Source organism: Ostrinia nubilalis, chromosome 29, assembly GCF_963855985.1.
Source record: "Ostrinia nubilalis chromosome 29, ilOstNubi1.1, whole genome shotgun sequence".
Taxonomy (NCBI): domain Eukaryota; kingdom Metazoa; phylum Arthropoda; class Insecta; order Lepidoptera; family Crambidae; genus Ostrinia; species Ostrinia nubilalis.
The window spans coordinates 5,611,795-6,188,510 of NC_087116.1; the positions used below are offsets into that span (position 1 = coordinate 5,611,795).

Sequence of the window (576,716 nt, forward strand, 5' to 3'; positions counted from 1 at the left end):
GTGATTATTTATTTTGATTAATTAGACCCGGCCCCGGATTAACAGTGATCGGAGACGCGGGCGGGGCTTTGTGTTTAGGGGTTTGGGGTTCCGTAGAGAAATAAAAATATTTTTTAAGCTTACTATCTTTAGATTTATTTTGATGGAGGCCGCTACCAAACGACAAAATTCAAATTCAAATAGTTTATTCAGTACATAGACCCTTTCCAGGGCACTTATACACGTCCCAAATATAGCTTGCCCTACCACCACTTCGGGACAACATATGGGCTGGTGCTGAGAGTGGCGGAAAAACTCAATCATCTTTGTCAGCCTCTTTTTCAATCAAATGCATCAATTTATAACTTACATAACTTGTAAATTATTGGGGGAGGCCTATATTCGGCAGTGGACGTCCTGTGGCTGAAATGATGATGAAGATAATAAATAATAATAAATCTTTGGACAATTTCACTCAGCGCCAGCTAGCCCCAAAGTAAGCAACTTAATGCTTGTGTTATGGGTGCTAGCTTAACGGATATACTACTTATATACTTTTTTTTTTTTTTTTTTAAATACATAAATATTATACATAGTCACGTTGAAATGAAAAGAATGAAAAAAGATGAAAGTTATTTTCTGTGTTGTTTGTTCAGATTTGGCTAACACGACCCGTGTGGCAGAGTAGAATTGGACCACCAATCATTTCTTCTTTCTTTCTTTAAATCTTCTGTTTTCTTTCTGGATGTCGTGAGAGGAGCATAAGGGACAACATGCGAACAATGCGAACATCAGGCATCTGAGGAACTGGTAAGTGTAGGCAAAATCCTCAATTTGCCTCTGGTAAATTGGAGGATCATGATGAAATGGAAATTTTAATAATTGGTCAAATAAGAACATAATATTAGTTATAGCCTGACCAGGAACATAAAAACCCTGGCATAGAGGCGCGTCAATTGCATTTGATAGTGCAACACTGAGTACAGTCGTACCTGTGTTAAATTAATAGGCTAACTTTATGTATCAGGATTACGGGCTAATTTGATATTTTCATAAATTAACGAAAAAATATTATTATAGGTAACCTGGTTTAAATAAATTAAATGAAACCATCAATCGAGCTAGTAGGATTTATTTTATTATTCATCAATAATCAAATTCAGAACTTGAATATTCAACTGCAATGTCTGTTCATGAACGCTTCAAACTCGGTACTTCTTTCCCAATTCCATAAAATTCAACACTTAGAAAGTGACCAAAAACTTTAAAATAGGTAGTTGAAACAAACCACTGCTAATTTTCATAGTGGACTGTACTATACTATAAACATGTCAGTCAATTTGACAACCTTTGTTGGAAACATTATTCAATGAAAATATTGTCCGAACCCTTGGTATTTCTCTTCGACAAATACTTTAACACATTGTGAACCACTTTTCTTTCACGACTATAAAATGATTTTAGCAATTTCATTCACAAAATCAATTGCGCACATTTAAAATAAAGTTTGTTTACACTTTGACAGCAATAGACTGACATGCAAGGTGACATGTCAATGAAGTTTTCAGTTACTGTTGCCATTAAAAGAAATTAGTACCATTAGTTTTCCGCAACATGGCGAGGGTTTTTATGTTCCTGGTCAGGCTACTAAGCAATATTTCCATTTCACTTCATAATTTGCTAAGGTGCTTAAGAGCGTTTACGCCGTTTGGCGCAAAAACAGTACTTTTTCAACTCGTTACAATCATTAACCAGTAATATTACAAATATGTTATAGGCATAAATAGTTAGGCAATTTCGTCGTCTAAATAGTTAATTAAGAAAATATTGCGATTAGTTTAGTATTTTAGAATTCTATCAAGATAAGTCCACACAGGTTTTGTAAATTTCCACTTTAGCGTCAGTTTACAAGCTGAAATTTTTATAAAAATATTGTGAAAACGATTTAACAAACATTTATATCCTATAGCATAGATCCTTGGGCAAATAGTTATCTGAGAAAATTTTTAGATTTAAGCTTTTTACAATAAGAAATCACAAATTAAAAGAACGTGAAATACCCAAAAATCAAAGTGATTTTTTCACCAATATTCTTCCTTTATTCAACACAAAAATAGCTTAATATAATAAAATAACATCTTCTTTAAAATATTTACTTTGAAACGATATATAATTCATTGTTCTTGTTTTGCTATAAACATTTGAAAACTAATAAAAAACGCCGCGCGCGAATCATTTCCAATGATGCCCCTTGAAACGCCGCGCTTCGCGTAAACGCTCTTAAAAGTAACCTAACCAAACTTGGAACAAGTAACTCAAAGTTATTTTACACTTACGTGCTGTCCCACGTAGGCATCGAACCCATAACCTCATGAAGAGACTCGAATAAAATAGCCACTGAGACGTCTGCTCCAAATAATTTATTTTCGTACGGAACCAAACCCAAAACTTCATTATTTCGCTTGTCCAAAGATTCTATATCCATATTTTAGCTCACGGATTACTATCTAATACAAATACTTGTATCGAACAATAACATAATACAAACGGACAGACAAACTATTCCATACATGTTGATGTTACCGAAGATTGATTTGGGACATTAAAATTTGTTCTTTAAAGATGGGTTTGTCACAGCTATATAAAATACATAATGCGAAAGTCAGTCTGTCAGTTTGTAACGTATTCGTGTCGTAAATAAGCCATTGTATTAATTTTATAAATTTTTTGTAATAGAGATTTTAAAAAACTCATAAAACTGGGAAAAGAACTTTTATGTTTCAAACCCAGAGATTCCGGGTTCAATTCCCAGTAGGGTTAAAGGTTGGGCTTGTTCAACTAGAGAAAATCGGTTTGTAATAGTTTCGCACGAAATTCTTTCGCACGAATATGCGAAACGTCCCCTTTCAATAAAAATATTTTTTTTGTAGGTGTTTCGCCCGGATGTATTAAAAGCATTAAAATCGTGTGCGAATCGACTCCTTCGAGAACTAGTAATATCATTCAACTACTAATTCTCGAAGAAGTCGATTCGCACGCGATTTTAATACATCCGGGCGAAACGACTACTAAAAAAATATGTTACGCACATTCGTGCGAAACTACTACTAACCCCAAGTTTGGTATCAGACAATTAGACGAATAATCCTGCCTTTGGAGGCACTGAATTATTAATTTAAACTTTATTACACCCAGAAAATACAATTACCGGACTTAAAGCTTTACAGCATTCTCTACCAGTCAACTTTAAGGTAATGTAAGAGAGCGTATCTTCACCTTAAAGGCCGGCAACGCACCTGTAACGCCCCTGGGTCTGCGGGTGTCTATGGGCGACGGTAATCACTTACCATCAGGTGATCCGTCTGCTCGTTTGCCTCCTGTCACATAAAAAAATGTAGAGATTTTTTTAGACAGCTTGATTCAACCCTGCAAAGTAACACACAAGTTTTAGCCTAGGCGCAGACCACCGATATTTGTCGGCCGATAGTTTAGTCGGGCAGTTGATCAGTATGGGCATGTATGGAAGTGCGCACATTACACCGATTTGGTATCGGCCGATTCTTCATACAAATTAAAAACCGGGGACAACTGTTACTATCGGCCAACTAAAAGTCGGTGGTCCGACTTAAGAGAAATTACCATCTGGGAATCGAACCAAGGACAGTCTAAAGAGGCCTCTCTAACTACTGATCACAGGTGTTCTTTACAAGATCGATGTGAGATCGTTTATCATAAAACGATCTACTTTGTCATTAATACACCATTAATTTAAAAGTAATTGCTGCGCTTTTATACAGGGTGTTTCATTTGAAACTTTTATGTTGCATTTTTCACTTTAAAAGTGTTTTGTTGCCAAATCCCGTAATAGTGATAATATAGGGTGTTTTATTCTGAATACTGGTGGCAATATAATGTTTTTTTTATGTCAGACTTCTATTACCTTTCCGTTAAAAAGCAGATCCTGACTTAGGTATGCTTAGTGCTGCCAGCGTCCTTTTTATTTCGGAATTATAATCAAAAATTGTATTTTATCATTTTAGTTTACTTTTTTATCTGTGTTATGTGCTATTTTGGTTGTCAATGCCGTTGTGGTGTTTAAAATTAACAATCTTATTTCTTTAGTTTATTGTAATTGGCTCTTACTTACATAGAAAAAAAACATCTTATTAGTAAACAGCTGCCCTGAATCAGGATAGGTATTTCTCAATAAAGTCAAAGTCAAAATTTCTTTATTTGTTTAGACTATTATTTATTACTATTAGTATTAGTAGTAGTCAAATATTTTGCTCTTAAGGAGCCTCTACATATCTCATAATCTTTTTACAATACCAGTGCTTCAAAGACCAACATTTGGCAAGTGCTGAGAAGAAGCGCCGCAACAAACTCAGTCACCACTGTCTGCCGGTTAATTTATAAATAGAAATAGCAGTAGTAAGTACATTATTGATTCAGGAGCAGTTCTCTGAATTTACCACACATTCTTGTATGGTGTAGGTATCTTATAAGAACGGGTATACAAAATTGCGTGGTATATTAAACAAGGTAGTGACGTGCTAATATCTAGACTTACAGATTAATAAGATACATAAAAACTAGTAGTAATGACTCGCATATAAAGGATAACTTGGATTGACCAGTCCCCGAATGCAGCGCCTGTTCACAGACATGACGAGTGAACCAGCCATCGCTTTGCCTGTTCACAGACATGACGAGTGAACCAGCCATCGCTTCGCCTGTTCACAGACATGACGAGTGAACCAGCCATCGCTTCACTCGACCATATTAGAGAGACAAGTAGAGAGATAGAAACACAAGACAAGAAAAGAAAGAAATAAACAAAAGAAAAGGCAAATAGTGCGTGTGACACTTAACAATAACTCTTTTAATCCATAGCCGCTTCTTTAACACCCTGTATTAACTACTGGGCTACTTTCCAAGGCATTTTATCAAGGTGTCAGGTTTTGTATAATAACTTAATTTCTAGAAATTTCACGCAATTTCGTCCCATAGATAGAATGTAGGTTAAATATTCAAGGGCGTGGCTTGAGAATCGATTTCATACCTTAACTTGTAGGGTGTTAGGTTTAATATGCGTTACGAGTTTACGATTTAACCTATATTGGACTCGCCTGAATGTAAATTGTGTCAAACCATAGATTTTTTCGATATCAATACTTCTATACTAATATTATAAATGCGAAAGTAACTCTGTCTGTCTGTCTGTCTTGCTTTCACGCCTAAACCACTGAACCGATTTTGATGAAATTTGGCAGGGAGATAGTTTGAGTCCCGGGAAAGGACATAGGATAGTTTTTATCCCGGTTTTTGAAACAGGGGCGCGCGCGATATAGTTTTTCTGTGACAGAAAAAATTCCACGCGGGCGAAGCAGCGGGCGGAAAGCGCTAGTTCTTAATATTCTAAAGCAGAAGAGTTTGTTTGTTTGCTTGAACGCGCTAATCTCAGGAACTACTTACTGGTCAGATTTGAAAAAATATTTTTGTGTTGGATATCCCATTTATCGAGGAAGGCTTTAGGCTATATAACATCACCCTACAGCCAATAGTAAAGAGAAATGTTGCAAAAACGGGAAATACTAGGTATTCAAACTATTTTCACGCGTATGAAGTCGCGGGAACAGCTAGTTTCAAATAAATGGCTCTTGGAGTTACTGGTTATTGGTGTTAACTATCTAATTGAAAACCTCCTCCTTTTTTGAAGTCGGTTAAAACACAACATCACTGTCATTGGAACGTAAAACAGCCATCTTGTTTTGCATTTTTTAATCAAACGACCTTTTCAAAATAAATAAGGCATCAAATAACCCCTAGCCAAAGGTACAGGTCTAGCGTTTAACTTAGTTAGCGCCTGAGTACGGCTAAAACGAAAAACTTTCGAGTTCGAATCGTTTGCGTCTTCGAATCGCCATCAAAAGATTTAGTACGAAAACTAAACAGCGCCCTTGTGAACGCGTCGTAAAGTGAACTTAGTATGAGAAATGGTTGCACGAAACTTATTTTGAGAATCGAAACTGTCACGTTATCGTTTAATTTGAAGTTTGAGTATCGAATTTTGTCGAATACGCAAACGATTCGAAGACGAAAGCTGTTCATGCTAGAGGTAGAGGTATAAGATCGGCACGGGAGGGGTGACATCTAAATATATAAAAGGAGAAACTGACTGACTGACAGACCAACGCAAAGCCTAAACGGCTAAACGTAGGCACTTGAAATTTGGAAGGGACGTAGCTTAGGTACCGTAGAGGTGCACTAAGAAAGGAATTCCCGAAATTCCCACGAGAACGGGAAATAGCGGGAAAATCCTTTAGTATGAAAAATCTAAACCGCTTAAGTTAGAAGCTTGAAATTTGGCATGCAGGTACCTTAGTAAACTTAAAGCTTAGTTACAACAGGATATTGCAAAATTCCCACGGGAACGGGAGTTAGCGGGAAAAAACATTTGTATGAAAAAATCTAAACCGCGTAAGATAGATGAAGGGGGTAAAACGGGATCCACGCGTACGAAGTCGCGGGCGGCCGCTAGTTTACATACAAATCTGAAGCCTCTCTAACGTTTGACGTCTCAAAAACACCCCTCCCGTGCCGCTCCCATACCTCAGGCACTGACTGAATTAAACGTTAACATCAAAGGAGACGTAAACAAGCCAGTTCAAATAAGCCACCACAAAAACCACCACCGTTTAAAAAAACCTCTTTCAAGCAACCCTTCTCACAAAAAAACCAAAAAAATAACCAGACGCATGTGACCGGCCTTAACTAACCGAATTCATGCCATTGTCAAAAATGGAAAAAGAAAAAATCGTTTTCTAAAGCTGGGAATCACATTTTGAGCCAATAACCAGTGTAACTTGAACTATGCAACGACATTCAAAACCTCTTTTGGCTTCCAAACTCTTACATAAAGAGGGGAGAGGGAGACCAAATTATAATAGACACGTCAGTCCCCTGTCCAGTATACATAGACCTCTCACCTCTCAATGGGTTCGACAATGAGTTGCACTTTTTAATGAACCAAACGGGGGTGTTTGGTCCAAATTATACTGGTTGGTTACGCACGTACGTTTATTCATAGAAATGGCACCAAAATGCCTGTTAGTTGTGTCTAATGTAGACGAATGACCCAAAATGTGTCTATTTCCGTTATTTGGATGTTATAATGGTGTTGAAATCGAACTTTTTTTGCTAGTCAATAAGTTGGTTCTCAGTTAACAAGTTTTCTTTAAAAAATTTAGTCAAGATACTTAGCAATTTGAAACTGCAGGGGGTGACAGTCAATCAGACTTTTTATATGATGCAGAATTGAGATGATGACTGGGTAATCAAATCGAAATTCTATTTAGTCCGTCAGACAGATAATAAAAAAATATTGAACACGTATTTTTTATTTTTTTTTCATAATCGAATAATTACAGTATTATATTGAGTTTAAATGTCGCGTGATGTCACTTCTAAGTAAAAAAAATACATAGGCGTGCGTGACGTAACTCGCCCCATTTCAACTAGATGAAAGAACAAAAATACGAGTCTAATATTTTGTAATTATCTGTCTGACGGACAAATAATTGTAATTTTGTCATCTAGTCTATTGTAGAGAATATAAAAAGATGCTTACTAGCGCTTTCCTCAGTCAGTGCCTAGAGACCTATAGTTACAATATTTCTTCTAAACACAGTTTGGCTCTCTATTAATCTTTGAAAATATATTTTTTCTGTCATTTCATATAAAAACATAATCCGTTAGAATTAAAGGTACAAAGCAATTTCGAAGAAGGAAAAACAGAAACTGGTCCAATTTCTAATCCTGATTCTTAAATTCCATGTCCCATGTGTGGTAAAAACTTATCGAGAACATCTGTCAACTAACACCTTTCCACAAAACTTCAATTTGAACCCAAAATTCTAAAACAGATTAGTTTCGGCTTTCTGAACGCAAATCAAACTTACGCTTACGGCTTTGGTGGCGCTAGTGTCAATGCAATTTGAAAATTTTGTATGCGTTTCAGTTAGTTCGAAATCTCGCCGCGTTCATAGATAGAGTTGTAGGGCTCCAAAGAGGATTTAGATCGGTACCTCTTTTGTAAGAACGACGTCTATTGATTCTGTATTTGAAATTTTGAATGATTCGTCACGTAACTGAAGTCTTATGACCAGTGAATAGAGTTGGAATTGGCTGTTGAGTTTAGAGAAATTCGATGCAATTTTTTTTTTCTCTAATCTCCGATGAATGGAGTTTATGTTCGGCAAAACTCTTTTGTGCCAAACTTTCGCGCCAAATACAAAGCATTTTGCAAAATGCGATGATTTCGGCGCAATTTTTGATTGAAATTTTTCGGTGATTGAATTACTTCTATTGAGTTGTTAACGCTGAACGGTTTTTGATTGAAATCACTACACATTTTGGGGCTGTGTGGCAAAATATTAAGGTTAACTTTTTTAATTTGTGTGTTTTTAATCAGGAATCGAAACTGCACATCGCCTGTCTTTCTCTAAGCTTAAAATAATAAAATGTGAACTTAATCGGTGTTGCTGTTAATAAAAGTAAATTTTTGACATAACCAAACATTCTTAGCGTCAAATAATCAAAAGGATCAAAGAAAAATAAATAATCAGTCCACGGCTAAGGAATTTTATTATTCATAAATCCAGCTACTCAATTATAAACTCTATACCTTAGTAATACAGTTCAAAGTGACACAGGTGTGTTAAACAAACGGTGTGAGCGTAAACAATGAATTTTTGACGACATTTTTTTAATTACTCCTATTTACCATAGACTAAGCGGAACTGTTAGCATTTTTTCCATTGCCACGGTTTTAAAGCGGAATTTTAAAAAGTTACTCTCTAGATTATGGTTGCAATAAAAAAAGGACCACCGACAAATATGTGACATGGTTATACAGGGTGTTTGTGAAATGAACGAAAATTAATAGATACCTAGAGACACATTTTTCGTCGGCCGATAGTTTTAGTCTGGCACATTACACTGATTTGATATCGGCCGATTGCTCATAAACTATCGGCCGATTAAAAGTCTTTAATCTGCAAGGTATTTAATCATCATCATCATTTCAGCCATAGGACGTCCACTGCTGAACATAGGCCTCCCCCAATGACTTCCATAACGACCGGTTGGTAGCAGCCTGCATCCAGCGCCTTCCTGCTACATTTATGAGGTCGTCGGTCCACCATGTGGATGCACGTCTTACGCTGATGCTTATTTATTAGATTCTTTTAAAGAAAAACTTAATTCATCATCATCATAATTATCATTTCAGTCTAAGACGTCCACTGCTGAACATAGGCCTCCCCTAATGATTTCCGCAATTAAAATTAATTATTGGTACCAAATCTAATTAATCTCTACTTTCCAAATAACGCACCACCCTGTATACCAAAGTCATGCGCAGAGAAACCCCACATAAGTGTGACATTTGTCGTCAAACATAAAAACACACAGTCGTCTCTAACTGGTAGAGACAACACGCAGAGTCGCACCTCAAAAATACTGGAAATAATCATGAGAAGACTGGAAATAACATATTCTTTAACTATAGGTATACGCTTACTATGGGTCTCATAAAAAAGCTCAAGGTGACCCAACCCAAAGAGCGATGGAGCGTACTTAGCGTAAAAGAGAGCGTATCTTCACCTTAAAGGCCGGCAACGCACATGTAACGCCCCTGGGACTACGGGTGTCAATGGGCGACGGTAATCACTTACCATCATCATCAAAAACTATGCTCGGAGTTTCCCTGCGTGATCGAATCAGAAATGAGGAGATCCGCAGGAGAACCAAAGTGACTGACATAGCCCGCAGAATCGCTAAAATCAAGTGGCAGTGGGCGGGGCACATAGCTCGTAGAGCTGATGACCGCAGAGGCTGGAAAGTTCTTCAGTGGTGACCACGAGGCGGAAGACGTAGTGGGGGCAGGCCTCCCACTAGATTAACCGACGATCTGGTGAAGGTCGCGGGAGGTGCCTGGATGCGGGCGGCGCAGGGGAACGAGTAGACGTCTTTCGGCTGAAACGAACCAACCAACGAATGAGTACTATAAAGACATTTTTCTATTGTCTTACTTAAGTCTGTCGCAATGACAACAATGTTGTGTTCCGGTAGTTGGAGGTAAGATACGGAATTGTCACCTCTCGTTCCCACCGCTGCTACTCCTGTGTAGCCAGGATCTACAGCTTGACCGCCAATAACCCAACCAGTGAAGGTCAAGTTTGTCCCGGGGAAAGTTAAACTGTCATTGGACCCGCAACAAAATTAATCAGAAGAACATAGGAGTTCGAAGTTAAGGTTCGACTTCCCTCCAGTGTAAAGCGGAGGTAAGATAGCCAGTAACCTTTATAGCTAAGGGTTCTGGGTGAAGTTCCCTTCCATGTCGTGACGCTTACAAATATGAAGTCTCGCTGTCATTTGACATCCACAAACCCCCCCCCCCCATACCTCAGGTACTGCCTAAGTTATGCCATAGACCTATAAAGAATAACCATACTATTCCGCACATGTTAAACGTTGCTAAATACATCGCGCAGGTATTCAAAGGGCGTCCTTTTGCCAGTTCCCGCTTTTTGTTCTGTGGATTTTTTTAATTGGACCCATAGTGGTGGTGGGCTGTCGATAAGTTTTCTAATTTTGTATCGATTTGTTATTATAAAGGAGACATCCCGTTTTTTGCGGGAACAGTTTTTTGCAGGAACCCGTTCAGTAGTATACTACCTACCTACGTATTTTAATGACACACACACAAATGTCCCATTTGCAGTGTCCCACAAAAAACTGGTCCGTTCTATTTCTAATTTGAAATTCGAATTTCAAACACACACTCGAAGAATCATATTATAAAAATTGCTGGAGCGAAGCGATTTCGAAAACAATTTACCGAACTTGGTAGTGGACAGTACGTTTTATTAGAACACGATTTATGTAAAATCTCACATTATTTTAGATCTTTGAGTAAAAAATGTATTTATCTTGAGTATAGTTTCCATTTGCCATAGATGATAGGATAGAACATTAAGGTTTTATTTTGACTAACATAATTTTTTTATTAACTCATAAACGGAACCAGTGATATGCTGAAATACACGCGTGCGAAGTTGTTAATAGATTGGTACTTCCAATACTTCCATTCTTGATTTGATTAAATTAAAATTAAAAACTGCACAAATTAAAACTTAGTATGTCCCATCTCTAAATCAGTCATTTTGTCATTCCTACCACTCGCTCATTCCAAAACCTATCTTTCCATATCAAAATAAAGTCTACATTCGCCTGACAACCACCCACATACCTCAGCATGATATTATGACCGCGCCGCCATTTTTTTGAGCTGTCATTTTGGAAAAAATTCCTTGACATTTTCAGCAATTATCTATTCTTAGTATCGATCCTCTTTTTTTGTTTAATTAGCTTTAAAAGTCTTAATGCAGGTTAATTTAATAACTACAAATGAACTCTTTAATTTGGTTGATGATGGGCGACAATTTGTTGTAAAATTGTAAATGACTTTAGAGAGAAATGCAGGTAGCCTAACGATTCTGAAACGTCAAGTGGCAAAAATCGGAACTATAACCCTATTGAGTGAACTGCGCACCTCGCTGGAATGCGACTCTCCCTCGCACTCGCCCTCACACCTCCTCGCTTTCGCCCCGAGCGTCGATGTGACGTCACGGCTGCCAGGTGCGCAGTAAACTCAACCGGATTGTAATTTTATAACCCGCTATTGATAGTAGCGCCCTCCTGTAAATAAATATCATATTTTATGTAATGGAACACTTCAATGGTGTCCAACTATAGGTTTGTTTGTGAAGACAGACTACTAAAGTAAATGATTGTAATCTTGGATTTATTGTAATAAAAAAGCCACTAAAAATACTCGTAAGTACTTGTGCGCGAAAAATTATCTACTAGCGAGAAAATCAGGCCTTAAATTAAAGGGACTATTCCCACCTCTCGTTCCCACCGCTGCAACTCCTGTGTAGCCAGGATCTACAGCTTGACCGCCACAAAAACCCAACCAATGAAGGTCAAGTTTGTCCCGGGGGAAAGTTAAACTGTCATTTGACCCGCAACGAAATTAATCAGAAGAACATAGGAGGAGTTCGAAATTGAGGTTCGACTTCCCTCCATTGCAAAGCGGATGACAAACAAAGGCCTTAAATTAAGCTTTAACTTTATATTTGTTTATTAATTTATTTAACAGATGATAGGTAATACATAAAACCACTTTCTCCTTTTATTTCAAAGCAAACTGTCCTCTCCCTGCGTTGTCTAGAAGAGATAGCTTCCAAGCGATAAGACCTAAATTACCTATTCTATATCGATCTTTTCTTTTATTTGACAGTTTTTGTGTACAAGAATACCTACAGAACACATAGCTAGAACTTAGCATTAACAAACTTAAATTGAATAACAACCGCCAAACGGATCCCACTGCCCGCAGCTGGGCCTGGGCTGATCCTGACGCCCTGCCCTCACAATATTACAATTAAGAGGACCTCCTAAATAAACTTTACTTCAGCTAGGAACATGCGAGCGAAACGGACATATTTTACAAACATTACTATGAGGTCTCACAGTGTTCGTGGACGCACAGGGTGTAGCAGCATTAGTTACTGCTACTACAGTCAGTGATTTTACTGCAGTAGTGAGTGAGTAGCGCCCGTATTCACAAACATTACTATGAGGTCTCACAGTGCGCGTGGACGCACAGGGTCACACACGAACCAATCACAGAGCTCTATTCAACGCTGTGCGTTCGATTTGCTGCTTCACTTAAGCAAGCATCGTTTGTGAATACGGGCGTTAGTTGACTTGACATGCTAGTCAATTAATACTTTTTATTTAAGTATATTAATAGGGAAACAATCACTTTTTATCTTTACAGATAGAAACACTAAGGCTGAGTTGCACCACCTGACTTTAACCGTAACTATAACGATAACCGGTGATTTTTGTATGGAGTTTGACAGATTTTTGACGTTTGTTAAAGTTGAAGTGCAGGGTTGCACAATCTTAAAAAACGCCGGTTATTGTTACAGTTATGTTTAAAATAAGTTGGTGCAATCGGATTAAAACAGTACAAAAAATATAAGCTGTCAAAACAAAACACTCTAGATCAGGGATTCCCAAACTATGGGTCGCGACCCAGTGGTGGGTTGCGAGCGAACATTGAGTGGGCCCTGCCTGTAGAACGACACACCACCCTACCCGTCCAACCGCTGGGCAGCGGGCGATTTCCTATAGGTGGGTCCCGAGTTTGGGAACTTGTATTAGATGAGTCGTAACCCAGACAACTTTGGGAACCATTGCTCTAGCTAGATACACAGAAGTTAAAATACATAATATCAATATTACCTATTATAATAATAGTCCGTTCTGCTGCTTAGCACTTGCCTGGTTCACAACAATACGGCTAAATGAGCAGCCATCTTGGAAAACAAATAAAAAGCTTGCTAAGGGTGCCACGGGCATATTATACAAGGTTCCGTACTTAAATATAAGGCACAGGCCCAAACAAGAGGACCTGCAATCTCTTAATGCATTTTTTTAAATACTGAGTAAATAGGCGTAAATGGCCCATCGGTGTCGCTGTCGACATGGGTCTGCCGATTCAAGCGCTAGTTCGATGCCCGTCGACAGCTGGACACTAGTATTAAGTTATGTGGCTAGACTATTGTGCCGTGTGGTGACGGCAGAGTAGAATACATTGTCACCAACCCCTACTCTTCCCGCGGGTGTCGTAAGAGGCGACTTAGGGACTACACATCAAACAGAGAACGGGCAGCAGCGCTCTCTGGAAAACATCAATCTTTTAAACTGCGATCTCCAACCCGCCTGCCAAGCGTGGGGATTATGGCAAAACCCTCCACTATAGTGGAGGAGGCTCATAGTCCAGCAGTGGACTGTAAAGGGCTGTTGATGATGATGATGAGACTATTATGGTCCAAATAAATGAATTATTAACTGAACCGCCGAATTTCGTACCGCCCTTGGAATCTGTTCCAAATCATAGTTTAAATTACATCGTAAGACAATAGAGGATAACTCTGGCATACAAAATTCGGGTACAAAAAAATTTAACGGTTTTAATTTAGTGCATCAAAATGTACAAGGCTTCTCCGGCAAAGACTTGGAAATTGAGTTATTTATCCAAGAATTGAATATTCATGTCTTATGTTTAACGGAACATTGGCTCAGGCAATATGAACTAATGCTGAGCATTAATAGTTATAAGCTTATTAGTTCATTCACTAGAGAGTTAGCTATTCGTGGAGGGTCACTAATATTAATCAATGATAAATTAAAATGTAAAGAGCGTAAAGATATTGTATCTCTCTCTGTTGAGCGAACTATTGAGCTGTCATGTGCAGAACTGGACGACTATGTTATTGTATGTGTATATAGACCCCCATCTAGTAACTATGAATTATTTGAAACCACAATGGAAGAGGTACTTAGAAGAGTGTGTAATAGTTCAAAGAAAGTAGTTGTATGTGGAGACTTTAATATCAATATAATAGAAGATTCCTCTCTTTCAATACGGTTTTTAAATTTATTCAAATCTTTTAACTTGTTAAATCTTTTCTCTGAACCAACTAGGGTGACTCCAACATCAGCTACTTGCTTAGACAATATATTCTGTAACTGCTTAGTGCTAGAGAAATCAATAATAAATTTTGTTAATTCTGATCATTGCGGTCAAATAGCGTCATTTCAACACCATTTTGTGCCATCGAGCAAGGAAATAGAATGTAGACCAGTCACTGCATCCCAGAAAGACAAATTTAAATCTCAAATATCTAATAAGGTCCCACTTTTGCATTATTTTAACTGTAGTATAAATATTTTATATGAGCAATTATTTGAATTAATTAAAAATGAGTTCAATAAAACTTTTCCTAAGAAAACAATTATTATTAAAAACAATAAAACTAAATTCAGTGACTGGGCTACTGTAGGTATTTATATTAGTAGGAAAAAAATGTTTGAATTATATGGTAGAAAAGCCTATAGTAGCGACCCGGACTTTATAGAATATGTAAAAAAATACTCAAAAGTTTTTAAACAAGTTTGTACTATGGCAAAATCTATTTACATACGTGACAAAATTAAAAACTCTGGCAACAAAATTAAAGCTACTTGGAATTGTATTAATAAAGAAACTTGTAGAATTATATCTCGGGATGACACATTCGCATTAAAAATTGATAATAAGTATATTAAATGCAATGATAAGGTAGCAAACGCATTCGAAGGTTACTTCTCAAATGTACCAATCATAACAACAAGCAATCTTAATTCATGTTCATATCAGGCAATGTCTCTTCTCGAGGGTTGTGTTGATGTTTGCAATAGTCCATTAAAATTTAGACAAATAGACCCCATAGTTATTATAAAAACTTTCAAAGAACTAAATATAAAAAAGACAGAGGATATATGGGGCATATCAACAGACATAATAAAACCCATCATTCCTCTTATAGCTCCCCATTTAGCTCATATCTTTAATGAATGTATTAACGAAGGTCAGTTCCCTACCCTGATGAAACATAGTAAAATCATACCATTATTTAAAGCAGGAGACAAAAGTGACCCATCCAACTTTAGACCTATATCGATACTACCTGCGCTCAGTAAAATATTTGAAAAAATTATTTTCAATCAACTACTGTCTCATTTTAACTTAAATAAACTGTTTCATGAAAAACAATATGGGTTCACAAAAGGGAAAAGTACGACCGATGCAGGGGTTGCTCTTATCAAACACATTTTCGATGCTTGGCAGGAGAAAAAAGATGCTATTGGTGTATTTTGTGACTTATCGAAGGCGTTTGACTGTGTTGATCATCAAACTCTGTTATTTAAGCTAGAACATTATGGCGTATCAGGCAAGGCCTTAAGCCTATTACACTCTTACCTCTCAGACAGATTACAAAAAGTAAATATTCATGGAACTAACTCTTCGGGCGCCCCCCTAAAAATGGGAGTGCCCCAAGGCTCAATACTGGGACCATTGCTCTTTCTGATTTATATAAATGATCTACCTTTTTATTCAAAGGACCTTTGTGAGATAGTATTATTTGCTGATGACACTTCTTTAATTTTTAAAACTGACAGGCGTCAGGAAATATTTGACGACGTGAATAATGCTCTTTCCAAAGTATTAGACTGGTTTACAACTAATAATTTGCTATTAAACGCAAAAAAAACTAAATGTTTAAAATTCACTATGCCTAATGTCAAACAAGTTAATACTAATATTACAGTAAATAATGAACGCATTGAACTGATAAACTCTACTGTCTTTCTAGGTATTACCCTAGACTGTAAATTACAATGGGGCCCCCATATTGCTGCCTTGGCGGGAAGACTTAGTTCAGCTGCCTTTGCGGTGAGAAAGATCAGAAACTTGACTGATGTTGAAACAGCAAGGCTTGTATATTTTAGTTATTTTCATAGTATTATGTCTTATGGTCTTTTACTGTGGGGCTCAGCAGCAGACATAGAATCAATTTTCATTTTACAGAAAAGAGCTGTCCGGGCAATATACGGTTTTAAACCACGTGACTCGCTTAGAGAAGTTTTTAAAGAAATCAATATATTGACTGTGGCTTCGCAATACATATTTGATAACATTATGTATGTCCGTAAACATATACATTTATTTACTAAGAAAAGTGACGTCCACTCATTTAACACGAGACATAAAAATAAACTTGCTGTTCCATCATTTAGGTTGCATAAGATAGGTAATTCATTCTTGGGGAAATGTATTACCATATTTAACAAAATACCACACAACCTTGTTGAATTGCCAATAGACAAATTTAAGATACATATAAAAAATACCCTTATGTCCAAAGGGTACTACAAGGTTCGAGACTATATTGATGACAAGGATGCGTGGTCAGTTCAGTCTGCACATATTTGATGTACTTAAATTTGACTATTCTTACCGTTAGATAATTCCTGGCAATAAGTGGTGACTGAGTTTGTTCCGGCGTTTCTTCTCAGCACTTGCCATATGTTTGTCTCGAAGCGCTGGTAGGGCCCAAAAGATAAGGAGACATGTAAAGTGCCCCATAAGGGCTACCTTTTCTTTTTTTATTATTTTCTATTGACGTTCATAAGTGCCACTTGTGGTCTAAACTGAATAAATATTTTTGATTTTGATTTTGATTTTTGATTTTGCCTATGTTCATCTGAAGATATAGATTCTAGTGGTAAAATTATGTTTCTTATTGGTCCAGTAGTTTCAGAGCCTGTTCAATACAAAACAAACATTATTAATGAACATCAAATATATTTTTTATAAATATTGTTAATTTTATTTACATGTTGTGTGAACTTTTTATTGGAGCTGCAACAAGTTTGATTGTATAAACTGCTTTATTCCATGTTATGGTTGTATCTGTCTGTATCTCACGGTCTTGTGTACCAAATAAAATATATAAATATACAAACAATCAAATCTTTCCTCTTTATAATGTTAGTGTAGACAGGAAATACAATAAATTAATAAGATATCCAATAAGTACGAAGACAGGTAAGGTCTTCTTGTAATTGAAAAGTTGGAACAGTCAGAAATGAAGATTTATTATCAACCCTAAGGAACCCTAACCAAAGGCGTCAAGGGCCCGTATCCTTTCCTGTGACATTCGAAATGTTATTTTAATTATGAATGTAAATAGTAGTTCCATTTGGTATGAAAATAAATGATTCTTCATTTTATTTTATGTCGGTTTGGTATCCCGCAAATGTTGTTACTAATTTTTAAAATGTAGATACGATATAGCAATTTACCGCGGCTTCGCTTTTATAAATTACAAGCTGACCCGGCGAACTTTGTTCCGCCTTAATGGTAATAAATAAGCAGACTTTTTTTTATTTCGAACGGGATAAAAAGTATCCTATGTCCTTCTCCTGGCTCTAAACTACCTCCCTGACAATTTTCAGCTAAATCGGTTCAGCCGTTCTTGAGTTATAAGTGGAGTAACTAACACGACTTTCTTTTATATATATAGATTTTTTTGACAGACAGATAATATTCATCGGCTATGAAAAACACTTCATCACTACTTATCCTACTTACTACAAAAATTATAGTAAATGCTAAAGTTTGTATGGATGTCTGGATGTTTGTTACTCTTTCACGCAAAAACTACTATCTTTTCATTATTTATTTTACGAAAAACTCAATTTCAAAAACTTTTAAAGTTGTAAAAAGGCTTTTCAGAGCACTAAAGGCTTCAGTTCTATTCTCTAAACTTAATTACTTACTGAAATCCATCAAAAATGTTTCGGCAGTCAGTGTAAATGAGACAAAGTGACAGATATGAAATATGTATTGTTACTTTTAACTTCGAATAAATTGCAATTTTAAAGTGTTATTAAAGTTTTGAAGTACAGTGTAAGTACAAAATAAACACTGATTTGCAATATATTTATTTACCAAGTTCAATCACAGTATAAATATCAATGCCCACCGCGAATTCGTACAAAACCAGCTCCTTATCTACTAAAATATGAATAACGATATATCTCGCTAAATGCCAAACACCTATGACTGTGACAAATATATCGAATTCCTTTCTTTGTCTAAAACCGGCGTCCAAAGGTGTCATTTTTGACAATGCGCGAATTATTCACAGACTTATTGGAAACGCAAAAAATGTCAATGCATCAAAGGCAAGCACATCCGGGTCGCTAGGTAGGCAATAAATCTTGGTATTAGTCATTGGGCATGTTTTCCAGAGAGAAGCTATTGATTCTGATGCTATAGAGAGATATAGATCGTTTCATCCACGAAGACGCGCCCCACCATTCTTTCGCGAATGTTTCAGTGTTATCGGTACACGCTAAATCAATGAGTGCACATGCACTTGATTGGTGGTAAGGCTTGTTCTAAGTCCGCCTGGCTAGCTACCACCATGTCCACCTAAGTCTGTCGCCATAACACCAATGTTAACAGCATTGTTGTGTTCCGGCTGTTAGAGGTATGATAGCCAGTTCCTCCGTGGTTGAGGATTCCGGGTGAAGCTCGCTTCCACCTTCGGCCTGATCATCTTCATCACTTACCATCAGCTGAGATACAGGCCAAGAGCTTCCTCGTTGTGGATTTAAAAAAATGCACACTACAATTATGCCGCTCGGATTGCTCGGATCAAACTCCCCGCACCCCGCGCGACCGAGACCAAACATTTCTGGGGCGCGTCCGAGTGGATGAAACGATCCTGTGTAGCCAGGATCTATAGCTGGACTGCCAATCATAACCCAACCAGTGAAGGCCAATTTTGTCTCGGGGAAAGTTTAACTGTCATTGGACCCGCAACTAAATTGATCAGAAGGAGTAAAAATAGATAGATATTCTTTTTTTGCTTCTAATAAAATCACTCCTACTCTGTGTTTGTTTCACTCCTTTAGACTGAGAAGAGTTGCATGGTTGTACCATCTTGCTTTAACTTTAACAAAACGTTAAAAGTCTGTCAAACTCCATACAAAAAACACCGGTTATGGTTATAGTCACGGTGAAAATAGGGTGGTGCAACTCAGGGTGACACACGCACCAATCCTAGAGCTCTATTCAACGCTGTGCGTTCGATTTGCTGCTTCACTTAATCAAGCAGCGTTTGTGAATACGGGCGTCAATGTGTTTTGCAAATTAACATTTTATCTATCTACTATATCGTAGCTTAAACTACTCCACTAGTCTTAGAAACCATCTAATTCACCAAGAATCCCTTTTACCGCCGCTCAGGAAGCTTTTTTGCTTTGCGAAGTGACAATGAGCTTAAAGCTTTGTACCTCGAATTGGGTGACTCAGGTAAGGCACAATAGGTCAGTCCTGGGTTCGATTCCCAGGTGGGTCACGCGTGAAAAATTACTATGTTTTGTTCATTGAGTTATAATGTAATATTACTTCAATGGTTTTGTTAGCGTTTTGGTTAGATCGTTGCTGAATTGACTTAGGTTCGATGGAATGTAAATTTTAAAAGGAAAACTCCTACTAATATTAAATAATGTGAAAGTTTGTGCATGAATAGATGTTTTATAATTTTTAAATAAAAAATATAACATTGTATTACGATAAATGTGAATAAAAATCTCTTACTTTCGAGCCCTAATTTTAACACTTTTAACAACGTTTTGACAGTTCATAACATTTTTGACTCAATTTTGACAGAGGGTTTGTCTGAAGACCATGCTAGGCTTTATTAATCTAAGCTCACGTAACATATAACTATTCTAAGAAATTCCACAAAACTCCCTGTTCATAATTTACAATATTAACTACATTATTTAGAATTAAAATGGCGGATTGTTACCAAGAAGTAAGAACCCTATATCCGATCACAATGGGCGTAGTATTTAAACGCGCGGTATTTAGTCATGCTCTGTAGGGATGGGGGCGTGTCGATAAGTTACGGTTTGGCCGATATCGATACTTTTTGTCACATTGTTATATTTTCTTGTTGTCACTAAAAGGCATATTAGTCCTTTATTTATTTTATTGGGCTATCAACATGAGATACAGCATTAAACACAATAAAAAAGTTGTTTGTTAAGTTGCATTCTCTTCTTCGTTGCTACACTCTTGCCAGAGCGCACGGTGGATCGAGCCCATACAAGGTGTTGGACATGGTGCTTTAAATGCAACTACTTAAAACAAGATTGATTTGCATATAAATTGAAAGATGAGACTTCATTCTATCAAATATCACTAATATCAAGTCATGATCTACTATCATAGTTATGTGGTGCGACCGTAAAGTGAACAAAGTCAAAATCATGGATTTTCTGACTTCTGTTTGTATTGTCAATTTATCCAATTTCGTTCACTGGTTTTATGTTATTACTTATTAATGTATTATCTTATACCTTTATCTTAATCTGTGTGTTAAAATGAGTGCCTAAAAAACTTCTAGCTTGGCTATTTTGACGTATTTTTAAAAGGTATTTTTTTTAATGAAAACTGCGTGTTTTAGTTGACATCTTGGGCGATCTTTAACAAACCATGAATGAGAGATGATAGATGACAACGTGGGCGATATTATTACTCAGTTTTTAGACCCTTATTCATCCCTATTTTCGAGAAAATCACAAAAAACTAAATAAAAGCTCCTCATTTTTCCGCATAGCAAAATTAACTTAGGTAAAATTCGTTACACTAAAATAATGTCAGGTAAACCAAAGATGTTTATTTTGGTTTATGAGTTGTTTATCGTGTGCAATTCAGTAAAAATACTCATTAAAATGAAAAACCTCAAGTCAAATAGAGATTTGTATGCATTATTAAAAACCACGATGAAAGATCGCGCTAGTTCTTTAGCTAGGATACTAGAGCTGTTTTCGCATACACTCTCTTCAGATAAACAGAGGTAAGTACTAACGTAGTTAATACTTTATGAACATAAAGAAATACTATAAAACAGATATAGTAAAAAAATCATATTGTCATCATCTCAAAAGATTGTCGTTGAATTTAGTACATACCATACATACATTTTGTATGTATTTTTTTCTTCATTTATGATTGTGTTAGGTAGGTACTGAGTTACACATTTTATTTATCAGATAACTATAAAAAAAAAACAATAATTTCATTGACATTGTTTGTCGCAAGAAGAAGTAGTGTCATTATAATGAGCACCAGTTTTTAGCTACAAACGTAGATTGGCTTAGGCAATCTGTTGATTGGAGTCAGTTTTGTAGTCCGCTAAGTCCCTATAAAATTGCATTAGTATGTATCTAACAGCTAACAGAATATAAAATCAAGCTCGACAAAATCGAACAAAGTGATTGTGTGCAATGAAAAATCAGGCGTTTGCAAAAACATTTCTTTCATAAGTTTAACACTTAATGAGAATAAATTTAGAGTATTGTTAGATTATGTATCTAACAGTTAACAGAATATGAAAACAAGCTCGACAAAATCGAACAAAGTGATTGTGTGCAATGAAAAATCAGGCGTTTACAAAAATATTTCTTTAATAATTTTAACACTTAATGAGAATAAATTTAGAGTATTGTTAGACTATGTTACTCTTTAAATATGGAAACAGACCAAAATGAGTGAGTATTTGCTTTTAATTGAACAATAAATACAAGTTTTTCATCACTATATTTTAAGATTTTTTTTCACTTATATTAATTGCCATCTAATAAGTAAAATCTATCACATTAGAAAGATAAACTTGTCAACCTTACACTGTAAAAATTTGAAGTTACTACGTTGACGCAATCTCATTTTATTTTAAAAACACTGAGTAAGGAAGCGATGTCCAACGCTTTGTATGGGCTCGATCCAGTGTGGAGCGGTGACAACAATAAGCTTCACAATCCGTCGCCATTCCTCCCGCACTGCAGCCTTTCTTGCTGCATTAATTCCGTAATACATTAATACAAAACAACTCTGTTCTGTGGTCTAATTTAGACATTCAACCAATTTTATTAGAACCCTTAGAAGCCAACTTTTGCTTTCTCGTAAATTAAATGGAGTTTTGAGCTTTGTTCTGTAATTATACGCATCTTTTTTATTTTATTTTATTTTATTTATTTGGACATCCAACAAGATAATCACAAATCTTAGGGTTTTGTTGGTCAAGCTATAGAAAATACAGATCATACGCAGGAGTTAAGAAGCATCCACAATAGGGTTGCCAGGCGTCCGGCTTTAGCCGGACATGTTTGGCTTTTTAGGGACTTGTCCGGCCAAATATTGCCTTGTCCGGCCTGTCTGGCTTTTGTTAGGCTTTTTATTTGGTTGCCGCGCCAGGTGAAAGTCGAGCCACAGAATCATATGAAGCGCACGCATCAGGATGTTGGTTAGCAACCGATGATGATAGTACTCACTCATGAGCTGACACTTATTGCACCCCCCACCCCCCCGTCACATGTCCGGCTTTTAGGGTAAAATATCCGGCCAAATGAAGCACAAAATCCGGCTTTTGTGATTTTGGACCTGGCAACCCTATCCACACATCCACTGAAGGAGGGCAAGGAGGACGCCTCTCTAATATCCACAAGGAAAAGGAAAGATTTGACCTGTGGACTGAGTGCGAGTTTACATCAAACGTGCTCACTAGTGAGCGCGTTTAAAAAATGTATGAAAATGTTAGTTTTTTAACGTTTCCCACTAGGGGCGCTGTACGTTTACATGCCGCGCAAACTGGCTTAAAGTCTTTGGCGGTATTTTTAATACAATCTTTCGTATCGTGGGCCTCGGCGCAATACCCACAACAGCTAGATTTTTCCGTGCAAAATTTCGCAACATGACCATATTGCTGACATTTCATGCAACGAACTATTTCTACGTCATCGTTAAAGCGACAGGTAGCCCAATCAATAAAATTTTTTTCCTTTGTATTTATCAAATGTTTACGAATCTCGGGCTCGAGCTCTAAACCGATCCATTTTCTACCGTTGTTTAAAACACGACGACGAACTATTTTTGTTGACTTAATAAAATTGTCTTCAGAAATAGACATTTCATCCTTAATATTTTGTCTATACAAAGCTGACATAAATGCGGCGTCTTCTAATGTTGCGGGTACGTCTTTAACAAGAATTCTAGGTCGACGTCCTTTCGGTTTTTCTAAACGTAAGCCCGCGGATTTAATACCGGCGACGGATTGTAACTTTTTAATTTGGTTTTCGTTCGTTACGCGAAGTACTACACCCGCATTTGCCGTTTTCTTTAAACCTACAATTTGAAACCCGTCGTCCGTAGGATTGATCGCTTTCATCAACGCTTGTTTTGTCGCCGATGATGAGCCGAACTCGGCCGAGCGCTCACTAGTGGGATACGCAACGACACAGGGAAGGGGCGTGCGTGTTTCCATTGCCGCAGCCGCCGGAGCGACTTTAGGCATTTTTAGCTTAAGGCTTTCTGCGTAGGTGGGCTTTGAGACATTGCCAATAACGTTATTTTGACTACAATTTTTATTGATTTTGGCCTCTAATAAGTCACGTTGCGCGATGGCCAATTTTGTCTCGGTTGATGATGATTTTAATGCCAGTAAAGATACGATTGCCGTGACTCGCTGTGTCATATCCATAACTGTCGATCGATTTTTAACGTCAATTCGCGAACCGAGCGAATTAATGACGACATTTATTTTTGTAAGATACGACGCGGCTTCATTTACTAAGTCGTACTGTGTTTGATCCGGTGCCGTCGAATTATCGTCTAAACCGGGCGAATCCGATAGTTGTACGCGTTTACAAGACGATGGCGACACATTTGTTGGAGATAATGCTTCGCTACGTGTCCTTTTTCCTACACTAGGCGGAGAACGTTGCGTTAAATTGCTACGGAGAAACACTTCGTTAGCGACGTCGACGGGTTGATCGTTGAACAGAGGCATGACGGACGAGTTTATAGTCGGGCGCAATGGAAACGCGCACCGCTGACGCAGCGCGCTTACGGTCGACCCGCCACCTCGGTTGGCGCGGGCCGATTTTATCAAACACCCGCAACGAGAGAAAATAAAAAAGATGTTTACTCACCGAATATTTAACCAGAAAACACAAACGAGGCAATAAATAGACAGAATAACTTACAGTTTCCGTAGTTCGTGTCACATACAAACCGATTATTACACTCACAAACACTTATAAGCGATTTATCTATTTTTATAAGCAAAAACTCCCGAGAGCTCCGTACGCTAGCACTACACCGTGCGGGGCGGGGGGGGAAGTATGACAAACTTGACCTTCATTGGTTGGGTTTTTGTGGCGGTCAAGCTGTAGATCCTGGCTACACAGGAGTTGCAGTGGTGGGAACGAGAGGTGGGAATAGTCCCGTAGGGACGCTGTACAATCCGTCATATATTTAATGTCATTTTTTGACGCGCTCAAAAACTCACACTCAGCCCTCTGCACTACCTATAATGGCAAGAGAGATTAGGAAGCTAATGGCTAGGATTAGGACCCTAAATGGGTTTTAATCTTACAATTTTATGACAATTCGAATGCTTGAAATACCCTCGATATAGTCCTCACGACATCACTAGCCCAGTTTTAATATCCCTCATTTAATTCGCAAAGCTCGACCCTGGCCGCAGTTCCGTGAATATATCGACATTTGTCGACTGTTCTCGTTATTTCATTAACGATAGGCCAGTGCCACAGTGAAAGAGAGCAATAAGAAGTCTTTGTTTAATAATACAAACTTTTCTCCTGGACTAACTGGCATTGTTTGGCTTTTTATTGAAAAAAAAGAAAGAAAAAAAGATAGAAAGAAAGAATGAATAAAAAGAAAGAGAATGAAATAACGAAAAAAGGAAAAAAAAAAACAGAAAAATATATTAATTTGGTAGTTGTCTAAGCTGTAGATCCTGAATACACAGGAGTTGCAACGGTGGGAACGAGAGGTAAGAACCCGGTTGGTAGGTATGTACCTAGGTATATAAAAAAATAATTGAAACATTTGAAATTAGAAGAAATACAACAGATTGAAAGAGGTAAGCTCGGCTTACTGTGTAAAATAAAAGCAATTGCGAGTATCATCGTCATCATCATCATTTCAGCCATAGGACGTCCACTGCTGAACATAGGCCTCCCCTAATGCTTTCCACGTTGATCGATTGGTAGCGGCCTGCGTCCAGCGCTTCCCTGCTACCTTTACGGTGTCGTCAGTCCACCTTGTAGGTGGACGTCACACTATGTGCCCTGCCCATTGCCACTTCAGCTTGCTAATCCGTCGGGCTATGTCAGCGACTTTAGTTCGTTTACGGATTTCCTCATGTCTGATTACGAGTATGTGATGTACTAACTTAACAAAAATATGGCTTACTAGGAACTTTCTTTTACTATGCTGGTATGAAAACGCCTATTGTAATACTCGACCAAACCTATTCTTACTTCTATAAAATGTTGATTAATGCCAAAAATATGCAAAGTAATAGTATATGCTATATTAGAGAGTTAAAACTTCATCATCATCAGGTCATTTAGTCTCCACTGCAGGAGCACGACCCTCTAATTTACCAGAGGCAAATGGAGGATTTGGCCTGCACTCCCCACGCTGGCCAGACGGGCTGGGGAGGCCTGATGTTTTTTATTTTCTTTATTAGGAAAACATAATAAGTAATTATAATACACGTAGCATACAAAAAATAAGTCTTACACAAGCCTAGGATGTTCGCATATTTGTCCCTTAGTCGCCTAACGACATCCACGGGAAGAGTGAGGAAGATCCTGCCAGGCCAGACCTACGTTGCGGGTCCAATGACAGTTTAACTTTCCCCCGGGACAAACTTGACCTTCACTGGTTGGGTTATTGGCGGTAAAGCTGTACATCCTGGCTACACAGGAGTTGCAGCGGTGGGCACGAGAGGTGGGAATGGTCCTGTACGGCTAGCACGAAAAACTTTCGAGTTCGAATCGTTTGCGTATTCGAATCGCAATCAAAAAATTTAGTACGAAAACTACAACAGCGCCCTTGTGAACGTGTCGTAAAGTGAACTTAGTATGAGAAATTAATGGTTGCACGAAACTTATTTTGAGAATCAAAATTGTCACGTTATCGTTTAATTCGAAGGTTGAGTATCGAATTTTGTCGAATACGCAAACGATTCGAAGACGAAAGTTGTTCATGCTAGAGGTACTGTACTCTGCCAGACCTTAAGCAGGTGTTTATTTTTATAGTTAAGTTTAAGGTGGTGCAACTACTGAGGTTTAATCAAAGACTTTTACCATAATAATTTTCTCTACCTCAACTATCATATTCCAAGCAAGCAATCAAACCATAAGAATTGAAACATCCCAAATTAAATTTATTTAGCTTAATTCTTTTCTCAGAAGAACATGGGCGCGCAAAAAGCGACGTATGCGCACAGTCCGACCAATCGTGGTGCGCGCGCGCAAAAAGCGGGTAATTAAAAATTCGCTTGTAAAATGGCGGAGGGACGGCTGGTGACATGAGAGAGAAGGGGACTTTTAAGCTGGTTCCAAACTGTTCAAGTCCCAAAAAATATCTTGAGAAGTAGGCGAAATAAAACCACTATCAAGATTTAACCACAATGTGTAATTGTGTATATTAAAAAAAAAACATAAGCTCAGACTACTTATGTAAGTCGAAAAATACTTTATCACCGCGTGTTAAAAGCGTACAGCGCCATCTAGCGGCAAGCAATTGAATTACATAGTGCGCACTACGCGTACTTGCTAATATTATAAATGAATGGCGTAAACACAGACCAAGAGATCTAACGCCCGTATTCACAAAGTCTGCTTGCAATCGAACGCACAGCGTTGAATTTGTGATTGGTTCGTGTGTGAACCTGTGCGTCCACGCGCACTGTGAGACCTCATAGTAATGTTTGTGAATACGGGCATAAGTAGTTAAATGTCAAACTGTACCTATCTTACCGTGACGTGATGTTATGGTGTTTTTCTAGTTTTTTTTTTTTTTTATGCCAAAATAAATTTGTACATAAGGCGAACTTAATGCACTAAAGCATTCTCGACCAGTTTACCTTTGGGTTGAGCAGAAAAGAAATTTGTTTGGCGGTACTTCTAGTGCAGAAGTTTGACAGAACTTTGTCATTTTTTAAAGTTAAAGCTGTGGTTAAAGTAAGATGGTGCAGCCCAGAGAGTCAGTGAATGCCTTTCTTACGTTCTTTTATAAAAGCTGAAAGTTTGTCAGCGCAAGCTCCCTACATAGGTAAGAACTAAGAACGTTGGGTCATCATGAAACTTCATCACATGTCATCATCATCATCATGTCATCGTGGCTTTTGCATCTACCCTAAAATACTTGTCTGGCAAGGGGTTGGAACGATCAACATGGAAAGCATTGGGGAAGGCCTATGTTCAGCAGTGGACGTCCTATGGCTGCAATGATGATGATGATGATGAAGGATGGAAGAACAATCAAAATTATCTGGCTAATGAGGAAACAACATCTAATGATTTCTCAAATGTTATTTATACAAATCTGCTTTTATAGTAGGTAATAGGTACGTATATTTTTGTTAAGAGTAAAGTCTAATGAATATAAAAAAGCTTACTTGGTATTTGACATGCATTTTGCAGCAGCAGCAAATTTTGCCCCTACTTAGAATTCGAACCCGGGACCTCAGTCTGTGGTCTTACCACTAGAATCAACTAACGTCCGCTTAGCGCGCGCGTACGCAGTTTTCCATTTTAATTATTATGTACTGCACTCACTGCACTTTTTGTCAGTGCAATTTGGGACGCGAAATATTGGCCACTAAGTGTTCCTGACAGTTCAAGGACTGTCACGTTTTGACAGTAAACACTGTCATTACTTCCCACCTTTTTTAGGGTGAGATTCCGGCTAAAACAAAAAAAATCTTGATTTAAACAGGGCTCGTAGAGCTGATGGCCGTTGGGGCAGAATAGCTCTCGAGTGGCGACCACGGGCCGGAAGACGTAGCGTGGGCAGGGCACCCACTATGTGGACCGACGATCTGGTGAAGGTTGCGGGAGGTGCCTGGATGCGGGCAGTCCAGGACCGGTCGTTATGGAAATCCTTGGGGGAGGCCTTTGTCCAGCAGTGGACGTCATTTGGCTGAAACGAACAGGGCCCTAAAATTTTTTTTTTTTTTTTTTCTCTTTATTTGGGACAACAAACAGTTACATTGAGGGCTTATGTACTAAATCTTAATAATTTGAAAATTTTGTAACAATGCAACCAGCACCATTGTCCACAGATAGGATCTAAAGTAGTAAATTGCAGAGCTTCGACAAAATTAAACTATTACTTAATGTGTAAATGATGTTAGGGTTGCAGCAAAGTTTTACAGTACAGTAAAAATTCGGCAAGCTACAAAATGCAAAAGAAAAAACGATTATTGCAACCAATGAAAAACTAAGTAGGTACATAGCTTATACATAATATTATAGTTTGGTAATGACAATGACAAGAAATCACACTAATAATAAAAAGGAGAAAGTTTGCGAGTATGTAAGTGTGCATATTTGTTACTTCTTTGTTTACATCTAAACGGCTATGGAGCGATTTAATAAAATTTGGTATGAAATTAGTTGACACCCCGGACAACACATAGGCTACGCATTACCGCGGGTAACACCGCGGTGCACAGCTAGTTATATGTAGATAACATAAAGTAAACCGGTTCATACGCCCTTCGCATTACTAATGATTTCGTAGATATTTTTCCTAAAAGAAGTAGGCGTGCATGAAAATAATTCAACATCACTGAAGTACTTATTATATGAGTCCATTAGTCTACGCAAGGGCGCACGCTCACCCGCGTTTGTTTTACAAGTTTTAGGAGCAAATACTATGCGTTTGCGAGTTTGACGAACGGTGTAGGAACGAAGTGGTACATGAAAGAATATTTTATTGGTGAGTTGATTACAGTCGAATTTACCATGTAAAATGTTATATAATAACATGGCATCAAGGAGTATTCTTCTCATTTCAATTCAAGCCTTGGCAGAGAGTATTTATGCAAAAGAGATTCATATGAAAGTTTGGAGCGAAAGCAACGGAAGTACATAGATCGTAAAAATTTACGTTGAACTTTGTCTATTTGGTCTTTGTATTTGATATACAAAGGGTTCCAGGTTGACGTAGCATATTCTAGTTGCGATCTTATTAGAGATTTATATAATAAGAGATACGAGGACGGACGCTTAAACGGTTTGGCCGATCGCATGACAAAACCGTACAACTGGAAAGCTTTATTAGTAATGTGATTGACATGAACGTCAAAGTGGAGCTTAGTATCCATAAATACACCGAGGTCTCTTAGCAGTGTTACCTTTTCCAAGGGTTTGTCATCAAGTGAGTACTGGAAATTGATTTTATTAGTTTTTTTGGTGAAGGTTATTGATTTACACTTTGGCAGGCTGAGGTGAAGTTTATTGTCCTTACAGTAGTTGGAGAAACGGCAGAGATCTTCTTGCAATTTATAACAATCATCTAAGGTAGTGATTTTACGAAAAATTTTTAGGTCATCAGTGTATAGTAAGAATTTAGAGTATATAAAGCAGTGGTTTACATCGTTCACAAATATGACAAAAAGTAAAGGTCCTAATATTGAACCCTGTGCTACACCAGAGGTTACTTTTATTATGTTTGAACTGTAACCGTTGAGGACAACTCTTTGAGTTCTATTTCTAACATAAGAAGAGAACCACCTCAGTAAGTTCCCTCTGATACCATTAAAAGCCAGCTTTCTCAGAAGAATGTCATGGTCCACCTTATCGAAGGCCTTGCAGAAATCAGTATAGATCGAGTCTACCTGTACACGTGAGTCAAAGGATTCAAATAAAAAGTTGGTGTAAAGAGTAAGGTTACTAATAGTTGACCTATTTTTAACGAAACCGTGTTGTTCCTCAATAATGATTTTGTGCAAGTGAGGATAGATGTAGTTGTGTACTATGCGCTCAAGAACCTTCGACAATGTGGACAATAACGATATGGGACGATAATTAGTGATGTCATTCCGACTGCCCCCTTTGTAAACAGGTACTATGTTTGCAGATTTCCAGACTTCTGGAACAACACCCTCTTGTAAGCTTCTGTTGTACAATATGTGCAAAGGTTCTGCAATAGCGTCAGAAGTACACCTTAAGAAAAAGGGAGACAACCCGTCAGGTCCTGGTCCAAATTAATGAAAAAATAATCAAAAGTTATAAATAAGTAAAAAAATATTATAACTATTATAAAAAAATATGTATAAAAAGGTAATATTGCAAAAAAGGTAATCTAAACTGACATAAATTTATTTTATTTTATTTTATTTATTTGGTTCACCAACAGTTATATATGTCGCAGGCAAATTGTATGATTCCGCATTTTACAAACGGCGTCGTCAGTTTACAAACGCTCGCTGTTCTATGAAATGCCGAAGGCAAATTGGCGACTCGTTCAATTGATACAATTTCGACTATGATTGTTGCAATAGGGTGACCATCATAAAACACATGTTGGACAAATCAGACTTAATTTTAGAAATCAGGTAGGTATCTATTCAGGTAAGACAAACCTAAAATACTAGCTACTCCTAAAGTAATTAAAATATTTTCGTAATAAAAACTAATTTAAACTATTGACGTACCTATAGGTAGCTACGGTAGGTACATTTTAAAACTATGACATAAAATAAGTTTCGATAGTTAGTCTTTTAATTAAGTCTTACATTTTAATTATACCTAGAAGAAGTCTAGAAGACAACACAATATTTTTTTAAACCAATAATATTCCGCAGCAGTCCTCCACCAGTCCGAGCACCAGATTCCATTGTCACCTTAGCGTTTTTTACGTGCCGGATAACCTCAAAAACTATTTCATTTTTCCATAGCTTTTTCACTGCTCCTATTTGTGAATCGTAAAATATTTTTAATTCACTAAGTATAATAACTGTCTTTTTTTGTGAAAAGTCCTTTGAATACGTAGAATTTGCACTGTTTTCAGTATCACAACACCACGACACGACGCCATTTTTCTTGTTTTGATTAGCAGCGCCTCGCGTGGTAAGAAAAAGAACTAAATACTTCAATTTGCCGCGGCATTTTGTAAACAGCAATTGAATTGGCTATCAAATGTTTTGGCATATTATAAAGTGCCCAGGCAATTTACATTTTGCCTTCGGCATTTCATAGAGCAGCGAGCGTTTGTGAACTGACGACGCCGTTTGTAAAATGCGGAATCATACAATTTGCCTGCGACATATACACCAATACAATTGTATAAATCTTATGAAAAATAGGTACATGTTCAATGTATTAACTTATTACAGGCAAACACAGCATGCATTTAACGTGAAGACTAATATTATACTATATTATAATGATAGGTATAGATCAATCCAACAGACATGTGCTAAGTTTTAACAGAAACAAAGTTGTACAGATTTTTTTACATTAATTAAGCAAGTAAGTATCTAGAGAATTTTATTTTCATGAAGACGTGTTTTCCGCAGAGCTGGGACCGGACAAGTGACTAAAAATGGCTTTAAAATATCAATATTGTTGAATAATAAGTAACATTATAAGAAAGTAATTATCATAATTGTTAAATATGTACTAATTAATCTACTCTATCGCATTGGGGTAACCTGTAATGTCAGAGCTAAGATTGTTATTAAATAAATAAATAATAATTAGTTTATTACATAATTAATTAAATAGAACCCAATTTACCCAATGCATCGTGTTAATTTAACACTTGCAACGCCACCGCTCGGCAAGGCGACGAACTACTGGATATAGCATTTAACGCCATCTATGGCAGACTTAGTATATCACTGTACTATTTTACCTTTCCTCCAAGTACTATCTTACGCATATCTGAAACGGTTACTTTAGTTTGTTGGATAACACATAGATGGCGCTTATTAAGTATTATAAAATTATGATCTGAGCCGAATACTGAGCACTACCAAAATAAAATTATTTATTTTTAATAATAAAAGAAAGACCATTATTTAATCATAAAACCATTAGTAATAAAATTCTGGGTATCCATATTTAATAGGTAGGTATCAAAATATACACCACTACATTTTTATCACCGGAAAAAAAAATCTGGGTAATGAGTTATTGATACTGATCCTATTTATGCAAAAAAAAAGTTAAATAAAGCTACTCAAAATTTCATCCCAAAATTGGTAATATTTGGACACACGCGTCGCTAGCACTATTTACGCTCAACCACAGAATAAGTAATAGTACAGGTACAGAAGGATTACTCCGCAAGACGATTTAAATAAATGCGAGTCTTGCTACGACGCGATACAGTGGAATTCAGCTCGCACAGCACTACGTACCTACAATTTTATTCACATACAAGTTTTGTCTCTTTCTATCGCGTGCCTCTGAACTCTTCTTACGCTGTTAGGGTTGCTGTCTAGTGAAAAAATAATTAATCTACTTATTTGTAATGAGGTACGTATGTAGGTAAGTATGCATTCATTATGGATAACCTTGGGAGAGGCCTTTGTCCAGCAGTGGACGTCATTTGGCTGAAACGAACGAACGCATTCTGAGCAGTAGTTATAGTAGGTTAGGTTCCTATACTATCCTAAGAAATATTGATTACCTACATGGCCAACATACCTTTCAGCATCTTTGGGAAGCGAAAAAAAAAGATAAATCAGGTAGATTACTTTTCGAATTTAAACACCCGAACGCCGCACAATATTTCTTTCTCTTTATGTCAATTTTTAAATAATACTTCGATCATAGAATTATAATCATACTACAACGCACGCCAGCGTCCTGACGAGCGCGCGCGTGACACTCGACTGATAAAATACCCGCCGGCGGGGCGCTTCGCTGTAGGTAATTATCGGATGTACCTCGCGGAGTGAGCCAGGCCTGGCTCAACGCAAAGCCGCCCGTTACTATGGAGAGAGATGCGACGTTGCCGGCCCGACGCTTCCTAAAGGCGGCGGTGTACGTTTGTTGTGCGGCCATTATCACCCGCGAGCCACGAGCGAGAGGGCGGCGCGGGGCCGCGGCCCGCGCCGCCCTCTCGCTCTTCCGGCCGCCGGCCGCGGTCGGTCAGTTGCGCGCGCGCGAGCTCTTTATCGGTCGTGAAGTGTCTTGTTAACATTGTATCAATCAAGTCAATAGTGTCGTGCAATTATTACGTTGTCTTACCAATTCACCTCACGTGAATACGTGTTAATGATACGTGCATTATTATTCTTGGCCGGAGAAATTGTGTAGTGCAGTTTTGCGACTGTACCGGGACAGCCACACTTCAGCACGATGCAGGGTGCTTATCAAAGCATTGAATTTTGCCGGTCCTAAGGCCGATCCTAAGCTCGGGTAAGTATGAAGGGAAAGTTGAATTATTTTTATTATTTTACCTAAGCGCCTACTAAAACCACCATCTAAAACTGTTCGCACCACTCAGCTGTTATGGCGGATCTTAAAATTCACGAACTACGAACGACGCGCGATCTCAATTGGAGTTACACAGTAGGTATTATTATTAACTAGTGTTAAAAACTCACAGAAATACAACGTGACGTATTACGTAATTACTAAATTACTGTTTTCGTCCTTTGCCCTGCGTTCAATTACAATTCTAATTACCTACTTGAAATGTTGCAATAAAAATAGCCTAAGATAGGTAGCTAAGTAATACATTATTATTATTCTGTGATGATAACACTGAAAGCCGCTGTTTTCGCAGATCTTTGAATTACATATTTCTTTTAAAGTCGTAGTAACCTCGTAACGACACATTGGTGTGTATTCGTAACGTATTCACAGTAGGTAGGTATTTCATTGTATTATTAACTTACAATTAGTGTTAACAGTCAGAATACCACGTAAAGAAGTACGCAAGTGTAATGAAACACTTATTAGAACTCAAAATTACTTGAAATGTTGCATTATAATGGTCTAAATTAGTAATAATAACACTGGAAGCGTGGTCAAGGCGTGAGCGAGACAGACAGATCAATGTGCGAGCGCGTACGACTACTCTACTGAATGAACGAGCAGCGGAGTGGCCCAGCTGTGACGCGTAAAATAGGGACTAAAGAAAATTTAATAAAAAAATTAACTTTATAAAAATTTAATTTTTTTTTTTTACTTTATAATTTTCACACATTTCTACATAACCTGTTAAAAATTTTCCGGTGATAAAAAAGTAGTAGTGTATTATTAAAATTATGAAAATGTTGATCAAAGAATGTATAACATTGAACAAAATTGGCTATTTTTTGTGGAATTCCATATTCTCACATAGCCAAATCCCCCGGGGATAGAGGGATTAAAGGGTTAAGGGAAGCTGGCAATACAAATAGGGGAGACTGGCGTTAAATATGTCTCAAAATGGACATACTGTCACAGGGTGCTACACTACAGCACGAGCACAGAGCGACTTACATTTTTTTATATTCGTCGTCGCACAGGTATCAAGAACGTACCTTTGCGATGACGACCTTGAGATTTTTTACCCTGCTGGAGCAGGGTGTCAAAAATAATTATAGACTCATTTGAGTGTTCCCCTCCACGGAAATCTTTAGTAAAAGGCGAAAGATTTATACGTGTTGAAGGGAAACCAGAGTAACGATGGAACAGTTGCCGCCAGACCCAAGGAAAGGAAAAAAAATCTGGACACCGCGGGACAAGATTTAGACGAAAAAGTACATGCGCCATCTAGCGACAATAAAGTGGACTATTATGTAGTCTTAAAACCACAGATATGGATTAGAGTAGATACAGCAAGTTGCTCGTCAAAGCGTGCCATTCCGATATGTCCAAATGGACATACATGGTCGAGTGATGTTCATGTAATCCGATTACAACAATCGGTTACGATGATTTTACGAGGACAGTAGTACGAACACGGTAGAAAGAAGAAATTATTTACGGATTGAGAATTGTAATTAACAGCACAAGTAACAAATAATTAATTAGAATAAAGTAGCAGTAGAAGAAATATAAAGTAGCATTGTTTTTAATACGTAAAACCATGGTCCCTGTATGTGGTGCACTCGGTTCTATATTGGCTCACATAAAATTCTAAATCCTATTCTTTGTCTTACTACCGATTTGTGTTCATAATAATCTCTCTTCATAATTTTATTTTTCATACTTTTTTTATTCATACATTTTTATTACTACCATCGGAGCTCATAACAGCTAGTAATCATAATTTTTTTATCAATACTGTTACTACCAAGAACCATTTAAAATACATAATTTTTATTTTCAGATCTTTTTTCTTCATAACATTCATTGATCATATTGTTTTAATTAATAATGTTGTTACTAAGAACATACTTCAACTCATAATGTTGTTGTTCAGAATAATTTACTTTATAACAGACATACTCGTATCTTTAAAAAAATCATATATAATTTAATAGAGTAGATAAGCATGCAGAGCATGCAGCATGAAAGCAAGCATGCAGCATGCATTGGTATCTCCTCGTCTCCGGCGCTGCGGGATGTGCAGCCCTTCCGCCCTTGCGTAACGAGGCTCAGGCACCCACGCTTGCTTCCGCAGCTTCGGCTTTTTGGATCGCCATAGGCGCCTTCGGCGCCTCGGCGACCAGCCTCAGCCGCTCCAGCTCACCCGGGCGCCTGAGCCTCGTTACAGCGGGCGAGGGCTGCCCTCCCTCCGCGCCTCCGGCTTTTAAATTACACTCTAGGGGTAGGGCAGACAAGACTACGTGGAGTCGGTTTTGCAGCGATTCGTTTCTGTCATGTTAGTTTTTTGTCACAAAATATTGCCTGTTTTGGACCATTTCAAATTAATTTAATGTTAAAATACGATTTAATACGAATATAGACATCATGATTATATGGATAAATACACTTATGAGTAATAAATTTATGAAAACAAATATTAGGATACATCACATTTATGAATATTATAGTTATTTATTCGAATGATTATGAGTTTCGATCATTAGTATAGAAAAATATATGAAAACAAATATTAGTAAAAACTAAGTGTATGATTTGTGATATTATGAATATCAATGATTATGTTTTTAAATATGTAGGTTTTAAATTTTTTATGAAGAATGATCATTATGGTATCAAATTGTATGAGAAATATTTTCGGACCTCCAATGATAGGAATTGAAAAGTTATGTAAGAAAATGCGCTACCGGTGCACTCATACCGATCCCAAGGAACCGTACTTACTCATAACATTATGACACACACTGATCCGTGTATTCATACACCAGACAAGTTTTTGTATTGAAACGCTGGTAGGGTGATAAAAATAATGAGATTTGACGATTTGTAAGAATTAATTTATTTAAAGAGGAAAATAAAGATGTTTTTGGTTTTGTATCGGGCCCCCGGGAAACCCCTAGTGCCAGACTTTTTCAAATAGTCAGAGTAGAGGCATCTGCCTAAGGAAGTTCTATAATTTTGCCATTACCTTTTTTTTAAATGACGGCGGAAGAACACTTTTATTCAAACCTTTTGATTTGTTTTGATTATTTTATAGGGCCCGTCTAAAGCACAATACTATTCATTGCACTTATAATATAATTACGAAGAAAAATCTTTTGTGTTTCATTTTACTTCGAACGTTTTTTACCACACTGAATTTTGTCGTTTAGAAATATCTTCAAAACTAGGTACCTGACTTAGCTTTATGAAACAAAACGTATTTGCAAAACTACGCATTTTTACATTTATTAAAAATAAAAAGCTTGAGTTAATAGTCTTTATTTTATGAAACTAGGTCAGGTACTTACTAGGATATTTAAAAGTATGGAAATAACGTATGAATTACTAGTAGTACTATTTAACATTATGGAATAACGATCATTACTTTCATAAACATCAGGCACAACAAAAATATTATTTGCAAATTAATAAGAAAATTAATAATGTAGAATAACGTCTACCGCTACAAAATTATTTTTCGAATCGAGTCACACGATATCTTTCGATGACTTTGCGAATGCAGTACGATGATACGATTACTTTTACGCTGCGGCAATCACTAAAATTCGCTAAAATGACACTAATGACGTTTAAAAAGTGGCACGCTCGGCTTCATACAATTTTTGACACATGCTGCATCTATCCATATCTGTGCTTAAAACACACAGGCGACTTGAGCGACATGCGGCGATAACCCGTTCAGCGTCACTTTGAAAGCTCCGACTTCGACTTCAATTCTTGAAGTGTTTTTTTTTTACTTTAAATAATATGGTTAATTTTTATGAATTTTTAAAGATTATTGACATAAACGACCAACGCTATCTAGTGGATTTCATGTGTATTATTCTGACTGTCTCCCTAACCTATGGCCCAACCCCATCTTAAAACGTTCGTCCGAGATGGGGCGTACAAAGACCCTATTGACACAATGATACACTCGCACGAACATCAAATCAAAATCTATTCATAAAAATGCTGACTTAACTCTGTATTTGTTAAGTTTCCTGCTTTTTTAAGTGCTTATTCTGCCCTCTGTAGGAATACAGTTGTTTAAAAAAATTCTTTAAAAAAAGTAGGTATGCAATTTGATTAACGTAGTACCATCGTAGTACAATGAGTAAAATGTATGTAGACATTTAATAACTTACTTTAGATTTCAAGATTAAATTGATAAATAATGTACAACGTACCTGTTTGTACTAAATGTAGAAACTTTGAAAAAATCAATTAATTATAATTTATTGAAAATATTAGGTAATTCCAGTCTTTTAAAAAAAACATGAATCCTAAACTTGAACGTAGACAAAGTCGCAGGATTTAGCTAGTCACTAGTTCACTACATTATTTTCTCCGCGCCGAGATGAGTTGTGGGCCAATTTGAAACAAATTTTTTTTGAACACTATTAATCGAAATTGAAAAAAAATCTACATTTAGTACCTACCTACCGTTATTTAAATAAAATGGACCATTATTGTAAAAAAACATCACTTCAAAAATGTTATAAAACGCACACGAAGTCGGGCAAATCGCTCCTGTAATTTTATAATGGGGTCAGCCCTCCGCTATAAAAGCATTCAAGGTTACGCGCGCTAAGAACACGTTATCGCCGCATGTCGCTCGTGCTTTAGTTAAAATACATAATGGTTCCCTTTATTGTCACTAGATGGCGCATGTACATTTTCGTCGAAATTCTGTCCCGCGGTGTCCAGATTTTTTTTCCTTTCCTTGGGTCTGGCGGCAACTCTTCCATCGTCACTCTGGTTTCCCTTCAACACGTATAAATCTTTCGCCTTTTACTAAAGATTTCCGTGGAGGGGAACACTCAAATCGCACACCTAGATCTAAACTGAGACAACTCAAAAATTGTCAATTTTGACTTATACTTGTATTCAAATACTCGGTTATCATACGCATCTTTCCAACATAACAGGTTTAATAAAGCCTTAATCCATTTGCCGCTAGATGGCGATAACTTACTTTTGTTGAATCAACGCTTGTCAACCCCTTCCACCTAAACAAGCGTTTTGTCAGTTGACCTTCGCTAGTATCAGAGAGTGCACGTATTAAAATAAACGAAAACGCGGATATTTAGATTTGTTACAGTTAATCAGAAAATATATAATGAGTTAATTTGAGTAGTAACAGTATTGATGAATTGTTCTGCAATAGTTAACCAAAACATTTTGACTTGTTCCAGTTTTGTTTGATAAAGCAACTTATATTTTGTTACTATTTTGAGTTGAGTTGGTTTTGATGAATCAACTTGTGAATTTCTAGTTGGCGTAGTTTTGTTGGAACTAATTTCATTTCAATGTTTTTCTATACACAACGTGTAGTTTTGCATATTTCACCTAAAATCAGGTACAGTATGATAATCCCTGTTTCTCAATAGTGTTAGTTTTATTCAAACTATCTCCTGTTTTGTTTGAGAAGAGTGTTTTGAGTTAACTTATTATTGTTGGATAAGCAAAACTTACAGTGGATATTATTTTTATTTTCCGAAAAAAATTATGATGGGTCGTTTTCTTGTAAATATTTTAAGAGAACAGTGTAAAGATAATTAAAAGGCAATGTACAGACGACGGCACTTCAAGTTAAACACTGTAGTAACTTATGTAGTTGTAATACAAGTGTATAGTCTGATATTCTGTTGTCTGCACAAGAGATAAAACCTTCTTTATAATGTAGAAATATAAAATAATGTAGTAAAAAGGTCTATAATAAGTAAATAAATTAATAAATAAACATATCGATCGGTTGATGCTAAGAAAAAGTGGCTGAAGAAACTCAAACACCTATCATGTTCACCATGTCATGAAATCTTCATTTTTATCTCTTATGATGATCCAGATCGTATTCAAAATGAACTGTTTTCTCAAACAATTCCTAAATTGATCATTTAGGATATCGAAACATTCAATGAAAACCACTTTAATAGTGCAGGAAGAGGACTCAATCACATCTTGAAATTTTGAAATACAGAGGACCAAAGAACGTGTAGAGATGACATTTGAAAAGTTTTATGACACTAAAATCTTGCAAAAAATGTGGGCAACTAATTTGGTTTTAGACGAAAATTGGAATCAAGTTAAATGGCATGATATACAAATTTTAAGAGTGGAAAAGGAGAACTCAAATCTCAAAATGTCCAAAAAAAACTGATTCAAGTCTAAATGTACTTTATTATTTATACAAAGTCATTCTCCTAAAATGTAACAACTAAAAAAACTGCGATTAAAGGTAAAAAGGATAGATTTTTTGACCCAGTTTATATACAGGATTCTTTCACAGCCTATCAATAATCCAAAATAAAACTGAGTTTCATAACTTCCCTAACAAAAAATGTAGTAATACGTTTTTTTCGCCTCCTGAAAAATGCCCTTTTTTGAGTTGTCTCAGTTTAGATCTAGGTGTGCGAAATGAGTCTATAACTATTTTTGACACCCTGCTCCGGCAGGGTAAAAAAATCTCTAAGTCGTCATCGCAAAGGTACGTTCTTGATACCTGTGCGACGACGAATATCAAAAAATGTAAGTCGCTCTGTGCTCAGTGCTGTAGTGTAGCGCCCTGTGACAGTATGTCCATTTTGAGACATATTTAATGCCAGTCTGCTATCTGTATTGCAAGCTTCCCTTAACCCTTTAATCCCTCTATCCCCGGGGGATTTGGCTATGAATCACACACTCAAATGAGTCTATGAATATTTTTGACACCCTGCTCCGGCAGGGTAATAAATTCCCCTTTTAATCTCATCACTGATCACTGCGACGTCTAAGTCAAGGTGACACACTGGCGATTAGGGGATCCTCGTCTCCTTTACAAAATACTTTGACAAAATTCCCCTTCGAGTCATGTGTGTGTACTGTATCCCCACCATGGGGACAGTACGGAACCTCAAATTAAATAGTTTTAAAACCCTTTCTTCATACATTTTGTACAGAAAGAGGAACCTGTGACGTCTCTGTCTCTCCAATCGATCTAAATTCTCAAATTGATGGTTAATATTGATTTTTAAAGCAACAAAAATTAGTGTAACTAAATAATTTTATTAATTAATCGTGACTTGGAATATTATCTTTCCATACCGCAGGCACTGACTGTAAGCGCTAGATCTATAGCTAACTGCCTAATTATCTGCATTACATGAAATTAAAAAATAACAATTCATTTTACTGTTTATTAATTTTATACAAATGTTTATATTATTTCATTTTGCGTAGTAACTTTATGCACATCACTGCCACAGGCTTGGGACATCATAATAGCGGTGTATTTCTTATCTGAAAGATAAAAGTACCTGATTAAAATCAAATTCAAATAGTTTATTCAGTACATAGGCCCTTTCCAGGGCACCTATACACGTCCCAAATATAGCTTGCCCTACCACCACTTCGGGACAACATATGGGCTGCAGAGAAGAAGTGGTGGAAGAAACTCATGCCCGTTTTCACCATCAATCCCTATTTTTTAAGTGACCCCAATGGTAACAAATAACAGGAATTTTGCTTACATAGGGGTCACTTAAAAAATAGGGATTGATGGTGAAAACCCGTGTCTAAGCTTTAGAAGCTTAGTAGCTTTAGAGTGCTTAGTAATCTAAGGCCCGGTTTCCACCAAGCGGAGCAGAGCGGAGCAGAGCGGAGCAGAGCGGAGAAGTGTTTTGAATAACCAAACAGATTTCATTATTTTCACTTCTCTCCGCTCCGCGCGACGCCACCCGCCCGCTGTCAAATCTATATTAAGTATAAAAAAATCGGTTATTCCCAGTCGCCCTCACCGTCATCGCGCCCACTGGGGCAACTGGGAATTCGTAAAAAATAATGTCCTAGTTGCCCCCGGTGGCTCCTTTGATATCCTGGGAGAATAATTTTTAAATTTTGAAACGTCCCAGTCTCCCCCACTTGTGACGCCGTAAAGTATAACTAGATATTTCTTCCTGTTGCTAGAAGTCGAGTGAATAATGTAGTAATTGTTTAAATATTGAATAAAGTGGTTCTGAATGCTGTTCTGGCCTGACGCTCCGCCTTGGTAGAAAAACCACTGTATCATGAAGGATTTTTAGATTTTTTTATTTTTCTTTTTAATATTTGACAACTTTTCTTAGAAGCCAAATTAATTTATTCAAATTGTGGACAAAGTCTCGTGCAAATGATGATGAACTAAATTGTTAAGAAACAAGCAACTTACTGTAACCAATAATATCCTTGATGAATTGGGGCGCAATGATTTTCTTCATTTTGTTTCTAAATACGGCTAATCTGTAAAGAAATAATATTTTTTCAAGTTATTTAACATTTAGTTTGTTTTTTAATAATAAATAATTTTCCCCTTTTTTCCCCACTGCTCAACTAGACTGCTCAACCGCTCAACTGCGAATAGTTGAGCAGTCGGGAATCCCCAATGCTCAACTAAATTGAGTTGAGCAGATTTAACTCGAAGCGAATTTTGTTTATCCTTGGAAAATAGAGATCTTATCATCTTATTTATAATTATTTTAGGCTACATTTTAATTTTATGAAGTCAAATAAATTTTATTTACATCATAAAACTTCTCCAGTAGAGCAGTTTATAGTTGGGCAGTGGGGAATATAACCAGTTGAGCAGTTTTTTTTTTTGAGTTGAGCAGTCTAGTTGAGCAGTGAGGAAAAAAGGAATTTTACGTGCAGTTTCGGCTTTCTTATCTATCATAGGAGCAAGCACCAGTGCTTTCCATAGAAATCGTAATAAAACGCGACTTAGAGAAAAATATGCGAACATCAGGCCTCCCCAACCCGTCTGGCCAGCGTGGGGAGTGCAGGCCAAATCCTCCATTTGCCTCTGGTAAATTAGAGAGGGTCGTGCTCCTGCAGTGGAGACTAAATGACATGATGATGATGATGATGTATTGATGAATACTCACTCGCTTTTAGTAGGACCCGCTAAGCGCATCACTTGAGCACGCATGCATCGGTAGCTATGCGATCTATTGAAGTGTTTGCATCTGTAAACATAAATAAATTAATACTTCATACATCATTCATCAACAGCCCTTTACAGTCCACTGCTGGACTATGAGCCTCCTCCACTATAGTGGAGGGTTTTGCCATAATCTCCACGCTTGGCAGGCGGGTTGGAGATCGCAGTTTAAAAGATTGATGTTTTTCAGAGAGCGCTGCTGCCCGTAATCCCGTTCTCTGTTTGATGTGTAGTCCCTAAGTCGCCTCTTACGACACCCGCGGGAAGAGTAGGGGTTGGTGACAAATGTATTCTACTCTGCCGTCACCACACGGCTTAATACTTCATACGTTTCAGCCAAATGACGTCCACTGCTGGACAAAGGCCTCCCCCAAGGATTTCCACAAGGACCGGTCCTGCGCCGCCCGCATCCAGGCGCTTCTCGCGACCTTCACTAGATCGTCAGTCCACCGAATGCGATTATACCACACTGTCTTTCAGCCCGTAGTTACCACCCGAGGATAAAGTGACTTGACGTAATTGACTAAAATTTAGTCTAAGTTAGTCAGGGACTGAGTTTCATGCGCTGTTTTATCTCAGTACTCTGGCCCATTTATTGTCCCGAAGCAGTGGTCGGGTTAATACTGGGACGTGTAAAAGTGCCTTTTAAAAGCCTACTTGCAAAAATAAAATGAGTTTTATGAGTTTTTTTATGAGTAGGAATAAGATGTTGTATGTGCTCTTACGACATTTTTCCGAAAATTTTAGCTAATAACAATAAATTAATTGGTAGTTTACTTACTTGATTACTTGAGTTTTGTCACTTATGGCAATTTCGGGTCTGTAAATAATTTATAATATTAGGGACAGTACTAAAATAGTATTTTTAGTAGCAAAAGGAGTTTGATTCTTATAGTCAAGTCAATAGGTTAGAATGTAAGCTCTATGAAAAGTTACATAAGTTTTCAAGTAAAAGACTTAAAAACATCATCTATCCTCAGTCCTCACATACGCCCGTATTTACAAACGATGCTTACTTAAGTGAAGCAGCAAATCAAAAGCACAGCTTTGAATAGAGCTCTGTGATTGGTTCGTGTGTCACCCTGTGCGTACACGCGCACTGTGAGACCTCATAGTAACGTTTGTGAATACGGGCGATAGATGTTTACCCAAGTGCAGAAAAAGTTACTCACTTTATAACTGCAGACACCTTTGCCACCAGATTTAACCTGTAAAAAGCTTCATGAAGATGAAATATTTATAAAAAAAACACTATTGTTTACTTACAACATACTTGGACTTTATTTGAGCTATCAAATCACAATACTCTCTTAGATTTTGTATGGAAAAGATAAGCTAGTGACTTCACTATTATAACATTTTAAAGCAAATACGTAGAAAACTCAATCCCCTTATTAATAAAAAGTTACACCTAGGATGGACTCTGGATTAAAATGACATTTCCATACTAAATGACAACTTAAGCACAAAATATAACAGAAGGTAAACTCATGTATGTACTTCGCTTCGCTAGCCTGCGCTCGGCCGTCGCGCTAGGGTTGTCTTGTCATGTGTTGCGTTTATTTCGTTATGATAGAAAAATGTAACTCTTAATACTATGGAAGAAAGACAATAACAGATATCCACATATATTTATATTATTATTAGTTATGTTTAGTACGTTATTATTATAGTAATAGTTTGCAAACAAATACACGAGAAGGAAGTAGTATCACGTAGTATGTAGTTGGGTGGTTGACACTATTATCCAATAATTCCTAAAACTTCTTTAAACACTTCGATATTCCTAATAATTGAGTTGGATTTCAATTTGTCAACGTTAAACGAACTATTGAAATACAAATAAATACCTTACTTACCTCCCGGAATCAACTGGTAGTTTAAAAAACGAAAATTTCGTTTTTAATGTTGAGTGTTAGCAACCATCTACTTAACAAATGTTATAATACCTACCCCTTTTTTGTTGTTCACTCATTTTCGCACAAACAAAATAATTTCACAAACGCGTGAGCAGCGTCACTCAAGCAAACGCAGTCGCGCCTCGCATTCGTCCAAGACAGTCTTAATAACGCGTACGTGAGCGATGTCTATGTGTGCGTGGCTCGAGCGCGCTTAGTATGGAGTTTACCTTCTGTTATATTTTGTGACTTAAGCCAGAGTTCAACTAGGGTGTAAATTTTATTAATAAGGCCCAATCAGTTTTCTTTTCAGTTTTAGTATGATGTAAACAATTTACTGTAAAATATATTTTTAATAGCAATGCAACAATAGTAACCGAAGTATTTTAACCTACTTATAAAAATACATACCATCCCAATTTGTACGGTGTTTTTCGCCTATTTATTGTTGAATACAATCTTTTGACGCCTCGTTCTGAATTAAAAACAATTATTTATGTAGGTGTATTTAATGATCTAAATAAAAAAACTGTCTTTAATGCTAGCTACTTCTTGTCGTTGATTTTACTGACGAGAAAATAAATCTGTATCGATAAAATACCAGGATAAGACGATATTGTATAACGACGAAAAAACTGAAAACTTACGTTGGTGTTCAGCGATTTCTTCATGAAAAAGAGACTTCAATTTTTTGATGAAATATCTGAAAGAAGAAGAAAGATTAACTGGCAGAAAAATATGTAGAGTTAAAAAATCTCCACTATTAATGCAAAAGTAGGTAACTCTGTCTGTCTGTTACACTTTCACGCCTAAACCACTGGACCGATTTTGATGAAAATTGGTAGAGATACGGGACTATTCCCACCTCTCGTTCCCACCGCTGCAACTCCTGTGTAGCCAGGATCTACAACTTGACCGCCATAAAAACCCAACCAAGTTTGTCCCGGGGGAAAGTTGGTATAGAGATAGTGAGTCCCGGGAAAGGACATAGGACAGCTTAGTTTTTATCCCAGTTTTTGAAAAAGAGACATGCGCGATAAAGTTTTTGTCTATCAGATAATATGTCACGCGGGCGAAACCGCGGCTAAAGCTAGTTAGAGAATAAATAAACAAATAAGTTACCGGCTTTCACGGTCACTGCTCATTATGACTGTAATCAGAGAACTGCGGTTCAAAATGTTTCTTTTGACTGTAAAATAAATGAAGAATAATTAATTTTTCCATATAAAAAATATTATTAGTATTACTTATTAAGAGTGTTTTCACATTAGGGCGTTAGAAGCGCGACAGCAGCGCGGCAGCGATGTTTTTAAAATGTGAAGGCATGCATCCGCTGTCACATATAGTCTTTTTCACCTAAGATGATCCGTATGACGTTTCAAGTTTGAAAGATTTAGAGATGTCACATAACTAAACCATAGCGATTTATCTATCGATTTTTTTCGAAGAGTTAGTAAAACCTACTTTTAGAGAAATATTTTGTATAGGTGTTATTTAACAAAAAAAATGTTTTTTTTAATTACAAATATTATTGTAACAATTTTTTATTGATAATATTCAAATTTCATGGTTCGTGTTCAAAAAAACGATTCCTAAAAAGTACTGGTTCTGTTTCTTTAAATTAAAAACTATTAATTTATTTTTAATGCGTTTATTAAAGTCGATAATCGAAAAATATAGTTGATTTTTGTGATGTTTTTAATAACTAAGTATTCACTTCAATCGATTAATGAACCACGGAAATAATCGATTTTATTATACAAGAAATACCCCAGCACTAAATCTATTCCGTTTCACACATTGCGTACATTAAATAAAAAATATTTTTACATCGTATTTAATTAAAATATAATCAATAGACTCAGATTTTACCATATATTTCAAGACAAGGTAGTTATTTTTTTTTTATTATATTGCTAATAAAATACAAATATTTTTTCAAAAATTTTCTGCATATTTAGTATGCGTAATATGGATAACCTTGAAGTGTCATACGGATCATCTTACGTGAAAAAGACTATAGTAAGGAATTATCGGCAGCGCGTCTGTCGCGCTACTAAAGTCGCCTAAAAGTCACAAAAGTATATTTTTCTGCAAAGAGGCTTTTAAAAAGCGCTTTTACACGTCCCAGTTACTACTTTAACCCTACCACTGCTTCGGGACAATAAATGGGCCAGTGCTGAGAAGAAGCGCAAAAAAACTCAGTCGAAATTAAAAACAATCTTACAACATCCATGCGAGCGGCGCAGGACCGGTCGTTGTGGAAATCCTTGGGGGAGGCCTTTGTCCAGCAGTGGACGGCATTTGGCTGGAACGAACGAACAGCAACCATGGAAAGAATAGAATAGAAAGATGTTTATTTCCCTGGCTATGTTACATTTATAGATCCATAGGCCTATTCTATTCTATTCCATGAAAAGAGTGAGAGCGATAGTATTAAACAATGTCGGGTTCAATTAGCTATAAAAGGGCGGGCGCCCGTCGCACAGTCGCGACAACAATATAATTACGCGCGAGCGATAAGGATGGGTAGCTTGGGGTCATTGGACAAAATTCTACGTGCTCACGGACCAGGCTTTAGCTAATTTCAATGCGTAATAAAGTTGTAAGTGCACTTACAACATTTGTAGGGCATTTTCAGTATGCTACCTATTCTTCTGTCTAGCCAGCGTCTGAAAAAAAAACGGTTATGAAAAAAAGACTCATTAGATATTTATTATAGCCACGATAGCTGAACGGTGAAGGGGTCGGAGTGACCGACTCGAGATCCGAGGAACGCGGGTTCGAATCCCACCGCCGCTCGACTATTGTGGTGAGCCCACTCGTAACACAAGCTTATTTAGCTTACCACGAGGGGCTAACAGGACTATTAGTAATTTGTGCAATACAAATTGCTGATAATTAAAAAAAAAAGGGTTTTGAAAAAAAAAATGAAACTTTCAGATATTTGTTACTTACGTTTTTTCTGCTTGTTTTAGAGTAAAAGTAGATTCCAGCCATTCTTCGTTGCCATCTCCTGACACGTCTGAAATTTTCGTTAACAAGTAGTTATTTTAATTTTTAGAGATAAGAGTCGCATCTCAAACTAATTTGAAAGGAGAACAACCATTTTGGGCCCAAGTTTGTACAGAGTTGTACATTGGTAGGTTTTTGATATTATATTACGCATACATTAGGGAGTATTTTACGGTAAAAATGATAATTTTAACTGATGTCGTAAGTCGTATACAATAATAAAAACGAATTAATGATTTAATCTAAGATAACGTAAAATGGAACGTTAAAAGTCAATCCATTAAAGACTCAATACACTATACTGTCCCACCAAACTCATTGACAGGGGGGCGCCACCATCGTTCAACTATTGGCGAAGCAAAGATTATCCGCACGCCTCTGGCGGCGAAATTTAGAAACTCTCTAAGAACGACACTTTGTTTGTTTATTTGTTGAGGTTATGTTAGATTATTCAGATGGATCACGATTATTTAAAGAAACCTGTTGCTAATAAAAACAGAAATACGAAATATTGTTGCGTTCCTCAATGTAGTACTTACGGAGATACGGGAATAAGTTTTCATTTATTCCCAAAAGACAAAATAATGAAGAAAAAATGGAAGACTGCTTTAAGAATAGGCAAGCCAATTTCACCATCAATGAGAGTTTGTTCTCATCATTTTCAAACTTCAAACTTTTTTCCGGGCAGTAAGTATATTTATGTTTTCTTTATTTCATTTTACATAAATTATATTTATAAGTTATTCATTTAGTTTACGCCAAGGCGAGTTTCTCGTCAGATAACGAGATTATTTTATTGTTCCAGATTCTAAAAGGCAGAAGTTGTTTCCTTATGCCGTACCGTCTCAGAATATTCCTAAAATAAGCTCTGATAAAGAAGTACCATTAGTGCAAATAAAAAAAACAATTGCTCGAGAAAATAGGGCTGTTATTAGACACAGGAAAATAGTGGAATCAAATAAAGAGGTTGGACTTGCTATGGAGAATGAAAAAACTAAATTTGAGGATAATAATATAACTGATAACAACAGTCATCATCATGTCAAGACTTCATCGACACAAGTCAATTTAGTGGATTACAGAAATTATCGTCCCCGAGAAGATTGGAGTTTAGCTGACATTCTTTGTGACAAAGAACCTTTGGAAAAGTGCACTCAAATAAATTTTCTTCCTATGTGGGAAGAGGATAGATCAGCTTTAAAGCAATTAACCCTCTCAGATTTACTTAGTAGTGATATGTATTTATTTACTTTTACGGGTATTCATTCAATAGAACTTTTAGAAACATTGGTGACTTGTGTTAGTGAATTGGCCTTAGATGCTCCAACAAATAAGAAAATGTTATCTGTAAGAGACAGAGTTATTTTGACAATGGTAAAAATTAAACAAAATATGTCATTTAGAGCCATTGGTGTTTTGTTTGGTATAAACAGGCAGACATGTTCTAATTATTTTAATAATATGTGCCCCATGCTGAGTAGAGTACTCAAAGTTATTATTCCTTGGCCTGATATCGAAATGATCCGTAGCAACCTACCTAAATCATTCCAAAAATATAAAAATACAAGAATAATATTCGACTGTGCTGAAACTGTGATTGAAAAATGTAAATGTTTAAAATGTAGAATATTGACATACTCTCAATATAAAAAAAACAATACAGCCAAGTTTAATATTGGAATAACTCCTTCTGGACTTATAACTGAAATAAGTGCATCTTATGGTGGTCGAGCATCAGATAAACATATTGTAAATAAATCAGGAATCTTAAATAAATGCGAGTTTAATGATGGAGTGATGGTGGATAAAGGATACAGGATTGAATCCGAGTGTAATGAAGTTAGTTAAAGATATTAATTGAATAGTTAGTACAAATGACATTTGATTAATTATGCAATGTATTTACATATTAATGTTCTTGTTACAGCGTCTGCTTCAGCTTGTCAGGCCTCCTTTCTTGAGTCAGAAAAAGCAGATGACCAAAGAAGATGCAATCCGCACTGCAGAGATTGCACGGGCAAGAGTGCATGTTGAGAGAGTGATACAGAGATTGCGACAATATAAACTTCTATGTGGACCATTACCATGGTCACTGGCGTCTTATTTTGATGATATATTAATTATTGTTGGTGGTCTTACAAATTTGGGTCCACCAATTATTCACATTGATAAATTTATGTAGTTATTATATAATCGGAAGGGAATTTTGTAAGAGTGGCAATAAATTTTTACAGTGAATAAATAATTTAGTACACAGAGTTGTATTTATTTTTATTCAAATTCAGTCATAATTTGATCCATAGTCGTTAACTATTCTAGGAAGAAATTTCTCAAAATAAACATTAACAAGACATACACAAATTTCCAAAATATGATTTTCATCAAATGAAACTCTTCTTACAGCTAAATCTTTTCCTATTTCAGAGTAAACTAAATAATCACAATTTGTAATACCTGACAATAACATGCCTACTTGCATTTGAGTATAATGCTGAGTATTTTTTTTCAAATTTTGATTTTTATCTAATATAGGAATTGCATTCATTTCTATCAGTTCATCTGCAGTTAAACGAGTTCCTTCCTTTAATGTCTTAATCTCAATATTTGTAAGAAAATTTCCATCTTTATCCATGGCAGTACCGTCTAGACTTGCAGAAAGCCATGGTAATTCTGGTCGAACCAGCAATCCAGACTCTAAAATCATGCAGCTATAACGCTCTGCATATAAATCTCTTGCGACTGCTTCACAGCGAAGGCCTCTGATAGTATCTTCATTCCCAAGAAAATTACTGTGAAAAACCTCTTGATATCTTTTATCCCAATCAGCATTTTTATTAGAATAATAAGTAAACTGGGCTCTCGCTTTGGAGGCTGTTAGTCTTACTTTTCTAGCTTTATGCCAAAAAGGAGTACCCTGCTCAGCATTGATTATTTCTGTACTTTGGTCTAATGATACAGCTACATATCTGTTGTAAAATTCAAATTCATTTACTTTACATGTCTTCAACTTTTCTTCAGTCAGTTTTCTTAATATATTTATTACCCGCCACGAATTAAAAGTCAATAGTTTTTCAGGAAATTTTGTCTTGTCTACACTTCTACTAATTACCCTTTCACCATTATCAACAACTCCATCACCTCTTCGCATTAGACTTGTAAATAAAGAATATTCACTGTTTGGTGCGCCTGAAATAAACAGCATAATTTTAGAAACTTCATTTTTGTTTGTAACTGTCCATTCAATCTGAAAATATAATTTTATGAAATTGATGTTTTCCAGGTAGGTGCCATATTATGCTTTACAAGTATTTACTCTGTATTAACTTCATTCTCCAACGACTTTCCATCTCTTCAGTGACTTCTGGCATTGTTTTCACATAGATGTCCCTCTGTCCTTTCACATGGCACATTTCAGACAAAGATTTTGCTTCATATTCCTTCAATGCTGTAGTTTTAAGTGTACCCCATTGTTTCTCAATGTCCGTACAACTCAGGTCCTCCAGATCTGCCTCCTCAGTTCTGAAAAAGATAAAAATAGCTAATCATTTACAATTATGGTCTAGTACTTATATAGGTAAGTACTTTACATTATCTATTACCTGACTGTAAAATTGTTACAGACAGACAGTCAGAGTAAATTAGGTACCTACTTTAACATTATTTTATAGAATTCATAGTGCATATGGATGAGGATGGACAAATGGATATAAAAGTAATTGACCAATTTACAAACCTTGAGAGATAAAGCATAACAGCTAATATGTGTTTACATTTCTCTGAAGCTCCAGCAGGACAATCGCAGACCTTTGTGACTTCTTGTTCATTATCACCAACTAATCTATTTCCATATTCTTGAGATACATCTATCCACAGTTTTATAATGGCTGGATGTTTGGAATTTAATCCCGACGTTCGTAGTACCAGTGCTTGTACATGAATTACGTTATTATTTTTCTCTTTTTTTCCAACCGAAATCACCATTCCACTCCGTAATAATTCTTCACCAGAACGCATTGGTTTTGTGTATCCTGCAGACGCATTAATTACATCGACTATTGACAACATAATTATTGTCTTAAACAGCAAAATGCCACGTAAATCTTATTTGTATTTATTATTTATGTTTTTCCCTGACGTTAATTGTAACGAAAACTGTCAAAGTGTCGTTCTTAGACAGCTTCACAATTTTGACACTAGAGGCGCTAGTTAGAATCTTTGCATCGCCAATATAGTTTCTAACATGGCAAAAATCGGAACCAGCGATCCGGTATTGACGGTGGCGCCCCCTGTCAATGTCACGGGTGGGACAATTCAGTGTATTTGATCTTTAAGAAGGTTTGTACTGACAGATGACAAAACTAAAATGATCGAATGAATTAATGAATGAAAATAATTCGTTTTGTCATCTGTCAATGCAGCAATGTCACTTGCGAATCACAGATGAGACCACAGATTAGAGAGTATGTCTAAAGAATCTAAAGGATGAGACTGTTGCGAATGCTTGTTGAATTGAATTAAAACGAATTAAAAGAAGAAGAAGAAATAAAACTATCGATTAATAACATTTTATGCTATTTCTAACGGATTCTGCTTGCGATTTGGGTAACTGACGACTGGATTTTGTATAAAAGTAACATTTTTTCTAGTTTTTTCTAATTTAGTTTTCTCGAGAATGACATTAGTTAGCAACCTCAAATAAACACAATAATAAACTAGTTTATGAAGGCATGAAAACGACATAAAATTTGTAGCTGTACAAATAACTTAGTACTGGGCCCAACGCTTCATAGAAAGTGGTTGTTCTCCTTTGTTGGAAGAGCAGTCGCCTGGCAAGCGGAAGTTCGTGGGTTCAATTCCCGCCTTAGGCAGTTCGATTTTTTCAAGTTATTTATAACTAGCTTTCCGCCCGCGGCTTCGCCCGCGTGGAATTTTGTCTGTCACAGAAAAACTTTATCGCGCGCGTCCCCGTTTCAAAAACCGGGATAAAAACTATCCTATGTCCTTTCCCGGGACTCAAACTATCTCTATGCCAAATTTCATCAAAATCGCTTCAGTGGTTTAGGCGTGAAAGCGAGATAGACAGACAGTCAGACAAGAGTTACTTTCGCATTTATAATATTAGTATGAATAGTATAGAAACTGTCAAAATATTGTACTTACCTGATTCTTGGTTCATTCCAGACGCGCTCAACGAATCCATGCCTTTCATGCCACTTCTGGAAATAAAAAAACCAGTTTGTGTAATTTCTGCACGCGGCTTGAACACTCATTTTAGGGGTCACTTAAAAATTAGGGATTGATGGTGAAATCGGGGAAAAGGACAGTGCCAATCCATGTATGGAAGTTGGACCAAGTGCTGCCCAGAATAAAACCATAGTGCATTTTGTTCCTCTGGCCAATACTAATTTGTAAACCGGAGCGCACTGAAATCTATTTTATCCCTGGAGTTAAGAGAAAAAAAGAGTTTTGTTTTGAATTATTTACATACACAATATCATCGATGTATAATGTATACGTACTACGCAAAGATTTCGCGATTTTGGCATTAAATAACACTCGCTATTCGCTGGGTGCGAAGTACTAGGTGGGGGTAACATAATCTATCGCAGCGCTCATGGTGGTCAAAAGTAGAAATAATGTAAGCTCTGCCATCAGATGTATCTGTCAATGGCAAAGCGATTCTACATAATACATTTTTATATCATTAATTAATCGCATGAAAAGGGTCCTACTGGGAACTTAAATAAAAGAGTGGACTGTATTTCGATAGGGCTGGTTTAATAGCCGTTTACAATTTGGAAATAACTAGACTATACAACGTGGTAGTACAAAAATGAGTCACAGTAGTTGTTGTGCACAGATGTTTGCCTTATGATGAGAGCGTGAATTATTGAACTCTGCCCTTGTTTTGTTCTGAATTCTTCTACATCTCGGACTTGTCCAGCCAATACCAACAACTTTCCTTTAAATACGGTTTGTGGTTGGAATTTGATATTGTAACACTCACAAACCCGGTCTTCAAAACAATACTCATTTCGATCTGAAAACGATATTTAATTTATTACTAGCGATACAGGAACATTTAAATATATTTACTGTTATACAGTGTGTCCGGGCATGTAGTGATCAAACTTTAAGGGCGTAATCTATGGACAATTTTATCGGTGAAAATACTTTAAATTTGGGGCTTGACCCATTTCTTGCATATTTACAAGGATTTAAGTTTTTAATTTTAAGTTTTCACCTCTTCCTTCAAAAACAAGTGATAGCGTGGGTAACTTAACATTAATAAGCAAATATTTTATATCATGCGATAGCCAATAAAATTATCTACTAGTAAAAGTAGAAAACAGACACAAGTTTCATACATTTTAAGGGAGTAAGAATGGATTTAATTAGAAATAAACATGATTTTTTTCACATCTTTTTCAGTTATTTCCCAACACAAGAAAAACCAGGTCGTTAAGGTATGTTTTATTTGCATTGTATTATTAGTATTTGAGCCATTCTACAAAACGAATGTAAATTTATTAGTCTACGTCTATTAGTTTCGACGTAATTGTTGAACAGAGATACCCATTCCCAGCGGTGTCCATAGTAATCGGAATAGGTTGTGTGATTTTTTCAGGCAGTGCATTTTCGCATGTCGCGTGCGCTATGGAAACCGCTGGGAAGGGGTATCTATGTTCAACAATTACGTCGAAACTAATAGACGTAGACTAAAAAATTTACATTCGTTTTGTAGAATAGCTCAAATACTAATAATAAAATGCAAATAAAACATACCTTAACGACCTGGTTTTTCTTGTGTTGGGAAATAACTGAAAAAGATGTGAAAAAAATCATGTTTATTTCTAATTAAATCCATTCTTACACCCTTAAAATGTATGAAACTTGTATCTGTTTTCTACTTCTACTAATAGATAATTTTATTGGCTATCGCATGATATAAAATTTTTGCTTATTAATGTTAAACTACCCACGCTATCACTTGTTTTTGAAGGAAGAGGTGAAAACTTAAAATTAAAAACTTAAATCCTTGTAAATATGCGAGAAATGGGTCAAGCCCCAAATTTAAAGTATTTTTACTGATAAAATTGTATATAGATTACGCCCTTAAAGTTTGATCACTACATGCCCGGACACACTGTATAATGAAACCGTTAAAGTAGCTTTTTCTTTTTGTTTTACTGTAAAACTACAACTATAAATGAAGTAAACAAACCCTGACACAATCAAAATTAAACACATTTTTTGGACTTACCTCATTTGATTTGAATGACCAAAATGATTTCAAAACCTTTTTTCCACCCAAATCGTGGTATCACAACAATTTATTAGTCGAAAATATTTGTTATTTTTTCATTTCGATATTTTTTCACAAACGACCTAAATGTCAATGTGACAGAGCCCTCAAAGTTGTGGACGCTAGTTGGCGCTGTAATCGTGCACAGAGCCAATATTGAACTTAACCATACTGCATCCGTACATCTTACTTTAGTGCGACTTCGACATTCTTTCCTCTTATTACGTCTCACTTCTATCGAAGGGAACGTATTCAAAAATAGAAAAGTCGTATCGTAGAATACGATTTTGATTGTCAAAGTTGTAACTTTATTCATTTGTCTTAAAGTGGGGAAAAAATCAAATGATACCGCGATCTAAAGTTGAACAGTGCCATCTATTGGTATAGTTTGTAAATTCACAAACGTACTGATGTCACTTACCAATAGATGGCGCTTATAGTATTTATTTTACAAGCGCATGAGAAGGGTTTTGTTTGACACGCCTCGAATATATTTGAATTTAATTATTTATTTTCAAAGTGAATATACAACTAATATACGTCGGCCGTTTGGTGTAGTGGTTCAGAACGGACTAATATGCCGAGAGGTCCCGGGTTCGATTCCCGGCCGGGTAGAAATTGAAATTATGAATTTTAATTTCTGTGAAGGGTCTGTCTGGGTGTTTTCTATGTATAAAATATGTATGTATTTACAAAAAAAAGTATTTAAGTAAGTGGCGTATCGTCGGTGTCGCCACACCACATGGGCAAATAAATGGTATGGTGAAGTCAGAAAATTAATATCTTCGTTTTAATATTTTAATTTTCATACAAATCGGATTTTATAAAATTTATTTTGTATGAGAATTTAAAAAATAAAATGATGATATCAAATTTCTGACTTTACCATACCATTTATATTTCCATGTTAACATGGATTAGTGTCGGCTCATATACCCATTTACCTAACACCCTGTATGCGTTGTCTAGTAGGTACCCATAGTACAAACTACAAGCTTTGCTTAGTTTGGGGCTAGCGGCGCAGTGTAAAAATGTCCAAGGATATTTATTATTATTTATATAATGTGAATATTTCAAGTTGTTTGCGGATGACCTTAAACTGTTTCTCCCAATCAATAGCAAGGAGGACTGTGCGTTATTGCAAAAAGATATAGACAATGTAGTGTTATGGAGTGAACAAAACAAATTACAATTTAATGCTGACAAATGTGTTACAATATCATATACAAGGAAACATAACCCTATGTTATACAATTATAATATAAACGGATTAACATTAAGGAGGGTAACAGAAGTAAGGGATTCGGGAGTAGGTTTTACAGCTGAGCTAAAGTTTAAAAACCACATAGTAAATATCTGTAAAAAAGCGTACAAAAATTTGGGATTTATACTGCGAAGGGTTAACAATTTTACAAATATAAAGGCAATAATGGCACTTTATAATGCACTAGTCAGAAGCCATCTCGAGTGTAATGCAATGATCTGGGCTCCAAGTGAGAGTAAATATAGTCTCATGTTGGAACGCATACAAAATAAATTTTTAAGATATTTATATTTGAAATTATATGGGATATATCCGTTTTATCCATTAATGTATCCAAGTCTATTTGTCATGGGTATGGTAGGGTACAACGAATTGAGGGTTAGGAGGGATTTTGCATTCGTATTCTACATCTTCAAGCTACTGCGAGGCAAGGTCTGGAATGCAGAGATACTGGGGAGGGTGAGTCTTTGCGTTCCGGAGAGGTATGTGGAGCGGCGGCGCCGGCCGCCGCTGTAGTCCAATCAACGAGGCGTTTGTAACCCGAATAATTCGTCTGTCAATGAAACTTGGCACATGGTGAAAGTAGGTAATATAGATCATAGATATGCAAAAATCCAACAAATTTTTTTTTGGGAAGTTATGTTTTTTGACCTAAACATGAAAATCGTTAATAACTCTCTGTGTAAAAATTCTCAGCCTGAAATTCTTTCTGTATACGTACCTATGTACTACTTAGAATAGGTATGTAAAAGAATCCAACACTTTTTCGATTTCAGAGATACCTGAAATTTAACTTTTAACATTTTGCACTATAACTTCTACTGAAAAATTGCTCTGCTGATTTTTATTTTTTAATACGCTTTTATATGTTCAAATACATAGCTTTTCACAGTAATCCAATAGATTTTCCTTTACTATGTTATAGTTCTTATTTTTACGTAATTACGTCGTGTGAATAATTGCTCCGTCCATTTTTATACATCTGTTGACCATTTGATAATATATTAAAACAGATTTATCAATAATCCAACAAATTTTCGAACGTTAACTATACTTTTAAGGATATACTGCACGCGGGCAATGTAGTTCGCGGGCTAAAGTCAGCGATACGCTCTTATTACTACTCCCGTAAGGTTGACAATTCAAGTAACAGAAGGTAGACGCGAATCCATAGCGAGTTTTTCACCATACGCCTTAATTTTAAGTATTTGGTTTTTTAATTATATAATTTATGTACTAACATAGCGACTGTAGTACCTAGATAATCGACATACCTACTTATTAAACAAGATTATTATTTTCACGTAATTATATACGTAAATTCTATTTACACTTATTTACCTGTCTTAAAAATAACACTGGGTTATTAAATTTTATCAAAATTACAAACTAAACATGCATTGTCAAAAGTTACATAAAAACATAAAGTTATTATTCCTTCCTTGCAAAAAACGGTTCTGTTTGACGTGACCTCAGATCATAGAAGGGGAAGGGAAGGGATCTCTTTCTATGATCTGAGGACGTGACGGTGACGGCATTACGCATCTCTTTTTATTACACAAAGTTGCTGCTAGTGACATCTCGCTCGCTCAGTCATTTGTTGCTCTATTCTAAAGCCTGGTCCGTGAGCACGTAGAATTTTGTCCAATGACCCCTAGCTACCCATCCTTATCGCTCGCGCGTAAATATATTGCTATCGCGACTGTGCGACGGGCGCACGCAGTGAGTGTGCGAGCGCGACAGCAACAGAATTACGGGCGAGCGATAAGGATGGGTAGCTTGGGGTCATTGGACAAAATTCTACGTGCTCACGGACCAGGCTTTAGCTAGGTAGGTATAATAAAAAACCTAAACTTTATGCATGCATAAATACAATGAAATAAAAACTTATCTTAACAAAACACACATAGGTATTCAAAAACCATTTTATGGCCGATATTCAATGAATTTAGTTTCGTATCGCTGAGTATTGCAATTTGAGGGTTCGATTGCCTGAAAAAATCGAACTGCCTAAGGTGGACATCGAACCCACGACCTTTTGCGCGGTAATTAGATTAGAAAAATATATTTTTTTCCCAAAAAAGCTCCTTATATCAAACGATATCCTTAAATAAATCCACGTAAGTACTATCGGGGACTCGGACGCCTTGACACCTTAAGGGCCTAAATTGTTTGCACACACACGCTCGATTATGCTACGCCCCCGTTCATTCATGTTTCGGGTCTAAGCAGCGTCGGCGCACCACTGTAGATGTTTGCCCTAGCAAACCAAGCTCTATGTAAAGCGTTTAGGATTGAGTATTGCTTATTACCCGCATCCGTAGCGCTCGTTTGGCAACGTCGCATTTTAGTCAATTTGAAACCCAATAAAGAATCGCTACAAAATATTATATGGGGCTTCGTGTAAAATTTGAACTAGCGATTGCCCGCTCGGGTCACAAAATTGGTATCGCACATTCCGAGGTAACTGTGCAATTTCCCGAGAAAAAAGTAGCCCTTTCTATAATTATTGTTGATATTAAGAGTGTAAATCTCATGATATTAGTTTAGCTAGTTAAGGCGAAAAATACAAAATCATACAGTTACTTTCGAATTTTACTTATTTAATAGGTATTTAATTTATTCGGAACTTATAATTATAAACAATATGTTATTGAATTAATTAGTAAAGAGTGGAATATTTGTGGCTTAAAAACAATTATTGTAAGATCTGGCTACATAATAACTTTCTTAAATCCTTGAATGTAAATAAAAACCTATAATAGGTTTCTATTTATTTTTAATACATTAGCAACTTTTGTTTTCCGTTTTAAAGAAACACTTATCTACGTTATTACAATTTAATACAAATATTGCACTAGGTAGCAATGATCCAGGTAATTGGTTATCGTAAATATTATGATATTTATGTAGTTTTATTTCATATTCAATTTTTTATTGCACATTAAGTGTCTTTACACAAGGTCTTAAATCAATAACAATTAAACTTCAAACTAAATAATACTTAAACAGTTAACAATGTATACATAAGTTTGTAAGTAAATATAAGAATTAAGAATTATTTTGAGAGGCATGGTTCAGTAATCGCGCGGAGGTCAATAAAAAGGCAATCAAACAGTCCAATTACTAGCACGGGTCAACACAAAACAAAATCAATCGGTTATTGATCACAAAACTTCACAAAAAAACAAAGGAGAGAATTATGTCGACAGTTCGCCAACGCAAAAAGCAGACAGACCTCGTATAAAAACACAATATTAAAAAAATACATATCTATTTGTTTGTAACCAAATTCTATTATTAAAATAGACAGTTTGACACCATACCTCAATAATTCGAAACCACAACTTTTAAAAAAAGACCCTTCATTCTGGTCTTAAAAACTTAATTAATTTTAAATTACTTACCTGTAAATTACGATTTTTTTTCGCATTGTAATTGAAAAAAGTAGTTTGATTGAGTTGACAAAATAGTGACGTCACTTGCTTGTAGTGCCATACAAAATCTATGGGAGAGTTTCGTTTTGACAGTTTTAAAAAGTACGTCAATTGATTGGTGGTGTCAACATGTCTATTCTAAGGCTGAGTTGCACCATCTTACTTTAACTTTGACAAACGTCAAAAATCTGTCAAACTCCATACAAAAAGCACTGGTTACCGTTATAGTTACGGTCAAAGTTAGGTGGTGCAACTCAGCCTAAAACTAAGAAAGATTGAAGAAAAAGAAATATTTCGTTTTAAACCTTAACCGTATGACAATAAAGTGCACAATGGTATTTCGTATTGCAACCTAAGCCCTGATTGTCTCTTATTGGTCGTAGTAAAAATATAGTAAAATGCGTAACCAATTAGAGACGGGGTGAGCACGTGACCGGAGCGATGCGCTTACGCTAAAATTTCTACAAAGTGGTCAGGTAATTTAGTCTAGAATTCATTTTCTTAAAGTTATTTTTTCCAGAATTAAATGTTACTTAATACAAAATGGTTCTAATCACTTTTATTTAAAAAGAGGCTAAATGATTCAAGCGCCATAAACTGAAAATATTAGGTCCAGGAAAGAGGATTGAAGCGACACACAGGCGGTTATTTACTGTAAGGCAAATTGTATTAACAACCATCGCTATATTAAAATGATTCAAGCTAGTCAGTTCGTTTCTCGAGATTATTGACATGTATGTATTGGACCAAAGATTCAACTAGGTAGATCCAATTTGGAAAAAGAGGTCAATCATCGAATCCACGTTGGCACGGCTGGGCAGCGTTCGGGAAGCTACATAACATCTCGATAGTGGAAATATCAATTACTGTAAGGGACAAAACACGACTTTTCAGGAGAGCCAAAAAACGATTTTTTTTTTCTTTATACCTCAATATCTTTTTATGTGATGTTACGATTTAAATAGTTTCTATGGCAAAGTTTCTTAGAATTTTCTGTTCTTTCATAATATAAACGCCAAATTTTCTAAAAATGGGTAGTTTAAAAGATAGCATGTCCCTTACATTAAAAAAACGAGCTTGACTGTACCTTACAATGTTGAAATTTCACAGTATGGAATGTCATGTATGTTGTAAGGTACATTTAAGAATAAACACGACAGTAATATTATTGTAACTTGACAATTTTAACATTGAAACCTGATGTAAGTAGAGGTTGCATTCGAGTATTCATTAACAAAACGAAGAGAAGAGATAGAAACAAGACAACTTAGTGTTCACAAATGCAGTTGGAGGTATCAAATACACATCACCAACAAAACATTTAGTCACTGATGATGCCTACGTCTGCATTTGTGAACAAGTTGTCTTGTTTCTATCTTTTTCTGTTCATTTTTACGCAGTTAGGTTTTTTTTTTCAATCATCGTTCATTCGTTTTAGCCGAATGACGTCCACTGCTGGACAAAGGTCTTCCCCAAGGATTTCCACAACAACCGGTCCTGCGCCGCCCGCATCCAGGCACCTCCTACAACCTTCACCAGATCGTCGGTCGACCTAGTGGGGGTCTGCAGCACATTACGTCTTCCAGCTTTTTCTGCCCCAGCGGCCATCAGCTTTGCAAGCTACGAGCTCCATCCACTGCCACTTGATTTTAGCGATTCTGCGGACTATGTCAGTCACTTTGGTTCTCCTGCGGATCACGTCATTTCTCACTACGAGCATAGCACGCTCCATCGCCTTTGACCTTGAGTCTTCTTATGAGGCCCACAGTAAGCGACCACGTCTCAGATCCATAAGTTATCAAAGACTTTTGTCTTGAGACAGTGCGATATTTCAGACGTGAGAATATCACGAAGCTTCCTGAACGTTGCCAGCCGAGTTGGATTCGACGATTAACCTCTTCCTCGAAGTTAGACCTACCTAAGGCTGGTTTTAGTGTCACGCAGACCGTCAGTGCGGATCGCTCCGCACAGCCAATCTGTATGAACTGATAGGGAGCGAGCGATTCCTGCGGACCGCATTACTCTAAAACGCTTCCTCGAAGTTTACAGATCGGCTGTGTGAAGCGGATCCGCACTGGACGGTCCGCGTGACACTATAACCAGCCTAACTGGACTGTTTGTACTAGGTATATATAAGTGTCAACAACTGCCGAGTGTAGAGTATCCAACCTTTAGAGGAGTGGGTGCAACACGGACATTTGACATGATTTTGTCTTGTCCATGTTTCATTTTAAGACCCCCTTGTTGAGAGGCTCGACTAAGGCCATTGTGCATTGTGCCTAGATCTTCCACGGTCTCAGCCATGGCTATGATATCGTTTGCGAATCGAAGGTGGGTTATTTACTCACCGTTGATATTTATGCCGAATCCGTTCCAGTCCAGAAACAGTTTCGGAGTTTTCAGTTCCCCCTGCCTGCTGCTGCAACTGGTTTCGAGTCTTGATCCTGGAGACGGAACGACATTGTGGCGTTTTCGTACAAGCCTTTCAACATTTCGATGTATCGATATAGGTTTCAAGCTTTCAAGAGGAGAGCGTATCTTTACCTTAAAGGCCGGCAACGCACCTGTAACGCCCCTGGGTCTGCGGGTGTCTATGGGCGACGGTAATCACTTACCATCAGGTGATCCGTTTGCTCGTTTGCCTCCTATCACATAAAAAAAAAAAAATAGGTAGTCAATTTGACACCGTTGGAGAAACTGTAGTAGGTACTGCCCAGGTCTCGATCGAAGCTTTCTCATAGTCCACAAACGCCAGGCAAAGTGACTGACTATACTCCTCGGTCTTCTGTATAATCTGCCGTGGCGTATGTATGTGGTGTACTAAAGCGATTGAGAGATTGAGAGGCTGGAAGTCATCGAGCTTACGAGCGAGACGATTCGTAATGACTCTCGAAAACAGCTTGTAGACATGGCTTGGAAGTGAGATGGGTCTATAATTCTTCAACAAGGTTTTGTCGCCTTTTTTGAAGAAGAGTGTCACCACACTTCTGTGCCATACCGTAGGCGTTTTTCCTTCGAGGATGACGGAATTGAACAGCTTCTGAAGAGCCTTCAGCCCCTCGGTCAAAAACCCAACTGCGTAAAAATGAACAGAAAAAAGATAGAAACAAGACAACTTAGTGTTCATAAGTGTAGTAGGAGTGGGAGGCATTAAATGCATATCACCACCAAAAAAAGTAATTGATATCCTATAAATGCATAATATTAACGTAAGGGCCTAATTATGATAAATCAAAAAGTTTTAAATGAAGTAAGGTTCAATGAGTTCAAAAGTTAAAACCAACAGTTTAGGGTAAGGGCTGAATTGTATTATTAAAAGGAATTTACGTCCTTTAAATCATTTGTTTCCCCAAAAGTCGTATTCAGACGACTAAAAATGTTTAAGGTAAGGGACATTTTTTTAAAGATATCAACATTTCAAGTATACCAATCGATAGAGCCGAAAATTCTGAATGCGTTGGTATATATAACTCATTTTGGCCAAAATGTCCCTTACATTAATTGATACTTCCACTATCGCTTTTCGTCCAAAATACCTCAATGCCTAAAGACGAAAGTCTTAGACTTGACTTACTTCAGTGTATGTTAACAGTGATGACATATGGCTCCAAAACGTGGCCATTTATTATAGACCTCACAAAGAAGATAAAAGTTTTACAGAATGGTGGCTAAAACAAAAATATTTTATAGTATTTTAAAATATTATGACGGAATAACAATCAAATAGGACACAAAATAGCTTTTTAAAGTATTTTATATTATTTGGTCCTAAAAGGTGATACAGTGCGCATTCCCAGGCATGCATAAGTTTTAGGTGCCAAGCAACTGCGAAATTTTAGTTTATTTTTACTTCCTGCTCTACAAGTTAAACAAGTTAACGCAAACGTGGTCGCCCCAAGCAAACTTGGCGGCGCACTGTGGCAGACGAGGCGAAAAAGATCGGCTCAAGACCGAACGCGATGGTAAGTCAAGTCTACAAGTTATAAAAAGGCTAACTTAATTGTAGTTCTATATTACTTATAGGGACCTGAATGGAGCTCTTAGAAGATTAACCATTTTTATTGAAAGTTTTAGTCTTACTTCCGCTTGGATTGAGATATTGGCCAAACCGATCGTCCTATATTCTTCTTCTGTTAAACCAGTGTCTAGTGCGCTTTTGGCGGTCAACTTGAGATCCACCTTTCCCTTCGAAGCACTCAAGAGTGAGCTTGAGCCGAGGACGAATGTCCAATTTGAGAACACTGTCGGGTAGGTCACTAACCGTTCCCATCCGCCAAAACAGTAGGAAACTGCGTATCTGACTGACTACGCCTCCACAAGCAACGTCAACGCCTCAACGTGACCACGCGCTCTACATTATTGTAACGAAGAAGAAGAAAGGACATTCTGGTCCAATGCAAAAGTGTCGGCCTTATGGCCCTCTCTTCTGCAGTGGAAGCAGAATCTGTTACGTTTGATGCTAGCAATGTAAATAAAGGCTTTTAAAAGCGCTTCTAAACGTCCCAGTATTAACCCTACCACTGCTTCAGGACAATAAATGGGCCAGTGCTGAGAAGAAGCAGCGCAAGAAACTCAGTCACTATAGTCGTACATAAGCATTAATGCGAGCTAGGCAGTTTAAAGAATCTAAATAGTTTTATTTTATATTATAATCATCAATTTTAAGTAGCCCTTTTTCATTAAGCTGTTTTTAATATGTACTTTAAATTTATGAATGGGCAATTCTACAACAGTTTATGGTAATTTATTAAAAAGTTTAATACCATTTTTCCATAAATGGATTACCAATCTTATTTGGTACTAGGCGGAGGACCCGTTACTCAGTACCGAATACATACGGTTTGCTACAGCTCTTAATTTTGAATATTAATTTGAAACCTTGGCACAAGCCGTATCTTGAGGACGGGTTTGGGAGAAACGGTACATATCTGTTTTGTCCAAAACGGATGACTTCAGCGACACAGGGGGCACGTGTGGCCAAAATGCATTATCTTATCCGACAATTTACACAAAATATTGCCTATTATTATTTAGAACTCACTTGCACAGAATACTGTACAGAAGGCGGACTTAATGCCAGTCTTAACGAACTAGCTTTCCTAATTTCGGTAAAAGAAAAAGGTTTTAAATTTCACCACTTACATTTTTAATAATTTATGTCTGATTCGGTGCGACAGATGGTTGTTAAATTAGTTCGAGAAAAAAAGTCTATTCATCCACCAAGTAACAAAAATTTCCGTTAAATATCAAAATATTTTAAGCACATCGTATTAAAATAAGTTGCAGAATAAATGTTTTAAGTGACCATAATGTATGTATTTCACTACTACACACAACTATTAATTTGTGAATTATGATCATAATTAAAAGCAGTGCGTTAATTTCTTATGTTTTTCATAAAGATTTTTATAAAATTTTGTTTATAACATATTGCTGAGCTTCGTGGAATTGTTAAACGTAAAATTATTAGTTACCTACTCATGTTAGAAATTTTAAACATTGTGAAGAGCAGCCTTATCCTAGGACAAGTTTTTTAAAAACTTAAATGGATAAGGCTAATTTGTAATTACAATGTAAAATGTGTTTCATAATAAAATATTTGTATTTGTATTTGTATTTTGTATTTCAAGTGCAGGCTAAAATGTTTTAAGCGACATCAAGTATGAATTTCAAGTGCAGGCTGCATGTTTAAAGCGACACCAATAATAAATTTCAGATTCAGGCATAACGATTCAAATGCCTTTTGTTGCGTAGTTTTCAAGCAAAATCACTTATGTCAATTTCATAATCATTTTATTAAGTCCTATTTTTCTACAATTTATGTCGTATCAGACAAACTAGATTCGGACTAGACCTAAAACTGATGTTTCAAGCGACAATAAAGTGTTCAGATCGCTACAAACCGAGCTCAAACAACGCAGAAAATTCTCGCAATTCCGAATATAACTCAATATCGCCCAAGATGTCGCTTAATGCAAATATAGCCTGTGAACCCTCGAATTGCACCACTCAGCGATACGCAACTAAATTAATTAAATATCGATCATATAATGGATTTTGTCCTGACCATGAATACGTGTGTTTTGTTTTGAAGAGGTTATTTTTCGTTTTTATTTAACTTTTGACAATGCATGTTTAGTTTGTGATTTTAGTTTTAATCACGTCACAGTGTTTTTAATTTATTATTCAGAAGCGTAAATTAGTGTGGATTACAATTATGTATTTGAAGAATAATATGTTATTTATTTTTAATCGATTTTATAAATGTACAGTCAAAGAATTATTTCATCATAAGAGCTATCATTTGCGCATGTCATAGATTATGTTCCCTGTCTGCAACAATTAGTAACTACTACAAACAACTAAAGCTCGGTCGCCGAGTACGTAGATTTTGTCCAATGACCCATCTTTAATCAACTGTGCATCATGCGGCCGCAGTGAGTGTGCGAGTGCGACAGCAATACAATTACGCGCGAGTGATAAGGATGGGTTTGTTACTTGAAATGTCAACCTTACGGGAGTAGTAATAAGAGCGTATCGCTGACTTTAGCCCGCGAACTACATTGCCCGCGTGCAGTATATCCTTAAAAGTATAGTTAACGTTCGAAAATTTGTTGGATTATTGATAAATCTGTTTTAATATATTATCAAATGGTCAACAGATGTATAAAAATGGACGGAGCAATTATTCACACGACGTAATTACGTAAAAATAAGAACTATAACATAGTAAAGGAAAATCTATTGGATTACTGTGAAAAGCTATGTATTTGAACATATAAAAGCGTATTAAAAAATAAAAATCAGCAGAGCAATTTTTCAGTAGAAGTTATAGTGTAAAATGTTAAAAGTTAAATTTCAGGTATCTCTGAAATCGAAAAAGTGTTGGATTCTTTTACATACATATTCTAAGTAGTACATAGGTACGTATACAGAAAGAATTTCAGGCTGAGAATTTTTACACAGAGAGTTATTAACGATTTTCATGTTTAGGTCAAAAAACATAACTTCCCAAAAAAAATTTTGTTGGATTTTTGCATATCTATGATCTATATTACCTACTTTCACCATGTGCCAAGTTTCATTGACGGACGAATTATTCGGATGTCTCCATACAACGAATCTCCTCGTTGATTGGACTACTGCTGGTGGAGCCGCGGGCGCGCACGGCACTGCTCAGCAGGGCCCCACTCACACGAGCGATACGCACGTTAATGCAATTTCTTTTAATGGTCTGGACTTGTTTGCATGTTCTCTGGGCGAGTTTACAAAGATAACGTTATGGGCATTATGTTACGCTAGTGATTACTAATTAATTTATTTAATGGATTTGATTATGCTATTATTATTATTATTATATTGTAATTGATTATTTTAATGTGTTTGGACATGTATTTTGAAATTTGTTTATTATATTTTATTTTTATTTTATTCTGAAAATGTATGATGTAGGTAATCTAATTATTATTATTTGAATTATGGTAAAAGATTGGCACTACTATTATATTGGGTTAGCCTGTAACAATAGTAAATGTGTGTGTATGTAAATAAATAAATAAAGTGTTATTGCCGTTATTAATATCGAATAAAAACGGAAAAAAATATTTTAAATACTTTTTTTAGGGTGCATGCCGTAGCCAAATGGCAAAAAACGGAACCCTTATAGATTCTTTAAATATTTAATTATTGTTGTTATATTCGACAATAGAGATTATTAGAGATGTTATAGTCAAACCTCGATGTCCCGGCACTCCTAGGTTTGACTAGTCAATCCTCAGGTCTGACTAGAAGTCTTAGTCAAAGCCCAAACATTTCGGCCTTTGACTTAATAATGTTAGTCAAACCAGGCCTGTTCATCTCCGCGAGTTTACATCGAAAACAAAACACGCACGATGGCCCACCTACAGGATACTATTCGACAAGGCCTCACATACGAGCGAACATTGACTCACGCACGCGTATTCTTATGTATGATGGAAGAAAATAAAGAAAATGGTGTACGTACTAAATACCGTGCAGTATCTGCCTAAATAATAATAAAAACACAGAATGTACTTTTTTAAGTTGCCTCAAGACACTGAGAGGTAAATAAGTAGTTAATATTATTCATGATAATTCATGCTAAATCATGTATTTCCTCTGCCATTTTCCGCAGTTTGGCACCTCACGTCACATCATTTTACCGAAGTCAGCCCTATAGCTTCTGCGCAGTGCCGATCACTGACGTTTGTCAACAAAATGGTGCTTGACTCTTGAGACAGGCTAAATTACACCATATTGTTAATGACATTGAGCATACATTTTTTTAAATACCTTCGCGAAGTAAAACTTCTGTACGTAGTACTTATTATTATTCTGTGGTCAAACCTAGGAGTAACTAATTTGGTCAGGCAAAGGTCGAAACTCAATTTAATGAAATCGGGGTTTGACTAGTCAAACCTCAATTAAGACTTTAAACTAAACTATACTTAATTCTGATCTTGCATAGGCGTTACGACGGTCGGTTTTCACGCGCATGCGCAGCTATCTCTTTAGGTGAAGGTACAAGTAACTAAACTTATACAGTACTGAGGTTGGTTGTCAGTGTTTCTAGATCGATCTTGATTAATTACTATTTTTTAGAGTTCTGTTACCTTAAAGGATAAAGAGTTTAGACCCTATTATTATGACTTCGCTAAATGTTGTCTGTCACCAGGCTCGTATCTCATGAATCATTCACTTAAAAAATAAATAATTCAATAAAATACTTAAATATTTAAGGGGGGCTCCCATACAGCAAACCTGACTTGTTGCAGTATTTTACTTGATATTAATTAAAACGTAAACAGGTGAACCCTTGAAATATTCACATAATTTTAGTTGCATTTTAAAAATAAATCATAAAATTATAATAAAATAAATATTTAAGGGGGCTCCCATACAACAAAAGAGTCGCACGGAACCCTTTGTGAGCGAGTCCAACTCACACATGGCTGGTTTTCTATTTGCCGTCTACTTTTGACCGAGTCTGTCAGTCGTTTCTAGGATTGACTAGGCAAAGCCCGAAACAGATTATTTTAGTTTCGACGTTTGACTGAACCGTTTAGGCACTTCTAGGTTTGACTTAGTCAAAGGCCGAAATAAGAATTTACTTCGTGGTTTGCCTGAAGGCCTTGGTCAAACCTAGGATAGACCAGTCATTCCGCGAAGAGACTGCATATCGACCTTTGACTATGACAGAGATACATCATCTGTGAAAATTTCAACTGTCAAGCTGTTAAGGCTGTTTTACACGTGTTATGTAGATAAGTAAGTAGGTAACTAAGTTAATAATTTAGTTGCCTAACTTATCATAATGTAGTTAGGTACTTATAAATCAGCCTTTACATTACAGTTCTTGAAATACAGCCTGGTGACAGGCAGACAGCGAGGTTTTAGTAATAGGCCCCGGTTTTAGGGTTCTGTAGTTATTTAGTATTTACCCTTTGGGTACGGAACCCTAAATGAAGTAAAGGAAAGTAAATAAACAAAATAAAACCCACTCAGATTTGATGATAACTGGCACTTCTGATCTTTTTCTCAAAGCCATGTGAGCGATTTCGGTAGAGGCACCCAATTCTGAAACAATCATCATCATCATCATCATCACATTCATCACCTAGGCCAGCGGTTCCCAAATTTATTTAGTCTACTGCCCACTTTGAGAATAAATTATTTTTTAGCGCCCCCCATTTTTGTAGTCAAGAGTCGAGCTCAGTCGGTGTCTAAAAGTCCTCCTAGTAGATGACGCCTCCCAAGCCTCTACACAACGTCCCGATTTTTTTTTCTGGGTCTCTTACCGCCTTTAAACCTGCAGCGCCCACAAGGGGGCGTTATCGCCCACTTTGGAAAAGACTGACATAGGCCATAAGCTGGCTATAGAATAGATCGTTTCATCCACTCGGCCGCGCCCCAGCAATGTTTGGTCTCGGTCGCGCGGGGTGCGGGGAGTGTGGTCCGAGCAATCCGTAAGGCATTACTGTAGTGTGCGTGTGCACTCATGGATAATTTAGCGTGTACCGATAACACTCAAATTAGCGGAAGAATGGTGGGGTGCGTCCGAGTGGATGAATCTTCACTGAAGGAGCACGACCCTCTCATTTAATAGGTAAATGGAGGATTTGGCCTACACTCCCTAAAGCTGCTATCTAAGACTAATTCATCCAAAAGTCGTAAGTAGTTTATCTGACAGATAAGTTCCTATTAAATAAATAAACCCACTAACCGGCTATTCTTAAATCACTGCAGATAACTGTTTTATTCTGAAAAATAAACAATAATAAATTATAAGTGCTTCTAACAAAAAAAAAAAAAAAAAAAAATAGCCACTTGAACACTACGAAAAGCAGATAAAAATAAAAACGTCAATTCCAATATTACCCATTAATTAAATTAAAATAGATAATTTAGAGGTCCTTGCGCTTAACTCAGTCCGTGACTGAGGTATGGGAGCGGCACGGGAGGGGTGACATTGATATTATGACAAGACAGAGCATACAATAAAATCACTGACGTTTGACCGTCACGACAGTAGCGGCGTAAGGGGGGGGGGGGGGGGTACCAGGGGGTGCCTTAGGACTTATAACGGGGGGAAGGGGGTGATCGCCCCGGGTGCCAACTCATGCTACGCCGCCACTGCGTCACGATATCATCAGAGTAAATGTACAAATGAGTAGGCCATCTTCATAGAAACGCACCGAGCGCGGTTTGTATGTGAGCGCGCCAACACGTATGCGGCGCGCACGCACACACTGACAAAATTCGGCGCAACTCCCCGCTAATCCCCGCTAAATTTTGTCAGTGTGTGCGTGCGCGCCGCATACGTGTTGGCGCGCTCACATACAAACCGCACCCGTGCGTTTCTATGAAGATGACCTACTCATTTGTATTTACTCTGTCACAGAGCATACAAGTCTGAGACACGCTTCTCAATTCTGCGATACGATTGGTCGTTCAACAGCGTACGTCAGCTGTTTTGACCAATCGTATCGCAGAATCGAGAAGCGTGTCTGGATTGTTGACGTTAAAAGTTACCGTAATCGGGGCTCTGAAGTCTCGCTGATATTTGACGTCACAAAATCACCTTCCCGTGCCGCTCCCATACCTCAGGCACTGACTCAGTTATATAGTACAATGAGGGCGTTTTTATACTTAACAGTTGGCACCCCTGGCGATTGACAGTGGCGCCATCTTGATGAGTGCAAATGCGATAGTCTTCCTACCACTTTCGCGCTCACCAGTTGGTGCCACTGTCTTCGCTACTAGCAAGTGACAGGACCTTACTCTACAGTGGCGCTAACTGGTGAGCGCTAAAACGATAGCCCTCATTAAAACGTTCCAAATCACTTACGAATCTACTGTCTCCTTTGTCTTTCGGACGAGGCTTCGGTGACCCTGGTTTCGATCTAAAATAAGTAAATAATAGTGTATTATTTACTTCACTCACTCACTATTGATCGAATCATGAGGATCCGCAGGAGAACTAAAGCGACCGACATAGCCCGCATGAGTTCGAAACCCAGTGTCGCATTAGAAATTCACACACACAAAGTAATCAAAATAAAAACAATACGTCGCGAAGAGTGTGTGTCATGCACACATTGCATTCAGTGCGACTAGTTTAAATGTGCTCATTATCCACTGCGGTGTCAGTACTCAACGTTCGATTAATCTTAGTACTACGCAAGCAATGTAAACTGTTTACATAATGACGTCGCTGCTGTCATCATTGCTGTCGCGACTCGCGAGTCAATGTGTTCTATTTTTGGGCATATTGCTGCGACACTGGCCCCGCCCCCTTTTCACATCTCCATTTAGTGTAGTTGATACGAACCCATGCTTCCTCTCAGTGACGACCGGACAGTTCATCTGCATTAGCAATTCTTGCGTGACTTCCGTGGTCATACCCATCTCTGAAATAACATAACATCTATAATAAAAGCGAAAGGTCACTGATTGACTGACTTACTTACTCATAATGAAATCTCAGAAACTACAAGACTCCTATGCCCGTTTCCACCATCAATCCCTAATTTTTAAGAAGCTAATATGTGCTCCTATGGTAACAATAACAAATAACAGGAATTTTGTTTTCATAGAGGTCACTTAAAAATTAGGGATTGATGGTGAAAACGGGCATTAGAGCTCTTAGTCTTACACACGAGCAGCACATTGACGACAGCAAAGGCGACCGCAGTCGCCGTCACTTGTCGGCAGCTAGCCGTCGACGTGCCCGCAGCAAGCTGTCGACACGTCGACGTCTGCCGTCGACGAGTCGACAGCTTGCTGCGACGACCGTGTCGGCGTACGTCTTTGTACAGGAGCCAGCCAGTTGAAAATGGATTTCATTGAAGAAACACTGTTGTTGCTTTTACTCCGTCGTCGTAGACGAAAGAGAAAGAACCGGTCATTGTGGGTTTAAGAAATGTTATTGAATAGAGAACGAGACTACACACACCGACGCCCATGCTCTATTTTCAACCGACTTCAAAAAAGGAGGAGGTTCTCAATTCGACCCGTATGTTTTTTTTTTTTTTTTTCTATGTTTGTTACGCGATAACTCGGCCAATTATGAACCGATTTGAACAAATCTTTTTTCGGCGTATAGGTAATACCTCAAGGGTGGTCCCATTTAAATTTAATAATAAAAAAAACAACCCCCAAGGGTGGAAAATTGGGGATGAACTTTTTTATACGCAATATCTCTGCCGATTATAAACCAATTTGAACGATTATTTTTTTGTTGAATAGGTATTATCAAAAGGGTGGTTTCATGCGAATTTGAAGAAAATATTTCACCCCCAAGGGTGGAAAATTGGGGATGAACTTTTTTCTACGCAATACAGTGTGAGTCACGTTAAAGTGTACATATGAAAATAGATGAAACTAGACCTATTTTTATCGACAAAAAAGAGGTCAAAATTTTTTTTAGTTTTTTTTTAAATTTTTTATACAATTTTTTTTCTTCCAATTACCTATTGTAAAGAAAACGTGATAACTTTTAAACTAAGCGGTATATCCTGATAAAATAAAAACAGTAATAATGCTAAATAACAGGCAATACCAAAAAAAATACATAAAATACACAAAAAATGCCAGCAAATAATAAAAAATGATACTTTTTGAAAAAATCTGCTTACAAATTCGTATTTTTTTGGTTATTTGATAAATTTCTCAAAAAAATGCCCCTATAACAGGTGGTTTTTATTACTTTGTAGTATTTTCTATCGTATTATCTTTGTAAAACCAAAAATCACATGTCTCTATCCCTATCACAACATTTGCTATGATCGTTTGAACAAAGGCCTGCCACAACATTATTCTCCGCTACAGGTAGAGACAATTTTAATTTTAACTAAAATGCTTATTTTACTTCGAAATCTTTTGTTTTTATTTGAAATCTAACTTGTCTTTATCAACATTACAAATCTAGAGCCATTTTCAGTTTTGTTGTTAATGAAGCTTTGAATGGCGCGCCCGGAGAGGCTTAGTTCAAACGATCATTGCAAACGTTGTGATAGGGATAGAGACATGCGATTTTTGGTTTTACGAAGGTAATACGATAAAAAATACTACAAAGTAATAAAAACCACCGATTATGGGGGCATTTTTTGGAGAAATTTATCAAATAACCAAAAAAACACGAATTTAAAAGCAGATTTTTTTCAAAAAGTATCATTTTTTATTATTTGTTAGCCTTTTTTGTGTATTTTATGTATTTTTTTAGTATTGCCTGTTATTTGGCATTATTACTGTTTTTATTTTATCAGGATATACCGCTTAGTTTAAAAGTTATTACGTTTTCTTTACAATAAGTAATTGGAAGAAAAAAAAATCTATAAAAAATTAAAAAAAAATCTAAAAAAATTTTTGACCTCTTTTTTGTCGATAAAAATAGGTCTAGTTTCATCTATTTTCATATGTACACTTTAACGTGACTCACACTGTATCTCCGCCGATTATGAACTAATTTTTTTTGGTCTCAGTGTACTGCCTACCTTCAGTGGTAACATCAAGGTAATAATTAGTTAACTAAAAAGCAAGAAATAAGTAAAATTTTATTAAAAAAAATAAAACCGACTCCAAAAAACCTACACTAAAACGTAGAAAAATAATTACTAATTACCTACTTATTTATTAGGACGAATTATTAATATTTATGTAGGTATACCATGATTGATACTTTTGGAGTCGGTGCAGGCAAACTTTACATGTTTCATAATCTTGGCACCGACTCCAGAAGTATCAATCATGGTATACCTACATAAATATTAATAATTCGTCCTAATAAATAAGTAGGTAATTAGTAATTATTTTTCTACGTTTTATAGGTTTTTTGGAGTCGGTTTTATTTTTTTTTATTTAATGTTTTATTAAGGTAGCCTTCTAAATTCGAGTTCCATATTATTTCATTGTTTTTGACAGCACTAATTTTTTAGCAATTCCGAATCAATTTGTTCGGAACTCATTAGGTGTGCGTGTAAGCTCCTGGACTACTGACAGTTGACCTTCAAAATGGCGGAGGCGGCTAGCTGTCGCCACCTGCCGGCAGCAGCCGCGAACGCGTCGACAGCACGTCGGCAGCATGTCGACAGCTAGCCGTCGCCTTCTGACGTCGACTGCAGTTACATGCGTCGACAGCAAAATGCTGTTCGTGTGTAAGAACCCTAACTCACTCATCACGAAATCTCAGAAACTGCAAGTGCTAGGAGTCTCAAATTTTGCATGGGGGGGGGGTTCCTTTTAGAACGTAGGTGCTTACTAAGACGGGATTTTAGAAAATTCAACTCCTAAGGGGGTAAAACGGGATCACGCGTACGAAGTCGCGGGCGGCCGCTATAAGTCCGGTCGCCGAGCACGTAGAATTTCGTCCAATGACCCCAAGCTACCCCCATCCATTTCGCTCGCGCGTAATTATGTTGCTGTCGCGCTCGCACACTCACTGCGGCCGCCCGTCGCGCAGTAGCGACAGCAATACAATTACGCGCGAGCGATAAGGATGGGTAGCTTGGGGTCGTTGGACGAAATTCTACGTGCTCGGCGACCGGCCGCTAGTAATAAATAAATTGGTGACAATAGCCCAAATGGTGAAGGGGTCGGACTGTCCGACTCGTGATCCGAGGAACGCTGGTTCAAACCCCGCCTCGTTATTGTGATGAACCCACTCGTAACACAAGCATTATAGCTTAGCACGAGAGGGGTTGACGGGAATTTTAGTAATTACTGTCAATGCACTATTTTTAATCATCATGGTCTTAAATAATATTTCTTCTCATAAAAATTATGTAATAAAATGAAGAAGATTTTACTTACCAATACTATCCTTTTTGAGATCCTTTGATTGCTGAAATAAATTTAATTTAGTAAACTGATTTGGCAATAAATAACAAATAAGTGTCATACAAAATATCAAACGACCAGACCATGTATCTAATAATGGACTTACATCCTCAAAGACTTCTCTGCCAATCTGTAGCGCTAGTTCTGTTGATAGGGCCACGCCAGTGTTACTGAAAAAAGAAAAAGTAATAATAATAATAACACCTATTTAGGCAGGTACAGTCAGCGTCAAACAGTTCGTGACACCCAAAGTAACCAAAAAGTTCGCAACGCGTCTTTGTTAATAAAGTTGTGTTATCAATATTTGGGCCACTTTGTTACGAACTACTTATTTGACGCTGACTACAGTCCATGGGTCACATTAACCATAACTGCCCATTGCAATGGGCACCACGATTGCAGGAGTGGCACTTTTCAGTTGATACATCTACAATCTTCGTTTTCTTGAGCCACTGTTGAGTTTTAATTTTCGTTCTTCTCAGCCAAATGACGTCCACTACTTTGGACAAAGGCTCAAGGATTTCCACCAGGTTGGGGATAAAAATATTTTCGTTGCAAAGCGTGAGACAGCGGGACTATTCCCACCTCTCCTTCCCATCGTTGCAACTTTTGTGCCGCCAGGATTTACTTATGCGTAACTATTTGACCACAATCGCACCTGGTGTTAAGTGGGATGCAGTCTAGTATGGTGCATATCTGCTCTGTAAGTGCCTATTCACTCTCGCCTTGAAAAGGCCCGGATTATAGTCTTCGGGAAAGACTTGCAGGCAGCAAATTCCAGTCCCTACTCGTTCGCATTATAAAAGAGTCATCGAAACGCTTAGTGCGAGCTGGTGGAATGTCAACAATATAAGGATGTAAAGATCGAAAGCGGGAGACAAAAGATTGAAGGTCTCACCTCAGTCGAGGTTGGTTATGGTCTTCACTGTTGGTGCTTGAGCTGGATGCAGCTAGACGAGTAAGCTCCAGCACTCCGTTGGTGTGCCGAGTCCTCGCACTGTTCACTCTGCTCTCCTGATAAAGTCCAAGTCTGTTAGTTCGTTCGATTTAGCAATAAGATGTTCACTGCTGGACAAAGGTCTACCCCAAGGATTTCATGTGCTTCCCGCGACCTTCATTAGATCGTCGGTCCATCTAGTAGGAGGCTTGCCCACATCACGTCTTTCACCCGCGGACGTAGTACGTAGAACTGACGGCCGACGGGGCAGCAAGGTTCTGGAGTAACGGCCACGGAAAGCACAGCGTAGGACGTCCACCCACAAGGTGGAACGACATCATAAAGGTAGCAGGAAGGCGCTGGATGCAGGCCGCCACCAACCGGCCATTGTGGAAATCATTGGGGAAGGCCTATGTTCAGCAGTAGACGTCCTATGGCTGGATAGATGATGATGATGAAGCTACCCTGTGTCTTCGTTCCCTCCTCTTCGTTCTTGGCTTAGTTCTAGCACTGGAACTTCTGTTCCCGTTCTTGGTCTTTCTAGCAGTGGAACAGCCTTGGAAGATGCGCTGGGAGCATCCAGAACAGAATATGACACCTTTGAAAACTTCAGCGTTGTGGAGGTTTGTTTCGCTGCAGACGTCTGGAAATGGGCGAGGTTTTACCTCTATTTTATTATAGATACGCCACTGACTGACTCACTCATCACGAAATCTCAGAAACTATAGTCCGGTCGCCGAGCACGTAGAATTTTCGTCTAATGATCCCGAGCTACCCATCCTTATCGCTCGCGGGTAATTATATTGCTGTCGCGCCTGTGCGACGGGCGGCCGCAGTGAGTGTGCGAGCAATATAATAACGCGCGAGCGATAAGTATGGGTATAAGCTTTGGGTCATTCTACGTGCTCGGCGACCGGACTTTACAAGTGCTAGGAGCTTAAAATTTTGCATGGCTGTTCCTTTTACAACGTAGGTGCTAAGACGGGATTTTCCAAAATTCAAGTTCCCATCACGCTTTGTTACATTTTTAATAAGTTTGTGTTGTCAACTTTTTGCCACTTTGGGTGTCACGAACTACTTGATGCTGACTGTACAAGTTATTGTAGCAAATGCAAAATAGCTCCTTAGTATTACACCCAGGATATTTATAACTAGCAGTGCCCGCGACTTCGTACGCGTGAAAATGGTCTATAGCCTATAGCCTTCCTCGATAAATGGGCTATCTAACACTGAAAGAATTTTTCAAATCGGACCGGTAGTTCCTGAGATTAGCGCGATCAAGTAAACAAGCAAACTCTTCAGCTTTATAATATTACTTTAGTATAGATCAGCGGTTTCCAAACTTATTTTGTCTACTGCCCACTTTGAGAATAAATTCTTTTTAGCGCCCCCATTTGTAGTCGAGAGTCGAGTGCTCAGTCGGTGTCTAAGAAACCTCCTAGTAAATGACGCCTCCCAAGCCTCTACACAACGTCCCGATTTTTTTTCTGGGTCTCTTACCGCCCCCCTTTAAGCCTGCAGCGCCCACAAGGGGGCGTTATCGCCCACTTTGGGAAAGACTGGTATAGATGAATGTTGTTCAGTACTTACAGCATTTGTGACACTTCTTATGGTAGCTGTATCCATCCCTGATAGCCACTCCATCCTCCTTCAAGACCTGACCCTGACAATGTTGGCATACCACGCAACTAAAAAGAAAAAACACCATGGACCGACGATCTGGTGAAGGTCGCGGGAAGAGCCTGGATGCGGGCAGCGCAGGACCGGTCATTGTGGAAATACTTGGGGAGGCCTTTGTCCAGCAGTGGACGTCATTTGGCTGAAACGAAGGAACATAGACGGACCTATGTAGGCACGAAAAGGACATTAAAGAGTGGCATCATCGTCATATCATTTAGTCTCCACTGTAGGAGCACGACCCTCTCTAGTTTACCAGAGGCAAATGGAGGATTTGTCCTACACTCCCCACGCTGGCCAGACGGGTTGGGGAGGCCTGATGTTTGCATTTTTATACCAGTAGTAAAGCCTGGTCCGTGAGCACGTAGAATTTTGTCCAATGACCCAAAGCTATCCATCCTTATCGCTCGCGCGTAATTATGTTGCTGTCGCACTCGCACACTCACTCCGGGCGCCCGTCGCACAGTCACGACAGCAATATAATTACGCGCGAGCGATAAGGATGGGTAGCTTGGGGTCATTGGACAAAATTCTACGTGCTCACGGACCAGGCTTTAGTAGTACATAGTTGTTGAATATTTCAGTTCAGTTTAGTTTTTGCTTAAAACAAAATTCTACACTTATTACATTACATAATAAACATTAATTATGTACTTACGCCATTTTTGGTTTATATTTTTGGACTTTCTTTACATTTTATTACAAAAATATTGCGGACACGTTACATTTTACTTTTAGCTTTGTTTTGAATGATGGCTGACATTGTCAAATTCCGTAAAAATTAAGAAAATTAAGCGTTAATTCACAAATATCCTTATTGGTCAATCTTCTCTATGGAGTTTTTGTTCCATATGGAATAGGAGTGGGAAATCACACCCATGACTTTTCGCTTGCATTTAAAGATACCTATGTATTATGAAGGCAATTAATATTTTCAATAGTACCTATTTTACCTACGCTGAACAATTGGGTATTCATATGACGTACTTTTGAAAACTGTCAAAACGGGACTCTCCCATAGATTTGAACCCACTTCGAACTCCTATGTTCTTCTGATTAATTTCGTTAGGGGTCTAATTACAGTTTAACTTCCCCCGGGACAAACTTGACCTTCACCGGTTGGGTTGTCATTGGCGGTCAAGCTGTAGCTCCTGGCTACACAGGAGTTACAGAAGTGGGAACGACAGATGGGAATAGTCCCGTTAGCAAAAATATGAAACTAAGCTAAAACTACTATACTGGATTAAAAAAAACCTCAATAGTGTAGCACTTTCAGTCAATTTATTTAAACCATATAAGAATCACAAAAACCATTACGAATTTGAAAAAAAAAAACATTGCAAAATATAACTACTTCTTACACTAGGTTTACAGTAGAAAAGTACAAAATAGGAATCTACTTGTAAGGCTGTGGCTTGACACACAGCGATGAGGTTGAGCGGGCAAATCAGCATTATAAGATCTGTGTGCATATCATAACATCAAACGACAAACAAGTGCGTCAAAAATCTATGAAGATTTTAGTTCTTATAATATCCGCTAGGGACGTTGTAAAGGCCGTCATATATTTATTGAAATTTTTTTACAGTCGCGAGCGAAGACGTGTGATCTAAACTCGCACTAAGCCCCCTGTATAACAAAATGTTTAAAACCAACGTTTTGGGATTAAAAAACGGTTTTAATCCCAAAAAAAATTAAAAAAAAAAAAAACAATTTTTTATCGATAAAATTATCATTAAGAGACACCCCGGAGACTATAGACTTTTCGTCGGCCGTTTTAATTGCAATCTGGGATTAAATATGGTTTGAAATGGTTAGTATCGTACTTTCACAGCCCTATTCTAATATAACAAAGACGTTGCGAACTTTCTGGCAAATTTTGGGTGTCACGAATTATTTACTTGGCACTGTGTGAAATTGTCCAAAGAATATTATTATTTTTTAACGCCGACTGTACCTTGAAATATTTTTATTACTAGCTTTCCGGCCGCGTGGAACTTTGTGTGTGTCACATAAAAACTTTATCGCGCGCGTCCCTGCTTCAAAAACCGGGATAAAAACTATCCTATATCCTTTCCTGGGACTCAAACTATCTCTATGCCACATTTCATCAAAATCGGTTCAGTGGTTTAGGCAAGACAGACAGAGTTACTTTCGCATCTATAATATTAGTATAGATAGTATTAGACCGCGCTCGGTGCGTTTCTATGAAGATGACCTACTCATTTGTATTTACTCTGGTATAGATTACACTCGCTATGTGTCAAGCCCCAGCCTCTAAGTGCTTTTACTAATAGTTGCATTACTGGCCGCTAAAATGCTAGAAAGTTAAAAATAATATAAAATTAACATAAAAATAACACAACATCTGCTCTTAAACTAACACAAAAAGGCATTTTTGTAGTGGAGATAAATTATCACTTTTTTACGACACAAAATTTTAGTTATTTGAATATTTTTTTCGTAATATTATGCCTGTCAAACTGAATATAACTTGTTTTGTATAAACTTCTTATATAACGCATAACCTCAGTATATTTTCAAATTCTAAATAATATATAACTCTAAGGTGACTGACTGACTGACTGACATAGTGACATAGTGCACAGCCCAAACCACTGGACGGATCGGGCTGAAATTTGGCATGCAGGTAGATGTTATGACGTAAGCATTTGCTATGAAAGGATTTCACGAAACTCCACCCTTATGGGGGTAAAACGGGATCCACGCGTACGAAGTCGCGGGCAGCCGCTTAGTCTTTCATATAAGCCCCTTTTTAAAGCATTTATACACGTCCCAAATATGTATAGCTTGCCCTACCACCACTTCGGCACAACATATGGGCTGGTGCTGAGAAGAAGTGGCGGAAGAAACTCGACAACAACTTAAAACAAAGCTTAATATTCAGTTTGACATTCATAAAGTAGTTCTATCTCTTTTTATTCACTAACAAAAGAAAGAGAGTTTAGTAAAAATAATCGAGCCCAATATTATAAATACATTTTAGTAAACGACAGAATTCAGACAGATATAGTCTGGTCGCTGAACACGTAGAATTTTGTCCATTGACCCCAAGCTACCCATCCTTATCGCTCGCGCGTAATTATATTACTGTTGCGACTGTGCGACGGGCGCCCGCAGTGAGTGTGCGAGCGCATCAGCAACATAATTACGAGCGAGCGATAAGGGTGGGTAGATTGGGGTCATTGGACAAAATTCTACATGCTCACAGACCGGGCTTTAGTAAATTACAAAACAATTATATTTTTAGTAAGTAAAGTCAGCGTCAAATAGTACGTGACACCCAAAGTGGCCAAAAAGTTGACAACACAACCTTATTCCAATGAGGGCTATCGTTTTTATACCTAACAGTTGGCACCCCTGGCGATTGACAGGACCTTACTCTACAGTGGCGCCATCTTGATGAGTGCAAATGCGATAGTCCTTCTACCACTTTCGCGCTCACCAGTTGGCGCCACTGTCTTCGCTACTAGCAAGTGACAGGACCTTACTCTACAGTGGCGCCAACTGGTGAGCGCTAAAACGATAGCCCTCATTGTAACAAAGACGTGTTGCGAACTTTTTGGCTGCTTTGGATGTCACGAACAATTTGACGCTGACTGTATATCATCCACAGTATAACATATTCAAATGGTGAAATCGAAATTTTGTATATTTAATATAAGGTACAATTTTCAGCAGGTCAACCTAAAATAAAACGACGAGTTTCTCAATGAATTTTACACTTTATGGCTTACAAAATAAGCTTCAAAATTGAGGCAATTCGTCTATTTGTGTTGGTTGATAGCTGTCAAACATTTTTCTTTAAAAATTCAAATTGAGATCAAACTTCAATGAAAAAAAATAGAGAGTTAGGAATTTCCAATGTGAGATCAATAATTAAAATAATTTTCACAATTATATCTTTTTTAAATAATCTAGGATCATAGCACCCTTTTGATTTTTTTTTATATTAATATTTAAAACTTTTTAAATCCTTAAAATTACATTTATTTCTATAATTTCAAAAATACTGGCCCCAAATTACTGTTTGTCATCAAGTCTTATCTATATAATTATATTTCATCTACGTGTATAATATAACTAAATTAACTAATATTAAACTTATACATAAACATCTGAAAACAAAAACAAAATGTATATCTACGAACACTTTTTAAATGTACAAAAATATGATTTCACAATAATATAGGAATATAATATTTTGTTTAAATTCTAGTATTGCCACAATCGCCCTGTATAAGTATCAACTTTTTATGTTATTTATAATGTATATAAAATTGTGGAACATCATTTTTGAGCATAGACAATGTAAACTATGTATAATAGGACTACAAAAACATAGACCTCTATCTAACCTACGTATAATAAGTACGTAAAAATCAACTGCCTTTCTGCAGTTGGGTAAATGTGTAAATTATACACTAAAATTGCAAACTGTATACAACCTAATCAATTACTGGTAGTATATAAAATATAATGTATACAAAATAATGCCATCCCATGACAATATCAAAGTAATAATACCCTCAAACGATTTTGAGCTCCATATTGTGTGTGTAAGGTTTAAAATTATTTTAGGGATTCTCAAATATACAAAAAAATATGTGCTGGTCTGACTCACTGTATAATTTCCATCACTTATACTTTCATATGAAAATATATTAAATATTATTTTTATATGCTTACTTAAACTCTAAAATTTAGAGTTATTATTTAATAACTACGTATTTGAGAGAGTGCTCTGAAAAAAAAATAGTAAGGTGACTTTAATATTATATTACTACGGTTTCAATTGTAATGTTGATGGCTTTTTTTACACCGGTTTCCTAAAATAACTTCACTCTGTGTTCTGTCGACAAGAGAGTAGTTTAGAAATACAGTTATTTTTATTAAAAATCATATCGTAGTTTCATTATTTTTCCATCAAATTGACGTTCAGGAGATGTAAAACTAATATACTTAACTAACCTATAATAATACTTAAAATCTATAAAAATAAATGTGTAAATGTACTGGCCGTAAGTTAATGAAATAATGCCGCTATGGTATAATTATTGTCACTAAACTAATTCTGTCGATTTTCACAGTCGTAGTAAGATATTGATTTGAGCGAAAAATCTTCATCTTGTATAAAATTGACATTGAAAATTTTCAATATGCATTTACATAACTTTTATTCTTAAAATACTGTCACATATTACAAATTACATACTGTCACGTATTACACCTAGCTCTTTCTTCTAAAAAATTGAGCGTATAAAACACCTTGTATAACATTTCCATAGAAACATTTCAATTTGCATTTAACTTCTTTTCTAAATGTAATACTGTCATATAAAAATATTACGTCATTATTATAATACCCAAGCTCTTTCCTGGTAATGAATTAAGTGAAAAATCCACACCTTTTTATTGAAAATTATAGTTTAAAAACCTTTAAAAAGTTATAATAACCTGATATTATAATGTTTCAGGAACTCATTTATTTTCATTTCTGTATTTTAACGAGTCCCATTGGGTTTTTATTTCAAGGAATATACACACATTCCCTGTATATTATTCACACAGTAGACCTGTACACGCGAGACCTGTAAGTATAATTAGTTTAACTGCCTTCGTAAATGATTTTATGTAGAGTGCTTAAGATTTTTGTTTTATATGCCCTAACTAAAGACCCCCACCCATAAGATCGAGTCAGGATAAGAATAGCCCTTTTTCTGGTGGAGCAAGTGATAGGTTCAGTATTTTTATGTTTACATCACATCTACGCTGTTAATTTTACATCTAGCCTGTTTATGTATATTTCATCTGGAACGCAATATTACATCTGAGAGGACTTTTTATGGGGCTTAGTATCTTCATGTTACTGTTTATATTTTTACATCTGACACACTATATTCCATCTGGCACACTATATTAGGTCTAATTGTTACTCCTTGGGTGTAGGCTTCTTTCTTAGGGTATCCTCATGGGTCTTGGACTTCTTGCTTAGTGTCATGACTGTAGGGATCTACTTTAGTGTCTGCCTAGTATGTCCCTCGCTTAGTGCCTCCTAGTGTCTTTAATTAACTACATCTATCTTAAGTAGCAAAGGATATCTAGCAAAAAATCATCAGAACGGGGGGCAAGTAAAAGGTATGGTGTTTTTAAGTTGCTCAGGGACCTTTTAAGTTACTCAGTGAACCTTTTAAGTTACTCAAAGTACTAAGTATCTTCCTTTAACTGTTTATATTTTTACATCTGACACATTATATTCCATCTGGCACACTATATTAAGTCAAACCTGCTCTCAATCGTTTCTCCTTGGGTGTAGGCTTGTTGCTTAGTGTCTTGGCTGCAGGCTTCTTCTCTGGTGCCTCCTAATATCTGACACGCTATATTCCATCTGACACGCTATATTACATCTAACCTGCTCTCTAGTCGCCTTATAGGTCTGGTGTTAATTCTTGGGTCTCCTCATGGGTCTTGGGTTTCTTGCCTAGTGTCTTTTGGGGTCTTCTCTAGTGCCTCCTCATATGCAGCCCCAGGTGGTCAGACCTAGCAAACGATCGTCTGCACAGCGCACACGTAAATGGCCGGTGGCCGGTGTGCTTCCGAGTGTGGCGGGTCAACTCGTCGGAGCGGGCGAAGCGCCACGAGCAACCTGCCCAACCGCAGGAGTATGGCTTCTCGCCTGGAGGAGAAAGTAATGAATAAATTATTAAACTTGATTTTAAATCTAGTCACGCGGCAGCGTGTCAAGCCAAGTTCAAGCAAAGGAACTGGCTAGCCAGCGCCGAGTGTAATATTACACAAACCACTTAGTGCCCCTTTAACCCTGCTCTAACTCATCATAATAACCTTGAGTATTTTATATTAGCCCCCGATTTCTGAATTAAGATTTTTAATATGAACGTGCTAAAGCAGAATCTTACAGAAAATGCATACTTAGCACGCTCCAGCTATAAATTACAATTCAGAAACGACGGGCAAATACTTTTGACCATTTTTGTAACATTTAAAGTACAAGATGCAATAAATATTGCATACTAGAGAAAACTGATGGTATTAAATGTAGCTGAAACTTGATAAATGAAACGTTATAATTAGAAGGGGTCCTATAAATAAAAAGCGATCGCACCCAATCTAGGAAAAGTACAAGGAGACAAGAAATCAATAATATAATTATTAGAATTTCATTTTTTAACCTTAGGGCTAAACTAAACAGTAGTGCATTTAGAAACATTATTATATTTATTATCTGTTCTATAAGTCTGGTCCGGGAGCACGTAGAATTTTGCCCAATGACCCCAAGCCACCCATCCTTATCGCTCGCGCGTAACTATGTTGCTGTCGCGCTCGCACACTCACTGCGGGCGCCCGTCGCACAGTCGCGAAAGCGGCCTAATGTTAGTTAGAGCAGTGATAATAAAAAGTCTAATCTTACCAGTATGTGTCCGTTTATGTGCCTTCAAATGTGAACTCTTCGTGTACACCTTATGACACCCCACTACATCACACTTGTGCAGTCTCCTCCGATTCTGCCCATCATCATTCACAGCTGCCTCTGTGTCTTTAACTGTCTTCGTAAACGCTTTCCGTTGCGTCAGTTGGTTCAACGAACCCGTCAACGCATTCTGCAGCGCTGTGTTGAGAAGAAAGTTCTTGATTTCAACGTCAGATGTCGGTTTTGGCGGGAGCGCGAACGGTAATGGCGGGAAAAATGGCGGCTTTGACAGCTGTGACGTTTGGTGCATTTGCGGCGCTTGCTCTGAGATCTGGGCTGGTGGTGGTTTTAGGCTGAAATTATTTTTTTATTCAAAATGAGTTTGATCATAAAATAAATACATGACACGAAACAGAAATATAAAAGAAAAGGCAAAAAATACAAAAAAGAGACGGCACAATGTAGGCGATTTTATTGTACTAGAAAGCGATCACTTCCAGACAACCTAGGGAGGGGACAGTTTTTCTTCTTTGCTTGGCCCTTTCCCATTTTATTTGGGGTCGGCCCCATATCATGCGTCTCTAGGCGGCTCAGGCCAGGGACAGTTGTTTAAGATAATGTGTAATTTAAGTCAAGCCCGGTCGCCGAGCACGTAGAATTTCATCCAATGACCCCAAGCTACGCATCCTTATCGCTCGCGCGTAATTATATTGCTGTCGCGAATGTGCGACGGGCGGCCGCAGTGAGATTGCGAGCGACCGAGCTTTAGTTCTCTAATATTATATTAATATACTTACATATTAGTTTGTTGTTTCGGTTTTCTAGCGCTTCTGAGATCAGGTCCGACTTTGATTTTGGGTACTTGGCGGTTTGCTCTGAAATCACATAAGTATTTCTTAGTTAGAAAAAGTTATTTTCTCTTGTATATGGATTGAATGGAGCAGAGAATACTTCAATAAACAAAATAATAAGTCTTGTAGGTCTAGGATGCGCATCACGATAAACTTTTATCGAGGCATTTTATCGATTTTACAGATAAGCCCATACACTTGTCGTCTAAAATCGTCGATAACATTTTATCACGGCGCGCATCCTTGCCCGGCTGGTTGTCAATCATAACGAAATGTACTAGTCAGAAGATATAAATGAAACATAGTTCCTTTTGTAATCAGTATAATTATGTATAACTTACTCGAATAACAGTGTAGATCTGTGGTCGACATCTTTGCTCAGCTTGGATGAAGTGGGAATGGCAGAACCTGTAATAGAAAAAAATATATAATTAATTTTCAACATCTTAAAACCTCCAATCTCAAGTACTCTCTCAAGACTCAAGTAGAATAGGTCTATTCCCATTCTTCCTGTGGATATCTGAGCTCTTTAAGAGACGACTAAGGGACAAAAATGCGAACATCAGGCCTCCCCAACCCGTCTGGCCAGCGTGGGGAGTGCAGGCCAAATCCTCCATTTGCCTCTGGTAAATTGGAGACCGTCGTGCTCCTGCAGTGGAGACTAAATACATAAAGATGACATGATTATGATGATGCAATCACAAATACATAATAATATGTTTGTGTTTAGCTGTCGAACGCCAACCTGCTGGGTAGACACCATCACAAAAGCCACTGAGTCCACCATGGTCCAGTGTACTCGCGACGCCTCTAACCGTCAGAAATGGAAGCACATCGCCAGGAGAGCTACCCTCGGAGATGACATCACCCCACCATGTACCTCGTCAGCGCAACCACAACAGAACCATTCTGACAAGAGTACCCTACTAAGAAGTTTATTATATTAAGCTTTATGTGCTTCCATTCAACCTCTAAAATAAACGTCTCATTTTATGTTTATGGTAATATCAAAAATTGCAACACGCAAATATTCGCGCACAATATATCCCTTTGCACTATACATATTCGTCGCTATTATACATTATAATAGTAGCGTATAAAATAGGATGACCTATATACGCTGCTTCAGTGTTCTTGCACCACACAATATTCGCACTATATCTCCATTTGCACCATATTCGTCTCTGTATTTAATTTGGTATATAAAATAGGATGGCTGACAAGCGACAACGATCTGCCCTATATACGCAGCGTCGGTGTTTAGGACCGTGGGAACGAGTGACGTGTTAGAGTGGCCACAGTAAAAGGGATCAGTATATGTTCACAATTTGTGCCCGCGACTAACGAACAGTTTGATTAATATTTCCCGTTTTCGCAACATTTTTCTTTACTTCTCTGCCCCTATTGGCTGAAGGGTGATGCGTTGCGTAGCCCAGTTACGAGGATGGAAAATTCAAATGATTCCCACGAGTACGAAATCGTTGGCACAGGACTATTTCTACCTCTTCTTCCCATCGCATCACCTCCTGTGTAGCCAGGATCTACAGCTTGACCGCCTATTAAAACCCAACCAGTGAAGGTCGTTTGTTCCGGGGGAAAGTTAAACTGTCAAAAAAGTTGATAACGGATATAAACTTCTTAAAATAGTTATTTTTGCAAATTATTACATAGAAACATTCAGTCCAATACAAAAAGATACCTATTAATACTTAGTTTATATTATTATGTACTAATCACCAAGGTATAGCTTAATGAGGGTTTTCGCGAATGAAAGATCCGCTAGATGGCGGGACGTGGATGTGGGATCTGACTGCTGCGTGATTGGTGGATTTAGACATATCTGTCAATGTCATGTCAAAAATAACCAATCATGCAGCATTTGGACCTCGCGTCTACGTATTGCCATCTGGCGGATTTTTCATTCGCGAAAACCCTCATTAAACAGAAACGATGGACCTATCTGAGTTCATAGGATCCATATAAATCTCACACAAACGAGCCTCCAGCCAAAATCATAAATACATTAGACCGAAAGCCTATTAATCTAGATTCGAGACTTTCTGAGTCCACGACAGAATTGGAGCGGGAAAATGTATGAATAATTGATGGATTCTCGTTTTAGGACTTTGCAGGGCCGCACTGAGTCTATTTTATTACATCTCACTCCATTATAAAATTCCAATTCTCTAGTGTAAGAATGTGTAGTTCTAAAGGCGATCAATAGATGGCGTTATATATATTTTTTAAATATCGCAGTTATTTGTGATTTTTGGGGCTGGTTATAATTCATTCGTTCGTTTCAGCCAAATGACGTTCACTCACAGCTGGACAAAGGCCTCCTCCAAGGTTTCCACAAAGACCGGTCCTGCGAAGCACACATCCAGCCGCCTCCCGCGACTTTCACAAGATCATCGGTCCACCTAGTTGGGGGCCTACCCACAGTAGGTACGTCTTCCGTTATAATTCATAAACAAATAACCGTGTTGTTTCGGCAGAGTAGGTAGAATGGGATCAGTCTTCTCAAGGATAGGAAACGGAAATATGCGAACATCCAACCCGTCTGGCCAGCGTGGGGAGTGTAGGCCAAATCCTCCATTTGCCTCTGGTAAATTAGAGGGTCGTGCCCCTGCAGTGGAGACTAAATGACCTGAAGATGAAACTGGGCACAGATTTATTTACCTTTAATTTGTGTTTATTTGGTTGTTTCCCAAATGCCTCCCTGTCGGAACTAGATCTCGATTCTCGATAACAACCGACCCATTATTAAAGGCTTTGCCAAACAGCCCAATGTTACCCATTTAGGATTTTATTTTGACCAAAATATGTTTAAGATCTTTTTCAAAATTGCTACTTACAGCAAATTGGTATTTATATTTGTAATAGGTGTGATTCTGCATCAAAAATGGCGACTTTACCATGGCCACAATAAGAAATTCTCCTAAAATGGCGCTACATTTATCCCCTAAGCCCCTAAAGTCATTAAATTATTTTAAGGTCTTGCGATTGTAGGAAAAACCGACACGCGGCAGTGCGTCTAGCCAAGATTGTAAACAAAAGTGTCATTAGTATATTTAGACCTTGACACAAGCAGGTAAGGTTTAATATTTGACGGCGCTAAGGCGTTAAGTTACACAATTTCGATCTATTTAAATGTCAAGTGATGAAAAGAACAAACTTGAGATGTGTAGTTTTTGCAACTTAGCTAAATCTAGCTAGATCGATAGCTTGACAATACCTGCTAATATTCTTTTTGTGTTAAATCTTCTGTTGATGCCTTATATCCTAGCGAAATTTACAGAAAGACAAATCCGGTGTATGTACATAATATCGATATGCCTTCTATTACAGTAGTATAGGTCTATCGTTTAACTGAGTCAAAGCCCGAGGGTTGGGTGAGATTGACATAATTATGACGTGAGAGAGCATAAAAATCTAAAACACATTTAAAGTCTTGCTGACTTTTGAACGTCTACAAAAACATCCTCTCGTGCCCATCCATACCTCAGGCACTAAGTTAACCGTTAGACCTAAAATAGATAATTTAGGAGTCAACAAACGAAAATAACTATTTTTCACCGATTTAATCTGCGAGCCCGGCTCCATACACTCCCATGCATCTACCTACAAAAGCCCTAACCATCAACAACTGAAGTACACAATCCGAGACTTCCTATAGTGTAGTGTGACCCAAATTTCCGGGCACTGTCCACTTTCCCCGGGCCAAATCTATTAGATCCAGATCTTAATTGTCGCTGTCCACATTGTATACGGTCTGTGTTGAACGTGAGGCCATAAAAAATACGGAATGGGTTTAATGCTTTTAATTTTTTTTTCAACCAAAGCATCAAAAATTGCAGTGGTCAGTCAGGTGGACCGACGACCTGATAAAGGTAAGCAGGATGGCGCTGGATGCAGGCCGCTACCAACCGGGCGATGTGGAAGTCATTGGGGGAGGCCTATGTTCAGCAGTGGACGTCCTGTGGCTAAAAAATGATAATGATGAAAGTATGTAATGTCTATTGGTGGACAATGGCTTCCCCAAGGATTTCCCTAGGTAGTTACTGTGCTGCCTGCTATTAAGCAACCTTCACCCATAACAGGACCCCACCCATATCATCACCCATATCGTTTGCGCGAAAGACACGAGCACGAAAGACATTAGTGCGAATGGACGTTTGCGCGAAATGATATCATGTACCAGAATTACCTTCACCAGATCGTCAGTCCACCGAGTGGGCCTAACGTCAGTCTTCCAGTCCGTGGTAGCATTTTAAGAACTTTCTCAAGCTCCAGCTGAAGATCCTGGCTGGCTCACAGGAGTTGCAGCGGTGGGAATATTCCCGTAATAAAAACTTGAATTTTGTATACGCTGTTCTAGTGGCCCGATGCAACGGTCCACCACTACACCGCTGGCAGCCGTTTAACAGCCGTGATTGGTTCTGCCGATTGGAGTTCGTGTGGTACAAGGTCATGGGCGAAAGGATCGAATCAAGGATTGAATACGACTAACATTAATTTATTTTCATAGTTGCCAGATCACTGCAAAATAATTTAAAGAATAGTTCTGTTTTTTTCTGACTAAATAAGTCTTCAGCCGTGGGTATTGTTGTCTCATCTTAGTGAATAGGCCCCTTCTAGCAGGGAGAGCCTTTTTTACGGGGAAAAAGGGGTTGAAAATGTTGAAATGCATACATACCCTGCGAGGACAGAGCAGTTTAGTGCTCACCAAGTCAGAAGGACAAGGTATACTCACCAAAAAGACACCGGTGCTCCGTCACTCGCCATAAGTGGGAGGAAACTGTTGGATTCCGGGCAAAGCCTTCTCTACCATAGCCCCTCCCGGCGAATAAGCCCCCCAGGACGGGGGCGATGGGAGCAGCTGGAAGCACACAGCTGTTCCCGAGTGGGGAGAGCCTACCATAACCCACTTATGCTACCAGATCAATGAGTACGCAATTGACTGACAAGAGCGACTACCGCGCTGGCATGAGGCGGTTTAACATCAACCACTAGGTCACACATCTTGTCGCATCCAGTTTTAGCCACCCTTTCACGCTTTCACTTAGCTATTCCATACTTTTTTTATTTTTTTATCCACAAAGAGGCAGCTCTTGGCCTGTATCTCACCTGATGGGAAGTGACGATCAGGACGAAGGTGGAAGCGAGCTACACCCGGAATCCTCTACCACGGAGGAACTGGCTATCTTACCTCTAACTGCCGGAACACAATAATACTGTTAACATTGTTATTATGGCGACAGCCTTAGGTAACTTATTACGCTTATAGCTTGGACCAAACCAACAAATTGATTCTCACACTTTACTCTCTACAATTACGCGTGAATTTATACATTCGGTAGTCATTGTTACGCCACACCACTTGCGAAACTTGGGACTGTTGTCCAGTGTAAGATATGCTATGGAAACTTTTTTTTACTTATGATGTTAGGTTCGTTCATTTCAGCAAAATGACGTCCACTGCTGGGCAAAGGTCTCCCCAAGGATTTCCACAAGTACCGATCCTGCGCTGCCCGTATCCAGGTACTTCTCGAGACCTTCTCCAGACCAGATCGTCGGTCGGTCTCGGTCGATGATATGTTACGTGGTATAACTGATGGGTCTTGGTGCAGAAAAGTTCTCGAGTGGCGACCACGAACCGGAAAACGCAGTGTAGGATGATTTGGTGAAGGTAACTTTCCAATATAAGAAATATCTTCTCAATATCGTTTACTGAGCAATATAGCACAATACATATAGTTTACTAAATCCTCGCTCACACTACCCATTCAGCCTACTGTAGAGTATCGCAGATGTTATAGCTAGTATAAAGTATCTTCTCAATATCGTTTACTGAGCAATATAGCGCAATATAGTTTACTAAATCCTCGCTCATACTACCCACTCAGCCTACTCTAGCTAGATATGTATCGCAGATGTTATAGCTATAGTCTGGTCCGTGAGCATGTAGAATTTTGTCCAATGACCCCAAGCTACCCATCCTTATCGCTCGCGCGTAATTATATTGCTGTCGCGACTGTGCGACGGGCGCCCGCAGTGAGTGAGCGAGCGATAAGGATGGGTAGCTTAGGATCATTGGACAAAATTCTACGTGCTCACAGACCAGGCTTTAGTTTAAAGTCTCTAGTCTCTTCTCAATATGCAAATAAATATTTGAATTAAAAAACATAGCTTACTGAGCAATATAGCGCAATATCGCTTACTAAATCCTCGCTCACACTGCCCACTCAGCCTACTAGATATGTATCGCAGATGTTGTAGCTGTAGTGTTTTATCGTTTATAGCATTCTGTATCTATCCACCACATCTATTGCCTTGCAGATTGCCCGAGAGTCGAGTGGCGATATAGCATCAGAAATATTGCCTGGGATTGTGGGGAATATCGCTTTGCGAGGTTGTATGAGGATTTAGTATGAAAAATGGTGGACACTTAACATGTTATGGACAAATTAATGCATTTTAATAGTGCAATATAAAGTGGAACAATATTGTGTAAATAATTCATTATGACAATATATTTTTTCGTTAAAATTATTTTTGTTTGCTTTTTAGGCTTATTTGTTACCACTTAAGGAGATCATTTAAACCACTGAACTAATTTTGATAAAATTAAATGCAATCTATTTAGGCCCATATTATGTTTAATGTTATCATTAATTTTTTTTTCTTAAGAGTTCTGCTGTAAAAAACGTAAAAAAACATGCAGACGAATTTAGGACCTCCTCATTTTTTTTAAGTCGGTTAATAAAGGAGTTTTACGTAACAAAAATTCAACTGAATTCAGAAACTTATTTGTAGTGGATTTAAAAAAAATCGTCTATTAAAGACACTTTTATTTAGTTAGTTCGATCATATCCTCCAAAAAAGCTTTTATGTAAAACATATTTGCCAAGACAACACATTTAATGACTAACATTCGATTTCGCTATTTAGACGGTAGTCTAGTCAAGTGCACTAATAAATCTACGCGTAAATATTAGAAAGGCTACTAAAACCCTAACTTTATAACATAACTCATCCAGTCCAGTAACTCGATATTTCCCAGGCCATAGCAATTCATATTTCACGTTAGATTAAGTTATAAATAAGCCTAAAGGCACTATAAGGCGATAACTTACATATTAAGTTGAAATAATAAGCGGAGCCGGCCACTTAGCGTTGTACATAAATGGGTGACAATGTCCTGGTATACATTGTGTACAATCCTTTTGAAGTTGTCTCAAGTATAAATCAGTATTTAGATTAAGAGCATTATTGTCTACTTTAGTTTAGACTTTAGTCATTGTAATTTCGTTGTGTACCAGTTCAGTCTCAAATACACTGGTCATCACAAAAATCGGCCCACCTACGTTTTACAGGAAAACTCGTTTCTACTGACACAATCATGGTGCCCCAACAATATTGGTGTTATTTGAAAGCCCAATAAATATCCTTAAAGAAAAACACATTTAATTTCTTAATAAACGATTAACATAAACGCGATATACAATAAATGTGACTTGAAAGACCTCACTTTGGGCTCACCTCTGGGATCAATTAGACCAATTTTTATGGTTATAAAACCAAATAATGATCTCACGTGTCCTCTTTAACAGATGGATAGCGATTAATCCTAACTTAACAGTTTTATAGCCATAAAAGTTGGCTCAAGCGTAACTACCTATTTTTTGAAGAAGTGACTCTGGATTCTTCTACAGACACATTTTTGGGGTAAAAACCTTTCCTTTAATGAAATGAAGTTTAGAACTAGGCTTTTAAATGGTAATATAGTATAGTAATATTGGTGGGAAGTAGGGATGCATACGTTTGAAAGTGCTTGTCGCGGGTGGGTCGATTTTTATGATAACCAGTGTAGTTCGTGACACCCAAAGTGGCCAAAAAGTTGACAACAAACCCTTATTTCAATTGTAATAAAGACGTGTTGCGACGGCCTATGTTCAGCAGTGGACGTCCTGTGGCTGAAATGATGATGATGATGATAAAAAGAATTCCCTAACCCGTCTGGCCAGCGTGGGGAGTGCAGGCCAAATCCTCCACTTGCCTCTGGTAAATTAGAGAGGGTCGTGCTCCTGCAGTGGAGACTATCGCCGTATTCACAAACGATGCTTGCTTAAGTGAAGAAGCAAATCGAACGCACAGCGTTGAATAGAGCTCGCTGTGATTGGTTCGTGTGTCACCCTGTGCGTCCACGCGCACTGTGAGACATAGTAATGTTTGTGAATACGGACGTATATGATTTGATGATGATGAAAAATAGCAACTAAATTGCGATTATCTTTTGTTTTGTACACAATATCAGCATCATTTAAAGTTTTGTGTGGTTTAGGATGTATGTAATTTAAAACAAATTATGTAGTTTGGGAAATATCAAATAACGCTATACGAATGGTGTCTCATGAAGAGCTACTTTAAACCCGTGGCTTCGCTCACTTGTATTTCATCCGTCGCGGCCCACCCCAGAAAATGTTAGAAATGGTACGTAGTATATGAGGCTAATCCCTACGCTGCTTCATGTGAGACCCAACAACCCTAACGCTAAGGACTTTTCTATGATTTTCCAAAAAAGTTAGCCAGTATAATATACATATCAAAATCACCACCAGTATGTGAAAATATTTTTCTGAGTTCATAAGTGCCACTTGTGGTCTAAACTGAATAAATATTTTTGATTTTGATTTTGATAATCTCATCAAAATCGGTTCAGCCAAACGTGAGATAATCGTCTACATGAACATACAGGTCAAATTAAGAACCCCCCCCCCCACTACCCTTAATAGAAAAATGTTAATTCTTTTTGGACCCTAACACAAGAAAATAAAGTTCGGTTTTAGGGTTAAACAACGAATTAGTCTGTGAACTCTACAACATTTTGCATTCATATTCGAGCTCCTCCAACTACATAGTATTATTAAAATCAGTTTATCAATTAGCAGAAGCGTTATAATAAAACCGTTTACAATAAGTGCTATGCCAATTACTGAGGTGCTATGATTGGGCACAGACTAGTAAGAACAGCCAACACATAAAGCGAGGATTCACGTTTCAGCCAAATGACGTCCACTGCTGGACAAAGGCAAGGATTTCCATAACGACCGGTCCTGCGCTGCCCGCATCCTACCAGATTCACCAGATCGTCCGTCCACCTAGTGGGAGGCTTCCCCACGCTACGTCTTCCGGCCCGTGATCGCCACCCGAGAATTTTTCTGCCCCAACGGCCATCGTCTCTACGAGCTATGTGTCCCGCCCACTGCCACTTGATTTTAGCAATTCTGTGACTTCTGCTATGTCGGTCACTTTGGTTCTCCTGCGGATCTCCTCATTTCTGATTCGATCACGCAAACTCCGAGTATAGCAAAGCGAGGTTTAGACTATCAACAAACTGGAAGTTGTCACCAGTTTACCACTGCATGCGGTCAGATGGCATCAATACAAAATTTATGAGACCGATAATGTTGTTCATACATAATGCGGGCTGCATTCACTTTGACCAGTAGGCCGCGATAAGCATTTATCGCGCCATTTTATTGATTTTACGCGATAAGTCCATTTATTATGACGTCGATAAGATTTTATCACAGCGCGCATCCTATTCCGGCTGAATGACTGCAGAACGCACCACGTGTGTCTAATCTTTTAAGGACAGTGGACTGACTGTTCTATCTACACTGTGGTTGAATGGTAGGCCGCTCTCGACCTCTTAGGTTAGCATTGAGATGAGCTCTGGACACGCGGTTTGACGGTTCGAGGTGTGAGAACCAGCGTTTATTATGTCATAGTATTATGTTATCTTTAGCTGGTGACACCCACAAGGTGGACCGACGACATCATAAAGGTAGCAGGAAAGCGCTGGACGCAGACCGCTACCAACCGGGCAACATGGAAAGCATTGGGGGAGGCCTTTGTCCAGTAGTGGACGTCATTTGACTGAAATGAACAAACGGTAGACCCGAAACCGACGATCTGGTGAAGGTCGCGGGAAGCACCTGGATGAAGCCGTTGTGGAAATCCTTGGAGATCCTTTGTCCAGTATTTGACGTCTTTTGATTTAATTTGTATGTATATTTTAAAGACTAAACCCTTTAAAAGAAGGCTGACAATAGTGACTGAGTTTCTTGCGCTGCTTCTTCTCAGCACTGGCCCATTTATTGTCCTGAAGCAGAGGTAGGGTTAATACAGTGACGTGTAAAAGTGCTTTTTAAAAGCCTATTTGCAAAAATAAATGAGTTTTATGAGTTTTTTTAACTTGATTGAAACGGATATCCTTAGGCTATAACCGCTTCAGTTTAAGCGTTGAACCACTAGCTCATGAGGTAAGGTTGGTGTATTTTTAACACTGTTCATCGGGTGACCATGATGGGGCATTTTAACCTTTAACTACTGACGTGGGGGCCTCTCAGGCCTTGCAAAAGTCAAATTGTTGAATTTCTCCTCTCCCATGTGCACGACACACCCGAATCTTTTGGTACCTTCGAGTTTCATTGCGCCGAGGCTGTCAACAACGGTGCACGTGATTGCACGCGCAATTTCAGTAGGTAAATTAATTTTAAAGTTTCTTGTGGGCCTCTCAGGCCCCCACCTCAGTATTGGCGTAACTTTTTTTGTCTATAGTTTTCATTTAGTTGTCGTCTTTTCTTGAAATAATTTGAAAAAATCTATAATATGGAGCCCACAGTACGTCCTCCGAGAGAAAGCGGTATCTCGGAAGTAAAAATAACCAGCATTTAACGAAAAATAGAAGAAAAGTAGTTTTTGGCACATATGCTAGGAAATGATAATCCTGTACCTGTCTATCAAGATTTAAACGATGAAACCAAGTGCCATACATGTATTTTGAAGATTCAAATGAAATCTACATTTTAAAAATATGTATGGCTTCCTTCACTGAGCAAAGCAAGTTTATCCAGACTGTGTTTAATTCGCACTATTCGATGTGTGTAATTTTTTTCCCCCTATTTCATATTAGGATTACTGATTTATCAATAGCTAAAAAGACTATTGAAAATTAAGATTCTAAGTTGATTTGTTGAATTTATGAATATTTTTCATGATAACATTGTGAATCATGATTTCATGAGATTTTTGCCAAAAATGCTACATGTTTTCTAAATATTGAAATAATACGTACTTATTAACAAATAATTTACATAAAAATCGTTTTATTGTATTTAAATATAACCACTATTAATAATTATTAAACATAAAACCCTAAAAAGATTATATATTTTTAAATATAAGCACACATATGTACGGGCCTCTCAGGCCCCCACGTCAGTGTTTACGTGAAATTAAATCCACCTCAGTAGCTAAAGGTTAACGGGACTTAATTACTGCTGTGTGATAGTTAAACTTTTAGCGGGAATTTATTTGATTACTGCTAATAGTAAAGCGAGGCTTGTTTTCTATTAATTAAATTTTTATTTGTTTTATTATTTAATGATAGATCGCCCGGTGCTTTGTCCTGCTGGAAGCTCTTCTGGAAGGACTGGTCTTTTGTTCTAAACGTCCTGCCAGAAGATTATCGCAAGTCCTGCCCGCAGTACGCAATTTGTACGTGTTTGCTTGCTGGTCCTTCCAGCAGTACGGTGACCTTCAAATTTGAACTCATCCTCACCAGAAGTAGTAAACACTTGGTTAGTGTTTATTAAATAAAAAGTCATGTCGTAGAATCATTTTGTTTAACCAGTATTTTACTTTTCTTAATATATTATAAACTTGTTTATCTTCTTTCAACTTAACTAATAGGAACTATAATAAGGAACTTTAAATTAATTACTTTGGTACGTCACTTTGTATTAGAAATTACACCTATCACTTACAAATACACTACAAATTAAAAACAAAAACAAGAAATAAATTATAAATGTTTGATTAGGCTGGAATACTTCACATTCATTATAATATTATCGCCAAAATGTTGCCGACTCCACGCCCGGCGCGTCAAAATGTGTCGCGCGAGCGCGAACGCGCTGCCCCCGTGTATACTCGTGCGCCATCGGGCTCCGACTAACGGTTAGTCGCGTTTTTCGATCTTGGGCACTATTGGGTGAAAGAGAGAGAAACACTCTATTTTTTCGTGTAAATTTGAAATTTGTACAATGTATACTTACGAAACTGTGATCTTTTAATTTTGCGTCCTACCGGAAGTACTTTAAGTCCTGCTGGCAGGACTCCGGGCGATCTATCATTAAACAACGTTTTATCGTTAGTGCGCAGTGTGAAGTTTTTAGTGTAAATAAGTTCAATTTTTTCATAAAGAAAAAACTATTTTGCTAATATTGTAAACGTGAAAGTTTACTTTGCGCTATAGTACAGGGTGTTAGGTAAATGGGTATATGAGCCGACACTAGCCCATGTTAAATTTAACATGACCATATAAATGGTATGGTGAAATCAGAAATTTGATATCATTTTATTTTTTTAAATTTTCATACAAAATAAATTTTATAAAATCCGATTTGTATGAAAATTAAACTAATTAAAATGAATGACTTCACCATACCATTTATATGCCCATGTTAATATGGGCTAGTGTCGGCTCATATACCCATTTAGTTACCTAACACCCTGTAGAAAACAAAAAGTTTGGCTCAACAATAAGTACCTATTGAAATTGAGCATACTATTTAGCAACCAACTAAAAATAAATAGGCGTCAGTAACGAACGCTATCTAACCTTGCTGTCGGTGTCGTTCATCAACATTGAAATCAAAAATTTATTTTGACCAATGGTGGCAGTTATGAACGTCAAATACATTAAAAAAAAGGCAACGGCACTTTATATGTCTCCTTATCTTTTGGGCCCTACCAGCGCTTCGAGACAAACATAATATTATGGCAAGTGCTGCAACGCCGGAACAAACTCAGTCACCACTAGTTGCCTGTTATTGCTATGAAGAAGTGGGAAATTAAATCCTTCTTTTAATTTTAAGTCTTGAGCTAAAGTAACCCGCAAATACGGTACAAGTTTAGAGTAAGATAACACAGTCACCCTACATCCTAACACTCCAAACCCATCACTCTTATTCCAAAGCGATAGGGATCACAATTACCTCTATAATACTGTTAACAATCGAGTTTTTACTTAGCATGACCTGAAGACTGCCAGCCTTCGGTTTATTTAAATTACTGTAAAATAGGTGCAAGTAACACGCTAAGTCTTACAATGTAAGGTGAATTAATTACATACAGACGGTATATCAAGCTTGAAGCCTATGTTCTTCTGATTAATTTCGTTGCGGGTCCAATGACAGTTTAACTTTCCCCGGGACAAACTTGACCTTCACTGGTTAGGTTATTGGCGGTCAAGCTGTAGATCCTGGCTACACAGGAGTTGCAGCGGTGGGAACGAGAGGTGGGAATAGTCCCGTACGCTTGAAACCACGATAGCCTATGAAAGGGTCAGACTAGCCGACTCGTGATCCGAGGAACGCGGGTTCGATCCCCGGCGCCGGCTGACTATTGTGGTAAGCCCACTCGTATCATAAGCATATTGAGATTACCACGAGGGGTTAACGGGATTATTAGTCACTAGTGGCCGCCTGCAACTTCGCACGCGTGGATCCCGTTTTACTCCCTTATGTGTAGAGTTTCATTAAATCCGTTCTTAGTGAGCACCTACGTTCTAAAAGGAACCCCCATGCAAAATTTGAGACTCCTAGCACTTGTAGTTTCTGAGATTTCGTGATGAGTCGGTCAATAAGTAACCTTTCGCTTTTAGACATATAGGTAGATTCAAATCACTGTAAAATAGGTGCAAGTAACACGCCAAGTCTTACAATGTAACGTGAATTAATTACATACAGAGGGCACATCAAGCTTGAAGCCACGATAGCCCAAAGGTGAACAGGCCCCTCTTTTCCACTGGGCACTTAAGGCACGTGACCAGGGCCCCGCGATCGAGGGGGGCCCCCGTCTGCTCAAAAGACCTTTTAAATTCGCGGTCCGTGGAAAATCCTGTGTGGGGCCCTGAACGTATCTAGGGTTATTTTTAGGGGGGGCCCGGGACCATCACACAAACATTACTATGAGGTCTCACAGTGCGCGTGGACGCACAGTACACACGAACCAATCACAGAGCTCTATTCAACGTGCGTTCGATTTGCTGCTTCACTTAAGCAAGCATTGTGAATACGGGCGATATTATATTATTTCAAATCGAAAAAGATGTGGAATCATACGGGATTCCCTCGCACTTGACCGCGTTTTTCACTCTTTACAATATTTTCTCAAATCTATACCAAATGTACAAAAAGCAAATGAAGCTACAGCATTTTATTGCAAAATAACGTCTATCTCAACTACACAAGAGTACAAGATTGTGTAGCAAGATGGCCGCGATAGTGCACCATTCACGCAATGTTGTTCCCACAGTGAAGTAGGCCGCTCATGTCGCCGATTTAGGGTCACTACACACGAGATACTTTTAGCATCGGCCATCGGCGATTTTGCCGCTTTTAAGAGCTGAATTCAGCGACCATTCATCATCATCATCTCAGTCATAGGACGTCCACTGCTGAACATAGGCCTCCCCCAATGCTTTCCACGTTGATCGATTGGTAGCGGCCTGCGTCCAGCGCCTTCCTGCTTTACGAGGTCGTCAGTCCACCTTGTGGGTGGACGTCTCACGCTGCGTTTTCCGGTACGCGGCCACCATTCCAGAACCTTGATGCCCCATCGGCCGTCAGTTCTGCGTACTATGTGCCCTGCCCATTGCCACTTCAGCTTGCTAATCCGTCGGGCTATGTCAGCGACTTTAGTTCGTTTACGGATTTCCTCATTTCTGATGCTGTATCGATAGTCGCAAAATCGCCGATGGCAGATGCTGAAAGTAGCAAGTCTGCGGTGGCCCTTAGAAGCGCTTAGCTTATCTGGAGCTAGCTAACTACATAATTGTCGGTTAAGATTAATGTCTTGGATAGTGACGTTTTGGTTAATTTGTGGATTAAACGAACCTGAAATCTATACTTTCTGAAATCTTGCTAATGACGACCAATGACGCTCCTTCCGAAAATGGCTTACGCAGAATACTAGCTTTATAAACATTCTTTTTCTTTCATCATCAGGTCATTTAGTCTCCACTGCAGGACCCTCTCTAATTTACCAGCAAATGGAGGATTTGGCCTACACTCCCCACGCTGACCAGATAGGTTGGAGATACTGTGAAATATTTTTATTGACATGATTTGTGGTTGATGATTATTTCTTACTAGACAATAAATGGGCCAGTGCTGAGAAGAAGCAGTGCAAGAAACTCAGTCACTATTGTCAGCCTCTTTTTCAAAGGTTTACAGGCTTTAAAATGTACAAAGTTATAAATATTTATGCGAGCTAGGCAGTAACGCATCCCAAACATTTTTATCTTTTAAATATTCATTGACTTTATATGTAGTAGCCCTTTTTCATTAAGGTACTTTTAATATGTGCTTTGTATTTATGAATGGGTAGTTCTACAACAGTTTGTGGTAATTTATTAAAGAATTTAATACATATAAATGAATTACCAATCTTATGCAACCTGAAATTTGGAACGGCAAGTAGCCAGGATCTACAGCTTGATCGCCAATAAAAACCCAACCAGTGAAGGTCAAGTTTGTCCCGGGGAAAGTTAAACTGTCATTGGACCCGCAACGAAATTAATCAGAAGAACATAGGCGTTCGAAGTTAAGGCTCGACTCAGAAGCTAGTTTTAACAAAAGATGAGTACCCCAGGGTGTTGAAAATAAATAAAACATGTTATTAAACGCACAATTAGTACAGATCCGGGATAACATCCGCGTTGCCTTGACGACCTCGGTCCGTCACGTTTCCAGCGATAGTGATGGAGGGGCAGACAATCGATAATCGATTGATTTACATAGCCGTTGTCGATAACTACGCCTCAGGTGCTGTGAGAGGGAGCGATTTAACGCCTTCATGGTCCAGTGCTAAGAGATGAAGATATACATACAGTCATTAATTTGCAAGATTTTCGACTAAAAGGTTTGTATTGTCAGGTGAGACCCACATATTATGGGACTTTTCCCAACTCTCGTGGTGGGAGGATGTAGCCAATAAAATATTTCTCACAAAATCGCTTAAAAGCACGGACATTTATTCTTAACGAAAATAAACCCATTTAAAATCTGAATTTGAACTGGAAGCATTATTTATTTATATTAAGAAGACCAGGGTTTACATAATTGATTATTTTACAATAAAGAAGAATCGATATATCGATCGTACATCACTACCGCCAACGCCTTTTTAATTCGACCTCAGCGATTGCGTTTGCGCATCGATTTGAACGTGTGCTCCCTTTCTAACGACTGCGATGTTCTTTATAGCTTCCATTAACCTAGAGTCGAATCACTTTATTACTCGTATGTACCTTCTATGTTTGTGGGCAGGCCTCCTACTAGGTGGACCGACGATCTGGTAAAGGTCGCGGGAAGAACCTGGATGCGGGCAGCGCAGGACCGTTCATTATGCAAAACCTTGGGGGAGGCCTTTGTCCAGCAGTGGACGTCTTCTGAAATGATGATCCTTGTCACTGACACTGAAATTGTAATGTAGATCTATGTTTTTGTGACCCGCATTTGTGTTGTATCTACCCAAATCTCGTCTACTCTTTACTACGAGAACTTAGAAGACCTTTTCTACGTATTAACAAAGGTTTTTAATACTTACCGACAAATCTGGTCCTTCGACGGGGTGTGGGCGACCTCCTCTTCAGGCTGAGGTCCACCGGCTCCAACTGGATTGGAGGCACGCAAGCCTGGAACAAGATATCACTTTGTAAGAAGGTTTGAACCTTGGATACAGCTGTTTAGTGGTAGAGTTAGTTAAAAATATTTATCCAGTACTTAGACCCTTTCCAGGTTCACTTGTACACGACCCAAATATAGTTAAGTGGGACTGAGAGGAAGTGGCGGAAGAAACTCAGTCACCTCAGTCAGCCTATAGGCTGGTTTTAGTGTCACGCGGACCGTCCGGTGTGGACTAGCTCCGCACGGCCAATCTGTATGAACTTCTAGGGAGCGTTTTAGAGTAATGCGGTCCGGAGGAACCGCTCCGCTCCCTAGCAGTTCATACAGATCGGCTGTGCGGAACGATCCGCACTGACAGTCCGCGTGACACTAAAACCAGCCATAGAGCTATAGGGCTCTAGAATGTGATTTACGGATGCTTTAAAAAAACATTCTTTCTTCCTCAAAGAAAAAGTTTGAAACAGGACTTTAGTCGTCCGTTTGCAGGACGGAAAATTGTATGAAAATGTGCGAACCTCATGCTTCTTCAGCCTATTTGGACTCGTGGGGAATGTAGGTCAAATCCTTCATTAGAGGGTTTCAATGACATAATGATGATGAATATAATTTTCAGGAGTCCAGAATTCTAGATGTTTTAAAAAGCATTTATATTTCTAGCCATTGCAAAGGGTACTAGTACACCTAGTACACCGTCTTAAACTTAACCCTAGGACCTAGGTGACCCAAAAAGCTTGGATCCTTCAAGGTAACACCCAGGACTTATAAACATCACGTGCAAACCTAATTGAGGACCTAAGGGACCTTAAACATGAATCTTTTACACAATACAAGGGGACCTAGTATTAACACCGTTTACAAACCTAATTCCTAGGACCTAGGTGATCTTTCCAGGAAACACCTAGGTCCTTATAAACATCATGCGCAAACGCAAGGCGTGGCAGCGCTTGCACAAGCCATCTTCAATTGACGGGCGCGGTGGCACGAACAGCGGGTTTGGGATAGGCCGCTAATGAAAATTATGTATGCGAAAGTGACTCTATCTGTCTGTTACCTTTTCAAGAATTTATGAGGCTATCTTGATGAATTTTGGTATAGAGATAGATTAGGCTTTGGAGAAGGACAACGCGCGATTGCGGTCAAATACCTGCCTTGTTATGCATAAAAAAACATTTTATTTTTATGCTAGACATAGCAGGTATTTGACCGCAATCGCACCTGGTGTTAAGTGAGATGCAGTCTAGGATGGTACATATCTGCACTGTAAGTGCCTATTCACTCTCGCCTTGAAAACGCCCGGATTATAGTGTTCAGGAAATACAGCAGCAGGTATAGGCTATTTTGTCATAAAAGCAAAACTAGAGCGCTTTTACATTTAGGCGATTTAGCAGCGCGACAAACGCGCGACAGACGCGCTGCCGAAATGTCTTACTATGTGACAGCGGATGCATGCCTTCACATTATAAAAACGCCGCTGCCGCGCTTCTAACGCCCTAATGTGAAAGCGCTCTAAAACAGGGAAATGAAAGTATCTATAAATCCATAATTTCTGGCAAAGGACAGGGGACATAGTACGCAGAACTGACGGCCGATGGGCAGCAAGGTTCTAGAGTGGAGGCCAGGTACTGGAAAACGCAGCGTGTGACGTCCACCCGCAAGGTCATGACGACCTCATAAAGGTAGCAGGAAGGCGCTGGATGCAGGCTACCAACCGGGCAATATGGAAATCATTGGGGGAGGCCTATGTTCAGCAGTGGGTTCACCACAATCCAGCGTTAAAAGAGGATTGAACTACCAGAACTCCTGATTGGCATTCCTAGTTTTCACTTTTTGTTTTTGAACGGGAGAGGCGTGCATAAAGACTTGGTGACAGACCGAAATCCACGCAGGCAAAGCCGCGAGCCAAACCTAGTGTATTTATTTATCTATTTAGGTGAAAATCAAGTAGTTATAACACGCGCATTGCACAGGGCGGGGCGTTTTACGCAACCGCGTCATCTTCAATTCACTTAGGGCGCGGTTAAAGGCACGACGAGTTTTGGTTGGGCCCTAGTGGTTACCTAAATATCTTAACTTGACAAAAAATATGCTTTGGATGCAGTTGCACTAAGGATGTAAAACCTACGTGTACCTAGTGTGTGTTTACTTTGTGTAGGAATAACTAATTTAAGGAAAAACGCGAAACTTTGGTAAGACTGTGTAAATGTATTTACTTTCTGTATCGTTGCGGGACCAATGACAGTTTAAATTTCCCCCGGAACAAACTTGACCTTCACCGGTTGGGTTTTTATTGGCGGTCAAGCTGTAGATCCTGGCTACACAAGAGTTGCAGCGGTGGGAACGAGAGGTGGAAGTCCCGAACCCATCAAGCAACACTGGACATTCTGCTACTCTCTATAATATGCTAGCGACTGTACTATGGCAGCTAGAGGACCGGGCGTGGCGCACGACGCTTGCCGCAAGCGATGCCATCTTCAGTTCAACTGTGCGGCCTCACTGACAGCGAGGAGCGATTTCAGTTTTTATTTTTAGAGCGCAAGCACGACTTTACATGGACACAATCAGAAAACTGTAAAAGGTAAAAAGGCCTTCTCCATATTATTGTTTATTTTATTTATTTGTTCTTTAATGCCATATTGGTATGAGTCTTCACTCTAAGAGTTGATTTTTGTTGATTTGGTGTTCAATTTATTAATATGCATATTGAAGGTAGACCCAGTTGCTGGAAGAAAAATATTGAGAAATTCAATCCATAGACTTGGCCCGTGGGTCAAGTTGCTGGAAGACTCTTTACATAAGGCGAACTTTATTTTATTTTTTGTTTATCAAATTTAAGCCTTCACTGGTTGGGTTTTACTGGCGTTTTTCCTGGCTACACAGGAGCTGCAGCGGTGGGAACGAGAGGTGGGAATATTTTCTGTACATAACGCTGATACTGAGGACACGCCTCATCAAGAAACGTTGCATGCGGACCTCACACGTGGTCTCACGACCGGTTGCACTCGCTTATTATGCATCTATTACAAACACGAACTCTATTCCCAAGGCATAAGGCTCAAAATCCTTTGACTCTACCAATGTTGCTTTTGCGCCAATTGCAAACAAATCCAGACTTTATACCCACGGAATAAGATCGAAAATCATCTAACTATGTACTTTAAGTAGACCGTACGTTAATACACAATTCACACCTTTGCCAAATAAGAGGGGTATGGCAACATTATACCCTTTTGTAGGTATTAATTTGGGTTTATTGGGGCGATGTGGGAAATTATTGTGGGAAACTGAACTACTTATATTAGCAGTTTTGTGTTCACTTCTAGTATCTAACAAAGCTAGACTTGGTCTAAGTCCACCATAGAGATATAGAGAGATGCCAACTAATGCACGGAGTTCGAAACTCAGTGTTGCATTAGAAATTCACACACACAAAGTAATCAAAATATGTGCTCATTATCCACTGCGGTATTAGTACTCAACGTTCGAATAATCTAGTAAGTAGGTACTCAACGTTCGAATAATCTTTAGTCCTACCTACGCAAGCAATGTGAAATGTTTACATTATGACGTCGCTGCTGTCATCATTGCTGTCAAGAGCATGTGTTCCGTTTTTGGGCATATTGCTGCGACACCAGCCACGCCCCCTTTTCACATCTCCCTTTAGTTTCTGTGATCTGTGAAGTCCACCTATCTAGACGACTATATCCTAACACCCGTATTCACAAAAGATGCTTGCTTAAGTGAAGCAGCAAATCGAACGCACAGCGTTGAATAGAGCTTTGTGATTGGTTCGTGTGTCACCCTGTGCGTCTACGCGCACTGTGGGACCTCATAGTAACGTTTGTGAATACGGGCGTATAACTGATGGTCATTTATCATGTTTTGTACTGGAGAGAAGACGACCCATCTTCGAACTCCTAATTTTATCAGACATTTCTTTGCGGGACCAATGACAGCTTAACTTTCCCCAACACAGACAAACTTGGCTTTCACTGGTTGGGTTATTGGCGATCAAGCTGTAGATCCTGGCCACACAGGAGTTGCAACAGTGGGAACGAGAGGTGGTAATAGTCCCGTATTTTCTATCTAATCTTACGAGTTCTTTGATCTGTAGCAATCGTCTATCTGGACACATTAATAGTAACTACCCTCAATTTCGTGGCTGATAACATTCAGCTAATTTGACGTCATTTAAATACCTACTTAGGGCTGCCAAAGCTTCCAAACTCTTATATAATTTGTAGCGCCCATCAGCCCATAATGATCTGTATTGTAACTGTAACATCTTGTACTGACCAAATGACCACCACCGCTGGACAACGGCCTCCTCCCCCAAGATTTCCTCAATGACAGGCGGGCTGCGTTCACTTTGACCTGTGCGCTAAAAAATTTCAACTGCAACGCAAACGCCAATCAGTTGTTTGCACAAATCCGTATCGCGGTGACGCTTTGACAGTTAGTTCAAACGATGCTGTAACGTAAACGGAACGCTACTGCGTATTTGTGCAAAAGCTGACAGAAAGCTACTTTTTCTCAAATACAAGTCTTCACGGATATTTGCTGTGTTTTATTGAAAAAATAAGGTGTTCGGACTTACAATGGAAAGTGCATTAATCTGTTATTACTTCTTTGTTTGCGCGTGAACTTTACCGCGATACCAAATTGCACATCAGCTAGAATGAAAATGAAGTGTGACTAGAGTGTGGACTAGGGATAAAACGCGAATGAATTAGAGACATTAGAAATTAGCTCAATCGGGGCCCTGACCGCAGACCGCATCCATTGTGGCAAATCTTCACCAAAGTGACAACCATAACCTATGCAACTCCTGCGCATTTATACCCTCTAATTGAACCATTGATTTGTCACTCAGATGATGGGAGTTGGTCGCCGGTTGGGACCAATTAAGGGCATATCTAGAGCAGCACATCAAGCTGTCAGCATCTTATGTGGTTTGTAATAAGGGCGAGATTGCAAGAAAATGTTTAACCTCATGTGGTTTAGAACTGTAATTATTACAAGGAGGAAAACTGTAATAGAGTTACAATAAAAATATTATTATATCATAGATTCTAGACTCTTGGTCAAATAGGATTATAATAATGCACATTTTTTTAATCCACAACGAGGAAGCTCTTGGCCTGTATCTCACCTGATGGTAAGTGATGATCAGGCCGAAGGTGGAAGCGAGCTTCACCCGGAAGCCTCAACCACGGAGGAACTGGCTATCTTACCTCTAATTGCCGGAACACAACAATGCTGTTAACATTGTTGTTATGGCGACAGACTTAGAAAAGATGGTGGTAGCTAGCCAGGCGGACTTAGAACAAGCCCTACCACCAACCAAACCGAACAGAAAAATTTGCCCCCACTGGGAATCGAACCCGGGACCTCTGCATCTGAAGCAGGTGGTCTTACCACTAGACCACAGAGGCGGCTGACACTGAGTTAACCCTACTATTGCTTCGGGACACGAATATGCCACATATTTTTACTAAGGTGTAGAGTTTGTGAAGTTAGGGCGAGTAGAGTTAGAAGCTTGGCTCTACATGAGGTCTGATAACTTTTTCATATTACGATATTATGAACCATTGTCCATTATGGTCTTCTTCTTAGCACATACGTTTTATAGATCGTTTCATCCACGAAGACGCGCCCCACCACTTTTTGGTCGAGGTCGCGCGGGGTGCGGGGAGTTTGATCCGAGCAATCCGAGCGTCATTATTGTAGTGTGCGTGTGCATTTATGGATACTTTAGCTTGTACCGATAACACTCAAACATTAGCGGAAGAATGGTGGGGCGCGTCTTCGTGGATGAAACGATCTATATGTTGACAAATCAGTCAAAAGTGATATTGACCAAGGGCATCAGTCAAAACCACTCTTTTGCAATTTTTGCAGTCAAAAGTGGTTTTGACTGATTATGAGTTTTGACTGCAACATATAGGTACATACATACATGGAAATTGTTTTTAGTGGGATATTAGTTAGTTATCATTGTAATTTTATTGAGTTGTATTCTGTGGTTGCCTTAAATAAATAAATAAATATAGGTTATGCCTTGTACTTAAAATTATAACGAACACTTAAATCACCTAATACGCACCCCGGAACTGGTATAGCAGTGAAAGTCGCTCCAAATAGATATTTCACTGTAGTTACGTCACTAAGGGTTCTGATTTAGTTACTATTCAATACCAATACCCTTCAGTTGTCGTTTAACTGCAGTAGAAAGTCATAGCCTTATGGTAGCTTAAGCCATGAAATAGTTGATTCATTTATGGGAAAATGCATTGTGATGTGGTCGTTGGGATTACACATATTATGCAAAGGGGTACAAAAGATTATATCCTAAAATAGACAAAACTAATGTACATCAAATAAAACAAGAAAAACACCTACTTGGCTGACAATAGTGACTGAGTTTCTTGCGCTGCTTCTTTTCAGCACTGGCCCATATTACTGTCCCGAAGCAGTGGTGAGGTTGGGATGGGTAAGAGTGCTCTTTGGAAGTCTATTTGCATAAATAAATAATTTTAATTTGAAAAGATAAAACTAGGTACATAAAGATGCTTATCGCTATGAAGCCATCTTTTCCTGACAATATAGAAGACAGTTTAAAAGATATAAAAGGAAATCCTACAGTTTGTGAGGATGGTTAAGTGTTTGTAACTCTATCATGCTTAAACCACTTAACCATTTAGATGGACTTTGGTATGGACATACAGTTTGAGGCCCAGGCAAAAACATAGGATAGCTGTCATCTTGGTTTTTGAAACTATTTCTAAACAGGTCAATATTCATACGACCGCGGTTAAAAGCTACTAAATCGGGTAATATATGGCACAGATTAGTTTGAGATCCAGGAAAAATATAAGGATAGCTATTAGCTTTTATCCTTGTTTTTAAAGGGGGACACGTCTTTCTATGACAGACATAAAGGCGAAGCCGTGGGAAAAACTTGTTTTAAAAATATTGGGACAATTTTAACTATTATAGTAAGCTCTAAAGGCGTTTACTCCAGATCAATTTAGTAATTTATATCAAAGGCAAGATAAGTCATTTGCGGTTTTGAAACGTTGATGCAATACATGAAATTACTGCAACTTAAAGCTGGTATCATTAGGGTATAAGTGCTCAATCGTACGACACTTCTGTAAAGTTTGACTCTATCTATTTCAATTATCCATTAAGCTTCAACCACACCAATGGGTGCAGATCGCCACTGTGAATCGAACCAGGGATCCCTGACCGGGTCTTCTAGACCACAGAGGCGGTAAATGATGATAAATGAAGTTTTCGGGGACAGAATTTTATTATGTATTCTTGTTTTCGGCGAGACAATGTACTCTTTTTGAAAAGTTGTGCCTAGAAATATTTCGTTTATGCTGTCTTCTACCTACTATCTAATACTCTACTTCTATCTAATACAGGGGGAAAAGATATGTAATCTCACTCGATTTTTTCTAAACTATACAAGATATCCAAAAACTAGTTACCGATACAGAAAGTGCTTCATGAGATCTATCAAACTGGAAAAGCTGGGAACATTAATGTTTCGGATGGATCCAGTTTATTCTGTAACCGAGCGAGCTGAGCTCATGAAGCACTATCAGGATCAGTTACCAGTTTTTCAATATCTTGTATAGTTTAGAAATAATCGAGTGAGATCACTTATCGTTTCCACCCTGTATAGTTATCGTTGGGACCAGTGCCTAACGCTGAACTTACTAGTCCTAAATTCGATTCCTTTGATATGCAATACGGAAGCCCATCCACTGATGATTAATAACTACTAATAACCACTTCCCTATCAGAATTCAGTTATCAAGCGTCTAATTCGATAGACATAAGCAAAATAGATTACCATCTTTTGCAATGGGTACACTAATTAACATAGTATAGGTCTGGCGTATAACTCAATCAGCGCCTGAGGCATGGGAGCGGCACGGGAGGGGTGACACATAGTAACATAATATGACAGAGTCAATACAAATGAGTAGGTCATCTTCATAGAAACGCACGGGCGCGGTTTGTATGTGAGCGCGCCAACACGTATGCGGCGCGCACGCACACACTGACAAAATTTAGCGTAGATTAGCGGGGAGCCAGTCGTGGTCGCGCCGAATTTTATCAGTGTGTGCGTGCGCGCCGCATCCGTATTGGCGCGCTCACACACAAACCGCGCTCGGTGCGTTTCTATGAAGATGACCTACTCATTTGTATTTACTCTGCATATTATGATGTGACAGAGAATAGCAGGTACATACCTCCATTGTGGTGGGCAGCACGGCGCAATCCCGGCGCCCCGCGCCCTCCCTTTCATCCTGGAACAATAGAAAGAGAGGGATGATCATTTTATACTATTAGGTAGAACGGTAGGTCATAAACAAATCTAAATTTAGATAACTCAAAGGTGACTGACTGACATAGTGATCTACCAACGCACAGCCCAAACCACTGGACGGATCGGGCTGTTTGGCATGCAGGTAGATGTTATAAAAAAAAAAAAAAAATCATTTATTTTCAGACAAAAGCAGTCCATAGTTTGGTTAGTAACAATTTGAACTTAGAGACTATATTAGGCATCCGCTAAGAAAAGATTTTACGAAACTCCACCCCTAAGGGGGTAAAACGGGATCCACGCGTGCGAAGTCGCGGGCGGCCGCTAGTAACTTATAATTAAGTAAATAGGCAGCATCCAACCGGCCAATCTGGAAGTTATTGAGGGAGGCCTATGTTCAACAGTGGACGTCCTGTGGCTGAAATGATGATGACGACGCCGTGTTCAACACATTTAAATGAGTTTTATATCCCTTTAGTACTTGTGGAAATATTGATCCCTATTTGGGAAATAGGGGATGAATATGCAAGTTTTTATTGCGCGAAAAAGTAGCCTATTTAATTTTCGCCTTCTCCGAAATACAATCTCGCCCGAATTCACAATCATTGCTATGAGATCTCACAGTGCGCGTGGACGCACATGGTGACACACGAACCAATCACAGAGCTCATTCAACGCTGTGCGTTCGATTTGCTGCTTCACAAGCAAGCATCGTTTGTGAATACGGGAGTCTGTCTCTTACACCAAAATTCATCTTAAAGAATTTTTTTTCAACAGCAAACACTGGCACTTTTCAATCGTAAAATACCGATAATTACCGGTTACCGATAACGTTACTACAATACCGGTAACTTTCACACAAGCAACAGGAGTTGTTCAACTAATTCCAGAACAAATCTTGTAGCTAAGCTCTAGATAAGTGCTGTAACAATCTGCTAGCTGACAATAAATCACTGAGCGCCGTTCATTTATACAGGGTGTAATAGACTAGCAGGCTGTACTGATGGCCTAGTGTGAGTTTATAGTTCCAAAATACTGAACTGTCCTATCCATGACATTGACAGTGGGGCGCCACCGTCAATACCGGATCGCTGGTACCGATTTTTGCCATGTTGGAAACCATATAGTTGAACGATGGTAGCGCCCCCATGTCATTGAGTTTGGTGGGACAGTTCAGTTTGGGTCATCTATACAAGCTTTGCTTAATTTAGGACTAGATAAGATAGATACCAATAGCTACACTTGCGTTTTTCAACCGTAAAATACCGATAATTACCGGTTACCGATAACGTTACAAATACAATACCGGTAACTTTCACACAAGTAACAGGGAGTTGTTGAACTAATTCCAGAACAAATCTTGTAGCTAAGCTCTAGATAAGTGGGATCTTGCTGTTACAATCTACTGGCTGACAATAAATCACTGAGCGCCGTTTATTTATACAGGGTGTAATAGACTAGCAGACAGTACTGAGGGCCTAGTGTGAGTTCACATCAAACGTGCTAACTGTGAGCGCGTCATAAATGACATTAAATGTATGACGGATTGTACAGCGCCCCTAGCGGGAAACGTTCAAAAACTAAAATTTTCATACATTTTTTAAACGCGTTTAATGTAAACTCACACTCAGCCCACTGATTAGCTCACTGGCACATGGTAGTGCAAGCTTAAGCTTATAGAAAACAAGGTTTGCCCCCCTCTTTTCCGCCTGAAATTCAATTTGTCACTGAAAGATCGACTTATGTAGGATTTCGTTGTAATTAGGCCAAGAACTCCATTTTTTTTCTAAAAACCTATCGAGTGGGGTATCAAAATAAAGGGTTTCATAAATAGCTTGCAAAAATTTGTTATTTAACTAAAAAAATATATTTATAAGAAAACAAAAACCCCACTGCGTAAAAATGAATGAAACAAGGCAACTTAGTGTTCACAAATGCAGTCGGAAGCATTAAATACATTATCACCAACAAAATAATTAGTAATTAATGCCTCCGACTCCATTGTTAGTTGCCTTATTTCTTATATCTTTTCAGTTCATTTTGACGCAGTCGGGTTTTTTGTTTTCTTAATAATAATCTAGGTGGACCGACGATCTGGTGAAGGTCGCGGGAGGCGCCTGGATGCGAGCGGCGCAGGACCCGTCTTTGTGGAAATCCTTGGGGGAGGCCTTTGTCCAGCAGTGGACGTTTTTCGGCTGTAACGAACGAATAATTGAGTCACGAGGGGGTCAAAAAAAGTGACACCGAATGGTTCGTGTAATATTACACACGGTGCTGCTCGCCAGTTCTGTTACTTGAACTTGGCTTGACACGCTACCGTGTCTAGATATCGTTGTCCTATGTAAGAAAATGTTTTTGGCTTTATTGATTCAGGGGGCGTAGTGTGAGTTTACGTCAAACGCATTCAACGTCGACTGCGTAAAAAAGTGACATTAAATAATATGTCGGATTGTACAGCGCCCCTAGCGGAAACTTTCAAGAACTAAAATCTTCATATATTTTTTAAACATGCTCGCTAGTGATGACGTTTGATATAAACTCACAATCTGTTCGTGTTACCTACTGAAGTATTTGATAGGAAGAAAAAAGATACATGGTGTTCAATTTGTGCTTGTTACGATTGTACGGAACTTTTTTTACACAAGTCCGACTTATGCTTGACCAGTTTTTAACCTTCATACAGCGAGCTTCGCAACGCACATCGCAAACATTAGGATATCGTTCGGTGAAAGCGCAAAATGCTACGTTCCCACGATACAGTTTGCGCACGCGCATATAGCTGTCCCTTTCGCACGCGCGCGTTTGGCAAGCGAGCGACAGGGATAGAACGCTGAAATTTTATTAGAGCTGGTCTAGTTCGGTAAACGTTGTCTGGCCCATTTTATGTATAGGGAAATTGTTGGGCGACTGTCTGTCTGTGGCAACTACGGTCTCTATACGCTTTTATTTAGTTGATAGAGTTTACTCTGTTCCCAGGTTCGAGTCCCATTTGGGTCACTTTAAAAATTTTGCGTTTTAAGAGTTTTGGATTCTTATTATATGACACAGTCATGCCTGCTCGATGGACCGACGTTCTTCCTAGTAGTGACAATCCATTGCCGGGCTTAAAAAGTGACCCAGTCCTGGGTAGGGCAATATCCCCCCACTGATAATCGAACCCAGGACCTCTACAGTTGGTTGCAACTAGTCCACGTTTCCAGTCCACCAGTAGAAGGTACGATTTTTACCCTACTGCGCCAGAAGGTGTATTGTTGTTTTATTTATGTTTTTTTAGTAGAACTTTTTCCAATTTACAATAAAAATGGTCTGTAATCCTTAAAATTGGAGGCTTTCGAACCAAATTAAATGCGACTGTGTGTGCAAATTATATTATCTAAATAGCTGTGCCTGCGACTTCGTACGCGTGAAAATATTTTGAATAATATTTACCGTTTTTGCAACATTTTTCTTTAGTGCTCCGCCCTTATTGGATGGAGGGTGATGTGATATAGCCTACAGCCTTTCTCGACCCCTATTGGTTGCGGGGTGATGTGATATACCCTAAAGCCTTTCACGATAAATGGGCTATCCACCACAAAATATTTTTTCAAATTGGATCAGTAGTTCCTGAGATTAGCGCGTTAAAGCAAACAATTAGTACCTATAGCAAACGCTGCACGTAGCTAAAATCACAGAATACATAATAGTAGCAACAGAAATTGCACTCCTTTGTGTAGGATCAGATGCCGACATTTTAACGGTAATAATAATAATACAAAATATCCAACGCACATGGTGCATTCGAAATCGCACCTTACTACTACGCTCACAAGAGCGCAATTTTTTTGTGTTCAGAATTGATCTACCTCACAGCTCAAGCGCAGGGTTGTATAAGCAAAGTAAAATAAATAAAAACTTAATTTTAAGAAGCATTGTATTTACGATTGGTAAACTTTAATCTAGTGGTGTTCGTATAATCGTACCATCTCTAAAGGTACCTATTAATAAACTTCAGTGTTACGATAATTCGAAATTGGACGAACAGTTTTAAAAGGTGTAGTGTCGGAAAATAGACACGGTGAAGTAAAGTTAATGTTTATATTAGCTAAAATAATTTTTTTGCTACAGTTTTTTGTCATAAGTATTTCAAAATTATTTAAAAAGTTTAGTTTTTCAAATTACTACAATTAATTATTATTCCTAAATATTACGATTTTCCATTAAAGAAGGATATCAGTGCTTTTGGAACAATAAACCTTGATTGTGACGATGATCGACCGAGCGTGGATAGAAATACGCGTGTGCTCACAGGCGCGTGGCGGCCCTAACTGATTTGCAACTTGAAGTTGTCGCGCGCTGTAGGTAATTATCTCGGCCGGCATAGGCGAGTGACGGAGGCCTGCTAAAATGGAAGAGCAATCGCCCGGCGAGCGAAAGGACGTGGATCAGTTCGACTTTTTCAAGTAGGTAATTTAAAAAATAATTAGTATAGAAGTACCTACATATAATAATGTTCAGTAATCCTAAAATTGGTGCCTTTTCGAACCAAATTAAACGCGAGGCTGTGTGCAAATTATATCATCTAATTAAGGTCTGCAAGATCACAAGTGTATTAGCTACGGCCTTGCTATCACTGAGATGGCACGGTGCATCGTACAGTCAGACAAGTAGTTCGTGACACCCAAAGTGGCCAAAAAGTTGACAACACAACCTTATTATAAAGACCGGTCTGTGAGCACGTAGAATTTTGTCCAATGACCCCAAGCTACCCATCCTTATCGCTCACGCGTAATTATATTGCTGTCGCGACTGTGCGACGGGCGCCCGCAGTGAGTGTGCGAACGCGACAGCAAAAATTACGCGCGAGCGATAAGGATGGGTAGCTAATTGGACAAAATTCTACGTGCTCGCGGAACAGACTATAGTTGTTGCGAAGACAAGTGAGCTTTACATGTGTGGTGGCTCGCTACTGTTCGTTTTTAATGTTTTGTTGATAGACATTACACTACGTTACGTGCATGTACACTGTAAACATACACGCACAAGTAAAGCTCACTCGCCTTCGTGAGTTGCAAGAACTATACAACTGTAACAAAGACGTTTTGCGAACTTTTTGGCTACGTTGGGTGTCACGAACTATTTGATGCTGACTGTACGCAACTTGTGTGACCTAGGAAGAGGCGTTCGGTGTTAAGGCACTTAGCAGTTCCTACCAATTTTGTTTGAAAATTTACCTAACGCTTAATCTAGTCAGTGCCTGAGATATGAGAGCGAGGAGGGTGTTTTTCGCCCGTATTCACAAACATTACTATGAGTATGAGGTCTCACAGTCCGCGTGGACGCACAGGGTGACATACGAACCAACCACAGAGCTCTATTCAACGTTGTGCGTTCGATTTGTTCATTCACCTAAGAAAGCATCGTTTGTGAATACGGGCGTCAGAGCTCTATTCAACGGTGCGTTCGATTTGCTGCTTCACCTAAGAAAGCATCGTTTGTAAATACGCGTGTTTGTAACGGTCAAACGTCAGCGAGACTTCAGTCAGATTTCCTTCAGATTTATATGCTCCGTCACGTCATATTATTATGTCAATGTCACCCCTCCCGTGCCGCTCCCATACCTCAGGTACTGACTGAGCTAAGCGCTAGAACTATTAGGAGTACTGTCCCGATCCTTAGTAACAGTCCATAAACTACAAAGTACATCTTTAACAGCACGTGAGACAATCGTGACAGCTACGAGCACATCAAAATATAATATTTGTGGGAAAATAGCTCTTATTGCAATTGCAAAACATGCTACAATGTTTAGTTTGATCAGCCGTACAAGGCGACAAAAACTTCTAAAAGCAGCATTTAGGCTGCGTTTCCATCAGAGACGTGTTCGTGCTTAGGAAACGGGACTATTCCCACCTCTCGTTCCTACCACTGCAACTCCTGTGTAGCCAGGATCTACAGCTTGACCGCCAATAAAACCCAACCAGTGAAGGTCAAGTTTATCCCGGGGGAAAGGTAAACTGTCATTGGACCTGCAACGAAATTGATCAGAAGAACATAGGAGGAGTTCGAAGTTAAGATTCGACTTCCCTCCAGTGCAAAGCGGATGACAGGAGACAAAACAAAGGTTAGTAACCTGAAGATGTTTTTTTTTTCAGATGCTCGCTTCTATCCATAGCACATATCCCTTGGGCAGATTCCTCGCACACATCCCTCGCTTATTTTTTTACGTACAAAACCATCGCTCCGGTTGAGGATTCCAGGTGAAGATCGCTTCCACCTTTGGCCTGATCATCACTTTCCATTGTGGTTAAAAGGAGGCTAGTGGCTACAACTGGTAAAGTATGTGTCATACGTCACCACTGGTGACAATCGGGATTATTTGTCCAATTTATCTTGAGGATACCAGTTATCCTACAAAGCTAGTAGTAACATCCGGAATAGACGAAACAAAAAACATCCATCCTTCGCTACGCATCCTAGCAACGCAATACGCATCTCTAGTGAAAACGCAGCCTTAGATAGAAGCTGCACTTAGAGGCACGTCCGCTGGCCTTGTGAACCATCACCGCGCATCTTAACTGAGCTTAAGGAGGTGGATCCACAAATTGTATATTCTTAACGCACTCACATTACGGTCACTTGAACTTTTGAATGAATAAACAAATCTCAGACATTTATTTGAACCTAAATCTATAGATAAGGGCAATATTGTAACAAAAAAAATTATTCGTTTTTAATTTTTAATATGTATGGAATGAATGAATTAGTATGAATTCATACTTGGCCTTAACGCATTTAACGAGTATCGCAACTGTAATTAAATTAAAATGAATGGATGATCGGCGCCAAAGTTAGTAAATTAGATCAGAATTTAAATAAATATTTTTTTATGCACGAGGTAACTTTTAGTCTACATCTCGCCTGATAGAAAATGATGATCAGGCCGAAGGTGGAAGCGAGCTTCACCCGGAATCCTCAAGCACAGAGGAACGCTATCCTACCTCCAACTGCCGGAACACAATGCTGTTGACATTGTTGTTATGGCGACATACATAGGTAAGATGGTGGTAGCTAGCCAGGCGGACTTAGAACAAGCCCTACCACCAACCAAACCAAAAAATAACATCTGCCCCAACATGGAATCGAAGCCGGAACCTCTGGGTCTGAAGCAGATGGCCTTACCACTACACAACGAGGTGGTTGAATAGGTAACAACTGCACGCAGGAAGATTTAATGAAGGCTACTGACAACGCCATTCTTGTGGCGGAGTTTTGGGCCGACGCTGTGTAGGTTTTTTGTCGACACGACAAGAAGAAGAATATACCACGAATTTGTCACACTGAAGACGAATGCCATCCTTCGTCATGCAATACCTGAATGTCACTCAAGATTTATTGATAGGAGCTAATAGATCACTAATTGTTGTAATTACACCTGTTCTATTGTCTTTAATTGGTTATCACTCAATTTGCTCGAATTATTGACAATATGGATTAGTATCCAGATAGTTCTATACATTTTGTAGCTACTATAGTCTGGTCTCCGAGCACGTAGAATTTTGTCCAATGACCCCAAGCTACCCATCCTTATCGCTCGCGCGTAATTAGGTATATTGCTGTCGCGACTGTGCAAATTGGACAAAATTCTACGTAATCAGAGACCGGGCTTTAAACATACATTTTAAATAAACAACTTGAAAAAATCGAACTGCCTATGGCGGGAATCGAACCCACGACAGTTGTCAGTTCCCGCCCTTACCTGTCTGGCCAGCGTGGAGAGTGTAGGCCAAATCCTCCATTTGCCTCTGGTAAATTAAAGAGTTGTACTACAGACTGCAGTGCAAGTGTGGTTATTCCCTCCCTAGTCGATGAAGCACATGATGTCGTGCCCTGCGTGCCCAAACAACTGCACGCAGGAAGATTTAATGAAGGCTACTGACAACGCCACTCTTGTTGGCGCACTGTGTAGGTTTGTTGTCGACACGACAAGAAGAAGTGGACACTAAAAAACTGATGATGATGATGAATAAATAGTTTCAATCAAAAGACGTCTACTGCTGGACAAAGGCCTCCCCAAGGATTTAAACGACCAGTCCTGCGATGCCCGCATCGAGGCGCTTCACGACCTACACTAGATCGTCAGTGCACCGAGTGTTATTATTTAATTAATATTTAAAAGTAAATAAATCTCACCATGTAAACCATTAAGCGCCTTTTGACCGATTCTCAGCATCAGCCTCTTTTGTAAACTGCAACAAATAAACAATAGTTAAGTAGCTGAAATAATTCATGATTAATAAATCAAATCACACAACCGCTTGTTAAAAAACTTTTTAAATACTAGTTTGTAAAATGAGTATTACCATATACGCCAAAAAAAAGAAGATTCTCTTAAAAATTAAAAAATTTAAAAAAAATCAAGCATACAGGGTGTCCCGAATTTTTTAGACAATACTTGTAACTCTGATACTTTTTTTTTGTATAGATGTCGATCTATTAGTCTACAATCTCCTTAACTTTGGCATGTTCTTTTCGGTACAATCATTAATTTCTGATTAAATATGAAATTTTAATGGTATAAATACAAAATAAATACTCACAAGAAAACACCATAATCCGTCCAAGAAAGGCATCCGTTCCTCCGTCACACAATAATGTATAAAAAATATTTATAATCTAGTACTGGCCTTACACAAACTACATTAAGTTTACATTATTACGAATAAAATTAAAAAATACTACTGGCCACTATCACTATGATTTCAAAAGTTACATGACTACGATAGGATTTCTTGTTTTTGTGTTGTGATCGTTCGATTTCATGTTTTGGGGTTGTACATCTGAAACAATAGAAAAAAATTATAATGCTATGTGATAAACAAAACAAAAATTATTTTAATATCATTTTAGCAATTTAGACGGATGTCTAGACAAACAGCTACAGTTAGGTATGTATTGCAGGTCAGTATTAATAAACCAAGATAAACGTACTAAATTTACTAAAAAGTTAAAGTTGAAAAGTCATAACTAGATTTTTTCAAAGAACATTAGTTTTAAAGTTGGGTGTGACTATGTATAAATGTATGTATTTAAAAAAAAAAGTATATAAGTAGTATATCCGTTAAGCTAGCACCCATAACACAAGCATTAAGTTGCTTACTTTGGGGCTAGCTGGCGCTGTGTGAAATTGTCCAAAAAGATTTATTTATTTATTTATTTAAAGTCTCTTAACCCTTCCAGAATAATATTTTATTATTACGCTTGCGCTAGCATTGGGTCATCACAATATAGCGGACAACAGGGTTCGAACAACTGACCCTCAAATTGGCAGTGCAACATTGACACCAAGGCATTGTCACCTTAGTTTGATGCAGAATACTTATTTAGACGTAGATAATGTTGCAGTCATTAAAATGTCACTTTTGGCAACTTTTTCGAGAAATTTAAAAAAGTTCCAGTAGGCGATCACTGACCTTGCCGGACATTGAAAAAAATTATAACTAAATGTTAAATGAGAAATGCTACTTAAGGCTTTATAACAAGTAAGATCTACTATCTATTTAGGATTTCAGATACATCGAATACTAAAGAACCCTCTGAAAATACACTGGACTTTGTTCTCCTGAACTCACTATTTGATCAGAGGGTTATTGTTTCATAGGAAATGTACTAAGCAATTTTAATTGCAAGGGATATTATTGATTACACCTGACTGATTGCTGCATTCAAAATTTAACGTAGACAACCTAATTACCGCCTGTTTTCGTGGAAAAATACAATTATATTGCTGGTTTCCTTAACGCCATCCAATTCACGCCACTTTTTTGTTCGCAGCGAGCGAATAATCAGTGACATAACTGTTAAAGGCAAGCCAATTCATGACCATTCACTATTTAGGGCGTAGCACGAAGAACAAAACAGTTTTATAACAATAATTTACTATTTTACACCACAATTTATTGTCCAGTAACTGGTCGTAAAATACGTACCTTTTTTGTATTATCATCCGCTTTTCAGCAAGTTTTTAGGAAGCACGACTTGTTTTACACTTGGATTAATTGATTATTCCATTAGTTGCCGATTAATTTTGTATTTTCATAGTAATTTTTCACTTCGCAAAAAAGCAACAAGTTTTCCAAGTCACGTCACGTAAATATTTTCATTGAACTGTCAAAATTACATTAACCGACTGAAGAGATATCACTCCGTTTGTAACGCGATAACACATGTCGCACGACTTTTCAATTTGGCCGGCTATCAAAAAAAAGTTTGGGCGAAAAAAGTTTTGGTGTCGCCGAAAATTTAGTGAAATGCGTTTAGTTTTTCTTGAGCAACGTTTGTTAAGTTTTCAGGAAATTCCTGATTACTGATCGTGTTGAAATCGTTTCGCGCGATAGACCGCTTTCCGACCGTAGCGGCCTTCTAATACTGCTGGTTTGCAGTTCGAGATAGTAAAATAGCGCCAAGCGCCATCCACCGTTCGCCGCGGCCGGTTTTGTTAGCGTACTAAACCACGGGTCGGATTAAGTTGAATATGCTTACAATGCCAATATAATTATGGGACAATTAGGGTACAAATCGCTCTCGCTACTGTTTGAGGCTGTGTTGGCCGCTTTTTGCGTGTTTATGGCACAATGACCTTAACCTATCCATATCCGTAGAGGACGTAAGAATGTAAAAACTAACTGACCCAATTTAGTAAATAATTAGTACTTAATGCTGCTCATCTTTAGGTCGTAGGTAGGTATAATGCGCTTTTTTAACACCTTTGATCGTTAAGCAAGCAGCAAATTATGAACCTACTAATTCCTACTTAGTTCAAACTTTTGAGTTTTCAGGACAGCGAGGAAAACCGAAAATTAGGTATGTAGGTATTTTAAATCAAAGCATAGGCGCTCTGTTTTGCTTTTAAAAGTTTAATACAATATTTACAATCGTCATAATACAGCAGGGTATTACTTTATGGTACGACTTTCTCCCAAGAATATCGCGTTAAATGCAAGCGTGAATGTAAAATGTATGTTGAACAATATTAATACATAGTGCTAGTTAACTAAACAACTTTCCCATGGAAGGATATAGCTTTAATAACATGCAAGTGCGAAAGTAAGTTTGAGCGAACCATGAGTTTCATAACGCCTGATAGAAAATGTACAGCAACATTACGTAGATTTGTGTTATTGCTCACAAACAAATGAAAGTAAAGCTTCTAGAATTTAAAGGTGAGTATAGACTTGCTAGAGCATTTCTATGTAATTGACGTTCTTACGAATGGTACAATACAGGTAATCGTGACAGGGTGACACTAATAATAATGACACTAGAACAAGGAGTGGATCGTTGTTCTGTTACAAGTAAATGCTCTAGTCTATACTCAGCTTAAGGCCACCAAAAATTAGTTTCTTACGCTGCTTTATTTCAACACTGGCCTAGTTTATTGTCCCGAAGTAGTGATAGTAGTAGTTTTTTTTTCTATGTGCCATAATAATCATCATTCAATCAATCATTCTTTCTTTCAAGTAGAGTAAGAGTAGGTAATAATAAAATTATACTGGGACGTAAAAGCGACGACGTAAAAGCGCTTTTTAAAAGTCTAATATAAAAAAAAATACTCTCAATACGATTCTTAAAATTTATTCATATAAAAGTATTAATACATAAAGTATATTTTAGTAACTTATCCAGTTTCCGATATGTCCACTTCTTTTCTTTTCTTCTTATAATGTTCTATTCTTTCTTCTAAACTTGCTGCAACACAAATATACAAATGAAAAATCATTTCAGTGCCTTTTCGGGCATATTCATAAAGGTCTAGCTCTTAACTCCGTCATTAGATGCATTTGGCGAAAAATAGAAATTATTGCCTACTTAAAAGTAAAATGGTGATCGCTAAGCCCTGTGGCCTAATTCAAGTATTTTGACAGTCAAGATCTCGCTGACGTTCAGAATTCGTCCCATTGAAAAACAGTTCTAAATCCGTATTCACAAGGGTCATTTTCGATAGAACGATTACTCGATGGGATCGCAACTCAGTGTTTTGTTGTCGTTGAATTTTTGTTTATTTATTTATTTATTTAATTAACATGCAAGTGAGCTTACAGATTTATATCCAAAGCGCTCACATTGCCAATTTGAAATTACATTTAATGTTAGTAAGTACTTATATCTATTTATGGTTAGTAGACAAATACAATCTTAATTTTTTTACAAAACATTCTAAGGAGTGTTTACTGTTACGTGAATAAGGCTACTGTTGCTGCAAAAAATTGAATAAAACACGTCACTATTGAAGTTAGCAAACGTGTCCTCGCCGAAAACAGCCGAAAGTTTTCAGCAGTTGCCATGGCGATCATTTTGCTTATAATCTACTATATAAAAATAAGTCGGGTTTTCCTCCCTGACGCTATAACTCCAGAACGCACGAACCGATTTCCACGGTTTTGCATTCGTTGGAAAGGTCTCGGGCTCAGTGAGGTTTATAGCAAAGAAAATTCAGGAAAAATTTAAAGGAGATAAAACGGGATCCACGCGTACGAAGTCGCGGGCGGCCGCTAGTCGCTTATAAATTCTATTTTCCGCCAAACGCACCCAATGCCTGAGGTATGGGAGCGGCACGTGAGGGGTGACATTGACACATCTAAATATATCTAACTCAAAGGTGACTGACTGACTGACTGACATAGTGATCTATCAACGCACAGCCCAAACCACTGGACGGATCGGGCTGAAATTTGGCATGCAGGTATAGTCTGGTCTGTGGTGAGCACGTAGATTTTTGTCCAATGACCCCAAGCTACCCATCCTTATCGCTCGCGCGTAATTATGTTGCTGTCGCGCTCGCACACTCACTGCGGGCGCGCGTCGCACAGTCGCGACAGCAATATAATTACGCGCGAGCGATAAGGATGAGTAGCTTGGGGTCATTGGACAAATTTTTTTCTGCTCGGCGACCGGACTTTACCTACTTTCTTCATGGTTTCTTGAGCTACTAGTTACCACCTATAGTTGTGGGTTACTTACAACATGTCTGCCTCTTCATCAAAGGAGTGTATACCCTCGGTTTGACACCTTGTAACAAGCAGTCAGCGTATGCAACGATTCTTTCGTCACATTTTTCATTTGCGTCATTTTGACACATCTTTCTGTATTCTGCTTCTAATACTTGCAGGGAGTCCTTTATCATTGTTGTTCTGGAAGCAAAAAGAATAACTAAGAGTAGGCGCACACCGTTGATTTTTCGTCGGCCGATAGTTTAGTCGGGCAGTTGATCAGTATGGGCAAGTATGGAAGTGCGCACACTACGCCGATTCGATTTGGCCGATTCTTCATACAATTTAAAATCGGGCACAACTATCGGCCAACTAAAAATCAACGGTGTGCGCCTACTCTAAATGGGAAATTTCGACAAACGAATGCGTTGCTGCGTGCATACTATTTGCCCGACGTGTTATTCCATAAATAACCCTATTCTATGTACTTTATGATTCAATAAAAATAATACAATGAAAAGGCTAAAATTTATGTTTTCTAGCTAATTCAAAAGTTTCGTTAATTTTGGGACACCCTTTATAAGTCTAGCATGACGTGACAAAGCATACAAATCTGAAGTCTCGCTGACATTTGACGTCACAAATTCACCCTCCCGTGCCCCTCCCATACCTCAGGCACTGACTCTTATAAGCGCTACCTAACCTATAGTCTGGTCTGCGAGAACGTAGAATTTTGTCCAATGACCCCAAGCTACCCATCCTTATCGCTCGCGCGTAATTATGTTGCTGTCGCGCTGGCACACTCACTGCGGGCGCCCGTCGCACAGTCGCGACAGCAATATAATTACCCGCGAGCGATAAGGATGGGTAGCTTAGGGTCATTGGACAAAATTCTACGAGCTCACAGACCGGGCTTTATAACTAAAAACTTTACGTGATCGAATCAGAAATTAGGAAATCTAAAGTCGCTGACATAGCCCGACGGGTTAGCAAGCTGAAGTGGCAATGGGCAGGGCACATAGTACGCAGAACTGACGGCCGATGGGGCAGCAAGGTTCTGGAGTGGAGGCCGCGTATCGGAAAACGCAGCGTGAGACGTCCACCCACAAGGTGGACTGACGACCTCATAAAGGTAAAAGCAGCAGGAAGGCGCTGGATACAGGCCGCTACCAATCGATCAACATGGAAATCATTGGGGGAGGCCTATGTTCAGCAGTGGACGTCCTATGGCTGAAATAATGGTGATGACAACTTACTTGATATTCTGAATAGTCCATTCGTTTTGCAAATGCTTGATGAGGTGTTGTAATTCATCTTTCCCGTAAACCCACTGTTTTTCTTGTTCCAATTCGTAGGTACAATGATATAAATTTAGAGGGACGTCTAACGCCATGTTGTATTGGGGTTTTCTGTGAACAAAACAAAATAATATTACGCCCGTATTTACAAACGATGCTTGCAAGTGAAGCAGCAAATCGAACGCACAGCGTTGAATAGAGCCCTGTGATTGGTTCGTGTGTCACCCTGTGCGTCCACGCGCACTGTGAGATGTTATAGTAATGTTTGTGAATACGGATGTTAGTTTCAGAGTACAGTCAGCGTCAAATAATTCGTGACACCCAAAGTAGCCAAAAAGTTCGTAACACGTCTTTGTTACAAATTGGAATAAGGTTGTATTGCCAACTTTTTGCCAACCTTTTCCCCTTAGTTCAGAAGCTGGGTACGCCAATGCCTATTGACAATGATGGGTAAACTTTTACCTATAATAAAAAAATGGGTGAATAAAAAGTGTACTCTCGAAATCTTACGTCTAAAGCCCGGTCTCCGAGCACGTAGTTTTGTCCAATGACCCCAAGCTACCCATCTTTATCGCTCGCGCGTAATTATGTTGCTGTCGCGCTCGCACACACACTGCGGCGCCCGTAGTTCGCGACAGCAATATAATTACGCGCGAGCGATAAGGATGGGTAGCTTGGGGTCATTGGACGAAATTCTACATGCTCGGCGACCATACTATAGACTGTCATTGACTAAAATGATGCTGATGATGATGACCATTAGTTATAACCCGGTCGAGTTAACTGCGCACCTGGCAGCCGTGACGTCACATCGCCGCTCTATGGGTCTAGACAAAGTGCAAATTATAATCGCAAACCAGTCGAAAATTGGTCGAAAAGCCCCTTTTTTGTATGGAGTTTTGACAGATTCGATTTTCGATTCGATCAAAAAGTGCGTTTTGTCTAAGGAGGCTGGTACGGACATACAATTCCCTCCCGTACCTCTCCTATACCTGAAGCACTGATCCAGTTAAGCGTTATGACGTTAACCTATGATGACGTGATGATGATGGCTTGACGGCCATTGCAGAAATCATTGGGGGAGGCCTATGTTCAGCAGTGGACGTCCTACGGCTGAAGCATGATGATGATGATTTTATTTTCTTTTGGGAACACTTACTGGTAGGTTTTTTATTGGCGGTCAAGCTGTAGATCCTGGCTACACAGGAGTTGCAGTGGTGGGAATAGTCCCGTTCTGGGTACACTTACCTAGGGTATTTATCGACATCTAGCAGTTGGTTGATGACGTCAGGCTGTTCTTTTCCTTGCCCCACCAGGAGTAGAACCCCCATAATACAGCGAATCTGGTGCCAGAGGAACGCGTTGCCTTCTATGAGTAAGTAGTACATGGTTGTTGCTGTAACAATACATTCGTTCGTTTCAGCCAAATAACGTCCACTGCTGGACAGAGGTATCCTCCAAGGGTTTCCAATTAGACGTAGTGTGGGCAGACGATCCTACTAAAGCCCGGTCTGTGAGCACGTAGAATTTTGTCCAATGACCCCAAGCTACCCATCCTTATCGCTCGCGCCACAGAATAATAATAAGTACTACGTACAGAAGTTTTACTTCGCGAAGGTATTTAAAAAATATATGCTCAATGTAATTAACAATATGGTGTAATTTAGTCTGTCTCAAGAGTCAAGCACCATTTTGTTGACAAACGTCAGTGATCGGCACTGCGCCGAAGCTATAGGGCTGACTTCGGTAAAATGATGTGACGTGAGGTGCCAAACATTAGCATGAATTATCATGAATAATATTAACTACTTATTTACCTCTCAGTGTCTTGAGGCAACTTAAAAAAGTACATTCTGTGTTTTTATTTTTATTGAGGCAGTTAAATACTGCACAGTATTTAGTACACCATTTTCTTTATTTTCTTCCATCATACACAAGAATACGCGTGCGTGAGTCAATGTTCGCTCGTATGTGAGGCCTTGTCGAATAGTATCCTGTAGGTGGGCCATCGTGCGTGTTTTGTTTTCAATGTAAACTCGCGGAGATGAACAGGCTTGCTCGCACGTAATTATATTGCTGTCGCGACTGTGCGACGGGCGCGGTGAGTGTGCAAGCTTCGGGTCACTGGACAAAATTCTACGTGCTCACAGACCAGACTATAAGTGGACCGACGATCTGGTGAAGCTCGTGGGAAGTATTTGAATACGGGCAGCACAGGACCGGATATTATAGAATACATTTATGGAATATAAATATTGCAAGCACACAAGTCAGATTTTTTAGGTCAGATTGCTTCTTCAAAGCGACTTCCAGGGGGAAGCAGCTGAACCCTTCCTTAGGTAAAAGATCCAGTCACTCTATAAGCAAGTTGGTCAGTTAATACGTTTAAGTAAGTAAGAGAGTCAGTTAGTCAATAGTAAGTAAGTCAGAATCACTGCGTGGCGCCCTGCTCGCTTCAGCGGGACAGTCCATCCCAAAAAAGTGAGTTGGTCAGTAAGTGAGCCAGTCAGTTAGTAGCAAGTGAGTCGGTCAATAAGTGAGCCAGTCAGTAGTCGGTCAGTAAGCCCAGAGTAAATACAAATGAGTAGGTTATCTTCATAGAAACGCACCGAGCGCGGTTTGTATGTGAGCGCGCCAATATACGTATGCGGCGCGCACGCACACACTGACAAAATTCGGCGCAACCACGGTGCGTTTCTATGAATATAACCTTCTCATTTGTATTTACCCTGGTAAGCCTCTCAGATTTCGTTTAATGACTTACGTTCTTCTCCTTCATCCTCAACCGGCAATATCTCTGCCTTTAGGATCTCCCGGACAAACTCAACGACGCCATTTCCGACGTCCATCTTGCAAAGATGGCGGAAGTCCCGCGATCCCAACGCGCGCGCATGGCTGATATGTCAAGCGACTACTTGACCATTAGCTAGTTATTATTTTAGTAGATCTGACAATAGTCGGTAATCGTTTGCTCTTCATGAGGAAGTCGGCCAATCAGTCCGCTAACAAGTAAGTGGGTCAGTCAACAAGTAGTGAATGGGTCAGTCAACCAGTAGTAAATGGGTCAGTCAACCAGTAGTAAGTGGGTCAGTCAGTCAGTAGTGAATAAGTCAGCCGACCAGTCAGTAGCTTGATCAGCCAGATAATAGTAAGTCAAACAGGCTGTAAGTAGGCCTCTCACGGCACATTATGATCCTAGATTATTATAAATGACTCACGCTCGTCTTCCTCGTCAGCTACCGGTAATATCTCTGCCTTCGAGATCTCCCTCACAAACTCGATGACGCCATTTCCGACGTCCATCTTGCAAAGATGGCGGAAGTCCTTCAATCCCACTAGTAACGCGCATGCGTGCCTCATTGCTGATATGTCAAGCGACTACTTGACCATCAGGCAATTAGTTATCATCTTAGTAAATCTGTTAAGGCTGGGTTACACCCATCTTACTTTAGCTTTAAAAAACGTCGAAAATCTATCAAACTCCACTCAAAAAGCACCGGTTATCGTCATAATTACGGTTAAAGTTAGGTGGTCCTTACCCTTAGTTGGTAAAACATCCAGTCACTCTATAAGCAAGTTGGTCAGTTAATACGTTTAAGTAAGTAAGAGAGTCAGTTAGTCAATAGTTAAGTCAGAATCACTGCGTGGCGCCCTGCTCGCTTCAGCGGGACAGTCCATCCCAAAAAAGTGAGTTGGTCAGTAAGTGAGCTAGTCAGTCAGTAGTAAGTGAGCCAGTCAGTAGTAAGTCAGACGCCAGTCGGTCAGTAAGTCTTTTTAACCTAGTTTAGTGACTTACGTTCTTCTCCCTCTTCCTCAACTGGCAATATCTCCGCCCTCAGTATCTCCCGGACAAACTCAACGACGCCGTTTCCGACGTGCATCTTGCAAAGATGGCGGAAGTCCTTCGATCCCACTAGCAACGCGCATGAGCGACGCATGGCCGATATGTCAAGCGACTAATTGACCATTAGTTAGTTATTATTTTAGTAGATCTGACAATAGTCGGTAATCGTTTGCTCTATCCATGAGGAATTCGGATAATCAGTCCGCTAACAAGTAAGTGGGTCAGTCAGTAGTAAGTGAGTCGGTCAGTAGTAAATGGGTTGGTCAGTAGTAAGTGGGTCGGTCAGTAGTAAGTGGGTCGGTAAGTAGTAAGTGGGTCGGTAAGTAGTAAGTGGGTCAGTAAGTAGTAAGTGGGTCGGTCAGTAGTAAGTGGGTCGGTAAGTAGTAAGTGGGTCAGTAAGTAGTAAGTGGGTCGGTCAGTAGTAAATGGGTCGGTCAGTAGTAAGTGGGTCGGTCAGTAGTAAGTGGGTCGGTAAGTAGTAAGTGGGTCGGTAAGTAGTAAGTGGGTCAGTAAGTAGTAAGTGGGTCGGTCAGTAGTAAGTGGGTCGGTAAGTAGTAAGTGGGTCAGTAAGTAGTAAGTGGGTCGGTCAGTAGTAAATAGGTCGGTCAGTAGTAAGTGGGTCGGTCAGTAGTAAGTGGGTTGGTCAGTCAGTAGTAAGTCAGTCAGTAGTAAGTCAGTCAGTAGTAAGTGAGCCTGTCAGTACCTAGTTAGTCAGACCGCCAGTCGGTCAGTAAGTCTCTCAGACCTAGTTTAGTGACTTACGCTCATCTCCCTCTTCCTCAACTGGCAATATCTCCGCCCTCAGTATCTCCCGGACAAACTCAACGACGCCATTTCCGACGTCCATCTTGCAAAGATGGCGGAAGTCCTTTGATCCCACTAGTAACGCGCAGGCGCACCGCATGGCCGATATGTCAAGCGACTACTTGACCATTATAAGATTTTAAACTTTCGCGTTCCATTTCAATTAACGGACGACGCCGCGAGCCGCCAGTCTGCTTGTGACCACGGCTGCATCATCGTAGCCGAAACGTCAAGCCGTGAGTACATAATGTAACTCATTAATAAACGTCGCGTTTAAGACCTGTCTTACTATTTTACTTGACTATTAGTTAGTTATTATCTCGTAGATTTGACAGTAAGTCGATACTCGTTTGCTCTATCCATGAGGAATTCGGATAATCAGTCCGCTAACAAGTAAGTGGGTCAGTCAGTAGTACCTAACTAAGTGGGTCGGTCAGTCAGTAAGTGAGCCAGTCAGTCAGTAAGTGGGTCAGTCAGTCAGTAAGTAAGCCAGTCAGTCAGTAAGTGAGCCAGTCAGTCAGTAAGTAAGCCAGTCAGTAAGTGAGCCAGTCAGTAGTAAGTCAGACCGCCAGTCGGTCAGTAAGTCTTTTTAACCTTGTTTAGTGACTTACGTTCTTCTCCCTCTTCCTCAACTGGCAATATCTCCGCCCTCAGTATCTCCCGGACAAACTCAACGACCCCGTTTCCGACGTCCATCTTGCAAAGATGGCGGAAGTCCTTCGATCCCACCAGCAGCGCGCACGCGCGCCGCATGGCCGATATGTCAAGCGACTACTTGTCGTCAGGCAGTTAGTTAGTTATTATCTCGTAGATTTGACAGTCCCAAAGACAGACAGACAGACCCAAAGGGCGATGGAGCGGGCTATGCTCGGAGTTTCCCTGCGTGATCGAATCAGAAATGAGGAGATCCGCAGGAGAACCAAAGTAACCGACATAGCTCGCAGAATTGCTAAAATCAAGTGGCAGTGGGCGGGGCACATAGCTCGTAGAGACGATGGCCGTTGGGGCAGGAAAGTTCTCGAGTGGCGACCACGGGCTGGAAGACGTAGCGTGGGCAGGCCTCCTACTAGGTGGACCGACGATCTGGTAAAGGTCGCGGGAAGAGCCTGGATGCGGGCAGCGCAGGACCGTTCATTGTGGAAAACCTTGGGGGAGGCCTTTGTCCAGCAGTGGACGTCATTTGGCTGAAACGACGACGACGAGATTTGACAGTAAGTCGGTAATCGTTTGCTCTATCCATGACGAATTCGGCCAATCAGTCCACTAACAAGTAAGTGGGTCAGTCAGTAGTAAGTGAGTCGGTCAGTAGTGAGTGGGTCGGTCAGTAGTGAGTGGGTCGGTCAGTAGTAAATGGGTTGGTCAGTCAGTAGTAAGTGAGCCTGTCAGCACCTAGTTAGTCAGACCGCCAGTCGGTCAGTAAGTCTCTCAGACCTAGTTTAGTGACTTACGCTCATCTCCCTCTTCCTCAACTGGCAATATCTCCGCCCTCAGTATCTCCCGGACAAACTCAACGACGCCATTTCCGACGTCCATCTTGCAAAGATGGCGGAAGTCCTTCGATCCCACTAGTAACGCGCATGCGCGACGCATGGCCGATATGTCAAGCGACTACTTGACCATTAGTTAGTTATTATTTAAGTAGATTTGACAGTAAGTCGATACTCGTTTGCTCTATCCATGAGGAATTCGGCTAATCAGTCCGCTAACAAGTAAGTGGATCAGTCAACCAGTAGTAAGTGGGTCGGTCAGTAGTACCTAAGTGAGTCAGTCAGTCAGTAAGTGAGCCAGTCAGTCAGTAAGTGAGTCAGTCAGTCAGTAAGTAAGCCAGTCAGTTAGTAAGTAAGCCAGTCAGTTAGTAAGTGAGCCAGTCAGTAGTAAGTCAGACCGCCAGTCGGTCAGTAAGTCTCTCAGACCTAGTTTAGTGACTTACGTTCTTCTCCCTCTTCCTCAACTGGCAATATCTCCGCCCTCAGTATCTCCCGGACAAACTCAACGACGCCATTTCCGACGTCCATCTTGCAAAGATGGCGGAAGTCCTTCGATCCCACTAGTAACGCGCACGCGCATCTCATTGCTGATATGTCAAGCGACGAGCGCGGGAAGAAGTATTTGTAGGTGCGTTTTTTGCAGTCGAACCTTGAAAATAAGTAAAATTCATTTAGATAATGATCAGGTTATTTAGTATCCACTGCAGGACGACCTTCTCTAATTTATGAGAGGCAGAAGGGAGGCCAAATCATCATCATCATCATTTCAGCCATAGGACGTCCACTGCTGAATATAGGCATCCCCCAATGATTTCCATAACAACCGGCTGGTTTTTTGTACCTACTGACAGATTTATAATATAGCAAGCAAGACTTTTCAGCGCTTCAGATTCATGATAATATGTATTTTATGTCAATGTCACTCCTCCGTTCGTCCTGTCTTCGTTCGTTCGTTTCAGCCGAAAGACGTCCACTGCTGGACAAAGGCCTCCCCCAAGGATTTCCACGAAGACCGATCTTGCGCCGCTCGCATCCAGGCACTTCCCGCGACCTTCACCAAATCGTCGGTCTACCTACCTCCCATCATCATCATCATCATCAACAGCCCTTCACAGTCCACTGCTGGACTATGAGCCTCCTCCACTATAGTGGAGAGTTTTGCCATAATCCCCACGCTGGGCAGGCGGGTTGGAGATCGCAGTTTAAAAGATTGATGTTTGTCAGAGAGCGCTGCTACCCGTTCTCTGTTTGATGTGTAGTCCCTAAGTCGCCTCTTACGACACCCGTGGAAGAGTAGGGATTGGTGACAAATGTATTCTACTCTACCGTCACCACACGGCGAACTACCTCCTCACACTACCTCCCATACCTCAGGCAAAATCAAATTTACATTAAAATCTTCACTGAGTCAATTAAGCGCTAATACTTATACTAAAGATTAAAAACCTACCTCGCACTGTACTCAGTTCTATCTTCAGGTATCGGCATCCAGGCCACTGCTCTGATGTTATCCGGTAGTAATCGATTGAGGATCTTGCAATACTGCATCTCAGAGTCGATGGAGTTTTGTTCGTGTTGGAGCCCCAGTGGATGCTTGCTGCGTAGACTTATTGATATCACCTGGAAGAAATAGACAGATCCTCTCTTAAATATTTTATAACAAACTAGCTTTCCGCCCGCGGCTTCGCGCGCGTGGACTACATTATCTAGATACAGAGTGGCCCAGAAGAAAGTTCACTTTTGAAAATTCAAGGAAACGAAAACTGTTAAAGGTAATTCTAACGAACGCATTTCAAGATTTTGATGTATGTTGATCGAATGTTGTAAGCGTCAAGGAAATATCCTGGGTGATGTAATTATATAAAGTTAAATTTAAAAATAAATTGCATTAAATTTCCTTTAAATTGCAATAGTAAAAGCTCTATAAAAATGTACAGTTTTCGTTTCCTTGAATTTTCAAAAGTGAACTTTCTTCTGGGCCACCCTGTATTTTACGGAACCCTATTTTTTCGAAATTAAAATTTAGCCTATGTTACTCGTGGATAATGTAGCTATCGAATGGTGAAAGAATTTTTAAAAACGGTCCAGTAGTTTTTGAGCCTATTCATTACAACCAAACAAACAAACAAAGTTTTCCTCTTTATAATATTAGTGTAGCTACAAGTATTTTATTTAAACACATACAACCCGGTCGAGTTAACTGCGCACTTTGTTGAAATATGACTCTTTCGCATACCTGTTTTATATGTGTAACTAGCGGCCGCCCGCGACTTCATGCGCGTGGATCCCGTTTAACCCTTTAGGGTTGGAGTTTCGTAAAATCCCGTCCTAGTGAGCACCTACGTTCTAAAAGGAACCCCCATGCATATTAGAGACTCCTAGCACTTGTAGTTTCTGAGATATTGTGATGAGTGAATGAATCAGTCAGTGACCTTTTAGTTTGTCATTTTAGTTTTAGCAGGCCTGTTCATCTCCGCGAGTTTACATCGAAAACAAAACACGCACGATGGCCCACCTACAGGATACTATTCGACAAGGCCTCACATACGAGCGAACATTGACTCACGCACGCGTATTCTTGTGTATGATGGAAGAAAATAAAGAAAATGGTGTACTAAATACTGTGCAGTATTTAACTGCCTAAATAATAATAAAAACACAGAATGTACTTTTTTAAGTTGCCTCAAGACACTGAGAGGTAAATAAGTAGTTAATATTATTCATGATAATTCATGCTAAATCATGTATTTCCTCCGCCATTTTCCGCAGTTTGGCACCTTAGGTACGTCACATCATTTTACCGAAGTCAGCCCTATAGCTTCGGCGCAGTGCCGATCACTGACGTTTGTCAACAAAATGGTGCTTGACTCTTGAGACAGGCTAAATTACACCATATTGTTAATGACATTGAGCATACATTTTTTTAAATACCTTCGCGAAGTAAAACTTCTGTACGTAGTAGGTACTTATTATTATTCTGTGGTTTTAGTCTCTTTGTACCTGCATCTCACCAGTAGGAAAATAATGATCAAGCTGAAGGTGGAAAAGTACTTCACTCAGAACTTTCGACCATAGGGACTGGCTATCTTACCTTCAACTGCCAAAACAAAACCTTATTAACATTGTTTCTATGGTGACTGACTTAGCTATGATGGTGGTAGCTGGTGTCAAAGTTAGGAGGTGCAACTCAGCCTTAGAATTAGACTGTGGAGTCAGAGTTGTAACCAAAGCTTTTCAAACCACATATTGAAAAAGAGTATTAAATAAGTGTCACTTAAACAAATTTTGGGCGATATGCAAATCATTGGGAGACGCATATGTTCAACATGAGACGTTCTATGGCTGAAATCATATTGTTGATGAAACAAATCTTACCTGCCCAAACGAACTGACACCTTTATCGGTTCTGCCACACCGATGATAGTTTGACGTCTCCCTATTCTCGATAAGGCAAGCTTTAATCAACGCATGGAAGAGATGGTGCTCTATCGTCTGAGTCGTGAAGTCTTGCGTTACTAATCCTTGGTAATCCCATCCGAAGTACATTATGCGAAGTAAGACTCGACGGTAGTGACATCTGGTGAGTTTTAAGTTGTTTATTTTTAGTGTTCGGGAGTTTATAAGGCTATAATGTAGACTTGGGGCATTAAAGTATCAATTCAAAATTGCATTTCATCATCATTTCAGCCTCAGGACGTTCATTGCTGAACATAGGCCTCCCCCAATGACTTCCAGTGACCGGTTAGTAGCGGACTGCATCCAGCGCCTTCCTGCTACTTTTACGAGGTCGTCGGTCCACCTTGAGGGTGGAAATTGCATTTATTAATTATTATTTTAATAAAATTGGTAGTAATTTTGTGCCAACGAATTCGAAATTAAGATATTCAAATTAATTCACTCGTTTTAAGTTGTTACTTTGTTTGTTTTAGCTGTTAGTTATAAAACATAAGAGTATAAAAGTTCACAAAACTTACTTGGAAAAATCAAAACTTCTTCTTGCTTTTTTTTCCAACTCAACGCTCTCAGTGTTGCTTTTGGAAAGAATATCTTTGAGTTGTTTATTATGGCCTTCTAATTTTATAATTCTTTCCACTAAATCCTGTAAAAATAATAGAATATTAACTGCAAACATATGGCAACAGGTTATCTTAATCTGATGCAATTTTTATAATATAAATACATCTTTATCCAGTTGTTGAAGTTCTTCTTTGCTTAAAATTTGTTTCCTTTTCCGTTCATGTGGTTTTTGGGCCATTTTTATAGGGAAATTTTCTCAAAAAATGCGTTTTTTTGGTACACACCGCTCACTCGCCTGTTGTTTACTTGACTGACAGCTGATCAATTGACAATATTGACATTGACAGCCGTTTGACAACTACGTAAATTGAACATTTACGAGGTTAGTTCATCCTTAAAAAAATTGGTTATCCTCACAGATATCTGTGGTTATTAACTTACTTCAAGAAGAAAGGTAATAGTCCAGTAGAATTAGCTTTTAAATCGGAAATAATTCCTACAAAAGATTTTATTGTTTTAATGGCTTCATTGGTTGCCCATTAAGACTCTCCTAAGTTTTCGACTTCGACGGAGTTGTGCTTAAGTGGTGGGGGCCCCCGAAAGAGGCATTTTTTCGGTTTTCCGGTTATACCGCGTAAAGGACTTACCCTATCAAAAAGTGGTCTTCATGACGGTTAAAGGGCACTTAATCCTGCATTGAATAAGACCAAATTCATATGTTTTGGACCAACCGTTCTCGCGCTAATGTTCGGCAAAGTAGAAAATATACGTATAATTAATGACCCTCTCCACCAGTGAACGGAAAACCGATTTATAAGGATAACCGGTATAAACGGTTACAGATTCATTTGGAAACCTTTTGATGCGGTTACGTGTTAATACTGTTAACACTTTCAATAGGTTTAATTAAACGGTCCCAAAACCGAAATAAAACGGTTACCGATTAAAACTGTATACCAAATTAAACCGATATGTATTTCGGTTTTAAATGTTACGAACAAGTAACAGAGTGAGACAAAATCTGTGAGCCAAAGTTTGAAATAAAAAATCTGTACGGTTCCTTTGCTTTAGTTTATAATTATTGTTTTTTTATAAAATTGGCTCCTTCGAATATGAACATAATAAAGTTTTTTTGTTTTGAATTATCCCAACTAATATTATAAATGCGAAAGTAACTCTGTCTGTCTGTCTGTCTGTCTGTTACGCTTTCCCGCTTAAACCTCGCAACCGATTTTGATGAAATTTGGCATAGAGATAGTTTGAGTCCCGGGAAAGAACATAGGATAGTTTTTATCCCGGTTTTTGAAACAGGGACGCGCGCGATAAAGTTTTTCTGTGACAGACAAAATTCCACGCGGGCGAAGCCGCGGGCGGAAAGCTAGTTTGTTATATGCAATCAAACGTTAACGCGAAAAAGAGATGAAAATAGTAGGCGGCCTCTTTACCCGCTCGCTTAGTTTTCGATTCGCGGTGCATTTGATGTTGACTACTGCCGGGCGCCGGCGTTTGTGCTGTTTTGAATCGTTCTACCTCATAATCGGTGACTCTTAGGAAAAAGGGGTAAAGACAATTTTAATAGATAATTTTTTGATCTAGTATTATTTCTTATCTATTTTAATGATAAGTTTACTACTTGTCCAAAAAATGCAAAAAACTTGGGACCTCGAATTCTTTTTTTTTAAATGACGGATCGTTGGGGATTTTTGACATTTCATTAATGATGGTGTTCTCAACATTCACACAAATTTTCAGCTCTATGCGAATTATTATCCTGAGGATGGAGTCCGGAGGTGGCCATAGGAACTCCTAAACGAAAAGGCGGAATCGCATCGAGTTTGGGTTCGTTGGATTTGTCTTTTTGAGCAGTTTAGTGCTAGATGATCTCCAGGGTCCTTATGATGGATTAGGGAGGGGGCCATAGAAACTCCTAAACGAAACGGCAGAAACTCATCGAGTTTGGGTTCGTTGGATTTGTCTTTTCGAGCAGTTTAGTGCTAGATGATGTCCAGGGTCCTGATGATGGATTTGGGAGGTGGCCATAGGAAATCCTAAACGAAAAGGCAGAAACTCATCGAGTTTGGGTTCGTTGGATTTGCCTTTTCAAGCAGTTTAGTGCTAGATGATTTTTTTTGAAGGTACGCGCGCTGGTTGCATGGAGAGCTTTTCCAGCTACACCGGGCAGAGTGGCGAGTACAGAAGGTACTCTAACCGTTTGGCGATCGTCGGTGCGTGTGTCGACGAGGCCGAGTGTGGGCTCCGCGAAGCGAAGCCCAGGCTCGTCCGCGTCGGTCGCAGACCGACGTTCGCGATCGGGCCGTATCGAGCGCATAAGGCGCCCGATCAGTGGCGAACCCAACTAGAGAGTCGCCCACCGCGGTGTTGGACCAAAGTCCAGCCTGCGGTGGGCTCACTTTAGTGGGCCCGATCGAGGGGGACTACGGACGCGGCCTGAGGGCGCCCCGGTAGGCTCGGACCTCGGCTCAGGCCGTGTCCGGGGGACGGATTGGGGAGAACAGGCACGGTACATGTCTGTACCGTCCAAAATGAAAAGCTCAAGACGCGTCTGAGGTGCGGAGCGAACGATAATCTCTGGTCGAGGGTGACACCTAAGTACAGTCACGGAATGAAAAGGTTCGTCAGTTTTCAAATTGATTCCTTCAACGAATCACGAGCACATATTACCTTTTGAAACTATGTTACAGAATAATCTCGAGTTAGAGAAAATAATCTTTAACTGTTCGCCAGTAAAGTTCAAAATTATTCAGATCAAAGTTGTTTGACGATTAAACTTGTCAAGAAGATTATTATGATTGATAAAACTAAAACCTTTTTGTTGGTTCAACCTGCCATTATCTATTAAATAAAAAAAACTATATTTTGTAACATTGCACTGTGGGTCTAGACAAAGTGCAAATTATAATCGCAAACCAGTCGAAAAGTGGTCGAAAAGCCCCTTTTTTGTATGGAGTTTTGACAGATTCGATTTTCGATTCGATCAAAAAGTGCGTTTTGTCTAAGGGGGCTGATGGGATGGAAAAATAAACAAGCAAAACCTTATTCGTTAGCAAACGTCATACCTATTTATTTAAATGTTAGCAGCACTGTTTCTTGCACGGTTATGTTGGCAGGTTTGACTCTAGTGCAAGCGAAAACCGACACTAAGGTGACGAACCTTTTCATTCCGCGACTGTACTTGGCCTCACTCTTCCAAGGAATAGTTTGGTCAAATAAGGTGAGATGGGTGGGGACATTAGGACGAGTGCGAACCGGAGGACGTTTGCAACGACGACGTTTGACGACACTGCTGCACTCTTTTCGGGATTTACCGCGATACGCCACTACCTGAACCATTCCCCTAATTGTGTGACTGCGCGTTGGAGCGCCAAGATGACGTAATTCCGATTACGTCCGGACTTGTAGAGTGCGGTGTCGTCCGCAAAGAGGGCTAAATCAGTATTCGGATATTTGGGGTTGTCATTGACGTACAATGAAAAAAGAATGGGTGCTAGATGATGTCCAGGGTCCTGCTGATGGAGTCAGGAGGTGGCCATAGGAACTCCTAAACGAAACGGCGGAATCTTATCGAGTTTGGGTTCGTTGGATTCGACTTCTGGGGCACTTTGGTGCTAAATAATCATCCAGAGATTGAGATACAACTAAAAAGTGTAAAATAAAATAATTATAATAAAAAAAAACTTTTTTAAAAACAAGCTTTATCCTGAAATGCAGTTGTACTAAAACGAAAAAAATAATTATATGCTTGGTTCAAAGAATTTCGAAAGCTTGTAGCGCAAACAGAAAAAAAGAGGAATAAATTCCATGCGTGATATTATAATTTTTTATTTTATTACAAGTACTTAGGTTAGTAAATCGCATAAATTACCTTTAATTTATTCCTACATTCACTAAGCTGCGACTCTGCCTCCGCCGACCACGTAGGTCCGCAACGAAACAGCCTGTGCTGATAAACGTGGATAGGCTGAATGATCGCGAGGCCAGGGGGAGAAATATGCTGAAGCCTTGTCCAAGAAGCTATTGCCAGTCAAAGAGACAGATTATGATGTCAGTGCTGCTTGGGGATGTTTGTCATCTCATCTCTTGGAAACCGCTTCCGTTGCCTTGGGTATGAAATACCGACGTAATGAAGACTGGTTAGATGAGAACGATGGGGTTCTCAGGGCAGCACTCGACAAACATCGAAATCTCTTGCAAAAGCATAGAAGACGAGGTGGAAGTGTCGCGGTAGTCAAAGAAAGTGACTTTGAACTGCGTAGGCTGTCTCGACAAATAAAAGACAAGCGGTGGCGGGACAAAGCTTGTCACATGCAGTGGCTCGCTGACACAAACCAACTTGGGGAGTTCTACTGCGAGGTACGTAAGCTGATTGGTACACCATATCGGGCAAAAGTACCCTTGAGGTCTGTAGACGGTACGCAATTACTGACAAGTAAGGAAGATGTACTAAGGCGTTGGGCCGAACACTTCAATACTTTGCTCAACGTAGATCGATCAACTGATCTTAATAATATCAGCTTAATGCCTCAACTCCCTCTAGCCACTGAGTTGGATGAGCCCCTGACTTGTGGGGAGGTTGTCACTGCCATCAGGCAGCAGCAAAACAAGCGGGCGGTTGGCATTGACCTTATACCGGGAGAGCTGCTCAAGTGCGGGGGTGAGGAGTTGCATAAGTTGGTTTGGGAACTATTTGTTCGCATGTGGGAGGAAGAGCGAGTACCCGAAAGCTTTAAAGTATCTCGCATCAGTGCCCTGTACAAGAACAAAGGGGACCGTTCCGACTGCAACTCTTACCGTGGTATTTCGCTTCTGTCATCCCCTGGAAAGGCCTTTGCCAGAGTCCTTTTAAACCGCCTAAAGGATTTGTCAGAACGGATCCTGCCCGAAACCCAGTTTGGCTTCCGACCTGACCGAGGTACCTGTGAAGCTATCTTCTCCGTGCGTCAATTACAGGAAAAAAGCAGAGAGCAGGGTCGTCAGCTATATCTCTGCTTTGTTGACTTGGAGAAAGCGTTCGATAGTGTGCCTCGTGAAGCTCTCTGGATGGTGCTGGGAAAATTAGGGTGCACGGGAAAGTATGTGAGACTTCTGAGACTCCTTCACGACGATATGCAGTGCTGCGTCGCCGTAGACGGCGAACAGTCAGATTTCTTCCCCGTTACCTGTGGGGTGAAACAAGGGTGTGTGCTAGCGCCCACACTGTTTGCTCTATACTTTGCGGTGGTAGTCAAAGAGGTTCTACAAACTGTTTCTGAGGGAGTCCGCATCCGTTTTCGCACAGATGGCAGCCTGTTCAACTTAGCCAGACTTAAGGCGCGCACTAAAGTCTCGTATGCACTGATCACTGAGATCATGTATGCTGATGATTTGTGCTTTCTAGCAGAATCCTCAGAAGGCCTGCAACAGCTGATGTCCGTCTTTCACCAGGCATGCCGCAAGTTCGGCCTGAAGATAAGTGTCAAGAAGACAGAAGTGATGTCTTTGGACACAAATGACCACGAGTCTCTAAGCATTATGCTTGGTGAGGATGTACTGAAACAGGTGGATAAGTTCCGATATCTGGGGAGTACTATAACATCCAAATGTGATCTTGATACCGAGATCAGCAGCAGGATCAGTGCTGCAGCTGCAGCATTTGGGAAGCTGCGTTCCAAGGTTTTCTGCTCGCATGACCTAAAGCTGGCTACAAAAATTTCAATATACATGGCGGTTGTGCTGCCAAACCTACTGTACTCCTCCGAGGCGTGGTGCGTGTATCGCCACCATATACGCACACTGGATCGTTTCCACCTCAAATGCCTTCGCACCATCATGAAGATCAGATGGTCTGATCGAGTGCGCAATACCGAGGTGCTACGACGAGCCCATGTGGGTGGCATTGAGGCCTATATAATGCGTCGCCAACTTCGATGGTGTGGTCACGTATCACGTATGACGGAAGAGAGAGTGGCGAAGCGCATCTTCTACTCTGAACTTGAGGAGGGTAAGCGGAAACATGGCGGTCAACTCCTCAGGTACAAAGATGTACAGAAGCGGCACATGAAAAGATGCAACATTGAACCCTCTCAGTGGGAAGATTTGGCAGCACAGCGTCCAGAATGGCGGGAGATTGTGAAAAGGCAAGTCCACGAGTTCGAGGTGCAGCGTACGACTGAACTCGACGCGAAGCGCGATGACTTGAAGGCCCGTCCATCTGCCGCCTTTCACTATAACTATGTTGGCGGCGTGCTCAGATACCCTCAATGCGCGAGGGATTTTACCGCGAAAATAGGCTACGTAAGCCATCTTCGGGCACACCAGCGCCGCCAAGACAGCTAGGAGTCGGAGTGGTCGCCATGGCCGAAATCGGTCGGATGGATCATCATCATATCCTGATAACATAAAAACAGTAATAATGCTAAATAACAGGCGATACTAAAAAAATACATAAAAAATACACAAAAAAGGCCAACAAATAATAAAAAATGATACTTTTTGAAAAAAAAAACTGCTTTAAAATTCGTGTTTTTTTTTTGGTTATTTGATAAATTTCTCCAAAAAATGCCCCTATAACAGGTGGTTTTTATTACTTTGTATTATTCTTTATCGTATTGTCTTTGTAAAACCAAAAATCGCATGTCTATCCTTATCACAATATTTGCTATGATCGTTTGAACAAAGGCCTGCCACAACATTATTCTCAGCTACAGATAGAGACAATTTTAATTTTAACTAAAATGCTTATTTTACTTCGAAATCTTTTGTTTTTATTTGAAATCTAACTTGTCTTTATCAAAATAACAAATCTAGAGACATTTTCAGTTTCGTTGTTAACGAAGCGTTGAATGGCGCGCCCGGAGAGGCTTACTTCAAACGATCATTGCAAACGTTGTGATACGGATAGAGACATGCGATTTTTGGTTTTACGAAGGTAATACGATAGAGAATAATACAAAATAATAAAAACCACCGGTTATAGGGGCATTTTTTGGAGAAATTTATCAAATAACCAAAAAAACACGAATTTAAAAGCAGTTTTTTTTTTCAAAAAGTATCATTTTTTATTATTTGTTGGCATTTTTTGTGTATTTTATGTATTTTTTTAGTATTGCCTGTTATTTAGCATTTTACTGTTTTTATTTTATCAGGATATACCGCTTAGTTTAAAAGTTATTACGTTTTCCTTAAAATAAGTAATTGGAAGAAAAAAAATTCTATAATAAATTTAAAAAAAAAATCAAAATAATGACCTCTTTTTTGTCGATAAAAATAGGTCTAGTTTCATCTATTTTCATATGTACACTTTAACGTGACTCACACTGTATTTTCAAAATAACTATCAGGGGGTGATTAGTGATCGATACTGATGCTAAAAATGCAATCAGTAAAATTTTTGTGTCTGTCTGTATGTTCCTTATAGAAACAAAAACTACTCGACGGATTTTAACGAAACTTGGTACAATTATTCTTCATACTCCTGGGCGGGTTATAGTATACTTAGGAATTCCCACGGGAACGGGAATTAGCGGGAAAATCCTTTTGTATGAAAAATCTAAACCGCTTCAATTAGACGCTTGAAATTTGGCTTGCAGGTACCTTAGTTAACTTAAAGCTTAGTTACAACAGGATATTGCAAAATTCCCACGGGAACGGGAGTTAGCGGGAAAAAACATTTGTATGAAAAAATCTAAATCGCGTAAGACAGATGAAGGGGGTAAAACGGGATCCACGCGTACGAAGTCGCGGGCGGCCGCTAGTTTTTCTATAAATTTTTGGCTTTACACACACACAATTGTTTTTCTCCGTCATTCCTATCCTATTTTAGCTTTTTTTTTACTAATAAACTCTTAAAATACATAACATGTTTATTTTAACCTTTGGGAATGCAATTATAAACAGAAACCCAACTGAAATTAAACATTTTACTCGAAATAAAATCGTATTCTTAACAAAATTACAAAATAATCAACTATTAACCAAGTATCTAAGTAGGTCTATAAAAACAATTCGATTGAAATTAACGCTCCTCTGTCCACGGGTTTGCTAGCCACTCAGATTCTTTCATCACTGGCACCCGGAGTGCAGACGAAGACGGTTCTGGAATTGTCAAGCCACTTGCATCAACTTCGTCTTCGTCGAGCCAAACAAATGAAAAATGACCACCAGACTATAATACAAACCAAAGAGCATAAAAGAGTAAGAGACGGCACTCCATAGATATTTTTTGAGCTCACGCACACATATGCATTTTAGAGAACGACCCGCAAATCTTTACCAACCGCACAAACTACAGGCGGAGCTACCAACATAATGCCTTATTTTCTGACAGTATTAGTGACGTTCGTAATAACTTATCGATTATCGATACTTTGCTAGGGTTGTAATTGCATATCGATATCTAGTATAGGAACCTTCAATATTTTAATGATTACTATTTTTATTTTATACTATGTGTAAGTAAAACGAAGTTTTGTAACGTAAATTATTTATTTCGAAATAAAATAGGTATATTACAATAAGTATTGAACATGACATAGCAGTTGTAGGCATGAGGAATTATTGAAAATTATAACAAAGTACAGAAATGATAATTTTGTAAACTTTTATTTTCACAACTTTTTCTAAGAAAAAATAGGATTTTTATTTATAAAGATAAACATCTTTAATTTTCTTATCAGCTGATCGAACCTCAGCCTCAAGATTACTTTTCAATGCTTTGTTGCTGTGCTTTTTTACTTTTGTCAGCAAAATTGTTTTCACTTTTTATGAAGCTGTCATTAATGATTTTACAACTTTTTCTTAGAAAAAGGTAACTTAATATTTTAAACATCTTATCATAAATTTCTTTATTATGTTGTTGACATTTAAACCAACTAAAATTACAATTTGTACTCAACATTAAGAAAATGAATTTTCCAACATTTTCCATATACAGGATGTTACTTTGCATTCTTGCCATATTTACAGAGGTTACTATATTACTGATACTGAACACAAATCCGTAAAAAAATAATGCCCGAAAATTTTTTTTTTTAATCTTGATTATTTTATTTTATCGACAATCTGTTAAACACACCACTAATTATCGTAACGCATGCACATCACTTGTTGGCGATGGCGATGGAGACTTTTTTACTTTTTATTGTATTTTTAAATATCTATTGCAATCTATTGTCTTTAAAATGTCTTTTTGACACTTGTAAAAAACGGAGAAATCCATCAATCACAAATCACGTTTTAGATAATACAAAAATGTGTGAAGCGTATTCAAACAACGAATAATTTAATCAAAATGGTGCTTGGAGTGTCTGCAAGACGTCTTAGACGAAATGCTTGATGACGTACCCTTAGCGTTACACCAAATGCTCTACTACCAGCAGAATGGTGCTCCCCCACAATAAGGACGTCAAGTGCGCGAATAATACGTTTGGTGAACAGTGGATTGGACGAGGGGTCCAGTAGCTTGGCCACCACGATCCACGATTTTTGGAGTGACTTGAAACGACTGGTATGCGCAGAAGAGATAAACAGTGTTAAACGCGTTACACGAAAGGATTGTTTTAATGAAACTGTGAGACAAAACGTTTATGTGTTGCGAAAACTAAAGCGAAAAACCTACGCTTCGCAGTGCTAGACTGTGCCTTGATCAGATGATCAAAACGGAGGCCACTTTGAACACTTGCTTCGCAGTATGTAAACTTTGTAAGTAGGAGCTTTTTAATAAATAATTAATTAATTGTGAATAAGGTGATTTCATTTCATACTTAATTTATTAATTTGTAAAAATAGGGTACAATGTTATAAATTAATTAAAACCCTAATAATTATTACGTATTTTTGACGGTCCTAAGCCCGTAAAGTAGAAAGGGAAATTAGAAATCAACTTAAGAGTATTTTAAAATAATTATTATGACTGGATAAAAAGGCTGGTACCCAGAGCCATAAATCAACAGATTATTAAGAACTAGGCCACGCCCACTAGGTTTATTCCACTTGCACCTGTAGAATGTGCGAGACAAAATTGGTTTATTCCAATTTGTACTGAAAAACCAAATTTACTAAAATCTTAGTGTACTTTCTTTATGGAAGTCTCTTGTTTATCTTAAATAATAGGTATTGTTCCCTACTTTTATCTCTGTGAATATGGCAAGAATGCAAAGTAACACGGTGTATATCTGGTCGGCAATATGGTCATGATAAAATTGTTTAGCTTCATTTACGGTGGTACATAATTGAATTGTTGGATAAACGAGACTTTTTTTATCATGCCACCATTCGCGAAGAGATATATATGCATACAAATCATTGTCAACAGGAGTTTTCACGCTCAAACACTCTTCACAAATTAAACAAGAACTGTTCTGTAATAGTTTGGCAGCTAAATACCCGCTTACATATACTACTGGTTGGTTTTCAAGGCTACACAAATTTTCAATGGGCTGTTCTAAGTTTTCAGGGTCCGGGATAGACAACACAGGATAAAATTCAGTGTCTGTGGAATCTTGAACATTAATTTTTATTTCTGTTGTTTTTAAATTAGTTTTTAAAATGTCTTTATATTCCAGCATATGTTTATTGTTGTCTGCTTCACAATTAGCACTTCTGCTATGAGGCACTTTCAGCCCAGTAACCATGCTTGTTTTAAGCGCTGCAGTAAAGTGCGTGATAGTGGGATTTCTATTGGTTACACTGTGTTGCCTAATGATTCCAAATAAGTTTTCCAGAGAGTCTTGGTTAAACTGTCTAAGGTTCATATATTTAAACCCTTCATTCTTTAACTTTTCCCAAATATCGTTTAAGGATTTGATAGATATTTGATATCCCTTTACGCATTTAACATTTTTTAGTATCGTGTTTTCTGCTGTTATAAATTTTATGGTTTTTAACTTATCAGTATAAAAGGTCCAAAACTCAATGTGATTACTTGATGTGGAAACATTTTCCCGGATCCCTTTCTTTACGTCATTTAAAGATGATGGACCATTTGTACAATCAAATAGTTTATCTAACTGTTCAATCACAAATGCTGTATCATTGCAATCAGAAACTTCTTTCCATGCCATCATTTTTAAAATAGCTGCCACGGTATTACTCAGAGCATGCGCAGCATACTTCACCCTCATCTTAGTTTTGAATGTTGGATTTACAAAGGTACTATTCAGTTTTTTAAAATTTAAAAAATTTCTGTTGTGTTCTTCTGCAACTACCAAATGCTTCCATTGTGCAATTTTTCCATCGAAAGACATATTTCCACTTTTAAAGAAATTGTTTCGTAATGATTTGAACAAGTGAGGGATGTCATAGATTATAAAAATTTTGTCATTATTTACAGAGAAAAAGTTGCTATCTATGCCTTGTCCACAGTTTCTTTTTAACATGTTAAGAGCTCCTATATTTGTAGATCCCTGATCACAAACTGTTGTTAGAACCATAAATCCGATTTCTTTTAATTTTTTGATGATGTCCGATATAATTTTTGCCAGTTTTGCTGTTGATATTGTGCCTTCCACAAAATAGTGCGCAATATATTGTTTGTATTTATGTTTAGCACCCTGTATCATAAACACTAACGCATGGTCTGCAATTTTCTTTTCTCGTCCCATGTTCTCGCCCTCTCCATAATCCACGTAGCCATCCACTTTATCAGCAATTTCGTTATAAATTATCCGTTTCTTTAACGCCATCTCGTCAAATATTAACGAGCAATATTTATTTTCCTTTGGCATACTTGATGCTTTTGCCTCTAACATATCAATTATATTTTTATTTATACCAGGCTCCATTGGTATATTTTTTAAAATCCTTTGGAGCGTTTTAGTGCTTGGTAGCGTAAACAGCTTTTGCATATAGCGGTATGCTTTAGGGGACCGTTTAAATATAGCCAAAGCATATATTTTGTTGGCTAAAGTCCACCTTTTTCCTTGTGACTTTTTTTTGTTATTCTGCACTACATCCTTTACTAACGATGTCAGCACTTCCGAATCTAACTTGTCTAAATTCACTCTTGACTTCGCTATATTCCTTATTGATTTTTTTGCATTTTGTAACTGTCGCCAAAGCCTCTTCTCTTTAATTGTAAATGTTGATGAAGTGTCTGTAATAAAAACATTTCCATTAGTAAAAAAAACAACATTAAAGCAAATTGAATTGAATATTGGTTAATTAATCAGCAATTTTACTTAGTTTTTTAAATTAGGTATTTTTTATCTTACCTTTCATTTCAATGTTTTTCTTAGGTCTTTTATAACTGTGGACTAATATTTCTGCCTGTGCATCTTGATGGCAAATGGTTTTATCATCTGAAATATTATAAATATGCAAATTAGTTTAAAATTTATTTTGTTGTTTTATGAAACATATTATTTCCAAATCAATCAATCATTATCAAGTTTTAAAAAAATGCAAAGACAGAATAATGATAGCTCTTCTCATAAAATATGAAGCGTGGACCCACCTTCAATAACAATGACATAATATTAAATTAAAGGCATTTAGAGGTTTTAATGTTCTGCATTCTGGATGCGGTCTGCGGGTATGTCAAGACAATCTGTAAGTGGTCGTGATAAGGCAATCAGTCACGTGTGCTTTGCGTTCTTTGTTCGTATCCGCACGGTCAAATCGCATTAATATAAAATGTACAGAAACCTAGAATGTTGTACATATAAGTTCATTTTGACCTGACTGCAGACTGCAGAACGCATCCAGGGTGGCATTCTTTAGTTTGAGGGAAGGCATATTTTAGAAGGTAAATAATTAGTTTGTACACTTACCATAATGTAACAGTAATGGGTTTATAGGTCATATGTTCTGGTGCATTGGAAGTAGAAGGAAGAGGTTCAAAAGTTGTTTTCGCAGAAATACCAGAATCTGGTATATCCACAGCTCCCAAACATGTTGAATTTAGTTGTTTGGTTGTAGTTGTAAGGGGAACTGAAAGCAGATAATGAAATGTGAATTGGGTAATAAAATGTCATGTTCTTACCCAACTTTAGGGTACAATCAGTCTAGTACATGTCTTGCTCACATTAAAAATTACTAGCTTATAAATATTATTAAACTAGCTGACCTGGCTAATTAATGTAGATTGCCTAAAATTTTTCAAATTGGTCCGGTACTTTTTTTGAAGAATTTGTATTACACAAATTACTAAAGTCCCTCTAACTCAACACACATTCTAAGCTAAATTGTGTTACGAGTGGGTTTACTACAATATTCAAGCTGTGGGGTTCTAACCCGCACTTTAGGCTATCTTGGCTTCGAGTTACGGAGCCGATCAAATACAAACAAACAATTAAATATTTCCTTTTTATATTATTAGTATAATTTTAGATAAACATACCTCGTTCAACTGGATTTGACTTCTTTGGAATGCAATATGAATGATCATAAAGAACTGTAACAAAGTATAGATATAATTAATAATTGAAATTATATATTATTTATTGATAAGCATACAACACATGTTTGTGGTTACAAAGAAAGAACCTTGTTAAATTGCATTCGGTTGGTTTGTTTTGGAAACCAAAGAAAATTAATTAAGACATCTAAATAATTCAGAAAAATTGATAGATAGTAAATTAAATTTAAAAAAAATAATTGAAGTCATCATCATACCTGTCTTGAGGTTTTCTTTATTGGAGTCTTTTACATGAAGAGGAAACTCTGTCAAAACTTCATCTGGCAAGATGGGATTGCTCAATTCCAGTGTTGGAATAGCTGAGTTCTTCAGCCGAGTTCCTTTGGCATTGAAGGATTCAGGAGTGAAGTGCCCACCACAAACAAACTTCAGTTGGTGTAACTTTTCAATAGGTACATATGCTAAGTCTTCTAAGCCAGCATTTTTAACCCACATTCGACAACTGAAATAAGAAATACCTATTAGAAAAGAAAAAGAATAACAAACTGAAATTTATTCATCAACTAATTTCTTTTAGTATTGTTATGCAATTCATTTGCAGAGTACGAAACAAAATACTGAAATTAAAAATTGGTTATGGTTATTTACTGTATGATTAAAAATATTAATCCCAGCCTTTAAGTTTACACAATCAGTAAAATTATCTTGTAATAAATGAGTGTTATGAGAAACTTACCGGTCAGAATCCAGAGGAAACCTACTCAAAAGTAAGGGTGATCCACCACGACTTCGCCTCTTATTACAAATAACGCACTTCTTGTTGTTTCTACTCTCCATTATCAGTAGAAGCCTAAAATGAAATAGGTATTAATTAAACAAAGCCTATAATTTCTCTCCAACCAGTGTCAATGCCCTGGTTCATGCATTTACCAGTTTTGAAAGTACATTTACATTTTCATCACATAGGGTTGTTTTTAATGAAAAATAGATTTGTAATAGATCTAATATTTCAAGTAAGTAGATAACATACCCATTAAACAGAAAAGTAAATAAGAGTTTAAACTTCTGTAGAAGTTGAAACACAGCTTATTTAAAAGAGTCTCTATCTCACAAAAAACATAACACTGAACAGCAAACTTTATCACGCCCGATACGGAGGAACTTAATCAACTCAACGTAAACGACAGAAAAGTTTATTTACAGTAATATTGCACCAAATCTGAGAAAATAACTTCACACGAATCAATTCGCCGGTTAAAAACTCAAACTCAATTGACAGACATTTTTTTTCATTTGTCAAACTAACAATACTACCAACATAAGGACACTAACAATTATTTTTAGTATGGTGGTATTGATCCGCGGGTTCCCCTGCTATAGTGAAATCAATCTAAAATGCACTTTATTGCTTAAGGGATAAGGTTGTATATCAATTGCTACATATAGAGACTAGTTTTTGTATGAGAAGTGTCTTGTCTACCCACTGATACAAACGAAGGATTCCCCGTAAAACGTAAAAGAAAAGGGTTGCCAATTTGGGAGTTTTAATTCCCTAAATTTTTGTTTAAAAAAAGAAACAATGTTACGTAATGTCTTGTAAGAAAGTCCCCCTCCCGCCCCTGTAACGCATCGTAACGTTTTACGAGACCAAATTGCGTTACGTAATACTTGAATGCTCCGCCACTCAAAATGTCTGTGGACAGCATTTGTTGCCTTACGCGGCATAATTATACAATATAACACTAATGTTCCAGTATAATAATTTATTAGTTAACTATTTCACATTCACAGTTTCTTTTCGTAATGTTTTTTTCACACTTCAATCAATCCACGCTGAAGCGCCGAGGCGAGCACAATGATGATTGGCATGAGTAAACAAACAAATAATAAAATAAGCGGCAAATGTAAAAAGTATATTTGTTTCATTACGCCTCATAGAAGTGAAAGAGACACGTGCGATGATCAAACGAGACGCGCCGCCCGCGCGGCGATCGGTTGTAACTTGTATGGCCGTAGAGCGCATAGTACATTTCGCGCGGTGGAAAGGCAAATGAAGGTACCTACCTACCTTTATAATTCGGTTAGGGTTAACCGCATGTAAAACTGTAACATATTTTTTCTGTTAACATATTTAATTTTGTGATCAATGTTAACATTAACCGATTGATAAGAAAACCGAAATTATACGGTATATTTCGGTTAGGGTTAACCCATTTTCTATAGGGTTAATAACAGATATATTTATGTTATTAACCCAACCCAAACGTTCACTGCTCTCCACGTCCAATGGTTTGTTACCCACAGGCTTCCACCTAGTGGGGGGCTGCCCACGGAACGTCTTCCGGCCCGTGGTCACCACTCGAGAACTTTCTGCCCCAACGGCCATCAGCTCTACGATCTTATGTATCGTAGATGTAGGAGTGCATGTGCTACAAAAAATGTTTAGTCTGATGCTGTCGACTCTACAATCAATGAATTACAGAAAAAGTGTACCCCAATAATAGACTAATGTATGTACCTACTAACCAATTAACGACTACTATTTCTGTGTGTAATAATTGAACACGAAGTCTTCGGACGTCATTGTTTGGTGAAAGTTTTTTTCCAGCTAAAAATAAAAGTAGTGTCTCGAGTAGGGTTACCATCATTTCAGCAATAACCGGACAAAATTCCGAATGTTCTGGACATAACCGTGTAATTATGAATTTTTCTGAACACCTCTGAAAAACACTGTTTGTGTTAATAATAAATACACGAATAAATGCAAAATTTTATCATTCACCATATTTTCAGGTTTCAGCAAAGATATTTGGTAGACCGTTTTATCGAGCGTCTAGTTGTGGATAAGTGCCAAGACCGATTATAATTTTAATGATGTCCATTGCTGGACAAAGGTCTCCCCCAAGTATTTCCACAACGACCGGTCCTGTTCTACCCGCGTCCATTGCTTACCCTGATAGTTGGATGAGTCTTTCTTTCAAAACTGGGAAAAGTCCCGGAAAATTCGGAAAGATAGCAACCCTCACACTCGGTTTGTGTGTTCCATTTTGACGATTGTCGTTTGTCAAAGTCAGCTCTAAATTATAGATTAATGTCCTTATTAATCTTTAATTGAATTATACCACAAATTGATTGGTAACGGTGCTAAGTAAAGAGTTTTCTTTAATTGTTGGTTGTTTCTGTCATTCTAGTTCTGAAAACCCAATTATTTGTCAGTTTACAACATTTTTAACCTTCACTTCGAACTCCTCTTATGTTCTTTTGATTATTTTCGTTGCGGGTCGAATGACAGTTTATATTTCCCGAGACAATTACACTACCTTCACTGGTTGGGTTTTTTTATTGGTGGTTAAGCTGTAAATCCTGGATACACAGGAGTTGCAGCGGTGGGAACAATAGGTGGGGTTCGAAACGGCGTTCCTTGAATCTCAAGTCGGCCAGTCCAACGCCTTCTCTGTTGGGCTATTGTTGCCCAACAATACAACGTGCGTCAGCAGTGGAAATCCTGCGGCTGAAATGATGATGACAACTGTCAATTGTCATGTTTCTAAGTTTCTCTAGGGTTTCTAGCAGTTAGGTACATGAACTCTTCCACATACTCTTGACGTCAAAGTGTAGGCATCGATGACGTACAACCGAATTATTGATGGTCACGTGATCAGTACCGTAGGTACTACAGTGACGTCATCGACCGTACTAGAGGGAAAGTCGAAAATAATTAATAAGCTCCTAAAAATAAAGGCACTTAATTATTTAAGACTACGTTGATTCCTTCCTACCTACTTATTTGAGTTAGATATTTTATTTCTTAACAAAAGCAGACTGGAAGACGTAGCGTGGGCACTGTGGGTTGGCCACCTACTAGGTGGACTGACGATCTGGTATCTGGTAATGGTCGCGGGAAGAGCCTAGATGCGGGCAGCGCAGGACCGTTCATTGTTGAAATCCTTGGAGGAGGCCTTTGCCCAGCAGTGGACGTCATTTGGCTGAAACGAACGAACAAAAGCAGACAATGGATTTTCATACCACTTTTTTTTTTTGGGGAAAGTGTATGAAATTGCATACCTACCTACCCTGAGAAGTCAGGGTAGGTTATGTGGGGCTCCCCTCATCGGAAGGATGAGGCATACCCACCTTTTTACCCGATTGTTTGACTAAGTTTTAAGGAAATATGAGTAAAATGTCTAAGGATATATAAATAAGGCTTTTTTGGTCCATCAGTGGACGTCATTTGGCTGAAACGAACGTTCGAGATCTTGATTAAAAGCTTGGCTCTACATGAGATCTGACACCTTTTTGACAGTAAGACGAGCCATACGGTTTCATCGTGGCTATATTTTACATGCAAATGTTTTTGGTAGAATAGGTAAATACATACTCGAGTAGGTACATATTTACGAGATTTTTCTTTTGGCACTTAACTTTAAAAGCGTGGAAATTGATGTTTTATTAAACTGCGTAGATAGCTGTGTACTTAAACGTAAATTGTTTCAATGGGATTGGCTATGGTATCTAAATAACAACTACCGTATAGTTTTCAATGTGTTTTTCTGAATAATCTGCTAGCCTAGGACTGAAACAACCATGGCGTAGCACTTTGACAGGTCTTTGACATCTGTCAATCAAAACAAAATGGTTGCTTCATACTTCCGGAGTACGGAATCTTATAAAGTAACGACAATAGCAATATTTAGTATTCATTTCTCAGGGTTTCAATAATTTTCAAACTTTCTCAAGGTACCTACTCCTGAAAGCAATATTTTCAAAACTTACCATTGTTCGTTCGTTTCAGCCAAATGACGTCCACTGCTGGACAAAGGCCTCCTCCAAGGATTTCCACAAAGAACGGTCCTGCACTGCCCGCATCCAGGTATTTCCCGCCACCTTTACCAGATCGTCGGTCCACCTAGTGGGGGGCCTGCCCGCATACTTATCATGTTTTTACGAAAATAAAGATGCTGATTCTGAAATTATCTCCATGCTTACTTTTCATTTAAATCGATTCAGTAGAAGCGATTTTTGCATTTACAATAGGTAGGTAAGTATCGAGTAGGTGGATGGACTCATACTACTCGTAGGTATGTTTATAGAACCCTAGTAGGGTTCCATTCAGTTAATAGGTAGGTACATACAAATCACCAATAATATCCGTTACAAACAATTTTTATTGACGTCGGTAGTTTTGTATCCACAGGTGTTTAAAAATTCATGCAACAAACTAGGATATAGGCATTTTATATCTAGCTATTCCATCCATAGTATACGTTGATAGCAATTTGCTATTCGCCATTGAAATAAGAGTCTTGTTACCGGAGCGTAACGTATAAATAGTATTTGTGTAGTTTACGTAAAGTGATGTGCCTTGTGGAACCAAATTACACGGTACTCGATAGAGTCGGGTGATTTCAGGCAGAAACACTCGATATCGATAAAATTTGGTATCTAAGGACATAGTTCTAAAATTTCTAACTTATCCAACAGTTTGTTATAATTCGTAAGAAAACAGTAGTTTTAATTTTTAAGTCCATCATTTTTATAGTGTCGAATTTTCCTGTGGAAATAAAACGAATAGTCACCATGATAGATTTAGAAGTGTTTTAGAGCGTTACGCGTTTCACTTGTAAAAATTAATTCAGATAGTGTCACATTGTTGTATAATTTGTTTTTAAAAAGGTCATTTTGTACTCATTATCCTCAAGGAAAACTAAAAACGACCTCGACGGCGATCATTTAGACAACAATAAGGTAATTGACTAAAGTCTACGACTTCTAAAAATCGATAAACTTTTCACGGCCTTCACCACATCACTAGTGCATTACCGTGTCATTCAGCCATGTTGGAAATTTATTTGAAAATCGAATGCCGTCGGGGGCGCGCCTGTCATGCGCCGCGGGAAAATTTTGAAAAAAAAAACCTATATTTTTTTTCTGTGACAAGCAATGGCGTTGTGAGTGAAGTGTTTTAGTTGTTTTAAGTGATAAATGGATTGGATGAATTCGTTATAGGTGAGTGGTGCTTAGGTATTTTTTAATCGTAATTGGACGCGGTTCGGTTTGTTCAGTAAATTGACTTTTTATTTATGTACTAGCTAGAATAATGTGTTTTGGTATTTTTGTGTTCTTTTCTCAATCGTGCTTTTTAATTAGCTAGGTACTTCGAATGAAAGTCTTGTTATTTCGCTTTTAATTTTGAAAAATTATATCCGAGATTGGTAGGTACTTTACGGGACAATAACACAGACCAGTATTGAGAAGAAGTAGCGCAAAAAACTCAGTAAACTATAGTCAGCCACTCTGTTTCAAATGTTTACACAATAGTTACCTGTCTATTATCTTTAACCGTCACTATAGCGATAACCGGCGTTTTATGTATCGAGTTTGGCAGATTTTTGACGTTTGTTAAAGTTAAAGCGAGATGGTGCAACCCAGCTATCGATGCGAGCCTTTTATAAAATCTTCTGCTCTCCTGACTACTTTTTTAATATCTTGATAGAACCTAATGCATTTACTGCTATATTATTATGTATTTAAGAATCTCATGCTTCTAATACCCAAAGATTTGTGATATCACGAATTCGCGATGTGTGTGGCCCAGGGGCATAGCTGGGCACCGTTAATCAAATTGTTAACTTCGTTAATCGTTAAACCGTTAATAAAAAAATTAACTTCGTTAAACGTTAAAACGTTATATTTCGCAAGATTTAACGCAAGTTAACGTTAATCGTTAATCCGTTAACACATGATAATAAAACGGAAAAAAATGTATGAAAGGTTCAAATTCTTGCATAAGTACAATTGTTTTTTTCGTTTTAGTAACTACAACTGCATTTCAGAATAAAAGCTTGTTTTTAAAAAAGTTTTTTTATATCATAATTTTATTTTACACTTTTTATTATTAGTATCTCTCAGAGCCTTGGTTCAATTATAATACAACTAGCTTTTGCCCGCGGCTTCACCCGCGTGAAATTTCGTTTGTCACAGATCGTCATTAATTATAGCCTATATGTTATTCTCGGTTATAAACAATAATACTGTGAAGTTTCATCAAAATCCGTTTAGTAGTTTTTGCGTGAAAGAGTAACAAACATCCAGACATCCACACAAACTTTCGCATTTATAATATTATAAGTAGGATTTAGCACCAAAGTGCTCGAAAAGACAAATCCAACAAACCCAACTCGATAAGTTTCCACAGTTTCGTTTAGGAATTCCTATGGCCACTTCCTGACTCCGTCATCAGAACCCTGGACATCATCTAGTACTAAAGTGCTCAAAAAGACAAATCCAACGAACCCAAATTCTATGCGATTCCGCCGTTTCATTTAGGAGTTCCTATGGCCACCTCCTGACTCCACCATCAGACCAGCTCAATGGTACCATAACATTGCATTGTCATCGTACCTAAATAAGTATACCAAATTTCAGCTCAATCGGTTGAGGAAAACTAGTCATAAATTCAGTTGCAAGATTTGTCCCACAAATACTAACAAGTGAAAAAAGCTTGTAAAAAATAAATAAATAAAAAATATCATTTTTTATATCGTTTCGTTAGTGTAAAGCAATCGTAATCATTTGACAGTTCATAACGTACGACTGGTTACAAAAACTGTTGTTTTGGGTTCTGGAAGTTCTGGAAGACCGAACGTAACTTGTCAGAACGCGTTTTTCTAGCGTTTTTAAGCGTGCCTGCTGTATCTTTTTGGTAAATAGTAGGTACTGGATTAACGATTAACGGACTTAGGATAATTTAACGGAAGTTAACGAGTCCGTTAACATTTTTTAAAGTTAACTTAAAAGTTAATCCGTTAATAAAAATGTTAACTTCGTTAATTAACGATTAACGGATTAACGAGTTAATGCCCAGCTATGCCCAGGGGTCAAGGTAAATAAAAATATGTTTTGGTAACAAATTATGGTGCGTTCAAATTATTATACAATAGATAATTTCAAAGCGTACTTAGTCACTAGTGTTACAAAACTAAGTTACAATTATTTTTAACTATAGTTTGGTTATTTTTAACAATAGTAACATGCAGGTCATTTTTAGATTTATATTACCTAACAAATTCATATTCTTAAAAAAATACACTTAGGCATGCTTTCTTGGACGAATAATAATCGTCCAACTTGGTTGGTGGTAGGGCTTGTTCTAAGTCCGCCGGGCTAGCTACCACCATCTTACCTAAGTCTGTCGACATAACAACAATGTTAACAGCATTGTTGTGTTCCGGCAGTTAGAGGTAAGATAGCCAGTTCCTCCGTGGTTGAGGATTCCAGGTGAAGCTCGCTTCCACCTTCGGCCTGATCATCACTTACCATCAGGTGAGATACAGGCCAATAACTACCTCGTTGTGGATAAAAAAAATTCGTCCGTCTTTCGAAATAGGTAACCTAGTCTCAAAGTCAGACTTTGAAGTGGGGAATCTCCAGATTAATAAATTGTCCAATTTAGAATAGATCGGTGACCCCTCGCTTTTTGCGTGGACTTTCCAGGTCAGTAGTAGGAGGAAAATAAAGTTTGTTATTTTCAAGCAAGGAGATTTTAGTGATATGGGAAATAATATACAAAAATATAGAGTTTTTAAGAAACCCACGACTAACTAAAAAATTGTCAAGAGCTAGTCATGCTGGCACATGAAGATTCCGTACATCCGAAGATAGATAAAAAATAACGATGGCAAAGAAATAATTAAGAAGACTGAAATGCTAAAGAAAACTTTACACATTTTGACTTACTTGACTTATGGGGCAGAGGGCGTCCACAACAGTCCTCCATCTCGATCGGTCTTGAGCTTCTCGCTTGATTTCGCTCCAGGTCTTGCCGATCTTCTTCGCCTCGTCCGCTACAGTGCGCCGCCAAGTTTGCCTGGGTCGACCACGTTTGCGTTTTCCTTGGGGATTCCAATCCAGAGCCTGCTTAGGGATGTGATCGGGGTCCCTTCGGAGAGTGTGGCCAATCCAGTTCCACTTGCGGCGCTTGATCTGCTAAAATTAATATCACTATTATTTTAACTCCGTATTGTTTTAAAGTTTTCTATTCACTATTTCAATCCTAAATCATAAAAATAACACCATAAAACTTTGCAAGTCACATAATAATGAGAACTACCTATTTTGTAACACAAAAGTGTAATAACACGTTATTACTTTTAATTACACATAATTAAAAAGTATTCCTGAAACTATTCTGTATGTGAGAACTAAGAAAACTAATACCCACTTAAACTATGAATCTTCTTACTTCACACTGGCATTTCTAAACTAAAGAACTATGCGAATATCAGGCCTCCCCAACCCGTCTGGCCAGCCTGGGGAGCGTAGGCCAAATCCTTCATGTGCCTCTATGAGAGGGTCGTGCTCCTGCAGTGGAGACTAAATGACCTGATGATATCAAAAACTTCTTTCTTCACACTTGGGCATTCTAAAGAAACTACGCGAAAATTAGGCCTCCCCAACCCGTCTGGCCAGCCTGGGGAGTATCGGGCCAAATCCTCCATTTAATCATCATCATCATTTCAGCCACAGGACGTCCACTGCTAAACATAGGCCTCCCAAATGATTTCCATGATTGACCGGTTGGAGCAGCCTGCCTTTCTGCTACCTTCATAAGGTCTTCTGCCCACCATGTGGACGTTCCACGCTGCGCTCTCCGTGGCCTCCACTCCAGAACCTTGCTGCCAAATCGGCCGTCAGTTCTGCGTACTATGTGCCCTGCCCATTGCCACTTCAGCTTGCTAATCCTCCATTTGCTGGTAAATTAGAGAGGGTCGTGCTCCTGTGGTAGCGACTAAATGACCTGATGATGAAGGTTAATACTGTCAAGTGCTTATTACTATTACTATACTTACACTTCGTAGGCTATCCTCCATTTGTCTCCAGCAAGTTAGAGAGCACGTACTGGAAAGCGCGGCGTAGAAAATCCACCTACAAGGTGGACCGACGACCTCATAAAGGTAGCAGGAAGGCGCTGGATGCAGGCTGCCACTAACCGGCCATTGTGGAAATCATTGGGGGAGGCCTATGTTCAGTAGTGGACGGCCTATGGCTGAAATGATGATGATGGCGATGAAGTTAAAGAGAATCGTGCTTCTTCGGATATTAAGATGATGATGATGATTTATGTCAAGTACGCAACTAAAACTACTAGGTTTTGAACTAAACATTGATAACGGATGCTAGCTTATGCTATCAAGGTCGGATCGATTACGGAGTTAAACTAACCAGCATACGTTGAACCACGGTTAAACTGCAATTATCTGCGGTTTAGTAGCGCAGTGCAAAGCCAATATATTGTTAGCAGGGTAAAATGTTAAAGACATGGGTTATTTAGACACTATCGAAGTTAATAGTACTAGACTAACTACTTTTTTGAAAATTTCAAGGGGAAGTCAATTTGTCAATTTAAATTGCACCGAAAAATTCGCGAATCCAATTGACTTCCCAAGATTAATAAGTAAAGTTTAAAGGACCTCGGTTTTCAGGGCCCGAATAAAGTGGTATCTAAAGACTGGATTTAATAAGTACCTATACCAATTAGGTAATTTCAAGGCACAATTGGTTACTTAAAAACAAAAAATCTTGAAACCCAATAGTTTTATTTTTATTTCACTGAAAACACTAATTAATTTTCTCTAAAAATGAGTTGATGAGATGATGAGTTTTACTAGAGGTAGGTAAATGGAGGATTTGGCTTTTCCAATATTGGCCAGACGGGCTGGGAAGGCCTGACGTCCGCATATTTCTCCCTTAGTCGCCATTTCATCCTCCATGGAAAGAGGGAGGGTGGTCCTATTCTTACCGGTACCACACGTCTCAGACCAATAAAGAAAGAAAGAAAGAAACATTTATTGCCATGGACATCACAGAAGACAAAAGATGTAAATAATAGAAAAAAAAATCAAATAAGACATAGGTGACATAAAACATACAATGAAAGTGAAAGTAAACTGAGCAGTGCCACAGCAGTGCATAAAGCCACCCATGGGAATAGAATCCCGTATCCATGATATCTATAGGCTATAAAAGCAAAAGGTTACTGATTGACTGACTCACTCACCAAGAAATCTCAGAAACTGCAAGTGCTAGGAGTCTCAAATTTTGCATGGGGGTTCCTTTTAGAACGTAGGTGCTCACTGACGGGATTTTGAAAAATTCAACCCCTAAGGGGGTAAAACGGGATCCACGCGTACGAAGTCGCGGGCGGCCGCTGGTGTTAATATAAGATCGTTGTTCTAATAAGGTTTTGACGTATGATGGAGTAGTATCAAGTATCAACTTACACTGGCTACTCTAGGTGAATTAGACACGCGAATGCATCGGCTGCTCGCATGCATTTTTAGAAATCAGCCGGCATTGTATCGGTAAAACATAAAACTCATTTATTTTTCCAAGTAGGCTTTTAAAAAGCACTTTTACACGTCGCAGTATTAACCCTACCACTGCTTCGGGACAATAAATGGGCCAGTGCTGAGAAGAAGCAGCGCGAGAAACTCTGTCACTATTGTCAACCTCTTTTTCAAGGCTTTACTGTATTTAATTAGAGACTAGATTTTGCCAGCGGCTTAGCTTATCTGAGTTTCGGTCTATCATAGAAAGTGCTTTCAAAAGTAGGTACTTTATTTGTGACAAAAATCGTAAACCTTAACTGGACTATTCCCACCTCTCGTTCCCACCGTTGCAACTCCTGTGTAGCCAGGATCTACAGCTTGACCGCCAATAACCCAACCAGTGAAGGTCGATAGCAAAATGGCGCTATATTATGACTAGACTAGATTTTGTGAACTTTAGGGCTTGTAGAGTTGGAAGCTTGGATCTACATGAGATGTGTCAACTTTTCGACAGTGCAAAGTCAAAGTCAAACCTTTCTATTAAGCCCTTTCCAGGGCGCTTATACACGTCCCAAATATAGCTTGCCCTACCACCACTTCGGGACAACATATAGGCTGGTGCTAAGAAGTTAAGTGGCGGAAGAAACTCACGCCCGTATTCACAAACATTTGAAATCTCACAGTGCGCGTGGACGCACATGGTGACATACGATCCAATCACAGAGCTCTATTCAACGCTGTGCGTTGGATTTGTTCACTTAAGAAAGCATCGTTTCTGAATGCGTCTGTCAGTTTTGTGCGAGCCATGCAGTCTCATCTTGACAACATCCTACTATCCTATCCTACTACCTAATATTATAAATGCGAAAGTTTGGATGTCTGGATATTTGGATGTCTGGATGTTTGTTACCCTTTCACGCAAAAACTACTGAACGGATTTCGTTGAAACTTTACAGTATTATTGTTTGTAACCCAGATTAACTAGGCTATGATTTATGACGATCTGTGACACTAAATTTCACGCGGGTGAAGCCGCGGGCAAAAGCTAGTTTTCCATGAAAATGTTATAATTTTAGCAATGTTCGTTCATCTGCCGATAGCAGTTCAATCAATGGCTCACGTAAACAAAAGCAGCCATTTGTCGGGCCAAACCAAAATAGAAGACATCATGCATCTGGAGTAAACATTATCGCTTTAGATACGTTGGTATTTATGTCAGAGGTTGAAGTATCGGTAAATCGATATTTTGCAGTCAAAACTCATAATCGATGCCCTTTGTCAATCACTTTTGACAGATTTTTCCAGTCAAAAGTGGTTTTGACCGATTATGAGTTTTGACTGTAAGGCCCAGAACAGACGATGAAACGCAACTGCAACGAAACTGCAACTTTCTAATGATTCTGATGAATGAAACTGAAACTGAAAGTCTCAAACTGGTCGCGTCACGTGTGGTCTCTCAACGGACGCTATGGCAAAAACTTAGAAGCAACTCAAAAGTAACTAGCAGTTGCAGTTTTGTTGCAGTTGCGTTTCACCGTCTGTTCTGGGCCTAACAGATAATAATCTTACACTAGCTGTGCCCGCGACTTCGTACGCGTGAAAACCCGTTTTCTCAACATTTTTAATTGTTGCTCTACTCCTATTTCTCGTAGCGTGATGTTGTATAGCCTATAGCCTTCCTCGATAAATGGGCTATCTAACACTGAAATAATTTTTCAAATCGAACCAGCAGTTCCGGAGTTTAGCGCGTTCAAGTAAACAAACAAACTCTTCAAGTTATTGCATGAAACAGTAGCAAACATACATCCATACAGCCTTAGAATTAATATTTAGGATTACTGATGTTGCAGCAAAAATAAGGAAAAACCAACGTAGTTTCCAAAGATTTTATCACGGTTCAATGATAAGCCAAATCTCCTTAATTATATTATACTAGCTGACCCGGCGAACTTCGTACCGCCTTAGCGTAGAGATTTTCTTTATATTTTTTTCCGTAAAAACCTTGTACAGAGTATTAGAAAACTACAAAAAAAAAATCAGCCAAATCGGTCAAGCCGTTTTCATGTTATGTCGTGACAACGGAAAACGGGTTTCATTTTTATATATATAGATTTATTTATATTATTGCTGTAAGTAGTGTAATTAAATCTCATTCTTTGAAAGTTATTTTTACCTACTTTTTGCAATGCGGGAGACAGAATAATAACACTGGTCAACACATGTTTTTTTTCCTTCAATTTTTTTTCTGTTATTGGGTATTTCTATGGCCCTGATTATGAAAAAAATACTGGGAGATCGCCAACAGCTTTACTTTTTAAAATATAGAGTTTTATTATTTTGACAAAAAAATAAGAAAAATTATACATTGTGCTAATAAAATTTCTATTGAACACTAGCAAATGATCTTTTATATGATTTCCTTGAATAGGCAAGTTTGAGTAGATCTCGTTGCAAACTCCAGCAATGGTCTGCCATTCATATATGAGCACCACGCCCCTGATAACCTTCTCACATTGTCAGAAAATTATAATGAAAACTTTTATCCTAATCCTCACTAAAATCACCCACATTTTGTGGAAATCGATGTTAATGCGAGTACATGAAGTGTATTTTTATGCCCATGTTGCACCCTAGCTCTTGCAAGTTGGATAGCATGCTCTCAACAATATCTTTTTGCGTAGGAAATTACTTATAATAAAAAAAATCATTTTGAGCTTAGGACTGGACTTCACTCATTGATTTCTTAAAATTACGATCATTCACCAGTTGCCTAATGCGAGTCCCATCAAAAATTACCAGCTTTTAAGTTTTCTGTGCTTAATCCTGAAAAATTGCGTGCAAGAAAATTAAAACATTCGTCACTTTTGTCAGGCGCCTTCACAAACTGTTTCAAGATGCCGAGCTTAATATAAAGTGGTGGAAGTATGATGATACGGTCTTGGCTAACTAAAGGCACGTTTATAAAATTGTTTGTATCAACTTTACCTGAAGAACTAAAAGTTGTATGTGCGGGAAGCCGCACTGGTCAAAGGACAATGACCAAAAGTGGTCCAAATGTCCACCACTAATGAGACCTATATTGGCTTATAGTCTATTAAATAGAGATTAACTTTCAGTATGGGACGAAAAAAAAATAAGCTGTCAGTAAAAAGTTATGACTGTATGAAAAATTGTAGTAGTTAACGCGCTAATCTCAGGAACTACTGGTCCGATTTAAAAAATTCTTTTTGTTATGGATAGCCCATTTATCATGGATGGTTTTAGGTTATATAACATCACCCTACAACCAATAGGGGCGGAGCAGCGATCACCCGACCATAATTCCAATATTGTTGTCTTTCTTCTGAGTGTATTTTTTTTTCTTATAGCGAGAATCTAACACGGCACACTAAGCGACATGACATAACATGCATAGATTAATCCAAAATGTGCGATGGATATAATGATATCAAGAACATTTTTCAGATGAAAAGGTAAAAAACATGACTTTTCAATTAGTCATAACTTTTTACTAACAGCATATTTTTGATTGCGGTTTGGTTATAATGAATCAGTATTTAGTAGACTATTTTACTACATAGGTCTCGTTAGTGGTGGACATTTGGACCACACTCCATACATTTTTGGTCATTGTCCTTTTTTGTAACCAATGCTATTGTTTGTTACGACTATTCCAGATACACATGGAACGGGAATTTTGTGTAGCCCCCTTGTTGGCCTAAAAGATGTTACCTATTCTCAGAACACAAATGACCCATTTGTGGTCATGATTACTTAATTTCAAATATTTATATTAAAGTGTCGATGTTACGCAGTTTTCATCAAGTCCGATAAAGGTTTTCGATGTTTTTCAAATATTATATTTACCACAAACATAGCAGAAGCCATCTGGATTAAGCACACAACATCTTCATAACGAAGCAATATCGAAAACACCAACAAAATATATTTTTTTGTCCAATTAAATCAAAAATCTAAGTAAAAATATTAAATAAGGGTAGATAGCTATAACTTAAAAACAAAAGCTGTTAAAGAAAAACTGTTGCCATATTTAAAAAATATGCGTCAATTTGAGATAGAAACAGAAAAAAAATCACAGGAAACAAACAATTTTTTTTTTGTTGACCAGTGTAATCTGTCTCCCGCGTTGCAACGGAGCGATGTCGATATTCGATATGAATAGGTACTTAGAACTCCTCAACAATTCTTCTGATTTAATTCGTTTCGGGTTCAATGACAGAGCTATCACCACAATCGCTTTGCAATGGAGGGAAGTCGAACCTTCGAGCTCCTCCTATGTTTTTCTGATTAATTTCGTTGAGGGTCCAATGACAGTTTAACTTTCCCCCGAGAAAAACTTGACCTTCACTGGTTGGGTTATTGGCGGTCAAGCTGTAGATCCTGGCTACATAGGAGTTGCAGCGGTGGGAACGAGAGGTGTGAATAGTCCCGTATCACTATAATTACCCAAGTTGAGTTTCATTGGGGGATGAACCGTAGATCTTGGCTATACAGGACTTGCAGAGGTGGGAACGAGAGGTGAGATTAGACCCTCAATCTGATAGTGATGTCCCGCGTTCCCGACTCATATGGGTACCGAGGGCAACGTCAGGTTTTTAGTGGGTATACCCTACCCTTCTGGTGAGGAATACCGCACATAACCCACTAGCTACCCCCGCGGCTGGTGAGTTTACAAATTCATGTATTTTCCTGACGAAAACAAAGACCTCCACTGATAGAGCGGGGCTACCCTACGTTTACCTGTGTCATTGAATAATACACAAGCAGTAGGATATGATTCAGTGTGCACAAAAATAATTAAATCATGTGTAAATCAGGTGGTGGATGTTGTTACATTCTTAGTAAATTTATCACTGGAGTCAGGTACATTTCCGGAAAAACTAAAATTGTCAAAAATAATACCCTTATTTAAGAAAGGAAATAAGGTTGATATTTCTAACTACAGACCTATTACATTGATCTCTGTGTTCTCAAAAATTTTTGAAAAGATTATGCATGGTCACATCTCATCTTTCTTCAATACTTTCAGGGTCATAAATAGTAACCAATATGGTTTTCAAAAGCAAAAATCCACAACTCAGGCAACTTACCAATTAGTTGATGACGTTCTAAGAAATGTAAATAGCGGTAAGTTTACGTCAGTATTACTTCTAGATTTATCAAAGGCTTTTGACCTGGTCTCACATGACAAACTTTTGAAAAAATTAGAAACTAATGGAATCAGAGGTCCTGCCTTAGAATGGTTAAAATCATACCTAAAAAATCGACAACAGTGCGTGGAAATAAAACAGGTCGATGAAAAACTTAATGTACAATCATACAACTCCAACTATAAAACAAATGGCGCTGGAGTTCCACAAGGAAGCGTTCTTGGACCACTCCTATTTCTATTGTATATAAACGACCTTCCAAACGTGATAAACCATAAAATGATATTATTTGCTGATATGTTTCAGTGATAATAACAACTGACAAATGCCATACTTTAGAAAAACACAAAAAAGATATCACTGAAACTCTGACATTAATAGCGAAGTGGTTATCTAAAAACGATTTAAAACTAAATTTAAATAAAACAAAATTAATGAATTTTAATAATTTCAAGAATAATTCAGTTGACATAACCTTTAATAATCAAATAATTAAACATGACATAAATATGACTTTCTTAGGAATCATAATTGAACCATGCCTTAACTGGAAAGGGCAAATTGAAAAAGTTTGCAATAGAGTTAATGGGTTTGCATTCGCACTATACAAACTTAGCAAAATTGCTAATAAAGCTACAGCGGTGACAGCTTACTTTGCCTATGTAGAATCACTACTGAGGTATGGGCTCTTGATCTGGGGAAATGGAACAGATATACAAAAGGTTTTTATATCGCAAAAACGTTGCATACGTGCTATATGTGATATTGCACCGGAGGTCTCCTGTAAACCTTACTTTAAGAAATTAAATATATTACCGCTTCCATGTTTATATATAATGGAGATAGCAACATTTGTTAAACAAAATTATCATAAGTTTACAAAAGCCAAAGATGTAACAAAGAGAAGTGTACGATTCCCTAATAAGTTATTATTGGAAACCCTTCCAAAAACTACTCGCTTTCTTTCAAATGCCCCAACAATGACTATTAAAATTTTTAATAAGATACCGGACGAAATTAAACAATTGCCTTATAATAATTTCAAAGCAACTATTAGAAAATGGCTTTTGGTGAATGCTTTTTACACTATTGACGAATTTATGAAGTATAACAAATGAGTGCACTGCTTGATAGGACACAGATTGACTGACTTTGAATTTATGTACCTATTATAGTATAAGTGACGACCATCTGGGATTTAATCATTGTGTTCTGTTTTATTATAATTTATCTTGAATGCTGACATTAATTATGAATGAAACAATTAATTGAAATGTAATTTAATTTAATGTAATTTATTAAAAACTGGTATTATCAATATTTGCATGCTATGACTTATGGCTGAACAGGCACTGACACTTCGAAACATGAAAATGTAAAAGACCCATTGTAACCCTGTTTTATGCAAATAAATAAATTTGAATTTGAATTTGAATTTGAATTTTTGAAGCACACAACATCTTCATAACGAAGCAATATCGAAAACACCAACAAAATATATTTTTTTGTCCAATTAAATCAAAAATCTAAGTAAAAATATTAAATAAGGGTAGATAGCTATAACTTAAAAACAAAAGCTGTTAAAGAAAAACTGTTGCCATATTTAAAAAATATGCGTCAATTTGAGATAGAAACAGAAAAAAAATCACAGGAAACAAACAATTTTTTTTTTGTTGACCAGTGTAATCTGTCTCCCGCGTTGCAACGGAGCGATGTCGATATTCGATATGAATAGGTACTTAGAACTCCTCAACAATTCTTCTGATTTAATTCGTTTCGGGTTCAATGACAGAGCTATCACCACAATCGCTTTGCAATGGAGGGAAGTCGAACCTTCGAGCTCCTCCTATGTTTTTCTGATTAATTTCGTTGAGGGTCCAATGACAGTTTAACTTTCCCCCGAGAAAAACTTGACCTTCACTGGTTGGGTTATTGGCGGTCAAGCTGTAGATCCTGGCTACATAGGAGTTGCAGCGGTGGGAACGAGAGGTGTGAATAGTCCCGTATCACTATAATTACCCAAGTTGAGTTTCATTGGGGGATGAACCGTAGATCTTGGCTATACAGGACTTGCAGAGGTGGGAACGAGAGGTGAGATTAGACCCTCAATCTGATAGTGATGTCCCGCGTTCCCGACTCATATGGGTACCGAGGGCAACGTCAGGTTTTTAGTGGGTATACCCTACCCTTCTGGTGAGGAATACCGCACATAACCCACTAGCTACCCCCGCGGCTGGTGAGTTTACAAATTCATGTATTTTCCTGACGAAAACAAAGACCTCCACTGATAGAGTGGGGCTACCCTACATTTGGGGCGAGGTCTTCTATATTCAGTAGAACTAATAACATTTTTTGCGTTGATACTGCGATCGGTATCGATCTATTGTGATCGCCACTAATTTTCTTACAGTTCGCCTCAGAGTCCTGCATCTATTATGTAGTGTTGGGGGGCGATATGTTTTACATCCTGTGGGGGCTTAGGAAAACTACTAAAAAGCTCGGGCTCTTGCCTATGTACTCACTTGATACAGTATCTGATACATTACATGTTACACGGCTAGATGAGTACCCTGCTCTACGTTCAGTCAAGAAACTTTAAGTAATTTAACTTAAAGGAAAAGCATCGTGGGTAAATCCGCATATGCCATAGCCACTGTGTGAAATAGAAAATGCATACTGAATTAAAATTACCTTGAAAGTAGTGTGGTTCATATAATGACCGCCTTGAACAATTTCCTATTATATTGAATTGTTAGGATCTTCACCTTTCGTTCCCACCGCTGCAACTCCTGTGTAGCCAGGATCTACAGCTTGGCCGCCAATAACCCAACCAGTTGAAGGTCAAGTTTGTCCCGGGGGAACTGCTGCTAGAACTGCTGGCTATTTTGGAAGAAAATTACGGCCATGGAGCAGAAGGCTTAATTTAACAGTAAAAATAACTAGCTACCTTATTTTAACAGTAAAAATAACATTAACCGGTGCTTTTTGTATGGAGTTTGACAGATTTTTGACGTTTGTCAAAGTTAAAGTAAGATATGGTGCAACTCAGCCTTAGTTTTAAGTAGGCCTCCCACTAGGTGGACTGAAGACCTGGAGAAGGTCGCAGGAAGCAAACATTTATGTCTCTCGAAAACCATGACCCTTCTTTCTGCAGCCAGGTAATAAATTATCTAACCACCAAAAATAATTTCCCCAAAAGGCCTTATTTCCAAATAGGACAATCCAATCGTGCGTGATAGCACACCTCCCACGCATCTCACTCAATACAGAATAAGTTTTTTCATAATATATGAAGTTGTGTGGTCTCACATATAGCGATTTTTATAAGCGGTTGAGTGCCGCATAATATTAGCGTAGCCTTTTCTAGTTGTCTAGTCAACCGAGACCTCTTTTTTACCCCCTATAAACACATAACAGGAATTAGGTTTTCAAAGGGGACACTTAAAAGTTAGGGATTGATGGTGAAAACGAGCATAAGAGTCACATTCTTAGGGAATCTTCTTTTTTAACCTTTAACATTATTATTTAACGTTAAGACGACTAGGTAATGCTGGACAAAATAATGTCTCCCCCAAGGCCTCCCTCGTCCCTCCACAATAATCGGTCGTCGTCAATCGAGACCCACATCCAGGCGCTTAACCTTCACCAGATCGTCGGTCTACTGAGTGAAAGAATTGTCTTCAAATATTTTGACATTCTAATTGACATATTTCTCCCAATCACAGACTTAAATGTTACTTTAAGTGTAGAGATCATACTTGTGTGTCCATTCGCTATACTTAACCTAGAACTGTTCCTATCATTTCCCGCTGCAAATGAGGCTCCACCTTTAGCGTGGGCGTAGTACTAGTTGTCGGTCACAAGTCTATTTCCAACTAAGTATAACTCCACTGTAACTTGAATTATTGATAGCAAATACTTGACGAAGGCCTCTATAGTACAAAACCATAGAAATATAGCGAGATGCCAACATTGCCAACTAACGCGCTGAGTTCGAAACTCACGTATTAGAAATTCACTCACACAAAGAAATCAAAATATCTGCTATCTGCATTATCCACTGCGGTATCGGTTTTCAACGTTCGAATAATCTTTAGTACTGCGCACAAGCAATGTAAGCTGTTTACATTATGACGTCGCTGCTGTCATCATTGCTTTCACGAGCAATGTGTTCTGTTTTTGGGCATATTGCTGCGACACCGGCCCCGCCCCCTTATCATATCTCCCTTTAGTTTTCTGTGATCTGTGTATAACTCCCATTTATGTAAATACGAGTTAGGTACTTCAAATCCACGCCAATATAAAACAGGACTATTCCCACCTCTCATTCCCACCGCTACAACTCCTGTGTAGCCAGGATCTACAGCTTGACCGCCAATAAAAATCCAACCCGTGAAGGTTAAGTTGTCACCTGTCATCCGCTTGCATTGCATGTTCTTCTGATTAATTTCGTTGCAGATTCAAGGACAATTTAACCTTCCCCCGGAACAAACTTGACCTTCACTGGTTGTGTTTTTATTGGCGGTCAAGCTGTAGATCCTGGCTACACAGGAGTTGCAGCGGTGGGAACGAGTTTGGGATTCCCGTATACTTTCTACAAAAAAACTTGTCGACATAATACAATATTCCAACTACAATGCCATGATTGTATTAGCAATAAAACCAGAATTCACACGCATAAAAAGTGCATATCAACTGTAGAAATAATTATAACTGCACATCAAGGTAATCTGTGCTATCAGCAGTTGTATTAAGTCCTATTTTGCTACAGATAATCTGATTTGATGTGACCCTTAAAATTTCCCACAGTTCCAATCATTGTTGATTGAAATGAAGATAGATAATCCTATAGCGTAGATATGAGAGCATATTTTTTAAGCTATACATCTATACTAATATTATAAATGCGAAAGTAACTCTGTCTGTCTGTCGGTCTGTCTTTCTGTCTGTCTGTTTATCTGCCTGTCTCTCTTTCACGCCTAAACCACTGAACCGATTTTGATGTTTGGCATAGAGATAGTTTTAGTCCCGGAAAAGGACATAGGATAGTTTTTATCCCAGTTTTTGAAACAGAGACGCGCGTGATAAAGTTTTTCTGTGACAGACAAAATTCCACGCGGGCGAAGCCACGGGCGGAAAGGTAGTTTAAAAATACTTCCCACACATTTATAAATAAATTAGCTTGCTGACATACAGTGGAGCCTTATGGACTTAAACTGACCCACTCCGATTCGGAATTCCAATAAACCCAGTTATTTATCGATTATAGCTAATCAATTATATCGATCTTGCAGCCATAACCGCGGTATTTCATTACTGAACTATTGACAGCAGTGGCATGCATTATTTTGTATTTCAAGGCAATAAAGAAAAGTCTGAAGCTCTAGATTTTTTAATCTACAACGAGGAAATTCTTGGCCTGTAGGTATCTCACCTGATGGAAACTATTCCCATCTCTCGTTCCCGCCGCTGCAACTCCTGTATAGCCAGGATCTACAGCTTGACCGCCAACAAGCCAACCAGTGAAGGTCAAGAATTAATCAGAAGAACATAGGAGTTCGAAGTTAAGGTTGCCTGTCACCTAATGGAAAGTGATGATCAGGAGGATGAAGCGAGCTTCACCCGGAATCCTCAACCACACAACTGGCTATCTTACTAACTGCCGGAACACAACAATGCTGTTAACATTGATGTTGGCGACAGTTTTTCTTAGTAATCCCATCAACATTTATACAATGTGAAAGTTTGTGAGATGGACAGATGTTTGTTGCTCTTTCACGCAATCATGATCAGAAGAATCAGATCAATGAACCGATTCAGTAAGAGCTAGTTTAGTCAACAATAAGACAAGTAAAAGCACATCAAAATAATTATAGATCGTTTCATCCACGAAGACGCGCCCCACCAATTTTTGGTCGAGGGAAGCGCGGAATGCGTGGAGTTTGATCCGAGCAATCCGAGCGTCATTATTGTAGTGTGCGTGTGCACTCATGGATAATTTAGCGTGTACCGATAACACTCAAACATTAGCGGAAGAATGGTGGGGCGCGTCGTCGTGGATGACACGATCTATAACACTGGGAATATAACAATGAGCTGCTCTATGAAATGTCAGGGAAATCCTCAGGGGAGGCCTTTGTCCAGCAGTGATCGGCATTTGGCTAAAACAAACGACAGAAAAAGAAGAAGAATAATTGTTGATAACTAGGGCAATGATTAGAACAGAAAATAAAGAACAGACTGAATCGCCCGCCTAGGGTTGTCCAAAAACACAAAAGCCTTGGCACGTAGGTAATTTGACCGGACATTTTACCCTAGTAACCGGACATTCATGGCGTAGGTACACTCCCAACCTCCGGTCGTTTATACCGAAAAAAAAATTATTGTGTCCTAGCAAATTCTTTTATGTTCTTTTTGGTGCGTGATGCTTTAAGCAATTGCTGAATTTCCTTATGGGTTAATCCTACATCTATATTTATACAAGCGAAAGGTCACTGACTGACTGACTCACTGACTCATCACGAAATCTCAGAAACTACAAGTGCTAGGAGTCTCAAATTTTGCATGGGGGTTCCTTTTAGAATGTAGGTGCTCACTAAGACGGGATTTTGCAAAATTCAACCCATAAGCGGGTAAAACGGGGTCCACGCATACGAAGTCACGGGCGGCTAAAAGTTAGGTATATTTGTTTTCCAGTGTCTCCTGCGTGCGTTATTCAAAAATTAGCAAACAAGGCCCTGCAGACACATAAAAACCCAAACAAAATTCGGACAGACCGGACGAGAGAATTTTAGAACACGTCCCTAAAAAGCCAAACGTCCGGCTAAAACCGGACACCTGACAACCCTACCCGCCACACGGTCTCTCACATATGAATAGTTAAATATAATCGATTATCCCTAGTAGCTGTTTTGTAGCGATACTTGCGTGACTGGTAAGGCATTTTTAATACGGAATTTAGTGCTATTTGTGAAGTTTACGTTACAAAAATAGAAAGAAAGAAAGAAACATTTATTGCCATGGACATCACAAAAGACAAAAGATGTAAATAAAAAAATGCAAATAAGACAGAGGTGAAATAAAATATACAATGGAAGAGAAAGTAAACTGAGCAGTGCCACCCTGTAGCACAGCCATGCCCATCGCAATGGGACCCCACTCAGCATATGCAGTGGCCCCAGGTGAGGAAGGCCACGACGGTGGTTTTCAGTGTGCCCCATGCCGAGTGGGAGTCACGGACACTAACCTATACTGCTATTTGTGAAGTTAACGTTACAAAAATAGACTTTTGGAACTGGGAAATGGTCTTAAACGACTTTTAATTAATACACGAGTACTTTTTAGTAGCTTATGCCTGCGGCTTTGCTGGTGGAAACAACTTTTTTACAGTCTGTATAGCGCGCGTGTCCACCTTCCAAAAATCAGGGTAAAAACTTCCTATGTTTTAAGTCATTTACAAAAAGAAAACATCTTTTAGAGGTCATCGGTCCATCGAGTGGGGCACAACACTACACAAAATTTTCTGAGACATGCTCTTTATTTGTGAACCTGCTTGCTTTAATTTCTTCAGTTCTGCGAAAAATATGACTGGTCAGCCATCTTAGCTTGCTACTTTATGGTTATGACCAAACTCTTACTTTACATATTTCGGATTCACAAAAGAATGTATATTATCCCAACTAATATTATAAATGCGAAAGTAACTCTGTCTGTCTGTCTGTCTGTCTGTCTGTCTGTCTGTCTGTCTGTCTGTTACGCTTTCCCGCTTAAACCTCGCAACCGATTTTGATGAAATTTGGCATAGAGATAGTTTGAGTCCCGGGAAAGAACATAGGATAGTTTTTATCCCGGTTTTTGAAACAGGGACGCGCGCGATAAAGTTTTTCTGTGACAGACAAAATTCCACGCGGGCGAAGCCGCGGGCGGAAAGCTAGTTATGTATATTATGGAAATCATTGGGGGAGGCCTATGTTCAGCAATGGACGCCTTATGGCTGAAATGTATTATTATTTTTCATATAATTCATAGGAAAGTGGTACAAAGTTCGCCGGTTCAGCTAGTAGTTAAACCCAAACGTTGGAAAATGAACACTTGGTCGGTTCACACTTCGCACACTTTGAAGCGTGGTGTGAAACTACCCAAGTGTAGGTAGTTTTAGTTGTCATGGGTACATCATGGGAATTCCTACATGCGTGAATGGGTAAACTCGATGTGCATTTGAGTTTACGAATGCGAAAGTCTAAGGCTGAGTAGCACCACCTGGGTTCTTACACACGAACAGCATTTTGCTGTCGACGCATGTAACTGCAGTCGACGTCAGAAGGCGACGGCTAGCTGTCGACATGCTGCCGACGTGCTGTCGACGCGTTCGCGGCTGCCGCCGGCAGGTGGCGACAGCTAGCCACCTCCGCCATTTTGAAGGTCAACTGTCAGTAGTCCAGGAGCTTACACGCACACCTAATGAGTTCCGAACAAATTGATTCGGAATTGCTAAAAAATTAGTGCTGTCAAAAACAATGAAATAATATGGAACTCGAATTTAGAAGGCTACCATAATAAAACATTAAAAAATAGAGCATGGGCGTCGGTGTGTGTAGTCTCGTTCTCTATTCAATAACATTTCTTAAACCCACAATGACCGGTTCTTTCTCTTTCGTCGACGACGACGGAGTAAATGCAACAACAGTGTTTCTTCAATGAAATCCATTTTCAACTGGCTGGCTCCTGTACAAAGACGTACGCCGATACGGTCGCCGCAGCAAGCTGTCGACTCGTCGACGTCTGCCGTCGACGTGTCGACAGCTTGCTGCGGGCACGTCGACGGCTAGCTGCCGACAAGTGACGGCGACTGCGGTCGCCTTTGCTGTCGTCAATGTGCTGCTCGTGTGTAAGAGCTCTAACTCTAACCGTAACTATAACGATGACCGGTGTTTTTTGTATGGAGTTTGACAGATTTTTGACGTTTGTCAAAGTTAAAGATGGTGTGCAACCCAGCCTAAAGGTGCTCCCTCACCGCGGTAGCATTCGCGTGTACCTAATGTAATGTACAGATTCGAACATTACATCAGTGAGCGAGCAAAACAGAATAGAATGTGGTGTAAGGTAACGCTCAAAGTTGAATTTATAATGTTACTAGTTTTTGCCCACGACTTCACCCGCGTGAAGTTTAGTTTGTCACATATCGTCATAAATTATAGCCTATATGTTATTCTGGGTTATAAACAATAATACTGTAAAGTTTCATCAAAATCCGTTCAGTAGTTTTTGCGTGAAAGAGTAACAAACATCCATCTAGACATCCAAACTTTCGCGTTTAATATTAGTAGGATATTACATGCGAATGCGGGAAGCACCTGAATGTGTTATTGGTAAAATTATCTCAATTGAACGAAAATCGCATCTCTGAGAAAAATCTTCTACTCAAAGATGAAAAGTTTATAGGTACCTACCTATACCCTACTTGATAAGATGAGCACGCTCAAACAAAAAATCTGAATTCAGAAACTGGCCCTCAAAGTTTGCGCGAGAAACCAATAAACTCCGAAACTCAAGTTCCTGATCTTAACAATTCTTATTTATATTTTTTTTATAAAAGATTAGAAAATTTTAAATACAAATTAACTACTAATAGTCTCGTTAACCCTTCGTGGTAAGCTACATATGCTTGTGGGCTCACCACAATAGTCGAGCAGCGACAGGGTTCGAACCCGCGTTCCTCGAATCACGAGTCGGCCCTTCATCGTTCGACTATCGTGGTTTTTTAAATGAAATCAAGTCGCAATAAGTACCCTACCTATTTATTTATGAATGTTCATGCCACATCTCATTTATAACAAAAACTTTTGCACGTCGCATGCGACAGAATATGCTGGAATTAACTAAATTAACACCAATCTAACCATGTTCTTGCAAATAAATGAATTTATTATTATTATTATATTATTATTATTATAAAAACAGACACTAACCCTAATACTTTTCGTGACAAACAAAAATCCAGGCGAATAACTTCACTAAACAAATAAGCTTCTCTCTACAAAATTGTCCCTCGACATTTAAATGGATTAATAGCGCACTCAAACCCCATTTCAAATATCATTACGTGATGGTGTGGATCAATACTGTGACCATGTGGGTGTCCCATCGATTCGGGTCAACAACTGCCCTGTGGTGACAGCAATAATATTGTCTTTGGCAACGCCTCTATATGACCTATAGCACGAATAACTAATGCCCGTATTCACAAACGATGCTTGCTTAAGTGAAGCCGCAAATCGAACGCACAGCGTTGAATAGAGCAGTGATTGGTTCGTGTGCCAGTGCGTCCACGTGCACTGTGAGACCTCATAGTAATGTTTGGGATATTATAGACTTTATTGGCCGATACTTTGGTCGGTGTCTAATGTATGAAGAATCTGCACGATACCAAATCGGTTTTTCAATCTTTGTTTGTCACCTATCATCCGCTTTGCAATGGAGGGAAGTCGAACCTTAATTTCGAACTCCTCCTATGTTCTTCTGATTAATTTCGTTGCGGGTCCAATGACAGTTTAACTTTTCCCCGGGACAAACTTGACCTTCATTGGTTGGGTTTTTATGGCGGTCAAGCTGTAGATCCTGGCTACACAGGAGTTGCAGTGGTGGGAACGAGAGGTGGGAATTGTCCCGTCGGTGTAATGTGCGCACTTTCTTATATCTCCGTACTGATTAACAGCCCGACCCAACTATCGGCCAACAAAAAATCGGTGGTCTGCGCTTAGGCTTAGAATCCCCTTAGACTATAGACTTTTGAAATTTGAATCTGACCCGACTATAGAACGACTAAAAGTCGTATTTTCGTTTTATATTATTTAATTAATTTCATTAAACGGGATGTCTTCATGAGAAAGAGCCCTAATCATCATCATCATTTCAGCTACAGGACGTCCACTGCTGAACATAGGCCTCCCCCAATGACTGCCACATCGCACGGTTGTGTAATATTGTCAACTATTTTGAAAAACAGTTGTGACCTAAGCTGCTTACGAAAAAAACAATTGCCTCCAGATGCTTTTGTTCTAAAACAAAACAAAAACCAACTTATCGATTGTCCATTGTTTTTGTTTCAGCCAACAATGGAAAATGGCGTCGAAGAGGTCGCTGTCAAGAAGGTTTCCACTCTCACGCATAGGGCGCCACGGGCGCTGGCCCATTTGAGCAAACTCAACCAGGGTTTGGAGAAGGTGGCTGGCTTAGGCCATGGTTAGTTTACATTATGTATCGTTCGTTGGTTTCAGCCGAAAGACGTCCACTGCTGGACAAAGGCCTCCCCCAAGGATTTCCACAAAGACCGGTCCTGCGCCAGTGCCAGGCACCTCCCGCAACCTTCACCAGATCGTCGGTCCACCTAGTGGCAGGCCTGCCCACGCTACGTCTTCCGGCTCGTGGTCGCCACTCAAGAACTTTCCTGCCCCAGCGGCCATCAGCTCTTCGAGCTATGTGCCCCACATTATGTATACAGTTAACCTTTGTATAACGCCCGTATTCACAAACATTATTATGAGGTCTCACAGTGCGCGTGAACGCACAGTGTGACACACGAACCAATCGCAGACTTCTATTTAACACTGTGCGTTCAATTTGCTGCTTCACTTAAGCAAGCATCGTTCGTAAATACGGGCGTCAAACTGGTAAAACTTAGAACTCCTAAGATGTTCTTCTGATTAATTTCGTTGGGTTATTGGCGGTCAAGCGTAGATCCTGGCTACACAGGAGTTGCAGCGGTGGGAACGAGAGGTGGGAATACTCCCGTTTACCAACTCTCGCTGCGCGACTTACTTATTACCTACCTTTACCTTTATTTTTTATTGGTAATTCGGGACGTATATAAGTATATAAGTGGCCTGTAAAGGGCTTACAGGTCTTCGCTTAAACTCAGTCAGTGCCTGAGGTATGGGAGAGGCACGGGGGGGTGTTTTTGTAACATAAAACGTCAGCAAGACTTCAGTGGCACTTATTATTATTCTGTGGCCTAATTCACGTATAGATGACCCACGCTGAACTGTCCCACCAAACTCAATGACAGGGGGGCGCTACCATCGTTTCAACTATATGGTTTCCAACATGGCAAAAATCGGAACCAGCGATCCGGTATTGACGGTGGCGCCCCACTGTCAATGTCATCGATAGGACAGTCCAGTATTTTGGAACTATATTTTGACAGTCAAGATCTCGCTGACGTTCAGAAGTCGTCCCATTGAAAAACTGTTCTAAATCTGTATTCACAAGGTTCATTTTGATAGAACAAGTACTCGATATGAAGTTTTGTTACGTGAATAAGGCTACTGCCCCCCTAGACAAAACACACTTTTTGATTGAATCGAAAATCGAATCCGTCAAAACTCCATACAAAAAAGGGGCTTTTCGACCACTTATCGACTGGTTTGCGATTATAACTTGCACTTTGTCTAGACCCACAGATTTGTATGCTCAATACTCAATAGTTTATTGCTTCCATAATGTTTACAAATGCTCTGTCACGTCTTATATCAATGTCACCCCTCCCGTGCCGCTCCCCTACCTACCTCAGGCACTGACTGTTCAAGCACTAGGCCTATAATAAAGAATTTGAATTTAATTTTGATTTTTAGGTCACGACTTTGAGAAAAGCAGGTCTGTGCTGGACAGAATAACTTTTGAGAGTGAGCGACTGCAGGTTACACAGAGCGAGTCGTCTTCGAGAAGGAACAGCGATGATGGAGGACGAGCTAGGAAGGAGCTCAGAGACGGTAAGAAGAAACATTTTCATTTCATCATCATCATTATCATTTTAGTCCTCAGTTTTAGCCACAGGACGTCCACTGTTGAACGTAGAATTTACCATAGGCAAATGGAGGATTTGGCCAACATTTCCCATGTACGCTAGACGGGTTGGGGAAGCCTCGTCATCATCATTTCAGCCATAGGACGTCCACTGCTGAACATAGGCCTCAACGATTTCCATATTACGCGGTCGATATCGGCCTGCATGCATCCAGCGCCTTCCTGCTACCTTTATGAGGTCGTCGGTCCACCTTGTGGATGGACATCTCTCGCTGTGTTTTCCGTCTAATTCCTTGGTTCCCAATGTAGCGCCTTAGGCGCAAAGACCTTTAAAGGGGGGCGCGGGCCATCTGTGTACTTAAGTATAAAAAAGCCTGCGACCGCTGAGAGAATGCATTCCAGACTGCTCGATACGACCAATAAATAATCTTGACTGGAGGAGGGGGGGCGCAGAATTTTTTGTATGGTCGAAAGGGGGCGCGTCTCAAATAAGTTAGGGAACCCCTGGTCTAATTACTTATTAATTTAATTTCCAACTACCTTCCAGATGGCACCAGTTCCGAGCCCCCTACAGCCAGTACCACGGCCCATAATGTGTGGAATGACCTGGATAGTTCAACGTCTACCACCAGGACTGAGCTGAGCCTGTCTGATGGAGGAGATGAGGTAGGTCATCATCATCGTCATCACTTTCACATTCATTTATTCACATAAAGTACATAGCTACATACACAAGTCAGTGTGATTAAATTCTGTTGTGTTACCACAAATGGCAGCCCACTGCGGGGATTAAGATTCTTTCAAGGAAAGTCACACTATACGAGCAATTTATACAAAAAATTTACATAGTTTTCGAGCGCACGTGGATGACACGATCTATACCTACCTACTTTGCTTTTTTGAGCACCATTTAAGCGTTTTTTGTATCAGACGGGTTTCTTTTCCACCTGTATGTATACTAGGACCTCGGAGTGTAGTGGATATTCATTCCCAATTAAAAATATATACGAAAGAAGTGAAGGTACTCCTTTGTTTAGTTCTTTGTGATCCATTCGCATACCTAGATAAGGCACGCGCATTGAACTTATTACTCATGTCTTTGTTGAGGTATGTGAAGTGAATAGATTTTTACAATATTTTTCTGTAATGTCCTTTTTTATCGAGTCGACAACAAACCTACACAGTGTCAGCCCAAAACTCCGCTACAAGAGTGGCGTTGTCAGCAGCATTCATTAAATCCTCCTGCGTGCAGTTGCTCGGGCACTCAGGCTCTGATGTATTACTTAGTTTTAGTTTACTCGATTACCTCTTATCCACTTTCTCTGTTGAGGATTCCGGATAAAGTTCGCTCCACCTTCTGCCTTTTATCATCACTTTCTATCAGGCGAGATGCAGGCCAAGAGCTTCCTCGACGTGGATAAAAAATCATCTTCTGTTCCAGTCAAGACCGAGGAGAAGGAGCCACGAGTCGGCGCTCCCTGGTACCCCCATGCACGGCAGGACACCATGGAGGTCAGCTGATACCCTGGCTCCTGAAGCAGCCTTCGGGACCTCGCTGGCTGATATCATGGAGAGCCCAGCAAACAGGGTGAATAACTTTTGCAATGCTGAATAGATGGGGTTACTTTTTGAGAACCCTGATCCCCAATCTCTGACCCCTGATCCCCGATCGCTGATACCCGATCCCCGATCCCTTATGTCGGATCCCCGTTCCCCCCTCTTAGAGAACCCTGATTAATTTGCAAAGCCAAGGGTGCTCGTTTCACCAGTGTACATGATCCCCGATCCCTCCGTTTCTCAGAAGTAGTAAATTATGGCTGAGTTGCACCACCTAACTTTGACCGTAACTATAACGATAACCGGTGCTTTTGTATGCAGTTTGACAGATTTTTGACGTTTGTTAGAAAAATTAAAGTAAGATTGTGCAACCCAGCTTACCCAGCCTTAGGCGATTATCACACTGCACCGCGCTCCGCCGCGGTCCGCGTAATTACATATTATATCGAATCCCGCGCGCAAACGCATTTTCAGTGTGTTGTGCCGCGCGTGTTTTCTATACAAACTGAGGTACTTGCAAACAATGATTAAATCTGTCGTACCGCGTACCGCGGCGGAGCGCGGTGCAGTGTGATAATCGCCTTAGTCTTCCTTATCTTTCTTTTTAATCAAAAGTTTTTAATTTATTTCAATGACTTCTTATGTTCTGATTTTAGCACGCTGCTCTACTATTTTTATTAATATTTCCAAAGACTTCTGTATGCTATTGAAGATTTACTAACTAGGTATGAATAAAGGTCATAGCACACTTATCATCCGGAAAGGGATCAATACCACCTTTCGCAGCGTATTCAACCGCGAGGCGAGGCGTGTACTAAGCCAACTATCTTAAGCACCTATCTTGGCCAAGTCGAATATTAACTGAGAATTTAGTATTGTACGTTACAGTACGAAGTTTCATACAAAGAACCGCCTCGAGTTGATACGGTTACCATTTTCCGGGTTGATAAGTGTGCTTCGTCCTTAAAACATTTTTGATTTAGTTTCTTAGTATGCAATGAATAACTAAAGTCTGGTCGCCGAGCAGATAGAATTTCATCCAATGACCCCATTTCCCCAAGCTACCTATCCTTATCGCTTGCGCGTAATTATATTGCTGTCGCGACTGTAGCTTGGGGTCATTGGACGAAATTCTATGTGCTCGGCGACCGGACTTTATAGCCTGTCTTATAGCAAAAAGAAGTCTTTGTCTACTTGTTTCACATTTTTTTACTCCAATCACAAATATTTTCAGAGTGAGCCCATTCTAGACACCAGTGAGAAAAAGGTACTGCTTCCAGACTCTGTGTTTGTATGTTTATCTGTAATTGTTATTGTTTATTGTATTTAAAACCCTAAAAATCGGGAGAAGTTTAAACCCCACGTGTTTTTTTGTCTGTCAAATCACTAATGAAAGAGAGTCTCTACAAAAATAGATTCTAATATTCCTTGCTAAAGTCCGGTCACCGAGCAGATAGAATTTCGTACATTTACCCCAACTACCCATCCTTATCGCTCGCGTGTAATTACTCGTATATTGCTCGTACATTCACTGCGACCGCCCGTCTCACAGTCGCGACAGCAATATTTACGCGCGAGCGATAAGGATGGGTAGCTAGGGTCATTGTACGAAATTGTATCTAATCGGCGACCGGACTTTCGGATGTTATAACCCGATCGAGCTAGCTGCGCTAGCATTCCTCGCTTGAATTCGACTCTCCCTCGCACTCACCCGCACACCTCCCCGCGTTCGCCCCGTCCGTACCAAGCGGCGATGTGACGTCACGGCTGCCAAGTGCGCAGTTAACTCGATCGGGTTGTCATCTATAGGTCGGTTAAATGTAATTAAAATTGTACAAAACGCCATGAAAGCGTGATACATTGTTGATGAAAAGTATCTTTTTCTTCGCATGATTTTTTCTTCTAACACCCGCTTCTAACTTTTAAATATTGTAGCACAATTTCTCTTAAATAGCACCTATCTAGTCCCGAAAACCCAATTAGTTTGCAATAAACTATACGTTTATTTTTAGTAAGTCAATTGAGTTGCCATAGCGATTTCACGGCTTGTAAAATCCTTGGGAGACTTTCTTTACAGTCCATAATAAAGGGTAATGTTATCTCCACAGCAAAATTAATCTCCTCTTCTTTCCAAAATCCTTGAGGAAAGCCTTTGTCCAGCAGTGGTTGAAAAGAACGAACCAGCATGTAGACCCCGTTACAAAATTCATTCCATGTTCTTCTCATTAAAGCAACTTCTTAAACCCAGGTCATCCTCCGCGAAGACCTGAAGTCGAATTCCTCGAGTGGGTGCTCAACGCAGCGAGCGAAGCTTGGCTGGCGGCTAGTCAGGAATGTCACTGCGGTTGCTGGGGCCTTCTCTCCCAAGAACAGAGCACCCACGGCTACTGCGTTACCAGGCACGCCTCTACCAAGCTTCCAGGTAAGCATCCAAGGGTCCAATGACAGTTTAACTTTCCCCGGGGACAAACTTGACCTTCACTGGTTGGGTTATTGGTGGTCAAGCTGTAGATCCTGGCTACACAGGAGTTGCAGCAGTGGGAACGAGAGGTGGGAATAGTCCCGTTCCAGCTAAGCATCATGGGTGCTTAAAAGAGGGCAGCGGAGGCCAGCAACCCCTTCTGGAGTTTGGACATTACCGGAGAGAAAGCCCTAGCCATCGCAAAAGAAGCGCTTTTGCGATGGCTAGGGCTTTCTCTCCGAAGAATAGAGCACCCACGGCTACAGCGTTACCAGGCACGCCTCTGCTAAGTTTCCAGGTAAGTAGCATAGACGAAGTATGACTCTACATATTAAGTTTCTTCCTTAAGGATCTAAGCAGGAGGGTTTAAAAATTATGATTTCCCCCTGCCCCCTATTGCTTTGCGCCCGGCAAAGCATTTCCTCCGCGACAAAAGGCGTTATAACCTCCGCGGCGTTCCGTCATCGCCCGAGTGGGGGTTTCGCGAGTACCCGGCCGTAGCCTTAGACTTCCGCGACACCCCTGCCCCCTATGGTTCATACTAGTACAATTACAGCAACAACAGCTTAGTTAGAACGTAACTAAGAACCTTCCTACGAAATAAAAGTTATCGTATAAAATAGAAGGCCTTTGTTCTTTGTTCACAGTCAAAACCAGACAGCAAGAGTTCAGACTACACGACCAAAGATGACCGGAAACCATCACTGCCGAATTACCCAAATGAGAAGGACGAAAATGTGGGAGAGACTAGTCCTGAGGTATTTAACAACTATTTTTTTACTTCATATTTTAAAGCTTTTATAATTCATAACGAGGAAGCTCTTGACCTGCTTATGACCTGATGAAAGTGATGATCAGGCCGAAGGTGAAAGCGAGCTTCACTCGGAATCCTCAACCACAGATCCTGAGGTATTTATCTATCCCTTGACATCATATTTTTAAAGCTTTTTTTATTCATAACGATTAAGCTCTTGACCTGTATCTCTCCTGATGGAAAGTCATGATCAGGCCGATGGTGGAAGTGATATTCATTGGGAATCCTCAACCACAAAGAAACTGGCTATCTAACCTCTAACTGCTGATTACTGCTGAAACACAAGCAGGCATTATATCAGTGAAGGAGATCCTTTATATTTCATTTCAAATTCTATTGAAAAAATACTATTTTAACACCCGCATAACCGCATAAGTGTGATTCATTTTTCGTTAATCAGTTTTAACAGCAAAAAAAATCTTATCTAGATTTACCACTACTTATTTCGAGTGCCAGAAAATGCAATTTTCACGTATTCCTTTAATTTTAAGAGAAACTAGCGACCCTCCCCGGCATCGCACGGGTTCTAAGTATTCTTATAAACGTTCCTCTTGACTTGAATCACTCTATCTATCTAATAAAAAACCGCATCAAAATCCGTTGCTTAGTTTTAAAGATCTAAGCATACATACTCGTAAGGACAGACAGACAGGAAAGCGCCTTTGTTTTATACTATGTAGTGATTCCACCATTATTTTCCATAGGGCCTGGACCCAGAGTCCCTGATGTTCAGAGACGGGAGACGAAGAATAGACATGGTGTTAGCATATGAGGAAGAAGACTACGGGGTCATGACCGAGGCTGAAGCCAAGAAGAGGGACCATAGGAGGACTTTTCAGGTTCGTCTTTGATATTAAACCCTCCATGAGTACCTAGGACTAGGTGGACAGACGATCTGGTGAAGGTCACAGGTCACTTATGACTGTTTTCTCTATAATAAGTTTATTTATCGGCAGACAGTGGTTACTGAGTTTGTTGCGGCGCTTCTCAGTACTTGGTCTCAAAGCGCTGGTAGGGTAAAAAGATTATGAGACATATAGAGGCTCCTCAAGAGCAAAATATTTGACGATATTTAATTACTACATATTTAAACAGTCTATATAAATAAAGAAATTGTTAACTTTGACTTTATTTACTTTTAACTTTATCTATCGAGTTCTTCAAGGATCTATTTTTTGACCTCAACTATTTCTTATTTCAGGAGAATCTCATTAGGGAAGGCTTAGAATTAGAACTAGAGAATAAATGTCTGTCTTTCGACGAGAAGACGTGGTTCCTCAAGATCCACATACCTTGGAAGACGGAGATGAGACTGGCGGAGGTGATTGGGATGAAACTACCCACCAAAAGATTTATAACTATTTCTGTGAGAGCCTGGGTGAGTATTATATTGCTACTAGCGGCCGCCTGCGACTTCGTACGCGTGGGTCCTGTTTTTCTCCCTTAGGGGTGGAGTTTCGTAAAATCCTTCTTAGCGGATGCCTACATCATAACATCAGCCTGATCCGTTCAGTGGTTTGGGCTGTGCGTTGATAGATCACTATGTCAGTCAGTCAGTCACCTTTGAGTTAATAGGCCCTGATGATGTTTTTAGTTAAAAGAAACTTTGCTACTGAAATAAAGTTATTTATTTATTTATGATGATGACAAAGATTTTAGCCTTATGGCATTAACATTTATGGTAAAATTTTCTACAGAACGACGAGAAACAGGCGGAGAGGGATAAAAAATGGTACACAAAATGGAGGAGACGATGGAATCAGATCTATGAATATGAACACAGTAGGATAGAGCTGGAACCCTCGTTCTATACTGCCACAGAACAGAAGGGAGCGAGAAGAGAGGAACAGTGAGTATCAACTACCTTTGTAGTCTGGTGAAACCACCTGCTTCAAATCCAGAGGTATCGATGGTTTTCTGCTCGGTTTAGTTGGTAAAGTTCGGTCGCCGAGCAGATAGGATTTCGTCCAATGACGCACTCAGACTTACTGGGGCCGCCCGTTGCGATGTCGCGTCAGCAACATAATTACGTGCGAGTGAAAAGGATGGGTAGCTTGGGGTCATTGAACGAAATTCTATCTGCTCGGCGACCGGACTTTAGTAAAGCTTGTTAAAAGTCCGCCTGGGTGGCTACCCATCTTACCTGTGTCACCATAAAAACAATGTTAATAGCATTCTTCTGGCAGTTGAAGGTAAGAAGGCCAGTTCAGCCTCAGTGGTTGAGGATTCCGAAGTAGTAAAGGTATAGATCATTTCATTCACAAAGACGCGCCCCACCAATTTTTAGTCGAGGGAAGCGCGGGGTGCGGGGAGTGTGATCCGAGCAATCCGAGCGTCATTATTGTCGTGTGCGTGTGTGCACTCATGGATGATTTAGCGTATACCGATATTTAACTGAACACTCAAACATTAGTGGAAGAATGGTGGGGCGCGTCTTCGTGGATGAAACAATCTACCTATATTAAATTAACATCTCAGTCGTATAGTCTGATACCAAAGCTTTATTTTTCAGATTTTTAGTAAAAGATCGCCACACACAATTCTCGCCAGCGCAAAGGAGTCTGCTAGTCATGCAAATATTGTTAAGGTGCAAATATGACAACACTGAGACTAAGGTAAGCTGTAAATCTAGGTCTTAACTGAGTCAGTGCCTGAGGCATGGGAGCGGCACGGGAGGGTGGTTTTGTGACGTCAAACGTCAGTGAGACTAGATGTTTTTGAGACTTGTATGCTCTGGTCACGTCATATGTTTTAGTCACCCCTCCCATGCCCCCGTAACTCAGGCACTGACTCAGCTATGCGCTAGAACTATACATAGATGACCTGAAGCACTTTCCGACAAATTCAATTCGCCGTAATAATTCAGCGGTTGACAGAAACCTTTGGGTTATTGTCATAGCTGGGCACCGTTAATCAAATAGTTAACTTCGTTAATCGTTAAACCGTTAATAAAAAAATTAACTTCGTTAAACGTTAAAACGTTACATTTAGCAAGATTTAACGCAAGTTAACGTTAATCGTTAATCCGTTAACACATTATAATAAAACGAAAAAAATAATTGTATGCAAGCATCAAATAATTTCGAAAGCTTGTATCGCGCATGGAATTTATTCCTCTTTTTAGTTGGACAGTTTTGACAGTTCCAACTCCTTGCCAGACAGTTTTTTAGGATAGCTGCCAAAGCCACGATGACCCAAACTTCATAATCCACCAACATTCTAACCTAATATCGGGAGCATACACTGACAAATTTTCAGCTTTTATAAAATGACGTTGGTCTGGCGTTTACCAGCTCTTAGTCTATAGTATCTCAATCTCAGAGCCTTGGTTCAATTACAATACAATTTAGCACCAATGTGCTCGAAAAGACAAATCCAACAAACCCAAACTTGATAAGTTTCCACCATTTAGTTTAGGAATTCCTATGGCCACCTCCTGACTCCATCATCAGGACCCTGGACTAGATGATCTAGTACTAAAGTGCTCAAAAAGACAAATCTAATGAACCCAAATTCGATGCGATTCCGCCGTTTCATTTAGTTCGCCTCCTGATTCCATCATTAGACCAGCTCAATGGTACCACAACATTGCATTTTCATCGTACTTACATAAGTATACCAAATTGCAGCTCAATCGGTTGAGGAGAACTGGTCTTAAATTCAGTTGCAAGATTTGTCCCACACATACTAACAAGTGAAGTCAATATAAGCATGTAAATAAATAAAAAACTGGCCAAGTGCGAGTCGGACTCGCACACCGAGGGTTCCGCCATACAAACGTAGCGGTTTACAATTTATGAGGTATTAAATCAAATTACTTACTAGATATCGTAGTAGTCTTTAAGTTTTGATTCCGTTGCGAGTAGTGGCGAATTTCAAAATATGCGGTATGATTATAGGTTCTCAGCGTTTTGAATTTTTGCGTTGATTTAGAATTTTTCACAGTTTAGAGGCAATTAGATTTAAGAAGTGTTTGATATGAATTTCAACTTTAATATCTCTACGCGTTCATGTGAAAAAGGGTAGGTAGTAAGTTTATAATTATTAAAAAAAATATTGTATGTCATGTAAGCAAAAATAATATTTTAATATTTTATGTAACTTCAAATTTATCATTTTCGCAATTTTTCCTTTATCTGTACTATACAGGGTGGAAACGATAAGTGATCTCACTCGATTATTTCTAAACTATACAAGATATCGAAAAACTGGTTATTGATCCTGAAAGTGCTTCACGAGCTCTTTTAAACGGTATCAGTAATAGGTTACAGAATTAACTGGATCTATTCGAAAATTCAATGTTTTCAGGCTCCATACTAAATGTATGTCAGCCACACAATGTTAGAAGTGATAATTTTTTTTATTCAATAATAAACATTTAAATTGTACTTTAAATTGCATTCTTATTTAAAATTATTCATGAAAAATATTGGTTTTAGGCTTTACTTGCTATAATATTACCAAGAGATGAGTGCCATGACTGTGGCAGTACTAAATGTAGGGAAGCTGGAAAGATTGAATTTTCGAATAGATCCAGTTTATTTTGTAACCTATTATTGGTACCGTTGGATAGAGCTCGTGAAGCACTTTCAGGATCAGTAACCAGTTTTTGGATATCTTGTAATAGTTTTTAATATTATGTGGTTTTATTAAATGTATGGAAGCCGGAAACATTGAATTTTCGGATAGATCCAGTTTATTTGGTAACCTTTTATTGGTACCGTTGGATAGAGCTCGTAAAGCACTTTCAGGATCAGTAACCAGTTTTTGGATATCTTGTATAGTTTAGAAATAATCGAATGAGATCACTTATCGTTTCCACCCTGTATAACGTTGCTTCGTGCCGAATTTCGAGATTCTGAGTTCACGGGAAGTACCTTGTAGGTTTTGATTCCCTAGCGTGTGACGGAAATTCGTCTAAGGTGTCGGTATAATCTGCTGTATCTTTTGATCGCGTTAATTTAGAAGTTTGATTTTTTCACCGCTTAAAGGGACAATAGACCTAGGTATTTGGTATAAATTTTAATTTGATACCTTTATTCGTTCGTGAGAAATAAGGTAGTAAGTTTCATTCTATTAAAATATTTTTATTATATTATATAACTAAAAAAATGAGATTTTCGCAATTTTTCCTATATTTGCATTATATGACAATACTTCATGCCAAATTTCAAGATTCTGAGTTTACGGGAAGTATCCTGTAGGTTTTGATTCCTTTGCGAGTGTCGAAAATTTGTTGAAAATATCAAAATATCGACATAATCGGCTGTATCTTTTGATTGGTTTGGCTTAGAAGTTTGATATTTTCACAGCTTAAAGGGGACAATAGACCTGAGTATTTCATGTGAATTTCAGCTTGATACGTCCACGCGTTCTTGAGATAAAGGGTCTTGACAGACAGACAGACGGACAACAAAGTGATCCTATAAGGGTTCCGTTTTTTCCTTTTGAGGTACGGAACCCTAAAAAATAGCATTTTTTATATCTTTTCTTTCTGGTTACAAAAACTGTTGTTCTGGAAGTTCTGGAAGCCCGAACGTACTTGTCAGAACGCGTTTTTCTAGTGATTTTCAGCGTGCCTGCTGTATATTTTTGGTAAATAGTAGGTACTGGATTAACGATTAACGGACTTAGGATAATTTAACGGAAGTTAACGAGTCCGTTAACATTTTTTAAAGTTAACTTAAAAGTTAATCCGTTAATAGAAATGTTAACTTCGTTAATTAACGATTAACGGATTAACGAGTTAATGCCCAGCTATGGTTATTGTCGACTCAGCTTCACCTGCTTTTCATAAATTTACGCCCGTATTCACAAACATTACTATGAGGTCTCACAGTGCGCGTGGACGCACAGGGTGACACACGATGACACGAACCAATCGCAGAGCTCTATTCAACGCTGTGCGTTCGATTTGCTGCTTCACTTAAGCAAGCATCGTTAGTGAATACGGGCGTTAAACATATTCATATTTCTTTACACAGATGGGCATCAGAAGACTTCTGAACGATGGGACATATTTAGCCTGCTTTCCTCTACACGAGGGGAGATACGAAGTGAACATGCCTGATGGATCTATTACAGATAGAAGGGTGAGTATTGTTTAAAAATTGGTCTTTTAAAGACACTTATAAACCTGAAAAGGGATCGTAACCGTATCAACTCGAGGGTGTCAGTGTTCGTTGTATGAAACTCCATACTGCAACGCACACTTATCCACACCGTAAAGTAAACGGCTCGCCTCGCTGTTGACAGCTCGCGAAAGGCGATACTGTGTTGATCCCTTACCGAGTTGATAAGTCTTCATGAACTTTAGTCTCATCTGATAAAGCACGACCCTCTCTAGTCTTTTTACCCATTTCAACCACATGATCATCATCAGTTCATTTAGCCTTCACTGCATGAACATCACCCTCTAATTCAGGGTTTCCCAATTTTTTTTTGATTATACCATTTTCCTAGCGGAACCCCCGTACTACTCCGCCCGCACGCCCTGCCCCTCCCTTGAGCGTAAACAAGTCGGTGCGAGCGAACAACGTCGGTCACGAAACGTGGGATAATATTTTTTACGGAACCCTTGCGGCCTTTCCACGGAACCCCAGGGTTCCGCGGACCACCATTCGGGAACCGCTGCTCTAATTTACCAGAGGCAAATGGAGGATTTGGCCTACACTCCCCACGCTGGCCAGACGGGTTGGGAAGGCCTGATGTTCGCATATTTGTTTCTTAGTCGCTTACAACATCTACGGGAAGAATGGGGGTGATTCTATTCTACTCTGCCGGAACCACATGACCCATTGTCTTTATCCACCTATTAGAATGTGAAAGTTTGTGAGGATGGATGAATTTTTGTGAGGTACTCGTTCACGCAAAAGCTACTGATAATTTATGAGATGTAGAGATAGTTTAAGACCCAGAAAAAATATGGATTTCCTTTAATCCCATTTTAAAGGTCTGGATAAATGGATTTGATCACCCAGGTGATCAAAGTAAACTCCAAGCGACACTTGGTGTCCTTTAATCACCCATGGATAAGAAGAAAGAAAGAAAGAAAGATACATTTATTACAATGGACATCACACAAATACAGGCAATTACATAGACATGACAGTGGCACATAATAATAGAAGAAGAAAAAATAAAAACAAGAGTAAACTGAGCAGTGCCACCCATTCACCATATGCCGTGGCCCACGGTGACGAAGGCCACGGCGCTGGTAAGAACAGTAACAGTAATAAGAACCCTTGAACATCAAGGTGATTAACTCCAGGTGATCAAAGTGGAATAGACCGTTTTACAGAGGTACATGCTATAAAGTCTTTCTTTGAAGATACGTTTTAACACAGACAAAGTCGCGGTCATAAGCTAGAACTACAAGTGCTAGGAGTTTCGAATTTTGCCTGGGGTTCCTTTTAGAACGTAGGTGCTCACTAAGACGGGATTTTGCAAAATTCAACCCATAAGGGGGTAAAAAAAGTCGTGGACGGCCGCTAGTTAAAATATCTTTTTCATTCCAGCTGCTATACCTAGAATGGGCTCGCCCAAGCAAGTGGTACAAGAAACAGCCTTTATGGCTGGTGAGGAGGTACTTCGGAGACAAGATCGGACTGTATTTCTGCTGGCTAGGGTTCTATACGAAGATGCTGTATGCCCCAGCGGTCGTCGGGACATTATGCTTCTTATACGGACTGGCCAGCATGGACTCTAATGATAACATTCCAAGGTATATGCAAAATCTTGATGTAAATAAAATTTTTATAAGACATTTTTTTCCCATAATGAGTGTAAGGTTCCTCTGTGGTTGAGGATGATAGGTGAAGCTCGCTTCCACCTTCGGCTTGATCATCACTTTCGATCAGACCTGATTATCTGACCTGATGGAGTGATGAGCAAGCCGAAGGTGGAAGCGAGCTTCACCCGGCGTCCTTAACCACAGAGGAACAGACTATTTTATCTTTGGGTTTTAGTAATAAAAAACCTAAAGATATTATTACCTAGCAAAGAAGACTGACAACAGTTCTTCTCAGTACTGGCTCACATTATTGTCCCGAAGCAGTGGTAAAGGCGCTTTTTAAACGGCTAAGTACTTGCGAAAAACCAATGACTTATGGTCTTAGTTACCGCACTCACAGATGAGACAAGGCCTGTGGCCAGGAGAACGACTCTCTCTCTAATTTACCAGACGCAAATGGAGGATTTGGTCTTAATTTTCTTCACTTTTGCCTTACAGTAAAGAAATCTGTGACAGCAGAGGGCCTGGCAACACGACCCTCTGTCCGCTATGCGACAAAGCATGCCAGTACCAGTCGCTAGCAGACTCGTGTCTGTTCGCCAAACTGACGTATCTCTTCGACAATCCGGCGACAGTTTTCTTCGCTATCTTCATGTCTTTTTGGGGTAAGTTATGTCTATTTTTAGTTAATTAAGTTACGTTAAGTTTATTTTGCAGCCAGTACTATCCTCAGAAATCTTTACTTGAGTTAAGTAAGTGTGTGATTAAAATCACGTAGCCAAGAATTTTCTGTATTTTAATTGTTTTTGATTTTCCTATATTTTTAAGGAATTTTCCTATTTTTTTTTTGTCTGAAAAGGTAGAACTAAGAGATGCCTTTCGGCTTTCTGTTAGCAGGCTGTGATTTCAAGCACTTATTGCTATAATGGGTCTTAAGTATGTGTCCAATGATTATAATTTTTCTATTAGTTTATTATTTTATTATTTTTAGCGACAACGTTCCTAGAGCTATGGAAAAGGAAGCAATCAGTTCTAAGATGGGAATGGGACCTGGGAGGTGTTGATCAGGTACTCGTTAATTTCTACTTTCATCTATATTTCCAGTCATCATCATCATTTTAGGCAAATCTTGTTAGCAAAATTGCTTTTAGTCTACTGCTAGACTAAAGTACCTTGGTACTATTACTTATTCTGTGACTAAAGCCCGTTTTCACCATCAATCCTAATTTATTTTAAGTGACCCCTATAAACAAAATTCCTGTTACGTGTTACCATAGTTACTTAAAAATTAGGAATTGATGGTGAAAAGGAGCCATGGTAATTTGTCCCTAAGTCGCGACAGCAATATAATTACGCGCGAGCGATAAGGATGGGTAGCTTGGGGTCATTGGACGTAATTCTACGTGCTCGGCGACCAGACTTTAGTCCAGAATGATGTGAGAAATGGCTCTGCATACGTGACCTTCTTTTCCAGGACGAAGACCCCAGACCAGAGTTCGAGACCTCAGTGAAGACCTTCAGAACAAACCCAGTGACACGGGAGAAGGAGCCGTATCTTCCAGCATGGCAAAAGACCATGCGATACGTGGCTACCAGTTCGGCTGTTTTGTTTATGGTAATTTTTTTGGCCACTTTACCAAAGATGTCGTAAACAATTATTTACAACAGCAAGCGAAGCCGCAGACAAAAGCTAGTTTTAAATAACCCCAACTTCACTTTTGCATTTAAATCTAAAGCGCATTAGAATATGACTCCTATTTTTACATTTGGCGCTTTTCCAAACACTTTGAGAATGGATGGTGAGTTAAACGATTTAACATTTCACTTGTGGAAAGAAATTCAATAAAAATGCATTAGTCCTTGACGACCATTCGAAATGATCATCATCATTATTTCAGCCACAAGACGTCCACGGCTGAACATAGGCCTCCCGCAATGGTTTCCATATCGCCCGGTTGGTCGGCCAAAAATAATACAATTATCACTCAAAAATTAAGGTAGGTGGTACGTACCATCGGCAACAGTGTTAACTATCCATTGCCTGTCATGGTCGTCTCGTTCTATCGCAAAGAATCACCATTTGATGAGAGCGAAAGCAAAAACGGAAATGGATCGTTAACAGTGTGGCCGTGTGTACCTACATGGTAGCAATCCCGTCAATAAATAATTACTATGTTAGCGACCATGAAAGTTTAAAACAATTTATCTCTCTACATGATGTACAACGGTTCTTGTTATTTTCCGGTGACATTTATTTTACTTGCTTCAGATCACCATAGTAATGGGCGCGGTGTTAGGCACCATCATCTACAGGATATCCATGGTGTCCGTCATCTATGGAGGCAGCGGCTTCTTCGTCCAGAGACACGCGAAAATCTTCACCACCATGACAGCTGCGCTGATCAATTTGATCATCATCATGATACTCACTAAGGTAGAGTTCGTTCGTTTCAGCCAAATGACGTCCACTGCTGGTCAAAGGCCTCTCGCAAGGATTTCCATAACTAGCGGTCCTACGCTGCATTCAGGCTCCCACCACCAGATCGTCGGTCCACCTAGTGGCGGGCCTGTCCTAGACAGCGGCAGTACTAGCGGCCGCCCGCGACTTCGTACGCGTAGATCCCGTTTTACCCCCTTCATCTATCTTACGCGGTTTAGATTTTTTCATACAAATGTTTTTTCCCGCTAACTCCCGTTCCCGTGGGAATTTTGCAATATCCTGTTGTACCTAAGCTTTAAGTTTACTAAGGTACCTGCATGGAAAATTTCAAGCATCTAACTTAAGCGGTTTAGATTTTTCATACAAAAGGATTTTCTCGCTAATTCCCGTTCCCGTGGGAATTTCGGGAATTCCTTTCTTAGTGCACCTCTACGGTACCTAGGCTACGTCCCTTCCAAATTTCAAGTGCCTACGTTTAGCCGTTTAGGCTGTGCGTTGATATGTCACTAAGTCAGTCAGTTTCTCCTTTTATATGTATTTAGATTAGAAGATAGACGCCTTGCCCGGTTGGTAGCGGCCTGCGTCCAGCGCCTTCCTGCTACCTTAATGATGTCGTCGGTCCAACATGGAATGCATTGGGGGAGGCCTATGTTCAGCAGTGGACGTCCTATGGCTGAGATGATGATGTTGATGATTGTATTACATTCTTTTATTTACAGATATACGCAAAAGTAGCAGTATTCCTGACTAACATGGAGAACCCTCGAACGCAGACCGAGTACGAAGACTCCTACACGTTCAAGATATTCTTCTTCGAATTCATGAACTTCTACTCTTCTTTGATTTACATAGCTTTTTTCAAGGTACGATCCTTTAGGTCATAGCACACTTATCAACTCAGAAAGGGATCAACACCGTATCGCCTTTCGCGCGCTGTCAACCGCGAGGCGAGCTTACATTACGGTGCGGATAAGTGTGCGTTGCAGTATGAAGTTTCATACAAAGAATACTGACCGCCTCGAGTTGGTACGGTTACTATCCCTTTCCAGGCTGATAAGTGTGCTACGTCCTTTATTGTTACTTCAAATTATTTGTGTAAAAGGCATCTGTTATAATACAGCTCAAACTTCTGAACGGATTGCGATTTTTGCGAACCCATACAATAAGAAAGGATTTTCCAAATCTCACCCTTTTTAGGGATTTTTCCCATGGAGAAATCCCGTTTTGCAGGATCCAGCAAAAACCGATTAGTTCTAATTTGGAATTCGAATTTGAAACACATACTCGGTTCACACGACTGTCCAGTTTTGATGAATTCTGCATTAGGCTGCGTTTCCACCAGAGATGTGCGAGTATGCGTGGAAAGGGATGTGTTTGTAAAAAACCAATAGAATCGCTTCATTTACCGAGGCGAGCTAAACGATTCTATTGGTTCTTTGCACATCTCTGGTGGAAACGCAGCCTTATGGTGCGTCCACACTGGGCGAATATGCTCGCGCGGCAAACTCGACATCTTGCTCACTCAAGAGCAGTCAGGACGCACCATTACCGGAACCATAGTGGATCATCAGAATAACGGACTTTAAAACTCTTCTATTGCCTCCAGGGCCGTTTCTACGACTACCCTGGCGACGACCAAGCGCGCCGCTCCGAGTTTTACAAACTCAAGGGCGACATTTGTGACCCAGCCGGCTGTCTGTCAGAGCTGTGCATCCAGCTCGCCATCATCATGATCGGGAAGCAGTGCTTCAACAACTTCTTGGAGCTAGGATACCCGTACGTGCGTGTGTGTTTGTGGTTGTCCTTATTTGATGTTTAAAACCTATAGTCTGGTCCGGGAGCACGTAGAATTTTGTCCAATGACCCCAAGCTAATGACCCTAACCCATCCTTATCGCCCGCGCGTAATTATATTGCTGTCGCGCTCGCACACTCACTGCGGGCGCTCGTCGCACAGTCGCGACAGCAAGCTTGGGGTCATTGGACAAAATTCTACGTTCCCGGACCAGACTATAGCTATTATTGTATTTCATTTGGAAAAAGCTCTTCCAAATCCCACCGATTATCTCTTTTTAAAACCATTAACCTTAATAGGTAGTACGATTTGACCATTATGTGAATTAAAATTTTAAACCACGGATTCTAATAAAGCACATAGCACACTTAAGAACCCGGTAAGGGATCGTAAGAGCGCTTTCACATTTAGGCGATTCAGCAGCGCGTCAAACGCGCGACAGACGCGCTGCCGAAAATTTCATACTATGTGACAGCGGATGCCTTCACATTATAAAAACGCCGCTGCCGCGCTGCTGTCGCGCTTCTAACGCCCTAATGTGAAAGCGCCCTAACATCAACTCGAGGCGGTCAGTATTCTTTGTATGAAATTTCATACTGCAACGCACACTTATCCGCACCGTAACGTAAACACCTCGCCTAGCGGTTGACAGCGCGCGAAAGGTGATGACAGCTCGCGAAAAGCGATATAGTGTTGATCCCTTTCCGAGTTCATAAGTCTGCTATGACCTTATACTTTTTTGAACATATAAGCAGTAAAAACACCGATACCAATTATATTCATGGTGCCTGTGACTTTTGACGTGGTACAAAAACTACGCCTTTGTGTGTGGAGGTGCGCTGAATTTTGTCAGTATGTGCGTGCGCGCCGCACGCTCGCGCGTTATTGGCGCGCGCTCACATACAAACCGCGCGCCTTTGTGTGTGGGAGGTGCCTGGATGCGAGCGGCGCAGGACCGGTCTTTGTGGAAATCCTTGGGGGAGGCCTTTGTCCATCAGTGGACGTCTTTCGGCTGAAACGAACGAACGAACAAACACTACGAGGCCAAGCGTCAGCAAAAATATCCTGATTCCTGACTCTAACTTCTTTTTGTTCATCCTAAAATCACAGTTTAATTCGTTCAACTTCTAAATTCCAGAAAGTTCCACAACTGGTGGCGACAGAGGTCTCACCGGGCGGTGACCAGGGACCTGAGCAAGCCACACATGGCCTGGGAACAGGACTACCATTTGCAGGACCCGGGACGACTGGCGCTGTTCGATGAGTACCTCGAAATGAGTGAGTACATCTCATCATCATTATTAACATTTTAGCCACAGGACCTCATAAAGGTTGCAGGATGGCGGAAGGAAGGAGCTGGATACAGACCGCTGCAAACTGGCCGATTTGGAAACCATTGGGGGAACATAGCCCATTTAGCAGTGGACATGACATCACATATATTTTAAACGAAAGCTACAATTTTTTTTTACACTTTGCAAAGACCTTGAACCATTCTTTCTTTCTTTTTGATTTCTTTGACCACTGACAAGACAGACCTTGAATCATTTCCTTGCCAATGACTTCTCTGACGACTGAGATACCGAGACAAGGGTATGTTACGCTATTGTGAGCCAAGGTGTATCAAGTTGAATATTTTAACGTGAATATTGTAAATGAGGTAAGGTAAGGGTGAAGACGACCTCATAAAGGTAGCAGGAAGGCACTGGATGCAGGCCGCTACCAACCGGCCAATCTGGATTCTGGAAATCATTGGGGGAGGCCTATGTTCAGCAGTGGACGTCCTGTGGCTGAAATGATGATGGTAATGTTGCATCACGTATATTTCAAGATTTGCAAATAAATTTAATGATGCTTTATAAGATTTTAAACTTATGCGTTCCATTTGAAACTAAAATTGAAAGCCCCGGTTATTTAAGACTGAGTTACATTATGTACTCACAGTTTGTCGTTTCGGCTGCTATGCTGCAGCCGTGGTCACAAGCAGACTGGCGGCTCGCGGCGTCGTCCGTTCGGGCGGGCTTGAAAGACCGTTAAGTCCCGTGTCTTTCTATTTTAGTTTAAGATGCTTTATTTGAATTGATTTGACTCTTTCTTAACCCCTAGTTCTCCAATACGGCTTCGTCACTCTATTCGTGGCTGCGTTTCCACTGGCGCCGCTGTTTGCTCTGCTCAACAATATTGCTGAGATCAGGCTGGACGCGTACAAAATGGTCACCCAGGCCAGGAGGCCTTTGGCTGAACGAGTGGAGGATATAGGCGCTTGGTAAAATATATTTTGTATTTCTTTTAATTTCCTTTGATTAAGTATAAATTACATAGCTAGATCAGAAATGAGGAGATCCGTAGGAGAACCAGTGACTGACATAGCCCGCAGAATCGCTAAAATCAAGTGGCAGTGGGCGGGGCACGTAGCTCGTAGAGCTGATGGCCACTGGGGCAGGAAAGTTCTTGTGTGGCGACCACGAATCGGAAGACGTGGCGTGGGCAGGCCTCCTACTAGGTGGACCGACGATCTGGCGAAGGTCACGGGAGGTGCCTGGATGCGGGCGGCACAGGACCGATCATTGTGAATATCTTTGGGGAGGTCTTTGTCCAGTAATTACTGTCATTTGGTTAAAACGAACGAAGATTGTTCTGATGAAGAAGGCAACGAGAGGAGTGAGATCGTGCTTTGTATCGTTGAAGGCTTTTGTCCAGCTGTAACTAGACTAACATTGGCTAACATGATGATGATTATGATGATGATGATGATGATAATGATGACGATGATGATGATGATGACACTCCTTTTAGTTAGCTAGTATAAAATTCATAGTAAAGTTGAAAATTGAGGGGCTTAATATAATTACAAGAAACATTATCTTGATTGGAGTCCATGATTCAGCAAACGTGACGTAGGTCGCCTCCCTGCTCATCAATGGATCGATAAGTTCGTAATTAAACACAGATAAATTATTTATTTCCAGGTACGGCATACTAAGAGGGATCACATACGCCGCTGTGGTGTCGAATGTAAGTGCACTTTTCAAAATCAAATCTACCTATCTCTACAATTAAAGTTCATCAAAAGAGATTTTTGGGCTACTTTTGTAGTAGAGTAGACTGGGTACAGTTGTAACAGGGTACAGTTGTAACAGACGCGGGGGCGTCTGCCTCCTAACATTGAGGCCCGAAGTGCGGAGAGAGTTGCCCTTCTAAGGGCGACAGTTTGAGTGAGGCTGCAGCCAAAGCGTGGGGGTGCGTACCGTGAACGACTTAACGGCACCTTACATGCTACCCCACTAAGCGCCACCCGAGACCCGTCAGGTTTTTAGTGGGTAGGCCCTGCCCTTCTGGTAGAGCGAGCCCCACATAACCCACCGGAACCCCCGGACCGGTGGGTATGTATTTCATACATTTTCCTGACGCTAAAAAAAAAGGGTACAGTTGTTACACAACTCGAATGTTATACAATGTTCGGTAGATGAGAGGGGTACAAAGAGAAGGACATGACGCCGACAAGTCTATACAGCCTTACTAATCTTGTCGCGCGCATGCCCTTCCCTTTGTACCCCTTACCCTCTGAGCAACAGTCGAGTTGCAACCGTACCCTGTTACAATTACCATTCACTATGGTTGGTTTTAGTGTCACGCGGACTGTCAGTGCGGATCGCTCCGCTCAGCCGATCTGTATGAACTGCTAGGGAGCGGAGCGGTTCCTCCGGACCGCATTACTCTAAAACGCTCCCTAGAAGTTCATACAGATTGGCCGTGCGGAGCGGGTCCGCACCGGACGATCCGCGTGACACTAAAACCAGCCTATAACTATGTTGGCGGCGTGCTCAGATGCCCTCAATGTTTGCCGCGAAGATCGGCTACGTAAGCCATCTTCGGGCACACCAGCGCCGCCAAGACAGCTAGGAGTCGGAGTGGTCCCCATAGCATAACTAAAAAGCAGTACAGTGCCTTGCGTGTCCAGTTCAATAATGCCTTCAGGGTGCTGTTGGGGCTGTCTCGGTTCTTTGCCGAATTCGGCGTAGATTGTTTTTACACAACGATGCCAAAAAGGTGCACATCCCTTTTGCACCGGACCTGAGGGAGCCCAAACAGTATCCTGGGCTATTCTCTGAGCGTTTTGACTGTCAGTACATGAATAATTGTTGCATGATTCACGTGCTGCCTAATTTAAAATAACCATGACATTATTGAAATTATTGTAATATTTAAATTGTAATGTTGGTTATATTTTATTGATTTATTTTATTTAATTTAAAACTAACCTAAACTAATAATAATATGATCCCAATGTGATTGAAATAAATAATTATTTAATTAATTAATATAGCCAAAATCGGTTGTATGGATCATCATCATCATCATCACCTGTTACAAGCATACCCAGTCTATCAGTCAGCACCCCTAGAAATATCACATTATTTAAAACTAAGGTATTGTAATGTTTCCAGGCGTTCGTGATAGCATACACCAGTGACTTCATACCGAGGATGGTTTACAAATACGTGTACTCTCCGGACAACACACTTGCAGGGTACATAGACCACTCGCTGTCACGTAAGTAATGTACCTACACACGACAGCACATCAGGCTACCCATTTTTGTTGCAAATTCGCTCTTATTACAACTGCACAAGAAACCGCAGTGGTTAACTTGACGTGCCGTCGTCTGTACCTAAACATTTCTATGTATACCACTCAAAGTCAGAATGAATGTTTAAAATGAGAGCTAAAAACTGTGCGTAAGGTAAGCAGCGAGGATGCTGGCATCATTTCCTTGTTGGATAGGTTTAAAAAAGCTAGTATTTTTGTCTAAAACATTTATCATTTGTGACGAAATAAGTAGTCTATCCCAGTTGTCCCCTATCATTGGTCCACCACTGGTTGACGCCAAGAAAAAAGTTGCATTATCCTTCTGTTGGGGGCAACGCCACGTGCTGAAATCTTCATGTTAGTCCCTAAGTATTCGTGTAAAAACCTTTCGTTCGTTCAATATGCCGTCCACTGCTGGACAAAGGCCTCCGCCAAGGATTTCCACTACTGACTTTCAGCAAATCTACCTACCGAGTAGGATGCCTGCCTAATCCACATTTTCAGATCCTTTATTTGTGCAACAAAATTTGGGTACGGGACTATTCCCACCTCTCGTTCCCACCGCTGCAACTCCTGTGCAGCCAGGATCTACAGCTTGACCGCCAAAGTTTGTGTAGGTAAACGAAGAAAATGCTTTCAGTATTCAACACGTCAGACTACAAGGAAGACTGGGGGGCCGACGAGAACGAGGTGGACCCCCCGACGTGTGCCTACCGCGGGTACAGGAACCCCCCGAACCATGAGGACCCCTACGGGCTATCCCCACACTATTGGCACGTGTTCGCTGCGAGACTGGCCTTTGTGGTGGTTTTTGAGGTAAGAATCAGGCAAGAAATTTCAAAAAATTTATTGTTTTTGGACCTACAAAGCCAGTGAAGTCGAAATAATGTGGTAATGTATATGGAAAAATAACGGTTGAAAGGACAATGTTCGTTCTCCATACATTGTTCGCCTAAAGAACCAACAATTTTGACATATTACTACCCGAAAGCGAAATAATACGATTCTGTGTGTAAGAACAATGATTCCTGATGGACACTTGCCATAAAATTAATGATTAAGAATATTAAATCACAGCGATTTTATAATATGTCGTTTATGACAACATGGCGTCTAATGTATTGTGTGAATGTATGAACACCGATTCGCGAAAAATGTTTTGTATTGTCGTCACGCCGAGTCGCAGCCAAATAGTATAAAATAATAGAACAAGTTTTAGAAATACAACTCGGCATTCCACTTTTACAATATGACCACATATTGCACGTAAATAAACAACATGAATCGTAGGTTGTTTCCACCCTTGTCATCTGACACATGAAATAAACTCCTATTGTATTATAGATATCGAAGCCGAATCGTATATAATAATAGAATGGGTTTTGGAGATCACTCGGGGTTCCACTTTTATAAAATACCTACATATTACATAAAAATACCACGAATCATGAGTTTTCTTTTCACCATTTACATCTGACACGAGATAACAAACTCCTATCTCCATGACTACCATCGTAGTCTATGCCAAAGACTACAATATTTTAAGCAAGAAGTTTCAAACCTTAGCGGCTACGGTAACCCCTGGGCCACATACATCATGATAACATTCGGTCGACACCGGAACGAAGTCTTGCGATTATGCAAAAAAGCATCGTATTCTAGTGCGGCTATATCACGTTCAACCGGGGTTTTAATTCGACTAAAGTCCTGACTAAAGACTGGAAGAAAATACGCCGCATTGTATGAGCACTTCGTGTTCGTTAAAGCGGCTTCAGATCTAGAGCCCACATAGTTTTCTTTCCAATAATATCCGCAAGTAGCGCTGCATGATCTTTACAACAAAAACGGCAATAGTTATTAAGGTGCCAAAATTATATGATTACTTTGGCACGGTATTATACACGTGCGAAGATTTGTCATTTTCATTCATTTCTTCATCATCATCATCATTTCAGCCACAGGACGTCCACTACTGAACATAGGCCTCCCCCAATGACTTCCACATCGCACGGTTGGTAGCGGCCTGCATCCAGCGCCTTCCCGCTACCTTTATCAGGTCGTCGGTCCACCTTGTGGTGGGTTGACATTGCAGAATATGACTTTTGATAGGTTCATCATAGAATTCGGCGGGGATATCCTCACGGAGGAAGTTCGTAAAAGGGCGGAACAAGATCTTATAATAATGCAAGGCCGAAGCTGTTACGCGCGTGCTCCTACGTGTAATCCGGCGAGTATGCAATAAATAGTAATGTCTGGTAAATAGTGGTAATACGTATCGTTCGTTCGTTCGTTTCAGCCGAAAAGACGTCCACTGCTGGACAAAGGCCTCCCCCAAGGATTTCCACGAAGACCGATCCTGCACCGCTCGCATACAGGCACCTCCCGCGACCTTCACCAGATCGTCGGTCCACCTAGTGGGAGGCCTGCCCACGCTACGTCTTTCGGCTCGTGGTCGCCACTCAAGAACTTTCCTGCCCCAGCGGCCATCAGCTCTACGAGCTATGTGCCCCGCCCAGTCTATGTCTGTATGCGCTACGATTACAGGGTATCATTTTGCATAGTCGCAAGACTTCACTCCGCTGCTGTCAAATCAATGTCGCATAATGTTATCGCAATGTGTGTGGCCCTTGGCCAAATCACAGAAGCCTATGCGAAGAAAGAGCACTTGAATGACAATAAAAATCAGGGTTACCATTTTATAAGATTTCCTCACTATTGAGGGTAACAAAGTAACATTAATAATCTAGCCATTAATTACATTTATTACCTATACGAGAAAGTAAAGCAACATGCGGTTTTATTTTAATTTGTAAAATATTAAACCCCTCATATTTGTAACAGTTTGTTCCAAGTTTAGTTTTACTGTTTTGTTAACAGTATTGCTGTTTCAGCTGTCACTGTGAAGCTTTGGGAAAATAAATAAATAGAAAAAATATTAACATAAATATTTATTTAAGTTTTTATGTTCATTATCATAATATGCCAATTTAAGTTACACTGTGTGACAGTCTTTGACACTAAACAAACTCTTCAGCTTAATAATACCTACCTACAGGGCGTTTTTATAGTTACTCTTGCTGATGAAACAAGAAGGGTTGATTCTACTACTGAAATACAACTACTTTTCTTACAGGACCAATATCAAATTCTCAAAAAAATTCACATCCTCGTGATGGTGATAATTTCTATGGAGAGGTTTTTTTTATATTCGGTCTCTTGGGATAAGTTATTCCATTTGAGCAGTAGAATTAATCCTTTTTATTCGATCACATATAAAAACAACACAAGTGTTTAGGAAAACTTCTTCTTTGGTATGGTATCACTACGGAGTTATAATGTCGGCAACTCTGTATCACTGACTTGTAACTTTCAAACAGCATGAATAATAAGGGCACCACATTGGTTTTCTTTCTGAAAAAAGGCTTTCAGTTTTAGTACTAACCCTTTAGCACTATTTCATTGAAATAAAAATACAATAAACGCACAGAAGACTGAAATTGAGTCAACTGACGTGACATTTATAATTTGTTGACATTATGACAGTTTGACAAGACTAGGGATTGAAAAAGTTTTAATTGAAAAAGTAAAATGACAATTTATTAAAACGATTCACATGGATATAATCGATTAAAAATATTTATAAAATGTTCTGATACTTGCCTGTAGCGATTATCCAATCCTGGTTTCTACTGAAAAACTACCTCGTGGCAAGATTTTAATAAAATAATAAAATCTTTATCTTCTCTTTCACAATCTATAAAAGTTCATTTGGTCTATTATTATACATGTGCTATGAATGAGGGTTTTCGCGATTGAAAAATCCGCGAGATGGCAATACGTAGACGCGAGGTCCAAATGCTGCATGATTGGTGTCATGTCAAAAATAACCAATCATGCAGCATTTGGACCTCACGTCTACGTATTGCCATCTGGCGGATTTTTCAATCGCGAAAACCCTCATTGGCATAGATTATGAGAGACTGGCAACTATACTAGGTTGATATCAGGTGATCCGTCTGCTCATTTGCCTCCTGTCACATAAAAAAAATATATATATGTTTCTCACACTTCAACTGGCATTGGATTCAACATCGGATTCTGACACTTTTACAGTTATGATACCATGAATATCAGTTTATGGTCCTAATTATTTTTATTTTATTTACGACCTTCGACCAGTTGGACACTTTAGATATCTTCTTGTAATAGTGTCAAACTGTGAATATCTTTTTAGCTTTTAACGCAAATCTAGTCTTCAAAGCAGTTTAATCGATTTATTTTATTTTCAAAATCGATATTTTATTGTCTATGATGGCCGCAGGAACATCACTATACATGGACTCCCAGCAATAAAGTACGGTAATGCCTCGTACAGATTTTATCGGCAAAAATTATGGAACTTGATAGGTTTTAGACCATGCCACGCACCAAAACGTCCGGAAGTTGTAATAGTATTATAGAATAAACGTTAAAAGACTTATTTATTTAATTTTTCAATGCTTAAGTGTCCATTAGAATGAAAGGGTGCTTAATGTATTAAAAAAAATAGAAAATAATTATGATGGGTTAATGTTTTTGGGCGGTTTTTTAGGCGGTTTCTGACAATGTCCTTTTAATGACCGTGTTCGCTGCGAGATTGGCCTTTGTGGTGGTTTTTGAGGTAAGAATCAGGCAAGAAATTTCAAATTTTTCATTGTTTTTGGACCCACAAAGCCAGTGAGTTCGAAATAATGTGGTAAGGTGTGTGGTACCATAACGGTTGAGGGTTAAAAACAACTTCAATTTTATCATTTTACTTCTAATGTTAAGTTGGATCATGATTTAGAGACCTGTGACATCATAGCCGTTGCTCGTTTAAATACGTTAGATTAAAAGTGCCGAATAGGTTAGATGAAATCTTGGTTGTTCTCGAAATTGAAAGTTAGCACTGACGCCAGCAAATAAAAAAAAATAGTATTAGTAGAATCAGAATTACATGTACAATAGATGACAATACAATATTATGGTACCATCGAGCTGGTCTGATGATGGGACTGGAAGGTAGCCATAGGAACTCCTAAACGAAACAGCGGAATCGAATCGAGTTTGGGTTCATTGGATTTGTCTTTTCGAGTACTTTAGTGCTAGATGATTTAGTGCAGTGATTGAAAGCGTGTTTTTTGCTTTTTAAACTATTAATTTGTTTTTCAGCTCTTATCCCAAGAAGTCGTCCACAAGAACTAGAATTTAGTGAATTCCGCTTTAACAACGAATCTTTTCCAGCACGTGGTCTTCGGCCTAACCGGGCTCATGCAGCTCTTCATCCCTGACGTCCCGAGCGAACTCCGAACCCAGATGCAGAGGGAAGCGCTGCTGGCTAAAGAAGCTAAATATGAACATGGAAGGCGGAGGCTGTCGACTGAGTACAGACAGCTGATCACGCAGAAGAGTGATAGTGGCTCTGGTGAGGACATTCTCCAATTCTTCATCATCATCATCATTTCAGCCACAGGACGTCCACTGCTGAACATAAGTCCTGTACTCCTGTCATCCGCTTTGCAATGGACGGAAGTCGAACCTTAACTTCGAACTCCTCCTATGTTCTTCTGATTAATTTCGTTGCGGGTCCAATGACAGTTTAACTTTCCCCGGAACAAACTTGGCCTTCACTGGTTGGGTTATTGGCGGTCAAGCTGTAGATCCTGGCTACACAGGAATTGCAGCGATGGGAACGAGAGGTAGAAATAGTCCCGTTTTCGGAGCAAAAAAAAAGTAATTTGGCTAGAAGGGAAGTTCCTGATATGTTCCTGCATTCAAGACGAAAGCTAGCTGTTTTATTGGCGGTGGGAACGAGAGGTGGGAATAGTCCCGTAGCACTTTTTTACACTCTTTCTTTTTCAGATCGCGTCGGTCTTCCCTGGATGCGGCGGACTTCACGCGCTTCTGATGGCCTAGACGCTCATGTGGCGGTCGCCCAACGACCGTCATCACCCCCCATCACACACTGACATTCCAGAACGTTATAGCAGAGTAAATACAAATGAGTAGGTCATATTCATAGAAACGCACCGAGCGCGGTTTGTGTGTGAGCGCGCCAATATAAGTACGTATGCGGCGCGCACGCACACACTGACAAAATTGCGTGCGTTTCTATGAAGATGACCTACTCATTTGTATTTACTCAGGTTATAGTTCGCACGATAAAGGACGTAGCACACCTATCAACCCGGAAAGGGATCGTAACCGTATCAACTATGTTATCTTTGTATGAAACTCCATACTGTAAAGCCATGTATTCATTAGGCAACATTTGTTGATAAACTGTTTATGACTAATGTGAAACAAGTTTACCATAAACACAGGTTTCTGAAACTTGACCGTCCACACTTGCTCTCCCCTCATAGCGGGGAGCACGGCAACATGTATCATAAACAATGTTTCATCACCTATGTTTATGGACTGTTTATAAACTGTTTACAGAGATGATGAAACATTATCAACAAGTGTTGCCTAATGAATATGTTACGGTCAAAGTGATAAATGTGAAAATTATGAATAATCGCCGGTTATTATGAATAATTACCGCATGATTTGGTAAATGTGATTAATATGAGGTCATTTATGTGTGTATAAAACTAAATAGGCGGCTTAGGGGTGGCCCAAGGGCCACCCCCGCCCAGCGTTGCCAGACGTCCCGATTTTGGCGGGACGTCCCGATTTTTAAATCAAATTTAAATGTCCCGCGCGGGACTGGCTCGGTCCCGCTTTTCGGAGAGAGACACTCACTTCACCAAACTATTGTTTGAAACGCCATATTATTCTAAAGAATAAAACATTTTTAATTTTACTCTAACTAAAGACGAATTTAACGATAGAGTAAATCTGATTTAAAATATTATTTTTTTGTTAAAATCCATTTTCTATGGCTACTTTTGCTATATATTGTCACGTAAACGTAATTTTAAGTCAAATAAAAAGATAAATATTTGAAAACCTTTGATTATATACGTTGTTTTACTATGTCCCGCTTCTGACGGAAGAGTCCCGCTATTTTCACTCAAAAAGTACCAAAGTCCCGACTTGGCGAAAAAAAAAACTGGCAACGCTGCCCCCGCCGCACCTTAACCTATTTTTCACTTTAAATCAAAACATTAAGAAGAATTATTAAATAATCACAGTTAAATGTGATTAATTTATCACTTTTACCGCGACTGTCGGTAATTATTCATAATAACCGGTTATTTTAATGTGGTTATTTTCAATTTATCACATTAACCGTAAAAAATACATGGCTTTGGGCACACTTATCCGATCGTATATTTTTGATGGGGTGGTCGGAATAATAATAATCAAGAATAATTAAAAATTTTGTTTTTCTAACGTTTTCAATTCGCCCAATTATAAACCAAGGGTCCAAAACTGTTACTAAATAAATAGATAGATACGTCATAGATTATATGGATGTTATTATAATAGTTACTTTGTAAATTGTTAGTGAGGTTTAAAAAAAAATAAGATTTCGGAAAATTAAGTTTTCGGAAAAGTTAGGGTATGAATTGTGTTTTCGGAAAAGTAAGATTTGGAGAGAAAGATTGTAGGAAAATAAGTTTTTTGGAAACTAAGCTTTCGGAAAATAAGACTTTCGGAAAGTTAGGTTTTTAAAGTTAAGTTTTCGATAAGTCGAATAATAATTTAAAACATAATTTATTTTTAAGTAAACAAATCTTTTTTCATCTCTTCTACTACCTCTATCTAATTTGTTGAAACTGTTCAGTTATTGTAATATTTAATTATGTAATTAAAACAAATCTTGTTCTATCTATACGTACAGATGAGTCTCTAGACAATTTGTAATATAGGAGCTAAACATACTCGTAGCATCTTGTATGTATGTATGTATATGTCACCGTAATATTGTGAATTCCGTCAGATTATAATCTGACGTAGTTAGATTACAATCTAACCTAACCTAACCCACTGTTAGTTTACAATCTCACGTGTTATATTATAAACTGACGGAATTCACAATGTTACGGTGACACAATCTGGTCGCGTTAACTGCGCACCTGGCAGCCGTGACGTCACATCACCGCTTTGGTACGGACGGGACGATCGCGGGGAGGTGTGCGGGTGAGTGCGAGGGAGAGTCGCATTCCAGCGAGGTACGCAGTTAGCTCAATCGGGTAGTTATACCAGGAGCTATTTTAAAACAAAAATCGTATAGGTTGATGTGCCGTCGACTATAGATAGTTTCATCCACTAAAACGCGCCCCACCATTCTTCCGCTAATGTTTGAGTGTTATCGGTACACGCTAAATGCTCCATGAGTGCACACGCACACTACAGTAATGCCTTACGGATTGCTCGGACCACACTCCCCGCACCCCGCGCGACCGGGACCACACATTGCTGGGGCGCGCCCGAGTGGATGAAACGATCGAGGTACTTATGTTATTTTTGGATTTAAAAATTGTTGATCGTAACTTTAGTTAGATTGTTTAATAGTTATAATTAACTAAACTGTTGCACATTTATTTCTATTTATTTATACAAATGTAACGTGAACCGTCTACTGCACACAGTACTATACAGGGTGGAAACGATAAGTGGATGTATGGAAGCTGGAAACATTCAATTTTCGGAAATCCAGTTTATTATGTAACCTATTATATTAATACTGTTTGATAGAGCTTGTGAAACACTTTCAGGATCAGTAACCAGTTTCTCGATATTGTATAGGTAGTTTAGAAATAATTGAGTGAGATAACTTATCGTTTCCACCCTGTATACCTACATGAAAGATCTTGGTTGGCAGGACAACAGACTTAAATAAATAATTTATTACGAGTCACTAATTTGTAAGTAGGTAATTATTTTTTATGAGTTGACCATAATGGTATGTGACGGTCGACGTTATAGCGTATGACAGTTATTAAAAGGTTTATTCAATACGCCCCGCATAAGGACCGCGTAAGCCCCGCGTAAGGACCGCGTAAGCCCCGCGTAAGGACCGCGTAAGCCCCGCGTAAGGACCGCGTAAGCCCCACGTAAGGACTGCGTAAGCCCCGCGCACGTAACTTTTTTTTTGTGAATACACCTTTATACTGTCAAACAGTGCATGAGCGCTCTTAATTTGGAATTAGGTAATAAGGAATATGCATCGGTTTAAAAAAAAGAATATTCATAAATAAACAATTTGGTGAAATCCTAGAATTTCCGTAAAACAAGTATTTAAATTGGACGGGTAAACTTTGTATTTTAAAGAATTGGTAGATCGTGACGTCACATGACCAGCGCCCATGTTAACGTATCGTGACGTCACGAAACTAATGTCTATTCTTAGGTATTTTCAGACATTTTTGAAAGAAAAGCACTGACACTAGAGAATTGTAATAAAAATCTTACATATTCCTTGTGTTAAAGGACAATTTAATTTATTTCTTAACTTATGTAGAGTCAAACGTCAAATAGTTCGTGACACCCAAAGTGGCCAAAAAGTTGACAACACAACCTTATTTCAATGAGGGCTATCGTTTTAGCGCTCACCAGTTAACGCCACTGTAGAGTAAGGTCCTGTCACTTGCTAGTAGCGAAGACAGTGGCACCAACTTGTGAGCGCGAAAGTGGTAGGAGGACTATCGTATTTGCACTCATCATGATGGCGCCACTGTAGAGTAAGGTCCTGTCAATCGCCAGGGGTGCCAACTGTTAAGTATAAAAACGATAGCCCTCATTGTAACAAAGACGTGTTGCGAACTTTTTGGCTACTTTGGGTTTCACTAAATATTTGAGGCTGACGCCCGTATTCACAAACGATGCTTGCTTATGTGAAGCAGCAAATCGACCGCACAGCGTTGAACAGAGCTCTGTGATTGGTTCGCGTCACCCTGTGCGTCCACGCACACTGTGAGATCTCATAGTAATGTTTGTGAATACGGGCGTAACTGTACTTTAGTCTGAAGATTTTCTGAAGCCACATAGTCAAATGTACGTGACAATTAGCTGTTAAGAATAAGTATGTTGAATACTCTGTAAAATAAGTAATTAAGTAAACTGTTGTTGATATGTGACAATTTGTTTTACTAATCTATCTAAGCGAAAGGTCACTGACTGACTCACTCACTCATCACGAAATCTCAGAAACTACAAGTGCTACGAGTCTCAAGCATGAGGGTTCCTTTTAGAACGTAGGTGCTGACAAAAGACAGGACTTTGCAAAATTCAATCCCTAATTAAAATAAAATGGGATCCACGCTTAGATACGAAGTCGCGGACAGGCGATGGATGCAGGGCCGCTACCAACCGGGCGATGTGGAAATCATTGGGGGAGGCCTATGTTCAGTAGTGGACGTCCTGAGGCTGAAATGATGATGGCCATCCTGTATATGCGAACATCAGGTCTCCCCAACCCGTCTGGCCAGCTTGGGGAGTATAGAACAAATCCTCCATTTGCCTCTGGTAAATTAGAGGTCGCAGAATTGCTAAAATTAAGTGGCAATGGGCAGGGCACATAGCTCGTAGAGACGATGGCCGTTGGGGCAGAAAATTCACGAATGGCAACCACGGACCGGAAGATGTAGCGTGGGCAAGCCTTCTACTAGGTGGACCGACGATCTGGTGAAGTTCGTGTGGATGCGGGCAGCGCAGGACCGGTCGTTGGAAAGCCTTGGGGGAGGCCTTTGACCAGCAGTGGACGTCATTTGGCTGAAACGAACGAACGAAATTAGAGGGGATCGTACTCCTGCAGTGGAGGCTAAATGACCTTTGTATCCTACACTATTTCTACCGGCACACGAATGATAATCACGTTAATTATAAATACATAATTATTGTTTTTAGAGTTAATTTGTTTACTTATTTATTAAATTATTTAATAGCGAAACTTAAATCTAAACAAATATTGTTGACATGTCATTATCACACTGTTATCAATGTATTCATGAATGGGACGGACCGACAAAGAACTGATAGTGGTGTACAAACAACAGCACGTCAGGCTACACATTTTTATTGCAAATAAGACCTTATTGAAAGGTGATAAGACGCCAATGTGTTTAGATGTGCTGGACCATCGGAAGCTGCTTGCATTTGGGCATTCGTGATACGGTTGTGGGATTTGACACCATTGTTGTAATTTACAGGAAAAACGTTTGAATTCAATGCACATTAAACTGTCCTTGTTACTTGTACCTTGTTACTGACTACTCCACTACTACGGTCTTGGTTTCAGCCAAATGACGTCCACTGCTGGACAAAGGCCTCCCTCAAGGATTTCCACAAAAATTAGCCCTAGGCCCGCAGGGCTACTTCCCGCGACCTTTACCAGATCGTCAGTCCACCTAGTGGGAGGCCTACCCACACAGCGTCATCCGGCCCGTGGTCGTCACTTGAGAACTTTTCTGCCCCTGCAGCCATCAGCACTACAAGCTATGTGCCCCGCCACCATTCTACGGGCTTTAGTTTCTAGCTGTTCGCATTTTAAAGGAGTTAGCGAAACGCTTAGTGCGAGCTGGTGTAAGCACAATAACTAGAATTTGAATCAAGTATCAATAATTCTTTGAAGTCAATGCCCCGACGCGTCAGTTCCCGCTGCATTTTTGCAATTCAAAGTTCAAGTTGAGTCGGGAAGCGTATAATCTCAACTCACCATTCAAAAATCAATTTTCCTCCATTGTGATAAGTCTTAAATCTGCGAAAAGGGGATTGGTCGTGATATTTACCGTGCCCCAGTTCCTTCATTGTATAATAAGAACAATGACCCGGGTTATTTATTAATAGTGTTTATATAAATAATTGGAGCTGCAATCAAAGTTAAATGAATTTGGTTTGATCCAGTATCACGCATGCATTCAACCTATCATTGATAAAAACCGCCTAATGTAGATAAATTCCCGTACTCTCTTCTCAGTGGATACAGGTTTGGAGGAAATATTACGAAATAATTACCAAAGATATTTATTTATACCTATCTTATTAATCGCATCAAAAATTTAAGATTTTAAACAATACATCATTATAAAACTTATCATTCGGGTTGATTGCAGTGTCCTTACCCCGAACGGCTCGGCGGACGCCGATAAAATAAGTAAAGGTCATTGCCTGACTTAAAATGTATTTTTCGTGATTTTTTTTATCTAAATATGGCCATAGTTTAAAATTATATCTACAATCCTTTTGATATTAAAGAATTGGTAAACGCGATATGCTCACGTCCGAAATACCGCAGTGTCTCAAGACAAAAGTCTGTGACCAGTCTGTGCTGCCAATAGGTATATGGATCTGAAACGTGGTCGCTTACCATGGGCCTCATAAGAAGGCTCAAGGCGATGGAGCGGGCTATGCTCAGAGTTTCCCTGCGTGATCGAATCAGAAATGAGGAGATCCGGAGGAGAACCAAAGTGACCGACATAGCTCGCAGAATTGCTAAAATCAAGTGGCAGTGGGCGGGGCACATAGCTCGTAGAGACGATGGCCGTTGGGGCAGAAAATTTCTTGAGTGGCGACCACGGACAGGAAGACGTAGCGTGGGCAGGCCTCCCACGGTGGACCGGCGATCTGGTGAAGGTCGCGGGAAGAGCCTGGATGCGGGCAGCGCAGGACCAGTCGTTATGGAAATCCTTGGGGAGGCCTTTATCCAGCAGTGGACGTCATTTGGCTGAAACGAACGAATGACCGAATCCTTTGATTATGAAGGATTGGTAAACTAAGCGCACTTTCAGACTTGATAAACTAAAGATAGAGTAACTAGATTCATCTAGCAATATAATTACCATATTTTATAGCCATCAGCTTCGGTTTATTAGGCTTTAAAAACAAAATGAGTTTTATGGGTTTTTATTACAGCGCACACCGTTGATTTTTCATCGGCCGATAGTTGGGTCGGGCTGTTGATCAGTATGGGCATGTATGGGAGTGCGCACACTACGCCGATTCGATTTGGCCGATTCTTCATACAAATTAAAAGCGGGCACAACTATCGGCCAACTAAAAATCAACGGTGTGCGCAGACCACCGATTTTTAGTTGGACGATAGTCGGGTCGGGCTGTTAATCAGTATGGAGAATGGAGATGTATGAAAGTGCGCACATTACACCGATTTGGTATCGGCCGATTCTTCATACAAATCAGCGCAGGACCGAAATCCTTGGGGGGAGGCCTTTGTAGAAAATGATGATGATGAATTTCAAAATTGCCAAGTTTTTATTAGCAGAAGAAAAGTTTTTTGCTTTGTAGGTAGTTATAAGTCTTAGATTATTCTCTGCATCCTACACTTTTAGGGCTATATTTCACCGAGACCCCATGGCGGCGCAACCAGTCGCCGGCTACCAACAAAATGTATACAGCTCTATAGAGAGTTACTCACCTGGTGACCGTTTGGTTGCGCAAAGCTGCAGCCCTTAAAAAAGCTTTTTCACGTCTCAGTATTAACCCTACCACTGCTTCGGGACAATAAATGGGCCAGTGCTGAGAAGAAGCAGCGCAAGAAACTCAGTCACTTTTACCAGTAGAGTATCCTTAGTCCTTACTCAATTTTTCTTTTAATATTGTAGATCATGTTATTAAATATCAATAATACATTATGTTAATAAATATCAATGACCTGCCTTCACGTGCTATTAGAATTTATAATTAGGCAATAAATAGGTAGTCGAACTGTAGTAGGATTAAGAAAAAATATTAATAATAAGCGTTCACTATAAATAAATTATTCAAACTAGTGACCTGCCCCGGCTTCGCACGGGTGCTAAGTATTATAAACCTGCCTCTTGAATCACTCTATCTATTAAAAATCCGTATCAAAATCCGTTGCGTAGTTTTAAAGATCTAGCATACATAGAGACAGACAGCGGAAAGCGACTTTGTTTTATATACTATGTAGTGATGATGACAAAATAAATGGTTATTTAAAAGGCAATGAACTTAGTACTTAGATGTATTTTATTTGAACCAGCTGGATTGTCTGGAACAGGTCGCTTCCCAGCGTTAAAATCGCCTTAATGAATGTTTGAAACATTTCTTTTTCTTTCTTTCTTTAAAATCTGTTTACATAAAAAAAACTCATAAAACTCACTAACTTATTTATGCAAACAGCTTTTAAAAAGCACTTTTACACGTCCCAGTTTTAACCCTACCACTGCTTCGGGACAATAAATGGGCCAGTGCTGAGAAGAAGCAGCGCAAGAAACTCGGTCACTATTGTCAGCCTCTTTTTCAAAGGTTTACAGGCTTTAAAATATACATCGCTATACATATAAATCGCAATATACCCAGAGGAGTAAAATAAAGGGAAGAATCGCAAAGATATCAGGGAAGCGCTGGACGCAGGCCGCTACCAATCGATCAACATGGAAAGCATTGGGGGCCCACAGATGAGACAGGGAGGCCAATGTTCAGCAGTGGATGTCGTACGACTGAAATGATGATGATGTTGATGATGAAGAATCGCTAAGTATTTTATACACGATTGTCGTCCAAAAGGTTGAGTAACAGTGCCCGATTGTTTACTATATCTACATTTAATTATAATATTTCTGTTGTCAATCAACTTCGCCTGTTATTTACATAAACACCTTTTTTCTATCTTACTAGCAATGTGAATGTTTGTGAATATTGGTAAGTATCTGTTACTCATTCAAGCAAAAACTACTGAACGAACTTTGGTGAAACCTTACACTAGATACCTACCTATTATTGTTTATTACATTAGAATAACATTTAAACTATAATTTATAACGATCTGTCACAGTCAAGTCAGCTCAAGAAAAACAATTCATCATTTCATTGAATGAAAATGAATGAAAAGTCTTGAAGCAATCATTTCCATATCCTACATCTGTGATAAGTACCTATACTGAATTTCAGGCTATACCGCGGGCAAAATCTACTCATCATCGTCATTTCAGCTACAGGACGTCCACTGCTGAACATAGGCCTCCCCCAATTATTTCCTGACCGGTTGGTAGCGGCTGGTAAAATCTATAAAAAAACCCAACATAAAACTAGAAACGTTTTCCTCCCAACAAATAAAATAAATGACGAAATCTTACAAAAAGACTCGACTCGCAGACGGTTCCATTGATAACCCATATACACTGATAGCAATTAAAAAACAACGATATCTGTCACCCCGTTTGACCCTACGCCTCAGTCTTCTTCAGTTGGGCACCGCACTGCGCCGTGTCTGGTCGTCGCGTGCGCACATCAACGCAAAAAGTTTCGTTCAAAAATGGAGCACAAAAATCTTGAATCCGTGACGTCTACAACTTTAATGCTGCCAAAAGATGAGAAAGTCGTGGTGCTCACTCCTCATAGCAATGGTTTAGGCAAAGTCCTCATCAGAGAGGATACGGTTCTGGCGAATATTCAGGGTTGTGCGGGATGCGGAAAAGCCAGGTTCACCTGTGCTGGCGTGAAGAATCAGTGGTCGGTGCTGTGCTGGGGCCGGCAGTCGGATAAGAAATATTACAGCAGTAAGTTTGTTTTTAAATAGTTTACTCCTGGATTATTCCCGTTACTCGTTCCCCGCTGCAACTCCTGTATAGCCAGGATCTACAGCTTGACCGCCAATAACCCACCCAACCAGTGAAGGTCAAGTTTAGTATAGCATAGGAATCTATAATGCCCTATCTTTCTAATTAGACCATAGGCTTCCTATGCCATAATTGGGTATTCTTTTTCGTCAGAATTCAAAACAAAGAAATTGTATTTGGCATTAATAAATAGGGCTACGCACTTAGTTTACATTTTAGATAATTAATTAGCTTTATTATAATTATCTCGTACAAGCTTCGGTATTTCACAGAGCAAGATAATTATTATCAAGAGCATTAGTTAATTATAAATTTTCTTAGACATAATATGAGAAAATTGGCATGCTCCTTACTTTTATCCATTTAGTATTTTTCACAAAAAGTCCCATAATTATTCTATCTACCTACATACAATTAGCTCTATACGAAACATCATCCAACCAAATTGATACAGCTGGTTAATCAAAAATCGTAAGAAACAGACAAACCCTCTATTCCTGAATTGAAATTTTCAGCTTGAGCGCTATAAACAATAATAATTCTGCAAAGTTCCATAAAAATCCGTTCTACAGTTCTTGCGTGAAAAAGTTGCAAGTTTGCATCCTCAGAATCTTTCGCATTTTTCAAAAGATTATTAGCAATTTGTATTGCACAAATTACTAATAGTCCCGTTAGCCCCTCGTGTTAAGCTAAATAAGCTTGTGTTACGAGTGGGCTCACCACAATAGTCAAGCGGTGGGATTCGAACCCGCGTTCCTCGGATCTCGAGTCGGCCAGTCCGACCTCTTCAGCTATTTATTATTTCATCTATACTAATATTATAAAGCTGAAGAGTTTGTTTGTTTCTTTGTTTGTACGCGCTAATCTCAGGAACTATCCGTCCGATTTGAAAAATTCTTTCACCATCACGCTACGAGTAATAGGTGCAGAGCAAAAATGAAAAATGTTGCGAAAACGGGTTTTCACGCGTACGAAGTCGCGGGCACAGCTAGTTTATTGTAATAGTAGGTTAGTAAGATGATTGTTATATACGTAGTTTTATCTACCCATCTAAATACGGTTGAATGACTGCACCCAAGCATGCATTAAATAAATAAATAAATTACAAAAATACACGCACGCGATTATAATGAGAGATCTTAGAAATAAATTAACGCCTGTATTTATTTATGTTAATCAGCAAATCGAACGCACAGTGTTGAATAGAGCTCTGTGATTGGTTCGTGTGTCACCCTGTGCGTCCACGCGCACTGTGAGACTTCATAGTAATGTTTGGGGGTACGGGCGTAAAACTCTACTAACGTCAACAGTACATAAATATTAGTTCGTTCGTCGTTTCAGCCGAATGACGTCCACTGCTGGACAAAGGCCTCCCCCAAGGATTTCCACAAAGACATGTCCAAAGTTACAAACATTATTGTGAGGTCTCACAGTGCGCGTGGGCGCACTGGGTTGCACACGAACTAATCACAGAGTTCTATTCAATGCATGCATCACCCTCAGCCAATAGGGGCGGAGCAGTAAAGAAAAATGTTCCAAAAACGGGAAATACGAGCATTATTCAAACTTTTCACGCGTACGAAGTCGCAAGTACAGCTAGTCTTTTAATAGGACTATTCCCACCTCTCGTCCCCACCGCTGCAACTCCTGTGTAGCCAGGATCTACAATATCTACAATTACAACACAATTCGCTTGAACGTCAATAAAACTCTACCAGTGAATGGCAAGTTCTTTTGTAAGTTGTTTACAGTCTATTAAAGGACATTCGACACGACTCAAATTGCCCTACGGAGCACAGAGTCAAATTTAATTTACTGAGAATCAGGTAGCCACCAGTTTGTACAGCGTCAAATAGTTAGTGACACCCAAAGTAGCCAAAAAGTTCGCAACACGTCTTTGTTACAATGAGGGCTATCGTTTTTATACTTAACAGTTGGCACCCCTGGCGATTGACAGGACCTTACTCTACAGTGGCGCCATCTTGATGAGTGCAAATGCGATAGTCCTCCTACCACTGTAGCGCTCACCAGTTGGTGCCACTGTCTTCGCTACTAGCAAGTGACAGGACCTTACTCTACAGTGGCGCTAACTGGTGAGCGCTAAAACGATAGCCCTCATTGAAATAAGGTTGTGTTATCAACTTTGAACCACTTTGAGTGTCACGAACTATTCAACGACTGTACCAAGCCTACAATGTCCCAACTTATCATCATCATCATCATCATCATTTCAGCCATAGGCGTCCACTGCTGAACATAGGCCTCCCCCAATGCTTTCCACGTTGATCGATTGGTAGCGGCCTGCGTCCAGCGCTTCCCTGCTACCTTTACGATGTACGCAGAACTGACGGCCGATGGGGCAGAAAGGTTCTGGAATGGAGGCCGCGTACCGGAAAACGCAGCGTGAGACGTCCACCTACAAGGTGGACCGACGACATGTCCCAACTAGTTGGAATTAAATCTATATTATCTATAAAAGCGAAAGCCCACTGACTGACTGACAGACTGACTCACTCACTCATCACGAAATCTCAGAAACTACAAATTTTGCATGGGGGTTCCTTTTAGAACGTAGGTGCTCACTAAGACGGGATTTTGCAAAATTCAACCCCTAAGGGGGTATAACGGAGTCCACGCGTAGTTACGAAGTCGCGGGCGGCCGCTAGTACATAAATATTTGCAATATCAAATTAATAATATTAAATTCATAAATTCATTGAATAATTGTTGTATGTGGTTACATAGAGATAATAGGTACCTATACTAATGAATTATGTATAATTAAAAATAATGACAGCGTTGATAATAGTAGGTACATAAACATTGTAGTCACCAAAATTTTGATAAAATCTTCCAAAACCATTTTGTAACCTCAATGATATTGTGATGTGTACTATTCCCAAATAAATAGGTAGTTTTTATAATATGTATTATGTATTTTGCTAAAAACATGCATTGCAATTTCAAAACTCCTTGGATCAGTAGTAAGACAGCAATACTCTTTAGGAGGTTTTAGGTTCGATTCTTCAATCGGCACATAGTAAAAATCATAAAACGTAGCGCTAAACCAAGGCCAACTCGGTGGACTGACGATCTGGTGAAGTTCGCGGAAAGCACCTGGATGTTGTGCAAGACGGTCGTTGTAGAAATCCTTGGGGGAGGCCTTTGTCCAGCAGTGGACTTAGGTTGAAACGAACGAAGTCCCACATTATTATTATTTATTGACAAAGATCTACCAACAACACATCTTTACATAAACAAGTAATGCATGCAATGATGACAAGACCAAAAGATGTGTCTTTATAGGTAAATACAGCTTATAGTTCTTTGGGTTTGGTTTTTCCCACAAATATTTGTTGATACAGGGTTATAAGTCTAACTCTTAACTCAGTCAGTGCCTGAGGTATGGGAGGGGAGGGAGGGGTGATTTTGACATTATGACTTGACAGAGCATACAAATTTGAAGTCTCGCTGACATTTGACGTAACAAAAAACCCCTCGCCGCTCCCATGCCTCAGGCACAGACCAACGCCCGTATTCACAAACGATGCTTGCTTAAGTGAAGCAGCAAATCGAACGCACAGCGTTGAATGGAGCTCTGTGATTGGTTCGTGTGTCACCGTCCACGCGCACTGTGAGACCTCATAGCAATATGTTTGTTTGTTGATATTCCTAATTCGGATCAAAAATATGTTATTTTTGCTTAAAATTGATTGAATTGTTTGTGTCTTCCTTAAATAATGACTAAACGTTTGTTGTGACGTCATTGTTCAAATTGTTGTCGTTATTACAATGAAAACTACGGATGACACATCAAGCATCTTATTTAATTGTAATAAGCGTCAATTTTCAACAAAAACGTGTAATCAGATGTGCCTAAACGTCCGTATTCACAAACATTACTATGAGGTCTCACAGTGCGCGTGGACGCACAGGGTGACACACGAACCAGTCACAGAGGTCTATTTAACGCTGTACGTGTACGTTCGGGTTAGTAGTCGATTCGCACGAAATTCGTTTGCACAAATGTGCGAAACGTCCCTTTTCAGTAATAATTATTATTTTAGTAGGAGTTTCGCCCGGATGTATAAAATCGCGTGCGAATCGATTCCTTCGAGAACTAGTAGTATGCGATTACTAGATTTACTAGTTCCCGAAGGAGTCGATTCGCATGCGATTTTAATACTTTTAATAGGTAGGGTAAGTGCGTTAGTTTTCGTCCAATTATCGGAGTTGCCAACTTTGTGATGCGAAATGAATATCTTAAAATACCCTTACTCATATGTATCATATGTCATTTTAGTCCTTATATAGTCTACTTTACGTTAATATTATATGACAATAAGTAAATACCACGGGTTTTTTTATAAAAAATATTTTATGCAAAAGAGGCGATTTCACTAGTTTTCGTCCAAAAAAATCAGTTTTCGTCCGAGTGTACGCTAGTTTTCGACCACTGTGTAGAAAAAATAGGTGCAGTTGAATTATTAACTTAACACCAATTCTACAATACAGTAACTATGGATTGTGGTATATCATTTGAAAGGTAATTTTGTTAGCTTTCAAATGATATCAAAAAGATTTAAATAAGTTTCTTACCTAAATTTAGGAAAATATTGCAATAGGTCGAAGGATAAATGGACGAAAACTAATCTACAGGAATAGCTAATTTTGGTTTTCGTCCACCCCAGTGCTTGCTCATGACGTCATGGACGAAAACACAACAACGTTTAAAGCTGTTTTTTGTTTTCGTCCACATCTTTTTAACGGTTTTTATGGGTTTTTCACTGTTAAAAAGTGGACGTAAACTAAAATGTTTAAAGTAATAGCAATAAAGATCATATTGGAAGAAAAAACATTGTATTTTGTAGGTCCATTGAAGTAAAATGATTATTAAAAATATTAACTAGGTGTCAGGGTTTCCGTCCATGTGGACGAAAACCAAAATCTTGCAAAATTGTTATGCTAGTATTAGTCCACTTAATTATCTAAGATTTCTATACAAAAACTTTAATAAACCCTTAAAATAGTGTTTATTATGCTAATAATTAGACATACGTGCCAAAAACATTACGTAAAGTAGCTAAAACAGTAATTAAACATATCATGAAAGTTCCCTACCGGCACGTTTTTTTTCTAACTTGACGACGTTTTCCATTCACCTGTGTGCAGCAGCAACTTCCGTAGATTTTTTTGATGTTATTACTTGTCAAATTACATTTTCATGCAGGCAGAACTGTTACTTAGATATTATAGATTGTAACAAGTCCAAACTTGCACGGAAAGTTAGGTTTGTATTCTAATTTTCCGTATTTGTTTGTGGCAAGTCGGTCAAATGGACGAAAACAGGAGCTGGACGGAAAACCGGCGCAATTACCCTACATCCGGGCGAAACGCCTACTAAAATAATATTATTATTGAAAAGGAACGTTTCGCCCAATTCGTGCGTAAGAATTTTGTTCGTTGCTGCTTCACCTAAGCAAGCATCGTTTGTGACATACAGGTGTAATATTATAAAGAGGTGTTTGAATTGAATAATCTCCAAAACTACTGGACCGATTTGAAAAAATCTTTGGCCATTAGAATCCCACATTATCCCGGAGGGCCTGTGTGAGTTTACATCAACACGCTCACTAGTGAGCGCGTAAAAAAATGACATTAAATGTATGACGGTTTGTTCAGCGCCCCTAGCGGAAACTTTCAAGAACTAAAATTTTCATATATTTTGAGATCTCACTAGTGAGCGCGTTTGATGTAAACTCACACTCAGCCCTCTGAACAAAACTAGAACTAATCGCAATAGTTAGTAGACCTATAAATTACTAAATATCATATTTCTCTCGACATACTAATGTAATGATTTTAGAATTTATATTGTATTTTATACGATTATTGGTTACTTTTAAATAGTTATTGCAACAATTTTAGTATTTGTATTGTATTTTAGAAGAACCCAAAAACCCATTATTAAATTAAAATACTTTATTTGATTACATCATAGGCATTTTGCAGACATTAGAATGATTTTAGAATTTATTGTGTATTACATCCAATTATTTCATATTTATTATTTAATTTAATTATTTTAGATTTTTATTGTATACATTTTAGTATTTTAAAAATTAAAAAACAGCTAATTATGAAATAAGTATTGCATTTGACTACTTCCGGGGCATGCCGTCGATAAGTCGTTTCGAACCGGTCGACTTTCACTAATGGAAGGGGAAGTTACCTTATCGCTGGCATGCCGCTGGACAGTCAGTTCGATTTGAGCGTTCAAAGCAAGAGGTACTATTAAGATGATGTCATAATGTCGGAATTGTGTAAATCAGTGGTGCTGAAATACAAGTTAGAACAACCTACAAGAGTGTTTCATTTCACTAAGATAAGTAGATCAACATAAAACTATAGTATTGCTACTCGTGTAGAAGATAAATAAAGATCATGTACAGCATATTGTACATAACAAAATAGTACCAATACAATGTAAGCGGCACTAAAATTAGTTTTGTAGAGACGTCAATATTTTTATATACGTACGAAGCGTCATTATTGTCTAAAATTAAAAATTTTCTCTCGGCTTAGAAAATGAAATGAAAATTAAATATTTTCAGCGACACAAAGCAACAAAACTAACATATCTATTATATACAAAAGCGAAAGGTCACTGACTCACTCACTCATCACGAAATCTCAGAAACTACAAGTGCTAGGAGTCTCAAATTTTGCATGGGGGTTCCTTTTAGAACGTGGGTGGTGCTCTCTAAGACGGGATTTTGCAAAATTCAACCCTTAAGGGGGTAAAACAGGGTCCACGCGTACGAAGTCGCGGGCGGCCACTAGTACTACATACTTAAACAAAGTAATGTGCATGTCACCGAATTGGTATCCACTCAGCATCATCGCAAGAGACACGTGAACTTTTCTGCCACAACGGCCATCGTCTCTACGAGCTATGTGCCCCGCCCACTGCCACTTGATTTTAGCAATTCTGCGAGCTGTGTCAGTCACTTTAGTTCTCCTGCGGATCTCCTCATTCTTTTCATTCGATCACGCAGGGAAACTGCGAGCGTAGCCCGCTTAATCTAAATTAGTAATTAAATTATGCTATGGGACTTTTCCCACCTCTCGTTCCCACCACTGCACTGCAACTCCTGTGTAGCCAGGATCTACAGCTTGACCGCCATAAAAACCCAAACAATGAAGGTCAAGTTTGTCCCGGGGGAAAGTTAAACTGTCATTGGACCCGCAACGAAATTAATCAGAAGAACCCCTTAAAATAGATGTAACATTTAATAACAGTAACATAGATTTTGTGACCTCGTCTACCATGTTAGGGATAGAAATAGATACAAATGTTAATTGGAAACCACATGTAGAGAAAATAGCCGCTAAACTATCGAAATTTACTTATGCACTATATGAATTAAAAAAATGTACAGATTTAAAAACTGCAACCAGCGCCTATTATGCATATGCTCATTCTTGGTTAAACTACGGAATCATTCTTTGGGGTAATAGTACAGAAGTAAATCAATTATTTATATTGCAAAAAAGATGTATTAGAATACTCGTTAACATTACAGATATGGAAAGTTGCAGACCTCACTTCATAAAACTTAACATTCTTACACTCGCCTCTTTGTATATTATAGAAATATGTAAACTTGTCAGAAAAAATTGTCATGAATATTCCCAAGCCAAAGATCTCTATCCTCAGGAAAGAAACCTTAGACATAGAAATAGACTAGTTCCACCTTTCACTAAATTACATCTAGTTAGCTCAGGAACCTATCATTTATGTCAATAAAAATATATAACATGATACCTAAGGAAATAAAAGGCATTGAAAAAGATAATTTGTTTTGTAAAAAATTAAAAGAATGGCTACTAAGTAAATGTTTCTACACGTTAAAAGAATTCTTTGATCACAAATCTAGATAAATAAATAAATAAATATACCTAAGCAATTGTCTGTAATATTGTTATTTTGATAATTTAGATTTTAATATTGTATGTACCTATAATGTTCTGGAGGATCTAGGCACAATGCTCGATGGCCTCAGTAGAGCGTCTCAACAAGTGGGCCTCAGAATGAACATGGACAAGACAAAAATCATGTCTAATGTCCGTGTTGCACCCACTCCTCTGAAGGTTGGAGACTCTACACTCGAAGTTGTTGACAATTATGTATACCTGGGACAAACAGTCCAGTTAGGTAGGTCCAACTTCGAGAAAGAGGTCAATCGTCGAATCCAACTCGGATGGGCAGCGTTCGGGAAGCTTCGCCATATACTCATGTCCGAAATACCGCAGTGTCTCAAGACAAAAGTATTCGAGCAGTGTGTGTTGCCAGTGTTGATATATGGATCCGAAACGTGGTCGCTTACTATGGGCCTCATAAGAAGGCTCAAGGTCACCCAAAGGGCGATGGAGCGGGCTATGCTCGGAGTTTCCCTGCGTGATCGAATCAGAAATGAGGAGATCCGTAGGAGAACCAAAGTAACCGACATAGCTCGCAGAATTGCTAAAATCAAGTGGCAGTGGGCGGGGCACATAGCTCGTAGAGACGATGGCCGTTGGGGCAGGAAAGTTCTCGAGTGGCGACCACGGGCTGGAAGACGTAGCGTGGGCAGGCCTCCTACTAGGTGGACCGACGATCTGGTAAAGGTCGCGGGAAGAGCCTGGATGCGGGCAGCGCAGGACCGTTCATTGTGGAAAACCTTGGGGGAGGCCTTTGTCCAGCAGTGGACGTCATTTGGCTGAAACAACAACAACAACCTATAATGTTGCAATGCCCTTACAGGGCCATGTTTCGGGACTCTGTATTAATATTTAAGATCCAAATGTACCAACATGATGCAATAAACATATGACTATGACTATGCACTAACATAGGAGTTCGAAATTATGCTAGTAGAATTTGGTTTGTCCCAGTAAGACGTTATCGCGCGTGTGTTTCAAAAACCGAGATTAAACAGGTTCTTCCCAGCTCTATCTAAATTACTGTTTCACATAACAACTTGATTTTTATAACAAACAATTCCCCGAATTCACGTACCGGACTATTACTATGCCAGAGGCCAGAGGGTCGTGAGTTCAATCACAGCACAGCCTGTCTTGTAGTTGTATCATATCCAAAACTAGTATTTTAAATCTTGACATTTGATTAAAATAAAACCTTTTCAAAAATAGGCCATAAGAGTTCACACTTCTAATATTACGAGTATGTGGCTTGCATACATTTAGTATGGAAGCTGGAAACATTACATTTTCGGATAGATCCAGTTTATTCTGTAACCTATTATTGTTGCCTGAAAAAAAAATTTAAAATTGGAACCGACGACTTGGCCCGTGGACCAAGCTAAAAGTGGGCCAAGTTGCTGGAAGACTCGTATAGCTCAGGGACCCCCCATATTATATGCAAAGACCTCTCACAGCTCAAGGCCCCTTAGGGGGTCCGTAATACTTTAGAAATTACTACTCGAACTGAACCAGCACGCAGTTCCTTTCATACATGCCATTTAAACTAATCTCCCTTGCTCTACCAGTTTTTACAACGGTATGTAAACCGTACTAAGTAGTTAACGAGAAGGTACATAGTCATACATTAAAATAAAAAGAGTCCTTAAGATTCCATTTAAAAGGCAGTAAAAGTTAATAAACAATTAATTTTTATTGCTTACTAGTTGTTAATAGAAAACAATTTATTGTATAACAAATTATGTGCTTGCGACTTTGTATTTTAAATAAATACAGGGTGACCGGAACTGAACCCGCCATAGCTAATAGGCGTATAGAGGAGGTCATTTGCTAATTATTGAACCTTACTTTCTATGGCTAAAGTTTTATAGTTTAGGAGATATGTCAATTTTTATACTTTTTTCAGATTTTTCCGAAATTTGACCTAAAAACTGCTTCAATTTTTTTTCTCGCGTGATTTCAACAGTTTTTTTTATTTGATATTAATATCGAATATGTCTTTATTCAAATAAAATAAATTTCTGATCCAGATAATGATTGAATAGCTAGTTACGAGCCGCCAAAGTTCAACAAAAGTACAAACCACGATAAAAAATTCTACTTCAAATTCGATTGAAACAAAAATTAAGGGTGATAATGGATTTCCAATAATCTTAAAAATATCTCCAGCTTCTCTTCTTTCCAATGATATATCACACGTTGTAATTGGATATTGAAATTTATCAAAAATTCAAAGTTTATGGAAGAAAATGGAGTAATAGTACAAAAATTATCCATACAAAGTTGATTTTGAATTTTTTTTTCTTTATAATGTGATTATTATTTTTAAATTCATTTGAAAAAAAACACGAAAATAGTTATGAAAAGGAGTATAGCAGAAAATATGAGTTGTTTGAAGAAACTTTGTATGGATAATTTTCGTAAATTACTCCATTTTCTTCCATAAACTTTGAATTTTTAATAAATTTCAATATCTAATTACTACGTGTGATATGTCATTGGAAAGAAGAGAAGGTAGAGATATTTTTAAGATCATTGGCAATCCATTATCACCATTAGTTTTTTCTTAAATCGAAATCGAATTTGAATTTTTTATCGTGGTTTGTACTTTTGTTGAACTTTGGCGGCTCGTAACTAGTTATTGAATCATTATCTAGATCTGAAATTTATTTTATTTGACTAAAGGTTTATTCGATATTAGTATCAAATAAAAAAATCGGTTAAAATCATGCGAGAAAAAAAATTTAAGCTGTTTTTAGGTCAAATTTCGGGAAAATCTGAAACAAGTATAAAAATTGTCATATCTCCTAAAAGCGGGTCTGCCAGCGGCCTAGACGGTCTATCACCTCAACACCTGAAAGACCTTCTCTCTGTCTCAGTCGGTGACGCTGGCAGAGTATTATTACACAATATGACTCTTTTGGTAAACCTAATGCTATCCGGCGAAGTCCCAGCTGATATTATCGAAATTCTTTATGGAGCCAACTTAATAGCTTTACGGAAAAAAGATGGCGGCATTCGCCCTATAGCTGTTGGCTCCACCCTTCGCCGTATAGCATCCAAAATTTGCTGTTCTCACATTTTACCTACCGTTTCTGCAGAGTTCCAACCAGTACAGCTTGGTTTCGGCGTCAAAGGTGGATGCGAAGCAGCCGTTCACGCTCTCCGTACCTTCCTGTCACTTGACGCCGCGGAGGTGGTGCTGAAGGTGGATGTCAAGAACGCCTTCAACTCGGTAGATAGAGGTGCCTTGCTTTCAGCCATTCATCAAAAAGTTCCTCATATTTACAATTATCTTTGGCAATGCTATAGCAAACCCACAAAATTAATTTTCAAAAACAACCTTTTATATTCATCTGTCGGCTGTCAGCAAGGCGATACTCTCGGGCCCGCTATTTTTAGTTTGGCAATACAACCCATTATTGATTCATTAAATTCAAAATTTAATGTGTGGTACCTAACGTAAGTGCGCCTATTAACGACCCCCCAATATTTGTATTCTATTACCGCCCTATTTTTCTTTCTTTCATAAAAGACATAATAACAGGTTCCAGAAAACACGTTACCTAAAAAATATCTAGATATGTTTATTGACTATCAAAACGATTAAAGTTTGTGTTCGTAAATAACCAGTAAACGGAGTTATTTGACATTAAATGGGACGCGCCCGCAACGGACGCACTTTTCATACTGACGCGCTCCCAGCTACTTAAGGTGCACCTTGTTATTAATTAGCGATTTTAACACATTTAAAATGAGTATACCAACATGTTTTTGCATAACAATATTAATTCGTACTTTAATTTCCTTAATAAACCCTCAATATAGCCCTCTCGCTGTATTTTTGTGGCTTAAATACAATTTTAAATAAGGGCGGTAATAGAAACACTTTTAATAATTTGGTTCCTAATAACGACCCATGGCGTTGTTAGAATTTTGATAACGTTTTTTATTTTAGTATTTATATCTTTAATTACGCATTTAACCTCCATTTTATTATCTTGATCGATTCATAAGAATATTTCACATAATTAAATCAATTAACGCCATACGTTAATTGTCATAGGTTTGGCATAAAACTGCAATGAACATTATAGAATATCTCTAATAATGTATGGCAATAGATTTTATAAAAACCTGTTAGGTTCTAATTAGTACCTATTTGATATAAAATAAAACCTAATAAAAATGATACTTCACTGATCACGTCTTCATTAAAGTAGTTATTTTAGCTGGTTACTGATTTTTTTTACGGTCGCTAATAGAATAATGTAATATTCATACTGGATTCTATTACCGCCTCATAACTATAACGCCACTTGCGAAGACTTTAAGCCTGTATTTTGTATATAACTAACATTTATGACATGACACCAAACCAATCATGCGTTATCACAACTACTATGTAACTTTTTAAGATCTTTTGAATAATAAAAAAATAATTTAAAATAATTATACAGACAGTGTCCAATTGTTCATAGTTTAAATTAAAATACACAATTACACACAATTAAAATCAACCAAAAACTATTTAATAATTATAGTCAAATTAAAAATAAAATATTAAATGAAAATTAAATTTTGTTAAAACTCAAATACAGTTTAAATAATGACCCCCACTACTCACTAGAACACCGGGTACCGCGTAATCAAGTATAATAGAGGAATTTATTATTATACTATTTCTGCTTGATTATTTATTTATTTTCGAGAATCGTGCCTTTTCTCTTTTAATAATAAAACAATAATAACTTGAAAAAAAAAACCAATTTAACTAAAACTAAAAGCAAAACAAATTGAACTTGAAAAATCAAGTGGTTCCCGAGCCTCTGAGCGGGAATCGAACCCGTGCCTCTTGGAATATACCCAATTGAAGAGCAATATTCTTAGCGGTCGGTAATAGAAACAGAAAAAACGTTAATAGAAACACACCTCGTCTATAGGTCGGTAATAGAAACAACTGCTTTTTCAGATCAAATTGCTATTTATTAATTATTGTGTGATTGTATACTCATTGTTACTACTTGAATTCAAAGATTACTTCATCATTGTTATAAATAAATTAAAGTGTCTTTTCTATCACCACGTCTTATATCTAATTTTCTAACGTTTATCCGAAGTCAGCTTAAACTGGCGGTAATAGGCGCATTTACGTTAGATGACGGAACTATCGCTGGCGATATTTCATCCGTTCTCTCAGACTTCCACACCATCATTGATAAATTCAAAAGTATCGGACTTGATCTCAATTATTCAAAATGCGAGCTATTTATCCCAGAATCAAAATTTTCACATGTTCAGTTACAAGACATTATTACAAAATTTTCAGCTTTAGCTCCCAATATCAAAATTCTCAATAATACGTCACTCCGTCTTTTAGGTTCCCCTATTTTTGACGAGGCTATTCCGATTTTTATTAATGAACAAATTTCCAAATTTCAGCAGTCCTCCGAAAATATGCTAAAGATAAACCCTCACATGGCTTTGTATTTAATCCGTTTTTGCGCATACGCCCCAAAATTTATATATTTTTTACGTAGTACCCATTTTTGGCTTTTTCCAGGACTACTATCAACCATTGATAGTTCGCTCAGGGAGACACTCTCCAAAATTCTAAATTGTGCATTTAGCGATAACGCCTGGAAACAGGCCTCTCTCCCTGTGCGTTTCGGAGTACTAGGCACACGTCAGATATCGCATATTGCCCTTCCAGCTTTTCTGTCTTCTGCGTATGGTACAGCCGAACTCTTTAATAAATTACTATCCCCTTCTTTAGGGGTAGTGGAGTTGGCTCACCTCGCAGAGGCCAGAAACGCTTGGACTAGGGCATGCCCGGGAGCCGATCCACCTACCTCTCTATCGTCTCAGAGGCAGTGGGACGAGCCGCTCTGTTTGCGTTGTCAGAGTGATCTATTGGCTTCCTCCGAAAATGCTGCAGAGCGTGCTCGCCTACTAGCGGTCTTTCAGGCAGAGTCCGGTTATTGGCTACATGCTCTTCCTTCGGCCAATATCGGGACTCTGCTTGACAGGAGTACACTGTCCCTTGCCATTTCCCTTAGACTTGGCGTCAAAACAAACCATCCCCATCGCTGTCGTTGCGGTACTCGCGTCGGTGAGTTAGGACACCATGGCCTCTCATGCCAAATGAGCGCTGGTCGAGTCTCCCGACACGCCTGCATCAATGACGTCATCCGCAGAGCTCTTGTCGCCGTCAATGTGCCAGCAGTTTTAGAGCCTAACGGCATATTCCGTGACGACGGCAAGAGACCTGACGGCATGACGCTCATTCCCTGGAAGCAGGGACGTCCTCTTGTGTGGGACGCAACATGCGCGGATACGCTTGCTCCGTCTCATACAGGAGGTACCTCCCTTGCCGCAGGCGCGGCGGCGGCCTCGGCTGAGTGCTCCAAGCGGCGCAAATATGCAGCTCTCAATGAGAGTTATATATTTGTGCCGTTTGGGGTTGAGACTATGGGACCATGGGGTCCAAGCGCTCGTTCCTTTTATAAGGAACTGGCAAAGAGGCTCACCGAGGTGACCGGTGATCAAAAGGCTGGCAGCTATTTTGGTCAGAGAATTAGCCTGGCCATTCAACGTGGCAATGCTGCCAGCCTTTTGGGCACCATTCCTGACTGCGGCGCTGGGGGTGAAGTATTTTTTATTTTGTAAATAGTTTTTATCATTAGTAATTTTTAAATTTTAGTTTTTAAGTCATTTTAAGTTAATGTATTATTATAAAATTTATTCTCTCCTAAACTATAAAACTTTAGTCATAGAAAGTAAGGTTCAATAATTAGCAAATGACCTCCTCTATACGCGTATTAGCTATGGCGGGTTCAGTTCCAGTCACCCTGTATATACAGGGTGGGAACGATAAGTGATCTCACTCGATTATTTTCTAAACTATACAAGATATCACAAAACTAGTTACTGATCCTGAAAGTGCTTCATTAGCTCTATCAAACGGTATTCAATAATATGTTACAGAATAAACCGGAAATTCAATGTTCCCAGGCATTTTCGAGTGACAGGGAACAAACACAAATAACTTTGCCGAATGTAAACCTCCTTTTGTCAGTCGGCTAAAATGCAAACAGCTGTGAATGAAGTTACTGTTGATACGCAAATTATACTATAGTCTACTAGCCAATTAAAACCTATTATACTGTTGTGGACATCCATTACACTTGACCTTGACAATTGATGGCCAGACAAGGAAAATTTTGAAGTTAAAAAACGCTAATCGTTCGTTCGTTTCAGCCAAATGACGTCCACTGCTGGACAAAGGCCTCCCTCAAGGATTTCCACGAAGACGGCCGGCATCCAGGCACCTCCCGCGGAAAATTATGAAGTTAAAAAACGCTAATGTGCTTTTAAATATATGACCGACGATGACTCAGTGATTTGTGAAAAATAGTTTTGTCAAAACAATTGAGCATCATAATTTATCTTCAAATACCTAGCGCTTAATTGACTCAGTGCCTGGCACGGCACGGGAGGGTGTTTTTGTAACGTCAAACGTCAGCGAGACTTCAGATTCGTATGCTCTGTTACGTCATAATATATCAGTCACCCCTCCCGTACCGCGCTAGATCTTATAACTATTAGGTATGTAGAAAAACTGTTCGCTATTTGCTATGTGGTTTTAGCAGAGTACAATAGAATCTCTCCTACTCTTCCCGTGGACGTTTTGAGGTTGAGAGCCATCTGCGCTCACCTATTGTCCGGTGAAGCTGAAAAAGCCGCTCAGGGCTATCAGCATAGTCCGTCTGAAAAAAAAAATCCCGTGGACGGACGTCGTAAGCGACTAAGGAACAAATATGCGAACATCAGGCCTCCCCAACCCGTCTGGCCAGCGTGGGGAGTGTAGGACAAATCCTCCATTTGCCTCTGGTCTTAGAGGGTCGTGCTCGTGCTCCTGCAGTGGAGACTAAATGACCTGATGTTGAATCAATTGAAATTTTGAGTCACTAAATTGACTGTTGTCACAACATCATTTACTCATTTAGACTCCGCAATTTAAAGAAGTGAAGGTCGCGGGAGGTGCCTGGACGCAGGACCGGTCGTTGTGGAAATACTTGGGGAGGCCTTTGTCCAGCAGTGGACGTCATTTTGGCTGAGACGAACGAACGAATTTAAACTGGTAATAATAATCATATACTATATGTATTCAATGTTTGTGCCCTACACGAGAATCAAACTTTAGAACTAAATGGAGAGTTTAAACATCCGGAAAAACCGCAAAGGCAAATAAGGAAAATTATACTTTCCATGTTATTTCCCATCTTGGGGTAAAATTCATGGGCAGGAAAAAGTTTTCAATAAAAACCTAATCCATAACCCAATAAAATAATCAATTAAGTTAAGTGGTACCATTAGGAATAGGATATTATTCTAAAATATCAGATTTTATTTCCAATTTCCATATTCGACGCTAACTATTACTATTTTCCTTAACCTAAAGTTTTGTTTATTTTTATAGTTTTAAAAACCGCGCTTATCCCCATCATTAACCATTGTATTGCTATGCTAGACTTGAGCTAGCCTCCTTTTATCATTATTTAAAAAAAAACTCATTATTTATGCAAGTCGGCTTTTAAAAAGCACTTTCACACGTCCCTGTTAACCCTACCACTGCTTCGGGACAATAAATGGGCCAGGGCTGAAAAGAAGCAGCGCGGCTGCGCCAGAAACTCAGTCACTATTTGAATTTTAGAATCTAATAGGTGACTGTGCCCGCAAATTCGTACACTTGAAAATAGTTTTCATATTTTTTTTTTCGTTTTTGCAACATTTTTCTTTGAAACTCCGCTTCTTTTAATTGTAGGTGATGCTTACATAACCTTCTTCGATAAATGGACTGTCTAACACAAAAATATTTTTAATTTCGTCTGAGATTAACGTGGTCAACCAAACAATCAAACTCTTCAGATTTTAATAAAACGTCCCAAAATAGTATTCATTCATCGTTATAATCATCATTTCAGCCACAGGACGTCCACTGCTGAACATAGGCCTCCCCCAATGATTTCATATCGCCCGGTTGGTAGCGGCCTGCATCCAGCGCATTCGTTACTAAGTACCTTTATTTTGTTTATTTATTTAACAAACTTTATTGCACACACAACAAAGCGGTACAAAAGGCGAACTTAATACCATGTGGCTTTATGAGCTCGTCGGTCCACCTTGTGGGTGGACGTCCCACGCTGCGTTTTCCGGTACATGGCTTCCACTCCAGAACCTTGCTGCCCCATTGGCCGTCAGTTCTGCGTACTATATGCCCTGCCCATTGCCACTTCAGCTTGCTAATCCATCGGGCCAAAATAGTATTAGGGCACTTCTTCGAAATTGCATTCTTCGGCTGATTCATATGGACAAATTTCAAATTCAATTTTAGGTCTGTAACATAGACTCATATGAAAATAGGTACACCCAATAACATATATTTGGATAAGGGACTCGTTTTTGTAAAGTAGTTTTCAAGATATCGACGTTTAAATATTTTGTGCCCATATGAATCAGAATTTGTTACATATTAATCAAAAATAGAAATAAAATTTTAAATCTTTATGTACAATTGGCTCTATATTAAGAAAATAATCATATGATAACAAAATAAAAGATCTGTTATGAAAACAATATCAGTTATCAAAATATTACGAGAGAAAAAAAGCAACGAATTCCACAATAAATCGTGAAAAACATTTTTCTGAAACTTTAGTATACATCCATAATATTTTGTCATCATCATAATCATTTTAACCGTAAGATCCACTACTGAACATAAGCCTACCCCAATGATTTCAATAATGACCAGTTGGTAGCGGACTGCATCCAGCGCCTTCCTGTGAGTGAACGTTCTACACTGAGCTTTCCGGCACGTGGCTTCCACTCCAGAAACTTGCTATCCATTGGATGGTCATCTAGGCCATCAGTTCTGCATACTATGTGTCCTGCCCATTATCACTTCAGCTTGCTAAAACATCGGACTATGCCACCATGCGACTTTAGACCGTTTATGGATCTCCTCATTTCAGATTCGATTGCATAAAAAAACCAAGCATAGTCCACTCCATAGTATGGTATGCAATTTTGTGGTTCGTAAGCCTATAGTGAGAGGTCGCTTTTCAGAACAATATGTCATCACTGATAACACACACTGGATGTAGACTTTCATCTTATGGCACTAAGGTATTTTAGATGACTCTACCCAGCTGTATCACTTATCCAAGCTATCGTTATTAAGACGTCCACCCACAAGATGAAGAAGGTGAGATGAGCTTATAGAGGTTGTGGCAATGGCAATCAGTCAATCTCGAAATCATTGGAGGCCTATGCTCAGCAGTATTATTATGTGCTATGGACGCCATAAGTGTAGCTGAAATAATAATAAAAATGAATAATCGTTGGGCAATTTCATACAGCGCCATTTAGCCATAAAATAAGCAACAAATATGCTTGTGTTATGGTTCCTAGCTTAACGGATATACTACTTATTTACTGTTTAAACATACATTATAAAAATATAGTATAAAAATGATGATGATTTTTTTTATTCATAACAAAACCGCAATCACATCTGATCTTAAGTTAGATGCAGTCTGGGATATCATTCTCAGCTAATAAACACCTTTTTGGTGCTTGATAGATCAAAAACTAATTTATTTTATGATTCATATAGGGCCCTGACCATGTGAATCACGCACAGATGAATCAGTTTTTTGCCTGAAATCGAGCAAAACTCGTCATACATACAAACAATAGTGTTGTCATTTTTCTACATGAATCTATAACCCAAAAGCATCACATGGAAGACAGATTAGATTTTTAATGCAATAATATAATTTTATAAAGTAGGCATTGTAATCAGCATGCCACCTGAACCAAGCACAGATGAATCAAGTATTTGCCTTCGTCACACCGGGTTCTAAGCCAACCAGCTCCACGTCTGCCTTCTAGCTCATCCGTTGCAAGATGGGCTTGCCTCCACGCCAGAAACCAGACTCTCATGATTAAAACCTGACCAGTTATGATCAAGAACAGCTCACGCCATATGAATCAGTATTTTATGCCGGACACTGCTTATTTATTTTTTTGCGAACAAACTAACTTAATTAAAATTATGACACAATTTTTTTGTAGAAGGACAACTCATTAGCTTTCGAAATAATTTTAATGTATATTGATATATCAAAAGGAAAATGCTACATCAACCATTTTATTCCGGAAAATGGCTAACGGACACACCATATGAATCAGAGAATCACACTTCAAATATTTTTAATTTGTATAAAGACAGCAATTATGTCAAAAATGTAATTTGCGCCAGATAGGGCTATAGCTCAGCTATACGAAAAAAAATATTGCATGCCATTTTGTTAGTTGGTTACTGAACTATACCCAAAGACATCGAAAATTTTGCCTCCGAAGAAATACCCTAGTACAATAATTATTTATTAGGTATTCTTATAATATCCTTAACCAAGTCTCATTTCCGATTACGTGCAGGTAATTACATAACACGCATGATAATTGAATACGAAGCCTAATTACAGGTATGCATAATTTTCCATGGAAAAACTGCGTTCAGATCAAAATTATTATACAGGGTGTCCCAAAATTTGCACGTCACACTGATACCAGAGGTAAATGAGCTTAAGACGCATCTAACAAGTATATTTAAAGTCCATTTTTAAAAATAAATATGAGTCATATTTCAAAACTCCTCAAACTTTTTATGGAAATGAATAAATAAAATTGGTCATATCTTAAAACTTATGAAACTTTTCTATGGACATATTAAGCTTGTTCGATGCGTCTTAGACTCAGCTACCTCCAGTGTAAGTGTGACGTGCTAATTTTGGGACACCCTGTATACTTCTGGCCGCGGTTTCAAATTCAAATTCTTTATTAGTATGTACAACTAGATCAAGTTAACTGCGCACTAGGCAGCCGTGACGTCACATCGACGCTCTACGGGACGGGCCGAACGCGGGGAAATATGCGGGAGAGGTGAGGTGCGCAGTTAGCTCAATCGGGTAATAGATTCTTTTCAGGACACTTATACACGTCCCAATATAGCAGGGGTGGCCAACCGGTCGATCGCGACTATTAGTCCAGTCGATCGTGGCAAGGCAAAAATACTACATAATTGTGTACTAAACTATGCTGTTTCATTTAAGATTTCAAGAAGTATTGAGAATTTGAAATTACCTGATGGTGATGATAATGGAGTCATTTACCTTAAATAATACCTACGTAAACGCCTGTTGCTAACCGAAATAGGGAAATTTAAATTCTCTAATAGGTGTCTAACAACAATATCTATTTCTATACATACTAATCTATACTCCTATACTAATCTATACCTACTTAATATTATAAAGCTGAAGAGTTTGTTTGTTTGTTTGTTTACTTGAACGCGCTAATCTCCGGAACTACTGATCCGATTTGAAAAATTATTTCAGTGTTAGATAGCCCATTTATCGAGGAAGGCTATAGGCTATACAACATCACGCTACGATCAATAGGAGCAGAGCAATAATGAAAAATGTTGCGAAAACGGGTTTTCACGCGTACGAAGTCGCGGGCACAGCTAGTAATATTATAAATGCGAAAGTAACTCTGTCTGTCTGAACCGATTTTGATGTTTAGCATAGAGATAGTTTGAGTACCGGGAAAGGACATAGGATAGTTTTTATCCCGGTTTTTGAAACGGACGCGCGCGATAAAGTTTTTCTGTCACAGATAAAATTGCACGCGGGCGAAGCCGCAGGCGGAAAGCTAGTTTAAAATAAATAAAATTTAATTATTGAAGAAGTGTGCATTCACTTATACCTATAATTTAAAGACGACGCATAAACTAAGATAAGATAAGATAAGATAAGAAAAACTTTATTTGACACAAAAGAAAACAGAAAAACAGAACAAAGGGACTTAAAACTATACACGCATATTAATTTGTGCCAAAAAGGCGCCCGCTCAGCATTAAACGAGTCACGCGTGCATGCACGCGTGCCCCGACGCTGCAGCCGCTGGTTTTCAGCGGGTGCCTCTCCAACCAACATTTTAAATACAAAAAACAAAACATTAAACAAGACATTGACAAGAGGGCGCCACTATCCCACCGCACCAATTTTTCCATGTTGAGAAAATACACACAAAAAAAAAAAAAAAAAATTATGAATACAACACTGGAGTCGACTCATGACGCCTAACGTCGACGACTAACGTCTTTGTCTAAAAGTTGACTAATTTAAGTTAACCTTTGACTTATAGTTGTTTGGCTAGAATGCTTTTTAACTAACTAGGTATTTCCTTAACATGTCAGATAAAAACTGTAGTTAGGTACCTATTTAATCTAATAGTTAGGTACTTGGTTGAGTAAAAAATATGTAATTAGTTATCTTTCGAACACTAAAATAACTTTTTTAATCAAATCAATCAAAATCATATGGGACTATTCCCAAAATGTGACACCAGGTACGATTGTGGTCAAATACCTGCCTTGTTATGCATAAAAAAATCGTAAAAATATGGGCTGTACTAAGTACCATCGCCAACAGTGTTAACTATCCATTGCCTGTTATGTCGTCTCGTTTTATCGCAAAGAATCACCATTTGATGAGAGCGAGAGAAAAAACGGAAATGGATAGTTAACAGTGTGGCCGTGTGTACCTACTAAATAATGTCAAATGAGGGTTCGAGTCCCGCCTTACGCAGTTCAATTTTTTCAGTTGTTTATTTAAAAAAATTATAAAAAAATGTGAAATCCGCCTAACTAGCTACCACCATCTTAAAACCTAAGTCTGTCGCCATAACAACAGTGTTAACAGCATTTGGTAAGATAGCCAGTTCCTCTGTGGTTGAGGATTCGGGGTGAAGCTCGCTTCCACCTTCGGCCTGATCATCACTTACCATTTGTGAGATGCAGGCCAAGAGCTTCTTCGTTGTGAATTAAAAAATAACGCCCGTATTTACAAACGATGCTTGCTTAAGTGAAGCAGCAATTCGAACGCACCGCGTTGAATACAGCTCTGTGATTGGTTCATGTGTCACCCTGTGCGTTCACGCGCATTGTGAGATCTCATAGTAACGTTTGTGAATAGTTATCAAGTATAGTTATTTTAATGAATCAAATTGATAGTAAAAAGTCATACGATATATTGTTTTCAATCAAAAATTGTTTTTAAGTTATTATCGGGCGTAGTAACAATGCTATCTTTTATTGACCTTTAAAGTATCAATTATTATGCTAAAATATCGACTCTAGTCACCCTAGAAGTCAACCTAGCTAGATACTAAAATAATTGCAACATTTTAATTAAATAAATTGTTTTGATGATGCCGTTTTGCAACATTTTAATTAATTAAATTGTTTTTATGCCGTTTCAATTAAGTAAAATAAACAAACAGTCGAATAATAATATACAGTGTGAGTCACGTTAAAGTGTACATATGAAAATAGATGAAACTAGACCTATTTTTATCGACAAAAAAGAGGTCAAAAAATTTCCAAAATGCAAGTCCCTATGCTGATTTAATGATTGGATATTGAAGTACCAAAGTAGGTACCTACTACATGAGTTTTTTCCCATAAGATAAAAGCTTTTTTGTGAGACCAAAAGAAGGTGACAGATGCAAAGAAATCTCTTCTGCACCCATTCTATTCGTAAGGCATGAATGGTGTTGGAAAACTATTGCAATTTGCATTCTATAGCATAGATATACGAAACCTGATGATAGGTACTACAATACGAACGAAAATAGATCTTAATTACTATTGTGGCGCTTAGCCCATCATTTAATCTAAATACAGGGTGGCCAAAACAGTGAGGTCTAAAAGAAAAATTTAGATTCCTTACATCAAGGTGTACCTAAATCACCCCCATGTATATTATACGATTGTGCTTAGTTTAGGAGATAGAGTTAATTTTGTGATATTTTAAAATTGTATGACCTAGTAGGCTTTAAACATTTTTATCTTTTTTTTGGGTTGACTTTTTTCAGATTTCTTTTTTTCGACAGATATGTTATGAATTGCAGATGTTTGAAAAAAATAATCACCTTCCTATCTTTGATTCAAGATACAAAAGTTTTGCTAGAAACATTAAAATTATGCTTTTATCAGAACACTATCAAACTTTCAACTTAAAAGTTTAAGTAAAAAAAAAACTTCCATAGGTCCAAAACTATTTTAAAAACTTCGCCGTTTCCTGAACATTCATAATAATACAAAAAAACATGTACTTAATAGGCCACTATTTCCTGTAATCGGTCCACTAAAGTGGTAAGTCGGAGATTCCGTTACATGTTTTTGACTTTCTTAGAGTGAATTAATATTGGGAATCCTCTAAGTTTACATTACGTAGAACAGATTTAGAGCAGTAACTGGACAGAACATGTGTTTATTCTCAACGAGGAAGTTCTTGCCCTTCATCACACTTGGTGGAAACTGATGATTATGCTGAAGGTGGAAAGGAACTTCAACTACAAAGGAACTATGGCTTCCTACCTCCAAATTCCGGAACACATTGTTATTTTAAGTAAGTTTTGATGAACATAAACCAAATATCCCTCCTTCTTCTTCTCACTGTAGTAGGTATTTCAAGGGTAATAGTAAAATGTAACAACTGCCACTGTCTTCAAGTGGTAAGAGGTAAGCTTCAGAGGTCCCGGGTTTGATTCCCAGTGGAGGTGAAAGTTTCTGCTCGGTTTGGTTGGTGGTAGGGTTTGATCTAAGTCTGCCTGGCTAGCAACTCTATTTTCCTAAGTCTGTCACTATAACAATAATGTTAATAGCATTACTGTATTCCGGCATTTGGAGGTAGGAAGCCATAGTTCCTCTGTAGTTGAAGTTCCCTTCCACCTTCAGCCTAATCATCAGTTTCCACCAGGTGTGATGAAGGGCAAGAGCTTCCTCGTTGAGAATAAAAACATGTTCTGTCCAGTTACTGCTTTAAATCTGTTCTACGTAATGTAAACTTAGAGGATTCCCAATATTAATTCACTCTAAGAAAGTCAAAAACATGTAACGGAATCTCCGACTTACCACTTTAGTGGACCGATTACAGGAAATAGTGGCCTATTAAGTACATGTTTTTTTGTATTATTATGAATGTTCAGGAAACGGCGCAGTTTTTAAAATGGTTTTGGACCTATGGAAGTTCTTTTTTTTGCTTAAACTTTTAAGTTGAAAATTTGATAGTGTTCTGATAAAAGCATAATTTTAATGTTTCTAGCAAAACTTTTGTATCTTGAATCAAAGATAGGAAGGTGATTATTTTTTTCAAACATCTGCAATTCATAACTGTTATGTATGTAGGTATATACTTCGCACCGCTGCGACGGTGCCCGTTGACGTTTGAAATAAACCAGTGTGAAACTAGCTACCGTGTTGTTCGTACGCGCGCCCTTCCTTCGCCTTCCTTACGAATCTAACACGTGGCGACGGGCGATTCCACGCGAAATAAAATGTCTGCAGGCGTGTCCTTCGGACTTTTATCGGGGTTTGACCACTTAACACAAGAGTGGAATAGTTATAAATCCCGGCTGAATCAGTGGTTCATCGCAAATGATGTGGACGATGTCAAGGACAAGTGCAAGGTCAAGCGGAAAGCAATTTTGCTCAGCGCGTTTTCGGAAGCAACGTACAAATTAGCTAGTAACCTGGTATTACCGAAAGAGTTAGATGAAGTGGAATTCGACGACATCATAAAAATATTGGATGAGCATTTCACTCCGAAAAAGTGTGGATTTGCGGAGAGATTTCACTTCTATTCTGCGGTACAAAGGCCAGGCGAAAGTCACTCAATGTGGGCGGCCAGAGTCAGGGGATTGGCAGCACACTGCAGCTTTAAAAGTCTCGAGGAGGCCGTACTGGACAGATTTGTCATGGGTATGGTAGCAGGCCACGAGAAGGACAAGCTATTTGCGCAGAGTTTGAAAGAGTTAACTCTCAGCAAGGCGGTGGAGCTGGCGGAGAGCGTTCGGTGCGCGCGCGAGGCGGCAGCAGCGCTGGGCGGCGCCCGGTCAGCGGCAGCGGCGGCGCCGGCGGTCGGCGCGGGCGGCGCGCCGGTATTCAGCATCACCAACGGCGAAAAGTGCAGTGTGTGCGGTTACAGCAATCATAAAGCTGACAAGTGTCGTTTTAAAAGTTATAAATGTAAAAAGTGCGGTAAAAAAGGCCATTTGCGTCGTATGTGTTCGTCAAATAAAGTTCATTACGTTGATGAAGAGTCGGTGGATGACGGTGATGATGGTGAGTCATTATACAATATTCGTTGTACGAGGGGTAAGCCGATGACAGCACGGGTAACGGTTAACGGTCGAGATTTGGAATTCGAGATTGATAGCGGTGCAGCCGTTAGTGTAATTTCAAATAAAACGTACGACTCGTATTTTAGTAGTGTACCGTTATCAGCGACAAACAGGCAGCTCGTGAATTATACGGGTGGCAAAATAGCTTGCATCGGGCTAGCGCGGCTAAGCGTGGCATACGAGGGCCGCGCACGCGAGCTGGACGTGTTCGTGGTGGCGGGCGGCGGGCCGCCGCTGCTGGGCCGCGACTTTATTCACGCGTTCGGACTCGAGCTCGCGCCGGCAATCCAGTACCTAATTACGGACTCTGACGATTCATTTACGCAGAATTTGTTTAATAGATTTCCCAAGTTGTTTTCCGGCCGACTAGGTTGTTTCAATAAATATGCAATTAAACTTCACCTCAAGCCAGGTTCACATCCAATATACTTTAAACCGCGCCCGGTTGCGTTCGCCCTGAAGGAAAAGATAGACAGGGAGATTGACCGTCTGCTGGACCTGGGCGTGTTAAAACCGGTAGAACACTCTGAGTACGCCTCGCCTGTGGTGCCAGTATTAAAAAAAGATGGTGGAGTTAGACTTTGCGCTGACTACTCAGTGTCGATAAATAAACAGCTGATTGTTGACAAGTACCCCTTGCCCACTGTGCAGGAGTTGTTCGCCAAGCTACACGGGGGGGAGCAGTTTACTAAGCTGGATCTCTCGATGGCTTACAATCAGCTGATCTTATCCGAGGACGCGCAAGACCTAACTTGCATTAATACGCACCGCGGCTTGTTTAAATATACCAGATTAGTGTTTGGTTTAGCCTGCGCTCCAGCAATCTTCCAACGGGCCATGGAATGCATCTTGTCAGGCATAGAGGGCACGGTCTGTTTCTTAGACGATATTTTAGTAAGTGGCACTAAGGCTGAGCATAGAGATAGATTAATTGCAGTTTTAGACAGGTTAGAGTCGGCAGGTTTAACGTTACAACCTAACAAGTGCGATTTTTTCAAAGACGAAATCCAATATCTTGGACATGTAATAGACAAAAATGGAATAAGAAAATGTCCTGAAAAAGTCAAAGCTATAGTAGAATCTCAAATACCTAAGAATGTCTTGCAATTACAGTCTTTTTTAGGTCTCGTAAATTATTATCGTAATTTTGTGCCAGACGCTTCTTCCATTTTAAGTCCATTATATAACTTATTACACAAAAAAAGTAAATGGACCTGGACAACTGAACATCAACAAGCTTTCACAAAAATTAAAACCATTTTAACCTCCGACCGGGTTCTCACCCACTTCGACCCGGATGCAAAAATAATACTCACCGTAGACGCATCCCCCACGGGTTTGGGTGCAGTTCTATCTCAGATTTGTGATGACGGTGTTGAGAGACCTATTTCATTTGCGTCTAGAACGCTAACGTCAGCGGAAAAAAACTATTCACAAATTCAGAAGGAGGCTACTGCCATTATTTTTGGTGTGAGACGTTTCCATCAATATTTATACGGCAGAGTCGACCCTTTTATTTTGAAAACCGATCACAAACCTTTGTTGGCAATATTTAACCCTAGCCGTGGTATACCAGAAGTATCAGCGAATCGGTTACAGCGGTATGCCATGTTTTTGTCATCTTACAATTACAACATCGAATATGTGCGTAGCGCTGACAATAACGCCGATTATTTATCGCGGGCTCCGTTAGGCGAAAACGATAGCAGTGCGTCAGGGGAACTCGACTACGAGGAGCGAGCGGCCTACGTTAACTTTGTGGTGGAGGGCAGCCTCCCCGTCACGGTTCCTCAGCTGCGCTCAGAGACTGAGAAGGACCCGCTTTTAGGTAAAGTTATTCATTACGTTATGACCGGCTGGCCGCGGAAGATAAAAGATACACAATTAAAAGCATATTTTCTGTGTCGTTTAGATTTGTCAGTAGAAAATGGATGTTTAATGCGAGGGCATAAGGTTGTGATTCCGTTGTCCTTACAAGAACAAGTTTGCAATGATTTACATAGCTCACACTTCGGAATAGTGAAAATGAAAGCAGAGGCTCGTAAACGTATATGGTTCCCAGGCATAGATAGGTACTTGGAGCGGCTCGCGGCCGAGTGCAGCGTGTGCGCGCAGCTGCGGCCGTCCCCGCCGCACGCCCCGCTCGCGCCGTGGTCCTTCCCACCGCAACCCTTCTATAGGATTCATTTGGATTTTCTAGGGCCATTTAATAATCAAATGTACTTAGTTATTGTAGACGCTTATTCAAAATGGGTTGAATGCTATGATGTGAGCTCGTCGTATGGGTCTAAAACTGTAATTGAAAAACTTATTGATGTTATGGCTAGATTTGGGGTTCCGCATACTGTGGTCACTGATAACGGTACATCATTTACATCACAAGAGTTCGCAACTTTTTGTAAATTGAATGGAATAACGCAAGTTTTTTCACCCGTTTACCATCCATCGAGTAACGGCCAGGCCGAAAGCTTTGTTAAAATAATTAAAAAAGGTTTGCGGGGAATTTTAATGAGCACTACGTATGGAAAAATTTCTAAAGATAAGCTTTCAAAATTTTTATTCGATTACCGTAATTCTATAAATAGCACCACAGGTAAATCACCCTCTGAACTGTTATTCGGACGACCCCTACGTTCTAGACTGGACTTGTTGAACCCCACTCGCGTCACTCCGTCATCCACAGACCTCATTGTCCATGTGGCGCGCAATCAGTGTTCGCAGGCTAAACATTACAGTGGAAAAGTTAGACCTAACTTTACACCACAAGATCGTGTATGGGTAAAGAAGTATCTCACTAACCAAAAATTTATATGGATCGAAGGAGTTATTATAAAAAAGATTGGAGCCGTTATGTATACGGTATACCTACCCGAATATAATTTAGAGGTAAACAGACACGTAGACCAATTAAGGTTTCAAGGCGGACAAGATGTACCAGTTATAGAACACAAAGAACATAATTGGGATCCAGATATAGTGCCAGACATAGACGGCGCATTATCATCGCAGCCCTCAGCAGGTATCTCCGCGGGCATTGCTACAGAATCAGCTGATGACACATCAACAAACGATAACGTAGTAAACATCGGAGAGGGGACGAGTGGGACCGAAGTCTCCTCGGCGGCAGCGAAGTCGCCCGAATGCCCCCGAACTACTAACACAGGTGTTCACACGCACACAAGCGACGCTAATGAACATTGTGCGGGCGCACCCACGACTAGGTCTAGACGTCCACGCGCCAAAGTAGATTATAAGCAGTTTTATTAACTATAGTTATTTTGTTCTTGTAGTCTTAAGTATATGGGGGAGGGATGTTATGTATGTAGGTATATACTTCGCACCGCTGCGACGGTGCCCGTTGACGTTTGAAATAAACCAGTGTGAAACTAGCTACCGTGTTGTTCGTACGCGCGCCCTTCCTTCGCCTTCCTTACGAATCTAACAATAACAAATCTGTCGAAAAAAAGAAATCTGAAAAAAGTCAACCCAAAAAAAAGATAAAAATGTTTAAAGCCTACTAGGTCATACAATTTTAAAATATCACAAAATTAACTCTATCTCCTAAACTAAGCACAATCGTATAATATACATGGGGGTGATTTAGGTACACCTTGATGTAAGGAATCTAAATTTTTCTTTTAGACCTCACTGTTTTGGCCACCCTGTATACAGTGTGAGTCACGTTAAAGTGTACATATGAAAATAGATGAAACTAGACCTATTTTTATCGACAAAAAAGAGGTCAAAAAATTTTTGAGATTTTTTTTAAATTTTTTATAGAATTTTTTTTCTTCGAATTACTTATTTTAAAGAAAACGTAATAACTTTTAAACTAAGCGGTATATCCTGATAAAATAAAAACAGTAATAATTCTAAATAACAGGCAATACTAAAAAAATACATAAAATACACAAAAAAGGCTAACAAATAATAAAAAATGATACTTTTTGAAAAAAATCTGCTTTTAAATTCGTGTTTTTTTGGTTATTTGATAAATTTCTCCAAAAAATGCCCCTATAACCGGTAGTTTTTATTACTTTGTATTATTCTCTATCGTATTACCTTCGTAAAACCAAAAATCGCATGTCTCTATCCCTATCACAACGTTTGCAATGATCGTTTGAACTAAGCCTCTCCGGGCGCGCCATTCAATGCTTCGTTAACAACGAAACTGAAAATGGCTCTAGATTTGTAATTTTGATAAAGACAAGTTAGATTTCAATTAAAAACAAAAGATTTTGAAGTAAAATAAGAATTTTAGTTAAAATTAAAATTGTCTCTACCTGTAGCGGAGAATAATGTTGTGGCTGGCCTTTGTTCAAACGATCATTGCAAACGTTGTGATAGGGATAGAGACATGCGATTTTTGGTTTTACGAAGGTAATACGATAGAAAATAATACAACGTAATAAAAACCACCGGTTATAGGGGCATTTTTTGGAGAAATTTATCAAATAACCAAAAAAACACGAATTTAAAAGCAGATTTTTTTCAAAAAGTATAATTTTTTATTATTTGTTGGCCTTTTTTGTGTATTTTATGTATTTTTTTAGTATTGCCTGTTATTTAGCATTATTGCTGTTTTTATTTTATCAGGATATACCGCTTAGTTTAAAAGTTATTACGTTTTCTTTACAATAAGTAATTCGAAGAAAAAAAATTCTATAAAATTTTTTAAAAAAATCTCAAAAATTTTTTGACCTCTTTTTTGTCGATAAAAATAGTTCTAATTTCATCTACTTTCATATGTACACTTTAACGTGACTCACACTGTATAAAAGGAGAAACTGACTGACTGACTGACAGATCAACGCACAGCCTAAACGGCTAAACGTAGGCACTTGAAATTTGGAAGGGACGTAGCTTAGGTACCGTAGAGGTGCACTAAGAAAGGAATTCCCGAAATTCCCACGGGAACGGGAATTAGCGGGAAAAACGGGATTCACGCGTACGAAGTCGCGGGCGGCCGCTAGTCTACTATATAAAAATAAGTCGGGTTTTCCTCCCTGACGCTATAACTCCAGAACGCACGAACCGATTTCCACGGTTTTGCATTCGTTGGAAAGGTCTCGGGCTCCGTGAGGTTTATAGCAAAGAAAATTCAGGAAAAATTTCAACAGAAAAGCGGGAAGGGGGTAAAACGGGATCCACGCGTATGAAGTCGCGGGCGGCCGCTAGTTACTCATAAAAGCTCAAGCAAGAATTCCAATCATTGAAAACAATTGCCCAATTACATAATTTATGCATTAAAGCAATATTTAAATGGCCTATTTTAAAATTCTATTGTAACTACATAAAATGACCATTGTTATACATCGGTTTATGTAAACGTAATTTCATTATTGATTAAAGAATCTGTGATTAAAATTTAATGGATTCATTTGTTGATCTATATCAATTAGTTGAAGTTTTACACGACATCTTATTAAAGAGGTATGCTCATCAACATGCACGCAATATAATTTTTACTGTCTGTCTTAAAGTGAACTTAGTATGAGAAATGGTTGCACGAAACTTATTTTAAGAATTAAAATTGTCACGTTATTGTTTAATTCTAAGGTTGAGTTTCTTTGCGAGATCGAATCAGAAATGAAGAGATCCGTAAACGAACCAAAGTCGCTGACATAGCCCGACGGATTAGCAGGCTGAAGTGGCAATGGGCAGGGCACATAGTACGCAGAACTGACGGCCGATGGGGCAGAAAGGTTCTGGAATGGAGGCCGCGTACCGGAAAACGCAGCGTGGGACGTCCACCTACAAGGTGGATCTGGATGGATGAATCGATCAACATGGAGAGCATTGGGGGAGGCCTATGTTCAGCAGTGGACGTCCTATGGCTGAAATGATGATGATGATGATGATAGACTAGCTAGAGCATTTCTATGTAATGTAATATTATTTGACTTTGACCGTTTTATTCGTGAAAGGGTGACACCGACACTGACTCTAGAACATTTCATAGAGCGGTTCGTTGTTCTGTTACGAGTTAATGCTCTAACTATACCTACTCACCTTTAAGCTTAACCTACTTGACACTCTTAAAAAACATTATTTTATTTATTTACTAGCTTTTGCCCGCGACTTCGTACGCGTGGATCCCGTTTTACCCCCTTAATCTATCTTACGCGGTTTAGATTTTTTCATACAAATGTTTTTTCCCACTAACTCCCGTTCCCGTAGGAATTTTGCAATATCCTGTTGTAACTAAGCTTTAAGTTTACTAAGGTACCTGCATGCCAAATTTCAAGCGTCTAACTTAAGCGGTTTAGATTTTTCATACGAAAAGATTTTCCCGCTGATTCCCGTTCCCGTGAGAATTCCTAAGTATACTATAACCTGCCCAGGAGTACGAAGAACAATTGTGCCAAGTTTCGTTAAAATCCGTCGAGTAGTTTTTGTTTCTCTTAGGAACATACAGACAGACAGACAGACAAAAATTTTACTGATTGCATTTTTGGCATCAGTATCGATCACTTATCACCCCCTGATAGTTATTTTGAAAATATATTTCATGTACAGAATTGACATCTCTACAGATTTATTATAAGTATAGAGAGAAGTTTAGTTAATTAAATGTAAAATATGTTTTGTTTCAGTGCTGGTGCTGCTATCAGCGACATTCGTGCTCAGCATGATAGGGACAGTGTTCTTCTGCTTCACAAACACAATCAACGACGCCATATTGTCAGTAAGTTGTTTACTAACTACTAATATTAACTATACTGCTTAGTATGAATCGTTTCATCCATGAAGACGCGCCCCACCAATTTTTGGTCGAGGGAAGCGCGGGGTGCGGGTAGTTTGATCCGAGCAATCCGAGCGTCATTATTGTGGTGTGCGTGTGCACTCATGGATGATTTAGCGTGTACCGATAACACTCAAACATTAGCGGAAGAATGGTGGGGCGCGTCTTCGTGGATGAAACGATCTACCTATATACCGCAACCCGTCTGGCCAGTGGGGAGTGTAGCCAAAATTCTTCATTTGCCTCTGATAAATTATAGAAGGTCGTGCTCCTGCAGCAGAGACTAAATAAATTATCTGATGATGCTGCTTACTGGCAGGTAAACTATTAGATACTGAGTCACATTCCCACGGCTGCCATTCCTGTATACCAGGAAGTTGATCCTTACCTCCGAAATTAATTGTTCTGAATAACTTCGGTGCTGGTAATGCTGGTATAATCCAGTTTTTAACAATCTTCTAGGACAGACAAACTTGGCCTTGGGTTCTTTTAACTGCCAAGATGTAGATCCTGACTATACTGGAATTGCAGCAGCGGGACGAAGAAAAAGAACTAACCCCACCTCTCGTTCCCACCACTGCAACTCCTGTGTAGCCAGAATCTACAGCTTGACCGCTAAAACCCGACCAGTGAAGGTCAAGTCTTTCGCCCACCACTGCGACTCTTCTTGTGTAGCCAGGATCTACAGCTTAACCGCCAAAAACACCCAACCAAGGTCAAGTTTGTCCCGGAGAAAGCTAAACTGTCAAGCAACAAGGTTAAACTTATTTTTTTTACAGAACATGGTGATCCGCAACAATTCCCTAGCGTACAAAGTGTGGCAGCGACCGAATGTCCAGCCTTTGATGAAGGTGCACGTCTTCAACTACACCAACTGGAGGGACGTCAGAGATGGATACGATGACACCTTCCACGTGGAGGACGCTGGGCCCTACGTCTACTCGTGAGTAGAATCATCATCATCTCAGCCATAGGACGTCCACTGCTGAACATAGGCTGAACAATGATTTCCACAAATGCCAGTTGGTAGCGGCCTGCATCCAGCGCCTTCCTGCTACCTTTATGAGGCCGTCGATTCACATTGTGAATGGACGTCTTACGCTGCGTTATCCGGTACGTGGACTCCACTCCAGAACCTTGCTACCCCATCGGCAGTCGGTTCTGCGTACTATGTGCCCTCCTTCCCATTGCCAATTCAGCTTGCTAATCCGTCGGGCTATGCAATATATGGCAATTAAAATCGACATGGGGGAAAGTTAAACTGTCATTAAACCCGCAACGAAATTAATCAGACGAACATAGGAGGATTTCGAAGTTAAGGTTCTCTGGGAACAAGTCCTAAGTAGTTTCAGAATAAATTGCAACACACAAACGTGTTGATATACATAAATGCTTACGTTATCGCCTACGATATGGCCACCACCATCGTTTATGGGGCCCATAAAGTAAACTATCTAATTTTGGTATCTTTCATTACACTAGGTGTGGAGACACCATAAGCTATGTCGAGACATTTACTATACAATTTGGCATTTTAGTACTTGGCAATCTTCAAGGGACGAAAGAAGTCTTTATTAATATTTTCTTAGAGACAAACAGCCAAATCTATACTAATATTATAAAGGTGAAGATGCTTTTGAACACGCTAATCTCAGGAACTACTGGTCCAATTTGAAAAAAAAATGTATTGATAGCCCATTTATCGAGGAAGGCTTTCGGCTAATAGGGGCGGAGCAGTAAAAAAAATGTTACAAAAACGCGAAATATTATTCAAACTATTTTCACGCGTACGAAGTCGCGGGCACAACTAGTCTAATATACAGGATGAGAGTAAAACTCGACCGATTCTTTGAAAGAAGTTATACTAGAGGCCAGTTCTTGTCGTGATTAATGTCGTTGCAAGTCCAATGACAGTTTAACTTTCCCCCGGTACAAACTTGGCCTTCACTGGTTGGGTTATTGGCGGTAAAGCTGTAGATCCTGGCTACACAGGAGTTGCAGCGGTGGGAACGAGAGGTGGGAATAGTCCCGTGGTATGAAATTATGGATTACTATTACTAGCTGTCGCCCGTGACTTCGTACGCGTGGACCCCGTCTTACCCCCTTAGGAGTTGAATTTTACAAAATCCCGTCTTAGTGAGCAGCTACATTCTAAAAGAAACCCCCATGCAAAATTTTAAACTCCTAGCACTTGTAGTTTCTGAGATTTCGTATTGAGTGAGTGACCTTTCGCTTTTTATTCTTGTCCGATGAAATCCATAACAATGGTGTCCCTACACATCCCCCAATAAAGCTTTATCGAAGCTGCTTGCTGATACTATTATCTATTTCGACTTATTGCTGACAAGGCCACTCTTTAACCGGCTGTAGAAAGGAGTATTGTGTTTTCTATCTCCCTTGTTTTTGTTCATAAATTCAAATTAAAATGAAATATCTGGGGGCACGGCAGTGCCCCCGCCAAGTCGAGCGCGAAGCAAACACTGCCGTACCATCCTTTACTGGAACCATTTCACCGCATTTTCAGGCCCCTATTTGAGAACCTCTGGATAAGACCAGAACGCAGAAATTTTCGTCATCTAGTAAGCTATAATCACATACTTAAAATCCAAAATTTCAAGTCTGTAGGTCATTTAGTTCCGAAGTTAAGCGAAAGCAAAGTTTCGCATTTATGACACTCACTCACTCACTGATGATCATCAAAATAGAACTAGTACTTCCCATAAACTCAGAGAGCTGAAATTTGGTACAGAGTTAGGGTTTAATGGCCACATAAAGGGAAAACTATAAAAACTAGGAAATTCGAAGATCTGGAGTTGTTACTCCACCTACCAAGTCACACAACATTAACTATATTAATAAAGAAATCGCAGTAAGGAACCATAGACTTGGCACGACTTTGTCTAGATTTCATTACTTTTTAGAGATAAACAAGCAGCTCCATCGAGACTTGGCTAGTTTTTTACAGAATGTTTTTGGTGGGATAACTAGGTTACATGAAGACGATGGATAAAGGCTACCAACCGGCCAACCTGTTTATTGGTAAGTCCTATGTTCAGTAGTACTTAGACGTTCTGTGGCTGAAATGATGATGATTAAGTATGAAAAAAGAATATTATGACAAGACTGCATGGACTTTACTTGCCTTCTTGGTACCAATCTATGTATTATTGTAGTAGCCCATGTTATCCGGAAGTGGTGGTAGAGCAAGCTATATTTGGGACGTGTAATGTAAATATAAGTGCCGTGAAAAGGGCCTCCACACAATATACAGGGTGGAATATTGTAATGCCACCTGAAGAGAAAGTACTTTTAATACTGTAAATAGAAAATTTTACTTTTAAAGAAAACATTCCTTTATTTTTGAAAAGAAATGGAACTGCATTCAAAGATTTCGAAAAATTTACTTGCCACACCCGGGAATCGAACAAACTAAAATCTGATAAAAATTACCTGTATTTTATTGCAAAGATCGTTAGGGTTAAGTATAAGGATGAAATCTCTCTAAGACTTAATAAATCAAATGAAAGGAAAACCATGAAATCTTAAATAATTTTGATTATTTACAGAAAATAATTGTAGTAGTGTAGTAGTATATGTGGTGGGGAATTTTTTCTTTGAGTAAAATTTTCTATCTACTAATTTTCCCTCCAGGCGGCATTACAAAATTCCACCCTTAGGTATACTTATCTGGTGCGAAAACGACAACAAACAAAAAATAAGCATTTACATAGGTAGATAGTGCCAGATTACTGTCACAGATATAAATATAAATATTTTTTCTTGGAAATACTTCTAAATAAGTAAACACCGCCACACTTCTCATACATTATTTATTTCAATTTACAATTTTAAATAATCTTACACTATCAATTCAATGTAAATTTTTGAATTCGTCGAATGTTGTGGGTCTGAAACCACTTTGATTTACGTTATCCGCCTAAAAAAATCTTGAAACTTGTTTTATTTGTGCAAGTAGGCTTTAAAAAAAGCACTTTTACACTTTTAGGTATTTTTATTATACTTTAAAAGCATTTTTTAGAATTAACTAGCTTTTGCCCGCGGCTTTACCCGCGTGAAATTTATGAGTCACAGATCGTCATAAATTATAGCCTATATGTTATTCTGGGTTATAAACAAGAATACTGTAAAGTTTCATCAAAATCTGTTCAGTAGTTTTTGCGTGAAAGAGTAACAAACATCCAGACATCCAAACTTTCACATTTATAATATTAGTAAGAAGTAAGACTAGTAAGATTGAAAAATCGATTTTAAGATCACTGTCAACCATGATCATTCTTTGAAAAAATATGAGCCTTATTACAAAAATGTTTAAATTGATTTTTACAATCCGATCAAGTTAACTGCGCACCTCGCTGGAATGCGACTCTCCCTCGCACTCACCCGCACACCTTCCCGCGTTCGCCCTGTACCAGAGCGTTGATGTGACGTCACGGCAGCCAGGTGCTCAGTTAACTTTGATCGGGTAGTATAAAAGTGATATTTTAAAACAGTGTTCAACGCATGTTTAAATTTTTGCAATAATTTCTGTTTTTCAACTTGTTTCAATGTTTAACAAATTTTTAAGTTGATTTTATTTATATTCCGTTTCAGATGTGTTAACTGCGGATCAAAAAACTCTTAATGTAATTATGTAATTTCTTACATAATAATTAAATAGGCAATTTAATTAATTGTTTTATAAAATCTGCGAGCGTCCGTTAGCATATTTTATCTTTTGCCCTTGACCTCACTTGGTATCATATTTAACCACGTGTCTAAAGACATTCTGGTCAAGTCTGGGTTTTATATAAAATATAGCTTTTGCCCGCGGCTTTTATATAAAATTTAGTTTGTCACAGATCGTCATAAATTTTAGCCTATATGTTAATCTGGGTTATAAACAATAATACTGTAAAGTTTCATCAAAATCCGTTGAGTAGTTTTTGCGTGAAAGAGTAACAAACATCCAGATATTCAGACATCCAAACTTTCCCATTTACAATATTAGTAGGATAAGATAAGATCCATAATGTGAACTTAAAACAATAGGGATTTTTCTTGGGCTAAAAAGCAAGAGTTTGAATTAGTTAGTCCGTCAGTTAACTTATAAAAACATATGCACACTTTCACTTTTTCAAACTAATGAAAACTGACAGATAAATCGCGCCTGTTTATTAGAAAAGGCCCGTGACGTCAAGGCGTGGTTGAGTGTAGCACGGTGTGACGTCACGCGGAACTTCAAGGCACCATGCAAAATAATTCCAGAAAAGATTGTTTTGTTTGCTCGCCTTGGCAGGGCACTCCACACTACCGTGGTACTAGATAATAATAATAATAATAATACGTCGTTTCAGAAAGACGTCCACTGCTGGACAAAGGCCTCCCCCAAGGATTTCCACAAAGACCGGTCCTGCGCCGCTTGCATCCAGGCACCTCCCGCGACCTTCACCAGAACGTCGGTTCACCTACGGCCTGCCCACGCTACGTCTTCCGGCTCGTGGTCGCCACTCAAGAACTTTCCTGCCCCAGCGGCCATCAGCTCTTCGAGCTATGTGCCCCGCCCACTGCCACTTGATTTTAGCGATTCTGCGGGCTATGTCGGTCACTCTGGTTCTCCTACGGATCTCCTCATTTCTGATTCGATCACGCAGGGAAACTCCGAGCATATAGTATAGGCAATGATAATACATAAATAAATAAAATTCCCACTAGCGATAATTCACAAGTTTTGACAATGGTTGCCGTTACCTACATAATTGTACAAATACCTAAACGTGTTTTCCAAATTACCTTTGTTGACAGATTCATTTAAGACTTCATGGTCATAGAAAAATAGGCACATAGTTAATATTTAATAGCGCACTATTATTATTATTATTTATGTATGTATATTTTATGCAGTATAGGTTAGTGTCCGTGACTCCCACTCGGCATGGGGCACACTGAAAACCAGCGTCGTGGCCTCCCTCACCGGGGGCCACGGCATATGCTGAGTGGGGTCCCATTGCGATGGACATCGCTGTGCGACAGGGTGGCACTGCTCAGTTTACTTTCACTTTCATTGTATGTTTTATGTCACCTATGTCTTATTTGCTTTTTTTTTCTATTATTTACATCTTTTGTCTTCTGTGATGTCCATGGCAATAAATGTTTCTTTTTTCTTTCTTTAATTTCGTCGATACTATAATACTTACTTAGCTTCGGTCTGCGTATTCGCCCGTATATTATTGGTCATCATAATCATCAGGTCATTCTGTCTCCACTGCAGGAGCACGACCCTCTAATTGACCAGAGGCAAATGGAGGATTTGGCCTACACTCCCCACGCTGGCCAGACGGGTTGGGAAGGCCTGATGTTCGCATATTTGTCCCTACTTAGGACATCCAGGGAAGAGGGGTGGTTCTATACTACTCTGTCGAAACTAGGTACAGAGCTACAAGTCTAGCGAGTTAGTGCCTGATGTATAGGAGTCGCGTATACTGCAATACTTCGGACATGTCTCAAAGCGGGATGACAACTCCATAGAAAGACTGGTCGTCCAAGGAAAAGTCGAAGGAACCCGTTCGCGTGGCAGGTCACCAATGCGCTGGACCGACCAAGTTAAATCAGCAGTGGGAGACGGCGTATGTGACTGCACCAGACAGTCTGCCAATAGAGAGAGATGGCGGGAGTTGTATCCGCCTCTACAACCGATGTGAACAACGCCTCAACGTGATCACGACCGCTCTGCCAAGAGCGTAACGAATAAGAAGAAGATAGGAGCGGCATGAGCGGGGTGATATGCGTGACAGAGCATATTCTGAACCATATCTGAATTCTCACTGTCGTTTGACGTCACAAACACACTCTCCCGTGCCGCTCCCATATCCTCAGGCACTGACGTAGCTACAACCCGGTGGAATTACTGCGCACCTGGTAACCGTGACGTAACAACAACGCTCTGGTACGGACGGGGCGAACGAGGGGAGGTGTGCGGGTGAGTGCAAGGGAGAGTCGTATTCCATCGAAGTGCGCAGTTAGCACGATCGGGTTGTATACGCTAGACTAGTAAAAGCCGAAACAAACCTAGCTACAAGGCATAACGAGTAGCTTAGTTTGGGACCAAGACTATTCCCACCTCTCGTTCCCGCCGCTGCAACTCCTGTGTAGCCAGGATCTACAGCTGGACCGCCAATAACCCAACCAGTGAAGGTCAAGTTTGTCCCGCGAAAGTTACACTATCATTGGACCCGCAACGAAATTAATCAGAAGAACATAGCAGCAGTTCGCGTAACAATGGCGTGGTGTACAATGTCCAAGGATGTTTACGAATTACTTCAATACTTACGCACTTCAATTAGATCACTTGGGTGAAACCCTCAACCATCGTCAATGAATGAATTATATAAAGTTAGGTAAATAAACGTCATTACATGCACGGCCAATATGTTTGATAACCTATCAGCACCCTGCATCGAACTAGCCACAATAAGTCTACGTACTGATGCACGTAGTCATTAAATTGTATATGTGTAAACAGACTGTTGACAATTATGTAAATAGCTTATTATATGCATAGATTATCAGTTCCGTAGACAGTTCTATGAATACACTTAACATAAGCATGTTTAGCTTACGAGGGTTAAACGAGACAACTAAAACTGTGATGGAATCACAGATCACAGAAACTAAAGGGAAATGTGAAAAGGGGACGGGGCCAGTGTCGCAGCAATATGCCCAAAAACAGAAAACATTGCTCGCGACAGCAATGATGCAGCGACATTATAGTGTAAACAGTTTACATTGATTTCGTAGTACTAAAGGTTTTTCAAACGTTGAGTACTGATACCGCATTGGATAGTGAGCACATTCAAACTAACAATTTATTCAATCGCACGTCACTGCGTATGTAGTGATGCTGTACGTTTGACACACACATTTCGCAACGTTATGTTTTTATTTTAATTATTTTGTTTGTGTGAATTTCTAATGCGACACTGAGTTTCAAACTCAGCGCATTAGTTGGCATCTCTCTAGATCTCTATGGGTGGCATGCTAACCTGCGTTTAACTTTGTTCCAGGCAGCAGGTGGAGCGAGTGAACGTAGCATTCAAGGGAGAGCAGCTGACCTTCCAAGAGATGAATGACTTCAGGTTCCTCCCCAACCGGTCGAGGGGACCCGTCTTTGATCAGATCTCCGTACCCAACATGCCTTTAATGGTTAGTACTGGTCACGTACCGGAAAGCGCAGCGTAGGACCCACAAGGTGGACCGACGACCTCATAAGAATGCCAGGAACGCGCTGGATGCAGGCCGCTACCAACCGGTGATTATGGAAGTCATTGGGGGAGGCCTATGTTCAGCAGTGGACGTCCTGTGGCTGAAATGATGATGATGACTGGTCTTAGTCGAAAGACGTCCATTTACACAAATTCTCCTGTGTAGCCAGGATCTATAGCTTGACTGCAAGTTAAGAGGAACCCACGGATTTCCACAACGGCCAGTCCTGTGCTAACAGCATCCAGGCATTTACCGCCACCTTATCCTGATCATTGGTCCACCGAGTTGAGAAGCTTACCTACTTTTCGTCTTCCGTTGCAGCATGACCACCACTAGAAAACTTCTAGGTATACCAGCCTAAATTCTATCTCTCTATCCCACCGCTGCAACTCCTGTTATAGCCAGGATCTAGTTTGGTCCAATGAAATCACACATCTGTGAAGACGTTGTGTGGGCAGGCCTCCTACTAAAGCCCGGTCAGTGAGCACACTCACTGCGGGTGCCCGTCGCGCAGTCGCGACAGCAATATAATTACGTGCGAGCGATAAGGATGGGTAGCTTGGGGTCATTGGACAAAATTCTACGTGCTCGCAGACCAGACTATAGGTGGACTGACATTCTGATGGGTCGTTGGAAGTACTTGAATGCGGGCAGCGCAGGATCGGTCATTGTGGAAATCCTTGGGGGAGGCCTTTGTCGAGCAGTAGAAGTCATTTAGCTGAGAGGAACTAAGACGTCGTGAACTCAGAACCTAATTACTGTGTTTCTTAACATTTTATAAATCATTGTTATTCTTGACAGGGACTGTCGAAGGTGGTGGAAGCGAACTTCAACCCTATAACCCAGTTTCCAGTTATAACAATGCTGCCTTTTGCCAACCATCCTGAAGCATTTGTACAACTCCCTCTACACAGGTATGTATTGATTTATTACACTATCTTTTTTTTTAACCACAACGAGAAAGCTCTTGTTCTGTATCTCACGGTAAGTGATGATCAAGCCGAAGGTGGAAGCGAGTTTCACCCGGAATACTCAACCACGGAGGAACTGGCTATCTTACCTCTTAACTACCGGAACACAACAATGCTGTTAACATTGTTGTTAAGGCGGCAGACTTACCCAAGATGGTGGTAGCTAGCCAGGCGGACTTAGAACAAGCCCTATCACCAACCAAACCGAACAGAAAAATCTTTGTCCCATATCTTCGTCTGCTTAGACGTAGCTGCTGCCGTATCAGCCTTATCAATGATACGGGGCCCCAGGCCATAGAGGCCCTCAGTGCCGAACAAAGGCAATAGTCCGGCACTGAGGGGCATGGAGGCACCTAGGGGCCGTTAGGGGCCCCGCGCGAATGTTAAATTTGGGTCCATTTGGGGTCTTCAGCAAAGATACAGGCCCCGTCTATGCTACGCTACCGCTGTCTTATGTCTAAAGACTTCAATAAGTAGTAGTAAGTAGCCTATTTCCTATATCTGATCTTACATCAATATATTATAGCTTATAATATTGTGTTATCATCGTCAGGTCAATAAGACTCTACTGCAGGAGCACAACCCTCTAATTTACCAGAGGCAAATGGAGGATTTGATCTGCACTCCCCACGCAGGCCGGACGGGTTGAGGAGGCCTGACGTTCATATATTTTGTCCCAGTCACCTTTTACCGATGACAACTTTTGGCCTTCCCATGATATCCAGATTGGCCGGTTGCCTTTCTGATACCTTTACGAGATCGTCTGTCCGCCTTTTGGGTGGTCTATCCTACGCTGCGCTTGCCGGTAACTTTTTATGGACCTTTATTTGCCAGTACCTATTTTATTTAATTTTATGCCATTGTCTTCAGATTCCTCTGGGGCTACGAAGACTCCATCTTCAACGCTGCCAAACCACTGCTCAGCATTCGTGGAGAATTGAAATTCAACCAGTTCGGACTGTTGGCTGCTGTGAGTTTATATTTATCTTTAAAAATAAAACACGCCCCATCTAGATATCTATCTGTTCGCGATAAACTCAAATCTGATTTTAAGGTTTTCATGAACAGATTATTCGTTACACTGGAAAATAACAAGAAGCTACAAGATCAATTTGATAAGGTTTTGCGTTTATTATCGTTTATTACAAAAACTAAGACATACCTACACTAAAGTAAACATATTCGACCTCCTTTTTGCTCCTCCTTCTGTAAGATTGTAACAACTGTATACAGCTGTATACACAACACTAAGGTCAGGCTTAGAGCCGTCTACATTACTATTGGATGGCTTTAAATAGTGCCCTCCAAAGCGCAAAATCACAGTTTATTTTATTTAGTTGATCACCAACGTTACATTGTAACATTCAAAAGAAAAACGACACTTGTTAAATAAAGGTTATTTTCTTTTTCTCCACTGCAGGAGTACGACCCCTACAACTCGATCGAGCTAACTGCGCACCTCGCTAGAATGCGACTCTCCCTCCCATTAACTCGAACACCTCCCCTCATTCGCCCCGTACATGAGCGTCGATGTGACGTCACGGCTGCTAGGTACGCAGTTAACTCGACCAGGTTGTAACTTACTATAGTCTGGTCCGGGAGCACGTAGAATTTAGTCCAATGACCCCAAGCTACCCATCCTTATCGCTCGCGCGTAATTATGTTGCTGTCACGCTCGCACTCTCACTGCGGGCGCCCGTCCCACAGTCGCGACAGCAATATAATTACGCGCGAGCAATAAGGATGGGTAGCTTGGGGTCATTGGACAAAATTCTACGTGCTCCCGGACCAGACTATAACAAGATGCAAATGGAAGATTAGGGTAACAGTCCCCAGGCGGGCTGGGACCATTTTACTTTGATCTAAAACTGTTTTCATATTCTTGCAGAAAAACCAGACCTTATCTGAGAAGCTGACCATAAACACAGGAGTGGAGGACATGGATAAAATGAACATGATCGAAGAAGTGGACGGGCAGAGCCAGCTGGATATGTGGACTGGACCTGACTGCAATAGGTAAGAGACCTACGTTTGTTCCGGCCAAATGGCAACCGGGACCCTATAAGTGCAGAAACTTCAAGTTGCAAAATGTCCAGGTTGCAAAATTTCAGGTCTATTTCAGATCATAGAAGGCCTAATTCACTTATTTTGACAATCAAGATCTCGCTGACGATCAGAAGTCGTCCCACTGACTTCTAAATCCGTATTCACAAGGGTCTTAATGATAGAACGATTACTCGATAGGATCGCAACTTAACGATTTGTTGTCATTAAAGTTTTGTTGTGTCGTCCCATTGAAAAACAGTTCTAAATCCGATCCGATTCCTATTGAGTAATCGTTCTATCGAAATGACCCTTGTAAATACGGATTTAGAACTGAGGTGGAATTGTGTAAAGCAATCGAAATCATTTGACAGTTCATAACGTATGACAAAGTCAGTTGAACAAAGCGTTTGACAGAATAATCGTACGTTATGGGCATAAGTGGCTTAAAATCTCACTTATATCATGCCAAATTAGTTGTACAAGTACATTATCAAATCACGTTCCTCTGCTAAACAACTGTACGCTCATTTCACGAGCTCTTATCAACATAACGTTCTGAATGAGAATTGGCTCCATCGTTATCACTAGTACACAGTATAGATTGGCTCAGAAGAGTCAGAAGCTTTTCTGGGATTCTGGGACTAAACCCGGTTGAGTTAACTGCGCACCTGGCGGCCGTGACGTCATGTCGACACTCTGGTACGGACAGGGCAAATGCAAGAGGTGTGCGTGTGAGTACGAGGGATAGTCGTATTGATGCGCAGTTAAGTGGCGGTATATCCAGCAGGCTGATGCCAGTTTTCATCATCAAACCCCATTTTTTTAAGTGACCCCTTTGAAAACAAAATTCCTGTTAAGTGTTACCACAGGAGTCACTTAAAAATTAGGGATTGATGGTTAAAACGGGCATAAGTAGGCTAAAACTTAGGGCGGCAAATTTTATGGAGCGGCATATTTAGTTAAAATCAGATAAAGTCGCATACCAACGTTCGCGATCGGTCCGTATCGAGCGCATAAGGCGCCCGATCAGTGGCGAACCCAACTAGAGGGTTGCCCACCGCGGTGTTGGACCAAAGTCCAGCCTACGGCGGGCTCACTCTAGTGGGCCCGATCGAGGGGACTACGGACGCGGCCTGAGGGCGCCACGGTAGGCCCGGACCTCGGCTCAGGCCGTGTCCGGGAGACGGGATTGGGTCCAGTTGTTACCATCTCAATTTTTCTATTTATACTAAGCGGGGTGTAAAACTCCAATACCGCGATGCAGGATTGTAGGTGCGGTGGAGTATGCCATAGTAGCCCTTGTGTCAGCGCCATCTGTTGGGTTATGACTGCCACTAATCTAGTGGCGCGTCGTAGACGTCGACACATATCTATGGTCGAACCTACTACCCTTCAGTAGCTTGTCGAGAACTGATAACCCACCAGCCTACTGTATCCACTTCCTTTGTAATGAGCGGGCAGAGGTTATCACCCCCTGATAAGAAAACACCATTTCTGAACGATTTAAAAACACAATTTGTCTTCTAAGTTACAGTATTTATCGTTTGTTATTATAAAGAGTCAAGGGAATAGGTAAATATTGAGGAAATGAAACGTTATTAGATAATTAGTTGATGGTTTAGTTTTATTATTGTTTAGACACCAGATATTCCGGATTCGATCCTCGCTAGAAATGCTAGAACCCACAAAAATTCATATGAATGAATGAAGTAAATGAGTAAATCTATTTTATACTGTCTGGTGATTCCAGCAGAGTAGAATAGGTGACGGCAGAGTAGAATACATTTGTCACCAACCCCTACTCTTCCCACGGGTGTGTCGTAAGAGGCGACTTAGGGACTACACATCAAACAGAGAACGGGCAGCAGCGCTCTCTGAAAAACATAAATCTTTTAAACTGCGATCTCCAACCCGCCTGCCAAGCGTGGAGATTAGATATGGCAAAACCGTCCACTATAAGTGGAGGAGGCTCATAGTCCAGCAGTGGACTGTAAAGGGCTGTTGATGATGATGATGAGAATAGAATGATCCCTATGGATGTCTACGGACATCAGGCCTCTCAAACCCGTCTGGCCAGCGTGGGGAGTATAGGCCAAATCCATTTGCCTTTGATAAACTAGAGGGTCGTGCTCCTGCAGTGGAGACTAAAATATGACCTGACGATGGCTAAATGAATTCTTCTTTTCTTGCAATATAGACGCGACTGAAGACCCCAACTCTGGCCAGTGTGGAGAGGACACGTCTCTTCCACTTGCCTTAAATTAGAGAGAATCGTGCCCCTGCAGTGGACTAAATGACCTGATGATTGCTAAACGAGTTCTTAGATTCTTTCCTTCCAGCTTATGCCAAATCCATTTGCCTCTAGTAAACTAGAGGGCCGCTACTAACCATTCAACATGGAAATCATTAGGGGAGGCCTATGTTCAGCAGTGGACGTCCTATGGCTGAAACTAGAGGGTCGTGCTCCTGCAGTGGAGACTAAATGACCTGATGATGACTAAAAAGCAAACATCAGGCCTTCGAAACCCCTCTATAGCCAGCTTGGGGAGTTTAGGTCATATCCATTTGCCTCTGGTGTACTAAATGCCCTGATAATTGCTAAACGAATTCTTCTTTCCTTGCAATATAGACGCGACTGAAGACCCCACTCCGTCTGGCCAGTGTGGAGAGGACACGTCTCTTCCACTTGCCTTAAATTAGAGAGAATCGTGCCCCTGCAGTGGACTAAATGACCTGATGATTGCTAAACGAGTTCTTAGATTCTTTCCTTCCAGCTTAGGCCAAATCCATTTGCCTCTGGTAAACTAGAGGGCCGCTACTAACCATTCAACATGGAAATCATTAGGGGAGGCCTATGTTCAGCAGTGGACGTCCTATGGCTGAAACTAGAGGGTCGTGCTCCTGCAGTGGAGACTAAATGACCTGATAATGACTAAAATGCAAACATCAGGCCTTCGAAACACTTCTATAGCCAGTTTGGGGAGAGTATACGCCTCTTCCTTGCATTTAGTAAACTGGAGGCTCGTGCTAGGGAAACTTGCGCGGGGAGTGTAGGCCAATCCATTCCCCTTTGGTAATAGAGGGCCGCTACTAACTCCAACATGCGAATCATTGGGGGAGGCCTATGTTCAGCAGTGGACGTCCTATAGCTGAAACTAGAGGGTCGTTCTCCTGCAGAAGAGGGGACTAAAATATGACCTGATGATGGCTAAACGAATTCTTCTTTCCTTGCAGTATAGACGCAACTGATGGCTCCATCTTCCCGCCTTCCCAGCTGGACAGGAAGCAAGTGCTGCATGTGTTCTACCCCAACTTGTGCAGAAGACTACCCTTTCATTACGAGAAGGATGTTGAGGTGAATTCGTTATAGTTAAGGTTTTAAGATAAGCCAATTCTCCAGCTATGTAGAATAGTCACCGGTAGAAGGAAGAAGAATCAGGGAAATGCGATTAAACAGAAGAGCTTTATCTTATCTTATCTTATTTTAGGGCCGCGCATGGGCGCAGTGCACGTCGACCCATTGGGATCTTTTGTGCTTCCCTATACCTTTATCCCCCCTCATCCACAAAGATTCTATCCATATAGTGGATCAAGTGCTTGGGTGAGAAGGACCTATATTCTTCTGGTGTCGGATAAGCCGACCCCAGGAGACCCATTCTAGTTCTGGCTAGCGCGTCACATTCGCAGAGTAGGTGTTTCATGGACTCCGCATGTTCTCCACATGCTCGACAGCTGTCATCCGTAGTTAGGCCCATTTTGTGGAGCATGTGGTTTGTAGTGTAGTGTCCTGTTAGCGCACCCGTGATCACTCGGGCTTGCCTTCTGTTTCCATTGAGTATGAGCTTTTCCCATGATCTTGTGTTTCCAACTAGGAATAGTTTGAAGTGGCTCATGCCGTTGGAGCTTTCCCATTCAGCTCTGTGCTTCCTGGATGTATATTGCCTCATGGCCATGTGTACAGTGCTTATAGATAAGGGCACTATCGGCTCTGGCCCAATAGGTGCCGCCTCTGACCCTTGTCTCGCTAGACTGTCGGCTCTCTCATTGCCTTCGATTCCAGTATGTCCAGGTACCCACATGAGGGTCACCCTGTTGTGCCTTCCAAGTTTATTCAGTGCCAAGATTGCCTCCAAAACGAGTCTGGATCCAACCCTCACTGAGGCAATGGCTTTGAGTGCTGCCTGACTGTCACTTAATATGTAAATGTCACGCTTTTTATGCGCCTGTTCTATATTCCTTACTGCGCACATGATTATAGCATAGGTTTCAGCTTGAAACACTGTTGCAAACCTCCCTAAGCTTTCACTGTGCTCAGATTGTTTGGAGTAGACGCCCGCTCCTGTTCCTGAGTTCATCTTGGAGCCATCAGTATACCAGATCAGGCTGTCTTGTTGACGTTTTGGTCCTCTTTTCCAGTCTTCCCTTGTTGGTATAGACACTTTAAAATCCTTGCTAAACATGTACCTAGGCTGCATTATATCACAACCCATGTCCATTATTGCATCTAATTGAGGATCGCTCCCCATCCTTGTGTGCTTGGTGCAAGGTTTGGATGTACTCCAAAGTCCCGCCCCCTTCAGTCTGTGCAGCGCCTTCCTTGCATCTACTTCTAGCGCCAAGTGCAGTGGGGGCAATCCCAGAATAATTTCCAATGCTGCAGTTGGCGTAGTTCTAAACGCACTCGTTATTGCTAGGCATGCAGTTCTTTGCAATTTGCCCAGTGCCGTTCTGCACGTCTGTAACCTAATTCTAGGCCACCAGACAATGCTGCCATAAAGTATTATTGGTCTCACCATAGTTATATAGATCCACCTCATCACTCTGGGACTAAGTCCCCATGCCTTCCCGTATGCACCACGACACATTCCCAGCACTCTCATAGCCTTAGCTATGACCGTATCTTGGTGTTTACGCCATGTAAGTTCCTTATCTAGGATTACCCCTAGATATTTCACTTCATTGGTCCAGGTTATTTGCTTACCATAAAGGTAGAGATGTCCTAGACCTGTTGTATTTCTCATTTTTGTAAATGCAATCGCATTCGTTTTTCCCGGATTCACCGAGAGGTGGTTTTTGTCACACCACTCTTCCAGTGTGTTGAGGGCTCTTTGCATGATGTCTGTCACAATAGTTGGGAACTTGCCCCTTACCATAATTACCAAATCATCTGCATATCCAACCGTGTAGAGTGGTCCTTTGTTTAGTTTCACAAGTAGTGAGTCCACGACCAGGCTCCATAGCAAGGGTGAGAGTACCCCCCCTTGCGGGCAGCCCAGCTCCTTGCAGTTCTGATTGAATAATCCTGCCTTTAAGCATACAGTCTATCCACCGGCATAGAGGTAGTGGTACCCCGTGGTCAGAAGCAGCAGCTCCTATAGAGCAGAAGGTAGTGCGGTCAAATGCCCCCTCTATGTCGACAAATGTCCCAACAGTAACCTCCCTACTCTCAAGAGCCGCCTCCGCCCTGCCGGTTACATAGTGTAGCGCAGTTTCTGTAGATTTCCCTGCCTGGTATGCACATTGAAGCTCATGTAGAGGAAATCTTTTTAGTGGTCCTTGTCTTATGTACTTATCTACAAGTTTTTCAAGCGATTTGAGAAGAAAAGATTGTAGACTTATTGGCCTATATGCCTTAGGGTCGTTGTAATCCGGTCTACCTGGTTTAGGTATAAAGATCACTTTGACTTCTCTCCATACCTTAGGTATGTATCCAAATGCTATGCAGGCCTTGTATAACCTGCATAGATGAGGAGTCAGAATGGAGATTCCTTGCTGCAAGAGAATTGGGTAGATCGAATCTGGGCCTGGTGCCTTGTATGGTTCAAAGCTCCCGATTGCCCATCTCACCTTAGTCTCATCCACTACTCTCTTAGCCGTAACCCAGTCGAGCTTGTTTGTTGTTCTATTTTGTTCCTCCACGCTGATTGGATCTTGATCATCGTTTAGGACCTGTGATTCAGGAAAGTGCGTTGCTATCATTGTTTTCAACGTATCTTTGCCTGCTTCCGTATATCCCCCCCTCTCACTCCATACTGTAGTGAGTGGGTTCGCTTTGGTTGTTGACATGGCCTTTGTTAGTCTCATGCCCTCGGGAACTGAGTTGATCATCTCACAATGATCCCTCCATGCCTTCCTCTTTGCCTTTCGCACCGCTTTGCTATACTCCGTCAGTGCTCTTCTATACTCTGTAAAGTCATTCCTAGCTCTTGCTATATTGAACGCCTTTCTTGTCTCCCTTCGTAAGAGGGCTATTTCCTTGGTCCACCATGGAAGTTTCTTCGATCCCGCCTCGCGTTCCGGGCAGTTATCCCTCCAGGCAGTCTTCAAGGCATTGGTAATTCGATCAGCGTCAAACTCTATTTCAAGCACAGAGTTGAGTTTGCATTTTGGTTCACTAAGTTCCGTCCTTAGGTCCCGTTTGAAGTCTTCCCAATCAGTGTTCCTGGGATTCCTTCTTTTAATTGCGTCCTTTCTTATAGGAGCATTATACTTAAAGCATATATAGTTATGGTCAGACAATGATATCTCGTCCGAAACATACCAGTTAGTGATTTTCCGGACTGCCTTCTTACATGCAAGCGTCAGGTCAATCACCTCTGCCCTCCGGGCATTGAAGAATGTAGGTTTGTTACCCTTGTTAATAATATGTGTTTCAGAACTCACCAGAAAATCCAGTAACCTCTCTCCTCTGGCGTTGTTGTTTGAGCTGCCCCACACAACATGATGAGCATTCGCATCGCAGCCAATGATGGTTTCCAGATCTTCTTGGTTGCCGTGTTGTATCAGATCCTGCATTTGCCTTGACACAGGATCTGCCTTTTCATATGGGAGATATGCCGATGCCACTATCACTCCTCGCAAATCCCCCTCCCTTTGGATCTTCACTGCTGTGAGATCCCTGTAAGAAAACCTGGATAGAGGAATCGCACTTATCCCATTTCTGACATAAATGTAAGTCCTCGTATCATTAGTAGAACAATTATATATTAATATTCCACCTGTGCCGCCGAGTCCTTTCACCTCACCTTTGTACAGGTAGGGCTCTTGGATTAAGGCGATATCATATCTTTTGACCTTGAGCTCTCGTGCCATGATGGCAGTCGCCGCTTTGCAGTGATGCAGATTAATTTGAACGCACCTTAAACCCCCGAAGAGAGCTGCAGACGTCAAATTCTGTCCCCGAGCTCGGTCTCCTCATCCGCGGAGATATCATACTCCAGCGGCGAGGACCGTCCCAGGTCCAGGTCAGCTATGGCCTCCAGCGAGCCTATGGATGCGGGAGACAGAGCGGCAGCAGGTTCATCTACCACCAGCTTCTCCCCCGCACCCCCAGTCCCTCCGGATAGCCCTTCACTCGCACTAGGTCCCGCTATTGGTTCCAAGGCCTGCTCCTCTGTCCGCGGGCAGTCTTCCGGGACCGCCACCGCATCCCCACGCTGTTCAGCCGTCACACTGGCACTGACCGGTTCATCCCCACGCTTTACATCGTACTCGAGAAGCTTGAAGATGCTCCGGTCAATCCCAGTGTTCAGGATGTACTGGCGGTCTCTGATGTACGCCGCAGAGGCCTCGTCCATCAGGACGATTCTCCTGACCGTCATCCCCTCTACAGTGGAGCCAACAATGCTCCAGTTCGAGGTCTTCAGGCTCGGATGCAACCTCTGCAGCAACCTCATGACCCGCCCTGTGTCCTGCCTCGTGACGTTCCTGGATTTCCAGGCCATCTTCACCGGCTTTGGGAGGTTCTTAGCATCTACCACCCTAAGCTCCACACCATTGACGGCAGTGCCATCAAGTGTGCGAAGCCACTTCATTGAGCTCTCCCCCTCACACCTGAAGAGAATCGCTCCTGACTTCAGGTTTCCCATGCTGACGACGGGGATGGGATCCGGCGTGATCTCCAGTTTATCAAAAATGATACCCTGAAGCGCCAGATACTCCTCCTCGCCTAGCCAGGTCCCTGGAAAGTCCTTAGCGGTGATCGCCATCTTATAGATGTTCAGAGCCGCGGCGTAGGACTGAGTTTCCTCAGTCTTAGCACGCTTGGCGCTGACCAACACTTGGCTCTCTCCGCTGATCTCCCTCGCCCTTTTAATCCGGTCTGCCGTTGAGGTGGCGTCCTCAGCCTGTTGCCTCCGCAACTCAGCCTTCACCCTCCTCTGGCATCCCGACCGCTTTTTGCGCCTCCTTCTCCCCTGCAGATCGCCGCCCTCCGCTGCATTAAGCGCAGTGCCACTGGTGTTACCCTGCGGCCCTAGCGCCTCACGCACATCAGGCAGTCGCTGCTCGGGTGGTGCACTGTGTGGAGCCACACTGCCAGAGCCGCCCCCCTGGTTCAGGCCGCCCTCGCTTCGCACAACGAGACCCCGTGGGTTCTCAGCGCTCCGCTTAGGTGCCCGCCCCATGTGGGGAGCATTCCCCGACGGTGCCACCCCACTCCCTGCACCTGGTGCGCCCTCCACTTCACCTTTCGGTGCCTTTATCCCTTTCGGGACCTTTGGCCCTCCCAATTTGGTCTGGCCCCTGCTGCCTCCTGCAGCTCCTCCAACACGCAATTGCTTGCCCCCCCCAGAATACGTAGGGCAGCCTGAGCGATGCTCAGGGAGGGATTCTCCAGCCTTGCTGGTACCCTCCTGGGGTAAATCAATTTTTGCCTTTGCGCTCATGTTGGTTATTGGGGATATTTTTGAAACCCGTGATGCCTCCCCTAGCACCACTGCCACACTTTTTGCTCAGATTTTCCATCGCATGGCTTGTGGTAGCCGGTTGTGGTTATACCGCCACTGTTCGGTTGGGTCCTTTCTGTGTCCATCCAAGGCCGCCCGCGCCTCCTCAACCTCTGGTTGGTTAATGGTTATACCGCCATTGATTCGGTAGCTTAGGACTTTTGTTTCAGCAGCGGTCCCTATAAAAGTTCGCTGCTATGACTCATCTATCATCAGGTTACAGCGCTTTTTCTTGGGGGTATACCACGCTATTGGCTCCCCAGCACCCTTCAAGATGAGCTGCCCGATTTCTGCATCCCGGTGGCATCAGGCCTGCCCCCTGAGAATGGACCCTCAGGGTGTGACCTAGGTGCAGGAGGTCATTCTACCATCTACCATCATCTTTTTGATGATAGACACGCAAGGACATGACCTCGACATCCCGGCGGTACTCCGACAGAAGGTTTCCGTTACGTCTATTTCATAAGGAATTAGACCAATAGCAGGGCGGCAACCACGTGCAGGACAATCCTTCAGTCTTGCCTTGAGGATCTTCACGACCGTTGCGCTCTCCCTCAAGACCATTCACCTCCTCACCCGCAGTGATGCGGATAAGGAAGGCCAGCATCTATACTAGACAAGCAGCATAGCAGAAGCAAAGTGCAAGTTAGGCAACGCAACTATTAAAGCATAGACAGTGACCCGCCCCAAAAAGAGAAGAGCTTTAAAACCCGCATATTGGGGAGGCCTATGCATAGATATCTGGTGGACCGACGATCTGGTGAGGGTCGCGGGAGGTGCCTAGATGCGAGCGGCGCAGGACCGGTCTTTGTGGAAATCCTTGGGGGAGGCCTTTGTTCAGCAGTGGAAGTCTTTCGGCTGAAACGAGCGAACGAACGAACGATGCACAGTACGGCTAGCACGAAAAACTTTCGAGTTCAAATCGTTTGCGTACTCGAATCGCCATCAAAAGATTTAGTAAGAAAACTACAACAGCGCCCTTGTGAACGTGTCGTAAAGTGAACTTAATATGAGATGTGGTTGCACGAAACTTATTTTGAGAATCAAAATTGTCACGTTATTGTTTAATTCGAAGACTGAGTATCGAATTTTATCGAGTACGCAAACGATTCGAAGACGAAAGCTGTTCATGCTAGAGGTACAGATATGGACTGCCATTGACTAATTAAGATGATGATGATGAATTTTTATTCACCAAGTAGTTTTTTTCATTCATAATGAATTGAACCTAAGAACCACAGATCCCAAAAAAGAACCAAAGTATTCTCATTCTCAAACATAAAACCTCCCCAATCCACCTAGCTAGGGTGGGACTGTAGGCCAAACCCTCCATTGTCTCTTGTAGGTAAATTAGAGGGCCGTCCTCCTTCAGTGAAAACAAAATGACCTGATGACCTGAATGAAGGGATCTAAGACCATGGACCTATTCTAAGACCTATCTATCTAAGAAGACGTAGTGGTGTCCCTTGCGACACTTCAACATAATGTAGAGTGGATGACCATTTGTCACCAAACCGACACGTCATTTTAGATTCATTATTTATTGATTTTGTTATTTTATTTTTTTCATGTCACTAAACAAAATGATGCAATTTTTTATGTTATGACTTTGTCTTTGACTAATAAAACATGTTTTCATTGCTATTTTCATGATGATGATGACCCTCCTTCTCTTACAGCTAGACGGCATCCCTCTCCTCCGGTATCGTCTGCCCCACAATGTGTTCGACGACCCCATAAACAACTCAGACAACCAGTGCTACTGCGAGGTGGACTCTGCCACTTGCCCCCCTAAAGGGGTGATTAACATCACTGCTTGCGCTATGGGTGAGTGGAAATTGTGGATTTTTTTATGCATGACAACGCAGGTATTTGACCGCAATCGCACCTGGTGTTAAGTGGGATGCAGTCTAGGATGGTACATATCTGCCCTGTAAGTGCCTATTCACTTTCGCCTTGAAAAGGCCCGGATTATAGTGTTCAGGAAAGACAGCAGCAGACAGCGAATTCCAGTCCCTAGCTGTTCGCATTATAAAAGAGTAATTGCCAACGCCAATGGGTATATGCATATTGCATAGCGTCTGAAATATTTAATCTATTCTAATATTTTTAAGCTGAAAGTTTGTTTGTTTGAACGCGCTAATCTCAGGAACTACTGGTCGTATTTGAAAAATTCCTTTTGTGTTGGATAGCCCATTTATCGAGGAAGGCTTTAGGCTATATAACATCACCTTACAGCCAATAGGGGTGGAGCAGTAAAGAAAAATATTGCAAGAACGGGAAATACTATTGAAACTATTTTCAATCGTACGAATTCGCGGGCACAGCTAGTAACATTTTATATACCCTATGTATAATCTAATAACATTTTAAGACTTAACTATTCGATCTTTAAAAGAACTCAGTAAGTGGACTCAGTTCTTCTGTGGTTGAGGATTCCGGGTGAAGCTCGCTTCCATCTTCAGCCTAATCATCTCTTACCATCAAGTGAGATGCAGGCCAAGATCTTCCTCGTTGTGGATAAAAAAATCTCGTCCCGTGTCCCGTAATATCCCTTTAAGGCAGGTTTTAGAATCGCGCTGACCGCTCGCTGATCGTCGGCGCTGACAGATCAATATGTTAATTGAAGGAAACGTTCCTGAGTGACGCTGATCGCTTGGCGCCGACGCTACATTTCGGCTGTCAGCGCTGACGGTCAGCGTGCGTCAGCGTGACTAAAACCAACCTAAAACCGTGACAAAGTTTGACCGTACGGACAAAAGTATGAAAGATATTTTATCATTTTCCAGGTGCTCCAGCCCTAGCGTCCTTCCCTCACTTCAGCCACGGAGACCCTCGGCTCCAAGTTATGTTCTCTGGCTTGCACCCTGAGCGGGTGTATGACAACTACCTGGACATACATCCCACGCTCGGCATCGCTCTTAGAGGGAAGTCCAGGTAAATGATTTAATTATAGGTAAATAAGGTTCTATTTAGCAAAAACAATGACAACAGCAGGTAATGCAGAAAGCTGTATCTACCTCTACAACCGGCGTGAACGCCTCAACGTGACCACGACCGCTCTGTCAGAGCGAAATGACTAAGGCCCGCCATACACTGACAGCTCGAGCAGTTAGTCAGTGATCAACATACACGGACCACTCTTGCAGTCAAGAGTCAACAGCTTGAAGCTGCCAGTGATAACTGCTCGAGCAGTTTATATTAACTGCTCAACAAATGACAAGCGCGCGCGCCGTGGAATGAAGAAAGTGGGCGGAGGTAACTGCGCGAGAGCTGTCGACAGCTCGAGCAGTCAGTGTATGGCTGGCGACTGCTTGACCGCACGATGAAAATTCACCGTGCTGTCGACCGCCCGAATCAGTTGCAACTGCTTGAGCGGTTCGTGTATGTGCGTCCATAGAACTCTGCAGTTTACTGTACAGTCGCAGCTTGAAGCTGTCGACCCTGACTGCTTCAAGCGGTCCGTGTAAGGGTTTTCTAAAATGTACTTCTTGGTACCTATGGGAATAAGGTTATTCCGCGCGCACGATATTGCAATAGCATGTAGTTTAAACGATACTGTAAGTCCTTTACGCGGTATAACCGTAAAACCGCAAATATGCCCCTTTTGGGGAGCCCCACCACTTAAGCACAACTCCGTCGAAGTCGAAAACCTAGGATAGTCTTAATGGGCAACAAATGAAGCCATTAAAATAATAAAATCTTTTGTAGGAATTGTTTCCGATTTGATCCGAATTTTCATGTTTAATTCTACTGGCCTATTAAGCATCTCCAGTGAGTCAGACGACATGTTAGAAATTAAGCCTAATTCTCAATACAAATTGGGCCACTTACCTTTTACATCTGCTCCTCCACCATCACCAATCTGTCCTGAGACCACTCCGTTAGAGATGAGGTCTTGAGTTCTTTTCGTACGCTGCTTCTTCTCAGATCTCAGCACACAAGTGACACTGAGTTTCTTGCGCTGCTTCTTCTCAGCACTGGCCCATTTATTGTCCCGAAGCAGCCTATTTGCAAAAATAAATGAGCTTTATGAGTTTTCCAAAAAAAATTTTTTTTTTCACTCTTGGAAATCCAGAATCCTCTTAAAAGAAAAGGTAAAATAGTAACAATAACCTTTTATTCATTCCAGCTTACAAATCAACGTGCAAGTGAGGAAATCCAGTTCGTTCACGGCACTGAGTTTTCTACCTCAAGGTCTGATCTTACCAGTAGCGTGGCTTGAAATGGTAAGTTTTTTAATAGTTTATTAGAATATTTTTACACTTAACTATGTTTACACTTTCACACTTAATTTATAGAGCAACGAGTCTCAAACGCAAGCGCGACATTTAATTTTAAAGCTAGACGAAAATTGGAAAATATGTTGCTGTGTTGCTACAGCCGTGGTCACAAGCAGACTGACGGCTCGCGGCGTAGTCTGTTCGAGCGGGTTTGAAAATCTTTGGCTACCCTCAAATTATAATTATAATTTTAAAGCCAGATTTTGTATTTGATACTTGAAACAGTTATATAATCTTTCAATTCTAATCCCGTCTGGCCTGCGTGGGGAGTGTAGGCCAAATCCTCCATTTTGCCTCTAGTAAATTAGTCGTGCCCATGCAGTGGAGACTGACGCCTGTATTCACAAACGATGCTTGCTAGTGCAGAAGCAAATCGACCGCACAGCGTTGAATAGAGCTCTGTGATTGGTTCGTTGTCAAACCCTGTGCATCCACGCGCACTTTGAGACATAGTAATGTTTGTGAATACGGGCGTTATTGATCAGCATTATTTTGTCGGCCGTTTGGTGTAGTGGTTCAGAACGGACTACTATGCCGAGAGGTCCCGGGTTCGATTCCCGGCCGGGCAGAAATTGAAATGATGAATTTTAATTTCTGTGACGGGTCTGGGTGTGACTATGTATAATATTTATGTATTTAAAAAAAAAAAAGTATATAAGTAGTATATCCGTTAAGCTAGCACCCATAACACAAGCATTAAGTTGCTTACTTTGGGGCTAGCTGGCGCTGTGTGAAATTGTCCAAAGATTTATTATTTATTATTATTATTATAATCGTACGTTATGTACTGTCAAATGATAACGATTGCTTGACACAATTCCACCTCTGATGATGATGATTGTTACAGGCCGTAGAAGAACTACCAGAGAGTCTACGTACCCTGATCTACCACGGGACCTATTCCACAGCCGCTGCTCAGCTAGGCTTAGCAGTCGGCAGCATAGCATCGCTCATTGTCTCCGGCATATGCTTGTTTATGCTGTTGATCGGAAGACGACCAAAACCCTGTGCGACTGTGAAGATACCCATCGAACTGAAAAGTCCAGAACCTTGAGTGGAAGTTAGAAGTGTTGAAAGTTAGGTAGAAAATCTCTTTTTATCGTGGATCTTAATTACTCCACTTTTATGACAATTTGAATACAACCCGGTCGAGGTAACTGCGCACTTGGCAGCCGTGACGTCACATCTACATTCCAACGAGGTACGCAGTTAGCTCGATAGGGTTGTCTTAAACGGTGGACTTTAAAAAGATCTGTTTTATTTTAAAACTGTAAATATATAAAATAAATAATATAAATCATTCATTTGCTATTTTTAAGTTGGAGTAACTTAATAGGATACAGATCAAATAAGTAAAAGAATTGGAATTGGGTCAGCTCGTGCTGACAAGGACTATCTCAGTCAGTGCTGGTTTTCAGCCATTTCTCTTCAGGTCTTTACAGAAATGGTACCTGTAACTGTAACAACACTTTAATCATCAAGACTTCCCATACATTAAAGTTTAATGTATGGGAAGTCTTGCCAATATCATTTAGCTATGAAAGAACTACAAAATTAATGACAAATAGACGCTCGAAGGAGTTTGACATCATTTTAAACTTTGTGAAAACCTTGCCTTGCCAAAGTCGCAGTGGTAACTAAAATGAAGAAAAGTAGGTAGTTCCTCTTTTAAATACATAGAAGTGACAATTCTGAGCATTATTCGGGAAACACCTCTTCTTCTTTCCTCAATATGGAAAGAAATAAAGTGGGTATTCCAACATTATGCGCGCGCACGCGTGACTTTTTTGTCGCCGCGTGGCAGTACTTATTCCTTGATAGTAATTACCTACCTATATCTGTTTCTTTTACACGTTTATAAAGAGAAACAGAGAGATACTGTCACGGTCATAAAGTCACCCATGCGCGCGTGTCGTAAGTTTAAAGTAACTACATCCCGATCAAGTTTTAACCGCCTCTGTGGTCTAGTGATAAGACCATCTTCTTCAGACGCAGAGGTCCCGGGTTCGATTCCCAGTGGGGGCAGATTTTTCTGTTCGGTTTGGTTGGTGGTAGGGCTTGTTCTAAGTCCGCCTGGCTAGCTACCACCATCTTACCTAAGTCTGTCGCCATAACAACAATGTTAACAGCATTGTTGTGTTCCGGCAATTAAAGGTAAGATAGCCAGTTCCTCCATAGTGAGGATTCCGGGTGAAGCTCGCTTCCACCTTATCTGATCATCACGTACCATCAGGTGAGATACAGGCCAAGAGCTTCCTCAATGTGGATAAAAAAAAGTTAACTGCGCACCTGGCAGCCTTGACGTCACATTGACGCTCTGGTACGGACGGGACGAGCGCGGCGAGGTGTGCGGGTGAGTGCGAGGGAGAGTCGCATTCCAGCGAGGTGCGCAGTTACCTCGATCGGTTTGTAGTTAAATCTATTATCTTTATTGATCTGATCTTTTAGGACCAATTCAATCAGGCTGTGTCTTAAAGACAAAATATTTCTATAAGTCTGGTCTGCGAGCACGTAGAATTTTGTCCAATGACCCCAAGCTACCCATCCTTATCGCTCGCGCGTAATTATGTTGCTGTCGCGCTCGCACACTCACTGCGGACGCCCGTCGCACAGTCGCGACAGCAATATAATTACGCGCGAGCGATAAGGATGGGTAGCTTGTAGTCATAGGACAAAATTGCTCACAGACCAGGCTTTAGATAATTTAGATTATTTTGTATAGTCTGTAATATTTTGCAAATCACAAATAAATCGTTAAATTAAGTACTATTCACCCGTATTCACAAACGATGCTTGCAATCGAACGCACAGCGTTGAATAGAGCTCTGTTATCGGTTCGTGTGTCACCCTGTGCGTCCACGGCCCACGCGCACTGTGAGACCTCATAGTAATGTTTGTGAATACGGGTGTATGTATGACTTATGAAAGTAAATCAAGAGATAATGAATGACAAAATGTTTTTATATTGTGAAAAACAAAATGTGTAGCTATGTATGTGATTTTGCAGGTCCAAACATTCCTTTTTTTATACAATTTTTCTAGAATGTAAAGATTTTTCATGTATTGATAAGAAATCGTTAAGGAATCATCATATCATTAATTTAAGTACTTATTATTTAAGTTGCAGGATTTTTTTGAAAATATTTTTAAGTGTCGCCATCTGTCGGTGGATGTATACGATTATTTATTTAATTTTCTTTTCTTGTATTTTTGTTTGGGTGTAAGTTTTTTTTTAAACAGTCAGCGTCAAATAGTTTGTGACACCCAAAGTAGCCAAAAATTCGCAACACGTCTTTGTTACAATGAGGGCTATCGTTTTAGCGCTCACCAGTTAGCGCTAGTGTTCCCGAGGCCTATAGGCTTTTAGGCTTTTTTTTAAGGCTAGCCTATGAATTAGGGGCTACAGCGGGAAAAAGCCTAAAAAGGTCTTTTAGGCCTTTAGGCTAGGCCTTTTTCATAGCCTTTTTTTGTCTACCCGATGACTATAGGCTTTTAGCCTTTTTGTAGGCTAGGCGCATATTGCGCCTAGCCTACAAAAAGGCTAAAAGGCTAAAAACCTATAAAGATTTTTCGTCCTTTAGGCTAGGTCTATTTTATTTATTTGTAAACACCTAATGAGGATCAGTACTGTTGTAGAAAATTCAATAAAACTAGTATCTACGTTAATCTTTAAGACATAAGAAAGATATATCTTTTTGAATTATCCAAATCGGACCATTACTTACGAAGATATTAAGTAATAAACATAGGCCGTTTTTGCTGCTAAAAGTCAACGTACGCAAGGCCGCGTGACGTCACTATATCCGAATCGAGCGCAGCCGGCGTACTATTGGGATGGAAAATATTTTTTTCCGGCTAAACTATCAGTTTTAGAAAAAAACTTTTTATAACATTTATTCTTCAAAATAAATTAACCTATCGACCCGTAATTTTTAAAAATAAAAATTGTGAAAAATAAGTATTGCTATGTCCAAAAACCACATTTTCATAGGATTCGATGCAATGCGGAGACGCGGTTGGGGTGAGTGTAACTTAATGATTGTTTGTATTGAACATAATAATACATAATATGATGCTAATACCCAGTTTCAGGCTTGGGGGGGGGGGATAAGTCATACCCAGTTTATTAGCCTGGGGGGAGGGGCAAGCCTTACCCAGCTTCTGGCCTTGGTGGGAGGGGGGAGAGGCAAGTCATACCCAGTTTCTGGCCGGGGGGGGGGGGGGGGGGGGGGGGTAAGTAATACCCAGCTTCCGGCCGAGGGAGAGTCATACCTAGCTTATGCTTATGGACTGGGGGAAGGGGCTAGCCTTACCCAGCTTCTGGCTTGGGGAGGGGGGGGGGTCAAGTCATAACCCAGTTTCTATGGGCTGGGGGGGTGTCATACCCAGCTGGAGTCATATCCAGCTTATGCTTATGGCCTGGGGGTAGAGGCAAGCCTTACCTAGCTTCTGGCCTGGGGGGAGAGGGAGGGGTCAAGTCATACCCAGTTTCGGGCCGGGGGGGGGGGGGGGGGGGGGGTAAAACATACCCAACTTCTGGCCGAGGGGGAAGTCATGCCCAGCTTATGACCTGGGGAGAGGAGAGGGGCGGGGTAGTCATACCCAGCTTCTAGGCTAAGATTAAATAGATGTGACGGAGCGGCTGTCCTTTCCTGCAGCAGCTGGCCCGCCCATGGGAACGGCGAATAGATAGGTAGGTGCGTAGGTTTAACTCAGAAAAACTAAATAACAGGTAGGTATTGCGTGTACATCGAAATTATTTTCATAGCAATGTCTTGTAGCCTAGGCAGAGTGTATCTGCCTCAGCTATACCCATACCTTATTGTTAGAAGTAAATAAATTAATACTTATACATTTTTATATTTTACTTGGAAGAAGATATGGCTCTAACAACACTTATGAACACCTTTATTTGAATAAATCGCCAAATATACCACCGCGGAGACCCCATCGCGTCACTGCGTGCCATTGAATCGTATGAGCGTATGGATTTTATGCGTTATTTTTCACAATTTCTATTTTTAAAAATTACCTATCGATAGCTTACTTTATTCTGATGAATAAATGTCATTACAAGTTTTTCTCTAAAACTGATAATTTGGCTAGAAAAAAATATTTTCTATCCACGCAGTACGCCGGCAGCGTTCGGATCGGATATAATGACGTCATCGTCCCCGCGCCGGGCGGTCAGTGAAATTTTTTAGTAATTTGGCCATAACTTCGTCAATTTTTGTCGTAGAACAAAAATTTTTGCACTGTGTATTAAGGATTTCTTAGCCCTATAAATCTGCATTCACAGCTAAAAATCGAAATGATCCTCATTGTACAACAGGATGCAATAAATGAATATGTATATGAATATTTATTTTTAACCGACTTCAAAAAAGAAGGAGTTATATGTTCGACTGTATGTATTTTTTTTTCTATGTATGTTCACCGATTACTCCGTCAATTGTGGAACGATTTTCAAAATTCTTTTTTTGTTCGATAGGGTACACTTCTGAGGTGGTCCCATTGTCACCAAGTCAGGATCTGATGATGGGATCCTAGAAATATATGATAATAATAATGTATAACAATTAGGTACTTAATTATTTCCAATTTCAAATAATATTCGTTTTTATTTAATTTAAAAATAAATGCAATACAAAAATACTTGTTTAATTCATACTAAGCCATAACCTGAATAATGGCTATAGCCTTATAATAAGCCTACTACTCGAAAAAGACTTTAGTCGGAAATAAAGCCTAAAAGGCTATTTAGGCCTATAGGTTTTTTTGTAAACCTATAGGCTTTTTATAATGAGTAGCCTTTTAAAAGCCTAGTAGTCTATCATGGCCAAAAAAAGAACTAAATAGGCTTAATTTTAAGCCTAAAAGCCTATAGGCCCCGGGAACACTAGTTAGCGCCACTGTAGAGTAAGGTCCTGTCACTTGCTAGTAGCGAAGACAGTGGCACCAACTGGTGAGCGCTAAAGTGGTAGGAGGACTATCGCATTTGCACTCATCAAGATGGCGCCACTGTAGAGTAAGGTCCTGTCAATCGCCTGGGGTGCCAACTGTTAAGTATAAAAACGATAGCCCTCATTGGAATAAGGTTGTGTTGTCCACTTTTTGGCCACTTTGGGTGTCACGAACTAATTGACGCGGACTGTGCTTACCATTTTTATGTGACGATTGCCATTTTTTTCATACAACCAAAAATCGAGTGTAAAAGTCTTAAAAAGTACAAATACACCAAAGCCATTTTGTATAATGTCGAACTTTGTAAATATCCATTTTTGTTAAGGTTGATATCAACGGGGTATATTTGATTGCATAAATAAATATATTTTGTTTGTGATAAAACTTATTTTGATATTCCTTATCCTTTTCTATAGAAATAAGAGCAGTCGCCCGGCAAGCGATGAGTTGTGGGTTCGATTCCCACTTTAAGCAATCCATTTTTTTATGGTTATTAATAAATAAATACATACTTAGTATACTCTACTATGTTTCAGTCTATAGTCTGGTCCGTGAGCACGTAGAATTTTGTCCAATGACCCCAAGCTACTCATCTTATCGCTCGCGCGTAATTATGTTGCTGTCGCGCTCGCACACTCACTGCGGGCGCGCGTCGCACAGTCGCGACAGCAATATAATTACGCGCGAGCGATAAGGATGGGTAGCTTGGAGTCATTGGACTAAATTCTACGTGCTCGCAGACCGGGCCTTAACTATAAACTCAGTCAGTGTCTGAGGTATGGGAGCGGCATGGGAGGAGTGACCTAGGTCATACGCTTTGCAATGGAGGGAAAGTCGAACCTTAACTTAGAACGCCTCATAATATTATGTTCTTCTGATTAATTTCGTTGCGGGTCCCATGACAGTTTAATTCTCCCCCGGGACAAACTTGACCTTCACTGGTTGGGTCTTCTTCTTCTTTTCGACTGTTTCACTTCTTCCTGTTTCCTTCACTGGTTGGGTTATTGGCGGTCTAGCTGTAGATCCTGGCTACACAGGAGTTGCAGCGGTGGGAATAATCCCGTTCCGTGCCGCTCCCATAACTCGGGCACTGGCTGAGTTAAACGCTAGACCTTTACAAACGAAAATTAAAACCACTTTTACATTTTACATAAATAATTTTATTACAAAGTTACACACAAATCAAATCCCTGATTACTTAGCGGAGTTTTGGATCACAGAGGGCTCTCCGCTACGTTTCTTCAAGGCATCACCAGAGCACTCCCTTTTGGAAGGAGTCCAGATGTATTTGTGGAAGCAATCGATGCAGAACACGTGACCGTAGTACGTGCGCGAGTTAGTGGGAAAAGTGTGGCATACACCTGAAAAGGACGTCGCACACTTAGCAACCCGGAAAGGGATCGTACCTACCGTATCAAGTCGTTATGGAAATCCGTGGGGGAGGCCTATGTCCAGCTGTGGACGTCATTTGGCTGAAAGAAACGAATGAACGAACGAACGAACTTTGATAGACAGTCAAATCAATTCAAGAACTTTAAGCCTATAATAGGTCCAAATTCATTGTTTTTGGACCTTAGGAATAAAGTTCATATTATGGTGGGAACTACATTCCCACTGCCGTATAAAGAGTTAAGTAATGTTCTTAATGTGCGGTCCACACAGATTATGCCCGCAGTCTGTGGAAGACACTATCTGTGGTCGCGATCCTCATCAGTGAGGGACCGAGGAAGAAGAAGAAGAATGTTCTTAGGAGAATAAAATCTTGAAACCTAAGGAACAGTGGCGCCAACTGGCGACCTCAAGCCTGTAGGCCTGTCGTTTTATGAATGAATGGATCTTGATTTAGAAAAATTTAAAGTTTTGCTAAACATACAAGAAATTAATCCTAATCAAGTATTTTAAATTTGAACGGAAACTACTAGAATGAAAATTACTCACAACACAAACCGCAATGTGTCCGATAACTTTGGCCATCCATATATTTTATTTCTGATTCATCTTTGAAGTTATTGTTAGATTTGTGATCGTTCCCGTGATTACTCGTTTCAGCCATAATTTTTATGTATTTTTTATATTTTTTGAATAGCTTATTGACATTTTTTGATGATTTTTTGTTGTCAGTGAGCTGTCGGGAACTACCGGACTTACCGGAAATTAAGTGTAAACTTGAACTAGCTTCGTAAATGCCTAGAACGATAATGAATCCAAATTGAAATGTCTAAAATTTGTAGGTGCGGCTTGTTTGAATTCTATGGAAAGTTCATTGCAACTAGCGCCACTGCTGACAATTTTGGAGTCCTTCTCAAATAAGTCGGCTTTTATACTGTATTTAACTGTCAAAATGGCATCAAACAACTGATCACAGGCGTGGCTATTTTCATAAATTTTGAATGAAAACTAGTATTTTTACGCCTTTTGAATAGAAATTAGTCATCAAACTACTAGCGTGTGTTCAACTCAATTCACCATTGTGAATCTTATCCTTTCACGCCCTATGGAAATGGTGATTTAGGCATAAGTGTTGGGTGCCGTTGTATTGGTTTTTGATTCGTGTATTATATGGTAAATCACGATGTACGGGCGTAAAACTCCGTCTACGTATCGCTCTACGCCTTCAGTGTATTCTCATTACACGACCAAGTAAGTAGAATCTTATTAGAAATTATTATTATTCTTACAACCCACTATTACACATTGCTTTTGTTGTGTCGCCAAGCGAAATATTTGTAATGTAATGCCTTTAACCTGCTTATTTATCTTAATGCTAGGTCAGCTATCCTCATGCCTCATATTTATTTAGCAAACTTGGTTGCTCTACTAACTATTAAAGTACCTAGTGCCTACTCTTTTTACACTTCCCACAAAATTGACAAAAAAAATAAATACCATATTATAACCAGCACTATAGATGGTTTAAGTCTTAATTACCACTAGGAATTGTCTGGGAACACAGTAGTGCCCATGCCTAGTCCAACAAAAAGTGGTACAGTTGTATTTTCCTTTTTTTGAAACAAGTTCTTATTATTTTTATTTAATTGGACATACAATAAAACAATCTTTAGAACTAATATAATAAGAAATAATCTTATACGAAAAAGAAAAGCAAAGGTTTTAAAAATTTATCGTTGTTTCGTTTTGCAGGTCATCCACTAACCTCCGATCGTCAAAGTCGGTGAGGTCCCTCCGCCTGCCATGGTACCAGAAGCCGATACTCCACGATGCTTTCTTTCTTGATCTACAGAGGGGATCCCTTCTTACTGGTTTCATTTCTCTTGTGAGTATCAATTAATTTTGTTGACAACAATGTTACTATTTCCGGTACGCGGCCTCCACTCCAGAACCTTGCTGCCCCATCAGTTGTCAGTTCTGTGTACTATGTGCAATGCCCATTGCCACTTTAGCTTGCTAATCCACCCACAAGGTGGACCAACAACATCATAAAGGTAGCAGGAAGGTGCTGGACGCAGACCACTACCAATCGGGCAGCATGAAAAGCATTGTGGGAGGACTATGTTCAGCAGTGGACGTCATATGGCTGAGATGATGATGATGATGAATGTTACTATTCTGCCATGCTAGCGATGTCAGCAGTAACTCCAATATTTTGCTGTTAGACCATCTGATAGAGTTCATTATTCATAATAATAATAATAATAATAATAAAATGTTTATTTCAGACATTACATCCATATGTGTTAGTAACATGATAATCTTAATCTAGTGTTAGTAATAAGCTAATGACAAGTAGGTAGATAATTATTTAGGTATACAATATGGCTTCCAGTGTGACTCATAATAATAATAATAATAATAACATAGTTTTGCCAAAAAATTAAGTTACTGCTGATATCGCTAGCATGGCAGTATTATTACCCAGTATGTGGTTTAATTTGATAATAACAAGGTCAAATAAATATCATCCTACTAATATTATAAATGCGAAAGTGGATGTTTGTTACTCTTTCACGCAACTACAGAAGGGATTTTGATAAAACTTTACAGTATTATTGTTTATAACCCAGAAATATAGGCTATAATTTATGACCATCTGTGACAAACGAAATTTCACACGGGTGAAGCTGCGGGCAAAAGCTAGTGTGAAATAATGTCTTTCAATGGATCTACCCAGGAGGAATTCGCTGAGTAGTATGCTTTGAGCAGTATGCATATAACTTAATTACCGTTTCATCATTCAATAAAAATAACATAAATCGTTCTTTTATTTCAGTTCATAGCTCTCTTCACGTTCGCGCAAAGCATCTTCGACCTGTACTGCCTGGGGATGGCGGCACCCGGCTCAGTGCACTACGGTTACTACGTCATCAGCTACCAGTTTGTTTACGTTGGCAGCGCACCCGGTAAGACTTACAAAAACTTGCCAATGTTTGTCTCAAAGTGCTAGTAGGGCAAAAAACGTTTCAGCTCGGAATGACAACTTCTCAAAATGACAACTGAGGCGCAAAATGTCCACTTCTCGAAATGACAACTTTTTAAAATGTCAACTTCGCTAAAAGACAACTTCTCATAATGTCTATTTTTCACAATGACAAATTCGCACTTGGTCTACTTCGCATAATGTCAATTACTTGTTGATATTTTATTTTCATTATTTCTAGAGTTCTAGTTCTTCTAGAGTTGTCATTATGTGAAGTTGACCAAATGCGAATTTGTCATTGTGAGAAATAGACATTATAGTTCCAAAATACTGGACTGTCCTGTCGATGACATTGACAGTGGGGCGCCACCGTCAATACCGGATCGCTGGTTCAGATTTTTGCCATGTTGGAAACCATATAGTTGAACGATGGTAGCGCCCCCCTGTCATTGAGTTTGGTGGGACAGTTCAGCGTGGGTCATCTATAAGAGAAGTTGTCTTTTAGCGAAGTTGACATTTTAAGAAGTTGTCATTTCGAGAAGTGGACATTTTGCGCCCCGTTTGTCATTTTGAGAAGTTGTCATTCCGAGCTGAAACGGCAAAAAAGAATGACGCCCGTATTCACAAACATTGCTATGAGGTCTCACAGTGCGCGTGGACGCACAGGGTGCCACACGAACCAGTCACATAGCTCTATTCAAACCATTCACAGAGCGTTCGATTTGCTGCTTCACATAAGTAAGCATTGTTTGTGAATATAGGAGTGAGACATGTAAAAATAAAATTTGAAGATTTCATGTACTAATTTTAATTAGTTCAGACAAAATACAAAATGGGACATATTGATTTTATTTATAGTAAACTAGCGGCCGCCCGCGACTTCGTACGCGTGGATCCTGTTTTACCCCCTTTTCCCGAATTTTCTTTGCTTTAAACCTCACGGAGCCCGAGACCTTTCCAACGAATGCAAAACCGTGGAAATCGGTTCGTGCGTTCTGGAGTTATAGCGTCAGGGAGGAAAACCCGACTTATTTTTATATAGTAGATTGAAACATGTTTTTATTGATCAATTAAATTTTTTCAATTTTTATATTTCAGTCCGCAATGTCCTGATCGTGTTCTCTCTCTTCTCCTGGATCGGGTCGGTAGCTGTTCTGGTGACCAGTATCCTGCTCATCTACGCGTTGAGAAAGGTATGACTGTTCCAATGATCATTTGTTTCTAAAATATTGCACAAAATAGGGTAAACTGCCAGTCATTGGACACTTAAGACAGTTATTTACTGAATTAAAAATAGCATTTCTATTTCAACAACTGAGAGATTCCGACTGATGGAGATAAAAGGGCGTTTTTTTTTTTAAGGAATTTTCATTGTATTTGAAGGAATATTCATTTTAAGAAAATTCAAGCAGTGTTTTGTCCAATGACTGGCAGCGTCCAATGACTGTCGGTTTACCCTACATGGTGTTACAAAATTCATGTGTGTGTCCAATATTAGTCCAAGCCAAGTTGTGACTTGACTAAACAAAAAAAAATCATATCTTAAGACTCCAGACTTTTAGTCGGCCGATAGTTGAACCCGATTTTAATTTGTACCAACCTTTCATACATGTCCAATTGTCTATCTATACTGATTAACAGTCTAGTCTTCGACTAGTCTTAATTTATTAATCGATTTATTTTGTTTAGTTCATCTCTCAGTCTATAAATGATTTTATTCTCCTTAAGTTAGACTTAAGCCTTTTTAAGACACCAATATACATATAATAACACATTTGAAATTTTGCGTTTTTTTCACACTTGTCTCATTTATTAATTCATTAGTAAGTCATTCACTCAATTTATTAACAATTTCATTGTGTCATTCATTCTATCATTCATTCATTCATGCCGCCATCTTGTAGTATGTGAAGCACGGTAAAAACCAGGTATGAAACTAGTCTTATTATAGTTTTTTTTTCTATTTTCTAATAGACCTCCAGAAATACAGACGATAGCACGTTAGGCTGCACATTTTCGTTGCAAAACCGACCTTATTGCAAACACTTAAAGATGCCACAGTGCATAGCTTGACATGCCATTGTCTTTGCTTTGTTTGAGTTGGTTTTCATTTTGTTAAACTTGATAACACTAAAGTTGAATAAAAAACTTATTCATAAGGTACATACTCATTTCATTGGTCGATAACTCAGTCGATATACAATCTGAAGTCTCGCTGACATTTGTCGTCACAAAAACACCTTTCCATGCCTCTCCCTGACTCAGGCACTGACTCAATTAAGAGCTAGACATCCTACTTCCTACTAATATTATAAATGCGAGTTTGTGTGGATGTTTGTTACTCTTTCACGCAAAAACTACTGAACGGATTTTGATGAAACTTTACAGTATTATTGTTTATAACCCAGAATAACATATAGGCTATAATTTATGAAGATCTGTGCCAAACCAGGCCTGTTCATCTCCGCGAGTTTACATCGAAAACAAAACACGTACGATGGCCCACCTACAGGATACTATTCGACAAGGCCTCACATACGAGCGAACATTGACTCACGCACGCGTATTCTTGTGTATGATGGAAGAAAATGGTGTACTAAATACTGTGCAGTATTTAACTGCCTAAATAATAATAAAAACACAGAATGTACTTTTTTAGTTTAAGTTGCCTCAAGACACTGAGAGGTAAATAAGTAGTTAATATTATTCATGATAATTCATGCTAAATCATGTATTTCCTCCGCCATTTTCCGCAGTTTGGCACCTCACGTCACATCATTTTACCGAAGTCAGCCCTATAGCTTCGGCGCAGTGCCGATCACTCACGTTTGTCAACAAAATGGTGCTTGACTCTTGAGACAGGCTAAATTACACCATATTGTTAATGACATTGAGCATACATTTTTTTAAATACCTTCGCGAAGTAAAACTTCTGTACGTAGTACTTATTATTATTCTGTGGCCAAACTAAATTTCACGCGGGTGAAGCCGCGGGCGAAAGCATGTGTATTTATGTGTTTAAAAATTCACCCATATTTTTCCCATTGCAGGAATACGAAAAACGCATCGTTCCCTGGCTATACACCTTCGGAGTGTTCATATTATTCCGACTGATCGCGTTTCTGTTCGCTGCGATTGTGAATGACATGATTTTCGCGTACAACGTGATGATGTGTTTGCTATGGGTCGTGTTCTGTGTGTGCGGCGCTTATGGATGGCTACTGGTCTATAGTTTATATTTGGAATTGGCTGATCTGACGAAGCTGGAGGATTTGGCTCATTTGAGGGTAAGTAAAGACTGATAATTACTATTCTAGTCTTATATAGACTGTCCCACCCGTGACATTGACAGTGGGGCGCCACCGTCAATACCGGATCGATGGTGGCGCCCCCCTGTTAATTAGTTACAGTTTAGGTCATCTATAGTTCAAAGATTTTGAAACGTCAAGTGGCAAATATAAAAAACTGCCAACCTTGATTGATAGTAGCGCCCTACTGAAAATGACATGTTTATATGGTTGTCCAATGTGGCAGTAACCGGAACTAATAATCCAGCATTGATATTAGCGCCCTCCTGACAATGTCATAGCTGGGCGGTTCAGTGTAGGACCTTAATATGTACGCTAATCGCCCCTGTAATCTATCCTAGAGGTCCCGGGTTCGATTCCCAGTGGAATTCCCAGTTCGTCTGTGATTGAAGATTAATTAAGCTCGCTTCCACCTTCGGATTCGACTTCGATTTCCACAAAGACTGGTTCTGCGCCGCTCCCATCCAGGCACCTCCCGCGACCTTCACCAGATCGTCGGTCCACCTAGTGGGAGGCCTGCCCACGCTACGTCTTCAGTCGTTGTTCACCGAGGAATTAATTCACCCAGGTTTTCACATCTGTTCACCAGGGTGAATTAGTTCGTAGGTGAACAAAAGTGACCTTTTTAGAAATGAAGTTAGGTGAAATGGTTCCGAGTAGGGTTTCTGCTCGAGCTTTCTCGAACTCGAGAAAACTCGAGAAATTTGGCTTCAATCGAGACGAGAAAAAAATTACCGGAGCTCGAGAATTCTCGAGTTTCGATTTTGAAGCTTTAATATTCTTGAAAGCCTATTTTCTTAGACAAAAGTAAGTTTTTAATTATTTAATAGGTTAACGTTGCGTTTAGACTGGCCTAGTCTTTCCTTTTTTTAACTAATTTGATTTGAAAGTAATGATCTTAACCGAAACTAATAATGTTCACCTACGAGTAAGCTATATTTTATTATGTTTGTATAACTGACTGATTTAAAGACAGAAAATTTTTTGTTAAGGCGATTAGAGTCCTCAATGACCTTGAGCGTTTGACCTTCACGCTTCGCACAACACCCGCGCACCCCGCACGAAAACTCCGATTTGACACCGATCAAAAATACACGGGCATAGGTAGGTACAGAATAGAAGCTCTTTCTTCATACATTACTGCCTATTATTTTAAACTTGAATTGATGAACCTTGATGTCGATGTCATTCAACCCAGGCGCAAGTGATCGCCCGAAATGTTCTAAACTAGCGCACCGTATAGTAAGGTATTTATATTTAACAAAAATTACAAATCCATGAACATTTTGTATGGGATAATATTTTTTATTTTATTTTATTTAGCTTACAATGTATGTTGTGTGTAAACTATGTTTGTTCGGGTGGAATTTTGCAAGCTGAATTAGTTAGACCCATTTCCTGACGACAACCGATTGAGTTAAAATTTCGGATACACATGCAATTCGGATGACAATGCAATATTATGATGACATGGAGCTGATCTGATGATAGAGCTAGAAAGTCAGTGACCCCATAGGAACTCCGGAATAAAACGACTCCATCGAGTTGAGGCTCGTTTGATTTGTATTTATTTATTTACATTAGGGTTTACATAGTTACGGTAAACTACTTTACAAATCACGAGTACCTACTTCAATTCTATATGTAGGTAAACAGGGTCTGATGATGGAGCTGGAATGTGGCCATAAGAATTCTTCGAATTATTACGAGCTACATTAGAGAAAAACGATGCTACTACGCCGTAGTAAATTCCCTCAGATCATAGAAGGGAATAGATGTGAAACGGGGGCGTGGCGCGTGTCTCCGCGATATGCCCAGAAACGAACATCGGCCGCGTAGCTAGGTTAGTCGCGATTCAGTCGTACTGAGGAAATGTTCTCCGATATTGTTGGATAATGCGTCGTAACGTGCAATAACATAAGTGAAACGAAGAACTACAGGAACAATGAAGTCATTTACCACATGTAAGTATTGCAAATCCATTGGTATTTTGCTTATAAATAAAAAAAACTAAACATTTTTACGAACGAATTCAGTGCCGTGACATTTACTGCGATATCGAAATTAGTGGTGATAAAAATTCAAACACGTTGTACATTGACGATTTAGTTAGCAACCACTTTATGTCATGCGTAACTACTGCGCAATGTATTTTATTTCTTCCGATATCCACTGACGCGTGAAAATACACAGTACGGCCGCATGTGCCGGTCGTATTATAGTGCAGGGCTCGTGTTCTAATACAGTTTCCTATTATCGATAAATAGAAGTAAATTATTATTTTCTATTTTCTAATTTTGAATGAAAAAATCATGAGTTGCTTGCGATTTTTAAGTTTTTACAAAAACAATAACAATAGTAGAAGGGATAAGTAACTGTCAACTATGTAATTACTATAAGAGCTAGTTGAAAGCCTAATATAGGCATTATTTTTGATAAACATAGGCGGTACGAATTTCGCAATAATTAAAAAGTTAATGCGCGATAGTAGTTAATAATAATTACAGTGATACTGTTATTATTATTAAAGTAAATAATAATATTATTATATTACCAATATTGTAAATACTGGTAAAAATCGCAAGTACCTACTTAACCCATGACTTTTCATACAAACTTTGTCAGTCTATAACTTCTATACTCCATCGATAACGACATTGAGCTTTGGTTGGGGTAAATTAATATAAGGTAACTTCATTTAGTCCCAATAATTGATTCTGAGTTTTTCGTCCATACAAAATGGAACTGAATCCTTTATGCAAAAATCGTTAAAGAACATAATAATAACGTATAATAATAAAAAGGTTTTCATACAAGCATTTTTTAAACCAATTTCGAGCCTTGCCCCCAGGATTTAAAGTATCGATATCTTATCGACTCCATTTTATCTTTCTTCTCTCTAATTGCTTTTTTCAAAGTGTGCGTCACGTCACGCGGCCATTGATTGGCCATAAGGCACGCCTTCTGGCCAATCACAGCACTTTTAAGCCGGTTGCACATGTTGTCGTAGACTCTCAGTCGCTTTGTTTTTACACAGTTGAATGTGTGTGTGGGAGCTGTGGTGGGGGAAATGTGGGGACACTGGTTCTCGTTGTAGTTACGCGCGACTTCATATCTATTCTCTTTCTATGATCTGAGTAAATTCCGCATCAAAAATACTAAAATGCTTAAATTAAAATTAAAAGAAAAACATTATTTAAAAAACAAGGTTTTGTATGCTCTAAAAAGAATAGAATAAAAATAAAGATTCTATCATTACTCAATTTATATGACTAAAAGCTCGTCGCGAGATTTACTTGTGTAAACAAAAATACATTTATAACGTAACTTAATTTTAAAGTAAATCTAAAAAAAACACGGATAGGTAAATAATAGGTACATCTACAAGAACTTACCTAAATCTCGTAACAAGCTTTTAGTCAGATAAATTGCGTAAGGACAGAATCTAGGTATACCTATAATAGAAAAAGACACGTTGACCTGTAAAAATAACCAATGGCAGATAGAATAAATAGATAGTACTGAGATGACGATAAGTAAGGCAAGTTAGGTAATTAAAATTCATTAAAGTTTAATTCTCTTTGTTGCTGGCAGTTTGGCCAGTAATCCTTTTTTGATAATATTTATGGTTTTTTACTTTTTTTAATATTGTTTTTGAAGTTGCTTTTTTACAGTCTCTTGTGCTGACTATTTTCATGTTTTGAGCAAATACACTGTTTTGGCCCTTTTGGAGTTTTTGCTTAAAAGCTTCTTGCATATTAATCACACCAGCAGGCCTATCTCAACAATTACAGTCCACTCCATCACCTCTTAACACTCTTAATATATAACTTAATATTTAACCCTTATAGGATTACTCTGTTATTCGTCCGTCTGTCTGTTAAGACCCTTTTTTTCATATGTATAGATAACAGCACTTAACATAAAAAATATGGTCTCAATGTCGACTTTCAGTAGCAACAACAGGGTCAACAACAACAAAAGCATGAAATAAATTAATTTTCACTAAAAATTAAAACCAACTCCAAAACAAATTACCAAACCGTAGGCTGCCAGTGCTGCCACCGACTCCGAAAATATCAATCATGGTATAAATTTGACCTAGTAAATAAATAACGGAATATATTTTCTACTTTTACTTATCTCGTGCAGTTTGTTTTGGAGTCGATTTTTTTACACTAATAGATTCTATTTAGGTAGATAATAGCGTCCAAGCATGCCTTAATTCAATCGTATCGTCTGACTGAACGTACTCTATGAACAACTCTGACATAAAATATATTGTCAAACAAAGGCTGGGTTGCACCATCTTATTTTAAATTTGACAAAAGTCAAATATCTGTCAAACTCCATACAAAAAAACACCGGTTATCGCCAAAGCTACGGTCAAAGTTAGGTCACGTCAGGTGGTGCAACTCAGCCAAAGAAAAAATTCATTTTGATCGCTAATGTCAGTTTGCCGCGAGTGACACAACCTCCCCGTCTGAAGGCCAGCGGCCGACTGCCGCCCGCACCCCGCGAAGGCCCCCTCAACAGCAAAACGTTCGGAATTTATCAAAAGTAAAATTTATGAATGAAAGTAATGTTCGATTGAAAAACGCAACGTGTCATTTAAAGATTAAAGAATTCTTAATCTATTCGTGCAAAAATCTTTAAAATTAACATAGCCGTTTGGGAGGAGTAGGGAATTGAAGTAAAAAATCGATGTCCCGTATTTATTTTTTTAATCCACAACAAAGAGACGTAGGAGAAATTCAAACGTGTCAAATGTAGTCCTTGAACTGTTGTATAACATATATTTTTTTCAACTATTTCTGTCCAGCAGTAAAAGAGGAGTAGGCTTTACAAAATGACCATTTCACGCGGATTGAGGACACTAATCGCCTTAACTATCTGTTAGTTTAAGTACTCGTAAATACGTTTATTCAAGTCGTTATCTTTAAGTTTAAAAATTTATTAAAAAGTTTTTTTTTGTTTGTAAATGTAGGTTTATTATCGTAATTTTTCAATTAATTTGTACTTGTGTTCTTTGGAAAACAAGTGATTCAATTGGAGCTCCAGATATTTATGGTTATTAATCCTTAAAGTACACGCGACTTTATGACTTTTGTTCCTTTAGTTAATTACTAAGTTATAATTATCCTACTAATATTATAAATGCGAAAGTTTGTGTGGATGTCTGGATGTTTGTTACTCTTTCACGCAAAAACTACTGAACGGATTTTGTTGAAACTTTACAGTATTATTGATTATAACCCAGACACATTATAACATTAATAAAAACCCGTGTTTTTATTAAATTTCAACCGATTTCAACAGTTTTAATTAAAAGACTCGAGACCCGAGAAAACTCGAGACTTTGGCCTCGAGAATTCCCGAAACTCGAGAAAAAAAATAAGTCGAGAAATCAGAAACCCTAGTTCCGAGGTGAAATGAGGACACTAAAAATTCCACTTTCTCCATCCATGTGTACCAAGTTGAATAATCCGCATTATTCATTAAAAAATCTACCGTCTCATATGAATGTTTCTTACAACACCATATGTTTTCCTCCACAGATGGGCACAATGGCGTCTCTCAACGCGTCATTAGCTGGATCCCGTCCCACCACCCCTCACAGCACTGTATCTACCATGCCCGCCTCGCAGATATGATGCGAGAGGCTCACGCTGCCTGACAGACCACACACGGTAAGAAACAGTAGACACAGTAGAGGCCACACTAGACACAATAGGGGTTATCACCCCCCGCATAGCACTGTATCGACAGATATGATGCGAGAGGCTCACGCTGCCTGACAGACCACTAGACATAGTAGGGGCCATACACTACTATCACTGATAGTCGAGACTACATAAGCTACCTGTGATAGAAGAGGCAAAGAAAAAACCCCTCAAAGCACTGTATCGACCATGCCCGCCTCGCAGATATGATGCGAGAGGCTCACGCTGCCTGACAGACCACCCACGGTAAGAGGCACTAGACTCAAAGGCCACTAGACACGGTAGGGGCCACACTATACACGGTAGGGGCCGCATTAAACACGGTAGAGGCCACAATAGACACGGTAGGGGCCACGCTGGGCATGCTAGGAACCACAAGATTCACTTGGGGCCACACTAGACACAGTAGGGGCCATACTAGACACGGTAGGGGCCACCACAACGTGACTCTAAATAAAGTAGAGGTCTCACACAGCGACAATAGACACAGTAGGGGACTAGGGGTCACTCACAGCTACGCTAGAAACAGTTGGGGTCACACATAGCTATACTAGACACAGTAGAGGCCACACACAGCGACATTATGACACACTATGGGCTTATGGTACAGTAGAAATAGCAGCGGTCATATACAGCGACACTATACTTAAAAGGGGCCACCACCCCCATACCACTGTATCCACCATGCCCGCCTCGCAGATATGATGCGAGAGACTCACGCTGCCTGACAGACCACACACTGTAAGAGGCACTAGACTCAGAGGCCATTAGACACGGTAGGGGCCACACTAGACACAGCGATAATAAACACTGCAGGAGTCATTTACAGCTACACTAGAAACAGTTGGGGTCACACATAGCTATACTAGACACAGTAGAGGCCACACACAGCGACATTATGACACACTATGGGCAACTTATGGTACAGTAGAAATAGCAGCGGTCATATACAGCGACACTATACTTAAAAGGGGCCACCACCCCCCCATAGCACTGTATCCACCATGCCCGCCTCGCAGATGCGAGAGGCTCACGCTGCCTGACAGACCACCTTTTTGTACCATAGATTTACCTATTAAGAAAAAATAAACCAGTGTCAAACTAGCTTCTGTTTGTTTCACTCAACATAGTAGGGGCCACACAGCTACACTAGACACAATAGGGGCCATACACTGACACTTTGACACAGTAGGGGCCGTAAAGCGAAGATATGATATGATGACATATGATGCGAGAGGCTCACGCTGCCTGACGGACCACCTACGGTAAGAGGCACTAGACTTAGAGGCCACTAGACACAGTAGAGGCCACACTAGACACGGTAGGGGCCACAGTAGACACATAATGGGGTTATCACTTGTCTATTTATCATTGGTCTGGACCGCTACAAGATTTTCCATTCTGGCTTTCAGAAAGAAGAAACTGACATAGCACCACCACCAGACCCTCCCCCGTCCAAAGCAGACGAATCAGAAGACAGCGCAGACGAAGCCACGCCCCTCTCGGTCGAGGTGAGTTTGGAAACGCCCGTCTAGTGCTGTCCAGTGTCGATAGTTTGACGGTTATCGATAAAATGCCCAGTAGGCCTAGGATATAGTGTGACACTTTTGACCTTTTATCGATTTTAAGTACATACGTTTGTCGTCTAAAATTATCTATAAGATTTTATTAAGGTGCGCATCCCCTAGCCCGTTAGATTGAACTTCAAACTTGTGAAATCACTGATGCCCGTTTTCACCATCAATCCCTAATTTGTAAGTGATCCTTATGGTAACACATAATAAGAATTTTGTTTTCTTAAGCGTCACTTAAAAATTAGGGATTGATGGTGAAAACGGGCGTGAGTCTGGGTTTTATTTGAGAATGTTTTTGACTATACTGACTGTGTGCAATTTATAAATGGCTTGTATTTTTAAACGCACAAAATTCGAAATTCGAGTGATTTCGACAAACTTGTGATTTATTTGATTTAAATTAGGTGTAATAAATTAATATCAGATTTTTTAAAGATTTTGTTTTTCAATCATAGAACTTGCATTTTTATTTTTTATATGAATCGATTGTTTCAAAATACGAGCTAAGTTTTGCCATTTAAAAATATCAATATCGATAACCTGTCCAAGGTCAACTCTATTAAATGAATGAAAATAAATATAAGGTGTGACGTTTAGGCAGTAGTGAGAATTGGATATTTTTATTGAAAAAGTATTTTTCACACTTGAAAAGACTTATCGTGAGTTTTAAGTGTAATGTGTAATACTAAGATGTAATTTACTAATACTTATGTAAAATATATTATACGTTTATGTTTACAAAAAGAGTCGACCTACAAAATGATCAGTTTTATTGCAAAACTAGCGGCCGCCCGCGACTTCGTACGCGTGGATCCCGTTTTACCCCCTTAGGGGTGGAGTTTCGTAAAATCCTTTCTTAGCGGATGCCTACGTCATAACATCTACCTGCATGCCAAATTTCAGCCCGATCTGTCCAGTGGTTTGGGCTGTGCGTTGATAGATCACTATGTCAGTAAGTTAATTGAGCCCAAACCTGCTTAGAATTGAAACGTTACCACCGAACATTTATAGCCATTTTATTTATTACCATGCCATTTATAGTTCAAATTTTCTACCGAAATAGCTATTCAATGTTATAGTCCGGTCGCCGAGCACGTAGAATTTCGTCCAATGACCTCAACGCACAGTCGCGACAGCAAAATAATTACGCGCGAGCGATAAGGATTGGTAACTTGGGGTCATTGGACGAAATTCTACGTGCTCGGCGACCGAGCTTTAGAAATTAGATCATTTTGTACGTCGACTTCTCAATTATAATAAGACACCAGACTACAGACTTTAAGTCGGCCGATAGTTTAATCGGCTTCAAATTGTACGAGGAATCGGCCGATACCAAATCGGTGTAATGTGCGCACTTCCATACTTGTCCATACTGATTAACAGCCCGATTAAACTATCGACCGACTATATGTGGTCTTCAGGGTGTCTAATATTAAAAAATATTATTTTACGTTAACATTATTCTAATTTTTATTCACCTTTGTGCATTTATAAAATGTCTCTTAATTTTTTAATTAATTTTAAGCGTATTAATTACTTTAAAATCGCCCTTATTTGTTAAGATAATCCGTCCTGTTATATCTTAATAGATATAAAATTGTGTGCCTCAGACGAAATGGAAATATTGAAGAATCTCACTAAAAATATTTTTGTATTATCATGAATTTTTGTGCCTTATCATTATCAAATTCATTGTATTATTATTGGCAATTTATAATAATTATTATATTCACATCACAGCCATATTCAGAAATAAACGTATTTATTGATATAAAAATATATAGCGTAAGCAAAAGGCCGACTTTAGTATGTCTCTCCATTAATAAAAATAAGTACTATAGATCGTTTCATCCACTCGGCCGCGCCCCAGCAATGTGTGGTCTCGGTCGCGCGGGGTGCGGGGAGTGTGGTCCGAGCAATCCGTAAGGCATTACTGTAGTGTGCGTGTGCACTCATGGAGCATTTAGCGTGTACCGATAACACTCAAACATTCGCGGAAGAATGGTGGAACGCGTCGTTGTGGATGAAAAACGATCTATATCTGTCTCTCTTTTTTAAAGGGAGAAATATACTGTCACGGTGACAAGTCACGCGTGCCGCATATAGTATTAGAATTTGTACTGATCATAAATATAAAAGTGTGCCTTTGTGTAGTGCCTAATTGTAAGGAATACCGACAAGTTTCGGTTTGCTTCTAAAAACACCATAGGTATTAATTTAATATTTTGCGAATGTCTGTCCGTTTGCGTAATTTTGAGGTTACCGTATTTGTTGGCGAGCACTTAAGCAATTACTGAGTTTAATGATTAAGAACCCTCGTCTCTAGAAAAAAAAAACGGGAATATACAACTTTCTTTCTTCAACTGTAAAATCCGCAAGGTCACAAATATTACAACAAGTGTTCCCATATTGCTCTATGAATATAACGGAGGAAAATTTAACGGAAAAAAAAGAAGAACGGTCATCTGTGACCCAGGCCCGACAGAAACGAGACATACCTCATTTTTTTTGTCATGTCTTAATTAGTTTAATTATACACCGTGTTACTTTGCATTCTTGCCATATTCACAGAGATAAAAGTAGGTAACAATACCTATTATTTAAGATAAACAAGAGACTCCCATAAAGAAAGTACACTAAGATTTTAGTAAATTTGGTTTTTCAGTACAAATTGGAATAAACCAATTTTGTCTCGCACGTTCTACAGGTGCAAGTGGAATAAACCTAGTGGGCGTGGCCTAGTTCTTAATTTTATGGCTTTGGGTACCAGCCTTTTTATCCAGTCATAATAACTATTTTAAAATACTCTTCAGTTGATTTCAGATTTTCCTTTCTACTTTACGGGCTTAGGACCGTCAAAAATACGTAATAATTAATAGGGTTTCAATTAATTTACAACATTGTACCCTATTTTTACAAATTAATAAATTAAGTATGAAATGAAATCACCTTATTCACAATTAATTATTTATTCATAAGTTCCTACTTACAAAGTTTACGTACTGCGAAGCAAGTGTTTAAAGTGTCCTCCGTTCTGATGAAGGCACAGTCTAGCACGGCGAAGCGTAGGTTTTTCGCTTTAGTTTTCGCAACACATAAACGTTTTGTATCACAGTTTCACTAAAACAATCCTTTCATGTAACGCGTTTACACTGTTTATCTCTTCTGCGCATACTAGTCGTTTCAAGTCACTCCAAAAATCCATTGGTGTCAGGTCCGAGGATCGTGGTGGCCAAGCTACTGGACCCTCTCGTCCAATCCACTGTTCACCAAACGTATTATTCGCGCACTTGACGTCCTTATTGTGGGGGAGTACCATCCTGCTGGTAGTAGAGCATTTGGTGTAACGCTAAGGGTACGTCATCAAGTATTTCGTCTAAGACGTCTTGCAGACACTCCAAGCACCATTTTGATTAAATTATTCGTTGTTTGAATACACTTCAGTCATTTTTGTATTATTTATAACGTGATTTGTGTTTGATGGATTTCTCAGGTTTTTACAAGTGTCAAAAAGACATTTTAAAGACAATAGATTGCAATAGATATTTAAAAATACAATAAAAAGTAAAAAAGTCTCCATCGCCATCGCCAACAAGTGATGTGCATGCGTTACGATAATAAGTGATGTGTTTAACATATTGTCGATAAAATAAAATACTCAAGATTAAAAAAAAATTTTTTCGGTCATTATTTTTTTACGGATTTGTGTTCAGTATTAGTAATATAGTAACCTCTGTAAATATGGCAAGAATGCAAAGTAACACCCTGTATATTTTTTATATTCGAAATCTATGTATAACACCAAAATATTAACCTTTGTTTTTGTTCAGGCCTTATACAAAAACTAATACAAAATGCCTATTTATCACCAAAATTGGTAAATGTATGTACCTAAATGTCTATTACAGCTGCTATGGAATGTATCTAGGTGACCTGGAGATACAGCCGGATTATACAGGGTGGAAACAAGAAGTTACAAAATCCAAAAATTCAATGTTACCAGCTTCCATAATCTGTAACCTATTATTGGTACCATTTGAAAGAGCTCGTGAAGCACTTTCAGAATCAGTAACTAGTTTTTCGATATCTTGTATAGTTAAGAAATAATCGAGTGAGATCATGTCTTATTGTTCCATATGTATAACCACCCTGTATAATCCGGCTGTATCTCCAGGTCACCTAGATACATTCCATAGCAGCTGTAATAGACATTTAGGTACATACATTTACCAATTTTGGTGATAAATAGGCATTTTGTATTAGTTTATGTATAACGCCTGAACAAAAACAAAGGGTAATATTTTGGTGTTATACATAGATTTCGAATATAAAAAATATATAATTTAACTAATTAAGACATGACAAAAAAACTGAGGTATGTCTCGTTTCTGTCGGGTCTGGGTTTTTTTTGTATGGGGCGTGACCGTTCTTCTTTGACCTGGGAATTTTTAACCGGAAATTTTTTGTGTAATTTTGGAAATTGCCTCCTTTTAGCAAGTTTTTTTTCTGTAATAATATTTTTATAGATCTATGTGAATACAAATAAACGATTTTGACAGTTACTAAATTTGTACTGAATTAGTTTTAAGGTAACATAATTATGATCATATCACCGCAGCCGTCCTTTTGTATATTTAGATACGAACGAAGTGTTCTAACCAATTTAGATGTGAAATAAAGTTTTGTAAGAAAATTATAAGTTTTTTTTAATGAAACCTTAATTTCTACACCCAGAAATAGGACTTTCACCCGTATTCACAAACGATGCTTGCTTAAGTGAAACAGCAAATCGAACGCACAAGCGTTAAATAGAGCTCTGTGGTTCGTGTGTGACCCTGAGCCCACACGCATTGTGAGACCTCACAGTAGGGTTTGTGAATACGGGCGTTATTAGTTACTAATTTCACAGTAAGAAAATAATGAACCTGGGGGAGTTTCTAGGTTATCTGGCCCGCAACAGTTAGGCCCAGAACAGACGGTGAAACGCAACTGCAACGAAACTGCAACTGCTAGTTACTTTTGAATTGCATCTAAGTTTCTGCCATAGCGTCCGTTGAGAGACCACACATGACATGACGCGACCAGTTTGAAAGTTTCATTCATCAGAATCATCAGAAAGTTGCAGTTTCGTTGCAGTTGCGTTTCACCGTCTGTTCTGGGCCTTAGAGAAGTTTTGGGACTTACTTGGTCGACTGCCGGTCGACGTTTGCTTGCTAAGTCCTGGGGTTTGAAATTCCCGGTCGGGGCTTACATTCAAAAGTTTAAGTGGGAAGTGGGTCTTGCTGTACTCACAACACACAATTCACAGCATATTTCTTGAACACAGAGGGTCTTTACACTGTTATCAGAGTAAATAAAAGTGAGGTTATTTTGTCAGTGTGTGCGTGCGCGCCGCATACGTATTGGCGCGCTCACATACAAACCGCGCCCGGTGCGTTTCTATGAAGATAACCTACTCATTTGTATTTACTCTGCTGTTATTGAGGTTTTTCACTCGCACGCGCGCGCCATTAAGCTTGACTGGATGTAGGTAGTTCGTACTTCTCATAGTTTCGAGACTAGCAGCGCCCTCTCGTGGCGTGTTTGCGTACTCATTTTTGGTTGGCCAGAGTTAACGCATCCCTGCGTAGCCAGTTTTAAACACAGAATGAAGTGTGAATAATTTAAATTTACTCATGTAAGAGTAGGCGCACACCGTTGATTTTTCGTCGGCCGATAGTTTAGTCGGGCAGTTGATCAGTATGGACATGTATGGGAGTGCGCACACTACGCCGATTCGATTTGGCCGATTCTTCATACAATTTAAAATCGGGCACAACTATCGGCCAACTAAAAATCAACGGTGTGCGCATACTCTAAATTAACATAAATGACTAAAAAGTAGTCATACACTTTAACAATAGATCGCAAAAATAAATAAAAACAAGATTAATACAGTTCAAATAAATGTATTTAAAAATAAAACATACAATTCTACATTTTATGTACATACATTAGCGACAATGTGACCTTATTTTAAGAAAGCTCAGTACATCAGATATAAAAGCTTTTTATACTTACAATTTTGAAAAAAAATTAAAAGATTGCAGTAACGTTTTATACTTGTAGAATAGGACCACCATAACTCTTCCCGTGGATGTCGTGACATGACAGGAATGAAAAAAAAGAAGATACATCAAAATAGAATGGATATTAAACTATTTATTAATAATATCCATATTCCATACAATACCATGTTATTTGAAACTTCGATCAAGAGAAATACTTTTTAAAGTTATAAAGAGAGGTACTTTTTAGAACTGGGAACCCCCGAATTTTTTTAATACAATAATATTGATTTCCAATCCTACTTTCGACACAAAGTTATTTTTAAAACAATTTAACGGGAATAAAGTCACTAGGAATATTCCCGTTAAGGAGAATTGTGTCAAATAATTTCTTCTCGTTGATCGAAGATTTCAACATTCCACAATTAATATCATTCCAGTCTAAAAATAAATAAAAAAGTGTTGTAACCCTTAAAAATTAGTAATTAATGTAGTTATAAATGTAACAATCAGTGAAATGCAACAAATAGTCTAGTTTCCAAATTCGAGTACGTAAAATTACATTCTTATATAATATCCGGAGTTACTGAATTCAATTACCAAACGGGACTATTCCCACCGCTGCAACTCCTGTGTAGCCAGGATCTACAGCTTGACTGTCAATAACCCAACCAGTGAAGGCCAAGTTTGTCCCGGGGGAAAGTTAAATTGTCATTGGACCCGCAACGAAATTGATCAGAAGAACATTTAGTTCGAAAGGATCGACTAAGGGCTATATTTCACCGGGACACCAAGGCGGCGCAACCAGTCGCCGGCTACCAACAAAATGTATAGAGCTTTGCGCAACCAAACGGACACCAAGTGAGTAACTCTCTATAGAGCTGTATACATTTTGTTGGTAACGGCGACTGGTTGCGCCGCCATGGTGTCCCGGTGAAATATAGCCCTTATACCAGGGATGGAGTCAGTTTAATTACTCGAAAAAAGAAACTAGATTAACATTAATAATATCTTAGGTATGTTTAGACCAGATTTGATTTGTGCTGCATAAATAACTCTGTGCCAATATTTGAAAACAATAACCGGTACTTTTGTAGGGAGTTTGACAGATTTTTGACGTTTGTCAAAGTTAAAGTAAGATGGTGCAACTCAGCGTTAGTTTGGAATTATACAGGGTGAGCGATTTCCCCAAGAGAAGTTAAAATTTCCAAAATAATACCCCTTTTCATACAAATTGTCATTAGTAATCAGCCAGTTAGTATGGTGACGTCAATTTATTTTGATATTGTATTGATAGAATAACGCCCGTATTCACAAACGATGCTTGCCTAAGTGAAGCAGCAAATCTCGCACAGCGTTCAATAGAGCTCTGTGATTGGTTCGTGTGTCACCCTGTGCGTCCACGCGCACTGTGAGACCTCATAATAATGTTTGTGAATACGGGCGTAAAACCTTTTTGTTTGATCACTCACTAGTAGGTTACTTACACATAACAGTTCAAATCTATGATAATAAAATGCTATGAGTTCAACAATACAAGTTACAGCCATGATACTAAAATAATACTTCCATAATCAGATTAAATATGAACCAAAAACACACAATTGTTGTAAAGATACTTGATGTTTTCGGTCCATAGAATCTCTTTTAAAATGTAAACATTTGCATAAATAAATCGACTAATACTAATAAATGACATCTGCAATGAATTTTATAGGTTATAGCGCTTACTCAGTCAGTACCTGAGGTATGGGAGTGGCAAGGGTGGGTGACGTCAAACCTCAGCGAGACTAGATCTCCTTCAGAATTATATATCCTACTAAAGCCTGGTCCGTGAGCACGTAGAATCCCGTCCAATGACCCCAAGCTACCCATCCTTATCGCTCGCGCGTAATTATATTGCTGTCGCGACTGTGCGACGCGCGCCCGCAGTGAGTGTGCGAGCGCGACCGCAACATAATTACGTGCGAGCGACAAGGATGGGTAGCTTGGGGTCATTGGACGGGATTCTACGTGCTCACGGACCAGGCTTTAATATTATAAATGCGAAAGTTTGGATGTCTGGATGTTCTTTACTCTTTCACGCGCAAAAACTACTGGAATTTTGTTGAAACTTTACTGTATTATTTTTTATAACCCAGATTAACATATAGGCTATAATTTATGACGATATGTGACAAATAAATTTCAATAAATAAATAAGACGTGTCTAAAAAGCGCCATCTATCGTCATTGGTTAAAATCTACAGCTGGACAAACTACTGTTTTTGACGTTCGTAAATATTCATTCGGGGGAAGCCGTGAAACGCCATCTATCAACATGATATCTAACAACAGATTTTACGAACTAAGGGGATAAAACGAGGTCCACGCGTACGAAGTCGCGGGCGGCCGCTAGTTTTGACATACATAATGTCAATGTCACCCCTCCCGTGCCTCTCCTAACCTCAAGCATTAAAGCAGTTAGCGCTAGTCCATAACAAATGACATCTGCAATAGACTTTAGCATTATTAAGGCATTATTTCAACGTATGTAGATATAATACAAAAGCTTTCAATATTCATAGACAATATCCAATATTTTGAAGTATTAAAAATACAATATTTTTACAAATACAAAACGTAGAAGTATTTATTTGAAAACAGGAATTTATTCCTTTAAAAAACAAAATTTTTGAGTGTATTTTTATATGCAAATACTTTACTTAATTTTGAATAAATAAATATCAATATAATAAGTATTATTGTTAAATTAAAGATCAATTAAAACTTCACTTATTAGATAAAAAAATTCTTATTGAGATTTCAAGTTCACAGTTTTTAAATAAAATTAAGAAATCTCTTTATAATATAAAAATATATAGACATGCTATCCTGTTCTTATCACTGGGTATTCGAAAGAGAACGATATACATTTATAATGTGACTCTTAATATACAGGGTGTAAAAACACAAAATATGTAGTACAACAATTTCTAGCGCGGCTTAGTTTTGAGACAACATAATAAAGCAAAATTTAATTAAAGTATCGTGTAATTTACAAAACTACATTATATTCAATTGAAAAACTAGGATCCTAGCTTTCAATTCTTGTTTTTTTTAATGTTACACCCTATATTTATCCCTGTAACTATTATGGGTATATATAAAATTAAAAAATATACTGTATGTACCTATTCCTATTTAATTTTGTGATTTGGAAGTAAACAACAATTAACTAAGACCCGAAAAGCGTACCTGCATGTAAGAATCTCTTCCATATTTAGTAAATCTGAAAGGGAAAAAATATTGTTAGTTTTTACAGAAATATAACAATATCACTAAGTGCGTATCTTTATAAAAAAAATCTCTCTAGCTGTCAACCCGTACCATATTTCTAACTGTCAACCCTTACCATTTGCTTAACTGTCAACCCTTACCAACTACCTAGCTGTCAACCCTTACCATCTGCGTACATAGCTGTCAGTCAACCCATACCATCTGCCTAGCTGTCAACTTTAATTTTCAATGTTTTTTTGTCGCTGAATAAAATAATTCATTTTAATTTTTTCATTTTAACTTACCTAGCTATCCAGACCGTGGTGCTTCCTCTTGATTCGTGCATAGGGCCCAATGTCGGGGTCCGTCACAAAGTCGTATAGCACGCTTGACCAGCTGTTGTGCTGCGGCAAGTTGTCGTAGAACTCTGATGCTATCCTCCTGACCTGATGGACGGACGAATTCAAATAAATAAAATACTCATTTTACACTGCGCCATCTAGTCCCAAACTAAGCAAAGTTTGCACTCATAAAGATCTAGAGAGATGCCAACTAATGCGCTGAGTTCGAAACTCAGTGTCGCATTAGAAATTCACACACACAAGTAAATCAAAATACCTATGTGCTCATTATCCACTGCGGTATCAGTACTCAACGTTCGAATAATCTTTAGTACTGCGCAAGCAGTGTAAGCTGTTTACATTATGACGTCTGCAGCAATGTGTTCTGTTTTTGGGCATATTGCTGCGACACCGGCCACGCCCCCTTGTCACATCTCCCTTTAGTTTCTGTGATCTGTGTTTGTACTATAGGTTGTATTATTAGCCATGTGGTTGCGGCAGAGTAGAATAGGACCTCCCACTCGGTCGACCGACGATCTAATGAAGGTGGCGGGAAGAGCCTAAATGCGGGCAGCGCAGGACCGGTTGTTGTGGAAATCCTTGGGGAGGCCTTTGTCCAGCAGTGGACGTCATTTGGCTGAAATGAATAGGTCGTTCTTCCCGCGACCTTACCAGATCGTCGGTCCACCTAGTGGGAGGCCTGACCACGCTACGTCTTCCGGCCCGTGGTCGCCCCTCGAGAACTTTTCTGCCCCAACGGTCATCATCTCTACGAGCTATATGCCCCGCCCACTGCCACTTGATTTTAGCTGGGCCATCTATAATGCCCGACGGATTAGCAAGCTGAAGTGGTATTGGGCAGGGCACATAGTACGCAGAACTGACGGCCGATGGGGCAGCAAGGTTCTGGAGTGGAGGCCGCGTACCGGAAAACGCAGCGTGGGACGTCCAACCACAAGGTGGACCGACGACATCATAAAGGTAGCAGGAAGGCGCTGGATACAGGCCGCTACCAACCGTGCGATGTGGAAGTCATTGGGGGAGGCCTATGTTCAGCAGTGGACGTCCTGTGGCTGAAATGATGATGATGATCTATTCCCAAACTACGCAAAATTTGTACTATAGAATTGTATAGTCATGTGGTTGCGGCAGAGTAGAATAGGACCTCCTACTCGGTGGACCGACGACCTGGTGAAAGTCGCGGGAAGCACCTGGATGCGCACCGCAGGAACGGTTGGGTTGGGACGGTTCAGTATAGGTCATCTATATGCTCTATTACGTCCTAATATGTCAATGTCACCCATCCCGTGCCACTGTCACCTTGCCTCAGGCACTGACTCAGTCAAGCGCTAAAGTCCGGTCCCCGAGCAGATAGAATTTCGTCCAATGACCCCAAGCTACCCATCCTTATCGCTCGCGCGTAATTATATTGCTGTCGCGACTGTACGACGGGCGGCCGCGGTGAATATGCGAGCAATATAATTACGTGTGAGCGATAAGGATGGGTAGCTTGGAGTCATTGTACGATATTCTATCTGCTCGGCGACCGGACTTTAGACCTATAATAAAGAATTAAAATTAAAATAATAGACTGCTTACCTCAGGCAGTCTCCTGCCGGGTACTGCCGGGAAGTCATGGTGCTCGTTATGGTACCCCACGTTGAATGTGATCCAGTTGAGGGGTCCGTAGTACGAATACGTCTCGAAACCCTTCTTGAACATGTAATGCTCGGATATGAAGTGGCCTGGAAAGAAACATTTTATTTATCTTTTTCTCTTCTTTTATCTTTTCTTAAAGGTTATTAAACCTTTGTTTGTCACCTGTCATCCGCTTTGCAATGGAGGAAGTCGAACCTTAACTACGAACTCCTCCTATGTTCTTCTGATTAATTTCGGTTCGGGTCCAATGACAGTTTAACTTCCCCCGGGACAAACTTGACCTTCACTGGTTGGGTTATTGGCGGTCAAGCTGCAGATCCTGGCTACACAGGAGTTGCAGTGGTGGGAACGAGGAGGGAATAGTCCAGTTTATTTATTTAACAAAGTTTCAACAATATTAAAGGATTTGTCACACTGGATCATGCCCGCACGGTCAGATCGCATCAATACAAAATTTACAGAGACCGACAATGTTTCTTACATGATGCGAGCTGCGTTCACTTTGATCTAACCGCATAACATAAAACGCACGCATAGGCAACTCCTAAAGTCCTTTTTCTTCGTCAGGAAATGCATTAAATTGCACCTTTTATTGTCAAAGTATGTAATACCAGGCCTGTTCATCTCCGCGAGTTTACATCGAAAACAAAACACGCACGATGGCCCACCTACAGGATACTATTCGACAAGGCCTCACATACGAGCGAACATTGACTCACGCACGCGTACCTATTCTTGTGTATGATGGAAGAAAATAAAGAAAATGGTGTACTAAATACTGTGCAGTATTTAACTGCCTAAATAATAATAAAAACACAGAATGTACTTTTTTAAGTTGCCTCAAGAAACTGAGAGGTTTACCTCTCGTTAGTTTAGTTACTTATTTATAAGTAGTTAATATTATTCATGATAATTCATGTTAAATCATGTATTTCCTCCGCCATTTTCCGCAGTTTGGCACCTCACGTCACATATTGTTAATAACATTGAGCATACATTTTTTTAAATACCTTCGCGAAGTAAAACTTCTGTACGTAGTACCAGGCCTCCGTCACTCGCCTATGCCGGCCGAGATAATTACCTACAGCGCGCGACAACTTCAAGTTGCAAATCAGTCCGGGCCGCCACGCGCCTGTTTGCACACGCGTATCTATACACGCTCGGTCGATCATAGTCGCAATCAAGGTTTATTGTTCCAACAGCACTGTTATTCTTCTTTAATGAAAAATTGTAATATTTAGGAATAATAATTAACTGTAGTGATTTAAATAATAAAAAAAACTACACTTTTTAAATAATAAATTATTTTGAAATACTTATGACAAAAAACTATAGAAAAAAAAATATTTTAGCTAATAAAAACATTAACTTTACTTCACCGTGTCTATTTTCCGACACTACACCTTTTAAAACTGTTTGTTTAATTTCGAATTATCGCAACACTGAAGTTTATTAATAGGTACTTTAGAGATGGTACGATTATACAAACTCCACTAGATTAAAGTTTTCTAATCGTAAATACAATAAATGCTTCTTAAAATTAAGTTTTTATTTATTTTACTTTGCTCATACAACCCTGACGCTTGAGCGGTGACGTAGATCAATTCTAAACACAAAAAAAATGCGCTCTTGTTAGCGTAGTAGTAAGGTGCGATTTCGAATGCACCATGTGCGTTGGATATTTTGCATTATTATTATTACCGTTAAAATGTCGGCATCTGATCCTACACAAAGGAGTGCAATTTCTGTTGCTACTATTATGTATTCTGTGGTAGTACTTATTATTATTCTGTGGTAATACTAGCTTTTGCCCGCGGTTTCACCCGCGTGAAATTTAGTTTGTCACATATCGTCATAAATTATAGCCTATATTATGTTAGTCTGAGTTATAAACAATAATACTGTAAAGTTTCATCAAAATCCGTTCAGTAGTTTTTGCGTGAAAGAGTAACAAACATCCAGACATCTACACAAACTTTCGCATTTATAATAATAGTAAAATATTAGTAAAAAGTAAAATAGTAAGATAAGATAGACCACTTACCAGCCACTGGGTGGATTCCCATAGCCATCAGCGATCCCAAGACTAAGTAGGCCAGGACTTTCCAACCTACAACAAAAAATATAGATTTATTTTCAATGAACAACGTGACTTTTGATACTTTTAAACGAACGGTTTTAAGGCACCATGACCTGACCGAATGATGATGATGATGAACAGACTCACCAAACATCTGCACGACCACAGCATCGAAGAACAGTTGAATGACAAGGTTGACGAGCTCCAACGGCGACGGCGGCTTAGGCCGGACCACCAGTGGGCGGATGGAATAAAACAACGGCTGGAGAAGCAGCCACAGCAGTTTCCCACCAGTGGTACAAAACAGTTTCGCTTCTAGCAAAGTGGGCAAGTCTGTGTCTATGACTTCGTCGCCTTGGTACTGTAATAAACAAAAAATATATTTTAGACTGCTAAAGTCCGGTCGCCGAGCAGATAGAATTTCGTACAATGACCCCAAGATACCCAACCTAATCGCTCGCGCGTAAATATTGCTGTCGCGTTCGCGCACACAGTGCGGTCGCCCGTCGCAAAGGTCATTGTACGAAATTCTATCTGCTCGGCGACTGGACTTTAGGCTCGAACATAAGCCTTGTTCGCACTAGTCGAGTTATTTAGTCGAGTAGCGAGTTATTTAGTAGCTAAACGTGTCCGAACACCAAAAATTTTGCCTTCTCAGCACTGGCGTATAAAGCAGTGGTAGGGTTAATACTGGGACGTGTAGTGCTTTTTAAAAGCCTTCTTGCAAAAATAAAATATGTTTTACTAGTTTTTTTTAGTTTATAATGTATATTATTTGTGTATTTTTAAAACAGCCGTTATCAGTATGAGCAATCGAGTTAGATACATGCTGATAAGAGCATAATAGTCGGTTATTGAACATATTATGATAAGGTGCTTATAGTTACTGGTGTTATCACCAGACACCTGTGATTGATACGGATAGCGATTTCTATCAACTATACAAAGTCTACGACTAATACTCATATCTATGTCACTTAAATAGATATTAAGATGGATTTATTGATGGATAAAAATAATCGTATTAGTCTGATTAATTTCGTTGCTAGTTTAACTTTCTCCAGAGACAAATTTGACCTTCACTGGTCGGGTTATTGGCGGTCAAGCTGTAGATCCTGGCTACACAGGAGTTGCAGCGGTGTGAACGAGAGGTGGGAATAGTTCCGTACCACTACCACTGCTTCGGGACAATAAACGGACTAGTGCTGAAGAAGCAGCGCAAGAAACTCAGTCACCTTTGTGAGCCTTTTTTTACTATGTAATAAAAAATGACCTGACTAAGAACTGACGGTCGATGGGGCAGCAAGGTTCTGGAGAGAAGGTAGCGCAGTGTAGGACGTCTACCCACAAGGTGGACCGACGACCTCATAAAGGTAGCAGGAAGGCGTTGGATGCAGGCCGCTACCAACCGCTCATTATGGAAATCATTGAGGGAGGCCTATGTTCAGCAGTGGACGTCCTATGGCTGAAATGATGATGATGAAATACTGATGGCCTGACTGAGAACTGATGTCTGGATTGGAGGCCACGTACCGGAACGACGACCTCATAAAGGTAGCCGGTTATTATGGAAATCATTGAGGGAGGCCTATGTTCAGCAGTGGACGTCCTATGGCTGAAATGACGATGACAAAATACTTACTCTATGGTGTTCCAGGTGGTATTTCTTGAAGCTGATGGATATAGGTATCCCGATGGGCAGGTTGGCGAAGAAACCGAACAGTCGGTTGTGGAGCGGCCTGTTGTGGCCAAATGCTAGGTTATGGGCGATCTCGTGGATAGCTGAAAGGAAAAACAACAGAACTGGTTAATGTCTTCTTCGTCTTTCAATTTATGTACACACGACAGCACATCAGGTTACCCATTTTTGTTTCAAACTCGCCCCTATTACAACTGCACAAGAACCCACAGTGGTTACCTTGACGTGCCATCGTCTGTACCTACTCCCTAAATTGTTTCTAGATTTCCACCAGTGGGGGACAAATGGTACAACCACAGAAATTAGACTTATAATGCGGACAACTACAACCTGCTTCAGACGCAGAGGTCCCGGGTTCGATTCCCAGTGGGGGCAGATTTTTCTGTTCGGTTTGGTTGGTGGTAGGGCTTGTTCTAAGTCCGCCTGGCTAGCTACCACCATCTTACCTAAGTCTGTCGCCATAACAACAATGTTAACAGCATTGTTGTGTTCCGGCAGTTAGAGGTAAGGTAGCCAGTTCCTCCGTGGTTGAGGATTCCGGGTGAAGCTCGCTTCCACCTTCGGCCTGATCGTCACTTACCATCAGGTGAGATACAGGCCAAGAGCTTCCTCGTTGTGGATAAAAAAAAACTAGGGACTGGAATTCGCTACAGCCTGTTGCTGTCTTTCCAGTACACTATAATCAGGGTTTCTTCAAGGCGAAAGTGAACAGGCACTTACAGGTACCATCCTAGACTGCATCACACTTAACATCAGGTGCAATTGCGGTCAAATACCTGCCTTTTTTTGACACCCAAAGTACCAAAAAGTTCGCAACGTTGTGTTATCAACTTTTTGGTCACTTTGGGCACAGAATAATAATAAGTACTACGTATAGAAGTTTTACTTCGCGAAGGTATTTTAAAAAATGTATGCTCAATGTCATTAACAATATGGTGTAATTTAGCTTGTCTCAAGAGTCAAGCACCATTTTGTTGACAAACGTCAGTGATTGGTACTGCGCCGAAGCTATAGGGCTGACTTTGGTAAAATGATGTGAAGTGAGGTGCCAAACTGCAGAAAATGGCGGAGGAAATACATGATTTAGCATGAATTATCATGAATAATATTAACTACTTATTTACGTCTCAGTGTCTTGAGGCAACTTAAAAAAGTACATTCTGTGTTTTTATTATTATTTAGGCAGTTAAATACTGCAGTATTTAGTACACCATTTTCTTTATTTTTTCCATACATACATACATACATACGTCATACACAAGAATACGCGTGCGTGAGTCAATGTTCGCTCGTATGTGAGGCCTTGTCGAATAGTAATCCTGTAGGGGGCCATCGTGCGTGTTTTGTTTTCGATGTAAACTCGCGGAGATGAACAGGCCTGCTTTGGGTGTCATCATATATTTGACGCTAACTGTACATACACCGGACGGTAAGTTTACATTCGGTATCTGTTGACCTTGATGACGTTTTATCTAATAATAGTCGTTGCGGTGCGGTTTCTGCATGTGTTAATTCATGGTGTTTGAATTACCCAGTACAGTCTGAAGCAGGGATGTTATGGATATCCGTAACCGTAACCGAAACTTTCGGATATCCGAAATAAAAAAATATCCGAAACCATAACCGTAACCGATTCAAAAGTTTCGGATAGTTTCGGATGTAAGCAGTTTAAAAAATGTTTTTTGTATAGCATTATAAATGTAAAGGCATAACAGCCTGATTTACTTTTATAATGCCATCTAGTAGGTATAAATTTTTATTTTTTTATTACTTTTAATTCGATTAAAGTGTGCGGCCATGAATAAACCGTGTTGGACAACTATTGCAAATTGCATTCTAAAGCACAGATATCCGTAACCGTAACCGAAACTTTCGGATATCCGAAATAAAAAAATATCCGTAACCGTAACCGAAACCGGCATAATATTATTCCTATATCCGTAACCGTATCCATAACCGAAACTACATATCCATAACATCCCTAGTCTGAAGTCTCGCTGACATTATTTTGACGTAACAAAACACCCTCCCGTGCCGCTCCCATACCTCAGGCACTGACTCAATGAGGGCTATCGTTTTTATACTTAACAGTTGGCACCCCTGGCGATTGACAGGACCTTACTCTACAGTGGCGCCATCTTGATGAGTGCAAATGCGATAGTCCTCCTACCACTTTCGCGCTCACCAGTTGGTGCCACTGTCTTCGCTACTAGCAAGTGACAGGACCTTACTCTACAGTGGCGCCATCTTGATGAGTGCAAATGCGATAGTCCTCCTACCACTTTCGCGCTCACCAGTTGGTGCCACTGTCTTCGCTACTAGCAAGTGACAGGACCTTACTCTACAGTGGCGCTAACTGGTGAGCGCTAAAACGATAGCCCTCATTAAGGGCTAGACTTATAATATTTTCTATGCGATCACGATGTCATACGATAGGCGAAGCTAACTGTTACAGGTCAAATGTGTTAAAGGAGTCAGTATAATTGAGGAACGTTTAACGTTTGTTCAAAAACAGCCATTTTAACTTCGGACAATTTCTTTCGAATCCGTTTCAGAATCTTAGAAGATCCCAGAATGCCCTATGCTCAAGTTTGATAAAACAATGCCTATGTATGTTTTAATACCGTGTGGATTTCAACACGGACGCGGGATTGTCCCGCAATACTATACAGGGTGTTAGGTAAATGGGTATATGAGCCGACACTAGCCCATATTAACATGGGCATATAAATGGTATGGTGAAGGCAGAAATTTGATATCATAATTTTTTTTTTAATTTTCATACAAAATAAATTTTATAGAATCCGATTTGTATGAAAAATAAAATAATTAAAATGAAGATATCAATTTTCTGACTTCACCATACAATTTATATGACCATGTTAACATGGGCTAGTGTCGGCTCATATACCCATTTACCTAACACCCTGTATAAATACTTGTATGAAAGGGTCACTTTGACATTCGTATAGAGATAACAATCGTATAGAGATAATCCGTTTATCCGTTACTAAGCGTTTCGACGATTTTTTTATAATGCGAACAGCTAGGGACTGGAATTCGCTGCCTGCTGCTGTCTTTCCTGAAGACTATAATCCGGGTCTTATCAAGGCGAGAGTGAATAGGCACTTACAGGGCAGATGTGTACCATCCTAGACTGCATGCCACTTAACATCAGGTGCGATTGTGGTCAAATACCTGCCATGTTATGCATTTAAAAAAATCCCGTTAACCCCTCGTGGTAAGCTGAATATGCTTGTGTTACAAGTGGATTCACCACAATAGTCGAGCGGCGACGGGGTTCGAAACCGCGTCGAACCTCTTCACCGTTCTGCTATCGTGGTTTACGCAGAATTATTATAGTGACTGAGTTTCTTGCGCTGCTTCTTCTCAACACTGGCCCATTTATTGTCCTGAAGCAGTGGTAGGGTTAATACTGGGACGTGTAAAAGTGCTTTTAAAAGCCAACTTGCAAAAATAAAATGAGTTTTATGAAGTTTTATTACTCGAAAGTCGGGAAAATCCTACACAATCGGTTTGAAGTGCCATAGACCGTGATAAGATAAAACTCTCAAAAGTGATTGCGATTCAGGAGTGCTGTTATCAGTGGATAACATCGTACAACTCATTTAACATTAAACCATTATTACTGGTACATGGTGAAGATTAAGGTGGACAGACGACCTCATAAAGGTAGCGGGAATAGGCCAATCTGGAAATCATTGGGGGAGGCCTATGTTCAGCAGTCCTGAAGCTGAAATGATGATGATGATGATTTATTTAGATCACAAACAAGATGACACCAATGTGCTAAAACCACTCGAGAACTTTTCTGCCTCAACGGCCGTGAGCTCTACTAGCTATATCATATATGCCCCGACCACTGCCATTTGATTTTAGAGATTCTGCGGGCTATGTCGGTCACTTTAGTCCTCCTGTGGATCTCCTCATTCCTGATTCGATCACGCAGGGAAACTCCAAGCATAGCACCCTCCATCGTCTTTTGGGTGATTTTGAGCCTTCTTATGAGGCCCATAGCAAGCGACCACGTCTCAGATCCGTATACCATCACTGGCAACACACACTGGTCAAAGACTTCTGTCTTGAGACACTGCGGTATTTCGGACGTGAAAATATCGCGACATTCTCATTAAGTAAACAAAGTGGCCTTTCAATATATGTATAATATAGGCCTTAAAAATAAGCTCAAAATTTCACAGCGTGCTAGGGCTATGCTAGGTTTCTTTACGAGATCGAATCAGAAACGAGGAGATCCGTAAACGAACTAAAGTCGCTGACACAGCCCAACGGATTAGCAAGCTGAAGTGGCAATGGGCAGGGCACATAGTACGCAGAACTGACGGCCGATGGGGCAGCAAGGTTCTGGAGTGGAGGTCGCGTACCGGAAAGCGCTGCGTAGGACGCACAAGGTGGACCGACCACCTCATAAAGGTAGCGGGAAGGCGCTGGATGCAGGCCGCCACCAACCGGCCATTGTGGAAATCATTCAGGTCCATGTTCAGCAGTGGACGTCCTATTGCTGAAATGATGATGATGATGAAACAAAGTGGAATAATCCTCAGGGATTCCCCTAATAACAAGGAAGACTCGTGAGTCAAATCAGAACGTTCAAAATACAATAAACCTTTACAAATCGATACGCAAATACCGTGAACCGTTATCGTAAAGGAAATCGATAACCAAAACCAATACGTTACCGAGAAAGTCAAGTACAGCGCATCAGACCGTGTATTTTTGTTGTAAAATAACACCTATTACCAGGAAGTAAGGTGCAACTGTGATGAGATCCGTAAATGACCTAAAGTCGCTGACATAGCCGGAGGGATTAGCAAGCTGAAGTGGCAATGGGCATGGCACATAGTACGCAGAACTGACGGCCGCTGGGGCAGCAAGGTTCTGGAGTGGAGGCCGCATACCGGAAAACGCAGCGTGGGACGTCCACCCACAAGGTGGACCGACAACATCATAGAGGTAGCAGGAAAGCGCTGGACGCAGGCCGCTACCAACCGGGCAACATGGAAAGCATTGGGGGAGCTGCTATGTTCAGCAGTGGACGTCCTATGGCTGAGATGATGATGATGATGATTAAGGTGCAACTGTGATAGCTGTAATAATTACCTTTATGTACCGCGTAACCTTAATCATCCGATCATGGCTTGTCCACATGCAATTTTATTCATGTCAATAAAGATAATTTATGTTTGTTACTTCAGAACTTAGTCATTTATTAACAGACCAGCTGTCTTGGCGAACTTCGTACCTCTAATAAAAAGTTGTTGTTCGATAAGTGAATGTGACTGTGGAAAATTTTGATACAAATAAATACTTTCTATCTATCTATCATCATCATCTGATAAAGGTAGCAGGGAGGCGCTGGATGCAGGCCGCTACCAACCGTGCGATGTGGAAGTCATTGGGGGAGGTCTATGTTGACCAATGACCCCGAGCTACCCATACTTATCGCTCGTGCGTAATTATATTACTGTTGCAACTGTGCGACGGACGGCCGTAGTGTGTGCGAGCGCGACAGTAATATAATTACGCGCGAGCGATAAGGATGGGTAGCTCGGGGTCATTAGACGAAATTCTACGTGCTCGGCGACCGGACTTTAGACATTAGACATTCTTTCGCGACTCGCGAGTCCTCCCCAGACTGTGGCTCGCTCTGTTTGAGCAAGCGACGACTGGAGTGTGGTAAATACTTAATTAAACATTATTCATAAGCTACTTACCCAACATGAGTGAGTGGTTGATGACTCCTCCAAAGCAGTAAGCCAACACCATCGCAGCCGGCCAGCTCAGTCTCTGGACAACCGGCATCATCAGTATTTGTGTCAGCACCATGGCCGTCACCACCCATTTGAAGAGCGGGTCGTAGCCGAATAACTGCTTGATTTGGGGGTACTTTTCTGTGGACAAGAGATGAGGTTAGGGGCGATCATTGAGCAAACTAATGCCCGTTTTCACCATCAATTACTAATGTTTAAGTGACCCCTATGGAAACAAAATTCCTGTTGTGTTACCATAAGGGTCACTTAAAAATTTGGGGGTAAAACGGTCATAACTCTCTCTGGAAGGAAGTCGAACCTTAACTTCGAACTCATCTTATTATATTCTTCAGTGAAAGTTTAACTTTTCCCCGGAACAAACTTGACCTTTGACTGGTTGGGTTATTGGTGGTCAAGCTGTAGATCCTGGCTACACAGGAGTTGCAGCGGTGGGAACGGAGAGTAGTCCCGTAACTCTTTCGAACTGCTCCTATTAGGTATATGTAGGGCTTAACGGAGTCGGTGACATAACATAATGACGTGACAGAGCATACAAGTCTGAAGCAAATCTGAATCTTGCTGACGATTGACGTCACAAAAACCGCTCCCATGCCTCAGGCATTGCCTCAGTTATGCGCTAAAGCCTGGTCCGTGAGCACGTAGAATCCCGTCCAATGACCCCAAGCTACCCATCCTTATCGCTCGCGCGTAATTATATTGCTGTCGCGACTGTGCGACGGCCGCCCGCAGTGAGTGTGCGAGCGCAACAGCAACATAATTACGTGCGAGCGATAAGGATGGGTAGCTTGGGGTCATTGGACGGGATTCTACGTGCTCACGGACCAGGCTTTAGACCTATATTAATAATGAATCTCGTTGTTCAGGTCTCCCAAACCCGTGAGTGAGACCTTTGTACAGCAGTGGACGGAATTAAAAACGAACGATGTATTATACACTCATCACAAACTGTCTGGTTGGTCGTTAAATTCGTAAATTAGCACCAATTTTCCCACGTTCAAGCGTCAGGCGTAACAAGACTATCAATTAGCACGTTTAGAACGTCTCTACGAAGTTGAGGAGTACGCTATGAAATATTGTTCTATACGAGAACTGTAGTAAACGGGATTTTCTATTCCCACCTCTCGTTTCCACCGCTGCAACTCCTGTGTAGCCAGGATCTACAGCTTGACCGCCAATAACCCAACCAGAAGGCCAAGTTTGTCCCGGGGGTAAGTCAAACTGTCATTGGACCCGCATCGAAATTAATTAGAAGAACATAGGAGTTCGAAGTTAAGGTTCGACTTCCAGTGCAAAGCTGATGATAAAACAAAGGAAGTAGTACACTTTGATTATTTTTTTAAACATTAAAATCCTCGCTTTAAACTTTTGGTAGTCATTCATTATTGGCCTAGCAAAATCCTGTTTTGAAGGATTTAAGTGTCCGTTCTTAGTAAGTACCTACGTACTTCAAGTAACTAACAGTGAATTACTGAAACTAATCATCATCATCATTTCAGCCATATGACGTCCACTGCTGAACATAGGCCTCCCCCAATGATTTCTACAATGGCCGGTTGGTGGCGGCCTGCATCTAATTTGAAACAACATAATAAGTATGTAAGTTTGTATTAATTCTATTTTGCACTACCTACTCAAATTGGCTAAGGTTAGCTGGTAGAGAATGCCACATGGCATTAAGTTCGCCTTTTGTACTACCGCATTTTTTTGTGTGTGCAATAAAGATTTTAAATAAATAATCGAGGGTATTGATTATAGATCTAAATATTATAGTATAGAGATGAAACGGATATCCGGTAACTATCCGGTAAGCCGGATATCCGGCCTAAATTTACTATCCGGCCGGATACCGGATAGTAACTCACTATCCGGCCGGATACCAGATATTAAAAAACTACGACAATTTCCTATAATTAAAATGAAATACATTAATCTTTGAGGTAAATATCAATAAAATGGCTTATATTAATGACGGCTTTTATTTTAAGTCCAAAAAGTTACAAAAGAGCCATATTAAGGCCTTTCAAAAAACTAATTTCTTTTTCTGGGCTATTCACTCTAATGACGAATACCAACATAAATTAGTAAATATCTGTTAATGTCGAACGAAATATTGCCAAATAAAAAAGGCGATCTTTTTTCACTAATGGTCTGATGACATGATGCATGCAGTTCAGTCAGATTACGCAACAAGTAAACTAATTTAATTTTCGCTATTCAATCACTCAATGACGATAGTAACCGAAATCGGCCGAATTGATCTGCCCTCAAGACAAGTGGCAAAATCTGACATTCTATTCGGACGGATTCGATTTTCGAAAAGTGTGACTAGTCTAGTCTAGTCTACTAATAGACCCACTGATCGCGTTCGAAGCACCTGTGCGGCGCTAAACTCGTCACGACATGCAGCATCGAGACAATGGGCCAACTATCCGGCCACCGGATATCCGGCTATCCGGCCTAGCAGCTGGCCGGATATCCGGTATCCGGTATCCGGCCAAACTACTATCCGTTTCATCTCTATTATAGTATACTCAAAAATAAGCTGAAGAGTTTGTTTGGTTCTTAGGAAGTACTGGTCCGATTTGAAAAAAATTTTTTTTTTTCGATAGCCCCTTTATCGAGGAAGGCTTTAGGCTATAACATCACCCTTCAGCCAATAGGGGCGGAACAATAAAGAAAAATGATGCAAAAACGGGAAAGATATTCAAACGATTTTCGCGCGAACAAAGTCGCGGGCACAGCCAGTCTAACGTTAGACAAAATTTATCATAATAAATCTAACATTTAATCACATCCTAACAAATTAGATAAATATCCTACTAATTTTATAAATGCGAAAGTTTGGATGTCTGGATGTTTGTTACTCTTTCACGCAAAAACTACTGAACGAATTTTGTTGAAACTTTACAGTAATATTGTTTATAACCCAGAATAACATATAGGCTATAATTTATGACGATATTATGTGACAAACTAAATTCCACGCGGGTGAAGCCGCGGGCAAAAGCTAGTTTATTATACTTCTCAATGTTGTATGGATTGATAATGAAATGTTATGGCTAGAATCGACTGATATCGTATCTTAATATCATAATAGATGATTGATTGATAATTTTCGGCAATAGCACTTGAGATAAGGTTGGCAAGATTGCTAGGGTTATCATAGTGAAAAAAGACATTATTTTTAACGTTCACGTCTTAACAATTAATTGTCAGCGGTTTTGTTTTTTAACAAAAACGTTTCTTTACATTAGTAGAATGGCTATAAAATAGGAATTATAATCAAAGGCATTTACGCCCATATTCACAAACGATGCTTGCTTAAGCGAAGCAGCAAATCGAACACAGTGTTGAATAGAGCTCGATCATTGGTTTAGTTTTGTTTTTGGTTTAGGGCATTAGGCTAGTAAAAGCACAGAATAATAATAGCGACGTTTTACCTGAAAATAAAACGTTTATTAAACATACTTACCTTATTCGAAGCCTTTATAATGAGAGTAGTGTCTGTCTTTTCCTGTTTGAGTACTAGTTTTGACGTATAATCTGCCCACGTGACTTCCGCTCCGGTCCCCCACCGCCTAAGCACGCCTCAATTAGCGACACTAGCGCCACCAACGGTAGCTCGAAACTAGGTTTCGATATTCTCGCCATTGTGTTTTATGACACCAGGTAGATTTAAAAAGTAGGCTTCGAATAAGGTAAGTATGTTTAATAAACGTTTTATTTTCAGGTAAAACGTCGCTATTAAACAGTACTGTACCGTTATTCGAAGCCTTTATAATGAGAGACGTGTCTATTATCTCCTGGTGGCGCTGTGTAATCGCCAATGTGACCAATTGAAGAATAAGACATTGATCAGTGAGAAATGTTATGAATTAGTTAGAACTTTAGCTTATCTGTCTACTGAGTGGTAATGTACTGTGTGTAGGTACATTATAATATTTTACAGAACGCAACCTGCATCTGCATCTCCGTAAATTCACGTCTAATGCATCGTTTATTAACAACTATGTAATAATGAACTATCGGTTACTTTACGTCATGTAAAAGGCGCAAAAGCTACGTCCACCCTCACTCACAGTATCAGACCAGAGTGAATAATTATTAGGTATGGATAAGAATATTCACTGGTACAGTTAAGGTCGCTTGCCGATAGCGGGCGTTTGATGATCTCCAACATTTCCCACATTTAGGTATCAGCTCAGATTTTAATATTTATAAACCTTTACAGGACCGTAGCCTAGGTGGACGGTGTAATGAATAGGTGACAATAGCTAGCCGGCTATGTAAAGGTACGATACTTTTGTATTGCCTGAGTATTCCGCGTTATCGCTGTTCGCTAGGGATAGCGAAGTTTGAGTCGGAATTGATAAAATTTATAATAATACAGACTTTCCTAGTACAAACTTAGTAAACTTTGCGGTTTACAAACGTCGGTGCTGTGGTAAGACTGTGCGACCATTATCTTTAGGGCTAACAGTGATAACTTGTCAGCTAGATCAGCTTATTGACGGTTAGTCAACCAGCTTAATTCAGAGCAATCTTAATATGTAATTATGTATTATTGTAATTACAATTATGATAATAATGTTATAGGGCTGAACAAGAGTTTGTTTGCATCAACACAAAAACTATCTTTGTGTTGGAGTCCTTTAACCACGAATTCTATGTATAAAATCATAATAACATCATTCTACCACCAATAGTAGCGGAGCATCAATAAGAATGTTGCAAAAGCGAGAAAAGTTATGCAAACGAAGTCGCAAGCACAGCTAGAATTAAATGATAGTTTCGTAGCCGATCTAAACCTTATCAGGTTTCATCAAGGCCCTTAGGGTGGGCATCGGATTTAATTTCGAATGATTTATTTTCATCACCCTGAATGCCGTTGGACGATCGCTCATTTGCACGATGTAATAATATTTATGTAAAAATATTTATGTAATGATGTTTGTGTAACACTAAGTTTTATATCATCGCCAATGTCACTCATGATTCATTGAAGTGTACCTACATACCTAAGTTGCCAGTAGGTAGGTAAGTACTAATTTTTGTGACAATAGTCAGCAGAGACAAATTACTTTATTGACCTAGCGAGTCGGGTAGATATTAGAATATTTCACGAGGCTGTTGTAAACAAGTTAACTCGTAAACAGTTGTGTGTGTGCCACAACATTTTGCTTGTGACTACCTTCGTTACAGTATAATAATTGATGGATTTAAATCACATCAAATACGAATTTTGTAAATTGTACTATGTAGGTAGGCGAAGGACTTTCGGCCCCAAGCAAAGAGCTTAAGAGTGCGGCACATTATCCAAAATTAATTCCAACCATGTTTATGTACTTCTGTGTGACCCTAAGGTCACAGTGATAATTGGAAAAATCAGAGTTAAATTACTTTCTTGGACTGAAGGTTTTGATTTATTCCCTTTAACTCCTCGTAAAAGTCGTTCATATTCATACGACAATTTTTATTGAACCACAGAGGTGCACAAAAGGTCGAATTAACAATATGACATGGTGTCATATGACATTAATAATAAATTATATTTATTTACTTAAATTAAGTAGACAAGACGTAGTCATTGACACTATAATAGGGCACACGGAAAGTTCAGTTAAGAGACTGAAGACTTGTGTGACTTTTGGTATGCAATCTTTTCTCCAACGAATGTAATGGCTTGTATAAATGAAAAAATAACAAATTGTAGTATGTAAACCTACGCGGTTTAATATATATTTAGTAAGTACGGTTTACTAAAGTCACTGTTTTCGTTGTACAGTGAAATTCAATTGCGAAATGCGTTACCATGCAGCGTGCCCAATTTGTTTTAAGCTCAGATAAGCTTTATACTTTTGGTTATTGTGGATCATAAGTATTTGGTATTGGGTGCCATGAGCGCCTCAAGTTGGCGGTTAAAATGCTCTTTGCCTCACGCAAATCATGAATTGTAGTGTTATAACATGAGAAGAGCCAATGCTTTAGGATTTGTAACGTTACGTAACTTGATCTGTATGTTTTTGGTAACCGAGACTCGGTTAGGCCATTTTATATTTATGGAGTTCACCTTTTACTGTTACTAGTTTGTAAGACTGTTATTATTTTGTTTATTTATTTTATACAGGTAAGGACCGACTTCATTGTGTTTATTATCCAGACTTGTGTGCTTTTATTACAAAAGGGGCATGGGTTATATCTGACCCCGAAGCAAGGATGGGTCCTGAGTTACCCCAGAATGAAGTCGTCCAATAGGTAAGGGCGCGAATGTCGCGACTCTTTCTGTGCGAATCAATTGCCGTCAGAACATTTGCATGAGTCTGTCGGTGTACTATAGGTATGTATAGCAGACAAATACTTATTTTAGTATTCAGTACTTTGTGGTACCCGCCAAGCGTCTATGAATGTATACCTTATTTAAAAGACTATCAGGTCAATAGTTGTAACTTTACTATGCAGAGGCTGCATAAAGGCTTAAGTTTATTTAATTTCTCCAGGCGTTAACTGTTCGGTACCAAAAATTCAGGGCGCATAGCTGCGGCCCCGATTAATTAACATCCTTCAAGATTCTGAAGGTTTAGGGCGATGCCCTTGTATCATCTCGGCAGTAATGAAATAAGCCAAACTGACACGAATCGAGTATTTTTTGCGTAATCTCATGATCTCTGTCTCCACCTTTTACCCATGGCAGGTCTTAAATAGCTTACTTTTGTCATGAAATAAAGCATTTTAATTAGGGTTCCATAACCCTTGAAAATTATGAGGATTTGGGGCGATGCCCTTATGTCCTCCCGGCAACATTACTTTAATTTTGCCGTGTTAAATAGAATTTCAGACCCTTTTATAGTTATGCGGATTTAGGGCGAAGCCCTCATGTCTACTCGGCAACTTTACTTATTTTCGTTTGCCGTGGAATAAGGCGTTTGGGTTCTATAACTCTTGAAAAATTATGAGGATTTAGGACGATGCCCTCATGTCTTTGAACCGCAAATACAAACGAGCGAGGTTGCTTGGCTCAAAATGTAATGATTTGAGTCCGATTCTCCTTGGGTAATCTCCTATCCCAGAGGGATGAGGGATAACATGAGAGTTTAGAGCGATGCCCTAAGATCTCTCGACGTAAATAAAAATGAGCGAGGTTGCTCGGCTCGAAATGTAGTGATTTGAGTCCGGTTATCTTTGGGTAATCTCCTATCCCAGTGGGATGAGGGATAACATGAGGGTTTAGAGCGATGCCCTAAGACCTCTCGACGTAAATAAAAATGAGCGAGGTTGCTCGGCTCGAAATGTAATGATTTGAGTCCGGTTCTCTTTGGGTAATCTCCTATCCCAGTGGGATGAGGGATAACATGAGAGTTTAGAGCGATGCCCTAAAACCTCTCGATGTAAATAAAAATGAGCGAGGTTGCTCGGCTCGAAATGTAATGATTTGAGTCCGATTCTCTTTGGGTAATCTCCTATCCCAGTGGGATGAGGGATAACAAGAGGGTTTGGACCAATGCCTTACTAAGACCTCTCGACGTAAATAAAAATGAGCGGCGTTGCCTGGCTCAATATGAGACCCCTTGAGTGTTTGAGTTTTCTCCTATCCCGGTGGGATGAGGGAGAAAATGTTCTGGTTCCTGGTTTTTCCCTGTTTGCTCCAAGAGAACTTACCCTCGCTACAGGATTATGCTGCTGCGTTTTGGTTACACTGCCATCTAGCTTGCCGAGTAGCCAGTTTGAGTTTTCCACTGTAGGTATTTAGCATAAGGCGAAATCTCAGATCGATCTGCGGAGCAGAGTTGCGATCGTATTGCTGCCGAAAAATTTTCCAGACGCCGCTAGCATCAAATAAACTGCGTATCAGGCTGAATAGACGATGTTCATCCTTCACCGTTTATTACACAGACTCACTGTTTATCTACACAGTAACAGCATAGCGTTTTCCTGAAATCATAGTTTAAGAAAACCACAAAGGTATTATTATACCTACGTACCGTATCCTAATAGGACAAACTGCACACTTCACTCTTGGGTTATAAGCCATGCGTTAGACTTCCATAATGGCGGTAGAATAGGTACGTCGGTACGCTACCCTACCTAGTGGAAGTTTTCATACTTTCCCCGGATGCATATTGATAAAGGTAGTTTACCGTTTATTTATTTTGTTGATTTATAAATCAACACAATCCGTCCGATGGAATTCGTATGTCTGAAATGGTATTGGTAAGTTGGTACTTACAGCTTATTGTAGCAAGCAATCACATCTTGCGACTATCACATTACACCACACCATCCTTTGATTTGACCTCTACGCCAACTCTTGCTCCTCTTCTGCACGTGGACATAATATTTCCTCTTTCCTTTTGAAAATAAAGACATCTAACGGAAAACCCTTAGGAACAAACACAGCTAAAAAGGAGTGTTATACCGTTAGGAATGAACATTGCTAAAAAGGAATATTAGTTTTAAAACACATCTAACGAAAACCGTTAGGCACAAACATTGCTAAAAAGGAATGTTAGTTTTAAAACACATCTAACGGAACACGCCGTCAGGTACGAACATTGCTAAGAAGAAAAGTTAGCTTAAAAACATATCTAACGAAAAACCGTTAGAAACAAACATTGCTAAAAAGTAATGTTACTTTTGAAACACGTCTAACGGAATACCGTTAGGTACAAGTATTACTAGAGAAGAAAGATAATTATTTAAAATTACACTGAGTTAGATTGAATGCAATCTACCCCCGAACGGTAACACCGTTGTAAAAATAAATTACACTGCGAAATAAGTAATCACAGTAATTTTTATAAGTTTTCAGCCAGTACATAATAATTTAAAGTACTTACATTATGATGGTAATATTTTACCTGAATCACGTCACGACTAGTACCTGTGAGATGGGTCGCGAACTAGCGGAGCTAATTCTACGACCGTCTCGAACGGGAACTAAAACACCAATGGCGAGAATATCGAAACCTAGTTTCGAGCTACCGTTGGTGGCGCTAGTGTCGCTAATTGAGGCGTGCTTAGGCGGTGGGGGACCGGAGCGGAAGTCACGTGGGCAGATTATACGTCAAAACTAGTACTCAAACAGGAAAAGACAGACACTACTCTCATTATAAAGGCTTCGAATAACGGTACAGTACTGTTTAATAAGTACTACGTACAGAAGGTTTACTTCGCGAAGGTATTTAAAAAAATTTATGCTCAATGTCATTAACAATATGGTGTAATTTAGCCTGTCTCAAGAGTCAAGCGCCATTTTGTTGACAAACGTCAGTAATCGGCACTGCGCCGAAGCTATAGGGCTGACTTCGGTAAAATGATGTGACATGAGGTGCCAAACTGCGGAAAATGGCGGAGGAGATACATGATTTAGCATGAATTATCATGAATAATATTAACTACTTATTTACCTCTCAGTGTCTTGAGGCAACTTATAAAAGTACATTCTGTGTTTTAATTATTATTTAGGCAGTTAAATAGGTACTGCATAGTATTTAGTACACCATTTTCTTTATTTTCTTCCATCATACACAAGAATACGCGTGCGTGAGTCAATGTTCGCTCGTATGTGAGGCCTTGTCGAAAAGTATCCTGTAGGTGGGCCATCGATGTAAACTCGCGGAGATGAACAGGCCAGAGCCCCGATTACGGTAACTTTTATAACGTCTACAATCCAGACGCGTTTCTGATTCTGCGATACGATTGGTCAAAACAGCTGACGTACGCTGTTGAACGACCAATCGTATCGCAGAATCGAGAAGCGTGTCTGGATTGTTGACGTTAAAAATTACCGTAATCGGGGCTCTGGTAAAAGTGCTTTTACTTACTCAAATAATTTTGACAATACCCCTGCTTTGGGAAAAAATGTGGAAATGTGAAGACACAAAACATTTGGTGGGAGCTATATTCCGACTGCCTTTATAAAGTACTTTCCGCCCGCGGCTTCACCCGCCTGGAAGTTTGTCTGTCACAGAAAAACTTTATCGCGCGTGTCCCTGTTTCAAAAACCGGGATAAAAACTATCATATGTCCTTTCCCGGGACTCAAACTATCTCTATATACCAAATTTTATCATAATCGGTTTGGTGGTTTAAGCGTGAAAGAAAGACAGACAGACAGTTATTTTCGCATTTATAATATTAGTATAAATTAAAAAAGATTGAGAGAGTTTTGACAACCCTGACACTAGCTACATGTCATGTTTTATTGATAATATCTACCTATCTATCTATAATTTATTTATAATGCCAAATATATCACAAAGGACAATGTTCATTTCTGGCCTGGCGTGGACAAGCTGCTAATGAAAATATGAATTTGCCAAAAATTTTTAATTAATTTTTAAAGTATTCACTTAGTGTAACTTTGTATCAATTTGCCTTTATAAAAATCCAATTTAAATAGTACTTTATGTGATAATTACAACTTCCTGTCTTTAACACTCATTTCAGTGTTGCCAAAATGAATCTTATCGGTAAGAATCGATTCATATCGATTGATGTTCGACTATGACAATTTTTTTTTTTTTAAATACGTATTCATTAAAATGACATTTATAAAACCTTTTTAATATTCTAATAACACTACCAAAAATATTTAAATAACTAAATGAAACCTTATTTCACACACACCTCATTATACACCTTATTTCGAGTCATCAAAAACACAATCTATTTTTATATCGATTATTTTTATTCATCTCCACATTATTAGCATGGCAACACTGAAAATATTGTCACAGCTGTTATCTGTCATTCGCTTTGTTTTGTATTTTTCATCGTGAGTGTTGTTTAGTTCTCAAAACCAAGTTTTTGCCAAAATAAAAGCAGAAGAGTGTTGTATAAGTTTCCCTTTTGACGTCTTTATTTTTTTGACCATGGTCCTAGATGCTTCCCTTCCCGATGACCCTGGCATACTCTCGAACTACGAATCTCACTCAACCAATGACCAATGGCTCACTTTCGGACATCGAACCTTGCCTAAACGCCGACCACGGCTTACGTATGGACTCCGACCCGAGCCCCAATGTTAACCCCAGCCCGATTTTGAATAATGCAACTAGCAATTCCTCAACCTCATGAGGAACCTATGATATGTATCAATTGTATAGCTGACATGATGCAGAGGAGGCGACATAGCCTAGAGCTTATTAAGTTCAGTTGGTTATAATGTCAGTGGATGACTCCTCAGCTGGTAAGTTATTGAATGAGCGTGTGGACTTGTTGAATACCTTTTACAATGTATTTGATCAACTACCTTTACCGTAGATTACCTTAATCCTAATAAAACTTTTTTTTTAGATTGATAACAGCAGTGTATGTTGTCACTCATGTTGGACTGTGGCCACGGTGTGGCTCTGCACCAATCAAGGACAAATAATATTTCAAATGAAGAAGCAACCTCTAGCACTGGTCACTGTTAACGTGGATTGTCTTTGTTACAAATACGTTCCATAGACTGCATATTAACACGGAAAGAGAATCACATATTCGAAAATAATGTAATAATGGAACAGATTTCACCTCGTCAAGTAAGTTTTTTATAATTATTTTCATTATATTTTATTAAAGACATAGGCTTGATATATTTGAAAAAAGTGTATATTTTTTTCTATACAAATAATTCTTACTGATAGATAAAAATTGACATCACATCTCAATATCTTAAAGAATGAATTTTGAATGATACCATAATTAATTTCTTTGTTTCAGCTGCGGGGATCTGACCAAATATGTCATCCTTAAGTGGCAGTGAGCTGATCAAGTTGCTACACATGCTGTGGAGCCCCAACAAACACATGATGGGACGAGGATTCATTTGCCCTGATATTGGCCGAATAACAGTAGGTTGCTGTGCTCATGTTATGACAATTTTGTGGTTTTTGAGCTGGGCAAGGTATTAGGAACATGTATTTCCACCTGCCTAGTTCCTAGACAATATTTTGTTGACCCATGAGTCAGATTAAAATAATAATAATAAAAAAAAGGTGTTTTATTTTGCTTCTAACCTTTTTTAGTCTTAATAAAAAAAAATTTTTTTTAAGGACTTGGATACAAAATGATATTTATATTCTGTTTCTTACTGGTATAGACTATTTAATAAATAACAAATTACATGCTGTAATGTCTGTCCACCTCAGGCCAAAGGTCCCATACTAAGTGGGCATAACCCTTTGGTATCTCAGACAGACAATTTTGCAGATGATAAGTCTTTTTGAGATATTTTTAGCCAATTTCAACAAAAAGAGGAGTTTAGATGTGGAAATTAGTAATTGGCCTTGTTCTTTTATTAATTTAGACTAGCTGTAAGGATTTTAAAAAGATGTGTTTTTTTTAACCTTTGTGTTAAGTTTAAAAATTTCATGTGGCAAAAGTTTTAAATAAATAAATAAAAAATAATTACGGCTAAAGTCAGGTTTCAGGTTAATGGTACTTTCTAATAGGAATACAACTGTGATAAAACATCTTACAGCACCGACCAATAAAAAATGACAATGACATCAATAATTGTAAACAGTTTCACAATTTCGTCACAGCTATTAGTGTGTTTAAAGTTTAAGATGAATTTGTGAGTGTACAAGAATTAATATTTTTTTTATTCAAATCGTTAATTTGATGTAAGTAGGCTCCCAAAGAGCACTTTTACACATACCTACTTATTCTATCAACCCTATATTTAATACCCTAATGATGGATTTACAAACCACCATCTCTGTAACCACCAAAGGAGCGAAATATTATGTAAACTTCAAAAAAAATCTAAACAAAAAGGTATGGGGCTAGAGTCTAGAGATTGTATTCAATTAAAAAAACCATACCAACTCTACCACTGCTTTGGGAATATGGGCCAGTGCTGAAAAGAAGCAGCGCAAGAAACCCAGTCACTATTGTCAGCCTCTTTTCAATTCAAAGATTTTACAAGATTATAATTGCATTTGCATATGAATATCCTCTGAGATATTTAGGAAGTTACACTGGACCTTGCTCTGTAACTATAACCATAACTGTTGTTTTTAAATGGAGTTAGAGACAGACTTTTGTCATTTGTTGTAGTCAAAGTAAGATGGTACAACCCAGGCTAGGGCTACAAGAGTTTCAAAAATATGAACAATTTGAATAATAATATTGTATAGCTTTTAATTCAACCAACTTCATTAATATGAAATAATAAATGTGTGTAAAAAAAACTAACTCCAGAAGCAATTAGAAAAAATACAATATTTGTTTACACTATACTCCAAAGAAATCATGAAGAAATTCCATACATACATACATACATATTATTAATATTGTAATCTTGTAGGTATATTACCCAGTCATCTACATTGTTTACTTTGAATGAATTTCACCTATAAAATGAATCAACAGTGTTATCAAAGTTGTAACTACTTTTATACGAAAATGTTCCGCCCATAGAATGTGTAAGCTGAAAGATTTGACGTCATTGCTAAATTTCATTAAAAGTAAACATGTACAGAACTCACTAGACGAAATCTATTCAGCTACGCTCTTTGTCACTACTTGGTAACTAGGTACGACACTACAGTTAGGCCTGAATAGCATATAATATGACGTAATAACGTACCTAAGATGATTTTCCGGCGGCTAGCATGCGGCTCCTCCGTGTAGACCCACTCAAAATCATTCCTAGACACTTTGGCTCCCATTTTAGTTGCAACTGAATTTACAGCTCGAAACTCATAACCACCTCCTTTAAAATGCTGTCTGTATACCACAAAACTAAGGAGAGTAAGCTAATTTGGTTAAAATAACAGGAAACCGGGTTTATACCAAGTAAATTCGATTAATTAAAATTCCAATACGTGCATGGCACCACACGACAAAAATTCATCTGACAGCAAACTGACAGATTTGACAAACCGGTGAGGTGACTGATGATGACTGATAAAGTGACAGCCAACGATAAAAAATAGGGCGGGGCCGGGTGAAGCGCAATGTGCATCGTGCGTGCATCAATCCATCCCCTTCTTGTCTTTGAAAAGATACAGAATGTCCAACAACTACTGAGACTGACCAAGTCCTTTATGGGGCACAATAATGCATATGGGCCCTAAAATATTATTGAAAAATATATAGCATGTTTTATGAAAGGTAGTTAATTTAATTTAATTTAATTGATAGCGACAAGCCCTAGGGCCAAGATTTATGCTTCATACTTACTGGGTTGTGAAAAATCAAATTAATTTTATTTATAACATCGTCTAAAACACCTGGCGTAAAGTTATTGTTATTTGGAGACTGATAACTCTATAACTAATTAGTGTTTTTGTGCGGCATCATTGTAGGATGCAATCCCAACTAATATTATAAATGCGAAAGTAACTCTGTCTGTCTGTCTGTCTGTTACGCTTTCCCGCTTAAACCTCGCAACCGATTTTGATGAAATTTGGCATAGAGATAGTTTGAGTCCCGGGAAAGAACATAGGATAGTTTTTATCCCGGTTTTTGAAACAGGGACGCGCGCGATAAAGTTTTTCTGTGACAGACAAAATTCCACGCGGGCGAAGCCGCGGGCGGAAAGCTAGTAAGTCATAAAGATTAGATAAAATTAGTAATGTCGACTTTATCACAGCAAATGCTGTTATTATCCATTCACACCTGTGAAGATAAGAAAACGACAAAATTGTCCTAATATACGTAGGTACGCATTACTCAACATGGAAATCAGAGGAATATTCCTCTTATTGTTGAAAAAATGTGCCCAATTTGTGATATGTTAATAAAACATAACCCTTCTTCTGGCGCAGTCGGGTAAAATGTCATAGCCAAACATTTTTTTTAGTTCGTTGATTACGTACCTGAGAAATGTTTATTTGCACTACTGGCAACACTTGATTTGACAGACCATAAACAATTCAAGGCATTTGACATTGACAAATGTCAGTTTTGACATATGACAGCCAACACCACAATACCCATAGAGACCAAACCCCACGCAGCAGTGCATGCATGCATAGCACAGATTAGAGAGTATGTCTAAAGACAGATAGGAAACGGCCCTAGTATTGGTTAAACGATAAACAAACTGGTACCGAGCTAGATTGTCCAGTAGGTGGCGCTGAATACAATATGGCGTCTGCCGCCCACAGATTAAATATACCTGTCATACTTTTTAATGATCCGTTCCTTTTCATGTATTGCGGTTAAAAATAAAACTATTGAAGTATCAAATGAAACTTTATTGATGAAATATAACATGAAATATTTTGTTTACGAAAATCAATAAGCACTATTGGATTTTTAAAAGATTACAGTTACTGTTTTGATTGCAGTATATTGTTTTAGTTTTTACATAATGTACTCACGGCTGGACATTTGTATGTTACTCATACAAAATAAGTTGCGTTATGACTTATAGTAAAATAGTTTTTAATGTTCTCCATAAATTCACACGTTCACTCTCACTTTGGTTCTGTCCAATCCAATAGCCACTGTAAGCAGGCCAGAGGTGGAATTGTGTAAAGCAATCGTAATCATTTGACAGTTCATAACGTACGATAAAGTCAGTTAAACAAAGCGTTTGACAGAATAATCGTACGTTATGAACTGCCAAATGATAACGATTGCTTTACACAATTCCACCTCAGATCTACACGTTTCTCACCACCTGTAAAATATATGAAATATTTGTAAATTTAGAACAAAAAGATGCACATGTCACCGTAAGACTGTAATTTCCTACATCATCTACATTCTACACTAATATTATAAAGAGTACAGCAGATGAACAAGTGATCTGTCTTATCTACCATACCTACTTACTGTCTGTTTTGTTTCTAGATTTGCACTACTTTGTTAAATAAAATTAATTTACCTTGTCAAATGTGTACTTGTCAATCAATTACATGTACATTCACAGAATCTGGATTCCACCAATCTGTAATTAAATAATTAACTTTTATTTGATCCTAGTCGAAAAGCGTCAGAGGATAGGGTTAGAATCATTTTGAGGGTGTTTTAAATTTTAAAGGTACTTACCAAATGTTCTTATCAACAGAAGTTGTTTTAATTGTTATCTGGGTAATTCATCTAATACAAATCTTCCTATTAAACAGTACTGTACCGTTATTCGAAGCCTTTATAATGAGAGTAGTGTCTGTCTTTTCCTGTTTGAGTACTAGTTTTGACGTATAATCTGCCCACGTGACTTCCGCTCCGGTCCCCCACCGCCTAAGCACGCCTCAATTAACGACACTAGCGCCACCAACGGTAGCTCGAAACTAGGTTTCGATATTCTCGCCATTGGTGTTTTAGTTCCCGTTCGAGACGGTCGTAGAATTAGCTCCGCTAGTTCGCGACCCATCTCACAGGTACTAGTCGTGACGTGATTCAGGTAAAATATTACCACCATAATGTAAGTACTTCTAAATTATTATGTACTGGCTGAAAACTTATAAAAATTACTGTGATTACTTATTTCGCAGTGTAATTTATTTTTACAACGGTGTTACCGTTCGGGGGTAGATTGCATTCAATCTAACTCAGTGTAATTTTAAATAATTATCTTTCTTCTCTAGTAATACTTGTACCTAACGGTAGTCCGTTAGACGTGTTTTAAAAGTAACATTACTTTTTAGCAATGTTTGTTTCTAACGGTTTTTCGTTAGATATGTTTTTAAGCTAACTTTTCTTCTTAGCAATGTTCGTACCTGACGGCGTGTTCCGTTAGATGTGTTTTAAAACTAACATTCCTTTTTAGCAATGTTTGTGCCTAACGGTTTTCGTTAGATGTGTTTTAAAACTAATATTCCTTTTTAGCAATGTCCATTCCTAACGGTATAACACTCCTTTTTAGCTGTGTTTGTTCCTAAAGGTTTTTCCGTTAGATGTCTTTATTTTCAAAAGGAAAGAGGAAATATTATGTCCACGTGCAGAAGAGGAGCAAGAGTTGGCGTAGAGGTCAAATCAAAGGATGGTGTGGTGTAATGTGATAGTCGCAAGATGTGATTGCTTGCTGACAGTCGCAAGATGTGATTGATAAGCTGTAAGTACCAACTTACCAATACCATTTCAGACATACGAATTCCATCGGACGGATTGTGTTGATTTATAAATCAACAAAATAAATAAACGGTAAACTACCTTTATCAATATGCATCCGGGGAAAGTATGAAAACTTCCACTAGGTAGGGTAGCGTACCGACGTACCTATTCTACCGCCATTATGGAAGTCTAACGCACGGCTTATAACCCAAGAGTGAAGTGTGCAGTTTGTCCTATTAGGATACGGTACGTAGGTATAATAATACCTTTGTGGTTTTCTTAAACTATGATTTCAGGAAAACGCTATGCTGTTACTGTGTAGATAAACAGTGAGTCTGTGTAATAAACGGTGAAGGATGAACATCGTCTATTCAGCCTGATACGCAGTTTATTTGATGCTAGCGGCGTCTGGAAAATTTTTCGGCAGCAATACGATCGCAACTCTGCTCCGCAGATCGATCTGAGATTTCGCCTTATGCTAAATACCTACAGTGGAAAACTCAAACTGGCTACTCGGCAAGCTAGATGGCAGTGTAACCAAAACGCAGCAGCATAATCCTGTAGCGAGGGTAAGTTCTCTTGGAGCAAACAGGGAAAAACCAGGAGCTAGAACCTTTTCTCCCTCATCCCACCGGGATAGGAGAAAACTCAAACACTCAAGGAGTCTCATATTGAGCCAGGCAACGCCGCTCATTTTTATTTACGTCGAGAGGTCTTAGTATGGCATTGGTCCAAACCCTCTTGTTATCCCTCATCCCACTGGGATAGGAGATTACCCAAAGAGAACCGGACTCAAATCACTACATTTCGAGCCGAGCAACCTCGCTCATTTTTATTTACGTCGAGAGATCTTACGGCATCGCTCTAAACTCTCATGTCATCCCTCATCCCTCTGGGATAGGAGATTACCCAAAAAGAATCGGACTCAAATCATTACATTTCGAGCCGAGCAACCTCGCTCATTTTTATTTACATCGAGAGGTCTTAGGGCATCGCTCTAAACCCTCATGTTATCCCTCATCCCACTGGGATAGGAGATTACCCAAAGAGAACCGGACTCAAATCACTACATTTCGAGCCGAGCAACCTCGCTCATTTTTATTCACGTCGAGAGATCTTACGGCATCGCTCTAAACTCTCATGTTGTCCCTCATCCCTCTGGGATAGGAGATTACCCAAGGAGAATCGGACTCAAATCATTACATTTCGAGCCAAGCAACCTCGCTCGTTTGTATTTGCGGTTCAAAGACATGAGGGCATCGTCCTAAATCCTCATAATTTTGAAGAGTTATAGAACCCAAACGCCTTATTCCACGGCAAACGAAAATAAGTAAAGTTACCGAGTAGACATGAGGGCTTCGCCCTAAATCCGCATAACTATAAAAGGTTCTGAAATTCTATTTTGCACGGCAAAACTAAAGTGATGTTGCCGGGAGGACATAAGGGCATCGCCCCAAATCCTCATAATTTTCAAGGGTTATGGAACTCCAATTAAAATGCTTTATTTCATGACAAAAGTAAGCTTTTTAAGACCTGCCAAAGGTGGAGACAGAGATCATGAGATTACGCTAAAATTACTCGATTCGTGTCAGTTTGGCTTATTTCATTACTGCCGAGATGATATAAGGGCATTGCCCTAAACCTTCAGAATCTTGAAGGATGTTAATTAATCGGGGCCGCAGCTACGCGCCCTGAATTTTTGGTACCGAACAGTTAACGCCTGGAGAAATTAAATATACTTAAGCCTTTGTGCAGCCTCTGCATAGTAAAGTTACAACTATTGACCTGATAGTCTTTTAAATAAGGTATACATTCATAGACGCTTGGCGGGTACCACAAAGTACTGAATACTAAAATAAGTATTTTTCTGCTATACATACCTATAGTACACCGACAGACTCATGCAAATGTTCTGACGGCAATTGATTCGCACAGAAAGAGTCGCGACATTCGCGCCCTTACCTATTGGACGACTTCATTCTGGGGTAACTCAGGACCCATCCTTGCTTCGGGGTCAGATATAACCCATGCCCCTATTGTAATAAAAGCACACAAGTCTGGATAATAAACACAATGAAGTCGGTCCTTACCTATATAAAATAAATAAACAAAATAAAACAGTCTTACAAACTAGTAACAGTAAAAGGTGAACTCCATAAATACAAAATGGCCTAACCGAGTCTCGGTTACCAAAAACATGCAGATCAAGTCACGTAACGTTACAAATCCTAAAGCATTGGCTCTTCTCATGTTATAACACTACAATTCATGATTTGCGTGAGGCAAAGAGCATTTTAACCGCCAACTTGAGGCGCTCATGGCACCCAATACCAAATACTTATGATTCACACTGTATTAAACCGCGTAGGTTTACATACTACAATTTGTTATTTTCTCATTTATACAAGCCATTACATTCGTTGGAGAAAAGATTGCATACCAAAAGTCACACAAGTCTTCAGTCTCTTAACTGAACTTTCCGTGTGCCCTATTATAGTGTTAATGACTACGTCTTGTCTACTTTATTTTAAGTAAATAAATATAATTTATTATTAATGTCATATGACACCATGTCATATTGTTAATTCGACCTTTTGTGCACCTCTGTGGTTCAATAAAAATTGTCGTATGAATATAAACGACTTTTACGAGGAGTTAAAGGGAATAAATCAAAACCTTCAGTCCAAGAAAGTAATTTAACTCTGATTTTTCCAATTATCACTGTGACCTTAGGGTCACACAGAAGTACATAAACATGGTTGAAATTAATTTTGGATAATTGTGCCGCACTCTTAAGCTCTTTGCTTGGGGCCGAAAGTCCTTCGCCTACCTACATAGTACAATTTACAAAATTCGTATTTGATGTGATTTAAATCCATCAATTATTATACTGTAACGAAGGTAGTCACAAGCAAAATGTTGTGGCACACACAACTGTTTACGAGTTAACTTGTTTTAAGTACAACAGCCTCGTGAAATATTCTAATACCTACCCGACTCGCTAAGTCAATAAAGTAATTTGTCTCTGCTGACTATTGTCACAAAAATTAGTACTTACCTACCTACCTACTGGCAACTTAGGTATGTACACTTCAATGAATCATGAGTGACATTGGCGATGATATAAAACTTAGTGTTACACAAACATCATTACATAAATATTTTTACATAAATATTATTACATCGTGCAAATGAGCGATCGTCCAACGGCATTCAGGGTGATGAAAATAAATCATTCGAAATTAAATCCGATGCCCACCCTAAGGGCCTTAATGAAACCTGATAAGGTTTAGATCGGCTACGAAACTATCATTTAATTCTAGCTGTGCTTGCGACTTCGTCTGCATAACTTTTCCCGCTTTCGCAACATTCTTATTGATGCTCCACTACTATTGGTGGTAGAATGATGTTATTATGATTTTATAGAATTCGTGGTTAAAGGACTCCAACACAAAGATAATTTTTGTGTTGATGCAAACAAACTCTTGTTCAGCCCTATAACATTATTATCATAATTGTAATTACAATAATACATAATTACATATTAAGATTGCTCTGAATTAAGCTGGTTGACTAACCGTCAATAAGCTGATCTAGCTGACAAGTTATCACTGTTAGCCCTAAAGATAATGGTCGCACAGTCTTACCACAGCACCGACGTTGGTAAACCACAAAGATTACTAAGTTTGTACTAGGAAAGTCTGTATTATTATAATTTTTATCAATTCCGACTCAAACTTCGCTATCCCTAGCGAACAGCGATAACGCGGAATACTCAGGCAATACAAAAGTATCGTACCTATACATAGCCGGCTAGCTATTGTCACATATTCATTACACCGTCCACCTAGGCTACGGTCCTGTAAAGGTTTATAAATATTAAAATCTGAGCTGATACCTAAATGTGGGAAATGTTGGAGATCATCAAACGCCCGCTATCGGCAAGCGACCTTAACTGTACCAGTGAATATTCTTATCCATACCTAATAATTATTCACTCCTACCGAAGCTTATTAAATTCATCCAACGGTCTGATACTGTGAGTGAAGGTGGACGTAGCTTTTGCGCCTTTTACATGACGTAAAGTAACCGATAGTTCATTATTACATAGTAGTTAATAAACGATGCATTAAATGTGAATTTACGGAGATGCAGATGCAGGTTGCGTTCTGTAAAATATTATAATGTACCTACACACAGTACATTACCACTCAGTAGACAGATAAGCGTGTCCACCTAAATATTCAACAATCATTTAGGTTCTAACTAATTCATAACATTTCTCACTGATCAATGTCTTATTCTTCAATTGATCATTTTGGCGATTACACAGCGCCACCAGGAGATAATAGACACGTCTCTCATTATAAAGGCTTCGAATAACGGTACAGTACTGTTTAATAGCGACGTTTTACCTGAAAATAAAACGTTTATTAAACATACTTACCTTATTCGAAGCCTACTTTTTAAATCTACCTGGTGTCATAAAACACAATGGCGAGAATATCGAAACCTAGTTTCGAGCTACCGTTGGTGGCGCTAGTGTCGTTAATTGAGGCGTGCTTAGGCGGTGGGGGACCGGAGCGGAAGTCACGTGGGCAGATTATACGTCAAAACTAGTACTCAAACAGGAAAAGACAGACACTACTCTCATTATAAAGGCTTCGAATAAGGTAAGTATGTTTAATAAACGTTTTATTTTCAGGTAAAACGTCGCTAATTTAATGCATTTATGTCATGGCATAACTTGCAAATGAAATGAGTTCATCGTTTGTAATCAAGCATTCTTGGTCTGGTTTTATTGCTTATATAGGTTTCTTCTAAACTTATTTGAATAGGAAGTCAAGGTTGGTTCATCTGGATTTTAAGTAACAGTTGACAATAATGATCAGCACCGGTGATTCCATAGCAAGCACTTTTATTGTAATTGCAGCTTAACACCTTATAAGTTCGATATTAACCTGAAACAAATAGGTACTTAGATTCACTGTATAAAACACGTATCATTCACTGTGTCCTGCAATCTATGCCTGCAATGTACCTACGTGTATTGTATTTTGGGTCCAAACTCCAAAGTATGTTGTTACTCCATGAAACGATCCATATTTAGTTTCCATTGATTTAAATGGAGTTATGAATGATATTGTAATGAAGATTTATTAATCCTTTGTGTGTTTCAATACTTGATAAAACATGATGTTGCTGCAATAACCTTTCTCGAGTGGATATCTTAGAGAGAAATTTCTTCTTAAAACAAACATCAATCCAACTGGCAATCCATGCACATGTAGTTCTTATTAATATTGATTGAGAAATTATTGATTTTAATTAGATAAAATTTGTTTAAAGAAAAACACGTTTTTTCGATGAAAATTTTTGACGTTTTTTTTTTTTAATAATGTCACAGTTGTAGACTTGAGACGGAACTAAATTGATTAAAGTGAAAATTACGACTTTGAATTAATATACTTTTAAATAATCATTTCATTTATAGAATGCAAATAGATTCAATAAAATAATTTATAAATAAAAGTTGAAGTTGTAATTCGAAAATGTTTACTAACTTGATTCCAGACACGCAAAAGACCATTGTCGCATACAAAAGACAACTATAAAAAAAGTCACTTCCTCTCGGAACTGTCAAAAAAATTCACTCTCTATGGAGCTGTCAAACTCTATGGCGTTTCCACCACAGATTAGAGAGTATGTCTAAAGACAGATAGGAAACGGCCCTAGTATTTGTTGAACGATAAACAAACTGGTACCGAGCTAGATTGTCCAGTAGGTGGCGCTGTAAACAATATGGCGTCTGCCGCCCACAGATTAAATATATACCTCTCATACTTTTTTTATGATCCGTTCCGTTTCATGTAATGTGTTTAAAAATAAAACTATTGAAGTATAAAATAAAACTTTATTGATGAAATATAACATGAAATATTTTGTTTACGAAAATCAATAAGCAATAAAACTACTGGATTTTAAAAGATTACAGTTACTGTTGTGATAACAGTACATTGTTTTAGTTTTTACATTATGTACTCACGGATTGACATTTGTATGTAACTCATATAAAATATGTTGCGTTAAGACTTATAGTAAAATAGTTTAATGTTCTCCATAAATTCACACGTTCACTCTCACGTTGGTTCTGTCCACTCCACTGTAAGCAGGCCAGATCTACATGTTTCTCACCACCTGTAAAATATATGAAATATTTGTAAATTTAGAGCAAAAAGTCACCGTAAGTCTGTAATCTTCTACATCTACATTCTACACTAATATTATAAAGAGTACAGCATATAAACAAGTGATCGATCTATCTATCTACCATGCCTACTGTCTGTTTTGTTTCTAGATTCATACTACTTTGTTAAATGAAAATTAATTTACCTTGTCAAATGTGTACTTGTCAATCAATTACTTAATATAATATTCACAGAATCTGGATTCCACCAATCTGTAATCAAATAATTAACTTTTAGGTCTTTCTATTTGATCCTAGATGCCACATGGCATTAAGCTCGCCTGTTGTACCACTGTTTTTATGTGTGCAATAAAGATTTTAAATAAATAAATAAAAGCGTCAGAAGATACGGGTAAGAATGATTTTGAGGGTCTTTTCAATTTTATAGGTACTTACCGAATGTTCTTATAAATAGAAGTTGTTTTAATTGTTATCTGGGTAATTCATCCAACACAAATCTTCCTAATTTAATGCATGGCATAACCTGCAAATGAAATGAGTTCATCATTTGTAATTAAGCATTTTTGGTCTTGTTTTATTGTTTAAATAGGTCTCTTTTAAACTTCATTGAATATGTTGGTTCATCTGGACCTTTTTAAGTAACAGTTGACAATAATGAGCAGCACCAGTGATTCCACAGCAAGCACTTTTATTGTAATTGCTGCTTAACACTTTATAAGTTCGAAGTTCGATATTAACCTGAAACAAATAGGTACTTAGATTCATTGTATAAAACACGTATCATTCACTGTATCCTGCAATCTATGCCTGCAATGTACCTACTTGTACTGTATTTTATGTCCAAAATCCAAAGTATGTTGTTACTCCATGAAACTATCCATATTTGGTTTCCATTGATTTAAATGGAGTTATGAATGATTTTGTAATGAAGATTTAATCCTTTGTGTGGTTCAATACTTAAAACATGATGTTGCTGCAAGTAATAACCTAAATAAAATCGTAGAAAAACACGTTTTTTCGATGAAAAATTTTTGACGTTTATTTTTTTTTAATAATGTCACAGTTGTAGACTCGAGACGGAACTAAAGTGATTAAAGTGAAAATTACGACTTTGAATTATTATACTTTTAAATAACCATTTAATTTATAGAAATCACATAGATTCAATAAAATAATTTATGAATAAAAGCTGAAGTTGTAATTCGAAAAGGTTTCTAAGGTTTCTAACATGCAAAAGACCACTGTCGCATACAGAAGACAACTATAAAAAAAGTCACTTCCTCTCGGAACTGTCAAAAAAATTCACTCTCTATGGAGCTGTCAAACTCTATGGCGTTTCCACCCCGTGGTTTCCACCCCGTGATGCATAGCACAGCGAGCACAGCACCCACCACTGCTAACAACAAAGCTTTTTTGAAGTTTTATTGATTCTTCGCAAGAAAACCATGTAAGTCTGCATTAATATTAACATAAGTTAATAATTTATTCGATTTAGGTATAAATAATTTGATAATTTTCTTCAGATCTGTGATGATTGGTTTAATATTTCAAGATACAAAATCATTTAATGTCTTCTGGTGTTTGTAAAATAATGTGATCTTCATTTTCTAAACTGTTTGATTAATTTTTCTTTTGATTCGATTTCCTAAATTAATTTCTTTGTTACATTTTTATGTCACTTATGTAAGGATAATTTACTAATTGCTGAAAAATTGAAACCTTAGTTGTACGTTATGTGCTGCTGCTTTTTGAGGTTATGTTGAATTATTTAATTTTATGATTTCAGTATGGATCCGTTGACAACCAAGGAGTTGATATTAAGGCGCTGTTTACGGCTATCAAAAGACACGTGGTTTCCACCGTAGTAACCAGGTAACTTAACCTTCACATACTTTCCTTAAGTGTAACAAAAAATTGGAAGTGAAGCTTCTATCACGTGGTAATTTCAGCTCTTGTTTGTCGGAGTAATTTGAAAAAAGAAATGAGTTTAATTTAGTTTAATGATGGAATTTATTACAACAAAAAATTTACAGGAGTGAAATTACCACACTTTTACGTAAAGTAACCAAAATGATGATCCACCTAGCTCGCAATGACACAGAACTGATGAAAACATTTGTTCCCTTTTGATTTACCACTGAAATATTCTTTTTTTACAAATTAAACTTTCATTTACTCTTAATTTTTGTGTTTCAATAAGTTTTTCCTTTGTTTTAGGGTACTGAATCGCATCAGACAGAATACCTGAAGAACCATGTTTTTGAAGTTGTTTCCCGCCGCGTGTTTGACCCTATGTTGAGTCAATAGAAATCATGAGAAAACTAGAAACAAGCATTGATGAACGAAAAATGCGGATCATTTTAAGGTTAGTAAGGCATTTTAAAGTTAATAAAGCGTGGTGAGAACTGCGACTGCCATATACCTATACTACAACTAAGTATTTGAAGTCCAAAAATGTGCTCAGCAGCAGACATAGAATCAATTTTCATTTTACAGAAAAGAGCTGTTCGGGCAATATACGGTCTTAAACCACGTGACTCGCTTAGAGAAGTTTTTAAAGAAATCAATATATTGACTGTGGCTTCGCAATACATATTTGATAACATTATGTATGTCCGTAAACATATACATTTATTTACTAAGAAAAGTGACGTCCACTCATTTAACACGAGACATAAGAATAAACTTGCTGTTCCATCATTCAGGTTGCATAAGATAGGTAATTCATTCTTGGGGAAATGTATTACCATATTTAACAAAATACCACACAACCTTGTCGAATTGCCAATAAACAAATTTAAGATACATATAAAAAATACCCTTATGTCCAAAGGGTACTACAAGGTTCGAGACTATATTGATGACAAGGATGCGTGGTCAGTTCAGTCTGCACATATTTGATGTACTTAAATTTGACTATTCTTACCGTTAGATAATTCCTGGCAATAAGTGGTGACTGAGTTTGTTCCGGCGTTTCTTCTCAGCACTTGCCATATGTTTGTCTCGAAGCGCTGGTAGGGCCCAAAAGATAAGGAGACATGTAAAGTGCCCCATAAGGGCTACCTTTTCTTTTTTTTATTATTTTCTATTGACGTTCATAAGTGCCACTTGTGGTCTAAACTGAATAAATATTTTTTGATTTTGATTTTGATTTTGCTCCTTATTCCACACTGATGAATATGTCATGTCAATTTTAATTGGCACAATATGATCTCAAGAGCATTTTTAATCGTCATTCAATATTTGCCAAATTCATGTCTAACTTTATTTTTCATTTTTTTACAGATGCGATTGTTGGAGAGGGACCACTGTGGAAACTGAAGAACTACTCATGTGCTGTTAGATTTATCAGCTTAACATAGATTAGACATTGATTATGTTAACAATAGATAGTTTATGTTTTTCGAAATTTGAACAGTTGGTCTGAGTAGATTGTGAAGCTGATTATGCTTAAAGCAAATAAAATGTTCTGAAATAATTACTACATGTCTTTTATTAATTATCCTCTGAGTATTTTCATTGTGAAGTAGGTATTATTTATTCCATATTTTTTTCTAATTACTTAATAAGTGCATGCCTTGACGTATCTGCTACATAAAAACTTTCAATCGTCTGTCTGTAGCTGCCGTCCCCACGGACAAGTCGCAAAACGTGAGTTTTATGTCGAAGAGCCTTTTTATATGGAGTTACAACAACGGATTTGAGATTCAATCAAAAAGTGCCACTTGTCTAGATTCTTTCTTTCTTTCTTGATCTTTTTAAATAGACTGATGAGATAAGTTTCGCATTATTTTTTGTGATTCATAGTCGTAGTCGGTGATAGTCGTTTACTAGAACGTTGTTACTTGAACGTTGTTTTCTAACGGCCTGGGACAAATTCCCTTTTGTCTCCAGTGGGGGCAACTGGGAATAACTATTTTATTTTTAGTCTGGACTGACTATCCACTGAGCATCGTTTTTACTAAATAATGCCATTTGCATTCTGCGTTTCGATAAATCATTAGATAGCCAACTCCATTATCAAAATAGCGCTAGTATAATGCTGCTTTTACACTATGCGGAAATTAGCCGAGTCAAGTCAAAAAAACAGAGGAGTGGGGATGAAATTCATTCATATTATTCATCCCTACTCCACTGTTTTTTTGACTTGACTCGGCTAATTTCCGCGCAGTGTAAACGCAGCATAACAATTTTTATATTGAGAGGAGGGATGAAATCGGAAAACGTACCTCAATCGTATACTTTTTTAAAACTTATTTTTTTATTGTTCATTTAAATAAACAACATTTAACGAATAGCTATTGTTGTTATTTTATAGCATAATAATTAATTAAATAATATGAATAAGATCTATGCAATAAAATATGCAAAAACCTCACCGCAGCACCCCGTATCTTTCAAATTCTTGGTCACGCGCATCACGGTACATCACTAATAGGTCCACAATATAATTTTAATTTAATTTAAAAGTATGAAAATATCATTGTTTTCACCTGAACGTAGGTCAAAATGTTAGATTACCTGAAAAAGTCAACTTCACCTTGAAATCACATTTTTGCTTGCAAAGATATAATTTAGTAGATTTTGAAGGTTGGTGTACTGGCAACATTAAATTTGACAGATCATAGACAATAATGTTTGACGGCTGACGGGCATAAACAAAAAATAGTCTTTCCAAAGTTTGTGTGTGAACATGGCGGTCGGTAAAAATAAAGGCCTCTCGAAAGGCGGAAAGAAAGGTGTTAAGAAGAAGATGTAAGTCTGCAATAAACGCGTAATTCGTTAGTTTACTCGATATACTAACGAATTCCTTTACACATGTGTTCAGTTCTGTAATGATCAATTTAGTATTTCAAGATTAAAAATCGACGTCTCGTGTCAGATGATTTCGACAAGTGTTTTGTACTTCTGAAACTTTTGAGTCTTCTGTCTACTCTAATTACAATTACCGGCGTGTGTTTCAAGCCACTTGTGTTAGTTTTTCAAAGTGTAAATGCTGGATATAGGAACTTTTGGTAAGTTGTCTTTGAGGTTATGTTAAATTTTGTGTGTTGATTTCAGTGTAGACCCGTTCACACGCAAGGACTGGTACGATGTCAAGGCACCGTCGATGTTCAACAAGAGACAAGTCGGCACGACCCTCGTCAACCGTACTCAGGTAAATTATCATAAATTTTTGACTAACCTCAAAACGTTATGTTGAACTTGTATCGCGTGGTGATTTCAGGTCTTATTTTAAGTATATTGATAAACAATCGTCAAATTTAGGTTTATAGTTCGAATCTAGACTTGCTAATATCAAATTCAAGTCCCAAATTGCAAACTTTTTGTCTTCAAAACCTGTTTTGTAAGTCAAAACTACATGTTGTCAAGTCCAACTAACTCTCAGTCACTTTCACTGATCATAAATGATTTTTAATACCATGTGTGTGACTGCATGGTCTTTACGAAGTACCTATTGTCTGAAAAACATAAATATTTACATTGTTACTGTTAGTATCTTGGAAGTTACTATCTTAAATAAATAATGAAGGCGCTGAAATCACCACAAAACTCTAAAATGATGATCCACCTAGCTCGCAATGACACAGAACTGATGAAAACATTTGTTCCCTTTTGATTTACCACTGAACATTTATTTTGACGTATACTACAAATGTCACCACTCCATACTGTGTCTAAACTAGTCATAAACCTGTTCTAGGGTACCAAAATCGCGTCGGAAGGTCTGAAGGGCCGTGTCTTCGAAGTATCGCTGGCCGATCTTCAAGCTGACACCGACGCTGAGAGGTGAGGTATTTTGTTTATTTTAATTTCTGTTCTAAGGGTGACTTGCACCACTTAACTGTAACTATAGCGATAACTGGTCTATTTTGTATGGAGTTTGACAGATTTTGGACGTCAAAGCTAAATAATCTGTTATCAAGCATAGAAAAACAACCTTTGATGGTTGTTGAAGTACACAACTTGATTCACAAAATCATTGTTGGATTTTGTTTAACTGTAACTATAGCAATAAATGGTCTATTTTGTACGGAGTTTGACAGATTTTAGACATCAAAGCTAAATAATCTGTTATCAAGCAAAGAAAAACAACTACAACAATGATTTTTTGAATCAAAATTTTTGTTCTGCAGTCCAGCTATATGAAAGCTTGTCATAGCTTTTATATCGTTTCAAACTGCAGATATTGTTTGCTGTCACACAATACAGTGCCTTTATACCTGTGTGTGCAGGCCTTTTGTGTCATTGCTACATTTGTATTTTGCACAGAAACATGCTTGGAATTTAGTAGAATAAATGATTGATATTTTATTTTTGAGCACTGAAAATCATGTAGTTTCTAAAGAGCTTAAAATTAAATATACAGGGTGAAAACGATAAGTAAGTAAGCTTCATGAGCAACAGTATCAATATTAAGTTACTGAATAAATTGGATCCGTTTGTAAATTCCATGTTTCTCTGGATAACAACAGCAAGTAAAGCCAAAAACCAATGTTTTCCTTAAATAACTTTAAATAAAAATGTAATTTACGAGTTTATTTTAATAGATTACTAACTACAACTAATTGTCTCATCTCCGTCTCTTCCAGATCTTTCCGCAAGTTCCGCCTGATTGCTGAGGATGTGCAGGGCCGCAATGTCCTCTGCAACTTCCACGGAATGGACCTCACCACTGACAAGCTCAGGTAAGACTAGAATCACATCATTTCAGCCACAGGACATCCATTGCTGAATATAGGCCTCCCCCAATGATTTTCATGTTGATTGATTGGTAGCGGCCTGCGTCCAGCTTCCTGCTACCTTTATGATGTCAGTCTACCTTGTGGGTGGACGTCCCACGCTGCGTTTTCCGGTACGCGGCCTCCATTCCAGAACCTTGTTGCCCCATCGGCTTAGTTCTGCGTAATATGTGCCCTGCCCATTGCCACTTCAGCTTGCTAATCCGTCGAGCTAAGGCTTAAATACTGTCGCATATGACGTAGTTGTTAGGTGTTATCCACGAAGACGTGCCCTCACATTTTTGGTCTCGGTCGCGCGGGGTGCGGGGAGTGTGGTCCGAGCAATCCGAGCGTCATTATTGTAATGTGCGTGTGCACTCATGGATCATTTAGCGTGTACCGATAACACTCAAATATTAGCGGAAGAATGGTGGGGTGCGTCTTCGTGTATGAAACGATCTTTAGTATTATCATAATTTCCAAACCTGCAGCCCAGCTATACGAAGGTATCCCATGTGGTCTTCGTATCGTTTCAAGCTGCAGATATAATATGCTGTCACATAATGCAGTGCCTTCCCATCAGTATGGAGAGGCCCTTTATGTCACTGCTACATTCTTAATACTACCGATGCAGGACTGTTCCCACCTCTCGTTCCTACTGCTGCAACTCCTGTGTAGCCAGGATCTACAGCTTGCCTGCCAATAAACCCAACCAGTGAAGGCCAAGTTTGTCCCGGGGAACAGTCAATCTGTCATCTACTGTAAAATACTACTGAAAGCAAACACCTAATGAAAGTCACACTTTATATTAGGTATCATCCAATATCTATAGGCAGACAGTCTCATTTTCAATAGCTAGTATATACCAGTGATTCAAAGAATGGAAGAAATAAAGAAAAAATTGTATTGCATCGGGATCCGAATCACTTTTGGTGCGATACAACTAAAGATCCTTAGCAAGCCACTAGTTTTTGTACACCAATATTATAAAGAGGCAATAGCTAGTATATACCAGTGATTCAAAGAATGGAAGAAATAAAGAAAAAATTGTATTGCATCGGGATCCGAATCACTTTTGGTGCGATACAACTAAAGATCCTTAGCAAGCCACTAGTTTTTGTACACCAATATTATAAAGAGGAAAGATTTGATTGTATTTGAATAGGTTCCAAAGTCCAAAACTACTGGACTGATTTGAAAAATTTCTTACACCATTTTTTCTGATGAACATAGTCGGTACTAAGTTTGCTAGGTCAGTTAGTTAAAAACCTCATTAAAAACTTATTTTATTTTTGCAAGTAGGCTTTTAAAAAGCACTTACACGTCCCAGTATTGACCCTACCACTGCTTCGGGACAATAAATGGGCCAGTGCTGAGAAGAAGCAGCGCAAGAAACTGACGCCCGTATTCACAAACGACGCTTGCTTAAATAGAACGCACAGGGTTGGTTGCTCTGTGATTGGTTCATGTCACCCTGTGCGTACGCGCACTGTGAGACCTCATAGTAATATTTGTGAATACGGGCGTTAGTCACTATTTTAAGACCATAAAGTTAGTAATCCTAAGTCAGTTTGCTAATCAAATACCTTTTTCACTGTCAGATGGATGGTCAAGAAATGGCAGACGCTCGTTGAAGCCAACATCGATGTCAAGACCACCGACGGATACCTGCTCCGAGTGTTCTGCATCGGATTCACCAACAAGGACTCGCTCAGCCAGCGCAAGACTTGCTACGCTCAGCACACACAGGTTAGTCAATGTTTAATGCCCTCCAGATGCATGGATCAGATTTGATTGGAAAAGAACACTTTAGCTTCGAAACCAGTTGGCGTATTCACGTAACAAAACTGCAACGACATGCAAGCGATTTATCACTTTTCGTATTCACGTGTTAGTCGCCCGATTTTGTTTCGATTTAGTTTTTGTCATTCAATTGTTGCCTCCGCGGTATTCACCTATTTATTACCTATCGTGAAGAGTGACTTGCATTTGAGGAAAAGTAGCTTTATCCGCTTTTACACGCTCCGTTTACGTAAGACGCATTTGCGCTCCGTTTACGTCATAGCTTCGTTTGAACTAGTTGTCAAAGCGCCACCGCGATACGAATTTGTACAAACGGCTGTAAATTTCTAGCACAATCCGCGCGCAGTAGCCTTATTCACGTAACAAAACTTCAATGACAACAAAACACTGAGTTGCGATCCTATCGAGTAATCATTCTATCAAAATGACTTGTGAATACGGATTTAGAACTGTTTTTCAATGGGCCGAATTCTGTACGTCACAGCAAGATCTTGACTGTCAAAATACGCGAATAATGCCTGTTTTCACCATCAATCCCTAATTTTTAAGTGACCCCTATGAAAACAAAATACCTGTTATTTGTTACCATAAGGGTCACTTAAGAATTAGGGATTGATGGTGAAAACGGACATAAGGCTACTGGCCTAAGTTCCTGCAGTCCCGCCTGTGTGGCATGCCATATGGCGCGTCACACCCACAATGGATAATACTGCGGAGATCGACGCATTCACACAAACGTGGCTTGTGGGTCTGCCGCTGGCTATTTGTGGTCTGCTACATTCTAACTACCCTACAAATGTAAGAGCCAAAGCACACGATGCGTTGCGACATCGCTGCGTCGTCTTACATAGAAATACAGGGTGGATTTTAAAAAAAAAGCCACCTGGAGGGAAAGTACTCTTAATACTGTGGTTAAAACATTCCTTTATTTTTGAAAAGAAATAGAACTGCATTCAAAGATTTCCAAAAATTTGCTTGCCACACCCGGGAATCGAACCAACTAAAATCTGTTAAAAATTACATCCTGTATTTTTATTACATTACATCGATCGTCAGGGTTAAGTATAAGGATGAAATCTCTCTAACAAACTTGATAAATCGAATGAAAGGAAAACCATGGAATCTTAAATTATTTTAATTGTGTACAGAAAATTGTATGGTGTGGTAGTGAATTTTCAAAAATCTTTGAATGCAGTTCTCTTTCTTTTCAAAAATAAAGGAATGTTTTCTTTCAGTAAAATTTTCTATCTAAAGTATTAAGAGTACTTTCCCTCCAGGTGGCATTACAAAATTCCACCCTGTATCTGTGGCGACACGAGCGAAATCTTTGCGGTACGACGCCGCAACGTATCGTGTGCTTAGGCTCTTACTTTGAAATTGTTTGATGTTTTTGCTTTTTGTAATGGTTACTAACACTATTCATAAATCATTCTTTGAACTTTTAAAGTGAAGATTTAGGAAAGACTTACGCACTTTTGTCGCCGTGACTGATATGTCACTCATATAGATGACCCACGCTGAACTGTCCCACCAAACTCAATGACAGGGGGGCCGCTACCATCGTTCAACTATATGGTTTCCAACATGGCAAAAATCGGAACAAGCGATCCGGTATTGACGGTGGCGCCCCGCTGTCAATGTCATGGGTAGGACAGTTCAGTATTTTGGAACTATATCAAGTCCATGGAGACGTGACAGTGACAGAAACTGTTTTGTCACAGTCACCCATCTGTCATTGGCCTATGATCGAGCCGGCAATGGCGATGACGATCTGCACGCGATGGTGTGGTTGAAGCTTTAGCCTATGCGCACACCGTTGATTTTTCGTCGGCCGATAGTTTAGTCGGGCAGTTGATATGTATGGGCATGTATGGAAGTAGGGTTGCCAGGTCCAAAAACACAAAAGCCGGATTATGTGCTTCATTTGGCCGGACATTTTACCCTAAAAGCCGGACATGCGATAATTAGTGAGCTCACGAATGAGTACTATCATCATCGGTTGCCTAACGTCCTGATGCGTGCGTGCCTTATTCTGTGGCTCGACTTTCGCCTGGCGCGGCAGCCAACTAAAAAGCCTAACAAAAGCCGGACAGGCCGGACATCGGTTATTTTGGCCGGACACGCAATCAAAAAGCCTAACTATCCCTTTCGGACCGCTCCAATACAATTGTGCGGGTTACAAAATCGAGATTATCTCATTAGTTTTACATCGGAAGTGGATGGGCTGAGTATCGTACGATTGTGCGGGATGCGTTCTTTCACCTCCCGTGCAAATTTTGTCCGAAGCGCAGTTGGTGAGCCGGTTACAACCTGTACAGTTCATGACTGATTGCGCTCCCCGACTTGGCGAAAGAAAGTACCTACTATGGTTTTATTTTGTAATTGTAGTAATATACAAGTTATTGATTAAACAAATAGATAAAAATAGCATCTTTTTGTGATAACAGTGACTAATTGTAAGCAAAGACTTTGGCATAATGGCTTAACGAACTTTACTGACACAATTGTATCGACGTGGGCCCTACAATACCTTATGCGTATTTTAAGTTTCTCATAATTATTAATTTTTCATGGTTTCCGCACCATGTTTCCGATTTTAAACGACGCTACTATCGCAGAGATGCTCAATACATCTGGGGATGAGAGCGATGACAATGACAAAAGCTAGTTTCGGCTACTTCAGATGAACTACTCCTCTTCTTCTGATGAAGGCTCAGACATTCATGACGATACATACCTCTGAGTATGCAAGCGGCATAGCAGACGAAGCCCTTCAATCGTCAACATCTTCCAGGAGATGCTGTTCATGATCCAGGAGATATTAAAACTTCATTGGAATATTTCGAGCGCTATATTTACTGTTGAGCTCATGGAACAGATGGTTTTGCCCACAAATCAATATTAAATGGCAAATACTGGTATAAAAATGAAACCTCTTTATTCCTTACTGGTTATAAACACGTTTTTCGGAATTCATGCCATTGATAAAATTTCCAAAACCCTTACAATTTTGACCCTCACAATTGTACGTGGGAAGTGAAGGGCCCAGTTTGATACAATTGTTAGTATATGAATTTTCCAAGATGGCGGCGGAAAATCTGAAAAATTATAGCAGATTCGTAATCTGCGGCCCCAAATTACCTAAAATTCATCTTCAAAATTACAAATTTATTTCTAGTTTAAGCGCGGGTCCGAAAGGGCTATGTCCGGCTTTATCCGGACGCCTGGCAACCCTATATGGAAGTGCGCACATTACGCAGATTCGATTTGGCCAATTCTTCATACAATTTAAAATCGGGCACAACTATCGGCCAACTAAAAATCGATGGTCTGCGCCTACTCTTAGTCTTAACAAATAGAGAAACAAAAACATGCTTTTTGTGTAAATCCTTGTTCCTATAGTATAAAAAAGCTACAACAATTACAATCTCTCTCTACTACCCAGGTGCGAGCCATCCGCAAGAAGATGTGCGAGATCATCACCCGTGACGTCACCAACTCGGAACTTCGCGAGGTGGTCAACAAGCTGATCCCTGACTCCATCGCTAAAGACATCGAGAAGGCGTGCCACGGCATCTACCCGCTGCGGGATGTTTGCATCAGGAAGGTGAGATACTATGAGGATCATGGCTTATGGTCCTATGTCTCTTAGATGGGGCAGAGGCATCCACAACAGTCCTCCATGGAGTTCTGTCTTGAGCTTCGCGTTTGATTCAAATGAGGGTTTTCGCTAATGAAATATGTCAAAATCCACCAATCACGCAGCAGTCAGACCCCACATCCACGTCCCGCCATCTAGCGGATCTTTCATTCGCGAAAACCCTCATTAGACGCATGAGCGCGCTTGCCGCGCCACTACTAGTTTTCATACAATATCTGAAGTCCGGTCGCCGAGCAGATAGAATCTCGTCCAATGACCCCAAGCTACCTATTCTTATCGCTCCTAATTATATTGCTGTCGCGCTCGCACACTCACTGCGGGCGCCCGTCGCACAGTCGCGACAGCAATATAACTACGCGCGAGCGATAAGGATGGGTAGCTTGGGGTCATTGGACGAAATTCTGTCTGCTCGGCGACCGGACTTTAGAAGCGCAAACTCGCACGGTTTGTCACACTGTCACTTGTAAAGGCGCTGCAACTGCGCATCTAAAATTGTATGAATACTGAGTGGTGCCTTATGGATCGTCACCCGTGACGTCACCAACTCGGAATCCGCGAGGTGGTCAACAAGCTGATCCCTGACTCCATCGCTAAAGACATCGAGAAGGCGTGCCACGGCATCTACCCGCTGCGGGATGTTTGCATCAGGAAGGTGAGATATTATGGAAATCATGGCTTATGGTCCTATGTCCCTTAGATGAGGCAGAGGCGTCCACAACAGTCCTCCATGGAGTTCTGTCTTGAGCTTCGCGTTTGATTCAAATGAGGGTTTTCGCTAATGAAATATGTCAAAATCCACCAATCACGCAGCAGTCAGACCCCACATCCACGTCCCGCCATCTAGCGGATCTTTCATTCGCGAAAACTCTCATTAGACGCATGAGCGCGCTTGCCGCGCCACTACTAGTGTTCATACAATATCTAAAGTCCGGTCGACGAGCAGATAGAATCTCGTCCAATGACCCCAAGCTACCCCACGCGTATTTATATTGCTGTCGCGCTCGCACACACTGCGGCCGCCCGTCGCACAGTAATATAATTATGCGCGAGCGATAAGGATGGCTAGCTTGGGGTCATTGGACGGGATTCTACGTGTTCACAGACCGGGCTTTTTAGATATTATCCCAACTTAGACATTCGTCCGCAATCTTGCCAAACCAAATACAACTTTACACCATTAACAATAACACTTTCGTTTCAGGTCAAGGTGCTCAAACGGCCGCGCTTCGAGATCTCCAAACTCATGGAACTTCACGGCGAGGGCGGCGGCGGCAAGCGCGGCGAGGCGGGCGAGAAGGGCGAACGCCCCGAAGGCTATGAACCGCCCGTGCAAGAGAGCGTTTAAAATAAACTGTAAAAAGGACCTTACGACTTTCATTTCATGCACCAAATTCCCTTGAGCCAGTTTTGTGCTCGCGACTGTGCATAGATGTACCAAAAACAAATGAAAATCGACAAAAAAGCGAGCGTCTCACTGAGAAAACCCTTTAGCCTAGTGTCTAAATAGCAAAAAGAAATGAACATCGCAGAATCCGCAGAAAACAGGAACGTTCAGTCTAAAACAAATGAACATCGCAAAAAACGACCGCTCAGTATCTAAAAACATATGAACGTCGCAAAAAACGAACATTCAGTGACACGTCTAAAAACAAATGAACATCTAAAGGTTAGATGTTCATTTGTTTGTTAGATTCTAACCTAACTGGCGTATAAACGTTACGTGTCACTTGTTTTTCGCGCTAATAAAATCGCACTGGAAACAAAAGATCATCAGATTATGTGCTTTGTTTCGTTTCCCGCGTAGCGTTCACTTGTTTTTTGTGCTTATAATAATGACTCCTCGTGAAGGAGCGGAGTGTTCTCTCCAAGCTGATGGAACTGCACGGCGAGGGCGGCGGCGGCAAGCGCGGCGAGGCGGGCGAGAAGGGCGAGCGCCCCGAGGGCTACGAGCCGCCCGTGCAAGAGAGCGTTTAAAATAAATATACTGTAAAAAGAACCTGATGTCTTTTATTCATGCACCAGATTCCCTTGAGGCGCATTTTTGTCAGTCAAGCAAGCGTCTGAATCGCAAAAACAATAGAAGAACACTAGTGGATAAGTGTCTAAAAACATGTCGCAAAAAACGACCGCTCAGTGTCTAAAAACAATCGAACGCTCAGTGTCTAAAATAAACGAACATCGTAAAAACAGGGCTCTAGTGTCGAGCGATCGTTCATGGCAACGGGAGCGATTGACTATAACAACGGGAGTGATTGACTATTGCAACGGGAAGCTATTGTCTATCTATGGCAACGGGAACGATTGTCTATGGCAACGGGAGCGATTGACTATGGCAACGAGAGCGATTGTCTATGGCAACGGGAGCGATTGTCTATAACAACGGGAGCCATTGTCTATGGCAACGGGAGCGATTGTCTATGGCAACGGGAGATATTATTTATCTTTGGTAACGGGAGCGATTGTCTTATGTCTATTCTATGGTATATTCTGGAACGGGAGAAAATGCTTTTAGGAATGTGCCTACAGGAGACTAGACGTTTTGAGGTGGTCCTACAGTATCTCTAACTTTGCCCTAACTTATCTTTGAAATAAAACGCAAGTTTTGAAAACGAAACAACTTTATTGGGGGTCAGCAGTCCCCACAACAGACCGCCTTGCGGCAGTCCCGCACAAACACTACGCCACACTGCCACAAACACTTGGGACACCCCACCCCGTTAACTTTCTGTACACTTTGCCATTTTTTCTCATTTTCGCTCGTGCAATGCAGGTATTTGGTCAGCTTTTCGATTTTTTCAGCCGCGGCCGTGGTCTCGGCTGCTGATTCGGTGGATTCCTGCGCGTCGGATGCGTCGGTCCGGTTCTCGAAGGATAAGTCCCAGGTGCCGAGGGATTCCGAGCCGACTGAGAGCGCGGGGGTCGCAGCTGTGAAAATTTTTAACTCTTACGCACCTACGGAGAAACACAATTGGTTACCTACGTGGATTATGGCGCTTAATACATAGAATCTACAAAGGTTAAGATACTTAAGATTTTACAAAAACAAGCCTCACCGTCCCCCTGGATCAGAGCCCACTCTGGGTCATTACTTCGCATTCCTACTCTCTGGGTCAAGACTTCCCACCCCCTAGGTCAAGACTTCCCACCCCCTGGGCCAGGCTTGCCCCTCCATACTGGGTCAAGACTTCCCACCCCCTGGGCCAGACTTCCCACCCCCTGGGCCAGACTTCCCACCCCCTGGGCCAGACTTCCCACCCCCTGGGCCAAGACTTTCCACCCCCTGGGTCAGACTGCCCACCCTCTGGGTCAGACTGCCCACCTCCTGGGCCAAGACTTCCCACCCCCTGGGCCAAGACTTCCCACCCCCTGGGCCAGACTGTCCCTCCCCCTGGGTCAGACTGTCCCTCCCTCTGGGTCAGACTGTCCCACCCCCCTGGGTCAAGACTTCCCACCCCTGGGTCAGACTGCCCACCCCCTTGATTGCAGACTGCCCACCCCCTTGATTGCACACTGCCCACCCCCTTGATTGCACACTGCCCACCCCCTTGATTGCACACTGCCCACCCCCTTGATTGCACACTGCCCACCCCCTTGATTGCACACTGCCCACCCCCTTGATTGCACACTGCCCACCCCCTTGATTGCACACTGCCCACCCCCTTGATTGCACACTGCCCACCCCCTTGATTGCACACTGCCCACCCCCTTGATTGCACACTGCCCACCCCCTTGATTGCACACTGCCCACCCCCTTGATTGCACACTGCCCACCCCCTTGATTGCACACTGCCCACCCCCTTGATTGCACACTGCCCACCCCCTTGATTGCACACTGCCCACCCCCTTGATTGCAGACTGCCCACCCCCTTGATTGCACACTGCCCACCCCCTTGATTGCACACTGCCCACCCCCTTGATTGCAGACTGCCCACCCCCTTGATTGCACACTGCCCACCCCCTTGATTGCACACTGCCCACCCCCTTGATTGCACACTGCCCACCCCCTTGATTGCACACTGCCCACCCCCTTGATTGCACACTGCCCACCCCCTTGATTGCACACTGCCCACCCCCTTGATTGCACACTGCCCACCCCCTTGATTGCACACTGCCCACCCCCTTGATTGCACACTGCCCACCCCCTTGATTGCAGACTGCCCACCCCCTTGATTGCACACTGCCCACCCCCTTGATTGCACACTGCCCACCCCCTTGATTGCACACTGCCCACCCCCTTGATTGCACACTGCCCACCCCCTTGATTGCACACTGCCCACCCCCTTGATTGCACACTGCCCACCCCCTTGATTGCACACTGCCCACCCCCTTGATTGCACACTGCCCACCCCCTTGATTGCACACTGCCCACCCCCTTGATTGCACACTGCCCACCCCCTTGATTGCACACTGCCCACCCCCTTGATTGCACACTGCCCACCCCCTTGATTGCACACTGCCCACCCCCTTGATTGCACACTGCCCACCCCCTTGATTGCACACTGCCCACCCCCTTGATTGCACACTGCCCACCCCCTTGATTGCAGACTGCCCACCCCCTTGATTGCACACTGCCCACCCCCTTGATTGCAGACTGCCCACCCCCTTGATTGCAGACTGCCCACCCCCTTGATTGCACACTGCCCACCCCCTTGATTGCACACTGCCCACCCCCTTGATTGCACACTGCCCACCCCCTTGATTGCACACTGCCCACCCCCTTGATTGCAGACTGCCCACCCCCTTGATTGCACACTGCCCACCCCCTTGATTGCACACTGCCCACCCCCTTGATTGCACACTGCCCACCCCCTTGATTGCACACTGCCCACCCCCTTGATTGCACACTGCCCACCCCCTTGATTGCACACTGCCCACCCCCTTGATTGCACACTGCCCACCCCCTTGATTGCACACTGCCCACCCCCTTGATTGCACACTGCCCACCCCCTTGATTGCACACTGCCCACCCCCTTGATTGCACACTGCCCACCCCCTTGATTGCACACTGCCCACCCCCTTGATTGCAGACTGCCCACCCCCTTGATTGCACACTGCCCACCCCCTTGATTGCAGACTGCCCACCCCCTTGATTGCAGACTGCCCACCCCCTTGATTGCACACTGCCCACCCCCTTGATTGCAGACTGCCCACCCCCTTGATTGCACACTGCCCACCCCCTTGATTGCAGACTGCCCACCCCCTTGATTGCAGACTGCCCACCCCCTTGATTGCAGACTGCCCACCCCCTTGATTGCACACTGCCCACCCCCTTGATTGCAGACTGCCCACCCCCTTGATTGCACACTGCCCACCCCCTTGATTGCAGACTGCCCACCCCCTTGATTGCAGACTGCCCACCCCCTTGATTGCACACTGCCCACCCCCTTGATTGCAGACTGCCCACCCCCTTGATTGCAGACTGCCCACCCCCTTGATTGCACACTGCCCACCCCCTTGATTGCAGACTGCCCACCCCCTTGATTGCACACTGCCCACCCCCTTGATTGCAGACTGCCCACCCCCTTGATTGCAGACTGCCCACCCCCTTGATTGCAGACTGCCCACCCCCTTGATTGCAGACTGCCCACCCCCTTGATTGCACACTGCCCACCCCCTTGATTGCAGACTGCCCACCCCCTTGATTGCAGACTGCCCACCCCCTTGATTGCAGACTGCCTATCCCCTGATTGCAGACTGCCCACCCCCTGATTGCAGACTGCCAACCCCTGGATTATGAAGTAAGCAACTTTAGGATCAACGGAACTTACACTTCCTCGCCTCAGGCTGCTGGTACTCCGGCGCGCCGCAGCGACAAAATGGCGGCTGCCCGCCCGTCATCATGAACACGAACGGCGTCGCCTCCTTATTCCCCGCCATAAACTGCCTCATGTTCTCAGCAAAAGTGGCATTATTCTGCCACTGTTCGAAGCAGTTTTTAAAGAATTCTGAGGGGTTGTCGCGGCCCCGGTTCAGGACGTGCTTGTGAAAGCACTCCTCACAGAAGACTTGGCCGTAGTAGATCTTGACCGAGTTCTTGGGGACGGCGTGGCAGAAGTCTGGAAGTAAAAAAATGTAGTGAATTATGTGCTAAGGTTGCCAACATTGGCATTGCCATCTACACTGTCAGATGTCGTATAATATCGGATCGAGCTCAAGGTTATGCTAATATCAGCCCCCCTAGACAAAACGCACTTTTTGATCGAATCGAAAATCGAATCCGTCAAATTCCATACAAAAAAGGGGCTTTTCGACCACTTTTCGACTGGTTTGCGATTATAATGGCACTTTGTCTAGACCCACAGGCCTTCCCAAGAAATGGTAGGTCAAATCCTCCATCATTTTGCCTCCAAATCAGAGAACTTCATCCTGCCGACCTGATGTTCTGCCAATGATTTAATTTTCCAAACTGCCCCCACCCTCAATTAGACTGTAAACCGGTTGACTTGATCTAGATTCTCCCTGGATCAGACTGCCTTTACCCTGGATCAGACTGCCTTTACCCAGGATCAGACTGCCTTTACCCAGGATCAGACTGCCTTTACCCAGGATCAGACTGCCTTTACCCAGGATCAGACTGCCTTTACCCAGGATCAGACTGCCTTTACCCAGGATCAGACTGCCTTTACCCAGGATCAGACTGCATTTACCCAGGATCAGACTGCATTTACCCAAGATCAGACTGCATTTAAACAAGATCAGACTGTTTTTTCCCAGGGTCAGACTGCTCTTACCCCAGGGTCAGACTGCCCTTCCCCAGGATCAGACTGCCTTTACCCAGGATCAGACTACTTTTCCCCAGGATCAGACTACTTTTCCCCAGGATCAGACCACCCTTACCCAGGGTCAGACCACCCTTACCCAGGGTCAGACCACCCTTACCCAGGGTCAGACCACCCTTACCCAGGGTCAGACCACCCTTACCCAGGGTCAGACCACCCTTACCCAGGATCAGACTGCCTTTACCCAGGATCAGACTGCCTTTACCCAGGATCAGACTGCCTTTACCCAGGATCAGACTGCCTTTACCCAGGATCAGACTGCCTTTACCCAGGATCAGACTGCATTTACCCAAGATCAGACTGCATTTAAACAAGATCAGACTGTTTTTTCCCAGGGTCAGACTGCTCTTACCCCAGGGTCAGACTGCCCTTCCCCAGGATCAGACTGCCTTTACCCAGGATCAGACTACTTTTCCCCAGGATCAGACCACCCTTACCCTGGGTCAGACCACCCTTACCCAGGATCAGACCACCCTTACCCAGGGTCAGACCACCCTTACCCAGGGTCAGACCACCCTTACCCAGGGTCAGACCACCCTTACCCAGGGTCAGACCACCCTTACCCAGGGTCAGACCGCCCTTACCCAGGGTCAGACCGCCCTTACCCAGGGTCAGACCACCCTTACCCAGGGTCAGACCACCCTTACCCTGGGTCAGACCACCCTTACCCAGGGTCAGAGGTGGAATTGTGTAAAGCAATCGTAATCATTTGACAGTTCATACCGTACGATTATTCTGTCAAACGCTTTGTTTAACTGACTTTATCGTACGTTATGAACTGTCAAATGATTACGATTGCTTTATTACACAATTCCACATCTGACCATCCTTACCCAGGATCAGACTGCCTTTACCTATGATCAAACTGCCTTTCCCCAGGATCAATCTGTCCCCTAGATTAAAATTAAATGTCATTTAATTAAACAAAACAATATGTAGGTACTCACAACATCTAGCGCACTGCGTGTGGAAGCTCTGCCCGCCAATGTCGATCTTGTTGTTGTCGCTCACAGCTTGCAAGCAACGGGCACAGATGCAGCGCCGCGCCGGCTCTTCAGGCGGAGGGTTCGAGGAATCCTTTGAGTCCGCTGGGAAAAGAAAACGAATACATTAGTTTAGTTACTTAGGTAGTTCTAGTAGGTACTATGAAATAGGAATTTTGCTCGACTTGGTGGGACTTGACTTGACTTGACTTTTGTCCAATGACCCCAAGCTACCCATCCTTATCGCTTGCGCGTAATTATATTGCTGTCGCGACTGTGCGACGGGCGCCCGCAGTGAGTGTGCGAGCGCGACAGCAACATAATAATTACGCGCGAGCGATAAGGATGGGTAGCTTGGGGTCAATGGACAAAATTCTACGTGCTCAGCGACCAGACTATAGTAACAGAGTCAGTTCCTGGAGGTATGGGAAGGGGTAGCGGCACTTGAGGGTGTATTTTGTAACTTCAAATGTCAGGGAGACTTCCGATTTGTTTATTCTGTCATGTCACAATATGAGGAGGAGTGATATAACTATTATATCACTCCTCCCGTGCCGCCCATAATAATATCTTACACCTCAGGCACTTATAAGCACAATGGCGTAGCTAGGTAACCAAGGGCCCTGGGGCAAGTAAAAAAATGGGGCCCCACTGCAATCTAAACTGGTTAGGTTTTATCAAATTTATTGACATTAAGCTTACATACTCCTGATACTGCTTTCGAATTTCTCTCTATTTATTTTGAAAATGGGAGAAATTTTCAAAGTTCAGTTCAATTGAAATTTTCTGGTAGGATTCGGGGGTCCCCTGAGCTTGGGGGCCCCGGGGCCGGGCACTGCCCCGCCTTGCCCTTTAGTAGCTACGCCCCTGGTTAAGCGCTAGACCTATAGTTAAATAAGTAAAGCCTGGTCCGTGAGCACGTAGAATCCCGTCCAATGACCCCACGCTACCCATCCCTATCGCTCGCGCGTAATTATGTTGCTGTCGCGACTGTGCGACGGGCGCCCGCAGTGAGTGTGCGAGCGCGACAGCAACATAATTACGCGCGAACGATAGGGATGGGTAGCTTGGGGGTCATTGGACGGGATTCTACGTGCTCACGGACCAGGCTTTAGTAGACAGAGAAACAATTTTAAAGCATCAACAGCCCAATGGCGTTGTCGGACTACTCGAATCGAGATCCGAGGAATCTAGTGGCAGAACTACAAACTAGTTGTAAGCATAATTCAACAGATGGCGCTGGTACAAGCACGTCTGCAAACCTACATCGCGGTATTAAAGATTTCCAATTAAGTAAACTACGAGTATTTAAAAAAACCAAGACAGTATACAATGGGATCTTGATCCCCGAATGATACGCGCTCGGAAGGAATCAATTCCACCTCAGCTTCCTTAATGGTCGATTTCCATAGCTCACATAGTCATAGTCATTTATTCCATAAAAAGTAACATTATTCGTCAGTGGGAAGGGAAAAAATTGCTGAAGCGCCATTTGTCCACATGGCGCTTTAGCATTTTTTTCCCTTTATTCAACAGATGGCGCTGGTAGAAGTTCGCCTGCAAACCTGCATCGCGGTATTAAAAGTATTTGAAATCAGAAAAACATGATAAATTAAATCAGTGTGGTCATTGGTCTACCTTCAGTCTTATCCTTCTCCTCCTGCTTGGCTCCAGGCGCCCACTGCATCCACCAACTATTGGAGTGCATCCGCGGCGCTTCGCCCTTGAAGCGCGCCATCACGTGCGTTTTGAAGCACTCGCTGCAGAACACGTGGCCGTAGAACATCTTCAGAGACGTGGGGATGGTCCGGCATATGCCTGGAAGTGGGCAAAGACGTCTAAAAACGGTTTGCACCAAAAATGAAAGAGGAGATGGGAGATTTATTTTGAATTTTTTGTTATTTTCACATCTACTTCCCGCTCAGCTTTGATGGAAACCGAGCATAAGGCCTCAGCCTCGAGTTTAGCGGGCAGCGGCGCGGGAGCGGTAGGATCTTATGCGTAATATCAAATAGACCGGTTCTCGAAAACAGCGGCGCGGGAGCGGGCAACGAGCGGGCAGCGCACTCCTTCTTTTACCCACAATAAATCGAGCGTTAGGAATAAATTTGAATCGAAATAAAATTGTCGCCGTTGTTCAGACATTTCGTTTGCGAATAAAAACAAATATCTCGACAACACAACCCCGAACACAACACTTCGCCGCTAAAGCGCCGCGCGAGCTGCCCGCTTGTTTCGAGAACGGGTCTGCGTTGCCCGCCCCGCTCCCGCGCCGCCGCCGCTCCCGCGCCGCTGCCCGCTAAACTCGAGGCTGAAGCCTAAAGCTTCAACCACACCAACACGTGCAGATCGCCATCGCCGTGCGATCAAAGGTCAACGACTGTCAGGTCGCACAACCTGTCATTGGCCTTTGATCTAGCCAGTGATGGCGATCTGCACACGGTGTTGGTGTGGTTGAAGCTTTAGTAGGACAAACAATTATTGTCATTTAACTGTTGGACAATGATAAGTTATCTCTACGATAACATACGGCTCCGAAACGTGGTGGCCTCTCACTATAGGCCTCATAAAGAAGCTCAAAGTTGCACAGCGTGCTATGGAATGGGCTATGCTCAGTGTTTCTTTACGAGATCCGTAATCGAACTAAAGTCGCTGACATAGCCCGACGGATTAGCAAGCTGAAGTGGCAATGGGCAGGGCACGTGTGACGTCCACCCACAAAGTGGACCGATGTCCTGGTAGCAGGTACGCGCTGGATGCAGGCCGCTGCCAACCGTGCGATGTGGAAGTCATTGGGGGAGGCTATGTTTAGCAGTGGACGTCCTGAAGCTGAAATGATGATGATGATGATGTTGGACGTAGGGAATCGCCTGCCATATCCTGCCAAGTAGGTTAGGTACAGAGGTTATCATCATCAATTCAGCCATGGGACATCTACAGTTGAAAAGCCTCACATCTTGTGCGAGTGGGGATGGCTCGGTATATGCTTGGAAATATGCAAAGACGTCCAATAAAATAAAGGCGGGTCTCAGGCTGCTCCAAGGAATAAGAAAACAAAACAGACAGTCGCTTAGCCTGCGGGGAGTCAAATGGCTTCACACTTCAGTCGCTCGCTGGGTTCGATTCCCGGTTGAGGCCATGAGAGCTATCATGACATGCATGATCCTACTATATCTACAGTGGCGCCATCCTGGCGAGTGCACATGCGATATTCCTCCCACCGCTTCAGCGCTCACCAGTTAGCGCCACTGTCTTCGCCACTAGCAAGTGGCAACTAGTGAGCGCTAAAACGACAGTCATTGTTTTTTACCTGACTGCGCCAGGCGCCAGAAGGCGGGTTATTTTTTTAAAATTAAAACGAACTATGCACAATACTTACAGCACATGCTGCACAACCTGTGGAAGTTCTGCCCTTCAACATCAACCTTATCCTCGGGGTCGATAGGCAGGAAGCAACGTGCACAAAAACATTTTTTTGGTTGTTCTTGTGATTTATCCATAATAATACCTCTAAATTTTGTTAAATTTTTAATTAAAAAAACAATAATTTGTAAAGAAATTTTTAGAATCAGCAAGCTATTTTCATGACAGTTTTGTGTGATGGAAAAATTGGAATGAAAAAGAAGAGCGTGGTGGAGAAAAAAATTAGTTTGAATTTAGAATTTTCAAAGTTTCTAAGAAGATTGTTTAGGTTCTGAATGTTCATGATTTAAATTATTGGCTAAAAGAGAAAACACCTATTTAAAAGCGAGAAATGACCATGACCATAGTGTTAATTAATTTATTCTTTTTTAATTAATTAATGTGTTATGAAGCATAAATTATGAAATGAAAATACGTATTTTTCGGTGAGCTGCTGATACCATAGAGAAAAGTAATACATAGGAAACCTCTCTAAAGATGGCTTACCGTTATTTTAAAAATGCCTTTGTTTATCTTATTAACTAACTTCGTAAATAGTTGTATTAGAAATAATAATTGATTCAAAGTTTCCGCAAAACTTTCAAATTCTGTATAACTCTTTAAAAAATCTACTCTACGAGTATTAAGATGCTGTAAATGAGTTAAATTAAATAATTATCGTTTTTCAAATCCATTTCAAATAAAATCGATTGTGTGATGTCACAGTACAACACTATTGCCAATGACGAATAGACTCGATTCACCGGTGTTGGCAGCATTAGTCAATTGCCTATGTGTGTCGCGACGACATTGTTTGTGTTATCTATCATGTTTTTATCAAAAAAGTGATGTTTATGGACTTGTTTGGACTTAAATATACGCATTTTCAGTGGTAAAGTATATCTTTTATCTTATCTCAACAGTTTTGTTTGATTAGACGTTCATATTTAAGACTTTTATAGGTTATGTAGATTGGTATTTCGAGTCGGGTCAAGCCCATGTTTTTGCATTTTTGTGTTAGAAAACTCAACTTATCGTTTGCGACAAGGCGTTTTATTGCTACAGCTTCAATGTCCTTCTATGACTGTGGACTTAAAAAGCTTGTTTAACCTTAATTTTAGATCTAAAATCTAAATCGCTACTGGTTTTCAACCGACGTCCTTTCTTTCAGAAATGACCCAAATGTTTTGTTTTTCAATAAAAGTTGACCTTCGGAAGTGTTTAGAGTCGTCGGTTACAATTGGGCTTGCCTAAGACATGTTCTTTTATGTATTTAAGCTAAAGGTTACAGGAAATTCTTCGATAAATATCTTTGAACATCATTATTCATTGATTGAGTCATGTTTTTTAGTTTGTTTTAACAGCAAACTGATAATTTATGAGGTAATAATATTAATTTACACATTTTCCATATTTGCACATAAGCAACTAAGTATTCAATTACTTTACAAAGTCTAAAACTTAGAAACAAAAATATTATTAAAAAACTTTTCAAAATAGGTATTCTTATGCTTTTTAAGTATTATTTATTCCGTTTTTACAACTTTACAACTGCGGTGCAACTGCATGCAGGAGGATTTAATCAATGCTGCTGACAACGCCACTCTTGTGGCGGAGTTTTGGGCTGACTGTGTAGGTTTGTTGTCGACACTATAAGAAGAAGAAGTACCTATTATTTACTTAAAACTCATTCATTTAACAAATATTTCTAGACTTAAATATTCTTGAACATTTACCACTGCACACACCAATTTAATATTTAACAGTGTATAGATACTGCCCAAAATCACTGAAAATATTATTTTCTAAGTCTGGCTCCAAACTTGTTTGATGAATCAAACATATATGCAGAAGTGAGACAAGTGACAGACTAGGGGAAAAACATGGCACTTTACAGAAATGTTAATTTACATTTAACTAGCCTAGTGGTTTCTACTGACTTTGCATGCCAAGAAATTGACTGTCACGAAATTTTTCATTTTATCACAACTGGGAATCTCTTTCTTCATTTTATATAGGGGCATTTCTCTGTAAGCTCGTACAGGTCCCATACAAATGCTGTCCTGGCAATTATTTTTAACATTTTCCAAAAAACCGTGATCCATTTCAAAGAAAATTGACTATTATTTTAGTTAGATAAGGAGTCCCACTGAAATTATTAATATTTTCCGAGTTATTAGCGATTTTCCAAGAAATCATGACAGGGGACTGTTAATTGAGACTGAGGACTGTTATACTTTAAGAAAAAGTCATTTTAAATTGATCAATTATTTATTATTTTATAGCAAATCAATAGTAAACAAAATGTCTTTATAAAAAATTAACAGAAATAAAAACTTTCCTTAATAAACATTCATATAAAAAATTAACCTTAACCTCTGAGGCACTGAATTCCGAGTACCACCCGTTCCTGCTATTTCATCATCAAATCTTTGAGGGGAATTTGTTGTCAATTCAGGTTCAGCAGATTAAAGATTTTCCCTTATAATGCTCACAAGAACCACTGTTGCAAAAGCAGCTGACACTTTTCATTGTTAGTCATCAACATCATTTCAGCACTGGACGTCCACTGCTGAACATAGGCCTCCCGCCCTCCCCAATGACTTCCACATCGCACAGTTGGTAGAGCGGCCTGCATCCAACGCCTTCCTACTACCTTTATGAGGTCGTCGGTCCACCCACAAGGTGGCTCAGTGTCGCTTGTCTCTCGCTGCGTTTTCCGGTACATGGCCTCTACTCCAGAACCTTGCTGCCTCATTGTTAGTGTTTTATATTTATTTGGAAAGCCGAGGATGGACCAGGAATAAATACTTGCCACCTGATGCACATATTTGTGCAATTTCAGGCAGAGGACTGTTGCCAGGGGACTGTGTATTTCGGCTAGATTTCACAATATTTACGAAAATGATGTTAAATAGTGTTTTAAGAATCTACCGATCAATTGAGACATAAATATTATATCAATTTATACTTTATTTAGAGATTATTAAGTAATTAACATGCATATTATAACTTACCAGAGGACTGTGTGTGGTGGCGATTCAAGCGCGTGTTCACCTCACAAATGACGCTCTGACACTAAAAAAATAGGCATCTCAACGCCGCATTCGGCAAGGTTGCCTATTTTATAGCAATTTCATTTCATTTCACTCAAAAAAAACATCGTAGCTATTATAGTTTTTTTATATTATGAATTTAAATTTTTGGCAGGGGACTGTATTAAAATTCTGGGGACAAAGTTTACAGGAGTTTACTAAATAAATAAAATTGGTAATGAGAGCTTGTTTTACGAAAATAATATAATTTCGTTATTATTCTTTACGCTATGAGCTGCCAGATGTATGTAGTTTCAATATCTTCTTCGTAAATATCATTTCTAGGCGGAAATGCAGTGATGGGGACAGCCAGGGGACTGTATTTTTTGGGCTTCAATCGAGTCTAGAAAAAAACTAAAAATAGTTATGGTTCTAAAAACAAAGGGCCCGTAAAGTTTTGGGGTTAAAGTTTCATTACGAGTGTGTTTTTTTTTAATATTTTAATTGCTTTTTGAAAAAATCGGTCGGGACAGCCGATTACGAGCTTACAGAGAATCGCCCATAGCCTTAAGCTTTTTTTGATAAATGGGCTATCCGACACAAAAATATTTTTTCAAATCGGACCAGTAGTTCCTGAGATTGGCATGTTCAAACAAACAAACTCTTCAGCTTTATAATATTAAGTGTAGATACTAGATTGTGTTTGGATTAGATTAATGAATTATTGAGAAGTAATGATAAAAAGAAATTACTTTTATATTCAGTCTTCTTTTGTAGTTTTGTCTGTTAAATATTCTTATAAGGGTGTTTCTCTGCTATTTGGAAAATCGTCCATACAAGACTGTCCTGAAGTAATTTTATTAATTGTTGAGAAATTTTGTTAATGAAATTCAGGGCAATAGTAATTTAAATACGTATCTAAAAAAAGCCCACACATTTTCCCCTTAGTTTTTGAGTTATTGGCGATTTTTCGCAAAACTGCGACAGGGGACTGTTGCAACCACCCAGGGGAATGTTTTATGGACAAAAACAATTAGTTATATTATTTTTCTTTAAGTAAACAAACTCTTTATTTTTCTTTGCCATTATAAAAATATGTAAGTTTTTGAAACAAAAAATATTATTATTAAAACAAATATTACTAATTTATAATGACTTTTCTTAAGCCTAATAACAGTAGCATTAAACTTAACGAACAATTAAGTTTTAAGACTTAAATTGTATGACACTAAAGTCAGTCTTTATAATAATGAAAAATGTAGTATCCTGCCTTTTAAAACAGAACCAAAAAAATACAAAAAGTAATAAACAAAAAACATTATTACTGCTAATTTTTGTTTTTTGACCCCGTTACTGTTGAATGTAATTCTGAAACGCTATTCTTGTTATTTCGTGTTGGGTCAGATGATCTTAAAGGCGCCTGATGTTCTTCTGCGAAATCTTCTGAATCAGATATAGGTATTTTCCCTTGCGAAATTATTTGTTCATCATCATCATCATCATCATTTCAGCCATAGGACGTCCACTGCTGAACATAGGCCTCCCTCAATGACTTCCATGTTGATCAATTCGTAGCGGCCTGCGTCCAGCGCCTTCCTACTACCTTTATAATGTCGTCGGTCCACCTTGTGTACCGTAAAACGCAGCGTGGGACGTCCACGCGGCCTCCACTACAGAACCTTGCTGCCGATGGGCCATCAGTTCTGCCTTCCTATTGCCACTTCAGCTTGCTAATCCGTCGGACTATGTCACCGACTTTAGTTCGTTTACGGATCTCCTCATTTCTGATTCGATCTCGTAAAGAAACACAAATTATTTGTTATGTCTTCATGACTTTCTTTTTTGCACTCAAACTTAGCACAGTGCTCTCTCCAAACCTTTTTTACAGCCTTATGCTCACGACAACTCATATCTTTAACTGATTTTATTTAAAGTTTTTCTTTTTTCTTCTTTTTTTCAATTTTTCTTTTAGGGTAATGTTTAAGTCGATGATATCATAATTGCACAGCTATACGTTTTTGTTCTAGAAATTCTTCTCATGTTTCGCGTAGCTTCTTTTTCGGTGCCATTTTGAGATAATACCTACTAAAAAGACGTTACTTTTAGTGGTCAAAACCTAGAAAAACAGTAGTATGAACAGTCCCCTGTGGTATGAACAGTACCCTGTGCTATGAAATGACAGGGGACTGTTCGCCAGGGGAATGTTATTTTTACGTGAATACTTCATAAAACAATATCATTTAAAAACATTAAAATAAACGCAACTTATGTGGCTACATACTAGAAGATTAATTAATTTAAACAAATTGTCGTTACTAAAACTCTTAAAATAGTTTAAAAAAGGCTCACCAGGGGAATGTTTTCACTGACGGCCGAGACGCGTGGTTCACCAGATGACGCAGTAGTAGCATTAAACAAAATAGCGGCTGCCCGCTAGCTACACAACTGAACAAACTTCACACCTATTGCGTTCCGTTTCGCGATCTAAGTGCTATGCGCCAAAACTAAATATGACTTTAACCCGGTTTTAAAATTTTAACAGGGGAATGTTTTAATAATTTGAGGACAGCATTCTCAGAAGGATATTTTGATTAAAATTCTATTGTAAACATTGTTTGTGATGTATTAAGATGCTAACTGTTATTGTTAATGTATTTGGATATTTTTTATTCAAATATCAACAGCAATATAATAAACATTTGTAACAATATGTGTAATTCTGGAAAAGGGACGTACCAGGGGACTGTGATTTGAGACGTTTGAGGTTATTTATTCGAATATTCCATTATTAAATTACTAAATATGCTATGTCATGCTAAGAATACCTAATTCTATGTTGGTATGGATACAAAAACCTGAGAAATTTTAAGATTTATTACATAAATTTAGCTTGGGACAGCGATTTTCCATTTAGTGGAGAAATGCCCATAAATGTCCGATTCATTAATTAAACATCTATTAAAGTAATGGTATGTAAATAATTAGTTTATTTATTTAATTAAATTAATTTAGCTTAATTACATTAATTCAATATCGCAGCTTTCTTTTATGAGCTGTCATAATGTGACTCTCATATAAGGACATAGCACACTTATCAATCCGGAAAGGGATCAGTTTTTAATTTTTCTAATTTGTTATGCCAAAGTAGGTATATTAGTATGTAAATACATAAAAACATGTACAAAGTTTTAGTCTAATGCCCGTTTTCAGTTCAATCCCTAATTTTTAAGTGACCCCTATGGTAACACTTAACAGGAATTTTATTTTCATAGGGGTCACTTAAAAGTTAGGGATTGATGGTAAAAACGGGCATAAGTCTAAATATACCTATACAATAACTCAAAGGTGACTGACTGTGTCATAGTGATCTATCAACGCACAGCCCAAACCACTGAACGCAGGTAAGATGAAATTTGGCGTGCAGGTAGATGTTATGACGTAGGCATCCGCTAAGAAAGGATTTTACGAAACTCCACCCCTAAGGGGGTAAAACGGGATCTTCGCGTACGAAGTCGCGGGTGGCCGCTAGTAACTTATAAATTCAAATTCTTTATTTTTAATTAATTTTGTTTTTATTACAGAATGGTCCACCTGAATGTCAAGAACAGAAAAATGTCCCGCCATGAGAAAGCGAAGAGTGGCTTTGTAAGTACTTTACATTTTTAATTTATTTTCTACAGTTTATTATTACAACGGAAAAAAAATTTAGTGTGGTACGGCCGTGCCTTGTTTTCTCAACTTGGCGTGGGCACTGCTGTGCTCCATTAGGGTCTGCAAAACGGCTAGGTCGCACGTATTTGTCCCTGATCAAAAATATTTATTTATTTATTTAAAATCTTTATTGCACCCACAAAAAAAAGCGGTACAATAGGGGAATTTAAATTTTTAAATTTAAAGTTATAGCGTAAAATGTTACCATGGTCTACCATAGTAGGCCGCGCGTGTACTCTAGTGTTAACGCCATATTTCTGGGCAAAATTTTATTTATTTATAAGTTTTATGAGATAATATAAATTTCCCATTCCAATTTTTATTCCCTAAGCACCCACGTTATTTGTTTTATTGCCATATAGTTCTTACAATAAGTTTTACGTTAAGTTTACGTCATATTACATTCCTACGTATATTTACCCCTGAATGGTCGCCCTGAATCCGGCAGTATGACTAACGTAAACAAAGAGGTAGATAATAATCTTTTATCTTTACGATTTTTCAGTTTTCAGTCGGTATTCGGTACGCAATCAGTGCTGTCGTTAGTGAAAATATTGTTTAATGTTTTTTATCGTGGCATTCGAACTTGGTAGAATCAGTTGTAGGAAAGTTACGTGTATGTTTCTATTCTAAAATACTTAAAATATTATATGTAACTAGATTAACGCCTGCGGCTTCGCTCGCATAGCGTGGCTTACATACCCTTATTTCTCTATACATACAATGAACTCCCTTTTCATCCCCTTAGTGGGTTGAAATTTGGCAAATCCTTTCTAAGCAGATAAAAAATACTCCTTCTAACGGCAGTCGGTTAAATATCTCGTAACAAAACCACCTGTTGAGAATAAAGTAGTAACTCGCACTTACGTTATCAAGTATTGTAGCGTAAGAAAAATGTGTCAGTATGTTTGTTTGCGACCTTGGAGGTGAACAATACCTTGCTCGAATAAGTTGTTTCTTAGTAATTACTATCTTTATTCTATGCCAGTGGTACCCAAACTGAAGAAGAAGAACAATATTGAAGACCCCCTCTAGTCTTTTTCACAAAGCGTGGACAGTTGGATTGCAATTCCTGTGTAGTCAGGATCTAAGAGATGCTTCTTATATGTGGTAATTACTATTTTTATTCTTCTATGTCAGTGGTGCCCAAACTGGTCTGTGTACCCCTTTAGTCCGCACGAAGGGGATACGGGACTATTCCCACCTCTCGTTCCCACCGCTGCAACTCCTGTGTAGCCAGGATCTACAGCTTGACCGCCGATAACCCAACCAGTGAAGGCCAAGTTTGTCCCGGGAGAAAGTTAAACTGTCATTGGACCTGCAACAAAATTAATCAGAATGGTACGGTTACATTTGGTTAAACGCAGTTTGTAAGGGGATGGGTTATAGTTATAAATACAACTTCCCCAAAATCATAACCTGCCTTGAAAGTTTGAAAGTGAAACCGAAGTGGACTTCCAAACTCGCAAAAAGTGGAACATGGTTCACGATATTAATAAAGTTTGGGAACCTCTGGTTCTAAGTTAATTGCTTTCGTTTGAAAACCACTTGTGTAACAATGTGATCCAAGTTAAATTACAAATTATTTTAACAAACAAGGCTATAAAATGGTACTTAATAAATTCCTATATTGTCTTCTTCTGACTAAGGGACAAATATGCGAACATCAGGCCTCCCCAACCGGTCTGGCCAGCGTGGGGAGTGTAGGCCAAATCCTTCATTTGCTTCTGGTAAATTAGAGAGGACCGTGTTCCGCTCCGACTCTTCCCGTGGATGTCGTAAGCGACTAAGGGATAAATATGCGAACATCAGGCCTCCCCAACCCGTCTGGCCAGCGTGGGGAGTGTAGGACAAATCCTTCATTTGCTTCTGGTAAATTAGAGAGGACCGTGTTCCGCTCCCACTCTTCCCGTGGATGTCGTAAGCGACTAAGGGACAAATATGCGAACATCAGGCCTCCCCAACCCGTCTGGCCAGCGTGGGGAGTGTAGGCCAAATTTCATTTGCCTCTGGTAAATTAGAAAGGGTCGTGTCCCGCTCCTACTCTTCCCGTGGATGTCGTAAGCGACTAAGGGACAAATATGCGAACATCAGGCCTCCCCAACCGGTCTGGCCAGCGTGGGGAGTGTAAGCCGAAGCCTCCATTTGCCTCTGGTAAATTAGAGAGGACCGTGTTCCGCTCCCACTCTTCCCGTGGATGTCGTAAGCGACTAAGGGACAAATATGCGAACATCAGGCCTCCCCAACCCGTCTGGCCAGCGTGGGGAGTGTAGGACAAATCCTCCATTTGCTTCTGGTCAATTAGAAAGGGTCCTGCTCCTGCAGTGGAGACTAAATGACCTGATGATCATGATACAAGAAGAAGCATCTTAGAGCAGTCCAATTTAATGTAAAAAATCTCTGGTTAAAGAAACCTTAAAAAATAAGAGATGACTCTACAATCTACATTACGTCAGAATGACGCAACCCACAAACTATAGTGTACTAGAAAGGGAGGTATGTTTACAAAACAATTTGCAGGTATTACACTATCCGAGATCATAGCAAATGTTTGTCAATATTGTCATCCATTTCAAATCACGTTAGTGTGTGCCGTGATAGAGTCTTGAAAAGGTGTTTTGTGGAAAAAAGTTGTTGAAGTTGGTTCTATAAAAGTGTTAATTTAAAATAATAATAATTATCTTAGGACGTTTTACAAGTTGCCATCTAGTGCTACACATTAGTTAACTAAAATTTAAGTGACTAATTGCATGTAAACTCAGAATTTAGTAGCAAGTTTCAAGTTAAAATTTAGTTAACAACTTAATACGTGTAAATCAGCAAATTAAGCTTGTATTCGATATGTAACGGATATAAACATACTTATTTTTTTTCGGAATCATAAAAAGCGCAAAGACGAACAGTCGATTTGACGATATATAACCCATTTTATTAATCTTAATATTAAATACCTAAGTTAAATACTAAACTAAGGTATTTTGTACAAAATTGGGAAATTAATCACAGCCAAAGGCCCTAGTGCAAAATAACTGACGAATTAGTTTAGGTTTTACTAGCGATAAGACCGTCTAAATTGTGCCATTTCTTTTATTTATATTTTGTGTGGCACAAAAAAATAATTAAATCAAGTCAAAACTTTTTAGGAATGCTCACTATTTTTTATTATATTTTCACAAAAAGAAATTAATACAAATTTTTCTGCATAACCCGAAGGTAAACTGGATGAGAATGCCTTATGGCATTAAGTTCACCTAATGTTAAAATTTTAGCATTAAAGTATAAATAAATAAATAAAAAATGCAGTCTAAAAATAAAACTTCAGTAACAATGACACAGTCTGATAGTATCGAGTTATTTTTTTATCTATGATAACATACGATTGTAGAGATATGGGCAAAGCTATTTAGTCTTGGTATAACTACTTCAATACGTGACCGTATTAAGTGTGAATACTAATAGTATTTTAATATATTATTCTAAGTGTTAAATCTGTGCAAAAAGTGTAGTGAAGTTTGAAAAAAAAGTTATTGGTTTGGAAAAAAGTTGTATTTGGAGTTACGCCCTTTTTGTTACTGCAAAATTTATCAATCGTTTACTACTCAGATGTAAGATATCTTAAAATGTATATTGCACTAGCGTTTGCGTGGTTACAAATGAAAGAAAGAAAGATTTTTTTATATTACTTCGTACAGTCTGCGTCAAATAGTTCGTGACACCCAAAGTGGCCAAAAGTCAAAGTCAAAGTCAAAATTTCTTTATTTGTTTAGACTAATAAATAGTTCTTACAAATCGTCATATGCTCTTAAGGAGCCTCTACATGTCTCATAATCTTTTTACCCTACCAGCGCTTCGAGACCAACATTTGGCAAGTGCTGAGAAGAAGCGCCGCAACAAACTCAGTCACCACTGTCTGCCGGTTAATATAAATAAATAGAAATAGTAGTAGTAGGTAAATTCAAAAAGTACGCAACACGTCTATGTTACATTGGAATAGGGTTGTATTGTCAACTTTTTGGCCAGTTTGGGTGTCAGGAACTATTTGAAGCTGACTGTATTTCATACATTATGGGAATAACATTAATGTACAGTCGCGGAATGAAAAGGTTCGTCACCTTAGTGTCGGTTTTCGCTTGCACTAGGTACTATAAGAGTCAAACCTGCCAACATAACCGTGCAAGAAACAGTGCTGCTAACATTTAAATAAATATGACGTTTGCTAACGAATAAGGTTTTGCTTGTTTAATTTTCTATCCCATGCAATGTTACAAAATGTAGTTTTTATTTTATTTAATAGATAATGGCAGGTTGAACCAACAAGAAGGTTTTAGTTTATCAATCATAATAATCTTCTTGACAAGTTAAATCGTCAAACAACTTTGATCTGAATAATTTTGAACTTTACTGACGAACAGTTAAAGATTATTTTCTCTAACTCGAGATTATTCTGTAACACAGTTTCAAAAGGTAATATGTGCTCGCGATTCGTTGAAGGTGATTCCTTCAAACTTCCGTCAATTTGAAAACTAACGAACCTTTTCATTCCGTGACTGTACCATATGCGTGCAATAAAACATTTAATAAAATATGAATTTGAACAGTATTTCATTTTAATGATTAAATGTCATGATTAAGTATAGTTAATTATAGCTTGATAAAATTCCCCATAGCTTAATTACCACAAACATGTTTTCCCATAAACAACTAAATAATTTAATTTCATTAATTTGATAACTCATTCCTATCGATGGGGTCAGAGATAAAAAAAATACATTAATTAACTACTAGCTTTTGCCCACGGCTTCGCCGGCGTGAAATTAAATTTGTCACAGATCTTTGTAAATTGCTTTCCGCCCGCGGCTTCGCACGCGTGAAATTTCGTTTGTCACAGATCGTCATAAATTATAGCCTATATGTTATTCTGGATTATGAACAATAATACTGTAAAGTTTCATCAAAATCCGTTCAGTGGTTTTTGAGCCTATTCATTACAAACATACAAAAATAGGTACAAATCTTTCCTCTTTATAATATTAGTATAGGTGGAGTATAGGTAATTATTCTGATGTGTGTAAACAATAATACTGAAAAGATTCATCAAAATCCGTTCAGTAGTTTTTGCGGGAAAGAGCAAGAAACATAATTAACATCTATACGTAAACTTTCGCATTTATAATATTAGTAGGATAGTTAGGATACCGGCAACATGGAAAGCATTGAGGGAGGCCTATGTTCAGCAGTGGACGTCCTGTGGCTGAGATGATGATGATGATGATGATGATGATGATGATGATGATGATTAGTAGGATGAAGTTGTGAGTTAGTATTCCAGTGTAAGCTTTGCGATAGCTATTTGTTAATTCCAGATGTAACAAGTTTGATTCTAAAGTGCGTAAAAAGTGTCAAAGAACTGTAACACAAACGGACGATGACCATGTTACTGTAACTCTGTGACAGTGAAATGTTACAAAAATAGTCGTTAACTGTGGTGAAATGTTACAAAAATAGTTGTTAACTGTGGTGAAAAGTTACAAAAAGAGTTATTAATAGTGGTGAAATGTTACAAAAATAGTTGATAATAGTGGTGAAATGTTACAAAAATAGTTATTGTGTTACAAAATGAGTGATGAGCCGTCCAAGTATAGCAGTCAGAGCTTGCCTCGTCTGAGGAGGAAAGAAACATGGAGGAGGAAGAAGGTCAGTTTTAACATTATTGTTATGTACGAGGGCCGGCTGAAAAGTTTTGAGCCTAGGGTATTAAAAATGCCGGTAGAAAAGTAAAAAAAAATATTTTTTTCTATTTAATCTCCCTCTACTACAACGAACTTCTTACATTTGTGTAAAAGAGCTTTTAACCCACTGAAAAAAAATTCGCAATCTTTGCCTTCGAAATGAGCCTTTAACGCCGCCTTCATTTCTTTGTCACTCAAATATATTCGTTCCTGGAGGTCTATTTTCCAATTTGAGAATTAGAAGAAATAGCTAGGGATTCGGACTAAACTGTGTGGTGGGTGATTAGTTTCTTGAAATCCAGTTTTACCCGGGACAAGCCATGCAAAATGCGCGGTGTGCGCGGGCGAATTGTCTAGCAATAACCGATTTCCTTTCGCCAGTTTGCCTCTTAATATTTCAACAACCAATTGACGCACTCCTATCAATAGTACAGCACAATAATCCCCGTTTATTGTAATTTTTTTTAAGTAGGTAGTCAATGAATAAAATTCCTCCACAATCCCAAAAATAGTGGCTATGAGCTTGGGTGTCGATCGCTCCACTTTGAATTTCCGCGGCGGCGTTTTCCCTTTTGAAGCCATTGCATTGACTCTTATTTTGACTGTAGATCATACTGCCGGATCTATTATTAATCGATAGTGACAATGTGAGAGAAAAAATTGTTAGGATTATGGCCAAAGATGTCCTAAAACTCCTGCGAAGTTATGACTCGCCGCTGGTTGTCGAGCGGCGTGAGCATTTTTGGCACCCATCGCGCGCACCCCTATTTCATTTGCAAATGAGTATGAAAAATATCGCCGATACGTTCCTTGCTAATGCCTATGCCTTCAGCTATCTGTCACAGCTTAATTCGCTGATCTCTAAAGCAAGATTCTTTAACTTTTCATTATTTTATTCGTTAATGGCGAAATCTGGCCGCCCTGACTTGCGGTCATCTTTTAGCGACTCCCTGCCATGCTTGAATTATCGGATCCAATCTTTCATGATGGCAAATGAAGGCCCAGACTCCCTATAAACTGTTGACATCTCTTCAAATGTTACCGTCAGCGTTTTGTTTCTCTTTTTGAGGAATTTTATGACAACTGTGTACTTCAATTTCGTACATTGCGCGGATGACTGAGACATGATGATGTTTACGGATTAATTACTAAAAGCGTGATGACGCTAATGGAATGAAACTTTGTACATATACTAAGGAGGTACTTGGCAAATTAATTAAATTTAGCGCGAGTCAATAATAACACTTGAAGATACTTAGGCTCAAAACTTTTCAGCCGCCCCTCGTATTTATAAAGGACAAATTTTCAGGATTGCACCTTTACTTTTTTGAATTCTTGAGGTTTGTTCCGGGTGGGAATTGAAGCTGCGGCTTTCATACATGTATGGAAGTGCGCACATTATATCAATTTGGTGTTGGCCGATTTCTAATACAAATCAGAAGCTGACCAATCTATCGACCCATTAAAAACTGTTGTCTGTTCTTCTTCTTATCGTGTTGACAAGAAACCTACACAGTGTCAGCCCAAAACTCCGCTACAAGAGTGGCGTTGTCATGATGTCGTGCCCTGAGTGCCCGAGCAACTGCACTCAGGAGGATTTAATGAATGCTACTGACAACGCCACTTGTGGCGGAGTTTTAGGCTGACACTATGTGTTGTCTGTTGAGACTCTTAGAAACCGACGAAACTATCGACCGACTAATAGGAAAAGTCTGTAGTTTGCTGTGGGGTCTCTTAGGTGTAAAAACGTAACAGACAGACATACTTTCCCATCTATATTAGTATCGATTAATAAGTATATTCGGTAGCATTCCAATGGGCTACCGACCTCCATCAAGTCACGAATCTTGAATGGCATTTTGGAACTAGACCGTATTCTGTCGGTCACGCCTTCGATTCCGGATATGGACAATGTGTCTTCATTGACTCATGTAAAGTCACAGAAAATCTTCTCAAAAATTACTTTTTGAATATTGCTAAAAGCATAATACTAAAAATGGTTTGGTGGTTCCCCATATTAAAAACTTTCATTCCCTTCAAGTTTTGTTTTCCTGACAAAAACTGTATCCTGTGGTGCCTTTAAATAAATAAATAAAAAAGTATTCTATGTCCTCTGCAATAAATATTCGTCGCAATATTCATCAAAATTGGTTTAGTGGTTTAGGCGTAGTAAGCTTCTAACTTTAATAAATTGAAATAGGGATATTTTATGTTACGGGTTGTATTCTGTAAAACGTCTCACTATACGTCTCGCTCACTCACAACAGGGAACCCACATGGGCGAGAGAAGCGATAGATCTTCGATTCGCGAATGAAACCGCTACGTGAGCAGCGTACTTAGCGCATCATTGGAAGACGCGAAGGTCGAAAGTTTGCTAACTTATTAGCATTTCCCTATGACCTTAGCTATTGTGGTCGAATTCCTACGGAATATTACTAGTTTTGTAAAGCATTTAATTCATTTTTGCGAGTAATAGTATAGTTTGTTCCGGCGTTTCTTCTCAGCACTTGCCTTGTTTGTCTCGAAGCGCTGGTAGGGCCCAAAATATAAGGAGACATGTAAAGTGCCCCATAAGGGCTATCTTTTCTTTTTTATTATTTACTATATTTTGACGTTCATAAGTGCCACTTGTGGTCTAAACTGAATAAATATTTTTGATTTTGAATAGTCTTTATAATTTATTTTTGTGGTAACTGACCTAACATTCAATTTCTGTCGTCAACTGCTGGGGTTTCAAGAGATGATAAAGTTTCAATATTCAAAAGATGGTAAAGTTTCAAACTCATTTTAGGGCGGAGATGAATCCTTGTTGGATTTATGCCCGTTTTCACTATCAATCCCTAATTTTTAAGTGACCCCTATGACAACAAAATTCATATTATAATGTCACTATAGGTTTTTAAGTGACCCCTATAGTGACATAATAATATGAATTTTGTTGTCATAGGGGTCACTTAAAAATTAGGGATTGATGGTAAAAACGGGCATTAGACCATTAAAATCCGTCCACTTCTTCTTGAGTTCTAAATAATGTTGTAACTAACTCTACTTTGTCTATGTCCTTCTTAGACAGAGGAAGATAATATTGTATCTTAAGTAGAGGTAAATCCTATGATTAATAGAATATTATAATATAATTTTTTGTCATAATTCTGTCACCAACCATTAAACACTAATGACATCACCGTGACATCACTGGGTCAGTGTCATCAAGTGTTGCAATGGTGTGGGTGGACGCGTTAGGTGCCAAGTCCATGGGATCAATAACACGAAGTTTTGATGGAAAATTACGGAAGAAAATGCGCTAAAGACATCGAATTCTGATGCATACTATATGCTAAGGAGCGACTAAGGGAGAAATATGCGAGCATCAGGCCTCCCCAACCCGTCTGGCCAGCGTGGGGAGTGTAGGACAAATCTTCCATTTGCCTCTGGTACATTAGAGATGGTCGTGCTCCTGCAGTGGAGACTAAATGAACTGATGATGGTGCGTCAGCCTGACTAAAGTGGCACCACCGATATGTTGCCCCGAAGTGTAAAAGTGCCCTAAAAGGGGCTTACTAATATTATAAATGCCAAAGTAACTCTGTCTGTCTGTCTCGCTTTCACGCCTAAACCACTGAACCGATTTTGATGAAAGTCATAGAGATAGTTTGAGTCTCGGGAAAGGACATAGGATAGTTTTTATCCCGGTTTTTGAAACAGGGACGCGCACGATAAAGTTTTTCTGTGACAGACAAAAAAGTTTTTGATTTCAGATTTTGATAAAAAGCCCAACCAAAGTATCGGCGTACCAAAATCTGTAGTTACCTCCATTTGGTAAATGAACCTAGGACCTTAAACAGACCAAAGCCGTTTAGAAAGGGAGCTATGTGGCTAAGGTGAGAATGTTATTGCTTATTATTACTTACGGAGACAAAGCTAAATACATACATTATGTGGAAACTACAAAGAAGAACGGTCACGCCCCATACAAAAAAAACCCAGACCCGACAGAAACGAGACATACCTCAGTTTTTTTGTCATGTCTTAATTAGTTAAATTATATATTTTTTATATTCGAAATCGATGTATAACACCAAAATATTACCCTTTGTTTTTGTTCAGGCGTTATACAAAAACTAATACAAAATGCCTATTTATCACCAAAATTGGTAAATGTATGTACCTAAATGTCTATTACAGCTGCTATGGAAAGTATCTAGGTGACCTGGATATACAGCCGGATTATACAGGGTGGTTATACATATGGAACGATAAGTGATCTCACTCGATTATTTCTAAACCATAAAAGATATCGAAAAACTAGTAACTGATTCTGAAAGTGCTTCACGAGCTCTTTCAAATGGTACTAATAATAGGTTACAGATTATGGAAGCTGGTAACACAGAATTTTTGGATTTTGTAACTTCTCGTTTCCACCCTGTATAATCCAGCTGTATCTCCAGGTAACCTAGATACATTCCATAGCAGCTGTAATAGACATTTAGGTACATACATTTACCAATTTTGGTGATAAATAGGCATTTTGTATTAGTTTTTGTATAACGCCTGAACAAAAACAAAGGGTAATATTTTGGTGTTATACATAGATTTCGAATATACAAAATATATAATTTAACTAATTAGGACATGACAAAAAAACTGAGGTATGTCTCGTTTCTGTCGGGCCTGGGTCACAGATGACCGTTCTTCTTTATTTATCCGGTCGCTCTCACAGGAAAGACTTGCGAATACCATCGAAGAAGTTGAAAGCAATAAAATAGCGTAAGTGACACCATTAGGCTGGGTTGCACCATCTTACTTTAACTTTAACATACGTCAAAAGTCTGTCAAACTCCATACAAAAAACACCGATTATGGTTATACCAGGCCTGTTCATCTCCGCGAGTTTACATCGAAAACAAAACACGCACGATGGCCCACCTACAGGATACTATTCGACAAGGCCTCACATACGAGCGAACATTGACTCACGCACGCGTATTCTTGTGTATGATGGAAGAAAATAAAGAAAATGGTGTACTAAATACTGTGCAGTATTTAACTGCCTAAATAATAATAAAAACACAGAATGTACTTTTTTAAGTTGCCTCAAGACACTGAGAGGTAAATAAGTAGTTAATATTATTCATGATATTCATGCTAAATCATGTATTTCCTCCGCCATTTTCCGCAGTTTGGCACCTCACGTCACATCATTTTACCGAAGTCAGCCCTATAGCTTCGGCACAGTGCCGATCACTGACGTTTGTCAACAAAATGGTGCTTGACTCTTGAGACAGGCTAAATTACACCATATTGTTAATGACATTGAGCATACATTTTTTTAAATACCTTCGCGAAGTAAAACTTCTGTACGTAGTACTTATTATTATTCTGTGGTTATACTTACTCACGGTTTAAATAAGGTGTGAGCTGTCAAAACGCGACACTCCCATAGATTTTGTATGTCAAAGGAAACCACTAGGACCATTCTGAGCAGATCCTGGCATGCGCGTATAATATAGCCCCAGAATGATCTGGTGGATGTTGGGCTACTGATTCGAAGATGATAGTTGATAGGTTACAGAATCAACTGGATCTATCCGAAAATTAATTGTTTTCAGCTTCCATACATTTAGTAAAACCACATAATATTAAAAACTATACAAGATATTCAAAAACTGTTTACTGATCCTGAAAGTGCTTCACGAGCTCTATCCAAAGTTACCAATAATAGGTTACAAAATTAACTGGATCCATCCTAAAATTCAATGTTTCCAGCTTTCATACATTTAGTACAGCCACAGTCATGGCACTCATGTCTTGATAATAATATTATACGAGGGCTGCACTAAAAGTATCGGGAATGGAATATTTCCACTGTTCCAGTCATATTAAAATCTATTTAATTGCAAACTCCAGGGTTTTAAAAATCGTATACCATTTATTTATTTCAAAAAATATTCTCGGTCGTATCACAAGGTCTTGTCATACTTGTTTAGTCGTTGAGAAAATGGAATTGACTCGAGAAAATTCAAGAGCGATGATTTATTATGACTTTTGAAGTGGTTTAACACAAAAACAGTGTGTTGACCGGATGATTTCTGCATTTGGTAATGAAGCCCCATCCAAAACCACAATTTATCGGTGGTTTCCTGAATTTCAACGTGGACGTGTCAAGCTCAGTGATGATCCCCGTCAAGGTCGTCCAAAAACTGCAGTCACCTAAGAAAACGTTGATGCTGTGCGTAAGCTGATTGAAGAAGATCGACATGTGATATACCACGAAATTCAGGCAACTTTAGACATTGGCATGAGTCAAATACAAATAATCTTGCATGAACAATTAGGTGTAAAAAAGTTGGTTTCCCGGTGGATACCGCATTCGCTCTGTGAAGAGCAAAAAGCGGCTCGCGTTACTTGGTGCGTCAGAACTCTCGGGAGATTACATGCAGGATCCTCAAATGCTGTATACAACATCGTATCAGGTGACGAATCATGGATATACGCGTACGAACCCGAAACAAAAAACCAGTCACGAGTTTGGGTGTTCGAAAATGAATTTAAGCCAACAAAAATTGTTCGTTCACGGAGTGTTGCAAAAAAAATGGTGGCCACGTTTGTCTCCAAAACCGGCCATGTTGCGACTATTCCTCTTGGGGGACAAAGAACGGTTAATGCAGATTAGTATGCTCATTTGTTTGCCACAGGTCGTTTCTGAACTCCGTAAAGAGAACTGCAACCGCCGCATCATCCTCCATCACGACAATGCGAGTTCTCACACCGCGCACTGAACAAAAGAGTTTTTAAAGCAAGAAAACATAGAATTATTAGTCCATCCGCCGTACAGCCCCGACCTAAGCCCTAATGATTTCTATACTTTCCCTAAAATAAAGAATAAATTGCGTGGTCAGAGATTTTCATCACCTGAAGAAGCTGTGGAAGCCTACAAAACGGCCATTTTGGAGACCCAAACTTCCGAATGCAATGGTTGCTTCAATGATTGGTTTCGTGTATGGAAAAATGTGTCAAATTTCGCGGAGAATACTTTAAAAAGCAATAAATACATTTTTAAATAGTAATGTTGTTTCACTTCCTTAATTCCCGAAATTTTCAGTGCCGCCCTCGTAGCAAGTAAAGCCTAAAACCAATGTTTTTCATGAATAATTTCAAATAAGAATGCAATTTACGAGTTCATTTTAAGTGTTTATTGTTTAATAAAAAAAATTAATACTTCAAATTTTGTTTGACTGGCATACATTTAGTATGGAGGCTGAAAACATTTAATTTTCGGATAGATCCAGTTTATTATGTAACCTATTATTGGTACCGTTTGAAAGAGCTTTTGAAGCACTTTCAGAATCAGTAATCAGTTTTTCGATATCTTGTATAGTTTAGAAATAATCGAGTGAGATCACTTAACGTTTCCACCCTGTATACAGCAATGATCGTCCTTTGCTTAAAATTAACGCACATACTTAATTAACACTTGACAGACGTCTTATTTCGCGCATATTTTATACGTACGTCATTCAAGACATAGTCGTGATCGTCTGTCAAAGTATTAAGCTTTAAAACGGTGGAATACCATCACCGGTAGTGTAGTCACGGTGACGTAACGCGCATGACATTCGGCTTGCTCACGCGCACCGATGACCGTCGATCAAGGTCGCGTGTTTGTTTACTCTAGAAGGCAATAATGTATAATCGGGACTAATCCCACCAATTTTTCCACCGTTGTAACTTTTTTTAAGCAGAATAAGTCAGGTTTTTGACCGCGATCACACCTGATCATGGACGTATCCAAGGGGGGCAGTGGAAGTCGTTTTGAAGGAGCTAAGTTAAACTATCAGACCTACAAAATCTGACTTCCAGTAGTTTTTGCTTAAAGAAGGAAGAAACTTCCATCCATCCTCACAATCTTTCTCATTAATATTCCCACCTCTAGTTCCCACCGCTGCAACTCCTGTGTAGCCAGGATCTACAGCTTGACCGCCAATAACCCAACCAGTGAAGGTCAAGTTTGTCCCGGGGGAAAGTTAAACTGTCATTGGACCCGCAACGAAATTAATCAGAAGAACATAGGAGGAGTTTCTCATTAATATGTTAACACCACCATCATCAGGTCATTTAGTCTCCACTGCAGGAGCACGACCCTCTCTAATTTACCAGCAAATGGAGGATTTGTCCTACACTCCCCACGCTGGCCAGACGGGTTGGGGAGGCCTGATGTTCGCATATTTGTCCCTTAGTCGCCTCTTACGACATCCACGGGAAGAGTGATTTAAATATTTCTGAATATTAACTAATGTTTTAAAATAGCACCGGCTCTTCTAGTTCCATAATTACGATGACGTCACAATATATTAATAGATTAATTAACATAACAGCGCTGTAGGAGACAATGGCCTGATTACACGCGTTATGATCTAAAATAGGCGTAGTCAACTGTTATTCTATTTTTTTACTAGCGGCCGCCCGCGACTTCGTTCGCGTGGAACCCGTTTTACCCCCTTAGGGGTGGAGTTTCGTAAAATCCTTTCTTAGCGGATGCCTACGTAATAACATCTACCTGCATGCCAAATTTCAGCCCGATCCGTCAAGTGGTTTGGGCTGTGCGTTGATAGATCACTATGTGAGTCAATCAGTCACCTTTGAGTTATTAAATTTAGATATCTAGACTAGCTTTTTTCCCCGGCTTTTCACGAGTGTCTCATTTCCCTCCTGGTCCTACTAGCTGTGCCCGCGACTTCGTACGCGTGAAAATAGTTTGAATAATTATTTTAATTTATTTGCAACATTTTACTTTACTGCTCCGCCTCTATTGGCTGTAGGGTGATGTTATATAGCCTAAAGCCTTCCTCGATAAATGGGCTATCCAACACAAAAATATTTTTTCAAATCGGACCAGTAGTTCCTGAGATTAGCGCGTTCAAACAAACTCTTCAGCTTTATAATATTAGTAAGTATAGATTTTACCCCAAATCCTTTGGCGAGGATACCTTCCTCTTTTAATAAAAACTCATAAAACTCATTTATTTTCTTTTCTTTTCTCATTTTTTTTTCTTTTAAAAAGCACTTTTACACGTCCCAGTATTAACCCTACCACTAAATACTTACTAATACTTCGGGACAATAAATAGGCCAGTGCTGAGAAGAAGCAGTGCAAGAAACTCAGTCACTATTGAGTATTTTGTATGGAAGTTTAGTATGTTGTTCTATATTTAGTGCAAGTATGGAAGTTATAATAACCATGGACATGTGGAATTGGGTCAAACGCAAACGGAGGTCAACTCGATCCATTCAATACAATCAATTAACCGGTTGTATTGAGTTCGATATTGCTTCTCAATGAACTTGCTGATCATACAGGGTGGAAATATGTCAGGTCACATATGGAACTGAGGCGTGGTCTCATATTTGATAATTTCCAACGAAGACCTCCCGTTTTGCAGGACCTGTTTTTTGCATGATCCCGTTCACACACGACAGTCCAGTTCCAGTGAAACTGGAATGCCGTGGGAAAGGGCACTTAAGGTCATAGCAGACTTATCAACTCGGAAAGGGATCAACACCGTATCGCCTTTCGCGAGCTGTCGTTGCCTTTCGCAAGCTGTCATTGCCTTTCGCGCGCTGTCAACTGCGGGGCGAGGCGTTTACGTTACGGTGCGGATAAGTATCCGTACTTAAAGAGACACATCCTGTATATTAATAATCTTAAATTGTCGTCTTCTTGTGACAAAAGGTCCTCTCCTCTGTCCCACTAGGACTCATCTGTTTTTTTTACAAAATTCATCAAAATTGTATCAGTAGTTTAGGCGTGGAGAACATATCTGAGGGCATGTGTGAGTTTACATCAAACGTCTCTAGAGAGCGCGTTAAAAAAACTAAGAATTTAGTTCTTGAAAGTTTCCGCTAGGGGCGCTGTACAGTCCGTCATACATTTAATGTCACTTTTTTACGCAGTCGACACGTTTGACGTAAACTCACACACACAACACCCCCTGAAGACGGAGCTACTTTCTTGTTAATAAATAGCATTTAAGGAACACCTTTTTACAAACAAAATATGAGCACAGTTGACGTCACGTCAGATCACATATATTTATTGCAGAATAGTACCTATTACGACTACATAAACACAGTGATTAGTTTAACGTGCTGTCGTAAGTACAACCTTAAAATTCGCGCGCAATCTCCCGCGACGCGCGCGGAATGCTATCACTGTGACCACAGTGTAAATATACCCAGTAAGCTTAGGCGCAGACCACCGACTTTTAGTTGGCCGATAGTTGGGCCCTATTCCAATTTGTATGAAGAATCGGCCGATACCAAATCGGTGTAATATGCGCACTTTTATACATCTCCATACTGATCAACAGCCCGACCCAACTATCGGCCAACTAAAAATCGGTGGTCTGCGCCTAGGCTAAATCTAAAACCAACAACTGCCGTATTCGCTGTAATTATGTTATTGAAAAGAGGCTGACAAAGGTGACTGAGTTTCTTCCGCTACTTCTCAGGACCATCCCATATGTTGTCCCGAAGTGGTGGTAGGGCAAGCTATTTGGGACGTGTATAAGCGCCCTGGAAAGGGCTTAAGTACCCAATAAACTATTCGAATTTGAATTTGCCAAGCTTGAGGAGTGTAGGCTAAATCCTTCATTTGCTTTAGACAAAAAGAGAGTCGTGTCGTGCTTCTGCAGTGGTGACCAAATTGCCTTGTTTTATCCACAACTGAGAAGCTCTTAGCCATCATCTGCATCTCACTAGATTGATGGATAAGTGATAATCATGCCGAAGGTGGAAGCAAGCTTTACCTTAATCCTCATCCAAAGGAACTGACTATCTTACCTCCAACTGCGGAAGTACAACAATGCTGTTAACATTATTGTTATGGCGTCAGACTTAGGTGGTGGTAGCCAGCTAATCACTTTTAAACCTGTTAAACATGATGCTTCACTTTCCTGCCAAAAATTCCCTGAATGTTGTCTTACTGAGTTTACCTATACTGTGGTCGTGACGTCACCGACGCGTGCGCATCGAAGAGAGTGCAGTAACGATTACGGGAGCGATCATGGCGCTTGTTGGCCTATATCGGTTTTGTTTATTAGAGAACTACCTCAAAGTTGTCTTACTGGCTTTGCTTATACTGTGGTCGTGACGTCACCGACGCGTGCGCATCGAAGAGAGTGCAGTAACGATTACGGGAGCGATCGTAGCGCTTGTTGGCCTATATCGGTTTTGTTTATTGTTGTTGTTGTTGAAACAGTGTTGTGTGTGTAAAATTAGTTATTGAAGGAATAGGGGGCGTGGTTTTTGGTTGTAATTGTGTGTGTGAAAGTATTTAAAAGCAAAAAAATAGATAAGAAAAAAAAATATCTTTTTCCTTTTAAAATGTTGTTTCAAGGTGTACAGTGAGTAGGAAATTTGGAAATTTTGAATGTAAAATATGTAATTTAGGCTTTTGTCTTTACAAGTTTCTGCCCCCGGGTTCGCTCTGTTCATTGTTCTTCTGTAATAAATGTGAACTTTTCAATTTAATAGCGAAATTATGTAAAAAAAAGTGCAGTGGTTCATATAAAAACTGCTGTTACTCTTTCAAAAGAGTACAGTTTTTAAAAGTATTGACTAAACGGGACTATTCTCACCACTGCAACTCCTGTGTAGCCAGGATCTACAGCTTGACCGCCAATAACCCAACCAGTGAAGGCAGTTTTTCCCGGAGGAAAGTTAAGCTGTCATTGGGCCCGCAACTAAATTAATCAGAAGAACATAGAAGTTTGAAGTTAAGAATCGACTTCTTGGCGGGAAATATTGACTTTCTGTATAAAATTGTTAGTAATTTTTATATTGTAATAATATGACTCGAAAAAACTAAAACTTACGCATACTTTAGCTCTCTTATCTACCTTATGACTTCCTCAAGAAATAGCATCATCTGTTTTGGAATTTTATCATTCTTAAGCTGAATACATAAGGAAGTATTGGGTACTAAATATCGTATTTAATACATATTGTTTTAACTTGAATTTTAACACAGGTGAACAAAACACATATTCCTGTGTCACCTTTATGTTGTTTAGGAGGAGATATGGAACGGCTAGCTGTCAAAAATTGTATGGTAGCGTCACGTCGCGATTGCGTCGCAATCACGTCGCGTTGAAGTCGCGTCACGTGTCAGATGCTTTAGCTTAACGCTATTAAATTAACGTAGTTGTAGTACCTAAACAAAGCTGGCAAGTCTTTTTAGTTTTCACAATTGCAACCAAAATTCGCGCGGGTTTTTTAAATCTCATAAATGTACGGATGTGTGTGAGTGAGTGGCAAATCTAGTTAAACTACTAGACCTTATTTAATTGTAATAAGTTCTATTTTATTCTATTATTTGATGTGCTGTCTGTCGACTGTACTTTATATATTTTTTGTTAAATGGAGATATTTCAAGTGAAGTGACTTGCAAGAAACAAAATTGGAATTTCAATTCCAAAGTGTGCGTGTGTTTTTTTTAACTCTCCGTCTCTGTGTGTAACTAGTGAAGTTGGTTAAAAATTAAAAAGAGGGTTATGTTATCAAACAGTGATGAAAGTGAACGAATACTGGAGTTACTGGGTTAGTTTGTGCCCCCGGATTCGCTTGCCGAAATGTCGGGTAATGTGAAATTAAATAAAGGGTTTTTATATTGGTGGTGGGTTTGCATGTGAAAATTTAATTATTTTTTTTAGACTAGTATAACATAAAGACAAATTTTAGTGTGAAAATAACTATGTATTGGTTTGGTAGTCTAAATTATTAAGTTAGTTGGGAAATAAATAAGCATAAGCATTGTGTAACTTTTTAAAATAGAAAAATAAGGTATTAGAAAAATGTTACAGTTTATTAAAAAGTTAGGACTGAGTCAAGAAAAAAAACAATTTAAAACAAAAATCAACAATAAATACAAACTCGTACAACCGAATTGAAAAACTTCTCCTTTTTCTGAAGTTGGTAAAAAAGAGAAAATAATATTTTAATTGTAGTATATTGCACTTTAAAATAAGAGACTGATGTTAATTGTCATACAAAATAAGTATTAACCATGGATAATCGTATAGATAATTCCTTCCAAACATTAGTCATACTCAAATACGTTATCGGACACATTCCAATCCATACAACAATGTAAGGTCAACAGCAGATAAACCTACAACAAAAAAAAATTGTTGAAAAACTAAAACCACGCTTTTAATTACTGCACTAAAAGGCCAGACTCCATCATCAGGACCCTGGACATCATCTAGCACTAAAGTGCTCGAAAATATAATGCATTCTTATGGCTACTACTAGCTATTCCCATGACATTGTACGCGTGAAAATAGTTTATATATTTTTTCCCGTCTTCGCAACAATTTTCATTAATAGCTGACAATAGTGACTGAGTTTCTTGCGCTGCTTCTTTTCAGCACTTACCCATTTATTGCCCCGAGGCAGTGGTACTGGGAGTCTGGGACATGTAACAGTGCTTTTTAAAAGCCTACTTGCAAAAATAAATGAGTTTTTTTTTAATGCTTCGCTCCTATTGGTAAATGTAGCGTGATGGCACATAGCCTGTAGCTTTCCTCAATAAGAGAGCTATCCAACACGAAAATTTTTTTTTTAATCGGACCAGTAGTTCCTGGGACTTGCGCGTTCAACCAAAAAAAAAAAACTTCAGCTTTTTAATGCGAATAAAGGACGTCGCACATTTATCAACCCGGAAAGGGACCGTAACCGTATCAACTCTAGGCGGTCAGTATTCTTTGTATGAAACTCCATACTGCAACGCACACTTATCCGCACCGTATCGTAAACGCCTCGCCTCGCGGTTGACAACGCGCGAAAGGCGATACGGTGTTGATCCCTTTCCGAATTGATAAGTCTGCTAATATGAGCTTTACGCTCGTATTCACAAACATTACTATGAAGTCGCACAGTGCGAGTGGACGCACAGGGTGACACACGAATCACAGAGCTCTATTCAACGCTGTGTGTTCTAGTTGCTGCTTCACTCAAGCAAGCATCTTTTGTGAATACGGGCTTTAGTGTAGATTACATAAGAGAGGCCTTTGTCCAGCAGTGGACTTCTTTCGGCTGAAACGAACGAACGAACGAATCTAAGAGAACTCTTTCAAATTAGACATCAGTTGTGGTGCGATTGAAACACCCTGTATAGAATCTTAAACTAAACACATTCAATTTTATTGGCAACTAAAATAAACAGTATTTCAGTACCGAGAAGTGATTACGGTGATGATAATTCCATCATCATTGCTTTTAGACTGCATTTACAAACAAACGATGACGTAAGCGCAGTGAACTTATTCAGTTCCTTGGAACGATTCCAAAGAGGTGAGAATGAAGTTTTTTGAAGGTTTTACAATTAAAATTTGTATGAAAAATGAAATTTACGTCTGTATTCACAAACGATGCTTGCTTAAGTGAAGCAGAAATTCCAACGCACAGCGTTGAATAGAGCTCTGTGATTGACACACATAGTAATGTTTGTGAATACGGGCGATAGAAAAAGAAATCCCATCAAAAACAATACTTGTCAAAAAAACCAAGTCTCGCAACTCAGTTGTTCTACGGTAAAAAAGTTGTGAGATCCATGTAATACCAAGTCCAGGCCAGGAAATCTTTAACGTTTTACATAAATTATTGACTTGGCCATCGCACTAAATAATTTAATTTACACGTAGACAGCAGTTATGTATCTAGAAAACTGGACCGAAATTGAAAAATTTTACTCGACTTGGCGGTTGCACTACCGTGCCCCCAAATATTTTAGTTTTTCCTTGATTCATACACCAAACACTACTTATATTCCAAATTTGAAGCTTCTAGGTCTGCTAGAAGTGCCTTAGAATTTTGATGATCGGTGAGTCAGTCAGTGAGTCAGTAAGTGACAAAATTAAGTAACTTTGACCCGTTATAATTATTTTGTACCAACCCTACTGCTGTAAGAAAACTGATTGCAGGTGATTTCACGCATCAGACTCGTCGACCTGACATATAGTCAAATTTCTTCGAACTTCTTTCTATCCATTTTTTTTTTCTCTTTGCTTCTACGTATAATTAAAATTTGTTAAATTTTATACCCCTTGGTTATATAGAGGTGAAAACTATAGGCTTTGACCAACTACACTGTATCTATGCAATTTATATATTTGTAAGCTGTTTGTTTTCTGAATAAAACAAAATAAAAATAAATAAATAAATAATTCTTAAACTACTGGTTCAAATTGAATGAAATTTTAAATATACCGTGTCTTTACAATGCCTGCATAGCTAATGAAAATTCAGCCTTCTAGTTTTATCCACAACGAAGTTACAGGCAGTCGAAAATGGCCTGAATTGCTTCGAGAAAAGGATGGTACGGCCGTGCCGCTTTTTTGCTCGACTTGGTGGGGGCACTGCCGTGCCCCCAGATATCCCAAAGAATGACTCTTTTGAACAAATTACTGACAATAGTGACCGAGTTTCTTGCGCTGCTTCACAGCACTGGCCCATTTATGGTCCCGAAGCAGTGGTAGGGTTAATACTGGGACGTGTAAAAGTGCTTTTTAAAAGCCTACTTGCATAAATAAATGAGTTTTATGAGTTATTACTCTATTTAGAAGAAGGGCGTCCGCGGAAGACCAGCTTCGTGACTTGCCCTTTTGAGCTTGTCACGATATATGCTGAGCACAGTTTTTTCTTACTTTTACCTCTTTGTTTTTAATAGCCTACATAGTATGTATTTCTGTTGTTTATTTTCTGTATTGTGTCTTTTTTATTGTGTATGTCGAGTCATTTTCCTGTAAAAGTTGCTCTAAATAGCTCTATATTCAACAGCGTCTTCAAAAATATCTCAGAACTCATCAACTGTCGTTAAAATCCATTTAGCCATGTCATCGACCTTTTGGATGGTGCTCATTAGTAAATACCCTACTGACATGTGTCTTCCTATAGGTCTAGCGTTTACAGTCAGAGCCTGAGGTACGGGAGGGGTGACATTGACATATTATGACGTGACAGAGCATGCAAATCTGTGGGTCTAGTCAAAACGCACTTTAAAATCGCAAACCCATCGCAAACCAGTCGCAAACAAATAAACAAATCGCAAAAGAGGTCGATAACAAAAAAGGCTTAGCCAAACGGCAAAAAATCGAATCGCAAAGCCCTACCTATCGATAATCGAAAGACTGGATTGAAATTTCCCATACAAAGGCTTAGCCGACATGCACTTAAGACTCAATCAAAATCGAATCGAATCGCAACACCCGCCATTTTCATTGCGATTACTAAAACCCCGGTGATAAGCTTCGATTATATCGAAAACCAGTAGGGTGAATTGCACCACCTAACTTTGACCGTAACTATGACGTTAACCGGTGTTTTTTGTATGGAGTTTGACAGATTTTAGACGTTTGTCAAAGTTAAACTAAGATGGTGCAACCCACCCTAAGGCTGATTTGACAAATCCGTATCGCGATGTCGTTTTGACAGCTAGTTTGACAGCGAAGCATAGACGTAAACAGAGAGCAGAAAGAAGGAAGAAATTAATTTTTTAAAAAAAGCTAAAAAAAGTAAAAACAATTGCAAAGTCATAGACATTTTTTAACTTTTATTCGATTTTGAATGAACTTTTATATCGCCGCGTCGTTGGTGGTTCAATGTGCATTTTGGCTGCCATTTTCCGATCGAATCGAATTACTAGTGACGCGGCGACTGACATTAGCGAAAACTTCCTATTGGTTTGCGATGGCATTTTGACTAGACCCTCTGAAGCACGTTTAATTTTGAAGTCTCGCTGACGTTTGACGTCCCAATAACCCCCCTCCCCACCTCAGGCAAGGACTGAGTAAACGCTAGACCTAGTTTTTGATAGAAAAAGCATATGTTGCGTACAACAAGGTCGTGGGTAATTTTAGAAATTGTCTAATGCAATTTGTCTTGGAGATGTTTTAAGATGTGTGTAAGTGTGATCTCATGGTTTTATTTTCAACCGACTTCAAAAAAGGAGGAGGTTCTCAATTCGACCCGTATGTTTTTTTTTTTTTTCTATGTTTGTTACGCGATAACTCCGCCAATTATGAACCGATTTGAACAGATCTTTTTTCGGCGTATAGGTAATACCTCAAGGGTGGTCCCATTTAAATTTAATAACAGAAAAAACAACCCCCAAGGGTGGAAAATTGGAGATGAACTTTTTTATACGCAATATCTCCGCCGATTATAAATCAATTTGAACAATTATTTTTTTGTTGAATAGGTATTATCAAAAGGGTGGTTTCATGCGAATTTGAAGAAAATATTTCACCCCCAAGGGTGGAAAATTGGGGATGAACTTTTTTATACGCAATATTTTTAATTTTTAGTTTTTTTTTTGTGTTCACACATTTGAAGTCGGTTTTATTTTTTTTTAAAGTTATCATCTCTGTATTTGTGTTTATTGCTTACTAGATTTTGCACGTGGATTTGCTGAATTTCTTTCCCAAAAAGACTATGTAGGTACTCAAATCAAATAGTTTATTCAGTACATAGGTCCTTTCCAGGGCCCATGTATTCAAATCAAATAGTTTATTCTGTACATAGGACCGTTCCAGGGCGCTTAGACACGTCTCAAATACATATAGCTTGCCCTACCACCACTTCGGGACAACATATGGGCTGGTGCTGAGAAGAAGTGGCGGAAGAAACTCGAGTCACCTTTGTCAGCCTCTTTTTCGGATACAGCAATTTACTATTTTTTATTTACTGAGGGATATTGTAGCTTTCTACTGGTGAAAATATTCTTAAAATCGGTTCTGTAGTTCTATAAAGTCTCCTTCTAAACTTTAGGCTAATAATCGAAAGGCTAGCAAAGGTGAACGAGATTCTTCCGGCACTTCTCAGCATTAGACATTTCGTCTCGAAGTTGTGATAGCATAAGCCATGTCCCGGGAGGGACTTTGTTAGTTGAAGGCTAGGTCCGGATTCCCATGGTTCTTCCCACTAAGGCGATTGACGGAGCACCGGGGTTATTTTAGTGGGTATGCCTCATCCTTCTAATGAGGGGAGATCCATATAACCTACCCTGTACCCGCGGTGTATCCAATTACATGCATTTTTACCCAAAAAAAAGGATAAGCCATGTTTGGACTTAGGGACTTGTATTATGCTCTGAAAAGAGCAAAATACATTATACGAGTAACTAGCGGCCGCCCGCGACTTCGTACGCGTGGATCCCGTTTTACCCCCTTTTCCCGAATTTTCTTTGCTATAAACCTCACGGAGCCCGAGACCTTTCCAACGAATGCAAAACCGTGGAAATCGGTTCGTGCGTTCTGGAGTTATAGCGTCAGGGAGGAAAACCCGACTTATTTTTATATAGTAGATATAAAGGATTTGATTTTGTTCTGCCGAACAGTCTTAATTTGTGGTTTTTAAGTAGTCACAAGCAATAAAAAGTATTTACTCGTTCTTCTTAAAAATAAAATTACACTAGCGGTTACTTATTCTGTGTTAGCGGTCCTCTTCGGCAATGTTGGTCAAATGGGTCAATTTATCCGATTTAATTAGACCTATATCTGCATATCATTCAGTTGAGACATTAGACTATTTTTGTCGCAAAATAACCCCTATTTAAAACAACATAAGAAGCAATGTTTAAATGCTCCAAACCATGGAAAGAGCAATCACCATCCATAAGAGACTCATCACCACCAAGGGCACGCCAACACATTGTCAACTTTATTCACTCGACACTGAGTTAAAAATAGTAATGCACAAACTTCTTATTTTTGGCGATTCTGTCCAACGCAGTCTTAATTTTGGATTCAGTGTTTGCTTTGATTTTGTGAAGTGCGGACAAGTTTAAAGAACATTTCGGGTCAAGTGTAGTGGAAATTGATGAATACTTGTTCTAAAATAAAATAAATAAAGAAAAAAAAAAAGGAATTGCTAGCGGCCGCCCGCGACTACGTACGCGTGGATCCCGTTTTACCCCTTAGGGGTTGAAGTTTGCAAATTCCCGTCTTAGTGAGCACCTACGTTTTAAAAGGAACAAGTTGTAAGAACATTTCGGGTCACGTGAAGTGGAAATAAATGATTACTAATTGTTCTAAAGCAATTTATACGGCCACCCGCGAAACCGTACGCGTGGATTCCGTTTTAACCCTTAGGGGTTGAAGTTTGCAAAATCCCGTCTTAGTGAGCACCTACGTTCTATAAATAACCCCCATTACAGTATCATTATAGTCCAACTGAATTATTTAATTTGTAACAATTTTAAGTCTTCAAATAAGTAATTCGACTTTCCGCATTACCCAAATTTCTTTGTATGTCTATAGGTAATCCATTACCATCGTGTATAGCGACGATTACACGTTCAAGGTTAAACTCATATAACTATGAGTTTAACCTTGAACGTGTAAAATTAACATTTAAATAATGATAACATAATTAAAGTGAAGTGTAAGATATAATGGATACGATAAAAGTTGTCGGGGATTTTGTCAAAGAAAAATCGCCCTTCTCGGTAAGTGGAAATAGCCTTGAGTTTTTAAATATTCCATCAAATAACATGAGAATGGTTTGAACGCATGATTTCGATGTGAATAATTTGAGTCCCCATAGACTGTCTTTAATTTGTATGAGGAATCGGCCGATACCAAATCGGTGTAATGTGCACACTTTCATACATGTTCATACTGATTAACAGCCCGATTAAAGTACTTGACAAATGTGACTGATTTTCTCGCGCTGCTTCTCAGCACTGGCCCATTTATTGCCCCGAAGTAGTAGTAAAAGCGCTTTTTAAAATCCTATTTGCAGAAAATGGATGACTTCTAAACGCTTCAATGGAGGGAAGTCGAACCTTAACTTCGAACTGTTCTTCAGATTAATTTCGTTGCGGGTCCAATGACAGTTTAACTTTCCCCCGGGACAAACTTGGCCTTCACTGGTTGGGTTTTTATTGGCGGTCAAGCTGTAGATCCTGGCTACACAGGAGTTGCAGCGGTGGGAACGAGAGGTGGGAATGGCCACGTAACCAGTGACAACGTAAAGCTTATTGTCAGAAAATACAGGTTACAGTGTGACCGAATGGGAAGATAGTTAAATAAATGTCCTATACGAGTGACGGTGTGACGTGATGGGCTTTTTTCCAACGAGTAGCAGCGTATGTCTACCCACAAGGTAGACCGACGACGCTGGATGCAGGCCGCTACCAATAGGGCGATGTGGAAATCATTGGGGGAGGCCTATGTTCAGCAGTGGACGTCCTGTGGCTGAAATGATGAGTAACACTGTACACATTACGGTGTGACTAGTTGGGAACAAGCGCTTTTAAAGAGTCTGTATTCTGTGGGGACTTACGCTCGTATTCACAAACGATCACCAGCTCTGTGAAGCAGCAAATCGAACGCACAGCGTTGAATAGAGCTCTATGACTGTTTCGTGTGTCTCCCTGTGCGTCCACGCGCACTGTGAGACATAGTAATGTTTGTGAATACGGGCGTTAGCTTGCACATAACAAAATCAAAATTCAATGAACCTTCATCACCATAAGACCTTCGTATAATCGATTAGTTAACTATCGATTGCATCGCCATTGCAGAATCGATTGTGGACAAACAATGGGACAATGCGATGACCCGTATCGACTTATTTATCAAAGTCACCATTTAAATTCGTGTACGTACTTCGCGAGGCAACCGTTTCAAAACCATTGAGGTCAATTAAATCAAAGGCAATGGTGCCGGTGGTGATGGCCGCTGGGGCAGGAAAGTTCTTGAGTGGCGACCACGAGCCGGAAAACGTAGCGTGGGCAGGCCTCCCACTAGGTGGACTGACGATCTGGTGAAGGTCGCGGGAGGTGCCTGGATGCGAGCGGCGCAGGACCGGTCTTTGTGGAAATCCTTGGGGGAGGCCTTTGTCCAGCAGTGGACGTCTTTCGGCTGAAACGAACGAACTAATGGTGCCGGTATCGGTATCTATGGATAGTTTCATCCACGAAGACGCGCCCCACCAATGTTTGGTCTAGATCGCGCGGGGTGCGGGGAGTTTGCACTCATGGATGATTTAGCGTGTACCGATAACACTCAAACATTAGCGGAAGAATGGTGGGGCGCGTCTTCGTGGATGAAACGATCTATACCTGCTTTGAACGAAGAGTCCACAGTGTAAAGCTTGACGTGCCCGCGCGTCGTCTGTGGAAATCGTGTTGAAATACTTTTTTTAGACCGATAATTTAATTAATTAGTAATAAATATTTAATATTGCAATAATCGTTCACACTGCAACTCATTAAGGAACCAGAAAATCAACTTTTCAATATGTTCTATATTAAACAATGCTATTTATTGCAAAAACGTTTTTGTGCATTAATATGCATAAAGTTTCTATTGTATGTATGTAAGTACCTACTAGCGGCGCCGGCCGCCCGCGACTTCGTACGCGTAGATCCCGTTTTACCCCCTTAGGGGTTGAATTTTGCAAAATCCCGTCTTATTAAGCACCCACGTTCTAAAAGGAAGCCCCATGCAGAATTTGAGACTCCTAGCACTTGTAGTTTCTGAGATTTCGTGATGAGTGAGCGAGTCAGTGACCTTTCTCTTTTATAGATTCATCATCATCATCATCATCATCATTTCAGCCATAGGACGTCCACCGCTGAACATAGGCCTCCCCTAATGCTTTCCATGCTTTTGTAGATTGTAGATTTACAAATAGTCAAATACCTACCGTTGTCTGTTTACCATTGTTTTCTAAGTTTGGAACTACATAGATAGTTATGTGTAAAAGGCAACTGATGTACAAATATGCGAACATCAGGCCTCCCCAACCCGTCTGGCCAGCGTGGGGAGTGTAGGACAAATCCTCCATTTGCCTCTGGTAAATTAGAGAGGGTCGTGCTCCTGCAGTGGAGACTAAATGACCTGATGATGATGATTTTCTTTATCTTTAAACTTTCCTTAATCTGTTTATATATTATACAGTATGAAAACAGAATACGAAAACGCACCATCTCACATAATAGATTATGTAGAAATTACGCGGTTCATGTAAATATGTATGTTTTTCTTGGTATACTTGAAAAGTAGCCTGCCCGTACGTATTATGAAACGTCGATCAGGAATCAAGAATTGATTTAAGTCTTGTTGAATTTGAATATAGGGTGAAAAAAATGATACAAAAATATCAAATGTAAAAAAAGTCTGGCCGGCCCGTCTTGCCAGCGCGGCAGGTGAAGTGTAGGTCAAATCCTCCTTTTGCCTCTGGTAAATAGAGAGAGTCCTGAACTTGCAGTGGAATTTCAAATCACCTGATGTTGAAAAAAGTTTTGACTTATTTATTTTGTACCAACACAATTCAGATTCTGAAAACAACATTCAGAAATCAGAAACATAGGCCTCACAAGATAAAACTAAGTTCGTAACTAAGTTTTTAACTTGAACAAAAATATTTCTTCATGATCATTTTTTTACAAAACTAATGCCTTTGCCCTTTTAGCACTTGAGTAAGTGACACAAAACTATGCTGAAATGAATTTCAATTTAAAGGGGGTCCCTAAAATCCGTAAACAACACATTTACTCGTAAACACATAACTTTTTTATATTGTGATTGTTGGCTGAGGTTTTAAAAAGCGACACCCTGTATGAGTAATGCTCTTACGAACACTTCATATGGCCGTGCTACTTAAAGCATGCACCGACTAATAGATTCGCATACTAACAAGGCACCTACGTCATTGTATTTAAATCATTTATCAACAATGTACAGAAAAACTTACGTTTCTTTGGTTTTACTGGTAAATAAGGAAGAATTTTGTTCGATAAACGGCACACGAAGAAAAATACTGTTGCATCTTTTGAATTGGTGTAATTTTGCATCAAAAACGTAGTCTTACACCCGTATTCACAAAGAATGATTGCTTAAGTGAAGCAGCAAATCGAACGCACAGCGTTGAATAAAGATATGATTGGTTCGTGTGTGACCCTGTGCGTCCACGCGCAATGTGAGACCTCATACTAATGTTTGCGAATACGGGCGTTACATTCTGTCGACTGTATTGTTTGCTCCATGTCTCCAAATTAGTTTGCGATAACCACTTTTGGTCAATCTGGTGAAGGTCGCGGGAAGACCCTGGATGCAGGCAGCGCAGGACCGCCCGTTATGGAAATCCTTGGGGGAGGCCTTTGTCCAGCAGTTCCTTCTTGCTGGTATCCCGCTTTGCGTGAGAAGGATGGAGACATTTGAAACTTCGGATTACTTTTGTGACTGTTGGACAGGGTTTCCCCGAAGATTTTCACAAAGACCGGTCCTGTGCTGCCCGCATCCAGGCGCTTTAGATCATCGGTCCACCGAGTGGCTGGGTACATTTACTTATCCGATCGGTGGACGGACTCACACTAACTTGGTCGGTGGACTCCGTGGCTACCACTCGAGAACTATCAGTTCTACGAGCTTCGTGCCCCATCCACTGCCACATGGCAATTCTGCAGACTATATCAGTTACTGTTTTAGTTTTCCCTAACCATTTTCTCTCCTTGCCCACAGCTGGACACATGGTTCGGGCGTCCGAAGAAAGCGGGCGGCGGCCCCGAGCGCGGTTACGATACAGTACCGCGCGCCGAGCACCGCGGCGAAGAAGACGAGGCCTCAGCTACTGCCGAGTATAGGAGCAAGCTGGATGCGCTGGATGACGCCCAGCTGCAGAGGAGGTTCGAGGAGATGCTCGTGAGTAGACCTGAAATGTTAAAGAAAGTTCTCAGGGAATTCCGAAAGCTGGAGGCTTCTAAAACGGAGCCTGGAAAGAGATCTACTAGCCTGAGACAAAAGCGTGGATAGGACATCCTCGTGAAGACGCCCAGAAGGGTCTAGAAGGCTCCAGAATGGGAAGGTGGAGAACCGCTGATCTGAGGTGGAGACGCTTCAAAGAGACCTCGTGAGTATTCCAGAACATTCCAGAATGTTCTAGACTCTGCTCGGGGCTTCTACAAATGTTCCACGGAGCTGAGACAGTAAGACGACGAGGCCTCCGCCACTGCTGAGTATAGGAGCAAGCTGGATGCGCTGGATGATGCACAGCTGCAAAAGAGATTCGAGGAGATGGTCTTGAGTATACTAGGAACCTTCCAGAATGTTCTAGAGACTGCTAGAAAGAGTTGGACGCCCTAAGGAAGAAACGCTTCTATTAGACGTTCCTGAGTAGACAAGGACCCTTCTAGACACTGTTCAGGCCTAAAAAGGAGTCTAGGTAGAGGATAGAGGCAGAGACGATTTGAGGAGATGCTCGTGAGTACACTTAAGACCCTCTAGAACTTTCTAGAAAGAGCTGGAACTGGAGCTAGATGGAGAACCGCTGGCCTGAGAAAGAAACGCTTCCATTAGACGCTCCTGAGTAGACTAGGAACCTTTTAGACACTACTCAGGCCAGGCATAGAAAGGAATCTAGGTGGAGAACTACTCGCTAAAGGCAGAAACACTTTAAGCAGATTGTCGTGAGTACACTAGGAACCTTCTAGAACGTTCTAGAGACTGCTTGGGGCTTCTACGAACGTTTCACGGAGCTGAGACTGTAAGACGACGAGGCCTCCGCTACTGCTGAGTATAGGAGCAAGCTGGACGTGCTGGATGACGCACAGCTGCAGAGGATATTCGAGGAGATGCTCGTAAGTACACCTGGAATGTTCTAGAAGGCTCTAGAAAAGGATCTAGATGGAGAACCGTTGGCCAGAGAAAGGGATGCTTCTATTAGATGCTTCTGGGTAGACCAGGAACTTTCTATATACCGTTAAGGACTGCGGAGGCTTCTAGAAAGGAATCTAGGTGGAGAACTACTGGCTAGAGGCAGAAATGTTTCAAGCCGATGTTAGTGAGTAGACTAGGAACCTTCCAGAATGTTCTAGAGACTGCTTGGGGCTTCTACGAACGTTTCACGGAGTTGAGACAGTAAGACGACGAGGCCTCCGCTACTGCTGAGTATAGGAGCAAACTGGATGCACTGGATGATGCCCAGCTGCAGAGGAGGTTCGAGGAGATGCTCGTGAGTATACCAGGAACCTTCCAGAATGTTCTAGTGACTTCTAGAAAGAGTTGGACGCCCTAAGGAAGAAACGCTTCTATTAGACGTTCCTGAGTAGACAAGGACCCTTCTAGACACTGTTCAGGCCTAAAAAGGAGTCTAGGTAGAGGATAGAGGCAGAGACGATTTGAGGAGATGCTCGTGAGTACACTTAAGACCCTCTAGAACTTTCTAGAAAGAGCTGGAACTGGAGCTAGATGGAGAACCGCTGGCCTGAGAAAGAAACGCTTCCATTAGACGCTCCTGAGTAGACTAGGAACCTTTTAGACACTACTCAGGCCAGGCATAGAAAGGAATCTAGGTGGAGAACTACTCGCTAAAGGCAGAAACACTTTAAGCAGATTGTCGTGAGTACACTAGGAACCTTCTAGAACGTTCTAGAGACTGCTTGGGGCTTCTACGAACGTTTCACGGAGCTGAGACTGTAAGACGACGAGGCCTCCGCTACTGCTGAGTATAGGAGCAAGCTGGACGTGCTGGATGACGCACAGCTGCAGAGGATATTCGAGGAGATGCTCGTAAGTACACCTGGAATGTTCTAGAAGGCTCTAGAAAAGGATCTAGATGGAGAACCGTTGGCCAGAGAAAGGGATGCTTCTATTAGATGTTTCTGGGTAGACCAGGAACTTTCTATATACTGTTAAGGACTGCGGAGGCTTCTAGAAAGGAATCTAGGTGGAGAACTACTCGCTAGAGGCAGAAGTGCTTCAAGCAGATGTTAGTGAGTACACTAGGAACCTTCCAGAATGTTCTAGAGACTGCTTGGGGCTTCTACGAATGTTTCACGGAGTTGAGACAGTAAGACGACGAGGCCTCCGCTACTGCCGAGTATAGGAGCAAGCTGGATGCGCTGGATGACGCCCAGCTGCAGAGGAGGTTCGAGGAGATGCTCGTAAGTACACTAAGACCCTTCCAGAAGGCTCTAGAATGAGATCTAGGTGGAAAACTGCTGGCCAGAGAAAGAGACGCTCCTGAGTAGACTAGAAGTCTTCTAGACACTGCTCGAGGCAGTGGAGGTTTCTAGAAAGGAATCTGGGTACATAACTACTGGCTTCAGACAGATACACTAAGGATATTGTCGTGACTCGTGAGTAGACCAGGAACCTTCTAGAAACATGCTAGAACTGGACCTAGACTCTATGTCTAGACGGACACCGCTGGCTAAAGGAAGACGCGCCTTAAGGTGACCCTTGTGAGTGTCTAAGAACTTTCTAGACACTGCTTAGGATGATCTTGAAGCTGGACGCTTCTAAAATAAAGAAAACTGTTTGCTCAAAGCAGCAGGAAACACAAAAAATATGATTAAAGACGGATTTTTCGTATCTTATTGTTTTTATGTTTCATAAACTCGTGGGTCTTTCTAAGTACTGACCGTTACTATTCTCTTTTCAGTCCGACATGAACCTCAGTGAAGAGAAGAAGGCCCCTCTCCGGAAGTACTCCAACGCGCAGAAGAAGCAGATGCTTTTCGCGTACAAATTCGTCAATGCTCAGGTATGCTTTATTTCTGTATTCTACTATATAAAAATAAGTCGGGTTTTCCTCCCTGACGCTATAACTCCAGAACGCACGAACCGATTTCCACGGTTTTGCATTCGTTGGAAAGGTCTCGGGCTCCGTGAGGTTTATAGCAAAGAAAATTCGGGAAAAGGGGGTAAAACAGGATCCACGCGTACGAAGTCGCGGGCGGCCGCTAGTTATTTATATCCCCCTTTATAGATCTAGCGCTAATTCAGTTAGTGCCTGAGGTATGGAAGCGACACGGGAGGGTGTTTTTGGGACGTCAAACGTCAGCGAAACTTCAAATGTGCTTTAGATTTGTATGCTCTGTCACATTATATTATTTCAATGTAACGTCCCATAACTCAGGCACACAGTCAGTTAAGCAATAGAACTATAGTTTTGCTCTCAAGGAGCACAATATGTTCATGTTTGATGATTTTTTGCTTTACCAGCGATTAGAGCTAACATTTGGCAGAAGCCCTGCAACAAACTCAGTGACCACTGTCTGCCCTATTTAAAGTCATAGCTGACTTATAAATTCGGAAAGGGATCAACACCGTATAGAGGGCGTTTACATTACGGTGCGGATAAGTGTGCGTTGCAGTATGTAATTTCATACAAAGAATACTGACCGCCTTGAGTTGATACGGTTAAGATCCCTTTCCAGGTTGATAAGTGGATCTCCAGTGCCCAAATAATGATAAAACCTCTAAAATGCACATTCTCCATTCCAGGCGGGGCGTTCCAAGCTGGAAAAGCCTTCAGACTACGTCCAGTACCTCAGCCAGCCAGAACTATCCGTGGGGAAACTGCACGGATGCCTGGAGAACCTGAGGATAGCACTCACGAACAATCCTCTATCCTGGATTGAGGAGTTCGGGACCAAAGGCATCGAAACGCTGCTTACTACCCTCAACCTGTGTTACACCAAGTAAGAAGTTTCGAAGTAGTTAGACAATTCCATTCTATACTAAGTAGCCGTGTGGTTCTGGAAGAGAAGAATATGACAACTCCCAGTCTTCCCGTGGACTAAGGGAGACTACAGACCAAGTACTTATACGAATATCAGGCCTTCCCAACCCGCCTGACCAACGTCGTGAGTGTAAATTAGAGAGGCTTGTTCTTCTGCAGAGGATAATAAATGACCCGATGATGGTGATGATGATGGAGAAACTAAAAGACTAATATTCTATGCAGACAGGGCGTTATTACTTGGCTAATATTTATGTGTATTGAATATTACTTGTTGCTAAAGCCTGGTCCGTGAGCACGTAGAATTTTGTCTAATGACCCCAAGCTACCCATCCTTATCGCTCGCGCGTCATTATATTGCTGTCGCGACTGTGCGACGCGCGCCCGCAGTGAGTGTGCGAGCGCGACAGCAACATAATTACGCGCGAGCGATAAAGATGGGTAGCTTGGGGTCATTGGACAAAATTCTACGTGCTCACGGACCAGGCTTTATGTTCATTACTTTTTTCATGCTATCAGTGGAAGTGGATTTTACCGGTAAGTTTTCCAGTTAAATCTACACTTACAACTTACTACAGTTGACAGCACATCGGATTAAACATCTATTGCAATTGCCCTTACTGGGTTAATTATTTTACAATTTGCAGGAAACATATAAAAAAAAAAATAGACAAATTAAATAAAGTTCGTTCGTTTCAGCCAAATGACGTCCACAGCTGGACAAAGGCCTCCCCCAAGGATTTCCATAGCATTCCATAAAAGAAAGTTAATGTTTTGAAAATAGCCGTAGTTGATTTTGGATTCAAAAATTATGTAGTGATGTGCTGCTATCTAAAATTGTATTGTAGTGATTATACTTTGTAAAAAATAAACATGAGTATTGATCTAGCCCATAACTTAGACAGTGCTTGAGATATGGGAGCAGCACGCGAGGTGTTTCTATGATGTCAAACGTCAGCGAGACGCTCTGTCACGTCATAATAATAAATTCCAGTTATGTCACCCCTCTCGGGCCGCTCTCATACCTCAGGCACTGACTCAGTTATGCGCTAGCTTAACTAGCGTCTTCCTTTTCTAACATTTGTTGTCTCTTTCCAGCGATTCCCGCTACGACCGAGTTCAGTACGAATGCATACGATGTCTATCCGCTATCCTGAACAACACGGTGGGAATCCGGACCGTCTTCGAGTGTAGAGAAGCTCTACCAGTGTTAGCTAGAAGTCTGGATGCGAGGAAACCTCACTGCGCCATGGAGGCTGCTAAGGTTAGTAGGCAGTGGGAATATATTTCCCACCATACTTTGAACCTTATTCGCATGCCTTAAGGTCCACCGAACTACGGTATGGAGGCTACCAAGGTTAGTGGGAATTAATGCTTTAAAAGGCAGTGGGAATATATTTCCCACCAAATTTTGAAGCTTATTCGTTTGTCTTAATGTCCGCCGCACTACGCTATGAGGCTGCTAAGGTCAGTGGGGATTGATAAGGCAGTGGGGATATATTTCCCACCATATTTTGACCCTTATTCGCTTGTATTAAGGTCTGCCGCACTATGGTATGGAGGCTGCTAAGGCGAGGGGGTTTAATCCTTTATAAGGCAGTGGGAATATATTTCCCATCATATTTTGAATCTTATTCGCTTGTCTTAAAAAAACTATGAAAACAACCTTAACTTGGTCCTTATTACATTACAAAAAAGTTAAATGCGCGATGAACAGTATGTTTTTTAGACATGGATGTGGGGTCTGACTGCTGCGTGATTGGTGGATTTTGACATATCTGACAATGTCATGTCAAAAATAACCAATCATGCAGCATTTGGACCTCGCGTCGACGTATTGCCATCTGGCGGATTTTTCATTCGCGAAAACCCTCATTGTAATCCAACTTTTCTTATTTTTAATTTAATGGCAAAACCATACGTGTTAAGCACTCTTTTTTGTCTTCCAGGTGTTGGCAGCCATTTGTCTGATTCCCAACGGTCACGAGAAAGTTCTAGAAGCGATCACGATGGCGGGAGAGTCTAGTAGAAAACCGAGAATGTTGCCCATCGTTGAGGGACTGGATACTAAAGCACCGGAGAGCTTGAAGGTAATAATACAGCTGTGGGATATGTTGTTCGTCCACAATAAGAAAGCTAGATGTTAAAACCTGGTCCGTGAGCACGTAGAATTTTGTCCAATGACCCCAAGCTACCCATCCTTATCGCTCGCGCGTAATTATGTTGCTGTCGCGCTCGCACACTCACTGCGGGCGCCCGTCGCACAGTCGCGACAGCAATACATATAATTACCCGCGAGCGATAAGGATGGGTAGCTTGGGGTCATTGGACAAAATTCTACGTGCTCACGGACCAGGCTTTAGTGCTTCCTTCCGAGCGGGTGTTATGCTCGGGGACCAAGGTCCAATTTACACCATCTTGGTTTGTCTATAATTATGTACTTGGCAGGGTAGAAAACTCCGTCACCGCGATGCAGGTTTGTATGAGCGGCGGAGTGTGCCATAGTGCAGTCGTAACAGCGCCATCTGTTGTTACACGTTTGTATTGGCGTATCGTAGATGTCGCCACACAGCACTTAGGTCCGATTCGACAAAACTTTTATCCGAGAATAACTCCTGGTATAACTGGCACATTGACAGTTTCAGTATGGGAAATATGTCGAAATGACAAGTTTATTCTGAGATTAATATTTATTCTTGTTTGGTCGCATCCACCCTTAAACGAACTAAAGTCGCTGACATAGCCCGACGGATTAGCAAGCTGAAGTGGCAATGGGCAGGGCACATAGTACGCAGAACTGACGGCCGATGGGGCAGCAAGGTTCTGGAGTGGAGGATTTCCACCCACAAGGTGGACCGACGACCTCATAAAGGTAGCAGGAAGCCGCTGGACGCAGGCCGCTATCTATCGATCAACATGGAAATCATTGGGGGAGGCATATGTTCAGCAGTGGACGTCCTATGGCTGAAATGATGATAATGATAACATGGAGCTTTCGACTTTATATACTTTACAATACGTGTCATTTCAGAACGGCTGCATGCAACTGATCAACGCCATCATCACGGAGCCCGAAGAGTTGGAATTCAGGCTGCATTTGAGGAGCGAATTCATGAGGACCGGACTCTATGATATATTGGGTAAGGTTCAAAATCAATAAGCCTACTTGCAATAGCTTAACATGTGAGTCTTATATTTTAGTTTTTGAGGCCTCTACTAATGGCATGTTTTAGAAGTTGTTTTTAATAAGTATTAGGTAATGGGACAGTTCATACCACTAAAGCCCGGTCTGTGAGCTCGTAGAATTTTGTCCAATGACCCCAAGCTACCCATCCTTATCGCTCGCGCGTAATTATATTGCTGTCGCGACTGTGCGACGGGCGCCCGCAGTGAGTGTGCGAGCGCGACAGCAACATAATTACGCGCGAGCGATAAGGATGGGTAGCTTGGGGTCATTGGACAAAATTCTACGTGCTCATGGACCAGGCTTTACTCTACTCGCAAAGTTCGAGTTTGTTCCGGCGTTTCTTCACAGCACTTGCCATATGTTTGTCTCGAAGCGCTGGTAGGGCCCAAAAGATAAGGAGACATGTAAAGTGCCCCATAAGGCTACCTTTAGATTTTTTACTGTATTTGACGTTCATAAGTACCACCAGTGGTCAAAATTTAATGAAATATTTTTGATTTTGTATTAGAAATCGATCAATACCAAATCAGAGTAACGTGCGCAATCTATGATGATGATGGTAATAATGAATGACACAAAGTCAAAGTCAAAGGACATCATCCATTTTGGTCCAAAATCAAAAGTGCCGGCCAAAAAATAAAAGTGCTGTATTCTGATAGAATACGTCCGCCTTAGCATTTATTACTATGGCACCAAAGCTGTAGCACCACTGTGCATCGTAGTATTTGAGTTCTACTACTTAGTCTAAACAAATAAAGAAATTCCTTTATTTGTTTAGACTAATAAATAGTACTTACAAATCGTCAAATATTTTGCTCTTAAGGAGCCTCTACATGTCTCATAATCTTTTTACCCTACCAGCGCTTCGAGACCAACATTTGGCAAGTGCTGAGAAGAAGCGCCGCAACAAACTCAGTCACCACTGTCTGCCGTTTAATATAAATAAATAAATATACAGTTGGTTAGGTTCCTAATAAATAAAATGCATGTCTTTCCAGATGAATTACGCGCGGGCGCGGAAGGCTCGCGTCAGATCCAGATGCACGTGTTTGACACGCACGCAGCGGCCGATCAAGATGAGTTCCTGGCTAAATTCGATGACGTCAGGTAATTATCCGCTCTCCGCTTGCTCTCCGCTTCCTTTCTTCAAAGCCCCTCCGTTTTCTGGTAAAATTCGATGTCAGATAATTATCCGCTCTCCGCATTCTTTTCCGCTTCATATCCGCTTCCCCTCTTCGCTCCACTTCTCTTCCCCAATTCCACTCCAATTTTTTCCCATTTTTCCCTTCTCTCCGCTTCCGCTCCGCTCCGTTCCCGTGGCCAGGCAGCCATATTATCCTACTTGCTACTAATATTATAAATGCGAAAGTTTGTATGGATGTCTCGATGTTTGTTACTTTTTCACGCAAAAACTGCTGAACGGATTTGATGAAACTTTACAGTATTATTGTTTATAACCCAGAATAACATATAGGCTATATACATTTATGACGATCTGTGACAAACTGAATTTCACGCGGGTGAAGCCGCGGGCATAAAGCTAGTAAACAATAATAAAAGGCTGCCTGGGGGCAAGGGCAAGAGCAGTGCTCCTAAAAATTGTAAAATAATGCCATATTTACCTTATTTTTAGCTTATTCTTATAAGCATCTAACCACACACAATATTCTATTCTATTCTGATTAGCCGAAAAGTCGACTGGTTCAAAATGCCGTACGTTATTAAGTTCGCCCTTTGTAATGTTATGTGCAAAGTTTAAAATAAATAAATATTACTTTCAGAGTGGATTTCAACGATGCGAACGAGTGTTTCGAGTTGGTGAAAAACCTAGCGATGGACACGCCAGCGGAGCCCTACCTGCTATCGATACTACAGCATCTACTTTTTATACGGGACGATGAGCTTATCAGGTCAGTATCTTACTAATATTATAAATGCGAAAGTTTGTATGGATGTCTGGATATTAACATGTTTGTTACTCTTTCACGCAAAAACTACTTAACGGATTTTGATGAAACTTTACTGTATTATTGTTTATAACATATAGGCTATAATTTATATCGATCTGTGACACACTAAATTACACGCGGGTGAAGCCGCGGGCAAAAGCTAGTTATTAAATAAAGAAACACATTTGGTACAATCACAAGACAATAACCAAAGATAATAGAGCACGACGCCATCTTAGGCCGTAGTGTTGTGTGTACCACTAGTGACGTACTATTCTCAAAACACAGAGGAGACCAAAAGACCTGAGGTGGAATTGTGTAAAGCAATCGTAATCATTTGACAGTTCATAACTTACGATTATTCTGTCAAACGCTTTGTTTAACTGACTTTATCGTACGTTATGAACTGTCAAATGATTACGATTGCTTCACAAAATTCCACCTCTGACCATTATGAGTGATAAAACACAGAAGAAGAACACTAAACGATATGATGATGATAAAATTATAAGTCTTCTTAAACAAAGCCTTTATTCCTTCCAGGCCAGCATACTACAAACTCATAGAAGAATGTATAACCCAGATAGTTCTACACAAGAACGGCTACGATCCGGACTTCAGGGCGACACAGCGTTTCAACATCGACGTGCAACCGCTCATCGACGGGTTAATAGGTACGTTACAAGCCTAGTGCATTACTCAGTCAGTGCCTGAGGTATGGGAGCGGCACGCGAGGGGCAACATTGACATATTGTAACTTGAGAAAGCATAAAAGTCTGAAGACATCTGAAGTCTAGCTGACATCTGAAGTCTAGCTGACATCTGAAGTCTAGCTGACATCTGAAGTCTAGCTGACATCTGAAGTCTAGCTGACATTTGAAGTCTAGCTGACATTTGAAGTCTAGCTGACATTTGAAGTCACAAAAACAGCCTCCCGTGCCGCTCGCATACCTCAGGCTGACTAAGTTACGCGCTAGAACTATAAGTGCAGTGTGAGACGTCCGCCTGGAGGACAGATGACCTTATAAAGGTAGCAGAAAGGCGATGGATGCAGGCCGCTACCAACCGGTCAATCTGGATAAGTGTGGAGGTCTATGTACAGCATCAATCCCTAATTTTTAAGTGACTCCTATGGTAACACATATCAGGCATTTTGTTTTCATAGGGGTCACTTAAAAATTAGGGATTAATGGTGAAAACGGGCATTAAAAACATAAAAAAAAACAATAATTTTGTTGCAATTCGTTGTTTTCAAGTTTTCACCAAACATCCACTGCTAGAAGATTTCAATAACGAACAATATTATTTTAAAAAAAATCCGTTTTGAAACAACGACTTTCTATGTATTGATTTTTAAACACAACTAATGTTTTCTTCTAGAAAAATCTCGGGCAGAAGAAGAAAGAAAAGTGGAAGAATTAAAGACCAAACTGGAAGCGGCGATCGCGGCTCGGCAAGAGGCTGAAGCGAGAGCCTTACATCTAGAAGACAGGCTCAAACAGGCCGCCAGTCCGACGGGGCCTGGTGGCGTCTCGCAGGGAAATATCGCCGCTATTGCCAAGGTAGTAAGAGCTATATTACTGTCACCATTAAGACACTAGGGCGTCATAGAAGATACCTGGTCAAAAGGTGTTATGCAGGGGAATATCGCCGTTATTGATAAGGTATTAGAAGCTGTATTCCTGTAACAAATACGTCTCATACATAAGAGAGCCTTACATCTAGAAGACAGGCTCAAACAGGCCGCCAGTCCCACGGGGCCTGGTGGCGTCACGCAGGGGAATATCGCCGCTATTGCTAAGGTAATAGAAGCTAGATTACTGTCACGATTTAAACAAAAGTGTCATACAAGATAATGGGTGTAATAATGCAAGGGAATATCCTCGCTATTGCTAAGGTAATGGAAGCTATATTTGTATCGCACTTTTGGTAAAAAAGCTGAATAAAAGAAGATAGGGTCAAACAGGCCGCCAGTCCTACGCGGCCTGGCGGCGTCACGCAGGGGAATATCGCCGCTATTGCTAAGGTAATAAGACTTGTTTTGCTGTCACAAAGAGCTATATTACTGTCATAACTTAGGTACAGAAGCGTCATACAAAATACTGGGTCAGGAGATGTAATGCAAGGGAATATCGCCGCTATTGCTAAGTTAATAAATAATATATTCTTATCACAAATACGTCTCATACATAAGGGAGCCTTACATCTAGAAGACAGGCTCAAACAGGTCGCCAGTCCGACGGGGCCTGGTGGCGTCACGCAGGGGAATATCGCCGCTATTGCTAAGGTAATAGAAGCTATATTAGTGTCACGATTTAGGCTCAGAAGCGTCATACAAGATATTGGATCAGGAAGTGTAATAATGCAAGGGAATATCGCCGCTATTGCTAAGGTAAAAAGAGCTATAGTCCGATAGCAAATACGTCTCATACATAAAGGAGTCTTACATCTAGAAGTCAGGCTCAAACAGGCCGCCAGTCCCACGGGGCCTGGTGGCGTCACGCAGGGAAATATCGCCGCTATTGCTAAGGTAATACAAGCTATATTACTGTTGCGATTTAGGCTCAAAAGTGTTATAGAAGAGTCAAGTCAGTAACTGTAGGTGTCACGCAAGGGAATATTGCCGCTATTGCTAAGGTAATAGAAGCTAGATTACTGTCACGATATAGGCTCAAGAGTGTCATAGAAGAGTCAAGTCAGAAGGGAACGCAAGGGAATATTGCCGCTATTGCCAAGGTAATACGACTTGTTTTGCTGTCACAAAGAGCTATATTACTGTCATAACTTAGGTACAGAAGCGTCATACAAAATACTGGGTCAGGAGGTGTAATGCAAGGGAATATCGCTGCTATTGCTAAGGTAATAAGAGCCATATTCGTATCGCTTTTTTGGTAAAAAAGCGGAGCAAAAGAAGACAGTCTGAAACAGGCACGTCACGCAAGGGAATATCGCCGCTAATGCTAAGGTTATAGACGCTATATTGTTATCAACATTAAGACACTAGAGCGTCACACAAGATGACAGGTCACTGGGAACACACAAGGAAATATCGCCGCTATTGTCAAGGCAATTAGAGCTGTATTCCTGTCATAGATTAGGCACACAAGCGTCATACAAGATACTGGGTTAGGAAGTGTAATAATGCAAGGGTATATTCTCGCTATTGCTAAGGCAATAAGTACTATATTATTGTCACTATTTAACCACAAAAGTGTCATACAAAAATACTGGGTTAGGCGGTGTCACGCAAGGGAATATCGCCGCTATTGCTAAGGTAGTGAAGCTATATTTTACTACCAACATTAAGACACTACAGCGTCACATAAGATGACGGGTCAGTGGGTGTAACACACAAGGGATCATCGCCGCTATTGCTAAGGCAATAGAAGCTATATTATTACCACCATTAAGACACTAGAGTGTCACATATTAAGATACCGGGTCGGAGGATGTTATATAAGGTAATTGTGGGCAGGCAAGAATAAAATATAATAGTCTTTATTTGAATATATGGGCCTGGTGGCGTCATGCAAGATAATAAAAGCCATATTCCTATGAAAAAGCATCACACAACGTGCACAGGAATATCGCTGTTATTTTAGACGTAAAAAGAGCTATATTTGTTTAACATCATTTACTTGCTAGAGATGATATAAATAGTTTCATCCACTCGGCCGCGCCCCAGCAATGTTTGGTCCCGGTCGCGCGGGGTGCGGGGAGTGTGGTCCGAGCAATCCGTAAGGCATTATTGTAGTGTGCGTCTGCACTCATGGAGCATTTAGCGTGTACCGGTTCTTAAAGGTTTTAAACCTTTGTTTGTCATCTGTCATCCGCTTTGCAATGGAGGGAAGTCGAACATTAATTTCGAACTCCTCCTTATGTTCTTCTGATTAATTTCGTTGCGGGTCCAATGACAGTTTAACTTTCCCCCGGGACACACTTGACCTTCACTGGTTGGGTTGTTCACTAGTTGCAGCGGTGGGAACGAGAGGTAGGAATAGTCCCGTACTGATAACATTCAAACATTAGCGGAAGAATGGTGGGGCGCGTCTTCGTGGAACGATCTATAACGTCTGTCTGCTGCTTCCTACTCGACTACAAAGAAATTTCTACCCTATATCTATAGAACTAGCGGCCGCCCGCGACTTCGTACGCGTGGATCCCGTTTTACCCCCTTCATCTATCTTAAGCGGTTTAGATTTTTTCATACAAATGTTTTTTCCCGCTAACTCCCGTTCCCGTGGGAATTTTACAATATCCTGTTGTAACTAAGCTTTAAGTTTACTAAGGTACCTGCATGCCAAATTTCAAGCGTCTAACTTAAACGGTTTAGATTTTTCATACAAAAGGATTTTCCTGCTAATTCCCGTTCCCGTGGGAATTTCGGGAATTCCTTTCTTAGTGCACCTCTACGGTACCTAAGCTACGTCCCTCCCAAATTTCAAGTGTCCACGTTAAGCCGTTTAGGCTGTGCGTTGATATGTCAGTCAGTCAGTCAGTTTCTCCTTTTATATATTTAGATTAGATAGATTTGTGTCTGAAATACTAAAATATGAAAATTTGACAGGTGATAGGCAGCCCCGGAGGCCCCGCCCCTCCGCCACCCCCACCGATGCCCGGAGGTGAGTTTTATATCAATACTTTAAGGCTGAGTTGCACCACCTAACTTTGACCGTAACTATCCATATAAATAAAAATGAATTGCTGTTCGTTAGTCTGATTAAAACTCGAGAACGGCTGGGCAGATTGAGCTGATTTTGGTTTTAAAATGTTTGTCGTAGTCCAGGGTAGGTCTAAACGGTGAGCTGAGTAAATAAGGAAAAATTGCGATGGCTTATTTATTGCCTTTAAGGGCGGAACAGAGTTCGCCGGGTCAGCTAGTCTATGTATATAAATAAAAATGAATTGATGTTCGTTAGTCTGATTAAAACTCGAGAACGGCTGGGCCGGTTGAGCTGATTTTGGTGTTAAAATGTTTGTCGTAGTCCAGGGTAGGTCTAAACGGTGAGCAAATAAGGAAAGATTTGCTTATTTATTGCCTTTAAGGCGGAACAGAGTTCGCCGGGTCAGCTAGTAAGAAATAAAGAAAAGAAAGAAATATTTATTACGATGAACATCACTTAGAGAACAAAGAAAGTAATACAGAAAAAAGACAGAATAATAAAAAGGCACATAAATATTACAAGGAAATAAAAAGTGAACTGAGCAGTGCTATCCTGTTGCAACAGCGATGCCCACTGCAATGGGACTCCACTCAGCATATGCCGTGGCCCACGGTGGGGAAGGCCACGACGCTGGTTTTCAGTGTAACGATATTATAACGATAACCGGTGATTTTTGTATGAAGTTTGACAGGTTTTTGACATTTGTTACAGTCAAAGTAAGATGGTGCAACCCAGCCTAAGAATTTATTTTAACAATACTTTTTGAATATGCATGTTTCAAAGAAGAACGGTCATCTGTGACCCAGGCCCGACAGAAACGAGACATACCTCAGTTTTTTTGTCATGTCTTAATTAGTTAAATTATATATTTTTTATATTCGAAATCTATGTATAACACCAAAATATTACCCTTTGTTTTTGTTCAGGCGTTAAACAAAAACTAATACAAAATGCCTATTTATCACCAAAATTGGTAAATGTATGTACCTAAATGGCTATTACAGCTGCTATGGAATGTATCTAGGTGACCTGGAGATACAGCCGGATTATACAGGGTGGAAACGAGAAGTTACAAAATCCAAAAATTCAATGTTACCAGCTTCCATAATCTGTAACCTATTATTGGTACCATTTAAAAGAGCTCGTGAAGCACTTTCAGAATCAGTAACTAGTTTTTCGATATCTTGTATAGTTTAGAAATAATCGAGAGAGATCACTTATCGTTCCATATGTATAACCACCCTGTATAATCCGGCTGTATCTCCAGGTCACCTAGATACATTCCATAGCAGCTGTAATAGACATTTAGGTACATACATTTACCAATTTTGGTGATAAATAGGCATTTTGTATTAGTTTTTGTATAACGCCTGAACAAAAGCAAAGGCTAATATTTTGGTGTTATACATAGATTTCGAATATAAAAAATATATAATTTAACTAATTAAGACATGACAAAAAAACTGAGGTATGTCTCGTTTCTGTCGGGTCTGGGTTTTTTTTGTATGGGACGTGACCGTTCTTCTTTCTACCATTTCTTTAGCCTTGGCGTTTTTATTTAAAGTTTATTACACAAAAATGTGTACAAAACACCTTTGGGTCATGCAGAGATCTGTAAGTGTATGCTGACCAGAAATGAAATCAATATATTAAATCCGCAAGTCAACAAGGGGCTTACTATGAGCTTACATCAAACGCATTCGATATCGAGTGCGTCAAAAAATATATAAAGATTTTAATTCCTAAAAGTTTCCGCTAGGGGCGCTGTACAATCCGTCATACATTTAATGTATTTTTTTACGCACTATTATCGAATTACGTTTGATGTAAACTCACATTAAGCCCCCTGATCTCGGTCAAAAAGATTCTTCAAGCTGGGAGATCTCGATCTAACTGTCTTTAAACTGCATGAGGTCAATAACATTTATATCTTCTATCTCACTCGCACGTACGCATGCTCACTATATCCATCTCTTTCGTGTAGGAGGCCCGCCACCGCCGCCGCCGATGCCCTCAGGTTGGTTTTAAGACTTATTTTTTTTCGTTTATGTTCATTTATTGGCATTGCATGCGCTATAATTTAAGTGGGTTTACAAAAGACATATACAAAAAAAATAGGTACCCAAAATTCTAGCTTTCCGCCCGCGGCTTCGCTCGCGTGGAATTTTTCGGTTTTTTATATAGCCTATGACACTCAGTAATAATGTGGTTTTCTATTGGTGAAAGAATTTTTAAAATTGGTTCGGTAGATCCCGAGATTACCCCTTACAATTTAACAAATATTCAAACACACAAACTTTACCTCTTTATAATATTAGTATAGATTTGATTTTGATTTGATTCTCGGTGCGCAGTAACTCAATCAGGTTTTAGTCAGATCTTCTTTTCTCTTTTCTATAAACAAAAACTTAACTACACAAAAAATTGGTACAAAACACGTATAGATGACCTAAACTAAACTGTCCCACCAAACTCATTGACAAGGGGACGCCACCATCGTTCAGCTATACAGGGTGGGATTTTGAAATGCCACCTGGAGGGAAAGTACTCTTAATATTGTAGATAGAAAATTTTACTCAAAGAAAAAATTCCTTTATTTTCGAAAAGAAATAGAACTGCCTTTCAACGAACAAAGATTTCCAAAAATTTGCTTGGAGTGCCGAGAATTGAACCAACTAAAATCTGTTAAAAATAACACCCTGTATTTTTGTTGCATCGATCGTTAGGGTTAAGTATAAGGATGAAATCTCTCTAACAAACTTAATAAATTAAGTGAAAGGAAAATCATGAAATCTTAAATTATTTTAATTATTTACAGAAAATTTTATGGTAAGGTGGTGAATTTTCGAAAAAAATCGGAAATCTTTGAATGCAGTTCTCTTTCTTTTCAAAAATAAAGGAATGTTTTCTTTGAGTAAAATGTTCTATCTACAATATTAAGAGTGCTTTCCCTCTAGGTGGCATTACAAAATTCCACCCTATATAGTTTCCAACATGGCTTAAATTAGAATCAGCGATCCGGTATTGACCGTGGTGCTCCGCTGTCAATTTCACGGATAGGACAGTTCAGTATATTGGATCTATACTCAATAGACATGTTGATTCATGACCACAGTCATTTGACGTACTTTTTAAAACTGTCAAAACGAAACTCTCCCATTGATTTTGTATGGCACTACAAGCAAGTGACATCACTATTTAGTCAACCCAATTAAACTACTTTTTTCAATTACAATTCGAACAAAAATCGAAATTTACAGGTAATTTAAAATAAATTAGGTTTTTAAGACCAGAACGAAGAGTCTTTTTAAAACAGTTGTGGTTTCGAATTATTGGGGTATGGTGTCAAACTGTCTATGTCACGTCATTCTATAGCAGGTGGAGGCCCGCCGCCGCCGCCGCCGCCTCCCATGCCCGGCGGGCCGCCGCCGCCTCCACCGCCGCCGGGCTGCGGCCCGCCGCCGCCGCCGCCGCCGCCCATGATGGGCGGGCCGCGACCGCCGCCGCCGCCGATGATGGGCGGCCCGGCGATGCCGAGGATGGTAAGTTTATTTTAGATTCACACCACTGCCAGTCATGTATCTTCTTCTCATCGTGTCGACAACAAATCTACACAGTGTCAGTCACAAGAGTGGCGTTGTCAGCTGCATTCATTAAATCCTCTTGCGTGCGACATCATGTCCTGTTCTACCTGATTCACACCACTGTTAGTCTCTTATAATATGGATATATGTATTGGAAACCCTTGGAAAAGAGCCTGTTAAGACTCCTCGCAGACCTTTTAGTCGGCCTTGGCCCCGATTCTAATTTGTATGAAGAATCGGCCGATCCCACGTGCGCACTTCCATACGTCTCCATACTGATTAACATTGTATTGGATTTCTGTAAAAATAGGCTTAAGCTTGGAAATAAATAAATAAATAAAAAATAAAAAAAAAACAGCCCGAGTCACTAAAAGTAGGTGATCTGCGCCTATGCTAAAGGAAGTCCACTGCTTGACAAAGACAGCCCCCAAGAAACTGCAATGAAAGGAAAGGAATGTCTAATCAGGAGTCATTAAATAAATAATTTTGCTTAGAGATTTTTCAACCATTAAATAACTTTTAACTGAAGAATAAAATTGGCCTATTGACAGTTTCTGTATGGGGAGTATGTCAAAATGACAATTTTATTCTTGAGTTAAAAATTTTTCGAAGTATGGCCGCCCCCCATGATGGGCGGCCCGGCCATGCCGAGGATGGTAAGTGTATTTTATTATAGTTCTTGCAACTTACGAAAGCGAGTGAGCTTTACTTGTGTGTGTACGTGTACGTGTACATACATAATTATAGTGTAATAAGTATGTATAGTGTGTGATAGAGAAACGAACAGTAGCGAACCACCACACATGTAAGTGCCTTTTCACACGTTCCGGTTGCCGGCTATCCGGCGCCGGGTACCCGGTCGTGAATGTATGGGCATGCCGGATTAATTACGCCGGAACATGTGAAAGCTACGTACCATGCCCATACACTTCACCACCGGGTACCCGGCGCCGGATAGCCGGCAACCGGAACGTGTGAAAAGGCACTAAAGCTCACTCGCCTTCGTGAATTGCAACAACTATACCTGTGAAATTTTGTCTGCAACGGAAAAACTTAATCGCACGCGTCCCTATTTCAAAAATATCTTATGACCTATAATAATATTTTAAACTTTATTGTTGCATTTTTCCAGTACCGAGAAAGAACATAATTAGGATTCTAATTCTCATTATAACGGAAACTCATTATAGCTGGAAACATTAAATTTTCGGATAGTTCCAGATTATTCTGTAACCTATTATAAGTACCGTTTGAAAGAGCTCGTGAAACACTTTCAGGATCAGCAACCAGTTTTTCGATATCTTGTATAGTTTAGAAATAATCGAGTAAAATCACTTATCGTTTCCACCCGGTATAGTTATACAACGAACAATATTTTTTGGTTTTGACTTAGACAACCACTGAAAAAGTGGGCGTGATTCTATTTTACTCTGCTGTACTGTTTATTTATTTATAAATTTGTTGCAGCCCCAACCAGACGTGCTGCCATACGGGCTTAAGCCCAAAAAGAAGTGGGAGGTCGAGGGACCTCTGAAGAGGGCCAACTGGAAGACCATAGTGCCTCAGAAGATGTCGGAAAAGGCTTTTTGGGTCAACGTGAGTTACATTTTCTTTTGATTTAATTACTCTGAACCGTTCCAGCTATTGTCATTGTCAGGAGAGCGCTACTATCAGTACTAAAGTCCGGTCGCCGAACAGATACGTCCAATGACCCCAAGCTACCCATCCTTATCACTCACACGTAATTATATTGCTGTCGCGTGGGTGTGTGAGCTTGGGGTTATTGGACGAAATTCGATCCGCTCGGCGACCGGACTTAAGATTATTATTTCCGATTTTTGTCACGTTGGGCAACCATATTTATGACGACATTTACACACTTCACGTTTCAAAATCCTTTGACTTCCTCCAAACTTTTACAAAAGCTTCCTCGTTGTGGATAAAAAAAAACGATAGCAATAAGCTCGATGACGTCACTATTTTGATGACGTAACTTTTTAACAATATTAATGCATCTAAAAGTGTCACATTAATTAAAAATACTTGAGTTTTTAATAACAAAATGATGCGGTCTTTTAGAAAAATGCTATGGAATAATTGATAAGTGATGTCAAATACCCAATAGATTTAACAATTGGTTTCTAATTTATTGTGTTTAGGTGCAAGAGGATAAGCTCGCTTCGCCAGACATTCTCTCAGGGCTAGCGTTAAAGTTCTCCAGCAAACCAGTGGCCAAGAAGAACGAAGATGCTGTTGATAAGTAAGACATTCATTGTAATATTCTGTTACTAGCTTTTGCACGCGACTTCGCTTCCTTTATACTGTCAAAATAAAAAAGAATTGACACGTGAACGTGATAGGTTCAGTATTTCAGCTTCTTTTTAAGATTCTTAGCAATCTTTATTGCACAATTTACTAATAGTCCCGTTAGCCCCTCGTGTTATGCTAAACAAGCATGTGTTACGAGTGGGCTCACCACAATAGTCAAGCGGCGGTGGGATTCGAACCCGCATTCCTCGTACCTCGAGTCGGCCAGTCCGACCCACCGTTCGGTTATCGTTGCTATTTATTGATTGATAAAATAATACACTATGATGAATTCCTTATTACTTAAACAATTTAACTCGCTTTAACATCAAGTCGTGGGCATATCCTTTTCTTTGATCACATCTATCAAAACGAATATACAGTGTGTCCCAAAATCGGCACGCCACACTAACATCGCATTTAGATAGGGCCTAAGACGCATCGAATAAGGGACTGCGCACTGTGCACATTATCGGCACAGCAAAGGGATTTTTAGGTGGCTTGCTAAAACATTGCAATTTTAAACCTAGCGTAATAAAAAATTGTATTATTCGTCTCCTAAAAATCTCTTGCCGTGCCGTCCCAATAAGGTGCGTCCCTGATTCGATTCGTCTAGGCCCATCTACAGCGTCCCTTATTCGATGCGTCTTACTCCCATCTAACTGCGGTGTGAGTGTGGCGTGTCAAATTCAAATTCAAATTCAAATTATTTATTGCATGTCGATTCTGGGACACCCTGTATATCACAGCATTTATACGTTCCTATCTCAACTGACACAGGGTCCACACTCTCAAGAAGGTGAAAGACCTGAAGGTCCTGGACAGCAAGGCGGCTCAGAATCTGTCCATCTTATTGGGTGGTTCTCTAAAGCACCTGCCCTACGAGCGTATAAGAACAGCTGTGTTGCAGTGCGACAATACTGTGCTGACGGCTGATGTTTTGGATTTGCTTGTGCAGGTGAGGCATTGATTAGTAGCTAGATAACAATCGATTCATAATCGATTGTAAAAATATCGATTACTAACTTTGTGGCAATCGATTAATAATCGATACTGGAGAAGAATCGATTGAGAAATCGATTAGTAACTTTTGGGACAATCGATTTATAATCGATTAGTAACTTTGAGACAATCGATTTATATTCGATTGAAGAGTAATCGATTAGAAACTTATCGATTAGTATAGTAACTTTGTGACAATCGATTAATAATCGATTAGTAACTTTGTGACAACCGAGTAATAATCGATTAGAAACATCGATTATAATCGATTGAGAAATCGATTAGTAACTTTGTGACAATCGATTAGTAAATTTTATGAAGATCGATTGAAATCTATTCTAAGACACTCGATTAGTAATCGATTACCACACTCTGAAGAAGGTGAAAGACCTGAAGGTCCTGGACAGCAAGGCGGCTCAGAATCTGTCCATCTTATTGGGTGGTTCTCTAAAGCATCTACCATATGAGCGTATAAGGACGGCCGTGCTGCAGTGTGATAATACAGTGCTGACGGCTGACGTTTTGGATTTACTCGTGCAGGTGAGGCTTTGATTAGTAGCTAGATGACAATCGATTCATAATCGATTGTAAAAAAATCGATTACTAACTTTGTGGCAATCGATTAATACTCGAAGAAGAATCGATTGAGAAATCGATTACTAACTTTTGTGACAATCGATTTATAATCGATTAGTAACTTTGAGACAATCGATTTATAATCGATTAGTAACTTTGAGACAATCGATTTATATTCGATTGAAGAGTAATCGATTAGAAACTTATCGATTAGTATAGTAACTTTGTGACAATCGATTAGTAACTTTGCGACAACCGAGTAATAATAATCGATTAGAAACATCGATTATAATCGATTGAGAAATCGATTAGTAACTTTGTGACAATCGATTAGTAAATTTTATGAAGATCGATTGAAATTGATTCTAAGACACTCGATTAGTAATCGATTACCACACTCTGAAGAAGGTGAAAGACCTGAAGGTCCTGGACAGCAAGGCGGCTCAGAATCTGTCCATCTTGCTGGGTGGTTCCTTAAAGCACCTGCCCTATGAGCGTATAAGGACGGCCGTGCTTCAGTGTGATAATACAGTGCTGACAGCTGACGTTTAGGATCTACTTGTGCAGGTAATTTAACCTAAAAAGGCTATTACGATAACCGGTGTTTTTTGTAGGGAGTTTGACAGTTTTTCGTCGTTTGTTAAAGTCTAAGTAAGATGGTGCAACCCATCCTTCTAGCGCTTAACACTAGAAAGGCCGCCGTCCCATTTTTGTCCCACTCGCGAGTTTGATCAGCTCTAACTTTTTTATTTTTCAACGAAAGTCCATGAAACTTTTTGACTTTTTCTTTATTGAATTTTATCATTTTTTAATGTTTTTGATAATATAACATTAATAGAAAAAAATTTAAAATCGGTTTTACCTAGAAGCGCCACTGGGTCAATTTTGTCCCACCCTGGTATTTGCCACAATAATTCGATGAAGAGTCCTTTTTTCGAGGAGATACGAAAGTGGAGAGGTAAGGAGAGTTTAGGTGACTCGTGACAATGCAGAAATGTAAATATATTGTACTAGTTTTTGCCTGTGACTTCACCCGTGAGAAATTAAGTTTATCATAGAAAGACCTAATTTCTTGACACTTATCGTTGCTTTTTGACCAAATAACTGAACATTACTCTAAATTATAGCCTATATTATGTTATTCTGAAGTATAAACAATAAAATTGCAAAGTTTTATTAAGATCGGCTTAGTATTTTATGCGTAAAAGAGTGAAAAAACATCCATCGATCTAACCATGAATCCATACTCACTTAGTTCAAGTTCCAGGCATATATCCACCTATTTATCCATCCTATCCATTCATCAGTCCATCCATCCTTCAATTCATCAATATTTATTAACTTTTACATTTATAATATTAGTAGGAAGATGGCCTCTAGACATAAGCCAGTTCATACATTGTATGATTTGATACATTTTTAAAATGTGTGAGTTATAAAATTTTGAAGATTAAACGTACATAATTTTCATTGTAATTGGTCAAAAACTTAATTGTTTGTGTACAGATAACAGAAAAATAACCATACCTATAGAAATTCCTAAACACATAGTACACCAGATAGACAAAAAACCATACAAAAAAACTTTGTGCAAAATGTGCACTATTATTTTTAAGATATTTATTTTTTATTTAAAAATAATAATGACTAGTTAAAGCAGTAATTTCATGATTTTAATACAGTATACCACCACGTAATATGTGACTATTTTTAAATGAAACCAAAAATATCTAAATTTTAATAATTCCAAATTAAAATTGAATACATTTATATTTTTAAAGAAATAAGTACATATTGTTTTAACCACATAGATAAACCTTTTTTTAAGGATACTACAAATAGTTTTAACCATAATATTCATGCCTGAAACTTAAAAAATGTTACAAAATACATGCCGGGACAAAATTGACCCAGCGGCGCTTTTAGGGGGGTCGTAATCTTCGGCACTTCTAGTGTTAACTCAGTGCCTGAGGTATTTTTTTAAAATCTCTCAGTAAAGTAGTAGAGAAAAAAAAATCTATCAGTAACAGATTGGGGAAATATTGATTAATACTCGATGTACTGGGTCTTCTTGTACAGGTAAGGCGATTGATGATTATCGGTTAGTAATCGATTGGAAAAATTGATTACTAATCGATAATCTTGTGGAATGTGAAAACATTTATTAGTTATTTCTATGAAAATCTATTTATATCGATTATGCATGTAATCGATGGATAAATCGATTAGTAAATCTATGGACTAAATTGACAATATTCGATAAGTAAGTATCGAATATTGTCATTGTTTTGTGAAATCGAAATAAATAGTGGACTATCGACTTTAACAAGCAATTTTTTGTTCATTATGAAACAATCGAACAATAATCGATAGTGTTATTACACTATTGTTACACTATAATATAAAACTTAAATGTGGAGGCCGCGTACCGAAAAACGTAGCGTGGGACGTCCAATGTGGACCGACGACATCGTAAAGGTAGGAAGGTGCCGGATGCAGGCCGCTACCAACCGGGCAACATGGAAAGCATTGGGGGAGGCCTATGTTCAGCAGTGGACGTCCTATGGCTCAGATGATGATGATGAAAACTTAAATTTTCAGTAAATAAATAAATATCTTTGTCCCCAGTACCTCCCCCCAGCGGATCAGATGAAGAAACTAGCAGAGCTCAAAGACAAATGCTCCGAGTTGGTCGAAGCTGAGCAGTTTGCCGCTACCGTGGCTGATATTAAACGTCTGGCGCCGCGGTTACGAAGTCTCGCGTTCAGAGAACACTATGCTGAGACTATTGCTGAGGTCAAGCCGGTAAGTTGTTTTTTTTTCCTCTCTCGTAAATCTCTCCTATCCCTCTCTTAGATCTCTCCTACGACTCTCTTACCCCTCTCCTAGATCTCCCCTACGGCTCTTACCTCTCTAGCGTCTCTATTTTCTCTCCTACGCCTCTCTGAAATATCTCCTAGATATTGCCTACCCCTCTCTTAGATCTCTCCTGGATCTCTCCTAATACCATCCTAGATATCTCCTACCTCTCTCTTACCTTTCTCTCTTGCGTCTCAAGTGCGAGCGGGACAGCTGAGAACACTACGCTGAGACTCGCCATGTCAAGCAGGTCAGTGCCCTCTCTCTCACTCGAAGCCCGTACTGTTTCTTTCAGCCTCTATTCTTCTCCCTGTCCCTCTCTCTAAGCTACTAAGAACTCTAAAGACAAATGCTCTGAGCTGGTCGAAGCTGAGCAGTTTGCCGCTACCGTGGCAGATATCAAACGTCTAGCGCCGCGGTTACGAAGTCTTGCGTTCAGAGAGCACTACGCAGAAACCATCGCCGAAGTTAAGCCAGTAAGACGCTCTATTTTTCCCTCCTACGCCTCTTCTAAATCTCTCCTATCCCTCTCTTTGATCTCTCTTACCCCTCTCCTAAACCTCTCCTATCCCTGTCCTAAATATCTCCTATTCCTCTCTTAGATCTCTCTTAGCCCTCCTGGATCTCTCCTACCCCTCTCTTGGATCTCTCCTACCCCTCTCCTGGATCTCTCCTACCCCTCTCCTGGATCTCTCCTACCCCTCTCTTGGATCTCTCCTACCCCTCTCTTACCTCTCTCTAGCATTTCAAGTGCGAGCAAGACAGCTGAGAACACTACGCCGAGACTTCTTCTCAGCACTGGCCCATTTATTAGAGTACTTTTTAAAAGCCCTTTTGCATAAATAAATGAGTTTTATCAGTTTTTTACGGCCGTACAGTTACAGTTCTGACGGCCGAAGTGGCAGCAAGGTTCTGGAGTGGAGGCCACGTACCTCGTAGGACGTCCAGCCACAAGGTGGATCGACGACCTCATAAAGGTAGAGGGAAGGCGCTGGATACAGGCCGCCACCAACCGGCCATTGTGGAAAGCATTGGGGGAGGCCTATGTTCATCAGTGGACGTCTTGTGGCTGAAATGATGATGATGATGATGAGTTTTTTTTTACTATAATTTTCAGGACATAGTCTCGGGCACGGCCGCGTGCGAGGAGGTCAAGTCCAGCAAGAAGTTCGCCAAGATCTTAGAATTACTACTGCTGTTAGGGAACTACATGAACACCGGATCTAACAACGCTGGCGCGTATGGGTTCGAGATCAGCTTCTTGACTAAGGTAACTTATTATACTTGTTTAAAATTATTATGGGGAACATTGGTTTTAGGATTTACTTGCTATGATATTATCAAGAGATGTGTGTGGCTGTACTAAATGTATGGAAGCTGGAAACATTGAATTTTCGGATATATCCATTTTAATCTGTAACCTATTATTAAGACTGTTTGATAGAGCTCGTGAAGCACTTTCAGGATCAGTAACCAGTTTTTCGATATCTTGTATAGTTTAGAAATAATCGACTGAGATCACTTATCGTTACCCTGTATGTATGTATAGCGTGTATATTTGTTGCAATTCGCGAAGATGAGTGAGCTTTACATGTGTGGTGGCTCGCTACTGTTCGTTTTTCAAGTGTTGATAGACATTACACTATCGTTATGTGCATGTACACGTACACAATGCCAATAAAAGTTTCACCAACACCAATTCAAACTATCGTGCGTACATTGCCACTGTGACTTGAGGATCACGATCTTTCGCTTGTCAGTCTGTGTTGACCACCAAGTTACGAAGCCCAAGTAAAGCTCACGCTAAGAGGTATGGGAACGGCGCGGTACGCGTCAAACGTCAGATGTGCGTCAGACTCGTATGCTCTGTCACGTCAAATGTCACCCCTCCCGTGCACTGGCTGAGTTAAGCGCTAGACAGTTTTGCCAATCCATTTTGATATCTTGTTTATGGTTTTTTTTTACTTATAGCCTGACCAGGAACATAAAAACCCTGGCATAGAGGCGCCTCAATTGCATTTGATAGTGCAACACTGAGTACAGTCGTACCTGTGTTAAATTAATAGGCTAACTTTATGTATCAGGATTCAGGATTACGGGCTAATTTGATATTTTCATAAATTAACGAAAAAATATTATTATAGGTAACCTGGTTTAAATAAATTAAATGAAACCATCAATCGAGCTAGTAGGATTTATTTTATTATTCATCAATAATCAAATTCAGAACTTGAATATTCAACTACAATGTCTGCTCATGAACGCATCAAACTCGGTACTTCTTTCCCAATTCCATAAAATTCAACACTTAGAAAGTGACAAAAAACTTTAAAATAGGTAGTTGAAACAAACCACAGCTAATTTTCATAGTGGACTGTACTATACGATAAACATGTCAGTCAATTTGACAACCTTTGTCGGAAACATTATTCAATGAAAATATTGTCCGAACCCTTAGTATTTCTCTTCGACAAATACTTTAACACATTGTGAACCACTTTTCTTTCACGACTTTAAAAAGATTTTAGCAACTTAATTCACAAAATCAATTGCATACATTTAAAATAAAGTTTGTTTACACTTTGACAGCAATAGACTGACATGCAAGGTGACATGTCAATGAAGTTTTCAGTTACTGTTGCCATTAAAAGAAATTAGTACCATTAGTTTTCCGCAACATGGCGAGGGTTTTTATGTTCCTGGTCAGGCTATACTAATATTGATATTTTTCTTACTTTTGAAGTACTGTCTTGTGCAATGTATGTACTCTGTTTTGGCTTTATTTTGAGTTTCCTTATAAATAGCTTCTGCATAATTACCGCCTGAAGGCTTAGTGTGAGTTACATCAAAGGTCCTAGTGAGCGCGTTAAAAAAATATATGAAAATTTTAGTTCTTGAAGGTTTCCGCTAGAGGCGGTGTACAATCCGTCATACATTTAATTTCATTTTTTAGCCGCTCACTAGTGACAACATTGATGTAAACTCACACTTAGCCCTCAGTTCCTATCCCAGTAAATATACAGTCCACTCGCTGGCGAGTCAAAACCGTATAATTCTCTTTGTTTTGTTTACAGTTAACATCAACGAAAGATCTAGAAAACAAGCAGACGTTACTTCACTACCTAGTAGAGACGATAGAAAACAAGTTTCCCGACGCGCTGACCTTCGCCGAAGAGATGCCACACATCGACAGGTATATAGGTTACTAGCGGCCGCCCGCGACTTCGTACGCGTGGATCCCGTTTTACCCCCTTCATCTATCTTACGCGGTTTAGATTTTTTCATACAAATGTATTTTCCCGCTAACTCCCGTTCCCTTGGGAATTTTTCAATATCCTGTTGTAACTAAGCTTTAAGTTTACTAAGATACCTGCATGCCAAATTTCAAGCGTCTAACTTAAGCGGCTTAGACTTTTCATACAAAAGGATTTTCCCGCTAATTCCCGTTCCCGTGGGAATTTCGGGAATTCCTTTCTTAGTGCACCTCTACGGTACCTAAGCTACGTCCCTTCCAAATTTCAAGTGCCTACGTTTAGTCGTTTAGGCTGTGCGTTGATCTGTCACTAAGTCAGTCAGTTTCTCCTTTTATATATTTAGATTTGTCAGTCTGTCTGTGTAGTTCTCACTTATAGCGCATTCGTTCGTTTCAGCCGAAATTCGTCCACTGCTGGACAAAGGCCTCCCCCAAGGATTTCCACAAAGACCGGTCCTGCGCCACTCGCATCCAGGCACCTCCCGTTACCTTCACCAGATCGTCGGTCCACCTAGTGGGAGGCCTGCCCACGCTTCATCTTCCGGCTCGTGATCGTCACTACAGAACCTTGCTGCCCATCGGCCGTCAGTTCTGCGTACTATGTGCCCTGCCCATTGCCACTTCAGCTTGCTGATCCGTCGGGCTATGGCAGCGACTTTAGTTCGTTTATGGATCTCATTTCTGATTCTGCATCTTGAATCATCATCATCATCTCAGCCATAGGACGTCCACTGCTGAACATAGGCCTCCCCCAATGCTTTCCATGTTGCCCGGTTGGTAGCGGCCTGCGTCCAGCGCTTTCCTGCTACCTTTATGATGTCGTCGGTCCACCTTGAAAAAATAAACAAATTCTTCCCCACAGAGCGGCGCGTGTCTCCATGGAGAATCTCCAAAAGTCTCTGAAGAAAATGGAGAATGATATCAGGGCTCTTGAGACGGATCTCAATAACTCACGGGTGCCGCAGTGTCCGGACGACCTGTTCCATGAGAAGATGACTGTATCCTTTACAAATCATCATCATCATCAACTGATGAAGTGGTGGTAGGGCTTTATACAGGATGTCCCAAAAAGTAGTGTCAAGCCGAAGCCCAGAGGTAGAGCGTCACTAGGGCTGCCCGAATCACCGCGACTTTAGATAGTTTTCGAGTTATGTTTTTTTTTACTACATTACAGGATTTTTACCTTTTTTTTTAGTTTATATTCGTGTTATGGATGTAAGTAAATAGTTCTGAATCAGCTAGGCCTAGTATTCATATAATAATAATTAAAAAAATCAGGCATTACATTATCTATTCGCGCCAGTGACCAAAAAAGTGCCCAACGACAAATATTTAAAACTATCATATCTCGAAACCTATCAAAAAATGCGGAACATACATGGGGGTGATTCGGGTAGCCCTAGTGATGACCTCTGGGCTTCAGCTAGACACTACTTTTTGGAACACCCTGTATTGGGGCGTGAAAAAATGTCGTGAAAAGGGCCTAAAATTACATTCTAATAAGGAATTTAAAGTGCAGCCGGCCTAACTAGTTATCGCAACTAATATAGTCTGGTCTGTGAGCACGTAGAATTTTGTCCAATGACCCCAAGCTGCCCATCCTTATCGCTCGCGCGTAATTATGTTGCTGTCGCGCTCGCACACTCACTGCGGGCGCCCGTCGCACAGTCGCGACAGCAATATAATGACGCGCGAGCGATAAGGATGGGCAGCTTGGGGTCATTGGACAAAATTCTACGTGCTAACAGACCGGGCTTTAGCTAATATCTCACAAGATTTCACGAAGGCGAGTGAGCTTTACATGTGTGGTGGCTCGCTACTGTTCGTTGTTCAAAAGTTTTGACAGACATTACATTATCGTTATGTGCATATACACGTACACACAAGTAAAGCTCACTCGCCTTCGTGAGTTGCAAGAACTGTAATTTTATCCAATTACAAAACGTGACATAATTTGAATTCTTCTTCTTTTCGTGTCGACAACAAACCTACACAGTGTCAGCCCAAAACTCCGCCACAAGAGTGGCGTTGTCAGCAGCACTCATCAAATCCTCCTGAGTGCAGTTGCTTGGGCAATAATTTGAATTTATCCGTTAACAGGGCAATAATTTGAATTTATCCGTTAACAGTTTTAATTTCAATTTCCTTAACCGCAAACCAGCCATTCGCCAAAGAGGCGCGCTCTCAGTGCGACCTGCTTCATTCAATGTGCCGCAAGATGGAGGCACTTTACAAGGAACTAGCAGAGTACTTCGTGTTTGACCCTCAGAAGTACGCTTTGGAGGAATTCTTCGCTGATGTCAAGACATTCAAGGACTCTTTCACGGTAAGATATTAGTTAGAGACACGTACAAAAGATAGGGAGATATGGGGAGAGCGAGAGAGACGTCGGCAGAACGAGACGGACGGAGATATAGACTTTCAGAGACTCCTTTACGGTGAGTTGACATTTTGACAAACATTTTTACTTTTTTAGCTACATAGGGACACGGTGAGAGCGAGAGGGGTATATGCTGGAGGAGAGAGAGACATAAAGTCTTTATTTATCCTTCACGGCGGGCCTTACATGGGGAGAGAGCGAGAGAAATGTAGGTAGAATCAGAGGGAGATAGATAACTCTTACGGTGAGATGCAAGGAGAAAGCTAGAGAGGCGTGACAAAGCAAGACACAGCTCAACAGATAGCACTTTCATCGCTGTAGAGTGGGGGAGAAACAGGTATGGTAGTAAAAACAATGTAGGAAGAATGCGAGACAATACAAGAAAGAGCGAGACATTTGAGAGTGAGTAATAGAGACAGAGAGAGAGAGAGAGAGAGAGAGCTAGTGCAACATGAAGGAAGATCTTTTTCTTTATTCGAGTTAAGCGACTGTTCTTAGTAGAGTTCTGGTATCCTAGTTTCTACTAGAGACCTATCTTAGTCCTAGAAAAACCTATGATGGGGCTGAAAAAGCGAGACAAAAAGACAAACGGATGTATAGTCAACAGCATAGTAAGACTATACATTCTTGTTGCAAAGTCGCCTCTATAGCAACGACATAAGACACAGTGTCGCCAAAGAGACGCGCTCTCAGTGCGACCTGCTTCATTCAATGTGCCGCAAGATGGAGGCACTTTACGGGGAACTAGCAGAATACTTCGTGTTTGACCCTCAGAAGTATGCTTTGGAGGAATTCTTCGCTGATGTCAAGACCTTCAAGGACTCTTTCACGGTGAGATATATATAGGGGGGAGCTAGAGGGAGATCGTCAACCCACAAGGTGGACCGACGACCTGATAAAGGTAGCAGGAAGGCGTTGGATGCAGGCCGCTACCAACCGTACGATGTGGAAGTCATTGGGGGAGGCCTATGTTCAGCAGTGGACGTCCTGTGGCTGAAATGATGAGAGGGAGATAGAGGATTCTTTTCACCAGGGAGAGAGCGAGAGAGGCGTAGGCAGAGCAAGACACAGCTCAACAGATGGTTGACAGTCTGACAGACATTTTTAGCTACACAGGAACACGGTGAGAGCGAGAGGGGTATATGCTGGAGGAGAAAGACATAAAGACTCCTTCACGGCGAGATATAGACAAGGAGTGAGCGAGAAAGGCGAGGGTAGAGAGAGAGGCAAATAGAGGAGTCTTTTACGCAGTCATAGGTAGGGAACAAAAAAGTCGTGGAGAATCGTGACACAGCTGGATAGGTGACACTTTTGTCACTGTAGAGCGAGAGAGATAAAAGACAGTGAAAGGCAGGTATAGTAGTAAAACAATCTAGGAAGAAAATACAAGAAAGAGCGAGTAAATTGAGAGAAAGTAAGAAGAGATGCCTGAGTTTGACAGAGATAGTGGACTAGTGTGCCGGTTTTATTCAAGTTAAGTGACGTTTATGTACGTCTAGGGCATGAAAGTGTGTTCCTTAGTTTTAAAACAGTTATGCGCTGTACTTAGTTATTATAGAAATATTGATAAACTAGCTTTTGCCCGCGAAATTTAGTTTGTCATAGATCGTTATAAATTATAGCCTATATGTTATTCTGGGTTATAAACAATAATACTGTAAAGATTTTGCGTCAAAGAGCAACATGTTGACATCCAGACAAACTTTCGCGTTTATAATATTAAGTAGGACAATGTTGCCTAAAATACAATATCCTGTCCACAGACGGCCCACCAAGAGAACGTTCTGATCCGGGAAACGGAAGAACGCGCGCGCAGGGCACGCGAGGCGCGCGCCGCGGCAGAAAGAGAGAGGCGCGACAGACAGCATCGGTACAAGCAGTTTGTGGATATGGACCAGGCGCAAGAGGGCGTTATGGACAGGTTAGTAGACGCTACGCGACGCTACATGACGCTACACGAAGCTAGGTGACGCTACGCGATGCGACGTGACACTACGTGACATGACGCTGCTACATAACGCGACTCGACGCTACACAACGCTACACAATGTGACAAGACGCTACATGTCACAATGCGACAAGACGCGACGCTACACTACATGACGCTATAGGACGCTACACGACGATACACAACGCGACGCGATGCCAGTTTGCAACGCTACAGGATGCGACGCCATGCTACATGACGCTACACGACGAGTCGCCACATGACGCGACGTGACGCGACGCGACAAGACGCTACGTAACGTTACAGGACGCTATCGAATGCTACAGGATGCTATATGACGCAAAAGGATGCATGCGTACATGGCGCTATAGACAACGCAACATAAGACGTGACGTGACATGACGTGACGGTACACGACGCTACATGACGTGACGCTACCTACTACGACACGACGCGACATGACGTGACGAGACAAGTCACAATAGTTGACTCGTTTCGTCACATCGAGGGGGGGTTATCCTGTAATCTTTATCTATTCTATACTTATAATAAATCTGTAGAGAGGTCAATTCTGTACATGAAATATATTTTCAAAATAACTATCAGGGGGTGATTAGTGATCGATACTGATGCCAAAAATGCAATCAGTAAAATTTTTGTCTGTCTGTCTGTCTGTCTGTCTGTCTGTCTGTATGTTCCTTATAGAAACAAAAACTACTGGACGGATTTTAACGAAACTTGGTACAATTATTCTTCATACTCCTGGGCAGGTTATAGTATACTTAGAAATTCCCACGGGAATAGGAATTAGCGGGAAAATCCTTTTGTATGAAAAATCTAAACAGCTTAAGTTAGACGCTTGAAATTTGGCATGCAGGTACCTTAGTAAACTTAAAGCTTAGTTACAACAGGATATTGCAAAATTCCCACGGGAACGGGAGTTAGCGGGAAAAAACATTTGTATGAAAAAATCTAAACCGCGTAAGATAGATGAAGGGGGTAAAACGGGATCCACGCGTACGAAGTCGCGGGCGGCCGCTAGTTTAGAATAAAACTTTTAAACATGTTTTTCGACATACATTTAATAATAATTAATTTGTTACAGTTTAATGGAAGCGCTACAGAGCGGATCTGCGTTTAGTAGAGAACGGCCGAGGAAGAAAGCCAACCCGAGGGTAGCTGGAGGTAAGAATGTTATTGTGATACTAATACTAATTTAGAATATACACTAGCGAGTAAAAATATGGAATCACCCTACTTGTTCCGAGCGATCGTAAGAATTAAATGACTAAAAAACAAATAAAAATGGTACCATTTTAAAGGTAATATACTGGTCATCATAAAAATCGCCCCACCTACGTTTTACAGGAAACCTCGTTTCTACTGACACAATCATGGTGCCCTAACAATATTGGTGTTATTTGAAAGCCCAATAAATATCCATCAACATAACATAAAGAAAACACATTTAATTTCTTAATAAACGATTAACATAATAATATACAATATATGTGACTTGAAAAAAGACCTAACTTTGGGCTCACCTCTGGGATCAATTAGACCAATTTTTATGGTTATAAAACGAAATAATGATCTCACGTGTCCTCTTTAACAGATGGATAGCGATTAATCCCAACTTAACAGTATTAAAACCATAAAAGTTGGCTCAAGCGTAACTACCTATTTTTTGAAGAAGTGACTCTGGATTCTTCTAAAGACACATTTTTGGGGTAAAAACCTTTCCTTTAATGAAATGAACTTTAGAAATAGGCTTTCAAATGGTGCCAACATTTTTGGGAAGTGGGAATGCATACGTTTGAAAGTGCTTGTCGCGGGAGAGTCGATTTTTGTGATGACCAGTGTATTTTATACTTTAAATTGATACTAACATACATAGTCATTCAGTTCTTATGATGGCTTGGCTGGCACTAAACACAACGGGGTGATTCCATACTTTTGCTCGTAAGTATAGTTCTTGCAACTCACGAAGGCGAGCGAGCTTTACTTGTGTGTGTGTACATGCACATAACGATAGTGTAATGTCTATCAAAACTTGGGAACAACGAACAGTATCGAGCCACCACACATGTAAAGCTCACTCGCCTTCGAGAATTGGAACAACTAGGCAACTGTACTAAAATAGAAATATTAAAATCTTATAATTTAGAATAGTTCATACGAACTTTAAAATACTGTTTTTATCTTTTTATCTCTGACAGAAAGTGAAAAAGGATTAAGAAATAAACGATGTTATAAAATTGTGATTATTAACATAATAATGAAATCAACTGAATAAGTAAAATATTACAATATAGGGTAAGACACCCCGTTTTTGCTCACTGTACTAGGTACCTTTTGAAGTTATAAAAAAAAAAACATTTTTTTACACTTATCTTGTATTACTAAAATTTTTGAGTGACCAAAAACGGTGTAAAGATAGCCAAAACAGTATTCACAAAGATAATTCTAAAAAAATATTGATTGTGCTCATTGTAAATTATCCCTAACCATCTCATAACCACGATTCACGTCAAATGTCAAATGTCAACATTTCACGCACCACTAGAGGATTTGAGTGACGAGGAGGGTTTGGTACATGCGATACTGCACCGTATTGAAGGTACGCACACGTAGCAATGTCGCGTGTCAGACTCGATGAGATGAGAAAAGTGTTCTCTCTCGCTCTCTACGTTGGTAGTTTTTTTTCGTTATGGCTTTATGTAAACCTCTATAAGAGCCTTTATTTATCTTAAATTACGCAAATCCAGAAGAATTTGATTTGAAGTAATAATGCCACTCGTTTATGGTTAAGACAGTGGCGCCAGCTTATGCGAAATTACGGTAGCCCTCATACAAAAAAAATGCTTGTATGCTAAAATAACGACAGTAGGGCTACTATGATACTCTGTTTACGTAGTTCCGGGTCTATCTGTCGCCGTTGCTCATGCTGGCTCTCTCTTTGCGTACCATCCGAAATTTCAGATAACGTTTTTCGGAGTAACCCTGCAGTCATTAAAAAATAGTTAACGATTCAGATATTCATTTTTGCTACAGAAAAAGAGGGAGAGAGAGAGTGAAGTAGGGAGAGGGAAAGAGAAAAAATATTTCGATTCTTATTGAGTCTGACAAACATCGACCTAAAATACATTTATTTTTAGACGTCGCACAGTTTTTACTTTATTTTAGCAGAACCACGTATTCCAATCGATTTATGTAGATATTTTTTTGTACTTACAGGCACATTTTTATGTTATTATATTTTTAAGTTGTTATATAGAATAAATTGAAGGAATTGGTGGAACAGAGTGGTCTAACTTTGTCGAATGTTTATTAAAAATTACAAATTTTTCAAAACCCTCGAGATTCATATTTTAAAAATTGAGTTATGCCACTCTTGCCTATCGCCTCAATTTTATATTTTACATATAAGTGTATTTGAACCGTCTGCAAGGTAAATGAAAACTTATGTAAATGGAAACAGAGTCGAAAATGCAATGCGGCCGGCGCGTGCGCCGAGTGAGAGACACGTCACCACAGCCGGGGAACTACAGACAAGTCATACAAACATAATGGTCCTAGCTTTATATGTTTAACTATTAACATTTATTTTTCATTTGATTTTAAACCTTAAGAAAGGGCAGTAAGGTTCAAATTAATTTAACCTTTAGTTAGTTAGGATAAGCACGTTCAAATTTTATCGTGCGATTGTGGAGCTTAAGAGAGGGCAGTGTTTACAATTGAATTAACCTGTAGCTCATCTGAGCTTATCTAAGCACGTGAAAAGTTTTAGTTTGTGGACCTTAAGATAACGAAAATAAGGTTCAGTATTGCCACTTCCTTTTCAAAGGTCAACGAACGACGTTTTTTGACAGTCTGTCACTATAGTATATTGCAATAAATAAATGCATTTACTAAATACATTAATGATATAATGTCTTTATTTAAACCTATGATAATGTAGTTTTCTATAGAATAATCGATACAATATTTCTTTTAGGATCGACAATAACTAAAAGGTTTAACCAAACTTTTTTGTATTTCTGTACTCATATTTTTTTAAATATTAACTAATCTATTTAAGTTCAGTTTTATCTTATTTAAATTAATATGCTTTTGATGTTGTCTCGTTCGTATTTTTTTATAGTCTTTCTGGCATTTAGTTAGGCAAAAGCTATGTTAAACCGTGCTTTGCTTATCTGTCAAGTTTGAAATATGTACAATGTACAGGGTGTGCCAAAAATCTTTGCAAGTAGCAACGCTTGATTTCTCAAAAAACGTTTCGAGGCATTGACGCGTGGAAGATGGGAGAGTTACCCAAAAAAAATCTTGAATTTTTAGTCACTATGGAGCGCTTCAATGTGTTTTTTTTAATTAAGAGATATCAAGCGTTCCTATTTGCAAAAAAATTTGGCCCACCTGTATCTTATTTTTTGTATTAAAATGTAAATGGAACTGTAAAATCTGTTAAAAAAATATGAATTTATTATGCATCGGCATAAATGTTTAGGAAATACATATTATAGTATGTTATATTTTTATAGCAGTTCGTTCTCATATCTTTCGCATGTTTTTTATGCATTCTTTACCTAGTATTAAACTTTATTTATTTATTTTATAGCTGAAAGAAGAGCACAGCTGAGTCGGTCCCGCTCCCGGTCCGGACTCACCGGTCCTATGACCGCGAGGGAACTAACGAAGTAAGTTGACATATTTTTTTTATTTAAGGACTAGCTGTGCCCCGCGGTGTTACCCGCGGTAAAACGTAGCCTATGTGTTAATCCAGGATGTCACCTAACTCCATACCAAATTTTATTAAAATCGCTCCAGCCGTTTAGACGTGAAGAAGTAACAAACTTTCGCCTTTAGAATATTAGTGTGACAAAGCACAAGACCTAGAGACACTGTTCTTCTGATTTTTTTCTGTGTTATGTCACCTGTATGCGTCCAAATCCAATCATTTTTATTGCGAACATGGGTTTACACATGGTATTTGGTACAGTTTATTTATAGGTACAGTGTACGTAGAATCACCTACAAATCTAGTTTTTTAACCTTTCAGCATGCAAAAGTATTCATTTACAATTCATAATATTATTATTATTTATTACCAAATGACGGATCACTCTTAAAAAAATGAAATTACTTAGGAGTGTCACCTGTTTTACATTCAAGCATTCATAGGGGCTTTCCATTTGGTATGGATTTTTTCTACTATTTTTAACAGTAATCCGTCACTTGGACGCGAACAGGCGACATCACCCTAAAATAAAATAAGTTAGAGTTTCAGTAAATATGTTTTTTTTTTATCTTTTTTTAAGAGTAATCGGTCATTTGGACGCGAACAGGCGATATCACCCTAAAATAAATAAATAAATAAAAATAAAAATCATTTATTTTCAGACAAAAGCAGTCCAAAATAAGATAAAATTGTAAATAACTTTAAAAATGATTTTTTTTGCAGTGAACTCCTCGGAAACGCGTGATGAACGAAGCTCATATCAAGTGATACTAGTAAATAGTGAATATATAGCACGTAGTTTGTAGGTACATAACAAAAAGACATAACCGACTCACACTTAACATTGTATCTTCAACTTTAATAGTCCGCGTCAATAGAAACTGGCGATTTCTTATGTTTTTGGGAGTTGGAGGTAAGATAAAAAAGGCGAAAGATTTATACCAGAGTAGATGCCGTATGGTGACGGCAGAGTAGAATACATTTGTCACCAACCCCTACTCTTCCCGCGGGTGTCGTAAGAGGCGACTTAGGGACTACACATCAAACAGAGAACGGGTAGCAGCGCTCTCTGACAAACATCAATCTTTTAAACTGCGATCTCCAACCCGCCTGCCAAGCGTGGGGATTATGGCAAAACCCCCTCCACTATAGTGGAGGAGGCTCATAGTCCAGCAGTGGACTGTAAAGGGCTGTTGATGATGATGATGATGAGGTAAGATAGCCAGTTCCTCTGTGGTTGAGGATACCGAGTGAAGCTCGCTTCCACCTTCGACCTGATCGTCACTTTCCATCAGGTTAGATCCAGGCAAAGGGTTTCCCCGTTGTGGCTAAATATGCCTAATAACCGCCTCTGTGGTCTAGTGGTAAGACCACCTGCTTCAGACGCAGAGGTCCCGGGTTCGATTCCCAGTGGGGGCAGATTTTTCTGTTCGGTTTGGTTGGTGGTAGGGCTTGTTCTAAGTCCGCCTGGCTAGCTACCACCATCTTACCTAAGTCTGTCGCCATAACAACAATGTTAACAGCATTGTTGTTTTCCGGCAGTTAGAGGTAAGATAGCCAGTTCCTCTGTGGTTGAGGATACCGAGTGAAGCTCGCTTCCACCTTCGGCCTGATCCATCCATCAGGTTAAATCCAGGATTAACATTGTCACCGGGAACTGTCTTCTTCTGTATTTAAATAAACCTAAATTTTTAAATAACTTTAAAATAATCGAACCCACGACCTTACGCTTGCCGGGCGACTGCTCTCACCATCTGAACTTAGCGCTAAAAAAAATTAATAACTTTGAGTAAACCTATCTTTATTTATTTTTACAATAATCACTAATAGTCATGTTTGCAAAAGGGCGATGAAACGTGCTATGCTCGGAGTTTCCCTGCGTGATCGAATCAGAAATGAGGAGATCCGCAGGAGAACCAAAGTGACTGACATAGCCCGCAGAATCGCTAAAATCAAGTGGCAGTGGGCGGGGCACATAGCTCGTAGAGCTGACGGCCGCTGGGGCAGGAAAGTTCTTGAGTGGCGACCACGAGCCGGAAGACGTAGCATGGGCAGGCCTCCCACTAGGTGGACCGACGATCTGGTGAGGGTCGCGGGAGGTGCCTGGATGCGAGCGGCGCAGGACCGGTCTTTGTGGAAGTCCTTGGGAGGCCTATGTCCTGCAGTGGACGTCTTTCGGCTGAAACGAACGAAGTCCTGTTTCCACTTCGTGATAAGACCCCCTTTATAATTTACCAGAGGCATGGAGGATTTGTCCTACACTCCCCACGCTGACCAGACGGGTTGGGGAGGCCTGATGTTCGCATATTTGTCCCTTAGTCGCTTTTTACGAAATCCCTGTGTTAATTTCTATGTTAATTTATGAAATTGTCAGTTTCTATTAGCATGGACAGTGCGAATGATCGCCACAATACAGTTTTGAATCATAAACATATTATGTTAAAGTCGAAAACAATTAAAACCTGTCCTGTAAACAAAAATACTTACAGCCATATTGGATTATGAAGGTGCTATCCTTCTCTAATCCTTGAAGTATTAAAGAGATAGAAATACAAATGTAGATTTAAGTTATAGTCCAGTTTTTCATTTGGTCTATTGGCTGAATTTTATGTAAAAAGTCACTTTTAAAAAGCGCTTTTACTCGTCAAAATTAATGACATTCGTCTGTGGATCAAAATGACACATTTATTCTATGTCTATGGATACTTGTCTATGGATCAAAATGACAGTTGGTTTAATCAAAATGAAAATTGGACTGTAGAAGAATTACTTAATAATATTATCTCAAACGATACAAAATCGGTCATATTTTTGCAACTGTGCCTCAAACAATTAAAATAATTGTCTACTTAAAAGAAAATGGGTTAAAATGGGTATTTGACATTATACTCATCGCTTAACTGGGTCAGTGCCTGAGGTAGGGAAGCGGGGAGGGAGGGTGTTTATGTGACGTCAAACGTGAGTGAGAGTTCAATGGACACCTTTTTTTTCTCCATACGTTGTTTGCCCAAATTGTGTACCTGAAGTACAACTATTGAATTTTAGAGGAAAAATATCATTGATTCTTAAAAAAAATATTCAGATTTTTTATACATTTGTACCTCCAAAATTATAAAGAAAAGATATTTTTGTTACATGTGTAAAGTTAATCGTGTGTATGTAGTGTGTTGAGTATGAGTAGGGAAACGGGCAGTCACAACAAATATTAATTTCATACTGATTTATTACGCACAAGTCAAGTACAATGTTGCAATACAATAAAGTAGGTCATCATACCTAAGTTCATTGATAGCTAGACGCTACATTACTCTCCCCCTTTGGGAAAAAAATGAGATGTCATTTTTACACAATAATGCTTAACTACTGTGTAGTATAATCGTTATCATGTTGTTTATCTAAAATGTATTTAATAAAATTTTAAAAACTTTGTATACATAATTTTATGAGTTATAAAATCAAAATTAAACAATTTAATTTAAAAATAATTATTCCTGGTAGAAGAAAACATGTTCACATTAAACTACTTAACATGAAATGAACAAAACATTTACACAATCCCAACTAATATTATAAATGCGAAAGTAACTCTGTCTGTCTGTCTGTCTGTCTGTCTGTCTGTCTGTCTGTCTGTCTGTCTGTCTGTCTGTCTGTTACGCTTTCCCGCTTAAACCTCGCAACCGATTTTGATGAAATTTGGCATAGAGATAGTTTGAGTCCCGGGAAAGAACATAGGATAGTTTTTATCCCGGTTTTTGAAACAGGGACGCGCGCGATAAAGTTTTTCTGTGACAGACAAAATTCCACGCGGGCGAAGCCGCGGGCGGAAAGCTAGTGGTTAATAAAAAATAAAATCATATTGCTATCGGTACTTAATTAACTAGCACTTGGTTTTTGCTTTTATGCACTGCACTTCTTTACCACGTTAACACTGCACTGAGTTTTAAAAAAAATCACTTATTTAGGGCACAAAAGCGGGGTTCACTTGTTGTGCCTGTGCGGTTCTCGTTGCTGCAGGCGCCGCAGCTACCGATGTCATCGGGATGTTGGAGGTTATCCTCGCGAGCTCGTTGGTTATGGCCTTCCGGCCACGTGCGACACACCGCTTCAGAAAACAGTATGCCACCACGATGAGAAATATTAGGCATACGGCACCCATCAGCATCTCGATTCTCGTGATGGTACTCGTAGTTTGTGCGTTCCCGCCACTTGCGGCTGCTTGTCCCTGGGAGACAACGATCTCCTCTTTGGATGAGTGGCTACCCATGTTGCAGTTGGTGTTGTCTTCGGTTCACGGTTGAATGCGAAATAAATTGCGTTGTTTAAAACTGCAAATGTAAAAAAATGATTAGTTGCGAAAACGGACGACGGGCTTGACAATTCGGCCTGACTTTGTAACATACGGCGGTGGTGCCGATTTTACGTCATCGCCTTGCGATTCAGTGCATTTTTGTGCAGGCGGTGCGTTTCTGATGTCGTCGCCCTCGTGGACTATGAACGCTGGTTTCAATCTGTCGATTGTAATAACGCATGTTCTATTTGGTAATTGAAGTTTAAAATATTTTTCATGTTTTTCCAAAACTTGGTATGGGCCTTCGTACGGTGCTACCAAGGTTTTCTTCACAGCGTCTACTCTGACAAATACGTGTTTGCATGTATTCATGTCTTTGTAGATAAAAGTGTTTTTGGACGTCTTGATATTGCTCGGAACTGGTTTAATGTTTTGGATTGATCGTTGCAATTCTTCGACAAATGAGTCGGGTGTAATTATATTGTGTTTTTCATTTACTTCGAAAAATGTTCCGGGTATTCTAATGTAGCTTCCGTAGACCATCTGTGCTGGACTGACGTCACAGTCTTGTCGAATCGTCGTTCGTAGGCCTAACAAAATGGTAGGTAGCTCACGTGACCAGTCTGCTGATTTACCGCGCGCTATTATGGCTGTTTTCATAATTCTATGCCATCTCTCTACCATTCCGTTAGCTTGTGGGTGATAGCTTGTCGTTCTGATCTTCTTGATACCCATTAACTTTGCTAAAGATGTGAATAAATTCGACTCGAACTGCCGTCCTTGATCGGTTGTTATCCTGACTGGACAACCAAACCTCGTGATCCAATTATTGTAAAATGTGTTAGCTACTACTTCAGCTGTTACTTCCGGTACTGGTATCGCTTCTGGCCATCGTGTAAAACGATCTATGAATGTTACTACATATCTGTTATTATTAGATATTGGCAGAGGTCCGACTATGTCTATGTGGACATGCTCAAATCGTTCTGATTCTGGAAACTGCATAAGTGGGGCCTTATTATGTCGAATGATCTTCGATTTCTGGCACGCTATACATTGTTTCGCCCATTTCCGGGCGTCCTGGTTCATCCCGGGCCAAAAGTAGTGTTTTACAAGTAATTTTCTCGAAGTTCTAATCCCTGGATGTGTGACGTCGTGTAATATACCGAATATTTGTTTTCTAAATATGTTCGGTATATAAGGTCGAATTTCGTTTGTTGACACTTCACAGTATAACTCTTTGTTGCTAGGTAGGCTTATTTTTTTCCATTTCAAATTGTGTTGTTGCAATATTTTCTTCATTTCCGGGTCCTCATGCTGATATGTTGCTATTTCGTCCCAATCAATATTACTAGGGCAATCTATTTGAGATACTCTGGACAGTGCATCGGCCACTATGTTATTCGCACCTGAGACGTGTCTTATTTCCGATGTAAACTGAGCTATGTAATCTAATTGACGTAATCGTCTCGGTGATATTTTTTCTTTCGAACTTGATTTATTGAAATAGGTCAGTGGCTTATGGTCAGTATATATTATCAGTTCATGACCTTCACAATAATCTTGAAAATGACGTATAGCCATGTATATTGCCAAAAGCTCTCTGTCATAGGTACTATATCTCTGCTGCGTCTCTGATAACGTTTTTGAAAAAAATGCTATTGGTTTCCACTCATTATTTGTGTATTGTTGTAACACGGCTCCAACGCATGATTGCGATGCATCTGTCATGAGCGATAGCGGAGCGTCGTAAGATGGTGGGCTCAGTGCAATAGCTTTTTTCAAGCTGTCCTTGCACTGTCTGAAGACTTCCTTGGTTTGCTCGTTCCATTCAATGGTACTATTGTCCTTTTTGTTACTACCACACATGTACTTATTTAGTGGCGCTTGATGTGAGGCTGCATGAGGTATACTCGTTCTATAGAAATTTAGCATTCCCATAAAACGTTTTAACTCTCGTACCGTTTTTGGTAACGGGTATTCATCGATGGCTTTCGTTTTCTCTGGTAATGGTATTATTCCTTGTGTAGTAATTTGGTATCCTAGGAATTCGACTTCAGTTTGACCAAATATACATTTATCGATGTTTAATGTGATTCCATGGTGGTTTAATCTCTTCAGTACCTCTTCGACATGCTCTCGGTGTGAAATCTCGTTTTCTGAGGCTACTAAGATGTCATCAACAAAACAAAACACATAGTCTAAACCACGCATGATCTCGTTCATAAATCTCATGAACGTTTGGCCGGCGTTACGGAGTCCAAAGGGCATGCGTGGATACTCGAACAAACCAAATGGTGTGATAATCGCCGTTTTCTCTATGTCTTCAACTGGAATTTGATTGTAGGCCCTTTTGAGGTCAATTTTTGAGAATACAGTCTTTTTTGGTAGAAGATATGTAAAGTCTAACAATCTCGGAATTGGATAACGGTCGGGTTTGGTGATTGAATTTAATTTTCGATAATCACCACATAATCTTATTCCGCCGTCTTTTTTGGCTGTAACATGTATTGGGCTTGCCCACTCGCTCTTCGACGGTCTGCAAATTCCCATAGCAAGCATGTTTTCAATTTCCTCCTTAACCAGTTTGTATTTTTCAGCTGATAACGGGCGGCACTTAGAGTATACAGGGTGTCCTTCTGTGATAATTTGATGGACTATGCGGTGTTTGGGTGTTTCTTTGGCACAGAAGGGTTTCGTGATATCAGGATATTTCTCTAATAAATCGGCGTATACCATCTTCGCGTTTATGGTCTTGATTGTAGGTATATTTGTGTTAGTAATACTCGCTGGGGTAATTAATCCCGTTTGGCCATCAATTATTTTTTTCCGTCTCATATCTACTAATAAATTGTATTTTGCCAAAAAATCTGCACCCAGTATTGGCTGTTTGACGTCAGCAATCACAAACGTCCATCTATAAGGTCGGCGTAACCCGAGATCCACTTCGAGCGTTCTTTCACCGTAGGTTCTAATTTCGCTACCGTTCGCTGCATACAGTTTGTACTCGTTCGACTTTGGTGCGTTCTTAGTTTTAGGAATAACACTTATGTTTGCCCCGGTGTCTATTAAAAAGTGATATCGACTTTTGCGGTCAATAACACACAGGCGGCTCGATGGATAAATAGCATTGACTTCCGCCTCTGTCAACACTATTGGGAGTTTTCCGACGTTGAATTAGATCTCCATGAACACGGCTGCTCGCATTTTGTCGATCGATTCCTGAATCGGCGGTGATAATAACACAGCTGGTTTCCATTTCCGTTTCCTGCCCTTGGCCTAGAGCGACTTCGGTTCCTTGACTGATAATATCCACGACCGCGCCCGCGTCCGCGTCCTTGCGACTGGAACTGGTGGCTTCTCAACTCGGCGACTTCGAGTGTTAATTTATTGATTTGTGTCAACAGTTCGTTCATAGGGAAGTTACTACTGCTGGCTACCTCTGACACCTCGGCGAATTTGATGTTCTCCATTATTTTATCAGCTATGGCGGCCAAGTTGTCGAGTTTTTGGTCTTGGCTGACTGTTAACACTGCTCTTACAGATGCTGGCAATCGTTGTAACCATAGGTTATGAAGAGTGGAGTCGGCTACTTTGGCATTTCTTGCTAACTCGGTCATCTTTCTCAATAATTGCGACGGCTTTTGGTCGCCGAGTTCCATTTCTCCAATTAATTTTTGGAACTGGCGTTCTGCTGATTCCTCATATATGGATAACAGTCGTTGTTTGATTGCGCCATACTTCTGTTCACTTGGTGGATTCAACAGTAGGTCACCGACTTGTTGTACAGTTTCTCGGCCTAATTTCGATACTACCAGATGAAACTTGCAGTCATCCCCTTGTTTTTGTGGCAACATTATTGATTCGAATTGTGCGAACCACAGTCGAGGCATCTCCGTCCAAAATTCTGGAATTCTGGCGGTTACGCTTATTGATGAGACTTCCATGAGCGATGATGTTGAACCGGTATGCTGCTGGCCTTGCCCGGCATAACTTGTGCCTGGTGGTTGATTTTGAGTCTGCATAGGCTGGTATTGGAAACTGCCTTGCTGCGTGGGCACTTCCGGCATTGCTGGTTTTTTCTTAGTCACACGGTCACTTCACAAATTAAAGTTAATATATTTTTAACACAACTGTCTATTATTAAATGTTCTCGGGGTCACCAATGTAAAGTTAATCGTGTGTATGTAGTGTGTTGAGTATGAGTAGGGAAACGGGCAGTCACAACAAATATTAATTTCATACTGATTTATTACGCACAAGTCAAGTACAATGTTGCAATACAATAAAGTAGGTCATCATACCTAAGTTCATTGATAGCTAGACGCTACACATGCAATACTTATTAAAGTAAGGCAATAATTGCAAGGCGATTACAAAAATGCGTTTTTTGCTTACAAACATGTTTTTTTATTAAATAGATTTTGAAGATCGAAATGCTGTTGATTTATTTTGGCCAAAATATTGAATTCCAAAGCCAAAATAGTATGATTTCACAGTAAAAAGTAAACATGGCTGTTGTTTCCATACATTTCTAAGCTATTTTAAATCTATTTTTACTTTTGGTACGATTGCTATTTCAAGATTTAAAAAAACACGTATACTTTTATTCAATTCAAGGATGTTTTTTAATTTTTTTTTAACTTCACATGTTTTGGGCAAAAATCGAAGGTGTCCTTTGTCTCGATATCGATGCTCTGTCACGTCATAATATTATGTCAATGTCACCCGTCCCGTGCCGCTACCATACCCCAGGCACTGACTAAGTTAAGACCTATAATATTTTTGTTTCTAAGTCCATTTGTCTTGAAACTTGAATTGATGAGAACTAATATACAATTTTAAGGTAATCGCGTATAAATGAAATGTAAAACACCAATTTTGATATCTTGTAAATAATAAAAAATAAATGCCTGATATTTAAATTTCTGTATTGAACATAGAATACTGTAAAATAAATACTTTTGGATACTTTGCAACGCACAATTATATCGAATTTTCACTTTAATTAAATTCAAGTATGGCCTACAATGTCAGCCGTTGCCTTTTAAATATAGGGTGAAAATATTTTTAACTACTTCTACAATACAATTTCTTTTTTTTCTAGAAACATGTTCATGTTGCCTTTTTTTAACATTTTTTACGTCGAGAAATGCTTTGTGTATACTCACTGATCAATGGGGACGGCCAGTGGGTTATGTGGGACTCTCCCCACTTGCTCACTAAAGGCGGGGCCTACCCACTAAAACCCGACGGTGTCCACCGGAGTCCAATGAATCGGAGCCGCGAGTTATTGTCCTTTCTTGAACATTCGTCCGTAGCTCGCTTATTTTCACCCTATATTATCTCTGAAAATACTTAAAAATCAATTATGAATTGCCTTAGAAATATTCTAGAATATTATAAAAAAGACTTCATTCCAGGCATATAATGCTTTAATGGGGGTTGAACATGCCCGCCATTTTGTTTTATTTTTAAAGTTGCGGCGATTAAAGTGGTATATTGATAGAGGAACTTTAACAAATAATGTCAAATAATATGGTACCCTTAAGTGTCACGTTCTCAAAATATTTGAAAGTAAATATCGCCATAATAATATGAAAAATATAAAAGTAACTAGTACAGTTCATTGAGAACTAATTGGGTTTCAGGAAGAATAAAATATTTCGGAGAGTTTGTGCCTTGAAAATTTTGCTTAATGGTTTTTACTACCAATTGTTATAGATAGTGCCATCCACGAAGACGCGCCCCACCATTCTTCTGCTAATGTTTGAGTGTTATCGGTACACGCTAAATGATCCATGAGTGCACACGCACACTACAGTAATGCCTTACGGCTTGCTCGGACCACACTCCCCGCACCCCGTGCGACCGAGACCAAAAATTGCTGGGGCGCGGCCGAGTGGATGAAACGATCTATAACGTTTCCGAAATATTTCAAGATAAAGATTGCCATATAAAAAAAAATTAAATCACTAAAAATATTTTTTAATGTCAAGGTTACTAAAAATCTTATTTTACAGTTGATTAAGATCTAACTGAGGTTTCAGGCCTAGAATAAAATATTTCAGAGAAGTAGTGCCTTGGAAATTTTGCATAATGGTTTTTACTACCAATAATTGTATGAAATTTGTATAGGAAGTGCTGAGCTGAGCTTTTTATATGTATAAAATAGATCTAAAAAATTCGTAGCCTTCCAATAAATTTAAGGAAGTAGCACATTCATCAACCGGGAAAGGAATCGTAACCGTATCAACTCGAGGCGGTCAGTATTATTTGTATGAAACTCCATACTGCAACGCACACTTATCCGCACCGTAACGTAAACGCCTCGCCTCGCGGTTGACAGCGCGCGAAAGGCGATGACAGCTCGCAAAAGGCGATACGGTGTTGATCCCTTTCCGAGTTGATAAGTCTGCTATGACCTTTAATCACTATTTTAAAGTGATTTGCTTATATCGCTTTTTTGAGGGTAGTCAGACTGCCATTTTGTTAAAATAGGCTTCGTATTCTAAAACTGGATAAATGAGATTAACCCTTATTATAATGACATTAAAGCTTAATTTTACTTACGCCCGTATTCACAAAGTTGCTTAAGTGAAGCAGCAAATCGAACGCACAGCGTCGAATAGAGCTCTGTGATTGGTTCGTGTGTCACCCTGTGCGTCTATGAGACCTCATAGTAATGTTTGTGAATACGGGCGTTAGTTTTGTGTATAATAAATCTTTTTATACAGGGTGTTAGGTAAATGGGTATATGAGCCGACACTCACCCATGTTAACATGGTCATATAAATGGTATGGTGAAGTCAGAAAATTTATATCTTCATTTTAATTATTTTAATTTTCATGCAATTCGGATTTTATAAAATTTATTTTGTATCAAAATTAAAAAAAATAAAATGACGATATCAATTTTCTGCCTTCACCATATCATTTATATGACCATGTTAACATGGGCTTGTGTCGGCTCATATACCCATTTACCTAACACCCTGTATAGTTTTAGTAACATTTGTTCTCTTAGTAAAAGGGTGTAAATGTCAGTTAAGTGTATTTAGTTTTAAATAGGTCGTAAGTTAGTAACTATACTTACATTATTACACATGTAAATATATTTTTGTAAAATGTTACATTTTTAATTAATTAAAATGTTTTTGAAACTATTTTACTTGTTTTCTTTGATTTAAAAAATATTATAATACCTACCTTTAGTAGGCCCGATTCGACCAGAATAACTCCTGGTATAACTGGCACATTGACAGTTTCAGTATGGGAACTATGTCAAAATGTCAAATAACTGACGATTTATTCGGAGTATTTACTCTTGTCCAGTCGAATCCACCCTAAGACAGTCAGCGTGACAGCCGATATTTTGGTGTACATTACCCCAGCAAAATGTCGTGGTTTTGAATATTATAAGAGTAGGTATAGCAAAGAGAAAGTTCTTGAGTGGCAACCACGAGCCGAAAGACGTAGCGTGGGCAGGCCTCCCACAAGGTGGACCGACGATCTGGTGAAGGTCGCGGGAGGCGTCTGGATGCGAGCGGCGCAGGACCGGTCTTTGTGGAAATCCTTGGGGAAGGCTTTGTCCAGCAGTGGACGTCTTTCGGCTGAAACGAACGAACGAAGGTATAGCAGATAAATTAGTCCATCGTGAGGAATTTGTTCACTAATAGCAATTTTTTTTTAAATTTTGTTTAAAAGCTATTCGAAAAAAAAAACTGATCTTGTTCCATGCAGTTTAAAAATGTATTATGCGCGCGCGCAGCTAAAGTAAGTGACGATAAAGTCCACTTTCATTCAAAAGAAGAAGAAGATTAGAAAGAAAAACGTTCATATTTGTTTTTAGACAGTCAAATAATTGACTTACGTCCGTATTGGAGCCCGTATGAGGTCTCACAGGGCGCGTGGACGCACTGTGTGAAACACGAACCAATCACAGAGCTCTATTCAACGCTGTGCGTTGGATTTGCTGCTTCACTTAAGCAAGCATCGTTTGTGAATACGGACGTTACTTTATGATGCAATACATTATACAAAACACTCAAAACGATTAACCAGCCGAAGGAATTCCACAACTTTTCGAGATCACCGACATTTTAATCGAAATAAACCGCTAACCATAAAGTATTTTCAACGAGCCACACATTTTAATAGCTTCAAAACACAAACAAAATCACTATTACTGCCTTTAGGCTGCGTTCACACTGGAGATGTGCTAGGAAGATAACTGTTGCAGGATGTGCAGCGATGCTGTGAAACGGTGTGGGTGGGTTCACCATTGTCTTTTTCTTGTCGTGTCAACAACACAGTGTCAGCCCAAAACTCCGCCACAAGAGTGGCGTTGTCAGTAGCCTTCATTAAATCTTCCTGCGTGCAGTAGTTTGGGCACGCGGGGCACGACATCATGTGCTTCCTCGACTGAGGAACAAAACCACACATGCACTTGCAAGATTGGATGTGAATGGATAAATCTTGGATAGCTCCACCACTGCCAAAGCGCTTTTCAAAAACCTAATTTGCAAAAATAAATGACTTATGACTAATAGAAATGTGCTAGGAAGATGATTGGAGCGAGGACGTGTGGACGTGGGACGTGGGTATTCGACTACCAATGATGTGCTTGAAGATGAGCGGTGCGAGGATGTGAAGCGAAAGTGTGAAAAGCTGTGAATTGGTCCTGAAGGAAAAGTAGCTACGCATACTCGCACATATTTGCTCGAAACGCGGCTAAGGTGAGTATAAAATACAGATTACCTAGTCTATGTAATTTAACATTCTTACAAAGGTAGGTACAACACAGGTGAAATGGCGACATTTGGTTCGTGAAAAATATTAAAACAATATCATAGAGCGGCTCGTTGTTCTGTTACATGTAAGTGTTCTAGTCTACACTCACCTTTACAGGGTTATTTTGGGAAAAATCCAATCGGATTGAACCCGTCATTAAGAGCTCCAATGGGCACTAGCGCCAATGGGCCAAGGTGCGCGGACGCAGGCGTGACTTGGCAACGTGCTGACTCCGCCTACTGATGCTATAATATGTTGCTAATGTTAATACTATATTGTGAGATTTTAGCTAGTCTTGTTCCTTGCTGAAGTTCGTGGTTAATAGGTAGATATTCATTTACTTCCATTTGAATTTTGATTACGAAAGTAGCTTAGCCCTTTAGATAAGTGGCAAAACGTTAGATTTTTTTGTATGTTTGTAGTCTTCTCTGTGTAGGGATGTTGCTGAATCCATTTATGTAAAGGCTGTAGGAAAAGATAGATTGAGACCCTGGGAAAAACAGGATAACCTAGTTTTTATCCCGAGTTTTGAAAGGGGACGCGCGGGACAACTGCTTTTTGTGGGGGCTGAAATTCATGCGGGCGAAGTTACACATTTTTTTCACACATTGTATGCTGAGTTTTGTGGTTGATATGAACTAGGATAGTTCAGCGGATTGGAATTGTAGAAAGGATTTTCCATTCTGTAGTTGGCAGTAGGTAGTTAAATTAAATTTAGAGAAAGTCGTGCTTCTGCAGTGGAGACTAAATGACCTGATGATGAAGTAAAATAAAACGCTTCATACAAATGTTCAAATGATAATTTATTTACAAAACTATTCATCATCATCATCATCATCATTTCAGCCACAGGACGTCCACTGCTGAACATAGGCCTCCCCCAATGCTTTCCATGTTGATCGATTGGTAGCGGCCTGCGTCCAGCGCTTCCCTGCTACCTTTACGATGTCGTCGGTCCACCTTGTAGGTGGATGTCCCACGCTGCGTTTTCCGGTACGCGGCCTCCATTCCAGAACCTTTCTGCCCCATCGGCCGTCAGTTCTGCGTACTATGTGCCCTGCCCATTGCCACTTCAGCTTGCTAATACGTCGGGCTATGTCAGCGACTTTGGTTCGTTTACGGATCTCCTCATTTCTGATTCGATCTCGCAAAGAAACACCAAGCAAAACTATTGACATAATCAAATTCAAATTCAAATTCAAATATTTATTTGCACAATTTTGGGGAGGTAAACATAGTGGTCTTAAAACTAGTATAAGTAGATCGCCAAAATTTGCTGTATAATTAGTCAGCGTACAAATATTTAAATAATTTCTACAAGAATAAATTACAAATATTATGTCATTTACTACTAATCATTATTATTATGATTACTTATTGTCTTTTGAATTATTTCAGCACCCATTTGTTTACCTTTTGTAAGAGTATTATTAATAACTATTAAATACATTAATTAGAAACCTATTTTATAACTTCTGTGGCTTGTTACTATCCCTATTTTTATTTACACATTTTCTAACATAATTAAACTATAGGAACATCTTTCTATTTTAGGCTATGTTATGTTTTTTACTTATTTAGTGTACCATATCGAAATCAGCTGTACGAAACCCTTCGCGACTCACACTTGGTGGGTTTATATTATTTTTTAAGATGTATTTTGTGAATAAGTAGTATGCACTAATAGATATGTTTGTAACAAATTAACTCCACATACGTAGTTAAATAAATATACCGAATCTACTTAAAATAAACACAAATAATACAATATTTTACCACCTTATCTACGGTTACAAATCAGTAAACCAACATTGTCCTCGTTGGGATTCGAACCCGCTACACAATATTTTAGTAATATTAATGAGCAAAGATTGATTTGAGCACTTTAGCAAACATTTATTTACTTTCTCTAACTAGTGAAGCAGACTAGAAAGAAAGAAGTTCTTATAAAGGAAAAACTAGAGTTTTCTTACAAGATTTTAAGCAATAGTTAGTAATAACTAAAAATAAAGCCCGGTCTGTGAGCACGTAGAATTTTGTCCAATGACCCCAAGCTACTCATCCTTATCGCTCGCGCGTAATTATGTTGCTGTCGCGCTCGCACACTCACTGCGGGCGCCCATCGCACAGTTGGCTACTCACAGATCAGACTATAGTAAGAAATAACTTTGTTTTCTTCAGCCGTTTTAAAGTCGCATTTCAACTTTTTTGCTACAGACATTGAAGAAGGCCATTTTATTGATAATTACTAATTACATTCAATTAATGTCATAGAGCATTGTCTTTTACTGATAGAGCCTGGACGATACACCGTAATCTTGCTAGGCTGTTTACCCCACAACCACTGACTTCATCTGGAACAAAAAGGTAATGTATCAACCAAAGGACGCCCACTGCTGGACAAAGGCTTCCCCTAGGGATAGCCAAAAGTCGTCCACTGCTGGACAAAGGCCTCCCCCAAGGATAGTCAAAAGTCGTCCACTGCTGGACAAAGGCCTCCCCCAAGGATAGCCAAAAGTCGTCCACTGCTGGACAAAGGCCTCCCCCAAGGATTGCCAAAAGTCGTCCACTGCTGTACAAAGGCTTCCCCTAAGGATAGCCAAAAGTCGTCCACTGCTGGACAAAGGCGTCCCCCAAGGATAGCCAAAAGTTGTCCACTGCTGGACAAAGGCCTCCCCCAAGGATAGTCAAAAGTCGTCCACTGCTGGACAAAGGCTTCCCCTAAGGATTTCCTCAACGACCGATCCTGCGCTGTTTATTTATTTATTTATATTAACCGGCAGACAGTGGTGACTGAGTTTGTTGCGGCGCTTCTTCTCAGCACTTGCCAAATGTTGGTCTCGAAGCGCTGGTAGGGTAAAAAGATTATGAGACATGTAGAGGCTCCTTAAGAGCAAAATGACGATTTGTAAGAACTATTTATTAGTCTAAACAAATAAAGAAATTATTACTTTGACTTTGACTTTGTCCGCATCCAGGTGCAGGAAATCATTGGGGAGGCCTATTTATGTTCAGCAGTGGACGTTCTATGGCTGAAATGATGATGATGAATGTCTTAAGGACTCTGCAATTTAGCGTCTTGTTGGTGAAAACGGGAATGAGTCAATGAAAAATGAAATGGAAGACTGGCACCGTCTGAAAACCAGCGTTTCACGGCCGTACAGCTTACGCTCAGTCAGATGCCTTGTTACGAGTACCTTTTTTTACATTAATTTAATCTGTTTTATGTAGGTAGGTAGGTACTTACCTATGTTTTTTTTCTGTTTGGTGACAATAAAGGTTTATTTATTTGTTTAAAAGATTTCACTTTTACTTACTGTTTAGAAACGGTTTCTCTTTCTCCATTTTGGGGTCGCGTACGTCGCTTCTCGTGGCCGCGACTGGGGTGTCCATGTACCCCTTACAGCTTTCAGACTCCAGCTGCAACAACAAGCTAAATGATCACCTGAATGATAGGTAGGTCTACATTATGAAATTCAGTTTCTTTATGTAGGTCCTTTTCAAGTCTTTTAAGTTTCAGTCCTAAGGGGGCGTCCATTAATTACGTGAGACAATTTTGGCTATTTTTCAACCCCCTCGCCCCCTTGGTGAGATTTTGCCTGACCCCCTCCCTCACCCCGCTAATCTCACGTGATATTTAAAAAAATCCGAAATTTGATAGTTCTGGAGTAATTTAACTGAGAAAGATTTTTTCTGTGTGCTTAGTGCGAGTTGTGGTGCGTGCGAGGTCTATAATTATAATTTTTTAATTTCGTATTTTTTTTACTGAAGATAATCCAGTTTTCCGGCAATTTTACTCTATTTCTTGCGGAAAAAATTACGTGATATTTCCCGAGACCCCCCCTCTCTCCCACGTGAGATTTAGTGAGGTTTTTGTTGACCTCCTCCCCCCCCTAAAAGTCTCACGTACTTAATTAATGGACGCCCCCTAAGAAACTCAGTCTAATAGATGCTAGGCTGGGAAGTACAGGAAATAATTTTCATCATCATCAGATTATTTATTTGGTCTCCAGCATTAACCCTAAAAGGTAAGCTAAGGTTCAACAAAAAAAGTCCCCACTTCAGGAGCGAATTTCTCTAATTTACCAGAGGCAAATGGAGGATTTGGCTACATGTCAGCTGGCGCTGAAAAGTGACAGAAGAAACTCAACAGCTCTTATGATTACAGTATCAGAAGCCTCATTGGGTACAATAGGTAGTACATTTATCCTGTTTTACCCAGCTACGGTGAAGCCAAAAGGGTTATTTTTTTAGCAGTCTTGTAGTTGCGTAGGTGTCGCCTTAAAATGTAGCCGTGTTAACCGAGCTGAAGGAGTCGAACAAAACGATTTTTCTCTAGTCTTTTTGTGAGTTGTAATAATCTATACTTATAATAAATCTGTAGAGAGGTCAATTGGACGTAGTTATGCTACAACGTTCCAACCCACACACAAGTCGAACTGAGAAAATCGCGTTTTTGTAAATTTGTGGTACGCTTTTTTTTGGTAGCGAGTAGAACTGAGTAGTATGTATCACTTCAACTAAATAAATAAACGTTATTTTATTACATACTTGTCATTAAAATTGACTAATATTTCTCATACAAATTTTGAAAAAAATGTACTTGGAACGTTTTTGCAAAAAGGCTTTTTGTATGAAATTAGTTTTTACCTTATTTTGCAAAAACGTTCCAAGTACATTTTTTGCAAAATTTGTATGAGAAATATTAGTAAATTTTAATGAAAAGTATGTAATAAAATAACGTTTATTTATTTAGTTGAAGTGATACATACTACTCAGTTCTATTCGCTACCAAAAAAAAAGCATACCACTTTTTTCCCCGCTAACCAGTGGCACGCTTTTTCCCGCTAACTCCCGTTCCCGTGGGAATTTTGCAATATCCTGTTGTAACTAAGCTTTAAGTTTACTAAGGTACTTGCATGCCAAATTTCAAGCGTCTAACTTAAGTGGTTTAGATATTTCATACAAAAGGATTTTCCCGCTAATTCCCGTTCCCGTGGGAATTTCAGGAATTCCTTTCTTAGTGCACCTCTAAGGTACCTAAGCTACGTCCCTTTCAAAATTCAAGTGCCTACGTTTAGCCGTTTAGGCTATGCGTTGATATGTCAGTCAGTCAGTCAGTTTCTCCTTTTACATAATTTAGATTTACAATGGCATACTTTTAAACTAGCAGAATTTCTTTTGGCAAAATTTCATTCTGAATAATATTGATTAGCATAACGTTTAATTAGTAGCACGATTATTTGGTACCATTCCTCTTGGCATACTATGCAGATGGCAGAATTTAGTTTGAAATATTTAAAATATTCTGCATAATATAATGGATTAGAATAACTTTTATTTAGTACCACGATTATTTGTTACCATTCCACTTGGCATACTATGCAGATGGCAGAATTTTTGCAATATTGAAAATATTCTGCATGATATCGATTGCATGACGTTTATTTAGTATATCCTGTCCAGGAATGTTGCAGAAAACTGATTGTACTAAGTGTACTGTAACTGAAAACATCATTGATAGAAAGAAAGATACATTTATTACAATGGACATCACACAAATACAGGCAATTACATAGACTCATGACAGTGGCACATAATAATGGAAGAAGAAAAATAAAAATAAAAACAAGAGTAAACTGAGCAGTGCCACCCATTCACCAACAAGATGCCAACTGCAACGGGACCCCACTTTAATATATGCAGAATGAAATTATGCCAAAAGAAATTCTGCTATTTTAAAAGTATGCCATTGTAAATTCGGACATAAACATTTTATCAAACGATAATAAATATTTATTATTTATAATTATACATATAAATATTTTTAATTTTTAAAATAATATTGTTTCATTGTTATACTTATTTTTTGTAAAATATTGTTATACTTATATTTAAAAAAAAAATGTATTTATATTAACTAACAAAATAATATTATAACAATTGGAACGTTTTTGCAAATTAAGTTAAAAGCCACTTTCAAACAAAAGCCTTTTTAAAAACGTTCCAAGTACAGTCGCGGAATGAAAAGGTTCGTCACCTTAGTGTCGGTTTTCGCTTGCACTAGGTACTGTAAGGGTCAAACCTGCCAACATTACAGTGCAAGAAACAGTGCTGCTAACATTTAAATAAATATGACGTTTGCTACACAGGTTTGATAACGAATAAGGTTTTGCTTGTTTATTTTTCTATCCCATCAGTGCAATGTTTTTTTTTTTTTTTTTTTTCCCTATGATGGCATGCACGGCTTGTGCGTCAGCCACGACGAAGTAAGGTAAAGGTTGGGAAACGTATAGGAAAGTAAAAATGGAAAACGGAAAAAAAAAAGGTTTCAAAGGATCAGGAAAGTAAAGGAGAGAACAAAATGATAAATAATCTGGAAACATAAAAATTAAATTACATAACAAATTAAATTTTAATGTTATTATTATTCATATATACAGATAGGGTATTATAAATATCAATATTATCATGCATGTTTAAGAGGCAGGCTATGGAAGTAGGAAATGGTACTTTTAAAGATATAAGGGATTCGAGGAAAGAGGATCGGTCATGTAATGGACAAGTGAAAAACAGATGATTTAAATCACCTGTGCCGGTGCCACACTCACACAAATCAGAATTCACGATTTTAAGTCTAAAAAGATGCGTAGGTATACAAGCATGGCCAATTCTCATACGGATAATATTAGAGGTAGAAACCTTTCCCAGTTTCATTTTAAAAAACCATGGTTTTATAGGAATGGTAGGTTGAATGAACTTATACCATTTTCCTTTGGTTGCACTACTGTGCGCCCAATCCAATTCCCATGATTCACGCAAGTAGGACTTAGGGAGGGACAAAAGGTCATGGCAATAATTTTTATAACTGATCATATCACCATTCACAACAGCTTCATTCGCAAATTTATCTGCTTTTTCGTTACCGAAAATATGGCTATGACTCGGAATCCAGGCGAAGATAATTTTGAACCCCAAAGTAGAACATTTATGAAGCAATTCCCTGCATTGGATTACGATTGGATATTGAGTATTGCATTTAAAGGGAAATTTTTCTAAGGCTTGTAAAGCGCTCTTAGAATCTACAAAAATTACTGTTTTTTTCAGTTTCATAATTTGGACATATTCTATGGCTTTATAAATTCCACAGCACTCCCCGGTAAAAACTGATGTTTCAGGAGGTAATCTGACCTTTTCATGAATACCATACTGATGATGGAAAAGCCCTACTCCGACCACACCATCGTTGGAGTGTTTAGATGCATCGCTATAAATATGATGCCAATCAGCCCAATTATCTTCAATAATTAAGTTAAATTTATATTTAGCGTCAAGTGAATTTTTTGGGATATCTAAATCATATATTATTTCAGGAGAAAAAATTAAAGACTCAAAACTAGCAGAAAATATGGGAAATTTTGGAGTTCTGTAAGTCGGAGCTTGAAAAGATATAAATTTACGGTAACTTAAAACTAGACAGGGAAGGTTTTTATGAGCCCAGTAAGGAGATGTCCCAATAGAATCAGATAAAAGTTGTAATTTTAAAAATAGAGGATGATTTGAATATTGTAAAACTCTAAATAAAAATTTGTCAGATAAGAATTGACGGCGCAATCTAAGAGGAGGATCAGTGCATTCAATCTGTAAAGAATTAATGGGGCTAGATTTCATTGTACCAGAAATAATACGAAGAGCCTTTGATTGGATGCTGTCCATTTTTTTTAGACCGACTAGATTGCAAGGTTCCAAGAAGTAAGCTCCATAATCAAGAACACTACATATTATAGCGTTATAGAGAAGTTTTAGGGAGGAAGGGTGAGCACCCCACCAGACCCCTGAGAGGCAGCGCAAAATATTTAATAGACGCTCACATTTGGCCGTGACATAATAACAATGAGGAACCCCTGATAGTTTGTCATCTAATATTATACCTAAAAATTTTGCCTCCTTACAAGCCTGGATAGTGATATTATCATAGTAAACAAAAATAGGAGGTGGCATCCGCATTCTACTAAAAAGTACCACAGAACTTTTGGGGACCGATAATGAAAGACAGTTATTATCTAACCAGTTTTTAAGGGAACCTAAAGCTGAAGTTAAGCAATGACATAATTCGCTTACTGAATAACCAGAAACATACAAAAGAAGGTCATCAGCGTACTGTAGAATATTAATTTTGTTACTAAAAACAGATTCAAGGTCGTACGTATATACGTTATACAACAATGGGCTTAAAACAGACCCCTGAGGTAATCCCCTCCAAAGAACTCGGGTCAAAACTGTTGAATCTTGAGTAGTAACGTTAATAGATCTTTCTGATAACATACTAATAATGAAATTGATTAGGGTAATCGGTACTTGTAGCTTTACCAGTTTATTTTTAAGTATAGATAAATTAACACCATCGTAGGCGGCTGTGATATCAAGAAAGGCAGCAAGGAGGCATTGGTTATTAGTAAAGGCTAAGCGAATATCTGTAGTAAAAATTCCTAAACTATCCATAGTACTCTTCCCTTTTCTAAAACCAAATTGACTGGTAGCTAATATACCTTTGTTTTCTAAATACCATTCTAATCTATTTTTAACTAAATGCTCTGCAATTTTGAGAAGAACAGACGATAAAGCAATAGGCCGATACGAAGTGGAGTTACCTACAGGAGAGTTCGGTTTGAGGATTGGTATTACCTCTTGAGATTTCCATGACGGAGGCATGTTACCGTTAATCATAATGGAATTAATTATTGAAAGAAAATACGAAAGACAAGAATCACTTAAATTAATGAAAAAAGAATAAGGAATACCGTCAATACCAGGAGCTGAATCTTTCACATACGACAAAATGCCTTTTAATTCAGAAAAAGTAAATGGAGCATTTAAATCTGTAAGGTTTTCAGTGCAAATAGGATAGATTAATTCATGATGTACTATATCTATAGGAGGCACAGAAGGTGGCGCTAATTTATCTAGAAAGCAATCAGCAATTGATTTATCTATGAACGAGGGAGTGCTCTCTCGGAAACAAGATCTAAATCTCCGAATATTTTTCCATACCTCAGATGGGGAAATGTCTGGTGATATCGAAGTGCAGAATGATTTCCATCCTTCCCATTTTTTTTGTTTAAATAACTTACGGGTGCTGTTTATAAGTTCAGACAAAGTTTCTAGGTTTTCTGAAGAGGAAAATGCTCTGTAAGCACGTTCGGCTAATTTTCTTTTTTTAATAGCTTCAGCGCATTCTTCATCCCACCATGGGGGAGGAGGAATATATCTACTACGATTCTTTTTAATAGGAAAAATATTGTCCGCCACATCAATTAAAACTTGAGTGAAAGTATCAGCACAATTGCTATGATTGTCTAACTGTAAGGAAGGAAGTGACTCTAATCTTTCCTCTACTTTTTCTTTAAAACGTTTCCAATCAGCATTAATCAATTGGTACTTCAATCGAGGGGGACGCATTGGGATTGATTTGTCAGAAAATGGTAAAGTAATAAATAAAGGATAATGATCACTGCCATATGAAGAGCTAAGAGCGTGCCAGGTTAAAGATGACGCTAAGGAAGGAGAACATATAGATAGATCAGGAGCGCTGAATCCTTCAGAACTAGCAGTGCGACGTGTAGGTTCCCCGGAGTTCAGTAAGCATAAATTATTCACATCTAAAAAATCTAAGATTCTTGAACCATAATAATTAGAGGAAGAACTACCCCAAGAAGCATGCTGGGCGTTAAAATCTCCCATTATTAAAATTGGCTTTGGAAGGGACGGTAAAATATTAAGTAAAATTTCATCATATATAATAGAGGATGGATGTGGAATATAAATGGAAACAAAACAAATACCATTTATAGAAACTGCTATAATGGAATAATCATCGTTATGAACAGGAATAGGAATGTGTTTAAAAGACCAAGAATGCTTGACCAGCAGTGCAACACCGCCATAGCCGTCTAGACGGTCCTCTCTAATGCAGGCATAGCCTGCCACCTTAAAACAACTACTAGATTTAAGCCAAGTCTCTTGGAGAGAAATGGCTAACGGGTCATATTTATTTATCAAATGGAACAAATCAGATTTCTTACTGTAAATACTGCGGCAATTCCATTGAATTACCACCGAATTCATTATTATTTATAAAATTACTATCAAATGAATAATTATTTTTATTACTTACAGGGTTTTGGGATGAGGCAGCGTTGGGCGGTGTGAAGTTTGAATTATAATGAGACAATGAATTAATAAGTGTAATAATAAGTTCTTTAACAGACATAATATCAGACAGTAAAGAGTCTTTACTTGAATCTTTATAAGCAGTGCCAGATGAAGGAAAGTTTATGTTGAAGTCTTTAGTGAGAGCATCATGAGAGGCCTTATCATATCCAGGACTAATTACTGGTGGGGATCTAGGCTTAAGAAATACTGTTTTTTTATATGAACTCCTGCTGGGTAAACTATCAGATGAATTTTTCAAAACTGGTCTATTTGTGTTCACTGGGGCTACTGTTGTCAAAACATCAGCATAAGACTTACCAAGAGGAGGGTGTAATTTTAAAGCCTCAGAATAAGAAATACAATTCTTAGCCATTGTCTCTTTGATTTGTTTTTGGCGGGAAAACTCAGGACATTTTTTACTGGTCGCAAAGTGAGACCCAGTACACAGACAACATTTGACAAACTCTTCATCAACTGAACAGCTGTCACCCGAGTGGTCATGACCACATTTAAAACATTTGGGAAGAGATCTACACTGTGATTTAATGTGACCATATTTACAGCATTTGTAACATTGTATAGTGGGGAAAATGTATAAGTCCACGGGCAGAGAATTGTAACACATAAATACTCTCTTTGGAAGTACTTGTCCATCAAATGTAAGAACTACAGTCTCTATAGGTATGTATTCAACTGTGTCTTTTCCAATAGTTTTCCTTTTCAATCTCCTTACTTTAAGAATGTTGCCACAACCTATAGGGACTGTAATATTCTGTATGACTTCCTCATCAGTCCAGCTGGTTGGAATGCCCCTCACTACTCCCATGCGAGTAACATTGGATGTTGGAATAAACGCTTTGTAGTGATTATTAGTCAAGACAGTGCTGCTTATGAATGTATTGGCATCCTCATAATTAGAAAAGGAAATAGCTGCACGATTTCTGCCTATACGTTTTAAACTGCCATTTATTATGTTTTTAAAACCATGCTTTTTCAAAAACAAACCAAGAGAAACCGGGTGAATTGAAGTATTTTGATTGGAAGTTGTCTGTTCTTTTTGTATGTGTATGACATATGGAGAAACATCAGATGCCTGGTAAAGATTCCTGCCAATTGGTACACGCTGAGAATTCGAATTATTGTTCTCAAACTCAACATCAAGTGAGTTTGGTGAGTTTGACACTGGCACAGAGTTTTTAGCAGTAGTATCATTGAAATTGTTTGGTTGTTGTTTTGGCTGAATTAGCGTGTCGGAATGAGATTCCGAGTGACATTCACATGAATCAAGCGAAGGAACTGTAGAGCTTTTATGATGACGTCTCCTCTTTTTATTACAGTGTTTACAATACTTAGGTGCAGAGGCCCGTTTTAAACGTTTGGATTTATTTTGAGAATGTTCAGAGCCATCCGTGCATGAACTTTCAGTATCTAATGCTGAATAATTATTAGCTATAGTGACATTGTACGAAACCTGGGGGACAGAGCCCCCAGGTTCGTCTGGGTCGTTCATGTAACCAGAGAAAAAGGTAAAAACTTACCAGAGCACTGCCAAAATCACTAACTATTAAATAAATAGAAAGATAAACATAAATATACTACACTCCACTACTTAACTGATCTCTATTTACTAGATAATTTATAAAAATCGCAAAAGCAAAAATTGAGACAACCGCCTAGCTTGACGTTTCCCGCGCTTTCCAGGGCAATGTTACAAAATGTAGTTTTTTTTTATAGAAATAATACTGGCAGGTTGAACCAACAAGAAGGTTTTAGTTTATCAATCATAATAATCTTCTTGACAAGATAAATCGTCAAACAACTTCGATCGGAATAATTTTGAACTTTACTAAGGAACAGTTAAAGATTATTTTCTCTAACTCGAGATTATTCTGTAACATAGTTTCAAAAGGTAATATGTGCTCGCGATTCGTTGAAGGAATCAATTTGAAAACTGACGAACCTTTTCATTCCGTGACTGTACATTGGCACATTATTTTTATGTTATTCAGTCCAAAACGAATTAAAAGCATACGATCCAAATGGAATGTCACTTTTTAACATTTAAAATTAGTTATTTGTAAAACGTTCCAAAATGATTGGATCATTATTTTCATTGTATTCAGTCCAAAACGAATTAAAACATAACGTTCCAAATGGAATGTCACATTTTAAGATTTTATTTAGATCTTTTGGATCGTTTTATCATTGGGACCGCTTAATTATTTCATTAATTATTGTCGTAAGAGAGTCAGTGTCTTCAGCACTAGATAGGGTGACCCAAAATACCTAGCTTGGGCTCGAAAACTCAATTTTGACCACCTTGTGGGTTGGAACGTTGTAGCATAACTACGTCCAATTCTGTACATGAAATATATTTTCAAAATAACTATCAGGGGGTGATTAGTGATCGATACTGATGCCAAAAATGCAATCAGTAAAATTTTTGTCTGTCTGTCTGTCTGTCTGTCTGTCTGTCTGTATGTTCCTTATAGAAACAAAAACTACTCGACGGATTTTAACGAAACTTAGTACAATTATTCTTCATACTCCTGGGCAGGTTATAGGATACTTAGGAATTCCCACGGGAACGGGAATTAGCGGGAAAATCCTTTTGTATGAAAAATCTAAACCGCTTAAGTTAGACGCTTGAAATTTGGCATGCAGGTACCTTAGTAAACTTAGAGCTTAGTTACAACAGGATATTGCAAAATTCCCACGGGAACGGGAGTTAGCGGGAAAAACATTTGTATGAAAAATCTAAACCGCTTAAGTTAGACGCTTGAAATTTGGCATGCAGGTATCTTAGTAAACTTAAAGCTTAGTTACAACAGGATATTGCAAAATTCCCGCGGGAACGGGAGTTAGTGGGAAAAAACATTTGTATGAAAAAATCTAAACCGCGTAAGATAGACTCTTGAAATTTGGCATGCAGGTACCTTAGTAAACTTAAAGCTTAGTTACAACAGGATATTGCAAAATTCCCACGGGAACGGGAGTTACCGGGAAAAAACATTTGTATGAAAAAATCTAAACCGCGTAAGATAGACGCTTGAAATTTGGCATGCAGGTACCTTAGTAAACTTAAAGCTTAGTTGCAACAGGATATTGCAAAATTCCCACGGGAACGGGAGTTAGCGGGAAAAAACATTTGTATGAAAAAATCTGAACCGCGTAAGATAGATGAAGGGGGGGTAAAACGAGATCCACGCGTACGAAGTCGCGGGCGGCCGCTAGTTTACAATAAAAAGACAATTCCATAAGCAAAAGGCCAAACCGAGCACATTGATGCGCGATGGCCAATAGAGCGGTATTTCCGAGCGCCTACCGCGAAGCGCGCGCGCATGTAGATTAATACAGGCGGATTTCGCGGTGACAGGGCTGCCACATTGTAAAATTGTTATTTTGAATGTCCAAACTCCATACTATTCTAGTATTCTAGTTCATTGAGAGAGTTCAAAAATATTTTTAACACAATTTTATTAGGTCGTCGTGTATGTAACTAACTAAATGGAATCTAATAATCTGAATTACACGCACTTCTAATCTTGTATCATCGTGAAACTTGGCAATTATGTGTAGATTAGATGACAATACAAGATTATGGTACCATCGAGCTGGTCTGATGATGGAATGAGGACTGGAAGGTGGCCACAGTGGCCGTTTCGTTTAGGAGTTCTAAACGAAACGGCAGTGCAGTACTTAATTAAAAGCGTGTTTTTAGTTTTTTAGACTATTATTTTTTTATTGTAATGGGTGTTATGCAGATTTAGATACGGAACTATCCCCACCTCTCGTTCCCACGCTGCAACTCCTGTTCAGCCAGGTGCCCGACAATAAAAACCCTTCTTTGTCCGGGGGGAAACTGTCATTGGACCCGCAACTAAATAATTACAAGAACATAGGAGGAGTTCGAATTTCCAAGTTAGGGTTCGACTTCCCTCCAGTTCAAAACGGATAACAGGCGATATAATAAAGGTTTTTAAAGTTCCAACTGAGGCAGACCGTTATTCAAAAAATTTAAAGGCCAAGGTCGATGAAATTATTATTATTATTTTTATCCACAACGAGGAAGCTCTTAATTTAACACTTTAAATAAAATCCAAAAATAATATTAAAATTAACTTATCTTTAATCTTATCACAGATCTAATAATTAGTGGCAGCCCTGCCCATTCTATTTCCAACGTGCACGTGCTCGAATAAATAATCTGTGGACATGGATTAATGGTGGTTTTACATCGCTACAAGATCGCGCCGACTGTGACAAAGTTATAGAAAAACAAGAAATGCGAGCTTTATCATTGGATCGGGATAGATGAAGTCTGAAAACAGATAAAACTGTGTTTCATCCACGAAGACGCGCCCCACCATTCTTCCGCTAATGTTTGAGTGTTATCGGTACACGCTTAATTTTATTATCTATGACACACACACGCACACTACAATAATGACGCTCAGATTGCTCGGATCAAACTTCCCGCACTCCACGCTTCCCTCGACCAAAAATTGGTGGGGCGCGTCTTCGTAAGCAAGGCTCGCCCATGTCCCAGGGCCTTAAGACATTTATCATCAGGTCATTTTGGTTTGATTGGTAAAACTTGAAGGGGGTGAAAAGTAATTAATTCGAGGGGTAGGTTAATTACTTTTCACCCCCTTCAAGTTTTATTTAGGAAACCATCTTTGACCGTAAATGACGGTCAGTCAAATTCAGCCGCTTTAGTCATTTTCAACACTAGGCGGGGCACATAGCTTGCAGAGCTGATGGATGCTGGGGCAGAAAAGTTCTCGACCACGAGCCGGAAGACGTAGTGTGGGCAAGCCTCCCACTAGGTGACCGACGATTTAGTGAAGATCCCGGGAAGCACCCGTATCTACCTCTAGCACGAAAAACTTTCGACTTCGAATCGTTTCCGTATTCGAATCGCCATCAAAAGATTTAGTAGGAAAACTAAAACAGCGCCCTTGTGAATGTGTCGTAAAATGAACTTACGACAGTATGAGAAATAGTTGCACGAAACTTATTTTGACAATCAAAATTGTCACGTTATCGTTTAATTCGAAGATTGAGTATCGAATTTTGTCGAATACGCAAACGATTCGAAGACGAAAGTTGTTCATGCTACGAGTAGAGGCACTGGATGCAGGCTGGCTTTCACCTGATGATGAAGATCACACCGAAGGTAGAAGCGAGCTTCACTCACAGAGGTACAGGCTATCTTCTTACTATCGAATTGTATGAAATACGATGTTATCAGCATTGTGCGTTCCAGCAGTTGGAGGTAAGATAGCCTTCCTCAGTGGTTGGTTATCGATTCCGGGTGAATGCGCTTCCACCTTCAGCCTAACGTTGAACTGCAGGTCTTGAGATTCCACATTGTGGATCATCATCATCATCATCATTTTCAGCCACAGGACGTCTACGGCTGAACATAGGCCTCCCCCAATGATTTCCACAATGGCCGGTTGGTGGCGGCCTGCATCCAGCGCCTTCCCGCTACCTTTATGTTACGATGTGGATAAAAACGATGAATTAAAAGCATGTTTCTTCTTTCTCTTGTTTTTTACCCGACTGCGTCAGAAGGAGTGTTATGTTTTCAGCAAAGATGATTTAAGAGATACGCTCCCAGCGACGCATTGATTCTGCCCTTACAAATAAAAGGACGAATCTCAGATCGAGCGTGCACCGTGGCACCGCTGAAAATAGCGCCCCCTTAACTCAACGGATTAGGGTTTAAAATTAAACGCACACGTGTCCTGCGCAAGAGTGTTACAAGCAAAACGACATGAGATATGAAGCACGGGCTACTTAGTTGTTTATTTGTTTGAATGGACTGTCTTGGTACAGTCAAGAGCTAATATATTTTTGTTGCAAAATTACATGGTAAAGCCTGGTCCGTGAGCACGTAGAATTTTGTCCAATGACCCCAAGCTACCCATCCTTATCGCTCGCGCGTAATTATATTGCTGTCGCGACTGTGCGACGGGCGCCCGCAGTGAGTGTGCGAGCGCGACAGCAACATAATTACGAGCAAGAGATAAGGATGGGTAGCTTGGGGTCATTGGACAAAATTCTACGTGCTCCCGGACGAGACTATAGTAGGTACAATTTTGCAAAGATTCAGCTCGATGTCCTCTTGACTCTTGACTATATATTTATTGATACACCTTACAGTAAGGCCCAGAAGTCAGAACAGACGGTGAAACGCAACTGCAACGAAACTGCAACTGCTAGTTACTTTTGAGTTGCATCTAAGTTTCTACCATAGCGTCCGTTGAGAGACCACACATGACGCGACCACTTTGAAACTTTCAGTTTCAGTTTCATTCATCAGAATCATCACAAAGTTGCAGTTGCGTTTCACCGTCTGTTCTGGGCCTAAGTAGATTGGAGATTTTGCGCACTGGCCGATGGGGACAAACACCCAAAGGTGTCCTCCGAAGCCTAGAATGAGCCCTCTCTTCCACAGGCCCTTAAAGCTGGCCCATGGGAGCGGATGCGGCCTGCAGCCTCTCTATGTGTTGTCGCAGCCCTTTGTATCTCTAGCTTGTATTTATACATTATTACATAATATTTTAAGGATTTGTAAAACCTTGAAAAAGACACTGACTAGTGACTGAGTTTCTTGCGCTGCTTCTTCTCAGCACTGGCCCATTTATTGTCCTGAAGCAGTGGTAGAGTTAAAATGATACTGGGACGTGTAAAAGTGCTATTAAAGAGTTAGTTCGTTCGTTCGTTTCAGCCGAATGACGTCCATTGCTGGACAGAGGCCCCAAGGATTTCCACAAAGACCGGTCCTGCGTCGCTCGCATCCAGGCAGGCCACACTACGTCTTCCGGCTCGTGGTCGAGAACTTTTCTGCCCCAGCAGCCATCAGCTCTGCGAGCTATGAGCCCCGCCCATTGTCACTTGATTTGAGCGATTCTGCGGGCTATGTCTGTCACTTTGATTCTCCTGCGGATCTCCTCATTTCTGATTCGATCACGCTTTAGGTATATAAGGCGGTTATCACACTGCGCCGCGCTCCGCCGCGGAGCGCGTGATTCCATATAAAAAATCCCGCGCGCAGACGCGTTGTCAGTGTGTTGTGCCGCGCGTGTTTTCTATACACACTGAGGTACTTGCATACAATGATTAAATCTGTCGTCCCGCGTACCGCGGCGGAGCGCGGCGCAGTGTGCTAACCGCCTTAATGCCTTTCAAAAGTATAAAAAAAAAATTACTTACCACGGCAGCCGCTCGTAGCGCCGCTTGAAGTCTCTCAATGTGTTGTATCGCAGCTCTCAGTATCTCCAGCTTGGGCAGTCGCCCGCTGCCCGCGCGGGCTCTCACACGCAGTTCTTCAAACGCCGCGTTTACCTGATGAAACAACGTTGCGCTTTATTAACAGACTTCTTTTTCTCAAAGTTTAAGAGCGTTACTTTGCACTACGTGAAAATACGGCCTGGAGTAGTAAGAACTATACAGGGTGTCCCAAAATTAGTACGTCACACTGACAGCGGAGGTAGCTGGGCTAAAGAGGCGGCGAAGCGTCTTTCCGTTCTATACATGGCCAGAACGCACCCATAGGAAACTGCTCGTGTATATTTCGGAGTGCCTGTTTGTAAATCTGTGACTCCAAACTATACACGAATTTTGCGTACTGATCGTGTATAGTTTGGAGGAGCTTAGTAAAAAAAGTCATCTCCAAACTATACTCGATTAGTTTCTACTATACCACTTACATTTGACTAGAGTGTGTTTAGTTGATATTGATTTAGTGAAATTCAGTAAAATATGGAACTATATTTAAAATTACATTTATTTGATATTATTACATAAAATATTATTATTTTACTGAATCTATAATAAATCTAGATTTTTAAAACTATTGTAAGTGGTTTTTGAAATTAAATTGATTAGGTAGATTTCAAATTAAATAACAATTTAATTAATATGAGAGAGAGTGAGAGAAGAAAGTTCAACGCGCATTAAATACAATATTATTCGAGACTTTAAATGCTAGGTTTGTATTGTCGGCCGTTTGGTGTAATGGTTCGAAGTGGTAGCGGGTTCGATTCCCGCACAGTACAAACATTTGTGTGCATGAACATATTTGTTTGTATTGGACTGGGTGTTTTCTATGTATAATAAGTATGTATTTACAAAAAAAAAGTATTTAATTATGTTTATATCCGTTGTCTAGTACCCATAGTAGGTACAAGCTTTGCTTAGTTTGGGACTAGAAGCGCAGTGTAAAATGTCTAAGGATATTTATTTATTATTTATTTTATTTATTAACTTTTATCTCAAGAACAAAATCATTTTGACATATTTCCATACCTACAATTGGTGAAATATCAGCCCCAGAACAAATATCTTTTCTATGGCAGAATAAGAAACACCAAAAAATCCTTTATCAAAACAATGACGATTCAATGTTTAAAGTAGACACGCAGACAGGGTTGCCAACTCTACGTATTTTTACGTAGATCTACGTATTTTAAGCCTTCCTTGCAAACCTACGAACTTTAGTCCCAAAATCTACGTATTTTCTATCAAATTTGCAAAATAGGCTGAATGGGATGGGCATCGTTTCCTTTACTTTCGCGAAAAAGTTAATAAATGTTCCGTTTCATACTAACTAACATAAGAAACAGGCTTCACACTGATACGCTCACAGGATTACTTTACACGAAAAGTGGCTTAAAAAAGAACCGCGAGTCTTCGCAGGAACACATTATGCATTTTAACAAATATTATGTATAAATTTAATTTGTCTGAAAACATTTCTGAAAATGATACACAATAAAAGTGTACTTTACTACTTTTAGGGTAATATAAATTGTCGTTTTATTACTTTTACCTACCCCTACTCTCTTCATTTCACTCAGAAAAAAAAGTACGTAGATCTACGTATTTTCTATATGGAAATTGTACCATTTCTACGTAATTTTCTAATCTGTCCTACGACTTTTTCAAAATCCGAGTTGGCAACACTGCACGCAGATATGAATTAATCTATCTATATAAATAAAAATGAATTGATGTTCGTTAGTCTGATTAAAACTCGAGAACGGCTGGGCCGGTTGAGCTGATTTTGGTTTTAAAATGTTTGTCGTAGTCCAGGGTAGGTCTAAAACGGTGAGCAAATACGCGCGCGATATTGTTTTTCTGTAACAGACAAAATTCCACGCGAGCGAAGCCGCGGGCGGAAAGCTAGTATGTAATAGAAAGAGAGGTCAATAGATAAGTCAAAATTACTAGCATGCAACTACTCGCGTATAAATTGTAATCACGCACTTATTACAATACATACATGATTAGTCCGTATGCGTACTGGCGATGTATATTTTGGAGGAAGATAATTGACCTAAGTCACTACAAAGTATACGCGAGCAGTACGCAGCGTATGCGTACTGGTCGTGTATAGTTTGGAGGAGCTTAGTAAAAAAAGTCATATCCAAACTATACTCGATTAGTTTCACACCCTTGCGTTCTGGCTATGTATAGAATGGAAAGACGCGGCGGCGAACAACTCTAATACATCTGTAGAAAAGTTTCATGAGTTTGAGATATGACTAATTTCAGTTAACTTACTAATTAATATCCATAGAAAGGTTTGATGGCCGTTCTACTTCAGGTATCAGTGCAATGTGCTAATTTTGGTAGTTTACTCACTACATCCGTCTCTCTCCACATAATTTATTTTGTTAGTAGATCTGTATTTTCAGGGATTCGAAACGAAGGTAGAGTGATACCGCTCTAATAGTCGATTAAATAATAAATCTCGTTTAATATTCTTTGTAGCGATTACACATTTTTTTTAGGAAAAAGTAGGTAAATGTCCCACAAACTTGGAATCAATAAATTTAAAATATGTCCTCTAGAAAAATTACGAGACGTCAAAGGATTCTATTGCAAATCACTCACACAAGATTCTATTGCTTATAAAAGCATAAAAAATAAACGTTTGAACTGATCTATGATCCAGTCGAGAAGTGAACCCGGAACCAAACGATATTTACGAACCAATACGAAAGAGGCAGGATTTCATACATAATTCGCGTTCAAAAGCATGAAGTACCCTCATTGAGAACGACCAACGTTTGGCATGGGACTGCATTTCTGCAGCCAAGTAATTATACCTACACATAAACCTACCTACAGAAATACAGGGTGGCGTATTTTGTACCTAAACATAAACCTATAGGTAAACAGGGTGACCCATTGGTGGGTGGTCAAACAAAAAGGATTGATTCTACTGGTCAAATGTAAATTATTAGATTAATTTCGTTGCGGGCGCAACTATTGACAGTTCAACTTTCCCCCGGGACAAACTTGACCTTCACTGGTTGCGTTTTTATTGGCGGTCAAGCTGTACTTAGATCCTGGCCTGGCTACACAGGAGCAGTAGAATTAATAAGTATGTGGCTGCTTCGTACATCACTACGGCAAGCGCACATCACTACCAACCAACGAGCTGTCAATCTCTATGGCAACGAGTCCTGTTTTTTCGTCTTTCTTTTATCAATTTTTCATGTGGGATTTTGAATACACTTTCCTGAAGGTTTGCAGTGGTTTTATTGTAGCATACTATACAAACCCACAAGTACGTTCGTCGATCACCCTGTATACTCGTATTTGAATGATATCCATAACATCTACTAGGTATAATTATTGGAATATTGTACTGTAACTACGTTAAATTGAAAGGAATTAGAGTCAAAATAGTTCGTTTCAGTCAAAGGATATTCACTGCTGGACAAAGGTCTAAGAAATCATTAATCTCCTATCTAATCTACTATTTTCAATTATCCAAGGAACAAATAAACGAATCTGATTAAGGCCCCTTCTGACCCACCGCACTACCAAACCACACTACCAGTAGTGTCGTGGGGAATTTTTTTTCCCTTCTACACTACCAAGCCAGTAGTGTCGTGGGTAATTTTTAAGGGCCATACATCTTCATTCCCATCGACACAATTTTTTTTTTTTAAAGACTTTATTGCACACACAACAATGTTCAGTACAAAAAGGCGAGCTTAATGCCATAAGTCATTCTCTACCAGCTGACCTTGAGCAAAACAGAGATATTGAGTAGGCGGTGCTAAAAAGCTACAAAAATGTACACAATATAATACATAAAATATTATATTATATATACATAAATACATACATATAATTTATATAAAATGGATGACGAGAGGTAAGGGAGGATATGAGAGGATAAGGGAGAAAAGGAGAGAATAAGGGAGATTAAGACGACTTGATGCGTTCAAGAAAATGTTTGCGCACAGAGTGTTTGAAAACAAACTTACTAGGAGCCTGCCTGATGTTCTCGGGAAGAGCGTTCCAGAGGCGAATGGAATTGAGGAGAAATGAATTAGAGAGGAAACCAGTGCGGTGGTGAACAGATGAACATACATACATACATAGCCTGTCAAAATCATAACCCTCCTTTTGCTTTGCCGTAGTCGGATAAAAATAATTTAATTTTTGTTTTTCTTTCACGCAAAGTTATATAAAATCAAAAAATCAAAATCAAAAATATTTATTCAGTTTAGACCACAAGTGGCACTTATGAACGTCAATAGAAAATAATAAAAAAAAGAAAAGGTAGCCCTTATGGGGCACTTTACATGTCTCCTTATCTTTTGGGCCCTACCAGCGCTTCGAGACAAACATATGGCAAGTGCTGAGAAGAAACGCCGGAACAAACAGTCACCACTTATTGCCAGGAATTATCTAACGGTAAGAATAGTCAAATTTAAGTACATCAAATATGTGCAGACTGAACTGACCACGCATCCTTGTCATCAATATAGTCTCGAACCTTGTAGTACCCTTTGGACATAAGGGTATTTTTTATATGTATCTTAAATTTGTTTATTATAGGTATAAGCCCTTTTAGGTAATAATTTATTTTCAGTGAATTCCGTCAAACTGCAAATTTGCACAGAGGTTAGGGTTGCATATAAACATAATTTATTACAAAACAATCTAAAATTTTACAAATTTTACATTTAGTTATGGTAGTAGTGTCGATGGGAATGAAGATGTATGTTACCCACGACACTACTGGCTTGGTAGTGCAGAAGGGAAAAAATATTCCCCACGACACTACTGGTAGTGTGGTTTGGTAGTGCGGTGGGTCAGAAGGGATTAAGGCCAGTCGCAAAGGCAAATGGAGGTTCTGGAGTGGAGGCGACGAACCGGAAAGCGCAGCGTAGGACGTCCACCCACAAGGTGGAGCGACGACCTGATAAAGGTAGCAGGAAGGCCATTGTTCATTGTGGATATCATTGGTTGGGGGAGGCCTATGTTCAGCAGTGGACGTCCTGTGGCTGATTTAGTCTACACTTCCTACGCTAGACGGACGGGTTGGGGAGGCCTGATGTTAAAGGGACTATTCCCACCTCTCTTTCCCACCACTGCAACTCTGTGTAGCCAGGATCTACAGCTTGACCGCCAATAACCCAACCAGTGAAGGTCAAGTTTGTCCCGGGGGAAAGTTAAACTGTCATTGGACCCGCAACGAAATTAATCAGAAGAACATAGGAGGAGTTCGAAGTTTTGGGAGGCTTTGGTGAGTCGGCGTCTCCCATGCCGGAATGAAACTCCGTAGTCGTTTTGACAAAGAACTGCGTGTATTGACGCACTTTGCGCAGAATCAGGCGTGGGGTACAATGATAATAAAGTAGCACACACAATTAACACTACATGAACTATGTACATTTTACATTATTGTAAGACAAATTATAATCGCGATGCGCGGTAAAAAGTTGAGGCCTCTGTCTGACAAGTGAAAAGTTCTTGTTGCCAAACCACAGATTAAAAAGCACTTGTCTATGCCTAGAGTAAATGTGCGTTCGGAAATCACTTATTTCCGAACGCCACAAAGTTAAGGTTCGACTTCCCTCCGTTGCAAAGCGGATGACAGGTGACAAACAAAGGTTTAGTAACCTAATATTTGTTCATAATCGTCTTTTACGAGATCCGGTAATGCAGGATGCAGCATCCTGCAAAACTGGATTGCATGGGAACGAACCCTTATTATAAAATGCTTAACTCATTCACAAATGATGTAAAGTTGCAAATCGAACGCATAGCGTTGAATAGAGCTCTGTGATTGGTTCGTGTGTCACCTTGTGCGTCCACGCGCACTGTGAGACCTCATAGTAATGCTTGTGAATACGGGCGTTAGTCAGTGTCTGAGGTATTGGACCGGCACGGGGCATAATTATTATGACAATGACATGACGGAGCATACAAATCTGTGGGTCTAGACAAAGTGCAAATTATAATCGCAAACCAGTCGAAAAGTGGTCGAAAAGCCCCTTTTTTGTATGGAGTTTTGACGGATTCGATTTTCGATTCGATCAAAAAGTGCGTTTTGTCTAGGGGGGCTGAATTCTCGCTGACGTTTGGCCGTCACAAAAACACCCTTCCATCCCGCTAAACTTAAAGCTTAGTTACAACAGGATATTGCAAAATTCCCACGGGAACGGGAGTTAGCGGGAAAAAACATTTGTATGAAAAAATCTAAAGGGGGTAAAACGGGATCCACGCGTACGAAGTCGCGGGCGGCCGCTAGTAATTCCATAAATTAATAACATTTCCGACAGTCCCTGTAAACAGTCCGCCTACCGTCAAAAATAGCCGTGACACGTCAATAAACACGTGAATATATTACGGACATCTTAATTTCACATAAAAACGAATTTACTGCCTCTGAGCAGCGCGACATATTTTTATTTTTAATCGCATGTACCATTTTGTCGTGTAGTAAATTAGGGAGATTGGTAGGGATGTGACGTGGGATGGGAAGTATCGAAGGTCGATATATCGATATTTTAAAAAGTTGCCAGAGCTTTTAGAATATCGCGAACTTAAAAGTGGCAGTGGTGGGGCGCATAGATTGGTACTGGTAGATAATGTATCCGTGCAAAAAATATTAGATCTATACTTCTATACTAATATTATAAATGCGAAAGTAACTCTGTGTGTCGGGTTAGTCCCAACGGCCCCGGTGGATCTGCCCCGTCAACGGGGTGGATGGGAAAAAGTGTTTCAACGTCCCCGGTAGTCATAGTCTTAGCGTTCAACGGGGTGGTTGGAACACATCAAGTGTCAACCACCCCGGTATATCGTTTAACGGGGCGGATGGATCAAATCAAGTTTCAACCACCCCGGTATTTCACTAATCGTGGCGGATGACACAGATCTAAAAGGTTCCACCTCGGTATTGCATACCGAAAATAAAACCTGTTAATAAAATAAAAAATAATAATATGTAAATAATAATCAGTTTTATTTAACACTGTTTAAAAAATCTTCAGCATAAAAGTAAGTTTAATTGTCACAAAATATTATGGTCATAAACCTATAGATTACGTTTAGAATCACAGATGCGCAATTGCATTAATCAGTCAATATTTATAACACACTAATAGTCTAATGTGATAAAAAGTAACTCTAAAATTGTTACAAAATATTATTATTTAAGAATCATAGATACGTATTTTTTATTTGTTTGTATTGGACTGGGTGTGTAGGGGTTAGTTTCTACGTATAATAAATATGTACCTATTTACAAAAAAAAAGTATTTAAGTATGTTTATATCCGTTGTCTAGTACCCTTGGTACAAGCTTTGCTTAGTTTGGGACTAGAAGCGCAGTGTAAAATGTCTAAGGATATTTATTTATTCATTTTATTTATTTAGTTACATTAATCAGTTGTTGATTAACAATAAAAGTAAGTTTAACTGTCACAAAATATTATGGTCATAAACTTAAAGATTACTTTTAGAATCACAGATGCGAAATTAATAATAAGACTCCTGTAAACGTTTACACTGTTGAGATGCTGACAGATTTTCTACTTGTTTTGAAGTCACTTCATAATAGGAGGCGTCGCTGAGCAGTGTGTTTAACAACTCTATGATATTCGGTTGCTTTTTTTTTATTGTTTTATTAAACTTTTTGTGCCATGCCATGCCTAAAGCATATTAGTAGTCCGGTGTCTCTCTCCAAATACGCACCAGATTGGAATAAACTCGTCTCGTAACCACTGACTGAGCATTTGCGGAAAAGCTTGCTTTTTCCATCGTCAGGGCTCTGGGCAGCTATGTACCACCAACCGTTAAAAATTTGATTTTGTCAAGTGTGCTGTACTGCCTCATTTGCCTTAAAATCAATTTTTTAATAGTAGGTAGTCTGTAAAAAAAACGGGTCACGATCATAGCAAATGTTGTGATAGGGATATAGACATGCGATTTTTGGTTTTACAAAGGTAATACGATAGAGAATAATACAAAGTAATAAAAACCACCGGTTATAGAGGCATTTTTTGGAGAAAGGACAATGACCAAAAGTGGTCCAAATGTCCACCACTAATGAGACCTATATTAGCTTATAGTCCATTAAAAAGAGATTAACTTTCAGTATGGGACGAAAAAAAAATAAGCTGTCAGTAAAAAGTTATGACTGTTTGAAAAATTGTAGTAGTTTACGCGCTAATCTCAGGAACTACAGGTCCGATTTGAAAAATTATTTTTGTTATGGGTAGCCCTTTTATCAAGGATGGTTTTAGGATAAATAACAACACCCTCCCTGCAACCAATAGGGGCGGAGCAGTAAAGACAAATGTTGTAAAAATGGGAAATATTATTCAAATCTGGGGGCACGGCAGTGCCCCCGCCAAGTCGAGCGCGAAGCAAACACTGCCGTACCATCCTTTACTGGAACCATTTCGCCGCATTTTCAGGCCCCTATTTGAGAACCTCTGGATAAAACCAGAACGCAGAAATTTTGGTCATCTAGTAAGCTATAATCACATACTTAAAATCCAAAATTTCAAGTCTGTAGGTCATTTAGTTCCGAAGTTAAGCGACATCAAAGTTTCGCATTTACGACACTCACTCACTCACTGATGATCATCAAAATAGAACTAGTACTTCCCATAAACTCAGAGAGCTGAAATTTGGTACAGAGTTAGGGTTTAATGGCCACATAAAGGGAAAACTATAAAAACTAGGAAAATCGAAGATCTGGAGTAACACCACATTCATGATCAGTACTACTCCGGCACCGTGGTGTTCGCCTGTATCGCTCACCGCTAGATGGCGCTAGCACTAGCAAGCGGTGTCCAGATTTTTTTCCTTTCTAGAGCCCCCCGTCGATTAAGTTGAATGTTGTGTAATTTGCATTTCGTTGATTTCGTTTATTATATTGTAAGGTTCGCTAAGGTTATGTTATTAAAACAATTCTGATTTTAAATGTCGTTGAGTTTATTTGTGTTTAATATCGTAAAAAATGTCTATAAAACGACGACGTTAAATAATTTTGCCACTTTCTACAAAAAGAAGTGAAATCCCACCAAAAACATTCTGTAAAAAACTAGCCAAGTCTCGATAGAGCTGCTTGTTTATCTCTAAAAAGTAATGAAATCTAGACAAAGTCGTGCCAAGTCTATGGTTCCTTACTGCGATTTCTTTATTATTATAGTTAATGTTGTGTGACTTGGCCGTTGATCAATCTTTATTAAGATAATCATACATAAGTATTATTGAAATACGCAGCTTTATTAAACCTACAATTGACTGGTTATTGTTGAATCAACGTTTTCCAAGTGGAAATTTTCCATCGTCAATGAGTAGCGGTTCTGGCGACAGATTGGTGCAATGGTATCATGCATGGCGCACCTGGTTTTGTCACCCTTCAACGGCCAAGTCACACAACATTAACTATAATAATAAAGAAATCGCAGTGAGGAACCATAGACTTGGCACGACTTTGTCTAGATTTCATTACTTTTTAGAGATAAACAAGCAGCTCTATCGAGACTTGGCTAGTTTTTTACAGAATGTTTTTGGTGGGATTTCACTTCTTTTTGTAGAAAGTGGCAAAATTATTTAACGTCGTCGTTTTATAGACATTTTTTACGATATTAAACACAAATAAACTCAACGACATTTAAAATCAGAATTGTTTTAATAACATAACCTTAGCGAACCTTACAATATAATAAACGAAATCAACGAAATGCAAATTACACAACATTCAACTTAATCGACGGGGGGCTCTAGAAAGGAAAAAAATCTGGACACCGCTTGCTAGTGCTAGCGCCATCTAGCGGTGAGCGATACAGGCGAACACCACGGTGCCGGAGTAGTACTGATCATGAATGTGGTGTTACTCCAGATCTTCGATTTTCCTAGTTTTTATAGTTTTCCCTTTATGTGGCCATTAAACCCTAACTCTGTACCAAATTTCAGCTCTCTGAGTTTATGGGAAGTACTAGTTCTATTTTGATGATCATCAGTGAGTGAGTGAGTGTCGTAAATGCGAAACTTTGATGTCGCTTAACTTCGGAACTAAATGACCTACAGACTTGAAATTTTGGATTTTAAGTATGTGATTATAGCTTACTAGATGACCAAAATTTCTGCGTTCTGGTTTTATCCAGAGGTTCTCAAATAGGGGCCTGAAAATGCGGCGAAATGGTTCCAGTAAAGGATGGTACGGCAGTGTTTGCTTCGCGCTCGACTTGGCGGGGGCACTGCCGTGCCCCCAGATTTGAATAATATTTCCCATTTTTACAACATTTGTCTTTACTGCTCCGCCCCTATTGGTTGCAGGGAGGGTGTTGTTATTTATCCTAAAACCATCCTTGATAAAAGGGCTACCCATAACAAAAATAATTTTTCAAATCGGACCTGTAGTTCCTGAGATTAGCGCGTAAACTACTACAATTTTTCAAACAGTCATAACTTTTTACTGACAGCTTATTTTTTTTTCGTCCCATACTGAAAGTTAATCTCTTTTTAATGGACTATAAGCTAATATAGGTCTCATTAGTGGTGGACATTTGGACCACTTTTGGTCATTGTCCTTTCTCCAAAAAATGCCTCTATAACCGGTGGTTTTTATTACTTTGTATTATTCTCTATCGTATTACCTTTGTAAAACCAAAAATCGCATGTCTATATCCCTATCACAACATTTGCTATGATCGTGACCCGTTTTTTTTACAGACTACCTACTATTAAAAAATTGATTTTAAGGCAAATGAGGCAGTACAGCACACTTGACAAAATCAAATTTTTAACGGTTGGTGGTACATAGCTGCCCAGAGCCCTGACGATGGAAAAAGCAAGCTTTTCCGCAAATGCTCAGTCAGTGGTTACGAGACGAGTTTATTCCAATCTGGTGCGTATTTGGAGAGAGACACCGGACTACTAATATGCTTTAGGCATGGCATGGCACAAAAAGTTTAATAAAACAATAAAAAAAAAGCAACCGAATATCATAGAGTTGTTAAACACACTGCTCAGCGACGCCTCCTATTATGAAGTGACTTCAAAACAAGTAGAAAATCTGTCAGCATCTCAACAGTGTAAACGTTTACAGGAGTCTTATTATTAATTTCGCATCTGTGATTCTAAAAGTAATCTTTAAGTTTATGACCATAATATTTTGTGACAGTTAAACTTACTTTTATTGTTAATCAACAACTGATTAATGTAACTAAATAAATAAAATGAATAAATAAATATCCTTAGACATTTTACACTGCGCTTCTAGTCCCAAACTAAGCAAAGCTTGTACCAAGGGTACTAGACAACGGATATAAACATACTTAAATACTTTTTTTTTGTAAATAGGTACATATTTATTATACGTAGAAACTAACCCCTACACACCCAGTCCAATACAAAAAATAAAAAATACGTATCTATGATTCTTAAATAATAATATTTTGTAACAATTTTAGAGTTACTTTTTATCACATTAGACTATTAGTGTGTTATAAATATTGACTGATTAATGCAATTGCGCATCTGTGATTCTAAACGTAATCTATAGGTTTATGACCATAATATTTTGTGACAATTAAACTTACTTTTATGCTGAAGATTTTTTAAACAGTGTTAAATAAAACTGATTATTATTTACATATTATTATTTTTTATTTTATTAACAGGTTTTATTTTCGGTATGTAATACCGAGGTGGAACCTTTTAGATCTGTGTCATCCGCCACGATTAGTGAAATACCGGGGTGGTTGAAACTTGATTTGATCCATCCGCCCCGTTAAACGATATACCGGGGTGGTTGACACTTGATGTGTTCCAACCACCCCGTTGAACGCTAAGACTATGACTACCGGGGACGTTGAAACACTTTTTCCCATCCACCCCGTTGACGGGGCAGATCCACCGGGGCCGTTGGGACTAACCCAGACTATGACTACCGGGGACGTTGAAACACTTTTTCCCATCCACCCCGTTGACGGGGCAGATCCACCGGGGCCGTTGGGACTAACCCTGTGTGTCTGTCTGTTTGTCTCGCTTTCACACCTAAACCACTGAACCGATTTTGATGAAATTTGGCATAGATATAGTTTGAGTCCCGAGAAAGGACATAGGATAGTTTTATCCCGGTTTTTGAAACAGGGACGCCGCGATAAAGTTTTTCTGTGACAGACAAAATTCCACGCGGGCGAAGCCGCGGGCGGAAAGCTAGTAACTAAATAAATTGTTCATTATGGCAGCTTAAACAGACATTTTTGCATGTCAACTATCGATATTGCCACACTCTCATCACTAGCGATGGACGAGCTATAAATCTGTCAAGGGGCGTGTATGATCCGCGCTTAATGTGTATGAGGTGCATGGGCTTTAGAAGTTTGGATGGCTTTTAGAAATGACAATTAGCTTTAATTTGAGCAATAAAGTAAACTTTTTGATGTTTTCTGTTATAAAACTATGGTTTTATCGATATTTAACTGACATCACTAGGTACAAACAAAATCAACCTTCAAATTCAAATACTTAGTTTAATTGGTAAACTGTTCTGTTTCTAAAATAATTAAAATTCAAGATTTAAGTATTTATTTGATTTTAAATACGTCACACATTGACTACTTATGATTTAAAAATAATTGTTTTAATCATCATCATCATTTCAGCCACAGGACGTCCACTGCTGAACATAGGCCTCTCCCAATGACTTCCATATTGACCATGGTAGCGGCCTGCGTCCAGCGCCTGCTCCTGCTACCTTTATGAGGTCGTCTACTAATAATGTATTAAACAGATATACGCCCGTATTCACAAAAGATACTTGCATAAGTGAAGTAACAAATCGAACGCACAGCGGTTAATAGAGCTCTGTGATTGGTTCATGTGTCACACTGTGCCTCCACGCACACTGTGAGACCTCATAGTAATGTTTGTGAAAACATCTCAGTCTGTTTTTAACTTTTTAGTTATCTAAAATTGAGCAACAAACTCTGCTACAAAATCCAGCTTATTAGTTTCGCGCCGTTTGCGCCAACCGACCCGATGCGGCGCGTCGCGGCTTTTGATAAAATGTTGTGACTTTTATTCGTATGACTAATTGGTGGGCTTTTGATGTATTTTTGTACTGAGATACTGTTGTGGATGAATGGCGGAAAGTGTAGAAGAAACTTATAGAGACTCTAGTATTATAAAGTTTTTACAATTTTCAAAAAGAGTTCCCTAAATATTACATAAATTAAGAAGAGTAGATAAAGGGTGATAATTCCCGTTTTCACCACAAATCCCAAATTTTTAAGTGACCCCTTTGAAAACAAAATTCTGTTATGTGCTACTATAGGGGTCACTTAAAAATTAAGTGTTAATGGGCATTACATTACGAAAATTACATAAAAGTAAAGAGTAGAGAAAACCTTGGGGGAGGCCTTTGTCCAGCAGTGGACGTCATTTGGCTGAAACGAACGAACGAAAGAGTAGATAAATAATTTCAAACAAAAAGAATAAAGCCTAGGTACTACCAATATTATAAAATCCAACTAAAATATTAAATAATGTTTTTTTTATTCATAACTCTTTAGTAAATTAATGTATGTTCACAACGAGGCAGCTCTTGACCTGCATTACCTAATGAAAAATGATGATCAGACCGAAGGTGGAAACGATTTTGAGCTTTACCCTCTTTTACTTTTGTACTCTTTAACGCAAACACGACTGAACCGATTTTGATGAAATTTTACAGGATAATTATTGTTTACTACACCAATTAATTAAGTGGTTTATGAACGACTTTAATGTGTAACTCAATCTTTCTGTAACAAACTGAATTTCATACGGACAAAAACTAGTACAGTCAGCATCAAATATTTCGTGTCACCCAAAGCGACCAAAAAGTAGATAACACAACCTTATTCCAATGAGGGTTTTCGCGAATGAAAGATCCGCTAGATGGCGGGACGTGGATGTGGGGTCTGACTACTGCGTGATTGGTGGATTTTGACATATCTGTCAATGTCATGTCAAAAATAACCAATCATGCAGCATTTGGACCTCGCGTCTATGTATTGCCATCTGGCGGATTTTTCATTCGCGAAAACCCTCATTGTAACAAAGACGTGTTGCGAACTTTTTGGCTACTTTGGGTGTCATGAACTATTTGACGCTGTTTCTAATCCATTTGAGCTACACAGAGATTCTCTAAAGAAGAAAGAAACAGTTTGTGTCACGTTTCCAGATTTAAAACATCAATTAACTCCCTAATTTGTTACGACAGGCGTCCTCCAGGGGGCAGCACTTTAAACGCAATCAGAATACATGTCGCTCAGTCGATTTATTCAGTGCCAGTAATAGAAATGTTAATGGAAGACGTGTGTCAAATGTTTAAATGGTTCAAAGGATGCTTTGGCAGGTGAAATTAAGTGTTTTTGGACGGTAAGAGTAGGTACCTAATAGATGAACCTTCAAAACACTAACGCCCGTATTCACAAACATTACTATGAGGTCTCACAATAGGCGTGGACGCATAGGGTGACACACGAACCAATCACAGAGCTCTATTCAACGATGTGCGTTCGATTTGCTGCTTCAAATAAGTAAGCAAGCATTGTGAATACGGGCGTCTATCATTTATCTATATCTTTAATTTTGAAATAGGTACCTGGAGATGATCTTCATCATCAGGCTCGGAATCAGGAATATAACTTTAACCGTAACTTTAACGATAACCGGTGTTTTTGTATGGAGTTTGACAGATTTTAGACGTTCGTTATAGTTAAAATAAGATGGTGCAACCCAGCCTAAGATTTTCTGTGACAGAAATCTCTAGTTTAACTAAAGACACTTATTTATACCCTCAGTTTGTCGGTAAATATGGCTTTATATTACTAAACAGATTCAAATAGAAATGGCTTCCTTGCGACAAATCTTTTAATCCGTGAGCCGTGACAAACGGAGACTACGTTGAGCGAAGATTAAAGAGTTAAATTTGAACCGTGTTGCGACGTTCTAAGTAAAGATTACATAAATTTAGGTAAGCTATAGGTACAGAGTGTATGCAATATGCGATGAAATTAACCAGAAGATAATTATGTGTAATTTAAGTAGAAATATAACTACCTAGTTACTTGAAGATCAAGAAAATATATGTTGTGATGATGTTTTAAATTGCTAAGGATCGTATTTTATGTAAATTGCTATTTACTAGCTCTTGCCCTCCATAAGAGATACAGAGGTGAGGGATTTCAGAGGAGAGTTGTGACATTGTCGGCCGTTTGGTGTAGTGGTTCGAAACGGACTACTATTCCGGAGGTAGCGGGTTCGATTCTGGCACAGTACAAACATTTGTGTGCATGAACATATTTGTTTGTATTGGACTGGGTGTTTTCTATGTATAATATGCATGTATTTACAAAAAAAAGTATTTAAGTATGTTTATATCCGTTGTCTAGTACCCATAGTACAAGCTTTGCTTAGTTTGGGACTAGAAGCGCAGTGTAAAATGTCCAAGGATATTTATTTTTATTTATTTATTATTGTCGATTTTTTGGAACTTATCAACTACCAAAATATGTGAGAGCTCTTCCAAAAATCGACAATGCCACAAGTGCCACAACTATCCTCGGTATCCTCTGTATTAAGTTGCAATCCCGTTTTAACCTTTGAATTTTAGAAAATTCTGTGTTTAGTGCTCAACTCCGTTATAAAAAGACTAGCTTTCCGCCCGCGGCTTCGCCCGTGAGATATTTTTTTTCATAAACCGGGATAAAAACTATCCTATGTCCTTTCCCGGGACTCAAACTATCTCTATACTTTTCATCAAAATCGGTTCAGTGGTTTAGGCGTGAAAGCGGACACAGACAGAGTTACTTTCGCATTTATAACAATTAGTAGGGTTTTTTTGTGTAAGTAAAATGAGAGATTGAGATTTTTCATAATAATCTTGACTGAAAAGATTATGACACTAAACTTTTTGTTTAACGGTCGGAGCAGGCAATCAGCAAGCGAAAGGTCGCTGGTTCTATTCCCACATAAGGGAAACGTATTTCTATGTATTTCTGTGAAATAAATTGAATTTGAACGATATTTCTAAACTCACGCACACACACACACACACTTGCATGCATTTACATAACATAATTACAACACTCACTCTTTTGTACCTCTACAAATTGTATTTTGCAAAAAGGGATGTAATTTTGTTTACCGTTTGGAAAGATGCGAGACATTCCCAACACAAGTATCTCCGATTACTTACTGGGAAGCCTCCGCACAAATATTGTATAAAACTTTTTGTCAATAAACAATTTTTAATTTTTAATTTAATTAATAAAACTCGAGGTGCTAGTTTAAGTTGAAGATCCTTACAAATGACACTAACTTTTCTTAACCGTCGTCTCTCTCTCAAAGTGGCTGCTTTTCTTCTATCCACCGCTGCAGTCTTCCTCTTGCAGGCCTTACAGGCCCAGGCCAAGCATCGCCTGCTAGGTCCCAGCACATGCTGCACATGAGGCTCCTTCTCCTCGCCGCCATCTTGGATTTCCGCAGGTTTACTTTCATTTTTCACCTGACAACACTCGGACTTGTCGCGATCCGTTTTCTCGAATTCAAACTCTTTGAAATTGCTCGTGTAGTTCTCGTAAATTGCGCTGTAGCTCATTATGAAGTTTCAAATGCTATTTTGGATTTATTAATTAAAAACTATTAGATACAATAACTGCAGATTATTTCCAAAAAACTTTGTAAGGGCGGCAGAAAGTTTACAGTTAAATTCACTTTTGAAAATGTGTTTTACTAAAATGTAATAAAAACACAAGCAGTATTTTCTGTAATTTACCACACTAATCACAGTTAAAACTCACACTTATTTTAACACGTACGTTTTATTCATACACTTTTAGTAGCACTATTTTTCAATGGCACATTTTAATAAAAACTTTTTTCAAATCCAAACATGGCGTCTCGCGCCAATTCCGCACGAAAATGGCGGTTCCCGCCAATTTTGACAGGTGTCACGCGCGCGCACAACTTTTTTCAGGCGCCGCGCGGCGCGGCACAGACGACACTGCTTGAGGGTGAGATTTCAGAAAATATGTACTGCTATTAATACACTGTCTAGCTCAGCTTGCGTTGAGAGACGCCAATTTATTGGTGTTTGGATTGAAATTGATGCCGGAAATATTTTTCCTTTAAATTTGTTGCGTTGAAAGCCCTCGGACGTTTTTATTCGGCGCTCATTTTCGGTTGGTGTATCGATTTTTAATGTCGCCTGCTAGTGGCCATAAAATATAGCTGGTTTAAAGATTTTAACGTGTTAATAATTTAAAGTCTTTTTTTAAAGCGGTCGCCATTTTTAAAGGAAATATGAGTGCACTTTGGTATTTTTATTTCAGGTTATGGATTGCTTCCGGATATTTTGCGAATGATTCAACTATTGTCATACAAAGTCAAGATGAATAATGGTACCTAGTTGGAAAGAAGTTGTGCCAAAAAGTTGTTAAATCGTGTTCGAATCAGTCAAATCAATGTTTCATCAATCAAATTAATAAACACTAAATACTTTGTAGTAGAGGTGGGTTCTTTTTTCTTGTAAAAGATGTCTTTTAACTATTTCAACAAAATCTTATAATACTCAGGTATAATTTGTTATGTAGTTTGCATTGCAAACTTGCGAAAAAAGTACACAAAGAACTATAACATGATAAGGTGATTGCTATAGTAATTGGCCTATATAGTTATTGGATTGTTAATAAGTAAGAGACACAAATATTTACTACATTGAACTGCGTATTGCTCAGAAAAAATATTTGTCTCTTTTCCTCTCTTAATAACATCCATTAGGATTGTTTCTTTTCATTTTAGGCAAGTTGGCCAATAACTATGTATTGGCTAATTATAGCGATCACCCTACTTTAATACAATACATTCACTTATTTAAAGTAGGTAGTACAGATTAAAGGACTAGGACTGCGATACTAGGTACATAATAATGCAGTACGTCTCTACTAAACTACTGTTACTGTTAAACTGAGCTCCATAACTATTTGAGGCCCACGTTATTTTTAGGGGTTTTTTCTAGAGAAAATATAATGCAACCCTTAACAGTATCTTCAACACTACTCACATCTTTCTATTATTTTAAGCTAAAATCCAGTAAAATTGTATTCTAAGCAATTTCAGGAAAAACAAATATTTGCGAATCAAAACTTTTTTTCGCCAGGCTGAAAGCGTTTTATTCCCTTTGCATTCCAAATAAAAAAAGCATTACAGAAATCTGTCAAACGACTCCATGGAGGTAGCAAGCGCGCGCCGATCCATGGCGCACGCGCGATGAAGGCGGATGCTGGGGCCGCACAGAAGCGGGTGTGGAGTGGCTTATTATTTAAAAGTATATGTAATATAATAAAAAACATTATATTATCATCATCATTTCAGTCACTGGACGTCCACTGCTAAACATAGGCCTCCCTCAATGACTTTGGTAGTGTAGGTAGGTTTTCAATATGCTCATTTTTTTTTTAAATTTGAGTATCTATAGCCCGGTCTTTGAATTGAGATTTCCAGTTTCATTTGGCTCATCTTCTACTCAAAGATGAATTATTTGGAAGATGAGCACGCTCAAGCCAAAACTAGAAACTGGGCCTACATACTCGTATGTATGACAATTTGTGAGGGTGTGCATATTATCAATGCAACCAATCATGTTTTTAATGACTAAAGCATCCTGAAGTTAAATTAGACCTAGTTTGATAGAGATGCTTACTTTCGCACACAAACCTCTACATTTAGTAGTTACTACAAACTAAAGGTGTTTACTTACTTACTTGTTTAAGTGCCATTCAAATACTAATATAGGATTTAAATAGTGCTTTTTTGGTGACACCAACTTTGAATCATCGATATTAACCTAAAAATCCAGTTAATATACCATTATTAACAGCACTAAATGCATACTAAACTAAAATGTTCACCAAAAAAATAACATCTCCATCGCCTCTCCACACCTCCCTTAGTCCCCTACACAACATCTCTCCCGATGACTGGGGTGTGATCCGCGAAGCAAGGACACTTGCGCTGTTAAATTAACAATAAAACACAATCCTGCAAAACAAATATCAAAGTACCAAAGAAAATTCAGTGAAAATTAACCAACAACACATGTGCACGAAGAAAAAACCACAGTGCAGTTATAATAAACGCTATACGAGCGACAAAAAGCTATGTTGAAGGTGGGTAACGATTTTTCGTGGTCATTTTTGAACTGTTTTAATTCTATTCTATTTTCGCACCTCATTTGTTTTTTGTTTCTTAAAAGTCATTTTTTTATTTTTAATCTTTATGTCATAATTTTTGCAAAGAGGTTTTACTGAAAAAAGTTTTTTACCTTTTTTGAAAGAATTCTGAAATAAAATCACATTTTTGAAGCATTTTCTTCAAAGAGAAACATAAATACAAAGTTTAAAGGTAGATAAAATCTTGAAATCGAATTAACTATGACCTAATTCGGTTTAAGATGACATTTACCTACTAAGTGGTAGTCTGTAGATCCAGGTCATAGAAGATATAGAGTTTACAGGTCACCAAATTGAGTCTATGACGTAAACGTACTTAGCTTAACTGCATTTCGTAATAAAATTAATTTACGTTATTTTAGCTGAGAAAGGACATGTATTACAAGCTTTTATTAGTTATGTTTTGGACCGAGGTTTTGTCTGTTTTGACTAAGTAAGATTTTGACAAGTTTTACCTACCTACTTACATTTTTGATTATGCATTTGACTTAACTAATTTGACTTGAATTTTGACTGAATTTCGTAATTCATTTATGATAATTTACTTGTTCATTTTAGCTGAGAAAGGATACATTAATATAGCTATGTTTTGACCGCAGTTTTGGCTAGATTTTGAAAAGTTCGCATTTAATTCGTTTTCAGTCAAAAGCTTAAAACAACTTATTTCAAAAATACGAACAGAAACTGCAATTTAAATAATTTCTTGTTTCATAATTATGAAACAAGGGTCTCTATTAACAAAGTCCCTGATAACCTATCAGGAACTTATCTGCCAGATAAACTACAACTTTTGGTCTCGTAGCTTAGGGGGAGAAATTTGGGTAAAACTATCAGGTTACATTACAAACATCAGAAACATTTGAACCAAACTCGTATTTTAAGAGTGAAATATAGTATAGCTTTTACCAAATTGCATACAAATACTTATTGAGAACTAGCTTTCCGCCCGCGGCTTCGCTCGCGTGGAATTTTGTCTGTCACAGAAAAACTTTATCGCGCGCGTCCCTGTTTCATAAACCGGGATAAAAACTTTCCTATGTCCTTTCCCGGGACTCCAACTATCTCTATGCCAAATTTCATAAAAATTGGTTCAGTGGAAAAGAGAGACAGACAGACAGACAGACAGAGTTACTTTCGCATTTATAATATTAGTATAGACTAGCGGCCGCCCGCGACTTCGTACGCGTGAATCCCATTTTACCCTCTTCATCTATCTTACGCGGTTTAGATTTTTCAGACAAAAGGATTTTCCCGCTAATTCCCGTTCCCGTGGGAGTTTCGGGAATTCCTTGTTGTAAGTAAGCTTTAAGTTTATTAAGGTACGTACATGACAAATTTCAAGCGTCTAACTTAAGCGGTTTAGATTTTTCATACAAAAGGATTTTCCCGCTAATTCCTGTTCCTTTGGGAACTCCTAAGTATACTATAACCTGCCCAGGAGTATGAAGAATAATTGTACCAAGATTCGTTAAAATCCGTCGAGTAGTTTTTGTTTCTATAAGGAACATACAGACGGACAGACAGACAGACAGACAGACAAAAATTTTACTGATTGCATTTTTGGCATCAGTATCGATCACTAATCACCCCCTGATAGTTATTTTGAAGATATATTTCATGTACAGAATTGACCTCTCTACAGATTTATTATAAGTATAGATTTCTTATAAGCTGTTCGCAAACGTAGACAGAGAACACTTTTTGTGTCCTGTGTCGCATACAAAATACGTGCAGAGCCCGCGACTACGTACAGTCAGAGTCAAAAAGTTCGTGACACCCAAAGTAGCCAACACGTCTTTGTTACAATGGAATAAGGTTGTGTTGTCAACTTTTTGGCCACTTTGGGTGTCACGAATTATTTGATGCAGATTGTGCGGATGAAAATAGTTTGAATAATTTTCCCGTTTTCGCAACATTTTTCATTGCTCTTAGCACCAGCCCATAAGTTGTCCCGAAGTGGTGGTAGGGCAAGCTATATTTGAGACGTGTATAAGCTCCCTGGAAAAGGCCTAAGTCATATTGAATAAAATATTTGACTTTGGTGTGTCGTATAGGCAGCAAAAACATTTTTCTAACGGGACTATTCCCACCTCTCGTCCCCACCGCTGCAACTCCTGTGTAGCCAGGATCTACAGTTTGACCGCCAATAACCCAATCAGTGAAGGTATTTGTGTCTACATTTGCGCAGCCCCTTAGAAGTGTAACTTATTCGTATCTCTACCATGTTTATTGGTCTCTAGGGTCTAATGATCCACGTCAAGGGAATCCCATGGGTCTAAACCGACCCTAGCCATAGTAAGTTATTTAAGTGAAATATACATTTTATTTGTATTGACCAAAAGGAATTGGAGCAGTGGTAGAGCGCTTCAGTGGCGTACAGTCAGCGTCAAATACACTCGACGTCAAATAAATCGCACCTCCCGCGACAAGCACTTTATGACCGTGGACGAGCCGTACTCACTTGAAGGTTGGTTACGTTACATGCTACGTTACGTGCTACATGGTAGGTTAATACCCTGCCTAACGCTGCATCGAGCTTCCGAAAAGCGAGTGAATTGCTACGTTTGACGTATTTTTTAAGTGTGGTCGCTGCGTTCAGCTTCCAAAAGCTGCTAAATCGCCAATCGCCGATGCTAAAAGAAGGTAGCATGTGTTCTGAAGCTCTAAGTCAGTCTAAGTATTCACTCTCAAACTACTAAGCACATAGCGATAGCACAAAATAGGAAGGTACCTATTTGGCTCTAAGTATTCACTCTAAAACTATTGCAATTTAGCGTAATCACAGAATAGGAAATAGTTGGCGACAGATAAAATAGATGCGGTTTTCACATCAGCCAGACAGTTTTGACCGTTCCAATTCCAACCCCTTGCCAGACAATCATTTTAGGGTAGCTGTCAAAGCCACTTTCAAAACTTTTGTAAAATAAAGGTTTCGGATTCACGAGTTCTTGCTCTATAATGGGTACGATAGTTTTTGGTGGCTTTTGTCTTATTTTTTGAATGGGTATACCCGCGTCATTTCTATGACAGATCGCAGAAGTCGGAGAATTAAGAAATTGTTTTGAATTTAAAAATCGTTTTAAAGTTGCTATTTTTAAAATTATTTTATTTAGTAAAAAAAAGTAAAAAGTATTTTATTTGCCAACAAAAAGTTTACTGTCTGTTTATCTAGCGGCTGTTGTACTAAGCTGTGCTTGTGTCGCGGCAGCCTTAAGTAACACAGGTTAATAATGTTGATAAAATATAGTGAGGACACACGGTACAAGGCAATTAACAGATTAAACTATATTACTTAGACTAAACAAAACTAAACAAAAATGCAAACAAAAAGTAACTGAGGTAGTGTGTGTAATGTGTGTGTGTTTATTTATAACTATAATTTATCACTTATAACTATTTTTTATTAGCTGCTCAATTTTATGTGCTTCTTCTGTGGTAACTTTTTAGTTGCTTTACCCTATTTTTTACCACGAATAAATTAATTAATGTTTCGTCAGCACATCCAACTACAAAATACGATACTACCCTCATCATTTTCGGTTCAGGCACACCCCTAAGCCCGCCATGAGCTGTGCGCAACTCCTGCAATGGACCCCGTGGTGACTCCCCGTTTTAAGTTTTGTTTGGGTCAGGTAAGTTTAGTAGTTTGCACATTAATGTTACATTTAGCTTAGGCGCAGACCACCGATTTTTAGGCTGGTTTTAGTGTCACGCGGACCGTCCGGTGCGGACCCGCCCCGCACGGCCAATCTGTATGAACTTCTAGGGAGCGTTTTAGAGTAATGCGGTCTGGAGGAACCGCTCCCGCTCCCGATCCGCACTGAAAGTCCGCGTGACATTAAAACCAGCCTTAGTCGGCCGATAGTTGAGCCCGATCTAATTTGTATGAAGAATCAATCGGCGTAATGTGCGCACTTCCATATATGCCCATACTGATGAACTGCCCGACTTAAGCCAGATAACATTAGAAATAAATTGTTTCAGTAACATAATGTTTACTAACAAAGTGGTAATTTTAAGGATTTACTGTGAGACTGTTCAACATCTACTTCAATTAACTTTTTAACATAATATACGGTATGGAAATATGGTTTAAAAGTTAAAGTCCAGTCGCTGAGCACGTATGATTTTGTCCAATGATCCCAAGCTACGTATTTTTATCGCTTATATTGCTGTCACGCTCGCACACTTACTGCGGCCATTAAACGATATTGTAGGTACGTGCTCGGCGACCGGAATTTAATTGGAAACATTTGACATTTGTCTCGCTCTTTCCAGTGAGCTTGCGCGACGTGCGAGCGAGAGGCGACGATGCACCCAACGGCCAGGTGACCCTGCCGCCTCCACCCGCGGAACATGTCATGGGACTCTATAGAGTCGCGCGACTTCCTCGGGTAAGTTGAAAAATGTATGACTCACCTAGCGCGTCATGCCACAGATAACATAATTTTGAATTAAGTTGACACGCCTCACGTGTCATCTAAAAAGGTCGAAGCACGCTTATCAACTCGGAAAGGGATCGTTACCGTATCAATTGAACCATTCAGTATTCTTTGTATGAAACTCCCCACTGTAACACACACTAATCGGAATCGTAACGTAATCGCCTCGCCAGATAAGCTCTCGAACCGCGGTGCATGCGAGATCATCTAACTTACGGCTAGCCGTTCCCGTGCTTACGGCTCGTCCGTCCGTTTTGGCTGCTTAACGGCTGTCTCGCAAAGTATGTGGAACTTCGCGATGCGCAATTTGGTTTTAAACCAGGTGTGTCCACAGAAAGCGCCATTTTCAGCCTTAAGCACACTGTCAAGTACTATACAAATAGGAAAACGCCGGTGTATGCGTGCTTCCTAGACTTATCTAAAGCCTTCGACCTGGTAGACTATGGCCTACTATGGGAGAAACTGGGGAGAGCTGGTATGCCGGAAGACTGTACTAATTTATTTAGATTTTGGTATAAATCAAAAAAACCAGGTGAGGTGGGCTGGTGCACTCTCAGATGAGTATACCCTTCAATGCGGAGTGAGGCAGGGTGGGTTAAGCTCGCCTACCCTTTTTAACCTCTACATTGACCAGCTGATTGGGGAGCTCAGTGGCATCCATATTGGCTGTTAAATAGACGGACAGTGTGTAAATAACCTAAGCTACGCTGATGACATGGTGCTGCTGAGCCCTTCTATTGGTGGGTTAAGAAAATTGGTTTCTATCTGTGAGACGTATGCGGCGGCCCATGGCTTGGTGTACAACGCCAAAAAAAGTGAAATCCTTGTATTTAAAGCGGGAAAGCGTGCGCCAGGTTATGTGCCGCCAATAACTCTGAATGGTTCGATATTGAAAAATGTTGAAAAATTTAAATATCTTGGGCATATAGTCACTGCAAATTTAAGTGATGATGAGGACATTGAGAGAGAGCGTAGGGCGCTGGCGGTAAGAAGCAATATGCTTGCACGCAGGTTCGCTCGATGTACGGGGGAGGTCAAGATTACCCTTTTCAAGGCTTTTTGTCAGTCCTTTTACTCGAGTGGTCTGTGGGTGAGTTATACGCGTCGAGCCTACAGCGCGCTACGCGTGCAGTACAACAACGCCTTCAGAATGCTGTTGAGGCTGCCGCGGTTCTGCAGCGCCTCGGGAATGTTCGCGGACGCACGGACAGACGGGTTCCATGCGATAATGCGTAAAAAAGCCTCGTCGCTGCTACGCCGCATAAGGGTCAGCAACAACAGCATTCTGAGGACAATTATTGCACGTCCTGACTGTCCTATCCAAACACATTGGATACAATTATCTATGGGCCAAATAAAATGAAAACTAAAAGTAAAAGTAATGTGCACTAACTCAACTAACATAATATAAGGAAAAATTGTTACTAATCCCTACTAACAAACTATGGATGAAAGTCTGAAATAAATTATGTATTATTATTATTATATTATTATTTGGCCCTGTTTGGATGATGAGTGCTCAACGCGCGTTTACAACTACAATACATTAATATCTGATCTGTATTTATCTAGTTTCTTTTATCTTTATAAATTGTTAGGTTATGATGGGACTGACGTACATCTACAGGGTGTTAGGTAAATGGGTATATGAGCCGACACTAGCCCATGTTAACATGGTCATATAAATGGTACGGTGAAGTCAGAAAATTGATATCTTCATTTTAATTATTTTAATTTTCATACAAATCGGATTTTATAAAATTTATTTTGTATGAAAATTAAAAAAATTAAAATAATGATATCAAAAGACAATGCCGGAAATTGGCGTCTTTTTTTTTTCGCGCGGCCATCGACCAAACTTTGTTTTTTGATTACAAAATAGTGTAATAAATCAAACTTACTATGACATGTATACCTCTAAACTCAGTCTGAACTGAGTTACGAGCATTAGAAGTTTGATGATTTTCATACTAGATTTGCTTTTTGCGCGCAAAGTTTTGTAAGAAATTGCAACAAACTAGTGAGATTGTATGTGTAAACAAACAATACCATCCATTAAATGCTCCAGACATCAGTATGGAGCAGAATCAGCGCAATAAAAAAATATCGCAATATTTTGTTGCAATTTCTTACAAAACTTGCGCACAAAAAGCAAATCTAGTATGAAAATCATCAAACTTCTAATGCTCGTAACTCAGTTCAGACTGAGTTTAGAGGTATACATGCCATAGTAAGTTTGGTTTATTACACTATTTTGTAATCAAAAAACAAAGTTTGATCGATGGCCGCGCGAAAAAAAAAAGACGCCACTTTCCATACAAAATCTGGCATTGCCATTTCTGACTTCACCATACCATTTAAATGCGCATGTTAAGATGGGCTAGTGCCGGCTCATATACCCATTTACCTAACACCCTGTATATAAAAGTCCCTAAATAAAGAAATAAAAAATACAATACATTGTCATGTAGGCATTTTATTCTCGGGGCATGGTACTCCGCACGCATACAACGCATGAAGTCGTGAAATCGCAATGCTGCACCGATTTTTTAAACAAATCCGCCGATGCTAAACGTGTCAGCTGTGCTGTGGCCTCATCATCTCAACGTGGCCTAAGGGTCTTTGATGAGCCGTAAGTGCGGGGAAGACTACCGTAGCCAAGTCAAAACTCAATCTGCTTACGACGTTATGTTGAGGCGAAAGGCGACGACGATCCCTTTCCGAGTTGACTTCTCAGTTTCTGGCCTTCGGGCAAGTCAGATTTTTTAGTTCAGATAGTTTGACTTAGTTCCTTCAAAGCGACCCTGGATGCCCTTGGGTACGCCCATGGCTACAATGATCCTTACCGACTGCAGAAAGGAGGCTAATGTGTTGTTCTTGCAGCGGGGCGCCGGCGCACCAGTTGTCGGCCACGCGACTGCTCAGCTCGCCTGATCCGTCGCGACACCATCTCGATGAGCAGCCAGGTATGGAGACCTTCAGATATTTCGACAGTAGCGGCGTAAGGGAGGGGCGGTGGGGGCGGTCCGCCTCATCAGGGGGTGACAACAGTGGCGCAGATTAGTACTCACTGGCGCTAGTATGTAGTAAAAGGGGGAGGGGGCTGTGCTGTGCTATCGCCCCGGGTGCCAACCCATGCTACGCCGCCACTGTGTTTCGACTTTGATTCCTAGATGGAGCATAAGTATTATTAGTTATATTTCAACCACACCAACGCGTGCAGATCGCCATCACGGCGCGATCATTGGCACGCGGACTGTCACTGGTTGTGCAACCTGTCATTGGCCTATGATCGCGCCGGCGATGGCGATCAGCAAGCGTTGGTGTGGTTGAAGCTTAAGTGGTCTCATGAGATCGCACTAATAATTGATTTCTATTGTGCCTCTTGATGGTACTTGAAGGGTTATAAAAGTGCCCCATTTAAGTATTTGTTAAACCTTCTTCCAGAAGTATATCCGTTCGCGGAGGAGTACGGAGGGGGCTCCCGCAATGGGGCGCTGCGGTGGGGCTCCCGCTTCGGGCCCGCGCACCGGCCGCAGGGGGGGCTGCTCGACTGCTTCCGCGCCTGCCGCGAGCGGCTCGACCAGTACTTGGCGAGGAGAAAGGTGAGACAGCAAGGAGGTGAACAAATGTTTCGGAAATTGCGGCAGCTGGACATTCAAATAGTTTATTCAGCTGGTATATAGACCCTTTGCAGGGCACTTAAACACGTCTCAATATAGCTTGCCCTACCACCACTTCGGGACAACATAAGCTGGTGCTGAGAAGAAGTGGCGGAAGAAACTCAGTCACCTTTGTCAGCCTCTTTTTCAATCAAATACAGTAATTTATAACTTATATGTCACGTAATAAGTGCGAGGTGAGTGAAGGTAAGATAGCCAGTTCCTCTGTGATTGAGAATTCCGGATGAAGCTCTCATCCACCTTCATGCTGATCATCACTTCTGAAAGATGTGCGAACAAACTTAGAACAGTCTTGATGATCCAGCAGTTGGAGGTAAGATAGTTCCTCTGTGGTTTAGGATTCCAGATGAAGCTCGCATCCACCTTCCACCTGATCATCACTTGTGAAAGATGTGCAAACAAGCTTAGAACAGCATTGATGTTTTTCGAAACTTGCGGCAGTTGGAGGTAATATGGTTCTGTTGCTGAACATAGGCCTCCCCTAATGCTTCTCATGTTGCCCGGTTGGTAGCGGCCTGCGTCCAGCGCGTTCGCGCTACCTTTATGAGGTCGTTGTTTCACCTTGTAGATGGACGTCCTACGCTGCGCTTTCAGGAAAATCAACGCCATTCTAATAAAAGCTTTCTACCCTCAGATCGAGCGCGGCGTCCGGTTATACAGTCAGAACGAGCAGCGGCTAGCCGTCAAGATATGGCTGTCCGCGCTGCGAGGCGTCCGGCACCGGACGGACAAGTTCACGCTGCTCGGACACTTGTATCAGGCGTACATGGACTTTGGGAAGTACAGGTGAGCTGTCCAGAAGCATTTAGAAGATTACTCATAGGTTTTTTTACCCACCTATTAGTAAAAAGAAGTTCTATCGTGATGCCTGATGTAGGAATATGAGATTCGATAAGCAGAAAAATAACAGCATGAATGCTTAGGCTAAAGAACTCATGGCGTGATTTTCACCCGCGCCTGCCAAGTATGCGGGCGATGATCGGCGGCTTTGTAAACGCGCAATAAGCGGTGCCGTGAGTTTTGAAATAAAACCGCAATTCCACAACCGCCGCGGGCACGGGTGAAAATCGCGCCGTGAGTTCTTATCCTTAAAGGTACTTCGTAGCAAACTCCGTGCAGACTGCACCAGCAGCAGTAGGAAAATCGAAATAGTAAAGAAAAAAATGGCAGGCAATTTCACCACAGTCCGTAGATTTTGCGTATGGAGACTGTCTCGGCAAACGTAGCGAAAGACGCATCATCGAGGGGCGTAGTGTGAGTTTACATCAAACGCAATCGATATCGAGTGCGTCAAAAAATCTATGAAGATTTTTTAATTCTTGAAAGTATCCTCTAGGGACGCTGTACAATCCGTCATACATTTAATGTCATTTTTTTACGCAGTCGATCTCGAATACGTTCAAGATGTAAACTCACACAAGACCCCAGCTCGATGAAACCAATCTTAAGAAGTTAGGTATTGAGGCTCTAGTTAACAATGTTTTGTGGCGTGTCTTGGGTTCCTTCCTATGCTAAAAATTAAATGTTATAAATTTATTTAATCCTTCACAGAGAATCAATAGAGTTCGCCACACGCCAGCTGGGCATCTCAGAGGAATTAGACTCGGCGCCGATGCGCGCGGAAGCGTATCTGAATCTAGCGCGTGCACAGCAGACGCTGGGTGGACTTGACAGGTAAATGTAGATCTTAACTGCCTGCAATTAGAGCTGGAATTCGAATGAAAATAGTTGGACTCGGCGCCTAGCAAATCCTGGAAGGATTTGACAGATAAATCTAAATCTTAGCGCTCCTGCACACGACGCCGCTACCGCGTCGCCGCCGCGCCTTTGCACAGTGTGCGCTTAATGAAATATGTCTCTTTTTCTTCTTATGAATCTGAATAAAGTGCTTTGTACTTTTAAGTTAACATTACGAACGCTTCATCAAGTCAAGACCATTTTCTAGTTTGTTGTGTTTATTTAATTTAACGTTTAATATACATATAAGCCATGACACCTGTCGCGGGTCATCAAATTATTAAAAACACAAGAGTCTAGGACTCCATTTACTCGTCTGATCAGCACACTGTTCACGTTCAGTTAGTAGAGTCAGTGCAGACAAAATCCTTTTTCATCTTTTTCAATGTCCCTTCTCAGTCAATTCTCCCCCTTCCGGGGCTTGACACCACACATACGGTACCTACTTCGCGTCAGGCTGCTATCGTTGATAAATGTCATCTCTTCCTCTATATTTAAAAAGGCCAGTGAATCTTTCACTTTAGTTACTTTGTCTAGAGGGTTGATATAATAAAATAACTATCCATTTTCTTCCCAGAGCACTATCCTACGCCCGCCACGCGCTCTACAACGACTGCGGTGGAGGTAACATCGCGGGCTTCGTGCATCTGACAGTAGCCAGTGTCAGCCTGGAGTTGGGCTCCTTCTCCAAGGCGATGGACGGCTTCCAGAAGGCTCTTTCGGTGGCCCAGACGCAGCAGGACAACACACTTCTACTACAGGTTAAGAAAATATGGATATTTTTGAGATTTGATAGCTTAAATCATCCAAAGTTTGAGTCATCTACTCCAGAAGTTTCTATTGAGGGGTCAGACGCAGCAGGACAACTTTTTTCTACTTCAGGTAAAGTATCTGGTAAGCTGATGCTATAGGTACAATGATCATGGAAGACTTCGTAAACATGTCAGTAACAAAGTATACAAAGGTCCATCAGCATGCTTTTGTGGCTGGGATCTATCTCGAAGATTCTAAAATCATGGACAGTTTCTAAAAGGATTCATCAATGGCACAAACACAGCAGATTCTTCTACTCCAGGTAAATTCACCATCAGGATAAATATTTCTGAGATCTTAAATTAAGGCGAGTTTCGAGTCGAGGTCCTTAAAGAAGACTCCAGATGATTCTATCAATCGCACATACTCATACAGCAGAACAGAACAATCTACTCTCTATAGAACATCGCGGGCTTCGTGCATCTCACTGTGGCCAGTGTGAGCCTGGAGTTGGGCTCCTTCTCCAAGGCGATGGACGGCTTCCAGAAAGCTCTATCTATGGCCCAGACGCAGCAGGACAACACTCTGCTACTTCAGGTAAAGTGTGTGGCGACACCGACGATACGCCACTACAAAAACTGTGTACCAACAGATGGCGCTGTCACTACTACACTATGGCACACTCCGCCGCTCATACAAACCTGCATCGCGGTGACAGAGTTTTATATCCTGCCAAGGCCTTGCCTTGCCTATATATAATAGGCAAACCAAGATGGTGTAAATTGGACCTTGGTCCCCGAGCATAACACCCGCTCGGAAGGAAGCACTAACATCTAGCTTCCTTATTGTGGATGTCCATCATATCCCACAAGTGGTTATCAAGATGGATAATAATATGTGGTGACAGTTTAATTTTCCCGCGGGACAAACTTGACCTTCATTGGTTGGGTTTTTATGGCGGTCAAGCTGTAGATCCTGGCTACACAGGAGTTGCAGCGGTGGGAACGAGAGGTGGGAATAGTCACGATCACTTAACAGATGGTTCTGAATAGTGCTGAGTGCTGATACAATAGCTTAATAGCTTACTCCTGCTTACTCATAAAACTCATAAAACTGGCGCACACCTCATTTATTTATTTATTTTGTTCGGAAAACATACAGTAAACATTAAATAATAACTGCTTCAGAAACTACTTGTACACCCTTTTACATGTTTTCGCATATTATGTGTAAATTACACAATTAATAATATAATTAAACAAATAAAGCTTACATGAGAGAGTGCTATGAGTGTTCATTGTGACTTGTTCTGCACAAAAAGATGTTTGATTCGTTTTCGGTCCTTCGAGCCCGATTTTTATAGGTATGAAAACGTAAAAGACAGTTTCTTTCGACTTCTGAGTTCTGACATGATTTTCAATCCTTTCTTCCAGGTGTACGTCGGCCTTTCAGAGCTATGGCGCCGTCTGCGCGACGCCGAGCGCGCGGTCGCGTGCGCTGCACGCGCGTGCGATCTCGGTCGCGGGCCGCGGTCGGCCGACCTGAACACGCGTCACCACCGCACTGCGTTGCTGCAAATGGCCGCCGCTTTGAGGGCTAGGGGGGAGCTGGGAGACGCACACGACTATTGCAATGTGAGTTTATTATCTAATCTGTATTTAACAATTTGTTCCACCAAAAGACGTCAGAAAAAAACAGAAAAGTTGGGATCCGTAGTCATATATCTAGGTCGTAGAACCATTTTACTTACAACGGAGAAGCTCTTAGGCCCGTATTCACAAACATTACTATGAGGTCTCACAGTGCGCGGGGACGCACAGGGTCACACGCGAACCAATCACAGAGCTCTATTCAACGCTCTGCGTTCGATTTGCTGCTTCACTTAAGCAAGCATCGTTTGTGAATACAGGCGTTAGTCAGTGCACCTCACCTGATAGAATAGAACTTGGCATAAAGTCAAATCAAGGTCGAAGCGAGCTTCACCTGGAATCCATAAACACACAGGAACTGACTACCTTACCTTCAACTGCTGAAACAACAACGCTGAGCATCGTTTTTATAGCGACAGACTTGGGTAACATGGTGGTAGCTAGCCAGACCTTCCAAAATTAAAACGAGCAGAAAAGTTTGCTTCCACTGGGAATGGAACCCGGAACCTCTGGGTGTGAAGGTGGTGTTACTAGACCTCGGTCGCGGGCCGCGGTCGGCCGACCTGAACACGCGTCACCACCGCACTGCGTTGCTGCAAATGGCCGCCGCTTTGAGGGCTAGGGGGGAGCTGGGAGACGCACACGACTATTGCAATGTGAGTTTAATTACGTAGTACTTATTATTATTCTGTGGTTTAATCTGTATCACATCGGTTTTTTGAGTAGTACTTGGGTAGATTCGCCCTTGTAATACCAGCAGATTTCGGCCATGGGCTGCACAATGGCCCATTCAGGAGACTAAATACGGAATCAGCCTAGCAAAACTAAACTAGATGGTTTCAGAATGCTACTGGTTGCAGGTTGCTACCGATGGAAACTACTTTTTTTATCCATATTAACGAGGAAGCGCTTGGCCTGTATCTCACCTGAGGGTAAGTGACGATCAGGCTGAAGGTGGAAGCGAGCTTCACCCGGAATCCTCAACCACGGAGGAACTGGCTATCTTACCTCTAACTGAAGGGCTTACGAGTATGTCCAGTAGAGGACGTCCTAAAGATTAATTTATAGGTATAGGTAGGTATACTTAAAATACATAGTGGGGTTCTAATGTAATGACGTCTAGAGTGATACTGCTCAATTCACTACTTCTAGTGTTTTCTTCTGACATAGGTGTATGAAGGAACGGACTCGACATCGTGATGTCCCATTGTAAAATGCCTTCCCAACCCGTTTGGTCAGCGTGAGGAGTGTCATCTAAATCTTCCATCTCGCTTCTGGTAAATTAGAGAGGTCTCCTCCTCCTAACATACATTTCTAATTGTTTTCCAGGAGGCACTCAGGCTGGCAGCAGTGGCAGGAGACCAGGGTTGCTATGCGCGAGCCGTGCGCATAGCCGGCGACGTCTACCGGAGGAAATGCGACATCGGGAAAGCTCTTAGGTATTTGCTGATCCTAGATCCCTCCGTTTCCACCGAAGCAGAAGATATTTGAGTAACCATTCAGATTTCGTTATTTGCACGTCTACCTTCGGTTTAGTTGGTTATGCAAATAGCTCTTCTTTTGGTCGAAACCGGGCTTAAATCTGTACCAAAAGGTTGCTAAAGGGACTTTGCAGACAGACTGATGCAAATACGGTTTTTGAAACTTCTCACGTAGATAAATGTAAATAGGAACCACTCCTGCTATGTTCTTCTGAACGAACTTATCGTTGCGGGTCCAATGACAGTTTAACTTTGCCCCGGGACAAACTTGACGGTCAAGCTGTAGATCCTGGCTACACAGGAGGGTTGGAGGAGAGATGTGACAAGTCACATAGATACGTAAAATTATGTAAGGAATCTCCTTTTCCAGACATTACGAAGTGGCAATGGGTGCCGGCCAGGCGCTGGGTGACAGATTAGCCCAGATGGAAGCTATGGACGGAGCTGCTAGATGTCTGGAGGTAAGATTATCATCATGATCATCAGATCATCGTCTAATTATCATCATCATCAAATTCAGCCGCAGGACGTCCACTCTTGAACATAGGCCCAATGATGTCCACATCGCCTGGTTGGTAGCGGCCTGCATACAGCGCCTTCCTGCTACCTTTACCAGAGTAAATGCAGGACTTGGTTTGCCCGTTCCTCCCCTTGAGGAACCGTCCTGCACTACAAAATGGCTAGCTTTCTGACCGTTATTAAAGAAAATTTCACAAGCATTAGGAATCAGTAATTCCAAGGCACCTTTAAAAACACTCATTTCAGTCCTAACGCTTTTTTGAGATGTGAAATTGCTACACAAAATCTGGAGTTCTAGAATCTATTATCACAAATTTAGTGTTATTTACCCAAAGATTTTTACAATGCCAATTTCTTCGTAGGTTCTGCGAATACAAGGAAGGATCTGCAACTGCCGACCGCTGGAGTTCAATACTAGGTTGCTGGAGGTCTCTACTTCGGTTGGAGCTAAGGTAAGAAGAACCAGAAATTTTTATTAGCTTAGTCCGAAAATTCACAAGTCTACCCAATGATTGTTGACATCAAACACGTTGGTTCAAACTTGTTGACCTATGTAATTACAACACTGAGCGTTTTGAGACCTTATCAAAAAAACAGTCTTGTAACTGTATTATTGGCCTTCAGCCCACTATAATACCAAAGTCTATTCAAACTGAGCCGGCGCAGGACATATTATTCACTGAATCCCAAACTAATGAAACTGCCTTGTCTAAAAAAATTAGTGATACCGGTAATGGAGGGAAAACCTATATTTATTCTGATCAGCTTGGTCAGGGGGTAGGTTCTATGCTCAGCGAGCACTTGAATACACAAGTCTTGAATTATTGCTATCCAGGTAGGTTTCTTACAGAGATAATTTACGAAATTAGTAAAAACCAAAAATTAGATGAGAACTCCAATGTTATCATAATGTATGGTAATAATAATAATAATAATAATAAATAATAAAATCTTTATTTGAAACCAGAAACAATTTTACACAATCATTTTAGCGTTAACATTTGCAGTAGTCTAAGACTGTGTCGCAGATGTTAGCGCCCACCTCTAAGTAGACGGGCGTTTCAGACAAAGACATTAACAAATAACATTAAGTTGGTATACATTTAACTAAGAACAAAAATAGCAGTGTGTGAGTAATGTGTAGTGTATGATGTGTAGTGTATGATGTGTAGTGTTTGATGTGTAATGTGTGATGTGTTGTGTGTGATGTGAGTGTGAGTTTATGTATGTGAAATTACTTAACCAGGGCTTCCACCTCATCATAACCAAGGGTAAGCAGCCATTTACTCAGAAGGGCTTTACACTTATGTGATGTTAGAGGGTAAATGTTCAGTACTTTATTAACCTTGTTGTAAAGTTTGGGACTTATATAATCGTAATGATGCTTGGCCAATACCAACCTACACCCCACTGTAACACATACTATGTCTTTTCTTCTTTTAGTCAGCGATATATTTGGATCAAAGACAAGGTCTTTATGTTTACGCAAAACAACACTTACGATAAACAATTTTCGGACAGAAAGAACCTCCCAGAAGCAGAAAATTTCTATGGTGGGATATCTGATTGGCTTCGATGCCATTACTTTCAGAACTGCCCTTTGAGCCCGTTCAAGCTGTATTAACTTTGTTTTACCAGCGGCTCCCCAAACTGTAATGCAATAAGTAATTATTGCCTGGGCAAGAGCAAAATAGGCAGTTCTTAAAGTGGCTAAGTCTGCGCCAATTCTAAGTTTACTGAAAACAAATATTAGTTTTCTAATGCGTGACGTCATGCATTTGATGTGTTCACTCCATGATAGGACACTATCGACCATGACACCCAGGTATTTAATAGTGTGCGTGCGTGATATTGGGACACAAGAACAAGGAGCAACTGAGTTCATACAACATTGGTGAGCAGATATGGTAAATGACGAGTTAGGCTGTGATGCGACCGTAGGAGCAAATGTGACAAATTTAGTTTTAGTCAAGTTTAATGTAAGCAGATTTCTAGACAGCCACATCATAACCGAGTACAATGCGGATTCAGCATAAGAGCGCGTCTCGTCCCAACTCCGTCCATGAACAATGATTGCAGTGTCATCAGCATATGTAACAATTTTGCTATTCAGTAAGTTCAATTTACACAGATCATTTATATATATCAGGAACAGAGTCGGACCGAGAACGCTGCCCTGAGGAACACCATACGCTATCGACTCAGCTCGGCTCGTGATATTGCCAATCGTAACGTATTGCACCCTGTCAGAAAGGTAGCTCATGAACATATCTAGCACAATACCTCTAATACCTATATGGTGAAGTTTAGAGAGCAGAATGGAGACAGATACAGTGTCAAATGCCTTTGAGAGATCTAGAAATATACACAGTGAATTTAATTTACGGTTTAGATTTTTTATTACGGTACTGGTTAAATCTAAGACGGCATCCTCCGTACTCTTTCCGGATCTAAAACCAAATTGGTTAGAAGCAATTATTTGTTTTGAGTTTAGGTAATTAATTAGTTTATTATTTATTATTTTTTCAAGAATTTTAGATAAAATAGGTAAGACAGATATTGGCCGATAATTGTTGACACTGTACCTGTCCCCACTCTTATAAATGGGATGGACCAAGGCTCTCTTAAACACCATCGGGAAAGTACCCGTAGAAAAACAAAGGTTGAATACGTGACACAGAACTGGGATGAGTATATGCCTTGCCTCTTTAATTAAAGAGGTGGGAATACCATCACAGCCCGTCGCACAGCTTTGTCGTAGTCCCAAAATGATGGCCTCTATTTCTCTCTCGTCAGTGTCCAGAAGCGCCATGGAATCCGACACCGAGATAGACGGCTCCTTAAGGGTGGTTAGATGTGACGCGTCAAGGGGGTTCCTAATTATACTGGAAGCCAAATCTTTGCCTACGTTCGCAAAGAAATTGTTTACAAAATCAGCAGCTGCCTGCGGATCATTATGAGTGGTCAGTAATTCATCAGAAGGGGAAGTTTGTTTGCGTAGATTTGTAACTACTTTTATGAGATTCCACAATATCAGACAATATTTTCAGGAGAAAGAAAGCTATTATATAAGCATACACGTAAGCACATAGTAAGACTAGTCATTTTGATATAGTTAGATAGTTTGTTTAGATCTGTTTCGCTTCTTATTAGGTGGAGTGGAGAGCCATCTTTTTCTCGAATGAATATCTTGCCATTTGACGACCAGCAGTACTTGCATTCATTACTGCTTGCAAAAACACGTGCTAAGTAGAATAATCGCTTCATCTTCGCAGTCAAGTTTTCTGATATGAAAATGGGTCTCGCTGGACCACTTAGTCTAATGTTTTCAGAATTCAGTTTATTAGGACTCTTGTTATAACTTTTGTATGCTTTTAAAAAGGTATCCTTCGTGATGACACTACCAAAGTCAACTATCAAAGTCTTATTGTCCTGGATTCTGGTATTAATGCGAAATATATCTTTAATGTCCTTTGCCTGTATGTTCACCTTTAAGATTTCCCCAATTTTGTTTACTGTTTCAATGAGAGTAGCTTTTGATTCTGTTTTATTAATCGGTATATTTTTGATTTCTATACAGGTAGCGCGAGCGCTTTTTTCAAAAGTTTCCAATTTACTTTCAAGCGACTGGATACGTTTGAGATGTTGAGAATTTTCCTCCTTAAGGTCATCAACTTGTTTTGTAAGTGTGTCATATTTGGTGGACAAAAATTCGATTGAAGTTCCGATCTCTGAATTTTGAATTTTTATTTCTTCAATAACAGTGTACAGCTTCTCCATTTTTGTGTCTTGTTGCTTTTTAAAGTCAGAAAACATTTCTCTAATTTCCGTCATGAAGTTTGCCAGCTGCGTTTCCGTTGAATTTGATTTAGTTTGCTTCGGACGCTGTGATATATTGTGCTGTGAGCTTGACGCATCATCCGTCATAGACTGCAAGTCATGTTCCGGTGTATTTTGTGATAGTTGCTGCGCCAAAGCATCTTTGTGCAGTTTGGCGCGGGTCGCCGGCCGGGTAGGCCCACTCTTGTCCTCGAGCGGCGCGCAGGTGGCGGGGCGGGGGGGAGAGCGACGCAGTGGCATGATGTATGTAAGTCAGTCAAAAGTACCAGGGCGCGTGAGCTGCTTAGGAATTAGTATTGCGGGAGGATCGACGGAGGTCAGCTTATTTGGACGGTCGCGACGATTTGGTACAAACTTATCGCCGTCCACCGTAACTTGACCCCTGATAGCATCGAGTGTATTAGAGAGAAAGGTTCACTCACGCAGTCACGCAGCCGCAAACAGATGACTCCTGCGTAGTTATGCGCTCCTAATTTTTCGTTCTTGATTTTATGGTGATAATTTATAATAAAAATAGATTTCACAACGAAACGGAGTATTCAAAACACGTCTGATCGCCTCAGATGTCCGGAGGGAAGGGGTAATAGTTACTTAGTAGATAAAAAGAGTATAATTCAGAATATTGACCAACTCTTGGATTTGCAAAATAGCTTAAAATTTAAGATAATTTTGTGTGCTTTACCCTATGTAAATTCAGGGTATAATGTCAATAAGATCAACAAGAAAATATTTGATTTAAATATACTAATGTATAACCTGACTTATCGTCATAGCGACGCACTTTTACTTTTTGACATAAATAAATTTATTTCTAACTTTAAGTTGACTGTAGATACAATGTATCTCTCTAAAAAATTAAAGAATAAATTAGCCTCTTTGATTGCATACAATATTAAATGTAATCATATTTATAAAAATAATCATAATCAGGGTACTAATAATTTGATTTCTCACTATGTAAATAATAATATTAAGACTGTACCTACTACTAGTTGTTTAAACTGAGGCACTCGACAAAGGCCAAGTCTGGAACATTCAAGATTGTTCATCAAAATATTCAAGGCTTGGCCAGCAAAGTTTTAGAAATAGAGCTTTTCTTAAAAAGTTTTGACATTAATGTAATGTGTATTACTGAACACTGGCTTAAGAAATATGAAAGCTCTTTTTACATAGATAATTATCAGTTATGTAGCGCGTTTTACAGGAAGTCTGCCATTCACGGAGGCTCCTTAATATTTGTCAATAATAATATTAAATGTAAAGAACGCAAAGATGTAGTAGGGCTATCAGTTGAGCGTGTTATCGAAATTTCCTGTGTCGAGCTTGAGAGTTACATCATTGTATGTGTGTATAGACCCCCTTCTGGGGACTTTGGTATTTTTGAAGCGGCTATTGAGGATGCTCTTAATAAAACTTGTAACAGCAACAAAAAGGTCTTAGTTTGTGGAGATTTTAACGTCAATTTACTAGATAGCTCATCATCATATTCTGTAAGACTACTTTCCCTTTTTAAGTCATTTAATTTGTTTAGTCAATTTAAGGAGCCAACTAGAATTACGGAAACCACAGCTACTTGTCTAGATAATATTTTCTCTAGCTGTGTCCCTGACAAAAAAGCTGTCATACACAATCTTACGTCAGATCACTGTGGTATTAAAGTAGAATTTATTTTTAATAATTCTAATAATACAAGTAACAAAAATGCCGTATGTAGACCTGTAACCATTAGTCGTCTAGACCGTTTTAAGAATAATCTTGGAAATAAATTGCATTTAGTCCCGTACGTGCAGGGAGACCCAGATGCTCTTTACAATAACCTTTTCGAATGTATTAAAACCGAACATGACAAAGTTTTTACTGTAAAGCCATTAAAACCAAATACCAAATCTAAGTTTAGTGACTGGGCTACTAAGGGAATATACAAAAGTCGAAATACGTTATATGAGCTTTATGGCATGAAAAAGTATAATAATAGTATATCTTTTCTTGAACATGTGAAAAAGTAGGTATTCAAAAATTTTTAAGAAGGTTTGCTTCATGGCTAAGTCTTTTTATATTCGGGACAAGATAGGGAACGCCAGTAATAAAATAAAAGAAACTTGGAATGTTATCAACCGAGAGACTGGTAAACTAAAACCAAGAGATAATGACTTTTCTCTCAAAGTTCACGATAATTTGATATCTGCAGATAAAGATGTAGCAGAAGCTTTTAACAAATTTTTTGTTAATATAGCTTCAGCAACAACTGCCAACTTAAAGTCATCTCCCTCCGAGGCTGAAGAAATATTGAAAACCCACGTGACACCCTGTGACTCGCACTTCTCTTTTAAACATATTACTCCATTAGATATCACTAAAACTTTTAATCTTTTAAATGTAAAGAGTACAACTGATATCTGGGGCATCTCTGTCAAGATAGTCAAACACATTATTGATATAATTTCCCCACAGTTAGCGATAATATTCAATAATTGCATAGATAAGGGAATCTTCCCCGACCTCATGAAACACAGTAGACTAATGCCATTATTTAAGTCTGGTAGCAAAACCGACCCTGGCAATTATAGACCCATTTCTATCTTGCCCGCTTTGAGCAAGATTTTTGAAAAAATCATACAGGAGCAACTTATGATTCACTTTGGCTCTAATAAACTATTTCATAGTGAACAATATGGTTTCACCAAGGGTCGTTCCACCACCGATGCTGGGGTTGCACTACTTAAACATATCTTCGAGGCTTGGGAGAATTCTCAAAATGCACTAGGGGTCTTCTGTGATCTCTCAAAAGCTTTTGACTGCGTAGAACATCAAACGCTAATTCGCAAACTGCACTATTATGGGGTAAAGGACTCGGCTTTGGATTTAATACAATCCTATTTAAACTTTAGAGTTCAAAAAGTCGACATAAATGGTGTTTTGTCTTCTGGGTCACCTGTGACAATGGGAGTTCCGCAGGGGTCCATTCTGGGTCCATTCTTGTTTCTTATATACATTAATGATCTACCATATTTTGTTAACACCTTTGCTGCGGCAGTAACTTTCTAATACTTTCCATTCCTTCGGTACAAGGTCAGTAAACCTGGTATTAAAACTTACATTGTGGCGGCACAAGGCTTAAAGACCTTGTAATATTTAAGATATATTAATTTTATTTTTGGCTTCATGTTAATAGATATTGTGTTTTTTTTCTTTGAATATTAATAATAATGCATTTATTGACATACACCTGAAGGCGTTCGTGAATAACTTGTTTAGTATAAAAATTATAGCTATATTCAAAATACAAGGCTTATGCACCCTGTGCCGCACTGAAGTAGGGAAGTCTGGTGGGTATTTTAGGGATGTGAAATACAAATATCGATAGTTTTAATTAAGTTTTAATAAAAATTTAAAAAAGTAACAAACAAAGATGTTTTAATAATTTAGTCTAAATATTTTACAAATAAGACATACGTGCATAAATACTTAAATAAGCTATATTTAAAGAAAACATATTATTTAATAACATTTAGTTACAACTTCAAATGTTTGTCACGAAAAACTATTGAAATTAGCAATAAATCGTGTAGCAAATTAAATTATAATCAATTTGCAGTTTTGATTTTGTTTGTTTCTCTTGACGCCATGTCGACATGTGCGTTTCTTGCGAATGCGAGGCAACACTGGCTGCACGAAGCTAGCGTGGGGTGCGGTACAAGGTGCGCAGGGTACAAGGTGCTTCGACCTGGTTTCGCATTGTGAAGACATTTTATTACTTCCGTGCGGTACCAGGTCTAAAAACCTGGTATTAAGGTAGGTACATCATTGGATTCTATTTTAAGAATACATCATAGATATATATTCATCACTTTCCTACACTGGACCCAATTGAAGTTATGCCTTTCGCACGACAAGGAAGACTATAATTTTCTTAGCCGCACGGTAAGCGAGACGTACACAAGGTCTATAGACCTGGTTTCGCACTCAACGTGTTAAAGACTCTTGCGAAATCGTGTTATTTGCTGATGACACATCTTTGATTTTTAATATTGATAGAAGTAAAAATAACTTTGACGATGTAAATAATGCACTAACAAGAGTTTTAAGTTGGTTCACTACAAATAATCTACAACTGAATGCAAAGAAAACAAAATGTATAAAATTCTCTTTGCCTAACGTAAAAACAGTTAGTACCCAAATAGAACTTAATAATAATGCAATCGATCTGGTAGAATCTACTGTATTTCTGGGAATTACCCTGGATTCAAAACTCCAGTGGGGCCCCCATATAGAAACTCTGGCGGGAAAGCTCAGCTCAGCGGCTTTTGCAATAAAAAGAATACGGTCATTAACCGATGTTTCAACAGCTCGCTTAGTCTACTTTAGCTACTTTCATAGCCTAATGTCATATGGAATCATGCTATGGGGCAAAGCTGCAGATTTTGAAACAATATTTATTTTGCAAAAACGTGCCATAAGATACTTGTATAAAATGAAAGCAAGAGCGTCCCTTAGAGAATTGTTTAAAGAAATTGGCATTCTCACGGCCGCTTCACAATACATCTTAAACTGTATTCTATTTATTCAACAAAATATTAATGAATTCAAAAAGAAAAGTGATATTCACCAAATCAATACTAGAAATAAAAATAAATTGGCTATACCCGCTTTTAGACTTAATAAAGTGTTTGCCACCTTTATGGGACAAGGTATCCATTTTTATAACAAAGTCCCTGATAAATATAAAGAGCTACCGTACAATAAATTTAAAGGTATAGTTAAAGATCACATGCTTAAAAAAGCCTATTATACAACTCGAGATTTTCTTAATGATAAGTCATCCTGGGAGTAGGATTATGGTCCTCTCATGCTCGCACTAAAAATAATTAAAATCGTGCTATGAAAAGTAATGTATAAACTAATCTAATTTTCTAAAATGTTATAGTGTCATGCTTCTCAATCTGGACTGTTACTTAGCTTTATTATTGTTTTTTTTTTTTCTAAGAGATAACTTGGTATTGTCATTCTCACTAAAATGTCTCTGGGGTGGTGGCGTAGTGAGGCGGGTCGTTACATTCCCTCTAATATGGTCGAGTGAAGCGATGGCTGGTTCACTCGTCATGTCTGTGAACAGACGCTGCTTTCGGGGACTGGTCAATCCAAGTTATTCCAATTTATGTATGCGAGTCATTTCTACTAGTATTTAAGTATGTAATCTGTAAGTCTAGATATTAGCACGTCACTACCTTGTTTAATATACCACGCAATTTTGTATACCCATTATACACTATACAAGAATGCACGGTAAATTCAGTGAACTGCTCCTGAATCGAATGTACCTACTACTGCTATTTCTATTTATTTATATTAACCGGCAGACAGTGGTGACTGAGTTTGTTGCGGCGCTTCTTCTCAGCACTTGCCAAATGTTGGTCTCGAAGCGCTGGTAGGGTAAAAAGATTATGAGACATGTAGAGGCTCCTTAAGAGCAAAATGACGATTTGTAAGAACTATTTATTAGTCTAAACAAATAAAGAAATTTTGACTTTGACTTTGACTTTGATTGTCAAAATTGAACTGAGACTATTATAATGGCGAAAGTAAGTCTGTTTGTCTGACTTTTACCTTTTCACGCTTAAAACACTTAACCAATTCAGATGTTTGGTAGGTTTTTAGACATAGGATAGTTTTATTCCAGTTTTAGAGTGTTCCAACCCACGGAGGCGAATTATTAAGTAGAATGAAAGAAAAAAAAGTTTAACTATTGCTCAATATATCTACTACCTACCTATCTGTTGGCGATTAGACCTGGTAACTGTGCTCGGTGCTACTATCGAGACTATTCCCACCTCTCGTTCCCACCGCTGCAACTCCTGTGTAGCCAGGATCTAGAGCTTGACCGCCAATAACCCAACCAATGAAGGCCAAGTTTGTCCCGGGGGAAAGTCCTCGGCCTCGTTGCTACTAGGCTAATATGTAATAACAAGACAGCGTATGCCTTGTTGGGGAGGTTAAAGTGTTACCATCGGTGCACAGCTCCTACCAGATCTGTCGCCAACACTATTTGACTTCCTTAATCGATTTCACACGACATCATGTGCTTCATCGACTGTGGAACACAACCGAACTTGCGCTCCAAGTTTGAAACATCTGAGATCGAGATCGAGTTGAGCCCTGCGTGCCCAAACAACTGCACGCAGGAAGACTTATCGCTATCATAGGCCAATGACAGGTCGCGCGGACTGTCATGGGTCGCCCGACCTGTCATTGGCTTATGATCGCCAACTCTTGTAGCAGAGTTTTCGACTGACACTGTGTAGGTTTGTTGTCGACATGACAAGAAGAAGAAGACTGGATTTTACCTGAATTTCTGTTCCTAGATGCTAGTCCGCCGCGTGCGCCTCCGTTTGGCCGAGATCTACACAGCGCTTGGTGACAACAACGCGGCCGCTCGCCAGAAACGTTCTGCGGCCACCTGGTCGCTGCCTACTTGTGCTCGGTGCCGGGAGCCTCTAGCAGATAGGCCAGAGCCTTTGGCATCGCTACCGTGCGCTCATATCGTTCACCACGCGTGAGTATTGTTCAATATTTCACTAAAATACAAACAGTTTTTCAAAAATATAGCCTAGGATACGTAGTTATAAGTCTAAGCTACATGGTGGATGAATCTTCTTTCCAAAAAGATGGCGGATGAAGAAGATTTCAACGGATTTAGAAGTGGAGTCCATATTGTTCCTTGTGGAACTCCATATTTATTAGTCGCTGCCCACTTGTGCTCGTTGCCGTGAGCCTCTAGCGGATCGGCCAGAGCCTTTGGCGTCGCTACCATGCGCTCATATCGTTCACCATGCGTAAGTACCTATTTTTAGATGTTTTTGTAGTTACTTTTAAAAAATATTGAGTAATTTTTGTAGTTAAGGGTCTAAGCTACAAAGAGAAAGAAATTTCTAGTCAAAAAGTTTGCGGATGAGGCAGATGTTAACGGATTTAGACTCAACAATGCTAGAGTCCAAATTGATCCTTGAGGTACTCCCTAATTTAATGGAGGAAGAATGTAACTGGTCGCTGCCCACTTGCGCTCGATGCAGGGAGCCCTTAGCAGACCGGCCAGAGCCTTTGGCGTCGCTACCGTGCGCTCATATCGTTCACCACGCGTAAGTAGAGAACCAAAAGCGAAGCAAAGGACAATGGGCAAAATGGTACCCGGCTCCAATAGATATGCTTCTAGTTTTGTTTGAAAGGTCTTACGAAGACGAACAACTTTTACTATGGCCACCAGCCTCAGATCTGGTTGTGTTCGAAGATAAACATACTTTTTTGCAAAATGGTACCCGGCTCCAATAGTTACGTTTGTAGTGTCATTTGAAAGGTCTTACCAAGACAAACAACATTTACTATGGCCACCAGCCTCAGATCTGGTTGCGTTCGAAGATAAACATACTTTTTGTGTAACCGAAGTATCATACGTGTCCATCTTATGATACTTAGGTTATGCGAGGCATGAAGGGTTTACTGCTCCAGCACCCTTCCTTAACTCTATAATTATTGATAGAGATAATTGTGAAATAAATGTTTTTATTTGAAGAACTACTACCCCCTTATTTAAAAAAAGTTATACCTAGGATAAACCTTGGATTAAAATGACATTTCCATACCAAATGACAATTTAAATCAGAGTTCAACTAGGGTGTAACTTTTATTAATAAAAGGGTTGGAGTTTTGTTATTTCTTAAGGGTTTTATTATGGGTTGCTAAAGCGAATAAACCCACAAGACCCATTAAGTCCACCCACAAGATGGACCGACGACCTTATAAAGGTAGCGGGAAGGCGCTGTATGCAGGCCGCCACCAACTGCAACCGGCCATTGTGGAAATCATTGGGGGAGGCCTATGTTCAACTGGACGTCTTATGGCTAAAATGATCATGATGATGATGATGAAATCGAATAAAGGGCTAATAGTTTGGGTAGTTCATCGTAGGTATAATCCTTTCCTTTGCAAGGCTTCTTTTAGTTATATTAATAGATTGTAGTCATAGTACATACTCGTATACATGGATGATTGTGTTATACTTTCATTATAATACTTAGTGGAATTACTGCTTTCAAAACGTGAATTAGAACTGGCCCCATAGCAGACATTTTTCTACATCTAAAGGCCTTTTGAAATATATATTGGTTATGGCTATTGGAGCGGGTACCACTTTCCATACATTTGTGCCCATCATCCTTTAGCTGAAGGTCTAAACTATAGATGGGAGAATCTTCTTGCCAAAAAAGATGGCGGATGCCAAAGATGTCAACGAATTTAGATGCAAAAGCGTTGGTGATCAAATCGCTCCTTGTAGAACTCCATTGCTGTTTTTCAAAAATATTGTCTAGAGTTTGTAGTTAAAGCTGTGGTTAAAGGCATAAGCTGAAAGGTAGGAGATTGTTCTTGCCAAAAAGATGGCAAATGCAGAAGATGTCAACGGATTTAGAAATAGAATTCATATTGATCCTAGTGGAACTCCATTTTTACTGGTCTGTGCCCACTTGTGCTCGCTTCAGGAAACCCTTAGCTCATCGGGTAGAGCCTTTGGCGTCGCTGCCTTGCGCCCATATCATTCACCACGCGAAAGTTTACACCTATTTTTGGACGGTTTTGTAGTTATTTTTCAAAAATATTTAAAGTTATTATATCTTTATAGCCAAGGGTCTAAGTTTCAAGGTGAAAGAAGTTTATAGCCAAAAAAATGGATGCAGCAGAAGTCAACGGATTTAAAACCAAGAGCGTGCATGCTCAAATCGCTCCTTTTGGAACTCCATAATGAGGGCTATCGTTTTTATACTTAACAGTTGGCACCCCTGGCGATTGACAGGACCTTACTCTACAGTGGCGCCATCTTGATGAGTGCAAATACGATAGTCCTCCTACCACTTTAGCGCTCACAAGTTGGCGCCACTGTCTTCGCTACTAGCAAGTGACAGGACCTTACTCTACAGTGGCGCTAACTGGTGAGCGCTAAAACGATAGCCCTCATTGTCTTACCAAAAAGTTTGCGAGTGCAGCAGATTTCAAATGATTTAGAAAGAACAGAATGTTAGGTACCAAATTGCTCCCGTTTATTAAGCTTAGGCGCAGACCACTGATTTTAATCGGCCGATAGTTGGACCCGATTTTAATTTGCATGAAAATCAAATCGGTGTAGTGTACGCACTTCCATACATGCCCATACTGATCAACTGCCCGACTAAACTATCGGCCGACGAAAAATCGATGGTCTGCGTCTAGGTTAAGACTTTAAAACACAAAAATAACTTCTATTTCTCACGACTTTCTGATATGATTATGTTTGTTCAATGTTAAGCTTCATAATATAATTATATGTATAGTGTATTGAGTTACCGATAGATGGCGCTGTCTGTAGGTTGAATCGCGGTATGTAAGTTTTAGACGGCCCCTACATAGGTATACTCAAATTTGGTTCGGAATAAATGAGACTTGCCACTGGAATCTTGGTTTTATTCAAGTTACTATCTGTGGGCTTTTTGGGCCTTGTACAATGTTATTGTCAGGATTTTTAGCTTTACCATCTGGTTTGTTATCCACGGATTGAATCATGTTTTGTCAGGATTTAGCTTTCAAATTTAAATATCAACAGATGCATGCCAGAATCCTGGTCGCGCCGTTCCGGTCGCAGTACAACCGGCGCCCCAGACTGCGCGGAGTGTGCTTCACCTCGTGCACCCCGCGCTCCACCACCTGCCCCTCCCGCGCCTATTGCACACCCCCATCAGGTGTGTATATGCTACAGGACGCTACATGACGCTACACGACGCTACATGAGGCTACATGATGTTACACGACGCTATAAGACGCTACACGACTCTATAATCACCCCTCGCGCCTATTTCACACCCCCATCAGGTGTGTATAGACGATACATTACGGTACAGAACGCTACACGACGCTACATGACGCTACATGACGCTACACGACGCTACAATACGGTACACGACGCGACAATACACTTTAAGACACTTCATGACGCTATGACTATAATATGACGCTACACGACGCTACATGAGGCTGTACGACGCTACACGACGCTATACAGTGTGAGTCACGTTAAAGTATACATATGAAAATAGATGAAACTAGACCTATTTTTATCGACAAAAAATAGGTCAAAAAATTTTTGAGATTTATTTTTAATTTTTTATCGAATTTTTTTTATTCCAATTACCTATTGTAAAGAAAGCGTAATAACTTTTAAACTAAGCGGTATATCCTGATAAAATAAAAACAGTAATAATGCTAAATAACAGGCGATACTAATAAAATACATAAAATATACAAAAAAGGCCAAGAAATAATAAAAAATGATACTTTTTGAAAAAAATCTGCTTAAAAATTCGTGTTTTTTTGGTTATTTGATAAATTTCTCCAAAAAAATGCCCCTATAACCGGTAGTTTTTATTACTTTGTATTATTCTCTATCGTATTACCTTCGTAAAACCAAAAATTGCATGTCCCTATCCCTATCACAACGTTTGCAATGATTGTTTGAACTAAGCCTCTCCGGGCGCGCCATTCAACGCTTCGTTAACAACAAAAATGAAAATGGCTCTAGATTTGTAATTTTGATAAAGGCAAGTTAGATTTCAAATAGAAACAAAAGATTTCGAAGTAAAATAGGCATTTTAGTTAAAATTAAAATTGTCTCTACCTGTGGCGGAGAATAATGTTGTGGCAGGCCTTTGTTCAAACGATCATAGCAAATGTTGTGATAGGGATAGAGACATGCGATTTTTGGTTTTACAAAGATAATACGATAGAGAATAAAACAAAGTAATAAAAACTACTTGGTATAGGGGCATTTTTTTGAGAAATTTATCAAATAACCAAAAAAATACGAATTTTTAAGCAGATTTTTTTTAAAAAGTTTCATTTTTTATTATTTTTTAGCATTTTCTGGGTATTTTATGTATTTTTTCAGTATCCCCTGTTATTTAGCATTATTACTGTTTTTATTTCATCAGGATATACCGCTTAGTTTAAAAGTTATTACGTTTTCTTTACAATAAGTAATTGGAAGAAAAAAAATTCTATAAATTTTTTTAAAAAAATCTCAAAAAATTTTTGACCTCTTTTTTGTCGATAAAAATAGGTCTAGTTTTATCTATTTTCATATGTACACTTTAACGTGACTCACACTGTATGAGGCTATAAGACACTATAAGACACTTTACGAGGCTACAATACGCTACACGATGCTACAATACTCTCTAAAATGACGCTACACGACGCTACATGACGCGACGAGACACTTAAAGACACTTCATGACGCTACTAGACGTTACGTGACGCTACTATACTCTCTAAAATGACGCTACATGACGCTACAAGACATTATAAGACACTTCATGACGCTATGACTATAATCAATACTCTCTAAAATGACGCTACACGACGCTACATGACGCGACAAGACACTATAACACACTTCATGACGCTACATGAGCCTGCTAAACGCTACACGACGCTACATGGCGCTACACGACGCTACATGAGGCTGCTAGACGCTACACGACGCTACATGACGTAGCATCATGTACATGACGTACTCTCTAAAATGACACTACTAGACGCTACAAGACTCTATAAGACGCTACAAGACACTATAAGACACTTCATGACGCTACTATACGCTACAATACTCTCTAAAATGACGCTACTAGACGCTACAAGACGCTACAAGACACTATAAGACACTTCATGACGCTACGTGACGCTACAATACTCTCTAAAATGACGCTACACGACGCTACTATAATAATACGTTACATGACGCTACAATAGTCTCTAAAATGACGCTACACGACGCTACATGTTGCGACAAGACACTGTAACATACTTCATGACGCTACTAGACGCTACGTGACGCTACACGACGCTACATGACGCTTCACGACACTATAAGACACTATAAGACACTTCATGACGCTACATGACGCTACAAGACACTTTAAGACACTTCATGACGCTATGACTATAATATAACGCTACATGACGCTACATGACGTCACAAGACACTATAAGACGCTACAAGACACTATAAGACACTTCATGACGCTACTAGACGCTACATGACGCTAAAATACTCTCTAAAATGACGCTACATGACGCTACACGACGCTACATGAGGCTGCTAGACGCTACACGACGCTACATGAGGCTGCTAGACGCCACACGACGCCACACGACGCTACATGACGCTACACGACGCTACATGAGGCTGCTAGACGCTACACGACGCTACACGACGCTACATGAGGCTGCTAGACGCTACACGACGCTACACGATGCTACACGACGCTACACGACGCTACATGACGCTACACGACACTATAAGACACTATAAGACACTTCATGACGCTACATGACGCTACTAGACGCTACATGACGCTACAATACTCTCTAAAATGACGCTACATGACGCTACTAGACGCTACATGACGCTACAATGCTCTCTAAAATGACGCTACTAGACGCTACATGACGCTACAATACTCTCTAAAATGACGCTACATGACGCTACATGACGCTACAAGACACATGACGCTACATGACGCTACTATACGCTACAATACTCTAAAATGACGCTACACGACGCTACATGAGGCTGCTAGACGCTACACGGCACGACCAGACCCTACAAGACTATAATATAACACGACAAGACGACAAGCATCCTGGTCCCGCCGCTCCGGCCCAGTACAACCGGAGCCCCAGACTGCGCCGAGTGCGCTTCACCTCGCGCGGCGCCTATTGCACACCCCCATCAGGTGTGTATACACGCTACAGGACGCTACATGACGCTACACGACGCTACATGAGGCTGCTAGACGCTACACGGCACGACCAGACGCTACAAGACTATAATATAACACGACAAGACGACAAGCATCCTGGTCCCGCCGCTCCGGCCCAGTACAACCGGAGCCCCAGACTGCGCCGAGTGCGCTTCACCTCGCGCGGCGCCTATTGCACACCCCCATCAGGTGTGTATACACGCTACAGGACGCTACATGACGCTACACGACGCTACATGAGGCTGCTAGACGCTACACGGCACGACCAGACGCTACAAGACTATAATATAACACGACAAGACGACAAGCATCCTGGTCCCGCCGCTCCGGCCCAGTACAACCGGAGCCCCAGACTGCGCCGAGTGCGCTTCACCTCGCGCGGCGCCTATTGCACACCCCCATCAGGTGTGTATACACGCTACAGGACGCTACATGACGCTACACGACGCTACATGAGGCTGCTAGACGCTACACGGCACGACCAGACGCTACAAGACTATAATATAACACGACAAGACGACAAGCATCCTGGTCCCGCCGCTCCGGCCCAGTACAACCGGAGCCCCAGACTGCGCCGAGTGCGCTTCACCTCGCGCGGCGCCTATTGCACACCCCCATCAGGTGTGTATACACGCTACAGGACGCTACATGACGCTACACGACGCTACATGAGGCTGCTGGACGCTACACGACACGACCAGACGCTACAAGACTATAATATAACACGACAAGACGACAAGCATCCTGGTCCCGCCGCTCCGGCCCAGTACAACCGGAGCCCCAGACTGCGCCGAGTGCGCTTCACCTCGCGCGGCGCCTATTGCACACCCCCATCAGGTGTGTATACACGCTACAGGACGCTACATGACGCTACACGACGCTACATGAGGCTGCTAGACGCTACACGGCACGACCAGACGCTACAAGACTATAATATAACACGACAAGACGACAAGCATCCTGGTCCCGCCGCTCCGGCCCAGTACAACCGGAGCCCCAGACTGCGCCGAGTGCGCTTCACCTCGCGCGGCGCCTATTGCACACCCCCATCAGGTGTGTATACACGCTACAGGACGCTACATGACGCTACACGACGCTACATGAGGCTGCTAGACGCTACACGGCACGACCAGACGCTACAAGACTATAATATAACACGACAAGACGACAAGCATCCTGGTCCCGCCGCTCCGGCCCAGTACAACCGGAGCCCCAGACTGCGCCGAGTGCGCTTCACCTCGCGCGGCGCCTATTGCACACCCCCATCAGGTGTGTATACACGCTACAGGACGCTACATGACGCTACACGACGCTACATGAGGCTGCTAGACGCTACACGGCACGACCAGACGCTACAAGACTATAATATAACACGACAAGACGACAAGCATCCTGGTCCCGCCGCTCCGGCCCAGTACAACCGGAGCCCCAGACTGCGCCGAGTGCGCTTCACCTCGCGCGGCGCCTATTGCACACCCCCATCAGGTGTGTATACACGCTACAGGACGCTACATGACGCTACACGACGCTACATGAGGCTGCTAGACGCTACACGGCACGACCAGACGCTACAAGACTATAATATAACACGACAAGACGACAAGCATCCTGGTCCCGCCGCTCCGGCCCAGTACAACCGGAGCCCCAGACTGCGCCGAGTGCGCTTCACCTCGCGCGGCGCCTATTGCACACCCCCATCAGGTGTGTATACACGCTACAGGACGCTACATGACGCTACACGACGCTACATGAGGCTGCTAGACGCTACACGGCACGACCAGACGCTACAAGACTATAATATAACACGACAAGACGACAAGCATCCTGGTCCCGCCGCTCCGGCCCAGTACAACCGGAGCCCCAGACTGCGCCGAGTGCGCTTCACCTCGCGCGGCGCCTATTGCACACCCCCATCAGGTGTGTATACACGCTACAGGACGCTACATGACGCTACACGACGCTACATGAGGCTGCTAGACGCTACACGGCACGACCAGACGCTACAAGACTATAATATAACACGACAAGACGACAAGCATCCTGGTCCCGCCGCTCCGGCCCAGTACAACCGGAGCCCCAGACTGCGCCGAGTGCGCTTCACCTCGCGCGGCGCCTATTGCACACCCCCATCAGGTGTGTATACACGCTACAGGACGCTACATGACGCTACACGACGCTACATGAGGCTGCTAGACGCTACACGGCACGACCAGACGCTACAAGACTATAATATAACACGACAAGACGACAAGCATCCTGGTCCCGCCGCTCCGGCCCAGTACAACCGGAGCCCCAGACTGCGCCGAGTGCGCTTCACCTCGCGCGGCGCCTATTGCACACCCCCATCAGGTGTGTATACACGCTACAGGACGCTACATGACGCTACACGACGCTACATGAGGCTGCTAGACGCTACACGACGCTACATGACGCTACATGACGCTACACGACGCTACATGAGGCTGCTAGACGCTACACGACGCTACATGAGGCTGCTGGACGCCACACGACGCTACATGACGCTACAAGACACTATAAGCACTTCATGACGCTACATGACGCTACTAGACGCTTTCGCTACATGACGCTACATGACGCGACGAGACACTTTAAGACACTTCATGACGCTACATGACGCTACAAGACGCTGACGCTACATGACGCTACTAGACGCTACATGACGCTACAATACTCTAAAATGACGCCACACGACGCTACATGAGGCTGCTAGACGCTACACGGCACGACCAGACGCTACAAGACTATAATATAACACGACAAGACGACAAGCATCCTGGTCCCGCCGCTCCGGCCCAGTACAACCGGAGCCCCAGACTGCGCCGAGTGCGCTTCACCTCGCGCGGCGCCTATTGCACACCCCCATCAGGTGTGTATACACGCTACAGGACGCTACATGACGCTACACGACGCTACATGAGGCTGCTAGACGCTACACGGCACGACCAGACGCTACAAGACTATAATATAACACGACAAGACGACAAGCATCCTGGTCCCGCCGCTCCGGCCCAGTACAACCGGAGCCCCAGACTGCGCCGAGTGCGCTTCACCTCGCGCGGCGCCTATTGCACACCCCCATCAGGTGTGTATACACGCTACAGGACGCTACATGACGCTACACGACGCTACATGAGGCTGCTAGACGCTACACGGCACGACCAGACGCTACAAGACTATAATATAACACGACAAGACGACAAGCATCCTGGTCCCGCCGCTCCGGCCCAGTACAACCGGAGCCCCAGACTGCGCCGAGTGCGCTTCACCTCGCGCGGCGCCTATTGCACACCCCCATCAGGTGTGTATACACGCTACAGGACGCTACATGACGCTACACGACGCTACATGAGGCTGCTAGACGCTACACGGCACGACCAGACGCTACAAGACTATAATATAACACGACAAGACGACAAGCATCCTGGTCCCGCCGCTCCGGCCCAGTACAACCGGAGCCCCAGACTGCGCCGAGTGCGCTTCACCTCGCGCGGCGCCTATTGCACACCCCCATCAGGTGTGTATACACGCTACAGGACGCTACATGACGCTACACGACGCTACATGAGGCTGCTAGACGCTACACGGCACGACCAGACGCTACAAGACTATAATATAACACGACAAGACGACAAGCATCCTGGTCCCGCCGCTCCGGCCCAGTACAACCGGAGCCCCAGACTGCGCCGAGTGCGCTTCACCTCGCGCGGCGCCTATTGCACACCCCCATCAGGTGTGTATACACGCTACAGGACGCTACATGACGCTACACGACGCTACATGAGGCTGCTAGACGCTACACGACGCTACATGACGCTACATAACGCTACATGACTCTATAAGACACTATAAGACACTTCATGACGCTACATGACGCGACGAGACACTTCATGACGCTACATGACGCTGCATGACGCTACTAGACGCTGAAGCTACATGACGCTACAAGACACTTTAAGACAATTCATGACGCTATGACTAAAATATAACGCTACATGACGTCACAAGACACTATAAGACGCTACAAGACACTATAAGACGCTACAAGATACTTCATGACGCTACACGACGCTACATGACGCTACACAACGCTACATGACGCTACAAGACACTATAAGACACTTCATGACGCTACATGACGCTACGTGATTCTACTATACACTACAAGACACTATAAGACGCGACACGACGCTACATGACGCTACACGACGCTACATGAGGCTGCTAGACGCTACATGACGCTACAATACTCTCTAAAATGACGCTACATGACGCTACTAGACGCTACATGACGCTACTTGACGCTACAATACTCTCTAAAATGACGCTACATGACGCTACTAGACGCTAAATGACGCTACAATACTCTCTAAAACGACGCTACATGAGGCTGCTAGACGCTACACGGCACGACCAGACGCTACAAGACTATAATATAACACGACAAGACGACAAGCATCCTGGTCCCGCCGCTCCGGCCCAGTACAACCGGAGCCCCAGACTGCGCCGAGTGCGCTTCACCTCGCGCGGCGCCTATTGCACACCCCCATCAGGTGTGTATACACGCTACAGGACGCTACATGACGCTACACGACGCTACATGAGGCTGCTAGACGCTACACGGCACGACCAGACGCTACAAGACTATAATATAACACGACAAGACGACAAGCATCCTGGTCCCGCCGCTCCGGCCCAGTACAACCGGAGCCCCAGACTGCGCCGAGTGCGCTTCACCTCGCGCGGCGCCTATTGCACACCCCCATCAGGTGTGTATACACGCTACAGGACGCTACATGACGCTACACGACGCTACATGAGGCTGCTAGACGCTACACGGCACGACCAGACGCTACAAGACTATAATATAACACGACAAGACGACAAGCATCCTGGTCCCGCCGCTCCGGCCCAGTACAACCGGAGCCCCAGACTGCGCCGAGTGCGCTTCACCTCGCGCGGCGCCTATTGCACACCCCCATCAGGTGTGTATACACGCTACAGGACGCTACATGACGCTACACGACGCTACATGAGGCTGCTAGACGCTACACGGCACGACCAGACGCTACAAGACTATAATATAACACGACAAGACGACAAGCATCCTGGTCCCGCCGCTCCGGCCCAGTACAACCGGAGCCCCAGACTGCGCCGAGTGCGCTTCACCTCGCGCGGCGCCTATTGCACACCCCCATCAGGTGTGTATACACGCTACAGGACGCTACACGACGCTACACGACGCTACATGAGGCTGCTAGACGCTACACGGCACGACCAGACGCTACAAGACTATAATATAACACGACAAGACGACAAGCATCCTGGTCCCGCCGCTCCGGCCCAGTACAACCGGAGCCCCAGACTGCGCCGAGTGCGCTTCACCTCGCGCGGCGCCTATTGCACACCCCCATCAGGTGTGTATACACGCTACAGGACGCTACATGACGCTACACGACGCTACATGAGGCTGCTAGACGCTACACGGCACGACCAGACGCTACAAGACTATAATATAACACGACAAGACGACAAGCATCCTGGTCCCGCCGCTCCGGCCCAGTACAACCGGAGCCCCAGACTGCGCCGAGTGCGCTTCACCTCGCGCGGCGCCTATTGCACACCCCCATCAGGTGTGTATACACGCTACAGGACGCTACATGACGCTACACGACGCTACATGAGGCTGCTAGACGCTACACGGCACGACCAGACGCTACAAGACTATAATATAACACGACAAGACGACAAGCATCCTGGTCCCGCCGCTCCGGCCCAGTACAACCGGAGCCCCAGACTGCGCCGAGTGCGCTTCACCTCGCGCGGCGCCTATTGCACACCCCCATCAGGTGTGTATACACGCTACAGGACGCTACATGACGCTACACGACGCTACATGAGGCTGCTAGACGCTACACGGCACGACCAGACGCTACAAGACTATAATATAACACGACAAGACGACAAGCATCCTGGTCCCGCCGCTCCGGCCCAGTACAACCGGAGCCCCAGACTGCGCCGAGTGCGCTTCACCTCGCGCGGCGCCTATTGCACACCCCCATCAGGTGTGTATACACGCTACAGGACGCTACATGACGCTACACGACGCTACATGAGGCTGCTAGACGCTACACGGCACGACCAGACGCTACAAGACTATAATATAACACGACAAGACGACAAGCATCCTGGTCCCGCCGCTCCGGCCCAGTACAACCGGAGCCCCAGACTGCGCCGAGTGCGCTTCACCTCGCGCGGCGCCTATTGCACACCCCCATCAGGTGTGTATACACGCTACAGGACGCTACATGACGCTACACGACGCTACATGAGGCTGCTGGACGCTTCACGACGCTACATGAGGCTGCTAGACGCCACACGACGCTACATGACGCTACATGACGCTACACGACGCTACATGAGGCTGCTGGACGCTACACGACGCTACATGACGCTACATGACGCTACACGACGCTACATGACGCTACAATACTCTAAAATGACGCTACATGACTCTAGATGACGCTACAATACTCTCTAAAATGACGCTACTAGACGCTACAAGACACTATAAGACGCTACAAGACAGTAAAAGACACTACATGACGCTACTAGACGCTACATGACGCTACAATACTCTCTAAAATGACGCTACTAGACGCGACATGACGCTACATGACGCTACAATACTTTCTAAAATGACGCTACATGACGCTACTATACGCTACAATACCCTAAAATGACGCCACACGACGCTACATGAGGCTGCTAGACGCTACACGGCACGACCAGACGCTACAAGACTATAATATAACACGACAAGACGACAAGCATCCTGGTCCCGCCGCTCCGGCCCAGTACAACCGGAGCCCCAGACTGCGCCGAGTGCGCTTCACCTCGCGCGGCGCCTATTGCACACCCCCATCAGGTGTGTATACACGCTACAGGACGCTACATGACGCTACACGACGCTACATGAGGCTGCTAGACGCTACACGGCACGACCAGACGCTACAAGACTATAATATAACACGACAAGACGACAAGCATCCTGGTCCCGCCGCTCCGGCCCAGTACAACCGGAGCCCCAGACTGCGCCGAGTGCGCTTCACCTCGCGCGGCGCCTATTGCACACCCCCATCAGGTGTGTATACACGCTACAGGACGCTACATGACGCTACACGACGCTACATGAGGCTGCTAGACGCTACACGGCACGACCAGACGCTACAAGACTATAATATAACACGACAAGACGACAAGCATCCTGGTCCCGCCGCTCCGGCCCAGTACAACCGGAGCCCCAGACTGCGCCGAGTGCGCTTCACCTCGCGCGGCGCCTATTGCACACCCCCATCAGGTGTGTATACACGCTACAGGACGCTACATGACGCTACACGACGCTACATGAGGCTGCTGGACGCTACACGACACGACCAGACGCTACAAGACTATAATATAACACGACAAGACGACAAGCATCCTGGTCCCGCCGCTCCGGCCCAGTACAACCGGAGCCCCAGACTGCGCCGAGTGCGCTTCACCTCGCGCGGCGCCTATTGCACACCCCCATCAGGTGTGTATACACGCTACAGGACGCTACATGACGCTACACGACGCTACATGAGGCTGCTAGACGCTACACGGCACGACCAGACGCTACAAGACTATAATATAACACGACAAGACGACAAGCATCCTGGTCCCGCCGCTCCGGCCCAGTACAACCGGAGCCCCAGACTGCGCCGAGTGCGCTTCACCTCGCGCGGCGCCTATTGCACACCCCCATCAGGTGTGTATACACGCTACAGGACGCTACATGACGCTACACGACGCTACATGAGGCTGCTAGACGCTACACGGCACGACCAGACGCTACAAGACTATAATATAACACGACAAGACGACAAGCATCCTGGTCCCGCCGCTCCGGCCCAGTACAACCGGAGCCCCAGACTGCGCCGAGTGCGCTTCACCTCGCGCGGCGCCTATTGCACACCCCCATCAGGTGTGTATACACGCTACAGGACGCTACATGACGCTACACGACGCTACATGAGGCTGCTAGACGCTACACGGCACGACCAGACGCTACAAGACTATAATATAACACGACAAGACGACAAGCATCCTGGTCCCGCCGCTCCGGCCCAGTACAACCGGAGCCCCAGACTGCGCCGAGTGCGCTTCACCTCGCGCGGCGCCTATTGCACACCCCCATCAGGTGTGTATACACGCTACAGGACGCTACATGACGCTACACGACGCTACATGAGGCTGCTAGACGCTACACGGCACGACCAGACGCTACAAGACTATAATATAACACGACAAGACGACAAGCATCCTGGTCCCGCCGCTCCGGCCCAGTACAACCGGAGCCCCAGACTGCGCCGAGTGCGCTTCACCTCGCGCGGCGCCTATTGCACACCCCCATCAGGTGTGTATACACGCTACAGGACGCTACATGACGCTACACGACGCTACATGAGGCTGCTGGACGCTACACGACGCTACATGACGCTACACGACGCTACATGAGGCTGCTAGACGCTACATGACGCAACAGGACGCTACACGACGCTACATGAGGCTGCTAAACGCTACACGACGTTACATGACGCTACATGACGCTACATGACGTTACTAGACGCTGACGCTACATGACACTGACGCTACATGACGCTACTAGACGCTGACGCTACATGACGTTACATGACGCTACACAACGCTACATCACGCATATGACGCTACTAGACGCTGACGGTACATGATGCTACTAGACGCTCACGCTACATGATGCTACTAGACGCTGACGCATCATGACGCTACATGACACTGACGCTACATGACGCTACACGACGCTACATGACGCTATATTACGCTACACGACTCTATAATAATTACGACACGACAAGACGCTAAGCGATGCAACAAGATACTTTATAGACACTAAGGTCTGGTCGCCGAGCACGTATGTTTAGCTTGGGGTCATTGGACGAAATTCTACGTGCTCGGCGACCGGACTATACACGAAGTTATAAGACAAAATAAATGACGTTTTAAGACGCAACATGACGTTACAAGACGCTACACTACGCTGCCGCACAATTTATAAACGCAGTAAGTAACACGTGAACAGTTTCGAGAAAAACGCGATCAAAGTTGAAATTTTATTTTGGGGTGTCTACAATTAGTTACGAAAATATTTGTAAAAAAAATATATGGGCTTATAGAGCTAAACTCAAAGTTTATTTTGATATGAGGTTTTTGTATTTTAATTAATATTTTGTATTTAAAATTATTAAAAAACTGTTTATTTTATGGATTAACTAAGAATTCGTTCGATACTTACTACCCATGAATGCAGTATGATTGTTCCTTACTGCGTTTATCAGTAGTTTTCGTTACTTACGGTACATGTGTTAAATGATTGATTTAAATTTTAGTTCTTACAACATAATATATGCGCCGTATCTTTACAACTTACTGCATTTATGAGTGGGAGTGTGAATCAAAATAATTTATCAAAACTTTAAATGCGCAGTAATAATACAATTATACTGCGCTTATCATAAGCCAATAACGCTTTCATGTTGAACTTTCCCAAATGACCAAGGGGTAAATGAAACAAGTATTACAAAATAATTGCTGAGATCGCTTGTTATTCAATCAAAAATTAAGATATGGCACCCACTTTTAGATCTTAAATATACCAATCTAATAAAATAAAGACTCGGTCGTTCGTTTCAGCCGAAAGACGTCCACTGCTGGACAACGGCCTCCCCCAAGGATTTCCACAAAGACCGGTCCTGTGCCGCTCGCATACAGGCACCTGACGCGACCTTGGGTATTTCGCCAAAAATGGTCAATTTTGCCTAATTTCCTTGGTACGAAATATTCTTTTGTTTTTCATTATTTTTAGTTTCCCATTGCATTAAGTAGCAAAAACTAAGCTAATATATCTAAAAGGGGTGTCATAATTCGTTTTAGAAACAAAGTTATAAGGTCATGAATTTTTGGTAGCCAAGGAAATTATTATAAATATTTTTTTCTCTAAGTTTTCTTCTGTGGTTTGCTTTTTTTTTTGTTCGACCCATTTTTGTGTACCTTCGCAAGCAAACATACCAATGAATATTGTATCATTACGACCTTTTTACACAACTAAGGAAGATAAATGCAGTAGATTGAGTTAAGAGTTAAAAACAAGTTGTTCTATATCTTTTCTGATACCCATTTCTTAAAATGTAAATTTTAAACTTATTCCATTAAAGAAATACTCAAAATTTGACTTTACGCCGAATTAAAAATGGTCTTTTATAATTTCCTAGGCCATTTTATGCCACGGAAAAGAAGGAAATTAGGGCCAAAGAAATTAGATTTATGCCTAAAAGACACCACAGACAAAAACCTATTTACCCTATGCATTTACTATTTAAATCATGGGTTTACCCCTACAGACACTACATCTGTGTAAATAAACAGTAAAATTAATCCATGTTTAGCTGCGAAAAACCATCCAAAGAAATTGACTTTTTAGTAAACAAAAACCCAAGGAGGGGCCTACTTATGCGATTTGTCGCGAAACTGATCAACGAAGTACTGTCCTGCCTCGATGGCCTCATGGGACGAAATGGCCTAGTGTAACGGTGCAGTGCATTACATTCTAAGTTCTTTCGTTTCGTTACTACAATGGTCGAAAAGAAGACCCAGGGAAATTATACTTTTGACTCGGACAAGAACTTAACTTCACTTTATTTCCTTCCTTTAAGTTTTTCACATTTAAAGTTTTTATTTTCCGATAGCCAAACGTTCCTCAAATATAAAGAGAGTGCCATTAGAATGAAATTACGCTTCAATTTGTTATAATGTGCCTTCATTTTGGCAAACAACAGTAATGGACATAACAAGGAAATTAGAAAAACGACTTTTGATTAAGTTTTTCAACGGTATTATTTGCAGTTTCTGCTGTTGTAATAGCATAAACAAATAAAACTTTTGATGATCTTTCCCATAAAAATAGTTTTATACATATAGATATAAAAAAACATGTGTTCGCCTGCCTGGACACAGAAAATTTACTGTTTCGGCGAAATACCCCCTTCACCAGATTATCGGTCCACCTAGTGTTAGGCTTGCCTAAGCTGCGTCTTCCAGCTCATGGTCGCCACTCAATAACTTTCCTGCCCCAGCGGCCATCAGACAACTCATAGTGTCTCCAATCTTCAGAGGAGTGGGTACAGCACGGCATTTGACATGATTTTTGTCTTGTCCATTAAAGACCCATTTGTTGAGAGGCTCTATTGAGGCAATCGAGGATTGAGCTTAGATCCTCCACGTTCTCAGCCATGACTACGATATCGTCCGCGAATCAAAGATGGGTGATGTACTCGCTGATGATATTTATGCCCAATCCGCTCCAGTCCAGAAGCTTGAAAACATCTTCCAGGGTGGTAGTGAACAGTTTTAGAAATATGACATCTCCCTGTCTGACCCCTCGCTACAACTGGAGTCCTGATCCCGGAGACGGACTGACATTGTGGCCTATTCGTACAAGCCATTCAACGATTATATCTATAGTAAATTTGGCACCGTTGGAGAGACTGTAGCTTGAAGAGAGAAGTCTTTCTCATAGACCACAAATGCCAGACAAAGTTGCTGATTATTCTCCTCAGTTTTCTGCCATAGATAAGTATGTGGTCTATCGTACTAAAGCCTTATCGGAAACCGATTTGTTCGGGAGGCTAGATGTCGCGTGAAACCATTCATGATGACTCTCAAAAACAGAATCAGAAGTGAGATGGGTATAAAATAAATTCTTCAACAAGGTTTTGTTGCCTTTTTTGAAGAAGAGTATCACCACACTTATGTGCCATGTCGTAGGCGTTTTTCCCTCAAGGATGACGGAATCGAATAGCTTCTAAAGAGCCTTTAGTACCGGCGTTCCGCCTGATTTCAGAAGCTCAGCTGTGATTCCATCATCGCCCGGTGCCTTGTTGTTTTTCAGCTGTTTGAGAGCCATTCTAATCTCGTACAGACACGTCCGGGATATCTTCGGTATAGTGACGGGTCAATCTAGCTCTTGGGTCTTCGGCTAGATTTGTCATTTGGACAGGTTTTCAACTTCTTCCAATAACGTAAGAGTCAGCCACTGCCTTCATAACATGTTAACACCTAGGCAGCACTCTGACAATCCTTAGTATGTACGCAGTATAATTGTAATTACTGCATTAATATTAAGTACAAGTCATCTGTTTTTCCTATGGAAACATAATATCAGTGTGTGTTTAAGTGGAATTACTGCACATATACTATGTGCACGGTGAACTTAACAATTGTAGAAACATAATAAGAATGATGTAATTGGCACATACTGCACTATTACTGTGTAGCAAATTAAGTAAGCGCGAGTATTCACGTAATATTAAGTTATTATGTGCTCTTACTGCTAACATAGTATGTGAAGAAACCTACAATCTGCTCTTTACTGCGTTTATGATAATATGTATCTTCCGTTCTAAGATAGATAGAAAAAAACGGGTCTTTGATTCTTATATCTAGATCGCGATGTCAGGATTCAGAATATTCAAAACAATCATAAATGCAGTAAATGGTACTTACTGCGTTTATAAATTGTGCGGCAGTACGCTACAACGCTACACGAGGGTAAAATTAAAATTAACAAGGCTTTCTTTCCAGGACTTCCCCTTCGGCACTCCGCCTACACTGCGCGACTCGGATCTGAACTCCATACTCTCCGATCATAGCAGCCAACAAGCCACCTCCAGCGTCTAAACGATATTTTACTCGACTGCAGAAAAGAGGGCTATGTTTTACAGCAGTTCCCAATACTCCACAACTTTAGATAGGCACTCAACTCTACCTGTTTTTGATGATAGTTACGTCCGTATTCACAAACGATGCTTGCTTAAGTGAAGCAGCAAATCGAACGCACAGCGTTGAATAGAGCTCTGTGATTGGTTCGTGTGTCACTCTGTGCGTCCACGCGCACTGTGAGACCTCATAGTAATGTTTCTGAATACGGGCGTTACTTTCTCCAGCGTCTAAACAATTTACACGAATGCAGAGAAAATGGTCATGTTTTTACAGTTCCAATGCTACATAGGTACTTCATGAGTCACAACTACACTTAAACAACAACTATAAACTTACCCGACTGTAGAGAAGATGGCCATGTTTTTACAGTTCCAAATCCCTATGCTCCATAATTCATATGAATCCGGACAGTACTGTTACCTACAACAAGTCACCTGTTTTCAACAGTTCGAATGCGACCTAGACTTTGTTACATCATGACACAATCCGATTAGTTTAGTAGTTACCACGACCGACGACATCATAAAGGTAGCAGGGAAGCGCTGGACGCAGGCCGCTACCAATCGATCAACATAGAAAGCATTGGGGGAGGCCTATGTTCAGCAGTGGACGTCCTATGGCTGAAATGATGATGATGATGATGATACCACGACCCCTCCAGCGTCTTAACTATTTACCCGACTGCAGAAAGAGAGTCATGTTTTATATACTGGTATCACAAAAATCGGCCCACCTACGTTTTACAAACTCGTTTCTACTGACACAATCATTGTGACCCAACAATATTGGTGTTATTTGAAAGTCCAATATAAATCCTTAAAGAAAAACACATTTAATTTCGTAATAAACGATTAACATAAACGCGATACAATAAATGTGACTTGAAAAAAGACCTCACTTTGGGCTCACCTCTGGGATCAATTAGACCAATTTTATTTTTATGGTTTTAAAACCATATAATGATCTCACGTGTCCTCTTTAACAGATGGATAGCGATCTATTCCAACTTACTTAACAGTTTTATAGCCATAAAAGTTGGCTCAAGCGTAACTACCTATTTTTTGAAGAAGTGACTGGATTTTTCTACAGACATTTTTGGGGTAAAAACCTTTCCTTTAATGAAATGAACTTTAGAACTAGGCTTTTAAATGGTGCCAATATTTGTGGGAAGTGGGGATGCATACGTTTCATAGTGCTTCTCGCGGGAGGGTCGATTTTTGTGATGACCAGTGTAGTTTCATTTTATGCAATAAATGATTCCGTACCCCAGTCTGTTCAACCAGGCCCCTCTTTCCCACTGGGCACTTTGGGCACTTGCCCAGGGCCCCGCGACCGAAGGGCCATCTGCTAATAAGACCTTTTTCCAGATGATAAGGGAAAAAGATCTTATTAACTTTAATCCTTTAATGCCCAGGGCCCCTAGACCCCCTAGTAGGTTAAAGACGGCCCTGTGTTCAACTTTTGACCAGTTGACAGCGCCAACAGCGCGGTCTAAACTTCTTACTTGACTGCAGAGAAGAGGGTAATGTTTTACAGGACACGACTTACTTAATTCGTTGATAACGAAATCTTGGCGGATATAAAGGATGGAAAATAAAATTTTCTGTTTAATTTCAAATTCAAATTAACGTTTGCAATAATTTCAAATCGAAAAGATTGACAGCTCTAAAAGACGGTTGCAATGCAAAATAAGATAAGTAATTAATTTGCATTTTTGGAGTTACAATGTTCAAGTGAGAAAAAAATATATTGCGAAATTAACGTGATAATTTATTCAAAAAATATATTGATGGAATTGTCGTGAACGATAAAAAGGAACGAATGTCCATATCCTTTTAAATTAATATTGTAATATTAAATATAGGATATGATTCCTTTCAAAATACGCTTTATTATAACCAACTTTGTTTTGTACGGATATATTATTATGTATGTATAATAATTATTATTCATGATATAAATAATAATGATCGGGTATTGGTGTAAATTTAAATGGTATTTAATATACTTACATATTTATTATAACTAACAGTATTATGGGTTTTCGATGAGAATATACGCTTATATTAATGAAAAAAAAAACATTTGTTGCATATTCAATATTTTGTTGTAGGGTATAAAAGTTAGAGGCATTTCTATAGAAATGCTAAATATAGAGATAAATATCATAAAAAAATCTGTGTAAAAGTTTAGTTCAATCTAATAATATCACAAACTGCCAAAATAGGTACAGTCAATTAAGATATAAAAACACAGTAAAATCACTAAAATATAAACGTAAATAGTGTCAGATAGATGCACTGGTTTTGACAATGGGCACATGCAGTAAATGGAGTAGTGGAAAAGTTTCTAAATAATATGTAGGTAATTCAGTATTGACTTTTTTAAAAGCGAGTTATGACCAAATTGGCAAGTTTCTGTAATTAAAATTTAACTTTATTTTTAAAGAAAAAAAGCCCAAATTACAACGAGGGAATTTGTTATTTTGCAGTAGGTGGCTGTGACAAATGTATGTAAGAACCTCATTGAAACTTTTACATTACTCCTGTTAATAACACTAATATTATATTATAAAATATATAAATTCTATCGTCGTTATTGCCGTAATCATATATTATACTGTGGAGTTGTCCAAAGACTGGCAAAGATTATTTAATATTATTATAAATAATCCAGAGATTAATAAATTATATCTTGTGATTGAGATCAACACGTTTATTTAATTTTTAATTTAAGGAGATTTTATTTAAGACGCAATATAATAATATAACATACTAGGTAGAACTATTAAAATTACTACATTAGCACTGTGCATTTGACTCTGCAAGAAAACTATTATTGTTGAATAGGGGAATGATGAGACTCGTCTTCTGGAAACGTGTGACTTGAGGGATGTTTTATGGGATTCTTCTTTCTAACGTCTGTATTTTCGGATGTATCTGTCCCTTTTACTCGTATCAAGCTCAACGTAAGTGAATGTGACCTGAAATTAGAGAATTTGTATTGGAAAACAGTAATCTCTTTGAAATTGGTCATCAATATAGGCAAATAATGTAGGAAAATAGTTGCTATTTTAAGATAAATGTAGTGGGTATCACTTACATCATCTCAACCATGAAGTGTTCATCAATGCACGCTTTTTAGTGAAAAAATATATACGAGACATATTATAAACAAGTCCTTAACAGTTATTGATCTAAGGTTCAAATTCATGAATTGTTTTTGGATCGCAAAATTAATAAAATATGGTTCAAATTATATTCCTTATTTTCATGGGTTAACATTATTTGATTTTGCAGAGTCACTTGCAAACTCTCTTCCATTCTGACTTGACAAACTTCACACTATATTATGGTATAATTTCTGATGCATTTAATATGTTAGTAAATACTTTTTAGATAGGAAAGATAAATTAAATTTAAGTTTAATAACATTAATGTTTGTCAAGTTGCTGGTATCTTGTCAAAGTGAATTTTGTAATAGATCTTGTCTCTATTTTAACAGTTTTAAGTTAAGCAAAGTATTATGTTTATTCTGCCAATTTATATGTTTATAATAAAGTATCATAATTATTGAATAAATATATTTTCAATTTTATGTCAAAGTATTAGTACGTTAATACAAAAACAGTCACTTTAAAGAAAAATATTTATATCACTGTCGTTGATGTTGTGAAACTATTACAAAATTTGCTGATTATAGTCTATTGTGTCCTTCGAATGTATGTACCTGCACATCTAACTACCTACTAACTAACTATACTGTATACTTAAAATTATAACTATTATTGAAAATATGATTTTCAAACGTTGATTCAATCAATGAAAATTTTAAATATAGATTAATACAGGAGATTAGAATATTTATGTTCTGGTATCACTATGTTGAACTATTTAGGCTATTGGTAAACGTGCTACAGAAAAATGTACTTATAGCTAATCAAAAAAGGAATATAAGTTGTAAAGATAATATTATTATTATATAATTTATCGTACATGGATTCTATGCCATTCAAAAATGGATTGACAGGAATATTATCACACAAAATAGTGTTTTTAACCATGGTAACTTTCTGTGGCATATTTGTCAATTAACCCCAACAGTATACAATACTAAGGTATCCAAAATTGAAATTCTATCTTTCACACTAAACTAGCTATTAGTAGTATATTGCACACTAGATGTTTCATTCATTTTTTCTTTGTGTAATGTGATATGACTTGGGAAATACACACGGCTTGTCTAAGATCGGTGATTGGAAATCTTTTAGTAGCCTAAATTTAAAAATCATAAATCTACAATTTAACGCATTCTGTTTTCCTAAAGAAGTGCCGTCCCATTTGCTACTCGTCACCATTTCTTATTGTCAATTGTACAATTGTATATACCTCTGATCCATCAGTCACTATTATGGCCAAAGTACTAAAGCCAGTATAATATCAATTAAGACACCGCACTAAATCGAAAAGTAGTCACTATCCCTCTCATACAAGCCGTGTGTTCTATCAAATAAATTGATTTAAAACGCAATAATTACATATTGATATATCGCGTGTACGTGAATATTGTATCTGTTATGTGAATTATATTACATCACTGTCAGTATTATTATGTTTTATGTTTGTAATATTAATATGTTGAGGCGATTGGCGTATTTTATGTCTAATTAATGTGATATGAAAAGAATTAAAAGTGAAAACAAATATTTTTGGGTTCACCGCTATTGCCTTTACAGTATTTTCACTTAAATTTTAATGTGGTGGAGTTAATATTATTTAATTCTGTAAAGAGTAACAGAAAGATCAACAATTCTAACACATTACAAGCCCAAATCACTATCTTTTACTTTTCAGAAGTTTTTTTGTAACCTTTTTTATTTCATAATAAATAAATAGGCTGTAAATAAATTCAAAAATAATAAGAATAAAAACAAGGATTGACTCTTAATTTGTTACTTTTTATAGAATAAATTTGAACACGAATGAACACGCGTTATTAATAAACAATTTTCTAGCAATAATAATAATAATTTTAATTGTATTATCCTGATTGTTTCTTACTTCTATTTAATATAATTCGTGACGTTTGAATGTACTTAGTGTAATAATAATAACCACGCCAATATACCCGTATGTGATTCTGATGGATAAAGTCATTGTTAAAATAAATAAACATGTAGTTGTGAAATTGGCGTTGTGTTAATCGGTCTTACTAGATAAAGTTGAGATTGTGAAATATGATTGATCGTTATATTTTAAAATTTTAATTGAAATATATTAATTTCAAACAAGTGGTTTTATTATTTTGAAAATAATGATTTTTGGAGTTACCCCATTTTCGATCTTTGACTGCAAACGGGGAAAAAAGAGTCATGCATGAATGCAGTAATAATAATAATAGATAATTTTTTGTAGTCAAATTAATTCTAAAAGTTGGTTAACTACACTCTTACCCCCTTATTATTAAAACGTTTCATCACCACAGTCTAGTTATGTACATATGTCATAGTCAAAGGTCGATATGCAGTCTCTTCGCGGAATGACTGGTCTATCCTAGGTTTGACCAAGGCCTTCGGGCCAACTCCGAAATAAATTCCAATTTCGGCCTTTGACTAAGTCAAACCTAGGAGTTCCTAATTGTTCAGTCAAACGTCGAAATGAAAATAATCTGTTTCGGGCTTTGCCTAGTAAATCCTAGAAGCGACTGATAGGCTCCGTTAAAAGTAGACGCGGCGTTACAAAGGCCGGCAGCAATTATAGAAAACCCACTAAGTTCGAGTCGGATTCACGCATGAAGGGTTCCTTTCGACTCTTTTATAGAGATGAGACGTATTTACTAGAACAGATCCACACACTAGGTATTTTACAGTACTAGGCGGCACCTATTCCAATTCTTTAAATACTTGATCCACCTAGTATTTTATAAATTACACGATTTACGACCCTACCATCAAAGTAATAGAGGTTATTATTGCGTAATCCGTAGTCGTGTATTACGCGCACCTAGTATTTCTCGCTAAGCTTATGTGCGAACGTAGAGATTCACTCCGTCTCTGTCTGACCAAACAAATTTGAGCGCGACGAAGTAAACGCACACAAACGTAGTCAAACCATATTCATGTAAATTTATGTAAAAAAGAAAAAAAAATGTAAATATTTTTACGAAATTGATATCTTTATTAAATTTAAATACACCAACTTTTAAGTTGACAGTCCTAAGCCTGTTGAAGTATGAAGGGAGGAATTATTATTCAATTTCAAATTGCATTATTCATACTACGGTTGTATCTTTTCAAAGAAAATTGTATTTTAAAATCATATTACGTGGATTAGTCCGCACTAGTCGCGTCAAGTATGCTAAATTACTACGTACTAGGTGGAATAGGTATTTGGATCGAGTATTAATAAATACTAGGAATAGGTGCACCTAGTATCAAATTTACCTAGTATAACCCATCTCTACTCTTTTATTGTTGTATTGTATACTAGCGCTGGTAGGGCTTAAAAGATAAGAAGACATGTAAAGTGCCCCATGAGGGCTACCTTTTTTTACTATATTTTGACGTTCATAAGTGGTCTAAATTGAATAAAATATTTTTGATTTCGATTTTGATTTTATAGGAGCCCGCCCCCCTAAATATTTATTTTATTTTAATTTAATGGTTTATTTTAAGTAAATATGCAACTTAATACTAAATATGTGAATATTTCAAGCATTCACCTATTGCCGTTATTAATATTGAGAAAAAGACGGCAAAATATCACGCTTGCTGTATAGGAGCCCCCTTAAACATTGACTTATTTTTAAAGTTAATATAAAACTAAATATTTTGGGAATTGTTCATGAGTGGTGTTGACAGACAAACAGCGAAGTCATTCAATAGGGTCCCATTTTTACCCTTAAATCTTTGAAGTACAGAACCCTAAAAATAGTAATTTCAAGATCGGTCTAGAAACACTGATAAATAACCGCAGTAAATAAGTTTACTTACTGGTACCTTCACCTAAAAAGATAGCTGCACGCGCGTGAAAAAACTTCGATATCAGAATGAAGTATACTCGTAGTTAGTCAATGTTTTAATTGAGGTTTGACTAGTCAAACCCCGATTTCATTAAATTGAGTTTCGACGTTTGACTGACCAAATTAGTTTCTCCTAGGTTTGACTAACATTATTTAGTCAAAGGCCGAAATATTTGGGCTTTGACTAAGACTTCAAGTCAAACCTGAGGGTTGACTAGTCAAACCTAGGAGCGCCTGAGCTTCGAGGTTTGACTATAACACATACACTCGACATCAAATAAATCGCACCTCCCGCAACAAGCACTTTCAAAGGTATGCATCCCCACTTCCCACCAATATTGGCACCATTTGAAAGCCTAGTTCTAAGCTTCATTTCATTAAAGGAAAGGTTTTTACCCCAAAAATGTGTCTTTAGAAGGATCCAGAGTCACTTCTTCAAAAAATAGGTAGTTACGCTTGAACCAACTTTTATGGCTATACTTAAAACTGTTAAGTTGGGATTAATCGCTATCAATCTGTTAAAGAGGACACGTGAGATATTTATTTGGTTTCATAACCATAAAAATTGGTCTAATTGATCCCAGGGGTGAGCCCAAAGTGAGGTCTTTTTTCAAGTCACAGTTATGGTATATGTAAATCATTTATTAAGAAATTTAATGTGTTTTTCTTTAAGGATATTTATTGGGCTTTCAAATAACACCAATATTGTTGGGGTACCATGATTGTGTGAGAAGAAAATCTTTAAAGTTCGCGTCGCGGAAGGTGCGGTTTATTTGATGTTGAGTATATTATCTAAGTACTAAATTCAATTTTATTCAAACCAAAATGTCACTTTAAACTTGTACAACTAGGTTGTAACGTTTTATTATTATAGGGGTTAAAATATTTTGTGATGGAGATGTGGTCAAAATAGGTCAAAATATAGAAAAAGAAGAAAAAAACTTGAGCTGCAAAACTTCTACTAAATTACAGACTATAAGCGCCATCTTTGAAGTCTTAACAACACTTTTTACCTTTGGTACCAGTAGTAAAATAAAGATGGCTCTGCTAACTTTACATAGTGATTTAATTCCAAACGTATTATATTATAAATCTTATTACCATGTCATAAGGTTCACACAAACGTCACTTTTATGCTTGTCATCTGACAGCATTATTCCATTACACGCAATTTTCATATTTTGTTCAAAACATTTGTTTGCTGCTTTTTTCTCTTTTGTGCGTGATTGAAAATAAAAATATGATATATTTTATAACTTGAACATTATTGCTAATTATACTGCACCAATTAGTTGCAGGTTTTAATTAAGATAATATTTTTTGGTGGCTGAATAACTGCATGTCGGTGTTCCATTTTAAAAACAAGAGTTGTTTAATAAAAAAAACATTAGTGTATTGATTTTTGTCCCAGTCCTCGGAAATTTGTCGGGAAAATTCCTTTTATTTGTATCAGAGCCTGCGTTTAATTTACAGGGACTACTGAGGTACAGTCCGCCGCGTAGAACGCTATAAATATAATCGATAATTTGGTTCTAAGTTAGTGTGTACCGAGCCGTAACGCGAGCTCCGTGCGAGTTGGAGTTTTCGCAGCATTACAGTTTGAATTACTTTGTTTTAGGCCATAATGAGTGCAATAGCGCAACAAGAATCCTTGGTGAAGGAGAGTCTCTTTCATTTTATTACCAGAAACATTCCCTCGGCCGATTTAAATGTAATTGATGATATAGTGCTCTCATATGTGATTTCCATTCTTGAAGAGGCTTCTCAAGACCCCTGCTTCGATGTCGATGGTAAGAATTTCATTTTATATCAATTTAAAAGCTTTCTAGTTGTATTAAAATTCCTGACAGACTTAGAAAGCATATTTTTTTTATACTATTTAAAGAATCTGAAATTCATGGACCAGTATTGATTTATTATGTATATTTCTTTAACATTAATCTGACATTTCTATGCCATATCGCAAAATATGATGGACATTTTGTAATAGTTTAAGACCTTATCACTGTACCATATTTCAAGAAATAAATCATTTGAATTTGAATTTGAATATTCATCTTTTAGCCATCCTGTAGTGTTCTTTTACTATTTTCTTTTATACTATAAATTTTTGCAATTGCATTGTCATATGTCTAGCGATTAACTCACTCTATGTCTCGGTATGGGAGCGGCACGGAACGTTTTTGTAACATCAAACCTCAGCGAGACTTCAGATCTTCAGATTTGTATGCTCTGTCACGTCATAATATGCCAATGTCAATTAGTCGGCCGTTTGGTGTAGTGGTTCAGAACGGACTACTATGCCGAGAGGTCCCGGGTTCGATTCCCGGCAGGGCAGAAATTGAAATGGTGAATTTTAATTTCTGTGACGGGTCTGGGTGTTACTATGTCTAATATGTATGTATTTAAAAAAAAAAGTATATAAGTACTATATCCGTTAAGCTAGCACCCATAACACAAGCATTAAGTTGCTTACTTTGGGGCTAGCTGGCGCTGTGTGAAAAGTGTCCAAAGATTTATTATTATTTATTTATTATTTGTGTCACCCCTCCCGTGCCGCTCCCATCCCTCGGGTACTTACCAAGTTAAACACAAGACCTATAGACACTTGAGTATATCCCAAGGCAGTTAAGTACGTAAACTCTATTATACTTATGTTGTATTGTTTTGTTCGCCATTGTCTAAACTGGTTTTGTATTTTACATGAGCGTTTTGGTGCTTCTTCATTATAATAAATGAATGGAAATGAGATACCGCACCTAATGCTTTGAATTTTATCAGCTTTACTATGTTCGTATCTTGTTACCTCTTTTCGTTATTATTGCTAAAGCGAATCTTACTGAATTTAAAATTAAATTAAATTTAAACGGTTTATAATTAAATATGTATAATGGATGATCTTAAAATATCACTAAGTTAATTCTAAGGTAACTGAGTTTTTTTGCAGACCAGCCTAATTATTTTTCTGAAGCACGGTTGAAATTTTATGGGGAATAGAAAAAAATAAAATTAAAACTATTAATTTTGTTTAAAAACATGAATAAATAGTAAATAGGGATGGACTCTTTGTTATATGTATTATGGTATGTGCGATGGCCCTGTGTAAAAAAATCTTTCTTAAAGTCAGCTTACAGCCCCACTGTGTTACCTTTAAACCTATTCAGAAATATTGTTCCCAACTGTTGCTCTTTGTCTCATTTTGAAAAAGAATTCTAGAGAATTAGGGAGTGTCCTCACTGGATATGGAGAGACGTCCACTGCTGGACAAAGGCCTCCCCCAAGGTCCCCACCGGTCCTGCGCTGCCCGCATTTAGGCGCTTCCCGCAACCTTCAATTGATCGTCGTGCCTTTTCCGTTGTCGCCACTCCAGATTTTTTCTGCCCCAACGGCCATCAGTTCTACAAGCTATGTGCATATGGTGGTAACTACTAGGTAGTTGGGCGGACTTAGAACGAGCTTTACCAACCAAATGACGTCCATTAATGGACAAAGGCCTCCCCCAAGGATCTCCACAACGACTAATCTCGCGTTGCCCGCATCCAGGCGTTTCTCGCGACCTTCAATTGATCAAAAATCAAAATCAAAATCAAAAAATATTTATTCAGTTTAGACCACAAGTGGCACTTATGAACGTCAATAGAAAATAATAAAAAAGAAAAGGTAGCCCTTATGGGGCACTTTACATGTCTCCTTATCTTTTGGGCCCTACCAGCGCTTCGAGACAAACATATGGCAAGTGCTGAGAAGAAACGCCGGAACAAACTCAGTCACCACTTATTGCCAGGAATTATCTAACGGTAAGAATAGTCAAATTTAAGTACATCAAATATGTGCAGACTGAACTGACCACGCATCCTTGTCATCAATATAGTCTCGAACCTTGTAGTACCCTTTGGACATAAGGGTATTTTTTATATGTATCTTAAATTTGTTTATTGGCAATTCGACAAGGTTGTGTGGTATTTTGTTAAATATGGTAATACATTTCCCCAAGAATGAATTACCTATCTTATGCAACCTAAATGATGGAACAGCAAGTTTATTCTTATGTCTCGTGTTAAATGAGTGGACGTCACTTTTCTTAGTAAATAAATGTATATGTTTACGGACATACATAATGTTATCAAATATGTATTGCGAAGCCACAGTCAATATATTGATTTCTTTAAAAACTTCTCTAAGCGAGTCACGTGGTTTAAGACCGTATATTGCCCGAACAGCTCTTTTCTGTAAAATGAAAATTGATTCTATGTCTGCTGCTGAGCCCCACAGTAAAAGACCATAAGACATAATACTATGAAAATAACTAAAATATACAAGCCTTGCTGATTCAACATCAGTCAAGTTTCTGATCTTTCTCACCGCAAACGCAGCTGAACTAAGTCTTCCCGCCAAGGCAGCAATATGGGGGCCCCATTGTAATTTACAGTCTAGGGTAATACCTAGAAAGACAGTAGAGTTTATCAGTTCAATGCGTTCATTATTTACTGTAATATTAGTATTAACTTGTTTGACATTAGGCATAGTGAATTTTAAACATTTAGTTTTTTTTGCGTTTAATAGCAAATTATTAGTTGTAAACCAGTCTAATACTTTGGAAAGAGCATTATTCACGTCGTCAAATATTTCCTGACGCCTGTCAGCTTTAAAAATTAAAGAAGTGTCATCAGCAAATAATACTATCTCACAAAGGTCCTTTGAATAAAAAGGTAGATCATTTATATAAATCAGAAAGAGCAATGGTCCCAGTATTGAGCCTTGGGGCACTCCCATTTTTAGGGGGGCGCCCGAAGAGTTAGTTCCGTGAATATTTACTTTTTGTAATCTGTCTGAGAGGTAAGAGTGTAATAGGCTTAAGGCCTTGCCTGATACGCCATAATGTTCTAGCTTAAATAACAGAGTTTGATGATCAACACAGTCAAACGCCTTCGATAAGTCACAAAATACACCAATAGCATCCTTTTTCTCCTGCCAAGCATCGAAAATGTGTTTGATAAGAGCAACCCCTGCATCGGTCGTACTTTTCCCTTTTGTGAACCCATATTGTTTTTCATGAAACAGTTTATTTAAGTTAAAATGAGACAGTAGTTGATTGAAAATAATTTTTTCAAATATTTTACTGAACGCAGGTAGTATCGATATAGGTCTAAAGTTGGATGGGTCACTTTTGTCTCCTGCTTTAAATAATGGTATGATTTTACTATGTTTCATCAGGGTAGGGAACTGACCTTCGTTAATACATTCATTAAAGATATGAGCTAAATGGGGAGCTATAAGAGGAATGATGGGTTTTATTATGTCTGTTGATATGCCCCATATATCCTCTGTCTTTTTTATATTTAGTTCTTTGAAAGTTTTTATAATAACTATGGGGTCTATTTGTCTAAATTTTAATGGGCTATTGCAAACATCAACACAACCCTCGAGAAGAGACATTGCCTGATATGAACATGAATTAAGATTGCTTGTTGTTATGATTGGTACATTTGAGAAGTAACCTTCGAATGCGTTTGCTACCTTATCATTGCATTTAATATACTTATTATCAATTTTTAATGCGAATGTGTCATCCCGAGATATAATTCTACAAGTTTCTTTATTAATACAATTCCAAGTAGCTTTAATTTTGTTGCCAGAGTTTTTAATTTTGTCACGTATGTAAATAGATTTTGCCATGGTACAAACTTGTTTAAAAACTTTTGAGTATTTTTTTACATATTCTATAAAGTCCGGGTCGCTACTATAGGCTTTTCTACCATATAATTCAAACATTTTTTTCCTACTAATATAAATACCTACTGTAGCCCAGTCACTGAATTTAGTTTTATTGTTTTTAATAATAATTGTTTTCTTAGGAAAAGTTTTATTGAACTCATTTTTAATTAATTCAAATAATTGCTCATATAAAATATTTATACTACAGTTAAAATAATGCAAAAGTGGGACCTTATTAGATATTTGAGATTTAAATTTGTCTTTCTGGGATGCAGTGACTGGTCTATATTCTATTTCCTTGCTCGATGGCACAAAATGGTGTTGAAATGACACTATTTGACCGCAATGATCAGAATTAACAAAATTTATTATTGATTTCTCTAGCACTAAGCAGTTACAGAATATATTGTCTAAGCAAGTAGCTGATGTTGGAGTCACCCTAGTTGGTTCAGAGAAAAGATTTAACAAGTTAAAAGATTTGAATAAATTTAAAAACCGTATTGAAAGAGAGGAATCTTCTATTATATTAATATTAAAGTCTCCACATACAACTACTTTCTTTGAACTATTACACACTCTTCTAAGTACCTCTTCCATTGTGGTTTCAAATAATTCATAGTTACTAGATGGGGGTCTATATACACATACAATAACATAGTCGTCCAGTTCTGCACATGACAGCTCAATAGTTCGCTCGACAGAGAGAGATACAATATCTTTACGCTCTTTACATTTTAATTTATCATTGATTAATATTAGTGACCCTCCACGAATAGCTAACTCTCTAGTGAATGAACTAATAAGCTTATAATTATTAATGCTCAGCATTAGTTCATATTGCCTGAGCCAATGTTCCGTTAAACATAAGACATGAATATTCAATTCTTGGATAAATAACTCAATTTCCAAGTCTTTGCCGGAGAAGCCTTGTACATTTTGATGCACTAAATTAAAACCGTTTAATTTCTTTGTACCCGAATTTTGTATGCCAGAGTTATCCTCTATTGTCTTACGATGTAATTTAAATTATGATTTGGAACAGATTCCAAGGGTCGAACATCCATGTTCTGCTCAATAAAAGCAGTTTGGCTAGCCAAATTAATGGCTAAATATTTAATAAAATATGATAGCGAATTCGCTATTCGTCTTTTACAATATTTATTTAGATAATTATATTTATCTATTGTCAATAAACATTTATTTTTTAAATAATTGTTAATGTCAATTACATGGAATTTACATTGATTATATGTCAGTGTATTCAATGTCAAATTCAATTTATATCTTAAATTATTTTCCTCCTGTGGCAAGCTTCTACTGTAGGGGAATGTGAACAAAATTATTTTATCTACATTAAGTAAACATAAGCTATCAAAAATATTTAGTAGGTCTTTTTTGCCTACATTGCCCCTATTTCCTATTAAAATTACTAATGTGGTATTTATTGAGAACGAATAATTTGTTATTTTTCTCATAATTTGTAAATAGGAAGCACCCGGTAAACAATGGTTGATTACACTTTGTCCCAAGTAACTATTAATAAGTTGGCCCATATTTTTGCCTAACTCATCACTGAACATTACTATGTTGGTTTTTTCAATATTTTTAGATCGTCGTGCCTTTTCCATTGTCGCCACTCCAGATTTTTTCTGCCCCAACGGTCATTAGTTCTTCGAGCTATGTGCCTATCCACTCTTAGTCTAGGCGCAGACCACCGATTTTTAGTTGGCCGATAGTTGGGTCGCGCTGTTAATCAATATGGAGATGTATGAAAGTGCGCACATTATACCGATTTGGTATCGGCCGATTCTTCATACAAATTAGAAGGCCCAACTATCGGCCAACTAAAAGTTGGTGGTCTGCGCCTAAGCTTAAGCCATGTCGGTTACTTTAATTCTCTTACGCATCGCCTCATTTCTGATTCGATCATGGGAAACTCCGTGCATATCACGCTCCATCGCCTTTTGGGTGACCCCTTCTTATGAGGCCTAAAATATGGGACCGCGTTTGTTCCGTAAGTCATTTCGGGCAATATTAGGTCGTTTATTTTAAGCTTTTAAAAAGCGCTTTTACACGTCCCAAAACCCTTAAGCCTTACGCTTCTTTCGGGGCAATAATGGGCCAGTGCTAAGAAGAAGTAGCGCAAGAAACTCGGTCACTATTGTCAGCCTCTTTTAAAAGATTGCAGAAGTCATCATCATCATCATCATTTTAGCCGTAGGACGTCCACAGTCACTGCTGAACATAGGCCTCCCCCAATGATTTCCATAATGGACCATAACATTCAAAATGCATTTTTCTACTTTATAACGTAGTTTTCATCAAACATTTTTTTTCGCCCCGGCTTGGCCCGCGTTAATTTTTCTCTGCTAGCCTATGTTACTCAAGGATAATATACCATAATTATAGGTGATTGAATTTTTCAAATCGATTCAGTAGTTATTGAGTTAATTCGTAACAAACATACAAAAATTCTAGTGTCCGACCGAAATTTCGGTTTCGGTTTCGGTTTCGGCCAGTTTCGGCCAAAAAATCAAGTTTCGGTCCGAGTTTCGGTTTCGGCCAAAAACGGCCGAACCTTTCGGCCGCGCCGAAACTTACAACATCGTACCTTAGGGTAGTTAAATTTTCAAACAGAACCTCTGTAACTGTGCTGCAAAGACAATGCCGGAAATTGGCGTCTTTTTTTTTTCGCGCGGCCATCGAACAAACCATGTTTTTTAGATACAAAATAGTGTAATAAACCAAACTTACTATGACATGTATACCTCTAAACTCAGTCTGAACTGAGTTACGAGCATTACAAGTTTGATGATTTACATACTAGATTTGCTTTTTGCGCGCAAGTTTTGTAAGAAATTGTAACAAAATAGTGACATTGTACCTATGTGTAAACAAACAATACCATCCATTAAAGGCTCCAGACATCAGTGTGGAGTAGAATCAGCGCAATAAAAAAATAGCGCAATATTTTGTTGCAATTTCTTACAAAACTTGCGCGCAAAAAGCAAATCTAGTATGTAAAATCATCAAACTTCTAACGCTCGTAACTCAGTTCAGACTGAGTTTAGAGGTATACATGTCATAGTAAGTTTGGTTTATTACACTATTTTGTAATCAAAAAACAAAGTTTGGTCGATGGCCGCGCGAAAAAAAAAAGACGCCACCTTCCATACAAAATCTGGCATTGCCATTTTTTCATTGTGATAAATCTTTGAAAGTAGAAACCTGTAATTATAGGTCGGCGAGATATTAATTTTAGAAAAAAATGGGCTTACTATAAGTCTACCAGAATCTCATGGCAAACAAAAATATTGGAAAAGTGTGTTTTTCATATGGCAATAATAATTGTCTATGGTTTAATTGTCACCTGTCAATGAAAATTATGAAATCTGTCAGCCGCTGCAAAAAATTTGTAATCTCTTCTTGACTATTTCTTATTTTTGTGAAAAAGTCGAAAAAGCTCAAGCAGGTCATATTGTTTTCAATGTGAATTGTAAAATAAGGCATAATTCAAAGTCAATCTTTGATTCAAAAGCGCGTCGTCGAGTTGACAGTAAGTTGGACTGAAATGTTTTGATACATTTAGTTTATTACCCAACTGCGTCAGAAGGAGGGTTATGTTTTTACTTTTTTATTATATTATTCTTACATTAAGTAAGCTGCTTTATCGGGGTTTTCAGGTATATCTCACAATGTTATGACCATGTAAAGAAAAATGAAAAAGATTTCATCAAGCAAGATTGAATAATGGAGAAGTTTCCAATTTCTTTCTTTAAATAAACTTGAAATAAATATAAGTAAAACTAATAATAATTGTGAAAGAATCATGAAAATATCTCTACAAATGAATAAGTTACAGGGCCCTAAAGTTGCGCATAACTATTCACGCCATTTTGATCGTTGTATTCACGACAGTCATTCGGAGTACAAACAGTAAATCACCCCTAATCCGGTGCTGTTGACAGATCCATTTTTTTAAAATCTAGCAGTTTTTAATTTTTCAGCTAAGGTCACTCAAGATTCTTTCTTAGTAAAATTTTGTAACCTTTTTAAATATCCCAGACCTGGCCATATACAAAAAGAACGGCACCGCCTGTTTCAGTTCCACGCGAAAATATGCAGGTAATTTAAATAATTAATTTCCCAGACATTTCTTGATCGATTTAAAAAAAAAATTCACCGTCTTTTTAGTTTTAGTATATATTTTAATCCCATTCTGAGAAATATAGTGTTTTTAACATCAGGAAACTTCTCCATTGAAATGCTGGAAGAGCAATTTATTTACAATACCTCTTTATCTTGATCATCTATTGAAGAACAAGAAATGCAATTGGAGTTCTCAGAATCGTTTTCTAGTTTTGAATGAAGTGATAAGTTAAAAGTATGATTCATAATAAAATTAGTTACTTAAAGTAATATACGATTTATTTATTTTTCAAGACATTTTCCTATGTTAAAAACCCTATGTATAACAACATTCTTCATACACATTCCTACCTAAAATGTATACTCGTACTTCATGTTCATTAATATTATAGTCATAAAAGTAAAAAATTAAACAATATCAAGATCGTTTATTCGAATTTCCCCAGTATTGCTCTCAACAAAGTTTATTTTCCCTATTTGCCATGAGATTCTGGTACACCTATAACATTTTTTCGACTTTTTAAGGACTTTTTTTATTCTATAAAAGGTTCGGTTTCGGTTTCGGTTTCGGCCGAAAATACAATGAAACCGAACCTTCGGTTTCGGTTTCGGTTTCGGCAAAATAACATGTTTCGGTCGGTCACTAAAAAATTCAAATCTTTCCTCGTCAATTACATTGATTAGCTGTGCCCGCGTCTTCGTATACGTGAAAATAGTGTATTTCCCGTTTTTGCAACATTTTACTTTACTACTCTGCTCCTGTTAGCTGTTTATTATAAGCCTTTTTACCCCTTTAGGGGTTGTATTTTGCAAAATCCCGGGATCCCGTTTTACTCCCTTAAAGGTTGAATTTTGCAAAATCCCGTCTTAGCGACCACCTACGTTCTAAAAGGAACCGCCATGCAAAATTTGAGACTCCTAGCACATGTAGTTTCTGAGATTTCGTGATGAGTGAGTCAGTGACCTTTCGCTTATAGATAGACATCCATCACAGGGTGAGGTCACCCCCTCCTACCGTTGCATCAAAGGTGCAATTTGGATGGCACCGTCACTGCGCAAGCCTTCCGAATCAGTCAATATGCGTCGGCTGCATCGATTGACCGGTCCCTAGATTTATTGCATGTAGCTACACCCGACATCAAATAAATCGCAGCTCCCGCGACAAGCACTTTCAGACGTATGTATCCTCACTTCCCACCAATATTCGCACCATTTAAAAGCCTAGTTCTAAACTTCATTTCTTTTAAAGGAAAGGTTTTTACCCCAAAAATGTGTTTTTAGAAGGATCCAGAGTCACTTCTTCAAAAAATAGGTAGGTAGTTACGCTTGAGCCAACTTTTATGGCTATAAAACTGTTAAGTTGGGATTAATCGCCATCCATCTGTTAAAGAGGACTCGTGAGATCATTATTTGGTTTTATAACCATAAAATTTGGTCTAATTGATCCCAGAGGTGAGCCCCAAGTGATGTCTTTTTTCAAGTCACATTTGTGGTTTATTTTAATCGTTTATTAAGATTTCAAATGTGTTTTTCTTTAAGGATTTTTAGAAATTGGGCTTTTAAATAACACCAATATTGTTGGGGCACCATGATTGTGTCAGAAGAAAATCTCCAAATTTCGCGTCGCGGAAGGTGCGATTTATTTAATGTATGGTTGATACTGTTGTGCCCCGAACATACATTTATTACACAGCGGTGCGCTTGCAAATCGCAGTATGTATGCGCCCTTTTCATGGCAATCCAGAAAGATGTCAAAGCTAGGCCCAGTTTGTTGGGGCAGTGTAAAATTTGACATAATAACTTATTTTAATTAAGGATAAAAAAACTGGGCAAAAATCTTTATTTTTTCAACCATTTTTGTAGTATACGTTTTTTTAATGCATAACAAGGCAGGTATTTGACCGCAATCGCACCCGATGTTAAGTGAAATGCAGTCTAGGATCTAGGATGGTACATTTATGTATCTGCCTTGTAAGTGCTTATTCACTCTCGCCTTAATTATAGTGTTCAGGAAAGACAGCAGCAGGCAACCAATTCCAGTCCCTAGCTGTTTGCTTTATGAAAGAGTCTATGTTATGTGCTGTAATGCCTGAATTTTGATGACGTTACTCATAAAATTTTTTAAAGCAGCTGTTGTCCCATCATAAATAGTTTTTCAAAACTGTTTCTATACGTAATTTGCACAAATGAAATTTAGAAGGTAACATCAAGCGAATAAAAAACATTTAAAAATATCATATTGGGTGCCCTGTAAAAGGTTTTTCAGGCGCACCCAACCTAGATTTATTAAAGCTACAGGTAGATGTACCGATGAGTTGTGAGAGTATTTATTTATAGGTACGTTTCCAGACAGGCTGTATCGATCTCCCCGTCGTCCCGGTCCCTAGATTTATTGCACACATGTAAATGGCCGATGAGTGAGAGTGTAAGTTTTAATAATGATAGTAGCTATGCCCGCGACTTCGTACGCGTGAAAATACACTCAACATCAAATAAACCGCACCTTCCGCGACGCGAACTTTCAAGATTTTCTTCTGACACAATCATGGTGCCCCAACAATATGGGTGTTATTTGAAAGCCCAATAAATATCCTTTAAGAAAAACACATTAAAAATCTTAATAAACATTTAAAATATACCAGAAATGTGACTTGAAAAAAATCCTCACTTGGGGCTCACCTCTGGGATCAGTTAGACCAATTTTTATGGTTATAAAACCAAATAATGATCTCACGTGTCCTCTTTAACAGATGAATAGCAATTAATCCCAACGTAACAGTTTCCTTCTAAAGACATATTTTTGGGGTAAAAATATTTCCTTTAATGAAATGAAGTTTAGAACTAGGCTTTCAAATGGTACTAATGTTGGTGGGAGGTGGGGATACATACGTTTGATAAGTGCTTGTCGCGGGAGGTGCGATTTATTTGATGCAGAGTGTATTTCCTGTTTATGTTATATTTTTCTTACTGCTCCGCCCCTATTGGCTGTAGGGTGATGTTATAGCCTAAAGCCTTCCTCGATAAATGGGCTATCCAACACAAAAATATTTTTCAAATCGTACCAGTGGTTTCCGAGTTGTACGCGTTCAAGCAAACAAAGAAACTCTTCAGCTTTATAATATTCACACTGACACTAAAATAAGTTCCACCAGCTCGCACTAAGCATTTCGATGACTCTTTTATAATGCGAACAGCTAGGGACTGGAATTCGCTGCCTGCTGCTGTCTTTCCTGAAGACTATAATCCGGGCATTTTCAAGGCGAGAGTGAATAGGCACTTACAGGGCAGATATCTACCATCCTAGACTGCATCCCACTTAACATCAGGTGCGATTGTGGTCAAATAACTGCCTTGTTATACATAAAAATAAAAATTCGCAACACGTCTTTGTTACAATTGGAATTAGGTTGTGTTGTCAACTTTTTGGTCACTTTGGGTGTCACGAACTATTTGACGCTGATGGTATAGTCAATAGTTATTGCAATGAGGGCTATCGTTTTAGCGCTCACCAGTTAGCGCCACTGTAGAGTAAGGTCCTGTCACTTGCTAGTAGCGAAGACAGTGGCACCAACTGGTGAGCGCGAAAGTGGAAGGAGGACTATTGCATTTGCACTCATCAAGATGGCGCCACTGCAGAGTAAGGTCCTGTCAATCGCCATTGGTGCCAACTGTTAAGTATAAAAACGATAGCCCTCATTGCGTTAACTTGAGCTAAAATAGATCCAGTTTTCACAATCTTATCGCAATTCTTGCGAAGTTTGGACCCACTTTTTCCTTAAACAATTTTAGAAAAAGCTAAAAACGTGTCATTGTGTAGTTATTTTTACCTTCAAAGTTTTCATCCCCTCAATGGATGAATTTAGAAACTTTCCTTATTTTTAGAATGAAACTACGCAACCAAGGAAATTGTAGTCCGTCAGTATACAGCGAGGAAACGATAAGTGATCTCACTCGATTATTTCTAAACTATAACTCGTGAGCACTTTCAGGATCAGTAACCAGTTTTTCAATACTTTGTATAGTTTAGAAATAATTGAGTGAGATCACGTATCGTTTCCACCCTGTACAAGTATAATATCAAAACAAAATCAAATCTTATTCAGTACTAAAGCGAGTGAGTGAGCCCGTAGAATTTTGTCCAATGACCCCTAGCTACCCATCCTTATCGCTCGCGCGTAATTATACAGTGTGAGTCACGTTAAAGTGTACATATGAAAATAGATGAAACTAGACCTATTTTTATCGACAAAAAAGTAGTCAAAAATTTTTTGAGATTTTTTTTTAATTTTTTATAGAATTTTTTTTCTTCCAATTACTTATTGTAAAGAAAACGTAATAACTTTTAAACTAAGAGGTATATCCTGATAAAATAAAAACAGTAATAATGCTAAATAACAGACGATACTAAAAAAATACATAAAATACACAAAAAAGGCCAACAAATAATAAAAAATGATACTTTTTGAAAAAAATCTGCTTTTAAATTCGTGTTTTTTTGGTTATTTGTTAAATTTCTCCAAAAAATGCCCCTATAACAGGTGGTTTTTATTACTTTGTATTATTTTCTATCGTATTATCTTTGTAAAACCAAAAATCGCATGTCTCTATCCCTATCACAACATTTGCTATGAGCGTTTGAACAAAGGCCTGCCACAACATTATTCTCCGCTGCAGGTAGAGAAAATTTTAATTTTAACTAAAATGCTTATTTTACTTCGAAATCTTTTGTTTTTATTTGAAATTTAACTTGTCTTTACCTAAATTACAAATCTAGAGCCATTTTCAGTTTCGTTGTTAACGAAGCGTTGAATAGCGCGCCCGGAGAGGCTTAGTTCAAACGATCATTGCAAATGTTGTGATAGGGATAGAGACATGCGATTTTTGGTTTTACGAAGGTAATACGATAGAGAATAATACAAAGTAGTAAAAACCACCGGTTATAGGGGCATTTTTTGGAGAAATTTATCAAATAACCAAAAAAACACGAATTTAGAAGCAGATTTTTTTCAAAAAGTATCATTTTTTATTATTTGTTGGCGTTTTTTGTGTATTTTATGTATTTTTTTAGTATCGCCTGTTATTTAGCATTATTACTGTTTTTATTTTATCAGGATATACCGCTTAGATTAAAAGTTATTACGTTTTCTTTACAATAAGTAATTGGAAGAAAAAAAATTCTATAAAAAATTAAAAAAAAATCGCAAAAAAATTTTGACCTCTTTTTTGTCGATAAAAATAGGTCTAGTTTCATCTATTTTCATATGTACACTTTAACGTGACTCACACTGTATTGCTGTCGCGACTGTGCGACTGGCACCCGCAGTGAGTGTGCGAGCGCGATAGCAACATAATTACGCGCGAGTGATAAGGATGGGTAGCTTGGGGTCATTGGACAAAATTCTACGTGCTCACAGATCAGACTATAGCGTATGCGTAGGGATCCACGCATACGAATTCGCGGGCGGTTTAACCTTTAGGGGTGGAGTTTCGTAAAATCCGTTCTTAGCGGGTGTTTACACCTTGGAACCTACCTGCCAGAAGTTTGTATATTGTTATAGTTTCTGAGATTACGTGATTAATCAAACTCAATTTTTATTTTCAGGTTTCGTCGAGATGATGGCCGCCTACATGCCGGAGTTCTCTCGCATCGAAAGAGCACAAGTGAGCTCGTGGGTGATTGAGCTAGAAGCTGAACTCTCACGTCGCGATGAGACTGACTCACTCAACGGTAAGTCCCAGCTTTGATTCCCAGCAGGGTCAACAGTAAATAAGAAGGAACAATACTGCGATTGTAATAACTATAGTCTGGTCTGCGAGCACGTAGAATTTTGTCCAATGACCCCAAGCTACCCATCCTTATCGCTCGCGCGTAATTATGTTGCTATCGCGCTCGCACACTCACTGCGGGCGACCGTCGCACAGTCGCGACAGCAATATAATTACGCGCGAGCGATAAGGATGGGTAGCTTGGGGTCATTGGACAAAATTCTACGTGCTCACAGACCGGGCTTTACTACAGTTAAGCGCTATAACTGAGTATGTTTCTGCGACGGTAAGTGTTCTAGGTTTCTTTTCCAGCAGGATCAAGGTCATAGCACACTTTCTACTCGGAAAAGGGTCGTCGTCGTATCGTCTTTTGCTCCTAACGTAAGGGAATCAGAATCGGCTCGGCTACGGTTCAACGACGGTGAGTGTCCTAGGTTTGGTTCCCAGTAGGATCAATATAGCTCGCATCGAAAAAGCACAAGTGAGCTCGTGGGTGATTGAGCTAGAAGCTGAACTCTCTCGTCGCGATGAGACCGACTCACTCAACGGTAAGTCCCAGGTTTGATTCCCAGCAGGGTCAACAGTAAATGAGAAGGGAAAAATACTGCGATTGTAATAACTATAGTCTGGTCTGCGAGCACGTAGAATTTTGTCCAATGACCCCAAGCTACCCATCTTTATCGCTCGCGCGTAATTATGTTGCTATCGCGCTCGCACACTCACTGCGGGCGACCGTCGCACAGTCGCGACAGCAATGTAATTACGCGCGAGCGATAAGGATGGGTAGCTTGGGGTCATTGGACAAAATTCTACGTGCTCACGGACCAGGCTTTAGAGGCTGAACTCTCACGTCGCGATGAGACCGACTCTCTCAACGGTAAGTGTTCTAGGTTTGGTTCCCAGCAGGTGAACACTGATTCTGATAGCGAAGTGTACAAGCATTAAACACTATACGCGGCGTAAGACGTCAGCGTCAAACGTTCCTAACGACCTTTTTGAAAAGAAAGAGACCGGCATTCAGAGATTTTGGAAAATTTTTCGAAAATTCTCTACCTTACCATACAATGTCCTGTACATAATTAAAATACATTTCCTTTAATTTGATTTATCAAGTTTCTTAGAGAGATTTCATCCCTATACTTAACCCTAACGATCGATGCAATAAAAATACAGGGTGTAATTTTTAACTTAATTTAGTTGGTTCGATTCCCGGGTGTAGCAAGCAATTTTTTGGAATTTTTTCAATGCAGTTCTATTTCTTTTCAAAAATAAAGGAATGTTTTCTTTGAGTAAAATTTTCTATCTGCAGTATTAAGAGTACTTTCCCTTCAGGTGGCATTACAAAATTCCATCCTGTATAGTAAGCATTGTGTCGCGGCCTACGGCGTTTATAGTTTATAGGAGACCTCAGTCTTACTGAGTAGCTTCTTGCAACGTTAACTGTTACTGTGGGTCGCAGGTTCAGTTCCCAATAGGGACAGCAAATTGACCTGACGGTGATGATCTATTTCACAGATGATTCTGCAGGCAGCGACCGTATCAACCTCACGCTGCAGAGCCTTAGCGAGATGCTGCCTCCAGCGGCCCCGGCCAAGGCTGTTCGGTGAGTTTATATTGACCACCTGTAGGCATAGGATAAGCGACATGAATAATAGATTATCAAAAAAAAAAACAAAAATATTTTTATTGAGCCATCCATTATTCTTACTAACTAATCAACAAAAACATAACTTATCAGTAAGTGTAGGTACATTGTTTGTTTACACATAGTTTTACATAAATTATATTGACAGTAAAAAGTACTATTGAATAAGCAATAATGAGGGTGGCAAAATGTATCAGATTCCGTCCCCTACCCGCCGCTAAGTAAAAACTGTGTTGCGACTGGTAGTGTTCGTCATCGTCCAACCGGGCAACGTTTGGCGGTACACATCTTCCAACGTTGCGGTTTCTAAGGCGTTGTAGTAAGGTTAATATTATTAATATGTTAGGTAAATGGGTATATGAGCCGACACTAGCCCATGTTAACATGGGCATATAAATGGTATGGTGAAGTCAGAAAATTGATATCTTCATTTTAATTATTTTAATTTTCATACAAATCGCACGCAGGCCGCTACCAATCTATAAACGTGGAAAGCATTGGGGGAGGCCTATGTTCAGCTGTGGACGTCCTATGGCTGAAATGATGATGATGATGATGATTGTTCCTCAGATCCCACACCAACTCTGAGAGTTCTGAGGGAGCGGAGGGCGGTCGTCGTGCTCCTATGATGGATGGTGATGAACTCTCCGCTCAGTGCGGAGTGTTGCAGGAGATGTTCCCGAATACTTGCACCATGGAGGTATGTTTGATAAGTTCTCCGCTTCCTCTCCGCTACTTCTCCGCTTCCTCTCCGCTACATCTCCGTTTGCCCACTTTCACTCCGCTTCCTTATCCACTTCCTCACCGCTTTCCGCTCCAATACCTATCCGTTCCGCTATCTCTACGCTTCCTGTCCGCTTCCCCAATTCCGAGAATTCTGAAGGAGCGGAGGGCGGTCGTCGTGCACCTATGATGGACGGCGACGAGCTCTCCGCTCAATGCGGCGTGCTCCAGGAGATGTTTCCCAACACTTGCACCATGGAGGTATGTTTGATAAGTTCTCCGCTTCCTCTCCGCTACTTCTCCGCTTCCTCTCCTCTACATCTCCGCTTACCCACTTTCACTCCGCTTCCTTATCTACTTCCTCACCGCTTTCCGCTCCAATACCTATCCGTTCCGCTATCTCTCCGCTTCCTCTCCGCTTCCCTAACTCCGAGAGTTCCGAGGGAGCGGAGGGCGGTCGTCGTGCTCCTGTAATCCGGTCGTCTTCGTTTCCCCTCTCCGCTTCCCGTTCTATGTCATTGCTGACGTTCGACCGCTCAAGGTAAGAAGTTTTGTTACGTAATTTTTTGTAGGTATGTCATGTTACTCATGTTGTTGATAAATAAAATAAAAATAATAAGTAATATAAAGATTTTAGTAGGCTAGAATGACAAAATTTCAATCACTTTATCCGTCAGACAGATAGAAAATTAGAGAATATTAGTCTCGTTACAATATTTTTTTATTATCTGTCTGACGGAGTAAATAGAAATTCGATTTCATTACCCAGTCATCATCCCAATGAGGGGCTATCGTTTTAGCGCTCACCAGTTGGCGCCACTGTAGAGTAAGGTCCTGTCACTTGTTAGTAGCGAAGACAGTGGCGCCGGCTGGTGAGCGCGAAAGTGGTAGGAGGACTATCGCATTTGCACTCATCAAGATGGCGCCACTGTAGAGTAAGGTCCTGTCAATCGCCAGGGGTGCCAACTGTTAAGTATAAAAACGATAGCCCTCATTCTCTCTTTATTTCTAGATCAAGCACTGCGTGTCCATAGCCAACGGTGACGTCGAACGCGCGGCCGCCACGCTGCTACACCGGCGCGAGCAAGGTCAAGCGCTGTCGGCGGCCGCCTTGCACACCGTGACGTCACGCCAGCCGCTGTGCGACGACAGCGAGCTCAAGAGCCGCATCATCGCGCGGTAAGTGTCTTATTAACCGACTTCAACAAAAGGAAGGACGTAGGTAATAACAACAAAAAGAGAGCAGCCGTTACGTGAGGCGTTTAGCGGGGAGAGCGGACAAGCTAAATCTCACCAAGGGGAGAGGGGACAAACTAAATCTCACGATATCTCACCTACAGGTGAGGGGGACAAGCTAAATCTCACCAAGGGGAGAGGGGGACAAGCTAAATCTCACCAAGGGGAGAGGGGGACAAGCTAAATCTCACGATGTCTCACCTACAGGTGAGGGGGTCAAGCTAAATCTCACCAAGGGGAGAGGGGGACAAGCTAAATATCACGATATCTCACCTACAGGTGAGGGGGACAAGCTAAATCTCACCAAGGGGAGAGGGGGACAAGCTAAATCTCACGATCTCTCACCTACAGGTGAGGGGGACAAGCTAAATCTCACAACATCTCACCAAGGGGGGAGAGGGGGTCCTAAAATCACCTCAAATTAGTAGACACTCACTAACTGTCACTGTCACACCACTGCGAGCGTAAGTGTCACCAGTAACATTGAACGGTGACGTCGAACGTGCGGCCGCCACGCTGCTACACCGGCGCGAGCAAGGACAAGCGCTGTCGGCGGCCGCCTTGCACACCGTGACGTCACGCCAGCCGCTGTGCGACGACAGCGAGCTCAAGAGCCGCATCATCGCGCGGTAAGTGTCAACTATAAGTGGACCGACGACCTCATAAAAGTAGCTGGAAGGCGCTGGATGCAGGCCGCGACCTATGTTCAGCAGTGGTCCGTCCTGTGAAATGATGAAGTGTACTAACTGTCCCTGTCACACCGCTGCGAGCGTTAGTGTCACTGTTATACTAGTAACGCGCGGCCGCGACTGTGCGTCCACGCGCACTGTGAGACCTCATAGCACGAGCATTGTGAGACCTCATAGTAATGTTTGTGAATACGAGCGTTATCACTCACTACTGCATTAATATCACTGAATGGAGTAGCAGTAACTGACTCACCCTGTGCGTCCACGCGCACTGTGAGACTTCATAGCACGGAGCCACGCACTTTACTACTGCAGTAATATGACTGACTGGAGTGGCACTAACTAACGCTAATACACCCTGTGCGTCCACGCGCACTGTGAGACCTCATAGTAATGTTTGTGAATACGTACGTAATATCATTGCGTGGAGTAGCAGTAACTGACGCTGCTACACCCTGTGCGTCCTCGCGCACTGTGAGACCTCATAGTAATGTTTGTTAGTCACTATACTGCACTAATATAACCGACGCTGCTACACCGGCGCGAGCAAGGCCAAGCGCTGTCGGCGGCCGCCTTGCACACCGTGACGTCACGCCAGCCGCTGTGCGACGACAGCGAGCTCAAGAGCCGCATCATCGCGCGGTAAGTGCGTTTTATAGGTGTCACTTAAGTGCCTGAGGTATGGGTAACTGTATGAAGTAGTGGATAAAGGATCTTCGTTTCCTCTCCTCTATCGCGGTAAGTGCACTAGTGCACCAACAGATGGCGCTATTACGACGTCACTATGGCACGCACCAACTAGCGTACAATCCTGCATCGCGGTGACGAAGTTTTTTACCCTGCTTAGTATAAATAGGAAAACCGAAATGGTGTAAATAGGAACAACACCTGCTTGGAAGGAAGCACTATCACTAGCTTTCTTACGCCCGTATTCACAAACATTACTATGAGGTCTCATGGACGCGTGGACGCACAGGGTTTCACACGAAACTATCACAGAGCTAACATAAGGAAGCAACGTTTGTGAATACGGGTGTTATTGTGGTTGATCCTTCGAATCCCACAAGTGTACTAACTCCAAAGGGGGCAGTAAGGTGGACCGATGACCTCATAAAGGTAGCAGGAAAGCGCTAGATGCAGGCCGAAAGGGGTCAAGCTAAATCTCACGATATCTCACCAAGGGAGAGAGAGGGTCAATTACGTGAGGCTTTTAGGGGGGGAGGGGGTCCTGATACATCTCACGATATCTCACCAAGGGGGGAGGGCGTCAAGCTAAATCTCACGATATCTCTCCAAGGGGGAGAGAGGCTTCTAAACGCCTCAAATTCTTTAGAAAAATCTGATGGCCCTACACCTCCTCTCCGCTCCGCCTTTGTGGAAACCAGGCCTTAGGCTAAGAACTCATGGCGCGATTTTCACCCGCGCCCGCGGCGGTTGCGGTTCAAAATCGCGCCGTGAGTGCTTAGAATAACCGCGCAAATAACCGCTCCCGTGAGTTTTGAAATAAAACCGCAATTCCACAACAGCCGCGAGCGCGGGTGAAAATCGCGCCGTGAGTTCTTAGAATAACCGCGCAAATAACCGCTCCCGTGAGTTTTGAAATAAAACCGCAATTCCACAACAGCCGCGAGCGCGGGTGAAAATCGCGCCGTGAGTTCTTAGAATAACCGCGCAAATAACCGCTCCCGTGAGTTTTGAAATAAAACCGCAATTCCACAACAGCCGCGAGCGCGGGTGAAAATCGCGCCGTGAGTTCTTAGAATAACCGCGCAAATAACCGCTCCCGTGAGTTTTGAAATAAAACCGCAATTCCACAACAGCCGCGAGCGCGGGTGAAAATCGCGCCGTGAGTTCTTAGAGTAGGCGCACACCGTTGATTTTTCGTCGGCCGATAGTTTAGTCGGGCAGTTGATCAGTATGGGCATGTATGGGAGTGCGCACACTACGCCGATTCGATTTGGCCGATTCTTCATGCAAATTAAAATCGGGCACAACTATCGGCCAACTAAAAATCAACGGTGTGCGCCTACTCTTAGCTTTAGATAGCTAAAGATATACATATTTGGTTTTTAATTTGTATTTCTCTCTTCCAGTTACTCCTACGTGGACAAGAATTCTGACCAAAAGGAACACAAGCCGCTCGCTCCAAAGATCGAGCCGAAGAAGATGGTCCGCTATAGAGACAACAAGATCGTCTCGCTCAAGGGAGAGAGGTACACTGAGGTGAGTGGGATAGATAGAGAGAGATAGGGGGATATACATAGTCAGGAGAGAGAGAGACAGAGAGAGAGAAAGACAATATGGGGCGCTACAGAGACAAAAAACTGACTCGGACCAGGAATATAAGTGAGTGAGATAGATAAATACAGGAGAGAGAGAGAGAGAGAACGCTCCTAAAATAGAGCCGAAGAAGATGGTCCGCTACAGAGACAACAAGATCGTCTCGCTCAAGGGAGAGAGGTACACTGAGGTGAGTGGGATAGATAGAGAGAGATAGGGGGATATACATAGTCAGGAGAGAGAGAGACAGAGAGAGAAAGACAATATGGGGCGCTACAGAGACAAAAAACTGACTCGGACCAGGAATATAAGTGAGTGAGATAGATAAATACAGGAGAGAGAGAGAGAGAGAACGCTCCTAAAATAGAGCCGAAGAAGATGGTCCGCTACAGAGACAACAAGATCGTCTCGCTCAAGGGAGAGAGGTACACTGAGGTGAGTGGGATAGATAGATACAGGAGAGAGAGGTAGGCAAGAGAGAGAGAGAGATCGCTCCCAAGATAGAGCCGAAGAAGATGGTCCGCTATAGAGACAACAAGATCGTCTCGCTCAAGGGAGAGAGGTACACTGAGGTGAGTGAGATAGATAGATACAGGAGAGAGACAGAAAGAGAGAGATCGCTCCCAAGATAGAGCTGAAAAAGATGGTGCGCTATAGACACAACAAGATCGCCTCGCTCAAGGGAGAGAAGTACACTGAGGTGAGTGGGATAGATAGATACAGGAGAGAGACAGAAAGAGAGAGATCGCTCCCAAGATAGAGCTGAAAAAGATGGTGCGCTATAGACACAACAAGATCGTCTCGCTCAAGGGAGAGAGGTACACTGAGGTGAGTGGGATAGATAGATACAGGAGAGAGAGGTAGGCAAGAGAGAGAGAGAGATCGCTCCCAAGATAGAGCCGTAGAAGATGGTCCGCTATAGAGACAACAAGATCGTCTCGCTCAAGGGAGAAAGGTACACTGAGGTGAGAGCCTATCTATACTTCGTTCATTTCAGCCAATAGACGTCCACTGCTGGACAAAGGTCCAAGGACTTCCATAGCGACCGGTCCTGCGCTGCCCGCATCCAGGTTCTTCCCGCGACCTTCACCAGATCGTCGGTCCACCTAGTGGGGGGCTACCCACGCTACGACTTCCGGCCCGTGGTCGCCACTCGAAAACTTTTCTAGCCCAACGGCCATCGTCTCTACGAGCTATGTGCCCCGCCCACTACCACTTGATTTTAGCAATTCTGCGAGCTATGTCGGTCACTTCGGTTCTCCTGCGGATCTCCTCATTTCTGATTCGATCACGCAGGGAAACTTACTCGTAACAAGTAGAAATTCAGCTTATAACGAGCGCCAAAGAGCCCCTTCTGCCTTTCTCATTCAGTTACTGCCAAATGTTTTGGGAGAAATAAGTGAAAATCTGGCCTCCCCAACCCGTCTGGCCAGCGTGGGGAGTGTAGGCCAAATCCTCCATTTGCCTCTGGTACATTAGAGGGCCGTGCTCCTGCAGTGGAGACTAAATGACCTGATGATGATGATGAATGATGCTTACTTAAAAGGGTATTTAATTTAGTATGTTTAAATACGGCACCACCCATAGTAGAAGCTTTGTTTAATTTGGGTATAGATGGCGCTGTATGAAAACTCCAAAGATCTAGCTAGAGTCTAGCTTTTAACTCAGTCAGAGCCTGAGGTATAAAAAACAGTGACATTGACATAATTATGACGTAACAGGGCCTACAAATTTGATGTCTCGCTGACGTTTGTCTGTCACAAAATCACCCTCCCGTGCCGCCATGCCTCAGTCACTGAGCTAAACGCTAAACCTATTTTAGAATAAATCTCTCACCTATCCTCCAATTTGTCGGCCGTTTGGTGTAGTGGTTCAGAAGTTTCAGAACAGACTACTATGCCGAGACGGGTTCGATTCCCGGCCGGGCAGAAATTGAAATGATGAATTTTAATTTCTGTGATAGATCTGGGTGTTACCTGTGGTGTAACTATGTATAATATGTATGTATTTAAAAAGTATATACCTAAGTTGTAATATCCGTTAAGCTAGCACTCATAACACAAGCATGTTATTATAACGTCCGTATTCACACGCTTAAGTGAAGCAGCAAATCGAACGCACAGCATTGAATAGAGCTCTGTGATTGGTTCATTTGTCACCATATGCGTCCACGCGCACTGTAGCCTTATTCACGTAACAAAACTTCAACGACAACAAAACACTGAGTTGCGATCCTATCGAGTAATCGTTCTATCAAAATGACCCTTGTGAATACGGATTTAAAACTGTTTTTCTTTCTTTCTTTCTTTTTCAATGGGACGACGTAACAAAACTTCAATGACAACAAATCGCTAAGTTGCGATCCTATCAAGTAATTGACCCTTTATTACGACGGATTTAGAACTGTATTTCAATGGGACGACTTCTGAACGCGAGATCTTGACTGTCAAAATACGTGAATTAGACCACTTCTTCTTCTTTTCGTGTCGACAACAAACCTACACAGTGTCAGCCCAAAACTCCGCCACAAGAGTGGCGTTGTCAGTCAGTGGCACTCATCAAATCCTCCTGAGTGCAGTTGCTTGGGCACTCAGGGCATGACATCAGGTGCTTCATCGACTGGGGAACAAAACCGCACCTGCACTCTATGTTCAAGCCATCCAAGAATCCCCACCCGGCCAGATTGTCCTTATTACGGCCAACCTGCGTCCGAAGTCTATTTAAAGACTTCCAGGTAAGCCAGGGGAGCTCATGTCCAGGTGGAGGACTCTCAGACATAGGGACAAAAGGGCAGGGGAGGTCAGCTCTCTCGCGCCATAACCTGCATCTCTCTTTTGACCGATCGTCATAAAGGAGAGGGGACACACTTTTTACGAAATTGCTTCGGCTTTTTAGCCTTTGAGGCACAGGGTTAGATTAGATAATAAATAATAATAAAATCATTTATTTGCAAGAACATGGTTACAGATTGGTGTTAATTTAGTTAATTCCAGCATATTCTGTCGCATGCGACGTGCAAAAGTTCTTGTTCTTAAAGTTATGTTAATTATTATTGCTACATTTAGTCTTAGATTTTACATATTTTTACAACTCAAAATACTTATTTTAATCATAGTTGTTTTTCATATACCATGACAGTAACAAGTAACAATACAATAAATACATGTCAGGGAACAAAATTTGAATTGCAAAGAAATAGATTAGACCATTGTTCATAGTAATGTTTTTGAATACGGGCGTTAATGACCTGATAGTGACACATCTTTCGTCTCCCCAGGTGCCAAGATCTGGAGCCGACGAGGAGCAGTTAAAGAAGCCCAAAAAACAGCATTGCCCTTAACCATTACAACCACGTCAGTACGGTAACGCGGCCCTGCCCGCTCCCTCCCCCGCGCGCCCCTCCCCTGTGACGTCACGCGACGCCCGCGCACACGTTAATATAAGCCCTAGTTTGCAGGAATTTGAACGTCATTGCTTTGAGAATAAGACGCGTTTTTCAACGGATAGTAAAAGGCCAGAACACTCTAAGATTGTGTCCGATTTGCAGGATTTTGAACGTCATCACCTTGAGAATAAGACGCGTTTTCCAATGGCAAATAAAAGTCTAGAAGTGCGCTATTGGCATGAGGTTAATATTTCCAATGTGCGCACGACTATACACCTTAATAATGTTTCGGTTTCGCAGGATTTTGAACGTCATCGCTTTGAGAATAAGAAGCGTTTTCGAACGGCAAATAAAAGTCTAGAAGTGCGCGATTGGCATGAGGTTAATATTTCAAATATGCGCACGATCATAGACTGTAACACTTTGTCGGTTTTGCAGGATTTTGAACGTTATTGCTTTGAGAATAAGACGCGTTTTTTAACGGTAAATAAAAGTATAAATGTGCGCACCGCACAGGATAACACTATACGCCCTAAGATTGTGTTGGATTTGCAGGAATTTGAACGTCATCACCTTGAGAATAAGACGCGTTTTTCAACAGATAATAAATGTCGAAAAGTGCGTCTTAATAATGTTTTGGATTCGCAGGAATTTGAACGTCATCGCTTTGAGAATAAGGCGCGTTTTCCAACGAATAATAAATATCGAGAAGACACTTTACGCCCTAGTTTGCAGGATTTTGAACGTTATTGCTTTGAGAATAAAGCGCGTTTTGCAACGGCTAATAAAAGTCAAGAAGTGCACGATTGGCATACGGTTAATATTTCCAATGTGCGCACGACTATACACCTTAATAATGTTTCGGTTTCGCAGGATTTTGAACGTCATCGCTTTGAGAATAAGACGCGTTTTCGAACGGCAAATAAAAGTCTAGAAGTGCGCGATTGGCATGAGGTTAATATTTCAAATATGCGCACGATCATAGACTGTAACACTTTGTCGGTTTTGCAGGATTTTGGACGTCATCACCTTGATAATAAGACGCGTTTTGCAATGGTTGAAAAATATCGCTATGTGCGTGATTGGAAAGAGGGCAATTTAAGTGCGAACGTGCGTCGCGCGTACGTCATACTCCGTACTATCTTTATATATGTGTATTTAAGTGTAAGTAGTGTAGTGTCTCTTGGCGTGGACAACGCCGTAGTATATACTAGTCATAGTTCGAATCTCAGCACAATTTTGAGTGCCGTCATTTTGACGGACGCGATGACGGATGCATGGGAACGACGAGTGAGTATCGTATTGACATTTCTGACGTTGACACACGTTTCAGCTAATTTGACTGTTTTTGGAGCTTTAATATTGACACTGTCAATGACCGACACGAACGCATCTTTGACTGAAGCTCGGTCGGTTGTTACGCTGACAGCTGTCAAGATGGCAGACGCCACACTGACAGCTGTCAAGATGGCAGACGCCACATTGACAGCTGTCAAGATGGCAGACGCCACACTGACAGCTGTCAAGATGGCAGACGTCAAACTGACACCTGTGATTTTGGCGGTTTCGTTGTCTGCCCTAGCGGTTTCAATTTTATTTATAGCTACCCTTAGTGTAATCGTTTTTCACGCCGCGTCGCACGCGGCACGCGTATTGTTTGGAGCTTTAAATGTCTACGTCAGAATGACGGATGACGGATCGGTCGATGGGATGTCTACCGTCAAAATGGGGGCGTTCTCTGTGTGTGTATTCCAATTATACAACGGGCGTGCGTTTATAATATGTGTGTGTGTTAGAATAGGAGCGCGTGATTCGTACGTTTTCTACCCGCTTTACGCCGTATCTGATTTTTACCCTCCGCCAGAAGGGGGGTTATGTTTTTTTGTGTGGAAATTTGTTTTAATGGACTTTAAATTTAGGTTTGATTATTTAAATGTATTTATTATTATCGATAAGCTCTCTGATATTAAAATGGCGGCTAGTGTGTGTGTATCATTGGACGAGCTAGTGTGCGTTTATAAAAGTATGTCGGACGCCATTTTGAATTTGAAAGCGTATTGCCGTTTCGGTGATTTTTCTTTAGTGTTAAGCGTAATACCTGTGATTTTTTATTGTTATTATAATTTTATTATCGACAATGTGATTCCTAATATAGTTTTATTGTTTTTGAATTTGTCTGTGATTCTGATGCCATTTTTTATAGTATGTTACCCGGCAAGCGGTTTTTACCCGACTGCGAAAGGAGGGTTATGTTTTTTAGTTTATAGTTTAGGTTCCAATTTTATCAACGTGGTTGGTGTTGTTTTTGAAACTGACAGTTTGGAATTGTTGTGATGGTTGTATTTTTTAGTCTGACAACAATTGTGAATGGTTCTGGAATCTATGGGCTACATTTCTAGCTCTCACCTGTAACCATAAAGTTAATTTTCTGAATAAAGCAACAAACAACTGAGCGAGCGAGATGTCACTAGCAGCAACACTGTGTGTTAAAAAGAGATGCGTGATGCCGTGTGTTAAAAAGAGATGCGTGATGCCGTCGCCGTCACGTCAAACAGAACCGTTTTTGCAACTATGTGACAGTTCAGAGGCACGCAGTGGCACGCTCAAAATTTGAACTCTGATTTTTTTATGGTATAAAAATTACCTTGATCTCAAAAGTTTGGTGACGAGTAATATATCTTAATACTATGCAAATAAAGTTAAAATTGACATAACATTCCAAACAAATCCACGGACCATTCGCAATTTTGTACAAATTAAAGAATTGTACCAATTTTTCAAATAGACTGATTTACTAAGATCTCATAGAATGAGTAAAAAAAACTTAATATTTATTTATTTATATGTTAAATGTATTTAACTGACGGTGCAAAGGCAGCACCTCTTGTGGTAGAATGCAAAAGTAATGAGGGCTATCGTTTTAGCGCTCACCAGTTGGCGCCACTGTAGAGTAAGGTCCTGTCACTTGCTAGTAGCGAAGACAGTGGCGCCGACTGGTGAGCGCGAAAGTGGTAGGAAGACTATCGCATTTGCGCTAATCAAGATGGCGCCACTGTAGAGTAAGGTCCTGTCAATCGCCAGGGGTGCCAACTGTTAAGTATAAAAACGATAGCCCTCATTACTATAAGTCCAACGCTTAACCCAGTCAGTGCCTGAGGTATGGGAGCGGCACGAGAGGATGATTTTGACTTTTTGTGACGTTAAACGTCAGCGAGACTTCAGATGTGCGTCAGACCTTGTATTCTCTGTCACGTCATAATATCCCGTGCCGGTTCCGGTGTCATAATTCCCATATTGCCCCACATTTTCACCTAGAGGTAAGATGGGAATACCGAAAAAAGTCTATTATCCTTAACCAAAAGTTTGAAACCCACCGAGACTGCATTTTTGTTTACCACAAGGCATTTTTGTCCACCAATGGGCATTTTTGTCCACCAGAGGGCATTTTTGTCCACCAAAGGACATTTCTGTCCACCAAAGGGCATTTTTGTCCACCACATGGCATTTCTGTCCACCAAAGGGCGTTTCTGTCCAACAGAGGGCATTTTTGTCCACCAGAGGAGATTTTTGTTCACCAAAGGGCATTTCTGTCCAACAGAGGGCATTTTTGTCCACCAGAGGGTATTTTTATCTACCAGAAGGCATTTTTGTCCACCAAAGGACATTTTTGTCCAACAGAGGGCATTTCTGTCCACCAGAGGGCATTTGCACTGTCAGTTGCATCTCTCTATCTCTACATTTGTTTGAATAATCAGCATTTGGTCGTAGCAGTGTAGCTGTCGTTTTAAAACCAAATAAATATTTTTTCTTTCTTTCTTTCAAAACGCAAGAAAAATACAGGGCGTCTATTCTGAGCCGATATTTTGTCCCGAAGTGGTGGTAGGGTAAGCTATATTGGGACGTGTATAAGTGCCCTGAAAAGGGCACACATACTAATAAAGAATTTGAATTTAATTAAGGTGCAATATGTGTAAAAAAAAACACTTTTCTTACAATTTTGTATCGTTACCTTTTATAATAGTGCACAAGTCGTCATTCTATGATTGATTCTAATTTTAACCGCTTAATTGATATCTAAAGAAGGTACCTATTGAAAAGAAACAAAATATTAATAAAAAACAACGTGAAAAAAACTGAAGTAAATCGGAAGAGACGACACAACTTTTCATTAGTAATTTCAGAAATTGCCACTAGGTGGCAGGAAGGTTTTAAAATGACAGCTACACCGAGAGAAACGACAGTTTTATACTAATTTGGCGTTTTAAAAAAAAATTGTTGATAATGATCGACTGTGTGATAGTTCAAATGATAAAAGAAAGGATGCATCCATTTGAAAAAAATTAAAGAAAAAAAATGCAATGCAAAACGTAATTTTTAACATTTCATTTTGCATCTTATTGACTTGTCTTATGCAATTAAGAGTTTTGAGTTCAAATTACTCTCTTTTGGAGCTTAACGCAAGGGTATTAAAGGAAAAAATAATACGGATACCATATTTCTTATATTTCTTTAAAAAGCAGTAAAAATTAATTTTGAAATTATAGCTTTAAAAACTACAATGACAAATATTTTTTTTATTTACTGGTAGCCCTGTATTTAACAAACAGTGTTGCCATCAACTTCATCACAATTTTAAAATCACAGACTCGCCAATATTTTTATTCATAACTAGTAACTCTGTCACAAGCACATTGCCATACATTTAAACTTCAAACCTTTTATTTTTTACTGGTATTACCGGTAACTTTGTATGTCACAGTGTTGCCACAACATTTAAACTAGCACAAGTCGATCAAGCCAAAATTTGGTGCTAAATTAGTATTTCAAAATTGCCAAATTTGCTAGGCTAACGTTTTAACGTTGAAAAAAACAATCAAATTGTCTTTTTTATTTCTACTAATACGCTTATTGAAAGGGCTGAAAAGAATTAAAAGATATTTCAAAATCTGTGGATATTTAAAAAAAATCTGCTAGTCTATAAAGATTTTAAATTTAAAAATTTATTTTTTATTGCTGCAACGATTTGACAATTATTATCATTAAATTATTATTAGTTATGTTAAAATTGTCATAAAATATAGTTTTATTATATCTTACAGATTTTGAGATACGCTTTCACACATTGACGAATTGGCTATGAAATATATTGGTCAAAATACGTCATATCTATAAAAAATGATTGTCAAACCGGTTTTAATATTCCCGTTAATTATGTACCGGGTAATTATTTTATATTTTTATTTAAGAATTTTAATTATTTTAATGTTAATTCTGTGATACATGCGCTGGCAGCTATTTATTTTTTATATGTGGCAATACACACTTGAATAAAATTCGTCACTGGCAACATTTCATAGGTTTGACAACATAAATCAAAAGAGTTTTATAGTTTGTGACATATTCTGACTATTGCAAGAAAAATCACTTCAAAAAAGCGGATCTTAGTTTAAGTATACTTCAGTATTTTTAGCTAAAATATTTTTAAATACCTACTGTAAGTTTTATTTAATTTAGTGATTGACTAAAAGACATTCTATGAAGTTTTTTAAGTGTGATTTAAGCTTCAACCACACCAACGCGTGCAGATTGTCATCGCCGGCGCGATCATAGGCCAATGACAGGTGACAGGTCGCGCGGACTGTCATGGATCGCGCGGACTGTCATGGGTCGCGCGACCTGTCATTGGCCTATGATCGCGCCGGCGATGGCGATCTGCACGCGTTGGTGTGGTTGAAGCATTAGTTTTATATTATTTTACATTATAATTTCGAATATGTTTTTGTATCGTCTCGAATTTTGATTTATATTTTTATATTCTAATGTATATTGTGATTGTATATTTTAATTTTTAACGAATCTGCCTATTCCTAAATGACTATATTTTTAGATGTACTCTTACACTTTTCTACTAAAATCCGATCCGCTTTGTTTGGAGTGTTTTTTAATCCGAATATCTGGGTGATTCTCAAATCGAACTATACAATTCTTAAATTGTGTATCATATACACAAAGAGGTGAGCTCGTTTTGTAAGTTGGAGGAATGTCAATGCGTTAAAAAAACGGTTTAATGGAACCAATGGATTCTGAAATTTTGTGTCTAGGATTCTTCAAATAAGACGTTTTGAGCTGAGCGTTAGACCGCACACAGAAATTAAAAATTGTATGAAAACTGCGTTGTAAGAAAAATTCAATTATCAGTATTGCAAACGAACGACTGACGTCCTGTTAAAAAGTCTATTTTGAAGAGCCCTTGGTGCAATCAATTGAGGAATTTTGACATTTTGTGGTCGACTGATAATGCTGACGACTGTTGTCCAAAAAAAGAACAAATAATTGAAAAAAATCGTGCAATGAAAATCGAACATCACAAAAATAAAACTTTACACATCACTGAATCCATATTGTGAATTTTTGAAATAGATCGATTTGAGAATGACCCAGATTAGTGGCAAAGAATCGCAGACGAAGAAAACCTTAAAACTATAGCATTTATTTACTATTTCCCTAATTATTGAATTGATTTTGCATTTTATTGGATGTATTTACTTAGAGCGAAGAACGCGCCGTTGATGTCATATCTATAATAATTGGTGTGAACCATACAATGTATTCAATATATCGTTAAAATATCCAATTTGGTTGTTTTATTTCGTAAAATATCACCTCTGCAGGTCTAGCTCATGGTTCCCAAACTTATTTGAGACGCGCCCCCTTTCGACCATACAAAAAATTCCTCTCTTCCAGTCAAGATTATTTGGTCGTATCGAGCAGTCTGGAATGCATTCTCTCAGCGGTCGCAGGTTTTTTATACTTAAGTACACAGATGACCCGCACCCCCCTTTAAAGGTCTTTGCACCTCCCCTGGGGGGCGCGCCCCCACTTTGGGAACCAATGGTCTAACTAGACAAGTAGCACTCTTTGACGAATCGAAAGAAAATCGAATCCGTGCACGGAATGATGTAACTCCATACAAAAAAACACCGGAGCTAAGACCTTTTGACATTACAACTGTCACGTTCTGCCACTTGTCTTGTCTATTGTCACAGCAATTAATAATAATATCTTCAAAAAAATATCAAACTGCCTAAGATGGGAATCGAACCCACTACACTTCGATTGCCAGGCGAAAAAAAATGTTTTTTAATAACTGTCATACAAGCTAAAAGAAATACAATAAATAGAATAACTAAATAATGTATTTCTAAAGCTAGTTCACTAGCTAACTATGGGCAAAAAAGATATATTTTTCAATTTTCTTAAATATTGAAGAAAAAAAAATTTAATAGGGAACAATACAATTTCCTCTGTGCATAAAATAATCAGAAAATTTTCCCATATTACATTGTTTCCCATATCCTGCAATATTAATATTGCGAGAAGTAGGTATTTCTTATTTATAAAATAAACTGGCGGTAGGTAAATAATAATTAAAATATCGTCTATAGAATGTTCTGGAACATTTTAAACTGATTTACTCCATCCAATGTTTAATATCTCAGAGTAACGAAACTTGATAAAATATTTCTGGAGGTAGATCGAAAAAATACGACGCTAATGGCGCATTTACACTATGCAGGAAATTGACTGAGACGAAGCGCGAGCACATTATGCAAAAAATTGTCCGAGACGAAGCGCGAGCACGCTCACCGAAGTATGGGCGACTCACGGCGAAACTAACAGTGCCTGTTTACACTATATGGCTCGACCAAGTTCCTGCATTAAGGTCATAGCAGACTTATCAACTCGGAAAGGGATCAACACTGTATCACCTTTCGCGCGCTGTCAACCGCGAGGCGAGGCGTTCACGTTACGGTGCGGATAAGTGTGCGTTGCAGTATGGAGTTTCATACAAAGAATACAGACTGCCTCGAGTTGATACGGTTACGATCCCTTTCCGGGCTGATATAGCTACGTCCTTTAACTGCGCCACTGTGCGAATACAGGACCGAGAGTGAGCGAGCGACAGCAAGACACCACGAGAGGTAGCGAGAGCTCCCTGTACAATTAGGTTGGGTTGCACCACCTTACTTTAACTATAACAAACGTCAAGAGTCTGTCAAACTCCATACAAAAACACTGACGTAGGTAGTGCAACTGAGCCTTAGCACAGATAATATGATGTTATTACTAGTGCCTTAGTGTACACTCGCGCACGGCCTGTCTCGCGGTCTCTCGGCGAGTGTAACTGCCGGCATAAATCTAGGTCATCATAGTAACAAACTTGATAGAAATTCTGGAGGTAGATCGAAAAAATTACGACGCTAACGCTATAGTTCCAACTTTAAACGTCGAACACAAAATTCAAGTACAACAAAACACAAGTAAGATGGCCACCGAGCAGTGTGAACTCGTGTTCGTGGAAATTTCTTAAAAATCCACAATATTGGTGTAATATTTTCCAGTTGGAACAATATTTATTTATTTTGAAGTACAATTTATTACCGTCAAATGAAAATTTAACGGTTTCCAAAATTAAGTAAGTTTTTATGAAGTGATAAAATACGCGACCACGTTGCATCATTTATGGTGAGTCATATTTTTTTGTCCATTTTTTTACAAAAGCTGATACTGATTTTATTGTTATTATTATAATTTGATTTAAAATAGATGAATATCTTAACAAATCACAGTGATTAATGTAAAATTCTATTGAAAATAGGCATTTTGATAACTTATATCCAATTTAAAAAAACGTGACAGTAACGGATTACCCCAGCAAAATTATAAATTTGTCCTTTAGAAAGTCGAGAGAGCACATTGTCCATCGTGAGCAGAAATTAATTGTCCATTGATAGCAAAATTTGTTCAAATTGTAGTTTTAAAGTTTTTAGAAAAAAATAGATTTTACTGGGGTGCCTAATGTTTCAAAAATAAACACTGGAATTTTTTTTACAAAAAATCGTTCCAGTCCGGAATCAAATTAGTACCTACATAAATAAATAGATAACTTTTTTTTACAGATATTAAAATGTTTCTTTAACAAATCAAAGGTACTGGCTTGGCTGTTTCCAAAAAAAACAAGTCGTGAAGAATTTTCAAATGTTATGTAAGTATTTTAATATTTCTAAATTACCTACCTACTTTGTAGTTAGTTACATAAAATCAAAATTTACACAGATACTTTTTGTGTTGTATAGCCTATTTATTATCGAGGAAGGCTTTAGGCTATACTACATCATCCTACAGCCAATATAGAAAATAGGGGCGGAGCAGTAATAAAAAAATGTTGCAACAACGGGAAATATTTATTCCAACTACTTACTTAGGTAACACGCGTACGAAGTCGCGGGCACAGCTAGTTTAAATTATAAAAAAAAACTGTTTTGGATTCTGTTGTTTTTTTTTACTTAGTGCTAAACATCTTGTTATTTCACTATCCCACAGCTTTGTCAGCAAGCAGCATCGGCTGACAAATATTCAACCGCTGCGTTGAATGCAGCAGCCTTGGCGCCTACGGCGTGTTATGCCGTCTTGCTGTAGTAACTTGTCAATCCTTCTCATGGGAACTTCGTAAGTACAAAACACGTTCCATATCCCGTTTATTTCCGCGTGACGTCATAAAGTGCTACTTTTAAGCACGCCTTGACGTCACGGGCCATTTAATTGCACGCTTTATCTCTTTCTTTAATTTTTACTAGATTGAAAAAGTGAATAATACCAACGTGTCGAGTATTTTTTTGATAAGTTAACCGACGGATTAATTCAAACTTTTGTTTCTTTTACAAAGGAAACATCCTTAAAAACATACGTTACGATAACGTTTTCTTACTACTTTCGTCTGATTTATCATCATCATTTCAGCCACAGGACGTCCACTGCTGAACATAGGCCTCCCCCAATGACTTCCAGATTAACCGGTTGGTAGCGGCCTGCATCCAGCGCCTTTCTGCTACCTATCGGTCGTCGTCGTCCACCTTGTTGTGGATGTAACTTTCTGACGTTTAAACAATAATCTCTTTGGAAATTAAAATAAACTTCATTCCTTTCACTTGTTTTTTTGGGATAATTTTAAGTCCTGTCCTTTCACTTATGTTTAGAAACGTAGGTAATCCTGCCTGACGTTTCCCGAATAGTTAGTTACTTAAGTTTTTTTTCACATGCCTAATAATTTAATTTTTTTTTCATTTCAGATTCTACTAAAGGCCCTAGATTCTACGGAAACGAACTGAACACGTGGTAGTCTGGACCTAATGCATGCAGGTGACATGTAACATCGGTCTACCTACCATCACCTTGAGTATAACTAATCCAGTTTTGAATGTAAAAAATACTCATCTTTAACTTCTTAGTTCTGCTTTATCCTGTAAAGGCTACTGAAGTGCTTTCTCAGGATCTTCGACTCTTTATAAGCATTTTTTTATTTTAAGATATTTTGTAGTTGTCGCGGTGATTGCGAAAAAAAAAATATTTTTTCAATCAGATGACATCATTTAATTTTCTTTTTCAACGGCATAATTTATTTTAGTCTTTTAAATCTGGTACCTACCTAATTACCATAAAAACAATGAAAAACTAATTGTTTTGTTTGTAAACCATCTTGGGCATCACCTACTATGTCTACTGGTGACATTAGGCAGTTTTCTGTCTGCCTATTAACATCTTGACTATATTAATGCAGTTTTGAGTGTAAAAAAATTCCACGCTTAATTTGTGGATAAGTTGCAGTTTTCTGTCTATCTTGAGCATAATTATTCCAGTTTTGGGTGTAAAAATATTCTACCCTTAATTTTTAATTTGTTATTTCTGTTATATGATGATTTGCGCGAAAAAAACACATTTTTTCATCTACGGAGCGCGTAATAAAGAGCGTAGAGTAACTTTAAAAATGCAAATAGTATGTAACATTAGAATTATTATTTTTATTCTATGTAATTTTTTAGATACACTTGGCAGATAATAAATTTTATAATAATACATTAACTTAAAATGACTTAAAAACTAAAATTTTAAAATTACTAATGATAAAAACTATTTACAAAATAAAAAAGACTTCACCCCCAGCTAAGCCGAAACTTTAGGAATGTTGGCACTATTTTAAACAACTTTTAGATCCAAAGACAAAATTAATTCGTTACATACATATTTATTTTTATAATACACACTTGTCACAATATCTACATGAACATTCGATTAAACTATAATCTTCAAGAAATAATAATTATGTAGGTACATATTGATCGAGGCAAGTAATAATTGTCTAGTTTCATAGAAATTGTATCATTACATCTTTGATTTAAATAGTGTCTTAAATCCTCTTGAGGTTTGTCTAGACACTAATGTTCAAGATCACTATGTCAGTCAGTCAGTCAGTCACCTTTGAGTTATATCTATTTAGACAATTTATTAGAAGATTCAGATAAGCATGAGAAACTCTATGGTAGAAAGCTAACTATCGTATCGCACTCGTCATGTACCAGCGGTCACAGTCAAACCACTGGTCTTCAAACACAGGTCAAGCTACAATTTTTTTTATATTCAGATTTTTAATTCTTTTTTTCAGCTGTGTCCCCTGATATTTACTCAAGGGGTTCTTCATTTATTATTGTTTGTTAAGGAAATAAAAAATTTCATTTAAATAGTACTTTCGACTGATGTGGCCGTAGGGCCGACAGAGTTGATTCTCTCCAAGACGACGTCTTGATCTTGAGCACAACTAAGTAGTCCATTCTTGCTTGTACCGTTTTCTAGTGGGTGGTACCGTAAGATCCAGTTTTTAGGTTTTCCTCACAATTTGGTCCCAGGTCTTTCTATGGACAAGTGCTTGTTCAGCTCTCATTTCCGTTGCTATCAGTCTGTGGACTTTCTGGGTGCACCACGCTTAGTGGTTTTAGAGGTCTTTGCCATGTCTGTCTGCGTTTTTTTAAACTCGAGTTTTTTAGACTTGCATAGACTTTAAATAATACTCACAAAAACAGTACTTAGATGGTAGTACTTAAATGATACTTGAATAGTACTCGAATAGTACTCGAATTGTACTCTAATAGTACTCGAATGGTACTCGAATGGTACTCGAATGGTACTCGAATGGTACTCGAATGGTACTCGAATGGTACTCAACTAGTAGGGTAAACCAGAGAGTGATTGCCCACTGGTAGTGATTGCCCGCTTTAAGAATAATATTGTCAGGTGCTGACTTTGAATCACTCTAGTTAGATTTGAATTTACTAAGTAGATGGCTCCGAGATCAATGTACAGTAGATTTAAAATGTACAATAGGAAACACTAAAAAAAAACAGTTATGGCGGATTTTGTCAAGACGGGTGAAAATGTTACTCAAACATGTAAAGACTTTAACAATTTTACTAAGGAATTACTTTCTTAGAGGTTAAATTTTTTTTGCAAGTTATTTAATATTCAACTAATGGTGTATAGTCATGATGAAATTATAAGTGTTTTCTCCATTATCAATGAAAATAACTGATAAAATTTGATTTCTAACGGTCATTTTAACGGTGGGTAATCACTGCATGTAAATCTGTATATTTTTAGTTATTGCCCACCATCATTTCAGTTATTGCCATATGTTAATGTATAGTTATTGCCCAGGGCAATTATTATTAGAATGTTGCCACCATGCAGTAGCAGTGTTTAAGTTGCTCATTGCTAGACTTGTTTTGCAATTTACAGGCATAAATATTAAAATGGCTTTTAATGTTTCATTTTCAGTATGCCAAAGACTCCAAAAGTTCAATATAGCATAGAAAATTTGCAAAAAGCGATCGAAGCTGTACAAGATGTATCCAACATATGAAAAATATGGTTCGGCTTGAAAAAATTGATAAAACTTCAAACGCAAATACAAAAAATGAAAATCCTACGTTAAATCTACTAGTGGAAATTTAATTGTAAGGAAATAGATACAACTTTAGGGAAGAATAACCAACAGCTAATTGAACATTCTGAGCAACCACTTGAACTGATATCAAAGAAGATAAAAAAATAAATACATAATAAAATTCAAATTTTTGCGTCATCTATGTTTTGAAGTACATAGATGATTCTGTCTCTACCGATTCTGACTCATCAACATCAGCTCAAGATATTTGATAATATGTTAATAAGGCCAAACGCAATTTATTTTGAAATTTTGAAGACTGTACTACTAGAATTTAAGTTTAATGTTTTGTTTTGTTTATTTAAAGCCTATTTTGTCATTTTAAAATTGATTATTTTGTTTTAAGATACTGGGCAATTACTGTGCTTTGATGTGGGCAATTAGTGTAAGTAATGGGCAATGACTGTACTTTTTGGAGGATTTTAAATTTATTTCAATATTTTCTAAGTTACGTAAGTTTTAACTAAAAACTGTTAATATTCTGTTTAACAGTTTATTGAGTTATAAGAAAAAAGTCATAAATGGTCGATAATTAAAATACTTTCTTTAATTTTTCATCTCAATGAGTTTGAAATCTTTAAGTGGGCAATAGCTATACGGTTTACCCTACCTACTTTCTAAAAAGTACTGAAATAGTACTTTCGGCTTAGGTGCAAGATGGTCTTGAGCATAACTATTCCAGTTTTGGGTGTAAAAATATTCCACCATTCTTTTTATCCTTTCAAGGTTACAGTGGAAATTAAATGAAGCACTGCTCCTCCCGTATGCCGTTTTGTATACTAAAAGTCTGTTAGGTTAGATGTTTGTTTCTATGGACACTCGTCTCAAAAGACTTAACATCCGAATTCACAAACAATGCTTGCTTAAGTGAATACTTGAGTGAGTAAATGCTTGATATACTTGACCTCATCTAAGCCAGTCTTCAAATTTTTTCTTCGTTGCACAGGTCAACAATATTTAACCCTTTTTGTAGAAGGCAGCAAGCATTTTTCCATTTTTCATTTTCATTTTTCCTCTGAATTTCCTTTGCTTTTCGGATCCAATACTCAATACTCAATCGTTTACTGCTTAACCACATTAGCATTCACATTAGATCCGGAGCTTTTTCGACCGGAATTTGGTCTCAGGTCTTTCTGAGGACAAGTTAGTGCTTGTTCAGCTCTCATACCCGTTGCAACTAGCATTCAGCACCTTCTGGTCGCAACTTTCTAAATATTATTTTCTAAATAGTACTACATTGGTACTAAATAGTACATAAATAGTACTTTCTAAATAGTCAAGAAGCTTTACACGCTTTGTGGTTTCAGAGGTCTTTGCCATCTGTCTGCGTTTCGGCCGAGGTGCAGACAGAGTCGACACTCTCCAAGATTGCGTCTTAATATTGAGCACAATAATCCAGTTTTGCTCTGCAAGATGATATTGAGCATAACTAGTACGGTTTTGTGTGTAAGAATAATCTCTCTTTGCTTTTTGTCTTGTAAAAGCTACAGTAGAAATAAAATGAAGCACTGCTCCTCTCGTATGCCGTTTAGTATACTAAAAGTCTGTTAGGTTAGATGTTTGTTTCTATGGACACTCGTCTTAAACGACTTAACACCCGTATAAACGATGCTTGCTTGAGTGAAGCAGCAAATCGAACGCACAGCGTTGAATAGAACTCTGTGATTGGTTCGTGTGTCACCTTGTGCGTCCACGCTCACTGTGAGAGCTCATAGTAGTGTTTGTGAATACGGGCAATAGTGATTTTTGCCTTGAGTATAACTAGTCAGGTTCAGTCTTTATCGTAACTTTATTCAGGTTATATAACTGTATTCTACTGTACTTTTTATAGCCCGACCAGGAACATAAAAACTAATCAAATTAACCCGTAATCCTGAATCCTGATACATAAAGTTAGCCTATTAATTTAACACAGGTACGACTGTACTCAGTGTTGCACTATCAAATGCAATTGACGCGCCTCTATGCCAGGGTTTTTATGTTCCTGGTCAGGCTATAAGCATTTTCTTATTGTAAGGCAGTGTCTCTTAAAGTTATATATTAGTTATATATATTTGGCATAACACATCAATGGTGGTCCAAAATCACAAAGAATTTTAAAGGTAAACTTATCTTACAACGAATGTAAGCCAGTTTCGAATTTGATAAAATTATTTAATAATAATAAATAATAATAATAAATCCTTTATTTAACCAAGGTTACAACTTAGTATTGCGATGGCTCCTACGTATACTGGCGTAAGTGAAAAAAGTAAATTTTACAGGAGAGCCATTTTAGTGGCCAGAACCATATTTTTGGGTCATATCTTCTGACCTACTAAAACGAATTTAATGAAATTTCACATTTAGCCTTAACATGTAATGCTTTTGCTACTGCTGTTATCAATTTTTATATTTTTCTTATATATTTTGAGATTTTACGCATTGCCCTTTTACGTCGGCATATTTCTATAATTTCATGTATATTGTTCAACGTAAAGAGACTTAAATGACAACGTAAATATAATATTTTAAGCGATTACTATCTTTATTTATGCATGTAATTATTTTAATTGTTATCATGTGCTATATCAATAATAAATCAGTTAGAAAAAGTCGTTTAATGTACCGTTTTACGTTTTAACGCAAATACGCCCATATACTGTGCTCGAGATTTAGTTAGGTCTTTTAACATAATGTGTCATATTTTTAAAAAATATAAATAACTTGAAAAAATCGAATTGCCTAAGGCGGGAATTGAACCCACGATGCCTTAGGCAGTTCGATTTTTTCAAGTTATTTATAATTTTCAAATTAGTTTGAGATGCGACTCTTAACGCTAAAAATTAAATAACTATATAATGTGTCATAATTTATAAATAAAACAATTTGCTAAATATTTTCATGGCTTTATTTAAGATTTGGATTATAAAAAATATATGTTTATGTAAGCAACTACTCGTATAGATTGACGAATCGTATGATTGGGCTTTATACGTGGCGTAGTTTTGCACATACGCCTATTTGCCTAAAATTTTATTTTGTATCTAATGGAAAAAATTTTTTTTTTTCTTACTGACGTTATAGATTAGAGCAAAGTGAAATCATTGCTTAAATAATTGGAAAAAGGCGTAAGCGGCAGTTTCGCCCTTATACGTAGGAGCCATCGATTGCTAGTGGTCCCCAAACTAGGTTACACCTGTCTCTTGGGAAAGCCACGATAGCCCAACGGTGAAGTGGTCGGACTGGCTGACTCGAGATCCGAAGAACGCGGGATCGAATCTCACCGCTCGACTATTGTGGTGAGCCCACTCGTAACACAAGCTTATTTAGCTTACCACGAGGGGCTAACGGGACTATTAGTAATTTGTACCGTTATCTGTAAGTGGTACCATAAGATCCAGTTTTTAGGTTTTCCTCGACTGATCTTTGATGAATCTTCCTCCAGAGAATGCATTTCATCGCTTTCGGATCCGGAAGTTTTTCGACCGGAACAAATTCCGGTCGAAAAACTTGTCGACCTGGGACCAAAGTCCCAGGTCTTTCTGAGGACAAGTGCTTGTTCAGCTCTCATTTCCGTTGCTATCAGACTCTGGCCTTTCTGGATGCACCACGCTTAGTGGTTTTAGAGGTCTATGCCATGTCTGTCTGCGTTTTTTAAAAATCAGTTTCTTTATTTGCATAGACTTTAAATAATACTCACAAAAATAGTACTTAGATAGTACTTAAATGATACTTGAATAGTACTCGAATAGTACTCGAATGGTACTCGAATGGTACTCGAATGGTACTCGAATGGTACTCGAATGGTACTCAAATGGTACTCAAATAGTACTCAAATAGTACTTTCTAAAAAGTACTGAAATTACTTACTAAGTACTTTCGGCTTAGGTGCAAGATGGTCTTGAGCATAACTATTCCAGTTTTGGGTGTAAAAATATTCCACCATTCTTTTTATCCTTTCAAGGTTACAGTGGAAATAAAATGAAGCACTGCTCCTCCCGTATGCCGTTTTGTACACTTAAAGTCTGTTAGGTTAGATGTTTGTTTCTATGGACACTCGTCTTAAACGACTTAACACTCCTATAAACGATGCTTGCTTAAGTGAAGCAGCAAATCGAACGCGCAGCGTTGAATAGAGCTCTGTGATTGGTTCGTGTGTCACCCTGTGCGTCCACGCGCACTGTGAAAGCTCATAGTAGTGTTTGTGAATACGGGCATTAGTGATCTTGGCCTTGAGTATAACTAATCAGGTTCAGTTTTTATTGAAACTTTATTCAGGTTATTCTACTTTACTTTTTTAAGCAAATTTCTTATTGTAAGGCAGTTATTATAGTCTCTTATAGCCACGAAAGCCCAACGGTGAAGTGGTCGGACTGGCCGACTCGAGATCCGAGGAACGCGGGTTCGAATCCCACTGCTCGACTATTGTGGTGAGCCCACTCGTAACACAAGCTTATTTAGCTTACCACGAGGGCCTAACGGGTCTATTAGTAATTTGTGCAATACAAATTGCTAAAGCCCGGTCTGTGAGCACGTAGAATTTTGTCCAATGACCCCAAGCTACCATCCTTATTGCTCGCGCGTAATTATATTGCTGTCGCGACTGTGCGACGGGCACCCGCAGTGAGCGTGCGAGCGCGACAGCAACATATTTACGCGCGAGCGATAAGGATGGGTAGCTTGGGGTCATTGGACAAAATTCTACGTGTTCGCAGACCAGACCATAATATTCTTTAATCTTTCTATTCTATTCTTCTTCTTATTTATTTCCCTAAGGTAATCCTTGAAGGGGTTGAATGTGGTCCCCACTTGTACAGTTCACCCTCGGGTATTGTCTGAGGTTCGTCTCAGGCCAGAGGTTGATATACTTGACCTTGTCTAAGCCAGTCTTCATATTATTTGCTTGCACAGGTCAACAATACCTAATCCTTCTTGTAGGATAAGGAACCTCATTTTATCCTCTTTTTTTTCGGCAAGATTTTGGGATTTAGAAGTTTCCATTCCGATTTTTACTGTTTTTCATACACAGATTTCGTTCTTGACCATAGATAGGGTCAACAATACCCAACCCTTCTTGTAGGAGAACGCAGCCAATCGCGGTCGCGATCTCAGGGCCCTTTCCCATGGCAATTCATTTCTACGGGATCCTGCATTACGGGATCCCTCAAAACTGCCGTGGGAGTCTTTAAAACTTCCTTAAAGTACTTTTCTAAATAGTACTTTCTTAATAGTACTCAAATAGTACTTAAATAGTACTTTCGGCTGATGTGCAAGATGGTCTTGAGCATAACTACTCCAGTCCGGTTCTTTTCGTTCTATCCTTTAAAGGCTACGGTGGAAATTAAATGAAGCACTGCTC

At 39.7% G+C, this 576,716-nt stretch overlaps 16 protein-coding genes, 5 long non-coding RNA genes and 2 other non-coding genes across 24 annotated transcripts; 12 read left to right on the forward strand and 11 right to left on the reverse strand.

Annotated features, from left to right (window-relative positions):
- Window positions 1-34,920: 34,920 nt before the first annotated feature.
- LOC135085825 (U5 spliceosomal RNA) lies at window positions 34,921-35,035 on the reverse strand. Its single transcript, XR_010260230.1, has one exon. It is a non-coding gene; the product is annotated as a U5 spliceosomal RNA (small nuclear RNA).
- A 3,601-nt stretch (window positions 35,036-38,636) lies between these two features.
- On the forward strand, window positions 38,637-38,753 carry LOC135085826 (U5 spliceosomal RNA). The gene has a single exon (XR_010260231.1). It is a non-coding gene; the product is annotated as a U5 spliceosomal RNA (small nuclear RNA).
- Window positions 38,754-41,045: 2,292 nt separating this feature from the next.
- Window positions 41,046-127,243, reverse strand: LOC135085739 (uncharacterized). The gene is made up of 14 exons (XM_063980537.1): window positions 127,218-127,243; window positions 70,002-70,038; window positions 69,280-69,355; window positions 52,912-52,967; window positions 47,695-47,761; window positions 47,356-47,408; window positions 45,859-45,925; window positions 45,384-45,439; window positions 45,148-45,211; window positions 44,011-44,046; window positions 43,620-43,658; window positions 42,783-42,863; window positions 42,071-42,141; window positions 41,046-41,163 (listed from the first exon to the last, which is right to left on the reverse strand). Exons 3-14 carry the CDS (start codon window positions 69,324-69,326, stop codon window positions 41,081-41,083), a joined length of 720 nt encoding a protein of 239 aa, XP_063836607.1. The 5' UTR covers window positions 69,327-69,355; window positions 70,002-70,038; window positions 127,218-127,243; the 3' UTR covers window positions 41,046-41,080.
- LOC135085572 (uncharacterized) lies at window positions 48,102-50,009 on the forward strand. The gene is made up of 3 exons (XR_010260167.1): window positions 48,102-48,438; window positions 48,557-49,590; window positions 49,679-50,009. It is a non-coding gene; the product is annotated as an uncharacterized LOC135085572 (long non-coding RNA).
- On the reverse strand, window positions 49,997-51,979 carry LOC135085571 (uncharacterized). Its single transcript, XM_063980344.1, has 3 exons — window positions 51,485-51,979; window positions 51,065-51,270; window positions 49,997-50,937 (listed from the first exon to the last, which is right to left on the reverse strand). Exons 1-3 carry the CDS (start codon window positions 51,814-51,816, stop codon window positions 50,033-50,035), a joined length of 1,443 nt encoding a protein of 480 aa, XP_063836414.1. The 5' UTR covers window positions 51,817-51,979; the 3' UTR covers window positions 49,997-50,032.
- On the reverse strand, window positions 70,960-78,490 carry LOC135085740 (uncharacterized). The gene is made up of 8 exons (XM_063980539.1): window positions 78,388-78,490; window positions 77,643-77,740; window positions 76,517-76,695; window positions 76,014-76,129; window positions 75,222-75,285; window positions 75,089-75,119; window positions 71,610-71,688; window positions 70,960-71,181 (listed from the first exon to the last, which is right to left on the reverse strand). The coding sequence occupies exons 1-8, from the start codon at window positions 78,390-78,392 to the stop codon at window positions 71,061-71,063; spliced, it is 693 nt and encodes a 230-aa protein (XP_063836609.1). The 5' UTR covers window positions 78,393-78,490; the 3' UTR covers window positions 70,960-71,060.
- On the reverse strand, window positions 82,943-121,600 carry LOC135085738 (Kruppel-like factor 2). The gene is made up of 9 exons (XM_063980536.1): window positions 121,103-121,600; window positions 119,714-119,953; window positions 119,307-119,362; window positions 111,061-111,117; window positions 102,714-102,801; window positions 86,372-86,438; window positions 85,977-86,054; window positions 85,180-85,532; window positions 82,943-84,426 (listed from the first exon to the last, which is right to left on the reverse strand). Exons 3-9 carry the CDS (start codon window positions 119,316-119,318, stop codon window positions 84,254-84,256), a joined length of 828 nt encoding a protein of 275 aa, XP_063836606.1. The 5' UTR covers window positions 119,319-119,362; window positions 119,714-119,953; window positions 121,103-121,600; the 3' UTR covers window positions 82,943-84,253.
- On the reverse strand, window positions 122,732-135,790 carry LOC135085584 (tRNA pseudouridine(38/39) synthase). The gene is made up of 12 exons (XM_063980357.1): window positions 135,716-135,790; window positions 135,510-135,634; window positions 134,911-135,112; window positions 132,986-133,155; window positions 131,979-132,184; window positions 131,497-131,613; window positions 130,007-130,123; window positions 129,197-129,313; window positions 126,649-126,796; window positions 125,359-125,511; window positions 124,134-124,303; window positions 122,732-122,861 (listed from the first exon to the last, which is right to left on the reverse strand). The coding sequence occupies exons 1-12, from the start codon at window positions 135,788-135,790 to the stop codon at window positions 122,791-122,793; spliced, it is 1,671 nt and encodes a 556-aa protein (XP_063836427.1). The 3' UTR covers window positions 122,732-122,790.
- Window positions 135,791-148,312: 12,522 nt separating this feature from the next.
- Window positions 148,313-457,261, reverse strand: LOC135085585 (THAP domain-containing protein 5-like). The gene is made up of 5 exons (XM_063980358.1): window positions 457,110-457,261; window positions 149,640-149,753; window positions 149,161-149,405; window positions 148,886-148,939; window positions 148,313-148,476 (listed from the first exon to the last, which is right to left on the reverse strand). Exons 2-5 carry the CDS (start codon window positions 149,738-149,740, stop codon window positions 148,313-148,315), a joined length of 564 nt encoding a protein of 187 aa, XP_063836428.1. The 5' UTR covers window positions 149,741-149,753; window positions 457,110-457,261.
- Window positions 154,825-205,630, forward strand: LOC135085743 (anoctamin-4). Its single transcript, XM_063980541.1, has 27 exons — window positions 154,825-154,909; window positions 176,510-176,642; window positions 178,031-178,168; window positions 178,750-178,868; window positions 179,644-179,790; window positions 180,994-181,026; window positions 182,008-182,181; window positions 182,868-182,978; window positions 183,739-183,873; window positions 184,236-184,412; window positions 184,732-184,883; window positions 185,547-185,649; window positions 189,019-189,126; window positions 190,552-190,757; window positions 191,265-191,431; window positions 191,758-191,834; window positions 192,241-192,381; window positions 193,036-193,200; window positions 193,926-194,069; window positions 194,813-194,982; window positions 196,139-196,278; window positions 197,107-197,266; window positions 197,970-198,015; window positions 199,449-199,554; window positions 200,231-200,406; window positions 204,853-205,033; window positions 205,471-205,630. The coding sequence occupies exons 2-27, from the start codon at window positions 176,516-176,518 to the stop codon at window positions 205,575-205,577; spliced, it is 3,510 nt and encodes a 1,169-aa protein (XP_063836611.1). The 5' UTR covers window positions 154,825-154,909; window positions 176,510-176,515; the 3' UTR covers window positions 205,578-205,630.
- LOC135085736 (lysosome membrane protein 2-like) lies at window positions 214,738-272,851 on the forward strand. The gene is made up of 12 exons (XM_063980534.1): window positions 214,738-215,039; window positions 246,998-247,089; window positions 247,926-248,089; window positions 255,207-255,345; window positions 256,207-256,319; window positions 257,247-257,346; window positions 258,265-258,392; window positions 261,657-261,777; window positions 268,828-268,975; window positions 269,938-270,085; window positions 271,281-271,377; window positions 272,279-272,851. The coding sequence occupies exons 1-12, from the start codon at window positions 214,796-214,798 to the stop codon at window positions 272,483-272,485; spliced, it is 1,701 nt and encodes a 566-aa protein (XP_063836604.1). The 5' UTR covers window positions 214,738-214,795; the 3' UTR covers window positions 272,486-272,851.
- LOC135085772 (uncharacterized) lies at window positions 240,166-243,790 on the forward strand. Its single transcript, XR_010260211.1, has 2 exons — window positions 240,166-240,342; window positions 243,114-243,790. It is a non-coding gene; the product is annotated as an uncharacterized LOC135085772 (long non-coding RNA).
- Window positions 279,737-290,768, forward strand: LOC135085824 (uncharacterized). The gene is made up of 6 exons (XM_063980619.1): window positions 279,737-280,035; window positions 280,537-280,669; window positions 281,624-281,753; window positions 282,869-282,963; window positions 284,821-285,057; window positions 290,637-290,768. The coding sequence occupies exons 1-6, from the start codon at window positions 279,968-279,970 to the stop codon at window positions 290,730-290,732; spliced, it is 759 nt and encodes a 252-aa protein (XP_063836689.1). The 5' UTR covers window positions 279,737-279,967; the 3' UTR covers window positions 290,733-290,768.
- LOC135085737 (sphingolipid delta(4)-desaturase DES1) lies at window positions 301,432-327,127 on the reverse strand. The gene is made up of 8 exons (XM_063980535.1): window positions 326,848-327,127; window positions 313,213-313,389; window positions 307,403-307,542; window positions 305,908-306,121; window positions 305,725-305,790; window positions 303,621-303,766; window positions 301,986-302,126; window positions 301,432-301,693 (listed from the first exon to the last, which is right to left on the reverse strand). The coding sequence occupies exons 1-7, from the start codon at window positions 326,927-326,929 to the stop codon at window positions 301,986-301,988; spliced, it is 966 nt and encodes a 321-aa protein (XP_063836605.1). The 5' UTR covers window positions 326,930-327,127; the 3' UTR covers window positions 301,432-301,693.
- On the forward strand, window positions 323,972-325,156 carry LOC135085628 (uncharacterized). The gene is made up of 3 exons (XR_010260171.1): window positions 323,972-324,456; window positions 324,564-324,793; window positions 324,975-325,156. It is a non-coding gene; the product is annotated as an uncharacterized LOC135085628 (long non-coding RNA).
- On the reverse strand, window positions 336,167-337,290 carry LOC135085821 (uncharacterized). Its single transcript, XR_010260227.1, has 4 exons — window positions 337,105-337,290; window positions 336,910-336,997; window positions 336,660-336,726; window positions 336,167-336,464 (listed from the first exon to the last, which is right to left on the reverse strand). It is a non-coding gene; the product is annotated as an uncharacterized LOC135085821 (long non-coding RNA).
- LOC135085748 (small ribosomal subunit protein eS1) lies at window positions 341,118-350,023 on the forward strand. Its single transcript, XM_063980547.1, has 7 exons — window positions 341,118-341,229; window positions 341,536-341,632; window positions 342,179-342,264; window positions 343,068-343,163; window positions 344,798-344,945; window positions 348,445-348,606; window positions 349,862-350,023. Exons 1-7 carry the CDS (start codon window positions 341,168-341,170, stop codon window positions 350,003-350,005), a joined length of 795 nt encoding a protein of 264 aa, XP_063836617.1. The 5' UTR covers window positions 341,118-341,167; the 3' UTR covers window positions 350,006-350,023.
- On the reverse strand, window positions 351,261-360,137 carry LOC135085782 (cysteine and glycine-rich protein 1-like). Of its 2 annotated transcripts, none has more exons than XM_063980581.1 (5): window positions 359,802-360,137; window positions 358,061-358,240; window positions 356,387-356,527; window positions 354,429-354,716; window positions 351,261-351,585 (listed from the first exon to the last, which is right to left on the reverse strand). In XM_063980581.1, exons 1-5 carry the CDS (start codon window positions 359,920-359,922, stop codon window positions 351,290-351,292), a joined length of 1,026 nt encoding a protein of 341 aa, XP_063836651.1. In that variant the 5' UTR covers window positions 359,923-360,137; the 3' UTR covers window positions 351,261-351,289. The 2 variants fall into 2 exon arrangements, with proteins under 2 accessions (XP_063836651.1, XP_063836652.1); XM_063980582.1 differs by having other exon boundaries at window positions 351,492-351,612; window positions 359,802-360,134.
- LOC135085618 (protein diaphanous) lies at window positions 360,725-443,732 on the forward strand. The gene is made up of 28 exons (XM_063980394.1): window positions 360,725-361,207; window positions 366,441-366,504; window positions 395,829-396,008; window positions 398,749-398,850; window positions 399,594-399,790; window positions 400,930-401,095; window positions 401,781-401,921; window positions 402,863-402,971; window positions 404,017-404,125; window positions 404,800-404,928; window positions 405,511-405,641; window positions 406,348-406,532; window positions 406,677-406,769; window positions 407,162-407,359; window positions 409,535-409,589; window positions 413,010-413,173; window positions 414,683-414,811; window positions 415,375-415,475; window positions 416,303-416,480; window positions 419,729-419,905; window positions 421,077-421,229; window positions 423,034-423,152; window positions 424,075-424,210; window positions 425,374-425,538; window positions 427,356-427,513; window positions 428,646-428,725; window positions 432,159-432,237; window positions 433,002-443,732. Exons 1-28 carry the CDS (start codon window positions 361,203-361,205, stop codon window positions 433,021-433,023), a joined length of 3,525 nt encoding a protein of 1,174 aa, XP_063836464.1. The 5' UTR covers window positions 360,725-361,202; the 3' UTR covers window positions 433,024-443,732.
- LOC135085742 (transcription factor SUM-1) lies at window positions 446,712-479,894 on the reverse strand. The gene is made up of 4 exons (XM_063980540.1): window positions 479,227-479,894; window positions 462,796-462,927; window positions 448,677-448,779; window positions 446,712-447,713 (listed from the first exon to the last, which is right to left on the reverse strand). Exons 1-4 carry the CDS (start codon window positions 479,503-479,505, stop codon window positions 447,628-447,630), a joined length of 600 nt encoding a protein of 199 aa, XP_063836610.1. The 5' UTR covers window positions 479,506-479,894; the 3' UTR covers window positions 446,712-447,627.
- Window positions 479,895-486,493: 6,599 nt separating this feature from the next.
- Window positions 486,494-506,795, forward strand: LOC135085620 (43 kDa receptor-associated protein of the synapse homolog). Its single transcript, XM_063980395.1, has 11 exons — window positions 486,494-486,531; window positions 489,463-489,607; window positions 490,119-490,184; window positions 490,897-491,048; window positions 491,814-491,936; window positions 492,577-492,760; window positions 494,186-494,386; window positions 495,731-495,840; window positions 496,253-496,343; window positions 496,764-496,853; window positions 506,601-506,795. The coding sequence occupies exons 1-11, from the start codon at window positions 486,494-486,496 to the stop codon at window positions 506,793-506,795; spliced, it is 1,395 nt and encodes a 464-aa protein (XP_063836465.1).
- A 27,555-nt stretch (window positions 506,796-534,350) lies between these two features.
- On the forward strand, window positions 534,351-555,155 carry LOC135085744 (CUE domain-containing protein 2). Its single transcript, XM_063980542.1, has 7 exons — window positions 534,351-534,436; window positions 534,571-534,742; window positions 548,419-548,544; window positions 550,098-550,185; window positions 550,798-550,927; window positions 551,963-552,129; window positions 554,969-555,155. The coding sequence occupies exons 2-7, from the start codon at window positions 534,577-534,579 to the stop codon at window positions 555,123-555,125; spliced, it is 834 nt and encodes a 277-aa protein (XP_063836612.1). The 5' UTR covers window positions 534,351-534,436; window positions 534,571-534,576; the 3' UTR covers window positions 555,126-555,155.
- Window positions 555,156-566,967: 11,812 nt separating this feature from the next.
- On the forward strand, window positions 566,968-567,948 carry LOC135085722 (uncharacterized). Its single transcript, XR_010260206.1, has 3 exons — window positions 566,968-567,066; window positions 567,501-567,586; window positions 567,925-567,948. It is a non-coding gene; the product is annotated as an uncharacterized LOC135085722 (long non-coding RNA).
- The last annotated feature ends 8,768 nt before the right edge of the window (window positions 567,949-576,716 follow it).

What these genes read in the sequence shown, in the direction of transcription:
- LOC135085571 (XM_063980344.1), bottom strand. Translation starts at nt 51,816, where the DNA reads ATGTTGTCAATAGTCGATGTAATTAATGCGTCTGCAGGATACACAAAA. An exon ending in GTTATGCTTTATCTCTCAAG is followed by an intron (nt 51,271 to 51,484) that starts GTTTGTAAATTG and finishes TATCTTTTTCAG; the next exon opens with AACTGAGGAGGCAGATCTGG. An exon ending in GAGAATGAAGTTAATACAGA is followed by an intron (nt 50,938 to 51,064) that starts GTAAATACTTGT and finishes TGTTTATTTCAG; the next exon opens with GCGCACCAAACAGTGAATAT.
- LOC135085739 (XM_063980537.1), bottom strand. Translation starts at nt 69,326, where the DNA reads ATGGCTTTGAGAAAAAGATCAGAAGTGCCAGTTATCATCAAATCTGA. An exon ending in CCAGTTATCATCAAATCTGA is followed by an intron (nt 52,968 to 69,279) that starts GTGGGTTTTATT and finishes TTTTATTTCCAG; the next exon opens with AAGTGGCATGAAAGGCATGG. An exon ending in GAAAATGCCCTACAAATGTT is followed by an intron (nt 45,926 to 47,355) that starts GTAAGTGCACTT and finishes TTTATTTTACAG; the next exon opens with TCAAAAGAAACATTTTGAAC.
- LOC135085740 (XM_063980539.1), bottom strand. An exon ending in GGAGGGAACGAAGACACAGG is followed by an intron (nt 76,130 to 76,516) that starts GTAGCTTCATCA and finishes GGACTTTATCAG; the next exon opens with GAGAGCAGAGTGAACAGTGC. An exon ending in TCTCAAAAAGGATAGTATTG is followed by an intron (nt 71,689 to 75,088) that starts GTAAGTAAAATC and finishes ATGTTATTTCAG; the next exon opens with AGATGGGTATGACCACGGAA.
- LOC135085738 (XM_063980536.1), bottom strand. An exon ending in TGCTGCCCACCACAATGGAG is followed by an intron (nt 102,802 to 111,060) that starts GTATGTACCTGC and finishes ATCTTGTTCCAG; the next exon opens with GCTTGCGTGCCTCCAATCCA. An exon ending in CCGAAACAACAAACTAATAT is followed by an intron (nt 85,533 to 85,976) that starts GTAAGTATATTA and finishes AAATAATTTCAG; the next exon opens with CCTAAAACCACCACCAGCCC.
- LOC135085584 (XM_063980357.1), bottom strand. Translation starts at nt 135,790, where the DNA reads ATGGCCCAAAAACCACATGAACGGAAAAGGAAACAAATTTTAAGCAAA. An exon ending in TTCAACAACTGGATAAAGAT is followed by an intron (nt 135,635 to 135,715) that starts GTATTTATATTA and finishes TTATTTTTACAG; the next exon opens with GATTTAGTGGAAAGAATTAT. An exon ending in TGAGGAAGAGGGAGATGAGC is followed by an intron (nt 129,314 to 130,006) that starts GTAAGTCACTAA and finishes GCGCGTTGCTAG; the next exon opens with TGGGATCGAAGGACTTCCGC.
- LOC135085585 (XM_063980358.1), bottom strand. Translation starts at nt 149,740, where the DNA reads ATGGAGAGTAGAAACAACAAGAAGTGCGTTATTTGTAATAAGAGGCGA. An exon ending in TTTCCTCTGGATTCTGACCG is followed by an intron (nt 149,406 to 149,639) that starts GTAAGTTTCTCA and finishes TTCTTATTTCAG; the next exon opens with TTGTCGAATGTGGGTTAAAA. An exon ending in GTCAAATCCAGTTGAACGAG is followed by an intron (nt 148,477 to 148,885) that starts GTATGTTTATCT and finishes ATCTGCTTTCAG; the next exon opens with TTCCCCTTACAACTACAACC.
- LOC135085743 (XM_063980541.1), top strand. Translation starts at nt 176,516, where the DNA reads ATGGAAAATGGCGTCGAAGAGGTCGCTGTCAAGAAGGTTTCCACTCTC. An exon ending in TAGACACCAGTGAGAAAAAG is followed by an intron (nt 181,027 to 182,007) that starts GTACTGCTTCCA and finishes TCTTAAACCCAG; the next exon opens with GTCATCCTCCGCGAAGACCT. An exon ending in GTGGAGGATATAGGCGCTTG is followed by an intron (nt 197,267 to 197,969) that starts GTAAAATATATT and finishes ATTTATTTCCAG; the next exon opens with GTACGGCATACTAAGAGGGA.
- LOC135085736 (XM_063980534.1), top strand. Translation starts at nt 214,796, where the DNA reads ATGGAGCACAAAAATCTTGAATCCGTGACGTCTACAACTTTAATGCTG. An exon ending in TCAACGACGCCATATTGTCA is followed by an intron (nt 247,090 to 247,925) that starts GTAAGTTGTTTA and finishes TTTTTTTTACAG; the next exon opens with AACATGGTGATCCGCAACAA. An exon ending in CAGTAGCGTGGCTTGAAATG is followed by an intron (nt 271,378 to 272,278) that starts GTAAGTTTTTTA and finishes TGATTGTTACAG; the next exon opens with GCCGTAGAAGAACTACCAGA.
- LOC135085824 (XM_063980619.1), top strand. Translation starts at nt 279,968, where the DNA reads ATGTACGGGCGTAAAACTCCGTCTACGTATCGCTCTACGCCTTCAGTG. An exon ending in TTACTGGTTTCATTTCTCTT is followed by an intron (nt 280,670 to 281,623) that starts GTGAGTATCAAT and finishes CTTTTATTTCAG; the next exon opens with TTCATAGCTCTCTTCACGTT. An exon ending in TTACGTTGGCAGCGCACCCG is followed by an intron (nt 281,754 to 282,868) that starts GTAAGACTTACA and finishes TTTATATTTCAG; the next exon opens with TCCGCAATGTCCTGATCGTG.
- LOC135085737 (XM_063980535.1), bottom strand. Translation starts at nt 326,929, where the DNA reads ATGGGAGCCAAAGTGTCTAGGAATGATTTTGAGTGGGTCTACACGGAG. An exon ending in GGGAATCCACCCAGTGGCTG is followed by an intron (nt 303,767 to 305,724) that starts GTAAGTGGTCTA and finishes GTTTCTTTCCAG; the next exon opens with GCCACTTCATATCCGAGCAT. An exon ending in CCGGCAGGAGACTGCCTGAG is followed by an intron (nt 302,127 to 303,620) that starts GTAAGCAGTCTA and finishes TCCGTCCATCAG; the next exon opens with GTCAGGAGGATAGCATCAGA.
- LOC135085748 (XM_063980547.1), top strand. Translation starts at nt 341,168, where the DNA reads ATGGCGGTCGGTAAAAATAAAGGCCTCTCGAAAGGCGGAAAGAAAGGT. An exon ending in GCTGACACCGACGCTGAGAG is followed by an intron (nt 342,265 to 343,067) that starts GTGAGGTATTTT and finishes CGTCTCTTCCAG; the next exon opens with ATCTTTCCGCAAGTTCCGCC. An exon ending in GGGATGTTTGCATCAGGAAG is followed by an intron (nt 348,607 to 349,861) that starts GTGAGATACTAT and finishes CTTTCGTTTCAG; the next exon opens with GTCAAGGTGCTCAAACGGCC.
- LOC135085782 (XM_063980581.1), bottom strand. Translation starts at nt 359,922, where the DNA reads ATGGATAAATCACAAGAACAACCAAAAAAATGTTTTTGTGCACGTTGC. An exon ending in CAGGTTGTGCAGCATGTGCT is followed by an intron (nt 358,241 to 359,801) that starts GTAAGTATTGTG and finishes GCCCACTTCCAG; the next exon opens with GCATATGCCGGACCATCCCC. An exon ending in GGAGAAGGATAAGACTGAAG is followed by an intron (nt 356,528 to 358,060) that starts GTAGACCAATGA and finishes TTCTTTTCCCAG; the next exon opens with CGGACTCAAAGGATTCCTCG.
- LOC135085618 (XM_063980394.1), top strand. An exon ending in CGGACTCTATGATATATTGG is followed by an intron (nt 402,972 to 404,016) that starts GTAAGGTTCAAA and finishes ATGTCTTTCCAG; the next exon opens with ATGAATTACGCGCGGGCGCG. An exon ending in TCGCCGCTATTGCCAAGGTA is followed by an intron (nt 406,533 to 406,676) that starts GTAAGAGCTATA and finishes CTCATACATAAG; the next exon opens with AGAGCCTTACATCTAGAAGA.
- LOC135085742 (XM_063980540.1), bottom strand. Translation starts at nt 479,505, where the DNA reads ATGAGCTACAGCGCAATTTACGAGAACTACACGAGCAATTTCAAAGAG. An exon ending in AGAGACGACGGTTAAGAAAA is followed by an intron (nt 462,928 to 479,226) that starts GTTAGTGTCATT and finishes TTGTTTCATCAG; the next exon opens with GTAAACGCGGCGTTTGAAGA. An exon ending in CGCTACGAGCGGCTGCCGTG is followed by an intron (nt 448,780 to 462,795) that starts GTAAGTAATTTT and finishes TTGTTGTTGCAG; the next exon opens with CTGGAGTCTGAAAGCTGTAA.
- LOC135085620 (XM_063980395.1), top strand. Translation starts at nt 486,494, where the DNA reads ATGTCATGGGACTCTATAGAGTCGCGCGACTTCCTCGG. An exon ending in ACGCACACGACTATTGCAAT is followed by an intron (nt 494,387 to 495,730) that starts GTGAGTTTATTA and finishes ATTGTTTTCCAG; the next exon opens with GAGGCACTCAGGCTGGCAGC. An exon ending in GACATCGGGAAAGCTCTTAG is followed by an intron (nt 495,841 to 496,252) that starts GTATTTGCTGAT and finishes CTCCTTTTCCAG; the next exon opens with ACATTACGAAGTGGCAATGG.
- LOC135085744 (XM_063980542.1), top strand. Translation starts at nt 534,577, where the DNA reads ATGAGTGCAATAGCGCAACAAGAATCCTTGGTGAAGGAGAGTCTCTTT. An exon ending in GCCCCGGCCAAGGCTGTTCG is followed by an intron (nt 550,186 to 550,797) that starts GTGAGTTTATAT and finishes ATTGTTCCTCAG; the next exon opens with ATCCCACACCAACTCTGAGA. An exon ending in CGAATACTTGCACCATGGAG is followed by an intron (nt 550,928 to 551,962) that starts GTATGTTTGATA and finishes CTTTATTTCTAG; the next exon opens with ATCAAGCACTGCGTGTCCAT.